Source organism: Pristiophorus japonicus, chromosome 20 (genome assembly GCF_044704955.1).
Source record: "Pristiophorus japonicus isolate sPriJap1 chromosome 20, sPriJap1.hap1, whole genome shotgun sequence".
In the NCBI taxonomy this organism is placed as follows: Eukaryota; Metazoa; Chordata; class Chondrichthyes; family Pristiophoridae; genus Pristiophorus; species Pristiophorus japonicus.
Window position 1 is genome coordinate 1,518,237 of NC_091996.1, and position 574,018 is coordinate 2,092,254.

At 53.7% G+C, this 574,018-nt stretch overlaps 1 protein-coding gene across 2 annotated transcripts; it reads left to right on the forward strand.

Moving 5' to 3' along the window:
* Positions 1–92,999: 92,999 nt before the first annotated feature.
* On the forward strand, positions 93,000–463,165 carry LOC139233100 (noelin-like). Of its 2 annotated transcripts, none has more exons than XM_070863624.1 (6): positions 93,000–93,271; positions 116,616–116,765; positions 136,042–136,197; positions 452,202–452,421; positions 454,688–454,794; positions 462,007–463,165. In XM_070863624.1, exons 1-6 carry the CDS (start codon positions 93,191–93,193, stop codon positions 462,679–462,681), a joined length of 1,389 nt encoding a protein of 462 aa, XP_070719725.1. In that variant the 5' UTR covers positions 93,000–93,190; the 3' UTR covers positions 462,682–463,165. The 2 variants fall into 2 exon arrangements, with proteins under 2 accessions (XP_070719725.1, XP_070719724.1); XM_070863623.1 differs by lacking the exon at positions 93,000–93,271 and adding an exon at positions 110,331–110,601.
* Positions 463,166–574,018: the final 110,853 nt, after the last annotated feature.

Consider the following 574,018-nt stretch of genomic DNA (forward strand, 5'->3'; position numbering starts at 1 on the left):
TGGGACAGTAATTAGCCCTCTCACTGTGGGACAGTAATTACCCTCTCACTGTGGGACAGTAATTACCCCCTCACTCTGGGACAGTAATTACCCCTCCCACTCTGGGCCAGTAATTACTCTCTCACTCTGTGACAGTAATTGCCCCTCTCACACTGTGACAGTAATTACCCCTCTCACTCTGGGACAGTAATTACCCCTCTAACTCTGGGACACTAATTACCCCTCACACTCTGGGACAGTAATTACCCCTCTCAATCTGGGACAGTAATTACCCCTCCCACTCTGGGCCAGTAATTACTCTCTCACTCTGTGACAGTAATTGCCCCTCTCACACTGTGACAGTAATTACCCCTCTCACTCTGGGACAGTAATTACCCCTCTAACTCTGAGACACTAATTACCCCTCTCACTCTGTGACAGTAATTACCCCTCTCACACTGTGACAGTAATTACCCCCCTCACTCTGTGACAGTAATTACCCCCCTCACTCTGGGACACTAATTACCCCTCTCACTCTGGGACAGTAATTACCCCCCTCACTCTGGGACAGTAATTTCCCTCTCACTCTGGGACAGTAATTACCCCTCTCACTCTGGGACAGTAATTACTCTCTCACTCTGGGACAGTAATTACCCCTCCCACTCTGGGAAAGTAATTACTCTCTCACTCTGGGACAGTAAGTACCCCTCTCACTCTGCGACAGTAATTTCCCCTCTCACACTGAGACAGTAATTACCCCTCTCACTGTGGGACAGTAATTACCCCTCTCACTCTGGGACAGTAATTACCCCTCTCACTCTGGGACAGTAATTACTCTCTCACTCTGGGACAGTAATTACCCCTCCCACTCTGGGACAGTAATTACCCCTCTCACACTGTGACAGTAATTACCCCTCTCACTCTGGGACAGTAATTACCCATCTCACTCTGGGACAGTAATTACCCATCTAACTCTGGGACACTAATTAGCCCTCTCACTCTGGGACAGTAATTACCCCTCTCACTCTGGGACAGTAATTACTCTCTCACTCTGGGACAGTAATTACCCCTCCCACTCTGGGAAAGTAATTACTCTCTCACTCTGGGACAGTAAGTACCCCTCTCACTCTGCGACAGTAATTTCCCCTCTCACACTGAGACAGTAATTACCCCTCTCACTGTGGGACAGTAATTACCCCCTCACTCTGTTACAATAATTACCCCTCTCATTCTGAGACAGTAATTACCACTCTCACTCTGGGACAGTAATTACCCGTCTCACTCTGGGACAGCAATTACCCCTCTCACTCTGGGACTGTAATTACTCCTCTCACTGTGGGACAATAATTACCCGCTCACTCTGGGACATTATTTACCCCTCTCACTCTGGGACACTAATTACCCCTCTCACTCTGGGACAGTAATTACCCCACTCACTCTGGGACACTAATTACCCCTCTCACTCTGGGACAGTAATTACCCCTCTCACTCTGGGACAGTAATTACCCCTCTCACTCTGCGACAGAAATTACCCTCTCACTCTGGAACATTAATTACCCCTCTCACTCTGGGACACTAATTGCCCCTATCACTCTGTGACAGTAATTACCCCCCTCACTCTGTGACAGTAATTACCCCCCTCACTCTGGGACTCTAATTACCCCTCTCACTCTGAGACAACAATTACCCCTCTATCTGGGACAGTAATTACCCCCCTCACTCTGGGACAGTAATGTCCCCTCTCACACTGTGACAGTAATTACCCCTCTCAATCTGGGACAGTAATTACCCATCTAACTCTGGGACACTAATTACCCCTCACACTCTGGGACAGTAATTACCCCTCTCACTCTGGGACAGTAATTACCCCTCTCACTCTGGGACAGTAATTAGCCCTCTCACTGTGGGACAGTAATTACCCTCTCACTGTGGGACAGTAATTACCCCCTCACTCTGGGACAGTAATTACCCCTCCCACTCTGGGCCAGTAATTACTCTCTCACTCTGTGACAGTAATTGCCCCTCTCACACTGTGACAGTAATTACCCCTCTCACTCTGGGACAGTAATTACCCCTCTAACTCTGGGACACTAATTACCCCTCACACTCTGGGACAGTAATTACCCCTCTCAATCTGGGACAGTAATTACCCCTCCCACTCTGGGCCAGTAATTACTCTCTCACTCTGTGACAGTAATTGCCCCTCTCACACTGTGACAGTAATTACCCCTCTCACTCTGGGACAGTAATTACCCCTCTAACTCTGAGACACTAATTACCCCTCACACTCTGGGACAGTAATTACCCCTCTCACTCTGGGACAGTAATTACCCATCTAACTCTGGGACACTAATTAGCCCTCTCACTGTGGGACACTAATTACCCTCTCACTCTGGGACATTATTTACCCCTCTCACTCTGGGACAGTAATTACCCCTCTAACTCTTGGACACTAATTACCCCTCTCACTCTGTGACAGTAATTGCCCCTCTCACACTGTGACAGTAATTACCCCCCTCACTCTGTGACAGTAATTACCCCCCTCACTCTGGGACACTAATTACCCCTCTCACTCTGGGACAGTAATTACCCCCCTCACTCTGGGACAGTAATTTCCCTCTCACTCTGGGACAGTAATTACCCCTCTCACTCTGGGACAGTAATTACTCTCTCACTCTGGGACAGTAATTACCCCTCCCACTCTGGGAAAGTAATTACTCTCTCACTCTGGGACAGTAAGTACCCCTCTCACTCTGCGACAGTAATTTCCCCTCTCACACTGAGACAGTAATTACCCCTCTCACTGTGGGACAGTAATTACCCCTCTCACTCTGGGACAGTAATTACCCCTCTCACTCTGGGACAGTAATTACTCTCTCACTCTGGGACAGTAATTACCCCTCCCACTCTGGGACAGTAATTACCCCTCTCACACTGTGACAGTAATTACCCCTCTCACTCTGGGACAGTAATTACCCATCTCACTCTGGGACAGTAATTACCCATCTAACTCTGGGACACTAATTAGCCCTCTCACTCTGGGACAGTAATTACCCCTCTCACTCTGGGACAGTAATTACTCTCTCACTCTGGGACAGTAATTACCCCTCCCACTCTGGGAAAGTAATTACTCTCTCACTCTGGGACAGTAAGTACCCCTCTCACTCTGCGACAGTAATTTCCCCTCTCACACTGAGACAGTAATTACCCCTCTCACTGTGGGACAGTAATTACCCCTCTCGCTCTGGGACAGTAATTACCCCTCTCACTCTGGGACAGTAATTACTCTCTCACTCTGGGACAGTAATTACCCCTCCCACTCTGGGACAGTAATTACCCCTCTCACACTGTGACAGTAATTACCCCTCTCACTCTGGGACAGTAATTACCCATCTCACTCTGGGACAGTAATTACCCATCTAACTCTGGGACACTAATTAGCCCTCTCACTGTGGGACAGTAATTACCCTCTCACTGTGGGACAGTAATTACCCTCTCACTCTGGGACACTAATTACCCCTCTCACTCTGTGACAGTAATTGCCCCTCTCACACTGTGACAGTAATTACCCTCTCACTCTGGGACATTATTTACCCCTCTCACTCTGGGACAGTAATTACCCATCTAACTCTGGGACAGTAATTACCCCCTCACTCTGTTACAATAATTACCCCTCTCATTCTGAGACAGTAATTACCACTCTCACTCTGGGACAGTAATTACCCGTCTCACTCTGGGACAGCAATTACCCCTCTCACTCTGGGACTGTAATTACTCCTCTCACTCTGGGACAGTAATTACTCTCTCACTCTGGGACAGTAATTACCCCTCCCACTCTGGGAAAGTAATTACTCTCTCACTCTGGGACAGTAAGTACCCCTCTCACTCTGCGACAGTAATTTCCCCTCTCACACTGAGACAGTAATTACCCCTCTCACTGTGGGACAGTAATTACCCCTCTCACTCTGGGACAGTAATTACCCCTCTCACTCTGGGACAGTAATTACTCTCTCACTCTGGGACAGTAATTACCCCTCCCACTCTGGGACAGTAATTACCCCTCTCACACTGTGACAGTAATTACCCCTCTCACTCTGGGACAGTAATTACCCATCTCACTCTGGGACAGTAATTACCCATCTAACTCTGGGACACTAATTAGCCCTCTCACTGTGGGACAGTAATTACCCTCTCACTGTGGGACAGTAATTACCCTCTCACTCTGGGACACTAATTACCCCTCTCACTCTGTGACAGTAATTGCCCCTCTCACACTGTGACAGTAATTACCCTCTCACTCTGGGACATTATTTACCCCTCTCACTCTGGGACAGTAATTACCCATCTAACTCTGGGACATTAATTACCCCCTCACTCTGTTACAATAATTACCCCTCTCATTCTGAGACAGTAATTACCACTCTCACTCTGGGACAGTAATTACCCGTCTCACTCTGGGACAGCAATTACCCCTCTCACTCTGGGACTGTAATTACTCCTCTCACTCTGGGACAGTAATTACCCCAACCCCCACGCTGTGTCATTAATTACCCCTCTCACTCTGGGACAGTAATTCCCCCTCTCACTCTGGGACAGTAATTACTCTCTCACTCTGGGACAGTAATTACCCCTCCCACTCTGGGACAGTAATTAACCCTCTCACTGTGGGACAGTAATTACCCCTCTCAAACTGGGACAGTAATTACCCCTCTCACTCTGGGACAGTAATTACCCCTCTCACTCTGGGACAGTAATTACCCCTCTCACTCTGGGACAGTAATTACCCCAACCCCCACGCTGTGACATTAATTACCCCTCTCACTCTAGGACAGTAATTACCCCTCCCACTCTGGGAAAGTAATTACTCTCTCACTCTGGGACAGTAATTACCCCTCTCAAACTGGGACAGTAATTACCCCTCTCACTCTGGGACAGTAATTACCCCTCTCACTCTGGGACAGTAATTGCCCCTCTCACTCTGGGACAGTAATTACCCCTCTCACTCTGGGACAGTAATTACCCTCTCACTCTGCTACAGTAATTACCCCTCTCACTCTGGTACAGTTATTACCCCTCTCACTCTGGGACAGTAATTACCCCTCTCACTCTGGGACTGTAATTACCCCTCTCACCCTGGGACAGTAATTACCCTCTCACTCTGCGACAGTAATTACCCCTCTCACACTGTGACAGTAATTACCCCTCTCACTCTGGGACAGTAATTACCCCGCTAACTCTGGGACACTAATTACCCCTCACACTCTGGGACAGTAATTACCCCTCTCACTCTGGGACAGTAATTACCCCTCTCACTGTGGGACAGTAATTACCCTCTCACTGTGGGACAGTAATTACCCCTCTCACTCTGGGACATTATTTACCCCTTTCACTCTGGGACAGTAATTACTCTCTCACTCTGGGACAGTAATTACTCTCTCACTCTGGGACAGTAATTACCCCTCCCACTCTGGGACAGTACTTACTCTCTCACTCTGGGACACTAATTACCCCTCACACTCTGGGACAGTAATTACCCCTCTCACTCTGGGACAGTAATTACCCATCTCACTCTGGGACAGAAATTAACATTCTCACTCTGGGACAGTAATTACCCCTCTCACTCTGGGACAGTAATTACTCTCTCACTCTGGGACAGTAATTACCCCTCTCACTCTGGGACAGTAATTACCCCTCTCACTCTGGGACAGTAATTACCCATCTTACTCTGGGACAGAAATTAACACTCTCACTCTGGGACAGTAATTACCCCTCTCACTCTGGGACAGTAATTACTCTCTCACTCTGGGACAGTAATTACTCTCTCACTCTGGGACAGTAATTACACCTCTCACTCTGGGACAGTAATTACCATCTCACTCTGGGACAGTAATTATGCCTACCACTCTGGGAAAGTAATTACCCTTCTCACTCTGGGACAGTAATTACCCCTCTCACTCTGGGACAGTAATTACCCCTCTCACTCTGGGACACTAATTACCCCTCTCACTCTGGGACAGTAATTACTCCACTCACTCTGGGACAGTAATTACCCTCTCACTGTGGGACAGTAATTACCCTCTCACTCTTGGGACAGTAATTACCCCCTCACTCTGGGACATTATTTACCCCTCTCACTCTGGGACACTAATTACCCCTCTCTCTCTGGGACAGTAATTAATCTCTCACTCTGGGACAGTAATTACCCCTCCCACTCTGGGACAGTAATTACTCTCTCACTCTGGGCCAGTAATTACCCTCTCACACTGTGACAGTAATTACCCCTCTCACACTGTGACAGTAATTACCCCTCTCACTCTGGGACAGTAATTACCTCTGCCACTCTGGGAAAATAATTACTCTCTCACTCTGGGACAGTAATTACCCCTCTCATACTGTGAATGTAATTACCCCTCTCACTCTGCGACAGTAATTACCCCTCTAAATCTGGGACACTTATTACCCCTCACACTCTGGGACAGTAATTACCCCTCTCACTCTGGGACAGTAATTACTATTTCACTCTGGGACAGTAATTACCTCTCTCACTCTGGGACAGTAATTACCCCTCTCACTCTGGGACAGTAATTACCCCTCTCACTCTGGGACAGTAATTACCCATCTCACTCTGGGACAGAAATTACCCCTCTCACTCTGGGACAGTAATTACTATTTCACTCTGGGACAGTAATTACCCATCTCACTCTGGGACAGAAATTACCCCTCTCACTCTGGGACAGTAATTACTATTTCACTCTGGGACAGTAATTACCCCTCTCACTCTGGGACAGTAATTACCCCTCTCAGTCTTGGACAGTAATTACCCCTCTCACTCTGGGACAGTAATTACTATTTCACTCTGGGACAGTAATTACCCCTCTCACTCTGGGACAGTAATTACCCCTCACACTCTGGGACAGTAATTACCCCTCTCACTCTGGGACAGTAATTACCCCTCTCACTCTGGGACAGTAATTACCCCTCTCACTCTGGGACAGTAATTACCCCTATCACTCTGGGACAGTAATTACCCCTCTCACTCTGGGACAGTAATTACCCCTCTCACTCTGGGACTGCAATTATGCCTACCACTCTGGGACAGTAATTACCACCTCACTCTGGGACATTATTTACCCCTTTCACTCTGGGACAGTAATTACCACCTCACTCTGGGACAGTAATTACCCCTCTCACTCTGGGACAGTAATTACTCCTCTCACTCTGGGACAGTAATTATCCCCCTCACTCTGGGACAGTAATTACCCCTCTCACTCTGGGACAGTAATTACCCCTCTCACTCTGGGACAGTAATTATGCCTACCACTCTGGGACAGTAATTACCCCTCTCACTCTGGGACAGTAATTACCCCTCTCACTGTGGGACAGTAATTACCCTCTCACTGTGGGACAGTAATTACCACCTCACTCTGGGACATTATTTACCCCTTTCACTCTGGGACAGTAATTACTCTCTCACTCTGGGACAGTAATTACCCCTCCCACTCTGGGACAGTAATTACTCTCTCACTCTGGGCCAGTAATTACCCTCTCAGTCTGCGACAGTAATTCCCCCTCTCACACTGTGACAGTAATTACCACTCTCACTGTGGGACAGTAATTACCCTCTCACTGTGGGACAGTAATTACCCCTCTAACTCTGGGACACTAATTACCCCTCACACTCTGGGACAGTAATTACCCCTCTCACTCTGGGAGAGTAATTACCCATCTCACTCTGGGACAGAAATTACTCTCTCACTCTGGGACATTAATTACCCCTCTCACTCTGGGACAGTAATTACCCCTCTCACTCTGGGACAGTAATTACCCATCTCACTCTGGGACAGCAATTACCCCTCTCACTCTGGGAGAGTAATTACTCATCTCACTCTGGGACAGAAATTACTCTCTCACTCTGGGACATTAATTACCCCTCACACTCTGGGACAGTAATTACCCCTATCACTCTGGGACAGTAATTACCCCTCTCACTCTGGGACAGTAATTACCCCTCTCACTCTGGGACAGTAATTATGCCTACCACTCTGGGAAAGTAATTACCCTTCTCACTCTGGGACAGTAATTACCCCTCTCACTCTGGGACAGTAATTATCCCTCTCACTCTGGGACACTAATTACCCCCTCACTCTGGGACAGTAATTACCCCTCTCACTCTGGTACAGTTATTACGCCTCTCACTCTGGGACAGTAATTACCCCTCTGACTCTGGGACAGTAATTACCTCTCTCACTCTGGGATAGTAATTACTCCACTCACTCTGGGACAGTAATTACCCTCTCACTGTGGGACAGTAATTACCCTCTCACTGTGCGACAGTAATTACCCCCTCACTCTGGGACATTATTTACCCCTTTCACTCTGGGACAGTAATTACCCATCTCACTCTGGGACAGTAATTACCCCTCCCACTCTGGGAAAGTAATTACCCCTCTCACTCTGGGGCAGTAATTACCCATCTCACTCTGGGACAGAAATTAACATTCTCACTCTGGGACAGTAATTACCCCTCTCACTCTTCGACAGTAATTACTCTCTCACTCTGGGACAGTAATTACCCCTCTCACTCTGGGACAGTAATTACCCCTCTCACTCTGGGACAGTAATTACCCATCTCACTCTGGGACAGAAATTAACACTCTCACTCTGGGACAGTAATTACCCCTCTCACTCTGGGACAGTAATTACTCTCTCACTCTGGGACAGTAATTACTCTCTCACTCTGGGACAGTAATTACACCTCTCACTCTGGGACAGTAATTACCATCTCACTCTGGGACAGTAATTATGCCTACCACTCTGGGAAAGTAATTACCCTTCTCACTCTGGGACAGTAATTACCCCTCTCACTCTGGGACAGTAATTACCCCTCTCACTCTGGGACACTAATTACCCCTCTCACTCTGGGACAGTAATTACCCCTCTCACTCTGGGACACTAATTACCCCTCTCACTCTGGGACAGTAATTACTCCACTCACTCTGGGACAGTAATTACCCTCTCACTGTGGGACAGTAATTACTCTCTCACTCTGGGATAGTAATTACTCCACTCACTCTGGGACAGTAATTACCCTCTCACTGTGGGACAGTAATTACCCTCTCACTGTGCGACAGTAATTACCCCCTCACTCTGGGACATTATTTACCCCTTTCACTCTGGGACAGTAATTACCCATCTCACTCTGGGACAGTAATTACCCCTCCCACTCTGGGAAAGTAATTACCCCTCTCACTCTGGGGCAGTAATTACCCATCTCACTCTGGGACAGAAATTAACATTCTCACTCTGGGACAGTAATTACCCCTCTCACTCTTCGACAGTAATTACTCTCTCACTCTGGGACAGTAATTACCCCTCTCACTCTGGGACAGTAATTACCCCTCTCACTCTGGGACAGTAATTACCCATCTCACTCTGGGACAGAAATTAACACTCTCACTCTGGGACAGTAATTACCCCTCTCACTCTGGGACAGTAATTACTCTCTCACTCTGGGACAGTAATTACTCTCTCACTCTGGGACAGTAATTACACCTCTCACTCTGGGACAGTAATTACCATCTCACTCTGGGACAGTAATTATGCCTACCACTCTGGGAAAGTAATTACCCTTCTCACTCTGGGACAGTAATTACCCCTCTCACTCTGGGACAGTAATTACCCCTCTCACTCTGGGACACTAATTACCCCTCTCACTCTGGGACAGTAATTACTCCACTCACTCTGGGACAGTAATTACCCTCTCACTGTGGGACAGTAATTACCCCTCTCACTCTGGGACAGTAATTACCCCTCTCACTCTGGGACAGTAATTACCCCTCTAACTCTGGGACACTAATTACCCCTCACACTCTGGGACAGTAATTACCCCTCTCACTCTGGGACAGTAAATACATCTCTCACTCTGGAACAGTAATTACCCCTCTCACTCTGGGACAGTAATTACCCTCTCACTCTGCAACAGTAATTACCCCTCTCACACTGTGACAGTCATTACCCCTCTCACTCTGGGACAGTAATTACCCATCTAACTCTGGGACACTAATTACCCCTCACACTCTGGGACAGTAATTACCCCTCTCACTCTGGGACAGTAATTACCCCTCTCACTCTGGGACAGTAATTACCCCTCTCACTGTAGGACAGTAATTACCCTCTCACTGTGGGACAGTAATTACCCCCTCACTCTGGGACATTATTTACCACTCTCACTCTGGGACAGTAATTACTCTCTCACTCTGGGACAGTAATTACCCCTCCCACTCTGGGCCAGTAATTACTCTCTCACTCTGTGACAGTAATTACCCCTCTCACTCTGGGACAGTAATTACCCCTCTAACTCTGGGACACTAATTACCCCTCTAACTCTGGGACACTAATTACCCCTCACACTCTGGGACAGTAAATACATCTCTCACTCTGGGACGGTAATTACCCCTCTCACTCTGGGACTGTAATTACCCATCTCACTCTGGGACAGTAATTACCCCTCTCACTCTGGGACAGTAATTACCCTCTCACTGTGGGACAGTAATTACCCTCTCACTGTGGGACAATAATTACCCGCTCACTCTGGGACATTATTTACCCCTCTCACTCTGGGACACTAATTACCCCTCTCACTCTGGGACAGTAATTACCCCACTCACTCTGGGACACTAATTACCCCTCTCACTCTGGGACAGTAATTACCCCTCTCACTCTGGGACAGTAATTACCCCTCTCACTCTGCGACAGAAATTACCCTCTCACTCTGGAACATTAATTACCCCTCTCACTCTGGGACACTAATTGCCCCTATCACTCTGTGACAGTAATTACCCCCCTCACTCTGTGACAGTAATTACCCCCCTCACTCTGGGACTCTAATTACCCCTCTCACTCTGAGACAATAATTACCCCTCTCACTCTGGGACAGTAATTACCCCCCTCACTCTGGGACAGTAATTACCCCCCTCACTCTGCGACAGTAATGTCCCCTCTCACACTGTGACAGTAATTACCCCTCTCAATCTGGGACAGTAATTACCCATCTAACTCTGGGACACTAATTACCCCTCACACTCTGGGACAGTAATTACCCCTCTCACTCTGGGACAGTAATTACCCCTCTCACTCTGGGACAGTAATTCGCCCTCTCACTGTGGGACAGTAATTACCCTCTCACTGTGGGACAGTAATTACCCCCTCACTCTGGGACAGTAATTACCCCTCCCACTCTGGGCCAGTAATTACTCTCTCACTCTGTGACAGTAATTGCCCCTCTCACACTGTGACAGTAATTACCCCTCTCACTCTGGGACAGTAATTACCCCTCTAACTCTGGGTCACTAATTACCCCTCACACTCTGGGACAGTAATTACCCCTCTCAATCTGGGACAGTAATTACCCCTCCCACTCTGGGCCAGTAATTACTCTCTCACTCTGTGACAGTAATTGCCCCTCTCACACTGTGACAGTAATTACCCCTCTCACTCTGGGACAGTAATTACCCCGCTAACTCTGGGACACTAATTACCCCTCACACTCTGGGACAGTAATTACCCCTCTCACTCTGGGACAGTAATTACCCCTCTCACTGTGGGACAGTAATTACCCTCTCACTGTGGGACAGTAATTACCCCTCTCACTCTGGGACATTATTTACCCCTTTCACTCTGGGACAGTAATTACTCTCTCACTCTGGGACAGTAATTACTCTCTCACTCTGGGACAGTAATTACCCCTCCCACTCTGGGACAGTAATTACTCTCTCACTCTGGGACACTAATTACCCCTCACACTCTGGGACAGTAATTACCCCTCTCACTCTGGGACAGTAATTACCCATCTCACTCTGGGACAGAAATTAACATTCTCACTCTGGGACAGTAATTACCCCTCTCACTCTGGGACAGTAATTACTCTCTCACTCTGGGACAGTAATTACCCCTCTCACTCTGGGACAGTAATTACCCCTCTCACTCTGGGACAGTAATTACCCATCTCACTCTGGGACAGAAATTAACACTCTCACTCTGGGACAGTAATTACCCCTCTCACTCTGGGACAGTAATTACTCTCTCACTCTGGGACAGTAATTACTCTCTCACTCTGGGACAGTAATTACACCTCTCACTCTGGGACAGTAATTACCATCTCACTCTGGGACAGTAATTATGCCTACCACTCTGGGAAAGTAATTACCCTTCTCACTCTGGGACAGTAATTACCCCTCTCACTCTGGGACAGTAATTACCCCTCTCACTCTGGGACACTAATTACCCCTCTCACTCTGGGACAGTAATTACTCCACTCACTCTGGGACAGTAATTACCCTCTCACTGTGGGACAGTAATTACCCTCTCACTCTGGGACAGTAATTACCCCCTCACTCTGGGACATTATTTACCCCTCTCACTCTGGGACACTAATTACCCCTCTCTCTCTGGGACAGTAATTAATCTCTCACTCTGGGACAGTAATTACCCCTCCCACTCTGGGACAGTAATTACTCTCTCACTCTGGGCCAGTAATTACCCTCTCACACTGTGACAGTAATTACCCCTCTCACACTGTGACAGTAATTACCCCTCTCACTCTGGGACAGTAATTACCTCTGCCACTCTGGGAAAATAATTACTCTCTCACTCTGGGACAGTAATTACCCCTCTCATACTGTGACAGTAATTACCCCTCTCACTCTGCGACAGTAATTACCCCTCTAAATCTGGGACACTTATTACCCCTCACACTCTGGGACAGTAATTACCCCTCTCACTCTGGGACAGAAATTACCCCTCTCACTCTGGGACAGTAATTACTATTTCACTCTGGGACAGTAATTACCTCTCTCACTCTGGGACAGTAATTACCCCTCTCACTCTGGGACAGTAATTACCCCTCTCACTCTGGGACAGTAATTACCCATCTCACTCTGGGACAGAAATTACCCCTCTCACTCTGGGACAGTAATTACTATTTCACTCTGGGACAGTAATTACCCATCTCACTCTGGGACAGAAATTACCCCTCTCACTCTGGGACAGTAATTACTATTTCACTCTGGGACAGTAATTACCCCTCTCACTCTGGGACAGTAATTACCCCTCTCAGTCTTGGACAGTAATTACCCCTCTCACTCTGGGACAGTAATTACTATTTCACTCTGGGACAGTAATTACCCCTCTCACTCTGGGACAGTAATTACCCCTCACACTCTGGGACAGTAATTACCCCTCTCACTCTGGGACAGTAATTACCCCTCTCACTCTGGGACAGTAATTACCCCTCTCACTCTGGGACAGTAATTACCCCTATCACTCTGGGACAGTAATTACCCCTCTCACTCTGGGACAGTAATTACCCCTCTCACTCTGGGACTGCAATTATGCCTACCACTCTGGGACAGTAATTACCACCTCACTCTGGGACATTATTTACCCCTTTCACTCTGGGACAGTAATTACCACCTCACTCTGGGACAGTAATTACCCCTCTCACTCTGGGACAGTAATTACTCCTCTCACTCTGGGACAGTAATTATCCCCCTCACTCTGGGACAGTAATTACCCCTCTCACTCTGGGACAGTAATTACCCCTCTCACTCTGGGACACTAATTATGCCTACCACTCTGGGACAGTAATTACCCCTCTCACTCTGGGACAGTAATTACCCCTCTCACTGTGGGACAGTAATTACCCTCTCACTTTGGGACAGTAATTACCACCTCACTCTGGGACATTATTTACCCCTTTCACTCTGGGACAGTAATTACTCTCTCACTCTGGGACAGTAATTACCCCTCCCACTCTGGGACAGTAATTACTCTCTCACTCTGGGCCAGTAATTACCCTCTCAGTCTGCGACAGTAATTCCCCCTCTCACACTGTGACAGTAATTACCACTCTCACTGTGGGACAGTAATTACCCTCTCACTGTGGGACAGTAATTACCCCTCTAACTCTGGGACACTAATTACCCCTCACACTCTGGGACAGTAATTACCCCTCTCACTCTGGGAGAGTAATTACCCATCTCACTCTGGGACAGAAATTACTCTCTCACTCTGGGACATTAATTACCCCTCTCACTCTGGGACAGTAATTACCCCTCTCACTCTGGGACAGTAATTACCCATCTCACTCTGGGACAGCAATTACCCCTCTCACTCTGGGAGAGTAATTACTCATCTCACTCTGGGACAGAAATTACTCTCTCACTCTGGGACATTAATTACCCCTCACACTCTGGGACAGTAATTACCCCTATCACTCTGGGACAGTAATTACCCCTCTCACTCTGGGACAGTAATTACCCCTCTCACTCTGGGACAGTAATTATGCCTACCACTCTGGGAAAGTAATTACCCTTCTCACTCTGGGACAGTAATTACCCCTCTCACTCTGGGACAGTAATTATCCCTCTCACTCTGGGACACTAATTACCCCTCTCACTCTGGGACAGTAATTACCCCTCTCACTCTGGTACAGTAATTACCCCTCTCACTCTGGGACAGTAATTACCCCTCTCACTCTGGGACAGTAATTACTCTCTCACTCTGGGACAGTAATTACCCCTCCCACTCTGGGACAGTAATTACCCCTCTCACACTGTGACAGTAATTACCCCTCTCACTCTGGGACAGTAATTACCCATCTCACTCTGGGACAGTAATTACCCATCTAACTCCGAGACACTAATTAGCCCTCTCACTGTGGGACAGTAATTACCCTCTCACTGTGGGACAGTAATTACCCTCTCACTCTGGGACACTAATTACCCCTCTCACTCTGTGACAGTAATTGCCCCTCTCACACTGTGACAGTAATTACCCTCTCACTCTGGGACATTATTTACCCCTCTCACTCTGGGACAGTAATTACCCATCTAACTCTGGGACAGTAATTACCCCCTCACTCTGTTACAATAATTACCCCTCTCATTCTGGGACAGTAATTACCACTCTCACTCTGGGACAGTAATTACCCGTCTCACTCTGGGACAGCAATTACCCCTCTCACTCTGGGACAGTAATTACTCCTCTCACTCTGGGACAGTAATTACCCCAACCCCCACGCTGTGTCATTAATTACCCCTCTCACTCTGGGACAGTAATGCCCCCTCTCACTCTGGGACAGTAATTACTCTCTCACTCTGGGACAGTAATTACCCCTCCCACTCTGGGACAGTAATTAACCCTCTCACTGTGGGACAGTAATTACCCCTCTCAAACTGGGACAGTAATTACCCCTCTCACTCTGGGACAGTAATTACCCCTCTCACTCTGGGACAGTAATTACCCCTCTCACTCTGGGACAGTAATTACCCCAACCCCCACGCTGTGACATTAATTACCCCTCTCACTCTGGGACAGTAATTACCCCTCCCACTCTGGGAAAGTAATTACTCTCTCACTCTGGGACAGTAATTACTCTCTCACTCTGGGACAGTAATTACCCCTCCCACTCTGGGAAAATAATTACTCTCTCACTCTGGGACAGTAATTACCCCTCTAACTCTGGGACACTAATTACCCCTCACACTCTGGGACAGTAATTAACCCTCTCACTCTGGGACAGTAATTACCCCTCTCAAACTGGGACAGTAATTACCCCTCTCACTCTGGGACACTAATTACCCCTCTCACTCTGGGACAGTAATTGCCCCTCTCACTCTGGGACAGTAATTACCCCTCTCACTCTGGGACAGTAATTACCCTCTCACTCTGCTACAGTAATTACCCCTCTCACTCTGGTACAGTTATTACCCCTCTCACTCTGGGACAGTAATTACCCCTCTCACTCTGGGACTGTAATTACCCCTCTCACCCTGGGACAGTAATTACCCTCTCACTCTGCGACAGTAATTACCCCTCTCACACTGTGACAGTAATTACCCCTCTCACTCTGGGACAGTAATTACCCCGCTAACTCTGGGACACTAATTACCCCTCACACTCTGGGACAGTAATTACCCCTCTCACTCTGGGACAGTAATTACCCCTCTCACTGTGGGACAGTAATTACCCTCTCACTGTGGGACAGTAATTACCCCTCTCACTCTGGGACATTATTTACCCCTTTCACTCTGGGACAGTAATTACTCTCTCACTCTGGGACAGTAATTACTCTCTCACTCTGGGACAGTAATTACCCCTCCCACTCTGGGACAGTAATTACTCTCTCACTCTGGGACACTAATTACCCCTCACACTCTGGGACAGTAATTACCCCTCTCACTCTGGGACAGTAATTACCCATCTCACTCTGGGACAGAAATTAACATTCTCACTCTGGGACAGTAATTACCCCTCTCACTCTGGGACAGTAATTACTCTCTCACTCTGGGACAGTAATTACCCCTCTCACTCTGGGACAGTAATTACCCCTCTCACTCTGGGACAGTAATTACCCATCTCACTCTGGGACAGAAATTAACACTCTCACTCTGGGACAGTAATTACCCCTCTCACTCTGGGACAGTAATTACTCTCTCACTCTGGGACAGTAATTACTCTCTCACTCTGGGACAGTAATTACACCTCTCACTCTGGGACAGTAATTACCATCTCACTCTGGGACAGTAATTATGCCTACTACTCTGGGAAAGTAATTACCCTTCTCACTCTGGGACAGTAATTACCCCTCTCACTCTGGGACAGTAATTACCCCTCTCACTCTGGGACACTAATTACCCCTCTCACTCTGGGACAGTAATTACTCCACTCACTCTGGGACAGTAATTACCCTCTCACTGTGGGACAGTAATTACCCTCTCACTCTGGGACAGTAATTACCCCCTCACTCTGGGACATTATTTACCCCTCTCACTCTGGGACACTAATTACCCCTCTCTCTCTGGGACAGTAATTAATCTCTCACTCTGGGACAGTAATTACCCCTCCCACTCTGGGACAGTAATTACTCTCTCACTCTGGGCCAGTAATTACCCTCTCACACTGTGACAGTAATTACCCCTCTCACACTGTGACAGTAATTACCCCTCTCACTCTGGGACAGTAATTACCTCTGCCACTCTGGGAAAATAATTACTCTCTCACTCTGGGACAGTAATTACCCCTCTCATACTGTGACAGTAATTACCCCTCTCACTCTGCGACAGTAATTACCCCTCTAAATCTGGGACACTTATTACCCCTCACACTCTGGGACAGTAATTACCCCTCTCACTCTGGGACAGAAATTACCCCTCTCACTCTGGGACAGTAATTACTATTTCACTCTGGGACAGTAATTACCTCTCTCACTCTGGGACAGTAATTACCCCTCTCACTCTGGGACAGTAATTACCCCTCTCACTCTGGGACAGTAATTACCCATCTCACTCTGGGACAGAAATTACCCCTCTCACTCTGGGACAGTAATTACTATTTCACTCTGGGACAGTAATTACCCATCTCACTCTGGGACAGAAATTACCCCTCTCACTCTGGGACAGTAATTACTATTTCACTCTGGGACAGTAATTACCCCTCTCACTCTGGGACAGTAATTACCCCTCTCAGTCTTGGACAGTAATTACCCCTCTCACTCTGGGACAGTAATTACTATTTCACTCTGGGACAGTAATTACCCCTCTCACTCTGGGACAGTAATTACCCCTCACACTCTGGGACAGTAATTACCCCTCTCACTCTGGGACAGTAATTACCCCTCTCACTCTGGGACAGTAATTACCCCTCTCACTCTGGGACAGTAATTACCCCTATCACTCTGGGACAGTAATTACCCCTCTCACTCTGGGACAGTAATTACCCCTCTCACTCTGGGACTGCAATTATGCCTACCACTCTGGGACAGTAATTACCACCTCACTCTGGGACATTATTTACCCCTTTCACTCTGGGACAGTAATTACCACCTCACTCTGGGACAGTAATTACCCCTCTCACTCTGGGACAGTAATTACTCCTCTCACTCTGGGACAGTAATTATCCCCCTCACTCTGGGACAGTAATTACCCCTCTCACTCTGGGACAGTAATTACCCCTCTCACTCTGGGACAGTAATTATGCCTACCACTCTGGGACAGTAATTACCCCTCTCACTCTGGGACAGTAATTACCCCTCTCACTGTGGGACAGTAATTACCCTCTCACTGTGGGACAGTAATTACCACCTCACTCTGGGACATTATTTACCCCTTTCACTCTGGGACAGTAATTACTCTCTCACTCTGGGACAGTAATTACCCCTCCCACTCTGGGACAGTAATTACTCTCTCACTCTGGGCCAGTAATTACCCTCTCAGTCTGCGACAGTAATTCCCCCTCTCACACTGTGACAGTAATTACCACTCTCACTGTGGGACAGTAATTACCCTCTCACTGTGGGACAGTAATTACCCCTCTAACTCTGGGACACTAATTACCCCTCACACTCTGGGACAGTAATTACCCCTCTCACTCTGGGAGAGTAATTACCCATCTCACTCTGGGACAGAAATTACTCTCTCACTCTGGGACATTAATTACCCCTCTCACTCTGGGACAGTAATTACCCCTCTCACTCTGGGACAGTAATTACCCATCTCACTCTGGGACAGCAATTACCCCTCTCACTCTGGGAGAGTAATTACTCATCTCACTCTGGGACAGAAATTACTCTCTCACTCTGGGACATTAATTACCCCTCACACTCTGGGACAGTAATTACCCCTATCACTCTGGGACAGTAATTACCCCTCTCACTCTGGGACAGTAATTACCCCTCTCACTCTGGGACAGTAATTATGCCTACCACTCTGGGAAAGTAATTACCCTTCTCACTCTGGGACAGTAATTACCCCTCTCACTCTGGGACAGTAATTATCCCTCTCACTCTGGGACACTAATTACCCCTCTCACTCTGGGACAGTAATTACCCCTCTCACTCTGGTACAGTTATTACCCCTCTCACTCTGGGACAGTAATTACCCCTCTGACTCTGGGACAGTAATTACCTCTCTCACTCTGGGATAGTAATTACTCCACTCACTCTGGGACAGTAATTACCCTCTCACTGTGGGACAGTAATTACCCTCTCACTGTGCGACAGTAATTACCCCCTCACTCTGGGACATTATTTACCCCTTTCACTCTGGGACAGTAATTACCCATCTCACTCTGGGACAGTAATTACCCCTCCCACTCTGGGAAAGTAATTACCCCTCTCACTCTGGGGCAGTAATTACCCATCTCACTCTGGGACAGAAATTAACATTCTCACTCTGGGACAGTAATTACCCCTCTCACTCTGGGACAGTAATTACTCTCTCACTCTGGGACAGTAATTACCCCTCTCACTCTGGGACAGTAATTACCCCTCTCACTCTGGGACAGTAATTACCCATCTCACTCTGGGACAGAAATTAACACTCTCACTCTGGGACAGTAATTACCCCTCTCACTCTGGGACAGTAATTACTCTCTCACTCTGGGACAGTAATTACTCTCTCACTCTGGGACAGTAATTACACCTCTCACTCTGGGACAGTAATTACCATCTCACTCTGGGACAGTAATTATGCCTACCACTCTGGGAAAGTAATTACCCTTCTCACTCTGGGACAGTAATTACCCCTCTCACTCTGGGACAGTAATTACCCCTCTCACTCTGGGACACTAATTACCCCTCTCACTCTGGGACAGTAATTACTCCACTCACTCTGGGACAGTAATTACCCTCTCACTGTGGGACAGTAATTACCCTCTCACTCTGGGACAGTAATTACCCCCTCACTCTGGGACATTATTTACCCCTCTCACTCTGGGACACTAATTACCCCCCTCACTCTGGGACAGTAATTACCCCTCTCACTCTGGGACAGTAATTACCCCTCTCACTCTGGGCCAGTAATTACCCTCTCACTCTGCGACAGTAATTACCCCTCTCACACTGTGACAGTAATTACCCCTCTCACTCTGGGACAGTAATTACCCCTCTAACTCTGGGACACTAATTACCCCTCACACTCTGGGACAGTAATTACCCCTCTCACTCTGGGACAGTAATTACCCCTCTCACTCTGGGACAGTAATTACCCCTCTCACTCTGGGACAGTAATTACCCCTCTCACTGTGGGACAGTAATTACCCTCTCACTCTGGGACAGTAATTACCCCTTCCACTCTGGGACAGTAATTACTCTCTCACTCTGAGCCAGTAATTACCCTCTCAGTCTGCAACAGTAATTACCCCTCTCACTCTGCGACTGGAATTTTCCCTCTCACTCTGGGACAGTAATTACCCCTCTCACTCTGGGACAGTAATTACTCTCTCACTCTGGAACAGTAATTACCCCTCTCACTCTGCGACTGGAATTTTCCCTCTCACTCTGGGACAGTAATTACCCCTCACACTCTGGGACAGTAATTACCCCTATCACTCTGGGACAGTAATTACCCCCATCACTCTGGGACAGTAATTACCCCTCTCACTCTGGGACAGTAATTGCCCCTCTCACTCTGCGACAGGAATTATCCCTCTCACTCTGGGACAGGAATGACCCCTCACACTCTGGGACAGTAATTACCCCTATCACTCTGGGACAGTAATTACCCCCCTCACTCTGGGACAGTAATTACCCCTCTCACTCTGGGACAGTAATTACGCCTCTCACTCTGGGACACTAATTACCCCTCTCACTCTGGGACAGTAATTACCCCTCTCACTCTGGTACAGTTATTACCCCTCTCACTCTGGGACAGTAAATATGCCCCTCACTCTGGGACAGTAATTAACCCTCTCACTCTGCGACAGTAATTAACCCTCTCACACTGTGACATTAATTACCCCTCTCACTCTGGGACAGTAATTACCCCTCTAACTCTGGGACACTAATTACCCCTCACACTCTGGGACAGTAATTACCCCTCTCACTCTGGGACAGTAATTACCCCTCTCACTCTGGGACAGTAATTACCCTCTCACTGTGGGACAGTAATTACCCCTCTCACTCTGTTACAATAATTACCCCTCTCACTCTGGGACAGTAATTACCCCTCTTACTCTGGGCCAGTAATTACCCTCTCACTCTGGGACAGTAATTACCCCTCTCACTCTGTTACAATAATTACCCCTCTCACTCTGGGACAGTAATTACCACTCTCACTCTGGGACAGTAATTACCCACCTCACTCTGGGACAGTAATTACCCCTCTCACTCTGGGACAGTAATTACCCTCTCACTCTGGGACAGTAATTACCCCTCTAACTCTGGGACAGTAATTACCCTCTCACTCTTGGACAGTATTTACCCTCTCACTGTGGGACAGTAATTACTCCCTCACTCTGGGACATTATTTACCCTTCTCACTCTGGGACAGTAATTACCCTCTCACTCTGGGACAGTATTTACCCTCTCACTCTGGGACAGTAATTACCCTCATCACTCTGGGACAGTAATTACCCTCTCACTGTGGGACAGTAATTGCTCCCTCACTCTGGGACATTATTTACCCTTCTCACTCTGGGACAGTAATTACCCCCCTCACTCTGGGACAGTAATTACCCCCTCACTCTGGGACAGTAATTACCCCCCTCACTCTGGGACAGTAATTACCCCCTCACTCTGGGACAGTAATTACCCCTCTCACTCTGGGACAGTAATTACCCCCCTCACTCTGGGACAGTAATTACCCCTCTCACTCTGGGACAGTAATTACCCCCTCACTCTGGGACAGTAATTACCCCCTCACTCTGGGACAGTAATTACCCCTCTCACTCTGTGACAGTAATTAACCCCTCACTCTGGGACAGTAATTACCCCTCTCACTCTGGGACAGTAATTACCCCCTCACTCTGGGACAGTAATTACCCCTATCACTCTGGGACAGTAATTACCCTCTCACTCTGGGACAGTAATTACCCCCTCACTCTGGGACAGTAATTACCCCTCTCACTCTGGGACAGTAATTACCCCTCTCACTCTGGGACAGTAATTACCCTCTCACTCTGGGACAGTAATTACCCCTCTCACTCTGGGACAGTAATTACCCCTCTCACTCTGGGACAGTAATTACCCCTCTCACTCTGGGACACTAATTACCCTCTCACTCTGGGACAGTAATTACCCCTCTCACTCTGGGACAGTAATTACCCCTCTCACTCTGGGACAGTAATTACCCCTCACACTCTGGGACAGTAATTACCCCTCTCACTCTGGGACAATAATTACTCTCTCACTCTGGGACAGTAATTACCCCGTCACTCTGGGACAGTAATTACCCCTCTCACTCTGGGACAGTAATTACCCCTCTCACTCTGGGACAGTAATTACCCCTCTCACTCTGGGACAGTAATTACCCCCCTCACTCTGGGACAGTAATTACCCTCTCACTCTGGGACAGTAATTACCCTCTCACTCTGGGACAGTAATTACCCCCCTCACTCTGGGACAGTAATTACCCTCTCACTCTGGGACAGTAATTACCCTCTCACTCTGGGACAGTAATTACCCCTCTCACTCTGGGACAGTAATTACCCTCCCACTCTGGGACAGTAATTACCCCCCTCACTCTGGCACAGTAATTACCCTCTCACTCTGGGACAGTAATTACCCCCTCACTCTGGGACAGTAATTACCCCTCTCACTCTGGGACAGTAATTACCCCTCTCACTCTGGGACAGTAATTACCCCTCTCACTCTGGGACAGTAATTACCCCTCTCCCACTCAGGCCTCAGCTCTCCAACACAGTACATGGGCGACTTTGCACTGCCGCACATTGTTTATCAGTGTGTCGGTGGATGATGAGCAGCTTCCTGCTCCCAACTTAACATCAGTATCAACTGCAGACTGAGCCAATAAAGTCTCGCTGACACCAGCGGCGATTGCAATGCAGGTTACCTATCGAGCAGTGGGGAGCCGGTGGAGATTCAGCCCGGGAGGAGCAGGATTGATCTCCCTCTGTGTTCAACAGCCAGCGTCGCCGGAGAGAAGCTGAGCTTTGGTTTATGCACTCAAGGCTGCACCAATCTTATTTTTTACATATATTGCCAAGAACCCCCACAAACCCTACACAGTGTCACCCACCCAACACACAAACCCACCCACAAATCCCTCAGTACTGCCCCTCCGACAGTGCCCTGCTCCCTCAGTACTGCCCCTCCGACAGTGCGGCACTCCCTCAGTACTGCCTCTCCGACAGTGCAGCACTCCCTCAGTACTGCCCCTCCGACAGTGCCCCGCTCCTTCAGTACTGCCCCTCCGACAGTGCATTGCTCCCTCAGTACTGCCCCTCCGACAGTGCGGCACTCCCTCAGTACTGCCCCTCCGACAGTGCGGCGCTCCCTCAGTACTGCCCCTCCGACAGTGCGGCACTCCCTCAGTACTGCCCCTCCGACAGTGCGGCACTCCCTCAGTCCTGCCCCTCCGACAGTGCGGCACTCCCTCAGTACTGCCCCTCCGACAGTGCAGCACTCCCTCAGTACTGCCCCTCCGACAGTGCGGCGCTCCCTCAGTACTGCCCCTCCGACAGTGCAGTGCTCCCTCAGTACCGCCCCTCCGACAGTGCGGCGCTCCCTCAGTACTGCCCCTCCGACAGTGCGGCACTCCCTCAGTCCTGCCCCTCCGACAGTGCGGCATTCCCTCAGTCCTGCCCCTCCGACAATGCGGCGCTCCCTCAGTCCTGCCCCTCCGACAGTGCGGCGCTCCCTCAGTACTGCCCCTCCGACAGTGCGGCGCTCCCTCAGTACTGCCCCTCCGACAGTGCGGTGCTCCCTCAGTACTGCCCATCTGACAGTGCAGCGCTCCCTCAGTACTGCCCCTCTGACAGTGCGGCGCTCCCTCAGTATTTATGTGTGCGGCTGCATCAAGCTGTGCATAGACCCTTTGTACGCAAGCACCAAGTGTCACCACGTGCTGAGATTCTATCTGTCCCTGGTGTTGCGAAGGATGAGTCTGGCCAGGCTGTCGCAGAACGCACCGAGCAGTTGGACCATGCCTCAGCACCTGTCCTTCGTGGAAAAGTTTTTCAAGAAAAACCCCTTTGACCACAAGGCCATAAAGCAGTGGTCAGCCGCAAGGTCCTGGACACCCTACGGAAGGAGATGATGGATCCTATCAGGCTGTTCCCCGAGCAGACTGTCGAACTCGTTTGGCAGAACGTCTCATCGCCAGAGCTTTCACACAAGCGCCAAGATGTAGCTTGGTTGGTGGTGAGGAGGGCCCTACCCATCAGATCTTTCATACACAGCCGGGGTTTCAGAGACACGGCACTCTGCCCCCGAGTGGGCTGTGGTGCGGACGAGACTCTCATCCATCTCCTTTGGGACTGCCCCTTTGCAAGGCAGGTCTGGAAGGAGATGCAGTGGTTGCTGTCGAGGTTCATCCCAAGCAGCTCCGTAACACAGGACTCTGTGCTCTGTGGGCTGTTCCCAGGGACACACACCGAGACAGACATCACCTGCTGCTGGAGAGCCATCAACTCGGTCAAAGACGCTCTTTGGTCTTCCCGACACTTGCTGGTCTTCCAGAGCAAGGAGATGTCCACGGCCGAGTGTTGCAGACTGACGCAATCCAAGGTCCAGGAGTACGTGCTGAGGGATGCACTAAAGGTTGGTGCAGTCGCCACAAAAGCACGATGGGGAAGGGCCAGAGTTTAAGGCCCTTCCACCACGGTAAACCCAGGGGCTGGAATCAGACCCCCCTCGGGCTGTACTTGTTAATCTGCTTGTATACATCGAGCCCCATGTACTGAAACACACCTGTGTTGCGTCATGTACAATGAAAGTCTCTGCACTGTTTAGTAACTTGTAAAGAAATGTAAATGTATTCTCATCCGTTCCGTGTACTGCTTTCACCTACACAGTGCTACATGTAACGTGATTGGTGATCGGTATTGAAATGTATCCTGCAATGTAATGTAAACCTGTTCTCATCTGCTCCATGTAATATCCTTATTTGCACAGTACTACATGTAACGTGATTTACAGATTGTACTAAACTGCACCTTGAAATTAAATGCACGCTAACGCATTGTATGGAACTGCTGTCAGCATCCAAACCAATTGTATGGAATTGCTGACTGAAAGGTACTGAACTATTTTCCAATGTATTGTGAAAATTTTATATGAATAAAGTATATTTTTGAAAAAACAATTAAAAAAAAACTTCACTTCCGACAGTGCAGCACTCCCTCAGTACTGCCCCTCAGACAGTGCAGCACTCCCTCAGTAATGCCCCTCTGGCAGTGCAGGGTTCCCTCAGTACTGCCCCTCCGACAGTGCGGCACTCCCTCAGTACTGCCCCTCCGACAGTGCGGCACTCCCTCAGTACTGCCCCTCTGGCAGTGCAGGGCTCCCTCAGTAATGCCCCTCTGGCAGTGCGGCGCTCCCTCAGTAATGCCCCTCTGGCAGTGCAGGGTTCCCTCAGTACTGCCCCTCCGACAGTGCGGCACTCCCTCAGTACTGCCCCTCCGACAGTGCGGCACTCCCTCAGTACTGCCCCTCTGGCAGTGCAGCACTCCCTCAGTACTGCCCCTCTGGCAGTGCAGCGCTCCCTCAGTACTGCCCCTCCGACAATGCGGCGCTCCCTCAGTACTGCCCCTCCGACAGTGCGGCACTCCCTCAGTACTGCCCCTCCGACAATGCGGCGCTCCCTCAGTACTGCCCCTCCGACAGTGCGGCGCTCCCTCAGTACTGCCCCTCTGGCAGTGCAGGGCTCCCTCAGTACTGCCCCTCTGACAGTGCGGCACTCCCTCAGTACTGCCCCTCCGACAGTGCGGCGCTCCCTCAGTACTGCCCCTCTGGCAGTGCAGGGCTCCCTCAGTACTGCCCCTCCGACAGTCAGTGCTCCCTCAGTAGTGGGACTGTCGGTCTGAATTATGTGCTTAAAACTCTGGAATGGGACTTGAAACCACAGCCTCAATGTAATACAGCGCCACCTCGTGGAGTACTGATGTAGTACAACTACTGTTGTATTGATAATAAAAGGTCATGTGGCAAGGTCACATGATCACAGTCTTGTTCAGGAGCCATCTTGCCTGTGTGTGCCGTTAGTGGTGTCTGTAAAGATAACACAGTTTGGTGATGAGGATGGGATATTTAGATTCACTAGCTGATGTTTTTGTGGGTTGATAATCCTGCCAACTGATGGAGTAACTTTGAGAGAATCTTTGTTTTGCAGAATAGCTAAAAATCCACGGTAAATTTCAAGCACACTTGGCCGAACTATCGATGTTGCCAGAGTCCAGATGGGAATAATGGGATGCTTGGGTGAGTTCCAGCATGACCGAAAGATTTTCAGAGTGTATGTGGAATGGCTAGAAATGTTTCGCACTGCGAATAGTATTGTCAAAGTCACCGAAGATGTAAACTGTAACTGGGTGGTTTTAGAAAGGAAATGGGTATTTTCTTAATTGAAGCAGGCTCTGAGGTGTATAAAACCCTGAAAAATGTTCTTATTCCTGTCAAGGCAAAGGACCTGCCACTGGTGGAGATTCAGTACTACAGTCCTGAGCCCCTGGAAATTGCTGAAAGTTATCATGTTGAAAAATGAAATCAATTAAATAATGAGGGTATCAGTGAGTACACTGTAGCTTTAAAAAAGCTGTCCATTCTCTGTCATTTCAGAAACTTTCAGGACCAAGCATTGTGTGACCGCTTTGTTTGTGGGATGGAAAATGAAGCAATCAGGAGAAAGCTGTTGACTTTTGATTCAGCTTGTCAGACAGCTATGTCAATGGTTATGGCCGACCAATGGACCCGAGAATTTCACACCATTTCCAGTCGTCAGACAACCGAGGTGAATCGCCTGCAGGCTAAAGGTATAAGGCAGTTGGGCCCCAAGGCCTCAGCAATTGGCTAGGGTAACAGTGCATTGAATTTGGCTGTTGGTGTCTGGGACATCACATTGCTCATATGTGAAGGCAGAGTGTTTCTGCTGCAAGAAAACTGGGAATGTTGCGAAGGCTGAAGAGTAAACCGATGTTCAATGCTATAAGTAGCAATTGCCAGACACTATATAGCATTGAATAGAACCAACAGGATGAGGAGGGCCTGGAGATACACGTCATCAGGAGCACGAGGGTATCTAACAGCGATTTGCAAAGTATCGTCATCCAAGTAGATGTTGCAGGAACCAAGATACCCGGAAATCGATACTGGTACATCCATGTGCGTAGTACCGGAATCACTATATCTCGTCAAGTTGGATGATTTTGCACTGCAGAAATCAAAGATTAAGCTCTGAGGCTACCCAGGAGAGCAAATCCCAGTTGTAGGAAGTATCACCATACCGGTGAAATCCAAGGTAGAAATTGGTTGGCATCACTGAAGCTGGATTGGAATGAGATTTTTCATGTGGAAACAACATTTGCATGGAAAGATGACATCATCAAGCAGTATCTAAAGATGTTCCGCGAAATAGGCCGTTTAATCCAAGACTTCAAGGTGAGTGTCAGAGTGCAGAAGGACGCTAGACCAGTTTACTGCAAGCCACGTCCCGTACCACACACACGCAAGGAGAAAGTTGAGCAAGAACTGACAAAACTAGCAACTGAGAACATTATCTCTAAGGTAGATCTAAGTAATTAGGCTACACCCTATAGGGAAGAAGTGTTCTATTTTTCATACATTGATGAACTACCAGTCACAGCTGAAGAGATTGGTAGAGCAACCAAACGTAACCCAGTTATGTCAAAGATATATGATTACATAGCAAATGGCTGGCCAAACCAGGTATCAGAAGAAGATATTTATCCATACTTTGCTCGTAGGAATGAATTGTCAGTGGATAAAGATTGTATCATGTGTGGAGCTCGTGTAGTTATCCCAAATAAGTTCAGCTCCAAATTGTTAGGAGACCTTCATGACCAGCACCTGGGAATGTGCTTGACCAAGAGTTTTGCACGGAGTTACTCATGGTGACTAGGTTTAGATAAAGATATAGAGTACATCGTCAGTCAATGTACAATATGTTAATTGGTGAGCAAGAAACCACCATCAGTACCGTTACAGCCATAGCAATGGCCTCCCAGGGTGTGGCAAAGGTTACATGTAGATTTTGCTGAACTAGATGGACAGCAATTGATCAAAGTGATAGGTAGTCATTCAAAGTGGGTAGAGGTGTTTCTGATACAGAAAATAACACCAAGTAAAACAGATTTGCAAAAATTGTTTTCTTCATTTGGCTTCCCAGAAGAAATTGTGTCTGATAATGGGCCGCAATTTTGTTCAGAAAAATTTGCACAGTTCATGAGCATAAATAGAGTGAAACATACCAAAGTTCCACCAAACCACCCAGTTTTAAATGGTGCAGTAGAGTACACAGTACAAATGGTAAAACGTGCCCTTATCAAGCAAATGTTGGATCCAAATCCAAGGAATCAGCAGTTGTCATTGCACCACAAACTGGCAAATTCTCTGATGACTTATCGGTCTTTTCCTCATACAGCTACTGGTAGAACACCAGCAGAGTTGTTTCTCAAATGATAGCCACGAACCAGGTTCTTGTTGTTAAAGCCAAACTTGGCACAGTCAGTGTAAGAGAAACAATTAAGACAGAAAGAGAGTCATGATACAGGTAGAGTAAGAGAGAGAAGTGAAATTAAATCGAAAGGTGAGAGTGAAGAACCATCACCATAAGTGGTTAAAGTGGTTACCAGCAAAAGTAGTGAAGATATGTGGCCCTCGCACATATTTGGTCAAGATGTTTGATCATGGAAAGGTTAGGTTTGTTCATATTGATCATATTTTACCTACAGATGTGGAAAGAGTTGGAAGTTGGAATGATTTGATTATTTCTGATGAGTCAGATAGTCTTGTTACATGTCGATTTCCAGTAGCAAATCCTACATCAGATGTACCAGAAACAAGTTCTAGAGAAAGTCAGAATTTAAATCCGAGTCTCAGTCAGACAGACAAACAGTCTGAAGTAGGAGAGTCAGCCGAGAATGAAAGTATCCTCTTCGAAACAGAAAACCAGTAGTTAAGTTTGATTTGTAAATATGGAAAAGTAAGTTCATATATTTTGTTGTGTATACCATGCAAGTTATGTATGATGATTATTTTGTTGTGATAACTTCTTCAATAAGGAGGGAGAAGTGTAATAGAGCTCCACCTGGTGGACTACTGGTGTACAGATAGTAAAAGCTTTTACCGATATAGAAAATGGAAAAGAGTGACTAAAGTAAATGTTGGTCCCTTAGAAGATGAGAAGGGGGATTTAATAATGGGAAATGTGGAAATGGCTGAGAACTTAAATAATTATTTTGCTTCGGTCTTCACAGTGGAAGACACAAAAACCATGCCAAAAATTGCTGGTCACGGGAATGTGGGAAGGGAGGACCTTGAAACAATCACTATCACTAGGGAGGTAGTGCTGGACAGGCTAATGGGACACAAGGTAGACAAGTCCCCTTGTCCTGATGAAATGCATCCCAGGGTATTAAAAGAGATGGCGGAAGTTATAGCAGATGCATTTGTTATAATCTACCAAAATTCTCTGGATTCTGGGGAGGGACCAGCGGATTGGAAAGCAGCTAATGTAACGCCTCTGTTTAAAAAAAGGGGGCAGACAAAAGGCAGGTAAATATAGGCCGGTTAGTTTAACATCTGTAGTGGAGAAAATGCTTGAAACTATCATTAAGGAAGAAATAGCGGGACATCTAGATAGGAATAGTGCAATCAAGCAGACGCAACATGGATTCATGAAGAGGAAATCATGTTTAACTAATTTACTGGAATTCTTTGAGGATATAACGAGCATGGTGGATAGAGATGTACCGATGGATGTGGTGTATTTAGATTTCCAAAAGGCATTCGATAAGGTGCCACACAAAAGGTTACTGCAGAAGATAAAGGTACGCGGAGTCAGAGGAAATGTATTAGCATGGATAGAGAATTGGCTGGCTAACAGAAAGCAGAGAGTCGGGATAAATGGGTCCTTTTCGGGTTGGAAATCGGTGGTTAGTGGTGTGCCACAGGGATCGGTGCTGGGACCACAACTGTTTACAATATACATAGATGACCTGGAAGAGGGGACAGAGTGTAGTGTAACAAAATTTGCAGATGACACTAAGATTAGTGGGAAAGCGGGTTGTGTAGAGGACACAGAGAGGCTGTAAAGAGATTTGGATAGGTTAAGCGAATGGGCTAAGGTTTGGCAGATGGAATACAATGTCGGAAAATGTGAGATCATCCACCTTGGGAAAAAAAACAGTAAAAGGGAATATTATTTGAATGGGGAGAAATTACAACATGCTGTGGTGCAGAGGGACCTGGGGGTCCTTGTGCATGAATCGCAAAAAGTTAGTTTGCAGGTGCAGCAGGTAATCAGGAAGGCGAATGGAATGTTGGCCTTCATTGCGAGAGGGATGGAGTACAAAAGCAGGGAAGTCCTTCTGCAACTGTATAGGGTATTGGTGAGGCCGCACCTGGAGTACTGCGTGCAGTTTTGGTCACCTTACTTAAGGAAGGATATACTAGCTTTGGAGGGGGTACAGAGACGATTCACTAGGCTGATTCCGGAGATGAGGGGGTTACCTTATGATGATAGATTGAGTAGACTGGGTCTTTACTCGTTGGAGTTCAGAAGGATGAGGGGTGATCTTATAGAAACATTTAAAATAATGAAAGGGATAGACAAGATAGAGGCAGAGATGTTGTTTCAACTGATCGGGGAGACTAGAACTAGGGGGCACAGCCTCAAAATACGGGGGAGCCAATTTAAAACCGAGTTGAGAAGGAATTTCTTCGCCCAGAGGGTTGTGAATCTGTGGAATTCTCTGCCCAAGGAAGAAGTTAAGGCTATCTCATTGAATGTATTCAAGTCACAGATAGATAGATTTTTAACCAATAAGGGAATTAAGGGTTACGGGGAGCGGGCGGGTAAATGGAGCTGAGTCCACGGCCAGATCAGCCATGATCTTGTTGAATGGCGGAGCAGGCTCGAGGGGCTAGATGGCCTACTCCTGTTCCTAATTCTTATGTTCTTATGTTCTTATGTACTACAACTACTGATGTATTAATAATAAAAGGTCATGTGGCAAGGTCACATGATCACAGTCTTGTTAAGGAGCCATCTTATTATGTGAGCCTGTTAGTGATGTCTGTAAACATATCACGGTCTGACTCTTCAGCCAGATTTCCCAATCAATGTTATTCAGATGGAGGATCGAACCCACTCCTCAGACAATCAGAGGCACCAACAATAACAAGATACATGATAAGAATTTTAACGTAGTATAACGTCCCAAGGGGCTTCTCAGGAGCAATGTCAGAGCAACATTGGATGCTGAACAAGGGAGATGTTCAGACAGGCAAAAGCTTGCTCGAAGAGGTGGGTTTTAAGGAGCAAGTTAAAAGAGGAGAGAGATGTGGAGAGGTTTAGGGAGAGAATTTTAAAGCTGAGGGTGGAGGCAGCTGAACGCATGGCCGCCAATGGTGGAGCGATTAAAATCGGCAATTCACAGGATATCAGAATTGGAGGAGCGCAGAGATCTCGAAGAGTTGTAGGGCTGGAGGAGGTTACAGAGATAGGGAGGGGTGTAGGGGTGGAGGAGGTTACAGAGATAGGGAGGGGTTTAGGGGCTGGAGGAGGTTACAGAGATAGGGAGGGGTTTAGGGGCTGGAGGGGGTTACAGAGATAGGGAGGGGTGTAGGGGTGGAGGAGGTTACAGAGATAGGGAGGGGTTTAGGGGCTGGAGGAGGTTACAGAGATAGGGAGGGGTTTAGGGGCTGGAGGAGGTTACAGAGATAGGGAGGGGTGTAGGGGCTGGAGGAGGTTACAGAGATAGGGAGGGGTTTAGGGGCTGGAGGAGGTTACAGAGATAGGGAGGGGTGTAGGGGCTGGAGGAGGTTACAGAGATAGGGAGGGGTTTAGGGGCTGGAGGAGGTTACAGAGATAGGGAGGGGTGTAGGGGCTGGAGGAAGTTACAGAGATAGGGAGGGGTGTAGGGGCTGGAGGAGGTTACAGAGATCGGGAGGGGTGTAGGGGCTGGAGGAGGTTACAGAGATAGGGAGGGGCGTGGCCATGGAGGGATTTGAAAATAAGGATGAGAATTTAAATCGGAGCTGTTGGGGGAAAGGTACAACATGAGTTCGATACAGAGTAAAGCTCCCTCTATGCTGTCCCATAAAACACTCCCAGGGAAGGTACAGCACGGGTTAGATACAGAGTAATGCTCCCTCTACACTGTCCCATCAAACACTCCCAGGGCAGGTACAGCACGGGTTAGATACAGAGTAAAGCACTCTCTACATTGTCCCATCAAACACTCCCAGGGCAGGTACAGCACGGGGTTAGATACAGAGTGAAGCTCCCTCTCCACTGTCCCATCAAACACTCCCAGGGCAGGTACAGCACGGGTTAAATACAGAGTAAAGCTCCCTCTACACTGTCCCATCAAACACTCCCAGGGCAGGTACAGGGGGTTAGATACAGAGTAAAGCACACTCTACACTGTCCCATCACACACAGGCAGGTACAGCACGGGTTAGATACAGAGTAAAGGTCCCTCTACACTATCCGATCAAACACCCCCAGGGCTGGGACAGCACGGGCTGAGATACAGAGTAAAGCTCCCTCTACACTGTCCCATCAAACACTCCCAGGGCAGGTACAGCACAGGTTAAATACAGAGTAAAGCTCCCTCTACACTGTCCCATCAAACACTCCCAGGGCAGGTGCAGCACGGGTTAGATACAGAGTAAAGCTCCCTCGACACTGTCCCATCAAACACTCCCAGGGCAGGTACAGCAAGGAGTTAGATACAGAGTAAAGCTCCCTCTACACTGTCCCATCAATACTCCCAGGGCAGGTACAGCACGGGTTAGATACAGAGTGAAGCTCCCTCTACACTGTCCCATCAAACACTCCCAGGGCAGGTACAGCACGGGTTAGATACAGAGTAAAGCTCTCTCGACACTGTCCCATCAAACACTCCCAGGGCAGGTACAGCATGGGTTAGATACAGAGTAAAGCTCCCTCTACAGTGTCCCATCAAATATTCCCAGGGCAGGTACAGCACGGGTTAGATACAGAGTAAAGCTCCCTCTGCACTGTCCCAACAAACACTCCCAGGGCAGGTACAGCACAGGGTTAGATACAGAGTAAAGCTCCCTCTACACTGTCCCATCAAACACTCCCAGGGCAGGTACAGCACGGGGTTAGATACAGAGTGAAGCTCCCTCTACACTGTCCCATCAAACACTCCCAGGGCGAGTACAGCACGGGATATATACAGAATAAAGCTCTCTCTGCACAGGGTTAGATACAGAGTATATAAAAGGGGTCAGAGGGTCGAGTAAGAAGGAGGAACTGAGGGAAATCCTTATTAGTCGGGAAATTGTGTTGTGGAAATTGATGGAATTGAAGGCCGATAAATCCCCAGGGCCTGATGGACTGCATCCCACAGTACTTAAGGAGGTGGCCTTGGAAATAGCGGATGCATTCACAGTCATTTTCCAACATTCCATTGACTCTGGATCAGTTCCTATGGAGTGGAGGGTAGCCAATGTAACCCCACTTTTTAAAAAAGGAGGGAGAGAGAAAACAGGGAATTATAGACCGGTCAGCCTGACCTCAGTAGTGGGTAAAATGATGGAATCAATTATTAAGGATGTCATAGCAGCGCATTTGGAAAGCGATGACGTGATAGGTCCAAGTCAGCATGGATTTGTGAAAGGGAAATCATGCTTGACAAATCTTCTGGAATTTTTTGAGGATGTTTCCAGTAGAGTGGACAAGGGAGAACCAGTTGATGTGGTGTATTTGGACTTTCAGAAGGCTTTCGACAAGGTCCCACACAAGAGATTAATGTGCAAAGTTAAAGCACATGGGATTGGGGGTAGTGTGCTGACATGGATTGAGAACTGGTTGTCAGACAGGAAGCAAAGAGTAGGAGTAAACGGGTACTTTTCAGAATGGCAGGCAGTGACTAGTGGGGTACCGCAAGGTTCTATGCTGGGGCCCCAGCTGTTTACACTGTACATTAATGTATTAGACAAGGGGATTAAATGTAGTATCTCCAAATTTGCGGATGACACTAAGTTGGGTGGCAGTGTGAGCTGCGAGGAGGATGCTATGAGGCTGCAGAGTGACTTGGATAGGTTAGGTGAGTGGGCAAATGCATGGCAGATGAAGTATAATGTGGATAAATGTGAGGTTATCCACTTTGGTGGTAAAAACAGAGAGACAGACTATTATCTGAATGGTGACAGATTAGGAAAAGGGGAGGTGCAAAGAGACCTGGGTGTCATGGTACATCAATCATTGAAGATTGGCATGCAGGTACAGCAGGCGGTTAAGAAAGCAAATGGCATGTTGACCTTCATAGCGAGGGGATTTGAGTACAGGGGCAGGGATGTGTTGCTACAGTTGTACAGGGCCTTGGTGAGGCCACACCTGGAGTATTGTGTACAGTTTTGGTCTCCGAACTTGAGGAAGGACATTCTTGCTATTGAGGGAGTGCAGCGAAGGTTCACCAGACTGATTCCCGGGATGGCGGGACTGACCTATCAAGAAAGACTGGATCAACTGGGCTTGTATTCACTAGAGTTCAGAAGAATGAGAGGGGACCTCATAGAAACGTTTAAAATTCTGATGGGTTCAGACAGGTTAGATGCAGGAAGAATGTTCCCAATGTTGGGGAAGTCCAGAACCAGGGTCACAGTCTAAGGATAAGCGGTAAGCCATTTAGGACTGAGATGAGGAGAAACTTCTTCACCCAGAGAGTGGTGAACCTGTGGAATTCTCTACCACAGAAAGTTGTTGAGGCCAATTCACTAAATATATTCAAAAAGGAGTTAGATGAAGTCCTTACTATGAGGGGGATCAAGGGGTATGGCGAGAAACAGGAATGGGGTACTGAAGTTGCATGTTCAGCCATGAACTCATTGAATGGCGGTGCAGGCTAGAAGGGGCGAATGGCATACATCTGCACCTATTTTCTATGCTTCTATGTTTACACTGTCCCATCAAACACACCCAGGAGCGGTACAGCACGAGGTTAGATACAGAGTAAAGCTCCCTCTACACTGTCCCATCAAACACTCCCAGGCCAGGTACAGCACAGAGTTAGATACAGAGTAAAGCTCTCTCTACACTGTCCCATCAAACACTCCCAGGGCAGGTACAGCACAGAGTTAGATACAGAGTAAAGCTCTCTCTACACTGTCCCATCAAACACTCCCAGGGCAGGTACAGCACGGGTTAGATACAGAGTAAAGCTCCCTCTACATTGTCCCATCAAACACTCCCAGGGCAGGTACAGCATGGGTTAGATACAGAGTAAAGCTCCCTCGACACTGTCCCATCAAATATTCCCAGGGCAGGTACAGCACGGGTTAGATACAGAGTAAAGCTTCCTCTGCACTGTCCCAACAAACACTCCCAGGGCAGGTACAGCACAGGGTTAGATGCAGAGTAAAGCTCCCTCTACACTGTCCCATCAAACACTCCCAGGGCAGGTACAGCACGGGGTTAGATACAGAGTGATGATCCCTCTACACTGTCCCATCAAACACTCCCAGGGCAGGTACAGCACGGGTTAGATACAGAGTAAAGCTCCCTCTACACTTTCCCATCAAACACTCCCAGGGAAGGTACAGGATGGGGTTAGATACAGAGTAAAGCTCTCTCTACACTGTCCCATCAAACACTCCCAGGGCAGGTACAGCACGGGTTAGATCCAGAGTAAAGCTCCCTCGACACTGTCCCATCAAACACTCCCAGGGCAGGTGCAGCACAGGGTTACATACAGAGTAAAGCTCCCTCTACACTGTCCCATCAAACACTCCCAGGGCAGGTACAGCACGGGGTTAGATACAGAGTGATGATCCCTCTGCACTGTCCCATCAAACACTCCCAGGGAAGGTACAGCATGGGGTTAGATACAGTGTAAAGCTCCCGCTACACTGTCACATCACACACTCCCAGGGCAGGTACAGCACGGGTTAGATACAGAGTAAAGCTCCCTCTACACTGTCCCATCAAACACTCCCAGGGCAGGTACAGCACGGGTTAGATACAGAATAAAGCTCCCTCTACACTGTCCCATCAAACACTCCCAGGGCAGGAACCGAGGGTTAGATACAGAGTAAAGCTCCCTCTACACTGTCCCATCAAACACTCCCAGGGCAGGTACAGCACGGGTTAGATACAGAGTAAAGCTCCCTCTACACTGTCCCATCAAACACTCCCAGGGCAGGTACAGCACGGGTTAGATCCAGAGTAAAGCTCCCTCGACACTGTCCCAACCAACACTCCCAGGGCAGGTACTGCACAAGGTTACATACAGAGTAAAGCTCTCTCTGCACTGTCCCATCAAACACTCCCAGGGCAGGAACAGCACGGGTTAGATGCAGAGTAAAGCTCCCTCTACACTGTCCCATCAAACACTCCCAGGGCGGGTACAGCACGGGATAGATACAGAATAAAGCTCTCTCTACACAGGGTTAGATACAGAGTAAAGCTCCCTCTGCACTGTCCCATCAAACACTCCCAGGGCAGGAACAGCACGGGTTAGATGCAGAGTAAAGCTCCCTCGACACTGTCCCATCAAACACTCCCAGGGCAGGTACAGAGGGTTAGATACAGAGTAAAGCTTCCTATACACTGTACCATCAAATACTCCCAGGGCAGGTACAGCACGGGCTTAGATACAGAGTAAGGCTCCCTCTACACTGTCCCATCAAACACACCCAGGGCAGGTACAGGGGGTTAGATACAGAGTAAACATCCCTCTCCAGTGTTCCATCAAACACTCCCAGGGCAGGTACAGCACGGGTTTAGATACAGAATAAAGCTCCCTCTGCACTGTCCCATTAAACACCCCCAGGGCAGGTACAGCACAGGGTTAGAGACAGAGTAAAGCTCCCTCTACACTGTCCCATCAAACAGTCCCAGGGCAGGTACAGCACAGGGTTCGATACAGAGTGAAGCTCCCTCTACACTGTCCCATCAAACACTCCCAGGGCAGGTAAAGCACGGGATAGATACAGAGTAAAGCTCCCTCTACACTGTCCCATCAAACAGTCCCAGGGCAGGTACAGCACAGGTTTCGATACAGAGTAAAGCTCTCTCTACACTGTCCCATCAAACACTCCCAGGGCAGGTACAGCACGGGTTAGAGACAGAGTAAAGCTCCCTCTACTCTGTCCCATCAAACACTCCCAGGGCAGGCACAGCACGGGCTTAGATACAGAGTGAAGCTCCCTCTATACTGTCCCATCAAACACTCCCAGGGCAGGTACAGGGGGTTAGATACAGAGTAAACATCCCTCTACACTGTCCCATCAAAGACTCCCAGGGCAGGTACAGCACGGGGTTAGATCCAGAGTGAAACTCCCTCTACACTGTCACATCAAACACTCCCAGGGCAGGTACAGCACGGTTTAGATGCAGAGTAAAGTTTCTTCTACACTGTCCCAACAAACACTCCCAGGACAGGTACAGCACCGGTTCGATACAGAGTAAAGCGCCCTCTACAGTGTTCCATCAAACACTCCCAGGGCAGGTACAGCACGGGGTTAGATACAGAGTAAAGCTCCCTCTACACTGTCCCATCAAACACTCCCAGGGCAGGTACAGCACAGGGTTCGATACAGAGTAAAGCTCCCTCTACACTGTCCCATCAAACTCTCCCACGGCAGGTACAGCACGGGTTAAAAACAGAGTAAAGCTCCCTCTACACTGTCCCATCAAACATTCCCAGGGCAGGTACAGCACGGGGTTAGATACAGAGTAAAGCTCCCTCTACACTGTCCCATCAAACACTCCCAGGGCAGGTACAGCACGGGCTTAGATACAGAGTGAAGCTCCCTCTACATTGTCCCATCTAACACTCCCAGGGCAGGTCCAGCACGGGGTTAGATGTAGAGTAAAGCTCCCTCTACATTGTCCCATCTAACACTCCCAGGGCAGGTACAGCACGGGCTTAGATACAGAGTGAAGCTCCCTCTACAGTGTCCCATCAAACACTCCCAGGGCAGGTACAGCATGGGGTTAGATACAGAGTGAAGCTCCCTCTACATTGTCCCATCTAACACTCCCAGGGCAGGTCCAGCACGGGGTTAGATGTAGAGTAAAGCTCCCTCTACACTGTCCCATCAAACACTCCCAGGGCAGGTACAAAATGGGTTAGATAGAGAGTAAAGCTCCCGCTACACTGTCCCATCAAATACTCCCAGGGCAGGTACAGCACGGGTTAGATACAGAGTAAAGCTCCTCTCCACTGTCCCATCAAACACTCACAGGGCAGGTGCAGCAGGGGTTCGATACAGAGTAAAGCTCGCTTTACACTGTCCCATCAAACACTCCCAGGGCACGTACAGCACGGGCTTAGATACAGAGTAAAGCTCCCTCTACACTGTCCCATCAAACACTCCCAGGGCAGGTACAGGGGGTTAGATACAGAGTAAACATCCCTCTACACTGTCCCATCAAACACTCCCAGGGCAGGTACAGCACGGGTTAGATACAAAGTAAAGAACCCTCTACACTGTCCCATCAAATACTCCCAGGGCAGGTACAGCACAGGTTAGATACAGAGTAAAGCTCCCTCTACACTGTCCCATCAAACACTCCCAGGACAGGTACAGCACGGGGTTAGATACAGAGTAAAGCGCCCTCTCCAGTGTTCCATCAAACACTCCCAGGGCAGGTACAGGGGGTTAGATACAGAGTAAACATCCCTCTACACTGTCCCATTAAACACCCCCAGGGCAGGTACAGCACGGGTTAGATACAAAGTAAAGAACCCTCTACACTGTCCCATCAAACACCCCCAGGGCAGGTACAGCACGGTTTAGATGCAGAGTAAAGTTTCTTCTACACTGTCCCAACAAACACTTCCAGGGCAGGTACAGCACGGGGTTAGATACAGAGTAAAGCCCCCTCTACACTGTCACATCAAACACTCCCAGGACAGGTACAGCACCGGTTAGATACAGAGTAAAGCGCCCTCTACAGTGTTCCATCAAACACTCCCAGGGCAGGTACAGCACGGGGTTAGATACAGAGTAAACATCCCTCTACAGTGTTCCATCAAACACTCCCAGGGCAGGTACAGCACGGGTTAGATACAAAGTAAAGAACCCTCTACACTGTCCCATCAAACACCCCCAGGGCAGGTACAGCACGGTTTAGATGCAGAGTAAAGTTTCTTCTACACTGTCCCAACAATCACTCCCAGGGCAGGTACAGCACGGGTTAGATACAGAGTAAATCTCCCTCTGCACTGTCCCATCAAACACTCCCAGGGCAGGTACAGGGGATTAGATACAGAGTAAAGCGCCCTCTACAGTGTTCCATCAAACACTCCCAGGGCAGGTACAGCACGGGGTTAGATACAGAGTAAAGCTCCCTCTACACTGTCCCATCAAACACTCCCAGGGCAGGTACAGCACGGGCTTAGATACAGAGTAAAGCTCCCTCTGCACTGTCCCATTAAACACTCCCAGGGCAGGTACAGCACGGGGTTAGATACAGAGTAAAGCTCCCTCTACACTGTCCCATCAAACACTCCCAGGGCAGGTACAGCACGGGCTTAGATACAGAGTAAAGCTCCCTCTGCACTGTCCCATTAAACACCCCCAGGGCACGTACAGCACGGGCTTAGATACAGAGTGAAGCTCCCTCTACACTGTCCCATCAAACACTCCCGGGGCAGGTACAGCACGGGGTTAGATACAGAGTAAAGCTCCCTCTACACTGTCCCATCAAACATTCTCAGGGCAGGTACAGCACGGGGTTAGATACAGAGTAAAGCTCCCTCTACACTGTCCCATCAAAATACTCCCAGGGCAGGTACAGCACGGGGTTAGATACAGAGTAAAGCTCCCTCTACATTGTCCCATCTAACACTCCCAGGGCAGGTACAGCACGGGCTTAGATACAGAGTAAAGCTCCTTCTACACTGTCCCATCAAACACTCCCAGGGCAGGTCCAGCACGGGGTTAGATGCAGAGTAAAGCTCCCTCAACACTGTCCCATCAAACACTCCCAGGGCAGGTACAGCACGGGCTTAGATACAGAGTAAAGCTCCCTCTACACAGTCCAATCAAACACTCCCAGGGCTGGTCCAGCACAGGGTTAGATGTAGAGTAAAGCTCCCTCTACACTGTCCCATCAAACACTCCCAGGGCAGGTACAAAATGGGTTAGATAGAGAGTAAAGCTCCCGCTACACTGTCCCATCAAACACTCCCAGGGCAGGTACAGCACGGGTTAGATACAGAGTAAAGCTCCTCTCCACTGTCCCATCAAACACTCACAGGGCAGGTGCAGCAGGGGTTCGATACAGAGTAAAGCTCGCTTTACACTGTCCCATCAAACACTCCCAGGGCAGGTACAGCATGGGGTTAGATACAAAGTAAAGAACCCTCTACACTGTCCCATCAAACACTCCCAGGGCAGGTACAGCACGGGTTAGATACAAAGTAAAGAACCCTCTACACTGTCCCATTAAATACTCCCAGGGCAGGTACAGCACAGGTTAGATACAGAGTAAAGCTCCCTCTACACTGTCCCATCAAACACTCCCAGGACAGGTACAGCACGGGGTTAGATACAGAGTAAAGCGCCCTCTCCAGTGTTCCATCAAACACTCCCAGGGCAGGTACAGGGGGTTAGATACAGAGTAAACATCCCTCTACACTGTCCCATTAAACACCCCCAGGGCAGGTACAGCACGGGTTAGATACAAAGTAAAGAACCCTCTGCACTGTCCCATCAAACACCCCCAGGGCAGGTACAGCACGGTTTAGATGCAGAGTAAAGTTTCTTCTACACTGTCCCAACAAACACTTCCAGGGCAGGTACAGCACGGGGTTAGATACAGAGTAAAGCTCCCTCTACACTGTCACATCAAACACTCCCAGGACAGGGACAGCACCGGTTAGATACAGAGTAAAGCGCCCTCTGCACTGTCCCATCAAACACTCCCAGGGCAAGTACAGCATGGGGTTAGATACAGAGTAAAGCTCCCTCTACACTGTCCCATTAAATACTCCCAGGGCAGGTACAGCACAGGTTAGATACAGAGTAAAGCTCCCTCTACACTGTCCCATCAAACACTCCCAGGGCAGGTACAGCACGGGGTTAGATACAGAGTAAAGCGCCCTCTACAGTGTTCCATCAAACACTCCCAGGGCACGTACAGCACGGGGTTAGATACAGAGTAAACATCCCTCTACAGTGTTCCATCACACTCCCAGGGCAGGTACAGCACGGGTTAGATACAAAGTAAAGAACCCTCTACACTGTCCCATCAAACACCCCCAGGGCAGGTACAGCACGGTTTAGATGCAGAGTAAAGTTTCTTCTACACTGTCCCAACAATCACTCCCAGGGCAGGTACAGCACGGGTTAGATACAGAGTAAAGCTCCCTCTGCACTGTCCCATCAAACACTCCCAGGGCAGGTACAGGGGATTAGATACAGAGTAAAGCGCCCTCTACAGTGTTCCATCAAACACTCCCAGGGCAGGTACAGCACGGGGTTAGATACAGAGTAAAGCTCCCTCTACACTGTCCCCATCAAACACTCCCAGGGCAGGTACAGCACGGGCTTAGATACAGAATAAAGCTCCCTCTGCACTGTCCCATTAAGCACCCCCAGGGCAGGTACACCACGGGCTTAGATACAGAGTAAAGCTCCCTCTACACTGTCCCATCAAACTCTCCCACGGCAGGTACAGCACGGGTTAGATACAGAGTAAAGCTCCCTCGACACTGTCCCATCAAATACTCCCAGGGCAGGTACAGCACGGGTTTGATACAGAGTAAAGCTCCCTCTACACTGTCCCAACAAACACTCCTAGGGCAGGTACAGTACAGGGTTAGATACAGAGTAAAGCTCCCTCTACACTTTACCATCAAACACTCCCAGGGAAGGTACAGCACCGGGTTAGATACAGAGTGATGATCCCTCTACACTTTACCATCAAACACTCCCAGGGAAGGTACAGCAAGGAAGGTAGTGCAGGGGTCCCCTGTGGTCATCCCACTGCAAAACAGATACACTGCTTTGAGTGCTGTTGAGGGGGATGACTCATCAGGAGAGGGCAGCAGCAGCCAAGTTCATGGCACCGTGGCTGGCTCTGTTGCACAGGAGGGCAGGAAAAAGAGTGGGCGAGCGATAGTGATAGGGGATTCTATTGTAAGGGGAATAGATAGGCGTTTCTGCGGCCGCAACCGAGACTCCAGGATGGTATGTTGCCTCCCTGGTGCAAGGGTCAAGGATGCCTCGGAGCTGGTGCAGGACATTCTAAAAAGGGAGGGAGAACAGCCAGTTGTCGTGGTGCACGTTGGTACCAATGACATAAGTAAAAAAAGGGATGAGTTCCTACGAAATGAATTTAAGGAGCTAGGAGCTAAATTAAAAAGTAGGACCTCAAAAGTAGTAATCTCGGGATTGCTACCAGTGCCACGTGCTAGTCAGAGTAGGAATCGCAGGATAGCGCAGATGAATACGTGGCTTGAGCAGTGGTGCAGCAGGGAGGGATTCAAATTCCTGGGGCATTGGAACCGGTTCTGGGGGAGGTGGGAGCAGTACAATCCGGACGGTCTGCACCTGGGCAGAATCGGAATTAATGTTTTAGGGGGAGTGTTTGCTAGTGCTGTTGGGGAGGAGTTAAACTAATATGGCAGGGGGATGGGAACCAATGCAGGGAGACAGAGGGAAACAAAAAGGAGGCACAAACAAAAGACAGAAAGGAGATGAGGAAAAGTGGAGGGCAGAGAAACCCAAGGCAAAGAACAAAAAGGGCCATTGTACAGCAAAATTCTAAAAGGACAGAGGGTGTTAAAAGAACAAGCCTAAAGGCTTTGTGTCTTAATGCAAGGTGTATCCGCAATAAGGTGGATGAATTAACTGTGCAAATAGATGTTAACAAATATGATGTGATTGGGATTACGGAGACGTGGCTCCAGGATGATCAGGGCTGGGAACTCAACATCCAGGGGTATTCAACATTCAGGAAGGATAGAATAAAAGGAAAAGGAGGTGGGGTAGCATTGCTGGTTAAGGAGGAGATTAAGGCAATAGTTAGGAAGGACATTAGCTTGGATGATGTGGAATCTATATGGGTAGAGCTGCAGAACACCAAAGGGCAAAAAACGTTAGTGGGAGTTGTGTACAGACCTCCAAACAGTAGTAGTGATGTTGGGGAGGGCATCAAACAGGAAATTAGGGGTGCGTGCAATAAAGGTGCAGCAGTTATAATGGGTGACTTTAATATGCACATAGATTGGGCTAACCAAACTGGAAGCAATACGGTGGAGGAGGATTTCCTGGAGTGCATAAGGGATGGTTTTTTAGACCAATATGTCGAGGAACCAACTAGCGGGGAGGCCATCTTAGACTGGGTGTTATGTAATGAGAGAGGATTAATTAGCAATCTCGTTGTGTGAGGCCCCTTGGGGAAGAGTGACCATAATATGGTGGAATTCTGCATTGGGATGGAGAATGAAACAGTTAATTCAGAGACCATGGTCCAGAACTTAAAGAAGGCCAACTTTGAAGGTATGAGGCGTGAATTGGCTGGGATGGATTGGCGAATGATACTTAAGGGGTTGACTGTGGATGGGCAATGGCAGACATTTAGAGACCGCATGGATGAACTACAACAATTGTACATTCCTGTCTGGCATAAAAATAAAAAAGGGAAGGTGGCTCAACCGTGGCTATCAAGGGAAATCAGGGATAATATTAAAGCCAAGGAAGTGGCATACAAATTGGCCAGAAATAGCAGCGAACCTGGGGACTGGGAGAAATTTAGAACTCAGCAGAGGAGGACAAAGGGTTTGATTAGGGCAGGGAAAATGGACTATGAGAAGAAGCTTGCAGGGAACATTAAGACGGATTGCAAAAGTTTCTATAGATATGTAAAGAGAAAAAGGTTAGTAAAGACAAACGTAGGTCCCCTGCAGTCAGAATCAGGGGAAGTCATAACGGGGAACAAAGAAATGGCGGACCAATTGAACAAGTACTTTGGTTCGGTATTCACGAAGGAGGACACGAACAACCTTCCGGTTATAAAAGGGGTCGGGGGGTCTAGTAAGGAGGAGGAACTGAGGGAAATTCTTATTAGCCGGGAAATTGTGTTGGGGTTGAAGGCCGATAAATCCCCAGGGCCTGATGGACTGCATCCCAGAGTACTTAAGGAGGTGGCCTTGGAAATAGTGGATGCATTGACAGTCATTTTCCAACATTCCATTGACTCTGGATCAGTTCCTATGGAGTGGAGGGTAGCCAATGTAACCCCACTTTTTAAAAAAGGAGGGAGAGAGAAAACAGGGAATTATAGACCGGTCAGCCTGACATCGGTCGTGGGTAAAATGATGGAATCAATTATTAAGGATGTCATAGCAGTGCATTTGGAAAGAGGTGACATGATAGATCCAAGTCAGCATGGATTTGTGAAAGGGAAATCATGCTTGACAAATCTTCTGGAATTTTTTGAGGATGTTTCCAGTAGAGTGGATAAGGGAGAACCAGTTGATGTGGTATATTTGGACTTTCAGAAGGCGTTCGACAAGGTCCCACACAAGAAATTGATGTGCAAAGTTAGAGCACATGGGATTGGGGGTAGTGTACTGACATGGATTGAGAACTGGTTGTCAGACAGGAAGCAAAGAGTAGGAGTAAATGGGGACTTTTCAGAATGGCAGGCAGTGACTAGTGGGATACCGCAAGGTTCTGTGCTGGGGCCCCAGCTGTTTACACTGTACATTAATGATTTAGATGAGGGGATTAAATGTAGTATCTCCAAATTTGTGGATGACACTAAGTTGGGTGGCAGTGTGAGCTGCGAGGAGGATGCTGTGAGGCTGCAGAGCGACTTGGATAGGTTAGGTGAGTGGGCAAATGCATGGCAGATGAAGTATAATGTGGATAAATGTGAGGTTATCCACTTTGGTGGTAAAAACAGAGAGACAGACTATTATCTGAATGGTGACAGATTAGGAAAAGGGGAGGTGCAAAGAGACCTGGGTGTCATGGTACATCAGTCATTGAAGGTTGGCATGCAGGTGCAGCAGGCGGTTAAGAAAGCAAATGGCATGTTGGCCTTCATAGCAAGGGGATTTGAGTACAGGGGCAGGGAGGTGTTGCTACAGTTGTACAGGGCATTGGTGAGGCCACACCTGGAGTATTGTGCACAGTTTTGGTCTCCTAACCTGAGGAAGGACATTCTTGCTATTGAGGGAGTGCAGCGAAGGTTCACCAGACTGATTCCCGGGATGGCGGGACTGACCTATCAAGAAAGACTGGATCAACTGGGCTTGTATTCACTGGAGTTCAGAAGAATGAGAGGGGACCTCATAGAAACATTTAAAATTCTGACGGGTTTAGACAGGTTAGATGCAGGAAGAATGTTCCCAATGTTAGGGAAGTCCAGAACCAGAGGTCACAGTCTAAGGATAAGGGGTAAGCCATTTAGGACCGAGATGCGGAGGAACTTCTTCACCCAGAGAGTGGTGAACCTGTGGAATTCTCTACCACAGAAAGTTGTTGAGGCCAATTCACTAAATATATTCAAAAAGGAGTTAGATGAGGTCCTTACTACTAGGGGGATCAAGGGGTATGGCGAGAAAGCAGGAATGGGGTACTGAAGTTGAATGTTCAGCCATGAACTCATTGAATGGCGGTGCAGGCTAGAAGGGCCGAATGGCCTACTCCTGCACCTATTTTCTATGTTTCTATGTTTCTATGTTTCTAGCACGGGTTAGATACAGAGTAAAGCTCCCTCGACACTGTCCCATCAAACACTCCCAGAACAGGTACAGCACGGGTTACATACAGAGTAAAGCTCTCTCTGCACTGTCCCATCAAACGCTCCCAGGGCAGGAACAGCACGGGTTAGATACAGAGTAAAGCTCTCTCTGCACTGTCCCATCAAACACTCCCAGGGCAGGTACAGCACAGGGTTCGATACAGAATAAAGCTCCCTCTACACTGTCCCATCAAACACTCCCAGGGCAGGTACAGCACGGGGTTAGATACAGAGTAAAGCTCCCTCTACACTGTCACATCAAACACTCCCAGGGCGGGTAGAGCACAGGCTTAGATACAGAGTAAGGCTCCCTCTACACTGTCCCATCAAACACGCCCAGGGCAGGTACAGGGGGTTAGATACAGAGTAAACATCCCTCTACACTGTCCCATCAAATACTCCCAGGGCAGGTACAGCATGGGTTAGATATAGAGTAAAGCTCCCTCTACACTGTCCCATCAAACACTCCCAGGGCAGGTACAGCACGGTTTAGATGCAGAGTAAAGTTTCTTCTACACTGTCCCAACAAACACTCCCAGGACAGGTACAGGGGTTAGATACAGAGTAAAGCTCCCTCTACACTGTCCCATCAAACACTCCCAGGACAGGTACAGCACGGGGTTAGATACAGAGTAAAGCGCCCTCTACAGTGTTCCATCAAACACTCCCAGGGCAGGTACAGCACGGGGTTAGATACAGAGTAAAGCTCCCTCTACACTGTCCCCATCAAACACTCCCAGGGCAGGTACAGGAAGGGCTTAGAAACAGAGTAAAGCTCTCTCTGCACTGTCCCATTAAACACCCCCAGGGCAGGTACAGCACAGGGTTAGATACAGAGTAAAGCTCCTTCTACACTGTCCCATCAAACACTCCCAGGGAAGGTACAGCATGGGGTTAGATACAGAGTAAAGCTCCCTCTACACTGTCCCATCAAACACTCCCAGGGCAGGTACAGCACGGGGTTAGATACAGAGTAAAGCTCCCTCTACACTGTCCCATCAAACACTCCCAGGGCAGGTACAGCATGGGTTAGATATAGAGCAAAGCTCCCTTTACACTTTACCATCAAACACTCCCAGGGAAGGTACAGCACGGGGTTAGATACAGAGTAAAGCTCCCGCTACACTGTCACATCACTCACTCCCAGGGCAGGTACAGCATGCGGTTAGATACAGAGTAAAGCTCCCTCTACACTGTCCCATCAAACACGCCCAGGGCATGTACAGCATGGGTTAGATGGAGAGTAAAGCTCACTCTACACTGTCCCATCAAACACTCCCAGGGCAGGTACAGCACGGGGTTAGATACAGAGTAAAGCTCCCTCTACACTGTCACATCAAACACTCCCAGGGCAGGTGCAGCACGGGATAGATACAGAGTAATGCTCCCTCGACACTGTCCTATCAAACACTCCCAGGGCAGGTACAGCACAGGGTTAGATACAGAATAAGGCTCTCTCTACACTGTCCCATCAAACACTCCCAGGGCATGTACAGCACGGGTTAGATACAGAGTAAAGCTCCTCTCCACTGTCCCATCAAACACTCCCAGGGCAGGTGCAGCACGGGTTAGATACAGAGTAAAGCTCCCTCTACACTGTCCCATCAAACACTCCCAGGGCAGGTACAGCACAGGTTTCAATACAGAGTAAAGCTCTCTCTACACTGTCCCATCAAACACTCCCAGGGCAGGTACAGCACGGGTTAGATACAGAGTAAAGCTCCCTCTACACTGTCCCATCAAACACTCCCAGGGCAGGTACAGCACGGGTTTAGATACAGAGTGAAGCTCCCACTACACTGCCCCATCAAACACTCCCAGGTACAGGGGGTTAGATACAGAATAAAGCTCCCTCTACACTGTCCCATCAAACACTCCCAGGGCAGGTGCAGCACGGGTTAGATACAGAGTAATGCTCCCTCGACACTGTCCTATCAAACACTCCCAGGGCAGGTACAGCACAGGGTTAGATACAGAGTAAGGCTCTCTCTACACTGTCCCATCAAACACTCCCAGGGCAGGTACAGCACAGGTTAGATACAGAGTAAAGCTCCCTCTACACTGTCCCATCAAACACTCCCAGGGCAGGTACAGCACGGGCTTAGATACAGAGTGAAGCTCCCTCTACACTGTCCCATCAAACACTCCCAGGGCGGGTACAGGGGGTTAGATACAGAGTAAAGCTCCCTCTACACTGTCCCATCAAACACTCCCAGGGCGGGTACAGCACAGGCTTAGATACAGAGTAAGGCTCCCTCGACACTGTCCCATCAAACACTCCCAGGGCAGGTACAGGGGGTTAGATACAGAGTAAACATCCCTCTACACTGTCCCATCAAACACTCCCAGGGCAGGTACAGCACGGGTTAGATACAAAGTAAAGAACCCTCTACACTGTCCCATCAAATACTCCCAGGGCAGGTACAGCACGGGTTAGATACAGAGTAAAGCTCCCTCTGCACTGTCCCATCAAACATTCCCAGGGCAGGTACAACACGGGGTTAGATCCAGAGTGAAGTTTCTTCTACACTGTCCCAACAAACACTCCCAGGACAGGTACAGCACGGGGTTAGATACAGAGTAAAGCGCCCTCTACAGTGTTCCATCAAACACTCCCAGGGCAGGTACAGGGGGTTAGATACAGAGTAAACATCCCTCTACACTGTCCCATTAAACACCCCCAGGGCAGGTACTGCACGGGTTAGATACAAAGTAAAGAACCCTCTACACTGTCCCATCAAACACCCCCAGGGCAGGTACAGCACGGGGTTAGATACAGAGTAAAGCGCCCTCTACAGTGTTCCATCAAACACCCCCAGGGCAGGTACAGCACGGGGTTTGATGCAGAGTAAAGCTCCCTCTACACTGTCCCATCAAACACTCCCAGGGCAGGTACAGCACGAGTTAGATACAGAGTAAAGCTCTCTCTACACTGTCCCATCAAACACTCCCAGGGCAGGTACAGCATGGGTTAGATGTAGAGTAAAGCTCCCTCTGCACTGTCCCATCAAACACTCCCATGGCAGGTATAGCACGGGCTTAGATACAGAGTGAAGTTCCCTCTACACTGGCCCATCAATCACTCCCAGGGCAGGTACACCACGGGCTTAGATACAGAGTGAAGTTCCCTCTACACTGTCCCATCAAACACTCTCAGGGCAGGTACAGCACGGGGTTAGATACAGAGTAAAGCTCCCTCTGCACTGTCCCATCAAACACTCCCAGGGCAGGTGCAGCACGGGTTAGATACAGAGTAAAGCTCCCTCTACACTGTTCCATTAAACACTCCCAGGGCTGGTACAGCACGGGTTAGATACAGAGTAAAGCTCCCTCTGCACTGCCCCATCAAACATTCCCAGGGCAGGTACAGCACGGGGTTAGATCCAGAGTGAAGCTCCCTCTACACTGTCCCATCAAACACTCCCAGGGCAGGTACAGCACGGTTTAGATGCAGAGTAAAGTTTCTTCTACACTGTCCCAACAAACACTCCCAGGACAGGTACAGCACGGGTTAGATACAGAGTAAAGCTCCCTCTACACTGCCCCATCAAACATTCCCAGGGCAGGTACAGGACGGGGTTAGATCCAGAGTGAAGCTCCCTCTACAGTGTTCCATCAAACACTCCCAGGGCAGGTACAGCACAGGGTTAGATACAGAGTAAAGCGCCCTCGACACTGTCCCATCAAACTCTCCCACGGCAGGTACAGGGGGTTAGATACAGAGTAAAGCTCCCTCTACATTGTCCCATCAAACACTCCCAGGGCAGGTACAGCACGGGGTTAGATACAGATTAAAGCTCCCTCTACACTTTCCCATCAGATGGGAGTGAATCGCTGTCCTTTTGTCGTGGTGTGATGTACATGTGCTGGTTTTGAGACCCACAGGGAGTCCGAGGCCCAGCTCTGACAGACTGGATGTGAAGCTGGCAGCGAGTGCCACACATCAGGACAATGAGACGTCGAGCAAGTTTAGCGGATTCTTCAGATGAACGAGCAGCCACTCCCCTATTAGAATCCTGTCGGGCTGTGAAAGACCTTCTCCCGTATCATTGTTCCAGCAATTGCTGATTCCTCATCAGGGATGAGGGGCTTCAGTGATGGGGAGAGACTGGGAAGGCTGGGGTTGTTCTCTGTACAGCGGAGAAAGTGAAGCAGAGATTTAACAGAGGTGGTTAGGATTATGAAGGGTTGTGATTGTCATGTATCTTACATTATTATATATAACTGTATCCTAACATGCTATACACGACTGTAATAAGATATGACCTGTAACCACCAGCATACCTTACCACCAGGGGTGCACTTGCAAGAGACAGGTATATAAGGACAGGTCTCAGGCAAGTGCAGCATTCCAGAGCTGTGAAATAAAGCTGCAGGTCCAGAGTGACCTTGACTTCACTACATGCCTTGTGTGAATCTGTACTGCAGAGACAGGACTTTACAGTGGCGACGAGTTACGGGATTACAGAATCCACAGAATGGCGAACAACGGATCAGATGAAAAGTACAATGCGGGAGACAATTGGGAGGACTTTATAAAAAGGCTCCAGCAAAGCTTTGTAACCAAAGACTGGTTAGGCGACGATAAGGCAGACAAGAGAAGAGCCCATCTCTTGACCAGCTGTGGCTCGAAAACATACGCTTTAATGAAGGAGCTGTTGGCACCCGAGAAACCAGCAAGCAAGTCGTTTGAAAAATTGAGCACACTGGTAAGAGACCACCTGAAGCCAGCGAGCAGCCTACACATGGCCAGACACAGGTTCTACAACTACAGACGCTGTGTGGGCCAGAGCATACCCGACTTCGTGGCGGAACTTCGGAGGTTGGCTAGTTTATGTGAGTTCTCCGATGAACTGAGGAGAGAAATGCTGAGAGACTTTTTCATTGAAGGAATAGGCCACGCAGGCATATTCCGAAAGCTCATAGAGACCAAGAACCTGACCTTAGAGGCAGCAGCACTGGTTGCACAGACATTCTTGGTAGGGGAAGAAGAAACGAGGTTGATTTACAATGCAGGTACGACAACTAACGAAATATCGGAAGAAGAAGTTCACAGCACTAAACAAGCTGCCACCCCCACACACAGACAAAACCGTGAGAACAGGCTCTCAACAGCAGGCAGAAGCCATCAAGCTGCTACCCCCATATACAGACAAAACCGGGAGAACAGGCTCTCGACAGCAGGCAGAGGCCATCAAGGGCCACAGGAACGGCCGTTCACACCTCATCAACCCACAATGCGAGCAATCAACTACAAACTGAGAGAAGCTCAAGAGAGATCAGCCAAACACAGCTCATTCTTTGGGAACACATTGAACAATGGAACTGGTCTGTGCTGGAGGTGTGGGGGTGGGCACTCGTCAAGGGGATGTCTATTTCAGCAGGCTGTTTGCAGAAATTGTGAATAAACAGGGCATTTTGCCTGCATGTGCAAAAAAACGGCAGCTCGGCTGGTATACGAATCGGATGGGTCGGAAAGCGGACCAGAAGATGGTGGGGACAGTACCCGGGACACCGATGTACAGCAGGTCAACACGATCAATGGCCGCTGCTCCTACAACAGGACACCTCCTATAATGATGGGGGTCCCACTCAGCGGGATATCTGTCAACATGGAGTTGGATACGGGAGCGAGTCAATCTCTCATGGGAGCTCAACAATTTGAAAAACTGTGGCCGCATAAAAGAGACAGACCAAAACTCACAAGGGTCGACACCACACTAAGGACCTATACCAAAGAAATCGTACCAGTCCTCGGCAGCGCCATGCTCTCTGTCACACACAAAGGGACAGTGAACCGACTTCCCCTGTGGATTGTCCCCGGAGACCCCCCAGCACTGCTGGGGAGAAGCTGGCTGGCAAAACTAAACTGGAAATGGGATGATGTCCATGCCATGTCATTAGAGGAACGGACCTCCTGCTCAACAGTTATAAAGCGATTTGAACATCTCTTTCAGCCAGGTGTGGGCACTTTCAAAGGGGCCAAAGTCAAAATCTACATCACACAGGATGCTAGACCGGTCCATCACAAGGCCAGAGCTGTGCCCTATGTGATGAGGGAAAAGATTGAACATGAACTAGACAGGCTTCTGCGGGAAGGCATTATATCATCTGTGGAATTTAGCGACTGGGCAAGTCCCATCGTCCCAGTCATGAAGCCTGATGGATCCATAGGAATCTGTGGGGATTACAAATCTACCATAAACAGAGTCTCCCTACAGGACCAGTACCCGCTGCCCAGAGCGGAGGACTTATTTGCCACATTGGCTGGAGGTAAACTTTTCTCAAAATTAGATCTCACATCTGCGTATATGACGCAAGAATTGACCGAGGAATCCAAGCTACTCACCACCATCAACACACATCAAGGCCTTTTCATATACAATCGATGCCCATTCGGCATCAGGTCAGCAGCTGCCATATTCCAGCGCAACATGGAGAGTCTGCTCAAGTCCATCCCGGGGAACGGTTGTATTTCAAGACGACATACTTATCATGGGCAGGGACACCGACTCCCATCTCCGTAATTTGGAGGAAGTACTAAAGCGGTTGGATCGGGTCGGCCTACGAGTCAAGAAATCCAAGTGCCTGTTTCTCGCACTCGAGGTTGAATTTTTGGGCAGAAGGATTGCCGCTGATGGAATCCGCCCAACAGAGTCCAAAACAGAAGCAATTCGCCTGGCACCCAGGCCCTGGAATGTCTCAGAGCTGCGCGCCTTTCTCGGGCTACTCAATTACTTTGGGAACTTTATGCAGAACTTAAGCACGCTGCTGGAGCCTCTCCAAGTGCTACTCAGGAAGGGGTGCGATTGGTTTTGGGGGGGACGCCCAGGAACGCGCCTTCAATAAGGCACGCAACCTTCTGTGTTCCAACAGTATTTTGACTTTCTTTGATCCAGGTAAAAAGCTAGTTCTCACATGCGATGCGTCAGCGTATGGGGTCAGGTTAGTTTTGCAACATGTCAATAGTGCGGGCAAATTACAACCCGTAGCTTATGACTCCAGGTCACTTTCGCGGGCAGAGCGCGGGTACGGAATGGTAGAGAAGGAGGCGCTCGCATGCATGTCTGGTGTCAAAAAGATGCACCAATACCTTTTCGAGGCCAAGTTCGCGTTAGAAACCGACCACAAGCCCCTCATGTCCCTCCTATCCGAGAACAAGGCAAGAAACGCCAATGCCTCGGTGCGAATTCAACGGCGGGCACTCATGCTGGCGTCCTACGACTATACCATAAGGCACAGACCAGGCACAGACAACTGTGCCGACGCGCTCAGCAGGCTACCCCTGGCGACCACGGAAGGGTCTGACGAACAGGACTGTGAGATAGTAATGGCAATCAATGCCTTTGAGTCCACAGGTTCGCCCATGACGGCTCGCCAAATCAGAGCCTGGACAGCCAGCGACCCCACGTTATCCTTAGTAAAAAGATATGTCCTAACCGGTGACTGGGCAGAGGCTCGCGATGCCTGCCCCGAGGAATTAAAACCCTTTCACAGGCGCATGCATGAGCTATCACTACAAGCAGACTGCCTGATGTGGGGCAGCTGAGTAGTCATGCCTCTCCGAGGCAGAGAGGCATTTGTCCGGGAGCTCCACCGCGAGCACCCGGGGATCGTTCTCATGAAGGCCACAGCCAGATCCCACGTCTGGTGGCCTGGTATTGACGCGGACCTGGAGCTCTGCGTCCGAAGGTGCACCATTTGTGCCCAACTCAGCAATACCCCCAGGGAGGCTCCACTGAGCCCCTGGCCCTGGCCTACAAAACCGTGGTCGCGGGTGCACGTACACTATGTGGGCCCATTCATGGGCAAAATGTTCCTCGTAGTTGTAGATGCATTTTCAAAGTGGATCGAATGCACCATTTTAAACTCGAGCACAACCTCCACCACTGTGGAAAGCCTCGCAATCATGTTTGCAACGCACGGAATCCCTGACATATTGGTCAGTGACAATGGTCCGTGTTTCACCAGCGCAGAATTCCAAGACTTTATAATTGACCACGGCATAAATCACGTCAAGACGGCAGCGTTCAAGCCGGCCTCCAACGGCCAGGCGGAGAGAGCAGTGCAAATCATTAAACAAGGCATGCTTAAAATCCAAGGTCCCACGCTGCAGGGTTGCCTGTCGCGACTGCTGCTGGCATACAGATCTCGTCCGCACTCATTGACTGGGATCCCCCCCCGCGCAACTGTTGATGAAAAGGACTTTAAAAACAAGGCTTTCATTAATCCTCCCAGACATGCACGAAATCGTTGAGGCAAAGCGCCGTAAGCTGACTGAGTACCATGACAGAAATTCGAGGGGGAGATGGAATGAGATAGGGGACAAAGTGTTTGTGCTAAACTATGGCAGGGGTCCCAAATGGCTTGCAGGGACAGTAACCGGCAAGGAAGGAAACAGGCTACTGGTAGTACAAATGGACAATGGCAAAACCTGCTGGAGGCATGTGGACCAAGTCAAAAGCAAATTTACCAACAACACTGCGGAACCAGAGGCAGACTACAATGTGGAACTCGCACCACACCTGGTGGACAGACAGAGGGAACAACCTGAGGAAAGGACAATCCCAACAGACAGCCCAGGCGAGTCAATAACAATCACACCAATCGAAACAGACAGCCCAGGCGAGATACCAGCAACCACACCCAAAGAAAAACAGACACCAAGGCAAACAACTGAACCACAACTCAGACGCTCCACGCGAGAGCGTAGACCACCTGAGAGAGTGAACCTATAAAGACAATAAGACCTTGGGGGAGGGTGATGTCATGTATCTTACATTATTATATATAACTGTATCCTAACATGCTATACACGACTGTAATAAGATATGACCTGTAACCACCAGCATACCTTACCACCAGGGGTGCACTTGCAAGAGACAGGTATATAAGGACAGGTCTCAGGCAAGTGCAGCATTCCAGAGCTGTGAAATAAAGGTGCAGGTCCAGAGTGACCTTGACTTCACTACATGCCTCGTGTGAGTCTGTACTGAGGGGACAGGACTTTACAGTGATAGAGTAAATCAGGAGAAACTGTTCCCAGTGGCAGGAGGATCGGTAACCAGAGGACACAGATTCAAGATAATTGGCAAAAGAACCAGAGGGGGAGATGAGGGATAATTTATCGACACAGCAAGTTTATTTATTTGTTCCATGGTACGGTAGCATTGTGGTTAACACACTGGTCCAGTAATCCAGAGGCCGAGCCGAATGATTCAGAAACGTGTGTTTAAATCCCACCCAGGCAGCTGGGGAATTTAAATTCAGTTAATAATTAAACCGGGAACCCATACCCCAGTGAGAGTGAGTGTGTGTGGGACCCGTACCCCAGTGAGAGTGAGTGTGTGTGGGACCCGTACCCCAGTGAGAGTCAGTGTGTGTGGAACCCGTACCCCAGTGAGAGTCAGTGTGTGTGGGACCCGTACCCCAGTGAGACTCAGTGTGTGTGGGACCTGTACCCCAGTGAGAGTCAGTGTGTGTGGGATTGTACCCCAGTGAGAGTCAGTGTGTGTGGGACCTGTACCCCAGTGAGAGTCAGTGTGTGTGGGACCTGTACCCCAGTGAGAGTCAGTGTGTGTGGGACCCGTACCCCAGTGAGAGTCAATGTTTGTGGGACCCGTACCCCAGTGAGAGTCAGTGTGTGTGTGACCCGTGCCCCAGTGAGAGTCAGTGTGTGTGGGACCCGTACCCCAGTGAGAGTCAGTGTGTGTGGGACCCGTACCCCAGTGAGAGTCAGTGTGTGTGGAACCCGTACCCCAGTGAGAGTCAGTGTGTATGGGACCCGTACCCCAGTGAGAGTCAATGTTTGTGGGATCTGTACCCCAGTGAGGGTCGGTGTGTATGGGACCCGTACCCCAGTGAGAGTCAGTGTGTGTGGGACCCGTACCCCAGTGAGTGTCAGTGTGTGTGGGAGTGAAGAGAGTGAGAATTGGAGGGAGGAATGGTATTATTCCACACTGAACAGTACGGTGTGTATTTAGGAAGTGATTGTAGATCACAGAAATACTCTGAATATCAGGAAATATCTTTGAGCTGATCTCCCCACCTTCCATGTACCAGACTATTTTTGAATTCTAATCACTAAGCTTACAACTTTAATTAGTAATCGGGCTTCTGGTGATGTGTCCATTTAAAATACACAAATTCACAAAGGACGTATTCAAGTGAGTTTTTTATAGGGCGACTAATTACCGCACAATGTCTGCTCTAATTACCGCCCGAATTGCTCATCAGTACTTGTCAGTTTTGCAAATACAGTTGACCCACTCTACTTAACGCTGTCCTTGAGAAACAGCATCTCACATTGACTGGGCAACTACTGCTGGCTTCCGGAGTTAGGGATCTTCTGCAACTGGGCAAGGGAGAGGGGCATCTCCTGTAACTGGGCAAGGGAGAGGGGCATCTCCTGTAACTGGGCAAGGGACAGGGGCATATCGTGTAATTGGGCAAGGGAGAGGGGCATCCCCTGCAACTGGGCAAGGGACAGGGGCATCTCCTGCAACTGGGCAAGGGACAGGGGCATCTCCTGTAACTGGGCAAGGGACAGGGGCATCTCCTGTAATGGGGCAAGGGACAGGGGCATCTCCTGTAACTGGGCAAGGGACAGGGACATCTCCTGTAACTGGGCAAGGGAGAGGGGCATCTCCTGTAACTGGGCAAGGGACAGGGGCATCCCCTGCAACTGGGCAAGGGACAGGGGCATCTCCTGTATCTGGGCAAGGGACAGGGGCATCCCTTGCAACTGGGCAAGGGACAGGGGCATCTACTGTAACTGGGCAAGGGACAGGGGCATCTCCTGTAACTGGGCAAGGGACAGGGGCATCCCCTGTAACTGCGCAAAGGAGAGGGGCACCTCCTGCAACTGGGCAAGGGAGAGGGGCATCTCCTGTACCTGGCCAAGGGACAGGGGCATCTCCTGTAACTGGACAAGGGAGAGGGGCATCTTCTGTAACTGGGCAAGGGACAGGGGCATCTTCTGTAACTGGGCAAGTAACTGGGCAAGGGACAGGGGCATCTCCTGTAACTGGGCAAGGGACAGAGGCATCTCCTGTAACTGGGCAAGGGACAGAGGCATCTCCTGTAACTGGGCAAGGGACAGGGGCATCTCCTGTAACTGGGCAAGGGACAGAGGCATCTCCTGTAACTGGGCAAGGGACAGAGGCATCTCCTGTAACTGGGCAAGGGACAGGGGCATCTGTAACTGGGCAAGGGGCATCTCCTGTAACTGGGCAAGGGAATGCCGCACTGTCAGAGGGGCAGTGCTGAGGGAGCACTCCACTGTCGGAGGGGCGGTACTGAGGGAGCGCCGCACAGTCGGTGGGGCAGTACTGAGTCAGCACTGCACTGTCGGAGGGGCAGTACTGAGGGGGCGCTGCACTGTCGGAGGGGCAGTACTGCGGGAGTGCTGCACTGTCAGAGGGGCAGTACTGAGGGAGCGCCGCATTGTCGGAGGGTCAGTACTGAGGGAGTGCTGCACTGTCAGTACAGCACTTTACAGCCAATTAAGTATTTTTGAAGTGCAGTTACGGTTGTAATGTGGAAACCGCAGCAGCCAATTTGCGCAGAGCAAGCTCCCACAAACAGCAATGCGATAATGAACCAGATCATCTGTTTTTTTGATGATGTTGTTTGAGGATAAGCTAGCCTCTGAGATTGGCCTCTGGGCTCCGTGGAGAACTCCCTCTGCCCCTCTGCGAAATAGCGGCCGTGGGATCTTTCTCATCGCCCTGGGAGGGCAGACAGGGCTCCGGTTTTGCGATTATGTGGAAACAAACAGCTCGAGTTTGTATCTGTTGAGGCCTCAGAAATCAGTGAGTTTATTGAGGCCTCACTCCCGAGCAGCCATTCTGGAATGGTGGGTCAGAGACGGTCACTTTCCATGTATCCGGAACCTTACCTTATTTATAAAATGCAAGGTTGTTGGCAATAAAACACAATATCTTGTTGCTATTAAACAGGAAAGAGGAGGCAGCCGGTTCATTTTTGCATTTTACTGGAATTCTTTGAGGATATAACGAGCATGGTGGATAGAGGTGTACCGATGGATGTGGTGTATTTAGATTTCCAAAACGCATTCAATAAGGTGCCACACAAAAGGTTACTGCAGAAGATAGAGGTACGCGGAGTCAGAGGAAATGTATTAGCATGGATCGAGAATTGGCTGGCTAACAGAAAGCAGAGAGTCGGGATAAATGGGTGCTTTTCGGGTTGGAAATCGGTGGTTAGTGGTGTGCCACAGGGATCGGTGCTGGGACCACAACTGTTTACAATATACATAGATGACCTGGAAGAGGGGACAGAGTGTAGTGTAACACAATTTGCAGATGACACTAAGATTAGTGGGAAAGCAGGTTGTGTAGAGGACACAGAGAGGCTGCAAAGGGATTTAGATAGGTTAAGCGAATGGGCTAAGGTTTGGCAGATGGAATACAATGTCGGAAAATGTGAGATCATCCACCTTGGAAAAAAAAACAGTAAAAGGGAATATTATTTGAATGGGGAGAAATTACAACATGCTGTGGTGCAGAGGGACCTGGGGGTCCTTGTGCATGAATCCCAAAAAGTTAGTTTGCAGGTGCAACAGGTAATCAGGAAGGCGAATGGAATGTTGGCCTTCATTGCGAGAGGGATGGAGTACAAAAGCAGGGAGGTCCTGCTGCAACTGTATAGGGTATTGGTGAGGCCGCACCTGGAGTACTGCGTGCAGTTTTGGTCACCTTACTTAAGGAAGGATATACTAGCTTTGGAGGGGGTACAGAGACGATTCACTCGGCTGATTCCGGAGATGAGGGGGTTACCTTATGATGATAGATTGAGTAGACTGGGTCTTTACTCGTTGGAGTTCAGAAGGATGAGGGGTGATCTTATAGAAACATTTAAAATAATGAAAGGGATAGACAGGATAGAGGCAGAGAGGTTGTTTCCACCGGTCGGGGAGACTAGAACTAGGGGGCACAGCCTCAAAATACGGGGGAGCCAATTTAAAACCGAGTTGAGAAGGAATTTCTTCTCCCAGAGGGTTGTGAATCTGTGGAATTCTCTGCCCAAGGAAGCAGTTGAGGCTAGCTCATTGAATGTATTCAAGTCACAGATAGATAGATTTTTAACCAATAAGGGAATTAAGGGTTACGGGGAGCGGGTGGGTAAATGGAGCTGAGTCCACGGCCAGATCAGCCATGATCTTGTTGAATGGCGGAGCAGGCTCGAGGGGCTAGATGGCCTACTCCTGTTCCTAATTCTTATGCTCTTATGTTCTTATTTTCAATGTGGCCGAGAAGGGGACATGTCTGCTTTAAACTGAGAGTACGTGATGTTAGACAGGGAGCAGGAGCTTTGATTAAGGAGCGCCAAGGATGGATTGGCGCAGTTTTTTTATTGCGTGACACAAAGCAGAATTGATTGTTGGAGTCGGGAGCTGCCAAGCAAATCTAGGCAACCATAAAATACTTAACGGAGTGTCACTGAGCTGCCCAGAAAGCCCAGCAATGCTGGACATGATCCCAGACACAGGCAGCGCTGGTCAGGGCCTCTGTCCCCATGTGTGCCGCTACCCGCGCACACTCTGCTTTCAATCCTCGCCGAGAAATGACTTTGTGGAAATACGTCCAACGGAATGTCCGGGGAGAGTAATTCATTCATCTTCATCGTGTCTCCACTCAGCCGCAAAGAGACAGCTGCAGACACCCTTACTTCAGCCCAACCCCCTGGGATTGGCCGAAATCAGTATTTATCACTTGACCTTCAGCGGCTGGCTTTGCGCTGAAGTTGGCGGAGAGTTCTGGTCAGCTTTGTGGTCCATGGCCTGTCCGCTGGGTCAGCACTGAAGGTGCACTTCCTTGTGCTGGCTGACCTTGCATTCAGGTGAATCATGGCTTTGATTTGCAGGCAGAGGAGAGGCTGATCGCTCAGAGCATTTTATGCCTTTTACCCCATTTATATTCAAGCTGTGCTCAACCAGGCATCAGAACCTGGCCGTGACACCGAGCATCGGCTGTTGGAAAGGCACTCGGCTCAAATCTCACCCCACAATAACGCGGACTTGCATTTATATAGCGCCTTTCACCACCGCAGGATGTCCCAAAGCGCTTTACAGCCAATTAGGTACTTTTGGAGTGTAGTCGCTGTTGTAATGTAACTCAGCAGCCAATTTGCGCACAGCAAGCTCCCATACAACAACAATGTGATCATGACCAGATTAGGTGGGAGCTGTAGCTCAATGGGTCACTCTCTGGGTGGGAGGGGCCAGGAGTGAGCACTCTCTGGGTGGGAGGGGCCAGGAGTGAGCACTCTCTGGGTGGGAGGGGCCAAGAGTGAGCACTCTGGGTGGGAGGGGCCAGAAGTGAGCACTCTCTGGGTGGGAGGGGCCAGGAGTGAGCACTCTCTGGGTGGGAGGGGCCAGGAGTGAGCACTCTCTGGGTGGGAGGGGCCAGGAGTGAGCACTCTCTGGGTGGGAGGGGCCAGAAGTGAGCACTCTCTGGGTGGGAGGGGCCAGGAGTGAGCACTCTCTGGGTGGGAGGGGCCAGGAGTGAGCACTCTCTGGGTGGGAGGGGCCAAGAGTGAGCACTCTGGGTGGGAGGGGCCAGAAGTGAGCACTCTCTGGGTGGGAGGGGCCAGGAGTGAGCACTCTCTGGGTGGGAGGGGCCAGGAGTGAGCAGGTGCTGCTGATTACTGCAGGTGTTGGAGTGAGTTTGTAAAAGGTTGGTGGCGGGTTTTTGGGTGTTTTTTTTTCAAATTATAATTGTGCCAAGTCTGGACACATCGCTCGGACCTGCGAGGCAGAGAGCTGTGGGGTTTGTCACAAAGGCCCCACCCGCTGTGAGTGTGAGGCAGAAGGAAGCTCCTTGAGTGACAAGGAGATGGGAGAAGGAGCAGGAGGTGTGAGTGGAGTGGCCGGAGGAGCGGAGCAGGCGGAGGGCACAGCCGAATGGAATGAGGAAAGAGCACAAGAAGATGCAGAAAATTGCAGAACAGAAAACAGGATGGGGTTGGTGGAAAACACATCAAGTATGGTGGAAAAGGGCAAAGTCAGCGATGGGTCAGGGACAGAGTCGAGCCGTAACGCTGCGGGGTGCGTGTAAATACTCCAAAGAGAGATGGGGAGTTGTACGTCTTGGGGAACAGAAGCGGGAAAGACCAGGAGAGGGTGCAAGAAGTTGGAGCCTTAAAGGGGCAGCAGGACGGGAGCAGGGAGACAAAAACGCTAAAAGGGAGCAAGATGGGTGGAGACACGCCATTGTCCCAGAGAGAGAAGAAACGGGGAGGTGATGTCATGTATTCAACCAGCATTGTACACCATGAGAACACTGACCACTAGGTGGGAGACACTCCTAACCTGGACCTTCAGGTATAAAAGGGGAAGCTCCACCCACCTTCATCACTTGAGTGCTAAGGAATAAAGGACAGGTCACAGACTGACCTTCTCTCAAGCATGGGCCTGGTGTGTATTTATACTGTGTAGTAAGGACGTATCACAAGGGTCAGTGATGGAGGTGACACCGAAGGGAGTGGCACTGTTGGAGAAACCTTGTTCGCAGGAGGACTCTCTCAGGGAGACGGGGAACAGGGACGGGAGATTACAGAAGAGCTCGAGAGTGAGGAGTCGGAGGAGGATGGAGACATGGAATTGGGGAGTGGGGGGTATCATGTGGAAAGGGAAAGGTTAGTGAGGGGCAGAAGGAGGGAGAAGGAGCAGTTCTGTGGCTTAAATTTAATGTAAGGAAGAGGCTGAATCTGCAGGGAAGATCAAACAGGTGAAAAAGAGCCGGAGGCTGCAGGAGAAAGCAACAGCAGCCCAAAGGGTTGTGAAACATAGAAACATAGAAACATAGGTGCAGGAGTAGGCCATTCAGCCCTTCTAGCCTGCACCGCCATTCAATGAGTTCATGGCTGAACATGAAACTTCAATACCCCATTCCTGCTTTCTCGCCATACCCCTTGATCCCCCGAGTAGTAAGGACTTCATCTAACTCCCTTTTCAATATATTTAGTGAATTGGCCCCAACCACTTTCTGTGGTAGAGAATTCCACAGGTTCACCACTCTCTGGGTGAAGAAGTTTCTCCTCATCTCGGTCCTAAATGGCTTACCCCTTATCCTTAGACTGTGACCCCTGGTTCTGGACTTCCCCAACATTGGGAACATTCTTCCTGCATCTAACCTGTCTAAACCCGTCAGGATTTTAAACGTTTCTATGAGGTCCCCTCTCATTCTTCTGAACTCCAGTGAATACAAGCCCAGTTGATCCAGTCTTTCTTGATAGGTCAGTCCCACCATCCCGGGAATCAGTCTGGTGAACCTTCGCTGCACTCCCTCAATAGCAAGAATGTCCTTCCTCAAGTTAGGAGACCAAAATTGTACACAATACTCCAGGTGTGGCCTCACCAATGCCCTGTACAACTGTAGCAACACCTCCCTGCCCCTGTACTCAAATCCCCTCGCTATGAAGGCCAACATGCCATTTGCTTTCTTAACCGCCTGCTGTACCTGCATGCCAACCTTCAATGACTGATGTACCATGACACCCAGGTCTCGTTGCACCTTCCCTTTTCCTAATCTGTCACCATTCAGATAATAGTCTGTCTCTCTGTTTTTACCACCAAAGTGGATAACCTCACATTTATCCACATTATACTTCATCTGCCATGCATTTGCCCACTCACCTAACCTATCCAAGTCACTCTGCAGCCTCATAGCATCCTCCTCGCAGCTCACACTGCCACCCAACTTAGTGTCATCCGCAAATTTGGAGATACTACATTTAATCCCCTCGTCTAAATCATTAATGTACAATGTAAACAGCTGGGGCCCCAGCACAGAACCTTGCGGTACCCCACTAGTCACTGCCTGCCATTCTGAAAAGTATCCATTTACTCCTACTCTTTGCTTCCTGTCTGACAACCAGTTCTCAATCCATGTCAGCACACTACCCCCAATCCCATGTGCTTTAACTTTGCACATTAATCTCTTGTGTGGGACCTTGTCGAAAGCCTTCTGAAAGTCCAAATATACCACATCAACTGGTTCTCCTTTGTCCACTTTACTGGAAACATCCTCAAAAAATTCCAGAAGATTTGTCAAACATGATTTTCCCTTCACAAATCCATGCTGACTTGGACCTATCATGTCACCATTTTCCAAATGCGCTGCTATGACATCCTTAATAATTGATTCCATCATTTTACCCACTACTGAGGTCAGGCTGACCGGTCTATAATTCCCTGTTTTCTCTCTCCCTCCTTTTTTAAAAAGTGGGGTTACATTGGCTACCCTCCACTCGATAGGAACTGATCCAGAGTCAATGGAATGTTGGAAAATGACTGTCAATGCATCCGCTATTTCCAAGGCCACCTCCTTAAGTACTCTGGGATGCAGTCCATCAGGCCCTGGGGATTTATCGGCCTTCAATCCCATCAATTTCCCCAACACAATTTCCCGACTAATAAAGATTTCCCTCAGTTCCTCCTCCCTACTAGACCCTCTGACCCCTTTTATATCCGGAAGGTTGTTTGTGTCCTCCTTAGTGAATACTGAACCAAAGTACTTGTTCAATTGGTCTGCCATTTCTTTGTTCCCCGTTATGACTTCCACTGATTCTGACTGCAGGGGACCTACATTTGTCTTTACTCACCTTTTTCTCTTTACATACCTATAGAAACTTTTGCAATCTGCCTTAATGTTCCCTGCAAGCTTCTTCTCGTACTCCATTTTCCCTGCCCTAATCAAACCCTTTGTCCTCCTCTGCTGAGTTCTAAATTTCTCCCAGTCCCCAGGTTCGCTGCTATTTCTGGCCAATTTGTATGCCACTTCCTTGGCTTTAATACTATCCCTGATTTCCCTTGATAGCCACGGTTGAGCCACCTTCCCTTTTAATTTTTACGCCAGACAGGAATGTACAATTGTTGTAATTCATCCATGCGATCTCTAAATGTCTGCCATTGCCCATCCACAGTCAACCCCTTAAGTATCATTCGCCAATCTATCCTAGCCAATTCACGCCTCAGACCTTCAAAGTTACCCTTCTTTAAGTTCTGGACCATGGTCTCTGAATTAACTGTATCATTCTCCATCCTAATGCAGAATTCCACCATATTATGGTCACTCTTCCCCAAGGGGCCTCGCACAACGAGATTGCTAATTAGTCCTCTCTCATTACACAACACCCAGTCTAAGATGGCCTCCCCCCTAGTTGGTTCCTCGACATATTGGTCTAGAAAACCATCCCTTATGCACTCCAGGAAATCCTCCTCCACCGTATTGCTTCCAGTTTGGCTAGCCCAATCTATGTGCATATTAAAGTCACCCATTATAACTGCTGCACCTTTATTGCATGCACCCCTAATTTCCTGTTTGATGCCCTCCCCAACATCACTACTACTGTTTGGAGGTCTGTACACAACTCCCACTAACGTTTTTTGCCCTTTGGTGTTCTGCAGCTCTACCCATATAGATTCCACATCATCCAAGCTAATGTCCTTCCTAACTATTGCCTTAATCTCCTCCTTAACCAGCAATGCTACCCCACCTCCTTTTCCTTTTATTCTATCCTTCCTGAATGTTGAATACCCCTGGATGTTGAGTTCCCAGCCCTGATCATCCTGGAGCCACGTCTCCGTAATCCCAATCACATCATATTTGTTAACATCTATTTGCACAGTTAATTCATGCATCTTATTGCGGATACTCCTTGCATTAAGACACAAAGCCTTCAGGCTTGTTTTTTTAACACCCTTTGTCCTCTTAGAATTCTGCCGCACAGTGGCCCTTCCTGTTCCCCGCCCCGGGTCTCTCCGCCCCCCATCTCCCCTCCGTCTCCTGCCTCTGCCTCCCTTTTGTCTCCCTCTGTCTCCCTGCATTGGTTCCCATCCCCCTGCCATATTAGTTTAACTCCTTCCCAACAGCACTAGCAAACACTCCCCCGAGGACATTGGTTCCGGTCCTGCCCAGGTGCAGACCGTCCGGTTTGTACTGGTCCCACCTCCCCCAGAACCTATTCCAATGCCCCAGGAATTTGAATCCCTCCCTGCTGCACCACTGCTCAAGCCACGTATTCATCTGAGCTATCCTACGATTCCTACTCTGACTAGCACGTGGCACTGGTAGCAATCCCGAGATTACTACTTTTGAGGTCCTACTTTTTAATTTAGCTCCTAGCTCCTTAAATTCGTTTCGTAGGACCTCATCCCTTTTTTTAACCTATGTCGTTGGTACCAATGTGCACCACGACAACTGGCTGTTCTCCCTCCCATTTCAGAATGTCCTGCGCCCGCTCCGAGACATCCTTGAAGGAGCCTGAGAGGAGCGAGGGGCCAGAGATTAAATGATGATAGGGGGATTATCAGGCACACTTCTTTTATTCGGAGCCATGATTACATTGGTCATGGTTAATGTGAATGGAGAAGAAGTTGCAGCAGTTGTTGCCGTGTTTTAAAGGCACGAACCTGTTGTGTCTGCAAGAAATCTTTTGGGGTGAGGATATACAGAGTAAAGCTACCTCTACACTGTCCCATCAAACACTCCCAGGGCAGGTACAGCATGGGTTAGATACAGAGTAAAGCTCCCTCTACACTGTCCCATCAAACACTCCCAGGGCAGGTACAGCATGGGTTAGATACAGAGTAAAGCTCCCTCTACACTGTCCCATCACACACTCCCAGGGCAGGTACAGGGGGTTAGATACAGAGTAAAGCTCCCTCTACACTGTCCCATCAAACACTCCCAGGGCAGGTACAGGGGGTTAGATACAGAGTAAAGCTCCCTCTACACTGTTCCATCAAACACTCCCAGGGCAGGTACAGAGGGTTAGATACAGAGTAAAGCTCCCTCCACACTGTCCCATCAAACACTCCCAGTGCAGGTACAGGGAGTTAGATACAGAGTAAAGCTCCCTCGTCACTGTCCCATCAAACACTCCCAGGGCAGGTACAGGGGGTTAGATACAGAGTAAAGCTCCCTCTACACTGTCCCATCAAACACTCCCAGGGCAGGTACAGCACGGGGTTAGATACAGAGTAAAGCTCCCTCTACACTGTCCCATCAAACACTCCCAGGGCAAGTACAGCACAGGTTAGATACAGAGTAAAACTCCCTCTACACTGTCCCATCAAACACTCCCAGGGCAGGTACAGCACGGGGTTAGATATAGAGTAAAGCTCCCTCTACAATGTCGACAAAGATTTCAAAGGCTATCCATCGGTCAGTATTGGCAGGAGAAAAGGTGATGTGTTTTGGGGATATAAGGAGCCGTTTTTGCAGAAAGCTCAGAAAGAAAGCTCAGGATTAAGCCCAGGAGCGAGACATGCAGGAAGAAGTAGCAAGCAAGACAACATAAGAACATAACAAATAGGAGCACGTGCAGGCCATTCGGCCCCTCGAGCCTGCTCCACCATTTAATACGATCATGGCTGATCCGATCATGGACTCAGGTCCACTTCCCTGCCCGCATCCCATAAACCCTTATCCTCTTATCGGTTAAGAAGCTGTCTATCTCTGTCTTAAATTTATTCTATGTCCCAGCTTCCACAGCTCTCTGAGGCAGCGAATTCCACAGATTTACAATCCTCTGAGAGAAGAAATTCCTCCTCATCTCTGTTTTAAATGGGCAGCCCCTTATTCTAAGATCATGCCCTCTAGTTCTAGTCTCCCCCATCAGTGGAAACATCCTCTCTGCATCCACCCTGTCAAGCCCCCTCATAATCTTATACGTCTCAATAAGATCACCTCTCATTCTTCTGAATTCCAATGAGTAGAGGCCCAACCTTCTCAACCTTTCCTCATAAGTCAACCCCCTCATCTCCAGAATCAACCGAGTGAACCTTCTCTGAACTGCCTCCAAAGCAAGTATATCCTTTCGTAAATATGGAAACCAAAACTGCACGCAGTACTCCAGGTGTGGCCTCACCAATACCCTGTATAACTGTAGCAAGACTTCCCTACTTTTATACTCCATCCCCTTTGCAATAAAGGCCAAGATTCCATTGGCCTTCCTGATCACTTGCTGTACCTGCATACTATCCTTTTGTGTTTCATGCACAAGTACCCCCAGGTCCCGCTGTACTGCAGCACTTTGCAATCTTTCTCCATTTAAATAATAACTTGCTCTTTGTTTTTTTCTGCCAAAGTGCTTGACCTCACACAATGGGCAATCAGGGTGAGCATACTGCCTGCGTCTACACATGGCTGTGTGAGGGGGTTATTGTAAATCCCAACCAAACCCAAGGGGTTTAGTGCTGGGAGTGGCCCTGTGTTAGTTTATGTCGCGGGAGGGTGCTTTTATTGAGCCATGGTAACTTAGCACGGCAGGGCTTATTGGATAAGCCAGGGTTGTATGGTTTATGAGTGGTGCTGTTAATCTTATTAAACACAATACGGTTGAGCCCGAAAAGACTTGTGTCCGAGTCTGATCTGTCCATATAATCCCTATCGTCCAGAACCTGTAGTAGGCGGTACGTTTTCAGTACGCCCGATAAAACCACCTACAGTGGTCCTGGTGAAACCCAAACTGAGCATCGATGAGCAGGTTATTAGTAAGAGCCGCTCCATAGGCCAAGAGCAGAGTGACCACATGTCGCTGAGATGAGTGAGTGTCATGTAGTCACCTGTCACTGTAACCCATGTATAAACTGACCTAAGTTGTACACCGTGAGAACACTGACCACAGGGGGCGAACTTGTGGGAGACACTCCTAACCTGGACTTTCAGGTATAAAAGGGGAAGCTCCACCCACCTTCATCACTTCAGTGCTGGCTAATAAAGGTTACTGGTCACTGGTGACCTTCTCTCAAGTATGGGCCTCGTGTGCATTTATACTGTATAGTAAGGACATATTATTGGCGACGAGAAACTGGGATTTAAACCACGCGAGCATGGCCACTAGCAGCACAGACGAGAGGTACTGTGTTGGTGATGATTGGGACAATTTTATTGAGAGACTACAGCAAAGTTTTGTCACTAAGGAATGGCTGGGACAGGATTCGGCCGACAAACGCAGGGCTCATCTCCTGACGGTTTGTGGATCCAGGACGTACTCCCTGATGAAGGACCTTCTAGCGCCAGAGAAGCCGGCGGACAAGACTTTTGAAGCGCTCAGTAAGTTGATCGGGGAACACCTTAAACCGGCGAGCAGCATGCACATGGCGAGACACCGGTTTTACACACACCGGCGGCGAGAAGGGCAAAGCGTTCCAGACTTCGTGGCAGATCTCCGGAGACTGGCGAGCCTATGTAAGTTCCCAGATGCATGCAGAGCGGAGATGCTGTGAGACTTTTTTATTGAGGGCATCGGGCACGCTGGGGTTTTCAGGAAACTGATTGAGACCAAAGACTTGACCCTGGAAGCGGCAGCTCTGATAGCCCAGACATTTATCTCAGGGGAGGAAGAGACCAGAATGATGTTTGACAAAAATCTTGGTTTAAATGCAGCAGATGGACAGGGAGTCAACATTGTTAACGCGGCACACAGTTCTCCAGGCAGACAAGGGCAATCGGACATGCCCCAGCATGTAGTCAAACCCAAAGGGGGAATTCAACAGAGACAATGGCTAGCTGAACGGCGATTCATGGCATCGCAAGGGACAATGCGGCCAGTAATGGGGCCATCAACACCTGTTAATGGTGCGCTTAAGGACAGTTACAGAGACAGTCAGAGACGATCGACTGGTAATGGACCTTTTGTTTCCAACAACGGCTCATGCTGGAGGTGTGGAGGCAAACACCCAGCCAGAGCTTGCAGGTATCAGTAATATACCTGCAGAAACTGCAACGTCAGCGGTCACTTGGCGCGTATGTGCAGGAAGCCTGCAGCCAGGTTGATGTACGAGGAGGACGGGCCCGATGTAAGCCCTACGAGGCCAAATGGACACTAGGGGAAATCGCTGGAAGCTGAAGTTCAGCGAGTTCATGTGGAGCACGTATACAGTTCATACACAAGGATTCCACCGATAATGATGAAAGTGCTCCTCAATGGCATCCCAGTATCAATAGAGCTAGACACAGGGGCCAGCCAGTCCCTGATGGGTATCAAACAATTCGACAAGTTGTGGGCGTCCAAGGCCAGGAGGCCAAAATTATTCACAACTGACGCACAGCTACGGACATACACAAAGGAAATCATTCCGGTGCTCGGCAGCGCCACAGTATTCGTGATCCACAAAGATTCGGAGAACAGGTTGCCACTCTGGATTGTCCCAGGGGACGGTCCCACACTACTGGGGAGGAGTTGGCTTGCTGTCATGAACTGGAAATGGGGCGATGTCAATGCAATTTCCTCTGTGGAGCGAGTATCATGCTCACAGATCCTGGACAAATTTGACTCATTATTTCAACCCGGCATTGGCACTTTCATGGGGACCAAGGTAGTGATTCACATAAACCCGGACGCCAGGCCAGTACACCACAAGGCCAGAGCAGTGCCGTACGTGATGGTGGAAAAGATAGAAGGCGAATTAGATCGCCTGCTGAGGGAAGGCATCATCTCGCCAGTCGAATTCAGTGACTGGGCGAGCCCGATTGTGCCGGTGCTCAAGGTGGATGGGTCGGTCAGGATATGTGGCGATTACAAGGCCACCATCAATCGGGTGTCACTCCAAGACCAGTACCCGCTACCGAGAGTGGAGGACTTCTTTGCGACGGTATTCGATGGCAAACTTTTTTCAAAATTGGACCTGACCTCAGCTTACATGACCCAGGAGCTGGCGAGTGAGTCGAAGAAGCTGACCACCATCACGACACACAAGGGGTTGTTTGAGTACAACAGATGTCCGTTCGGGATTCGCTCGGCCGCCGCGATCTTCCAACGAAATATGGAAAGCCTCCTCAAGTCGATTCCAGGGACGGTGGTTTTTCAGGACGACATCCTCATTACGGGTTACGATACTGAAGAACACCTCCACAACCTGGAGGAGGTGCTACGCAGACTGGACCGGGTAGGTCTGCGACTGAAAAAGGCGAAGTGTGTCTTCCTAGCTCCAGAGGTAGAATTCCTGGGGATGAGGGTAGCAACAGACGGGATCAGCCCTACTGCGTCCAAGACGGAAGCGATCCAGAGAGCACCCAGACCCCGTAACACGACGGAGCTGCGTTCGTTCCTGGGGCTCCTGAACTATTTTGGTAACTTTCTTCCCAAATTGAGCACGCTGCTAGAGCCGCTACACGTGATCCTACGCAAAGGTCGCGATTGGGTCTGGGGGGACAGCCAGGAAAGGGCTTTTAATAGAGCACGCAATTCGTTATGTTCCAACAATCTGTTAACGCTATATGACCCGTGTAAGAAACTTGTGTTAACGTGCGATGCGTCGTCCTATGGGGTCGGGTGTGTGTTGCAGCATGTCAATGCCAAGGGTCAGTTACAGCCGGTAGCTTATGCCTCCAGAAGTCTGTCCCAGGCAGAAAGGGGCTACGGGATGGTAGAAAAGGAGGCGCTCGCATGTGTATATACGGTAAAGAAAATGCACCAGTACCTGTTTGGCAGGAAATTTGAGCTGGAGCCAGATCACAAACCCCTAACGTCCCTTTTGGCCGACAACAAGGCCATAAATGCAAATGCATTGGCCCGCATACAGAGATGGGCACTCACGTTAGCCGCCTATAACTATACTATTCGGCACAGACCGGGCCTGAAAACTGCGCCGATGCACTCAGCAGGCTCCCACTAGCCAGCACCGAGGGGGCAACTGAGCATGGTGCTGAGATGGTCATGGCTGTTGAAGCTTTTGAAAGCGAAGGCTCACCCGTGACAGCCCGTCAGATCAAAGTCTGGACAAATAGAGACCCGCTACTGTCTTTAGTCAAGAAATGTGACCTGAATGGGGACTGGGCAGCCACGTACAGGGCATGCCCTGAGAAATTTAAACCATTTCACAGGCGCAAGGATGAACTCTCGATTCAGGTCGATTGCCTACTGTGGGGAAACCGCGTAGTCATGCCCCAGATGGGCAGAGAGGCGTTCATCCGTGAACTCCACATTGAGCATCCGGGCATTGTCATGATGAAGGCAATTGCCAGGTCACACGTTTGGTGGCCAGGGATAGACGCAGATCTGGAACTTTGTGTTCGCAGGTGCAACACGTGTGCTCAGCTGGGCAACGCGCCCAGGGAAGCCCCCCTTTAGCCCCTGGCCATGGCCCGCCAAGCCATGGTCATGCATCCATGTGGACTACACAGGTCCTTTCACGGGAAAAATGTTTTTGGTTGTAGTAGATGCCTACTCCAAAAGGATCGAGTGTGACATTCTCAATTCAAGCACATCCTCTGCCACGGTAGAAAGTCTACGGGCAATGTTCGCCGCCCACGGTCTACCGGATGTCTTGGTGAGCGACAATGGCCCGTGCTTCACAAGCACTGAATTCCAGGACTTCATGGCAGGAAATGGCATCAACCATGTCAGAACGGCACCGTTCAAGCCAGCCTCAAACGGCCAGGCGGAACGAGCAGTGCAGATAATCAAAAAGGGGATGCTCAGAATCCAAGGGGGTTCCCTACAAAGCCGCTTATCACGCCTCCTGTTGGCCAATAGATCCCGACCACACTCGCTCACAGGGGTTCCACCCACAGAGCTGCTAATGAAAAGGATGCTCAAAACCCGGTTATCCCTTATACACCCCACCATGAAAGAAATTGTTGAGAGCAGGCGCCAGTCACAATGTGACTACCATGACAGGAATGCGAGGGAGCGATGTATTGATGTCAATGATCCTGTCTTTGTCCTCAACTACGCTGCAGGGCCCAAATGGCTCGCAGGCACTGTGGTTGTCAAAGAGGGGAATAGGATTCTGGTAGTTAAACTTACCAATGGACAAATCTGCCGCAAACACATGGATCAAACAAAAAGGAGGTTCAGCAACCCCATAGAAGAAGCAGAGGAAGAACACGATGTAGAGTTCACTCCACCACAGGTGACCAAACACCGGAACCAAAGGGAGGAGAGCCCAGTCACTGTGGGCAGTCCGGACAGGCCTGAGGCACCGCAAACAGCAGACACTCAGGCCAGCGCCCAACAACCGGAGCCCCAACTCAGGCGCTCTACAAGGGAGCGTAAACCACCAGAGAGACTCAACCTGTGATCCCAATAAGACTTTGCGGGGGGAGGTGATGTCATGTATTCAACCAGCATTGTAACCCATGTATAAACTGACCTAAGTTGTACACCGTGAGAACACTGACCACTAGGTGGTGAACTTGTGGGAGACACTCCTAACCTGGACTTTCAGGTATAAAAGGGGAAACTCCACCCACCTTCTTCACTTCAGTGCTGGCAAATAAAGGTTACTGGTCACAGAGTGACCTTCTCTCTAGTATGGGCCTTGTGTGCATTTGTACTGTGTAGTAAGGACATATTAGTGAGCTTAGCACAGATGGCATTGAAATAGGCCGAGTGGTAGATCTCCCAGTGTGCCATTGGCTGCAGCCATTGTCTGAACCTTTCAGCATCCATCACTAACTCCTCACTTATCGCAGGCATCAATACAACATCACTAGCAGCCTGGAGATAACAGTGCAGCTCCAGCTATCAATTATTTACTGCAGAATAAAAGGAATTAGGTCTATCAGGCAGACAATGAAATCACTGCAGAAATAGTGCATCACGTTTGATAGGCTTTGTGAGAACCATACTGGGAGGCACAAGAGAAATGAATTCGATCTCACCACAGGACTTCTGGCTGACTGACTGAAGCTTTGTGGCAGAGCAGTGAGAGTCAGCGACAATCTGCTTTGTGACCACTCTATTTAAAGTCGCCCAGCAATAATCGACTCCAGCTCGCACAATCTGAGAACTTTACAGCTAATCACAGCATTGAATTTAGACTGATTCCCAGAGAGAATGCAGCAGAGTTACATCAGTAATAAAAAAATTCAGCGGGCTAAATTAGAAAGAGAGAGAGAATTATACATACACAGAGCTTTATCACATTTGCCAAATTTCCTAAAGTGATTCACACACAGTGTACAGCACAGAATCAGGCCATTCGGCCCCACTGCTCCGTGCTCCGTTTATGCTCCACACCAGTCTCCTCCCACCCTATGTCATCTCGCCCAATCACCATATCCTTCATGTGTTTATCCAGCTTCCCCTTAAATATATTGATCGTATTCACCTCAACTGCTCTCTGGGTAAAGAAGTTTCTCCTTAATTCCCTATTGGATTTATTAGTGACTATCGTATAAATATAGCCCCACAGGTGGGAACATCTCTCTGTCCACTCTATCAAACCCTTTCATTATCTGAAGGACCTCCATCAGGTCACCCCCTCAGCATTCCCGTGTCTCGAGCAAAGGCCCGTTCAGCCTTTCCAGATAATAATAACCTCAGTTCTGCTATCATCCTTGTAAATATTTTTTGCACCCTCTCCAGTGCCTCTATATCGTTTTTACAACATGGAGACCAGAACTGGTCGCAGTGCTCCGTGTGGTCTAACCACGGTCCGATACAAGTTTAACATAGCTTCCCTGCTTTTCAATTTATTTCTAGAAATGAACCCCAGTGCTTGGTTTGCTTTTTGTGGTGAATTACTTTGAAGTACAGTGAGTATTGTTACACAAGCAAATGCAGCAGCCACCTTGTGCACAGCAAGATCACACAAACCACAATGGGATGAATGACATCGCTGCAGGAGTTCCTCAGGGCAGTGTCCTCGGCCCAACCATCTTCAGCTGCTCCATCAAAGACCTTCCCTCCATCATAAGGTCAGAAGTGGGGATGTTCGCTGATGATTGCACAGTGTTCAGTTCCATTCACAACTCCTCAGGTAATGGAGCAGTCCATGTCCACATACAACAGGACATGGACAACATTCAGGTTTGGGCTGATAAGTGGCAAGTAACATTCGCACCACACAAGTGCCAGGCAATAACTATCTCCAACAAGCGAGAGTCTAACCACCGCCCCTTGACATTCAACGGCATTCCCATCGCCGAATCCCCCAACATCAACATCCTGGGGGTCACCATTGACCAGAAACTTAACTGGACCAGCCACATAAATACTGTGGCTACAAGAGCGGGTCAGAGGCTGGGTATTCTGTGGGGAGTGTCTCACCTCCTGACTCCCCAAAGCCTCTCCACCATCTACAAGACACAAGTCAGGAGTGTGATGGAACACTCCCCACTTGCCTGGATGGTGCAGCTCCAACAACACTCGAGGCTCGCCACCATCCAGGACAAAGCAGCCACTTGATCGGCTCCCCATCCACCACCTTCAACACTCACTCCCTCCACCACCGGCGCCCCCTGGCTGCAGTGTGTACCATCTACAAGATGCACTGCAGCAACTCGCCAAGGCTTCTTCAGCAGTACCTCCCAAACCCGCGACCTCTACCCCCTAGAAGGACAAGGGCAGCAGGTACATGGGAACACCACCACCTCCACGTTCCCCTCCCAGTCACACACCATCCTGACTGGGAAATATATCGGCCGTTCCTTCATCGTCGCTGGGTCACAATCCTGGAACTCCCTCCCTAACAGCACTGTGGGAGCACCTTCACCACACGGACTGCAGCGGTTCAAGAAGGCGGCTCACCACCACCTTCTCGAGGGGCAATTAGGGATGGGCAATAAATGCCGCCCTTGCCAGCGACGCCCACATCCCAGGACCAAATAAATAATAAAAAATAACTGCTTAATATGATTTTGGTGGTTTTGGTTGAGGGAGATAAATTGGTCCAGGTCACTGAGAGGTCCATCCTCATCCCAGGACCTTTACAATTCATCGAAATCACCGGAAGAGGCAGAGAGGATCTTCATTTTAACATCTCATTCACAGAGCAGAAGTTCTGACTTTCCAGCACTCGCATATCGGCATCGATGATGCGCTCCAGACCCGTTTTATCAGGGAGAGCTGAGCCAATGGGAGAGGGAGAGGGTGTGGGAGAGGGGGAGGGGGTGGGATGAGAGAGGGGAGAGGGGAGGGAGAGAGGGAGAGGGGGGAGGGAGATGGGGAGGGGTGGGGGAGGGAGAGGGGCAGGGATGAGAGAGGTGAGAGGGAGGAGGGGTGGGAGAGAGGGGAGGGGTGGGAGAGGGTGGAGGAGAGAGGGGAGCGGTGGGGAAGGGAGGGGGGAGGGGGTGGGAGAGGGGGGAGGGTGCGGGAAGGAGGGGGGGCAGGAAGAGGTGGGAGATGGGGGTGAGAGAGAGGGGAGGGATGGGAGGGAGAGAGAGATGGGGAGGGGGTGGGGGAGGGAGATGGGGTAGGGGTGGGAGAATCGGAGAAATGAAGAGTGTTGGGAGGGGTGTAGGGGCTGGAGGGGGTTACAGAGATAGGGAGGGGTGTAGGACTGGAGGAGGTTACAGAGATAGGGAGAGGTGTAGGAGCTGGAGGAGGTTACAGAAATAGGGAGGGGCGTAGGGCTGGAGGAGGTTACAGAGATAGGGAGGGGTGTAGGGACTGGAGGAGGTTACAGAGATAGGGAGGGGTGTAGGACTGGAGGAGGTTACAGAGATAGGGAGAGGTCTAGGGGCTGGAGGAGGTTACAGAAATAGGGAGGGGTGTAGGGCTGGAGGAGGTTACAGCGATAGGGAGGGGTGTAGGACTGGAGGAGGTTACAGAGATAGGGAGTGGTGTAGGGCTGGAGGAGGTTACAGAGATAGGGAGGGGTGTAGGGCTGGAGGAGGTTACAGAGATAGGGAGGGGTGTAGGGCTGGAGGAGGTTACAGAGATAGGGAGGGGGGAGGCCATGGAGGGATTGAACATGAGGATTTTAAAATCGAGGCGTTGCTGGATGTAGGTCAGCGAGCACAGGGGGTGATGGGTGAGTGGGACCGGGTGCAAGTTAGGACACGGGGCAGCCGAGTTTTGGATGAGCTAAAGTTTACAGAGGGTGGAAGGTGAGGGTCGGACAGGAGTGTGTTGGAATAGTTGAATGTGGAGGTAACAAAGACATGGATGAGGGTTTCAGCAGCAGATGAGCTAAGGCAGGGGCAGAGTCAGGCAATGTTTTGAAGGTGGGATTGGGCGGTCTCGGGGATGGACAGGATATGGGGTTGAAATAGAACGCTGAGGTTGCGAACAGTCTGGTTCAGCCTGAGACAGTGGCCCGGGAGGGTGATGGAATCAGTGACCAGAGAATGGAGTTTGTGACGGGGGCCAAAGGTCTTCTCAATGTTGCTTATGCAGTATATAAAAAGTCCAACATGAGAGGGAGCATTGGTGGATCCAATAATGGTAAAAGTTAAGGGAAGTAGCCATAGAGTAAGATCCAGGCAATAGCGATCACAACATTATCAGGTTTAAGATAAAGATTGAGAGGGACATAAGTAAAACTATGAACAAATGAATAAATTGCAAAAAATCTGATTTTGAAGTGATGAGAATGGAACTGACAAACAAAGAAATAGAACAGCGTTGGGGAATATTTAAACCAGCGATCAATGGAGAAATATTTCCTACTGAAAACAAGAACAAGCTCGCCAGTAATTACAGGCCATGGATGAATACAGAAATAAGGGTAGCATTGAACTTAAAGAACAAGGCAGACACTGAGTGCATGGACAACAAAGGAGAGGATGACAAAAGGGAATACAAAAAGTGAGGTGAGGAGTCAAAAATCAATCAGGAAGGCAAAGGGAAACTACAAAATTAAATGATCAAGGAATATAAAAACAAACAGCAAAGTCTTCTACAAACACATAAATAAAAAAAGTTAATTGAGGATAGGGATTAGGCCACTGAAGGATACAAACAATAAACTCACAGATAATGGCAGCAACTCTGAATAGTTACTTTGTCTTAGTATTTACCAGAGACTAATAAGGCGGACATGACTTTAGAAGAAGAGAACAAAAAGATATAAAAGCAATTGAGGTAGAATGGGGGACAACATTGATAAACTAATCAAACTTAGAGATTATAAGACCCCTGGTCCGGATGGATTATATCTATGTATATTAAAAGAGGATAGGGAGGAGATAGCAGAGGCCCTAATACACATATATAACAATTCATCAGCAAAGGGAATAGTACCAGAGGACTGGTGGACAGCTAATGTGATTCCTATATTTAAAAAGGGAGGTAGAACAAGTCCAGGGAACTATAGACCAAATAGCTTAATGTTGGTGGTAGGAAAGAATATAGAATCCCTACTTAAAGATGTAAAAGACAAACATCTAGGGACTGAATTTGATGGACTCATCGCCCACAGACGCCGACATTCCTCTTCGGGTTCCGCCCAGTGCAACTTTCCATTTGGCCTGGAGTGGGCAGGAGAGGAGAACCTCTGAGAACGACCCACTGATGTCAGCGGACGGCTGAGAGGCGTAAGTGGATTCCCGCCCACCGAGATGCCATATTGATGTGAGTGGGAGTCGGCACCAGAACAGCGGTGGACTGCTGCGAGGAGGCTGGTCTGTCCCTGATGGTAAGTCTGAAGAGCTGAAAAAAAGGTGAGTAAACATTTTTTAAACATTTTTTTCACGGCGACTTAAATGATTGGGGTCCCTTGAAGGTCTCTGATGGTTTTTTTGTTTTTTTCCGATGCTTTTTATTTGCAGGTCTTCGACCCTCCGAGGGCCCGTCTCTATCCTCGGTGGCACTTGGGGAGCAAGTGCCTCTTCCGTCGAGGATGGGAGCTCCCGCCCGCTGCTGCCCAGATTGGCGGTGTACATCCCTCATTTGCCGCTGCCGACCTTTGAAGGACCATTTTGATGAAAACTCCGCCCAAAGTACTGTCAGGTACCCTGGCGGCCATCGTCAGTCCTTTGGGCGGGGGCCTTCATCAAATTCGGGCCCCCAAAAACTGAAAATATACTAAACAATAGTCAATGCCGATTGCAAAAGGGATGATCATGCTTGAGCAACCTTATTGAAGTCTTTGAAGAAGTAATAGAAAGGGTAGATAAGGGGAATGTAGTCGAGGGCCAAATATTTGGATTTTCAGAAGGCCTTCGATAAGGTACCGCTTAGTAGATTCATGACTAAGGTCAGAGCGTGTGGAGTCAGGGGACAAGTAGCAGAATGAACAGCAAGCTGACTACCAAACAGAAAACCGAGAGTAGCAGGTAAAGGTATTTACCCAGACTGGCAAAAGGTGGGAGGTGGTGACCCACAAGGTTCAATGCTGGGACCACTGTTGTTCACCAGTTACATAAACTATTTAGACTCCGGAATCGGAAGTACAATTTCAAAATTTGCAGATTATTGGGGGATGTATAGAGAAGGACTGTGACAGGGACACATTAATAAACTTGCAGAATGGGTCTGTAATTGGCAAATGAACTTCAATGTAGTTATGTGGTGTTGCAGGAGGAATAAGGAGGCCGCATATCCCTTGGAAAATAAGAGTCTAAATGTTGTGGAGGAGCAGAGGGATCTGGGGGCACAGATTCACAAATCACTAAAAGCAGGTTAACAAGACCATTAAAAACAGAAAAAAAAAGCACTGTTTGGAAAGGTTGAATAGGCTGGGCCTCTTTTCTCTAGCAAGGACTGGACTGAGGAGTGACCTGAATGAAGTATTTTAGATTATGAAAGGGTTTGATAGGGTAGACATAGAGAAAATGTTTCATAAACACAAGGGAGGAGAAAATACATGAATATGTGGGTGGAGTTAGATGGAGAAAGTTGGGAAGTAACTGGAGTGGGGCAGAAACACCAGCTTGGACTTGATGGGCCGAATGGCCTTGTTTCTGTGCAGTAAATTCTACGCAATGCCGTGTAACCAAAGGAAATTACTAGATGTCGGACAACACAGGGGCAGCAAGGGACTGAGATAGGGAGTGGTGAGATACAACTTGGTGTCATCAGCATATGTGTGGAACCTGAGCCAATGTCTTTGGATGAAGATGGCAACATGTAGATGAGGAAATGGAGGTGACCAAAGATAGATCCTTGGGGTTGGCAGAGAAAATGGTGCAGTGAGAGAGCAGGATGGGGCAGTAGGGGCTGCTGCTCGCGAGGAGGCAGCGACGAGTGCCTCGCGGGGCATGTCGGAGGATGCCGAAAGAGGTATAGCGGGAAGCTGGGGGCTTATCTAAGAGGGGTAGAGCCTGGACAGCAGCAGGAGAGAAGGAAGATCGATGAATCGTGATGGGTTGGGATGGGAATTGGGAGGATAAAGTGCCTGAGGGGGGGTATGAAAGGTGACATAACTCGATGACAGGAAGGGGAGGAGCCATGACAGAAGGGTACAACAGGGGTGAAAAAGGGGGGAAAGAGAAATGGGCTCAGGTCAACAGTGGCAGCCAAAAATCACACGGTGAAGATGGGAATTCAGGTTACGTGGGCAGGGCAGGGATTAGGAGAGACAATCCTGGTTTCAGATGGTATGATCGAGTCCAAAGTTAAAGTCTGAGGTCGTGTGGTGGGATAAGAACATAAGAACATAAGAAATAGGAGCAGGAGTCGGCCATTTGGCCCCTCGAGCCTGCTCCACCATTTAACAAGATCATGGCCGATCTGATCATGGACTCAGCTCCACTTCCCCGCCCGCTCCCCTAACCCTTTACTCCTTTATCGCTCAAAAATCTGTCTATCTCCGCCTTAAATATATTCAATGACCCAGCCTCCACAGCTCTCTGGGGCAGAGAATTCCACAGATTTACAACCCTCTGAGAGAAGAAATTCCTCCTCATCTCAGTTTTAAATGGGCGACCCCTTATTCTGAGACTATGTCCCCTAGTTTTAGTTTCCCCTATGAGTGGAAATATCCTCTCTACATCCACCTTGTCGAGCCCCCTCATTATCTTATATATTTCGATAAGATCACCTCTCATTCTTCTGAACTCCAATGAGTATAGTCCCAACCTACTCAACCTTTCCTCATAAGTCAACCCCTCCTCTCCAGAATCAACCGAGTGAACCTTCTCTGAACAGCCTCCAATGCAAGTATATCCTTCCTTAAATACGGAGACCAAAACTGTACGCAGTACTCCAGGTGTGGCCTCACCAATACCCTGTACAGTTGTAGCAGGACTTCTCTGCTTTTATACTCTATCCCCCCGGCAATAAAGGCCAACATTCTATTTGCCTTCCTGATCACTTGCTGGACCTGCATACTAACTTTTTGTGTTTCATGCACAAGGACCCCCAGGTCCCTCTGTACTGCAACACTTTGCAATTTTTCTCCATTTAAATTATAATTTGCTTTTCTATTTTTCCTGCTAAAGTGGATAACCTCACACTTTCCCACATTATACTCCATCTGCCAAATGTTTGCCCACTCACTGACCCTGTCTATATCCCTTTGCAGATTTTTTGTGTCCTCCTCATAACTTGCTTTCCCGCCCATCTTTGTATCATCAGCAAACTTGGCTCCATTACACTCGGTCCCTTCATCCAAGTCATTAATATAGATTGTAAATAGTTGAGGCCCCAGCACCGATCCCTGCGGCACCCCACTAGTTACTGTTTGTCAACCGGAAAATGACCCAATAATCCCGACTCTCTTTTTTCTGTCAGCTAACCAATCCGCTATCCATGTTAATATATTACCCCCAACCCCGTGAACATTTATCTTGTGCAGTAACCTTTTATGTGGCACCTTATCAAATATCTTCTGGAAATCCAAATACACCACATCCACTGATTCCCCCTATTCCACGCTGCTCGTTACATCCTTAAAGAACTCCAGCAAATTTGTCAAACATGATTTCCCTTTCATAAAACCATGCTGACTCTGCTTGATTGAATTATGCTTTTCCAAATGTCCTGCTACTGCTTCCTTAATAATGGACTCCAGCATTTTCCCAATGACAGATGTTAGGCTAACTGATCTGTGAGGGTTTATACATGTCATGATCAAGGCACAGCAAGAGGCCACGGACTAAAATGGTTTAAAAGAAAACCTGTGGGATTGTTAAGAGGGAGAAAGAGCACCAGCCTGGGGCAGGTGGTGACTCAGAACTGATTCATGCGATTTCTGGGGTCAGGAGTGAGACCCGATTAACATCGAGACAAAGGATTTTGATACAATCAAACAGAGAAGCCCATGGATTAATTGGCCGAAGGGGAAAAACCAGTTCCCTATGGAGTCTACAAGTCTGCGAAAACCCAGGACAACAAAGGATCCCACAAGGCGTGCATTTTTGGATAATAGGGCACAAAAGATAAGGAGTTATCTTTTGCCCTGTCGATTCCATGCACTGAAATAGGTGTGAACTGTGGCCATCCAAACTGATCCAGACCCATCATCACAGCCATCGAGACCCATCCAGATGCATTAATTGAAAGCAGCCCAATAGGAGATGTGTATATAATCAAATGGATATATATGTAAGAGCAGAGAACAACAACTCAGAACAACAGGTCAGAACAACAAGTCAGAACAACAGGTCGAAGAAACAGCTCAGAACAGCAGGTCAAAAGGAACAACTACCATGAAACAGCAGCGGGGACCCAAATTCTTCCCTACCTCCATGAGCCTAGAATCGACAACAGATGGATGGGTGATTGTATGTCTTCGATCAATCTCTAAGTCTTGTTCTGTAATATTTAGTTGTTTTTTGTATAATAAACTAACAATTGGGTTTAAGCCTAAACTCTGTGTTACGTGGAGTCCTTTCTGTAATTCCCGAGGTCTATGGATCAAAGTAGAGGTTCCTGCTTTCGATCTGCCTCCTTTTTTAAATAGGAGCGTTACATTTGCGATTTTCCAATCTGCTGGGACCTCTCCAGAATCCAGGGAATTTTGGTAGATTACAACCAATGCATCCACTATCTCTGCAGCCATTTCTCTTAAGGCCCGAGGATGCAGACCATCAGGTCCAGGGGACTTGTCCGCCTTTAGTCCCATTATTTTACCGAGTACTACTTCATTAGTGATAGTGATTGTATTAAGTTCCTCCCTCCCTATAGCCCCTTGATTATCCACTATTGGGATGTTTTTAGTGTCTTCTACCGTGAAGACCGATACAAAATATTTGTTCAATGTCTCTGCCATTTCCCTGTTCCCCGTTATTAATTCCCCAGTCTCATCCTCCAGGTGACCAACATTTACTTCAGCCACTCTTTTCCTTTTTATGTACCTGTCATCATCATCATAGGCAGTCCCTCGGAATCGAGGAAGATTTGCTTCCACTCCCAAAGTGAGTTCTCTGGTGGCAGAACAGTCCAATTCGAGAGCCACAGACCCTGTTACAGGTGGGTCAGACATTTGCCGAGGGAAGGGGTGGGTGGGACTGGTTTGCTGCACGCTCCTTTCGCTGTCTGCGCCTGACCTCTTCACGCTCTCGGCGTTGAGATTCGAAGAGCTCAACGCCCTCCCGGATGCACTTTCTCCACCTAGGGCGGTCTTCGGCCAGGGACTCTCAGGTGTCAGTGGTGATGTCGTATTTTACCAGGGAGGCTTTGAGGGTGTCCTTGTAACGTTTTCGCTGTCCACCTTTGGCTCGTTTGCCGTGAAGCAGCTCCGTATAGAGCAATTACTTCGGGAGTCTCGTGTCTGGCATGCGAACTATGTGGCCTGCCCAGCGAAGCTGATCGAGTGTGGTCAGTGCTTTAATGCTGGGGATGTTGGCCTGGTCAAGGACACTGATGTTGGTGTGCCTGTCCTCCCAGGGGATTTGCAGGATCTTGCGGATCCATTACAGACCCAATCCACATCCAGACCGGGGTCAAACAGGGCTGCGTCATCGCCCCAACCCTCTTCCCAATCTTCCTCGCTGCCATGCTCCACCTCACAGTCAACAAGCTCCCCGCTGGAGTGGAACTAAACTACAGAACCAGTGGGAACCTGTTCAACCTTCGCCATCTCCCAGACCAGGTCCAAGATCACCCCAACCTCTGTCGTCGAGCTACAGTACGCGGACAACGCCTGCGTCTGTGCACACACAGAGACTGAACTCCAGGATATAGTCGACGTATTTACTGAGGTGTGCGAAAGTATGGGCCTTACGCTAAACATCCATAAGACAAAGGTCCTCCACCAGCCTGACCTCACCGCACAGCACTGCCCCCCAGTCATCAAGATCCACGGCCCGGCCCTGGACACCGTGGACCACTTCCCATACCTCGGGCTCCTCTTATCAACAAAGGCAGACATTGACAACGAGATCCAACACCGCCTCCAGTGCATCAGTGCAGCCTTCGCCGCCTGAGGAAAAGAGTGTTTGAAGACCAGGACCTCAAATCTACCACCAAGATCATGGTCTACAGGGCTGTAGTGATACCCGCCCTCCTGTATGTCTCAGAGACATGGACCGTGTACAGAAGATGTACCTGTAGAAACTCTTACTATCTGATTTTATATTTCGTGCTAGTTTACCTTCATAATCTATCTTCCCTCTCTTTATTATTTTTTTAGTCGTTCTCTGCTGGCTTTTAAAAGTTTCCCAATCCTCTGGCCTCCCACTAGTCTTGGCCACATTGTATGCCCTTGTTTTCAATTTGATCCCATCCCTTATTTCCTTAGTTAACCACGGATGGTTATCCCTTCTCTTACAGTCTTTCCTTCTCATTGGGATATATTTTTGTTGCGAGTTATAAAATATCTCCTTAAATGTCTGCCACTGTTCATCAACCGTCCCACACTTTAATCTATTTTCCCAGTCCACTTTAGCCAACTCTGTCCTCATACCTTTGTAGTCTCCTTTATTTAAGTTCAAGACATTGATTTGAGAACCAACTTTCTCACCCTCCAACTGAATTTGAAATTCAACCATGTTATGGTCACTCATTCCGAGAGGATCCTTTCCCAGGAGATCATTTATTAATCCTCCCTGATCACACAGGACCAGATCTAAGAGAGCCTGCTCCCTGGTTGGTTCCGCAATGTTTTCTTATCTTCTCAGGTGATCCTTCGTATCGAGGGTGACTTGCTTCCACGCTGAGAAGTGATGAGTTCACAGGTGTTTCAGTGAAGGACCTAATATTCCAGATCCCGAACTACATCCTGAAGGGTGGAAGATGCCTGTGCGTGGATTTTTTTAACATGGGGTGGCCGTTGCACACCAGCCACCACACGGGGCTTGACAGAGCTAGGTCTTGGTCCAGGGGCGAGGGTTAACCAGGACGACTGGAGACCTGCTCTGCTGCACGGACCTAGTGCGCTCACATATCACAGTGTGGGCTGGGCCCGTGCTGCCCCTGGGCCCTCGCCTCCCCTGGGCCCCGAACTCTTTCCTCCCCGGGCCCCGAACTCACACCTCCCTGGGCCCCGAACCCTCTCCTCCCCGGGCCCCGAACTCACACCTCCCCTGGGCCCCGAACTCACACCTCCCCTGGGCCCCGAACTCACACCTCCCCGGGCCCCGAACTCACACCTCCCTGGGCCCCGAACCCTCTCCTCCCCGGGCCCCGAACTCACACCTCCCTGGGCCCCGAACTCTCTCCTCCCCGGGCCCCGAACTCACACCTCCCCTGGGCCCCGAACTCACACCTCCCTGGGCCCCGAACTCTCTCCTCCCCGGGCCCCGAACTCACACCTCCCCTGAGCCCCGAACTCTTTCCTCCCCGGGCCCCGAACTCTTTCCTCCCCGGGCCCCGAACTCTTTCCTCCCCGGGCCCCGAACTCACACCTCCCCTGGGCCCCGAACTCTTTCCTCCCCGGGCCCCGAACTCTTTCCTCCCCGGGCCCGGAACTCACACCTCCCCGGGCCCCGAACTCGCACCTCCCCTGGGCCCCGAACTCACACCTCCCCGGGCCCCGAACTCACACCTCCCCGGGCCCCGAACTCACACCTCCCCGGGCCCCGAACTCACACCTCCCGGGGCCCCGAACTCACACCTCCCCTGGGCCCCGAACTCACACCTCCCTGGGCCCCGAACTCACACCTCCCCTGAGCCCCGAACTCTTTCCTCCCCGGGCCCCGAACTCTCTCCTCCCCTGGGCCCCGAACTCACACCTCCCCTGGACCCCGAACTCTTTCCTCCCCGGGCCCCGAACTCTTTCCTCCCCGGGCCCCGAACTCTCTCCTCCCCTGGGCCCCGAACTCTCTCCTCCCCTGGGCCCCGAACTCTTTCCTCCCCTGGACCCCAAACTCTCTCCTCCCCGGGCCCCGAACTCTCTCCTCCCCTGGGCCCCGAACTCTCTCCTCCCCTGGGCCCCGAACTCACACCTCCCTGGGCCCCGAACTCACACCTCCCCTGGGCCCCGAACTCACACCTCCCTGGGCCCCGAACTCTCTCCTCCCCGGGCCCCGAACTCACACCTCCCCTGAGCCCCGAACTCTTTCCTCCCCGGGCCCCGAACTCTTTCCTCCCCGGGCCCCGAACTCTTTCCTCCCCGGGCCCCGAACTCACACCTCCCCTGGGCCCCGAACTCTTTCCTCCCCGGGCCCCGAACTCTTTCCTCCCCGGGCCCGGAACTCACACCTCCCCGGGCCCCGAACTCGCACCTCCCCTGGGCCCCGAACTCACACCTCCCCGGGCCCCGAACTCACACCTCCCCGGACCCCGAACTCACACCTCCCCGGGCCCCGAACTCACACCTCCCGGGGCCCCGAACTCACACCTCCCCTGGGCCCCAAACTCACACCTCCCTGGGCCCCGAACTCACACCTCCCCTGAGCCCCGAACTCTTTCCTCCCCGGGCCCCGAACTCTCTCCTCCCTTGGGCCCCGAACTCACACCTCCCCTGGACCCCGAACTCTTTCCTCCCCGGGCCCCGAACTCTTTCCTCCCCGGGCCCCGAACTCTCTCCTCCCCTGGGCCCCGAACTCTCTCCTCCCCTGGGCCCCGAACTCTTTCCTCCCCTGGACCCCAAACTCTCTCCTCCCCGGGCCCCGAACTCTCTCCTCCCCTGGGCCCCGAACTCTCTCCTCCCCTGGGCCCCGAACTCACACCTCCCTGGGCCCCGAACTCACACCTCCCCTGAGCCCCGAACTCACACCTCCCCTGGGCCCCGAACTCTTTCCTCCCCTGGACCCCAAACTCTCTCCTCCCCGGGCCCCGAACTCTCTCCTCCCCTGGGCCCCGAACTCTCTCCTCCCCTGGGCCCCGAACTCTCTCCTCCCCTGAGCCCCGAACTCACACCTCCCCTGGGCCCCGAACTCACACCTCCCCTGGACCCCGAACTCTCTCCTCCCCTGGGCCCCGAACTCACACCTCCCCTGGACCCCGAACTCTTTCCTCCCCGGGCCCCGAACTCTCTCCTCCCCTGGGCCCCGAACTCACACCTCCCCTGGACCCCGAACTCTTTCCTCCCCGGGCCCCGAACTCTTTCCTCCCCTGGGCCCCGAACTCACACCTCCCCTGGGCCCCGAACTCACACCTCCCCTGGGCCCCGAACTCACACCTCCCCTGGGCCCCGAACTCACACCTCCCCGGGCCCTGAACTCACACCTCCCCCGGGCCCTGAACTCACACCTCCCCTGGGCCCCGAACTCACACCTCCCCTGGGCCCTGAACTCACACCTCCCCTGGGCCCCGAACTCACACCTCCCCTGGGCCCCGAACTCACACCTCCCCGGGCCCCGAACTCACACCTCCCCTGGGCCCCGAACTCACACCTCCCCTGGGCCCCGAACTCACACCTCCCCTGGGCCCCGAACTCACACCTCCCCCGGGCCCTGAACTCACACCTCCCCCGGGCCCCGAACTCACACCTCCCCGGGCCCTGAACTCACACCTCCCCTGGGCCCCGAACTCACACCTCCCCTGGGCCCCGAACTCACACCTCCCCAGGCCCCGAACTCACACCTCCCCTGGGCCCCGAACTCACACCTCCCCTGGGCCCCGAACTCACACCTCCCCTGGGCCCCGAACTCACACCTCCCCGGGCCCCGAACTCACACCTCCCCCGGGCCCCGAACTCACACCTCCCCCGGGCCCTGAACTCACACCTCCCCCGGGCCCCGAACTCACACCTCCCCTGGGCCCCGAACTCACACCTCCCCTGGGCCCCGAACTCACACCTCCCCTGGGCCCCGAACTCACACCTCCCCGGGCCCCGAACTCACACCTCCCCTGGGCCCCGAACTCACACCTCCCCTGGGCCCTGAACTCACACCTCCCCGGGCCCCGAACTCACATATCCCTGGGCCCCGATCACATTGCTCTGCAATCTCTCCATAACGTACTGTTCAAGGAAACTATCCCGGATACACTCTATGAACACTTCCTCAAAGCTACCCTGGCCAATTTGCTTGGTCCAATTAATATGAAGGTTAAAATCGCCCATGATTATTGCCGTTCCTTTTTTACAAGCCTCCATTATTTCTTGATTTATACTCTGTCCAACAGTGTAGCTACTGTTAGGGGGCCTATAGACCACGCCCACCAGCGACTTTTCCCCCTTTATTATTCCTTATCTCCACCCAAACTGATTCAACATCTTGATCTTCTGAGCAAATATCGTTTCTCACTAACACACTGATCTCATCCTTTATTAACAGAGCTACCCCACCTCCTTTTCCTTTCTGTCTGTCCTTCCGAATTGTCAAATACCCCTGAGTATCGGAAATCCAATGTCCAGGTTCGGAGACAGTTGTGGAGAAGCAGTGATTCTACGAGTTGTTCAAAGGGCAAAGAATCTGTGGGCTCTCATCCACTCCCTCTTCCCAATTTCCTCCCTCACCCATTCCCTCTCTCCCATTCCCGCTTTCCTTATCCCACTCCCAGTGCCAATAATTCTCCCTTCGCTCTCCCATTCCTTCTCCCTCTCTCATACCCTCGCCTTTATTCACCCTCTCTCCCATTCCCTTTCTATCCTACTACCTCACCCCTCCCATTCCCCCATCATTCTCACTCTCATTCCCCCTCTCTCTTACTCCGACTATGTATCTTCCATTTCCAGTCCTCTTTTTCCTTCTCCATTTTCATACCATTCACTTCCCTCCATCTCTCCCTCTTCCATCCCCCTCTCTGCTGCCCCTCTCCTTCACTCCTTATCCCTTTCACACGCTCTTTCTCTGTCACTTTCACCTTCTCTCACTTTCCCCCTCTCTCATTCCCTCCAATGCTCTCCTCCGTCCCTCTCTCTCCTTCCCCATTCCCTGCAACCCTCCCTTCTTTTTCCCCATTCTCTCTCTCCTCCCCTCTATTTCCCCATTCTCTCTCTCATTCTCGCTCCTCACCTTCTTTCGCCATTCTCTCTCTCTCCTCCCCTCCCTTTCTCCATTCTATGTCCTTCCTCCCCTCTCGTCCCCTCATTCCTCTCTCCTCCTCTCTCTTTCAACATTCTTTCTCTCTGCCCACCTCTCTTTTCCACATTCTCTCTCTCCTCCCCTTTCTTTCCCCATTCCCTCTCTCTCTCCTCCCCTTTCCCCTCTCTCTTTCTCCCCCCTCTCATTTCCCATTCTCTTTCTCTCTCTCTCCTTCCCTCCCTTTCCCCACTCTCTCTCTCTCTCTGCCCTTTCCCCATTCCCTCTCTCTTCCCCTCTTTCCCCATTGTCTCTTTCCTTCCCTCTCTTCACCCATTCTCTGTCTCTGCTCCCTCTTTCCCCTTTTCTCTCTCTCTCTCCTCCCCTTTCCCCATTCTCTCTCTCTCTCTCTCCTCCCCTCTTTGGAATTCTCCACCTCAGAGGGCTGTAGAAGCTCAGTATATTCAGAGATCGATAGATTTTTGGATATTCAGGGAATCGAGGGAGATGGGGACAGTGCAGGGAAGTGGAGTTGAGGTCTAAGATCAGCCGTGATCTCACTGAATGGCGGAGCGGGCTCGAGGGGCCGAATGGCCGACTCCTGCCTCTTATGTTGTTATGTTCTCAACCCTTATTTCTCCATTTTCTCTCTCTCCTCCCTTCTCTTTCACCATTCTCCCTCTCTTCCTCTCTCTCCTCACTTTCTTTTCTGATTCTGCCTCTCTCTCCTCCCTCTCTTTTTCCTCATTCTCTCTCTCATCCCTTTCCCCATTCTCTCTTTCTCTCCTCCCATCTTTCCCCATTCTCTATCTCCTCCTCCCCTTTCCCCATTCCCTATCTATCTCCTCCCATCTATTTCCTCACTCTCTCTCTCCTCTCTTTGCCCATTTGCTCTCCTCTCCCACCCCCCCACCTTTCCCCATTCTCTCTCTCTCCTCCTCCTCTCTTACCCCATTCTCTCTCTCCACCCCTCCCTTTGCACATTCTCTCTCCTCCCCTCGCTTTTCACATTCTGTCTCTCTCTCCTCCCCTCTTTCCCCATTCTCTCTCTCCTCTCCTCTCTTTCCTCATTCTCTCCCTTAATTCCCTCTCTTATCATTCTGTCTCTCTCTCCAACCCTCTATTTCCCCATTCTCTCTCTCTTCTCCCATATCTTTCACCATTCTCCCTCTATCTCTCCTTCCTCTCTTTCTCCATTCTCTCTCTCCTCCCCTCTCTTTCTCCATTCTCTCTCTCCTCCCCTCTCTTTCCCAATTCTCTCTCTCTCCTCCCCTCTTTCCCCGCTCTCTCTCTCCTCTCTCTCTGTTTTCCCATTATCTCTCTCCCTCTCTACTCCCTTTCCCCATTCACTCGCTCTCCTCCCCTCTATTTCCCCATTCCCGGTCTCCTTCCCTCTCTTTCCCATTCCCGTTCACTACTCTTCTCTCTTTCCCCATTCTCTCTCTCTACTCGCCTCTTTCCCCATTCCCCCTCTCTCTACTCCCCTATCTTTCCACATTCTCACTCTCTCCTCCTCTCTATTTCCACATTCTCTCTTTCTCCTCCATCTCTTTCCACATTTTCTCTCTCCTCCCTATTTCCACATTCTCTCTCTCCTACCCTCACTTACCCCGTTCCCTCTCACTTCTCCCCTCTATTTCCCCATTCTCTCTCTCTCTCTTTCTCTTCCCCTTTTTTCCCCCATTCTCTCTCTCCTCCCCTGTTTTACTCATTCGCTCTCCTCCCCTCTTTCCCCATTCTCTCTCTCCACCCCTCTCTTTCCCCATTTTTTCTCTCTCTCCTCCCTCTCTTTCCCCATTCTCTCTCTCATCCCTTTCCCCATTCTCTCTTTCTCTCCTCCCATCTTTCCCCATTCCCTATCTATCTCCTCCCATCTATTTCCTCACTCTCTCTTTCCTCTCTTTGCCCATTTGCTCTCTCCACCCCCCACCTTTCCCCATTCACTCTCTCTCCAGTCTCTCTCTCCTCCTCCTCTCTTTCTCCATTCTCTCCCTTAACTCCCTCTCTTATCATTCTGTCTCTCTCTCCAACCCTCTAGTTCCCTATTCTCTCTCTCTTCTCCCATATGTTTCACCATTCTCCCTCTATCTCTCCTTCCTCTCTTGCCCCATTTGCTCTCTCCTCCCCTCTCTTTCCCCATTCTCTCTCTCCTCCCCTCTTTCCCCATTCTCTCTCTCCTTCCCTCTTTCCCCATTCTCTCTCTCCTCCCCTCTCTTTCCCCATTCTCTCTCTCCTTCCCTCTCTTTCCCCATTCTCTCTCTCCTCCCCTCTCTTTCCACATTCTCTCTCTCCTCCCCTCTCTTTCCCCATTCTCTCTCTCCTCCCCTCTCTTTCCCAATACTCTCTCTCTCCTCCCCTCTTTCCCCACTCTCTCTCTCTCCTCGCTCTGTTTTCCCATTATCTCTCTCTCTCTCTGCTCCCTTTCTCCATATACTCTCTCTACTCCTCTCTCTTTCCCCATTCCCCCTCTCTCTACTCCCCTCCCTTTCCCCATTCCCCCTCTCTCTACTCCCCTCTCTTTCCACATTCTCTGTCTCCTCCCCTCTATTTCCACATTCTCTCTTTCTCCTCCATCTCTTTCCACATTCTCTCTCTCCTCTCTATTTCCACATTCTCTCTATCCTACCCTCACTTACCCCATTCCCTCTCTCTCCTCCCCTCTATTTCCCCATTCTCTCTCTCTCTCTTCCCCTCTTTCCCCATTCTTTCTCTCCTCCCCTCTCTTTCCCCATTTTTTCTCTCTCTCATCCCCTCTATTTCCTTATTCGCTCTCTCTCCTCCTCTTTTTCCCTATTCTCTCTTTCCTCTCTTTCCCCATTCTCTCTCTCCTCCCCATTCTCTCTCTCTCTCCTCCTGTCTTTCCCCATTCTCTCTCTCTCTTCTCCCACTCTTTTCCCATTCTGTCTCTGTCTCCTCCCCCCTATTTCCCCGTTCTCTCTCTCCTCCCCTCTTTCCCCAGTCTCTCTCACTCCTCTCTTTCCCATTCTCTCTCTCTACTCCTCTCTTTAGCCATTCTCTCTCTCTCCTCCCCTTTCCCCGTTCCCTCTCTCTCTCCTCCCCCGTAATTCCCCATTCTCTCGCTCTCCTCCACTCTTTCCCCATTCACTCTCTCTCCTCTCCTTCGCCATTCTCTCTCCACCCCTCCCTTTACCCATTCTGTCTCATAGAAACATAGAAACATAGAAAATAGGTGCAGGAGTAGGCCATTCGGCCCTTCTAGCCTGCACCGCCATTCAATGAGTTCATGGCTGAACATGCAACTTCAGTACCCCCTTCCTGCTTTCTCGCCATACCCCTTGATTCCCCTAGTAGTAAGGACTTCATCTAACTCCCTTTTGAATATATTTAGTGAATTGGCCTCAACTACTTTCTGTGGTAGAGAATTCCACAGGTTCACCACTCTCTGGGTGAAGAAGTTTCTCCTCATCTCGGTCCTAAATGGCTTACCCCTTATCCTCAGACTGTGACCCCTGGTTCTGGACTTCCCCAACATTGGGAACATTCTTCCTGCATCTAACCTGTCTGAACCCATCAGAATTTTAAATGTTTCTATGAGGTCCCCTCTCATTCTTCTGAACTCCAGTGAATACAAGCCCAGTTGATCCAGTCTTTCTTGATAGGTCAGTCCCGCCATCCCGGGAATCAGTCTGGTGAACCTTCGCTGCACTCCCTCAATAGCAAGAATGTCCTTCCTCAGGTTAGGAGACCAAAACTGTACACAATACTCCAGGTGTGGCCTCACCAAGGCCCTGTACAACTGTAGCAACACCTCCCTGCCCCTGTACTCAAATCCCCTAGCTATGAAGGCCAACATGCCATTTGCTTTCTTAACCGCCTGCTGTACCTGTATGCTAACCTTCAATGACTGATGTACCATGACACCCAGGTCTCGTTGCACCTCCCCTTTTCCTAATCTGTCACCATTCAGATAATAGTCTGTCTCTCTGTTTTTACCACCAAAATGGATAACCTCACATTTATCCACATTATACTTCATCTGCCATGCATTTGCCCACTCACCTAACCTATCCAAGTCACTCTGCAGCCTCATAGCATCCTCCTCGCAGCTCACACTGCCACCCAACTTAGTGTCATCCGCAAATTTGGAGATACTACATTTAATCCCCTTGTCTAAATCATTAATGTACAGTGTAAACAGCTGGGGCCCCAGCACAGAACCTTGCGGTACCCCACTAGTCACTGCCTGCCATTCTGAAAAGTCCCCATTTACTCCTACTCTTTGCTTCCTGTCTGACAACCAGTTCTCAATCCATGTCAGCACACTACCCCCAATCCCATGTGCTTTAACTTTGCACATCAATCTCTTGTGTGGGACCTTGTCGAAAGCCTTCTGAAAGTCCAAATATACCACATCAACTGGTTCTCCCTTGTCCACTTTACTGGAAACATCCTCAAAAAATTCCAGAAGAGTCTCTCCTCCCCTCTCTTTCCCCATTCCCTCTCTCCTCCCCCCATTTCCTCATTCTCTCTCTCCTCCTCTCTTTTCCCAATTCTCTCTTTCCCTATTCTCTCTCTCTCCTCCCCTCTTTTACCCATTCTCTCTCCCCTCCCCTCTATTTCCACATTCTCTCTCTCCTCCCCTCTTTTACCCATTCTCTCTCTCCTCCCCTCTTTTACCCATTCTCTCTCTCCTCCCCTCTTTTACCCATTCTCTCTCCCCTCCCCTCTATTTCCACATTCTCTCTCTCCTCCCCTCTTTTACCCATTCTCTCTCTCCTCCCCTCTATTTCCACATTCTCTCTCTCCTCCCCTCTTTTACCCATTCTCTCTCTCCTCCCCTCTTTTACCCATTCTCTCTCTCCTCCCCTCTTTTACCCATTCTCTCTCTCCTCCCCTCTTTTACCCACTCTCTCTCTCCTCCCCTCTTTTACCCACTCTCTCTCTCCTCCCCTCTTTTAACCATTCTCTCTCTCCTCCCCTCTTTTACCCATTCTCTCTCTCCTCCCGTCTTTTACCCATTCTCTCTCTCCTCCCGTCTTTTACCCATTCTCTCTCTCCTCCCCTCTTTTACCCATTCTCTCTCTCCTCCCCTCTTTTACCCATTCTCTCTCTCCTCCCCTCTTTTACCCACTCTCTCTCTCCTCCCCTCTTTTACCCACTCTCTCTCTCCTCCCCTCTTTTAACCATTCTCTCTCTCCTCCCCTCTTTTACCCATTCTCTCTCTCCTCCCGTCTTTTACCCATTCTCTCTCTCCTCCCGTCTTTTACCCATTCTCTCTCTCCTCCCCTCTTTTACCCATTCTCTCTCTCCTCCCCTCTTTTAACCATTCTCTCTCTCCTCCCCTCTTTTACCCACTCTCTTTCTCTCCCTCCCTCCCTCCGGATTGATGTCACATCCTGCGCTGCTCCCGGACTCCAGACTCGGGCTGAGCCGCTCCGCCTGATCCGGATCGCGATCCCGGAGCCGCGGGCGATGATGCTGCGGTCGGGAACCTGAGCGGCCCAGAGACAGAGACTGAGCCAGGCAGCGGGACCCAGAGAGCGGAGCCGGAGCGGGCCGCAGCCGGAGACCGAGAGAGCGGAGCCGGAGCGGGGCAGTATGGAGCCGCAGGGCAGGAGGAGCAGCCGAGCCCGGATCCTCACCCTGGGGGTCCTGCTCATCACCATCCAACTCACCCAGGTAAGGGGGCCGGGGGGGAGAGGGGCAAGAGAGAGTGGGGAGAGGAGGCATTGAGGGGGTGCGAGGGGGCATTGAGGGGCAGAGGGGGCAGGAGGGAGGGGGAGAGGGGCAAGAGAGAGGGAGAGGGGCAGGAGAGGGGCAAGAGAGAGGGAGAGGGGGAGAGGGGCAGAGAGAGGGAGTGGGGCAGGAGAGAGGGGGAGGGGGAGAGAGAGGGAGAGGGGCAGGAGAGAGGGGCAGAGAGAGGGAGAGGGGCAGAGAGAGGGAGAGGGGCAGGAGAGGGGCAAGAGAGAGGGAGAGGGGGAGAGGGGCAGAGAGAGGGAGTGGGGCAGGAGAGGGGCAAGAGAGAGGGAGAGGGGCAGAGAGAGGGAGAGGGGCAGGAGAGAGGGGCAGAGAGAGGGAGAGGGGCCGGAGAGAGGGCAGGAGAGGGGGGAGAGGAGGCATTGAGGGGGTGAGAGGGGGCATTGAGGGGCAGAGGGGGCAGGAGGGAGAGGGGCAGGAGAGGTGGGGAGGGGCAGGAGAGAGGGAGAGGGGCAGGAGAAAGGTGGAGAGGCGGCATTGAGGGGGAGAGAGGGGGCAGGGGAGAGGGGCAGAGAGCGAGGGCAGGAGAGGGGGAGAGGAGGAATTGAGGGGGAGAGGGGGCAGGAGGGAGCGGGGCCAGAGAGAGGGGCAGAGAGAGGGAGGGAGGGGCAGGAGAGAGGGGGAGAGGGGGCATTGAGGGGGAGAGAGGGGGAGAAGGTCAGGAGTGGGGAAGAAAGAGGGAGAGAGGGGCAGAAGAGAGGGGGAGAGGGGCAGTAGACGGGGCAGGGGAGAGGGGGCACAGAGGGGAGAGAGCGGCAGGAGAGGGGGCAGGAAATTGGGGAGGAGAGGAGAGTGGAGAGAGGGGGCAGACAGGGGTGAAGGGGTTGGGGGGAGAGGGGCAGGAGATAGGGGAGAGTGAGGCTAGGATTGGGGGCAGGGGAAGAGAGAGGGCAGGAGAGGGGGTGGGGTGCTGAGAGAAAGAGAAGGGGGCAGGGTTCGGCTCGGGGGTGTAAGGGAGGACACGAGGTCACAGATTGATCTGGGTGTTGGATCTGGGGAGGGGGTATGTGGGAGGGGAACTCGGAGTTTGCAGGATGGGGTCTGCGGGCAGGGTTGAGAAATTTGGGGTCTGCAAAAAGGGGTTGGGGAGGGGGTGTAGGGGTCTTTGGGGGAGGGGAGCTGGAGGAGGGTTTCAGGGTGTCGGAGGGGAGCTGGAGGAGGGTTTCAGGGTGTCGGAGGTGTCGGTTTAACATTTACTAGTCTACAATCTAACCATGATGAATTTTGCTGCATAAACTTCTTCAGAATCAGTTCCTCTGCCATCCCATTCCTGTCACCCATCCCGCGCTGTCCCTCTGTGACCTGGCCTGGGAATCAAGGGGATGGAACAGGCCCTCCCGGCCCAGACCCCCCCCCCCCAGCTCCCCCCAACTCCCCCCAACTCCTTCGCCCGAACCCTCATAACCCCCTCCCCAACTCCGCCAACCCCCTCCCCCAACCCATCCCCCAAACCTCCATCCTCCGACCCGATCCCCACCCCCACCCTTAACACCCCCAACTGCCAACCCCCTCCCCCGACTCTCCGACCCCCGACCCTCTCCCCCTGGGGGGCTGGGCGAGGGGGTTGGGGAGCTGGGGGGGGTTATGGAGAACTGGGGGGGATTATGGGGAGCTGTGGGGGGGGGAGCTGGGAGGGATTATGGGGAGCTGGGGGGTTGAGCTGTGGGGGTTATGGGGAGCTGGGGGGGATTATGGGGAGCTGGGGGGGGGAGCTGGGTGGTTATGGGGAGCTGGGGGGTTGAGCTGGGGGGGATTATGGGGAGCTGTGGGGGGGGGAGCTGGGTGGTTATGGGGAGCTGGAGGGGGGAGCTGGGTGGTTATGGGGAGCTGGAGGGGGGAGCTGGGTGGTTATGGGGAGCTGGGGGGGATTATGGGGAGCTGGGGGGTTGAGCTGTGGGGGTGGGGAGCTGGGGGGGATTATGGGGAGCTGTGGGGGGGAGGGTTGTGGAGAGCTGGGGGGGGGGGTTATGGGGTTTGGACGAGGGGGTGGGGGGAGCTGCGGGTGGGGGTGTCTGGGGATCTGGGCCGGGAGGGCCTGTCCTACCCCCTTGATTCCCAGGCCAGGTCACAGAAGGACAGCACGGGATGGGCGACAGGAATGGGACGGCACACTGGAGAGAAACTGATTGTGGAGAAATTTCAGCAGCAAAATTCATCATGGTTAGATTGTAGAATAGTAAATGTTAAACCTGCACCATAAATGTAAGAAATTCTGTAATGGTACAGCAGTTTGATCGCAGAGAGAGAGGAGAGTGAGGGGCAGAGAAAGACAGATAGAATGTTTCCCCCTGTGGGGGAGACCAGAACTGGGGGCCATCAATATCAGACAGTCACTAATAAACCCAATGGGGAATTCAGGAGAAACCCCTTTACCCAGAGGGTGATGAGAATGTGGAACTCGCTGCCACAGGGAGGGGTTGAGGTGAATAGTATTTCAGGGGAAGCTGGATTAACACACGAGGGAGAGGGGGAGGAATAGGGGGATATGTTGACGGGGTGAGACGAGGAGGGGCTGGTGTGGAGTGTGCACAGAGCCCTGGGGCCGAATGGTCTGTTTCTGTGCTGGACACTGTGAGGGCGATGGGGAGGGGGCAGGATATGTCAGCCTCTGTATAAGGAATGAGGATGCTGAATATCTGTTTATATCAGACCAGCTGTCTTCATGCACCGGGCAGCACGATGTTTAATGTCTGAGGTTGTGTTTATAGCCCCAATTATTTGAAATGCTGGCGAATCGCCCCATTCTGTATAAAACCCGTTTGTTGCTGATTTGAGATTGAAACCATTCGGTCATTTGGTGTGAATGTTTCGGGGGGTTTGCACATGGATTTTATGAGGTTTATTGACGGAGATAAAGTGCAGGTTTGAGCTGCGGGGATTCGCTGTTTATTCGGTGTGAATGATTTGTTTGTTGAGCTGCGGGTCGCTGCGGTACCGGCTGCTGCCGGCTGGTGGCGACACACTCCGCCCTTTGAAGCCCGACTGGTGGCTGCAGCCTTAAAGGGACAGGCCCCCGCTGCCTTAAAAGGACAGGCCCCCGCTGCCTTAAAGAGACAGGCTCCCGCTGCCTTAAAGAGACAGGCTCCTGCTGCCTTAAAGGGAGAGGCCCAACCAGCCTTAAAGCGGCAGGCCTCCCTCGGTCTTAAAGGGAGAGACCCGCCCCCAGCCTTAAAGCGGCAGACCCCCTTAGTCTTAAAAGGAGAGGACCCAGCGGCCTTGAAGGGACAGACACCCCCCAGCCTTAAAGCAACACTCCCCTCAGCCTTAAAGCGACAGTCCCCCTGTCCTTAAAGCGGCAGTCCCGTCCTTAAAGCAATAGCCTCCCCATCCTTAAAGTGACAGTAGCCCCCCATTCTTAAAGCAACAGTTCCCCCGTCCTTAAAGCAACAGTTTCCCCCCCCCCATCCTTATAGTGACAGTCTTTCTTCCCCCCATCTCCCGTCCTCCAAGCGACAGGCCACCTCAGACATAAAGTGACAGACTCCCCGCATCTTTAAAGTGACAAGCCACCTCATCTTTAAAGTGACAGACTCCCTAGCATCGACAAGCGGCAATGGGACCCATGAATCCATATAAGGAGATATTAGAACAGGTGAGCAAAAGCTTGGGCAAAGAGGTAGGTTTTATGGAGCGACTTAAAGGAGGGAAGAGAGGCGGAGAGGCTTTGGGAGAGAGTTCCAGAGCTTGAGGCCCAGGCAGCTGAAGGCACGGCCACCGATGGTGGAGCGATTATAATCAGGGTTGCTCAAGAGGGTAGAATTCGAGGAGCACAGATATCTCGGAGGGTTGTGAAACTGGAGGAGATGACAGAGATAGGGAGGGGCGAGGTCATGGAGGGATTTGAAAACAAGGATGAGAATTTTGAAATCGAGGTGTTGCCGGACCGGGAGACAATATCGGTCAACGAGCACAGGGGGTGATGGGTCAACGGGTCTCGTTGCTGAGTTCAGGAACTTTGAAAACGGTTCACAGTCAGATGTGTACTTTTTGTAGTCACTGTGTAAGTGTCAGCCATGACTCAGTGGGCAGCACCCTCGCCTCGGAGTCAGAAGGTCGTGGGTTCAAATCCTATTCCAAAGACTTGTGCACAAAATCCAGGCTGACACTCCAGTGCAGTGCTGAGGGGCACCTCACTGTCGGAGGGGCAGTGCTGAGGGAGTGCCGTACTGTCGGAGGGGCAGTACTGAGGGAGAGCCGCACTGTCGGAGGGGCAGTACTGAGGGAGCACCGCACTGTCGGAGGGGCAGTACTGAGGGAGCGCCGCACTGTCGGAGGGGCAGTACTGAGGGAGCGCCGCACTGTCGGAGGGGCAGTACTGAGGGAGCGCCGCACTGTCGGAGGAGCAGTACTGAGGGAGTGCTGCACCGTTGGAGGGGCAGTACTGAGGGAGCGCCGCACTGTCGGAGGGGCGGTACTGAGGGAGTGCTGCACTGTCGGAGGGGCAGTACTGAGGGAGCGCCACACTGTTGGAGGGGCAGTACTGAGGGAGCGCCGCACTGTCGGAGGGGCAGTACTGAGGGAGCGCCGCACTGTCGGAGGGGCAGTACTGAGGGAGCGCTGCACTGTCTCAGGTGCCTTTTTTCGGATAAGGCATTAAACCGAGGCCCCATCTGCCCACTCATGCAAACGTAAAATATCAGACAGCAGTCTTTCGAAGAAGAGCAGGGACATTATCCCCGGTTTCCTGAGGCCAACATTTAACCCTCAACCGCCATCACTAAGACAGGTGATCTGGTCGTTATGTGCTGTATGTGGGATCTTGCAATGCACAAATTGGCTGCCATGTTTCCTAAATTACAACAGTGACTAAGAACTGGAGGAGTCCATTCAACTCTTTGAGCCTGTCTCACCATTCCATTAGATTGTGGCTGATGTGTATCTTAAATGCATTTAATCTCCTTTGATCCGTATCCCTCGATACCCTTACCCAAATGTATTGATCTTCAAAGCTCCAACTGACCCCTGGCCTCAACAGCGTTTTGGGGGAGAGAGTTCCCGATTCCCACTGCCCTTTGTGTGAAGAAGTGCTTCCTGACATCACCCCTGAACAGCCGGGCTCTAATTGTAAGGTTCTGCCCCTTGTTCTGGACTCCCCCCACCCCAGAAAATAGTTTCTCTCTCTCTCTACCCGATGGAATCCGTTAATCATCTTAAACACCTCGATGAGATCGCCCCTTAACCTTCTACACTCGAGGGAACACAAGCCCAGTCTGTGCAGCCTGTCCTCGTAATTTAACCCTTTTATCCCCGGTACTATTCTGGTGAATCTGTGCTGCTCCCTCTCCGAGGCCGATATACCCTCCCTGAGGGGCGGGGCCCAGGGCCGAACGCAGTTACTGCAGGCGGGCTCTGACGACACTTCAAAAGTACTTCATTGGCTATAAAGCGCTTTAAGGCATTCTGAGGCCGTGAAAGACGCTATATAAATGTAAGTTCCTTTTGGCTGAAAATTTTTACTTGGAGCTCTGATCCCACGCATCATTCTGCAACAGTCGGGCATTGTTTACTAAATGGAAAATGTCGAGGGTATTATGTTGTGTATGCCGTAAATAACTGACAAACTGAGCCAGGAGAAATGTAACTTAACTTAACTGTGCTTTTATACAACCCAAAATGGTGTCTCAAACCAGCATGAGTACAGCAACTGTGAACAGCTCCCGCAGGGTCCTAATGCCAGTCCAGTGAGCTGTAACAAACAAATAGAGTATGAACACAACATATTTCCCCTCTTTTTAAAACTACAGTCTCTGTACCGATAAAGTCCTTGAGATAGCCAGGCCGTGTTCTGACACGCTGAGACCAGGTGGATCTTGTGATGTTTGATTGAGGTTTTCGGTTGGGAAACAGAACAGTGCCTCTGTCCCATCCTGCTGGTCTATTGGCCTGTGAGTTGGGATCAGTCCAAGAGCGTTTCATCGAGTTCCATCATCCAGTTCGTAGGTGTGAGGGCTGAACTTTCTCCCGATCTGTTTCGGAGACGAAAGTGAAGATGCGAGCTTATGACTACGGGTTGGGCGCTTAACTCTGACCCAATCTCCATTGTACAGTTGGGGCTTCATTGGCACTGGTCGATAGTTTGTGGCCTTTTCGCTCAGACTGCAGGCTTTGCAGTGTGAGACAAACTCCTCGATGTGAGTGTCAATCTCAGGCCAATCATACTAAATCACAACTTCTCTGCTTCATGTGGACAATGGCAGGGTGTCCATCGTGTGCCAATGAGAGAACGCGCTGTTAAAGCGACTTGGGAATTACTGCTCTATCACCACGAGCTGGGCAGCCATTGTTCCAAATGGAAAATTCATTGCGAAGTCTGTAGAATGTTTTCAGCTCTTCCAGAATTTGCTTAGGCCACTCAGTGTGGAGGAAGTGGCTCACGTACTTGGGGCGTAGCATCACGCTGTGATTCGGGTTTGAGTTCGTTGCAGGAGACAATGTTTCTGATGGATTGAGTGATGATCGAAGTGACATGTGTCGTCATCTGTGAACAAGTCAGCACCAGAGTCCAAAGCAGGTGTCGAGCAGCTGAACATGTCAGCTACACGATTGCAACTGCCAGCAATGTACTGTACATCAAAGTTATACTGATGAAGGTGATCTGACCATCGGCTGATTCGTAGTGGTCTGTGCCCAGATCCAGTTGTAGTGAGTAGCATAGTTAGCGTTTGGTGATCTGTACGGAGGGTACATTTTCTGCCGTCGAGGTAGATGTGCCAGCGTTCACATGTGTAGATGCAAGCGAGTGCTTCGCATTCCCCTGTCGAGTATTTATGTTCTGCAGGCGAGAGCATGCGAGAGGCGAAGGCTACTGGGTGTTCCAGGCCGTCGATCCATTGCGAGAGCACAGCACCCACGGCGGTGCATGATGTAACCATGGTGATCAAAGTGTGCGAGGACAGGAGGGGATGTGATCTTCTCCTTAAGAGTGGTGAATGCCTGAGCCTGGGAATCGGTCCATTCCCAGGGGACATCCTTCTGCAGCAACTGGCGAAGTGGTTCGGCAATGTGCGCGTAGTGCGGGACAAACTTCAGATAGAAGTTGCAAGTGTCGAGGAATGATGAAAGTTCCTTGGTATCCTCCTGCATTCGCTGGATCGCGTCAATGTTGTCACCTTGTGCTGTGACTCTCCAGCCCAGTAAGTTTATTTCTCCAGCAGCGAATGTACATTTATCGGCATTAAGTGTAATGTTATGTGTAGCAAGTCTAGCCATAACTGTGTGAAGTCACTGGTCATGTTCTTCCATTGTCCGTCCATGGACGACGATATCGTTAAGCAGATTGAGGGCTCCCTCTCTGTCTGCTAGTATAGTGGTGACAATCTTCTGAAATGCACTTGGTGTAGAAGATAGTCCGTAGAGCATGCGTCAATACTGATACAGACCATCATGAATCGTGAGTGCCATGAGCGGCTTGCTGTCCTTTGCTAGGGGTATTTGCAGGTAACTGCGGCACATGTTGAGTTTCGCAAAAACTATTGAGCCGTGGAATTCTGAAGACAGTTCGTTGATGGTAGGAAGAGGGGACTTGTCGGGGATGAGGGACTTGTTGACCACTTTCAGGTCGATGCATGGGCAGATCTCCCCATGTTTACGCCAAGCAATGACTAAGTTCGAGACCCAGGGTGAGGAGTCGATGCTCTCAATAATTCCCTGAGATTGGAGTCACGTTAATTCTGCGGATACTCGGTCGTGAACCGCGAATGGGAGACGGCAAAGTTGCTGCGTGACCGGTTTGACGGAAGGGTCAACGCGGGGATGATGGCAGAGTTTTGTTGTCACTCCAAACCGTGTGAAGATTGAGCGATACTGCTTGTCAAAGTCCACTGTGTACACCGGTGTGCCAGTTGGGTCGTAAACTTTGAACCCAAGCTTGTCAAAAAGGTCAACACCCACGAGGCTTCGTCCCTTGGCGACATGAAAGGAAACGTTCTCCAATGTTACGTCCTTGTAGAATATTGGGATTGATATGACCCCAAGAACCTCACTTGTGGAGTCGGAGTACACACGTAGAGTGGAAGTTGCGGGCTGCAGTTGACAGTGTGTGAAGTACACAGCATCGCTCAATATGGAGACTTTGGCTCCAAGGTCAGTGAGAAGGCAGCAGGACATGCCGTCAATGTTTACTTCACAATCCTTGAATTTACCCGAACCAATGTGCGAAATGTCACTAATGGAGTAAGCTGTACTGGGTTCCTCACTATCTGGGTTGTCCACATGTCGAATACGCTGTGAAGAGCGACAGACACTAGCAAAGTGGGTCATTTTACCACATGCAGAGCAATTCTTCCCATGTACAGGGTAGTTAGGACTCTTTGCTGAGTGTGATTTGTCCCCACAGTTAAAGCAGTAGAAAGTTAGGTCCACGATCTGTAGAGGGTGGCACATTACTAGCCCTGCGTCACTGCTGTGATTTCCGCTTTGGACGAACGCCTTGCACATGGGCTATAGCTGGTCTGCTGCACAGGGGGAGCAGGGGATCTGATCACTTTTGAATCGGAAAGTGCTGATTCGATTTGGATGGCCAAATGAGTTTCTTTATCCAGTGACAATTTGTTGTTCTCCATTAGCAAGCATTCCCGAATGCGGGTGATCGTTGTTTTCTCAATAATTTGATCCCTGATCATTTCCTCTGCAAGTGCCCCAAAGTTACACCGCAGTGGCCAGAGGAAAGGCTGGGGGTGGCGGAGAGGTGTAAGAAGGTTAATTTGAGTCATCCTCGTCACCAAATTATGTTGTGTACACGTAAATAACTGACAAACTGAGCCATGAGAAAAGTAACTTAACTTAACTGTGCTTTTATACAACCCAAAATGGTGTCCCGAAACCAGCATGAGTACAGCAACTGCGAATAGTTCCCGCAGGGTCCTAATGCCCTCCCTGTGAGTGTAACAAACAAACAAACAGAGTCTGAACACAACATAATGTGAGAGTGTAAATTCCCTCTGGCTCTGCGATGGTTAATGTGCCTGTGAAACTGGTATTCTGATCCTGCCATGTCAACAGTTCCATTATCGAGCAGCAAAGGGATTGTAGCCAAGGACACATCATACCACTTCACTACCAGGGTTGTTTGAGCTGGCTGAGAACATTGTGTGTACAGTTCAGAGCTTTGACCTTCGCTCCATGTTGAGGGCACTTCCTGTGGCAACAGAAAATGAAATAACAACATCTTGCATTTAAATACCGCCTTTAATGTACTGAAACATCCCAAGGTGCTTTACAAGAGCGTTATCAAACAAACATTTACAACAAACTACACGAGGAGATATTGAGACAGGCTTGGTCAAGGAAATAGGTTTTAAGGAGCGTCTTAAAGGAGAAAAGAGAGGCAGAGAGGTTTAGGTAAGGAATTTCAGAGTTTAGGGCTCAGGTAGCTGAAGGCACGGCCACCAATGGTGGAGCGATGGAAATCGGGGGATGGGCAAGAGACCAGAATTGGAGGATTGCAGGGCTGGAGGGGGTTACAGAGATAGGGAGGGGTGTAGGGGCTGGAGGGGGTTACAGAGATAGGGAGGGGTGTAGGGGCTGGAGGGGGTTACAGAGATAGGGAGGGGTGTAGGGGCTGGAGGGGGTTACAGAGATAGGGAGGGGTGTAGGGCTGGAGGAGGTTACAGAGATGGGGAGGGGTATAGGGCTGGAGGGGGTTACAGAGATAGGGAGGGGTGTAGGGCTGAGGAGGTTACAGAGATAGGGAGGGGTGTAGGGCTGGAGGGGGTTACAGAGATAGGGAGGGGTGTAGGGCTGGAGGAGGTTACAGAGATGGGGAGGGGTATAGGGCTGGAGGAGATTACAGAGATAGGGAGGGACGAGGCCAGGGAGGGATTTGAACACAAGGATGAGAATTTTAAAATCGATGCGTTGCTGGACCAGGGGCCAATGTCGGTCAGTGAGCACAGGGGGTGATGGGTGAGCGGGACTCGGTGTGAGTTAGGACACGGGGCAGTGAGCACAGGGGGTGATGGGTGAGCGGGACTCGGTGCGAGTTAGGACACGGGGTCAGTGAGCACAGGGGGTGATGGGTGAGCGGGACTCGGTGCGAGTTAGGACACGGGGCAGTGGGCACAGGGGGTGATGGGTGAGCGGGACTCGGTGCGAGTTAGGACACGGGGGCAGTGAGCACAGGGGGTGATGGGTGGGACACAGGTCAGTGAGCACAGGGCGTGATGGGTGAGTGGGACTGGGTGTGAGTTAGGACACGGGGGCAGTGAGCACAGAGGGTGATGGGTGAGTGGGACTCGGTGCGAGTTAGGACACGGGGGCAGTGAGCACAGGGGGTGATGGGTGAGCGGGACTCGGTGCGAGTTAGGACACGGGGGCAGCAGAGGTTTGGATGAGCTGAAGTTTACGGAGACAGGGGTACGGAAGGACGACACATCGATCCGGATTTGTAAATGAATGCTGCCGTATGCATGGCCTGGGTTTTTCCTGCCCATTCCCCTGCCCTTCGGGATTATGGTGCAAGAGCCCATGTTTGAGCTGGCCCATTTCCCTCGACTCTGGGGCTCCCTCCACGCAACAGCTAGAGGCACTGTTTGAGGAGGTCTGTTGCTGCAGCAAGTGGCTGAGAGATGGCTGGAGCATACACTGTGAACAGCCATGCCCTGTTTCCATGGCAACAGCAAGGCCTGCGAATTCAGTGCACATTAAGACGCTGAAGCAATAAATCATTTCAGCTTTTAAATCTTATTTTCAATGCGGATTTCTTTTTTTCACATCTCTGGAAGATGCTGACTCTCACTGGGGTACAGTCCCACTCACACTGACTCACTGGGGTACGGGTCCCACACACACTGACTCTCACTGGGGTACAGTCCCACTCACACTGACTCTCACTGAGGTACGGGTCCCACACACACTGACTCTCACTGGGGTACAGTTCCACACACACTGACTCTCACTGAGGTACAGTCCCACTCACACTGACTCTCACTGAGGTACGGGTCCCACACACACTGACCTCACTGGGGTACAGTTCCACACACACTGACTCTCACTGAGGTACAGTCCCACTCACACTGACTCTCACTGGGGTACGGTCCCACACACACTGACTCTCACTGGGGTACGGGTCCCATACACACTGACTCTCACTGGGGTACGGGTCCCACACACACTGACTCTCACTGGGGTATGGGTCCCACACACGCTGACTCTCACTGGGGTACAGTTCCACACACACTGACTCTCACTGGGGTACGGGTCCCATACACACTGACTCTCACTGGGGTACGGGTCCCACACACACCGACTCTCACTGGGGTACAGTTCCACACACACTGACTCTCACTGGGGTACGGGTCCCAAACACACTGACTCTCACTGGGGTATGGGTCCCACATTCACTGACTCTCACTGGGGTACAGGTCCCACACACACTGACTCTCACTGGGGTACAGTCCCACACACACTGACTCTCACTGGGGTACAGTCCCACACACACTGACTCTCACTGGGGTACAGGTCCCACACACACTGACTCTCACTGGGGTACGGGTCCCACACACACTGACTCTCACTGGGGTACGGGTCCCACACACACTGACTCTCACTGGGGTAAGGGTCCCACACACACTGACTCTCACTGGGGTACGGATCCCACACACACTGACTCTCACTGGGGTACGGGTCCCACACACACTGACTCTCACTGGGGTACGGGTCCCACACACACTGACTCTCACTGGGGTATGGGTCCCACACACACCGACTCTCACTGGGGTATGGGTCCCACACACACTAACTCTCACTGGGGTTCGGGTCCCACACACATTGACTCTCACTGGGGTACGGGCCCACACACACTGTCTCTCACTGGGGTACAGGTTCCACGGGTGTGTTATATTCTTCATGACATCACAAATACACACAGACAATTTGGCTCTGCAAGAACTTTTCAAGTGACCTTGTCACATGATCCATTTATTTTAATAACACCAGTGGTTGCATTACCACAGTAGTCCACTAGGTGGAGCAATAGTCCACAAGGTGGTGCTCCATTACATTTCTCCCTCCTTAATGAAGAAGTAATCAGAACAACATAATCATCATACATAACTTGCATGGTTATACACAAGAAAATATATGGACTTAATTTGCCATATTTACAAATCAAACTTAACCATTTGTTTCCTGTTTCGAAGACGATACCTTCGCTCTTGAACAGAACTTTCCAAACTTGGTGTCGAATGTAGACACATTCTAGGCTGAGCCTGAGGAGAGTTTTCATCCAAGGGTAACCCTTGATCTACATTTGGACTCTCTACAACTTCAGAACGTGTGTCTGCCTGACTCGGACTCAGACTTAAATTCTGACTTTCTCTCGGATTTGTTTCTAGTACATCTGATGTTGGATTTGCTACTGATACTCTACTTGTAACAAGACTATCTGACTCATCAGAAATAATCAATTCATTCCAACTTTTAACTCCTTCCACATCTGTAGGTAAAATATGATCAATGTGAACAAACCTAACCTTTCCATGATCAAACATCTTGACCAAATGTGCGAGGGCCAAATATCTTCACTACTCTTCCTGACAACCACTTTAACTATTTATGGTGATGGTTCTTCACTTTGGTTAACCACATTCGGTTCATGATGTCACTTTCTGACATTTGCTATGTAATCATACACCTGTCATATCACTGGGTCACGTTTGTTGCTCTACCAATCTCTTCAGCTGTCACTGGCAGTTCATCAATATATGAAAAATAGAACACTTCTTCCCGATTGGGTGTAACTTGTGATGGGAATGACAACCTGGACATAGCATCAGCATTACCATCTGACTTAGTACAACAACAATGGGTGTAGCCCAATTACTAAGATCTATCTTAGAGATAATGTTCTCTGTTTCTAGAACTTTGAGTTCTTGATCAACTTTCTCCTTGAGTGCATATGGTACGGGATGTGGCTTGGAGTAAACTGGTCTAGCGTCCTTCTGTACCCTTACACTCACCTTGGTGCCTTGGATCGGACTGCCTGTTTCGCAGAACGCCTTCGGATATTGCTTGATGATGTCATCTTTTGATGCAAATCTTGAAAAATCTCATTTCAATCCAGCTTCAGTGATCCCAACCAATTTCTACCTATCGAGGCAGGCTTGTCTCCTGCCACTACTAAGAGAGGCAGGAAACTGATCCTTGTATTTCACCGGTATGGTGATACATCCTACCACAGGGATTTGCTCTCCTGAGTAGCATCGCAGCCCTATCTTCGACTTCCCCAATGGAAAATCCCTCAACTTGTCGAGATATAGCGATTCCAATACTACGCTCACGGATGCGCCAGTGTTGATTTCCCGGTTATCCTGGTACCTGCAATGTCTACTTGGATGATGATACTTTGAGAATCGCTGTTGGATACTCTCGTGCTCCTAATGTCGTGTATCTCCAAAACTTCCTCATCCTGTTGCTTCTCTTCAATGCTACGTAGTCTCTGGCAATTGCTATTTCTAGCATTGAAAGTTGGTTTACTCTTCTGTCGGCATGCCTTCGCAAGATGTCCAGTTTTCTTGCAGAAGAAACACTCGGCCTTTAAATATGGACAACTTTGAGCAATGTGTTGTCCCAGGCACCAATAGCAGGACTTCAATGCTCTGTTACCTTGGCCAGTTGCTGAGACCTTGGAACCCAACTGCCTTTTACTTTTAACCTGCAGGCGATTCACCTCAGTTGTCTAATGACTAGAAATGGTGCGAAATTCTCGGGAGTATTGGTCGGCCATATCCATCAACATAGCTGTCTGACAAGCTAAATCAAAAGTCAAGTTAGGGGTTGTCAACAGCTTTCTCCTGATTGCTTCATTTTCCATCATGCAAACAAAGCGGTCACACAATGCTCGGTCCTGAAAGTTTCCGAAATGACAGAGAATGGACAGCTTTTTTAAAGCTACAATGTACTCACTGATTCTTTTGTCAGTTAATTGATCTTGTAATCCACGATAACTTTCAGCAATTTCCAGGGGATCAGGACCGTGGTGCTGTCCGAACTTGCTTAGAGTCTTCGTCAAATGTGTGTCCTTTGGCTTGAAAGGAACAAGCACACTTCTCAGTGCTTCATACTGCTTCAGCCACAAAAATAGTCCGTTTTCTATCTAAAACCACTCGGTTATTGCTTTCACCATTAGGGACATCGACAATAACACTCGCGGTGAAAATATCTCTGGCCGTTGCACATATGCTCCGAAATTCTTTCAGTCACGATGAAACTCACCCAAGCCACTACTAATCCCATAGGCGTGGCCATCTGGACTCCAAGTTCAGCCAAGTGCACTTGAAAATTACCTTGGATTTTTAGCTGTTCTGCAAAACAAAGAAGCTCTGCAAGTCTCTCTGTTGGTTGGCTGGATTAATCACCAACAAAACTTTCAGCTCTGGAATCCAATTATCCCATCCCAAGTCACCAAATGTGATATATTCTTCAAGACATCACAAAAGCACACATGAAAGATGGCTCCACAGGAATTTGTCAGGCGACCTAGTCACATGATCCTTTTATTGGAATTACAACAGTCCCACACACGCTGACTCTCACTGGGGTACAGTCCCACACACACTGACTCTCACTGGGGTACGGGTCCCACACACTGACTCTCACTGGGGTACAGTCCCACACACACTGACTCTCACTGGGGTACAGTCCCACACACACTGACTCTCACTGGGGTACAGTCCCACACACACTGACTCTCACTGGGGTACAGTCCCACACACACTGACTCTCACTGGGGTACAGTCCCACACACACTGACTCTCACTGGGGTACGGGTCCCACACACACTGACTCTCACTGGGGTACAGTCCCACACACTGACTCTCACTGGGGTACAGTCCCACACACACTGACTCTCACTGGGGTACGGGTCCCACACACACTGACTCTCACTGGGGTACAGTCCCACACACACTGACTCTCACTGGGGTACAGTCCCACACACACTGACTGTCACTGGGGTACGGGTCCAACACACACTGACTCTCACTGGGGTACAGTCCCACACACACTGACTCTCACTGGGGTACAGTCCCACACACACTGACTCTCACTGGGGTACGGGTCCCACACACTGACTCTCACTGGGGTACGGGTCCAACACACACTGACTCTCACTGGGGTACAGTCCCACACACAGGTACTCTCACTGGGGTACAGTCCCACACACACTGACTCTCACTGGGGTACAGTCCCACACACACTGACTCTCACTGGGGTACAGTCCCACACACGCTGACTCTCACTGGGGTACAGTCCCACACACAGGTACTCTCACTGGGGTACGGGTCCCACACACTGACTCTCACTGGGGTACGGGTCCAACACACGCTGACTCTCACTGGGGTACAGTCCCACACACAGGTACTCTCACTGGGGTACAGTCCCACACACACTGACTCTCACTGGGGTACAGTCCCACACACGCTGACTCTCACTGGGGTACAGTCCCACACACACTGACTCTCACTGGGGTACAGTCCCACACACACTGACTCTCATTGGGGTACAGTCCCACACACACTGACTCTCACTGGGGTACAGTCCCACACACACTGACTCTCAATGGGGTACAGTCCCACACACACTGACTCTCACTGGGGTACGGGTCCAACACACACTGACTCTCACTGGGGTACAGTCCCACACACACTGACTCTCAATGGGGTACAGTCCCACACACACTGACTCTCACTGGGGTACAGTCCCACACACACTGACTCTCACTGGGGTACAGTCCCACACACACTGACTCTCACTGGGGTACAGTCCCACACACAGGTACTCTCACTGGGGTACAGTCCCACACACACTGACTCTCACTGGGGTACAGTCCCACACACACTGACTCTCACTGGGGTACAGTCCCACACACACTGACTCTCACTGGGGTACAGTCCCACACACACTAACTCTCACTGGGGTACAGTCCCACACACGCTGACTCTCACTGGGGTACAGTCCCACACACAGGTACTCTCACTGGGGTACAGTCCCACACACACTGACTCTCACTGGGGTACAGTCCCACACACGCTGACTCTCACTGGGGTACAGTCCCACACACACTGACTCTCACTGGGGTACAGTCCCACACACACTGACTCTCACTGGGGTACAGTCCCACACACACTGACTCTCAATGGGGTACAGTCCCACACACACTTGACTCTCACTGGGGTACGGGTCCAACACACACTGACTCTCACTGGGGTACAGTCCCACACACACTGACTCTCAATGGGGTACAGTCCCACACACACTGACTCTCACTGGGGTACAGTCCCACACACACTGACTCTCACTGGGGTACAGTCCCACACACACTGACTCTCACTGGGGTACAGTCCCACACACACTGACTCTCACTGGGGTACGGGTCCCACACACACTGACTCTCAATGGGGTACAGTCCCACACACACTGACTCTCACTGGGGTACAGTCCCACACACAGGTACTCTCACTGGGGTACAGTCCCACACACACTGACTCTCACTGGGGTACAGTCCCACACACACTGACTCTCACTGGGGTACAGTCCCACACACACTGACTCTCACTGGGGTACGTGTCCCACACACACTGACTCACCGGGGTACAGGTCCCACACACACTGACTCTCACTGGGGTACAGGTCCCACACACACTGACTCACCGGGGTACAGGTCCCACACACACTGACTCTCACTGGGGTACAGTCCCACACACACTGACTCTCACTGGGGTACAGTCCCACACACACTGACTCTCACCGGGGTACAGGTCCCACACACACTGACTCTCACTGGGGTACAGTCCCACACACACTGACTCTCACTGGGGTACAGTCCCACACACACTGACTCTCACTGGGGTACAGTCCCACACACACTGATCTGTGCACACTGTAGTTTGGAGGCGGGCCGGGCTGTACCGGGAGGCGGGACGATGTTGCGCAGTGTGGCGGAGCCTCAGTCAGACAGCAGACGACAGCACAGGCGGCTGCTCCCGGTGCCCGGCCCGACCCCCGCCCTCCCGGTGCCCCTGCCCACCGGCGCCATGCCCCCGCCCGGAGCCCGAGCCCCGCCCGCCCCCCGTTCCTCGCCATGAGAGATCCGCAGTCCGCCCGCAATGACGGTGCCGCTGCTCAAGATCGGGATCGTCCTGAGCACCATGGCCATGATCAGCAACTGGATGTCCCAGACTCTGCCGTCCCTGGTCGGGCTCAATGCCACCCGCCTCACCGCCGCCAGTGCCGGCAGTCTGGACCGCAGCACCGGGGTGAGTGAGGGAGGGGGAGTGATGGAGGGAGAGAGAGAGAGGGAGGCAGGGAGAGAGAGGGACAGAGAGAGGGACAGAGAGAGGCAGGTGAGAGAGGGAGGGCGGGAGAGGGAGGCAGAGGGAGAGAGAGAGGGAGAGAGAGGGAGGGAGGGAGGGAGAGAGGCAGGTGAGAGAGGCAGGGAGGGAGAGAGAGAGAGGGAGGGAGGGACAGGGAAGAGGGAGAGTGAGGGATAGAGAGAGAGAGGCAGGTGAGAGAGGGAGGGAGGGAAGGGGAGAGGGCGGGAGGGATAGAGAGAGGGAGGGAGAGAGAGAGGGAGGGGGAGAGGGACAGAGAGAGGGTGGGAGGGATAGAGAGAGAGAGGGAAGGAAGGGGGGAGGGATAGAGAGAGGGAGGGAGGGGAGAGGGAGGGAGGGAGGGGGGAGGGAGGGAGGGGAGAGGGACAGAGAGAGGGTGGGAGGGATAGAGAGAGGGAAGGATAGAGAGAGGGAGGGAGGGAGGGATAGAGAGAGGGAGGGAGGGAGGGACAGAGAGAGGGTGGGAGGGATAGAGAGAGTGTGTGTGTGATGGGGAAGGAGAGAGGGAGGGAGAGGCAGGAGATCGGGTGAAGGGGCCGGGGTGAGCTGCGGGCTCTGCGATGCGGTCCTGTCGATGTGAAACTTACTGAAATCTGGTGGCAGGTTTGCGGTCTGTGGGTTTCTGGTGAAATTGACACGGATTGTGGGTTTCCCGGAGTCGGGCTGCGGTGGGGCGGGGGCGGTGTCTGTGCCGGGGCCGGAGATTCCACAATCCGGTTCCAACCCGGCTTCAATCGGTCCGGTTGTTTGGAGTTTGTGACCGGAGCAGCGGATCGCGATCATTCACTGCGCTTGTGCAGTGTGGGCAGGGGAGAGAGGGAGAGAGAGAGAGTGGGACAGGGAGAGAGAGGGATTGGGGCAGGGAGAGAGAGAGAGAGTGGGGCAGGGAGAGAGAGGGAGTGGGGCAGGGGAGAGAGGGAGAGAGCGTGGGGCAGGGAGAGAGAGAGAGTGGGGCAGGGGAGAGAGGGAGTGGGGCAGGGGAGGGAGAGAGAGAGAGAGTGTGGGTCAGGGGAGAGGGGGAGTGTGGCAGCGAGAGAGAGGGAATGGGGCAGGGGAGAGAGAGGGAGTGGGGCAGGGAGAGAGAGAGAGAGTGGGGCAGGGAGAGAGAGAGAGTGGGGCAGGGAGAGAGGGAGTGGGGCAGGGGAGAGAGGGAGAGAGCGTGGGGCAGGGAGAGAGAGAGAGTGGGGCAGGGGAGAGAGGGAATGGGGCAGGGGAGAGAGGGAATGTGGCAGCGAGAGAGGGAATGGGGCAGGGGAGAGAGAGGGACTGGGGCAGGGAGAGAGAGGGAGTGGGGAGAGAGGCAAGGGAGAGAGGGAGAGAGCGTGGGGCAGGGAGAGAGAGCGAGTGGGGCAGGGGAGAGAGGGAGTGAGGCAGGGGAGAGAGGGAGTGGGGCAGGGGAGGGAGAGAGAGAGAGAGTGTGGGTCAGGGGAGAGGGGGAGTGTGGCAGCGAGAGAGGGAATGGGGCAGGGGAGAGAGAGGGAGTGGGGCAGGGAGAGAGAGGGAGTGGGGCAGGGAGAGAGAGAGATTGGGGCAGCGGGAGAGAGGGAAAGAGAGAGAGTGGGGCAGGGAGAGAGATAGAGTGGGGCACGGAGAGAGAGGGAGTGGAGCAGGGGAGAGAAGAGAGAGAGGGAGTGGGGCAGGGAGAGAAAGAGAGAGTGGGGCAGGGAGAGAGAGGGTGTGGAGCAGGGAGAGAGAGGGAGTGGGGCAGGGAGAGAGAGAATGGGGCAGGGAGAGAGGGAAAGAGAGGGAGTGGGGCAGGGGAGAGGGAGTGGGGCAGGGAGCGAGAGAATGGGGCAGGGAGAGAGGGAAAGAGAGGGAGTGGGGCAGGGGAGAGGGAGTGGGGCAGGGAGAGAGGAAAGGGACAGGGGGAGTGAGGGAGAGGGACAGGGGGCGAGGGAGAGAGGGAGTGGGACAGGGGGAGAGAGGGAGAGAGACAGGGCGAGCGAGGGAGAGAGGCAGGGGTGTGATGTAGGGGTGCGGGGGAGAGAAGAAATGGCCCAGGTAGAGAGGGAGTGCTGCGGGGGAGAGAGGGAGTGGGACAGAGGGAGAAAAAGAGGGAGAGGGACAGGGGGAGAGAGTGGAGCGTGGGAGAGAGGGAGAGGGACAGGGGGAGAGAGGGAGGGTTGCGGGGGAGCGAGGGAGTGGGACGGGGGGGGGGGGGAGAGGGAGAGAGACAGGGCGAGCGAGGGAGAGGGGCAGGGGTGTGACGGAGGGTGCGGGGGAGAGGGCGGGTGTGTGCTGAGGGTGTCGGAAGCCGATCCGGAGCCTGTTGGACTGAGTGGGGACAGACAGAGCCCAGAGCTCGCTCACTGCAGCCCAGCTCCCCACGGTGACTGTTGTAACTTTACACTCGGCCACTTCCGGACTCTGGGCATTTCTGGATATCGGACCGTCCACTCGCGCTGCCAACCCACCTTCAGAACACAAACCCTGGCAGGCTGGCTGCAAACTGTGCCAGCCGGATAAGGAGTGAGATCGGAAACCCTGCCTGCACCTCCCCAGAGCATCGCAACACTTGCCGATTGGAGTCAGTCAGACCGAGAGACCAGCTCCAGATTCAGGCTCGGGTTAGATTGTGGGGTAATGGGGTGTGGGTTATAATGGTGGGCTGAGGGAGTGTGTGTTAGAATGGGGGGCTGCTGAGTTACACTGGGTGGCGAGATGTCACTGATATTTGGTTAAATTGCAGATGGTCCTGTGTGGTTTAAATATGGCTGTGGGTTAAATTATCTTTGATTTTTAGCAGGGAGTCTGTTACAATTAGAAGAATTGGCAGAAAAACAGAGTGAGACAAAAAGAATTAGTGTTGGTGAAATCAAAGAGTTGGTTAGATGAGAGAGCGGGCAAGATCATTTCTTTTAATTTGTTTTCCAAGCCACATAACTTCAAATAAATGTTGGCAGAATGCTGTGTGTGGCGGTCCCACTGGCTGAGTGTCGGCCCAGCGGCTTCTGGAGCCAGAGCTTGGCTTCGCATCAGATAGAGAGCATTGTGTGAGGGTGTGTGTGTGCAGGAGGGGAGGTGATCGGGGGTGGGGAGGGTGTGTGTGTGTGTGTGTGTGCGAGGGTGTGTGTGTGTCTGTGTGTGTGTGTGTGTGTGCGAGGGTGTGTGTGTGTCTGTGTGTGCGAGGGTGTGTGTGTGTGTGCGAGGGTGTGTGTGTGTCTGTGTGTGTGTGCGAGGGTGTGTGTGTGTGCGTGTGTGTGTGAAATGTTCAATAGACAGTGTTGTCAGGGCACGGCTCTGTGTCTCATCAAATAATCGATCACTTGCTCCTGCGGCCGACTGCTCACGCAGATTATCCATCCCTCGATTTGCCCACAGTGCACAGCAGCTCATTTGGTGCCTACTACACACGCAGGGCAGGGGGGGCCGCGGGGCAGGGGGCCACGGGGCTGGGGGGGGGGGGGCGAGGGACAGGGGGGACACGGGGGACAGGGGGATGCGGGGAGGGGCAGAGGGCACACTCCCACAATCACACACAAACTCTCTCACTCCCACAGACACACACTCTCTCACTCCCACAGACACACAAACTCTCTCACTCCCACAGACACACACTCTCTCACTCCCACAGACACACAAACTCTCTCACTCCCACAGACACACACTCTCTCACTCCCACAGACACACAAACTCTCTCACTCCCACAGACACACACTCTCTCACTCCCACAGACATACATGCTCTCACTCCCACAGACACACACTCTCTCACTCCCACAGACACACAAACTCTCTCACTCCCACAGACACACACTCTCTCACTCCCACAGACACACACTCTCTCACTCCCACAGACACACACATGCTCTCACTCCCACAGACACACACTCTCTCACTCCCACAGACACACACTCTCTCACTCCCACAGACACACACACACCCTCTCACTCCCACAGACACACACACACCCTCTCACTCCCACAGACATACACATGCTCTCACTCCCACAGACACACACTCTCTCACTCCCACAGACACACAAACTCTCTCACTCCCACAGACACACACACCCTCTCACTCCCACAGACACACAAACGCTCTCACTCCCACAGACACACACACACCCTCTCACTCCCACAGACACACACATGCTCTCACTCCCACAGACACACACTCTCTCACTCCCACAGACACACAAACTCTCTCACTCCCACAGACACACACTCTCTCACTCCCACAGACACACAAACTCTCTCACTCCCACAGACACACACACTCTCTCACTCCCACAGACACACACACTCTCTCACTCCCACAGACACACACCCTCTCACTCCCACAGACACACACATGCTCTCACTCCCACAGACACACACTCTCTCACTCCCACAGACACACAAACGCTCTCACTCCCACAGACACACACATGCTCTCACTCCCACAGACACACACGCTCTCACTCCCACAGACACACACACTCTCTCACTCCCACAGACACACACACACCCTCTCACTCCCACAGACACACACACACCCTCTCACTCCCACATACACACACACCCTCTCACTCCCACAGACACACACACGCTCTCACTCCCACAGACACACACACCCTCTCACTCCCACAGAGACACACACCCTCTCACTCCCACAGACACACAAACGCTCTCACTCCCACAGACACACACACACCCTCTCACTCCAACAGACATGCACACACACTCACACACACACTCTCTCACACACACACACACACACACACTCACTCCCACACACACACACACACACACACTCTCACTCCAACAGACACGCACACACACTCACACACACACACACACTCTCACTCCCAAAGACACACACACGCTCTCATTCCCACACACACACACACACACACACACACTCTCACTCCCACAGACACACACACTCTCTCACTCCCACAGACACACACACACGCTCTCACTCCCACAGGCTCTCACTCTCACAGGCACACACACACTCTCACTCCCACAGGCTCTCACTCACACAGACACAGTCGCACGCACTCACTCACTCCCACAGACGGACACTCCCCCAGATACACTCACGCACTCCCACAGGCACTCACTCCCACAGACACTCACTCACACAGACACTCACTTACACTCCCACAAACACTCACTCCCACAGACACTCGCTCCCACAGACACTCTCACACTCACACTGACACAGTCACAGTCACTCACACTCACAGATACTCACTATGTGAGACAGTGTAGCTGGTTTGAAGTGAGTGTGCTGGCGATTGTCACGGCGATGTGTCACGGCGATTGTCACGGCGATGTGTCACGGCGATTGTCACGGCGATTGTCATGGCGATGTGTCACGGCGATTGTCATGGCGATGTGTCACAGCGCCCTCATCCATCAGTCCCAGACCGTGCAGCCCTCACTGTGCAAGGGCTTATCCGGGTGTCTAGACTCTGCAGCTGGAATGCACTGTGAACCCCGATGTAAAATGTGCTCCTCTTCACCATTCAGTCTTTCCTGCATCCCTGTTAGATCTCTTAATTTCCAATGAAATACAAACTCCGATGGTAGTTTTAACTTTTTAATCTTGGCAGAGAGTAACAAACTGCTGGCTGATTGCCAGTTCCTTTGTCTTACTGAGACACATGGTCAAAATGGCTGTATTTATACCTGGATCAATTTACAGAAAAGAACTCACCTTCTTTGACCTTATTGGCTCAATTGAAAGTCTTTTAATGTTTTAATTGGCTCGCTACCCAAGGTCCAAAAATGTCAAGTTGATTGATGACTTAATGCAATGTGGCCTGTGTTTTTTCACAGCCTGTCTAAATGCAGCCTGTTTGAATTCTCTATCAATCCCGCTCAGTTGTTTTGATGACATGATTTGGAGTCGGTCAGGGAAGGATCGGGTCTGGAAATCAGGGTTTGTTGCTGGGGTTTGTGCCGGCTTGTCCGGTCCCTCTGACTGACTGTGTTCTCTCCTCTCTCCCAGGTATTACCAGACAACGCTGAGGATGGCTGGCGAGTGTTCAGCTCGGCACCAGATAGCGAAGGCAGGTGTATCTGCACCGTGGTGGCTCCCCAACAGACCCTGTGCTCACGCGATGCCCGCACCAAACAGCTCAGGCAGCTCCTGGAGAAGGTAAGGCAGTGTGATATATCACTAAAGCACACACATACAAGGTGGCTCGGCAGCAATTTGTCAGGTGACCTTGTCACATGATGCTTTTATTGTATTTACATCAGCAGTTGCATTACCACAGTGGTCCACTAGGTGGAGCAATAGTCCACGAGGTACATCTCTATATTACACTTCTCCCTCCTTCATGAAGAAGTAGTTATAACAAAATAATCATCATGCATAACTTGCATGGTTATACATAAAAGATTTGGACTTATTTTGCCATATTTACAAATCAAACTTAACCATTTGTTTCCTGTTTCGAAGACGATACCTTCGCTCTTGTACAGAACTTTCCAAACTTGGTGTCGAACGTAGACTCATTCTAGGCTGAGCCTGAGGAGAGTTTTCATCCAAGGGTAACCCTTGATCTACATTTGGACTCTCTACAACTTCAGAACGTTTGTCTGCCTGACTCGGATTCAGACTTAAATTCTGACGTTCTCTAGGACTTGTTTCTGGTACATCTGATGTAGGATTTGCTACTGATACTCTACTTGTAACAAGACTATCTGACTCATCAGAAATAATTGAATCATTCCAACTTCCAACTCCTTCCACATCTGTAGGTAAAATATGATCAATGTGAATAAACCTAACCTTTCCATGATCAAACATCTTGACCAAATATGTGCGGGGCTCAAATATCTTCACTATTCTTCCTGGCAACCACTTTAACTAATTATGGTGATGATTCATCACTCTCACCATCCGATTTAATTTCACACTTCTCTCTCTTACTCTACCTCTGTCGTGATTCTCTTTCTGTCTTAATTGTTTCTCTTATACTGACTGTGCCAAGTTTGGCTTCAACAATAAGAACCTGGTTCGTGGCTGTCGTTTGAGTAACAGCTCTGCTGGTGTTCTACCAGTAGTTGTATGAGGAGTATTGTGATAAGTAATCAGAAAATTTGCCAGTTTGTGGTCCAACGACAACCGATTCCTTAGATTTGGATCCAACATTTGCTGGATGAGGGCACGTTTTACAATTTGTACAGTGCGCTCTGCTGCACCATTTGAAGCAGGGTGGTATGGTGGAACTTTGGTATGTTTCACACCATTTCTGCTCATGAACTGTGCAAATTCTTCTGAACAAAATTGCAGCCCATTATCAGACACAATTTCTTCTGGGAGGCCATATGAAGAAAACAATCTTTGTAAATTATTTAGTCTTTTACATGTGTTATTTTCCACATCAGAAACACCTCGACCCACTTCGAATGACGATCAATCACAATGGACAATTGTTGTCCTTTTAGCTCAGCAAAATCGACATGTAACCTTTGCCACACCCTGGGAGACCATTTCCATGGCTGTAATGGTACCAATGGTGGTTTCTTGCTTACCGATTGACATGTTGTACACAGTCTGACGATGTACTCTATATCTTTATCTAGACCTGGCCACCATAAGTAGCTGTGTGCAAAACTCTTGGTCAAGCACATTCCCAGGTGCTGGTCAGGAAGGTCTCCTAATAATTTGGACCTGAATTTATTTGGGTTAGCCACTCTTGCACCCCACATGATACAATCTTTACCCCCTGACAATTCATTCTATGAACGAAGTATGGATGAATATTTTCCTCTGATACCTGGTTTGGCCAGCCATTTTCTATGTAATCATATACCTTTGACATACCTGGGTCACGTTTGTTGCTCTACCAATCTCTTCAGCTGTGACTGGCAGTTCATCAATGTATGAAAAATAAAACACTTCTTGCACCGTAGAGATAATGTTCTCAGTTTCTAGTCTTTTGAGTTTTTGCTCAACTTTCTCCTCGAGTGCGTATGGTACAGGATGTGGCTTGCAATAAACTGCTCGAGCGTCCTTCTGCACTCTGACACTCTCGTGGAAACCTTGGATCGGACTGTCTGTTTCGCGGAACATCTTCGGATACTGCTTGATGACATCATCCTTCGATGCAAATCTCGTTTCAACATGAAAAATCTTATTCCAATCCAGCTTCAGTGATCCCAACCAATTTCTACCTATGAGGAGTATTAAGGCAGGCTTGTCTCCTGACACTACTAAGATAGGCAAGCTCTGAAACTGATCCTTGTATTTCACCGGTATGGTGATATGTCCTACTGCAGGGATTTGCTCTCCTGAGTAGCCTCAGTGGAAAATCACTCAACTTGTCGAGATATAGCGATACTACGCTCACAGATGCACCAGAGTCGATTCCCGGGTATCCTGGTTCCTGCAATGTCTACTTGGATGACGATACTTTGCGAATTGCTGTTAGATACCCTCGTGCTCCTGATGATGTGTATCTCCAGAATCTCCTCATCCTGTTGCTTCTCTTCAATGCTATATAGTGTCTGGCAATTGCTACTTATAGCATTGAACTCTTCAGTCGGCATGCCTTCGCAAGATGCCCAGTTTTCTTGCAGAAGAAACACTCTGCCTTTACATATCGATAGCTTTGAGCAATGTGTTGTCCCAGGCACCGACAGCAGAGCTTCAATGTGCTTTTACCTTGGCCAGTTGCTGAGACCTTGGGGCCCAACTGCGTTTTACTTTTAACCTGCAGGCGATTCACCTCGGTTGTCTGATGACTGGAAATGGTGCGAAATTCTCGGGACTATTGGTCGGCCATAACCATTGACATAGTTGTCTGACAAGCTGAATCAAAAGCCAAGTTAGGGGTTGTAAACAACCTTCTCCTGATTGTTTCATTTTTTTATCCCACAGACAAAGTGGTCACACAATGCTCGGTCCGGAAATAATTTTTTAAAGCTACAATGTACTCACTGATACTCATCGTTCAATTGATTTGTTGTTCCCAAACGATAACTTTCAGCAATTTCCTGGGGCAGAGGACTGTAGTATTTTCTAACTTGGTTAGAATCTCCATCAGTGGCGTGACCTTTGGCTGGATGGGAACAAGCAAATATTTCAGGGTTTCATACACCTCGGGGCCTGCTTCAGTCAGGAAAAAAGCTCTTTTTCTTTCTAACATCACCTAGTTATGGTTTTCATCATCGGGGATTTTGGCGATACTATTTGTGGTGAAAAACATCTCTAGTCATTCCATATATGCTCCGAATGTCTCTCGGTCGCGATACAACTCACCCAAGCACCCTATTATTCCCATATGCATGGCCATCTGGACTCCCAAGTTCAGTCAAGTGTGCTTGAAATTTACCTTGGATTTTTAGCTGCGCTGCAAAATAAAGATCCTCTCAAAGTCTCCCTGTTGTTTGGCTGGAATCATCCACCAACACAAATTTCTGCTCGGGAATATGATTATCCTATCCTACATCGCCAAATGTGATATATTCCTTATGACATCACCAAAGCACACATAAACAAGATGGCTCAGCAGGAACTTGTCAGGTGACCTTGTTACATGATGCTTTTATTGCATTATCACAGTAGTCCACTAGGGGGAGCTCTATATTACAGGCAGCTTGGCAAAGGTTGGGGAACAAGGTCAGAACATAAGGAGCAGGAGTAGGCCATTCATCCCCTCGAGCCTGCTCCGCCATTAAACATCATGGCTGATCTTCTACCTTAACTCCACTTTCCCGCCCGATCCCCAAATCCCATGATTCCCCTAGAGTCCAAAAATCTCTCGATCTCAGCCTTGAATATACTCAACGATTCAGCCTCCACAGCCCTCTGGGGCAGAGAATTCCAAAGATTCACCACCCTCTGAGTGAAGAAATTCCTCCTCATCTCAGTCTTAAATGGCCGACCCCTTATCCTGAGACTGTGACCCCTGGTTCTAGACTCTCCAGCCCGGGGGAAACATCCTCTCAGCATCTACCCTGTCAAACCCCCTCAGAATGAGGAGGTGTCAGGCAGCACCTAGGGGATCCCATGCAGGGAAGGGGCAGGATATCACCTAACTATGGGCCTGGTGCAACAGAGCCCAGAACAGGAGACACGGGGCAGCTCTGGTTTGAAGGGCGAGTCTCAGCATCAGAATCTCTTTTAAAATGGGAGCCTTACACACAGAAAAGTGTGAGGTAATTAATTTGGGGAGGGCTAACAAGACAAGGGAATACACATTAAATGGTAGGACACTGAGAAGTGTAGAGGAACAAAGGAACCTTGGGGTGCATTTCCACAGATCCCTGAAGGTAGCAGGCCAGGTAGATAAGGTGGTTAAGAAGGCACACGGAATACTTGCCTTTATTAGCTGAGGCATAGAATACAAGAGCAAGGAGGTTATGCTTGAACTGTATAAAACACTGGTTAGGCCACAGCTGGAGTACTGCGTGCAGTTCTGGTCACCACATTACAGGAAAGATGTGATTGCATTCGAGGGGGTACAGAGGAGATTTATGAGGATGTTGCCGGGACTGGAGAATTTTAGCTATGAGGAAAGATTGGATAGGCTAGGGTTGATTTCTTTGGAGCAGAGGAGGCTGAGGGAAGACTTTATTGAGGTGTATAAAATTATGAGGGGCCGAGATAGAGTGCATAGGAAAAACCTATTTCCCTTAGCAGAGGGGGTCAACAACCAGGGGCCATAGATTTAAAGTAATTGGTAGGAGATTTAGAGGGTGTTGAGGGGAAATTTCTTCACCCAGAGGGTGGTGAGGGTCTGGAACTCACGGCCTGAAAGGGTGGTAGAGGCAGAAACCCTCACCACATTTAAATAATACTTGGATGTGCACCTGAAGTGCTGTAACCTACAGGGGTATGGACCGAGAGCTGGAAAGTGGGATTAGGCCGGATAGCTCTTTGTCGGCCGGCACGGATACGATGGGCCGAATGGCCTCCTTCCATGATGTTAATTTCTATGATTCTATGATATGATTCAGAGTCATTATAGAATCTTGCAGCACAGAAGGAAGCCATTCGGCCCATCGAGTCTGTGCTGGTTCTGTGAGAGAGCGATCCAATCAGTCCCACTCCCCCCGCTCTGTCCCCACAGCCCGGCACATTGATCCAGTTCCCTTTCGAAGTTACTATTGAATCTGCTCCCACCGCCCTTTCAGGCAGCGCATTCCCGATCACAACAACTCACTGCGTAAAGTAACTCTCTTCATCTCCCCCCCTGGTTCTTCTGCTAATCATCTGAAAATTAGGAACAGGAGGAGGCCATTCCCCAGGTCCCTCGACTCTGTTCCGCAATTCAATTAGATCATGTCTGATCTGTATGACATCTTTATTTGCTCCCCTTAGCTACATATCTCTTGGCATCCTTACCCAACAAATATCTACCAATTGGCCCCCAGAATCCACAGTGTTTTGGGGGAGAGAGTTCCCAATCCCCACTGCCCTTTGTGTGAAGAAGTGCTCCCTGACATCACCCTGAACGGCCGGGCTCTAATTGTAAGGTTCTGTCCCTTGTTCTGGACTCCCCCCACCCCAGGAAATAGTTTCTCTCTCTACCCGATCGAATCCTTTAATCATCTTAAACACCTCGATCAGATCGCCCTTAACCTTCTACACTCGAGGGAACACAAATCATTATTGGGGCGTGTAGTTAATACAGAGAAGGACAGTGACAAAATAAGGAAGACATGAATAAACTTGCAGAATGGGCGTGTAATTGGCAAATAAACTTCAATATAGGCAAATGTGAGGTGGTGCATTTTGGTACGCAGAATGAGGAGGTCACACACTGCTGGGAAAATAAGAGTCTAAATGGTGTGGAGGGTCAGAGGGATCTGGGGACAGATACACCTCACTAAAAGTAGCGATGCAGGTTAACAAGGCCATAAACAGCAAACCGAGAGAGAGAGAATTGAAAAGCAGGGAAGTTATGTTAAACTTCTTTAGAACCTTGGTTAGACCACACTTGGCGTACTGCGCACAGTTCTGGTCTCCATATTATAAAAACGAGATCGAGGCAATGCAGAGGGTGCAAAAAAGATTTACAAAGATGGTACCAGAATTGAGAGGTTATAATTATCAGCAACACATGAACTGGATGGGTCTCTTTTCTCTAGAAAACTGAGGAGGTGACCTGATAGAGGTATTTAAAATTATGGAAGGGTTCGATAGGGTAGACACAGAGACGATGTTTCCCCCTGTGGGGGAGACCAGAACTCGGGGCCATCAATATCAGACAGTCACTAATAAATCCAATCGGGAATTCCAGAGAAACTTCTTCACCCAGAGAGTGGTGAGAATGTGGAACTCGCTGCCACAGGGAGGGGTTGAGGCGAATAGTATCGATGTATTTAAGGATAAACACATGGGGGAGGGAGGAATAGAAGGATATGGTGATGGGGTGAGATGAGGAGGGGTGGGAGGGGGCTGGTGTGGAGCATAAACACCGGCACGGAGCGGTTGGGCCGAGTACTGTAAATACTGTGTAGAGTTTATACAAACTGTTCTCAATTTAACTCTTTCAGCAATGCACACCCCTTTCTATGACTGTGATTCTTTTTTACAAAGAAAAAGGAAAGAATTATGATTAAAATAATAATTTAGTCTATTTCTCGTAACCTTTTGAATATTTTTATGTAACTTGTCACTGAGAAACCTGGTCAGAGCTCAAATAATGTGGCAATAAAATATCATCACCATCAACGCTGTGTTACTGACATTGGGCCCAAGTTTCAACTTTTGGTGAGAATGGCGCATCTCCGAGAGATGAGCCGAGTTTGTAAAATTAAAAATGCTCCTAAAAAGTACCTCAGTATTCTAACGGTCTGTGGGCCTCTATTCCACTCGACGTGGTGCAGCAGATCCAGTGGTGGGCGGAGCTACAGCCCTGGGCCAAAAGACTGCCGGCAGCTGCACGCATGCGCAGTGGAGTCTGCACGCATGCGCAGTGGAGTCTGCGCGCGTGCGCAGTAGCTCCTGGCCCTCCCAGCGCGTCCTATCTCCGGGCGACCCTTTCTCTGGCCAAAGGGACGACGCGATGATCGCTGTCCCTAGCCCGGTACCGAGTGGCCTGCCACACAGGCCAGCCGCTGCCTTCCCGTGCATCTGATTACTTGAAAATGTAATTAAGCAGGCCGGGAGGGCTGCGTGTGCTGCTGTGTGCTACTGGAGTGCTCCCAAACGGATAGGTGCTGCAGTAGGTGAGGGAGGAACTTTTTATTTTTTATTTTTTATTTTTTGTTTATTGATTGATTGATTTATCATTTATTATTGATGATGGTTCTTTATTTTGAAAAGTGAAGGTGTTTAGTGCTCTCTCTTCCCTCCCCATCTCTGGCTAGCTGCGCTGATTTTCTAACTCTACACAGGGTTTTTCTGAGCGTGCAAAAGTGGACACTTACTCCATTCTAAGTTAGTTTGGAGTAACTTTTCGCAGTCTAAACTTGCAAAACAGACGTAAGTGGCTTAACTAAAATGAAACTAAACTAACTCACTGAAACTGGAGCAAACTAAATGTGGAGAATTGCAATTTCTAGCATACTCCAAAAAAAACTAGTTGCTCCAAAAAATAGGAGCAAATCCAGTCAAAACTTGGGCCCATATCTCTACTGATGTTAATCCACCTCCCTCACACTGTCACTCAGTAACCCCTCTCCCCTAGCGCCCTGTGCTACTGACTGTATCTGTACTGATGTTAATCCAGCTCCCTCACACTGTCACTCAGTAACCCCTTCCCCCAGCACTCTGTGTCACTGACTGTATCTCTACAGATGTTAATCCAGCTCCCTCACACTGTCACTCAGTAACCCCTCTCCCCCAGCACCCTGTGTTACTGACTGTATCTGTACTGATGTTAATCCAGCTCCCTCACACTGTCACTCAGTAACCCCTCTCCCCCAGCGCCCTGTGTTACTGACTGTATCTGTACTGATGTTAATCCAGCTCCCTCACACTGTCACTCAGTAACCCCTCTACCCCAGCACCCTGTGTTACTGACTGTATCTGTACTGATGTTAATCCAGCTCCCTCACACTGTCACTCAGTAACCCCTCTCCCCCAGCGTCCTGTGTTACTGAGTGTATCTGTACTGATGTTAATCCAGCTCCCTCACACTGTCACTCAGTAACCCCTCTCCCCCAGTGCCCTGTGTTACTGGCTGTATCTGTACTGATGTTAATCCAGCTCCCTCACTCAGTAACCCCTCTCCCCCAGCACACTGTGTTACTGACTGTATCTGTACTGATGTTAATCCAGCTCCCTCACACTGTCACTCAGTAACCCCTCTCCTCCAGCGCCCTGTGTTACTGACTGTATCTGTACTGATGTTAATCCCGCTCCCTCACACTGTCACTCAGTAACCCCTCTCCCCCAGCGCCCTGTGTTACTGACTGTATCTGTACTGATGTTCATCCAGCTCCCTCACACTGTCACTCAGTAACCCCTCTCCTCCAGTGCCCTGTGTTACTGACTGTATCTGTACTGATGTTAATCCACCTCCCTCACACTGTCACTCAGTAACCCCTCTCCTCCAGCGCCCTGTGTTACTGACTGTGTCTGTACTGATGTTAATCCACCTCCCTCACACTGTCACTCAGTAACCCCTCTCCCCCAGCGCCCTGTGTTACTGACTGTATCTGTACTGATGTTAATCCAGCTCCCTCACACTGTCACTCAGTAACCCCTCTCCCCCAGCGCCCTGTGTTACTGACTGTATCTCGACTGATGTTAATCCAGCTCCCTCATGCTTTCATAAGAACATAAGAATTAGGCCATGCGGCCCTTTGAGCCTGCTCCACCATTCAGTAAGATCATGGCTGATCATCTGCATTAACTTTGCCACCCGATCCCCATATCCCTTGGTTCCCCGAGAGTCCAAAAATCTATCGATCTCAGCCTTGAATATACTCAGACTGAGTCCTCTGGGGCAGAGAATTCCAAAGATTCACCAGCCTCTGAGTGAAGAAATTTCTCCTCATCTCAGTCCTAAATGGCCTACCCTTTATCCTGTGTCCCTCTTTGTAGATTCTACAGTCAGGAGAAACAACCTCTAAGCAACAATCCTATCAGCCACAAAGAATTTTATACATTTCAATGAGATCACATCTCATTTTTCTAAACTTCTGAGAATATAGGCCCAATCTACACAATCTGTCATCATAGGGCAGTCCTTTCATCCCAGGAATCAATCTCGTGAACCTCTAAAACAAGTATATCCTTCCTTGGGTAAGGAGAACAAACCTGTGCACAGTACTCCAGGTGTGGTCTCACCAAAGCACTGTACAATTGAAGCAAGACTTCCTTATTCTTATACTCCAACCCCCTTGCAATAAAGGCTAACATATCATTTGCCTTCCTAATTGCCTGATTCTGCACTTCCCCACATTATATTCCATCTTTGCATCCTCCTCACAACTTACTTTCCCACCTATCTTCGTATCGTCAGCAAACTTGGATGTATTACATTTGGTTCGCTTATCTAAGTCATTGATATAGATGGTGAATAGCTGAGGCCTAAGCACTGTTCCTTGCAGCAACCCATTAGTTACAGCCTGCCAATCGGAAAATGACCCGTTTATTCCAACTCTCTGTTTTCTGTCCATTAACCAATCCACAATCCATGCTAATACATTACCCCCAGTCCTATGAGCCGTTATCTTGTGTAATAATCTCTTGTGTGACACCTTATCGAATGCCTTTTGAAAATCCAAATATACCACATCCACTGATTCCCCCTCATCTACCCTACCAGTTACACCCTCAAAAAACTTCAATAGATTTGTTAAACATGATTTCCCTTTCAGAAAGCCATGATGACTCTGACTAATCATGTTATGATTTTTTAAGTACCCTGTTACCATTTCCTTAATAATGGATTCCAGCATTTTCCCGACAACTGATGTCAGGCTTACTGGCCTGGAGTCACCATTTTGTCTCTTCCTCCTTTCTTGAATAGTGGGGTTACATTTGCTACCTTCCAATCCGCTGGGACAATTCTAGAATTTAGCGAATTCTGGAAGATCACAACCAGTGCATCCACTGTCTCTGCAGCCATTTCTTGTAGAACCCCAGGATGTAGGCCGTCAGGTCCAGGGGATCTGTCGGCTTTTAGTCCCATTAATTTCTCCAGTACTGTTCCTTTACTAATAATTACTTTAAGTTCCTCACTCTCATCAGACCCTTGGTTCCCCACTGTTGCCAGTATGTTCTTTGTGTCTTCTATTGCGAAGACAGACAAAAATATTTGTTTTATCGTCTCTGCCATTTCCTTATTCCCTATTATAATTTCTCCTGTCTCAGCCTCTAATTTAGTTTCCCTAATCTCATCCATTTTACATATTTATAAAAGCTCTTACAATCTGTTTTTATATTTCTTGCTTGTTTACTCTCATTCTATTTACTTCCTCTTCATTTCCATTTTTTGGTCATCCTTTGATGATTTTTAAAACCCTCTCAATGCTTATTGCTCCTTTTGGCAACATTATAAGCCTCTTCCTTTAATCTAATACTATCCTTAACTTCTCCAATTAGCCATGGCTGCACCACTTTTCCAATGGAATTTTTATTCCTCAAGGGAATGTATATTCATTGAGAATTTTGAATAATGTCTTTAAATGTTCGCCATTGCTTATCAACCGTCATATCTTTTAATCTAATTCCCCAATCTAACTCAGCCAACTCGGCTCTTATCCCTCCATAATTGCCCATGTTCAAATTAAAGACTCTAGTTTCGGCCTTAAGCACATCAGCCTCAAACTTAACGTGAAATTCTATCACATTATGATCACACTTCCTCAGAGGATCCTTGACTATATGATTACTAATTAATCTTCCTCCCCCAGCACCTCGTGTCACTGACTGATGTTAATCATAGAACCATAGAAATTTACAGCACAGAAGGAGGCAATTTCGATCCATCGTGTCCACACCAGCCGAATCCCACTTTCTAGCTCTTTGTCCGTAGTCCTGTAGGTTACGGCACTTCAAGTGCACATCCAAGTACTTTTTAAATGTGAGTTCCAGACACCCACCACGCTCTGGATGAAGAAATTTCCCCTCGTATCCCCTCTAAACTTCCCCCCAATTACTTTAAATCTATGCCCCATGGTTGTTGACCCCTCTGCCAAGGGAAACAGGTCCTTCCTATCCACTCTATCCAGGCCCCTCATAATTTTATACACCTCAATCAGGTCTCCCCTCAGCCTCCTCTGTTCCAAAGAACACTGACCCAGCCTATCCAATCTTTCCTCATAGCCAAAATTCTCCAGTCCAGGCAACATATCTTGTAAATCTCCTCTGCACCCTTTCCAGTGCAATCACATCTTTCCTGTAATGTGGTGACCAGAACTGCACGCAGTACTCCAGCTGTGGCCTAACCAGTATTTTATACAGTTCAAGCATAACCTCCCTGCTCTTGTATTCCATGCCTCAACTAATAAAGACAAGTATTCCGTATGCCTTTTTAACCACCTTATCTACGTGGCCTGCTACCTTCAGGGATCTGTGGACCTGCACTCCAAGGTCTCACTGTTCCTCTACACTTCTCAGTGTGCTACCATTTAATGTATATTCCCTTGCCTTGTTAGCCCTCCCCAAATGCATTACCTCACACTTATCCGGATTGAATTCCATTTGTCACTGCTCTGCCCACCTGATCAGTACATTGATATCTTCCTGCAGTCCACAGCTTTTTTTTCATTATCAACCACACGGCCGATTTTAGTATCATCTGCAAACTTCTTAATCATACCCCCAACAGTTAAGTTCAAATCATTGATATATACCACAAAAAGCAAGGGACCCAGCACGAGCCCTGCGGAACCCCACTGGATACAGCTTTCCAGTCACAAAAACACCCATCAATCATTACCCTTTGCCTCCTGCCTCTGAGCCAATTTTGGGTCCAACTTGCCACTTTGCCCTGGACCCCATGGGCTTTTACTTTCGTGACCAGTCTGCCATGTGGGACCTTATCAAAAGCTTTGCTAAAATCCATACCCACTACATCATACACACTGCCCTCACCAACCCTCCTGGTTACCTCCTCGAAAATTCAATCAAGTTATTCAGACATGACCACCCCTTAACAAATCCACGCTGACTGCCCTTGATTAATCCATGTCTTTCCAAATGAAGATTTATCCTGTCCCTCAGAATTTTTTCCAATAATTTTCCCATCACCGAGGTTAGGCTGACGGGCCTATAATTACTCGGTCTATCCCTTTCTCTCTTTTTAAACAAAGGTACAACATTAGCAGGCCTCCAGTCCTCTGGCACCACACCTGTAGCCAGAGAGGATTGGAAAATGATGGTCAGAGCCTCTGCTATTTCCTCTTTTGCTTTGCTTAACAGCCTGGAATACATTTCATCCGGGCCTGGGGATTTATCCACTTTCAAAACTGCTAAGCCCTTTAATACTTCCTCTCTCACTATGTTTATCTTATCTAATATTTCACACTCCTCCTCCCTCATTGCAAAGTCTGCATCGCCCCTCTCTTTTATGAAAACAGATGCAAGGTATTCATTAAGAATCATACCCTCGCCTTCTGCCTCCACACACAGATTTCCTTTATGGTCTCTAATAGGTCTCACTCTGTCTCTAGCTATCCCCTCGCTCTTAATGTATTTATAAAACATCTTTGGGTTTTTCCTGATTTTACTTGCCAACATTCTTTCATGCTCTCTCTTTGCTTTCTTGATATCTTTTTTAATTGCACCCCTGCACTTCTTATACTCCTCTAAAGTTTCTGCAGTGTCGAGTTCCCAGTATCTGTCATAAGCTTCCCTTTTTTTCTTTATCTTACCCTGTATGTACCTAGCCTCACCCTCTTTTTTAAGGAACATACTCACTCTGTACCCTCAGGATCTCCTCCTTGAATGCCTCCCACTGCTCTGACACTGATTTACCATCAAGTAACCGTTTCCAGTCCACTTTGGTCAAATCCTATCTCAAATCAGAAAAATTGGCTTTACCCCAATTAAGAACTTTTATTCCTGGTCCACCTTTGTCCTTTTCCATAACTACCCTAACTCTTACTGAATTATGATCACTAGCACCAACATGCTCTCCCACTGATACCCCTTCCACCTGCCCCTCTTCATTCCCCAAAACCAAGTCCAGAATCGCCCCTCCCTTGTTGGGCTTGTTACATACTGGCGTTCTCCTGAAACCATTTTAGGAGTTCCGCACCCTCTGTACCATTCACACTGCCCTTTTCCCAGTTAATATTAGAGTAGTTGAAACCCTCCACTATCGCAGCTTTGTCGTTTTTGCACTTTGCAGCAATTTGCCCACATAGGCTTCAGGAGAGTGGAAATTTAAACAGTCAAGGAATAAGGAGAAGGCAATAGAGTAGAGTGGCACTGGGAAAAATGAAAACCAGAGCGTGACAGGAAGGGACAGAATGTATAAACATAAAAGTGTATCAGAAAGTGAGGTCAAGCAGGAAAAAATGATAAAAAAAACAATTTTAAAAGCTCTTTATCTGAATGCATGCAGCATTCTTAACAAAATAGATGAGTTGACAGCACTAATAGATACAAATAAGTATGATCTGATTGCCATTACAGAGACATGGTTGCAAGGTGACCAAGGCTGAGAATTAAATATTCAGGGTATTTGACAATTCGGAAGGACAAACAGAAAGCAAAAGGAGGTGGGGTAGTTCTGTTAATAAAGGATGAGATCAGTGTGACAGTGAGAAACGATGTTGGTGCAGCAGATCAAGATGTTCAGTCAATTTCGCTGGAAATAAGGAATAATATGGGGAAAAAGTTGCTGGTGGGTGTGTCAATAGGCCCCCTAACAGTAGCTAAACTGTTGGACAGAGTATAAATCAATGAGGGCTTGTAAAAAAGGAACGGCAATAATCATGGGCGATTTTAATCTTCATATTGATTGGACAAAGCAAATTGGCCAGGGTAGCCTTGAGGAAGAGCTCATAGAGTGTATCCGGGATAGTTTCCTTGAACAGTATGTTGCGGAACCGACCAGGGAGCGGGCTATCTTAGATGTGGTACCGTGTAATGAGACAGGATTAATAAATGATCTCATAATAAAGGATCCTCTAGCAATGAGTGACCATAACATGGTTGAATTTCAAATTCAGTTCAAGGGTGAGAAAGTTGGTTCTCAAACCGGTGTCCTGAGCTTAAATAAAGGAGACTACAAAGGTATGAGGACAGAGTTGGCTAAAGTGGACTGGGAAAATAGATTAAAGTGTGGGACGGTCGATGATCAGTGGAAGACATTTAAGGAGATATTTCATAACTCGCAACAAAAATATATCCCAATGAGAAGGAAAGACTGTAAGAGAAGGGATAACTATCCGTGGCTAACTAAGGAAATAAGGGAGGGTATCAAATTGAAAACAAGGGCATACAATGTGGCCAAGACTAGTGGGAGGCCAGAGGATTGGGAAACTTTTAAAAGCCAGCAAAGAACAACTAAAAAAAAATATAAAGAGAGGGAAGATAGATTATGAAGGTAAACTAGCACGAAATATCAAAACAGATAGTAAGAGTTTCTACAGGTACATAAAAAGGAAAAGAGTGGCTAAAGTAAATGTTGGTCACCTGGAGGATGAGACTGGGGAATTAATAACGGGGAACAGGGAAATGGCAGAGACTTTAAACAAATATTTTGTATTGGTCTTCACGATAGAAGACACTAAAAACATCCCTATAGTGGACAATCAAGGGGCTACAGGGAGGGAGGAACTTAATACAATCACTATCACGAATGAAGTAGTACTCAGTAAAATAATGGGACTAAAGGCAGACAAGTCCCCGGGACCTGATGGCTTACATCCCAGGGTCTGAAAAGAAGTGGCTGCAGAGATAGTGGATGCATTGGTTGTAATCTACCAAAATTCTCTGGATTCTGCGGAGGTCCCAGCGGATTGCAAAACCTATTTAAAAAAGGAGGCAGACAGAAAGCAAAAATTATAGACCAGTTAGCCTAACATCCGTCATTGGGAAAATGCTGGAGTCCATTGTTAAGAAAGCAGTAGTGGGACATTTGGAAAAGAATGATTCAATCAAGCAGAGTCAGCATGGTTTTATGAAAGGGAAATTAGGTTTGACAAATTTGCTGGAGTTCTTTGAGGATGTAACGAGCAGCGTGGATAAGGGGGAACCAGTGGATGTTATGTATTTGGGTTTCCAGAAGGCATTCGATAAGATGCCACATAAAAGGTTACTGCACAAGATAAAAGCTCACGGGGTTTGGGGTAATATATTAGCATGGATAGAGGATTGGCTAACTAACAGCAAACAGAGAGTCGGAATAAACGGGTCATTTTCCAATTGGCAATCAGTAACTAGTGGGGTGCCACAGGGATCGGTGCTGGGGCCTCAACTATTTACAATCTATATTAATGACTTTGAAGAAGGGACCGAGTGTAATGGAGCCAAGTTTGCTGATGATTCAAAGATGGGCGGGAAAGTAAATTGTGAGGAGGACACAAAAAATCTGCAAAGGGATATAGACAGGCTAAGTGAGTGGGCAAAAATTTGGCAGATGGAGTATAATGTGGGAAAATGTGAGGTTATCCACTTTGGCAGAAAAAATAGAAAAGCAAATTATAATTTAAATCGAGAAAAATTGCAAAGTGTTGCAGTACAGAGGGGCCTGGGGGCCCTTGTGCATGAAACACAAAAAGTTAGTCTGCAGGTACAGCAAGTGATCAGGAAGGGAAATAGAATGTTGGCCTTTATTGCCGGGGGGATAGAGTATAAAAGCAGAGAAGTCCTGCTACAACTGTACAGGGTATTGGTGAGGCCACACCTGGAGTACTGCGTACAGTTTTGGTCTCCGTATTTAAGGAAGGATATACTTGCATTGGAGGCAGTTCAGAGAAGGTTCACTCGGTTGATTCTGGAGATGAAGGGGTTGACTTATGAAGATAGGTTGAGCAGGTTGGGCCTATACTCATTGGAGTTCAGAAGAATGAGAGGTGATTTTATCGAAATATATAAGATAATGAGGGGGCTTGACAGGGTGGATGCAGAGAGGATATTTCCACTCATGAGGGAACATAAAACTAGGGGGCATAGTCTCAGAAAAAGGGACCGCCCCATTCAAAACTGAGATGAAGAGGAATTTCTTCTCTCAGAGGGTTGTAAATCTGTGGAATTCTCTGCCCCAGAGAGCTGTGGAGGCTGGGTCATTGAATATATTTAAGGCGGAGATGGACAGATTTTTGAGCGATCAGGGAATAAAGGGTTATGGGGAGCGGGCGGGGAAGTGGAGCTGAGTCCATGATCGGATCAGCCATGGTCGTATTAAATGGCGGAGCAGGCTCGAGGGGCCGAATGACCGACTCCTGCTCCTATTTCTTATGTTCTTATATTTGTTCTTCTATCTCCATCTGACTGTTTGGGGTCCCCGCAGTGTGATTGCCCCTATTTAGTTCTTCAATTCAACCCATATGGCCTCGTTTGATGATCTCTCCAACATATCATCTCTTCTCACAGCTGTAACTTTTTTTTTAATCAAAAGTGTGAGCACCCGCCTTTTTACTCCCCTCTCTATCCTGTCTGAAAACCCTGTACCCAAGAATGTTGAGATGCCATTCCTGACCTTCCTTCAACCATATCTCAGTAATAGCTATAATATCATAATCCCTTGTTTCCTCTGTCTTCCAAATTCACTTTCTACTTTTCAGCTCCCTCACACTGTCACTCAGTAACCCCTCTCCCCCAGCGCCCTGTGTTACTGACTGTATCTCTACTGATGTTAATCTCCCTCACACTGTCACTCAGTAACCCCTCTCCCCCAGCACCCTGTGTTACTGACTGTATCTGTACTGATGTTAATCCAGCTCCCTCACACTGTCACTCAGTAACCCCTCTCCCCCAGCACCCTGTGTTACTGACTGTATCTGTACTGATGTTAATCCAGCTCCCTCACACTGTCACTCAGTAACCCCTCTCCCCCAGCGCCCTGTGTCACTGACTGTATCTGTACTGATGTTAATCCAGCTCCCTCACACTGTCACTCAGTAACCCCTCTCCCCCAGCGCCCTGTGTTACTGACTGTATCTGTACTGATGTTAATCCAGCTCCCTCACACTGTCACTCAGTAACCCCTCTCCCCCAGCACCCTGTGTTACTGACTTTATCTGTACTGATGTTAATCCAGCTCCCTCACACTGTCACTCAGTAACCCCTCTCCCCCAGCGCCCTGTGTTACTGACTGTATCTGTACTGATGTTAATCCAGCTCCCTCACACTGTCACTCAGTAACCCCTCTCCCCCAGCACCCTGTGTTACTGACTTTATCTGTACTGATGTTAATCCAGCTCCCTCACACTGTCACTCAGTAACCCCTCTCCCCCAGAGCCCTGTGTTACTGACTGTATCTGTACTGATGTTAATCCAGCTCCCTCACACTGTCACTCAGTAACCCCTCTCCCCCAGCGCCCTGTGTTACTGACTGTATCTTCACTGATGTTAATCCAGCTCCCTCACACTGTCACTCAGTAACCCCTCTCCCCCAGCGCCCTGTGTTACTGACTGTATCTGTACTGATGTTAATCCAGCTCCCTCATACTGTCACTCAGTAACCCCTCTCCCCCAGCACCCTGTGTTACTGACTGTATCTGTCCTGATGTTAATCCAGCTCCCTCGCACTGTCACTCAGTAACCTCTCTCCCCCAGCGCCCTGTGTTACTGACTGTATCTGTACTGATGTTAATCCAGCTCCCTCATACTGTCACTCAGTAACCCCTCTCCCCCAGCACCCTGTGTTACTGACTGTATCTGTACTGATGTTAATCCAGCTCCCTCACACTGTCACTCAGTAACCCCTCACCCCCAGCGCCCTGAGTTACTGACTGTATCTGTACTGATGTTAATCCAGCTCCCTCACACTGTCACTCAGTAACCCCTCTCCCCCAGCACCCTGTGTTACTGACTGTATCTGTACTGATGTTAATCCAGCTCCCTCACACTGTCACTCACTAACCCCTCTCCACCAATGCCCTGTGTTACTGACTGTATCTGTACTGATGTTAATCTCCCTCACACTGTCACTCAGTAACCCCTCTCCCCTAGCGCCCTGTGTTACTGACTGTATCTGTACTGATGTTCATCCAGCTCCCTCACACTGTCACTCAGTAACCCCTCTCCCCCAGCACCCTGTGTTACTGACTGTATCTGTGCTGATGTTAATCCACCTCCCTCACACTGTCTCTCAGTAACCCCTCTCCCCCAGTGCCCTGTGTTACTGACTGTATCTGTCCTGATGTTAATCCAGCTCCCTCGCACTGTCACTGAGTAACCCCTCTCCCCCCCAGTGCCCTGTGTTACTGACTGTAACTGTACTGATGTTAATCCAGCTCCCTCACACTGTCACTCAGTAACCCCTCTCCCCCAGCACCCTGTGTTACTGACTGTATCTGTGCTGATGTTAATCCACCTCCCTCACACTGTCTCTCAGTAACCCCTCTCCCCCAGTGCCCTGTGTTACTGACTGTATCTGTACTGATGTTAATCCAGCTCCCTCACACTGTCACTCAGTAACCCCTCTCCCCCAGCGCCCTGTGTTACTGACTGTAACTGTACTGATGTCAATCCAGCTCCCTCACACTGTCACTCAGTAACCCCTCTCCCCCAGCACCCTGTGTTACTGACTGTATCTGTACTGATGTTAATCCAGCTCCCTCACACTGTCACTCAGTAACCCCTCTCCCCCAGCGCCCTGTGTCACTGATTGTATCTGTACTGATGTTAATCCAGCTCCCTCACACTGTCACTCAGTAACCCCTCTCCCCCAACACCCTGTGTTACTGACAGTATCTTCACTGATGTTAATCCAGCTCCCTCACACTGTCACTCAGTAACCCCTCTCCCCCAGCGCCCTGTGTTACTGACTGTATCTGTCCTGATGTTAATCCAGCTCCCTCGCACTGTCACTGAGTAACCCCTCTCCCCCAGCACCCTGTGTTACTGACTGTATCTGTACTGATGTTAATCCAGCTCCCTCACACTGTCACTCAGTAACCCCACTCCCTCAGCGCCCTGTGTTACTGGCAATCTCTACTGCTGTTACCGCAGTAAGGAGGGGTGGGGTGTTTATCGGGCTTCATTCTGTATGTATTATGTAATAACGCACCGTGAGGTGCGCACTTCCTGAGTCCTGCTGTCACACTTATCAGCACTTCTCATTCAATTTTGCTATGTCAACCGTCACGATGCAGATATATATTCTCGCCATTGGGTGGCTCTGTTGAGTGCAACTCTCTCCCAACTCTGAAGATGTAGAAAGAATCTGTGTGCTGGCCCTGTGTCCAGCTCTCTCGTGTTATGTACGGATGTGCTGTGTTACCTGCTGCAGCTCACCAGCAAGGTTGAGACTGCTGGACTGTGGGCCGTTGCTGAATAGAGAATTATCCCCACCTGCCAGGTGACAGAAGCCAACCTCGCTCCTCATTCAATGTTCCAGGTGCAGAATATGACGCAATCTATCGAGGTCCTGGATCGACGAACTCAGCGAGACCTTCAGTATGTGGAGAAAATGGAAACACAAATGAGAGGCTTGGAAACAAAGTTCAAACAAGTGGAGGAGAATCACAGAGCACATGTCTCCCGCCAGTTTCAGGTACACGGAGCGCAGTGATCGACTGACACTCTGCACGCCCGGGTGGGTGGATCTGTGGAATGGAGAAATGTTTGCCAGACCTGGGTGGCCATTGAGTAATTCGCCATCATGTGATGCTATAGACTTTGTCACATTGATTTCTTATTGGGAAGAGCCCAGTGTCCCGTTGGGTTACATCACAAAACCGCCCCCCCCTATCTGGAGGTTCTAAGAACTCTTCTGTCACATTCAGAAGAAAACCAGGATGAGGAACCTACTCATCCCACTCTTCCTACATGATGACCACAATAATGGGTGCTTGCCCCATCCATGGGTGCCTGCCCCACCCAGGATCACTATTTCACCCCATGTGAATCAAACCATTCTAACATCTCATAAACCCCCAAGCCCCTTTCTCACCAGCTATTGATCCAGTTCCTTTCAAAGGTCCCAGAATTAATTTCCTCGGCGAGTCCGTTCCACACTCACTGCCCTCGGGGGGATATTTTTTTAAATCTTGCTTCAGACTTGTGAACTTTGACCTCTATGCTCACTAAGTTAAATAATCATCGGCCACAAACGTTTACAGAACAGGAGGAGGCCATCGTGCCTGTCCCAACTCTCTGCTCGAGCAATCCCAATCTAATCCCACTGTCCCGCTCTCCCCACAGCCCTGTATCAATCGTAATCTAATCCCACTACCCCGCTCTCTCCCCATAGCTCTGTATCAATCCCAATCTAATCCCACTGCCCCGCTCTCTCCCCATAGCCCTGTATCAATCGCAGATTAATCCCACTGCCCCGCTCTCTCCCCATAACCCTGTATCAATCCCAGACTAATCCCACTGCCCCGCTCTCTCCCCATAGCCCTGTATCAATCCAAATCTAATCCCACTGCCCCGCTCTCTCCTCATAGCCCTGTATCAATCCCAATCTAACCCCATTGCCCCGCCCTCTCCCCATAGCCCTGTATCAATCCCAGACTAATCCCACTGCCCATTCTCTCCACATAGCCCTGTATCAATCCAAAATTAATCCCATTGTCCCGTTCTTTCCCCATAGCCCTGTATCAATCCCAAACTAATCCCACTGCCCAATCTCTCCTCATAGCCCTGTATCAATCCAAAATTAATCCCATTGTCCCGTTCTTTCCTCATAGCCCTGTATCAATCCCAAACTAATCCCACTGCCCCGCTCTCCCCATAGCCCTGTATCAATCCCAAACTAATCCCACTGCCCTGCTCTCTCCCCATATCCCTGCATCAGTCCCAAACTAATCCCACTGCCCCGCTCTCCCCTGAAGCCCTGTATCAATCCCAAACCAATCCCACTGCCCCGCTCTCCCCTGAAGCCCTGTATCAATCCCACTGCCCTGCTCTCTCCCCATAGCTCTGTATCTTCCTCTGCTTCAAATATTCATCTAATTTTCCCTTAAAAGATGCAGTGGTCTATGCCTCTGGAAAAGCATTCTGTGTTCCATCCTCTGTATAAAGACCTATTCCATATTCACTGTAAAAACCCCTGTGAAACTTTAAAACCTTCTATTGATCTGTTGTTTAGTCTTTCCCGATCTGGCACAGATTGTGCTTACACTAGAATATCTAAACCAGAACCATTCAGAATGTCCCTGCGGCTGGAAGATCATCAGACCATCAAAACCTGAATGAGTCCCACCAGCCAGGAAAGCTGAGAAATTGCTCATTCCAGAAATTATCAGCACCGCACTGCTTCCAGATTCCAGATTCGACTATTCAACGCTTTCCTGGCCGGCCAATCACCTTTACCCCTCCGTAAACTTCAGCTCAATCCAAAACTTGGCAGCTCGTGTCCTAACTCGCACGAAGTCCTGTTCACCCTTCACCCCCCGAGCTCACTGCCCCTGTCCTAACTCGCACCGTGTCCTATTCATCCCCCGTGCTCGCTCCCCGTGTCCTAAATCACACCAAGTCCCGTTCCCCCATCACCCCCCGTGCTCGCTTCCCGTGTCCTAACTCGCACCGTGTCCTATTCACCCACCGTGCTCGCTCCCCGTGTCCTAAATCACACCAAGTCCCGTTCCCCCATCACCCCCCGTGCTCACTGACCATGTCCTAACTTGCATCAAGTCCCGTTCACCCTTCACCCTCCGTGCTCGCTCCCCGTGTCCTAAATCGCACCAAGTCCCATTCACGCATCACCCCCCATGCCCTCTGACCGTGTCCTAACTCGCAAAAAGTCCCGCTCACCCATCACCTCTTGTACTCACTGACCGTGTCCTAACTTGTACCAAGTCCCATTCACCCATCACCCCCTGTGCTCACTGACCGTGTCCTAACTCTCACGAAGTCCCGTTCACCCATCACCCCTCCGTGCTCACTGACCGTGTCCTAACTTGTACCAAGTCCCATTCACCCATCACCCCCTGTGCTCACTGACCGTGTCCTAACTCTCATGAAGTCCCGTTCACCCATCATCCCCCATGCTCACTGACCATGTCCTAACTCTTACGAAGTCCCATTCACCCATCACCCCCTGTGCTCACTGACTGTGTCCTAACTCTCACGAAGTCCCGTTCACCCATCACACCCCATGCTCACTGACCGTGTCCTAACTCTCACCAAGTCCCATTCACCCATCACCCCTCCGTGCTCGCTCCCCGTGTCCTAACTCGCACCAAGTCCCATTCACCCATCACCCCCTGTGCTCACTGACCGTGTCCTAACTCTCACGAAGTCCCGTTCACCCATCATCCCCCATGCTCACTGACCATGTCCTAACTTTCACGAAGTCCCGTTCACCCATCACACCCCATGCTCACTAACCGTGTCCTAACTCTCACCAAGTCCCATTCACCCATCACCCCCTGTGTTCGCTGACCTACATTGGCTTCCAGTCTGGCGATGGCCCGAATTTAAAATTCTCATCCTTGTTTTCAAATCTCTACATGACCTCGCCCCTTCCTATCTCTGTAATCTCCTCCAGCCCTACAACACTCCGAGATCTCTGCGCTCCTCCAATTCTGGCCTCTTGAGCATCCCTGATTTCAATCGCTCCATCATTGGTGGCCGTACCTTCAGCTGCCTGGGCCCTAAACTTTGGAATTCCCTCCCTAAACCTCTCTACCTCGCCACCTCTTCCCCTCCTTTAAATCGCTCTTTAAACCTTACCTCTTTGACCAAGCTTTTGGTCACCTGTCCTAATATCTCCGAACGTGGCTCAGTGTCAAATGTTTTTTGATAACGCTCCTTTGAAGGGCCTTGGAATGTTTTACTACGTTAAAGGCATGACATTGGAAGAAGAGATCAAAAAAGATATAAACACATTTAAGATTGAAAGAGGGGTAATAATTGATAAACCAATCAAACTTAAGAGAGGATAAAACACCTGGTCTGGATGGATTGTATCCTCACATATTAAAAGAATTTAGGGAGGAGATAGAAGAGGCACTAATGCACATATATAACAATTCATTAGAAAAAGGAATAGTACCTGAGGACTGGTGGACAGCGAATGTGATTCCTATATTTAAAACGGGAGATACAGCAAGTCCAGGAATCTGTAGACCAGTTAGTTTAACGTTGGTGATAGGACAGATAATGGAATCCTTACTCAAAGATGTAATAGAAAAACATCTAGAAACTGAAAATATAATAAACAGTAGTCAGCATGGATTCCAAAAAAGGTGATCATCCTTAACCAACCTGATTGAATTCTTTAAAGAAGTAACAGAAAGGGGAGATAAGGAGGATATAGTAGATGTAATGTATTTGGATTTTCAGAAGGCCTTCGATAAGGTACTGCCGAGTAGATTCCTGACTAAGGTCAGAGCGTGTGGAGTCAGGGGACAAGTAGCAGAATGGACAGCAAGCTGACTACCATCAGCAAACAAAGAGTAGGGGGTAAAGTTAGTTACCCAGACTGGCAAAAGGTGGGAGGCGGTGTCCGACAAGGATCGGTGCTGGGCCACTATTGATCACTATTTGCAAAAACAATTTGGATTCAGGAATCGGAAGTACAATTTCAAAATTGGGGGGTGGGGGAGTCGTTAATACAGAGAAGGACTGTGACAACGTACAGGAAGACATTAATAAACTTGATGAATGGGTGTTTAATTGGCAAATGAACTTCAATATCGATCAGTGTTAAGTGGTACATTTTGGTAGGAAGAATAAGTAGGGCACATACAGCTTGGAAAATAAGAGTCTAAATGGGTAGAGGAGCAAAGGGATCTGGGGGAACAGGTACACGGACCACTAAAAGTAGCACCGCAGGTTAACAAGGTCATAACAAAGCAAACCAGGCACTAGTGTCCATTTCTAGAGGGATAGAATTGAAAGCAGTGAAGTTATGTTAAACTTGTATTGGATCTTGGTTAGACCACACTTAGAGCACTGCACATCGTTCTAGTCTCCATATTATAAAAAGGATGCATTTTAAAAGTAGTTGGATGTGCACTTGAAGTACCGTAACCTACAGGGCTACGGACCGAGAGCTGGAAAGTGGGATTAGGCTGGGTGGCTCTTTGTCGGCCGGCACGGACACGATGGGCCGAATGGCCTCCTCCCGCGCTGTAAATTTCTGTGATTCTATTTGGAGGCACTGGAGAAGATGCAAAAAGGATTCCCAAGGCAGATACCAGAACTGAGAGGCTATAATTATCAAGAAAGGCTGAACAGTCTGGGTCTCTTTTCTCAAGAAACGAGAAGACTGAGGGATGACCTGATAGAGGGGGTTTTAATAGGGGAGACATAGAGAAGAAGAACTGGGGGCCATAAATATAAGACAGTCACTAATAAATCCAATTGGGAATTCAGGAGCAACCTCTTCACCCAGAGAGCGGGGTGAGAATGTGGAACTCGTTGCCACAGGGAGGGGTTGAGGCGAATAGTATCGATGTATTTAAGGGGAAGCTGGATAAACACATGAGGGAGAGAGGAATAGAGGGATATGGTGATAGGGTGAGATGGAGAGGGGCAGGAGGGGGGCTGGTGTGGAGCAGTTGGGCCAAATAGCCTGCTTCTGTGCTGTATATTCTGTTGCTAGAGTGTCACGCTGTACCTTGGGTCGCCGGGGGTATGCAATCGCCTGTGGATAAAGGGGAACCAGTGGATGTGGTGTATTTGGACTTCCAGAAGGCATTTGACAAGGTGCCACACAAAAGGTTACTGCACAAGATAAAAGTTCACGGGGTTGGGGGTAATATATTAGCATGGATAGAGGATTGGCTGACAAACAGAAAACAGAGAATCGGGATAAATGGTTCATTCTCTGGTTGGCGATCAGTAACAATTGGGGTGCCGCAGGGATCAGTGCTGGTACCCCAACTATTTACAATCTATATTAACAACTTGGAAGAGGGGACTGAGCGTAATGTAGCCAAGTTTGCTGACGATACAAAGATGGGAGGAAGGGTAATGTGTGAGGAGGACATAGAGAGGCTGCAGGAGGAGGACATAGACAGGCTAAGTGAGTGGGCAAGAATTTGTCAGATGGAGTATAATGTTGGAAAATGTGAGGTTATGCACTTTGGCAGAAAAAAAACAAAGAGCAAGTTATTATTTAAATGGAGAAAGATTGCAAAGTGCTGCAGTACAGCGGGACCTGGAGGTACTTGTGCATGAAACACAAAAGGATAGTATGCAGGTACAGCAAGTGATCAGGAAGGCCAATGGAATCTTGGCCTTTATTGCAAAGGGGATGGAGTATAAAAGCAGGGAAGTCTTGCTACAGTTATACAGGGTATTGGTGAGGCCACACCTGGAGTACTGCGTGCAGTTTTGGTTTCCATATTTACGAAAGGATATACTTGCTGTAGGAGACAGTTCAGAGAAGGTTCACTCGGTTGATTCTGGAGATGAGGGGGTTGACTTATGAGGAAAGGTTGAGAAGGTTGGGCCTCTACTCATTGGAATTCAAAAGAATGAGAGGTGATGTTATCGAAACGTATAAGATTATGAGGGGGCTTGACAAGGTGGATGCAGAGAGGATGTTTCCACTGGTGAGGGAGACTGGAACTAGGGGGCATGATTTTAGAATAAGGGGCCGTCCATTTAAAACTGAGATGAGAAATTTCTTCTCTCAGAGGGTTGTGAATCTGTGGAATTCGCTGCCTCAGAGAGCTGTGGAAGCTGGGACATTAAATAAATTTAAGACAGAAATAGACATTTTCTTAAACTAAGGGGATAAGGGGTTATGGGGAGCGGGCGGGGAAGTGGAGCTGAGTCCATGATCAGATCAGCCATGATCTTATTGAATGGCAGAGCAGGCTCGAGGGGCCGTATGGCCGACTCCTGCTCCTATTTCTTATGTTCTTATGTTCTTCTCCTAACTCTGGCCAACATAGCTCTGTCTTTGCTCAGATTAAATGATAAAAGGTTTACCCCACACGCCTGGCTCTGTCTACTTCCCCCCTCCCCTCACCCTCCCTCCCTCCCCCTACCTTCCCTTCTCTCTGTCCCCCTCCCTCTTCTCCCGCGCTTCCCCTTCCCCTCCCACTCCTCACCCCATCCCCCTCCTACTCCCTCTTCCCCCCTCTACCCTCGCTCCCCCCTCCAATCTCCAACCACGCTCCCTCCTCTCTCCCTTCTCTGCTCGATCACGCCCTCCTCTCCTCCCTCCCACTGCTCTCTCTCCATCACCCCCTCCTCCTCTCCCTCCCTCTTCCCCTCTCCCTCACCCCTGCTCTCTCCCACCTCCCTCTCTCCCCCTCCTTCCTCTCTCCCCCCTTCTCCCTCCCGCTTCCCTCCCTCTTCTACAAACCCTCTCCCCCTCCCACTCCACAACCTCCCCCATCTTCTCCCCTCCTCCTCCACTGCCTCCTCTCCCCCCATTCTCTCCTCTTCCCTTCCTCTCCCCCTCCCTGCTAATCCCCCTCATCCCCCTCCTCTCGCTCAACCCCCTCCCCTCCCCATCCTCTCACTCCCTACAGCACCACACCATCCCTCTCCCTCCTCTCACCTCCCCTTCTCCCACTCCAGCCCCTCTCCTCCTCTACACTCGCTCCCCCTTAGCTCCTCATCCTCTTCCCCTCTCCCTCCCCATCCCCTCTCCCCCCTTCTTAACCCTCTCTACCCCTCCCTCTTAACTCTCTCTACTCTCTTCACTCTCTCCCCCCCACCCCATTGACCATGCAGCGTACCCCAGTGAGAGTCAGTGTGTGTGGGACCCGTACCCCAGTGAGAGTTAGTGTGTGTGGGACCTGGACCCCAGTGAGAGTCAGTGTGTGTGGGACCCGTACCCCAGTGAGAGTCAGTGTGTGTGGGACCCGTACCCCAGTGAGAGTCAGTGTGTGTGGAACCCGTACCCCAGTGAGAGTCAGTGTGTGTGGAACCCGTAGCCCAGTGAGAGTCAGTGTGTGTGGGACCCTTACCCCAGTGAGAGTCAGTGTGTGTGGGACCTGTACCCCAGTGAGAGTCAGTGTGTGTGGAACCCGTACCCCAGTGAGAGTCAGTGTGTGTGGGACCCATACTCCAGTGAGAGTCAGTGTGTGAGGGACCCTTACCCCAGTGAGAGTCAGTGTGTGTGGAACAGGTAACCCAGTGAGAGTCAATGTGTGTTGGACACGTACCCCAGTGAGAGTCAGTGTGTGTTGGACACGTACCCCAGTAAGAGTCAGTGTGTGTGGGACTCAAATCCAGTGAGAGTCAGTGTGTGTGGGACACGTACCCCAGTGAGAGTCAGTATGTGTGGGACACATACCCCTGTGAGAGTCAGTGTGTGTGGGACTCGTAAACCAGTGAGAGTCAGTGTGTGTGGGACCTGTACCCCAGTGAAAGTCCGTATCTGTGGGACCTGTACCACACCCAGTGAGACTCAGTGTGTGTGGGACCCGTACCCCAGTGAGAGTCAGTGTGTGTGGGACCCATACCTCAGTGAGAGTCAGTGTGTGTGGGACACGTACCCCAGTGAGAGTCAGTGTGTGTGGGACTGTACCCCAGTGAGAGTCAGTGTGTGTGGGACCGATACCCCAGTGAGAGTCAGTGTGTGTGGGACTGTACCCCAGTGAGAGTCAGTGTTTGTAGGACTGTACCCCAGTGAGAGTCAGTGTGTGTGGAACCCGTACCCCAGTGAGAGTCAGTATGTGTGGGACACATACCCCTGTGAGAGTCAGTGTGTGTGGGACTCGTAAACCAGTGAGAGTCAGTGTGTGTGGGACCTGTACCACAGTGAGAGTCAGTGTGTGTGGGACCTGTACCACAGTGAGAGTCAGTGTGTGTGGGACCCGTACCTCAGTGAGAGTCAGTGTTTGTGGGATCCGTACCCCAGTGAGAGTCACTGTGTGGGACCCGTACCCCAGTGAGAGTCAGTGTGTGTGGGACCCTTACCCCAGTGAGAGTCAGTGTGTGTGGGACCTGTACCACAGTGAGAGTCAGTGTGTGTGGGACCCGTACCACAGTGAGATTCAGTGTGTGTGGGAACCATACCCCAGTGAGAGTCAGTGTGTGTGGGAAATGTACCCCAGTGAGAGTCAGTATGTGTGGGACCCCTACCCCAGTGAGAGTCAGTGTGTGTGGGACCCGTACCCCAGTGAGAGTCAGTGTATGTGGGACCCGTACCCCAGTAAGAATAAGTGTGTGTGGTACCCGTACCCCAGTGAGACTCAGTGTGACTCAGTGTGTGTGGGACCCGTAGCCCAGTGAGAGTCAGGTGTGTGGGACCGTTCCCCAGTGAGAGTCAGTGTGTGTGGGACCCCTACCACAGTGAGAGTCAGTGTGTGTGGGACCCGTAGCCCAGTGAGAGTCAGTGTGTGTGGGACGTGTACCCCAGTGAGAGTCAGTGTGTGTGGGACCCTTACCCCAGTGAGAGTCAGTGTGTGTGGGACCCCTACCACAGTGAGAGTCAGTGTGTGTGGGACCCGTAGCCCAGTGAGAGTCAGTGTGTGTGGGACGTGTACCCCAGTGAGAGTCAGTGTGTGTGGGACTGTACCCCAATGAGAGTCAGTGTGTTGGACCTGTACCATACTGAGAGTCAGTGTGCGTGGGACCCATACCTCAGTGAGCGTCAGTGTTTGTGGGACCTGTACCCCAGTAAGAGTCAGTGTGTGTGGGACCCATACCCCAGTGAGAGTCAGTGTGCGTGGGACCTGTACCCCAGTGAGAGTCAGTGAGTGTGGGACCCATACCCCAGTGAGAGTCAATGTGTGTGGGACCCGTACCCCAGAGAGTATCAGCATGTGTGGGACCCCCACCCTAGTGAGAGTTAGTGTGTGTGGGACCCTTAGCCCCGTGAGAGTCAGTGTGTGTGGGACCCGTACCCCAGTGTGAGTCAGTTATTGTGGGACCCGTACCCCAGTGAGAGTCAGTGTGTGTGGGACCCTTACCCCAGTGAGAGTCAGTGTGTGTGGGACCCTTACCCCAGTGAGTGTCAGTGTGTGTGGGACCCCTACCCCAGTGAGAGTCAGTGTGAATGGAACCCGTACCGCAGTGAGAGTCAGTGTGTGTGGGACCTGTACCCCAGTGAGAGTCAGTGTGTGTGGGACCCCTACCCCAGTGAGAGTCAGTGTGTGTGGGACCCTTACCCCAGTGAGAGTCAGTGTGTGTGGGACCTGTACCCCAGTTAGAGTCAGTTATTGTGGGACCCGTACCCCAGTGAGAATAAGTGTGTGTGGGACCCGTAACCCAGTGAGAGTCAGTTATTGTGGGACCCGTACCCCAGTAAAGGTCAGTTTGTGTGGAACCCGTACCCCAGTGAGAGTCAGTGTGTGTGGGATCCGTACCCCAGTGAGAGTCAGTGTGTGTGGGACCGTACCCCAGTGAGAGTCAGTGAGTGTGGGCCCCATACCCCAGTGATAGTCAGTGTGTGTGGGACCCCCACCCCAGTAAGAGTCAGTGTGTCTGGGACAGGTACCCAAGTGAGAGTCAGTATATGTGGTACTTGTAATCCAGTGAGAGTCAGTGTGTGTGGGACCTGTATCCCCGTGAGAATCAGTGTGTGTGGGATCCGTACCCAAGTGAGAGTCAGTGTGTGTGGGACCCGTACCCCAGTGAGAGTCAGTGGGTGTGGAACCTGTACCCCGGTGATAGTCACTGTGTGTGGGACCCGTACCCAAGTGAGAGTCAGTGTGTGTGGGACCCGTACCCCAGTGAGAGTCAGTGGGTGTGGAACCTGTACCCCGGTGATAGTCACTGTGTGTGGGACCCGTACCCAAGTGAGAGTCAGTGTGTGTGGTACCCATACCCCAGTGACAGTCAGTGTGTGTAGGACTGTACCCCAGTGAGAGTCAGTCTGTGTGGGACCCGTACCCCAGTGAGAGTCGGTGTGTGTGGGACCCGTACCCCAGTGAGAGTCAGTGTGTGTGGGACCCATACCACATTGAGAGTCAGTGTCTGTGGGACCTGTACCCCAGTGAGAGTCAGTGTGTGTGGGACCGTACCCGAGTGAGAGTCAGTGTTTGTGGGACCCGTACCCGAGTAAAGGTCAGTTTGTGTGGGACTCCTATCCCAGTGAGAGTCAGTGTGTGTGGGACCCCTACCACAGTGAGAGTCAGTGTGTGTGGGACCCGTAGCCCAGTGAGAGTCAGTGTGTGTGGGACCCGTAGCCCAGTGAGAGTCAGTGTGTGTGGGACGTGTACCCCAGTGAGAGTCAGTGTGTGTGGGACCCTTACCCCAGTGAGAGTCATTGTGTGTGGGACCCCTACCACAGTGAGAGTCAGTGTGTGTGGGACCCCTATCCCAGTGAGAGTCAGTGTGTGTGGGACCCTTACCCCAGTGAGAGTCAGTGTGTGTGGGACCCCTACCACAGTGAGAGTCAGTGTGTGTAGAATCCGTACCCCAGTGAGAGTCAGTGTGTGTGGGTCCTGTACCCCAGTGAGAGTCAGTGTGTGGGACCCGTACCCCAGTGAGAGTCAGTGTGTATGGGACACGTACTCCAGTGAGAGTCAGTGTGTGTGGGACCCGTACCCCAGTGAGAGTCAGTGTGTGTGGGACCGTTACCCCAGTGACAGTCATTGTGTGTGGGACCCGTACCTCAGTGAGAGTCAGTGTGTGTGGGACCCGTAACCCAGTTAGAGTCAGTTATTGTGGGACCCGTACCCCAGTGAGGGTCAGTTTGTGTGGAACCCGTACCCCAGTGAGAGTCAGTGTGTGCTGGACCCGTACTCCAGTGAGAGTCTGTGTCTGTGGGACCCGTACCCCAGTAAGGGTCAGTTTGTGTGGGACCCGTACCCTAGTGAGAGTCAGTGTGTGGGACCCGTACCCCAGTGAGATTCAGTGTGTGTAGGACACGTACCCCAGTGAGAGTCAGTGTGTGTGGGACCCGTACCCCAGTGAGAGTCAGTGTTTGTGGGATCCGTACCCCAGTGAGAGTCAGTGTGTGTGGGACCCGTACCTCAGTGAGAGTCAGTGTGAGTGGAACCCATACCCCAGTGAGAGTCAGTGTGTGTGGGACCCGTACCCCAGTGAAAATAAGTGTGTGTGGGACCCATACCCCAGTGAGAATACGTGTGTGTGGGACCCATAGCCCAGTGAGAGTCAGTGTGTGTGGGACCCGTACCCCAGTGAGAATAAGTGTGTGTGGGACCCATACCCCAGTGAGAATACGTGTGTGTGGGACCCATAGCCCAGTGAGAGTCAGTGTGTGTGGGACCCGTACCCCAGTGAGAATAAGTGTGTGTTGGACCCGTACCCCAGTGAGAGTCATTGTGTGTGGGACCCGTACCCCAGTTAGAGTCAGTTATTGTGGGACCCGTATCTCAGTGAGAATAAGTGTTTGTGGGACCCGTACCCCAGTGAGAGTCAGTGTGTGTGGGATCCGTATCCCAGTGAGAGTCAGTGTGTGTGGGACCGTACCCCAGTGAGTGTCAGTGTGTGTGAGACCCGCACCCCAGTGAGAGTCAGTGTGTGTGAGACCCATACCCCAGTGAGAGTCGGTGTGTGTGGGACCCATACCCCAGTGAGAGTCAGTGTGTGTGGGATCCGTACCCCAGTGAGAGTCAGTGTGTGTGGGTCCTGTACCCCAGTGAGAGTCAGTGTGTGGGACCCGTACCCCAGTGAGAGTCACTGTGTGGGACCCGTACACTAGTGAGAGTCAGTGTGTGTGGGACCCTTACACAAGTGAGAGTCAGTATGTGGGACCCATACCCCAGTGAGAGTCAGTGTGTGTGGGACCCTTACCCCAGCGAGAGTCAGTATGTGGGACCCGTACCCCAGTGAGAGTCAGTGTGTGTGGGACCGTTACCCCAGTGAGAGTCATTGTGTGTGGGACCCATACCTCAGTGAGAGTCAGTGTGTGTGGGACCCGTAACCCAGTTAGAGTCAGTTATTGTGGGACCCTTACCCCAGTGAGGGTCAGTTTGTGTGGAACCCGTACCCCAGTGAGAGTCAGTGTGTGCGGGACCCGTACTCCAGTGAGGGTCAGTTTGTGTCGGACCCGTACCCGAGTGAGAGTCAGTGTGTGTGGGCAGTACCCCAGTGAGAGTCAGTCTGTGTGGAACCCATAGCCCAGTTAGAGTCAGTGTGTGTGGGATCCGTACCCCACAAAGGGTCAGTGTCTGTGGGACCCGTACCCCAGTGAGAGTCAGTGTGTGTGGGACCTGTATCCCCGTGAGAATCAGTGTGTGTGGGATCCGTACACCAGTGAGAGTCAGTGTCTGTGGGACCCGTACCCCAGTGAGAGTCAGTGGGTGTGGAACCTGTACCCCGGTGATAGTCACTGTGTGTGGGACCCGTACCCAAGTGAGAGTCAGTGTGTGTGGTACCCATACCCCAGTGACAGTCAGTGTGTGTAGGACTGTACCCCAGTGAGAGTCAGTCTGTGTGGGACCCGTACCCCAGTGAGAGTCGGTGTGTGTGGGACCCGTACCCCAGTGAGAGTCAGTGTGTGTGGGACCCATACCACATTGAGAGTCAGTGTCTGTGGGACCTGTACCTCAGTGAGAGTCAGTGTGTGTGGGACCGTACCCGAGTGAGAGTCAGTGTTTGTGGGACCCGTACCCGAGTAAAGGTCAGTTTGTGTGGGACTCCTATCCCAGTGAGAGTCAGTGTGCGTGGGACCCTTACCCCAGTGAGAGTCAGTGTGTGTGGGACCCCTACCACAGTGAGAGTCAGTGTGTGTGGGACCCGTAGCCCAGTGAGAGTCAGTGTGTGTGGGACCCGTAGCCCAGTGAGAGTCAGTGTGTGTGGGACCCGTAGCCCAGTGAGAGTCAGTGTGTGTGGGACGTGTACCCCAGTGAGAGTCAGTGTGTGTGGGACCCTTACCCCAGTGAGAGTCATTGTGTGTGGGACCCCTACCACAGTGAGAGTCAGTTTGTGTGGGACCCCTATCCCAGTGAGAGTCAGTGTGTGTGGGACCCTTACCCCAGTGAGAGTCAGTGTGTGTGGGACCCCTACCACAGTGAGAGTCAGTGTGTGTAGAATCCGTACCCCAGTGAGAGTCAGTGTGTGTGGGTCCTGTACCCCAGTGAGAGTCAGTGTGTGGGACCCGTACCCCAGTGAGAGTCAGTGTGTATGGGACACGTACCCCAGTGAGAGTCAGTGTGTGTGGGACCCGTACCCCAGTGAGAGTCAGTGTGTGTGGGACCGTTACCCCAGTGGGAGTCATTGTGTGTGGGACCCGTACCTCAGTGAGAGTCAGTGTGTGTGGGACCCGTAACCCAGTTAGACTCAGTTATTGTGGGACCCGTACCCCAGTGAGGGTCAGTTTGTGTGGAACCCGTACCCCAGTGAGAGTCAGTGTGTGCTGGACCCGTACTCCAGTGAGAGTCTGTGTCTGTGGGACCCGTACCCCAGTGAGGGTCAGTTTGTGTGGGACCCGTACCCTAGTGAGAGTCAGTGTGTGGGACCCGTACCCCAGTGAGATTCAGCGTGTGTGGGACACGTACCGCAGTGAGAGTCAGTGTGTGTGGGACCCGTACCCCAGTGAGAGTCAGTGTTTGTGGGATCCGTACCCCAGTGAGAGTCAGTGTGTGTGGGACCGTTACCCCAGTGAGAGTCAGTGTGTGTGGGACCCGTACCTCAGTGAGAGTCAGTGTGAGTGGAACCCATACCCCAGTGAGAGTCAGTGTGTGTGGGACCCGTACCCCAGTGAGAATAAGTGTGTGTGGGACCCATACCCCAGTGAGAATACGTGTGTGTGGGACCCATAGCCCAGTGAGAGTCAGTGTGTGTGGGACCCGTACCCCAGTGAGAATAAGTGTGTGTGGGACCCATACCCCAGTGAGAATACGTGTGTGTTGGACCCATAGCCCAGTGAGAGTCAGTGTGTGTGGGACCCGTACCCCAGTGAGAATAAGTGTGTGTGGGACCCCTATCCCAGTGAGAGTCAGTGTGTGTGGGACCCGTACCCCAGTGAGAGTCATTGTGTGTGGGACCCGTACCCCAGTTAGAGTCAGTTATTGTGGGACCCGTATCTCAGTGAGAATAAGTGTTTGTGGGACCCGTACCCCAGTGAGAGTCAGTGTGTGTGGGATCCGTATCCCAGTGAGAGTCAGTGTGTGTGGGACCGTACCCCAGTGAGTGTCAGTGTGTGTGAGACCCGCACCCCAGTGAGAGTCAGTGTGTGTGAGACCCATACCCCAGTGAGAGTCGGTGTGTGTGGGACCCATACCCCAGTGAGAGTCAGTGTGTGTGGGATCCGTACCCCAGTGAGAGTCAGTGTGAATGGGAATCGTACCATTGTTAGAGTCAGTGTGTGTGGGTCCTGTACCCCAGTGAGAGTCAGTGTGTGGGACCCTTACACCAGTGAGAGTCAGTATGTGGGACCCGTACCCCAGTGAGAGTCAGTGTGTGTGGGACACGTACGCCAGTGAGAGCCAGTGTGTGTGGGACCCTTACCCCAGCGAGAGTCAGTATGTGGGACCCGTACCCCAGAGAGTATCAGTATGTGTGGGACCCCACCCCAGTGAGAGTCAGTGTGTGTGGGACTGTACCCCAGTGAGAGTCAGTGTGTGTGGGACCCTTAGCCCAGTGAGAGTCAGTGTGTGTGGGACCCGTACCCCAGTGAGAATAAGTGTGTGTGGGACCTGTACCCCAGTTAGAGTCAGTTATTGTGCGACCGTTACCCCAGTGAGAGTCAGTGTGTGTGAGACCCATACCCCAGTGAGAGTCAGTGTGTGTGGGACCCATACCCCAGTGAGAGTCAGTGTGTGTGGGACCCTTACCCCAGCGAGAGTCAGTATGTGGGACCCGTACCCCAGTGAGAGTCAGTGTGTGTGGGACATGTACCTCAGTGAGAGTCAGTGTGTGTGGGACCGTTACCCCAGTGAGAGTCATTGTGTGTGGGACCCGTACCTCAGTGAGAGTCAGTGTGTGTGGGACAGTACCCCAGTGAGAGTCAGTCTGTGTGGAACCCATACCCCAGTTAGAGTCAGTGTGTGTGGGATCCGTATCCCACTAAGGGTCAGTGTCTGTGGGACCCGTACCCCAGTGAGAGTCAGTGTGTGTAGGATCCGTACCCCAGTGAGAATCAGTGTGTGTGGGACTGTACCCCAGTGAGAGTCAGTGAGTGTGGGACCCATACCCCAGTGAGAGTCAGTGTGTGTGGGACCCGTACCCCAGTGAGAGTCAGTGTGTGTGGGACCCGTACCCCAGAGAGTATCAGTATGTGTGGGACCCCCACCCCAGTGAGAGTCAGTGTGTGTGGGACTGTACGCCAGTGAGAGTCAGTGTGTGTGGGACCCTTAGCCCAGTGAGAGTCAGTGTGTGTGGGACCCGTACCCCAGTGAGAATAAGTATGTGTGGGACCCGTATCCCAGTGAGAGTCAGTGTGTATAGGACTGTACCCCAGTGAGAGTCAGTGTGTGTGGGACACGTACCCCAGTGAGAGTCAGTGTTTGTGGGATCCGTACCCCAGTGAGAGTCACTGTGTGGGACCCGTACCCCAGTGAGAGTCAGTGTGTGTGGGACCCTTACCCCAGTGAGAGTCAGTGTGTGTGGGAAATGTACCCCAGTGAGAGTCAGTATGTGTGGGACCCCTACCCCAGTGAGAGTCAGTGTGTGTTGGACCCGTACCCCAGTGAGAGTCAGTGTATGTGGGACCCGTACCCCAGTAAGAATAAGTGTGTGTGGTACCCGTACCCCAGTGAGACTCAGTGTGTGTGGGACCCGTAGCCCAGTGAGAGTCAGGTGTGTGGGACCGTACCCCAGTGAGAGTCAGTGTTTGTGGGACCCGTACCCGAGTAAAGGTCAGTTTGTGTGGGACCCCTATCCCAGTGAGAGTCAGTGTGTGTGGGACCCTTACCCCAGTGAGAGTCAGTGTGTGTGGGACCCCTACCACAGTGAGAGTCAGTGTGTGTGGGACCCGTAGCCCAGTGAGAGTCAGTGTGTGTGGGACGTGTACCCCAGTGAGAGTCAGTGTGTGTGGGACTGTACCCCAATGAGAGTCAGTGTGTGGGACCTGTACCATACTGAGAGTCAGTGTGTGTGGGACCCATACCTCAGTGAGCGTCAGTGTGTGTGGGACTTGTACCCCAGTAAGAGTCAGTGTGTGTGGGACCCATACCCCAGTGAGAGTCAGTGTGCGTGGGACCTGTACCCCAGTGAGAGTCAGTGAGTGTGGGACCCATACCCCAGTGAGAGTCAATGTGTGTGGGACCCGTACCCCAGAGAGTATCAGCATGTGTGGGACCCCCACCCTAGTGAGAGTTAGTGTGTGTGGGACCCTTAGCCCCGTGAGAGTCTGTGTGTGTGGGACCGTACCCCAGTGAGAGTCAGTGAGTGTGGGACCCATACCCCAGTGAGACTCAGTGTGTGTGGGACCTGTACCCCAGTGACAGTCAGTGTCTGTGGGACCCATATCCCAGTGAGAGTCAGTGTGTGTGGGACCCGTACCCCAGTGAGAGTCAGTGTGTGTGGGACCCGTACCCCAGTGAGAGTCAGTGGATGAAGGAACCGTACCCCAGTGAGAGTCAGTGTGTGTGGAACCCTTACCCCAGTGCGAGTTAGTGAGTGTGGGAGCCTTACCGCAGTGAGAGTCAGTATCTGTGGTACCCGTACCCCAGTGAGAGTCAGTGTGTGTGGGACCCTTACCCCAGTGAGAGTCAGTGTGTGTGGGACCCGTACCCCAGTGAGAGTCAGTTATTGTGGGACCCCTACCCCAGTGAGAATAAGTGTGTGTGGGACCCGTACCCCAGTGAGAATAAAAGTGTGTGGGACCCGTAGCCCAGTGAGAGTCAGTTATTGTGGGACCCATACCCCAGTGAGAGTCAGTGTGTGTGGGACCCGTACCCCAGTGAGAGTCAGTGTGTGTGGGACCCATACCCCAGTGAGACTCAGTGTGTGTGGAACCCGTACCCCAGTGAGAGTCAGTGTGTGTGGGACCCATACCCCAGTGAGACTCAGTGTGTGTGGGACCTGTACCCCAGTGAGAGTCAGTGTGTGTGGGACCTGTACCCCAGTGAGAGTCAGTGTGTGTGGGACCCGTACCCCAGTGAGAGTCAGTGTGTGTGGGACCCATACCCCAGTGAGAGTCAGTGTGTGTGGGACCCATACCCCAGTGAGAGTCAGTGTGTGTGGGACCCGTACCCCAGTGAGAGTCAGTGTGTGTGGGACCCGTACCCCAGTGAGAGTCAGTGTGTGTGGGACCCGTACCCCAGTGAGAGTCAGTGTGTGGGACCCATACCCCAGTGAGAGTCAGTGTGTGTGGGACCCGTACCCCAGTGAGAGTCAGTGTGTGTGGGACCCGTAGCCCAGTGAGAGTCAGTGTGTGTGGGACCCATACCCCAGTGAGAGTCAGTGTGTGTGGAACCCGTACCCCAGTGAGAGTCAGTGTGTGTGGGACCCGTACCCCAGTGAGAGTCAGTGTGTGTGGGACCCGTACCCCAGTGAGAGTCAGTGTGTGTGGGACCCATACCCCAGTGAGAGTCAGAGTGTATAGGACTGTACCCCAGTGAGAGTCAGTGTGTGTGGGACCCGTACCCCAGTGAGAGTCAGTGTGTGTGGGACCCTTACCCCAGTGAGAGTCAGTGTGTGTGGGACCCGTACCCCAGTGAGAGTCAGTGGATGTAGGAACCGTACCCCAGTGAGAGTCAGTGTGTGTGGAACCCTTACCCCAGTGCGAGTCAGTGTGTGTGGGACCCCTACCCCAGTGAGAGTCAGTGTGTGTGGGACCCATACCCCAGTGAGAGTCAGTGTGTATAGGACTGTACCCCAGTGAGAGTCAGTGTGTGTGGGACCCGTACCCCAGTGAGAGTCAGTGTCTGTGGAACCCGTACCCCAGTGAGAGTCACTGTGTGTGACCCTTAGCCCAGTGAGAGTCAGTGTGTGTGGGACACGTACCCTGGAGACTATCAGTATGTCTGGGACCCCCACCCCAGTGAGAGTCAGTGTGTGTAGAATCCGTACCCCAGTGAGAGTCAGTGTGTGTGGGACCCGTACCCCAGTGAGAGTCAGTGTGTGTGGAACCCGTACCCCAGTGAGAGTCAGTGTGTGTGGGACCCGTACCCCAGTGAGAGTCAGTGTGTGTGGAACCCGTACCCCAGTGAGAGTCACTGTGTGTGACCCTTAGCCCAGTGAGAGTCAGTGTGTGTGGGACCTGTACCCCAGTGAGAGTCAGTGTGTGTGGGACCTGTACCCCAGTGAGAGTCAGTGTGTGTGGGACCCGTACCCCAGTTAGAGTCAGTTATTGTGGGACCCGTACCCCAGTGAGAATAAGTGTGTGTGGGACCCGTACCGCAGTGAGATTCAGTTATTGTGGGACCCGTACCCCAGTAAAGGTCAGTTTGTGTGGGATCCGTACCCCAGTGAGAGTCAGTGTGTGTGGGATCCGTACCCCAGTGAGAGTCAGTGTGTGTGGGACCGGACCCCAGTGAGAGTCAGTGAGTGTGGGACCCATACCCCAGTGAGAGTCAGTGTGTGTGGGACCCATACCCCAGTGAGAGTATCAATATGTCTGAGACCCCCACCCCAGTGAGAATCAGTGTGTGTGGGACCTGTACCCCAGTTAGAGTCAGTTATTGTGGGACCCGTACCCCAGTGAGAATAAGTGTGTGTGGGACCCGTACCCCAGTGAGAGTCAGTTATTGTGGGACCCGTACCCCAGTAAAGGTCAGTTTGTGTGGAACCCGTACCCCAGTGAGAGTCAATGTGTGTGGGAACCGTACCCCAGTGAGAGTCAGTGTGTGTGGGACCGTACCCCAGTGAGAGTCAGTGAGTGTGGGCCCCATACCCCAGTGATAGTCAGTGTGTGTGGGACCCCCACCCCAGTAAGAGTCAGTGTGTGTGGGACCCGTACTCCAGTGAGTGTCAGTGTGTGTGGGTTCCGTACCCCCAGTGAGAGTCAGTGTGAATGGGACCCGTACCATTGTGAGAGTCAGTGTGTGTGGAACCCATACCCCAGTGAGAGTCAGTGTGTGTGGGACCCGCAGCCCAGTGAGAGTCAGTGTGTGTGGGACCCGTACCCTAGAGAGTATCAGTATGTGTGGGACCCGTACCCCAGTGAGGGTCAGTGTGTGTGGGAACCGTACCGCAGTGAGAGTCAGTGTGTGTGGAACCCATACCCCAGTGAGAGTCAGTGTGTGTGGGACCCGTAGCCCAGTGAGAGTCAGTGTGTGTGGGACCGTACCCCAGTGAGAGTCAGTGTTTGTGGGACCCGTACCCCAGTAAAGGTCAGTTTGTGTGGAACCCGTACCCCAGTGAGAGTCAGTGTGTGTGGGACCCGAACCCCAGTGAGAGTCAGTGTGTGTGGAACCCATACCCCAGTGAGAGTCAGTGTGTGTGGGACCCGTACCCCAGTGAGAGTCAGTGTGTGTGGGACCCGTACCCCAGTGAGAATAAGTGCGTGTGGGACCCGTACCCCAGTGAGACTCAGTTTGTGTGGGACCCGTACGCCAGTGAGAGTCAGTGTGTGTTGGACCCATACCCCAGTGAGAGTTAGTGTGTGCGGGGCCCGTACCCCAGTGAGAGTCAGTGTGTGTGGGACCCGCACCTAAGTGCGAGTCAGTGTTTGTGGCTCCTGTACCTCAGTGAGAGTCAGTGTGTGTGGGATCCGTACCTCAGTGAGAGTCAGTGTGTGTGGGACCCGTACCCCAGTGAGAGTTGGTGTGTGTGGGACATGTACCCCAATGAAAGTCAGTGTGTGTGCGACCCGTACCCCAGTGAGAGTCATTGTGTGGGACCCGTACCCGAGTGAGAGTCAGTGTGTGTGGGACCCATACCCCAGTGAGAGTCAGTGTGTGTGGGACCCATACCCCAGTGAGAGTCAGTGTGTGTGGGACCCGTACCCCAGTGAGAGTCAGTGTGTGGGACCCATACCCCAGTGAGAGTCAGTGTGTGTGGGACCCGTACCCCAGTGAGAGTCAGTGTGTGTGGGACCCATACCCCAGTGAGAGTCAGTGTGTGTGGGACCCATACCCCAGTGAGAGTCAGTGTGTGTGGGACCCGTACCCCAGTGAGAGTCAGTGTGTGTGGGACCCATACCCCAGTGAGAGTCAGTGTGTATAGGACTGTACCCCAGTGAGAGTCAGTGTGTGTGGGACCCGTACCCCAGTGAGAGTCAGTGTGTGTGGGACCCTTACCCCAGTGAGAGTCAGTGTGTGTGGGACCCGTACCCCAGTGAGAGTCAGTGGATGTAGGAACCGTACCCCAGTGAGAGTTAGTGTGTGTGGAACCCTTACCCCAGTGCGAGTCAGTGTGTGTGGAACCCTTACCCCAGTGCGAGTCAGTGTGTGTGGGACCCCTACCCCAGTGAGAGTCAGTGTGTGTGGGACCCATACCCCAGTGAGAGTCAGTGTGTATAGGACTGTACCCCAGTGAGAGTCAGTGTGTGTGGGACCCGTACCCCAGTGAGAGTCAGTGTCTGTGGAACCCGTACCCCAGTGAGAGTCAGTGTGTGTGGAACCCATACCCCAGTGAGAGTAAGTGTGTGTGGGACACGTACCCTGGAGACTATCAGTATGTCTGGGACCCCCACCCCAGTGAGAGTCAGTGTGTGTAGAATCCGTACCCCAGTGAGAGTCAGTGTCTGTGGAACCCGTACCCCAGTGAGAGTCAGTGTGTGTGGGACCCATACCCCAGTGAGAGTCAGTGTGTGTGGGACCCGTACCCCAGTGAGAGTCAGTGTGTGTGGGACCCGTACCCCAGTGAGAGTCAGTGTGTGGGACCCATACCCCAGTGAGAGTCAGTGTGTGTGGGACCCGTACCCCAGTGAGAGTCAGTGTGTGTGGGACCCATACCCCAGTGAGAGTCAGTGTGTGTGGGACCCATACCCCAGTGAGAGTCAGTGTGTGTGGGACCCGTACCCCAGTGAGAGTCAGTGTGTGTGGGACCCATACCCCAGTGAGAGTCAGTGTGTATAGGACTGTACGCCAGTGAGAGTCAGTGTGTGTGGGACCCGTACCCCAGTGAGAGTCAGTGTGTGTGGGACCCTTACCCCAGTGAGAGTCAGTGTGTGTGGGACCCGTACCCCAGTGAGAGTCAGTGGATGTAGGAACCGTACCCCAGTGAGAGTCAGTGTGTGTGGAACCCTTACCCCAGTGCGAGTCAGTGTGTGTGGGACCCCTACCCCAGTGAGAGTCAGTGTGTGTGGGACCCATACCCCAGTGAGAGTCAGTGTGTATAGGACTGTACCCCAGTGAGAGTCAGTGTGTGTGGGACCCGTACCCCAGTGAGAGTCAGTGTCTGTGGAACCCGTACCCCTGTGAGAGTCACTGTGTGTGACCCTTAGCCCAGTGAGAGTCAGTGTGTGTGGGACCTGTACCCCAGTGAGAGTCAGTGTGTGTGGGACCCCTACCCCAGTGAGAGTCAGTGTGTGTGGGACCTGTACCCGAGTGAGAGTCAGTGTGTGTGGGACCCGTACCCCAGTTAGAGTCAGTTATTGTGGGACCCGTACCCCAGTGAGAATAAGTGTGTGTGGGACCCGTACCGCAGTGAGATTCAGTTATTGTGGGACCCGTACCCCAGTAAAGGTCAGTTTGTGTGGGATCCGTACCCCAGTGAGAGTCAGTGTGTGTGGGACCTGTACCCCAGTGAGAGTCAGTGTGTGTGGGATCCGTACCCCAGTGAGAGTCAGTGTGTGTGGGACCGTACCCCAGTGAGAGTCAGTGAGTGTGGGACCCATACCCCAGTGAGAGTCAGTGTGTGTGGGACCCATACCCCAGTGAGAGTATCAGTATGTCTGAGACCCCCACCCCAGTGAGAATCAGTGTGTGTGGGACCTGTACCCCAGTTAGAGTCAGTTATTGTGAGACCCGTACCCCAGTGAGAATAAGTGTGTGTGGGACCCGTACCCCAGTGAGAGTCAGTTATTGTGGGACCCGTACCCCAGTAAAGGTCAGTTTGTGTGGAACCCGTACCCCAGTGAGAGTCAATGTGTGTGGGATCCGTACCCCAGTGAGAGTCAGTGTGTGTGGGACCGTACCCCAGTGAGAGTCAGTGAGTGTGGGCCCCATACCCCAGTGATAGTCAGTGTGTGTGGGACCCCCACCCCAATAAGAGTCAGTGTGTGTGGGACCCGTAGCCCAGTGAGAGTCAGTGTGAATGGGACCCGTACCATTGTGAGAGTCAGTGTGTGTGGAACCCATACCCCAGTGAGAGTCAGTGTGTGTGGGAACCGTACCCCAGTGAGAGTCAGTGTGTGTGGGACCCGTAGCCCAGTGAGAGTCAGTGTGTGTGGGAACCGTACCCCAGTGAGAGTCAGTGTGTGTGGGACCCGTAGCCCAGTGAGAGTCAGTGTGTGTGGGACCGTACCCCAGTGAGAGTCAGTGTTTGTGGGACCCGTACCCCAGTAAAGGTCAGTTTGTGTGGAACCCGTACCCCTGTGAGAGTGAGTGTGTGTGGGACCCGTACCCCAGTGAGAGTCAGTGTGTGTGGAACCCATACCCCAGTGAGAGTCAGTGTGTGTGGGACCCGTACCCCAGTGAGAGTCAGTGTGTGTGGGACCCGTACCCCAGTGAGAGTCAGTGTGTGTGGGACCCGTACCCCAGTGAGAATAAGTGCGTGTGGGACCCGTACCCCAGTGAGACTCAGTTTGTGTGGGACCCGTACCCCAGTGAGAGTCAGTGTGTGTTGGACCCATACCCCAGTGAGAGTTAGTGTGTGCGGGGCCCGTACCCGAGTGAGAGTCAGTGTGTGTGGGACCCGCACCTAAGTGAGAGTCAGTGTTTGTGGCTCCTGTACCTCAGTGAGAGTCAGTGTGTGTGGGACATGTACCCCAGTGAGAGTCAGTGTGTGTGGGACACGTACCCCAGTGAGAGTCAGTGTGTGTGGGATCCGTACCTCAGTGAGAGTCAGTGTGTGTGGGACATGTACCCAAGTGAGAGTCAGTGTGTGTGGGACTGTGCCCCAGTGAGAGTCAGTGTGTGTGGGACCCGTACCCCAGTGAGAGTTGGTGTGTGTGGGACATGTACCCCAATGAAAGTCAGTGTGTGTGCGACCCGTACCCCAGTGAGAGTCATTGTGTGGGACCCGTACCCGAGTGAGAGTCAGTGTGTGTGGGACCCGTACCCCAGTGAGAGTCAGTGTGTGTCGAACCCGTACCCCAGTGAGAGTCAGTGTGTGTGGGACCCGTACCCCAGTGAGAGTCAGTGTGTGTGGGACCCGTACCCCAGTGAGAGTCAGTGTGTATAGGACTGTACCCCAGTGAGAGTCAGTGTGTGTGGGACCGTACCCCAGTGAGAGTCAGTGTGTGTGGGACCCGTACCCCAGTTAGAGTCAGTTATTGTGGGACCCGTACCCCAGTGAGAATAAGTGTGTGTGGGACCCGTACCCCAGTGAGAGTCAGTGTGTGTGGGATCCGTACCCCAGTGAGAGTCAGTGTGTGTGGGACCGTACCCCAGTGAGAGTCAGTGAGTGTGGGACCCATACCCCAGTGAGAGTCAGTGTGTGTGGGACCCATACCCCAGTGAGAGTCAGTGTGTATAGGACTGTACCCCAGTGAGAGTCAGTGTGTGTGGGACCCGTACCCCAGTGAGAGTCAGTGTGTGTGGGACCCGTACCCCAGTGAGAGTCAGTGGATGTAGGAACCGTACCCCAGTGAGAGTCAGTGTGTGTGGAACCCTTATCCCAGTGCGAGTCAGTGTGTGTGGGACCCCTGCCCCAGTGAGAGTCAGTGTGTGTGGGACCCATACCCCAGTGAGAGTCATTGTGTATAGGACTGTACCCCAGTGAGAGTCAGTGTGTGTGGGACCCGTACCCCAGTGAGAGTCAGTGTCTGTGGAACCCGTACCCCAGTGAGAGTCAGTGTGTGTGGGACCCGTACCCCAGTGAGAGTAAATGTGTGTGGGACACGTACCCTGGAGACTATCAGTATGTCTGGGACCCCCACCCCAGTGAGAGTCAGTGTGTGTAGAATCCGTACCCCAGTGAGAGTCAGTGTGTGTGGAACCCGTACCCCAGTGAGAGTCAGTGTGTGTGGGACCCGTACCCCAGTTAGAGTCAGTTATTGTGGGACCCGTACCCCAGTGAGAATAAGTGTGTGTGGGACCCGTACCGCAGTGAGATTCAGTTATTGTGGGACCCGTACCCCAGTAAAGGTCAGTTTGTGTGGGATCCGTACCCCAGTGAGAGTCAGTGTGTGTGGGATCCGTACCCCAGTGAGAGTCAGTGTGTGTGGGACCCTTAGCCCAGTGAGAGTCAGTGTGTGTGGGACCTGTACCCCAGTGAGAGTCAGTGTGTGTGGGACCCCTACCCCAGTGAGAGTCAGTGTGTGTGGGACCCGTACCCGAGTGAGAGTCAGTGTGTGTGGGACCCGTACCCCAGTTAGAGTCAGTTATTGTGGGACCCGTACCCCAGTGAGAATAAGTGTGTGTGGGACCCGTACCGCAGTGAGATTCAGTTATTGTGGGACCCGTACCCCAGTAAAGGTCAGTTTGTGTGGGATCCGTACCCCAGTGAGAGTCAGTGTGTGTGGGATCCGTACCCCAGTGAGAGTCAGTGTGTGTGGGACCGTACCCCAGTGAGAGTCAGTGAGTGTGGGACCCATACCCCAGTGAGAGTCAGTGTGTGTGGGACCCATACCCCAGTGAGAGTATCAGTATGTCTGAGACCCCCACCCCAGTGAGAATCAGTGTGTGTGGGACCTGTACCCCAGTTAGAGTCAGTTATTGTGGGACCCGTACCCCAGTGAGAATAAGTGTGTGTGGGACCCGTACCCCAGTGAGAGTCAGTTATTGTGGGACCCGTACCCCAGTAAAGGTCAGTTTGTGTGGAATCCGTTCCCCAGTGAGAGCCAGTGTGTGTGGGACCGTACCTTGTGAGAGTCAGTGAGTGTGGGCCCCATACCCCAGTGATAGTCAGTGTGTGTGGGACCCCCACCCCAGTAAGAGTCAGTGTGTGTGGGTTCCCTACCCCCAGTGAGGGTCAGTGTGTGTGGGACCCGTACCCCAGTGAGGGTCAGTGTGTGTGGGACCCGCAGCCCAGTGAGAGTCAGTGTGTGTGGGACCCTTACCCCAGTGAGAGTCAGTGTGTGTGGGACCCGTACCCCAGTGAGAGTCAGTGGATGTAGGAACCGTACCCCAGTGAGAGTCAGTGTGTGTGGAACCCTTACCCCAGTGCGAGTCAGTGTGTGTGGGACCCCTACCCCAGTGAGAGTCAGTGTGTGTGGGACCCATACCCCAGTGAGAGTCAGTGTGTATAGGACTGTACCCCAGTGAGAGTCAGTGTGTGTGGGACCCGTACCCCAGTGAGAGTCAGTGTCTGTGGAACCCGTACCCCAGTGAGAGTCAGTGTGTGTGGGACCCGTACCCCAGTGAGAGTCACTGTGTGTGACCCTTAGCCCAGTGAGAGTAAGTGTGTGTAGGACACGTACCCTGGAGACTATCAGTATGTCTGGGACCCCCACCCCAGTGAGAATCAGTGTGTGTGGAACCCGTACCCCAGTGAGAGTCACTGTGTGTGACCCTTAGCCCAGTGAGAGTCAGTGTGTGTGGGACCTGTACCCGAGTGAGAGTCAGTGTGTGTGGGACCCGTACCCCAGTTAGAGTCAGTTATTGTGGGACCCGTACCCCAGTGAGAATAAGTGTGTGTGGGACCCGTACCGCAGTGAGATTCAGTTATTGTGGGACCCGTACCCCAGTAAAGATCAGTTTGTGTGGGATCCGTACCCCAGTGAGAGTCAGTGTGTGTGGGATCCGTACCCCAGTGAGAGTCAGTGTGTGTGGGACCGTACCCCAGTGAGAGTCAGTGAGTGTGGGACCCATACCCCAGTGAGAGTCAGTGTGTGTGGGACCTGTACCCCAGTGAGAGTCAGTGTGTGTGGGACCGTACCCCAGTGAGAGTCAGTGAGTGTGGGACCCATACCCCAGTGAGAGTAAGTGTGTGTAGGACACGTACCCTGGAGACTATCAGTATGTCTGGGACCCCCACCCCAGTGAGAGTCAGTGTGTGTAGAATCCGTACCCCAGTGAGAGTCAGTGTGTGTGGGACCCATACCCCAGTGAGAGTCACTGTGTGTGGGACCGTACCCCAGTGAGAGTCAGTGAGTGTGGGACCGTACCCCAGTGAGAGTCAGTGAGTGTGGGACCCATACCCCAGTGAGAGTCAGTGTGTGTGGGACCCATACCCCAGTGAGAGTCAGTGAGTGTGGGACCCATACCCCAGTGAGAGTCAGTGTGTGTGGGACCGTACCCCAGTGAGAGTCAGTGAGTGTGGGACCCATACCCCAGTGAGAGTCAGTGTGTGTGGGACCTGTACCCCAGTGAGAGTCAGTGTGTGTGGGACCGTACCCCAGTGAGAGTCAGTGAGTGTGGGACCCATACCCCAGTGAGAGTAAGTGTGTGTAGGACACGTACCCTGGAGACTATCAGTATGTCTGGGACCCCCACCCCAGTGAGAGTCAGTGTGTGTGGAACCCGTACCCCAGTGAGAGTCAGTGTGTGTGACCCTTAGCCCAGTGAGAGTCAGTGTGTGTGGGACCTGTACCCGAGTGAGAGTCAGTGTGTGTGGGACCCGTACCCCAGTTAGAGTCAGTTATTGTGGGACCCGTACCCCAGTGAGAATAAGTGTGTGTGGGACCCGTACCGCAGTGAGATTCAGTTATTGTGGGACCCGTACCCCAGTAAAGATCAGTTTGTGTGGGATCCGTACCCCAGTGAGAGTCAGTGTGTGTGGGATCCGTACCCCAGTGAGAGTCAGTGTGTGTGGGACCGTACCCCAGTGAGAGTCAGTGAGTGTGGGACCCATACCCCAGTGAGAGTCAGTGTGTGTGGGACCTGTACCCCAGTGAGAGTCAGTGTGTGTGGGACCGTACCCCAGTGAGAGTCAGTGAGTGTGGGACCCATACCCCAGTGAGAGTCAGTGTGTGTGGGATCCGAACCCCAGTGAGAGTCAGTGTGTGTGGAACCCGTACCCCAGTGAGAGTCAGTGTGTGTGGAACCCGTACCCCAGTGAGAGTCAGTGTGTGTGGGACCCTTAGCCCAGTGAGAGTCAGTGTGTGTGGAACCCGTACCCCAGTGAGAATCACTGTGTGTGACCCTTAGCCCAGTGAGAGTCAGTGTGTGTGGGACCTGTACCCCAGTGAGAGTCAGTGTGTGTGGGACCCCTACCCCAGTGAGAGTCAGTGTGTGTGGGACCTGTACCCGAGTGAGAGTCAGTGTGTGTGGGACCCGTACCCCAGTGAGAGTCAGTGTGTGTGGGACCTGTACCCGAGTGAGAGTCAGTGTGTGTGGGACCCGTACCCCAGTTAGAGTCAGTTATTGTGGGACCCGTACCGCAGTGAGATTCAGTTATTGTGGGACCCGTACCCCAGTAAAGGTCAGTTTGTGTGGGATCCGTACCCCAGTGAGAGTCAGTGTGTGTGGGATCCGTACCCCAGTGAGAGTCAGTGTGTGTGGGACCGTACCCCAGTGAGAGTCAGTGAGTGTGGGACCCATACCCCAGTGAGAGTCAGTGTGTGTGGGACCCATACCCCAGTGAGAGTTAGTGTGTATAGGACTGTACCCCAGTGAGAGTCAGTGTGTGTGGGACCCGTACCCCAGTGAGAGTCAGTGTGTGTGGGACCCGTACCCCAGTGAGAGTCAGTGTGTGTGGGACCCGTACCCCAGTGAGAGTCAGTGGATGTAGGAACCGTACCCCAGTGAGAGTCAGTGTGTGTGGAACCCTTATCCCAGTGCGAGTCAGTGTGTGTGGGACCCCTGCCCCAGTGAGAGTCAGTGTGTGTGGGACCCCTGCCCCAGTGAGAGTCAGTGTGTGTGGGACCCGTACCCCAGTGAGAGTCAGTGTGTGTGGGACCCGTACCCCAGTGAGAGTCAGTGTGTGTGGGACCCGTACCCCAGTGAGAGTCAGTGTGTGTGGGACCCGTACCCCAGTGAGAGTCAGTGTGTGTGGGACCCGTACCCCAGTGAGAGTCAGTGTGTGTGGGACCCCTACCCCAGTGAGAGTAAATGTGTGTGGGACACGTACCCTGGAGACTATCAGTATGTCTGGGACCCCCACCCCAGTGAGAGTCAGTGTGTGTAGAATCCGTACCCCAGTGAGAGTCAGTGTGTGTGGGACCCGTACCCCAGTGAGAGTCAGTGTGTGTGGGACCCGTACCCCAGTGAGACTCAGTGTGTGTGGGACCCTTAGCCCAGTGAGAGTCAGTGTGTGTGGGACCCGTACCCGAGTGAGAGTCAGTGTGTGTGGGACCCGTACCCCAGTTAGAGTCAGTTATTGTGGGACCCGTACCCCAGTGAGAATAAGTGTGTGTGGGACCCGTACCGCAGTGAGATTCAGTTATTGTGGGACCCGTACCCCAGTAAAGGTCAGTTTGTGTGGGATCCGTACCCCAGTGAGAGTCAGTGTGTGTGGGACCCTTAGCCCAGTGAGAGTCAGTGTGTGTGGGACCCTTACCCCAGTGAGAGTGAGTGTGTGTGGAACCCTTAGCCCAGTGAGAGTCAGTGTGTGTGGAACCCTTAGCCCAGTGAGAGTCAGTGTGTGTGGGACCCTTAGCCCAGTGAGAGTCAGTGTGTGTGGGACCCTTACCCCAGTGAGAGTCAGTGTGTGTGGAACCCTTAGCCCAGTGAGAGTCAGTGTGTGTGGAACCCGTACCCCAGTGAGAGTCACTGTGTGTGACCCTTAGCCCAGTGAGAGTCAGTGTGTGTGGGACCTGTACCCGAGTGAGAGTCAGTGTGTGTGGGACCCGTACCCCAGTTAGAGTCAGTTATTGTGGGACCCGTACCCCAGTGAGAATAAGTGTGTGTGGGACCCGTACCGCAGTGAGATTCAGTTATTGTGGGACCCGTACCCCAGTAAAGATCAGTTTGTGTGGGATCCGTACCCCAGTGAGAGTCAGTGTGTGTGGGATCCGTACCCCAGTGAGAGTCAGTGTGTGTGGGACCGTACCCCAGTGAGAGTCAGTGAGTGTGGGACCCATACCCCAGTGAGAGTCAGTGTGTGTGGGACCCATACCCCAGTGAGAGTATCAGTATGTCTGAGACCCCCACCCCAGTGAGAATCAGTGTGTGTGGGACCTGTACCCCAGTTAGAGTCAGTTATTGTGAGACCCGTACCCCAGTGAGAATAAGTGTGTGTGGGACCCGTACCCCAGTGAGAGTCAGTTATTGTGTGACCCGTACCCCAGTAAAGGTCAGTTTGTGTGGAACCCGTACCCCAGTGAGAGTCAATGTGTGTGGGATCCGTACCCCAGTGAGAGTCAGTGTGTGTGGGACCGTACCCCAGTGAGAGTCAGTGAGTGTGGGCCCCATACCCCAGTGATAGTCAGTGTGTGTGGGACCCCCACCCCAGTAAGTGTCAGTGTGTGTGGGACCCGTACCCTAGAGAGTATCAGTATGTGTGGGACCCGTACCCCAGTGAGGGTCAGTGTGTGTGGGAACCGTACCCCAGTGAGAGTCAGTGTGTGTGGACCCCATACCCCAGTGAGAGTCAGTGTGTGTGGGACCCGTAGCCCAGTGAGAGTCAGTGTGTGTGGGACCGTGCCCCAGTGAGAGTCAGTGTTTGTGGGACCCGTACCCCAGTAAAGGTCAGTTTGTGTGGAACCCGTACCCCTGTGAAAGTGAGTGTGTGTGGGACCCGTACCCCAGTGAGAGTCAGTGTGTGTGGAACCCATACCCCAGTGAGAGTCAGTGTGTGTGGGACCCGTACCCCAGTGAGAGTCAGTGTGTGTGGGACCCGTACCCCAGTGAGAGTCAGTGTGTGTGGGACCCGTACCCCAGTGAGAATAAGTGCGTGTGGGACCCGTACCCCAGTGAGACTCAGTTTGTGTGGGACCCGTACCCCAGTGAGAGTCAGTGTGTGTTGGACCCATACCCCAGTGAGAGTTAGTGTGTGCGGGGCCCGTACCCGAGTGAGAGTCAGTGTGTGTGGGACCCGCACCTAAGTGAGAGTCAGTGTTTGTGGCTCCTGTACCTCAGTGAGAGTCAGTGTGTGTGGGACATGTACCCCAGTGAGAGTCAGTGTGTGTGGGACACGTACCCCAGTGAGAGTCAGTGTGTGTGGGATCCGTACCTCAGTGAGAGTCAGTGTGTGTGGGACATGTACCCAAGTGAGAGTCAGTGTGTGTGGGACTGTGCCCCAGTGAGAGTCAGTGTGTGTGGGACCCGTACCCCAGTGAGAGTTGGTGTGTGTGGGACATGTACCCCAATGAAAGTCAGTGTGTGTGCGACCCGTACCCCAGTGAGAGTCATTGTGTGGGACCCGTACCCGAGCGAGAGTCAGTGTGTGTGGGACCCGTACCCCAGTGGGAGTCAGTGTATGTGGGACCCTTACCCTAGTGAGAATAAGTGTGTGTGGGACCAGTACCCCAGTGAGAGTCAGTTATTGTGGGACCCTTACCCCAGTGAGAATAAGTGTGTGTGGGACCCGTACCCCAGTGAGAATAAAAGTGTGTGGGACCCGTAGCCCAGTGAGAGTCAGTTATTGTGGTACCCATACCCCAGTGAGAGTCAGTGTGTGTGGGATCCGTACCCCAGTGAGACTCAGTGTGTGTGGAACCCGTACCCCAGTGAGAGTCAGTGTGTGTGGGACCCGTACCCCAGTGAGAGTCAGTGTGTGTGGGACCCATACCCCAGTGAGAGTCAGTGTGTGTGGGACCCGTACCCCAGTGAGAGTCAGTGTGTGTGGGACCCGTACCCCAGTGAGAGTCAGTGTTTGTGGGACCCGTACCCCAGTGAGAGTCAGTGTGTGTGGGACCCCTACCCCAGTGAGAGTCAGTGGATGTAGGAACCGTACCCCAGTGAGAGTCAGTGTGTGTGGGACCCGTACCCCAGTGAGAGTCAGTGTCTGTGGAACCCGTACCCCAGTGAGAGTCAGTGTGTGTGGGACCCGTACCCCAGTGAGACTCAGTGTGTGTAGAATCCGTACCCCAGTGAGAGTCAGTGTGTGTGGGACCCATACCCCAGTGAGAGTAAGTGTGTGTGGGACACGTACCCTGGAGACTATCAGTATGTCTGGGACCCCCACCCCAGTGAGAGTCAGTGTGTGTAGAATCCGTACCCCAGTGAGAGTCAGTGTGTGTGGGACCCTTAGCCCAGTGAGAGTCAGTGTGTGTGGGACCCGTACCCCAGTGAGAGTCACTGTGTGTGACCCTTAGCCCAGTGAGAGTCAGTGTGTGTGGGTCCCTTAGCCCAGTGAGAGTCAGTGTGTGTGGAACCCGTACCCCAGTGAGAGTCACTGTGTGTGACCCTTAGCCCAGTGAGAGTCAGTGTGTGTGGGACCTGTACCCCAGTGAGAGTCAGTGTGTGTGGGACCTGTACCCGAGTGAGAGTCAGTGTGTGTGGGACCTGTACCCCAGTTAGAGTCAGTTATTGTGGGACCCGTACCCCAGTGAGAATAAGTGTGTGTGGGACCCGTACCCCAGTGAGAGTCAGTGTGTGTGGGACCCGTACCCCAGTGAGAGTCAGTGGATGTAGGAACCGTACCCCAGTGAGAGTCAGTGTGTGTGGAACCCTTATCCCAGTGCGAGTCAGTGTGTGTGGGACCCATACCCCAGTGAGAGTAAATGTGTGTGGGACACGTACCCTGGAGACTATCAGTATGTCTGGGACCCCCACCCCAGTGAGAGTCAGTGTGTGTGGAACCCGTACCCCAGTGAGAGTCAGTGTGTGTGGGACCCTTAGCCCAGTGAGAGTCAGTGTGTGTGGAACCCGTACCCCAGTGAGAGTCACTGTGTGTGACCCTTAGCCCAGTGAGAGTCAGTGTGTGTGGGACCTGTACCCCAGTGAGAGTCAGTGTGTGTGGGACCCCTACCCCAGTGAGAGTCAGTGTGTGTGGGACCCGTACCCGAGTGAGAGTCAGTGTGTGTGGGACCCGTACCGCAGTGAGATTCAGTTATTGTGGGACCCGTACCCCAGTAAAGGTCAGTTTGTGTGGGATCCGTACCCCAGTGAGAGTCAGTGTGTGTGGGATCCGTACCCCAGTGAGAGTCAGTGTGTGTGGGACCGTACCCCAGTGAGAGTCAGTGAGTGTGGGACCCATACCCCAGTGAGAGTCAGTGTGTGTGGGACCCATACCCCAGTGAGAGTATCAGTATGTCTGAGACCCCCACCCCAGTGAGAATCAGTGTGTGTGGGACCTGTACCCCAGTTAGAGTCAGTTATTGTGGGACCCGTACCCCAGTGAGAATAAGTGTGTGTGGGACCCGTACCCCAGTGAGAGTCAGTTATTGTGGGACCCGTACCCCAGTAAAGGTCAGTTTGTGTGGAATCCGTTCCCCAGTGAGAGTCAATGTGTGTGGGATCCGTACCCCAGTGAGAGTCAGTGTGTGTGGGACCGTACCTTGTGAGAGTCAGTGAGTGTGGGCCCCATACCCCAGTGATAGTCAGTGTGTGTGGGACCCCCACCCCAGTAAGAGTCAGTGTGTGTGGGTTCCCTACCCCCAGTGAGGGTCAGTGTGTGTGGGACCCGTACCCCAGTGAGGGTCAGTGTGTGTGGGACCCGCAGCCCAGTGAGAGTCAGTGTGTGTGGGACCCGTACCCTAGAGAGTATCAGTATGTGTGGGACCCGTACCCCAGTGAGGGTCAGTGTGTGTGGGAACCGTACCCCAGTGAGAGTCAGTGTGTGTGGAACCCATACCCCAGTGAGAGTCAGTGTGTGTGGGACCCGTAGCCCAGTGAGAGTCAGTGTGTGTGGGACCGTACCCCAGTGAGAGTCAGTGTTTGTGGGACTCGTACCCCAGTAAAAGTCAGTTTGTGTGGAACCCGTACCCCAGTGAGAGTCAGTGTGTGTGGGACCCGTACCCCAGTGAGAGTCAGTGTGTGTGGAACCCATACCCAGTGAGAGTCAGTGTGTGTGGAACCCGTACCCCAGTGAGAGTCAGTGTGTGTGGGACCCTTAGCCCAGTGAGAGTCAGTGTGTGTGGAACCCGTACCCCAGTGAGAATCACTGTGTGTGACCCTTAGCCCAGTGAGAGTCAGTGTGTGTGGGACCTGTACCCCAGTGAGAGTCAGTGTGTGTGGGACCCCTACCCCAGTGAGAGTCAGTGTGTGTGGGACCTGTACCCGAGTGAGAGTCAGTGTGTGTGGGACCCGTACCCCAGTGAGAGTCAGTGTGTGTGGGACCTGTACCCGAGTGAGAGTCAGTGTGTGTGGGACCCGTACCCCAGTTAGAGTCAGTTATTGTGGGACCCGTACCGCAGTGAGATTCAGTTATTGTGGGACCCGTACCCCAGTAAAGGTCAGTTTGTGTGGGATCCGTACCCCAGTGAGAGTCAGTGTGTGTGGGATCCGTACCCCAGTGAGAGTCAGTGTGTGTGGGACCGTACCCCAGTGAGAGTCAGTGAGTGTGGGACCCATACCCCAGTGAGAGTCAGTGTGTGTGGGACCCATACCCCAGTGAGAGTTAGTGTGTATAGGACTGTACCCCAGTGAGAGTCAGTGTGTGTGGGACCCGTACCCCAGTGAGAGTCAGTGTGTGTGGGACCCGTACCCCAGTGAGAGTCAGTGTGTGTGGGACCCGTACCCCAGTGAGAGTCAGTGGATGTAGGAACCGTACCCCAGTGAGAGTCAGTGTGTGTGGAACCCTTATCCCAGTGCGAGTCAGTGTGTGTGGGACCCCTGCCCCAGTGAGAGTCAGTGTGTGTGGGACCCCTGCCCCAGTGAGAGTCAGTGTGTGTGGGACCCGTACCCCAGTGAGAGTCAGTGTGTGTGGGACCCGTACCCCAGTGAGAGTCAGTGTGTGTGGGACCCGTACCCCAGTGAGAGTCAGTGTGTGTGGGACCCGTACCCCAGTGAGAGTCAGTGTGTGTGGGACCCGTACCCCAGTGAGAGTCAGTGTGTGTGGGACCCCTACCCCAGTGAGAGTAAATGTGTGTGGGACACGTACCCTGGAGACTATCAGTATGTCTGGGACCCCCACCCCAGTGAGAGTCAGTGTGTGTAGAATCCGTACCCCAGTGAGAGTCAGTGTGTGTGGGACCCGTACCCCAGTGAGAGTCAGTGTGTGTGGGACCCGTACCCCAGTGAGACTCAGTGTGTGTGGGACCCTTAGCCCAGTGAGAGTCAGTGTGTGTGGGACCCGTACCCGAGTGAGAGTCAGTGTGTGTGGGACCCGTACCCCAGTTAGAGTCAGTTATTGTGGGACCCGTACCCCAGTGAGAATAAGTGTGTGTGGGACCCGTACCGCAGTGAGATTCAGTTATTGTGGGACCCGTACCCCAGTAAAGGTCAGTTTGTGTGGGATCCGTACCCCAGTGAGAGTCAGTGTGTGTGGGACCCTTAGCCCAGTGAGAGTCAGTGTGTGTGGGACCCTTACCCCAGTGAGAGTGAGTGTGTGTGGAACCCTTAGCCCAGTGAGAGTCAGTGTGTGTGGAACCCTTAGCCCAGTGAGAGTCAGTGTGTGTGGGACCCTTAGCCCAGTGAGAGTCAGTGTGTGTGGGACCCTTACCCCAGTGAGAGTCAGTGTGTGTGGAACCCTTAGCCCAGTGAGAGTCAGTGTGTGTGGAACCCGTACCCCAGTGAGAGTCACTGTGTGTGACCCTTAGCCCAGTGAGAGTCAGTGTGTGTGGGACCTGTACCCGAGTGAGAGTCAGTGTGTGTGGGACCCGTACCCCAGTTAGAGTCAGTTATTGTGGGACCCGTACCCCAGTGAGAATAAGTGTGTGTGGGACCCGTACCGCAGTGAGATTCAGTTATTGTGGGACCCGTACCCCAGTAAAGATCAGTTTGTGTGGGATCCGTACCCCAGTGAGAGTCAGTGTGTGTGGGATCCGTACCCCAGTGAGAGTCAGTGTGTGTGGGACCGTACCCCAGTGAGAGTCAGTGAGTGTGGGACCCATACCCCAGTGAGAGTCAGTGTGTGTGGGACCCATACCCCAGTGAGAGTATCAGTATGTCTGAGACCCCCACCCCAGTGAGAATCAGTGTGTGTGGGACCTGTACCCCAGTTAGAGTCAGTTATTGTGAGACCCGTACCCCAGTGAGAATAAGTGTGTGTGGGACCCGTACCCCAGTGAGAGTCAGTTATTGTGTGACCCGTACCCCAGTAAAGGTCAGTTTGTGTGGAACCCGTACCCCAGTGAGAGTCAATGTGTGTGGGATCCGTACCCCAGTGAGAGTCAGTGTGTGTGGGACCGTACCCCAGTGAGAGTCAGTGAGTGTGGGCCCCATACCCCAGTGATAGTCAGTGTGTGTGGGACCCCCACCCCAGTAAGTGTCAGTGTGTGTGGGACCCGTACCCTAGAGAGTATCAGTATGTGTGGGACCCGTACCCCAGTGAGGGTCAGTGTGTGTGGGAACCGTACCCCAGTGAGAGTCAGTGTGTGTGGACCCCATACCCCAGTGAGAGTCAGTGTGTGTGGGACCCGTAGCCCAGTGAGAGTCAGTGTGTGTGGGACCGTGCCCCAGTGAGAGTCAGTGTTTGTGGGACCCGTACCCCAGTAAAGGTCAGTTTGTGTGGAACCCGTACCCCTGTGAAAGTGAGTGTGTGTGGGACCCGTACCCCAGTGAGAGTCAGTGTGTGTGGAACCCATACCCCAGTGAGAGTCAGTGTGTGTGGGACCCGTACCCCAGTGAGAGTCAGTGTGTGTGGGACCCGTACCCCAGTGAGAGTCAGTGTGTGTGGGACCCGTACCCCAGTGAGAATAAGTGCGTGTGGGACCCGTACCCCAGTGAGACTCAGTTTGTGTGGGACCCGTACCCCAGTGAGAGTCAGTGTGTGTTGGACCCATACCCCAGTGAGAGTTAGTGTGTGCGGGGCCCGTACCCGAGTGAGAGTCAGTGTGTGTGGGACCCGCACCTAAGTGAGAGTCAGTGTTTGTGGCTCCTGTACCTCAGTGAGAGTCAGTGTGTGTGGGACATGTACCCCAGTGAGAGTCAGTGTGTGTGGGACACGTACCCCAGTGAGAGTCAGTGTGTGTGGGATCCGTACCTCAGTGAGAGTCAGTGTGTGTGGGACATGTACCCAAGTGAGAGTCAGTGTGTGTGGGACTGTGCCCCAGTGAGAGTCAGTGTGTGTGGGACCCGTACCCCAGTGAGAGTTGGTGTGTGTGGGACATGTACCCCAATGAAAGTCAGTGTGTGTGCGACCCGTACCCCAGTGAGAGTCATTGTGTGGGACCCGTACCCGAGCGAGAGTCAGTGTGTGTGGGACCCGTACCCCAGTGGGAGTCAGTGTATGTGGGACCCTTACCCTAGTGAGAATAAGTGTGTGTGGGACCAGTACCCCAGTGAGAGTCAGTTATTGTGGGACCCTTACCCCAGTGAGAATAAGTGTGTGTGGGACCCGTACCCCAGTGAGAATAAAAGTGTGTGGGACCCGTAGCCCAGTGAGAGTCAGTTATTGTGGTACCCATACCCCAGTGAGAGTCAGTGTGTGTGGGATCCGTACCCCAGTGAGACTCAGTGTGTGTGGAACCCGTACCCCAGTGAGAGTCAGTGTGTGTGGGACCCGTACCCCAGTGAGAGTCAGTGTGTGTGGGACCCATACCCCAGTGAGAGTCAGTGTGTGTGGGACCCGTACCCCAGTGAGAGTCAGTGTGTGTGGGACCCGTACCCCAGTGAGAGTCAGTGTTTGTGGGACCCGTACCCCAGTGAGAGTCAGTGTGTGTGGGACCCCTACCCCAGTGAGAGTCAGTGGATGTAGGAACCGTACCCCAGTGAGAGTCAGTGTGTGTGGGACCCGTACCCCAGTGAGAGTCAGTGTCTGTGGAACCCGTACCCCAGTGAGAGTCAGTGTGTGTGGGACCCGTACCCCAGTGAGACTCAGTGTGTGTAGAATCCGTACCCCAGTGAGAGTCAGTGTGTGTGGGACCCATACCCCAGTGAGAGTAAGTGTGTGTGGGACACGTACCCTGGAGACTATCAGTATGTCTGGGACCCCCACCCCAGTGAGAGTCAGTGTGTGTAGAATCCGTACCCCAGTGAGAGTCAGTGTGTGTGGGACCCTTAGCCCAGTGAGAGTCAGTGTGTGTGGGACCCGTACCCCAGTGAGAGTCACTGTGTGTGACCCTTAGCCCAGTGAGAGTCAGTGTGTGTGGGTCCCTTAGCCCAGTGAGAGTCAGTGTGTGTGGAACCCGTACCCCAGTGAGAGTCACTGTGTGTGACCCTTAGCCCAGTGAGAGTCAGTGTGTGTGGGACCTGTACCCCAGTGAGAGTCAGTGTGTGTGGGACCTGTACCCGAGTGAGAGTCAGTGTGTGTGGGACCTGTACCCCAGTTAGAGTCAGTTATTGTGGGACCCGTACCCCAGTGAGAATAAGTGTGTGTGGGACCCGTACCCCAGTGAGAGTCAGTGTGTGTGGGACCCGTACCCCAGTGAGAGTCAGTGGATGTAGGAACCGTACCCCAGTGAGAGTCAGTGTGTGTGGAACCCTTATCCCAGTGCGAGTCAGTGTGTGTGGGACCCATACCCCAGTGAGAGTAAATGTGTGTGGGACACGTACCCTGGAGACTATCAGTATGTCTGGGACCCCCACCCCAGTGAGAGTCAGTGTGTGTGGAACCCGTACCCCAGTGAGAGTCAGTGTGTGTGGGACCCTTAGCCCAGTGAGAGTCAGTGTGTGTGGAACCCGTACCCCAGTGAGAGTCACTGTGTGTGACCCTTAGCCCAGTGAGAGTCAGTGTGTGTGGGACCTGTACCCCAGTGAGAGTCAGTGTGTGTGGGACCCCTACCCCAGTGAGAGTCAGTGTGTGTGGGACCCGTACCCGAGTGAGAGTCAGTGTGTGTGGGACCCGTACCGCAGTGAGATTCAGTTATTGTGGGACCCGTACCCCAGTAAAGGTCAGTTTGTGTGGGATCCGTACCCCAGTGAGAGTCAGTGTGTGTGGGATCCGTACCCCAGTGAGAGTCAGTGTGTGTGGGACCGTACCCCAGTGAGAGTCAGTGAGTGTGGGACCCATACCCCAGTGAGAGTCAGTGTGTGTGGGACCCATACCCCAGTGAGAGTATCAGTATGTCTGAGACCCCCACCCCAGTGAGAATCAGTGTGTGTGGGACCTGTACCCCAGTTAGAGTCAGTTATTGTGGGACCCGTACCCCAGTGAGAATAAGTGTGTGTGGGACCCGTACCCCAGTGAGAGTCAGTTATTGTGGGACCCGTACCCCAGTAAAGGTCAGTTTGTGTGGAATCCGTTCCCCAGTGAGAGTCAATGTGTGTGGGATCCGTACCCCAGTGAGAGTCAGTGTGTGTGGGACCGTACCTTGTGAGAGTCAGTGAGTGTGGGCCCCATACCCCAGTGATAGTCAGTGTGTGTGGGACCCCCACCCCAGTAAGAGTCAGTGTGTGTGGGTTCCCTACCCCCAGTGAGGGTCAGTGTGTGTGGGACCCGTACCCCAGTGAGGGTCAGTGTGTGTGGGACCCGCAGCCCAGTGAGAGTCAGTGTGTGTGGGACCCGTACCCTAGAGAGTATCAGTATGTGTGGGACCCGTACCCCAGTGAGGGTCAGTGTGTGTGGGAACCGTACCCCAGTGAGAGTCAGTGTGTGTGGAACCCATACCCCAGTGAGAGTCAGTGTGTGTGGGACCCGTAGCCCAGTGAGAGTCAGTGTGTGTGGGACCGTACCCCAGTGAGAGTCAGTGTTTGTGGGACTCGTACCCCAGTAAAAGTCAGTTTGTGTGGAACCCGTACCCCAGTGAGAGTCAGTGTGTGTGGGACCCGTACCCCAGTGAGAGTCAGTGTGTGTGGAACCCATACCCCAGTGAGAGTCAGTGTGTGTGGGACCCGTACCCCAGTGAGAATAAGTGCGTGTGGGACCCGTACCCCAGTGAGACTCAGTTTGTGTGGGACCCGTACCCCAGTGAGAGTCAGTGTGTGTTGGATCCATACCCCAGTGAGAGTTAGTGTGTGCGGGGCCCGTACCCCAGTGAGAGTCAGTGTGTGTGGGACCCGCACCTAAGTGAGAGTCAGTGTTTGTGGCTCCTGTACCTCAGTGAGAGTCAGTGTGTGTGGGACATTTACCCCAGTGAGATTCAGTGTGTGTGGGACACGTACCCCAGTGAGAGTCAGTGTGTGTGGGATCCGTACCTCAGTGAGAGTCAGTGTGTGTGGGACATGTACCCAAGTGAGAGTCAGTGTGTGTGGGACTGTGCCCCAGTGAGAGTCAGTGTGTGTGGGACCCGTACCCCAGTGAGAGTCAGTGTGTGTGGAACCCGTACCCCAGTGAGAGTCAGTGTGTGTGGGACCTTAGCCCAGTGAGAGTCAGTGTGTGTGGAACCCGTACCCCAGTGAGAGTCACTGTGTGTGACCCTTAGCCCAGTGAGAGTCAGTGTGTGTGGGACCTGTACCCCAGTGAGAGTCAGTGTGTGTGGGACCCCTACCCCAGTGAGAGTCAGTGTGTGTGGGACCCGTACCCGAGTGAGAGTCAGTGTGTGTGGGACCCGTACCCCAGTTAGAGTCAGTTATTGTGGGACCCGTACCCCAGTGAGAATAAGTGTATGTGGGACCCGTACCGCAGTGAGATTCAGTTATTGTGGGACCCGTACCCCAGTAAAGGTCAGTTTGTGTGGGATCCGTACCCCAGTGAGAGTCAGTGTGTGTGGGATCCGTACCCCAGTGAGAGTCAGTGTGTGTGGGACCGTACCCCAGTGAGAGTCAGTGAGTGTGGGACCCATACCCCAGTGAGAGTCAGTGTGTGTGGGACCCATACCCCAGTGAGAGTATCAGTATGTCTGAGACCCCCACCCCAGTGAGAATCAGTGTGTGTGGGACCTGTACCCCAGTTAGAGTCAGTTATTGTGGGACCCGTACCCCAGTGAGAATAAATGTGTGTGGGACCCGTACCCCAGTGAGAGTCAGTTATTGTGGGACCCGTACCCCAGTAAAGGTCAGTTTGTGTGGAATCCGTTCCCCAGTGAGAGTCAATGTGTGTGGGATCCGTACCCCAGTGAGAGTCAGTGTGTGTGGGACCGTACCTTGTGAGAGTCAGTGAGTGTGGGCCCCATACCCCAGTGATAGTCAGTGTGTGTGGGACCCCCACCCCAGTAAGAGTCAGTGTGTGTGGGTTCCCTACCCCCAGTGAGGGTCAGTGTGTGTGGGACCCGTACCCCAGTGAGGGTCAGTGTGTGTGGGACCCGCAGCCCAGTGAGAGTCAGTGTGTGTGGGACCCGTACCCTAGAGAGTATCAGTATGTGTGGGACCCGTACCCCAGTGAGGGTCAGTGTGTGTGGGAACCGTACCCCAGTGAGAGTCAGTGTGTGTGGAACCCATACCCCAGTGAGAGTCAGTGTGTGTGGGACCCGTAGCCCAGTGAGAGTCAGTGTGTGTGGGACCGTACCCCAGTGAGAGTCAGTGTTTGTGGGACCCGTACCCCAGTAAAGGTCAGTTTGTGTGGAACCCGTACCCCAGTGAGAGTCAGTGTGTGTGGGACCCGTACCCCAGTGAGAGTCAGTGTGTGTGGAACCCATACCCCAGTGAGAGTCAGTGTGTGTGGGACCCGTACCCCAGTGAGAATAAGTGCGTGTGGGACCCGTACCCCAGTGAGACTCAGTTTGTGTGGGACCCGTACCCCAGTGAGAGTCAGTGTGTGTTGGACCCATACCCCAGTGAGAGTTAGTGTGTGCGGGGCCCGTACCCCAGTGAGAGTCAGTGTGTGTGGGACCCGCACCTAAGTGAGAGTCAGTGTTTGTGGCTCCTGTACCTCAGTGAGAGTCAGTGTGTGTGGGACATTTACCCCAGTGAGATTCAGTGTGTGTGGGACACGTACCCCAGTGAGAGTCAGTGTGTGTGGGATCCGTACCTCAGTGAGAGTCAGTGTGTGTGGGACATGTACCCAAGTGAGAGTCAGTGTGTGTGGGACTGTGCCCCAGTGAGAGTCAGTGTGTGTGGGACCCGTACCCCAGTGAGAGTTGGTGTGTGTGGGACATGTACCCCAATGAAAGTCAGTGTGTGTGCGACCCGTACCCCAGTGAGAGTCATTGTGTGGGACCCGTACCCGAGTGAGAGTCAGTGTGTGTGGGACCCGTACCCCAGTGAGAGTCAGTGTGTGTCGAACCCGTACACCAGTGAGAGTCAGTGTGTGTGGGATCCGAACCCCAGTGAGAGTCAGTTATTGTGGGACCCATACCACAGTGAGAGTCAGTGTGTGCGCGACACGTACCACAGTGAGTGTTAGTGTGTGTGGGACCCGTACCCGAGTGAGAGTCAGTGTGTGTGGGACCCGTACCCCAGTGGGAGTCAGTGTATGTGGGACCCTTACCCTAGTGAGAATAAGTGTGTGTGGGACCAGTACCCCAGTGAGAGTCAGTTATTGTGGGACCCTTACCCCAGTGAGAATAAGTGTGTGTGGGCCCGTACACCAGTGAGAATAAAAGTGTGTGGGACCCGTAGCCCAGTGAGAGTCAGTTATTGTGGTACCCATACCCCAGTGAGAGTCAGTGTGTGTGGGATCCGTACCCCAGTGAGACTCAGTGTGTGTGGAACCCGTACCCCAGTGAGAGTCAGTGTGTGTGGGACCCATACCCCAGTGAGACTCAGTGTGTGTGGAACCCGTACCCCAGTGAGAGTCAGTGTGTGTGGGACCCATACCCCAGTGAGACTCAGTGTGTGTGGGACCTGTACCCCAGTGAGAGTCAGTGTGTGTGGGACCTGTACCCCAGTGAGAGTCAGTGTGTGTGGGACCCGTACCCCAGTGAGAGTCAGTGTGTGTGGGACCCATACCCCAGTGAGATTCAGTGTGTGTGGGACCCGTACCCCAGTGAGAGTCAGTGTGTGTGGGACCCGTACCCCAGTGAGAGTCAGTGTGTGTGGGACCCGTACCCCAGTGAGAGTCAGTGTGTGTGGGACCCCTACCCCAGTGAGAGTCAGTGGATGTAGGAACCGTACCCCAGTGAGAGTCAGTGTGTGTGGAACCCTTACCCCAGTGCGAGTCAGTGTGTGTGGGACCCCTACCCCAGTGAGAGTCAGTGTGTGTGGGACCCATACCCCAGTGAGAGTCAGTGTGTATAGGACTGTACCCCAGTGAGAGTCAGTGTGTGTGGGACCCGTACCCCAGTGAGAGTCAGTGTCTGTGGAACCCGTACCCCAGTGAGAGTCAGTGTGTGTGGGACCCGTACCCCAGTGAGACTCAGTGTGTGTAGAATCCGTACCCCAGTGAGAGTCAGTGTGTGTGGGACCCGTACCCCAGTTAGAGTCAGTGTGTGTGGGACCCGTACCCCAGTGAGAGTCACTGTGTGTGACCCTTAGCCCAGTGAGAGTCAGTGTGTGTGGGACCTGTACCCCAGTGAGAGTCAGTGTGTGTGGGACCCCTACCCCAGTGAGAGTCAGTGTGTGTGGGACCTGTACCCCAGTGAGAGTCAGTGTGTGTGGGACCCGTACCCCAGTTAGAGTCAGTTATTGTGGGACCCGTACCCCAGTGAGAATAAGTGTGTGTGGGACCCGTACCGCAGTGAGATTCAGTTATTGTGGAACCCGTACCCCAGTAAAGGTCAGTTTGTGTGGGATCCGTACCCCAGTGAGAGTCAGTGTGTGTGGGATCCGTACCCCAGTGAGAGTCAGTGTGTGTGGGACCGTACCCCAGTGAGAGTCAGTGAGTGTGGGACCCATACCCCAGTGAGAGTCAGTGTGTGTGGGACCCATACCCCAGTGAGAGTATCAGTATGTCTGAGACCCCCACCCCAGTGAGAATCAGTGTGTGTGGGACCTGTACCCCAGTTAGAGTCAGTTATTGTGGGACCCGTACCCCAGTGAGAATAAGTGTGTGTGGGACCCGTACCCCAGTGAGAGTCAGTTATTGTGGGACCCGTACCCCAGTAAAGGTCAGTTTGTGTGGAACCCGTACCGCAGTGAGAGTCAATGTGTGTGGGATCCGTACCCCAGTGAGAGTCAGTGTGTGTGGGACCGTACCCCAGTGAGAGTCAGTGAGTGTGGGCCCCATACCCCAGTGAGAGTCAGTGTGTGTGGGACCCGCAGCCCAGTGAGAGTCAGTGTGTGTGGGACCCGTACCCTAGAGAGTATCAGTATGTGTGGGACCCGTACCCCAGTGAGGGTCAGTGTGTGTGGGAACCGTACCCCAGTGAGAGTCAGTGTGTGTGGGACACGTATCCCAGTAAAGGTCAGTTTGTGTGGAACCCGTACCCCAGTGAGAGTCAGTGTGTGTGGGACCCGTATCCCAGTGAGAGTCAGTGTGTGTGGAACCCATACCCAAGTGAGAGTCAGTGTGTGTGGGACCCGTACCCCAGTGAGAGTCAGTGTGTGTGGGACCCGTACCCCAGTGAGAGTCAGTGTGTGTGGGACCCGTACCCCAGTGAGAATAAGTGCGTGTGGGACCCGTACCCCAGTGAGACTCAGTTTGTGTGGGACCCGTACCCCAGTGAGAGTCAGTGTGTGTTGGACCCATACCCCAGTGAGAGTTAGTGTGTGCGGGGCCCGTACCTAAGTGAGAGTCAGTGTTTGTGGCTCCTGTACCTCAGTGAGAGTCAGTGTGTGTGGGACATGTACCCTAGTGAGAGTCAGTGTGTGTGGGACACATACCCCAGTGAGAGTCAGTGTGTGTGGGATCCGTACCTCAGTGAGAGTCAGTGTGTGTGGGACATGTACCCAAGTGAGAGTCAGTGTGTGTGGAACCCTTATCCCAGTGCGAGTCAGTGTGTGTGGGACCCCTACCCCAGTGAGAGTCAGTGTGTGTGGGACCCATACCCCAGTGAGAGTCAGTGTGTATAGGACTGTACCCCAGTGAGAGTCAGTGTGTGTGGGACCCGTACCCCAGTGAGAGTCAGTGTCTGTGGAACCCGTACCCCAGTGAGAGTCAGTGTGTGTGGGACCCCTACCCCAGTGAGAGTCAGTGTGTGTGGGACCCATACCCCAGTGAGACTCAGTGTGTGTAGAATCAGTACCCCAGTGAGAGTCAGTGTGTGTGGAACCCGTACCCCAGTGAGAATAAGTGTGTGTGGGACCCATACCCCAGTGAGAATAAGTGTGTGTGGGACCCGTACCCCAATGAGAGTCACTGTGTGTGACCCTTAGCCCAGTGAAAGTCAGTGTGTGTGGAACCCGTACCCCAATGAGAGTCAGTGTGTGTGACCCTTAGCCCAGTGAGAGTCAGTTATTTTTGGACCCGGACCCCAGTGAGAGTCAGTGTGTGTGGGACCCTTACCCCAGTGAGAGTCAGTGTGTGTGGGACCCTTACCCCAGTGAGAATCAGTGTGTGTGGGACCCCTACCCCAGTGAGAGTCAGTGTGAATGGGACCCGTACCGCAGTGAGAGTCAGTGTGTGTGGGACCTGTACCCAAGTGAGAGTCAGTGTGTGTGGGACCTGTACCCCAGTGAGAGTCAGTGTGTGTGGGACCCCTACCCCAGTGAGAGTCAGTGTGTGTGGGACCCGTACCCCAGTGAGAGTCAGTGTGTGTGGGACCTGTACCCCAGTTAGAGTCAGTTATTGTGGGACCCGTACCCCAGTGAGAATAAGTGCGTGTGGGACCCGTACTCCAGTAAGAGTCAGTGTGTGTGGGACCCGTACTCCAGTGAGAGTCAGTGTGTGTGCGTTCCGTACCCCCAGTGAGAGTCAGTGTGAATGGGACCCGTACCATTGTGAGAGTCAGTGTGTGTGGAACCCATACCCCAGTGAGAGTCCGTGTGTGTGGGACCCGCAGCCCAGTGAGAGTCAGTGTGTGTGACACCCGTACCCTCGAGAGTATCAGTATGTGTGGGACCCGTACCCCAGTGAGGGTCAGTGTGTGTGGGAACCGTACCCCAGTGAGAGTCAGTGTGTGTGGAACCCATACCCCAGTGAGAGTCATTGTGTGTGGGACCCGTAGCCCAGTGAGAGTCAGTGTGTGTGGAACCCATACCCCAGTGAGAGTCATTGTGTGTGGGACCCGTAGCCCAGTGAGACTCAGTGTGTGTGGAACCCGTACCCCAGTGAGAGTGAGTGTGTGTGGGACCGTACCCCAGTGAGAGTCAGTGTTTGTGGGACCCGTACCCCATTAAAGGTCAGTTTGTGTGGAACCCGTACCCCAGTGAGAGTCAGTGTGTGTGGGACCCGTACCCCAGTGAGAGTCAGTGTGTGTGGAACCCATACCCCAGTGAGAGTCAGTGTGTGGGACCAGTACCCCAGTGAGAGTCAGTGTGTGTGGGACCCGTACCCCAGTGAGAGTCAGTGTGTGTGGGACCCGTAGACCTGTGAGAGTCAGTTTGTGTGGGACCCTTACCCCAGTGAGAGTCAGTATGTGGGACCCGTACCCCAGTGAGAGTCAGTGTCTGTGGGACTGTACCCCAGTGAGAGTCAGTGTGTGTGGGACCCGTACCCTAGAGAGTATCAGTATGTGTGGGACCCGTACCCCAGTGAGGGTCAGTGTGTGTGGGAACCGTACCCCAGTGAGAATAAGTGTGTGTTTGACCCGTACCCCAGTGAGAATCATTTATTGTGGGACCCGTAGACCTGTGAGAGTCAGTTTGTGTGGGACCCGTACCCCAGTCAGAGTCAGTTATTGTGGGACCCGTACCCCAGTGAGGGTCAGTTTGTGTGGAACCCGTACCCCAGTGAGAGTCAGTGTGTGTGTGATCCGGACCCCAGTGAGAGTCAGTGTGTGTAGGACCCATACCCCAGTGAGAATCAGTGAGTGTGGGACCCATACCCCAGTGAGAGTCAGTGTGTGTGGGACCCGTACCCCAGTTAAAATAAGTGTGTGTGTGACCCGTACCCCAGTTAAAGTAAGTGTGTGTGGGATCCGTACCAAAGTGAGAGTCAGTTATTGTGGGACCCGTAGACCTTTGAGTGTCAGTGTGTGGGACCCGTACCCCAGTTAGAGTCAGTTATTGTGGGACCCGTACCCCAGTGAGAGTCAGTGTGTGTGGAACTGTACCCCAGTGAGAGTCAGTGTGTGTGGGACCCATACCCCAGTGAGAGTCAGTGTGTGTGGGACCCATACCCCAGTGAGAGTCAGTGTGTGTGGAACTGTACCCCAGTGAGAGTCAGTGTGTGTGGGACTGTACCCCAATGAGAGTCAGTGTGTGGGACCTGTACCATACTGAGAGTCAGTGTGTGTGGGACCTGTACCCCAGTAAGAGTCAGTGTGTGTGGGATCCGTACCCCAGTAAGAGTCAGTGTGTGTAGTACCCGTACCCCAGTAAAAGTCAGGTTGTGTGGGACCCGTACCCCAGTGAGACTCAGTTATTGTGGGACCCATACCCCAGTGAGGGTTAGTTTGTGTGGAACCCGTACCCCAGTGAGAGTCAGTGTGTGTGGGACCGTACCCCAGTGAGAGTCAGTGTGTGTGGGACCCGTACCCCAGAGAGTGTCAGCATGTGTGGGACCCCCACCCTAGTGAGAGTCAGTGTGTGTAGGACCCTTAGCCCCGTGAGAGTCAGTGTGTGTAGAACCCGTACCCCAGTGTGAGTCAGTTATTATAAAACCCGTACCCCAGTAAAAATCAATATGTATAGGATCCCTACCCCAGTGAGAGTCAGTGTTTGTGGGACCCCTACCCCAGTGAGAGTCAGTGTGCGTGGGACCCCTACCCCAGTGAGAGTCAGTGTGTGTGGACCCTTAGACCAGTGAGACTACGTGTGTGTGGGACCCGTACACCAGTGAGAGTCAGTGTGTGTGGGACCCGTACCCCAGTGAGAGTCAGTGTGTGTGGGACCCCTACCCCAGTGAGAGTCAGTGTGTGTGGGACCCGTACCCCAGTGAGAGTCAGTGAGTGTGGGACCCCTACCCCAGTGAGAGTCAGTGTGAATGGGACCCTTACCCCAGTGAGAGTCAGTGTGTGTGGGACCCGTACCCCAGTGAGAGTCAGTGTGTGTGGGACCCGTACCCCAGTGAGAGTTTGTGTGTGTGGGACCGTACCCCAGTGAGACTCATTGAGTGTGGGACCCATACCCCAGTGAGACTCAGTGTGTGTGGGACCCGTACCCCAGTGAGAGTCAGTGTGTGTGGGACCCGTACCCCAGTGAGAATAAGTGCGTGTGGGACCCGTACCCCAGTGAGACTCATTTGTGTGGGACCCGTACCCCAGTGAGAGTCAGTGTGTGTGGGACCCGTACCTCAGTGAGAGTCAGTGTTTGTGGCTCCTGTACCCCAGTGAGAGTCAGTGTGTGTGGGACATGTACCCCAGTGAGAGTCAGTGTGTGTGGGACCCGTACCCCAGTGAGAGTCAGTGTGCGTGGGACCCCTACCCCAGTGAGAGTCAGTGTGTGTGGAACCCGTAGCCCAGTGAGAGTCAGTGTATGTGTGTGACCCGTACCCCAGTGAGAGTCAGTGTGTGTGGGACCCCTACCCCAGTGAGAATAAATGTGTGTGGGACCCGTACCCCAGTGAGAGTCAGTTATTGTGGGACCGTACCCCAGTGAGAGTCAGTGTGTGTGGGACCCATACCCCAGTGAGACTCAGTGTGTGTGGGACCTGTACCCCAGTGAGACTCAGTGTGTGTGGGACCCATACCCCAGTGAGACTCAGTGTGTGTGGGACCTGTACCCCAGTGAGAGTCAGTGTGTGTGGGACCTGTACCCCAGTGAGAGTCAGTGTGTGTGGGACCCGTACCCCAGTGAGAGTCAGTGTGTGTGGGACCCATAGCCCAGTGAGAGTCAGTGTGTGTGGGCCCTGTACCCCAGTGAGAGTCAGTGTGTGTGGGACCCGTACCCCAGTGAGAGTCAGTGTGTGTGGGACCCATACCCCAGTGAGAGTCAGTGTGTGTGGGACCTGTACCCCAGTGAGAGTCAGTGTGTGTGGGACCCGTACCCCAGTGAGAGTCAGTGTGTGTGGGACCTGTACCCCAGTGAGAGTCATTGTGTGTGGGACTGTACCCCAGTGAGAGTCAGTGTGTGTGGGACCCGTACCCCAGTGAGAGACAGTGTCTGTGGAACCCGTACCCCAGTGAGAGTCAGTGTGTGTGGGACCCATACCCCAGTGAGAGTCAGTGTGTGTGGGACCCTTACCCCAGTGAGACTCAGTGTGTATGGGACCCGTAGCCCAGTGAGAGTCAGTGTGTGTGGGACCCTTACCCCAGTGAGAGTCAGTGTGTGTGGGACCCTTACCCCAGTGAGACTCAGTGTGTATGGGACCCGTAGCCCAGTGAGAGTCAGTGTGTGTGGGACCCTTACCCCAGTGAGAGTCAGTGTGTATGTGACCCTTACCCCAGTGAGAGTCAGTGTGTGTGGGACCCGTAGCCCAGTGAGAGTCAGTGTGTGTGGGACCGTACCCCAGTGAGAGTCAGTGTTTGTGGGACCTATACCCCAGTAAAGGTCAGTTTGTGTGTTACCCGTACCCCAGTGAGAGTCAGTGTGTGTGGGACCCGTACCCCAGTGAGAGTCAGTGTGTGTGGGACCCGTACCCCAGTGAGGGTTAGTTTGTGTGGAACCCGTACCCCAGTGAGAGTCAGTGTGTGTGGAACCCATACCCCAGTGAGAGTCTGTGTATGGGACGTGTACCCCAGTGAGAGTCAGTGTCTGTGGGACCCGTACCCCAGTGAGGGTTAGTTTGTGTGGAACCCGTACCCCAGTGAGAGTCAGTGTGTGTGGGACCGTACCACAGTGAGAGTCAGTGAGTGTGGGACCCATACCCCAGTGACAGTCAGTGTGTGTTGGACCCGTACCCAAGTGTGAGTCAGTTATTGTGGGACCTGTACCCCAGTGAGAGTCTGTGTGCGTGGGACCCCTACCCCAGTGAGAGTCAGTGTGTGTGGGACCCTTAGCCCAGTGAGAGTCAGTGTCTGTGGAACCCATACCCCAATGAGAGTCAGTGTGTGTGGGACCCTTACCCCAGTGAGAGTCAGTGTGTGTGGGACCCCTACCCCATTGAGAATAAGTGCGTGTGGGACCCGTACCCCAGTGAGAGTCAGTGTGTGTGGGACACGTACCCCAGTGAGAGTCAGTGTGTGTGGGACACGTACCCCAGTGAGAGTCAGTGTGTGTGGGATCCGTACCCCAGTGAGAGTCAGTGTGTGTGGGACATGTACCCCAGTGAGAGTCAGTGTGTGTGGGACTGTGCCCCAGTGAGAGTCAGTGTGTGTGGGACCCGTACCCCAGTGAGAGTCGGTGTGTGTGGGACATGTACCCCAATGAAAGTCAGTGTGTGTGCGACCCGAACCCCAGTGAGAGTCATTGTGTGGCACCCGTACCCGAGTGAGAGTCAGTGTGTGTGGGACCCGTAAGCCAGTGAGAGTCAGTGTGTGTCAAACCCGTACCCCAGTGAGAGTCAGTGTGTGTGGGATCCGAACCCCAGTGAGAGTCAGTTATTGTGGGACCCATACCACAGTGAGAGTCAGTGTGTGTGGGACACGTACCATAGTGAGTGTTAGTGTGTGTGGGACCCGTACCCGAGTGAGAGTCAGTGTGTGTGGGACCAGTACCCCAGTGGGAGTCAGTGTATGTGGGACCCTTACCCCAGTGAGAATAAGTGTGTGTGGGACCAGTACCCCAGTGAGAGTCAGTTATTGTGGGACCCTTACCCCAGTGAGAATAAGTGTGTGTGGGACCCGTACCCCAGTGAGAATAAATGTGTGTGGGACCCGTACCCCAGTGAGAGTCAGTTATTGTGGGACCCGTACCCCAGTGAGAGTCAGTGTGTGTGGGATCCATACCCCAGTGAGACTCAGTGTGTGTGGAACCCGTACCCCAGTGAGAGTCAGTGTGTGTGGGACCCATACCCCAGTGAGATTCAGTGTGTGTGGGACCTGTACCCCAGTGAGAGTCAGTGTGTGTGGGACCTGTACCCCAGTGAGAGTCAGTGTGTGTGGGACCCGTACCCCAGTGAGAGTCAGTGTGTGTGGGACCCATACCCCAGTGAGAGTCAGTGTGTGTGGGACCTGTACCCCAGTGAGAGTCAGTGTGTGTGGGACCCGTACCCCAGTGAGAGTCAGTGTCTGTGGGACCCACACCCCAGTGAGAGTCAGTGTGTGTGGGACCTGTACTCCAGTGAGAGTCAGTGTGTGTGGGACCCGTACCCCAGTGAGAGTCAGTGTGTGTGGGACCTGTACCCCAGTGAGAGTCAGTGTGTGTGGGACCCTTACCCCAGTGAGAGTCAGTGTGTGTGGGACCCGTACCCCAGTGAGAGTCAGTGGATGTAGTAACCGTACCCCAGTGAGAGTCAGTGTGTGTGGAACCCTTACCCCAGTGCGAGTCAGTGTGTGTGGGACCCCTACCCCAGTGAGAGTCAGTGTGTGTGGGACCCATACCTCAATGAGAGTCAGTGTGTATAGGACTGTACCCCAGTGAGAGTCAGTGTGTGTGGGACCCGTACCCCAGTGAGAGTCAGTGTCTGTGGAACCCGTACCCCAGTGAGAGTCAGTGTGTGTGGGACCCATACCCCAGTGAGAGTCAGTGTGTGTGGGACCCTTCCCCCAGTGAGACTCAGTGTGTATGGGAGCCGTAGCCCAGTGAGAGTCAGTGTGTGTGGGACCCTTACCCCAGTGAGAGTCAGTGTGTATGTGACCCTTACCCCAGTGAGAGTCAGTGTGTGTGGGACCCGTAGCCCAGTGAGAGTCAGTGTGTGTGGGACCGTACCCCAGTGAGAGTCAGTGTTTGTGGGACCTATACCCCAGTAAAGGTCAGTTTGTGTGTTACCCGTACCCCAGTGAGAGTCAGTGTGTGTGGAACCCATACCCCAGTGAGAGTCAGTGTGTTTTGGACCCGTACCCCAGTGAGAGTCAGTGTGTGTGGAACCCATACCCCAGTGAGAGTCAGTGTGTGTGGGACCCGTAGCCCAGTGAGAGTCAGTGTGTGTGGGATCCGTAGCCCAGTGAGAGTCTGTGTGTGTGGGACGTGTACCCCAGTGAGAGTCAGTGTCTGTGGGACCCGTACCCCAGTGAGGGTTAGTTTGTGTGGAACCCGTACCCCAGTGAGAGTCAGTGTGTGTGGGACCGTACCCCAGTGAGAGTCAGTGTGTGTGGGACCCGTACCCCAGAGAGTATCAGTATGTGTGGGATCCCCACCCCAGTGAAAGTCAGTATGTGTGGGACCCTTAGCCCCGTGAGAGTCAGTGTGTGTGGGACCCGTACCCAAGTGTGAGTCAGTTATTGTGGGACCTGTACCCCAGTGAGAGTCTGTGTGCGTGGGACCCCTACCCCAGTGAGAGTCAGTGTGTGTGGGACCCTAACCCCAGTGAGAGTCAGTGTGTGTGGGACCCGTACCCCAGTGAGAGTCAGTGTCTGTGGAACCCGTACCCCAGTGAGAGTCAGTGTGTGTGGGACCCATACCCCAGTGAGATCAGTGTGTGTGTGGGACCCTTACCCCAGTGAGAGTCAGTGTGTGTGGGACCCGTACCCCAGTGAGAGTCAGTGTGTGTGGGACCCTTACCCCAGTGAGAGTCAGTGTGTGTGGGACCCTTACCCCAGTGAGAGTCAGTGTGTGTGGGACCCTAACCCCAGTGAGAGTCAGTGTGTGTGGGACCCGTACCCCAGTGAGAGTCAGTGTCTGTGGAACCCGTACCCCAGTGAGAGTCAGTGTGTGTGGGACCCTTACCCCAGTGAGAGTCAGTGTGTGTGGGACCCTAACCCCAGTGAGAGTCAGTGTGTGTGGGACCCCTACCCCAGTGAGAGTCAGTGTGTGTGGGACCCCTACCCCAGTGAGAGTCAGTGTGTGTGGGACCCCTACCCCAGTGAGAGTCAGTGTGTGTGGGACCCCTACCCCAGTGAGAGTCAGTGTGTGTGGGACCCCTACCCCAGTGAGAGTCAGTGAATTTGGAACCCGTACCCCAGTAAGAATAAGTGTGTGTACTACCCGTACCCTCGTGAGACTTAGTGTATGTGGGACCCGAAGCCCAGTGTGAGCCAGTGTGTGTGGGACCCTTACCCCAGTGAGAGTCAGTGTGTGTGGGACCCGTACCCCAGTGAGAGTCAGTGTGTGTGGGACCCCTACCCCAGTGAGAGTCAGTGTGTTTGGAACCCGTAGCCCAGTGAGAGTCAGTGTGTGTGTGACCCGTACCCAAGTGAGAGTCAGTGTGTGTGGGACCCCTACCCCAGTGAGAGTCAGTGTGTGTGGGACCCGTACCCCAGTGAGAGTCAGTGTGTGTGGGATCCGTACCCCAGTGAGAGTCTGTGTGTGTGGGACCGTACCCAGTGAGAGTCAGTGAGTGTGGGTCCCATACTCCAGTCACAGTCAGTGTGTGTGGGACCCGTATCCCAGTGAGAGTCAGTGTGTGTGGGACCCATACCCCAGTGAGAGTCAGTGTGTGTGGGACCCGTACCCCACTGATAGTCAGTGTGTGTGGGACCTGTACCCCAGTGAGAGTCAGTGTGTGTGGGACCTGTACCCCAGTGAGAGTCAGTGTGTGTGGGACTCGTACCCCAGTGAGAGTCAGTGTGTGTGGGACCCGTACCCCAGTGAGAGTCAGTGTATGTAGGAACCGTACCCCAGTGAGAGTCAGTGTGTGTGGGACCCGTACCCCAGTGAGAGTCAGTGTGTGTGGGAGCCTTACCGCAGTGAGAGTCAGTGTCTGTGGAACCTGTACCCCAGTAAGAAAAAGTGCGTGTGGGACCCGTACCCCAGTGAGACTCAGTTTGTGTGGGACCCGTACCACAGTGAGACTCAGTGTGTATGGGACCTGTACCCCAGTGAGAGTCAGTGTGTGTGGGACCTGTACCCCAGTGAGAGTTAGTGTGTGTGGGACCCGTACCCCAGTGAGAGTCAGTGTGTGTGGGACCCATACCCCAGTGAGAGTCAGTGTGTGTGGGACTGTACCCCAGTGAGAGTCAGTGTGTGTGGGACCCCTACCCCAGTGAGAGTCAGTGTGTGTGGGACCCATATCCCAGTGAGAGTCAGTGTGTATAGGACTGTACCCCAGTGAGAGTCAGTGTGTGTGGGACCCGTACCCCAGTGAGAGTCAGTGTCTGTGGAACCCGTACCCCAGTGAGAGTCAGTGTGTGTGGGACCCATACCCCAGTGAGAGTCAGTGTGTGTGGAACCCCTACCCCAGTGAGAGTCAGTGTATGTGGGACCCGTACCCCAGTAAGAATAAGTGTGTGTGGTACCCATACCCCAGTGAGACTCAGTGTGTATGGGACCCGTAGCCCAGTGAGAATCAGTGTGTGTGGGACCCTTACCCCAGTGAGAGTCAGTGTGTGTGGGACCCATACCACAGTGAGAGTCAGTGTGTGTGGGACCCTTACCCCAGTGAGAGTCAGTGTGTATGGGACCCTTACCCCAGTGAGAGTCAGTGTGTGTGGGACCCGTAGCCCAGTGAGAGTCAGTGTGTGTGGGACTGTACCCCAGTGAGAGTCAGTGTGTGTGGGACCGTACCCCAGTGAGAGTCAGTGTGTGTGGAACCCATACCCCAGTGAGAGTCAGTGTGTGTGGGACCCGCAGCCCAGTGAGAGTCAGTGTGTGTGGGACCCGTACCCTAGAGAGTATCAGTATGTGTGGGACCCGTACCCCAGTGAGGGTCAGTGTGTGTGGGAACCGTACCCCAGTGAGAGTCAGTGTGTGTGGAACCCATACCCCAGTGAGAGTCAGTTTGTGTGGAACCCGTACCCCAGTGAGAGTCAGTGTTTGTGGGACCCGTACCCCAGTAAAGGTCAGTTTGTGTGGAACCCGCACCCCAGTGAGAGTCAGTGTGTCTGGAACCCATACCCCAGTGAGAGTCAGTGTGTGTGGGACCCGTACCCCAGTGAGAGTCAGTGTCTGTGGAACCCGTACCCCAGTGAGAGTCAGTGTGTGTGGGACTCGTACCCCAGTGAGAGTCAGTGTGTGTGGGACCCGTACCCCAGTGAGAGTCAGTGTATGGAGGAACCGTACCCCAGTGAGAGTCAGTGTGTGTGGGACCCGTACCCCAGTGAGAGTCAGTGTGTGTGGGAGCCTTACCGCAGTGAGAGTCAGTGTCTGTGGAACCTGTACCCCAGTGAGAGTCAGTGTGTGTGGGACCCGTAGCCCAGTAAGAAAAAGTGCGTGTGGGACCTGTACCCCAGTGAGACTCAGTTTGTGTGGGACCCGTACCCCAGTGAGACTCAGTGTGTATGGGACCTGTACCCCAGTGAGAGTCAGTGTGTGTGGGACCTGCACCCCAGTGAGAGTTAGTGTGTGTGGGACCCGTACCCCAGTGAGAGTCAGTGTGTGTGGGACCCATACCCCAGTGAGAGTCAGTGTGTATAGGACTGTACCCCAGTGAGAGTCAGTGTGTGTGGGACCCGTACCCCAGTGAGAGTCAGTGTGTGTGGGACCCGTACCCCAGTTAGAGTCAGTGTGTGTGGGACTGTCCCCCAGTGAGAGTCATTGTGTGTGGGACCCGTACCCCAGTGAGAGTCAGTGTTTGTGGGACCCTTACCCCAGTGCGAGTCAGTGTGTGTGGGACCTGTACCCCAGTGAGAGTCATTGTGTGTGGGACCCGTACCCCAGTGAGAGTCAGTGTATGTGGGACCTGTACCCCAGTGAGAGTCAGTGTCTGTGGAACCCGTACCCCAGTGAGAGTCAGTGTGTGTGGGACCCATACCCCAGTGAGAGTCAGTGTGTGTGGAACCCCTACCCCAGTGAGAGTCAGTGTATGTGGGACCCGTACCCCAGTAAGAATAAGTGTGTGTGGTACCCATACCCCAGTGAGACTCAGTGTGTATGGGACCCGTAGCCCAGTGAGAATCAGTGTGTGTGGGACCCTTACCCCAGTGAGAGTCAGTGTGTATGGGACTCTTACCCCAGTGAGAGTCAGTGTGTGTGGGACCCGTAGCCCAGTGAGAGTCAGTGTGTGTGGGACCGTACCCCAGTTAGAGTCAGTGTGTGTGGGACCCGTACCCTAGAGAGTATCAGTATGTGTGGGACCCGTACCCCAGTGAGGGTCAGTGTGTGTGGGAACCGTACCCCAGTGAGAGTCAGTGTGCGTGGGACCCCGACCCCAGTGAGAGTCAGTGTGTGTGGAACCCGTAGCCCAGTGAGAGTCAGTGTCTGTGGTACCCGTACCCCAGTGAGAGTCAGTGTGTGTGGTACCCTTACCCCAGTGAGAGTCAGTGTGTGTGGGACCCGTACCCCAGTGAGAATAAGTGCGTGTGGGACCCGTACCCCAGTGAGACTCAGTTTGTGTGGGACCCGTACCCCAGTGAGAGTCAGTGTGTGTTGGACCCATACCCCAGTGAGAGTCAGTGTGTGTGGGACATGTACCCCAGTGAGAGTCAGTGTGTGTGGGACTGTGCCCCAGTGAGAGTCAGTGTGTGTGGGACCCGTACCCCAGTGAGAGTCGGTGTGTGTGGGACATGTACCCCAATGAAAGTCAGTGTGTGTGCGACCCGTACCCCAGTGAGATTCATTGTGTGGGACCCGTACCCGAGTGAGAGTCAGTGTGTGTGGGACCCGTAAGCCAGTGAGAGTCAGTGTGTGTCGAACCCGTACCCCAGTGATAGTCAGTGTGTGTGGGATCCGAACCCCAGTGAGAGTCAGTTATTGTGGGACCCATACCACAGTGAGAGTCAGTGTGTGTGGGACACGTACCACAGTGAGTGTTAGTGTGTGTGGGACCCGTACCCGAGTGAGAGTCAGTGTGTGTGGGACCCGTACCCCAGTGGGAGTCAGTGTATGTGGGACCATTACACCAGTGAGAATAAGTGTGTGTGGGACCCGTACCCCAGTGAGAATAAATGTGTGTGGGACCCGTACCCCAGTGAGAGTCAGTTATTGTGGGACCCGTACCCCAGTGAGAGTCAGTGTGTGTGGGACCCATACCCCAGTGAGACTCAGTGTGTGTGGAACCCGTACCCCAGTGAGAGTCAGTGTGTGTGGGACCCATACCCCAGTGAGACTCAGTGCGTGTGGGACCTGTACCCCAGTGAGAGTCAGTGTGTGTGGGACCCGTACCCCAGTGAGAGTCAGTGTGTGTGGGACCCATACCCCAGTGAGAGTCAGTGTGTGTGGGACCTGTACCCCAGTGAGAGTCAGTGTGTGTGGGACCCGTACCCCAGTGAGAGTCAGTGTGTGTGGGACCCCTACCCCAATGAGAGTCAGTGTGCGTGGGACCCCTACCCCAGTGAGAGTCAGTGTGTGTGGAACCCGTAGCCCAGTGAGAGTCAGTGTGTGTGTGTGACCCGTACCCCAGTGAGAGTCAGTGTGTGTGGGACCCCTACCCCAGTGAGAGTCAGTGTGTGTGGGACCCGTACCCCAGTGAGAGACAGTGTGTGTGGGACCCGTACCCCAGTGAGAGTCAGTGTGTGTGGGACCCGTACCCCAGTGAGAGTCAGTGTGTGTGGAACCCTTACCCCAGTGCGAGTCAGTGTGTGTGGGACCCATACCCCAGTGAGAATAAGTGCGTGTGGGACCCGTACCCCAGTGAGACTCAGTTTGTGTGGGACCCGTACCCCAGTGAGAGTCAGTGTGTGTTGGATCCATACCCCAGTGAGAGTCAGTGTGTGTGGGACATGTACCCCAGTGAGAGTCAGTGTGTGTGGGACTGTGCCCCAGTGAGAGTCAGTGTGTGTGGGACCCGTACCCCAGTGAGATTCATTGTGTGGGACCCGTACCCGAGTGAGAGTCAGTGTGTGTGGGACCCGTAAGCCAGTGAGAGTCAGTGTGTGTCGAACCCGTACCCCAGTGAGAGTCAGTGTGTGTGGGATCCGAACCCCAGTGAGAGTCAGTTATTGTGGGACCCATACCACAGTGAGAGTCAGTGTGTGTGGGACCCGTACCCCAGTGGGAGTCAGTGTATGTGGGACCATTACCCCAGTGAGAATAAGTGTGTGTGGGACCCGTACCCCAGTGAGAGTCAGTTATTGTGGGACCCGTACCCCAGTGAGAGTCAGTGTGTGTGGGACCCATACCCCAGTGAGACTCAGTGTGTGTGGAACCCGTACCCCAGTGAGAGTCAGTGTGTGTGGGACCCATACCCCAGTGAGACTCAGTGCGTGTGGGACCTGTACCCCAGTGAGAGTCAGTGTGTGTGGGACCCGTACCCCAGTGAGAGTCAGTGTGTGTGGGACCCATACCCCAGTGAGAGTCAGTGTGTGTGGGACCTGTACCCCAGTGAGACTCAGTGTGTGTGGGACCTGTACCCCAGTGAGAGTCAGTGTGTGTGGGACCCGTACCCCAGTGAGAGTCAGTGTGTGTGGGACCCATACCCCAGTGAGAGTCAGTGTGTGTGGGACCTGTACCCCAGTGAGAGTCAGTGTGTGTGGGACCCATACCCCAGTGAGAGTCAGTGTGTGTGGGACCCTTACCCCAGTGATAGTCAGTGTGTGTGGGACTGTACCCCAGTGAGAGTCAGTGTGTGTGGGACCTGTACCCCAGTGAGAGTCAGTGTGTGTGGGACCTGTACCCCAGTGAGAGTCAATGTATGTGGGACCCTTACCCCAGTGAGAATAAGTGTGTGTGGGACCCGTACCCCAGTGAGAGTCAGTGTGTGTGGGACCTGTACCCCAGTGAGAGTCAGTGTGTGTGGACCCTTAGCCCAGTGAGAGTCAGTGTGTGTGGAACCCGTACCCCAGTGAGAGTCAGTGTGTGTGGGACCCGTACCCCAGTGAGAGTCAGTGTGTGTGGGACCCCTACCCCAGTGAGAGTCAGTGTGTGTGGGAGCCTTACCGCAGTGAGAGTCAGTGTGTGTGGGACCCGTACCCCAGTGAGAGTCAGTGTGTGTGGGACCTCTACCCCAGTGAGAGTCAGTGTGTGTGGGACCCGTACCCCAGTGAGAGTCAGTGTGTGTGGGACCTGTACCCCAGTGATAGTTAGTGAGTGTGGAACCCGTAGCCCAGTGAAAGTCAGTGTGAGTGTGTGACCCGTACCCCAGTGAGAGTCAGTGTGTGTGGGACCCCTACCCTAGTGAGAATCAGTGTGTGTGGGACCCGTACCCCAGTGAGAGTCAGTGTGTGTGGGACCCGTACCCCAGTGAGTGTCTGTGTGTGTGGGACCGTACCCCAGTGAGAGTCAGTGAGTGTGGGACCCGTACCCCAGTGATAGTCAGTGTGTGTGGGACCTGTACCCCAGTGAGAGTCAGTGTGTGTAGGACTTGTACCCCAGTGAGAGTCAGTGTGTGTGGGACCCGTACCCCAGTGAGAGTCAGTGGATGAAGGAACCGTACCCCAGTGAGAGTCAGTGTGTGTGGAACCCTTACCCCAGTGAGAGTCAGTGTCTGTGGAACCCGTACCCCAGTGAGAGTCAGTGTGTGTGGTACCCTTACCCCAGTGAGAGTCAGTGTGTGTGGGACCCGTACCCCAGTGAGAATCAGTGTGTGTGGAACCCGAAGCCCAGTGAGAGTCAGTGTGTGTGGGACCCGTACCCCAGTGAAAATAAGTGCGTGTGGGACCCGTACCCGAGTGAGACTCAGTTTGTGTGGGACCCGTACCCCAGTGAGAGTCAGTGTGTGTTGGACCCATACCCCAGTGAGAGTCAGTGTGTGTGGGACATGTACCCCAGTGAGAGTCAGTGTGTGTGGGACTGTGCCCCAGTGAGAGTCAGTGTGTGTGGGACCCGTACCCCAGTGAGATTCATTGTGTGGGACCCGTACCCGCGTGAGAGTCAGTGTGTGTGGGACCTGTAAGCCAGTGAGAGTCAGTGTGTGTCAAACCCGTACCCCAGTGAGAGTCAGTGTGTGTGGGATCTGAACCCCAGTGAGAGTCAGTTATTGTGGGACCCATACCACAGTGAGAGTCAGTGTGTGTGGGACACGTACCACAGTGAGTGTTAGTGTGTGTGGGACCCGTACCCGAGTGAGAGTCAGTGTGTGTGGGACCCGTACCCCAGTGGGAGTCAGTGTGTGTGGGACCCGTACCCCAGTGAGAATAAATGTGTGTGGGACCCGTACCCCAGTGAGAGTCAGTTATTGTGGAACCCGTACCCCAGTGAGAGTCAGTGTGTGTGGGACCCATACCCCAGTGAGACTCAGTGTGTGTGGAACACGTACCCCAGTGAGAGTCAGTGTGTGTGGGACCCATGCCCCAGTGAGACTCAGTGCGTGTGGGACCTGTACCCCAGTGAGAGTCAGTGTGTGTGGGACCTGTACCCCAGTGAGAGTCAGTGTGTGTGGGACCCGTACCCCAGTGAGAGTCAGTGTGTGTGGGACCCATACCCCAGTGAGAGTCAGTGTGTGTGGGACCTGTACCCCAGTGAGAGTCAGTGTGTGTGGGACTCGTACCCCAGTGATAGTCAGTGTGTGTGGGACCTGTACCCCAGTGAGAGTCAGTGTGTTTGGGACCTGTACCCCAGTGAGAGTCAGTGTGTGTGGGACCCGTAACCCAGTGAGAGTCAGTGTGTGTGGGACCCATACCCCAGTGAGAGACACTGTGTGTGGGACCCGTACCCCAGTGAGAGTCAGTTATTGTGGGACCCTTACCCCAGTGAGAATAAGTGTGTGTGGGACCCGTACCCCAGTGAGAGTCAGTGTGTGTGGGACCCGTACCCCAGTGAGAGTCAGTGTGTTTGGGAGCCTTACCGCAGTGAGAGTCAGTGTCTGTGGAACCCGTACCCCAATGAGAGTCAGTGTGTGTGGGACTCTTATCCCAGTGAGAGTCAGTGTGTGTGGGACCCGTACCTCAGTGAGAGTCAGTGTGTGTGGAACCCGTAGCCCTGTGAGAGTCAGTGTGTGTGGGACCCGTACCCCAGTGAGAGTCAGTTATTGTGGAACCCGTACCCAAGTGAGAGTCAGTGTGTGTTGGACCCATACCCCAGTGATAGTCAGTGTGTGTGTACCTGTACCCCAGTGAGAGTCAGTGTGTGTGGGACCTGTGCCCCAGTGAGAGTCAGTGTGTGTGGGACCCGTACCCCAGTGAGAGTCAGTGTGTGTGGGACCCGTACCCCAGTGAGAGTCAGTGTATGTAGGAACCGTACCCCAGTGAGAGTCAGTGTGTGTGGAACCCTTACCCCAGTGAGAGTCAGTGTGTGTGGGATCCGAATCCCAGTGAGAGTCAGTGTGTGTGGGACCGTACCCCAGTGAGAGTCAGTGTGTGTGGGACCCGTACCCCAGTGAGAGTCAGTGTGTGTGGGACCCGTACCCCAGTGAGAGTCAGTGTGTGTGGGACACGTACCACAGTGAGAGTCAGTGTGAATGCGACCCGTACCCCAGTGAGAATAAGTGTGTATGGGACCCATACCCCAGTGAGAGTCAGTGTATGTGGGACCCTTACCCCAGTGAGAATAAGTGTGTGTGGGACCCGTACCCCAGTGAGAGTCAGTGTGTGTGGGACCCATACCCCAGTGAGAGTCAGTGTGTGTGGGACCCGTACCCCAGTGAGACTCAGTGTGTGTGGAACCCGTAGCCCAGTGAGAGTCAGTGTGTGTGGGACCCTTACCCCAGTGAGAGTCAGTGTGTGTGGACCTGTACCCCAGTGAGAGTCAGTGTGTGTGGGACCTGTGCCCCAGTGAGAGTCAGTGTGTGTGGGACCCGTACCCCAGTGAGAGTCAGTGTGTGTGGGACCCGTACCCCAGTGAGAGTCAGTGTATTTGGAACCGTACCCCAGTGAGAGTCAGTGTGTGTGGAACCCTTACCCCAGTGAGAGTCAGTGTGTGTGGGAGCCTTACCGCAGTGAGAGTCAGTGTCTGTGGAACCCGTACCCCAGTGAGAGTCAGTGTGTGTGGGACCCTTATCCCAGTGAGAATCAGTGTGTGTGGGACCCGTACCTCAGTGAGAGTCAGTGTGTGTGGAACCCGTAGCCCAGTGAGAATAAGTGCGTGTGGGACCCGTACCCCAGTGAGACTCAGTGTGTGTGGGAGCCTTACCGCAGTGAGAGTCAGTGTCTGTGGAACCCGTACCCAAGTGAGATTCAGTGTGTGTTGGACCCATACCCCAGTGAGAGTCAGTGTGTGTGGGACCCATACCTCAGTGAGAGTCAGTGTTTGTGGCTCCTGTACCCCAGTGGGAGTCAGTGTGTGTGGGACATGTACCCCAATGAAAGTCAGTGTATGTGGGACCCGTACCCCAGTGAGAGTCAGTGTGTGTGGAACCCGTACCCCAGTGAGAGTCAGTGTGTGTGGAACGCGTACCCCAGTGAGAGTCAGTGTGTGTGGGACCCGTAAGCCAGTGAGAGTCAGTGTGTGTGGAACCCGTACCCCAGTGAGAGTCAGTTATTGTGGGACCCTTACCCCAGTGAGAATAAGTGTGTGTGGGACCCGTACCCCAGTGAGAGTCAGTTATTGTGGAACCCTCACCCCAGTGAGAATAAGTGTGTGTGGGACCCGTACCCAAGTGAGATTCAGTGTGTGTTGGACCCATACCCCAGTGAGAGTCAGCGTGTGTGGGACCCGCACCCCAGTGAGAATAAGTGCGTGTGGGACCCGTACCCCAGTGAGACTCAGTTTGTGTGGGACCCGTACCCCAGTGAGAGTCAGTGTGTGTTGGACCCATACCCCAGTGAGAGTCAGTGTGTGTGGGACATGTACCCCAGTGAGAGTCAGTGTGTGTGGGACTGTACCCCAGTGAGAGTCAGTGTGTGTGGGACTGTGCCCCAGTGAGAGTCAGTGTGTGTGGGACCCGTACCCCAGTGAGAGTCGGTGTGTGTGGGACATGTACCCCAATGAAAGTCAGTGTGTGTGCGACCCGTACCCCAGTGAGAGTCATTGTGTGGGACCCGTACCCGAGTGAGAGTCAGTGTGTGTGGGACCCGTAAGCCAGTCAGAGTCAGTGTGTATCGAACCCGTACCCCAGTGAGAGTCAATGTGTGTGGGATCCGAACCCCAGTGAGAGTCAGTTATTGTGGGACCCATACCACAGTGAGAGTCAGTGTGTGTGGGACACGTACCACAGTGAGTGTTAGTGTGTGTGGGACCCGTACCCGAGTGAGAGTCAGTGTATGTGGGACCCTTACCCCAGTGAGAATAAGTGTGTGTGGGACCAGTACCCCAGTGAGAGTCAGTTATTGTGGGACCATTACCCCAGTGAGAATAAGTGTGTGTGGGACCCGTACCCCAGTGAGAATAAATGTGTGTGGGACCCGTACCCCAGTGAGAGTCAGTTATTGTGGGACGCGTACCCCAGTGAGAGTCAGTGTGTGTGGGACCCGTACCCCAGTGAGAGTCAGTGTGTGTGGAACCCTTACCCCAGTGCGGGTCAGTGTGTGTGGGACCCCTACCCCAGTGAGAGTCAGTGTGTGTGGGAGCCTTACCGCAGTGAGAGTCAGTGTCTGTGGAACCCGTACCCCAGTGAGAGTCAGTGTGTGTGGGACCCTTATCCCAGTGAGAGTCAGTGTGTGTGGGACCCGTACCTCAGTGAGAGTCAGTGTGTGTGGAACCCGTAGCCCTGTGAGAGTCAGTGTGTGTGGGACCCGTACCCCAGTGAGAGTCAGTTATTGTGGAACCCGTACCCAAGTGAGAGTCAGTGTGTGTTGGACCCATACCCCAGTGAGAGTCAGTGTCTGTGGGACCCATACCTCAGTGAGAGTCAGTGTGTGTGGGACCCGTACCCCAGTGAGAGTCACTGTGTGGGACCCGTAACCGAGTGAGATTCACTGTGTGTGGGACCCGTAAGCCAGTGAGAGTCAGTGTGTGTGGGATCCGAATCCCAGTGAGAGTCAGTGTGTGTGGAACCCATACCCCAGTGAGAGTCAGTTGTTGTGGGACCCATACCACAGTGAGGTCAGTGTGTGTGTTACCTGTACCCCAGTGAGAGTCAATGTGTGTGGGACCCGTACCCCAGTGAGAGTCAGTGTGTGTGGGACACGTACCACAGTGAGAATAAGTGTGTATGGGACCCATACCCCAGTGAGAGTCAGTGTATGTGGGACCCTTACCCCAGTGAGAATAAGTGTGTGTGGGACCCGTACCCCAGTGAGAGTCAGTGTGTGTGGGACCCATACCCCAGTGAGAGTCAGTGTGTGTGGGACCCGTACCCCAGTGAGACTCAGTGTGTGTGGAACCTGTAGCCCAGTGAGAGTCAGTGTGTGTGGGACCCTTACCCCAGTGAGAGTCAGTGTGTGTGGACCTGTACCCCAGTGAGAGTCAGTGTGTGTGGGACCTGTGCCCCAGTGAGAGTCAGTGTGTGTGGGACCCGTACCCCAGTGAGAGTCAGTGTGTGTGGGACCCGTACCCCAGTGAGAGTCAGTGTATGTAGGAACCGTACCCCAGTGAGAGTCAGTGTGTGTGGAACCCTTACCCCAGTGAGAGTCAGTGTGTGTGGGAGCATTACCGCAGTGAGAGTCAGTGTCTGTGGAACCCGTACCCCAGTGAGAGTCAGTGTGTGTGGGACCCTTATCCCAGTGAGAATCAGTGTGTGTGGGACCCGTACCTCAGTGAGAGTCAGTGTGTGTGGAACCCGTAGCCCAGTGAGAGTCAGTGTGTGTGGGACCCGTACCCCAGTGAGAGTCAGTATGTGTGGAACGCGTACCCCAGTGAGAGTCAGTGTGTGTGGGACCCGTAAGCCAGTTAGAGTCAGTTATTGTGGAACCCGTACCCAAGTGAGATTCAGTGTGTGTTGGACCCATACCCCAGTGAGAGTCAGTGTGTGTGGGACCCATACCTCAGTGAGAGTCAGTGTTTGTGGCTCCTGTACCCCAGTGGGAGTCAGTGTGTGTGGGACATGTACCCCAATGAAAGTCAGTGTATGTGGGACCCGTACCCCAGTGAGAGTCAGTGTGTGTGGAACCCGTACCCCAGTGAGAGTCAGTATGTGTGGAACGCGTACCCCAGTGAGAGTCAGTGTGTGTGGGACCCGTAAGCCAGTGAGAGTCAGTGTGTGTGGAACCCGTACCCCAGTGAGAGTCAGTTATTGTGGGACCCTTACCCCAGTGAGAATAAGTGTGTGTGGGACCCGTACCCCAGTGAGAGTCAGTTATTGTGGGACCCTCACCCCAGTGAGAATAAGTGTGTGTGGGACCCGTACCCAAGTGAGATTCAGTGTGTGTTGGACCCATACCCCAGTGAGAGTCAGCGTGTGTGGGACCCGCACCCCAGTGAGAATAAGTGCGTGTGGGACCCGTACACCAGTGAGACTCAGTTTGTGTGGGACCCGTACCCCAGTGAGAGTCAGTGTGTGTGGGACATGTACCCCAGTGAGAGTCAGTGTGTGTGGGACTGTGCCCCAGTGAGAGTCAGTGTGTGTGGGACCCGTACCCCAGTGAGAGTCGGTGTGTGTGGGACATGTACCCCAATGAAAGTCAGTGTGTGTGCGACCCGTACCCCAGTGAGAGTCATTGTGTGGGACCCGTACCCGAGTGAGAGTCAGTGTGTGTGGGACCCGTACCCCAGTGAGAGTCAGTGTGTGTCGAACCCGTACCCCAGTGAGAGTCAGTGTGTGTGGGATCCGAACCCCAGTGAGAGTCAGTTATTGTGGGACCCATACCACAGTGAGAGTCAGTGTGTGTGGGACATGTACCACAGTGAGTGTTAGTGTGTGTGGGACCCGTACCCGAGTGAGAGTCAGTGTATGTGGGACCCTTACCCCAGTGAGAATAAGTGTGTGTGGGACCAGTACCCCAGTGAGAGTCAGTTATTGTGGGACCATTACCCCAGTGAGAATAAGTGTGTGTGGGACCCGTACCCCAGTGAGAATAAATGTGTGTGGGACCCGTACCCCAGTGAGAGTCAGTTATTGTGGGACCCGTACCCCAGTGAGAGTCAGTGTGTGTGGGACCCGTACCCCAGTGGGAGTCAGTGTGTGTGGGACCCGTACCCCAGTGAGAATAAATGTGTGTGGGACCCGTACCCCAGTGAGAGTCAGTTATTGTGGGACCCGTACCCCAGTGAGAGTCAGTGTGTGTGGGACCCATACCCCAGTGAGACTCAGTGTGTGTGGAACACGTACCCCAGTGAGAGTCAGTGTGTGTGGGACCCATGCCCCAGTGAGACTCAGTGCGTGTGGGACCTGTACCCCAGTGAGAGTCAGTGTGTGTGGGACCTGTACCCCAGTGAGAGTCAGTGTGTGTGGGACCCGTACCCCAGTGAGAGTCAGTGTGTGTGGGACCCATACCCCAGTGAGAGTCAATGTGTGTGGGACCTGTACCCCAGTGAGAGTCAGTGTGTGTGGGACTCGTACCCCAGTGATAGTCAGTGTGTGTGGGACCTGTACCCCAGTGAGAGTCAGTGTGTTTGGGACCTGTACCCCAGTGAGAGTCAGTGTGTGTGGGACCCGTACCCCAGTGAGAGTCAGTGTGTGTGGGACCCATACCCCAGTGAGAGACACTGTGTGTGGGACCCGTACCCCAGTGAGAGTCAGTGTATGTGGGACCCTTACCCCAGTGAGAATAAGTGTGTGTGGGACCCGTACCCCAGTGAGAGTCAGTTATTGTGGGACCCTTACCCCAGTGAGAATAAGTGTGTGTGGGACCCGTACCCCAGTGAGAGTCAGTGTGTGTGGGACCCGTACCCCAGTGAGAGTCTGTGTGTGTGGGACCGTACCCCAGTGAGAGTCAGTGAGTGTGGGACCCATACCCCAGTGAGAGTCAGTGTGTGTGGGATCCGTACCCCACTGAGGTTCAGTGTCTGTGGGACCCATACCCCAGTGAGAGTCAGTGTGTGTGGGACCCGTACCCCAGTGATAGTCAGTGTGTGTGGACCTGTACACCAGTGAGAGTCAGTGTGTGTGGGACCTGTGCCCCAGTGAGAGTCAGTGTGTGTGGGACCCGTACCCCAGTGAGAGTCAGTGTGTGTGGGACCCGTACCCCAGTGAGAGTCAGTGTATGTAGGAACCGTACCCCAGTGAGAGTCAGTGTGTGTGGAACCCTTACCCCAGTGAGAGTCAGTGTGTGTGGGAGCCTTACCGCAGTGAGAGTCAGTGTCTGTGGAACCCGTACCCCAATGAGAGTCAGTGTGTGTGGGACCCTTATCCCAGTGAGAGTCAGTGTGTGTGGGACCCGTACCTCAGTGAGAGTCAGTGTGTGTGGAACCCGTAGCCCTGTGAGAGTCAGTGTGTGTGGGACCCGTACCCCAGTGAGAGTCAGTTATTGTGGAACCCGTACCCAAGTGAGAGTCAGTGTGTGTTGGACCCATACCCCAGTGATAGTCAGTGTGTGTGTACCTGTACCCCAGTGAGAGTCAGTGTGTGTGGGACCTGTGCCCCAGTGAGAGTCAGTGTGTGTGGGACCCGTACCCCAGTGAGAGTCAGTGTGTGTGGGACCCGTACCCCAGTGAGAGTCAGTGTATGTCGGAACCGTACCCCAGTGAGAGTCAGTGTGTGTGGAACCCTTACCCCAGTGAGAGTCAGTGTGTGTGGGATCCGAATCCCAGTGAGAGTCAGTGTGTGTGGGACCGTACCCCAGTGAGAGTCAGTGTGTGTGGGACCCGTACCCCAGTGAGAGTCAGTGTGTGTGGGACCCATACCCCAGTGAGAGTCAGTGTGTGTGGGACACGTACCACAGTGAGAGTCAGTGTGAATGCGACCCGTACCCCAGTGAGAATAAGTGTGTATGGGACCCATACCCCAGTGAGAGTCAGTGTATGTGGGACCCTTACCCCAGTGAGAATAAGTGTGTGTGGGACCCGTACCCCAGTGAGAGTCAGTGTGTGTGGGACCCATACCCCAGTGAGAGTCAGTGTGTGTGGGACCCGTACCCCAGTGAGACTCAGTGTGTGTGGAACCCGTAGCCCAGTGAGAGTCAGTGTGTGTGGGACCCTTACCCCAGTGAGAGTCAGTGTGTGTGGACCTGTACCCCAGTGAGAGTCAGTGTGTGTGGGACCTGTGCCCCAGTGAGAGTCAGTGTGTGTGGGACCCGTACCCCAGTGAGAGTCAGTGTGTGTGGGACCCGTACCCCAGTGAGAGTCAGTGTATTTGGAACCGTACCCCAGTGAGAGTCAGTGTGTGTGGAACCCTTACCCCAGTGAGAGTCAGTGTGTGTGGGAGCCTTACCGCAGTGAGAGTCAGTGTCTGTGGGACCCGTACCCCAGTGAGAGTCAGTGTCTGTGGTACCCGTACCCCAGTGAGAGTCAGTGTGTGTGGTACCCTTACCCCAGTGAGAGTCAGTGTGTGTGGAACCCGTACCCCAGTGAGACTCAGTTTGTGTGGGACCCGTACCCCAGTGAGAGTCAGTGTGTGTTGGACCCATACCCCAGTGAGAGTCAGTGTGTGTGGGACATGTACCCCAGTGAGAGTCAGTGTGTGTGGGACTGTGCCCCAGTGAGAGTCAGTGTGTGTGGGACCCGTACCCCAGTGAGATTCATTGTGTGGGACCCGTACCCGCGTGAGAGTCAGTGTGTGTGGGACCTGTAAGCCAGTGAGAGTCAGTGTGTGTCAAACCCGTACCCCAGTGAGAGTCAGTGTGTGTGGGACACGTACCACAGTGAGTGTTAGTGTGTGTGGGACCCGTACCCGAGTGAGAGTCAGTGTGTGTGGGACCCGTACCCCAGTGGGAGTCAGTGTGTGTGGGACCCGTACCCCAGTGAGAATAAATGTGTGTGGGACCCGTACCCCAGTGAGAGTCAGTTATTGTGGGACCCGTACCCCAGTGAGAGTCAGTGTGTGTGGGACCCATACCCCAGTGAGACTCAGTGTGTGTGGAACACGTACCCCAGTGAGAGTCAGTGTGTGTGGGACCCATGCCCCAGTGAGACTCAGTGCGTGTGGGACCTGTACCCCAGTGAGAGTCAGTGTGTGTGGGACCTGTACCCCAGTGAGAGTCAGTGTGTGTGGGACCCGTACCCCAGTGAGAGTCAGTGTGTGTGGGACCCATACCCCAGTGAGAGTCAGTGTGTGTGGGACCTGTACCCCAGTGAGAGTCAGTGTGTGTGGGACTCGTACCCCAGTGATAGTCAGTGTGTGTGGGACCTGTACCCCAGTGAGAGTCAGTGTGTTTGGGACCTGTACCCCAGTGAGAGTCAGTGTGTGTGGGACCCGTACCCCAGTGAGAGTCAGTGTGTGTGGGACCCATACCCCAGTGAGAGACACTGTGTGTGGGACCCGTACCCCAGTGAGAGTCAGTGTATGTGGGACCCTTACCCCAGTGAGAATAAGTGTGTGTGGGACCCGTACCCCAGTGAGAGTCAGTTATTGTGGGACCCTCACCCCAGTGAGAATAAGTGTGTGTGGGACCCGTACCCCAGTGAGAGTCAGTGTGTGTGGGACCCGTACCCCAGTGAGAGTCTGTGTGTGTGGGACCGTACCCCAGTGAGAGTCAGTGAGTGTGGGACCCATACCCCAGTGAGAGTCAGTGTGTGTGGGATCCGTACCCCACTGAGGTTCAGTGTCTGTGGGACCCATACCCCAGTGAGAGTCAGTGTGTGTGGGACCCGTACCCCAGTGATAGTCAGTGTGTGTGGACCTGTACCCCAGTGAGAGTCAGTGTGTGTGGGACCTGTGCCCCAGTGAGAGTCAGTGTGTGTGGGACCCGTACCCCAGTGAGAGTCAGTGTGTGTGGGACCCGTACCCCAGTGAGAGTCAGTGTATGTAGGAACCGTACCCCAGTGAGAGTCAGTGTGTGTGGAACCCTTACCCCAGTGAGAGTCAGTGTGTGTGGGAGCCTTACCGCAGTGAGAGTCAGTGTCTGTGGAACCCGTACCCCAATGAGAGTCAGTGTGTGTGGAACCCTTATCCCAGTGAGAGTCAGTGTGTGTGGGACCCGTACCTCAGTGAGAGTCAGTGTGTGTGGAACCCGTAGCCCTGTGAGAGTCAGTGTGTGTGGGACCCGTACCCCAGTGAGAGTCAGTTATTGTGGAACCCGTACCCAAGTGAGAGTCAGTGTGTGTTGGACCCATACCCCAGTGATAGTCAGTGTGTGTGTACCTGTACCCCAGTGAGAGTCAGTGTGTGTGGGACCTGTGCCCCAGTGAGAGTCAGTGTGTGTGGGACCCGTACCCCAGTGAGAGTCAGTGTGTGTGGGACCCGTACCCCAGTGAGAGTCAGTGTATGTAGGAACCGTACCGCAGTGAGAGTCAGTGTGTGTGGAACCCTTACCCCAGTGAGAGTCAGTGTGTGTGAGATCCGAATCCCAGTGAGAGTCAGTGTGTGTGGGACCGTACCCCAGTGAGAGTCAGTGTGTGTGGGACCCGTACCCCAGTGAGAGTCAGTGTGTGTGGGACCCGTACCCCAGTGAGAGTCAGTGTGTGTGGGACACGTACCACAGTGAGAGTCAGTGTGAATGCGACCCGTACCCCAGTGAGAATAAGTGTGTATGGGACCCATACCCCAGTGAGAGTCAGTGTATGTGGGACCCTTACCCCAGTGAGAATAAGTGTGTGTGGGACCCGTACCCCAGTGAGAGTCAGTGTGTGTGGGACCCATACCCCAGTGAGAGTCAGTGTGTGTGGGACCCGTACCCCAGTGAGACTCAGTGTGTGTGGAACCCGTAGCCCAGTGAGAGTCAGTGTGTGTGGGACCCTTACCCCAGTGAGAGTCAGTGTGTGTGGACCTGTACCCCAGTGAGAGTCAGTGTGTGTGGGACCTGTGCCCCAGTGAGAGTCAGTGTGTGTGGGACCCGTACCCCAGTGAGAGTCAGTGTGTGTGGGACCCGTACCCCAGTGAGAGTCAGTGTATTTGGAACCGTACCCCAGTGAGAGTCAGTGTGTGTGGAACCCTTACCCCAGTGAGAGTCAGTGTGTGTGGGAGCCTTACCGCAGTGAGAGTCAGTGTCTGTGGAACCCGTACCCCAGTGAGAGTCAGTGTGTGTGGGACCCTTATCCCAGTGAGAATCAGTGTGTGTGGGACCCGTACCTCAGTGAGAGTCAGTGTGTGTGGAACCCGTAGCCCAGTGAGAGTCAGTGTGTGTGGGACCCGTACCCCAGTGAGAATAAGTGCGTGTGGGACCCGTACCCCAGTGAGACTCAGTGTGTGTGGGAGCCTTACCGCAGTGAGAGTCAGTGTCTGTGGAACCCGTACCCAAGTGAGATTCAGTGTGTGTTGGACCCATACCCCAGTGAGAGTCAGTGTGTGTGGGACCCATACCTCAGTGAGAGTCAGTGTTTGTGGCTCCTGTACCCCAGTGGGAGTCAGTGTGTGTGGGACATGTACCCCAATGAAAGTCAGTGTATGTGGGACCCGTACCCCAGTGAGAGTCAGTGTGTGTGGGACCCGTAAGCCAGTGAGAGTCAGTGTGTGTGGAACCCGTACCCCAGTGAGAGTCAGTTATTGTGGGACCCTTACCCCAGTGAGAATAAGTGTGTGTGGGACCCGTACCCCAGTGAGAGTCAGTTATTGTGGAACCCTCACCCCAGTGAGAATAAGTGTGTGTGGGACCCGTACCCAAGTGAGATTCAGTGTGTGTTGGACCCATACCCCAGTGAGAGTCAGCGTGTGTGGGACCCGCACCCCAGTGAGAATAAGTGCGTGTGGGACCCGTACCCCAGTGAGACTCAGTTTGTGTGGGACCCGTACCCCAGTGAGAGTCAGTGTGTGTTGGACCCATACCCCAGTGAGAGTCAGTGTGTGTGGGACATGTACCCCAATGAAAGTCAGTGTGTGTGCGACCCGTACCCCAGTGAGAGTCATTGTGTGGGACCCGTACCCGAGTGAGAGTCAGTGTGTGTGGGACCCGTAAGCCAGTCAGAGTCAGTGTGTATCGAACCCGTACCCCAGTGAGAGTCAGTGTGTGTGGGATCCGAACCCCAGTGAGAGTCAGTTATTGTGGGACCCATACCACAGTGAGAGTCAGTGTGTGTGGGACACGTACCACAGTGAGTGTTAGTGTGTGTGGGACCCGTACCCGAGTGAGAGTCAGTGTATGTGGGACCCTTACCCCAGTGAGAATAAGTGTGTGTGGGACCAGTACCCCAGTGAGAGTCAGTTATTGTGGGACCATTACCCCAGTGAGAATAAGTGTGTGTGGGACCCGTACCCCAGTGAGAATAAATGTGTGTGGGACCCGTACCCCAGTGAGAGTCAGTTATTGTGGGACGCGTACCCCAGTGAGAGTCAGTGTGTGTGGGACCCGTACCCCAGTGAGAGTCAGTGTGTGTGGAACCCTTACCCCAGTGCGGGTCAGTGTGTGTGGGACCCCTACCCCAGTGAGAGTCAGTGTGTGTGGGAGCCTTACCGCAGTGAGAGTCAGTGTCTGTGGAACCCGTACCCCAGTGAGAGTCAGTGTGTGTGGGACCCTTATCCCAGTGAGAGTCAGTGTGTGTGGGACCCGTACCTCAGTGAGAGTCAGTGTGTGTGGAACCCGTAGCCCTGTGAGAGTCAGTGTGTGTGGGACCCGTACCCCAGTGAGAGTCAGTTGTTGTGGAACCCGTACCCAAGTGAGAGTCAGTGTGTGTTGGACCCATACCCCAGTGAGAGTCAGTGTCTGTGGGACCCATACCTCAGTGAGAGTCAGTGTTTGTGGCTCCTGTACCCAAGTGAGAGTCATTGTGTGTGGGACATGTACCCCAGTGAGAGTCAGTGTGTGTGGGACTGTGCCCCAGTGAGAGTCAGTGTGTGTGGGACCCGTACCCCAGTGAGACTCGGTGTGTGTGGGACATGTACTCCAATGAAAGTCAGTGTATGTGGGACCCGTACCCCAGTGAGAGTCACTGTGTGGGACCCTTACCCGAGTGAGAGTCAGTGTGTGTGGGACCCGTAAGCCAGTGAGAATCAGTGTGTGTGGAACCCGTACCCCAGTGAGTGTCAGTGTGTGTGGGACCCATACCCCAGTGAGACTCAGTGTGTGTGGAACCCGTACCCCAGTGAGATTCAGTGTGTGTGGGACCCGTACCCCAGTGAGACTCAGTGTGTGTGGGACCCTTACCCCTGTGAGAGTCAGTGTCTGTGGAACCCGTACCCCAGTGAGAGTCAGTGTCTGTGGAACCCATACCCCAGTGAGAGTCAGTGTGTGTGGGACCCGTACCCCAGTGAGACTCAGTGTGTGTGGAACCCGTAGCCCAGTGAGAGTCAGTGTGTGTGCGACCCTTACCCCAGTGAGAGTCAGGGTGTGTGGGACGCTTACCCCTGTGAGAGTCAGTGTGTGTGGGACCCCTACCCCAGTCAGTGTCAGTGTGTGTGGGACACCTACCCCAGTGAGAGTCAGTGTATGTTTGACCCGTGCCCCAGTAAGAATAAGTGTGTGTGGTACACATACCCCAGTAAGAGTCAGTGTGTGTGGGATCCGTACCCCAGTGAGAGTCAGTGTGAGTGGGACATGTACCCCAGTGAGAGGCACTGTGTGGGACCCGTACCCCAGTGAGAGTCAGTGATTGTGGGACCCGTACCCCAGTGAGAGTCAGTGTGTGTGGGACCCATACCCCAGTGAGAGTCAGTGTGTGTGGAACCCTTACCCCAGTGAGAGTCAGTGTGTGTGGGACCCCTACACCAGTCAGTGTCAGTGTGTGTGGGACCCCTACCCCAGTGAGAGTCAGTGTATGTTTGACCCGTACCACAGTAAGAATAAGTGTGTGTGGTACACATACCCCAGTGAGACTCAGTGTGTGTGGGACATGTATCCCAGTGAGAGTCAGTGTGTGTGGGACATGTACCCCAGTGAGAGTCAGTGTGTGTGGGACTGTACCCCAGTGAGAGTCAGTGTGTGTGCGTACCGTACCCCAGTGAGAGTCGGTGTGTGTGGGACATGTACCCCATGAAAGTCAGTGTGTGTGGGACCCGTACCCCAGTGAGAGTCACTGTGTGGGACCCGTAACCGAGTGAGATTCACTGTGTGTGGGACCCGTAAGCCAGTGAGAGTCAGTGTGTGTGTGGGACCCGTACCCCAGTGAGAGTCAGTTTTTGTGGAACCCGTACCCCAGTGAGAGTCAGTGTGTGTGGGATCCGAATCCCAGTGAGAGTCAGTGTGTGTGGAACCCATACCCCAGTGAGAGTCAGTTGTTGTGGGACCCATACCACAGTGAGGTCAGTGTGTGTGTTACCTGTACCCCAGTGAGAGTCAATGTGTGTGGGACCCGTACCCCAGTGAGAGTCAGTGTGTGTGGGACACGTACCACAGTGAGAGTCAGTGTGAATGCGACCCGTACCCCAGTGAGAATAAGTGTGTATGGGACCCATACCCCAGTGAGAGTCAGTGTATGTGGGACCCTTACCCCAGTGAGAATAAGTGTGTGTGGGACCCGTACCCCAGTGAGAGTCAGTGTGTGTGGGACCCATACCCCAGTGAGAGTCAGTGTGTGTGGGACCCGTACCCCAGTGAGACTCAGTGTGTGTGGAACCTGTAGCCCAGTGAGAGTCAGTGTGTGTGGGGCCCTTACCCCAGTGAGAGTCAGTGTGTGTGGACCTGTACCCCAGTGAGAGTCAGTGTATGTGGGACCTGTGCCCCAGTGAGAGTCAGTGTGTGTGGGACCCGTACCCCAGTGAGAGTCAATGTGTGTGGGACCCGTACCCCAGTGAGAGTCAGTGTATGTAGGAACCGTACCCCAGTGAGAGTCAGTGTGTGTGGAACCCTTACCCCAGTGAGAGTCAGTGTGTGTGGGAGCATTACCGCAGTGAGAGTCAGTGTCTGTGGAACCCGTACCCCAGTGAGAGTCAGTGTGTGTGGGACCCTTATCCCAGTGAGAATCAGTGTGTGTGGGACCCGTACCTCAGTGAGAGTCAGTGTGTGTGGAACCCGTAGCCCAGTGAGAGTCAGTGTGTGTGGGACCCGTACCCCAGTGAGAGTCAGTATGTGTGGAACGCGTACCCCAGTGAGAATAAGTGCGTGTGGGACCCGTACCCCAGTGAGACTCAGTGTGTGTGGGAGCCTTACCGCAGTGAGAGTCAGTGTCTGTGGAACCCGTACCCAAGTGAGATTCAGTGTGTGTTGGACCCATACCCCAGTGAGAGTCAGTGTGTGTGGGACCCATACCTCAGTGAGAGTCAGTGTTTGTGGCTCCTGTACCCCAGTGGGAGTCAGTGTGTGTGGGACATGTACCCCAATGAAAGTCAGTGTATGTGGGACCCGTACCCCAGTGAGAGTCAGTGTGTGTGGAACCCGTACCCCAGTGAGAGTCAGTGTGTGTGGGACCCGTAAGCCAGTGAGAGTCAGTGTGTGTGGAACCCGTACCCCAGTGAGAGTCAGTTATTGTGGGACCCTTACCCCAGTGAGAATAAGTGTGTGTGGGACCCGTACCCCAGTGAGAGTCAGTTATTGTGGGACCCTCACCCCAGTGAGAATAAGTGTGTGTGGGACCCGTACCCAAGTGAGATTCAGTGTGTGTTGGACCCATACCCCAGTGAGAGTCAGCGTGTGTGGGACCCGCACCCCAGTGAGAATAAGTGCGTGTGGGACCCGTACCCCAGTGAGACTCAGTTTGTGTGGGACCCGTACCCCAGTGAGAGTCAGTGTGTGTTGGACCCATACCCCAGTGAGAGTCAGTGTGTGTGGGACATGTACCCCAGTGAGAGTTAGTGTGTGTGGGACTGTGCCCCAGTGAGAGTCAGTGTGTGTGGGACCCGTACCCCAGTGAGAGTCGGTGTGTGTGGGACATGTACCCCAATGAAAGTCAGTGTGTGTGCGACCCGTACCCCAGTGAGAGTCATTGTGTGGGACCCGTACCCGAGTGAGAGTCAGTGTGTGTGGGACCCGTAAGCCAGTCAGAGTCAGTGTGTATCGAACCCGTACCCCAGTGAGAGTCAGTGTGTGTGGGATCCGAACCCCAGTGAGAGTCAGTTATTGTGGGACCCATACCACAGTGAGAGTCAGTGTGTGTGGGACACGTACCACAGTGAGTGTTAGTGTGTGTGGGACCCGTACCCGAGTGAGAGTCAGTGTATGTGGGACCCTTACCCCAGTGAGAATAAGTGTGTGTGGGACCAGTACCCCAGTGAGAGTCAGTTATTGTGGGACCATTACCCCAGTGAGAATAAGTGTGTGTGGGACCCGTACCCCAGTGAGAATAAATGTGTGTGGGACCCGTACCCCAGTGAGAGTCAGTTATTGTGGGACCCGTACCCCAGTGAGAGTCAGTGTGTGTGGGACCCGTACCCCAGTGGGAGTCGGTGTGTGTGGGACCCGTACCCCAGTGAGAATAAATGTGTGTGGGACCCGTACCCCAGTGAGAGACAGTTATTGTGGGACCCGTACCCCAGTGAGAGTCAGTGTGTGTGGGACCCATACCCCAGTGAGACTCAGTGTGTGTGGAACACGTACCCCAGTGAGAGTCAGTGTGTGTGGGACCCATGCCCCAGTGAGACTCAGTGCGTGTGGGACCTGTACCCCAGTGAGAGTCAGTGTGTGTGGGACCTGTACCCCAGTGAGAGTCAGTGTGTGTGGGACCCGTACCCCAGTGAGAGTCAGTGTGTGTGGGACCCATACCCCAGTGAGAGTCAGTGTGTGTGGGACCTGTACCCCAGTGAGAGTCAGTGTGTGTGGGACTCGTACCCCAGTGATAGTCAGTGTGTGTGGGACCTGTACCCCAGTGAGAGTCAGTGTGTTTGGGACCTGTACCCCAGTGAGAGTCAGTGTGTGTGGGACCCGTACCCCAGTGAGAGTCAGTGTGTGTGGGACCCATACCCCAGTGAGAGACACTGTGTGTGGGACCCGTACCCCAGTGAGAGTCAGTGTATGTGGGACCCTTACCCCAGTGAGAATAAGTGTGTGTGGGACCCGTACCCCAGTGAGAGTCAGTTATTGTGGGACCCTTACCCCAGTGAGAATAAGTGTGTGTGGGACCCGTACCCCAGTGAGAGTCAGTGTGTGTGGGACCCATACCCCAGTGAGAGTCTGTGTGTGTGGGACCGTACCCCAGTGAGAGTCAGTGAGTGTGGGACCCATACCCCAGTGAGAGTCAGTGTGTGTGGGATCCGTACCCCACTGAGGTTCAGTGTCTGTGGGACCCATACCCCAGTGAGAGTCAGTGTGTGTGGGACCCGTACCCCAGTGATAGTCAGTGTGTGTGGACCTGTACCCCAGTGAGAGTCAGTGTGTGTGGGACCTGTGCCCCAGTGAGAGTCAGTGTGTGTGGGACCCGTACCCCAGTGAGAGTCAGTGTGTGTGGGACCCGTACCCCAGTGAGAGTCAGTGTATGTAGGAACCGTACCCCAGTGAGAGTCAGTGTGTGTGGAACCCTTACCCCAGTGAGAGTCAGTGTGTGTGGGAGCCTTACCGCAGTGAGAGTCAGTGTCTGTGGAACCCGTACCCCAATGAGAGTCAGTGTGTGTGGGACCCTTATCCCAGTGAGAGTCAGTGTGTGTGGGACCCGTACCTCAGTGAGAGTCAGTGTGTGTGGAACCCGTAGCCCTGTGAGAGTCAGTGTGTGTGGGACCCGTACCCCAGTGAGAGTCAGTTATTGTGGAACCCGTACCCAAGTGAGAGTCAGTGTGTGTTGGACCCATACCCCAGTGATAGTCAGTGTGTGTGTACCTGTACCCCAGTGAGAGTCAGTGTGTGTGGGACCTGTGCCCCAGTGAGAGTCAGTGTGTGTGGGACCCGTACCCCAGTGAGAGTCAGTGTGTGTGGGACCCGTACCCCAGTGAGAGTCAGTGTATGTAGGAACCGTACCCCAGTGAGAGTCAGTGTGTGTGGAACCCTTACCCCAGTGAGAGTCAGTGTGTGTGGGATCCGAATCCCAGTGAGAGTCAGTGTGTGTGGGACCGTACCCCAGTGAGAGTCAGTGTGTGTGGGACCCGTACCCCAGTGAGAGTCAGTGTGTGTGGGACCCGTACCCCAATGAGAGTCAGTGTGTGTGGGACACGTACCACAGTGAGAGTCAGTGTGAATGCGACCCGTACCCCAGTGAGAATAAGTGTGTATGGGACCCATACCCCAGTGAGAGTCAGTGTATGTGGGACCCTTACCCCAGTGAGAATAAGTGTGTGTGGGACCCGTACCCCAGTGAGAGTCAGTGTGTGTGGGACCCATACCCCAGTGAGAGTCAGTGTGTGTGGGACCCGTACCCCAGTGAGACTCAGTGTGTGTGGAACCCGTAGCCCAGTGAGAGTCAGTGTGTGTGGGACCCTTACCCCAGTGAGAGTCAGTGTGTGTGGACCTGTACCCCAGTGAGAGTCAGTGTGTGTGGGACCTGTGCCCCAGTGAGAGTCAGTGTGTGTGGGACCCGTACCCCAGTGAGAGTCAGTGTGTGTGGGACCCGTACCCCAGTGAGAGTCAGTGTATTTGGAACCGCACCCCAGTGAGAGTCAGTGTGTGTGGAACCCTTACCCCAGTGAGAGTCAGTGTGTGTGGGAGCCTTACCGCAGTGAGAGTCAGTGTCTGTGGAACCCGTACCCCAGTGAGAGTCAGTGTGTGTGGGACCCTTATCCCAGTGAGAATCAGTGTGTGTGGGACCCGTACCTCAGTGAGAGTCAGTGTGTGTGGAACCCGTAGCCCAGTGAGAGTCAGTGTGTGTGGGACCCGTACCCCAGTGAGAATAAGTGCGTGTGGGACCCGTACCCCAGTGAGACTCAGTGTGTGTGGGAGCCTTACCGCAGTGAGAGTCAGTGTCTGTGGAACCCGTACCCAAGTGAGATTCAGTGTGTGTTGGACCCATACCCCAGTGAGAGTCAGTGTGTGTGGGACCCATACCTCAGTGAGAGTCAGTGTTTGTGGCTCCTGTACCCCAGTGGGAGTCAGTGTGTGTGGGACATGTACCCCAATGAAAGTCAGTGTATGTGGGACCCGTACCCCAGTGAGAGTCAGTGTGTGTGGAACCCGTACCCCAGTGAGAGTCAGTATGTGTGGAACGCGTACCCCAGTGAGAGTCAGTGTGTGTGGGACCCGTAAGCCAGTGAGAGTCAGTGTGTGTGGAACCCGTACCCCAGTGAGAGTCAGTTATTGTGGGACCCTTACCCCAGTGAGAATAAGTGTGTGTGGGACCCGTACCCAAGTGAGATTCAGTGTGTGTTGGACCCATACCCCAGTGAGAGTCAGCGTGTGTGGGACCCGCACCCCAGTGAGACCGTACCCCAGTGAGAGTCGGTGTGTGTGGGACATGTACCCCATGAAAGTCAGTGTGTGTGGGACCCGTACCCCAGTGAGAGTCACTGTGTGGGACCCGTAACCGAGTGAGATTCACTGTGTGTGGGACCCGTAAGCCAGTGAGAGTCAGTGCGTGTGTGGGACCCGTACCCCAGTGAGAGTCAGTTTTTGTGGAACCCGTACCCCAGTGAGAGTCAGTTGTTGTGGGACCCATACCACAGTGAGGTCAGTGTGTGTGTTACCTGTACCCCAGTGAGAGTCAATGTGTGTGGGACCCGTACCCCAGTGAGAGTCAGTGTGTGTGGGACACGTACCACAGTGAGAGTCAGTGTGAATGCGACCCGTACCCCAGTGAGAATAAGTGTGTATGGGACCCATACCCCAGTGAGAGTCAGTGTATGTGGGACCCTTACCCCAGTGAGAATAAGTGTGTGTGGGACCCGTACCCCAGTGAGAGTCAGTGTGTGTGGGACCCATACCCCAGTGAGAGTCAGTGTGTGTGGGACCCGTACCCCAGTGAGACTCAGTGTGTGTGGAACCTGTAGCCCAGTGAGAGTCAGTGTGTGTGGGACCCTTACCCCAGTGAGAGTCAGTGTGTGTGGACCTGTACCCCAGTGAGAGTCAGTGTGTGTGGGACCTGTGCCCCAGTGAGAGTCAGTGTATGTAGGAACCGTACCCCAGTGAGAGTCAGTGTGTGTGGAACCCTTACCCCAGTGAGAGTCAGTGTGTGTGGGACCCTTATCCCAGTGAGAATCAGTGTGTGTGGGACCCGTACCTCAGTGAGAGTCAGTGTGTGTGGAACCCGTAGCCCAGTGAGAGTCAGTGTGTGTGGGACCCGTACCCCAGTGAGAGTCAGTATGTGTGGAACGCGTACCCCAGTGAGAGTCAGTGTGTGTGGGACCCGTAAGCCAGTGAGAGTCAGTTATTGTGGAACCCGTACCCAAGTGAGAGTCAGTTATTGTGGGACCCTTACCCCAGTGAGAGTCAGTGTTTGTGGCTCCTGTACCCCAGTGGGAGTCAGTGTGTGTGGGACATGTACCCCAATGAAAGTCAGTGTATGTGGGACCCGTACCCCAGTGAGAGTCAGTGTGTGTGGAACCCGTACCCCAGTGAGAGTCAGTATGTGTGGAACGCGTACCCCAGTGAGAGTTAGTGTGTGTGGGACCCGTAAGCCAGTGAGAGTCAGTGTGTGTGGAACCCGTACCCCAGTGAGAGTCAGTTATTGTGGGACCCTTACCCCAGTGAGAATAAGTGTGTGTGGGACCCGTACCCCAGTGAGAGTCAGTTATTGTGGGACCCTCACCCCAGTGAGAATAAGTGTGTGTGGGACCCGTACCCAAGTGAGATTCAGTGTGTGTTGGACCCATACCCCAGTGAGAGTCAGCGTGTGTGGGACCCGCACCCCAGTGAGAATAAGTGCGTGTGGGACCCGTACCCCAGTGAGACTCAGTTTGTGTGGGACCCGTACCCCAGTGAGAGTCAGTGTGTGTTGGACCCATACCCCAGTGAGAGTCAGTGTGTGTGGGACATGTACCCCAGTGAGAGTCAGTGTGTGTGGGACTGTGCCCCAGTGAGAGTCAGTGTGTGTGGGACCAGTACCCCAGTGAGAGTCGGTGTGTGTGGGACATGTACCCCAATGAAAGTCAGTGTGTGTGCGACCCGTACCCCAGTGAGAGTCATTGTGTGGGACCCGTACCCGAGTGAGAGTCAGTGTGTGTGGGACCCGTAAGCCAGTCAGAGTCAGTGTGTATCGAACCCGTACCCCAGTGAGAGTCAGTGTGTGTGGGATCCGAACCCCAGTGAGAGTCAGTTATTGTGGGACCCATACCACAGTGAGAGTCAGTGTGTGTGGGACACGTACCACAGTGAGTGTTAGTGTGTGTGGGACCCGTACCCGAGTGAGAGTCAGTGTATGTGGGACCCTTACCCCAGTGAGAATAAGTGTGTGTGGGACCAGTACCCCAGTGAGAGTCAGTTATTGTGGGACCATTACCCCAGTGAGAATAAGTGTGTGTGGGACCCGTACCCCAGTGAGAATAAATGTGTGTGGGACCCGTACCCCAGTGAGAGTCAGTTATTGTGGGACGCGTACCCCAGTGAGAGTCAGTGTGTGTGGGACCCGTACCCCAGTGAGAGTCAGTGTGTGTGGAACCCTTACGCCAGTGCGGGTCAGTGTGTGTGGGACCCCTACCCCAGTGAGAGTCAGTGTGTGTGGGACCCATACCCCAATGAGAGTCAGTGTGTATAGGACTGTACCCCAGTGAGAGTCAGTGTGTGTGGGACCCGTACCCCAGTGAGAGTCAGTTATTGTGGGACCCTTACCCCAGTGAGAATATGTGTGTGTGGGATACGTACCCCAGTGAGAGTCAGTGTGTGTGGGACCCGTACCCCAGTGAGAGTCTGTGTGTGTGGGACCGTACCCCAGTGAGAGTCAGTGAGTGTGGGACCCATACCCCAGTGAGAGTCAGTGTGTGTGGGATCCGTACCCCACTGAGGTTCAGTGTCTGTGGGACCCATACCCCAGTGAGAGTCAGTGTGTGTAGGACCCGTACCCCAGTGATAGTCAGTGTGTGTGGACCTGTACCCCAGTGAGAGTCAGTGTGTTTGGGACCTGTGCCCCAGTAAGAGTCAGTGTGTGTGCGACCCATACCCCAGTGAGAGTCAGTGTGTGTGGGACCCATACCCCAGTGAGACTCAGTGTGTGTGGGACCTGTACCCCAGTGAGAGTCAGTGTGTGTGGGACCCGTACCCCAGTGAGAGTCAGTGTGTGTGGAACCCATACCCCAGTGAGAGTCAGTGTGTGTGGGACCTGTACCCCAGTGAGAGTCAGTGTGTGTGGGACCCATACCCCAATGAGAGTCAGTGTGTATAGGACTGTACCCCAGTGAGAGTCTGTGTGTGTGGGACCGTACCCCAGTGAGAGTCAGTGAGTGTGGGACCCATACCCCAGTGAGAGTCAGTGTGTGTGGGATCCGTACCCCACTGAGGTTCAGTGTCTGTGGGACCCATACCCCAGTGAGATTCAGTGTGTGTGGGACCCGTACCCCAGTGATAGTCAGTGTGTGTGGACCTGTACCCCAGTGAGAGTCATTGTGTGTGGGACCCGTGCCCCAGTGAGAGTCAGTGTGTGTGGGACCCGTACCCCAGTGAGAGTCAGTGTGTGTGGGACCCGTACCCCAGTGAGAGTCAGTGCATGTAGGAACCGTACCCCAGTGAGAGTCAGTGTGTGTGGAACCCTTACCCCAGTGAGAGTCAGTGTGTGTGGGAGCCTTACCGCAGTGAAGGTCAGTGTATGTGGGACCCGTACCCCAGTGAGAGTCACTGTGTGGGACCCTTACCCGAGTGAGAGTCAGTGTGTGTGGGACCTGTACCCCAGTGAGAGTCAGTGTCTGTGGAACCCGTACCCCAGTGAGAGTCAGTGTCTGTGGAACCCGTACCCCAGTGAGAGTCATGTGTGTGTGGGACCCTTACCCCAGTGAGAGTCAGTGTGTGTGGGACCCGTACCCCAGTGAGACTCAGTGTGTGTGGAACCCGTAGCCCAGTGAGAGTCTGTGTGTGTGCGACCCTTACCCCAGTGAGAGTCAGGGTGTGTGGGACCCTTACCCCAGTGAGAGTCAGTGTGTGTGGGACCCCTACCCCAGTCAGTGTCAGTGTGTGTGGGACCCCTATCCCAGTGAGAGTCAGTGTATGTTTGACCCGTGCCCCAGTAAGAATAAGTGTGTGTGGTACCCATACCCCAGTGAGACTCAGTGTGTGTGGGACATGTACCCCAGTGAGAGTTAATGTGTGTGGGACCCGTACCCCAGTGAGAGTCAGTGTGTGTGGGACCCGTACCCCAGTGAGAGTCAGTGTGTGTAGGACCCGTACCCCAGTGAGAGTCAGTGTGTGTGCGACTATACTCCACTGAGAGTCAGTGTGTACGTATCCTGTACCCCAGTGAGAGTCAGTGTGTGTGGGACCCGTACCCCAGTGAGAGTCAGTGTGTGTGGGACTGTACCCCAGTGAGAGTCAGTGTGTGTTGGTCCTGTACCCCAGTGAGAGTCAGTGTGTTTTGGACATGTACCCCATGAAAGTCAATGTGTGTGGGACCCGTACCCCAGTGAGAGGCACTGTGTGGGACCCGTACCCGAGTGAGAGTCAGTGTGTGTGGGACCCGTACCCCAGTGAGAGTCAGTGTGTGTGGAACCCGTACCCCAGTGAGAGTCAGTTATTGTGGAACCCGTACCCCAGTGAGAGTCAGTGTGTGTGGGATCCGAACCCCAGTGAGAGTCAGTTATTGTGGGACCCATACCACAGTGAGAGTCAGTGTTTGTGGGACCCGTACCCCAGTGAGAGTCAGTGTGTGTGGGACACGTACCACAGTGAGAGTCAGTGTGAATGGGACCCGTACCCCAGTGAGAATAAGTGTGTGTGGGACCCATACCCCAGTGAGAGTCAGTGTGTGTGGGACACTTACCCCAGTGAGAATAATTGCGTGTGGAACCCGTACCCGAGTGAGAGTCAGTGTATGTGGGACCCTTACCCCAGTGAGAATAAGTGTATGTGGGACCCGTACCCCAGTGAGAGTCAGTTATTGTGGGACCCTTACCCCAGTGAGAATAAGTGTGTGTGGGACCCGTACCCCAGTGAGAGTCAGTGTGTGCGGGATCCGTACCCCACTGAGGTTCAGTGTCTGTGGGACCCATACCCCAGTGAGAGTCAGTGTGTGTGGGACCCGTACCCCAGTGATAGTCAGTGTGTGTGGACCTGTACCCCAGTGAGAATCAGTGTGTGTGGGACCTGTGCCCCAGTGAGAGTCAGTGTGTGTGGGACCCGTACCCCAGTGAGAGTCAGTGTGTGTGGAACCCGTACCCCAGTGAGAGTCAGTGTGTGTGGGACCCTTACCCCAGTGAGAGTCAGTGTGTGTGGGACCCGTACCCCAGTGAGACTCAGTTTGTGTGGGACCCGTACCCCAGTGAGAGTCAGTGTGTGTTGGACCCATACCCCAGTGAGAGTCAGTGTGTGTGGGACCCTTACCCCAGTGAGAATAAGTGTGTGTGGGACCCGTACCCCAGTGAGAGTCAGTTATTGTGGGACCCTCACCCCAGTGAGAATAAGTGTGTGTGGGACCCGTACCCAAGTGAGATTCAGTGTGTGTTGGACCCATACCCCAGTGAGAGTCAGCGTGTGTGGGACCCGCACCCCAGTGAGAATAAGTGCGTGTGGGACCCGTACCCCAGTGAGACTCAGTTTGTGTGGGACCCGTACCCCAGTGAGAGTCAGTGTGTGTTGGACCCATACCCCAGTGAGAGTCAGTGTGTGTGGGACATGTACCCCAGTGAGAGTCAGTGTGTGTGGGACTGTGCCCCAGTGAGAGTCAGTGTGTGTGGGACCCGTACCCCAGTGAGAGTCGGTGTGTGTGGGACATGTACCCCAATGAAAGTCAGTGTGTGTGCGACCCGTACCCCAGTGAGAGTCATTGTGTGGGACCCGTACCCGAGTGAGAGTCAGTGTGTGTGGGACCCGTAAGCCAGTCAGAGTCAGTATGTATCGAACCCGTACCCCAGTGAGAGTCAGTGTGTGTGGGATCCGAACCCCAGTGAGAGTCAGTTATTGTGGGACCCATACCACAGTGAGAGTCAGTGTGTGTGGGACACGTACCACAGTGAGTGTTAGTGTGTGTGGGACCCGTACCCGAGTGAGAGTCAGTGTATGTGGGACCCTTACCCCAGTGAGAATAAGTGTGTGTGGGACCAGTACCCCAGTGAGAGTCAGTTATTGTGGGACCATTACCCCAGTGAGAATAAGTGTGTGTGGGACCCGTACCCCAGTGAGAATAAATGTGTGTGGGACCCGTACCCCAGTGAGAGTCAGTTATTGTGGGACGCGTACCCCAGTGAGAGTCAGTGTGTGTGGGACCCGTACCCCAGTGAGAGTCAGTGTGTGTGGAACCCTTACGCCAGTGCGGGTCAGTGTGTGTGGGACCCCTACCCCAGTGAGAGTCAGTGTGTGTGGGACCCATACCCCAATGAGAGTCAGTGTGTATAGGACTGTACCCCAGTGAGAGTCAGTGTGTGTGGGACCCGTACCCCAGTGAGAGTCAGTTATTGTGGGACCCTTACCCCAGTGAGAATATGTGTGTGTGGGATACGTACCCCAGTGAGAGTCAGTGTGTGTGGGACCCGTACCCCAGTGAGAGTCTGTGTGTGTGGGACCGTACCCCAGTGAGAGTCAGTGAGTGTGGGACCCATACCCCAGTGAGAGTCAGTGTGTGTGGGATCCGTACCCCACTGAGGTTCAGTGTCTGTGGGACCCATACCCCAGTGAGAGTCAGTGTGTGTAGGACCCGTACCCCAGTGATAGTCAGTGTGTGTGGACCTGTACCCCAGTGAGAGTCAGTGTGTTTGGGACCTGTGCCCCAGTAAGAGTCAGTGTGTGTGCGACCCATACCCCAGTGAGAGTCAGTGTGTGTGGGACCCATACCCCAGTGAGACTCAGTGTGTGTGGGACCTGTACCCCAGTGAGAGTCAGTGTGTGTGGGACCCGTACCCCAGTGAGAGTCAGTGTGGGTGGAACCCATACCCCAGTGAGAGTCAGTGTGTGTGGGACCTGTACCCCAGTGAGAGTCAGTGTGTGTGGGACCCATACCCCAATGAGAGTCAGTGTGTATAGGACTGTACCCCAGTGAGAGTCTGTGTGTGTGGGACCGTACCCCAGTGAGAGTCAGTGAGTGTGGGACCCATACCCCAGTGAGAGTCAGTGTGTGTGGGATCCGTACCCCACTGAGGTTCAGTGTCTGTGGGACTGTACCCCAGTGAGAGTCAGTGTGTGTTGGTCCTGTACCCCAGTGAGAGTCAGTGTGTTTTGGACATGTACCCCATGAAAGTCAATGTGTGTGGGACCCGTACCCCAGTGAGAGGCACTGTGTGGAACCCGTACCCGAGTGAGAGTCAGTGTGTGTGGGACCCGTACCCCAGTGAGAGTCAGTGTGTGTGGAACCCGTACCCCAGTGAGAGTCAGTTATTGTGGAACCCGTACCCCAGTGAGAGTCAGTGTGTGTGGGATCCGAACCCCAGTGAGAGTCAGTTATTGTGGGACCCATACCACAGTGAGTGTCAGTGTTTGTGGGACCCGTACCCCAGTGAGAGTCAGTGTGTGTGGGACACGTACCACAGTGAGAGTCAGTGTGAATGGGACCCGTACCCCAGTGAGAATAAGTGTGTGTGGGACCCATACCCCAGTGAGAGTCAGTGTGTGTGGGACACTTACCCCAGTGAGAATAATTGCGTGTGGAACCCGTACCCGAGTGAGAGTCAGTGTATGTGGGACCCTTACCCCAGTGAGAATAAGTGTATGTGGGACCCGTACCCCAGTGAGAGTCAGTTATTGTGGGACCCTTACCCCAGTGAGAATAAGTGTGTGTGGGACCCGTACCCCAGTGAGAGTCAGTGCGTGTGGGACCCGTACCCCAGTGAGAGTCAGTGTGTGTGGGACCTGTACCCCAGTGAGAGTCAGTGTGTGTGGGACCTGTACCCCAGTGAGAGTCAGTGTGTGTGGGACCTGTACCCCAGTGAGAGTCAGTGCGTGTGGGACCCGTACCTCAGTGAGAGTCTGTGTGTGTGGGACCGTACCCCAGTGAGAGTCAGTGAGTGTGGGACCCATACCCCAGTGAGAGTCAGTGTGTGTGGGACCCCTACCCCAGTCAGTGTCAGTGTGTGTGGGACCCCTATCCCAGTGAGAGTCAGTGTATGTTTGACCCGTGCCCCAGTAAGAATAAGTGTGTGTGGTACCCATACCCCAGTGAGACTCAGTGTGTGTGGGACATGTACCCCAGTGAGAGTTAATGTGTGTGGGACCCGTACCCCAGTGAGAGTCAGTGTGTGTGGGACCCGTACCCCAGTGAGAGTCAGTGTGTGTAGGACCCGTACCCCAGTGAGAGTCAGTGTGTGTGCGACTATACTCCACTGAGAGTCAGTGTGTACGTATCCTGTACCCCAGTGAGAGTCAGTGTGTGTGGGACCCGTACCCCAGTGAGAGTCAGTGTGTGTGGGACTGTACCCCAGTGAGAGTCAGTGTGTGTTGGTCCTGTACCCCAGTGAGAGTCAGTGTGTTTTGGACATGTACCCCATGAAAGTCAATGTGTGTGGGACCCGTACCCCAGTGAGAGGCACTGTGTGGGACCCGTACCCGAGTGAGAGTCAGTGTGTGTGGGACCCGTACCCCAATGAGAGTCAGTGTGTGTGGAACCCGTACCCCAGTGAGAGTCAGTTATTGTGGAACCCGTACCCCAGTGAGAGTCAGTGTGTGTGGGATCCGAACCCCAGTGAGAGTCAGTTATTGTGGGACCCATACCACAGTGAGAGTCAGTGTTTGTGGGACCCGTACCCCAGTGAGAGTCAGTGTGTGTGGGACACGTACCACAGTGAGAGTCAGTGTGAATGGGACCCGTACCCCAGTGAGAATAAGTGTGTGTGGGACCCATACCCCAGTGAGAGTCAGTGTGTGTGGGACCCTTACCCCAGTGAGAATAATTGCGTGTGGAACCCGTACCCGAGTGAGAGTCAGTGTGTGTGGGACACGTACCACAGTGAGAGTCAGTGTGAATGGGACCCGTACCCCAGTGAGAATAAGTGTGTGTGGGACCCATACCCCAGTGAGAGTCAGTGTATGTGGGACCCTTACCCCAGTGAGAATAAGTGTATGTGGGACCCGTACCCCAGTGAGAGTCAGTTATTGTGGGACCCTTACCCTAGTGAGAATAAGTGTGTGTGGGACCCGTACCCCAGTGAGAGTCAGTGTGTGCGGGATCCGTACCCCACTGAGGTTCAGTGTCTGTGGGACCCATACCCCAGTGAGAGTCAGTGTGTGTGGGACCCGTACCCCAGTGATAGTCAGTGTGTGTGGACCTGTACCCCAGTGAGAATCAGTGTGTGTGGGACCTGTGCCCCAGTGAGAGTCAGTGTGTGTGGGACCCGTACCCCAGTGAGAGTCAGTGTGTGTGGAACCCGTACCCCAGTGAGAGTCAGTGTGTGTGGGACCCTTACCCCAGTGAGAGTCAGTGTGTGTGGGACCCGTACCCCAGTGAGACTCAGTTTGTGTGGGACCCGTACCCCAGTGAGAGTCAGTGTGTGTTGGACCCATATCCCAGTGAGAGTCAGTGTGTGTGGGACCCTTACCCCAGTGAGAATAAGTGTGTGTGGGACCCGTACCCCAGTGAGAGTCAGTTATTGTGGGACCCTCACCCCAGTGAGAATAAGTGTGTGTGGGACCCGTACCCAAGTGAGATTCAGTGTGTGTTGGACCCATACCCCAGTGAGAGTCAGCGTGTGTGGGACCCGCACCCCAGTGAGAATAAGTGCGTGTGGGACCCGTACCCCAGTGAGACTCAGTTTGTGTGGGACCCGTACCCCAGTGAGAGTCAGTGTGTGTTGGACCCATACCCCAGTGAGAGTCAGTGTGTGTGGGACATGTACCCCAGTGAGAGTCAGTGTGTGTGGGACTGTGCCCCAGTGAGAGTCAGTGTGTGTGGGACCCGTACCCCAGTGAGAGTCGGTGTGTGTGGGACATGTACCCCAATGAAAGTCAGTGTGTGTGGGACCCGTACCCCAGTGAGAGTCAGTTATTGTGGGACCCATACCACAGTGAGAGTCAGTGTGTGTGGGACCCTTACCCCAGTGAGAGTCAGTGTGTGTGGGACCCGTACCCCAGTGAGACTCAGTTTGTGTGGGACCCGTACCCCAGTGAGAGTCAGTGTGTGTTGGACCCATACCCCAGTGAGAGTCAGTGTGTGTGGGACCCTTACCCCAGTGAGAATAAGTGTGTGTGGGACCCGTACCCCAGTGAGAGTCAGTGTGTGCGGGATCCGTACCCCACTGAGGTTCAGTGTCTGTGGGACCCATACCCCAGTGAGAGTCAGTGTGTGTGGGACCCGTACCCCAGTGATAGTCAGTGTGTGTGGACCTGTACCCCAGTGAGAATCAGTGTGTGTGGGACCTGTGCCCCAGTGAGAGTCAGTGTGTGTGGGACCCGTACCCCAGTGAGAGTCAGTGTGTGTGGAACCCGTACCCCAGTGAGAGTCAGTGTGTGTGGGACCCTTACCCCAGTGAGAGTCAGTGTGTGTGGGACCCGTACCCCAGTGAGACTCAGTTTGTGTGGGACCCGTACCCCAGTGAGAGTCAGTGTGTGTTGGACCCATATCCCAGTGAGAGTCAGTGTGTGTGGGACCCTTACCCCAGTGAGAATAAGTGTGTGTGGGACCCGTACCCCAGTGAGAGTCAGTTATTGTGGGACCCTCACCCCAGTGAGAATAAGTGTGTGTGGGACCCGTACCCAAGTGAGATTCAGTGTGTGTTGGACCCATACCCCAGTGAGAGTCAGCGTGTGTGGGACCCGCACCCCAGTGAGAATAAGTGCGTGTGGGACCCGTACCCCAGTGAGACTCAGTTTGTGTGGGACCCGTACCCCAGTGAGAGTCAGTGTGTGTTGGACCCATACCCCAGTGAGAGTCAGTGTGTGTGGGACATGTACCCCAGTGAGAGTCAGTGTGTGTGGGACTGTGCCCCAGTGAGAGTCAGTGTGTGTGGGACCCGTACCCCAGTGAGAGTCGGTGTGTGTGGGACATGTACCCCAATGAAAGTCAGTGTGTGTGGGACCCGTACCCCAGTGAGAGTCAGTTATTGTGGGACCCATACCACAGTGAGAGTCAGTGTGTGTGGAACCCGTACCCCAGTGAGAGTCAGTTATTGTGGAACCCGTACCCCAGTGAGAGTCAGTGTGTGTGGGATCCGAACCCCAGTGAGAGTCAGTTATTGTGGGACCCATACCACAGTGAGAGTCAGTGTTTGTGGGACCCGTACCCCAGTGAGAGTCAGTGTGTGTGGGACACGTACCACAGTGAGAGTCAGTGTGAATGGGACCCGTACCCCAGTGAGAATAAGTGTGTGTGGGACCCATACCCCAGTGAGAGTCAGTGTGTGTGGGACACTTACCCCAGTGAGAATAATTGCGTGTGGAACCCGTACCCGAGTGAGAGTCAGTGTATGTGGGACCCTTACCCCAGTGAGAATAAGTGTATGTGGGACCCGTACCCCAGTGAGAGTCAGTTATTGTGGGACCCTTACCCTAGTGAGAATAAGTGTGTGTGGGACCCGTACCCCAGTGAGAGTCAGTGTGTGCGGGATCCGTACCCCACTGAGGTTCAGTGTCTGTGGGACCCATACCCCAGTGAGAGTCAGTGTGTGTGGGACCCGTACCCCAGTGATAGTCAGTGTGTGTGGACCTGTACCCCAGTGAGAATCAGTGTGTGTGGGACCTGTGCCCCAGTGAGAGTCAGTGTGTGTGGGACCCGTACCCCAGTGAGAGTCAGTGTGTGTGGAACCCGTACCCCAGTGAGAGTCAGTGTGTGTGGGACCCTTACCCCAGTGAGAGTCAGTGTGTGTGGGACCCGTACCCCAGTGAGACTCAGTTTGTGTGGGACCCGTACCCCAGTGAGAGTCAGTGTGTGTTGGACCCATACCCCAGTGAGAGTCAGTGTGTGTGGGACCCTTACCCCAGTGAGAATAAGTGTGTGTGGGACCCGTACCCCAGTGAGAGTCAGTGTGTGTGGGACCCATACCCCAGTGAGACTCAGTGTGTGTGGGACCTGTACCCCAGTGAGAGTCAGTGTGTGTGGGACCCGTACCCCAGTGAGAGTCAGTGTGTGTGGAACCCATACCCCAGTGAGAGTCAGTGTGCGTGGGACCTGGACCCCAGTGAGAGTCAGTGTGTGTGGGACCCATACCCCAATGAGAGTCAGTGTGTATAGGACTGTACCCCAGTGAGAGTCTGTGTGTGTGGGACCATACCCCAGTGAGAGTCAGTGAGTGTGGGACCCATACCCCAGTGAGAGTCAGTGTGTGTGGGACCCGTACCCCAGTGAGAGTCAGTGTGTGTGGGACTGTACCCCAGTGAGAGTCAGTGTGTGTTGGTCCTGTACCCCAGTGAGAGTCAGTGTGTTTTGGACATGTACCCCATGAAAGTCAATGTGTGTGGGACCCGTACCCCAGTGAGAGGCACTGTGTGGGACCCGTACCCGAGTGAGAGTCAGTGTGTGTGGGACCCGTACCCCAGTGAGAGTCAGTGTGTGTGGAACCCGTACCCCAGTGAGAGTCAGTTATTGTGGAACCCGTACCCCAGTGAGAGTCAGTGTGTGTGGGATCCGAACCCCAGTGAGAGTCAGTTATTGTGGGACCCATACCACAGTGAGAGTCAGTGTTTGTGGGACCCGTACCCCAGTGAGAGTCAGTGTGTGTGGGACACGTACCACAGTGAGAGTCAGTGTGAATGGGACCCGTACCCCAGTGAGAATAAGTGTGTGTGGGACCCATACCCCAGTGAGAGTCAGTGTGTGTGGGACACTTACCCCAGTGAGAATAATTGCGTGTGGAACCCGTACCCGAGTGAGAGTCAGTGTATGTGGGACCCTTACCCCAGTGAGAATAAGTGTATGTGGGACCCGTACCCCAGTGAGAGTCAGTTATTGTGGGACCCTTACCCCAGTGAGAATAAGTGTGTGTGGGACCCGTACCCCAGTGAGAGTCAGTGTGTGCGGGATCCGTACCCCACTGAGGTTCAGTGTCTGTGGGACCCATACCCCAGTGAGAGTCAGTGTGTGTGGGACCCGTACCCCAGTGATAGTCAGTGTGTGTGGACCTGTACCCCAGTGAGAATCAGTGTGTGTGGGACCTGTGCCCCAGTGAGAGTCAGTGTGTGTGGGACCCGTACCCCAGTGAGAGTCAGTGTGTGTGGAACCCGTACCCCAGTGAGAGTCAGTGTGTGTGGGACCCTTACCCCAGTGAGAGTCAGTGTGTGTGGGACCCGTACCCCAGTGAGACTCAGTTTGTGTGGGACCCGTACCCCAGTGAGAGTCAGTGTGTGTTGGACCCATACCCCAGTGAGAGTCAGTGTGTGTGGGACCCTTACCCCAGTGAGAATAAGTGTGTGTGGGACCCGTACCCCAGTGAGAGTCAGTTATTGTGGGACCCTCACCCCAGTGAGAATAAGTGTGTGTGGGACCCGTACCCAAGTGAGATTCAGTGTGTGTTGGACCCATACCCCAGTGAGAGTCAGCGTGTGTGGGACCCGCACCCCAGTGAGAATAAGTGCGTGTGGGACCCGTACCCCAGTGAGACTCAGTTTGTGTGGGACCCGTACCCCAGTGAGAGTCAGTGTGTGTTGGACCCATACCCCAGTGAGAGTCAGTGTGTGTGGGACATGTACCCCAGTGAGAGTCAGTGTGTGTGGGACTGTGCCCCAGTGAGAGTCAGTGTGTGTGGGACCCGTACCCCAGTGAGAGTCAGTGTGTGTGGGACCCATACCCCAGTGAGACTCAGTGTGTGTGGGACCTGTACCCCAGTGAGAGTCAGTGTGTGTGGGACCCGTACCCCAGTGAGAGTCAGTGTGTGTGGAACCCATACCCCAGTGAGAGTCAGTGTGTGTGGGACCTGTACCCCAGTGAGAGTCAGTGTGTGTGGGACCCATACCCCAATGAGAGTCAGTGTGTATAGGACTGTACCCCAGTGAGAGTCTGTGTGTGTGGGACCGTACCCCAGTGAGAGTCAGTGAGTGTGGGACCCATACCCCAGTGAGAGTCAGTGTGTGTGGGATCCGTACCCCACTGAGGTTCAGTGTCTGTGGGACCCATAACCCAGTGAGATTCAGTGTGTGTGGGACCCGTACCCCAGTGATAGTCAGTGTGTGTGGACCTGTACCCCAGTGAGAGTCATTGTGTGTGGGACCCGTGCCCCAGTGAGAGTCAGTGTGTGTGGGACCCGTACCCCAGTGAGAGTCAGTGTGTGTGGGACCCGTACCCCAGTGAGAGTCAGTGCATGTAGGAACCGTACCCCAGTGAGAGTCAGTGTGTGTGGAACCCTTACCCCAGTGAGAGTCAGTGTGTGTGGGAGCCTTACCGCAGTGAAGGTCAGTGTATGTGGGACCCGTACCCCAGTGAGAGTCACTGTGTGGGACCCTTACCCGAGTGAGAGTCAGTGTGTGTGGGACCTGTACCCCAGTGAGAGTCAGTGTCTGTGGAACCCGTACCCCAGTGAGAGTCAGTGTCTGTGGAACCCGTACCCCAGTGAGAGTCATGTGTGTGTGGGACCCTTACCCCAGTGAGAGTCAGTGTGTGTGGGACCCGTACCCCAGTGAGACTCAGTGTGTGTGGAACCCGTAGCCCAGTGAGAGTCTGTGTGTGTGCGACCCTTACCCCAGTGAGAGTCAGGGTGTGTGGGACCCTTACCCCAGTGAGAGTCAGTGTGTGTGGGACCCCTACCCCAGTCAGTGTCAGTGTGTGTGGGACCCCTATCCCAGTGAGAGTCAGTGTATGTTTGACCCGTGCCCCAGTAAGAATAAGTGTGTGTGGTACCCATACCCCAGTGAGACTCAGTGTGTGTGGGACATGTACCCCAGTGAGAGTTAATGTGTGTGGGACCCGTACCCCAGTGAGAGTCAGTGTGTGTGGGACCCGTACCCCAGTGAGAGTCAGTGTGTGTAGGACCCGTACCCCAGTGAGAGTCAGTGTGTGTGCGACTATACTCCACTGAGAGTCAGTGTGTACGTATCCTGTACCCCAGTGAGAGTCAGTGTGTGTGGGACCCGTACCCCAGTGAGAGTCAGTGTGTGTGGGACTGTACCCCAGTGAGAGTCAGTGTGTGTTGGTCCTGTACCCCAGTGAGAGTCAGTGTGTTTTGGACATGTACCCCATGAAAGTCAATGTGTGTGGGACCCGTACCCCAGTGAGAGGCACTGTGTGGGACCCGTACCCGAGTGAGAGTCAGTGTGTGTGGGACCCGTACCCCAGTGAGAGTCAGTGTGTGTGGAACCCGTACCCCAGTGAGAGTCAGTTATTGTGGAACCCGTACCCCAGTGAGAGTCAGTGTGTGTGGGATCCGAACCCCAGTGAGAGTCAGTTATTGTGGGTCCCATACCACAGTGAGAGTCAGTGTTTGTGGGACCCGTACCCCAGTGAGAGTCAGTGTGTGTGGGACACGTACCACAGTGAGAGTCAGTGTGAATGGGACCCGTACCCCAGTGAGAATAAGTGTGTGTGGGACCCATACCCCAGTGAGAGTCAGTGTGTGTGGGACACTTACCCCAGTGAGAATAATTGCGTGTGGAACCCGTACCCGAGTGAGAGTCAGTGTATGTGGGACCCTTACCCCAGTGAGAATAAGTGTATGTGGGACCCGTACCCCAGTGAGAGTCAGTTATTGTGGGACCCTTACCCCAGTGAGAATAAGTGTGTGTGGGACCCGTACCCCAGTGAGAGTCAGTGTGTGCGGGATCCGTACCCCACTGAGGTTCAGTGTCTGTGGGACCCATACCCCAGTGAGAGTCAGTGTGTGTGGGACCCGTACCCCAGTGATAGTCAGTGTGTGTGGACCTGTACCCCAGTGAGAATCAGTGTGTGTGGGACCTGTGCCCCAGTGAGAGTCAGTGTGTGTGGGACCCGTACCCCAGTGAGAGTCAGTGTGTGTGGAACCCGTACCCCAGTGAGAGTCAGTGTGTGTGGGACCCTTACCCCAGTGAGAGTCAGTGTGTGTGGGACCCGTACCCCAGTGAGACTCAGTTTGTGTGGGACCCGTACCCCAGTGAGAGTCAGTGTGTGTTGGACCCATACCCCAGTGAGAGTCAGTGTGTGTGGGACCCTTACCCCAGTGAGAATAAGTGTGTGTGGGACCCGTACCCCAGTGAGAGTCAGTTATTGTGGGACCCTCACCCCAGTGAGAATAAGTGTGTGTGGGACCCGTACCCAAGTGAGATTCAGTGTGTGTTGGACCCATACCCCAGTGAGAGTCAGCGTGTGTGGGACCCGCACCCCAGTGAGAATAAGTGCGTGTGGGACCCGTACCCCAGTGAGACTCAGTTTGTGTGGGACCCGTACCCCAGTGAGAGTCAGTGTGTGTTGGACCCATACCCCAGTGAGAGTCAGTGTGTGTGGGACATGTACCCCAGTGAGAGTCAGTGTGTGTGGGACTGTGCCCCAGTGAGAGTCAGTGTGTGTGGGACCCGTACCCCAGTGAGAGTCGGTGTGTGTGGGACATGTACCCCAATGAAAGTCAGTGTGTGTGCGACCCGTACCCCAGTGAGAGTCATTGTGTGGGACCCGTAGCCGAGTGAGAGTCAGTGTGTGTGGGACCCGTAAGCCAGTCAGAGTCAGTATGTATCGAACCCGTACCCCAGTGAGAGTCAGTGTGTGTGGGATCCGAACCCCAGTGAGAGTCAGTTATTGTGGGACCCATACCACAGTGAGAGTCAGTGTGTGTGGGACACGTACCACAGTGAGTGTTAGTGTGTGTGGGACCCGTACCCGAGTGAGAGTCAGTGTATGTGGGACCCTTACCCCAGTGAGAATAAGTGTGTGTGGGACCAGTACCCCAGTGAGAGTCAGTTATTGTGGGACCATTACCCCAGTGAGAATAAGTGTGTGTGGGACCCGTACCCCAGTGAGAATAAATGTGTGTGGGACCCGTACCCCAGTGAGAGTCAGTTATTGTGGGACGCGTACCCCAGTGAGAGTCAGTGTGTGTGGGACCCGTACCCCAGTGAGAGTCAGTGTGTGTGGAACCCTTACGCCAGTGCGGGTCAGTGTGTGTGGGACCCCTACCCCAGTGAGAGTCAGTGTGTGTGGGACCCATACCCCAATGAGAGTCAGTGTGTATAGGACTGTACCCCAGTGAGAGTCAGTGTGTGTGGGACCCGTACCCCAGTGAGAGTCAGTTATTGTGGGACCCTTACCCCAGTGAGAATATGTGTGTGTGGGATACGTACCCCAGTGAGAGTCAGTGTGTGTGGGACCCGTACCCCAGTGAGAGTCTGTGTGTGTGGGACCGTACCCCAGTGAGAGTCAGTGAGTGTGGGACCCATACCCCAGTGAGAGTCAGTGTGTGTGGGATCCGTACCCCACTGAGGTTCAGTGTCTGTGGGACCCATACCCCAGTGAGAGTCAGTGTGTGTAGGACCCGTACCCCAGTGATAGTCAGTGTGTGTGGACCTGTACCCCAGTGAGAGTCAGTGTGTTTGGGACCTGTGCCCCAGTAAGAGTCAGTGTGTGTGCGACCCATACCCCAGTGAGAGTCAGTGTGTGTGGGACCCATACCCCAGTGAGACTCAGTGTGTGTGGGACCTGTACCCCAGTGAGAGTCAGTGTGTGTGGGACCCGTACCCCAGTGAGAGTCAGTGTGTGTGGAACCCATACCCCAGTGAGAGTCAGTGTGTGTGGGACCTGTACCCCAGTGAGAGTCAGTGTGTGTGGGACCCATACCCCAATGAGAGTCAGTGTGTATAGGACTGTACCCCAGTGAGAGTCTGTGTGTGTGGGACCGTACCCCAGTGAGAGTCAGTGAGTGTGGGACCCATACCCCAGTGAGAGTCAGTGTGTGTGGGATCCGTACCCCACTGAGGTTCAGTGTCTGTGGGACTGTACCCCAGTGAGAGTCAGTGTGTGTTGGTCCTGTACCCCAGTGAGAGTCAGTGTGTTTTGGACATGTACCCCATGAAAGTCAATGTGTGTGGGACCCGTACCCCAGTGAGAGGCACTGTGTGGAACCCGTACCCGAGTGAGAGTCAGTGTGTGTGGGACCCGTACCCCAGTGAGAGTCAGTGTGTGTGGAACCCGTACCCCAGTGAGAGTCAGTTATTGTGGAACCCGTACCCCAGTGAGAGTCAGTGTGTGTGGGATCCGAACCCCAGTGAGAGTCAGTTATTGTGGGACCCATACCACAGTGAGTGTCAGTGTTTGTGGGACCCGTACCCCAGTGAGAGTCAGTGTGTGTGGGACACGTACCACAGTGAGAGTCAGTGTGAATGGGACCCGTACCCCAGTGAGAATAAGTGTGTGTGGGACCCATACCCCAGTGAGAGTCAGTGTGTGTGGGACACTTACCCCAGTGAGAATAATTGCGTGTGGAACCCGTACCCGAGTGAGAGTCAGTGTATGTGGGACCCTTACCCCAGTGAGAATAAGTGTATGTGGGACCCGTACCCCAGTGAGAGTCAGTTATTGTGGGACCCTTACCCCAGTGAGAATAAGTGTGTGTGGGACCCGTACCCCAGTGAGAGTCAGTGCGTGTGGGACCCGTACCCCAGTGAGAGTCAGTGTGTGTGGGACCTGTACCCCAGTGAGAGTCAGTGTGTGTGGGACCTGTACCCCAGTGAGAGTCAGTGTGTGTGGGACCTGTACCCCAGTGAGAGTCAGTGCGTGTGGGACCCGTACCTCAGTGAGAGTCTGTGTGTGTGGGACCGTACCCCAGTGAGAGTCAGTGAGTGTGGGACCCATACCCCAGTGAGAGTCAGTGTGTGTGGGACCCCTACCCCAGTCAGTGTCAGTGTGTGTGGGACCCCTATCCCAGTGAGAGTCAGTGTATGTTTGACCCGTGCCCCAGTAAGAATAAGTGTGTGTGGTACCCATACCCCAGTGAGACTCAGTGTGTGTGGGACATGTACCCCAGTGAGAGTTAATGTGTGTGGGACCCGTACCCCAGTGAGAGTCAGTGTGTGTGGGACCCGTACCCCAGTGAGAGTCAGTGTGTGTAGGACCCGTACCCCAGTGAGAGTCAGTGTGTGTGCGACTATACTCCACTGAGAGTCAGTGTGTACGTATCCTGTACCCCAGTGAGAGTCAGTGTGTGTGGGACCCGTACCCCAGTGAGAGTCAGTGTGTGTGGGACTGTACCCCAGTGAGAGTCAGTGTGTGTTGGTCCTGTACCCCAGTGAGAGTCAGTGTGTTTTGGACATGTACCCCATGAAAGTCAATGTGTGTGGGACCCGTACCCCAGTGAGAGGCACTGTGTGGGACCCGTACCCGAGTGAGAGTCAGTGTGTGTGGGACCCGTACCCCAATGAGAGTCAGTGTGTGTGGAACCCGTACCCCAGTGAGAGTCAGTTATTGTGGAACCCGTACCCCAGTGAGAGTCAGTGTGTGTGGGATCCGAACCCCAGTGAGAGTCAGTTATTGTGGGACCCATACCACAGTGAGAGTCAGTGTTTGTGGGACCCGTACCCCAGTGAGAGTCAGTGTGTGTGGGACACGTACCACAGTGAGAGTCAGTGTGAATGGGACCCGTACCCCAGTGAGAATAAGTGTGTGTGGGACCCATACCCCAGTGAGAGTCAGTGTGTGTGGGACCCTTACCCCAGTGAGAATAATTGCGTGTGGAACCCGTACCCGAGTGAGAGTCAGTGTGTGTGGGACACGTACCACAGTGAGAGTCAGTGTGAATGGGACCCGTACCCCAGTGAGAATAAGTGTGTGTGGGACCCATACCCCAGTGAGAGTCAGTGTATGTGGGACCCTTACCCCAGTGAGAATAAGTGTATGTGGGACCCGTACCCCAGTGAGAGTCAGTTATTGTGGGACCCTTACCCTAGTGAGAATAAGTGTGTGTGGGACCCGTACCCCAGTGAGAGTCAGTGTGTGCGGGATCCGTACCCCACTGAGGTTCAGTGTCTGTGGGACCCATACCCCAGTGAGAGTCAGTGTGTGTGGGACCCGTACCCCAGTGATAGTCAGTGTGTGTGGACCTGTACCCCAGTGAGAATCAGTGTGTGTGGGACCTGTGCCCCAGTGAGAGTCAGTGTGTGTGGGACCCGTACCCCAGTGAGAGTCAGTGTGTGTGGAACCCGTACCCCAGTGAGAGTCAGTGTGTGTGGGACCCTTACCCCAGTGAGAGTCAGTGTGTGTGGGACCCGTACCCCAGTGAGACTCAGTTTGTGTGGGACCCGTACCCCAGTGAGAGTCAGTGTGTGTTGGACCCATATCCCAGTGAGAGTCAGTGTGTGTGGGACCCTTACCCCAGTGAGAATAAGTGTGTGTGGGACCCGTACCCCAGTGAGAGTCAGTTATTGTGGGACCCTCACCCCAGTGAGAATAAGTGTGTGTGGGACCCGTACCCAAGTGAGATTCAGTGTGTGTTGGACCCATACCCCAGTGAGAGTCAGCGTGTGTGGGACCCGCACCCCAGTGAGAATAAGTGCGTGTGGGACCCGTACCCCAGTGAGACTCAGTTTGTGTGGGACCCGTACCCCAGTGAGAGTCAGTGTGTGTTGGACCCATACCCCAGTGAGAGTCAGTGTGTGTGGGACATGTACCCCAGTGAGAGTCAGTGTGTGTGGGACTGTGCCCCAGTGAGAGTCAGTGTGTGTGGGACCCGTACCCCAGTGAGAGTCGGTGTGTGTGGGACATGTACCCCAATGAAAGTCAGTGTGTGTGGGACCCGTACCCCAGTGAGAGTCAGTTATTGTGGGACCCATACCACAGTGAGAGTCAGTGTGTGTGGAACCCGTACCCCAGTGAGAGTCAGTTATTGTGGAACCCGTACCCCAGTGAGAGTCAGTGTGTGTGGGATCCGAACCCCAGTGAGAGTCAGTTATTGTGGGACCCATACCACAGTGAGAGTCAGTGTTTGTGGGACCCGTACCCCAGTGAGAGTCAGTGTGTGTGGGACACGTACCACAGTGAGAGTCAGTGTGAATGGGACCCGTACCCCAGTGAGAATAAGTGTGTGTGGGACCCATACCCCAGTGAGAGTCAGTGTGTGTGGGACACTTACCCCAGTGAGAATAATTGCGTGTGGAACCCGTACCCGAGTGAGAGTCAGTGTATGTGGGACCCTTACCCCAGTGAGAATAAGTGTATGTGGGACCCGTACCCCAGTGAGAGTCAGTTATTGTGGGACCCTTACCCTAGTGAGAATAAGTGTGTGTGGGACCCGTACCCCAGTGAGAGTCAGTGTGTGCGGGATCCGTACCCCACTGAGGTTCAGTGTCTGTGGGACCCATACCCCAGTGAGAGTCAGTGTGTGTGGGACCCGTACCCCAGTGATAGTCAGTGTGTGTGGACCTGTACCCCAGTGAGAATCAGTGTGTGTGGGACCTGTGCCCCAGTGAGAGTCAGTGTGTGTGGGACCCGTACCCCAGTGAGAGTCAGTGTGTGTGGAACCCGTACCCCAGTGAGAGTCAGTGTGTGTGGGACCCTTACCCCAGTGAGAGTCAGTGTGTGTGGGACCCGTACCCCAGTGAGACTCAGTTTGTGTGGGACCCGTACCCCAGTGAGAGTCAGTGTGTGTTGGACCCATACCCCAGTGAGAGTCAGTGTGTGTGGGACCCTTACCCCAGTGAGAATAAGTGTGTGTGGGACCCGTACCCCAGTGAGAGTCAGTTATTGTGGGACCCTCACCCCAGTGAGAATAAGTGTGTGTGGGACCCGTACCCAAGTGAGATTCAGTGTGTGTTGGACCCATACCCCAGTGAGAGTCAGCGTGTGTGGGACCCGCACCCCAGTGAGAATAAGTGCGTGTGGGACCCGTACCCCAGTGAGACTCAGTTTGTGTGGGACCCGTACCCCAGTGAGAGTCAGTGTGTGTTGGACCCATACCCCAGTGAGAGTCAGTGTGTGTGGGACATGTACCCCAGTGAGAGTCAGTGTGTGTGGGACTGTGCCCCAGTGAGAGTCAGTGTGTGTGGGACCCGTACCCCAGTGAGAGTCGGTGTGTGTGGGACATGTACCCCAATGAAAGTCAGTGTGTGTGCGACCCGTACCCCAGTGAGAGTCATTGTGTGGGACCCGTACCCGAGTGAGAGTCAGTGTGTGTGGGACCCGTAAGCCAGTCAGAGTCAGTGTGTATCGAACCCGTACCCCAGTGAGAGTCAGTGTGTGTGGGATCCGAACCCCAGTGAGAGTCAGTTATTGTGGGACCCATACCACAGTGAGAGTCAGTGTGTGTGGGACACGTACCACAGTGAGTGTTAGTGTGTGTGGGACCCGTACCCCAGTGAGAATAAGTGTGTGTGGGACCCGTACCCCAGTGAGAATAAATGTGTGTGGGACCCGTACCCCAGTGAGAGTCAGTTATTGTGGGACGCGTACCCCAGTGAGAGTCAGTGTGTGTGGGACCCGTACCCCAGTGAGAGTCAGTGTGTGTGGAACCCTTACGCCAGTGCGGGTCAGTGTGTGTGGGACCCCTACCCCAGTGAGAGTCAGTGTGTGTGGGACCCATACCCCAATGAGAGTCAGTGTGTATAGGACTGTACCCCAGTGAGAGTCAGTGTGTGTGGGACCCGTACCCCAGTGAGAGTCAGTTATTGTGGGACCCTTACCCCAGTGAGAATATGTGTGTGTGGGATACGTACCCCAGTGAGAGTCAGTGTGTGTGGGACCCGTACCCCAGTGAGAGTCTGTGTGTGTGGGACCGTACCCCAGTGAGAGTCAGTGAGTGTGGGACCCATACCCCAGTGAGAGTCAGTGTGTGTGGGATCCGTACCCCACTGAGGTTCAGTGTCTGTGGGACCCATACCCCAGTGAGAGTCAGTGTGTGTAGGACCCGTACCCCAGTGATAGTCAGTGTGTGTGGACCTGTACCCCAGTGAGAGTCAGTGTGTTTGGGACCTGTGCCACAGTAAGAGTCAGTGTGTGTGCGACCCATACCCCAGTGAGAGTCAGTGTGTGTGGGACCCATACCCCAGTGAGACTCAGTGTGTGTGGGACCTGTACCCCAGTGAGAGTCAGTGTGTGTGGGACCCGTACCCCAGTGAGAGTCAGTGTGTGTGGAACCCATACCCCAGTGAGAGTCAGTGTGCGTGGGACCTGGACCCCAGTGAGAGTCAGTGTGTGTGGGACCCATACCCCAATGAGAGTCAGTGTGTATAGGACTGTACCCCAGTGAGAGTCTGTGTGTGTGGGACCATACCCCAGTGAGAGTCAGTGAGTGTGGGACCCATACCCCAGTGAGAGTCAGTGTGTGTGGGATCCGTACCCCACTGAGGTTCAGTGTCTGTGGGAATGTACCCCAGTGAGAGTCAGTGTGTGTTGGTCCTGTACCCCAGTGAGAGTCAGTGTGTTTTGGACATGTACCCCATGAAAGTCAATGTGTGTGGGACCCGTACCCCAGTGAGAGGCACTGTGTGGGACCCGTACCCGAGTGAGAGTCAGTGTGTGTGGGACCCGTACCCCAGTGAGAGTCAGTGTGTGTGGAACCCGTACCCCAGTGAGAGTCAGTTATTGTGGAACCCGTACCCCAGTGAGAGTCAGTGTGTGTGGGATCCGAACCCCAGTGAGAGTCAGTTATTGTGGGACCCATACCACAGTGAGTGTCAGTGTTTGTGGGACCCGTACCCCAGTGAGAGTCAGTGTGTGTGGGACACGTACCACAGTGAGAGTCAGTGTGAATGGGACCCGTACCCCAGTGAGAATAAGTGTGTGTGGGACCCATACCCCAGTGAGAGTCAGTGTGTGTGGGACACTTACCCCAGTGAGAATAATTGCGTGTGGAACCCGTACCCGAGTGAGAGTCAGTGTATGTGGGACCCTTACCCCAGTGAGAATAAGTGTATGTGGGACCCGTACCCCAGTGAGAGTCAGTTATTGTGGGACCCTTACCCCAGTGAGAATAAGTGTGTGTGGGACCCGTACCCCAGTGAGAGTCAGTGCGTGTGGGACCCGTACCCCAGTGAGAGTCAGTGTGTGTGGGACCTGTACCCCAGTGAGAGTCAGTGTGTGTGGGACCTGTACCCCAGTGAGAGTCAGTGTGTGTGGGACCTGTACCCCAGTGAGAGTCAGTGCGTGTGGGACCCGTACCCCAGTGAGAGTCTGTGTGTGTGGGACCGTACCCCAGTGAGAGTCAGTGAGTGTGGGACCCATACCCCAGTGAGAGTCAGTGTGTGCGGGATCCGTACCCCACTGAGGTTCAGTGTCTGTGGGACCCATACCCCAGTGAGAGTCAGTGTGTGTGGGACCCGTACCCCAGTGATAGTCAGTGTGTGTGGACCTGTACCCCAGTGAGAATCAGTGTGTGTGGGACCTGTGCCCCAGTGAGAGTCAGTGTGTGTGGGACCCGTACCCCAGTGAGAGTCAGTGTGTGTGGAACCCGTACCCCAGTGAGAGTCAGTGTGTGTGGGACCCTTACCCCAGTGAGAGTCAGTGTGTGTGGGAGCCTTACCGCAGTGAGAGTCAGTGTATGTAGGAACCGTACCCCAGTGAGAATAAGTGCGTGTGGGACCCGTACCCCAGTGAGAGTCAGTGTGTGTGGGACCCATACCCCAGTGAGAGTCAGTGTGTGTGGGACCCATACCTCAGTGAGAGTCAGTGTTTGTGGCTCCTGTACCCCAGTGGGAGTCAGTGTGTGTGGGACATGTACCCCAATGAAATTCAGTGTATGTGGGACCTGTACCCCAGTGAGAGTCAGTGTGTGTGGGACCCGTAAGCCAGTGAGAGTCAGTGTGTGTGGAACCCGTACCCCAGTGCGGGTCTGTATGTGTGGGACCGTACCCCAGTGAGAGTCTGTGTGTGTGGGACCGTACCCCAGTGAGAGTCAGTGAGTGTGGGACCCATACCCCAGTGAGAGTCAGTGTGTGTCGGACCCGTACCCCAGTGATAGTCAGTGTGTGTGGACCTGTACCCCAGTGAGAGTCAGTGTGTGTGGGAGCCTTACCGCAGTGAGAGTCAGTGTATGTAGGAACCGTACCCCAGTGAGAGTCAGTGTGTGTGGAACCCTTACCCCAGTGAGAGTCAGTGTGTGTGGGAGCCTTACCGCAGTGAGAGTCAGTGTCTGTGGAACCCGTACCCCAGTGAGAGACAGTGTGTGTGGGACCCTTATCCCAGTGAGAGTCAGTGTGTGTGGGACCCGTACCTCAGTGAGAGTCAGTGTGTGTGCAACCCGTAGCCCAGTGAGAGTCAGTGTGTGTGGGACCCGTACCCCAGTGAGAATAAGTGCGTGTGGGACCCGTACCCCAGTGAGACTCAGTTTGTGTGGGACCCGTACCCCAGTGAGAGTCAGTGTGAATGGGACCCGTACCCCAGTGAGAATAAGTGTGTGTGGGACCCATACCCCAGTGAGAGTCAGTGTGTGTGGGACACTTACCCCAGTGAGAATAATTGCGTGTGGAACCCGTACCCGAGTGAGAGTCAGTGTATGTGGGACCCTAACCCCAGTGAGAATAAGTGTATGTGGGACCCGTACCCCAGTGAGAGTCAGTTATTGTGGGACCCTTACCCCAGTGAGAATAAGTGTGTGTGGGACCCGTACCCCAGTGAGAGTCAGTGCGTGTGGGACCCGTACCCCAGTGAGAGTCTGTGTGTGTGGGACCGTACCCCAGTGAGAGTCAGTGAGTGTGGGACCCATACCCCAGTGAGAGTCAGTGTGTGCGGGATCCGTACCCCACTGAGGTTCAGTGTCTGTGGGACCCATACCCCAGTGAGAGTCAGTGTGTGTGGGACCCGTACCCCAGTGAGAGTCAGTGTGTGTGGACCTGTACCCCAGTGAGAATCAGTGTGTGTGGGACCTGTGCCCCAGTGAGAGTCAGTGTGTGTGGGACCCGTACCCCAGTGTGAGTCAGTGTGTGTGGAACCCGTACCCCAGTGAGAGTCAGTGTGTGTGGGACCCTTACCCCAGTGAGAGTCAGTGTGTGTGGGAGCCTTACCGCAGTGAGAGTCAGTGTATGTAGGAACCGTACCCCAGTGAGAATAAGTGCGTGTGGGACCCGTACCCCAGTGAGAGTCAGTGTGTGTGGGACCCATACCCCAGTGAGAGTCAGTGTGTGTGGGACCCATACCTCAGTGAGAGTCAGTGTTTGTGGCTCCTGTACCCCAGTGGGAGTCAGTGTGTGTGGGACATGTACCCCAATGAAATTCAGTGTATGTGGGACCTGTACCCCAGTGAGAGTCAGTGTGTGTGGGACCCGTAAGCCAGTGAGAGTCAGTGTGTGTGGAACCCGTACCCCAGTGAGAGTCAGTTATTGTGGAACCCGTACCCCAGTGAGAGTCAGTGAGTGTGGGACCCATACCCCAGTGAGAGTCAGTGTGTGTCGGACCCGTACCCCAGTGATAGTCAGTGTGTGTGGACCTGTACCCCAGTGAGAGTCAGTGTGTGTGGGAGCCTTACCGCAGTGAGAGTCAGTGTATGTAGGAACCGTACCCCAGTGAGAGTCAGTGTGTGTGGAACCCTTACCCCAGTGAGAGTCAGTGTGTGTGGGAGCCTTACCGCAGTGAGAGTCAGTGTCTGTGGGACCCGTACCCCAGTGAGAGTCAGTTATTGTGGGACCCGTACCCCAGTGAGAATAAGTGTGTGCGGGACCCGTACCCCAGTGAGAATAAGTGTGTGTGGGACCCGTACCCCAGTGAGAGTCAGTTATTCTGGGACCCGTACCCCAGTGAGAGTCAGTGTGTGTGGGACCCATACCTCAGTGAGACTCAGTGTGTGTGGAACCCATACCCCAGTGAGAATAAGTGCGTGTGGGACCCGTACCCCAGTGAGACTCAGTTTGTGTGGGACCCGTACCCCAGTGAGAGTCAGTGTGTGTTGGACCTATACCCCAGTGAGAGTCAGTGTGTGTTGGACCCATACCCCAGTGAGAGTCAGTGTGTGTGGGACCCATACCTCAGTGAGAGTCAGTGTTTGTGGCTCCTGTACCCCAGTGGGAGTCAGTGTGTGTGGGACATGTACTCCAATGAAAGTCAGTGTATGTGGGACCCGTACCCCAGTGAGAGTCAGTGTGTGTGGGACCCGTAAGCCAGTGAGAGTCAGTGTGTGTGGAACCCGTACCCCAGTGAGAGTCAGTTATTGTGGAACCCGTACCCCAGTGAGAGTCAGTGTATGTGGGACCCTTACCCCAGTGAGAATAAGTGTGTGCGGGACCCGTACCCCAGTGAGAATAAGTGTGTGTGGGACCCGTACCCCAGTGAGAGTCAGTTATTGTGGGACCCGTACCCCAGTGAGAATAAGTGTGTGCGGGACCCGTACCCCAGTGAGAATAAGTGTGTGTGGGACCCGTACCCCAGTGAGAGTCAGTTATTCTGGGACCCGTACCCCAGTGAGAGTCAGTGTGTGTGGGACCCATACCTCAGTGAGACTCAGTGTGTGTGGAACCCATACCCCAGTGAGTGTCAGTGTGTGTGGGACCCATACCCCAGTGAGAGTCAGTGTGTGTGGAACCCGTACCCCAGTGAGAGTCAGTGTGTGTGGGACCCCTACACCAGTCAGTGTCAGTGTATGTTTGACCCGTACCACAGTAAGAATAAGTGTGTGTGGTACACATACCCCAGTGAGACTCAGTGTGTGTGGGACATGTACCCCAGTGAGAGTCAGTGTGTGTGGGACCCGTACCCCAGTGAGAGTCAGTGTGTGTGGGATCCGTACCCCAGTGAGAGTCAGTGTGTGTGGGACATGTACCCCAGTGAGAGTCAGTGTGTGTGGGACTGTACCCCAGTGAGAGTCAGTGTGTGTGGGTCCCGTACCCCAGTGAGAGTCGGTGTGTGTGGGACATGTACCCCATGAAAGTCAGTGTGTGTGGGACCCGTACCCCAGTGAGAGTCACTGTGTGGGACCCGTACCCAAGTGAGAGTCAGTTATTGTGGAACCCGTACCCCAGTGAGAGTCAGTGTGTGTGGGATCCGAACCCCAGTGAGAGTCAGTGTGTGTGGGACCCATACCCAAGTGAGAGTCAGTGTGTGTGGGATCCGAACCCCAGTGAGAGTCAGTGTGTGTGGGACCCATACCCAAGTGAGAGTCAGTTATTGTGGGACCCATACCACAGTGAGGTCAGTGTGTGTGGGACCTGTACCCCAGTGAGAGTCAATGTGTGTGGGACCCGTACCCCAGTCAGAGTCAGTGTGTGTGGGACACGTACCACAGTGAGAGTCAGTGTGAATGCGACCCGTACCCCAGTGAGAATAAGTGTGTATGGGACCCATACCCCAGTGAGAGTCAGTGTATGTGGGACCCTTAACCCAGTGAGAATAAGTGTGTGTGGGACCCGTACCCCAGTGAGAGTCAGTGTGTGTGGGACCCATACCCCAGTGAGACTCAGTGTGTGTGGAACCCGTACCCCAGTGAGAGTCAGTGTGTGTGGGACCTGGACCCCAGTGAGAGTCAGTGTGTGTGGGACCCTTACCCCAGTGAGAGTCAGTGTGTGTGGGACCCGTACCCCAGTGAGACTCAGTGTGTGTGGGACCCATACCCCAGTGAGAGTCAGTGTGTGTGTGGACCTGTACCCCAGTGAGAGTCAGTGTGTGTGGGACCCATACCTCAGTGAGAGTCAGTGTTTGTGGCTCCTGTACCCCAGTGGGAGTCAGTGTGTGTGGGACATGTACCCCAATGAAAGTCAGTGTATGTGGGACCCGTACCCCAGTAAGAGTCAGTGTGTGTGGAACCCGTACCCCAGTGAGAGTCAGTGTGTGTGGAACCCGTACCCCAGTGAGAGTCAGTGTGTGTGGGACCCGTAAGCCAGTGAGAGTCAGTGTGTGTGGAACCCGTACCCCAGTGAGAGTCAGTGTATGTGGGACCCTTTCCCCAGTGAGAATAAGTCTGTGTGGGACCCGTACCCCAGTGAGAGTCAGTTATTGTGGGACCCTTACCCCAGTGAGAATAAGTGTGTGTGGGACCCGTACCCCAGTGAGAATAAGTGTGTGTGGGACCCGTACCCCAGTGAGAGTCAGTTATTGTGGGACCCGTACCCCAGTGAGAGTTAGTGTGTGTGGGACCCACACCCCAGTAAGACTCAGTGTGTGTGGAACCCATACCCCAGTGAGTGTCAGTGTGTGTGGGACCCATACCCCAGTGAGACTCAGTGTGTGTGGAACCCGTACCCCAGTGAGAGTCAGTGTGTGTGGGACCCGTAGCCCAGTGAGAGTCAGTGTGTGTGGGACATGTACCCCATGAAAGTCAGTGTGTGTGCGACCCGTACCCCAGTGAGAGTCAGTGTGTGTGGGACCCGTACCCCAGTGAGAGTCGGTGTGTGCGGGACATGTACCCCATGAAAGTCAGTGTGTGTGCGACCCGTACCCCAGTGAGAGTCACTGTGTGGGACCCGTAACCGAGTGAGAGTCAGTGTGTGTGGAACCCGTACCCAAGTGAGAGTCAGTTATTGTGGAACCCGTACCCCAGTGAGGTCAGTGTGTGTGGGACCTGTACCCCAGTGAGAGTCAATGTCTGTGGGACCCGTACCCCAGTAAGAGTCAGTGTGTGTGGGACACGTACCACAGTGAGAGTCAGTGTGAATGCGACCCGTACCCCAGTGAGAATCAGTGTGTATGGGACCCATACCCCAGTGAGAGTCAGTGTATGTGGGACCCTTACCCCAGTGAGAATAAGTGTGTGTGGGACCCGTACCCCAGTGAGAGTCAGTTATTGTGGGACCCGTACCCCAGTGAGAGTCAGTGTGTGTGGGACCCATACCCCAGTGAGAGTCAATGTGTGTGGGACCCGTACCCCAGTCAGAGTCAGTGTGTGTGGGACACGTACCACAGTGAGAGTCAGTGTGAATGCGACCCGTACCCCAGTGAGAATAAGTGTGTATGGGACCCATACCCCAGTGAGAGTCAGTGTATGTGGGACCCTTACCCCAGTGAGAATAAGTGTGTGTGGGACCCGTACCCCAGTGAGAGTCAGTGTGTGTGGGACCCATACCCCAGTGAGACTCAGTGTGTGTGGAACCCGTACCCCAGTGAGAGTCAGTGTGTGTGGGACCTGGACCCCAGTGAGAGTCAGTGTGTGTGGGACCCTTACCCCAGTGAGAGTCAGTGTGTGTGGGACCCATACCCCAGTGAGACTCAGTGTGTGTGGAACCCGTACCCCAGTGAGAGTCAGTGTGTGTGGGACCCGTACCCCAGTGAGACTCAGTGTGTGTGGAACCCGTAGCCCAGTGAGAGTCAGTGTGTGTGGGACCCTTACCCCAGTGAGAGTCAGTGTGTGTGTGGACCTGTACCCCAGTGAGAGTCAGTGTGTGTGGGACCTGTGCCCCAGTGAGAGTCAGTGTGTGTGGGACCCGTACACCAGTGAGAGTCAGTGTGTGTGGGACCCGTACCCCAGTGAGAGTCAGTGTGCGTGGGAACCGTACCCCAGTGAGAGTCAGTTATTGTGGAACCCGTACCCCAGTGAGAGTCAGTGTGTGTGGGACCCATACCTCAGTGAGAGTCAGTGTTTGTGGCTCCTGTACCCCAGTGGGAGTCAGTGTGTGTGGGACATGTACCCCAATGAAAGTCAGTGTATGTGGGACCCGTACCCCAGTAAGAGTCAGTGTGTGTGGAACCCGTACCCCAGTGAGAGTCAGTGTGTGTGGGACCCGTACCCCAGTGAGAGTCAGTTATTGTGGAACCCGTACCCCAGTGAGAGTCAGTGTATGTGGGACCCTTACCCCAGTGAGAATAATTCTGTGTGGGACCCGTACCCCAGTGAGAGTCAGTTATTGTGGGACCCTTACCCCAGTGAGAATAAGTGTGTGTGGGACCCGTACCCCAGTGAGAATAAGTGTGTGTGGGACCCGTACCCCAGTGAGAGTCAGTTATTGTGGGACCCGTACCCCAGTGAGAGTTAGTGTGTGTGGGACCCACACCCCAGTAAGACTCAGTGTGTGTGGAACCCATACCCCAGTGAGAGTCAGTGTGTGTGGGACCCGTAGCCCAGTGAGAGTCAGTGTATGTTTGACCCGTAGCCCAGTGAGAGTCAGTGTGTGTGGGACCCGTACCCCAGTGAGAGTCGGTGTGTGCGGGACATGTACCCCATGAAAGTCAGTGTGTGTGCGACCCGTACCCCAGTGAGAGTCACTGTGTGGGACCCGTAACCGAGTGAGAGTCAGTGTGTGTGGGACCCGTAAGCCAGTGAGAGTCAGTGTGTGTGGAACCCGTACCCAAGTGAGAGTCAGTTATTGTGGAACCCGTACCCCAGTGAGGTCAGTGTGTGTGGGACCTGTACCCCAGTGAGAGTCAGTGTGTGTGGGACACGTACCACAGTGAGAGTCAGTGTGAATGCGACCCGTACCCCAGTGAGAATCAGTGTGTATGGGACCCATACCCCAGTGAGAGTCAGTGTATGTGGGACCCTTACCCCAGTGAGAATAAGTGTGTGTGGGACCCGTACCCCAGTGAGAGTCAGTTATTGTGGGACCCGTACCCCAGTGAGAGTCAGTGTGTGTGGGACCCATACCCCAGTGAGACTCAGTGTGTGTGGGACCCGTAGCCCAGTGAGAGTCAGTGTCTGTGGAACCCGTACCCCAGTGAGAGTCAGTGTGTGTGGGACCCGTACCTCAGTGAGAGTCAGTGTTTGTGGCTCCTGTACCCCAGTGAGAGTCAGTGTTTGTGGCTCCTGTACCCCAGTGAGAGTCAGTGTGTGTGGGACTGTGCCCCAGTGAGAGTCAGTGTGTGTGGGACCCGTACCCCAGTGAGAGTCGGTGTGTGTGGGACATGTACCCCAATGAAAGTCAGTGTGTGTGCGACCCGTACCCCAGTGAGAGTCATTGTGTGGGACCCGTACCCGAGTGAGAGTCAGTGTGTGTGGGACCCGTAAGCCAGTGAGAGTCAGTGTGTGTCGAACCCGTACCCCAGTGAGAGTCAGTGTGTGTGGGATCCGAACCCCAGTGAGAGTCAGTTATTGTGGGACCCATACCACAGTGAGAGTCAGTGTGTGTGGGACACGTACCACAGTGAGTGTTAGTGTGTGTGGGACCCGTACCCGAGTGAGAGTCAGTGTGTGTGGGACCCTTACCCCAGTGAGAATAAGTGTGTGTGGGACCAGTACCCCAGTGAGAGTCAGTTATTGTGGGACCCTGACCCCAGTGAGAATAAGTGTGTGTGGGACCCGTAGCCCAGTGAGAATAAATGTGTGTGGGACCCGTACCCCAGTGAGAGTCAGTTATTGTGAGACCCGTACCCCAGTGAGAGTCAGTGTGTGTGGGACCCATACCCCAGTGAGCCTCAGTGTGTGTGGAACCCGTACCCCAGTGAGAGTCAGTGTGTGTGGGACCCATACCCCAGTGAGCCTCAGTGTGCGTGGAACCCATACTCCAGTGAGTCTCAGTGTGTGTGGGACCTGTACCCCAGTGAGAGTCAGTGTGTGTGGGACCTGTACCCCAGTGAGAGTCAGTGTGTGTGGGACCCGTACCCCAGTGAGAGTCAGTGTGTGTGGGACCCGTACCCCAGTGAGAGTCAGTGTGTGTGGGACCGTACCCCAGTGAGAGTCAGTGTGTGTGGGACCCATACCCCAGTGAGAGTCAGTGTGTGTGGGACATGTACCCCAGTGAGACTCAGTGTGTGTGGGACCCGTACCCCAGTGAGAGTCAGTGTGTGTGGAACCCTTACCCCTGTGCAGGTCAGTGTGTGTGGGACCCCTACCCCAGTGAGAGTCAGTGTGTGTGGGACCCATACCCCAATGAGAGTCAGTGTGTATAGGACTGTACCCCAGTGAGAGTCAGTGTGTGTGGGACCCTTACCCCAGTGAGAGTCAGTGTATGTGGGACCCTTACCCCAGTGAGAATAAGTCTGTGTGGGACCCGTACCCCAGTGAGAGTCAGTTATTGTGGGACCCCTACCCCAGTGAGAATAAGTGTGTGTGGGACCCGTACCCCAGTGAGAATAAGTGTGTGTGGGACCCGTACCCCAGTGAGAGTCAGTTATTGTGGGACCCGTACCCCAGTGAGAGTCTGTATGTGTGGGACCGTACCCCAGTGAGAGTCTGTGTGTGTGGCACCGTACCCCAGTGAGAGTCAGTGAGTGTGGGACCCATACCCCAGTGAGAGTCAGTGTGTGTCGGACCCGTACCCCAGTGATAGTCAGTGTGTGTGGACCTGTACCCCAGTGAGAGTCAGTGTGTGTGGGAGCCTTACCGCAGTGAGAGTCAGTGTATGTAGGAACCGTACCCCAGTGAGAGTCAGTGTGTGTGGAACCCTTACCCCAGTGAGAGTCAGTGTGTGTGGGAGCCTTACCGCAGTGAGAGTCAGTGTCTGTGGAACCCGTACCCCAGTGAGAGACAGTGTGTGTGGGACCCTTATCCCAGTGAGAGTCAGTGTGTGTGGGACCCGTACCTCAGTGAGAGTCAGTGTGTGTGCAACCCGTAGCCCAGTGAGAGTCAGTGTGTGTGGGACCCGTACCCCAGTGAGAATAAGTGCGTGTGGGACCCGTACCCCAGTGAGACTCAGTTTGTGTGGGACCCGTACCCCAGTGAGAGTCAGTGTGAATGGGACCCGTACCCCAGTGAGAATAAGTGTGTGTGGGACCCATACCCCAGTGAGAGTCAGTGTGTGTGGGACACTTACCCCAGTGAGAATAATTGCGTGTGGAACCCGTACCCGAGTGAGAGTCAGTGTATGTGGGACCCTTACCCCAGTGAGAATAAGTGTATGTGGGACCCGTACCCCAGTGAGAGTCAGTTATTGTGGGACCCTTACCCCAGTGAGAATAAGTGTGTGTGGGACCCGTACCCCAGTGAGAGTCAGTGCGTGTGGGACCCGTACCCCAGTGAGAGTCTGTGTGTGTGGGACCGTACCCCAGTGAGAGTCAGTGAGTGTGGGACCCATACCCCAGTGAGAGTCAGTGTGTGCGGGATCCGTACCCCACTGAGGTTCAATGTCTGTGGGACCCATACCCCAGTGAGAGTCAGTGTGTGTGGGACCCGTACCCCAGTGATAGTCAGTGTGTGTGGACCTGTACCCCAGTGAGAATCAGTGTGTGTGGGACCTGTGCCCCAGTGAGAGTCAGTGTGTGTGGGACCCGTACCCCAGTGTGAGTCAGTGTGTGTGGAACCCGTACCCCAGTGAGAGTCAGTGTGTGTGGGACCCTTACCCCAGTGAGAGTCAGTGTGTGTGGGAGCCTTACCGCAGTGAGAGTCAGTGCATGTAGGAACCGTACCCCAGTGAGAATAAGTGCGTGTGGGACCCGTACCCCAGTGAGAGTCAGTGTGTGTGGGACCCATACCCCAGTGAGAGTCAGTGTGTGTGGGACCCATACCTCAGTGAGAGTCAGTGTTTGTGGCTCCTGTACCCCAGTGGGAGTCAGTGTGTGTGGGACATGTACCCCAATGAAATTCAGTGTATGTGGGACCTGTACCCCAGTGAGAGTCAGTGTGTGTGGGACCCGTAAGCCATTGAGAGTCAGTGTGTGTGGAACCCGTACCCCAGTGAGAGTCAGTTATTGTGGAACCCGTACCCCAGTGAGAGTCTGTATGTGTGGGACCGTACCCCAGTGAGAGTCTGTGTGTGTGGGACCGTACCCCAGTGAGAGTCAGTGAGTGTGGGACCCATACCCCAGTGAGAGTCAGTGTGTGTCGGACCCGTACCCCAGTGATAGTCAGTGTGTGTGGACCTGTACCCCAGTGAGAGTCAGTGTGTGTGGGAGCCTTACCGCAGTGAGAGTCAGTGTATGTAGGAACCGTACCCCAGTGAGAGTCAGTGTGTGTGGAACCCTTACCCCAGTGAGAGTCAGTGTGTGTGGGAGCCTTACCGCAGTGAGAGTCAGTGTCTGTGGAACCCGTACCCCAGTGAGAGACAGTGTGTGTGTGACCCTTATCCCAGTGAGAGTCAGTGTGTGTGGGACCCGTACCTCAGTGAGAGTCAGTGTGTGTGCAACCCGTAGCCCAGTGAGACTCAGTTTGTGTGGGACCCGTACCCCAGTGAGAGTCAGTGTGAATGGGACCCGTACCCCAGTGAGAATAAGTGTGTGTGGGACCCATACCCCAGTGAGAGTCAGTGTGTGTGGGACACTTACCCCAGTGAGAATAATTGCGTGTGGAACCCGTACCCGAGTGAGAGTCAGTGTATGTGGGACCCTTACCCCAGTGAGAATAAGTGTATGTGGGACCCGTACCCCAGTGAGAGTCAGTTATTGTGGGACCCTTACCCCAGTGAGAATAAGTGTGTGTGGGACCCGTACCCCAGTGAGAGTCAGTGCGTGTGGGACCCGTACCCCAGTGAGAGTCTGTGTGTGTGGGACCGTACCCCAGTGAGAGTCAGTGAGTGTGGGACCCATACCCCAGTGAGAGTCAGTGTGTGCGGGATCCGTACCCCACTGAGGTTCAGTGTCTGTGGGACCCATACCCCAGTGAGAGTCAGTGTGTGTGGGACCCGTACCCCAGTGATAGTCAGTGTGTGTGGGACCTGTGCCCCAGTGAGAGTCAGTGTGTGTGGGACCCGTACCCCAGTGAGAGTCAGTGTGTGTGGAACCCGTACCCCAGTGAGAGTCAGTGTGTGTGGGACCCTTACCCCAGTGAGACTCAGTGTGTGTGGAACCCGTACCCCAGTGAGAGTCAGTGTGTGTGGGACCCATACCCCAGTGAGAGTCAGTGTGTGTGGGACCCGTACCCCAGTGAGAGTCAGTGTATGTGGGACCCTTACCCCAGTGAGAATAAGTGTGTGTGGGATCAGTACCCCAGTGAGAGTCAGTTATTGTGGGACCCTGACCCCAGTGAGAATAAGTGTGTGTGGGACCCGTAGCCCAGTGAGAATAAATGTGTGTGGGACCCGTACCCCAGTGAGAGCCAGTTATTGTGGGACCCGTACCCCAGTGAGAGTCAGTGTGTGTGGGACCCATACCCCAGTGAGCCTCAGTGTGTGTGGAACCCGTACCCCAGTGAGAGTCAGTGTGTGTGGGACCCATACCCCAGTGAGCCTCAGTGTGTGTGGAACCCATACTCCAGTGAATCTCAGTGTGTGTGGGACCTGTACCCCAGTGAGAGTCAGTGTGTGTGGGACCTGTACCCCTGTGAGAGTCAGTGTGTGTGGGACCCGTACCCCAGTGAGAGTCAGTGTGTGTGGGACCCGTACCCCAGTGAGAGTCAGTGTGTGTGGGACCGTACCCCAGTGAGAGTCAGTGTGTGTGGGACCCATACCCCAGTGAGAGTCAGTGTGTGTGGGACATGTACCCCAGTGAGACTCAGTGTGTGTGGGACCCGTACCCCAGTGAGAGTCAGTGTGTGTGGAACCCTTACCCCTGTGCGGGTCAGTGTGTGTGGGACCCCTACCCCAGTGAGAGTCAGTGTGTGTGGGACCCATACCCCAATGAGAGTCAGTGTGTATAGGACTGTACCCCAGTGAGAGTCAGTGTGTGTGGGACCCTTACCCCAGTGAGAGTCAGTGTATGTGGGACCCTTACCCCAGTGAGAATAAGTCTGTGTGGGACCCGTACCCCAGTGAGAGTCAGTTATTATGGGACCCCTACCCCACTGAGAATAAGTGTGTGTGGGACCCGGTCCCCAGTGAGAATAAGTGTGTGTGGGACCCGTACCCCAGTGAGAGTCAGTTATTGTGGGACCCGTACCCCAGTGAGAGTTAGTGTGTGTGGGACCCATACCCCAGTAAGACTCAGTGTGTGTGGAATCCATACCCCAGTGAGACTCAGTGTGTGTGGAACCCGTACCCCAGTGAGAGTCAGTGTGTGTGGGACCCGTAGCCCAGTGAGAGTCAGTGTATGTTTGACCCGTACCCCATGAAAGTCAGTGTGTGTGGGACCCGTACCCCAGTGAGAGTCGGTGTGTGTGGGACATGTACCCCAGTGAGAGTCAGTGTGTGTGGAACCCGTACCCAAGTGAGAGTCAGTTATTGTGGAACCCGTACCCCAGTGAGGTCAGTGTGTGTGGGACCCGTACCCCAGTGAGAGTCAGTTATTGTGGGACCCGTACCCCAGTGAGAGTCAGTGTGTGTGGGACCCATACCCCAGTGAGACTCAGTGTGTGTGGAACCCGTACCCCAGTGGGAGTCAGTGTGTGTGGGACCCGTACCTCAGTGAGAGTCAGTGTTTGTGGCTCCTGTACCCCAGTGAGAGTCAGTGTGTGTGGGACATGTACCCCAGTGAGAGTCAGTGTGTGTGGGACACGTACCCCAGTGAGAGTCAGTGTGTGTGGGATCCGTACCCCAGTGAGAGTCGGTGTGTGTGGGACTGTACCCCAGTGAGAGTCAGTGTGTGTGGAACCCGTACCCCAGTGAGAGTCATTTATTGTGGAACCCGTACCCAAGTGAGAGTCAGTGTGTGTTGGACCCATACCCCAGTGAGAGTCAGTGTGTGTGGGACCCATACCTCAGTGAGAGTCAGTGTTTGTGGCTCCTGTACCCCAGTGGGAGTCAGTGTGTGTGGGACATGTACCCCAATGAAATTCAGTGTATGTGGGACCCGTACCCCAGTGAGAGTCAGTGTGTGTGGAACCCGTACCCCAGTGAGAGTCAGTGTGTGTGGGACCCGTACCCCAGTGAGAGTCTGTATGTGTGGGACCGTACCCCAGTGAGAGTCTGTGTGTGTGGGACCTTACCCCAGTGAGAGTCAGTGAGTGTGGGACCCATACCCCAGTGAGAGTCAGTGTGTGCGGGATCCGTACCCCACTGAGGATCAGTGTCTGTGGGACCCATACCCCAGTGAGAGTCAGTGTGTGTGGACCTGTACCCCAGTGAGAGTCAGTGTGTGTGGGAGCCTTATCCCAGTGAGAGTCAGTGTGTGTGGGAGCCTTACCGCAGTGAGAGTCAGTGTCTGTGGAACCCGTACCCCAGTGAGAGACAGTGTGTGTGGGACCCTTATCCCAGTGAGAGTCAGTGTGTGTGGGACCCGTACCCCAGTGAGAGTCAGTGTATGTAGGAACCGTACCCCAGTGAGAGTCAGTGTGTGTGGAACCCTTACCCCAGTGAGAGTCAGTGTGTGTGGGAGCCTTACCGCAGTGAGAGTCAGTGTCTGTGGAACCCGTACCCCAGTGAGAGTCAGTGTGTGTGGGAGCCTTACCGCAGTGAGAGTCAGTGTGTGTGGGACCCATACCCCAGTGAGAGACAGTGTGTGTGGGACCCTTATCCCAGTGAGAGTCAGTGTGTGTGGGACCCGTACCCCAGTGAGAGTCAGTGTGTGTTGACCTATACCCCAGTGAGAGTCAGTGTGTGTGGGACCCATACCTCAGTGAGAGTCAGTGTTTGTGGCTCCTGTACCCCAGTGAGAGTCAGTGCGTGTGGGACATGTACTCCAATGAAAGTCAGTGTATGTGGGACCCGTACCCCAGTGAGAGTCAGTGTGTGTGGGACCCGTACCCCAGTGAGAGTCAGTGTGTGTGGAACCCGTACCCCAGTGAGAGTCAGTGTGTGTGGAACCCGTACCCCAGTGAGAGTCAGTTATTGTGGAACCCGTACCCCAGTGAGAGTCAGTGTATGTGGGACCCTTACCCCAGTGAGAATAAGTGTGTGCGGGACCCGTACCCCAGTGAGAATAAGTGTGTGTGGGACCCGTACCCCAGTGAGAGTCAGTTATTGTGGAACCCGTACCCCAGTGAGAGTCAGTGAGTGTGGGACCCATACCCCAGTGAGAGTCAGTGTGTGCGGGATCCGTACCCCACTGAGGATCAGTGTCTGTGGGACCCATACCCCAGTGAGAGTCAGTGTGTGTGGACCTGTACCCCAGTGAGAGTCAGTGTGTGTGGACCTGTACCCCAGTGAGAGTCAGTGTGTGTGGGAGCCTTACCGCAGTGAGAGTCAGTGTATGTAGGAACCGTACCCCAGTGAGAGTCAGTGTGTGTGGAACCCTTACCCCAGTGAGAGTCAGTGTGTGTGGGAGCCTTACCGCAGTGAGAGTCAGTGTCTGTGGAACCCGTACCCCAGTGAGAGACAGTGTGTGTGGGACCCTTATCCCAGTGAGAGTCAGTGTGTGTGGGACCCGTACCTCAGTGAGAGTCAGTGTGTGTGCAACCCGTAGCCCAGTGAGAGTCAGTGTGTGTGGGACCCGTACCCCAGTGAGAGTCAGTGTGTGTTGACCTATACCCCAGTGAGAGTCAGTGTGTGTGGGACCCATACCTCAGTGAGAGTCAGTGTTTGTGGCTCCTGTACCCCAGTGGGAGTCAGTGTGTGTGGGACATGTACTCCAATGAAAGTCAGTGTATGTGGGACCCGTACCCCAGTGAGAGTCAGTGTGTGTGGGACCCGTAAGCCAGTGAGAGTCAGTGTGTGTGGAACCCGTACCCCAGTGAGAGTCAGTTATTGTGGAACCCGTACCCCAGTGAGAGTCAGTGTGTGTGGGACCCGTATCCCAGTGAGAGTCAGTGTGTATGTGGGACCCTTACCCCAGTGAGAATAAGTGTGTGCGGGACCCGTACCCCAGTGAGAATCAGTGTGTGTGGGACCCGTACCCCAGTGAGAGTCAGTTATTGTGGGACCCGTACCGCAGTGAGAATAAGTGTGTGCAGGACCCGTACCCCAGTGAGAATAAGTGTGTGTGGGACCCGTACCCCAGTGAGAGTCAGTTATTGTGGGACCCGTACCCCAGTGAGACTCAGTGTGTGTGGAACCCATACCCCAGTGAGTGTCAGTGTGTGTGGGACCCATACCCCAGTGAGAGTCAGTGTGTGTGGAACCCGTACCCCAGTGAGAGTCAGTGTGTGTAACCCGTACCCCAGTGAGAGTCAGTGTGTGTGGGACCCTCACCCCAGTGAGAGTCAGTGTGTGTGGGACCCTTACCCCAGTGAGAGTCAGTGTGTGTGGGACCCCTACCCCAGTGAGAGTCAGTGTATTTGGGACCCGTACCCCAGTAAGAATAAGTGTGTGTGGTACCAGTACCCCAGTGAGAGTCAGTGTGTGTGGGACCCTTACCCCAGTGAGAGTCAGTGTGTGTGGGACCCCTACCCCAGTGAGAGTCAGTGTATTTGAGACCCGTACCCCAGTGAGAGTCAGTGTGTGTGGGACACGTACCCCAGTGAGAGTCAGTGTGTGTGGGACACTTACCCCAGTGAGAATAATTGTGTGTGGGACCCGTACCCCAGTGAGAGTCAGTTATTGTGGGACCCTTACCCCAGTGAGAATAAGTGTGTGTGGGACCCTTACCCCAGTGAGAGTCAGTGTGTGTGGGACCCCTACACCAGTCAGTGTCAGTGTGTGTGGGACCCCTACCCCAGTGAGAGTCAGTGTATGTTTGACCCGTACCCCAGTAAGAATAAGTGTGTGTGGTACACATACCCCAGTGAGACTCAGTGTGTGTGGGACATGTATCCCAGTGAGAGTCAGTGTGTGTGGGACATGTACCCCAGTGAGAGTCTGTATGTGTGGGACCGTACCCCAGTGAGAGTCTGTGTGTGTGGGACCGTACCCCAGTGAGAGTCAGTGAGTGTGGGACCCATACCCCAGTGAGAGTCAGTGTGTGTCGGACCCGTACCCCAGTGATAGTCAGTGTGTGTGGACCTGTACCCCAGTGAGAGTCAGTGTGTGTGGGAGCCTTATCCCAGTGAGAGTCAGTGTGTGTGGGACCCGTACCTCAGTGAGAGTCAGTGTGTGTGCAACCCGTAGCCCAGTGAGAGTCAGTGTGTGTGGGACCCGTACCCCAGTGAGAATAAGTGCGTGTGGGACCCGTACCCCAGTGAGACTCAGTTTGTGTGGGACCCGTACCCCAGTGAGAGTCAGTGTGAATGGGACCCGTACCCCAGTGAGAATAAGTGTGTGTGGGACCCATACCCCAGTGAGAGTCAGTGTGTGTGGGACACTTACCCCAGTGAGAATAATTGCGTGTGGAACCCGTACCCGAGTGAGAGTCAGTGTATGTGGGACCCTTACCCCAGTGAGAATAAGTGTATGTGGGACCCGTACCCCAGTGAGAGTCAGTTATTGTGGGACCCTTACCCCAGTGAGAATAAGTGTGTGTGGGACCCGTACCCCAGTGAGAGTCAGTGCGTGTGGGACCCGTACCCCAGTGAGAGTCTGTGTGTGTGGGACCGTACCCCAGTGAGAGTCAGTGAGTGTGGGACCCATACCCCAGTGAGAGTCAGTGTGTGCGGGATCCGTACCCCACTGAGGTTCAGTGTCTGTGGGACCCATACCCCAGTGAGAGTCAGTGTGTGTGGGACCCGTACCCCAGTGATAGTCAGTGTGTGTGGGACCTGTGCCCCAGTGAGAGTCAGTGTGTGTGGGACCCGTACCCCAGTGAGAGTCAGTGTGTGTGGAACCCGTACCCCAGTGAGAGTCAGTGTGTGTGGGACCCTTACCCCAGTGAGACTCAGTGTGTGTGGAACCCGTACCCCAGTGAGAGTCAGTGTGTGTGGGACCCATACCCCAGTGAGAGTCAGTGTGTGTGGGACCCGTACCCCAGTGAGAGTCAGTGTATGTGGGACCCTTACCCCAGTGAGAATAAGTGTGTGTGGGATCAGTACCCCAGTGAGAGTCAGTTATTGTGGGACCCTGACCCCAGTGAGAATAAGTGTGTGTGGGACCCGTAGCCCAGTGAGAATAAGTGTGTGTGGGACCCGTACCCCAGTGAGAGTCAGTGTGTGTGGGACCCATACCCCAGTGAGAGTCAGTGTGTGTGGAACCCGTACCCCAGTGAGAGTCAGTGTGTGTGGGACCCGTACCCCAGTGAGAGTCTGTGTGTGTGGGACCGTACCCCAGTGAGAGTCAGTGAGTGTGGGACCCATACCCCAGTGAGAGTCAGTGTGTGCGGGATCCGTACCCCACTGAGGATCAGTGTCTGTGGGACCCATACCCCAGTGAGAGTCAGTGTGTGTGGACCTGTACCCCAGTGAGAGTCAGTGTGTGTGGGAGCCTTACCGCAGTGAGAGTCAGTGTATGTCGGACCCGTACCCCAGTGATAGTCAGTGTGTGTGGACCTGTACCCCAGTGAGAGTCAGTGTGTGTGGGAGCCTTACCGCAGTGAGAGTCAGTGTATGTAGGAACCGTACCCCAGTGAGAGTCAGTGTGTGTGGAACCCTTACCCCAGTGAGAGTCAGTGTGTGTGGGAGCCTTACCGCAGTGAGAGTCAGTGTCTGTGGAACCCGTACCCCAGTGAGAGACAGTGTGTGTGTGACCCTTATCCCAGTGAGAGTCAGTGTGTGTGGGACCCGTACCTCAGTGAGAGTCAGTGTGTGTGGGACCCGTACCTCAGTGAGAGTCAGTGTGTGTGCAACCCGTAGCCCAGTGAGACTCAGTTTGTGTGGGACCCGTACCCCAGTGAGAGTCAGTGTGAATGGGACCCGTACCCCAGTGAGAATAAGTGTGTGTGGGACCCATACCCCAGTGAGAGTCAGTGTGTGTGGGACACTTACCCCAGTGAGAATAATTGCGTGTGGAACCCGTACCCGAGTGAGAGTCAGTGTATGTGGGACCCTTACCCCAGTGAGAATAAGTGTATGTGGGACCCGTACCCCAGTGAGAGTCAGTTATTGTGGGACCCTTACCCCAGTGAGAATAAGTGTGTGTGGGACCCGTACCCCAGTGAGAGTCAGTGCGTGTGGGACCCGTACCCCAGTGAGAGTCTGTGTGTGTGGGACCGTACCCCAGTGAGAGTCAGTGAGTGTGGGACCCATACCCCAGTGAGAGTCAGTGTGTGCGGGATCCGTACCCCACTGAGGTTCAGTGTCTGTGGGACCCATACCCCAGTGAGAGTCAGTGTGTGTGGGACCCGTACCCCAGTGATAGTCAGTGTGTGTGGGACCTGTGCCCCAGTGAGAGTCAGTGTGTGTGGGACCCGTACCCCAGTGAGAGTCAGTGTGTGTGGAACCCGTACCCCAGTGAGAGTCAGTGTGTGTGGGACCCTTACCCCAGTGAGACTCAGTGTGTGTGGAACCCGTACCCCAGTGAGAGTCAGTGTGTGTGGGACCCATACCCCAGTGAGAGTCAGTGTGTGTGGGACCCGTACCCCAGTGAGAGTCAGTGTATGTGGGACCCTTACCCCAGTGAGAATAAGTGTGTGTGGGATCAGTACCCCAGTGAGAGTCAGTTATTGTGGGACCCTGACCCCAGTGAGAATAAGTGTGTGTGGGACCCGTAGCCCAGTGAGAATAAATGTGTGTGGGACCCGTACCCCAGTGAGAGCCAGTTATTGTGGGACCCGTACCCCAGTGAGAGTCAGTGTGTGTGGGACCCATACCCCAGTGAGCCTCAGTGTGTGTGGAACCCGTACCCCAGTGAGAGTCAGTGTGTGTGGGACCCATACCCCAGTGAGCCTCAGTGTGTGTGGAACCCATACTCCAGTGAGTCTCAGTGTGTGTGGGACCTGTACCCCAGTGAGAGTCAGTGTGTGTGGGACCTGTACCCCTGTGAGAGTCAGTGTGTGTGGGACCCGTACCCCAGTGAGAGTCAGTGTGTGTGGGACCCGTACCCCAGTGAGAGTCAGTGTGTGTGGGACCGTACCCCAGTGAGAGTCAGTGTGTGTGGGACCCATACCCCAGTGAGAGTCAGTGTGTGTGGGACATGTACCCCAGTGAGACTCAGTGTGTGTGGGACCCGTACCCCAGTGAGAGTCAGTGTGTGTGGAACCCTTACCCCTGTGCGGGTCAGTGTGTGTGGGACCCCTACCCCAGTGAGAGTCAGTGTGTGTGGGACCCATACCCCAATGAGAGTCAGTGTGTATAGGACTGTACCCCAGTGAGAGTCAGTGTGTGTGGGACCCTTACCCCAGTGAGAGTCAGTGTATGTGGGACCCTTACCCCAGTGAGAATAAGTCTGTGTGGGACCCGTACCCCAGTGAGAGTCAGTTATTATGGGACCCCTACCCCACTGAGAATAAGTGTGTGTGGGACCCGTACCCCAGTGAGAATAAGTGTGTGTGGGACCCGTACCCCAGTGAGAGTCAGTTATTGTGGGACCCGTACCCCAGTGAGAGTTAGTGTGTGTGGGACCCATACCCCAGTAAGACTCAGTGTGTGTGGAATCCATACCCCAGTGAGACTCAGTGTGTGTGGAACCCGTACCCCAGTGAGAGTCAGTGTGTGTGGGACCCGTAGCCCAGTGAGAGTCAGTGTATGTTTGACCCGTACCCCATGAAAGTCAGTGTGTGTGGGACCCGTACCCCAGTGAGAGTCGGTGTGTGTGGGACATGTACCCCAGTGAGAGTCAGTGTGTGTGGAACCCGTACCCAAGTGAGAGTCAGTTATTGTGGAACCCGTACCCCAGTGAGGTCAGTGTGTGTGGGACCCGTACCCCAGTGAGAGTCAGTTATTGTGGGACCCGTACCCCAGTGAGAGTCAGTGTGTGTGGGACCCATACCCCAGTGAGACTCAGTGTGTGTGGAACCCGTACCCCAGTGGGAGTCAGTGTGTGTGGGACCCGTACCTCAGTGAGAGTCAGTGTTTGTGGCTCCTGTACCCCAGTGAGAGTCAGTGTGTGTGGGACATGTACCCCAGTGAGAGTCAGTGTGTGTGGGACACGTACCCCAGTGAGAGTCAGTGTGTGTGGGATCCGTACCCCAGTGAGAGTCGGTGTGTGTGGGACTGTACCCCAGTGAGAGTCAGTGTGTGTGGAACCCGTACCCCAGTGAGAGTCATTTATTGTGGAACCCGTACCCAAGTGAGAGTCAGTGTGTGTTGGACCCATACCCCAGTGAGAGTCAGTGTGTGTGGGACCCATACCTCAGTGAGAGTCAGTGTTTGTGGCTCCTGTACCCCAGTGGGAGTCAGTGTGTGTGGGACATGTACCCCAATGAAATTCAGTGTATGTGGGACCCGTACCCCAGTGAGAGTCAGTGTGTGTGGAACCCGTACCCCAGTGAGAGTCAGTGTGTGTGGGACCCGTACCCCAGTGAGAGTCTGTATGTGTGGGACCGTACCCCAGTGAGAGTCTGTGTGTGTGGGACCTTACCCCAGTGAGAGTCAGTGAGTGTGGGACCCATACCCCAGTGAGAGTCAGTGTGTGCGGGATCCGTACCCCACTGAGGATCAGTGTCTGTGGGACCCATACCCCAGTGAGAGTCAGTGTGTGTGGACCTGTACCCCAGTGAGAGTCAGTGTGTGTGGGAGCCTTATCCCAGTGAGAGTCAGTGTGTGTGGGAGCCTTACCGCAGTGAGAGTCAGTGTCTGTGGAACCCGTACCCCAGTGAGAGACAGTGTGTGTGGGACCCTTATCCCAGTGAGAGTCAGTGTGTGTGGGACCCGTACCCCAGTGAGAGTCAGTGTATGTAGGAACCGTACCCCAGTGAGAGTCAGTGTGTGTGGAACCCTTACCCCAGTGAGAGTCAGTGTGTGTGGGAGCCTTACCGCAGTGAGAGTCAGTGTCTGTGGAACCCGTACCCCAGTGAGAGTCAGTGTGTGTGGGAGCCTTACCGCAGTGAGAGTCAGTGTGTGTGGGACCCATACCCCAGTGAGAGACAGTGTGTGTGGGACCCTTATCCCAGTGAGAGTCAGTGTGTGTGGGACCCGTACCCCAGTGAGAGTCAGTGTGTGTTGACCTATACCCCAGTGAGAGTCAGTGTGTGTGGGACCCATACCTCAGTGAGAGTCAGTGTTTGTGGCTCCTGTACCCCAGTGAGAGTCAGTGCGTGTGGGACATGTACTCCAATGAAAGTCAGTGTATGTGGGACCCGTACCCCAGTGAGAGTCAGTGTGTGTGGGACCCGTACCCCAGTGAGAGTCAGTGTGTGTGGAACCCGTACCCCAGTGAGAGTCAGTGTGTGTGGAACCCGTACCCCAGTGAGAGTCAGTTATTGTGGAACCCGTACCCCAGTGAGAGTCAGTGTATGTGGGACCCTTACCCCAGTGAGAATAAGTGTGTGCGGGACCCGTACCCCAGTGAGAATAAGTGTGTGTGGGACCCGTACCCCAGTGAGAGTCAGTTATTGTGGAACCCGTACCCCAGTGAGAGTCAGTGAGTGTGGGACCCATACCCCAGTGAGAGTCAGTGTGTGCGGGATCCGTACCCCACTGAGGATCAGTGTCTGTGGGACCCATACCCCAGTGAGAGTCAGTGTGTGTGGACCTGTACCCCAGTGAGAGTCAGTGTGTGTGGACCTGTACCCCAGTGAGAGTCAGTGTGTGTGGGAGCCTTACCGCAGTGAGAGTCAGTGTATGTAGGAACCGTACCCCAGTGAGAGTCAGTGTGTGTGGAACCCTTACCCCAGTGAGAGTCAGTGTGTGTGGGAGCCTTACCGCAGTGAGAGTCAGTGTCTGTGGAACCCGTACCCCAGTGAGAGACAGTGTGTGTGGGACCCTTATCCCAGTGAGAGTCAGTGTGTGTGGGACCCGTACCTCAGTGAGAGTCAGTGTGTGTGCAACCCGTAGCCCAGTGAGAGTCAGTGTGTGTGGGACCCGTACCCCAGTGAGAGTCAGTGTGTGTTGACCTATACCCCAGTGAGAGTCAGTGTGTGTGGGACCCATACCTCAGTGAGAGTCAGTGTTTGTGGCTCCTGTACCCCAGTGGGAGTCAGTGTGTGTGGGACATGTACTCCAATGAAAGTCAGTGTATGTGGGACCCGTACCCCAGTGAGAGTCAGTGTGTGTGGGACCCGTAAGCCAGTGAGAGTCAGTGTGTGTGGAACCCGTACCCCAGTGAGAGTCAGTTATTGTGGAACCCGTACCCCAGTGAGAGTCAGTGTGTGTGGGACCCGTATCCCAGTGAGAGTCAGTGTGTATGTGGGACCCTTACCCCAGTGAGAATAAGTGTGTGCGGGACCCGTACCCCAGTGAGAATCAGTGTGTGTGGGACCCGTACCCCAGTGAGAGTCAGTTATTGTGGGACCCGTACCCCAGTGAGAATAAGTGTGTGCAGGACCCGTACCCCAGTGAGAATAAGTGTGTGTGGGACCCGTACCCCAGTGAGAGTCAGTTATTGTGGGACCCGTACCCCAGTGAGACTCAGTGTGTGTGGAACCCATACCCCAGTGAGTGTCAGTGTGTGTGGGACCCATACCCCAGTGAGAGTCAGTGTGTGTGGAACCCGTACCCCAGTGAGAGTCAGTGTGTGTAACCCGTACCCCAGTGAGAGTCAGTGTGTGTGGGACCCTCACCCCAGTGAGAGTCAGTGTGTGTGGGACCCTTACCCCAGTGAGAGTCAGTGTGTGTGGGACCCCTACCCCAGTGAGAGTCAGTGTATTTGGGACCCGTACCCCAGTAAGAATAAGTGTGTGTGGTACCAGTACCCCAGTGAGAGTCAGTGTGTGTGGGACCCTTACCCCAGTGAGAGTCAGTGTGTGTGGGACCCCTACCCCAGTGAGAGTCAGTGTATTTGAGACCCGTACCCCAGTGAGAGTCAGTGTGTGTGGGACACGTACCCCAGTGAGAGTCAGTGTGTGTGGGACACTTACCCCAGTGAGAATAATTGTGTGTGGGACCCGTACCCCAGTGAGAGTCAGTTATTGTGGGACCCTTACCCCAGTGAGAATAAGTGTGTGTGGGACCCTTACCCCAGTGAGAGTCAGTGTGTGTGGGACCCCTACACCAGTCAGTGTCAGTGTGTGTGGGACCCCTACCCCAGTGAGAGTCAGTGTATGTTTGACCCGTACCCCAGTAAGAATAAGTGTGTGTGGTACACATACCCCAGTGAGACTCAGTGTGTGTGGGACATGTATCCCAGTGAGAGTCAGTGTGTGTGGGACATGTACCCCAGTGAGAGTCTGTATGTGTGGGACCGTACCCCAGTGAGAGTCTGTGTGTGTGGGACCGTACCCCAGTGAGAGTCAGTGAGTGTGGGACCCATACCCCAGTGAGAGTCAGTGTGTGTCGGACCCGTACCCCAGTGATAGTCAGTGTGTGTGGACCTGTACCCCAGTGAGAGTCAGTGTGTGTGGGAGCCTTATCCCAGTGAGAGTCAGTGTGTGTGGGACCCGTACCTCAGTGAGTGTCAGTGTGTGTGCAACCCGTAGCCCAGTGAGAGTCAGTGTGTGTGGGACCCGTACCCCAGTGAGAATAAGTGCGTGTGGGACCCGTACCCCAGTGAGACTCAGTTTGTGTGGGACCCGTACCCCAGTGAGAGTCAGTGTGAATGGGACCCGTACCCCAGTGAGAATAAGTGTGTGTGGGACCCATACCCCAGTGAGAGTCAGTGTGTGTGGGACACTTACCCCAGTGAGAATAATTGCGTGTGGAACCCGTACCCGAGTGAGAGTCAGTGTATGTGGGACCCTTACCCCAGTGAGAATAAGTGTATGTGGGACCCGTACCCCAGTGAGAGTCAGTTATTGTGGGACCCTTACCCCAGTGAGAATAAGTGTGTGTGGGACCCGTACCCCAGTGAGAGTCAGTGCGTGTGGGACCCGTACCCCAGTGAGAGTCTGTGTGTGTGGGACCGTACCCCAGTGAGAGTCAGTGAGTGTGGGACCCATACCCCAGTGAGAGTCAGTGTGTGCGGGATCCGTACCCCACTGAGGTTCAGTGTCTGTGGGACCCATACCCCAGTGAGAGTCAGTGTGTGTGGGACCCGTACCCCAGTGATAGTCAGTGTGTGTGGGACCTGTGCCCCAGTGAGAGTCAGTGTGTGTGGGACCCGTACCCCAGTGAGAGTCAGTGTGTGTGGAACCCGTACCCCAGTGAGAGTCAGTGTGTGTGGGACCCTTACCCCAGTGAGACTCAGTGTGTGTGGAACCCGTACCCCAGTGAGAGTCAGTGTGTGTGGGACCCATACCCCAGTGAGAGTCAGTGTGTGTGGGACCCGTACCCCAGTGAGAGTCAGTGTATGTGGGACCCTTACCCCAGTGAGAATAAGTGTGTGTGGGATCAGTACCCCAGTGAGAGTCAGTTATTGTGGGACCCTGACCCCAGTGAGAATAAGTGTGTGTGGGACCCGTAGCCCAGTGAGAATAAGTGTGTGTGGGACCCGTACCCCAGTGAGAGTCAGTGTGTGTGGGACCCATACCCCAGTGAGAGTCAGTGTGTGTGGAACCCGTACCCCAGTGAGAGTCAGTGTGTGTGGGACCCGTACCCCAGTGAGAGTCTGTGTGTGTGGGACCGTACCCCAGTGAGAGTCAGTGAGTGTGGGACCCATACCCCAGTGAGAGTCAGTGTGTGCGGGATCCGTACCCCACTGAGGATCAGTGTCTGTGGGACCCATACCCCAGTGAGAGTCAGTGTGTGTGGACCTGTACCCCAGTGAGAGTCAGTGTGTGTGGGAGCCTTACCGCAGTGAGAGTCAGTGTATGTAGGAACCGTACCCCAGTGAGAGTCAGTGTATGTGGAACCCTTACCCCAGTGAGAGTCAGTGTGTGTGGGAGCCTTACCGCAGTGAGAGTCAGTGTCTGTGGAACCCGTACCCCAGTGAGAGACAGTGTGTGTGGGACCCTTATCCCAGTGAGAGTCAGTGTGTGTGGGACCCGTACCTCAGTGAGAGTCAGTGTGTGTGCAACCCGTAGCCCAGTGAGAGTCAGTGTGTGTGGGACCCGTACCCCAGTGAGAATAAGTGCGTGTGGGACCCGTACCCCAGTGAAACTCAGTTTGTGTGGGACCCGTACCCCAGTGAGAGTCAGTGTGTGTTGACCTATACCCCAGTGAGAGTCAGTGTGTGTGGGACCCATACCCCAGTGAGAGTCAGTGTGTGTGGGACCCATACCTCAGTGAGAGTCAGTGTTTGTGGCTCCTGTACCCCAGTGGGAGTCAGTGTGTGTGGGACATGTACTCCAATGAAAGTCAGTGTATGTGGGACCCGTACCCCAGTGAGAGTCAGTGTATGTGGGACCCGTAAGCCAGTGAGAATCAGTGTGTGTGGGACCGTACCCCAGTGAGAGTCAGTGTGTGTGGGACCCATACCCCAGTGAGAGTCAGTGTGTGTGGGACATGTACCCCAGTGAGACTCAGTGTGTGTGGGACCCGTACCCCAGTGAGAGTCAGTGTGTGTGGAACCCTTACCCCTGTGCGGGTCAGTGTGTGTGGGACCCCTACCCCAGTGAGAGTCAGTGTGTGTGGGACCCATACCCCAATGAGAGTCAGTGTGTATAGGACTGTACCCCAGTGAGAGTCAGTGTGTGTGGGACCCTTACCCCAGTGAGAGTCAGTGTATGTGGGACCCTTACCCCAGTGAGAATAAGTCTGTGTGGGACCCGTACCCCAGTGAGAGTCAGTTATTGTGGGACCCCTACCCCAGTGAGAATAAGTGTGTGTGGGACCCGTACCCCAGTGAGAATAAGTGTGTGTGGGACCCGTACCCCAGTGAGAGTCAGTTATTGTGGGACCCGTACCCCAGTGAGAGTCTGTATGTGTGGGACCGTACCCCAGTGAGAGTCTGTGTGTGTGGGACCGTACCCCAGTGAGAGTCAGTGAGTGTGGGACCCATACCCCAGTGAGAGTCAGTGTGTGTCGGACCCGTACCCCAGTGATAGTCAGTGTGTGTGGACCTGTACCCCAGTGAGAGTCAGTGTGTGTGGGAGCCTTACCGCAGTGAGAGTCAGTGTATGTAGGAACCGTACCCCAGTGAGAGTCAGTGTGTGTGGAACCCTTACCCCAGTGAGAGTCAGTGTGTGTGGGAGCCTTACCGCAGTGAGAGTCAGTGTCTGTGGAACCCGTACCCCAGTGAGAGTCAGTGTGTGTGGGACCGTACCCCAGTGAGAGTCAGTGTGTGTGGGACCCATACCCCAGTGAGAGTCAGTGTGTGTGGGACATGTACCCCAGTGAGACTCAGTGTTTGTGGGACCCGTACCCCAGTGAGAGTCAGTGTGTGTGGAACCCTTACCCCTGTGCGGGTCAGTGTGTGTGGGACCCCTACCCCAGTGAGAGTCAGTGTGTGTGGGACCCATACCCCAATGAGAGTCAGTGTGTATAGGACTGTACCCCAGTGAGAGTCAGTGTGTGTGGGACCCTTACCCCAGTGAGAGTCAGTGTATGTGGGACCCTTACCCCAGTGAGAATAAGTCTGTGTGGGACCCGTACCCCAGTGAGAGTCAGTTATTGTGGGACCCCTACCCCAGTGAGAATAAGTGTGTGTGGGACCCGTACCCCAGTGAGAATAAGTGTGTGTGGGACCCGTACCCCAGTGAGAGTCAGTTATTGTGGGACCCGTACCCCAGTGAGAGTCTGTATGTGTGGGACCGTACCCCAGTGAGAGTCTGTGTGTGTGGGACCGTACCCCAGTGAGAGTCAGTGAGTGTGGGACCCATACCCCAGTGAGAGTCAGTGTGTGTCGGACCCGTACCCCAGTGATAGTCAGTGTGTGTGGACCTGTACCCCAGTGAGAGTCAGTGTGTGTGGGAGCCTTACCGCAGTGAGAGTCAGTGTATGTAGGAACCGTACCCCAGTGAGAGTCAGTGTGTGTGGAACCCTTACCCCAGTGAGAGTCAGTGTGTGTGGGAGCCTTACCGCAGTGAGAGTCAGTGTCTGTGGAACCCGTACCCCAGTGAGAGACAGTGTGTGTGGGACCCTTATCCCAGTGAGAGTCAGTGTGTGTGGGACCCGTACCTCAGTGAGAGTCAGTGTGTGTGCAACCCGTAGCCCAGTGAGAGTCAGTGTGTGTGGGACCCGTACCCCAGTGAGAATAAGTGCGTGTGGGACCCGTACCCCAGTGAGACTCAGTTTGTGTGGGACCCGTACCCCAGTGAGAGTCAGTGTGAATGGGACCCGTACCCCAGTGAGAATAAGTGTGTGTGGGACCCATACCCCAGTGAGAGTCAGTGTGTGTGGGACACTTACCCCAGTGAGAATAATTGCGTGTGGAACCCGTACCCGAGTGAGAGTCAGTGTATGTGGGACCCTTACCCCAGTGAGAATAAGTGTATGTGGGACCCGTACCCCAGTGAGAGTCAGTTATTGTGGGACCCTTACCCCAGTGAGAATAAGTGTGTGTGGGACCCGTACCCCAGTGAGAGTCAGTGCGTGTGGGACCCGTACCCCAGTGAGAGTCTGTGTGTGTGGGACCGTACCCCAGTGAGAGTCAGTGAGTGTGGGACCCATACCCCAGTGAGAGTCAGTGTGTGCGGGATCCGTACCCCACTGAGGTTCAATGTCTGTGGGACCCATACCCCAGTGAGAGTCAGTGTGTGTGGGACCCGTACCCCAGTGATAGTCAGTGTGTGTGGACCTGTACCCCAGTGAGAATCAGTGTGTGTGGGACCTGTGCCCCAGTGAGAGTCAGTGTGTGTGGGACCCGTACCCCAGTGTGAGTCAGTGTGTGTGGAACCCGTACCCCAGTGAGAGTCAGTGTGTGTGGGACCCTTACCCCAGTGAGAGTCAGTGTGTGTGGGAGCCTTACCGCAGTGAGAGTCAGTGCATGTAGGAACCGTACCCCAGTGAGAATAAGTGCGTGTGGGACCCGTACCCCAGTGAGAGTCAGTGTGTGTGGGACCCATACCCCAGTGAGAGTCAGTGTGTGTGGGACCCATACCTCAGTGAGAGTCAGTGTTTGTGGCTCCTGTACCCCAGTGGGAGTCAGTGTGTGTGGGACATGTACCCCAATGAAATTCAGTGTATGTGGGACCTGTACCCCAGTGAGAGTCAGTGTGTGTGGGACCCGTAAGCCATTGAGAGTCAGTGTGTGTGGAACCCGTACCCCAGTGAGAGTCAGTTATTGTGGAACCCGTACCCCAGTGAGAGTCTGTATGTGTGGGACCGTACCCCAGTGAGAGTCTGTGTGTGTGGGACCGTACCCCAGTGAGAGTCAGTGAGTGTGGGACCCATACCCCAGTGAGAGTCAGTGTGTGTCGGACCCGTACCCCAGTGATAGTCAGTGTGTGTGGACCTGTACCCCAGTGAGAGTCAGTGTGTGTGGGAGCCTTACCGCAGTGAGAGTCAGTGTATGTAGGAACCGTACCCCAGTGAGAGTCAGTGTGTGTGGAACCCTTACCCCAGTGAGAGTCAGTGTGTGTGGGAGCCTTACCGCAGTGAGAGTCAGTGTCTGTGGAACCCGTACCCCAGTGAGAGACAGTGTGTGTGTGACCCTTATCCCAGTGAGAGTCAGTGTGTGTGGGACCCGTACCTCAGTGAGAGTCAGTGTGTGTGGGACCCGTACCTCAGTGAGAGTCAGTGTGTGTGCAACCCGTAGCCCAGTGAGACTCAGTTTGTGTGGGACCCGTACCCCAGTGAGAGTCAGTGTGAATGGGACCCGTACCCCAGTGAGAATAAGTGTGTGTGGGACCCATACCCCAGTGAGAGTCAGTGTGTGTGGGACACTTACCCCAGTGAGAATAATTGCGTGTGGAACCCGTACCCGAGTGAGAGTCAGTGTATGTGGGACCCTTACCCCAGTGAGAATAAGTGTATGTGGGACCCGTACCTCAGTGAGAGTCAGTTATTGTGGGACCCTTACCCCAGTGAGAATAAGTGTGTGTGGGACCCGTACCCCAGTGAGAGTCAGTGCGTGTGGGACCCGTACCCCAGTGAGAGTCTGTGTGTGTGGGACCGTACCCCAGTGAGAGTCAGTGAGTGTGGGACCCATACCCCAGTGAGAGTCAGTGTGTGCGGGATCCGTACCCCACTGAGGTTCAGTGTCTGTGGGACCCATACCCCAGTGAGAGTCAGTGTGTGTGGGACCCGTACCCCAGTGATAGTCAGTGTGTGTGGGACCTGTGCCCCAGTGAGAGTCAGTGTGTGTGGGACCCGTACCCCAGTGAGAGTCAGTGTGTGTGGAACCCGTACCCCAGTGAGAGTCAGTGTGTGTGGGACCCTTACCCCAGTGAGACTCAGTGTGTGTGGAACCCGTACCCCAGTGAGAGTCAGTGTGTGTGGGACCCATACCCCAGTGAGAGTCAGTGTGTGTGGGACCCGTACCCCAGTGAGAGTCAGTGTATGTGGGACCCTTACCCCAGTGAGAATAAGTGTGTGTGGGATCAGTACCCCAGTGAGAGTCAGTTATTGTGGGACCCTGACCCCAGTGAGAATAAGTGTGTGTGGGACCCGTAGCCCAGTGAGAATAAATGTGTGTGGGACCCGTACCCCAGTGAGAGCCAGTTATTGTGGGACCCGTACCCCAGTGAGAGTCAGTGTGTGTGGGACCCATATCCCAGTGAGCCTCAGTGTGTGTGGAACCCGTACCCCAGTGAGAGTCAGTGTGTGTGGGACCCATACCCCAGTGAGCCTCAGTGTGTGTGGAACCCATACTCCAGTGAGTCTCAGTGTGTGTGGGACCTGTACCCCAGTGAGAGTCAGTGTGTGTGGGACCTGTACCCCTGTGAGAGTCAGTGTGTGTGGGACCCGTACCCCAGTGAGAGTCAGTGTGTGTGGGACCCGTACCCCAGTGAGAGTCAGTGTGTGTGGGACCGTACCCCAGTGAGAGTCAGTGTGTGTGGGACCCATACCCCAGTGAGAGTCAGTGTGTGTGGGACATGTACCCCAGTGAGACTCAGTGTGTGTGGGACCCGTACCCCAGTGAGAGTCAGTGTGTGTGGAACCCTTACCCCTGTGCGGGTCAGTGTGTGTGGGACCCCTACCCCAGTGAGAGTCAGTGTGTGTGGGACCCATACCCCAATGAGAGTCAGTGTGTATAGGACTGTACCCCAGTGAGAGTCAGTGTGTGTGGGACCCTTACCCCAGTGAGAGTCAGTGTATGTGGGACCCTTACCCCAGTGAGAATAAGTCTGTGTGGGACCCGTACCCCAGTGAGAGTCAGTTATTATGGGACCCCTACCCCACTGAGAATAAGTGTGTGTGGGACCCGTACCCCAGTGAGAATAAGTGTGTGTGGGACCCGTACCCCAGTGAGAGTCAGTTATTGTGGGACCCGTACCCCAGTGAGAGTTAGTGTGTGTGGGACCCATACCCCAGTAAGACTCAGTGTGTGTGGAATCCATACCCCAGTGAGACTCAGTGTGTGTGGAACCCGTACCCCAGTGAGAGTCAGTGTGTGTGGGACCCGTAGCCCAGTGAGAGTCAGTGTATGTTTGACCCGTACCCCATGAAAGTCAGTGTGTGTGGGACCCGTACCCCAGTGAGAGTCGGTGTGTGTGGGACATGTACCCCAGTGAGAGTCAGTGTGTGTGGAACCCGTACCCAAGTGAGAGTCAGTTATTGTGGAACCCGTACCCCAGTGAGGTCAGTGTGTGTGGGACCCGTACCCCAGTGAGAGTCAGTTATTGTGGGACCCGTACCCCAGTGAGAGTCAGTGTGTGTGGGACCCATACCCCAGTGAGACTCAGTGTGTGTGGAACCCGTACCCCAGTGGGAGTCAGTGTGTGTGGGACCCGTACCTCAGTGAGAGTCAGTGTTTGTGGCTCCTGTACCCCAGTGAGAGTCAGTGTGTGTGGGACATGTACCCCAGTGAGAGTCAGTGTGTGTGGGACACGTACCCCAGTGAGAGTCAGTGTGTGTGGGATCCGTACCCCAGTGAGAGTCGGTGTGTGTGGGACTGTACCCCAGTGAGAGTCAGTGTGTGTGGAACCCGTACCCCAGTGAGAGTCATTTATTGTGGAACCCGTACCCAAGTGAGAGTCAGTGTGTGTTGGACCCATACCCCAGTGAGAGTCAGTGTGTGTGGGACCCATACCTCAGTGAGAGTCAGTGTTTGTGGCTCCTGTACCCCAGTGGGAGTCAGTGTGTGTGGGACATGTACCCCAATGAAATTCAGTGTATGTGGGACCCGTACCCCAGTGAGAGTCAGTGTGTGTGGAACCCGTACCCCAGTGAGAGTCAGTGTGTGTGGGACCCGTACCCCAGTGAGAGTCTGTATGTGTGGGACCGTACCCCAGTGAGAGTCTGTGTGTGTGGGACCTTACCCCAGTGAGAGTCAGTGAGTGTGGGACCCATACCCCAGTGAGAGTCAGTGTGTGCGGGATCCGTACCCCACTGAGGATCAGTGTCTGTGGGACCCATACCCCAGTGAGAGTCAGTGTGTGTGGACCTGTACCCCAGTGAGAGTCAGTGTGTGTGGGAGCCTTATCCCAGTGAGAGTCAGTGTGTGTGGGAGCCTTACCGCAGTGAGAGTCAGTGTCTGTGGAACCCGTACCCCAGTGAGAGACAGTGTGTGTGGGACCCTTATCCCAGTGAGAGTCAGTGTGTGTGGGACCCGTACCCCAGTGAGAGTCAGTGTATGTAGGAACCGTACCCCAGTGAGAGTCAGTGTGTGTGGAACCCTTACCCCAGTGAGAGTCAGTGTGTGTGGGAGCCTTACCGCAGTGAGAGTCAGTGTCTGTGGAACCCGTACCCCAGTGAGAGTCAGTGTGTGTGGGAGCCTTACCGCAGTGAGAGTCAGTGTGTGTGGGACCCATACCCCAGTGAGAGACAGTGTGTGTGGGACCCTTATCCCAGTGAGAGTCAGTGTGTGTGGGACCCGTACCCCAGTGAGAGTCAGTGTGTGTTGACCTATACCCCAGTGAGAGTCAGTGTGTGTGGGACCCATACCTCAGTGAGAGTCAGTGTTTGTGGCTCCTGTACCCCAGTGAGAGTCAGTGCGTGTGGGACATGTACTCCAATGAAAGTCAGTGTATGTGGGACCCGTACCCCAGTGAGAGTCAGTGTGTGTGGGACCCGTACCCCAGTGAGAGTCAGTGTGTGTGGAACCCGTACCCCAGTGAGAGTCAGTGTGTGTGGAACCCGTACCCCAGTGAGAGTCAGTTATTGTGGAACCCGTACCCCAGTGAGAGTCAGTGTATGTGGGACCCTTACCCCAGTGAGAATAAGTGTGTGCGGGACCCGTACCCCAGTGAGAATAAGTGTGTGTGGGACCCGTACCCCAGTGAGAGTCAGTTATTGTGGGACCCGTACCCCAGTGAGAATAAGTGTGTGTGGGACCCGTACCCCAGTGAGAGTCAGTTATTGTGGGACCCGTACCCCAGTGAGAGTCAGTTATTGTGGAACCCGTACCCCAGTGAGAGTCAGTGAGTGTGGGACCCATACCCCAGTGAGAGTCAGTGTGTGCGGGATCCGTACCCCACTGAGGATCAGTGTCTGTGGGACCCATACCCCAGTGAGAGTCAGTGTGTGTGGACCTGTACCCCAGTGAGAGTCAGTGTGTGTGGACCTGTACCCCAGTGAGAGTCAGTGTGTGTGGGAGCCTTACCGCAGTGAGAGTCAGTGTCTGTGGAACCCGTACCCCAGTGAGAGACAGTGTGTGTGGGACCCTTATCCCAGTGAGAGTCAGTGTGTGTGGGACCCGTACCTCAGTGAGAGTCAGTGTGTGTGCAACCCGTAGCCCAGTGAGAGTCAGTGTGTGTGGGACCCGTACCCCAGTGAGAGTCAGTGTGTGTTGACCTATACCCCAGTGAGAGTCAGTGTGTGTGGGACCCATACCTCAGTGAGAGTCAGTGTTTGTGGCTCCTGTACCCCAGTGGGAGTCAGTGTGTGTGGGACATGTACTCCAATGAAAGTCAGTGTATGTGGGACCCGTACCCCAGTGAGAGTCAGTGTGTGTGGGACCCGTAAGCCAGTGAGAGTCAGTGTGTGTGGAACCCGTACCCCAGTGAGAGTCAGTTATTGTGGAACCCGTACCCCAGTGAGAGTCAGTGTGTGTGGGACCCGTATCCCAGTGAGAGTCAGTGTGTATGTGGGACCCTTACCCCAGTGAGAATAAGTGTGTGCGGGACCCGTACCCCAGTGAGAATCAGTGTGTGTGGGACCCGTACCCCAGTGAGAGTCAGTTATTGTGGGACCCGTACCCCAGTGAGAATAAGTGTGTGCAGGACCCGTACCCCAGTGAGAATAAGTGTGTGTGGGACCCGTACCCCAGTGAGAGTCAGTTATTGTGGGACCCGTACCCCAGTGAGACTCAGTGTGTGTGGAACCCATACCCCAGTGAGTGTCAGTGTGTGTGGGACCCATACCCCAGTGAGAGTCAGTGTGTGTGGAACCCGTACCCCAGTGAGAGTCAGTGTGTGTAACCCGTACCCCAGTGAGAGTCAGTGTGTGTGGGACCCTCACCCCAGTGAGAGTCAGTGTGTGTGGGACCCTTACCCCAGTGAGAGTCAGTGTGTGTGGGACCCGTACCCCAGTGAGAGTCAGTGTATGTAGGAACCGTACCCCAGTGAGAGTCAGTGTGTGTGGAACCCTTACCCCAGTGAGAGTCAGTGTGTGTGGGAGCCTTACCGCAGTGAGAGTCAGTGTCTGTGGAACCCGTACCCCAGTGAGAGACAGTGTGTGTGTGACCCTTATCCCAGTGAGAGTCAGTGTGTGTGGGACCCGTACCTCAGTGAGAGTCAGTGTGTGTGGGACCCGTACCTCAGTGAGAGTCAGTGTGTGTGCAACCCGTAGCCCAGTGAGACTCAGTTTGTGTGGGACCCGTACCCCAGTGAGAGTCAGTGTGAATGGGACCCGTACCCCAGTGAGAATAAGTGTGTGTGGGACCCATACCCCAGTGAGAGTCAGTGTGTGTGGGACACTTACCCCAGTGAGAATAATTGCGTGTGGAACCCGTACCCGAGTGAGAGTCAGTGTATGTGGGACCCTTACCCCAGTGAGAATAAGTGTATGTGGGACCCGTACCTCAGTGAGAGTCAGTTATTGTGGGACCCTTACCCCAGTGAGAATAAGTGTGTGTGGGACCCGTACCCCAGTGAGAGTCAGTGCGTGTGGGACCCGTACCCCAGTGAGAGTCTGTGTGTGTGGGACCGTACCCCAGTGAGAGTCAGTGAGTGTGGGACCCATACCCCAGTGAGAGTCAGTGTGTGCGGGATCCGTACCCCACTGAGGTTCAGTGTCTGTGGGACCCATACCCCAGTGAGAGTCAGTGTGTGTGGGACCCGTACCCCAGTGATAGTCAGTGTGTGTGGGACCTGTGCCCCAGTGAGAGTCAGTGTGTGTGGGACCCGTACCCCAGTGAGAGTCAGTGTGTGTGGAACCCGTACCCCAGTGAGAGTCAGTGTGTGTGGGACCCTTACCCCAGTGAGACTCAGTGTGTGTGGAACCCGTACCCCAGTGAGAGTCAGTGTGTGTGGGACCCATACCCCAGTGAGAGTCAGTGTGTGTGGGACCCGTACCCCAGTGAGAGTCAGTGTATGTGGGACCCTTACCCCAGTGAGAATAAGTGTGTGTGGGATCAGTACCCCAGTGAGAGTCAGTTATTGTGGGACCCTGACCCCAGTGAGAATAAGTGTGTGTGGGACCCGTAGCCCAGTGAGAATAAATGTGTGTGGGACCCGTACCCCAGTGAGAGCCAGTTATTGTGGGACCCGTACCCCAGTGAGAGTCAGTGTGTGTGGGACCCATATCCCAGTGAGCCTCAGTGTGTGTGGAACCCGTACCCCAGTGAGAGTCAGTGTGTGTGGGACCCATACCCCAGTGAGCCTCAGTGTGTGTGGAACCCATACTCCAGTGAGTCTCAGTGTGTGTGGGACCTGTACCCCAGTGAGAGTCAGTGTGTGTGGGACCTGTACCCCTGTGAGAGTCAGTGTGTGTGGGACCCGTACCCCAGTGAGAGTCAGTGTGTGTGGGACCCGTACCCCAGTGAGAGTCAGTGTGTGTGGGACCGTACCCCAGTGAGAGTCAGTGTGTGTGGGACCCATACCCCAGTGAGAGTCAGTGTGTGTGGGACATGTACCCCAGTGAGACTCAGTGTGTGTGGGACCCGTACCCCAGTGAGAGTCAGTGTGTGTGGAACCCTTACCCCTGTGCGGGTCAGTGTGTGTGGGACCCCTACCCCAGTGAGAGTCAGTGTGTGTGGGACCCATACCCCAATGAGAGTCAGTGTGTATAGGACTGTACCCCAGTGAGAGTCAGTGTGTGTGGGACCCTTACCCCAGTGAGAGTCAGTGTATGTGGGACCCTTACCCCAGTGAGAATAAGTCTGTGTGGGACCCGTACCCCAGTGAGAGTCAGTTATTATGGGACCCCTACCCCACTGAGAATAAGTGTGTGTGGGACCCGTACCCCAGTGAGAATAAGTGTGTGTGGGACCCGTACCCCAGTGAGAGTCAGTTATTGTGGGACCCGTACCCCAGTGAGAGTTAGTGTGTGTGGGACCCATACCCCAGTAAGACTCAGTGTGTGTGGAATCCATACCCCAGTGAGACTCAGTGTGTGTGGAACCCGTACCCCAGTGAGAGTCAGTGTGTGTGGGACCCGTAGCCCAGTGAGAGTCAGTGTATGTTTGACCCGTACCCCATGAAAGTCAGTGTGTGTGGGACCCGTACCCCAGTGAGAGTCGGTGTGTGTGGGACATGTACCCCAGTGAGAGTCAGTGTGTGTGGAACCCGTACCCAAGTGAGAGTCAGTTATTGTGGAACCCGTACCCCAGTGAGGTCAGTGTGTGTGGGACCCGTACCCCAGTGAGAGTCAGTTATTGTGGGACCCGTACCCCAGTGAGAGTCAGTGTGTGTGGGACCCATACCCCAGTGAGACTCAGTGTGTGTGGAACCCGTACCCCAGTGGGAGTCAGTGTGTGTGGGACCCGTACCTCAGTGAGAGTCAGTGTTTGTGGCTCCTGTACCCCAGTGAGAGTCAGTGTGTGTGGGACATGTACCCCAGTGAGAGTCAGTGTGTGTGGGACACGTACCCCAGTGAGAGTCAGTGTGTGTGGGATCCGTACCCCAGTGAGAGTCGGTGTGTGTGGGACTGTACCCCAGTGAGAGTCAGTGTGTGTGGAACCCGTACCCCAGTGAGAGTCATTTATTGTGGAACCCGTACCCAAGTGAGAGTCAGTGTGTGTTGGACCCATACCCCAGTGAGAGTCAGTGTGTGTGGGACCCATACCTCAGTGAGAGTCAGTGTTTGTGGCTCCTGTACCCCAGTGGGAGTCAGTGTGTGTGGGACATGTACCCCAATGAAATTCAGTGTATGTGGGACCCGTACCCCAGTGAGAGTCAGTGTGTGTGGAACCCGTACCCCAGTGAGAGTCAGTGTGTGTGGGACCCGTACCCCAGTGAGAGTCTGTATGTGTGGGACCGTACCCCAGTGAGAGTCTGTGTGTGTGGGACCTTACCCCAGTGAGAGTCAGTGAGTGTGGGACCCATACCCCAGTGAGAGTCAGTGTGTGCGGGATCCGTACCCCACTGAGGATCAGTGTCTGTGGGACCCATACCCCAGTGAGAGTCAGTGTGTGTGGACCTGTACCCCAGTGAGAGTCAGTGTGTGTGGGAGCCTTATCCCAGTGAGAGTCAGTGTGTGTGGGAGCCTTACCGCAGTGAGAGTCAGTGTCTGTGGAACCCGTACCCCAGTGAGAGACAGTGTGTGTGGGACCCTTATCCCAGTGAGAGTCAGTGTGTGTGGGACCCGTACCCCAGTGAGAGTCAGTGTATGTAGGAACCGTACCCCAGTGAGAGTCAGTGTGTGTGGAACCCTTACCCCAGTGAGAGTCAGTGTGTGTGGGAGCCTTACCGCAGTGAGAGTCAGTGTCTGTGGAACCCGTACCCCAGTGAGAGTCAGTGTGTGTGGGAGCCTTACCGCAGTGAGAGTCAGTGTGTGTGGGACCCATACCCCAGTGAGAGACAGTGTGTGTGGGACCCTTATCCCAGTGAGAGTCAGTGTGTGTGGGACCCGTACCCCAGTGAGAGTCAGTGTGTGTTGACCTATACCCCAGTGAGAGTCAGTGTGTGTGGGACCCATACCTCAGTGAGAGTCAGTGTTTGTGGCTCCTGTACCCCAGTGAGAGTCAGTGCGTGTGGGACATGTACTCCAATGAAAGTCAGTGTATGTGGGACCCGTACCCCAGTGAGAGTCAGTGTGTGTGGGACCCGTACCCCAGTGAGAGTCAGTGTGTGTGGAACCCGTACCCCAGTGAGAGTCAGTGTGTGTGGAACCCGTACCCCAGTGAGAGTCAGTTATTGTGGAACCCGTACCCCAGTGAGAGTCAGTGTATGTGGGACCCTTACCCCAGTGAGAATAAGTGTGTGCGGGACCCGTACCCCAGTGAGAATAAGTGTGTGTGGGACCCGTACCCCAGTGAGAGTCAGTTATTGTGGGACCCGTACCCCAGTGAGAATAAGTGTGTGTGGGACCCGTACCCCAGTGAGAGTCAGTTATTGTGGGACCCGTACCCCAGTGAGAGTCAGTTATTGTGGAACCCGTACCCCAGTGAGAGTCAGTGAGTGTGGGACCCATACCCCAGTGAGAGTCAGTGTGTGCGGGATCCGTACCCCACTGAGGATCAGTGTCTGTGGGACCCATACCCCAGTGAGAGTCAGTGTGTGTGGACCTGTACCCCAGTGAGAGTCAGTGTGTGTGGACCTGTACCCCAGTGAGAGTCAGTGTGTGTGGGAGCCTTACCGCAGTGAGAGTCAGTGTCTGTGGAACCCGTACCCCAGTGAGAGACAGTGTGTGTGGGACCCTTATCCCAGTGAGAGTCAGTGTGTGTGGGACCCGTACCTCAGTGAGAGTCAGTGTGTGTGCAACCCGTAGCCCAGTGAGAGTCAGTGTGTGTGGGACCCGTACCCCAGTGAGAGTCAGTGTGTGTTGACCTATACCCCAGTGAGAGTCAGTGTGTGTGGGACCCATACCTCAGTGAGAGTCAGTGTTTGTGGCTCCTGTACCCCAGTGGGAGTCAGTGTGTGTGGGACATGTACTCCAATGAAAGTCAGTGTATGTGGGACCCGTACCCCAGTGAGAGTCAGTGTGTGTGGGACCCGTAAGCCAGTGAGAGTCAGTGTGTGTGGAACCCGTACCCCAGTGAGAGTCAGTTATTGTGGAACCCGTACCCCAGTGAGAGTCAGTGTGTGTGGGACCCGTATCCCAGTGAGAGTCAGTGTGTATGTGGGACCCTTACCCCAGTGAGAATAAGTGTGTGCGGGACCCGTACCCCAGTGAGAATCAGTGTGTGTGGGACCCGTACCCCAGTGAGAGTCAGTTATTGTGGGACCCGTACCCCAGTGAGAATAAGTGTGTGCAGGACCCGTACCCCAGTGAGAATAAGTGTGTGTGGGACCCGTACCCCAGTGAGAGTCAGTTATTGTGGGACCCGTACCCCAGTGAGACTCAGTGTGTGTGGAACCCATACCCCAGTGAGTGTCAGTGTGTGTGGGACCCATACCCCAGTGAGAGTCAGTGTGTGTGGAACCCGTACCCCAGTGAGAGTCAGTGTGTGTAACCCGTACCCCAGTGAGAGTCAGTGTGTGTGGGACCCTCACCCCAGTGAGAGTCAGTGTGTGTGGGACCCTTACCCCAGTGAGAGTCAGTGTGTGTGGGACCCCTACCCCAGTGAGAGTCAGTGTATTTGGGACCCGTACCCCAGTAAGAATAAGTGTGTGTGGTACCAGTACCCCAGTGAGAGTCAGTGTGTGTGGGACCCTTACCCCAGTGAGAGTCAGTGTGTGTGGGACCCCTACCCCAGTGAGAGTCAGTGTATTTGAGACCCGTACCCCAGTGAGAGTCAGTGTGTGTGGGACACGTACCCCAGTGAGAGTCAGTGTGTGTGGGACACTTACCCCAGTGAGAATAATTGTGTGTGGGACCCGTACCCCAGTGAGAGTCAGTTATTGTGGGACCCTTACCCCAGTGAGAATAAGTGTGTGTGGGACCCTTACCCCAGTGAGAGTCAGTGTGTGTGGGACCCCTACACCAGTCAGTGTCAGTGTGTGTGGGACCCCTACCCCAGTGAGAGTCAGTGTATGTTTGACCCGTACCCCAGTAAGAATAAGTGTGTGTGGTACACATACCCCAGTGAGACTCAGTGTGTGTGGGACATGTATCCCAGTGAGAGTCAGTGTGTGTGGGACATGTACCCCAGTGAGAGTCTGTATGTGTGGGACCGTACCCCAGTGAGAGTCTGTGTGTGTGGGACCGTACCCCAGTGAGAGTCAGTGAGTGTGGGACCCATACCCCAGTGAGAGTCAGTGTGTGTCGGACCCGTACCCCAGTGATAGTCAGTGTGTGTGGACCTGTACCCCAGTGAGAGTCAGTGTGTGTGGGAGCCTTATCCCAGTGAGAGTCAGTGTGTGTGGGACCCGTACCTCAGTGAGAGTCAGTGTGTGTGCAACCCGTAGCCCAGTGAGAGTCAGTGTGTGTGGGACCCGTACCCCAGTGAGAATAAGTGCGTGTGGGACCCGTACCCCAGTGAGACTCAGTTTGTGTGGGACCCGTACCCCAGTGAGAGTCAGTGTGAATGGGACCCGTACCCCAGTGAGAATAAGTGTGTGTGGGACCCATACCCCAGTGAGAGTCAGTGTGTGTGGGACACTTACCCCAGTGAGAATAATTGCGTGTGGAACCCGTACCCGAGTGAGAGTCAGTGTATGTGGGACCCTTACCCCAGTGAGAATAAGTGTATGTGGGACCCGTACCCCAGTGAGAGTCAGTTATTGTGGGACCCTTACCCCAGTGAGAATAAGTGTGTGTGGGACCCGTACCCCAGTGAGAGTCAGTGCGTGTGGGACCCGTACCCCAGTGAGAGTCTGTGTGTGTGGGACCGTACCCCAGTGAGAGTCAGTGAGTGTGGGACCCATACCCCAGTGAGAGTCAGTGTGTGCGGGATCCGTACCCCACTGAGGTTCAGTGTCTGTGGGACCCATACCCCAGTGAGAGTCAGTGTGTGTGGGACCCGTACCCCAGTGATAGTCAGTGTGTGTGGGACCTGTGCCCCAGTGAGAGTCAGTGTGTGTGGGACCCGTACCCCAGTGAGAGTCAGTGTGTGTGGAACCCGTACCCCAGTGAGAGTCAGTGTGTGTGGGACCCTTACCCCAGTGAGACTCAGTGTGTGTGGAACCCGTACCCCAGTGAGAGTCAGTGTGTGTGGGACCCATACCCCAGTGAGAGTCAGTGTGTGTGGGACCCGTACCCCAGTGAGAGTCAGTGTATGTGGGACCCTTACCCCAGTGAGAATAAGTGTGTGTGGGATCAGTACCCCAGTGAGAGTCAGTTATTGTGGGACCCTGACCCCAGTGAGAATAAGTGTGTGTGGGACCCGTAGCCCAGTGAGAATAAGTGTGTGTGGGACCCGTACCCCAGTGAGAGTCAGTGTGTGTGGGACCCATACCCCAGTGAGAGTCAGTGTGTGTGGAACCCGTACCCCAGTGAGAGTCAGTGTGTGTGGGACCCGTACCCCAGTGAGAGTCTGTGTGTGTGGGACCGTACCCCAGTGAGAGTCAGTGAGTGTGGGACCCATACCCCAGTGAGAGTCAGTGTGTGCGGGATCCGTACCCCACTGAGGATCAGTGTCTGTGGGACCCATACCCCAGTGAGAGTCAGTGTGTGTGGACCTGTACCCCAGTGAGAGTCAGTGTGTGTGGGAGCCTTACCGCAGTGAGAGTCAGTGTATGTAGGAACCGTACCCCAGTGAGAGTCAGTGTATGTGGAACCCTTACCCCAGTGAGAGTCAGTGTGTGTGGGAGCCTTACCGCAGTGAGAGTCAGTGTCTGTGGAACCCGTACCCCAGTGAGAGACAGTGTGTGTGGGACCCTTATCCCAGTGAGAGTCAGTGTGTGTGGGACCCGTACCTCAGTGAGAGTCAGTGTGTGTGCAACCCGTAGCCCAGTGAGAGTCAGTGTGTGTGGGACCCGTACCCCAGTGAGAATAAGTGCGTGTGGGACCCGTACCCCAGTGAAACTCAGTTTGTGTGGGACCCGTACCCCAGTGAGAGTCAGTGTGTGTTGACCTATACCCCAGTGAGAGTCAGTGTGTGTGGGACCCATACCCCAGTGAGAGTCAGTGTGTGTGGGACCCATACCTCAGTGAGAGTCAGTGTTTGTGGCTCCTGTACCCCAGTGGGAGTCAGTGTGTGTGGGACATGTACTCCAATGAAAGTCAGTGTATGTGGGACCCGTACCCCAGTGAGAGTCAGTGTATGTGGGACCCGTAAGCCAGTGAGAATCAGTGTGTGTGGGACCCGTACCCCAGTGAGAGTCAGTTATTGTGGGACCCGTACCCCAGTGAGAATAAGTGTGTGCAGGACCCGTACCCCAGTGAGAATAAGTGTGTGTGGGACCCGTACCCCAGTGAAAGTCAGTTATTGTGGGACCCGTACCCCAGTGAGACTCAGTGTGTGTGGAACCCATACCCCAGTGAGTGTCAGTGTGTGTGGGACCCATACCCCAGTGAGAGTCAGTGTGTGTGGAACCCGTACCCCAGTGAGAGTCAGTGTGTGTAACCCGTACCCCAGTGAGAGTCAGTGTGTGTGGGACCCGTAGCCCAGTGAGAGTCAGTGTGTGTGGGACCCTCACCCCAGTGAGAGTCAGTGTGTGTGGGACCCTTACCCCAGTGAGAGTCAGTGTGTGTGGGACCCCTACCCCAGTGAGAGTCAGTGTATTTGGGACCCGTACCCCAGTAAGAATAAGTGTGTGTGGTACCAGTACCCCAGTGAGAGTCAGTGTGTGTGGGACCCTTACCCCAGTGAGAGTCAGTGTGTGTGGGACCCCTACCCCAGTGAGAGTCAGTGTATTTGAGACCCGTACCCCAGTGAGAGTCAGTGTGTGTGGGACACGTACCCCAGTGAGAGTCAGTGTGTGTGGGACACTTACCCCAGTGAGAATAATTGTGTGTGGGACCCGTACCCCAGTGAGAGTCAGTTATTGTGGGACCCTTACCCCAGTGAGAATCAGTGTGTGTGGGACCCTTACCCCAGTGAGAGTCAGTGTGTGTGGGACCCCTACACCAGTCAGTGTCAGTGTGTGTGGGACCCCTACCCCAGTGAGAGTCAGTGTATGTTTGACCCGTACCCCAGTAAGAATAAGTGTGTGTGGTACACATACCCCAGTGAGACTCAGTGTGTGTGGGACATGTATCCCAGTGAGAGTCAGTGTGTGTGGGACATGTACCCCAGTGAGAGTCTGTATGTGTGGGAGCGTACCCCAGTGAGAGTCTGTGTGTGTGGGACCGTACCCCAGTGAGAGTCAGTGAGTGTGGGACCCATACCCCAGTGAGAGTCAGTGTGTGTCGGACCCGTACCCCAGTGATAGTCAGTGTGTGTGGACCTGTACCCCAGTGAGAGTCAGTGTGTGTGGGAGCCTTACCGCAGTGAGAGTCAGTGTATGTAGGAACCGTACCCCAGTGAGAGTCAGTGTGTGTGGAACCCTTACCCCAGTGAGAGTCAGTGTGTGTGGGAGCCTTACCGCAGTGAGAGTCAGTGTCTGTGGAACCCGTACCCCAGTGAGAGACAGTGTGTGTGTGACCCTTATCCCAGTGAGAGTCAGTGTGTGTGGGACCCGTAGCCCAGTGAGAGTCAGTGTGTGTGGGACCCGTACCCCAGTGAGAATAAGTGCGTGTGGGACCCGTACCCCAGTGAGACTCAGTTTGTGTGGGACCCGTACCCCAGTGAGAGTCAGTGTGAATGGGACCCGTACCCCAGTGAGAATAAGTGTGTGTGGGACCCATACCCCAGTGAGAGTCAGTGTGTGTGGGACACTTACCCCAGTGAGAATAATTGCGTGTGGAACCCGTACCCGAGTGAGAGTCAGTGTATGTGGGACCCTTACCCCAGTGAGAATAAGTGTATGTGGGACCCGTACCCCAGTGAGAGTCAGTTATTGTGGGACCCTTACCCCAGTGAGAATAAGTGTGTGTGGGACCCGTACCCCAGTGAGAGTCAGTGCGTGTGGGACCCGTACCCCAGTGAGAGTCTGTGTGTGTGGGACCGTACCCCAGTGAGAGTCAGTGAGTGTGGGACCCATACCCCAGTGAGAGTCAGTGTGTGCGGGATCCGTACCCCACTGAGGTTCAGTGTCTGTGGGACCCATACCCCAGTGAGTGTCAGTGTGTGTGGGACCCGTACCCCAGTGATAGTCAGTGTGTGTGGGACCTGTGCCCCAGTGAGAGTCAGTGTGTGTGGGACCCGTACCCCAGTGAGAGTCAGTGTGTGTGGAACCCGTACCCCAGTGAGAGTCAGTGTGTGTGGGACCCTTACCCCAGTGAGACTCAGTGTGTGTGGAACCCGTACCCCAGTGAGAGTCAGTGTGTGTGGGACCCATACCCCAGTGAGAGTCAGTGTGTGTGGGACCCGTACCCCAGTGAGAGTCAGTGTATGTGGGACCCTTACCCCAGTGAGAATAAGTGTGTGTGGGATCAGTACCCCAGTGAGAGTCAGTTATTGTGGGACCCTTACCCCAGTGAGAATAAGTGTGTGTGGGACCCGTAGCCCAGTGAGAATAAATGTGTGTGGGACCCGTACCCCAGTGAGAGCCAGTTATTGTGGGACCCGTACCCCAGTGAGAGTCAGTGTGTGTGGGAACCATACCCCAGTGAGCCTCAGTGTGTGTGGAACCCGTACCCCAGTGAGAGTCAGTGTGTGTGGGACCCATACCCCAGTGAGCCTCAGTGTGTGTGGAACCCATACTCCAGTGAGTCTCAGTGTGTGTGGGACCTGTACCCCAGTGAGAGTCAGTGTGTGTGGGACCTGTACCCCAGTGAGAGTCAGTGTGTGTGGGACCCGTACCCCAGTGAGAGTCAGTGTGTGTGGGACCCGTACCCCAGTGAGAGTCAGTGTGTGTGGGACCGTACCCCAGTGAGAGTCAGTGTGTGTGGGACCCATACCCCAGTGAGAGTCAGTGTGTGTGGGACATGTACCCCAGTGAGACTCAGTGTGTGTGGGACCCGTACCCCAGTGAGAGTCAGTGTGTGTGGAACCCTTACCCCTGTGCGGGTCAGTGTGTGTGGGACCCCTACCCCAGTGAGAGTCTGTGTGTGTGGGACCCATACCCCAATGAGAGTCAGTGTGTATAGGACTGTACCCCAGTGAGAGTCAGTGTGTGTGGGACCCGTACCCCAGTGAGAGTCAGTTATTATGGGACCCCTACCCCACTGAGAATAAGTGTGTGTGGGACCCGTACCCCAGTGAGAATAAGTGTGTGTGGGACCCGTACCCCAGTGAGAGTCAGTTATTGTGGGACCCGTACCCCAGTGAGAGTTAGTGTGTGTGGGACCCATACCCCAGTAAGACTCAGTGTGTGTGGAATCCATACCCCAGTGAGACTCAGTGTGTGTGGAACCCGTACCCCAGTGAGAGTCAGTGTGTGTGGGACCCGTAGCCCAGTGAGAGTCAGTGTATGTTTGACCCGTACCCCCTGAAAGTCAGTGTGTGTGGGACCCGTACCCCAGTGAGAGTCGGTGTGTGTGGGACATGTACCCCATGAAAGTCAGTGTGTGTGGGACCCGTACCCCAGTGAGAGTCAGTGTGTGTGGAACCCGTACCCAAGTGAGAGTCAGTTATTGTGGAACCCGTACCCCAGTGAGGTCAGTGTGTGTGGGACCCGTACCCCAGTGAGAGTCAGTTATTGTGGGACCCGTACCCCAGTGAGAGTCAGTGTGTGTGGGACCCATACCCCAGTGAGACTCAGTGTGTGTGGAACCCGTACCCCAGTGGGAGTCAGTGTGTGTGGGACCCGTACCTCAGTGAGAGTCAGTGTTTGTGGCTCCTGTACCCCAGTGAGAGTCAGTGTGTGTGGGACATGTACCCCAGTGAGAGTCAGTGTGTGTGGGACACGTACCCCAGTGAGAGTCAGTGTGTGTGGGATCCGTACCCCAGTGAGAGTCGGTGTGTGTGGGACTGTACCCCAGTGAGAGTCAGTGTGTGTGGGACCCGTACCCCAGTGAGAGGCACTGTGTGGGACCCGTACCCGAGTGAGAGTCAGTGTGTGTGGGACCCGTAAGCCAGTGAGAATAAGTGTGTGTGGGACCCGTACCCCAGTGAGAGTCAGTTATTGTGGGACCCGTACCCCAGTGAGAATAAGTGTGTGCAGGACCCGTACCCCAGTGAGAATAAGTGTGTGTGGGACCCGTACCCCAGTGAGTGTCAGTGTGTGTGGGACCCATACCCCAGTGAGAGTCAGTGTGTGTGGAACCCGTACCCCAGTGAGAGTCAGTGTGTATGGGACCCATACCCCAGTGAGAGTCAGTGTGTGTGGAACCCGTACCCCAGTGAGAGTCAGTGTGTGTGGAACCCGTACCCCAGTGAGAGTCAGTGAGTGTGGGACCCATACCCCAGTGAGAGTCAGTGTGTGCGGGATCCGTACCCCACTGAGGATCAGTGTCTGTGGGACCCATACCCCAGTGACAGTCAGTGTGTGTGGACCTGTACCCCAGTGAGAGTCAGTGTGTGTGGGAGCCTTACCGCAGTGAGAGTCAGTGTATGTAGGAACCGTACCCCAGTGAGAGTCAGTGTGTGTGGAACCCTTACCCCAGTGAGAGTCAGTGTGTGTGGGAGCCTTACCGCAGTGAGAGTCAGTGTCTGTGGAACCCGTACCCCAGTGAGAGACAGTGTGTGTGGGACCCTTATCCCAGTGAGAGTCAGTGTGTGTGGGACCCGTACCCCAGTGAGAGTCAGTGTGTGTGGGACACGTACCCCAGTGAGAGTCAGTGTGTGTGGGACACTTACCCCAGTGAGAATAATTGTGTGTGGGACCCGTACCCCAGTGAGAGTCAGTTATTGTGGGACCCTTACCCCAGTGAGAATAAATGTGTGTGGGACCCTTACCCCAGTGAGAGTCAGTGTGTGTGGGACCCCTACACCAGTCAGTGTCAGTGTGTGTGGAACCCGTACCCCAGTGAGAGTCAGTGTGTGTGGGACCCATACCCCAGTGAGCCTCAGTGTGTGTGGAACCCATACTCCAGTGAGTCTCAGTGTGTGTGGGACCTGTACCCCAGTGAGAGTCAGTGTGTGTGGGACCTGTACCCCAGTGAGAGTCAGTGTGTGTGGGACCCGTACCCCAGTGAGAGTCAGTGTGTGTGGGACCCGTACCCCAGTGAGAGTCAGTGTGTGTGGGACCGTACCCCAGTGAGAGTCAGTGTGTGTGGGACCCATACCCCAGTGAGAGTCAGTGTGTGTGGGACATGTACCCCAGTGAGACTCAGTGTGTGTGGGACCCGTACCCCAGTGAGAGTCAGTGTGTGTGGAACCCTTACCCCTGTGCGGGTCAGTGTGTGTGGGACCCCTACCCCAGTGAGAGTCAGTGTGTGTGGGACCCATACCCCAATGAGAGTCAGTGTGTATAGGACTGTACCCCAGTGAGAGTCAGTGTGTGTGGGACCCTTACCCCAGTGAGAGTCAGTGTATGTGGGACCCTTACCCCAGTGAGAATAAGTCTGTGTGGGACCCGTACCCCAGTGAGAGTCAGTTATTATGGGACCCCTACCCCACTGAGAATAAGTGTGTGTGGGACCCGTACCCCAGTGAGAATAAGTGTGTGTGGGACCCGTACCCCAGTGAGAGTCAGTTATTGTGGGACCCGTACCCCAGTGAGAGTTAGTGTGTGTGGGACCCATACCCCAGTAAGACTCAGTGTGTGTGGAATCCATACCCCAGTGAGACTCAGTGTGTGTGGAACCCGTACCCCAGTGAGAGTCAGTGTGTGTGGGACCCGTAGCCCAGTGAGAGTCAGTGTATGTTTGACCCGTACCCCCTGAAAGTCAGTGTGTGTGGGACCCGTACCCCAGTGAGAGTCGGTGTGTGTGGGACATGTACCCCATGAAAGTCAGTGTGTGTGGGACCCGTACCCCAGTGAGAGTCAGTGTGTGTGGAACCCGTACCCAAGTGAGAGTCAGTTATTGTGGAACCCGTACCCCAGTGAGGTCAGTGTGTGTGGGACCCGTACCCCAGTGAGAGTCAGTTATTGTGGGACCCGTACCCCAGTGAGAGTCAGTGTGTGTGGGACCCATACCCCAGTGAGACTCAGTGTGTGTGGAACCCGTACCCCAGTGGGAGTCAGTGTGTGTGGGACCCGTACCTCAGTGAGAGTCAGTGTTTGTGGCTCCTGTACCCCAGTGAGAGTCAGTGTGTGTGGGACATGTACCCCAGTGAGAGTCAGTGTGTGTGGGACACGTACCCCAGTGAGAGTCAGTGTGTGTGGGATCCGTACCCCAGTGAGAGTCGGTGTGTGTGGGACTGTACCCCAGTGAGAGTCAGTGTGTGTGGGACCCGTACCCCAGTGAGAGGCACTGTGTGGGACCCGTACCCGAGTGAGAGTCAGTGTGTGTGGGACCCGTAAGCCAGTGAGAATAAGTGTGTGTGGGACCCGTACCCCAGTGAGAGTCAGTTATTGTGGGACCCGTACCCCAGTGAGAATAAGTGTGTGCAGGACCCGTACCCCAGTGAGAATAAGTGTGTGTGGGACCCGTACCCCAGTGAGTGTCAGTGTGTGTGGGACCCATACCCCAGTGAGAGTCAGTGTGTGTGGAACCCGTACCCCAGTGAGAGTCAGTGAGTGTGGGACCCATACCCCAGTGAGAGTCAGTGTGTGCGGGATCCGTACCCCACTGAGGATCAGTGTCTGTGGGACCCATACCCCAGTGACAGTCAGTGTGTGTGGACCTGTACCCCAGTGAGAGTCAGTGTGTGTGGGAGCCTTACCGCAGTGAGAGTCAGTGTATGTAGGAACCGTACCCCAGTGAGAGTCAGTGTGTGTGGAACCCTTACCCCAGTGAGAGTCAGTGTGTGTGGGAGCCTTACCGCAGTGAGAGTCAGTGTCTGTGGAACCCGTACCCCAGTGAGAGACAGTGTGTGTGGGACCCTTATCCCAGTGAGAGTCAGTGTGTGTGGGACCCGTACCCCAGTGAGAGTCAGTGTGTGTGGGACACGTACCCCAGTGAGAGTCAGTGTGTGTGGGACACTTACCCCAGTGAGAATAATTGTGTGTGGGACCCGTACCCCAGTGAGAGTCAGTTATTGTGGGACCCTTACCCCAGTGAGAATAAGTGTGTGTGGGACCCTTACCCCAGTGAGAGTCAGTGTGTGTGGGACCCCTACACCAGTCAGTGTCAGTGTGTGTGGGACCCCTACCCCAGTGAGAGTCAGTGTATGTTTGACCCGTACCCCAGTAAGAATAAGTGTGTGTGGTACACATACCCCAGTGAGACTCAGTGTGTGTGGGACATGTACCCCAGTGAGAGTCAGTGTGTGTGGGACCCGTACCCCAGTGAGAGTCAGTGTGTGTGGGATCCGTACCCCAGTGAGAGTCAGTGTGTGTGGGACATGCACCCCAGTGAGAGTCAGTGTGTGTGGGACTGTACCCCAGTGAGAGTCGGTGTGTGTGGGACATGTACCCCATGAAAGTCAGTGTGTGTGGGACCCGTACCCCAGTGAGAGTCAGTATGTGTGGGATCTGAACCCCAGTGAGAGTCAGTGTGTGTGGGACCCATACCCCAGTGAGAGTCAGTTATTGTGGGACCCATACCACAGTGAGGTCAGTGTGTGTGGGACCTGTACCCCAGTGAGAGTCAATGTGTGTGGGACCCGTACCCTAGTCAGAGTCAGTGTGTGTGGGACACGTACCACAGTGAGAGTCAGTGTGAATGCGACCCGTACCCCAGTGAGAATAAGTGTGTATGGGACCCATACCCCAGTGAGAGTCAGTGTATGTGGGACCCTTACCCCAGTGAGAATAAGTGTGTGTGGGACCCGTACCCCAGTGAGAGTCAGTGTGTGTGGGACCCATACCCCAGTGAGACTCAGTGTGTGTGGAACCCGTACCCCAGTGAGAGTCAGTGTGTGTGGGACCTGGACCCCAGTGAGAGTCAGTGTGTGTGGGACCCTTACCCCAGTGAGAGTCAGTGTGTGTGGGACCCGTACCCCAGTGAGACTCAGTGTGTGTGGAACCCGTAGCCCAGTGAGAGTCAGTGTGTGTGGGACCCTTACCCCAGTGAGAGTCAGTGTGTGTGGGACCCATACCCCAGTAAGACTCAGTGTGTGTGGAACCCATACCCCAGTGAGTGTCAGTGTGTGTGGGACCCATACCCCAGTGAGACTCAGTGTGTGTGGAACCCGTACCCCAGTGAGAAACATAGAAACATAGAAAATAGGTGCAGGAGTAGGCCATTCGGCCCTTCTAGCCTGCACCGCCATTCAATGAGTTCATGGCTGAACATTCAACTTCAGTACCCCATTCCTGCTTTCTCGCCATACCCCTTGATCCCCCTAGCAGTAAGGACCTCATCTAACTCCTTTTTGAATATATTTAGTGAATTGGCCTCAACAACTTTCTGTGGTAGAGAATTCCACAGGTTCACCACTCTCTGGGTGAAGAAGTTCCTCCGCATCTCGGTCCTAAATGGCTTACCCCTTATCCTTAGACTGTGACCCCTGGTTCTGGACTTCCCCAACATTGGGAACATTCTTCCTGCATCTAACCTGTCTAACCCCGTCAGAATTTTATATGTTTCTATGAGGTCCCCTCTCATTCTTCTGAACTCCAGTGAATACAAGCCCAGTTGATCCAGTCTTTCTTGATAGGTCAGTCCCGCCATCCCGGGAATCAGTCTGGTGAACCTTCGCTGCACTCCCTCAATAGCAAGAATGTCCTTCCTCAGGTTAGGAGACCAAAACTGTACACAATACTCCAGGTGTGGCCTCACCAATGCCCTGTACAACTGTAGCAACACCTCCCTGCCCCTGTACTCAAATCCCCTTGCTATGAAGGCCAACATGCCATTTGCTTTCTTAACCGCCTGCTGCACCTGCATGCCAACCTTCAATGACTGATGTACCATGACACCCAGGTCTCTTTGCACCTCCCCTTTTCCTAATCTGTCACCATTCAGATAATAGTCTGTCTCTCTGTTTTTACCACCAAAGTGGATAACCTCACATTTATCCACATTATACTTCATCTGCCATGCATTTGCCCACTCACCTAACCTATCCAAGTCGCTCTGCAGCCTCACAGCATCCTCCTCGCAGCTCACACTGCCACCCAACTTAGTGTCATCCGCAAATTTGGAGATACTACATTTAATCCCCTCATCTAAATCATTAATGTACAGTGTAAACAGCTGGGGCCCCAGCACAGAACCTTGCGGTACCCCACTAGTCACTGCCTGCCATTCTGAAAAGTACCCATTTACTCCTACTCTTTGCTTCCTGTCTGACAACCAGTTCTCAATCCATGTCAGTACACTACCCCCAATCCCATGTGCTCTAACTTTGCACATCAATCTCTTGTGTGGGACCTTGTCGAACGCCTTCTGAAAGTCCAAATATACCACATCAACTGGTTCTCCCTTATCCACTCTACTGGAAACATCCTCAAAAAATTCCAGAAGATTTGTCAAGCATGATTTCCCTTTCACAAATCCATGCTGACTTGGACCTATCATGTCACCTCTTTCCAAATGCACTGCTATGACATCCTTAATAATTGATTCCATCATTTTACCCACTACCGATGTCAGGCTGACCGGTCTATAATTCCCTGTTTTCTCTCTCCCTCCTTTTTTAAAAAGTGGGGTTACATTGGCTACCCTCCACTCCATAGGAACTGATCCAGAGTCAATGGAATGTTGGAAAATGACTGTCAACGCAGCCACTATTTCCAAGGCCACCTCCTTAAGTACTCTGGGATGCAGTCCATCAGGCCCTGGGGATTTATCGGCCTTCAATCCCATCAATTTCCCCAACACAATTTCCCGGCTAATAAGGATTTCCCTCAGTTCCTCCTCCTTACTAGACCCCCCGACCCCTTTTATAACCGGAAGGTTGTTCGTGTTCTCCTTCGTGAATACCGAACCAAAGTACTTGTTCAATTGGTCTGCCATTTCTTTGTTCCCCGTTATGACTTCCCCTGATTCTGACTGCAGGGGACCTACATTTGTCTTTACTAACCTTTTTCTCTTTACATATCTATAGAAACTTTTGCAATCCGTCTTAATGTTCCCTGCAAGCTTCTTCTCATACTCCATTTTCCCTGCCCTAATCAAACCCTTTGTCCTCCTCTGCTGAGTTCTAAATTTCTCCCAGTCCCCAGGTTCGCTGCTATTTCTGGCCAATTTGTATGCCTCTTCCTTGGCTTTAATACTATCCCTGATTTCCCTTGATAGCCACGGTTGAGCCACCTTCCCTTTTTTATTTCTATGCCAGACAGGAATGTACAATTGTTGTAGTTCATCCATGCGGTCTCTAAATGTCTGCCATTGCCCATCCACAGTCAACCCCTTAAGTATCATTCGCCAATCCATCTCAGTCAGAGTCAGTGTGTGTGGGTCCCGTAGCCCAGTGAGAGTCAGTGTATGTTTGACCCGTAGCCCAGTGAGAGTCAGTGTGTGTGGGACCCGTACCCCAGTGAGAGTCGGTGTGTGCGGGACATGTACCCCATGAAAGTCAGTGTGTGTGGGACCCGTACCCCAGTGAGAGTCACTGTGTGGGACCCGTAACTGAGTGAGAGTCAGTGTGTGTGGGACCCGTAAGCCAGTGAGAGTCAGTGTGTGTGGAACCCGTACCCAAGTGAGAGTCAGTTATTGTGGAACCCATACCCCAGTGAGGTCAGTGTGTGTGGGACCTGTACCCCAGTGAGAGTCAATGTCTGCGGGACCCGTACCCCAGTGAGAGTCAGTGTGTGTGGGACACGTACCACAGTGAGAGTCAGTGTGAATGCGACCCGTACCCCAGTGAGAATCAGTGTGTATGGGACCCATACCCCAGTGAGAGTCAGTGTATGTGGGACCCTTACCCCAGTGAGAATAAGTGTGTGTGGGACCCGTACCCCAGTGAGAGTCAGTGTGTGTGGGACTGTACCCCAGTGAGAGTCAGTGTGTGTGGGACCCATACCCCAGTGAGAGTCAGTGTGTGTGGAACCCGTACCCCAGTGAGAGTCAGTGTGTGTGGGACCTGGACCCCAGTGAGAGTCAGTGTGTGTGGGACCCTTACCCCAGTGAGAGTCAGTGTGTGTGGGACCCGTACCCCAGTGAGACTCAGTGTGTGTGGAACCCGTAGCCCAGTGAGAGTCAGTGTGTGTGGGACCCATACCCCAGTAAGACTCAGTGTGTGTGGAACCCATACCCCAGTGAGTGTCAGTGTGTGTGGGACCCATACCCCAGTGAGACTCAGTGTGTGTGGAACCCGTACCCCAGTGAGAGTCAGTGTGTGTGGGACCCGTAGCCCAGTGAGAGTCAGTGTATGTTTGACCCGTAGCCCAGTGAGAGTCAGTGTGTGTGGGACCCGTACCCCAGTGAGAGTCGGTGTGTGCGGGACATGTACCCCATGAAAGTCAGTGTGTGTGGGACCCGTACCCCAGTGAGAGTCACTGTGTGGGACCCGTAACTGAGTGAGAGTCAGTGTGTGTGGGACCCGTAAGCCAGTGAGAGTCAGTGTGTGTGGAACCCGTACCCAAGTGAGAGTCAGTTATTGTGGAACCCGTACCCCAGTGAGGTCAGTGTGTGTGGGACCTGTACCCCAGTGAGAGTCAAAGTCTGCGGGACCCGTACCCCAGTGAGAGTCAGTGTGTGTGGGACACGTACCACAGTGAGAGTCAGTGTGAATGCGACCCGTACCCCAGTGAGAATCAGTGTGCATGGGACCCATATCCCAGTGAGAGTCAGTGTATGTGGGACCTGTACCCCAGTGAGAGTCAGTGTGTGTGGGACCCATACCCCAGTGAGACTCAGTGTGTGTGGGACCCGTAGCCCAGTGAGAGTCAGTGTCTGTGGAACCCGTACCCCAGTGAGAGTCAGTGTGTGTGGGACCCGTACCTCAGTGAGAGTCAGTGTTTGTGGCTCCTGTACCCCAGTGAGAGTCAGTGTGTGTGGGACATGTACCCCAGTGAGAGTCAGTGTGTGTGGGACCCGTACCTCAGTGAGAGTCAGTGTTTGTGGCTCCTGTACCCCAGTGAGAGTCAGTGTGTGTGGGACTGTGCCCCAGTGAGAGTCAGTGTGTCTGGGACCCGTACCCCAGTGAGAGTCGGTGTGTGTGGGACATGTACCCCAATGAAAGTCAGTGTGTGTGCGACCCGTACCCCAGTGAGAGTCATTGTGTGGGACCCGTACCCGAGTGAGAGTCAGTGTGTGTGGGACCCGTAAGCCAGTGAGAGTCAGTGTGTTTGAACCCGTACCCCAGTGAGAGTCAGTGTGTGTGGGATCCGAACCCCAGTGAGAGTCAGTTATTGTGGGACCCATACCACAGTGAGAGTCAGTGTGTGTGGGACACGTACCACAGTGAGTGTTAGTGTGTGTGGAACCCGTACCCGAGTGAGAGTCAGTGTGTGTGGGACCCGTACCCCAGTGAGAGTCAGTGTATGTGGGACCCTTACCCCAGTGAGAATAAGTGTGTGTGGGACCAGTACCCCAGTGAGAGTCAGTTATTGTGGGACCCTGACCCCAGTGAGAATAAGTGTGTGTGGGACCCGTAGCCCAGTGAGAATAAATGTGTGTGGGACCCGTACCCCAGTGAGAGTCAGTTATTGTGGGACCCGTACCCCAGTGAGAGTCAGTGTGTGTGGGACCCATACCCCAGTGAGCCTCAGTGTGTGTGGAGCCCGTACCCCAGTGAGAGTCAGTGTGTGTGGGACCCATACCCCAGTGAGCCTCAGTGTGTGTGGAACCCATACCCCAGTGAGTCTCAGTGTGTGTGGGACCTGTACCCCAGTGAGAGTCAGTGTGTGTGGGACCCGTACCCCAGTGAGAGTCAGTGTGTGTGGGACCTGGACCCCAGTGAGAGTCAGTGTGTGTGGGACCCTTACCCCAGTGAGAGTCAGTGTGTGTGGGACCCGTACCCCAGTGAGACTCAGTGTGTGTGGAACCCGTAGCCCAGTGAGAGTCAGTGTGTGTGGGACCCTTACCCCAGTGAGAGTCAGTGTGTGTGGGACCCATACCCCAGTAAGACTCAGTGTGTGTGGGACCCGTAGCCCAGTGAGAGTCAGTGTATGTTTGACCCGTAGCCCAGTGAGAGTCAGTGTGTGTGGGACCCGTACCCCAGTGAGAGTCGGTGTGTGCGGGACATGTACCCCATGAAAGTCAGTGTGTGTGGAACCCGTACCCAAGTGAGAGTCAGTTATTGTGGAACCCGTACCCCAGTGAGGTCAGTGTGTGTGGGACCTGTACCCCAGTGAGAGTCAGTGTGTGTGGGACACGTACCACAGTGAGAGTCAGTGTGAATGCGACCCGTACCCTAGTGAGAATCAGTGTGTGTGGGACACGTACCCCAGTGAGAGTCAGTGTGTGTGGGACACGTACCACAGTGAGAGTCAGTGTGAATGCGACCCGTACCCTAGTGAGAATCAGTGTGTATGGGACCCATACCACAGTGAGAGTCAGTGTATGTGGGACCCTTACCCCAGTGAGAATAAGTGTGTGTGGGACCCGTACCCCAGTGAGAGTCAGTTATTGTGGGACCTGTACCCCAGTGAGAGTCAGTGTGTGTGGGACCCATACCCCAGTGAGACTCAGTGTGTGTGGGACCCGTAGCCCAGTGAGAGTCAGTGTGTGTGGGACCCGTACCTCAGTGAGAGTCAGTGTTTGTGGCTCCTGTACCCCAGTGAGAGTCAGTGTGTGTGGGACATGTACCCCAGTGAGAGTCAGTGTGTGTGGGACCCGTACCTCAGTGAGAGTCAGTGTGAATGCGACCCGTACCCCAGTGAGAATCAGTGTGCATGGGACCCATATCCCAGTGAGAGTCAGTGTATGTGGGACCTGTACCCCAGTGAGAGTCAGTGTGTGTGGGACCCATACCCCAGTGAGACTCAGTGTGTGTGGGACCCGTAGCCCAGTGAGAGTCAGTGTGTGTGGAACCCGTACCCCAGTGAGAGTCAGTGTGTGTGGGACCCGTACCTCAGTGAGAGTCAGTGTTTGTGGCTCCTGTACCCCAGTGAGAGTCAGTGTGTGTGGGACATGTACCCCAGTGAGAGTCAGTGTGTGTGGGACCCGTACCTCAGTGAGAGTCAGTGTTTGTGGCTCCTGTACCCCAGTGAGAGTCAGTGTGTGTGGGACTGTGCCCCAGTGAGAGTCAGTGTGTCTGGGACCCGTACCCCAGTGAGAGTCGGTGTGTGTGGGACATGTACCCCAATGAAAGTCAGTGTGTGTGCGACCCGTACCCCAGTGAGAGTCATTGTGTGGGACCCGTACCCGAGTGAGAGTCAGTGTGTGTGGGACCCGTAAGCCAGTGAGAGTCAGTGTGTTTGAACCCGTACCCCAGTGAGAGTCAGTGTGTGTGGGATCCGAACCCCAGTGAGAGTCAGTTATTGTGGGACCCATACCACAGTGAGAGTCAGTGTGTGTGGGACACGTACCACAGTGAGTGTTAGTGTGTGTGGAACCCGTACCCGAGTGAGAGTCAGTGTGTGTGGGACCCGTACCCCAGTGAGAATAAGTGTGTGTGGGACCAGTACCCCAGTGAGAGTCAGTTATTGTGGGACCCTGACCCCAGTGAGAATAAGTGTGTGTGGGACCCGTACCCCAGTGAGAATAAATGTGTGTGGGACCCGTACCCCAGTGAGAGTCAGTTATTGTGGGACCCGTACCCCAGTGAGAGTCAGTGTGTGTGGGACCCATACCCCAGTGAGACTCAGTGTGTGTGGAACCCGTACCCCAGTGAGAGTCAGTGTGTGTGGGACCCATACCCCAGTGAGAGTCAGTGTGTGTGGGACCCGTACCCCAGTGAGAGTCAGTGTATGTGGGACCCTTACCCCAGTGAGAATAAGTGTGTGTGGGACCAGTACCCCAGTGAGAGTCAGTTATTGTGGGACCCTGACCCCAGTGAGAATAAGTGTGTGTGGGACCCGTAGCCCAGTGAGAATAAATGTGTGTGGGACCCGTACCCCAGTGAGAGTCAGTTATTGTGGGACCCGTACCCCAGTGAGAGTCAGTGTGTGTGGGACCCATACCCCAGTGAGCCTCAGTGTGTGTGGAACCCATGCCCCAGTGAGTCTCAGTGTGTGTGGGACCTGTACCCCAGTGAGAGTCAGTGTGTGTGGGACCCGTACCCCAGTGAGAGTCAGTGTGTGTGGGACCTGGACCCCAGTGAGAGTCAGTGTGTGTGGGACCCTTACCCCAGTGAGAGTCAGTGTGAATGCGACCCGTACCCCAGTGAGAATCAGTGTGCATGGGACCCATATCCCAGTGAGAGTCAGTGTATGTGGGACCTGTACCCCAGTGAGAGTCAGTGTCTGTGGAACCCGTACCCCAGTGAGAGTCACTGTGTGGGACCCGTACCCAAGTGAGAGTCAGTTATTGTGGAACCCGTACCCCAGTGAGAGTCAGTGTGTGTGGGATCTGAACCCCAGTGAGAGTCAGTGTGTGTGGGACCCATACCCCAGTGAGAGTCAGTTATTGTGGGACCCATACCACAGTGAGGTCAGTGTGTGTGGGACCTGTACCCCAGTGAGAGTCAATGTGTGTGGGACCCGTACCCTAGTCAGAGTCAGTGTGTGTGGGACACGTACCACAGTGAGAGTCAGTGTGAATGCGACCCGTACCCCAGTGAGAATAAGTGTGTATGGGACCCATACCCCAGTGAGAGTCAGTGTATGTGGGACCCTTACCCCAGTGAGAATAAGTGTGTGTGGGACCCGTACCCCAGTGAGAGTCAGTGTGTGTGGGACCCATACCCCAGTGAGAGTCAGTGTGTGTGGAACCCGTATCCCAGTGAGAGTCAGTGTGTGTGGGACCTGGACCCCAGTGAGAGTCAGTGTGTGTGGGACCCTTACCCCAGTGAGAGTCAGTGTGTGTGGGACCCGTACCCCAGTGAGACTCAGTGTGTGTGGAACCCGTAGCCCAGTGAGAGTCAGTGTGTGTGGGACCCTTACCCCAGTGAGAGTCAGTGTGTGTGGGACCCATACCCCAGTGAGACTCAGTGTGTGTGGAACCCATACCCCAGTGAGTGTCAGTGTGTGTGGGACCCATACCCCAGTGAGACTCAGTGTGTGTGGAACCCGTACCCCAGTGAGAGTCAGTGTGTGTGGGACCCGTAGCCCAGTGAGAGTCAGTGTATGTTTGACCCGTAGCCCAGTGAGAGTCAGTGTGTGTGGGACCCGTACCCCAGTGAGAGTCGGTGTGTGCGGGACATGTACCCCATGAAAGTCAGTGTGTGTGGGACCCGTACCCCAGTGAGAGTCACTGTGTGGGACCCGTAACTGAGTGAGAGTCAGTGTGTGTGGGACCCGTAAGCCAGTGAGAGTCAGTGTGTGTGGAACCCGTACCCAAGTGAGAGTCAGTTATTGTGGAACCCGTACCCCAGTGAGGTCAGTGTGTGTGGGACCTGTACCCCAGTGAGAGTCAAAGTCTGCGGGACCCGTACCCCAGTGAGAGTCAGTGTGTGTGGGACACGTACCACAGTGAGAGTCAGTGTGAATGCGACCCGTACCCCAGTGAGAATCAGTGTGCATGGGACCCATATCCCAGTGAGAGTCAGTGTGTGTGGGACCCATACCCCAGTGAGACTCAGTGTGTGTGGGACCCGTAGCCCAGTGAGAGTCAGTGCCTGTGGAACCCGTACCCCAGTGAGAGTCAGTGTGTGTGGGACCCGTACCTCAGTGAGAGTCAGTGTTTGTGGCTCCTGTACCCCAGTGAGAGTCATTGTGTGTGGGACATGTACCCCAGTGAGAGTCAGTGTGTGTGGGACCCGTACCTCAGTGAGAGTCAGTGTTTGTGGCTCCTGTACCCCAGTGAGAGTCAGTGTGTGTGGGACTGTGCCCCAGTGAGAGTCAGTGTGTCTGGGACCCGTACCCCAGTGAGAGTCGGTGTGTGTGGGACATGTACCCCAATGAAAGTCAGTGTGTGTGCGACCCGTACCCCAGTGAGAGTCATTGTGTGGGACCCGTACCCGAGTGAGAGTCAGTGTGTGTGGGACCCGTAAGCCAGTGAGAGTCAGTGTGTTTGAACCCGTACCCCAGTGAGAGTCAGTGTGTGTGGGATCCGAACCCCAGTGAGAGTCAGTGTGTGTGGGATCCGAACCCCAGTGAGAGTCAGTGTGTGTGGGACCCATACCACAGTGAGAGTCAGTGTGTGTGGGACACGTACCACAGTGAGTGTTAGTGTGTGTGGAACCCGTACCCGAGTGAGAGTCAGTGTGTGTGGGACCCGTACCCCAGTGGGAGTCAGTGTATGTGGGACCCTTACCCCAGTGAGAATAAGTGTGTGTGGGACCAGTACCCCAGTGAGAGTCAGTTATTGTGGGACCCTGACCCCAGTGAGAATAAGTGTGTGTGGGACCCGTACCCCAGTGAGAATAAATGTGTGTGGGACCCGTACCCCAGTGAGAGTCAGTTATTGTGGGACCCGTACCCCAGTGAGAGTCAGTGTGTGTGGGACCCATACCCCAGTGAGACTCAGTGTGTGTGGAACCCGTACCCCAGTGAGAGTCAGTGTGTGTGGGACCCATACCCCAGTGAGAGTCAGTGTGTGTGGGACCCGTACCCCAGTGAGAGTCAGTGTATGTGGGACCCTTACCCCAGTGAGAATAAGTGTGTGTGGGACCAGTACCCCAGTGAGAGTCAGTTATTGTGGGACCCTGACCCCAGTGAGAATAAGTGTGTGTGGGACCCGTAGCCCAGTGAGAATAAATGTGTGTGGGACCCGTACCCCAGTGAGAGTCAGTTATTGTGGGACCCGTACCCCAGTGAGAGTCAGTGTGTGTGGGACCCATACCCCAGTGAGCCTCAGTGTGTGTGGAACCCGTACCCCAGTGAGAGTCAGTGTGTGTGGGACCCATACCCCAGTGAGCCTCAGTGTGTGTGGAACCCATACCCCAGTGAGTCTCAGTGTGTGTGGGACCTGTACCCCAGTGAGAGTCAGTGTGTGTGGGACCCGTACCCCAGTGAGAGTCAGTGTGTGTGGGACCTGGACCCCAGTGAGAGTCAGTGTGTGTGGGACCCTTACCCCAGTGAGAGTCAGTGTGTGTGGGACCCGTACCCCAGTGAGACTCAGTGTGTGTGGAACCCGTAGCCCAGTGAGAGTCAGTGTGTGTGGGACCCTTACCCCAGTGAGAGTCAGTGTGTGTGGGACCCATACCCCAGTAAGACTCAGTGTGTGTGGAACCCATACCCCAGTGAGTGTCAGTGTGTGTGGGACCCATACCCCAGTGAGACTCAGTGTGTGTGGAACCCGTACCCCAGTGAGAGTCAGTGTGTGTGGGACCCGTAGCCCAGTGAGAGTCAGTGTATGTTTGACCCGTAGCCCAGTGAGAGTCAGTGTGTGTGGGACCCGTACCCCAGTGAGAGTCGGTGTGTGCGGGACATGTACCCCATGAAAGTCAGTGTGTGTGGGACCCGTACCCCAGTGAGAGTCACTGTGTGGGACCCGTAACTGAGTGAGAGTCAGTGTGTGTGGGACCCGTAAGCCAGTGAGAGTCAGTGTGTGTGGAACCCGTACCCAAGTGAGAGTCAGTTATTGTGGAACCCGTACCCCAGTGAGGTCAGTGTGTGTGGGACCTGTACCCCAGTGAGAGTCAGTGTGTGTGGGACACGTACCACAGTGAGAGTCAGTGTGAATGCGACCCGTACCCTAGTGAGAATCAGTGTGTGTGGGACACGTACCCCAGTGAGAGTCAGTGTGTGTGGGACACGTACCACAGTGAGAGTCAGTGTGAATGCGACCCGTACCCTAGTGAGAATCAGTGTGTATGGGACCCATACCACAGTGAGAGTCAGTGTATGTGGGACCCTTACCCCAGTGAGAATAAGTGTGTGTGGGACCCGTACCCCAGTGAGAGTCAGTTATTGTGGGACCTGTACCCCAGTGAGAGTCAGTGTGTGTGGGACCCATACCCCAGTGAGAGTCAGTGTGTGTGGGACCCGTACCTCAGTGAGAGTCAGTGTTTGTGGCTCCTGTACCCCAGTGAGAGTCAGTGTGTGTGGGACATGTACCCCAGTGAGAGTCAGTGTGTGTGGGACCCGTACCTCAGTGAGAGTCAGTGTGAATGCGACCCGTACCCCAGTGAGAATCAGTGTGCATGGGACCCATATCCCAGTGAGAGTCAGTGTATGTGGGACCTGTACCCCAGTGAGAGTCAGTGTGTGTGGGACCCATACCCCAGTGAGACTCAGTGTGTGTGGGACCCGTAGCCCAGTGAGAGTCAGTGTCTGTGGAACCCGTACCCCAGTGAGAGTCAGTGTGTGTGGGACCCGTACCTCAGTGAGAGTCAGTGTTTGTGGCTCCTGTACCCCAGTGAGAGTCAGTGTGTGTGGGACTGTGCCCCAGTGAGAGTCAGTGTGTCTGGGACCCGTACCCCAGTGAGAGTCGGTGTGTGTGGGACATGTACCCCAATGAAAGTCAGTGTGTGTGCGACCCGTACCCCAGTGAGAGTCATTGTGTGGGACCCGTACCCGAGTGAGAGTCAGTGTGTGTGGGACCCGTAAGCCAGTGAGAGTCAGTGTGTTTGAACCCGTACCCCAGTGAGAGTCAGTGTGTGTGGGATCCGAACCCCAGTGAGAGTCAGTGTGTGTGGGATCCGAACCCCAGTGAGAGTCAGTTATTGTGGGACCCATACCACAGTGAGAGTCAGTGTGTGTGGGACACGTACCACAGTGAGTGTTAGTGTGTGTGGAACCCGTACCCGAGTGAGAGTCAGTGTGTGTGGGACCCGTACCCCAGTGGGAGTCAGTGTATGTGGGACCCTTACCCCAGTGAGAATAAGTGTGTGTGGGACCAGTACCCCAGTGAGAGTCAGTTATTGTGGGACCCTGACCCCAGTGAGAATAAGTGTGTGTGGGACCCGTACCCCAGTGAGAATAAATGTGTGTGGGACCCGTACCCCAGTGAGAGTCAGTTATTGTGGGACCCGTACCCCAGTGAGAGTCAGTGTGTGTGGGACCCATACCCCAGTGAGACTCAGTGTGTGTGGAACCCGTACCCCAGTGAGAGTCAGTGTGTGTGGGACCCATACCCCAGTGAGAGTCAGTGTGTGTGGGACCCGTACCCCAGTGAGAGTCAGTGTATGTGGGACCCTTACCCCAGTGAGAATAAGTGTGTGTGGGACCAGTACCCCAGTGAGAGTCAGTTATTATGGGACCCTGACCCCAGTGAGAATAAGTGTGTGTGGGACCCGTAGCCCAGTGAGAATAAATGTGTGTGGGACCCGTACCCCAGTGAGAGTCAGTTATTGTGGGACCCGTACCCCAGTGAGAGTCAGTGTGTGTGGGACCCATACCCCAGTGAGCCTCAGTGTGTGTGGAACCCGTACCCCAGTGAGAGTCAGTGTGTGTGGGACCCATACCCCAGTGAGCCTCAGTGTGTGTGGAACCCATACCCCAGTGAGTCTCAGTGTGTGTGGGACCTGTACCCCAGTGAGAGTCAGTGTGTGTGGGACCCGTACCCCAGTGAGAGTCAGTGTGTGTGGGACCTGGACCCCAGTGAGAGTCAGTGTGTGTGGGACCCTTACCCCAGTGAGAGTCAGTGTGTGTGGGACCTGGACCCCAGTGAGAGTCAGTGTGTGTGGGACCCTTACCCCAGTGAGAGTCAGTGTGTGTGGAACCCGTACCCCAGTGAGAGTCAGTGTGTGTGGGACCCGTAGCCCAGTGAGAGTCAGTGTATGTTTGACCCGTAGCCCAGTGAGAGTCAGTGTGTGTGGGACCCGTACCCCAGTGAGAGTCGGTGTGTGCGGGACATGTACCCCATGAAAGTCAGTGTGTGTGGGACCCGTACCCCAGTGAGAGTCACTGTGTGGGACCCGTAACTGAGTGAGAGTCAGTGTGTGTGGGACCCGTAAGCCAGTGAGAGTCAGTGTGTGTGGAACCCGTACCCAAGTGAGAGTCAGTTATTGTGGAACCCGTACCCCAGTGAGGTCAGTGTGTGTGGGACCTGTACCCCAGTGAGAGTCAGTGTGTGTGGGACACGTACCACAGTGAGAGTCAGTGTGAATGCGACCCGTACCCTAGTGAGAATCAGTGTGTGTGGGACACGTACCCCAGTGAGAGTCAGTGTGTGTGGGACACGTACCACAGTGAGAGTCAGTGTGAATGCGACCCGTACCCTAGTGAGAATCAGTGTGTATGGGACCCATACCACAGTGAGAGTCAGTGTATGTGGGACCCTTACCCCAGTGAGAATAAGTGTGTGTGGGACCCGTACCCCAGTGAGAGTCAGTTATTGTGGGACCTGTACCCCAGTGAGAGTCAGTGTGTGTGGGACCCGTACCTCAGTGAGAGTCAGTGTTTGTGGCTCCTGTACCCCAGTGAGAGTCAGTGTGTGTGGGACATGTACCCCAGTGAGAGTCAGTGTGTGTGGGACCCGTACCTCAGTGAGAGTCAGTGTGAATGCGACCCGTACCCCAGTGAGAATCAGTGTGCATGGGACCCATATCCCAGTGAGAGTCAGTGTATGTGGGACCTGTACCCCAGTGAGAGTCAGTGTGTGTGGGACCCATACCCCAGTGAGACTCAGTGTGTGTGGGACCCGTAGCCCAGTGAGAGTCAGTGTCTGTGGAACCCGTACCCCAGTGAGAGTCAGTGTGTGTGGGACCCGTACCTCAGTGAGAGTCAGTGTTTGTGGCTCCTGTGCCCCAGTGAGAGTCAGTGTGTGTGGGACTGTGCCCCAGTGAGAGTCAGTGTGTCTGGGACCCGTACCCCAGTGAGAGTCGGTGTGTGTGGGACATGTACCCCAATGAAAGTCAGTGTGTGTGCGACCCGTACCCCAGTGAGAGTCATTGTGTGGGACCCGTACCCGAGTGAGAGTCAGTGTGTGTGGGACCCGTAAGCCAGTGAGAGTCAGTGTGTTTGAACCCGTACCCCAGTGAGAGTCAGTGTGTGTGGGATCCGAACCCCAGTGAGAGTCAGTTATTGTGGGACCCATACCACAGTGAGAGTCAGTGTGTGTGGGACACGTACCACAGTGAGTGTTAGTGTGTGTGGAACCCGTACCCGAGTGAGAGTCAGTGTGTGTGGGACCCGTACCCCAGTGGGAGTCAGTGTATGTGGGACCCTTACCCCAGTGAGAATAAGTGTGTGTGGGACCAGTACCCCAGTGAGAGTCAGTTATTGTGGGACCCGTACCCCAGTGAGAGTCAGTGTGTGTGGAACCCGTACCCCAGTGAGAGTCAGTGTGTGTGGGACCCATACCCCAGTGAGAGTCAGTGTGTGTGGGACCCGTACCCCAGTGAGAGTCAGTGTATGTGGGACCCTTACCCCAGTGAGAATAAGTGTGTGTGGGACCAGTACCCCAGTGAGAGTCAGTTATTGTGGGACCCTGACCCCAGTGAGTCTCAGTGTGTGTGGGACCTGGACCCCAGTGAGAGTCAGTGTGTGTGGGACCCTTACCCCAGTGAGAGTCAGTGTGTGTGGGACCCGTACCCCAGTGAGACTTAGTGTGTGTGGAACCCGTAGCCCAGTGAGAGTCAGTGTGTGTGGGACCCTTACCCCAGTGAGAGTCAGTGTGTGTGGGACCCATACCCCAGTAAGACTCAGTGTGTGTGGAACCCATACCCCAGTGAGTGTCAGTGTGTGTGGGACCCATACCCCAGTGAGACTCAGTGTGTGTGGAACCCGTACCCCAGTGAGAGTCAGTGTGTGTGGGACCCGTAGCCCAGTGAGAGTCAGTGTATGTTTGACCCGTAGCCCAGTGAGAGTCAGTGTGTGTGGGACCCGTACCCCAGTGAGAGTCGGTGTGTGCGGGACATGTACCCCATGAAAGTCAGTGTGTGTGGGACCCGTACCCCAGTGAGAGTCACTGTGTGGGACCCGTAACTGAGTGAGAGTCAGTGTGTGTGGGACCCGTAAGCCAGTGAGAGTCAGTGTGTGTGGAACCCGTACCCAAGTGAGAGTCAGTTATTGTGGAACCCGTACCCCAGTGAGGTCAGTGTGTGTGGGACCTGTACCCCAGTGAGAGTCAGTGTGTGTGGGACACGTACCACAGTGAGAGTCAGTGTGAATGCGACCCGTACCCTAGTGAGAATCAGTGTGTGTGGGACACGTACCCCAGTGAGAGTCAGTGTGTGTGGGACACGTACCACAGTGAGAGTCAGTGTGAATGCGACCCGTACCCTAGTGAGAATCAGTGTGTATGGGACCCATACCACAGTGAGAGTCAGTGTATGTGGGACCCTTACCCCAGTGAGAATAAGTGTGTGTGGGACCCGTACCCCAGTGAGAGTCAGTTATTGTGGGACCTGTACCCCAGTGAGAGTCAGTGTGTGTGGGACCCATACCCCAGTGAGACTCAGTGTGTGTGGGACCCGTAGCCCAGTGAGAGTCAGTGTGTGTGGAACCCGTACCCCAGTGAGAGTCAGTGTGTGTGGGACCCGTACCTCAGTGAGAGTCAGTGTTTGTGGCTCCTGTACCCCAGTGAGAGTCAGTGTGTGTGGGACATGTACCCCAGTGAGAGTCAGTGTGTGTGGGACCCGTACCTCAGTGAGAGTCAGTGTTTGTGGCTCCTGTACCCCAGTGAGAGTCAGTGTGTGTGGGACTGTGCCCCAGTGAGAGTCAGTGTGTGTGGGACCCGTACCCCAGTGAGAGTCGGTGTGTGTGGGACATGTACCCCAATGAAAGTCAGTGTGTGTGCGACCCGTACCCCAGTGAGAGTCATTGTGTGGGACCCGTACCCGAGTGAGAGTCAGTGTGTGTGGGACCCGTAAGCCAGTGAGAGTCAGTGTGTGTCGAACCCGTACCCCAGTGAGAGTCAGTGTGTGTGGGATCCGAACCCCAGTGAGAGTCAGTTATTGTGGGACCCATACCACAGTGAGAGTCAGTGTGTGTGGGACACGTACCACAGTGAGTGTTAGTGTGTGTGGGACCCGTACCCGAGTGAGAGTCAGTGTGTGTGGGAGCCGTACCCCAGTGGGAGTCAGTGTATGTGGGACCCTTACCCCAGTGAGAATAAGTGTGTGTGGGACCAGTACCCCAGTGAGAGTCAGTTATTGTGGGACCCTGACCCCAGTGAGAATAAGTGTGTGTGGGACCCGTACCCCAGTGAGAATAAATGTGTGTGGGACCCGTACCCCAGTGAGAGTCAGTTATTGTGGGACCCGTACCCCAGTGAGAGTCAGTGTGTGTGGGACCCATACCCCAGTGAGACTCAGTGTGTGTGGAACCCGTACCCCAGTGAGAGTCAGTGTGTGTGGGACCCATACCCCAGTGAGAGTCAGTGTGTGTGGGACCCGTACCCCAGTGAGAGTCAGTGTATGTGGGACCCTTACCCCAGTGAGAATAAGTGTGTGTGGGACCAGTACCCCAGTGAGAGTCAGTTATTGTGGGACCCTGACCCCAGTGAGAATAAGTGTGTGTGGGACCCGTAGCCCAGTGAGAATAAATGTGTGTGGGACCCGTACCCCAGTGAGAGTCAGTTATTGTGGGACCCGTACCCCAGTGAGAGTCAGTGTGTGTGGGACCCATACCCCAGTGAGCCTCAGTGTGTGTGGAACCCGTACCCCAGTGAGAGTCAGTGTGTGTGGGACCCATACCCCAGTGAGCCTCAGTGTGTGTGGAACCCATACCCCAGTGAGTCTCAGTGTGTGTGGGACCTGTACCCCAGTGAGAGTCAGTGTGTGTGGGACCCGTAAGCCAGTGAGAGTCAGTGTGTGTCGAACCCGTACCCCAGTGAGAGTCAGTGTGTGTGGGATCCGAACCCCAGTGAGAGTCAGTTATTGTGGGACCCATACCACAGTGAGAGTCAGTGTGTGTGGGACACGTACCACAGTGAGTGTTAGTGTGTGTGGGACCCGTACCCGAGTGAGAGTCAGTGTGTGTGGGAGCCGTACCCCAGTGGGAGTCAGTGTATGTGGGACCCTTACCCCAGTGAGAATAAGTGTGTGTGGGACCAGTACCCCAGTGAGAGTCAGTTATTGTGGGACCCTGACCCCAGTGAGAATAAGTGTGTGTGGGACCCGTACCCCAGTGAGAATAAATGTGTGTGGGACCCGTACCCCAGTGAGAGTCAGTTATTGTGGGACCCGTACCCCAGTGAGAGTCAGTGTGTGTGGGACCCATACCCCAGTGAGACTCAGTGTGTGTGGAACCCGTACCCCAGTGAGAGTCAGTGTGTGTGGGACCCATACCCCAGTGAGAGTCAGTGTGTGTGGGACCCGTACCCCAGTGAGAGTCAGTGTATGTGGGACCCTTACCCCAGTGAGAATAAGTGTGTGTGGGACCAGTACCCCAGTGAGAGTCAGTTATTGTGGGACCCTGACCCCAGTGAGAATAAGTGTGTGTGGGACCCGTAGCCCAGTGAGAATAAATGTGTGTGGGACCCGTACCCCAGTGAGAGTCAGTTATTGTGGGACCCGTACCCCAGTGAGAGTCAGTGTGTGTGGGACCCATACCCCAGTGAGCCTCAGTGTGTGTGGAACCCGTACCCCAGTGAGAGTCAGTGTGTGTGGGACCCATACCCCAGTGAGCCTCAGTGTGTGTGGAACCCATACCCCAGTGAGTCTCAGTGTGTGTGGGACCTGTACCCCAGTGAGAGTCAGTGTGTGTGGGACCCGTACCCCAGTGAGAGTCAGTGTGTGTGGGACCGTACCCCAGTGAGAGTCAGTGTGTGTGGGACCCATACCCCAGTGAGAGTCAGTGTGTGTGGGACATGTACCCCAGTGAGACTCAGTGTGTGTGGGACCCGTACCCCAGTGAGAGTCAGTGTGTGTGGAACCCTTACCCCAGTGCGGGTCAGTGTGTGTGGGACCCCTACCCCAGTGAGAGTCAGTGTGTGTGGGACCCATACCCCAATGAGAGTCAGTGTGTATAGGACTGTACCCCAGTGAGAGTCAGTGTGTGTGGGACCCTTACCCCAGTGAGGGTCAGTGTATGTGGGACCCTTACCCCAGTGAGAATAAGTCTGTGTGGGACCCGTACCCCAGTGAGAATAAGTGTGTGTGGGACCCGTACCCCAGTGAGAGTCAGTTATTGTGGGACCCGTACCCCAGTGAGAGTTAGTGTGTGTGGGACCCATACCCCAGTAAGACTCAGTGTGTGTGGAATCCATACCCCAGTGAGACTCAGTGTGTGTGGAACCCGTACCCCAGTGAGAGTGAGTGTGTGTGGGACCCGTACCCCAGTGAGAGTCAGTGTATGTGGGACATGTACCCCATGAAAGTCAGTGTGTGTGGGACCCGTACCCCAGTGAGAGTCAGTGTGTGTGGAACCCGTACCCCAGTGAGAGTCAGTGTGTGTGGGACCCATACCCCAGTGAGAGTCAGTGTGTGTGGAACCCGTACCCAAGTGAGAGTCAGTTATTGTGGAACCCGGACCCCAGTGAGGTCAGTGTGTGTGGGACCCGTACCCCAGTGAGAGTCATTTATTGTGGGACCCGTACCCCAGTGAGAGTCAGTGTGTGTGGGACCCATACCCCAGTGAGACTCAGTGTGTATGGAACCCGTACCCCAGTGAGAGTCATTTATTGTGGGACCCGTACCCCAGTGAGAGTCAGTGTTTGTGGCTCCTGTACCCCAGTGAGAGTCAGTGTGTGTGGGACATGTACCCCAGTGAGAGTCAGTGTGTGTGGGACACATACCCCAGTGAGTGTCAGTGTGTGTGGGATCCGTACCCCAGTGAGAGTCGGTGTGTGTGGGACATGTACCCCAATGAAAGTCAGTGTGTGTGCGACCCGTACCCCAGTGAGAGTCATTGTGTGGGACCCGTACCCGAGTGAGAGTCAGTGTGTGTGGGACCCGTAAGCCAGTGAGAGTCAGTGTGTGTCGAACCCGTACCCCAGTGAGAGTCAGTGTGTGTGGGACCCGTACCCCAGTGAGAGTCAGTGTGTGTGGGATCCGAACCCCAGTGAGAGTCAGTTATTGTGGGACCCATATCACAGTGAGAGTCAGTGTGTGTGGAACACGTACCACAGTGAGTGTTAGTGTGTGTGGGACCCGTACCCGAGTGAGAGTCAGTGTGTGTGGGACCCGTACCCCAGTGGGAGTCAGTGTATGTGGGACCCTTACCCCAGTGAGAATAAGTGTGTGTGGGACCCATACCCCAGTGAGACTCAGTGTGTGTGGGACCTGTACCCCAGTGAGAGTCAGTGTGTGTGGGACCCGTACCCCAGTGAGAGTCAGTGTGTGTGGGACCCGTACCACAGTGAGAATAAATGTGTGTGGGACCCGTACCCCAGTGAGAGTCAGTTATTGTGGGACCCGTACACCAGTGAGAGTCAGTGTGTGTGGGACCCATACCCCAGTGAGACTCAGTGTGTGTGGAACCCGTACCCCAGTGAGAGTCAGTGTGTGTGGGACCCATACCCCAGTGAGACTCATCAGTGTGTGTGGGACCTGTACCCCAGTGAGAGTCAGTGTGTGTGGGACCCGTACCCCAGTGAGAGTCAGTGTGTGTGGGACCCGTACCCTAGTGAGAGTCAGTGTGTGTGGGACCCGTACCCCAGTGAGAGTCTGTGGATGTAGGAAACATACCCCAGTGAGAGTCAGTGTGTGTGGAACCCTTACCCCAGTGCGGGTCAGTGTGTGTGGGACCCCTACCCCAGTGAGAGTCAGTGTGTGTGGGACCCATACCCCAATGAGAGTCAGTGTATGTTTGACCCTTACCCCAGTGAGAATAAGTGTGTGTGGGACCCGTACCCCAGTGAGAATAAATGTGTGTGGGACCCGTACCCCAGTGAGAGTCAGTTATTGTGGGACCCGTACCCCAGTGAGAGTCAGTGTGTGTGGGACCCATACCCCAGTGAGACTCAGTGTGTGTGGGACCTGTACACCAGTGAGAGTCAGTGTGTGTGGGACATGTACCCCAGTGAGAGTCAGTGTGTGTGGGACCCGTACCCCAGTGAGAGTCAGTGTGTTTGGGACCCATACCCCAGTGAGAGTCAGTGTGTGTGGGACCTGTACCCCAGTGAGAGTCAGTGTGTGTGGGACCCGTACCCCAGTGAGAGTCAGTGTGTGTGGGACCCGTACCCCAGTGAGAGTCAGTGTGTGTGGGACCCGTACCCCAGTGAGAGTCAGTGTGTGTGGAACCCTTACCCCAGTGCGGGTCAGTGTGTGTGGGACCCCTACCCCAGTGAGAGTCAGTGTGTGTGGGACCCATACCCCAATGAGAGTCAGTGTGTATAGGACTGTACCCCAGTGAGAGTCAGTGTGTGTGGGACCCGTACCATACTGAGAGTAAGTGTGTGTGGGACCTGTACCCCAGTGAGAGTCAGTGTATGTGGGACCCTTACCCCAGTGAGAATAAGTGTGTGTGGGACCCGTACCCCAGTGAGAGTCAGTTATTGTGGGACCCGTACCCCAGTGAGAGTCAGTGTGTGTGGGACCCCTACCACAGTGAGAGTCAGTGTGTGTGGGATCCGTACCCCAGTGAGAGTCAGTGTGTGTGGGACATGTACCCCAGTGAGAGTCAGTGTGTGTGGGACTGTGCCCCAGTGAGAGTCAGTGTGTGTGGGACCCGTACCCCAGTGAGAGTCGGTGTGTGTGGGACATGTACCCCAATGAAAGTCAGTGTTTGTGCGAACCGTACCCCAGTGAGAGTCATTGTGTGGGACCCGTACCCGAGTGAGAGTCAGTGTGTGTGGAACCCGTACCCCAGTGAGAGTCAGTGTGTGTGGGATCCGAACCCCAGTGAGAGTCAGTTATTGTGGGACCCATACCACAGTGAGAGTCAGTGTGTGTGGGACACGTACCCCAGTCGGAGTCAGTGTATGTGGGACCCTTACCCCAGTGAGAATAAGTGTGTGTGGGACCAGTACCCCAGTGAGAGTCAGTTATTGTGGGACCCTGACCCCAGTGAGAATAACTGTGTGTGGGGGCCGTACCCCAGTGAGAATAAATGTGTGTGGGACCCGTACCCCAGTGAGAGTCAGTGTGTGTGGGACCTGTACCCCAGTGAGAGTCAGTGTGTGTGGGACCTGTACCCCAGTGAGAGTCAGTGTGTGTGGGACCCGTACCCCAGTGAGAGTCAGTGTATGTGGGACCCTTACCCCAGTGAGAGTCAGTGTGTGTGGGACCAGTACCCCAGTGAGAGTCAGTTATTGTGGGACCCTGACCCCAGTGAGAATAAGTGTGTGTGGGACCCGTAGCCCAGTGAGAATAAATGTGTTTGGGACCCGTACCCCAGTGAGAGTCAGTTATTGTGGGACCCGTACCCCAGTGAGAGTCAGTGTGTGTGGGACCCATACCCCAGTGAGCCTCAGTGTGTGTGGAACCCGTACCCCAGTGAGAGTCAGTGTGTGTGGGACCCATACCCCAGTGAGTCTCAGTGTGTGTGGGACCTGTACCCCAGTGAGAGTCAGTGTGTGTGGGACCTGTACCCCAGTGAGAGTCAGTGTGTGTGGGACCCGTACCCCAGTGAGAGTCAGTGTGTGTGGGACCCATACCCCAGTGAGAGTCAGTGTGTTTGGGACCAGTACCCCAGTGAGAGTCAGTGTGTGTGGGACCCGTACCCCAGTGAGAGTCAGTGTGTGTGGGACCCCTACCCCAGTGAGAGTCAGTGTGTGTGGGACCCATACCCCAATGAGAGTCAGTGTGTATAGGACTGTACCCCAGTGAGAGTCAGTGTGTGTGGGACCCGTACCCCAGTGAGAGTCAGTGTATGTGGGACCCTTACCCCAGTGAGAATAAGTCTGTGTGGGACCCGTACTGCAGTGAGAGTCAGTTATTGTGGGACCCTTACCCCAGTGAGAATAAGTGTGTGTGGGACCCGTACCCCAGTGAGAATAAGTGTGTGTGGGACCCGTACCCCAGTGAGAGTCAGTTATTGTGGGACCCGTACCCCAGTGAGAGTTAGTGTGTGTGGGACCCATACCCCATTAAGACTCAGTGTGTGTGGAACCCATACCCCAGTGAGACTCAGTGTGTATGGAACCCGTACCCCAGTGAGAGTCAGTGTTTGTGGCTCCTGTACCCCAGTGAGAGTCAGTGTGTGTGGGACATGTACCCCAGTGAGAGTCAGTGTGTGTGTGACCCATACCCCAGTGAGACTCAGTGTGTGTGGAACCCGTACCCCAGTGAGAGTCAGTGTGTGTGGGACCCATACCCCAGTGAGAGTCAGTGTGTGTGGGACCCGTACCCCAGTGAGAGTCAGTGTATGTGGGACCCTTACCCCAGTGAGAATAAGTGTGTGTGGGACCAGTACCCCAGTGAGAGTCAGTTATTGTGGGACCCTGACCCCAGTGAGAATAAGTGTGTGTGGGACCCGTAGCCCAGTGAGAATAAATGTGTGTGGGACCCGTACCCCAGTGAGAGTCAGTTATTGTGGGACCCGTACCCCAGTGAGAGTCAGTGTGTGTGGGACCCATACCCCAGTGAGCCTCAGTGTGTGTGGAACCCATGCCCCAGTGAGTCTCAGTGTGTGTGGGACCTGTACCCCAGTGAGAGTCAGTGTGTGTGGGACCCGTACCCCAGTGAGAGTCAGTGTGTGTGGGACCGTACCCCAGTGAGAGTCAGTGTGTGTGGGACCCATACCCCAGTGAGAGTCAGTGTGTGTGGGACATGTACCCCAGTGAGACTCAGTGTGTGTGGGACCCGTACCCCAGTGAGAGTCAGTGTGTGTGGAACCCTTACCCCAGTGCGGGTCAGTGTGTGTGGGACCCCTACCCCAGTGAGAGTCAGTGTGTGTGGGACCCATACCCCAATGAGAGTCAGTGTGCATAGGACTGTACCCCAGTGAGAGTCAGTGTGTGTGGGACCCTTACCCCAGTGAGGGTCAGTGTATGTGGGACCCTTACCCCAGTGAGAGTCAGTGTGTGTGGGACCCATACCCCAATGAGAGTCAGTGTATGTTTGACCCTTACCCCAGTGAGAATAAGTGTGTGTGGGACCCGTACCCCAGTGAGAATAAATGTGTGTGGGACCCGTACCCCAGTGAGAGTCAGTTATTGTGGGACCCGTACCCCAGTGAGAGTCAGTGTGTGTGGGACCCATACCCCAGTGAGACTCAGTGTGTGTGGGACCTGTACACCAGTGAGAGTCAGTGTGTGTGGGACATGTACCCCAGTGAGAGTCAGTGTGTGTGGGACCCGTACCCCAGTGAGAGTCAGTGTGTTTGGGACCCATACCCCAGTGAGAGTCAGTGTGTGTGGGACCTGTACCCCAGTGAGAGTCAGTGTGTGTGGGACCCGTACCCCAGTGAGAGTCAGTGTGTGTGGGACCCGTACCCCAGTGAGAGTCAGTGTGTGTGGGACCCGTACCCCAGTGAGAGTCAGTGTGTGTGGAACCCTTACCCCAGTGCGGGTCAGTGTGTGTGGGACCCCTACCCCAGTGAGAGTCAGTGTGTGTGGGACCCATACCCCAATGAGAGTCAGTGTGTATAGGACTGGACCCCAGTGAGAGTCAGTGTGTGTGGGACCCGTACCATACTGAGAGTAAGTGTGTGTGGGACCTGTACCCCAGTGAGAGTCAGTGTATGTGGGACCCTTACCCCAGTGAGAATAAGTGTGTGTGGGACCCGTACCCCAGTGAGAGTCAGTTATTGTGGGACCCGTACCCCAGTGAGAGTCAGTGTGTGTGGGACCCCTACCACAGTGAGAGTCAGTGTGTGTGGGATCCGTACCCCAGTGAGAGTCAGTGTGTGTGGGACATGTACCCCAGTGAGAGTCAGTGTGTGTGGGACTGTGCCCCAGTGAGAGTCAGTGTGTGTGGGACCCGTACCCCAGTGAGAGTCGGTGTGTGTGGGACATGTACCCCAATGAAAGTCAGTGTTTGTGCGAACCGTACCCCAGTGAGAGTCATTGTGTGGGACCCGTACCCGAGTGAGAGTCAGTGTGTGTGGAACCCGTACCCCAGTGAGAGTCAGTGTGTGTGGGATCCGAACCCCAGTGAGAGTCAGTTATTGTGGGACCCATACCACAGTGAGAGTCAGTGTGTGTGGGACACGTACCCCAGTCGGAGTCAGTGTATGTGGGACCCTTACCCCAGTGAGAATAAGTGTGTGTGGGACCAGTACCCCAGTGAGAGTCAGTTATTGTGGGACCCTGACCCCAGTGAGAATAAGTGTGTGTGGGACCCGTACCCCAGTGAGAATAAATGTGTGTGGGACCCGTACCCCAGTGAGAGTCAGTGTGTGTGGGACCTGTTACCCCAGTGAGAGTCACTGTGTGTGGGACCTGTACCCCAGTGAGAGTCAGTGTGTGTGGGACCCGTACCCCAGTGAGAGTCAGTGTATGTGGGACCCTTACCCCAGTGAGAGTCAGTGTGTGTGGGACCAGTACCCCAGTGAGAGTCAGTTATTGTGGGACCCTGACCCCAGTGAGAATAAGTGTGTGTGGGACCCGTAGCCCAGTGAGAATAAATGTGTTTGGGACCCGTACCCCAGTGAGAGTCAGTTATTGTGGGACCCGTACCCCAGTGAGAGTCAGTGTGTGTGGGACCCATACCCCAGTGAGCCTCAGTGTGTGTGGAACCCGTACCCCAGTGAGAGTCAGTGTGTGTGGGACCCATACCCCAGTGAGTCTCAGTGTGTGTGGGACCTGTACCCCAGTGAGAGTCAGTGTGTGTGGGACCTGTACCCCAGTGAGAGTCAGTGTGTGTGGGACCCGTACCCCAGTGAGAGTCAGTGTGTGTGGGACCCATACCCCAGTGAGAGTCAGTGTGTCTGGGACCAGTACCCCAGTGAGAGTCAGTGTGTGTGGGACCCGTACCCCAGTGAGAGTCAGTGTGTGTGGGACCCCTACCCCAGTGAGAGTCAGTGTGTGTGGGACCCATACCCCAATGAGAGTCAGTGTGTATAGGACTGTACCCCAGTGAGAGTCAGTGTGTGTGGGACCCGTACCCCAGTGAGAGTCAGTGTATGTGGGACCCTTACCCCAGTGAGAATAAGTCTGTGTGGGACCCGTACTGCAGTGAGAGTCAGTTATTGTGGGACCCTTACCCCAGTGAGAATAAGTGTGTGTGGGACCCGTACCCCAGTGAGAATAAGTGTGTGTGGGACCCGTACCCCAGTGAGAGTCAGTTATTGTGGGACCCGTACCCCAGTGAGAGTTAGTGTGTGTGGGACCCATACCCCAGTAAGACTCAGTGTGTGTGGAACCCATACCCCAGTGAGACTCAGTGTGTATGGAACCCGTACCCCAGTGAGAGTCAGTGTTTGTGGCTCCTGTACCCCAGTGAGAGTCAGTGTGTGTGGGACATGTACCCCAGTGAGAGTCAGTGTGTGTGTGACCCATACCCCAGTGAGACTCAGTGTGTGTGGAACCCGTACCCCAGTGAGAGTCAGTGTGTGTGGGACCCATACCCCAGTGAGAGTCAGTGTGTGTGGGACCCGTACCCCAGTGAGAGTCAGTGTATGTGGGACCCTTACCCCAGTGAGAATAAGTGTGTGTGGGACCAGTACCCCAGTGAGAGTCAGTTATTGTGGGACCCTGACCCCAGTGAGAATAAGTGTGTGTGGGACCCGTAGCCCAGTGAGAATAAATGTGTGTGGGACCCGTACCCCAGTGAGAGTCAGTTATTGTGGGACCCGTACCCCAGTGAGAGTCAGTGTGTGTGGGACCCATACCCCAGTGAGCCTCAGTGTGTGTGGAACCCATGCCCCAGTGAGTCTCAGTGTGTGTGGGACCTGTACCCCAGTGAGAGTCAGTGTGTGTGGGACCCGTACCCCAGTGAGAGTCAGTGTGTGTGGGACCGTACCCCAGTGAGAGTCAGTGTGTGTGGGACCCATACCCCAGTGAGAGTCAGTGTGTGTGGGACATGTACCCCAGTGAGACTCAGTGTGTGTGGGACCCGTACCCCAGTGAGAGTCAGTGTGTGTGGAACCCTTACCCCAGTGCGGGTCAGTGTGTGTGGGACCCCTACCCCAGTGAGAGTCAGTGTGTGTGGGACCCATACCCCAATGAGAGTCAGTGTGTATAGGACTGTACCCCAGTGAGAGTCAGTGTGTGTGGGACCCTTACCCCAGTGAGGGTCAGTGTATGTGGGACCCTTACCCCAGTGAGAATAAGTCTGTGTGGGACCCGTACCCCAGTGAGAGTCAGTTATTGTGGGACCCTTACCCCAGTGAGAATAAGTGTGTGTGGGACCCGTACCCCAGTGAGAATAAGTGTGTGTGGGACCCGTACCCCAGTGAGAGTCAGTTATTGTGGGACCCGTACCCCAGTGAGAGTTAGTGTGTGTGGGACCCATACCCCAGTAAGACTCAGTGTGTGTGGAATCCATACCCCAGTGAGACTCAGTGTGTGTGGAACCCGTACCCCAGTGAGAGTGAGTGTGTGTGGGACCCGTACCCAAGTGAGAGTCGGTGTGTGTGGGACATGTACCCCATGAAAGTCAGTGTGTGTGGGACCCGTACCCCAGTGAGAGTCAGTGTGTGTGGAACCCGTACCCCAGTGAGAGTCAGTGTGTGTGGGACCCATACCCCAGTGAGAGTCAGTGTGTGTGGAACCCGTACCCAAGTGAGAGTCAGTTATTGTGGAACCCGGACCCCAGTGAGGTCAGTGTGTGTGGGACCCGTACCCCAGTGAGAGTCATTTATTGTGGGACCCGTACCCCAGTGAGAGTCAGTGTGTGTGGGACCCATACCCCAGTGAGACTCAATGTGTATGGAACCCGTACCCCAGTGAGAGTCAGTGTTTGTGGCTCCTGTACCCCAGTGAGAGTCAGTGTGTGTGGGACATGTACCCCAGTGAGAGTCAGTGTGTGTGGGACACGTACCCCAGTGAGAGTCAGTGTGTGTGGGATCCGTACCCCAGTGAGAGTCGGTGTGTGTGGGACATGTACCCCAATGAAAGTCAGTGTGTGTGCGACCCGTACCCCAGTGAGAGTCATTGTGTGGGACCCGTACCCGAGTGAGAGTCAGTGTGTGTGGGACCCGTAAGCCAGTGAGAGTCAGTGTGTGTCGAACCCGTACCCCAGTGAGAGTCAGTGTGTGTGGGATCCGAACCCCAGTGAGAGTCAGTTATTGTGGGACCCATATCACAGTGAGAGTCAGTGTGTGTGGAACACGTACCACAGTGAGTGTTAGTGTGTGTGGGACCCGTACCCGAGTGAGAGTCAGTGTGTGTGGGACCCGTACCCCAGTGGGAGTCAGTGTATGTGGGACCCTTACCCCAGTGAGTATAAGTGTGTGTGGGACCCATACCCCAGTGAGACTCAGTGTGTGTGGGACCTGTACCCCAGTGAGAGTCAGTGTGTGTGGGACCCGTACCCCAGTGAGAGTCAGTGTGTGTGGGACCCGTACCACAGTGAGAATAAATGTGTGTGGGACCCGTACCCCAGTGAGAGTCAGTTATTGTGGGACCCGTACCCCAGTGAGAGTCAGTGTGTGTGGGACCCATACCCCAGTGAGACTCAGTGTGTGTGGAACCCGTACCCCAGTGAGAGTCAGTGTGTGTGGGACCCATACCCCAGTGAGACTCAGTGTGTGTGGGACCTGTACCCCAGTGAGAGTCAGTGTGTGTGGGACCCGTACCCCAGTGAGAGTCAGTGTGTGTGGGACCCGTACCCCAGTGAGAGTCAGTGTGTGTGGGACCCGTACCCCAGTGAGAGTCTGTGGATGTAGGAAACATACCCCAGTGAGAGTCAGTGTGTGTGGAACCCTTACCCCAGTGCGGGTCAGTGTGTGTGGGACCCCTACCCCAGTGAGAGTCAGTGTGTGTGGGACCCATACCCCAATGAGAGTCAGTGTATGTTAGACCCTTACCCCAGTGAGAATAAGTGTGTGTGGGACCCGTACCCCAGTGAGAATAAATGTGTGTGGGACCCGTACCCCAGTGAGAGTCAGTTATTGTGGGACCCGTACCCCAGTGAGAGTCAGTGTGTGTGGGACCCATACCCCAGTGAGACTCAGTGTGTGTGGGACCTGTACACCAGTGAGAGTCAGTGTGTGTGGGACATGTACCCCAGTGAGAGTCAGTGTGTGTGGGACCCGTACCCCAGTGAGAGTCAGTGTGTTTGGGACCCATACCCCAGTGAGAGTCAGTGTGTGTGGGACCTGTACCCCAGTGAGAGTCAGTGTGTGTGGGACCCGTACCCCAGTGAGAGTCAGTGTGTGTGGGACCCGTACCCCAGTGAGAGTCAGTGTGTGTGGGACCCGTACCCCAGTGAGAGTCAGTGTGTGTGGAACCCTTACCCCAGTGCGGGTCAGTGTGTGTGGGACCCCTACCCCAGTGAGAGTCAGTGTGTGTGGGACCCATACCCCAATGAGAGTCAGTGTGTATAGGACTGTACCCCAGTGAGAGTCAGTGTGTGTGGGACCCGTACCATACTGAGAGTAAGTGTGTGTGGGACCTGTACCCCAGTGAGAGTCAGTGTATGTGGGACCCTTACCCCAGTGAGAATAAGTGTGTGTGGGACCCGTACCCCAGTGAGAGTCAGTTATTGTGGGACCCGTACCCCAGTGAGAGTCAGTGTGTGTGGGACCCCTACCACAGTGAGAGTCAGTGTGTGTGGGATCCGTACCCCAGTGAGAGTCAGTGTGTGTGGGACATGTACCCCAGTGAGAGTCAGTGTGTGTGGGACTGTGCCCCAGTGAGAGTCAGTGTGTGTGGGACCCGTACCCCAGTGAGAGTCGGTGTGTGTGGGACATGTACCCCAATGAAAGTCAGTGTTTGTGCGAACCGTACCCCAGTGAGAGTCATTGTGTGGGACCCGTACCCGAGTGAGAGTCAGTGTGTGTGGAACCCGTACCCCAGTGAGAGTCAGTGTGTGTGGGATCCGAACCCCAGTGAGAGTCAGTTATTGTGGGACCCATACCACAGTGAGAGTCAGTGTGTGTGGGACACGTACCCCAGTCGGAGTCAGTGTATGTGGGACCCTTACCCCAGTGAGAATAAGTGTGTGTGGGACCAGTACCCCAGTGAGAGTCAGTTATTGTGGGACCCTGACCCCAGTGAGAATAAGTGTGTGTGGGACCCGTACCCCAGTGAGAATAAATGTGTGTGGGACCCGTACCCCAGTGAGAGTCAGTGTGTGTGGGACCTGTACCCCAGTGAGAGTCAGTGTGTGTGGGACCTGTACCCCAGTGAGAGTCAGTGTGTGTGGGACCCGTACCCCAGTGAGAGTCAGTGTATGTGGGACCCTTACCCCAGTGAGAGTCAGTGTGTGTGGGACCAGTACCCCAGTGAGAGTCAGTTATTGTGGGACCCTGACCCCAGTGAGAATAAGTGTGTGTGGGACCCGTAGCCCAGTGAGAATAAATGTGTGTGGGACCCGTACCCCAGTGAGAGTCAGTTATTGTGGGACCCGTACCCCAGTGAGAGTCAGTGTGTGTGGGACCTGTACCCCAGTGAGAGTCAGTGTGTGTGGGACCCGTACCCCAGTGAGAGTCAGTGTGTGTGGGACCCATACCCCAGTGAGAGTCAGTGTGTTTGGGACCAGTACCCCAGTGAGAGTCAGTGTGTGTGGGACCCGTACCCCAGTGAGAGTCAGTGTGTGTGGGACCCCTACCCCAGTGAGAGTCAGTGTGTGTGGGACCCGTACCCCAGTGAGAGTCAGTGTATGTGGGACCCTTACCCCAGTGAGAATAAGTCTGTGTGGGACCCGTACTGCAGTGAGAGTCAGTTATTGTGGGACCCTTACCCCAGTGAGAATAAGTGTGTGTGGGACCCGTACCCCAGTGAGAATAAGTGTGTGTGGGACCCGTACCCCAGTGAGAGTCAGTTATTGTGGGACCCGTACCCCAGTGAGAGTTAGTGTGTGTGGGACCCATACCCCAGTAAGACTCAGTGTGTGTGGAACCCATACCCCAGTGAGACTCAGTGTGTGTGGAACCCGTACCCCAGTGAGAGTCAGTGTGTGTGGGACCCGTAGCCCAGTGAGAGTCAGTGTATGTTTGACCCGTACCCCATGAAAGTCAGTGTGTGTGGGACCCGTACCCCAGTGAGAGTCAGTGTGTGTGGGACATGTACCCCATGAAAGTCAGTGTGTGTGGGACCCGTACCCCAGTGAGAGTCAGTGTGTGTGGAACCCGTACCCAAGTGAGAGTCAGTTATTGTGGAACCCGTACCCCAGTGAGAGTCAGTGTGAATGCGACCCGTACCCCAGTGAGAATCAGTGTGTCTGGGACCCATTCCCCAGTGAGAGTCAGTGTATGTGGGACCCTTACCCCAGTGAGAATAAGTGTGTGTGGCACCCAGTGAGAGTCAGTTATTGTGGGACCCGTACCCCAGTGAGAGTCAGTGTGTGTGGGACCCATACCCCAGTGAGACTCAGTGTGTGTGGAACCCGTACCCCAGTGAGAGTCAGTGTGTGTGGGACCCGTACCTCAGTGAGAGTCAGTGTTTGTGGCTCCTGTACCCCAGTGAGAGTCAGTGTGTGTGGGACATGTACCCCAGTGAGAGTCAGTGTGTGTGGGACACGTACCCCAGTGAGAGTCAATGTGTGTGGGATCCGTACCCCAGTGAGAGTCAGTGTGTGTGGGACATGTACCCCAGTGAGAGTCAGTGTGTGTGGGACTGTGCCCCAGTGAGAGTCAGTGTGTGTGGGACCCGTACCCCAGTGAGAGTCGGTGTGTGTGGGACATGTACCCCAATGAAAGTCAGTGTGTGTGGGATCCGAATCCCAGTGAGAGTCAGTTATTGTGGGACCCATATCACAGTGAGAGTCAGTGTGTGTGGGACACGTACCACAGTGAGTGTTAGTGTGTGTGGGACCCGTACCCGAGTGAGAGTCAGTGTGTGTGGGACCCGTACCCCAGTGGGAGTCAGTGTATGTGGGACCCTTACCCCATGAGAATAAGTGTGTGTGGGACCAGTACCCCAGTGAGAGTCAGTTATTGTGGGACCCTGACCCCAGTGAGAATAAGTGTGTGTGGGACCCGTACCACAGTGAGAATAAATGTGTGTGGGACCCGTACCCCAGTGAGAGTCAGTTATTGAGGGACCCGTACCCCAGTGAGAGTCAGTGTGTGTGGGACCCATACCCCAGTGAGAGTCAGTGTGTGTGGGACCTGTACCCCAGTGAGAGTCAGTGTGTGTGGGACCCGTACCCCAGTGAGAGTCAGTGTGTGTGGGACCCGTACCCCAGTGAGAGTCAGTGTGTGTGGGACCCGTACCCCAGTGAGAGTCTGTGGATGTAGGAAACGTACCCCAGTGAGAGTCAGTGTGTGTGGAACCCTTACCCCAGTGCGGGTCAGTGTGTGTGGGACCCCTACCCCAGTGAGAGTCAGTGTGTGTGGGACCCATACCCCAATGAGAGTCAGTGTGTATAGGACTGTACCCCAGTGAGAGTAAGTGTGTGTGGGACCCGTACCCCAGTGAGAGTCAGTGTATGTGGGACCCTTACCCCAGTGAGAATAAGTGTGTGTGGGACCAGTACCCCAGTGAGAGTCAGTTATTGTGGGACCCTGACCCCAGTGAGAATAAGTGTGTGTGGGACCCGTACCCCAGTGAGAATAAATGTGTGTGGGACCCGTACCCCAGTGAGAGTCAGTTATTGTGGGACCCGTACCCCAGTGACAGTCAGTGTGTGTGGGACCCATACCCCAGTGAGACTCAGTGTGTGTGGGACCTGTACCCCAGTGAGAGTCAGTGTGTGTGGGACATGTACCCCAGTGAGAGTCAGTGTGTGTGGGACCCGTACCCCAGTGAGAGTCAGTGTGTGTGGGACCCATACCCCAGTGAGAGTCAGTGTGTGTGGGACCTGTACCCCAGTGAGAGTCAGTGTGTGTGGGACCCGTACCCCAGTGAGAGTCAGTGTGTGTGGGACCCATACCCCAATGAGAGTCAGTGTGTATAGGACTGTACCCCAGTGAGAGTCAGTGTGTGTGGGACCCGTACCCCAGTGAGAGTCAGTGTATGTGGGACCCTTACCCCAGTGAGAATAAGTGTGTGTGGGACCCGTACCCCAGTGAGAGTCAGTTATTGTGGGACCCTTACTCCAGTGAGAATAAGTGTGTGAGGGACCCGTACCCCAGTGAGAGTCAGTGTGTGTGGGAACCGTACCCCAGTGAGAGTCTGTGTGTGTGGGACCGTACCCCAGTGAGAGTCAGTGAGTGTGGGACCCATACCCCAGTGAGAGTCAGTGTGTGTGGACCTGTACCCCAGTGAGAGTCAGTGTGTGTGGACCTGTACCCCAGTGAGAGTCAGTGTGTGTGGACCTGTACCCCAGTGAGAGTCAGTGTGTGTGGGATCCGTACCCCACTGAGGTTCAGTGTCTGTGGGACCCATACCCCAGTGAAGTCAGTGTGTGTGGGACCCGTACCCCAGTGAGAGTCAGTGTGTGTGGGACCCGTACCCCAGTGAGAGTCAGTGTGTGTGGGACCCGTACCCCAGTGAGAGTCAGTGTATGTAGGAACCGTACCCCAGTGAGAGTCAGTATGTGTGGAACCCTTACCCCAGTGAGAGTCAGTGTGTGTGGGAGCCTTACCGCAGTGAGAGTCAGTGTCTGTGGAACGCGTACCCCAATGAGAGTCAGTGTGTGTGGGAACCTTATCCCAGTGAGAGTCAGTGTGTGTGGGACCCGTACCTCAGTGAGAGTCAGTGTGTGTGGAACCGTAGCCCTGTGAGAGTCAGTGTGTGTGGGACCCGTACCCCAGTGAGAATAAGTGCGTGTGGGACCCGTACCCCAGTGAGACTCAGTTTGTGTGGGACCCGTACCCAAGTGAGTGTAAGTGTGCGTGGGACCCGTACCCCAGTGAGGGTCAGTTATTGTGGAACCCGTACCTCAGTGAGAGTCAGTGTTTGTGGCTCCTGTACCACAGTGAGAGTCATTGTGTGTGGGACATGTACCCCAGTGAGAGTCAGTGTGTGTGGGACTGTACCCCAGTGAGAGTCAGTGTGTGTGGGACCCGTACCCCAGTGAGACTCGGTGTGTGTGGGACATGTACCCCAATGAAAGTCAGTGTATGTGGGACCCGTACCCCAGTGAGAGTCACTGTGTGGGACCCGTACCCGAGTGAGAGTCAGTGTGTGTGGGACCCGTAAGCCAGTGAGAATCAGTGTGTGTGGAACCCGTACCCCAGTGAGTGTCAGTGTGTGTGGGCCCCATACCCCAGTGAGACTCAGTGTGTGTGGGACCTGTACCCCAGTGAGAGTCAGTGTGTGTGGGACCCGTACCCCAGTGAGAGTCAGTGTGTGTGGGACCCGTACCCCAGTGAGAGTCAGTGTGTGTGGGACCCGTACCCCAGTGAGAGTCTGTGGATGTAGGAAACGTACCCCAGTGAGAGTCAGTGTGTGTGGAACCCTTACCCCAGTGCGGGTCAGTGTGTGTGGGACCCCTACCCCAGTGAGAGTCAGTGTGTGTGGGACCCATACCCCAATGAGAGTCAGTGTGTATAGGACTGTACCCCAGTGAGAGTCAGTGTGTGTGGGACCCGTACCCCAGTGAGAGTCAGTGTATGTGGGACCCTTACCCCAGTGAGAATAAGTGTGTGTGGGACCAGTACCCCAGTGAGAGTCAGTTATTGTGGGACCCTGACCCCAGTGAGAATAAGTGTGTGTGGGACCCGTACCCCAGTGAGAATAAATGTGTGTGGGACCCGTACCCCAGTGAGAGTTAGTGTGTGTGGGACCCGTACCCCAGTGAGAGTCAGTGTGTGTGGGACCCATACCCCAGTGAGAGTCAGTGTGTGTGGGACCTGTACCCCAGTGAGAGTCAGTGTGTGTGGGACCCGTACCCCAGTGAGAGTCAGTGTGTGTGGGACCCGTACCCCAGTGAGAGTCAGTGTGTGTGGGACCCGTACCCCAGTGAGAGTCAGTGTGTGTGGAACCCTTACCCTAGTGCGGGTCAGTGTGTGTGGGACCCCTACCCCAGTGAGAGTCAGTGTGTGTGGGACCCATACCCCAATGAGAGTCAGTGTGTATAGGACTGTACCCCAGTGAGAGTCAGTGTATGTGGGACCCTTACCTCAGTGAGAATAAGTGTGTGTGGGACCCGTACCCCAGTGAGAGTCAGTTATTGTGGGACCCTTACCCCAGTGAGAATAAGTGTGTGAGGGACCCGTACCCCAGTGAGAGTCAGTGTGTGTGGGAACCGTACCCCAGTGAGAGTCTGTGTGTGTGGGACCGTACCCCAGTGAGAGTCAGTGAGTGTGGGACCCATACCCCAGTGAGAGTCAGTGTGTGTGGGATCCGTACCCCACTGAGGTTCAGTGTCTGTGGGACCCATACCCCAGGGAGAGTCAGTGTGTGTGGGACCCGTACCCCAGTGATAGTCAGTGTGTGTGGACCTGTACCCCAGTGAGAGTCAGTGTGTGTGGGACCTGTGCCCCAGTGAGAGTCAGTGTGTGTGGGACCCGTACCCCAGTGAGAGTCAGTGTATGTAGGAACCGTACCCCAGTCAGAGTCAGTATGTGTGGAACCCTTACCCCAGTGAGAGTCAGTGTGTGTGGGAGCCTTACCGCAGTGAGAGTCAGTGTCTGTGGAACGCGTACCCCAATGAGAGTCAGTGTGTGTGGGAACCTTATCCCAGTGAGAGTCAGTGTGTGTGGGACCCGTACCTCAGTGAGAGTCAGTGTGTGTGGAACCGTAGCCCTGTGAGAGTCAGTGTGTGTGGGACCCGTACCCCAGTGAGAATAAGTGCGTGTGGGACCCGTACCCCAGTGAGAGTCAGTGTGCGTGGGACCCGTACCCCAGTGAGAGTCAGTTATTGTGGAACCCGTACCCAAGTGAGAGTCAGTGTGTGTTGGACCCATACCCCAGTGAGAGTCAGTGTCTGTGGGACCCATACCTCAGTGAGAGTCAGTGTTTGTGGCTCCTGTACCCCAGTGAGAGTCATTGTGTGTGGGACATGTACCCCAGTGAGAGTCAGTGTGTGTGGGACCCGTACCCCAGTGAGACTCGGTGTTTGTGGGACATGTACCCCAATGAAAGTCAGTGTATGTGGGACCCGTACCCCAGTGAGAGTCACTGTGTGGGACCCGTACCCGAGTGAGAGTCAGTGTGTGTGGGACCCGTAAGCCAGTGAGAATCAGTGTGTGTGGAATCCGTACCCCAGTGAGTGTCAGTGTGTGTGGGCCCCATACCCCAGTGAGACTCTGTGTGTGGGACCTGTACCCCAGTGAGAGTCAGTGTGTGTGGGACCCGTACCCCAGTGAGAGTCAGTGTGTGTGGGACCCGTACCCCAGTGAGAGTCAGTGTGTGTGGGACCCGTACCCCAGTGAGAGTCTGTGGATGTAGGAAACGTACCCCAGTGAGAGTCAGTGTGTGTGGAACCCTTACCCCAGTGCGGGTCAGTGTGTGTGGGACCCCTACCCCAGTGAGAGTCAGTGTGTGTGGGACCCATACCCCAATGAGAGTCAGTGTGTATAGGACTGTACCCCAGTGAGAGTCAGTGTGTGTGGGACCCGTACCCCAGTGAGAGTCAGTGTATGTGGGACCCTGACCCCAGTGAGAATAAGTGTGTGTGGGACCCGTACCCCAGTGAGAATAAATGTGTGTGGGACCCGTACCCCAGTGAGAGTCAGTTATTGTGGGACCCGTACCCCAGTGAGAGTCAGTGTGTGTGGGACCCATACCCCAGTGACACTCAGTGTGTGTGGAACCTGTACCCCAGTGAGAGTCAGTGTGTGTGGGACCCATACCCCAGTGAGACTCAGTGTGTGTGGGACATGTACTCCAGTGAGAGTTAGTGTGTGTGGGACCCGTACCCCAGTGAGAGTTAGTGTGTGTGGGACCCGTACCCCAGTGAGAGTCAGTGTGTGTGGGATCCGTACCCCAATGAGAGTCAGTGTGTGTGGGACATGTACCCCAGTGAGAGTCAGGGTGTGTGGGACTGTACCCCAGTGAGAGTCAGTGTGTGTGGGACACGTACCACAGTGAGAGTCAGTGTGAATGGGACCCGTACCCCAGTGAGAATAAGTGTGTGTGGGACCCATACCCCAGTGAGAATAAGTGTGTGTGGAACCCGTACCCCCGTGAGAGTCAGTGTGTGTGGAACCCGTAGCCCAGTGAGAGTCAGTGTGTGTGGGACCCTTACCCCAGTGAGAGTCAGTGTGTGTGGACCTGTACCCCAGTGAGAGTCAGTGTGTGTGTGACCTGTGCCCCAGTGAGAGTCAGTGTGTGTGGGACCCGTACCCCAGTGAGAGTCAGTGTGTGTGGGACCCGTACCCCAGTGAGAGTCAGTGTATGTAGGAACCGTACCCCAGTGAGAGTCAGTGTCTGTGGAACCCGTACCCCAGTGAGAGTCAGTGTGTGTGGGACCCTTATCCCAGTGAGAGTCAGTGTGTGTGTGACCCGTACCTCAGTGAGAGTCAGTGTGTGTGGAACCCGTAGCCCAGTGAGAGTCAGTGCGTGTGGGACCCGTACCCCAGTGAGAATAAGTGCGTGTGGGACCCGTACCCCAGTGAGACTCAGTTTGTGTGGGACCCGTACCCCAGTGAGAGTCAGTGTGCGTGGGACCCGTACCCCAGTGAGAGTCAGTTATTGTGGAACCCGTACCCAAGTGAGAGTCACTGTGTGTTGGACCCATACCCCAGTGAGAGTCAGTGTTTGTGGCTCCTGTACCCCAGTGGGAGTCAGTGTGTGTGGGACATGTACCCCAATGAAAGTCAGTGTATGTGGGACCCGTACCCCAGTGAGAGTCAGTGTGTGTGGGCCCCGTAAGCCAGTGAGAGTCAGTGTGTGTGGAACCCGTACCCCAGTGAGAGTCAGTGTATGTGGGACCCTTACCCCAGTGAGAATAAGTCTGTGAGGGACCCGTACCCCAGTGAGAGTCAGTTATTGTGGGACCCTTACCCCAGTGAGAATGTGTGTGTGTGGGACCCGTACCCCAGTGAGAATAAGTGTGAGTGGGACCCGTACCCCAGTGAGAGTCAGTTATTGTGGGACCCGTACCCCAGTGAGAGTCAGTGTGTGTGGGACCCATACCCCAGTGAGACTCAGTGTGTGTGGAACCCACACCCCAGTGAGTGTCAGTGTGTGTGGGACCCATACCCCAGTGAGACTCAGTGTGTGTGGAACCCGTACCCCAGTGAGAGTCAGTGTGTGTGGGACCCGTAGCCCAGTGAGAGTCAGTGTGTGTGGGACCCTTACTCCAGTGAGAGTCAGTGTGTGTGGGACCCTTACCCCAGTGAGAGTCAGTGTGTGTGGGACCCCTACACCAGTCACTGTCAGTGTGTGTGGGACCCCTACCCCAGTGAGAGTCAGTGTGTATAGGACTGTACCCCAGTGAGAGTCAGTGTATGAGGGACCCTTACCCCAGTGAGAATAAGTGTGTGAGGGACCCGTACCCCAGTGAGAGTCAGTGTGTGTGGGAACCGTACCCCAGTGAGAGTCTGTGTGTGTGGGACCGTACCCCAGTGAGAGTCAGTGAGTGTGGGACCCATACCCCAGTGAGAGTCAGTGTGTGTGGGATCCGTACCCCACTGAGGTTCAGTGTCTGTGGGACCCATACCCCAGTGAGAGTCAGTGTGTGTGGGACCCGTACCCCTGTGATAGTCAGTGTGTGTGGACCTGTACCCCAGTGAGAGTCAGTATGTGTGGAACCCTTACCCCAGTGAGAGTCAGTGTGTGTGGGAGCCTTACCGCAGTGAGAGTCAGTGTCTGTGGAACGCGTACCCCAATGAGAGTCATTGTGTGTGGGAACCTTATCCCAGTGAGAGTCAGTGTGTGTGGGACCCGTACCTCAGTGAGAGTCAGTGTGTGTGGAACCGTAGCCCTGTGAGAGTCAGTGTGTGTGGGACCCGTACCCCAGTGAGAATAAGTGCGTGTGGGACCCGTACCCCAGTGAGACTCAGTTTGTGTGGGACCCGTACCCAAGTGAGTGTAAGTGTGCGTGGGACCCGTACCCCAGTGAGAGTCAGTTATTGTGGAACCCGTACCTCAGTGAGAGTCAGTGTTTGTGGCTCCTGTACCCCAGTGAGAGTCATTGTGTGTGGGACATGTACCCCAGTGAGAGTCAGTGTATGTGGGACCCGCACCCCATTGAGAGTCACTGTGTGGGACCCGTACCCGAGTGAGAGTCAGTGTGTGTGGGACCCGTAAGCCAGTGAGAATCAGTGTGTGTGGAACCCGTACCCCAGTGAGTGTCAGTGTGTGTGGGCCCCATACCCCAGTGAGAGTCTGTGGATGTAGGAAACGTACCCCAGTGAGAGTCAGTGTGTGTGGAACCCTTACCCCAGTGCGGGTCAGTGTGTGTGGGACCCGTACCCCAGTGAGAGTCAGTGTGTGTGGGACCCGTACCCCAGTGAGAGTCAGTGTGTGTGGGACCCGTACCCCAGTGAGAGTCAGTGTATGTGGGACCCTTACCCCAGTGAGAATAAGTGTGTGTGGGACCAGTACCCCAGTGAGAGTCAGTTATTGTGGGACCCTGACCCCAGTGAGAATAAGTGTGTGTGGGACCCGTACCCCAGTGAGAATAAATGTGTGTGGGACCCGTACCCCAGTGAGAGTCAGTGTGTGTGGGACCCGTACCCCAGTGAGAGTCAGTGTGTGTGGGACCCATACCCCAGTGAGAGTCAGTGTGAGTGGGACCTGTACCCCAGTGAGAGTCAGTGTGTGTGGGACCCGTACCCCAGTGAGAGTCAGTGTGTGTGGGACCCGTACCCCAGTGAGAGTCAGTGTGTGTGGGACCCGTACCCCAGTGAGAGTCAGTGTGTGTGGAACCCTTACCCTAGTGCGGGTCAGTGTGTGTGGGACCCCTACCCCAGTGAGAGTCAGTGTGTGTGGGACCCATACCCCAATGAGAGTCAGTGTGTATAGGACTGTACCCCAGTGAGAGTCAGTGTATGTGGGACCCTTACCTCAGTGAGAATAAGTGTGTGTGGGACCCGTACCCCAGTGAGAGTCAGTTATTGTGGGACCCTTACCCCAGTGAGAATAAGTGTGTGAGGGACCCGTACCCCAGTGAGAGTCAGTGTGTGTGGGAACCGTACCCCAGTGAGAGTCTGTGTGTGTGGGACCGTACCCCAGTGAGAGTCAGTGAGTGTGGGACCCATACCCCAGTGAGAGTCAGTGTGTGTGGGATCCGTACCCCACTGAGGTTCAGTGTCTGTGGGACCCATACCCCAGTGAGATTCAGTGTGTGTGGGACCCGTACCCCAGTGATAGTCAGTGTGTGTGGACCTGTACCCCAGTGAGAGTCAGTGTGTGTGGGACCTGTGCCCCAGTGAGAGTCAGTGTGTGTGGGACCCGTACCCCAGTGAGAGTCAGTGTATGTAGGAACCGTACCCCAGTCAGAGTCAGTATGTGTGGAACCCTTACCCCAGTGAGAGTCAGTGTGTGTGGGAGCCTTACCGCAGTGAGAGTCAGTGTCTGTGGAACGCGTACCCCAATGAGAGTCAGTGTGTGTGGGAACCTTATCCCAGTGAGAGTCAGTGTGTGTGGGACCCGTACCTCAGTGAGAGTCAGTGTGTGTGGAACCGTAGCCCTGTGAGAGTCAGTGTGTGTGGGACCCGTACCCCAGTGAGAATAAGTGCGTGTGGGACCCGTACCCCAGTGAGACTCAGTTTGTGTGGGACCCGTACCCAAGTGAGAGTCAGTGTGCGTGGGACCCGTACCCCAGTGAGAGTCAGTTATTGTGGAACCCGTACCCAAGTGAGAGTCAGTGTCTGTGGGACCCATACCTCAGTGAGAGTCAGTGTTTGTGGCTCCTGTACCCCAGTGAGAGTCATTGTGTGTGGGACATGTACCCCAGTGAGAGTCAGTGTGTGTGGGACTGTACCCCAGTGAGAGTCAGTGTGTGTGGGACCCGTACCCCAGTGAGACTCGGTGTGTGTGGGACATGTACCCCAATGAAAGTCAGTGTATGTGGGACCCGTACCCCAGTGCGAGTCACTGTGTGGGACCCGTACCCGAGTGAGAGTCAGTGTGTGTGGGACCCGTAAGCCAGTGAGAATCAGTGTGTGTGGAACCCGTACCCCAGTGAGTGTCAGTGTGTGTGGGCCCCATACCCCAGTGAGACTCAGTGTGTGTGGGACCTGTACCCCAGTGAGAGTCAGTGTGTGTGGGACCCGTCCCCCAGTGAGAGTCAGTGTGTGTGGGACCCGTACCCCAGTGAGAGTCAGTGTGTGTGGGACCCGTACCCCAGTGAGAGTCTGTGGATGTAGGAAACGTACCCCAGTGAGAGTCAGTGTGTGTGGAACCCTTACCCCAGTGCGGGTCAGTGTGTGTGGGACCCCTACCCCAGTGAGAGTCAGTGTGTGTGGGACCCATACCCCAATGAGAGTCAGTGTGTATAGGACTGTACCCCAGTGAGAGTCAGTGTGTATGGGACCCGTACCCCAGTGAGAGTCAGTGTATGTGGGACCCGTACCCCAGTGAGAGTCAGTGTATGTGGGACCCGTACCCCAGTGAGAGTCAGTTATTGTGGGACCCGTACCCCAGTGAGAGTCAGTGTGTGTGGGACCCATACCCCAGTGAGACTCAGTGTGTGTGGAACCTGTACCCCAGTGAGAGTCAGTGTGTGTGGGACCCATACCCCAGTGAGAGTCAGTGTGTGTGGGACACGTACCACAGTGAGAGTCAGTGTGAATGGGACCCGTACCCCAGTGACAATAAGTGTGTGTGGGACCCATACCCCAGTGAGAGTCAGTTATTGTGGGACCCGTACCCCAGTGAGACTCAGTGTGTGTGGGACATGTACCCCAGTGAGAGTTAGTGTGTGTGGGACCCGTACCCCAGTGAGAGTCAGTGTGTGTGGGATCCGTACCCCAGTGAGAGTCAGTGTGTGTGGGACACGTACCACAGTGAGAGTCAGTGTGAATGGGACCCGTACCCCAGTGACAATAAGTGTGTGTGGGACCCATACCCCAGTGAGAGTCAGTGTGTGTGGAACCCGTAGCCCAGTGAGAGTCAGTGTGTGTGGGACCCTTACCCCAGTGAGAGTCAGTGTGTGTGGACCTGTACCCCAGTGAGAGTCAGTGTGTGTGGGACCTGTGCCCCAGTGAGAGTCAGTGTGTGTGGGACCCGTACCCCAGTGAGAGTCAGTGTGTGTGGGACCCGTACCCCAGTGAGAGTCAGTGTATGTAGGAACCGTACCCCAGTGAGAGTCAGTGTGTGTGGAACCCTTACCCCAGTGAGAGTCAGTGTGTGTGGAACCCTTACCGCAGTGAGAGTCAGTGTCTGTGGAACCCGTACCCCAGTGAGAGTCAGTGTGTGTGGAACCCTTACCCCAGTGAGAGTCAGTGTGTGTGGGAGCCTTACCGCAGTGAGAGTCAGTGTGTGTGGGACCCGTACCCCAGTGAGAGTCAGTGTGTGTGTGACCCGTACCTCAGTGAGAGTCAGTGTGTGTGGAACCCGTAGCCCAGTGAGAGTCAGTGTGTGTGGGACCCGTACTCCAGTGAGAATAAGTGCGTGTGGGACCCGTACCCCAGTGAGACTCAGTTTGTGTGGGACCCGTACCCCAGTGAGTGTCAGTGTGTGTGGGACCCGTACCCCAGTGAGAGTCAGTTATTGTGGAACCCGTACCCAAGTGAGAGTCACTGTGTGTTGGACCCATACCCCAGTGAGAGTCAGTGTGTGTGGGACCCATACCTCAGTGAGAGTCAGTGTTTGTGGCTCCTGTACCCCAGTGGGAGTCAGTGTGTGTGGGACATGTACCCCAATGAAAGTCAGTGTATGTGGGACCCGTACCCCAGTGAGAGTCAGTGTGTGTGGAACCCGTACCCCAGTGAGAGTCAGTGTGTGTGGAACCCGTACCCCAGTGAGAGTCAGTGTGTGTGGGACATGTACCCCAATGAAAGTCAGTGTATGTGGGACCCGTACCCCAGTGAGAATAAATGTGTGTGGGACCCGTACCCCAGTGAGAGTCAGTTATTGTGGGACCCGTACCCCAGTGAGAGTCAGTGTGCGTGGAACCCATACCCCTGTGAGTGTCAGTGTGTGTGGGACCCGTACCCCAGTGAGACTCAGTGTGTGTGGAACCCGTAGCCCAGTGAGAGTCAGTTTGTGTGGGACCCATACCCCAGTGAGACTCAGTGTGTGTGGAACCCGTACCCCAGTGAGTGTCAGTGTGTGTGGGACCCGTACCCCAGTGAGACTCAGTGTGTGTGGAACCCGTAGCCCAGTGAGAGTCAGTGTGTGTGGTACACATACCCCAGTGAGACTCAGTATGTGTGGAACCCGTAGCCCAGTGAGAGTCAGTGTGTGTGGGACCCATACCCCAGTGAGAGTCAGTGTGTGTGGTACACATACCCCAGTGAGAGTCAGTGTGTGTGGGACATGTACCCCAGTGAGTGTCAGTGTGTGTGGGATCCGTACCCCAGTGAGAGTCAGTGTGTGTGGGACCCGTACCCCAGTGAGAGTCAGTGTGTGTGACCCATACCCCAGTGAGAGTCAGTGTGTGTGGGACTGTACCCCAGTGAGAGCCAGTGTGTGTGGGACCCGTACCCCAGTGAAAGTCACTGTGTGTGGGACCCGTACCCCAGTGAGAGTCAGTGTGTGTGGAACCCGTACCCCAGTGAGAGTCAGTGTGTGTGGGACCCATACCCCAGTGAGACTCAGTGTGTGTGGGACCCATACCCCAGTGAGACTCAGTGTGTGTGGAACCCATACCCCAGTGAGACTCAGTTCTTGTGGGACCCATACCACAGTGAGGTCAGTGTGTGTGAGACCTGTACCCCAGTGAGAGTCAATGTGTGTGGAACCCGTACCCCAGTGAGAGTCAGTGTGTGTGGGACACGTACCCCAGTGAGAGTCAGTGTGTGTGGGACCCGTACCTCAGTGAGAGTCAGTGTGTGTGGGACCCATACCTCAGTGAGAGTCAGTGTTTGTGGCTCCTGTACCCCAGTGGGAGTCAGTGTGTGTGGGACATGTACCCCAATGAAAGTCAGTGTATGTGGGACACGTACCCCAGTGAGAGTCAGTGTGTGTGGAACCCGTACCCCAGTGAGAGTCAGTGTGTGTGGGACCCGTAAGCCAGTGAGAGTCAGTGTGTGTGGGCCCCGTAAGCCAGTGAGAGTCAGTGTGTGTGGAACCCGTACCCCAGTGAGAGTCAGTGTATGTGGGACCCTTACCCCAGTGAGAATAAGTCTGTGTGGGACCCGTACCCCAGTGAGAGTCAGTTATTGTGGGACCCTTACCCCAGTGAGAATAAGTGTGTGTGGGACCCGTACCCCAGTGAGAATAAATGTGTGTGGGACCCGTACCCCAGTGAGAGTCAGTTATTGTGGGACCCGTACCCCAGTGAGAGTCAGTGTGTGTGGGACCCATACCCCAGTGAGTCTCAGTGTGTGTAACCCATACCCCAGTGAGTGTCAGTGTGTGTGGGACCCATACCCCAGTGAGACTCAGTGTGTGTGGAACCCGTACCCCAGTGAGAGTCAGTGTGTGTGGGACACGTACCCCAGTGAGAGTCAGTGTGTGTGGGACATGTACCCCAGTGAGTGTCAGTGTGTGTGGGATCCGTACCCCAGTGAGAGTCAGTGTGTGTGGGACCCGTACCCCAGTGAGAGTCAGTGTGTGTGGGACATGTACCCCAGTGAGTGTCAGTGTGTGTGGGATCCGTACCCCAGTGAGAGTCAGTGTGTGTGGGACCCGTACCCCAGTGAGAGTCAGTGTGTGTGACCCATACCCCAGTGAGAGTCAGTGTGTGTGGGACTGTACCCCAGTGAGAGCCAGTGTGTGTGGGACCCTTATCCCAGTGAGAGTCAGTGTGTGTGAGACCTGTACCCCAGTGAGAGTCAATGTGTGTGGAACCCGTACCCCAGTGAGAGTCAGTGTGTGTGGGACACGTACCCCAGTGAGAGTCAGTGTGTGTGGGACCCTTATCCCAGTGAGAGTCAGTGTGTGTGGGACCCGTACCTCAGTGAGAGTCAGTGTGTGTGGAACCCGTACCCCAGTGAGAGTCAGTGTGTGTGGGACACGTACCCCAGTGAGAGTCAGTGTGTGTGGGACCCTTATCCCAGTGAGAGTCACTGTGTGTTGGACCCATACCCCAGTGAGAGTCAGTGTGTGTGGGACCCATACCTCAGTGAGAGTCAGTGTTTGTGGCTCCTGTACCCCAGTGGGAGTCAGTGTGTGTGGGACATGTACCCCAATGAAAGTCAGTGTATGTGGGACACGTACCCCAGTGAGAGTCAGTGTGTGTGGAACCCGTACCCCAGTGAGAGTCAGTGTGTGTGGGACCCGTAAGCCAGTGAGAGTCAGTGTGTGTGGGACCCGTACCCCAGTGAGAGTCAGTTATTGTGGAACCCGTACCCCAGTGAGAGTCAGTGTATGTGGGACCCTTACCCCAGTGAGAATAAGTCTGTGTGGGACCCGTACCCCAGTGAGAGTCAGTTATTGTGGGACCCTTGCCCCAGTGAGAATAAGTGTGTGTGGGACCCGTACCCCAGTGAGAATAAGTGTGTGTGGGACCCGTACCCCAGTGAGAGTCAGTTATTGTGGGACCCGTACCCCAGTGAGAGTCAGTGTGTGTGGGACCCATACCCCAGTGAGACTCAGTGTGTGTGGAACCCATACCCCAGTGAGTGTCAGTGTGTGTGGGACCCATACCCCAGTGAGACTCAGTGTGTGTGGAACCCGTACCCCAGTGAGAGTCAGTGTGTGTGGGACCCGTAGCCCGGTGAGAGTCAGTGTGTGTGGGACCCTTACCCCAGTGAGAGTCAGTGTGTGTGTGACCCTTACCCCAGTGAGAGTCAGTGTGTGTGGGACCCCTACACCAGTCAGTGTCAGTGTGTGTGGGACCCCTACCCCAGTGAGAGTCAGTGTTTGTTAGACCCGTACCCCAGTAAGAATAAGTGTGTGTGGTACACATACCCCAGTGAGACTCAGTGTGTGTGGGACATGTACCCCAGTGAGAGTCAGTGTGTGTGGGACTGTACCCCAGTGAGAGTCAGTGTGTATGGGTCCCGTACCCCAGTGAGAGTCGGTGTGTGTGGGACATGTACCCCATGAAAGTCAGTGTGTGTGGGACCCGTACCCCAGTGAGAGTCACTGTGTGGGACCCGTAACCGAGTGAGATTCAGTGTGTGTGGGACCCGTAAGCCAGTGAGAGTCAGTGTGTGTGGGACATGTACCCCAGTGAGTGTCAGTGTGTGTGGGATCCGTACCCCAGTGAGAGTCAGTGTGTGTGGGACCCGTACCCCAGTGAGAGTCAGTGTGTGTGACCCATACCCCAGTGAGAGTCAGTGTGTGTGGGACTGTACCCCAGTGAGAGTCAGTGTGTGTGGGACCCGTACCCCAGTGAAAGTCACTGTGTGCGGGACCCGTACCCCAGTGAGAGTCAGTGTGTGTGGAACCCGTACCCCAGTGAGAGTCAGTGTGTGTGGGACCCATACCCCAGTGAGACTCAGTGTGTGTGGGACCCATACCCCAGTGAGACTCAGTGTGTGTGGAACCCATACCCCAGTGAGACTCAGTTCTTGTGGGACCCATACCACAGTGAGGTCAGTGTGTGTGAGACCTGTACCCCAGTGAGAGTCAATGTGTGTGGAACCCGTATCCCAGTGAGAGTCAGTGTGTGTGGGACACGTACCCCAGTGAGAGTCAGTTATTGTGGAACCCGTACCCCAGTGAGAGTCAGTGTGTGTGGGATCCGAACCCCAGTGAGAGTCAGTGTGTGTGGGACCCATACCCCAGTGAGACTCAGTTCTTGTGGGACCCATACCACAGTGAGGTCAGTGTGTGTGGGACCTGTACCCCAGTGAGAGTCAATGTGTGTGGGACCCATACCCCAGTGAGAGTCAGTGTGTGTGGGACACGTACCACAGTGAGAGTCAGTGTGAATGCGACCCGTACCCCAGTGAGAATAAGTGTGTATGGGACCCATACCCCAGTGAGAGTCAGTGTATGTGGGACCCTGACCCCAGTGAGAATAAGTGTGTGTGGGACCCGTACCCCAGTGAGAGTCAGTTATTGTGGGACCCGTACCCCAGTGAGAGTCAGTGTGTGTGGGACCCATACCCCACTGAGACTCAGTGTGTGTGGAACCCGTACCCCAGTGAGACTAAGTGTGTGTGGAACCCGTAGCCCAGTGAGAGTCAGTGTGTGTGGGACCCTTACCCCAGTGAGAGTCAGTGTGTGTGGGACCCTTACCCCAGTGAGAGTCAGTGTATTTGGGACCCGTACCCCAGTAAGAATAAGTGTGTGTCGTACCAGTATCCCAGTGAGAGTCAGTATGTGTGGGACACGTACCCCAGTGAGAGTCAGTGTGTGTGGGACACGTACCCCAGTGAGAGTCAGTGTGTGTGGGACACTTACCCCAGTGAGAATAATTGTGTGTGGGACCCGTACCCCAGTGAGAGTCAGTTATTGTGGGACCCTTACCCCAGTGAGAATAAGTGTGTGTGGGACCCTTACCCCGGTGAGAGTCAGTGTGTGTGGGACCCCTACACCAGTCAGTGTCAGTGTGTGTGGGACCCCTAACCCAGTGAGAGTCAGTGTATGTTTGACCCGTACCCCAGTAAGAATAAGTGTGTGTGGTACACATACCCCAGTGAGAGTCAGTGTGTGTGGGACTGTACCCCAGTGAGAGTCAGTGTGTGTGGGTCCCGTACCCCAGTGAGAGTCGGTGTGTGTGGGACATGTACCCCATGAAAGTCAGTGTGTGTGGGACCCGTAACCCAGTGAGAGTCACTGTGTGGGACCCGTAACCGAGTGAGAGTCAGTGTGTGTGGGACCCGTAAGCCAGTGAGAGTCAGTGTGTGTGGGATCCGAACCCCAGTGAGAGTCAGTGTGTGTGGGACCCATACCCCAGTGAGAGTCAGTTATTGTGGGACCCATACCCCAGTGAGAGTCAGTGTGTGTGGGACCTGTACCCCAGTGAGAGTCAATGTGTGTGGGACCCGTACCCCAGTGAGAGTCAATGTGTGTGGGACACGTACCACAGTGAGAGTCAGTGTGAATGCGACCCGTACCCAAGTGAGAATTAGTGTGTATGGGACCCATACCCCAGTGAGAGTCAGTGTATGTGGGACCCTTACCCCAGTGAGAATAAGTATGTGTGGGACCCGTACCCCAGTGAGAGTCAGTTATTGTGGGACCCATACCCCAGTGAGAGTCAGTGTGTGTAGGACCCATACCCCAGTGAGACTCAGTGTGTGTGGAACCCGTACCCCAGTGAGAGTCAGTGTGTGTGGGACCCTTAACCCAGTGAGAGTCAGTGTGTGTGGCACCCTTACCCCAGTGAGAGTCAGTGTGTGTGGGACCCTTACCCCAGTGAGAGTCAGTGTGTGTGGGACCCCTACCCCAGTGAGAGTCAGTGTGTGTGGGACCCGTACCCCATTGAGAGTCAGTGTGTGTGGGACCCCTACCCCAGTGAGAGTCAGTGTATTTGGGACCCGTACCCCAGTGAGAGTCAGTGTGTGTGGGACCCCTACCCCAGTGAGAGTCAGTGTGTGTGGGACCCCTACCCCAGTGAGAGTCAGTGTGTGTGGGACCCTTACCCCAGTGAGAGTCAGTGTGTGTGGGACCCCTACCCCAGTGAGAGTCAGTGTGTGTGGGACCCGTACCCCATTGAGAGTCAGTGTGTGTGGGACCCCTACCCCAGTGAGAGTCAGTGTATTTGAGACCCGTACCCCAGTGAGACTCAGTGTGTGTGGGACACGTACCCCAGTGAGAGTCAGTGTGTGTGGGACACGTACCCCAGTGAGAATAATTGTGTGTGGGACCCGTACCCCAGTGAGAGTCAGTTATTGTGGGACCCTTACACCAGTGAGAATAAGTGTGTGTGGGACCCTTACCCCAGTGAGAGTCAGTGTGTGTGGGACCCCTACACCAGTCAGTGTCAGTGTGTGTGGGACCCCTACCCCAGTGAGAGTCAGTGTATGTTTGACCCGTACCCCAGTAAGAATAAGTGTGTGTGGTACACATACCCCAGTGAGACTCAGTGTGTGTGGGACATGTACCCCAGTGAGAGTCAGTGTGTGTGGGACCCGTACCCCAGTGAGAGTCAGTGTGTGTGGGATCCGTACCCCAGTGAAAGTCAGTGTGTGTGGGACATGTACCCCAGTGAGAATCAGTGTGTGTGGGACTGTACCCCAGTGAGAGTCAGTGTGTGTGGGTCCCGTAGCCCAGTGAGAGTCGGTGTGTGTGGGACATGTACCCCATGAAAGTCAGTGTGTGTGGGACCCGTACCCCAGTGAGAGTCACTGTGTGGGACCCGTAACCGAGTGAGAGTCAGTGTGTGTGGGACCCATACCTCAGTGAGAGTCAGTGTTTGTGGCTCCTGTACCCCAGTGGGAGTCAGTGTGTGTGGGACATGTACCCCAATGAAAGTCAGTGTATGTGGGACACGTACCCCAGTGAGAGTCAGTGTGTGTGGAACCCGTACCCCAGTGAGAGTCAGTGTGTGTGGGACCCGTAAGCCAGTGAGAGTCAGTGTGTGTGGAACCCGTACCCCAGTGAGAGTCAGTTATTGTGGAACCCGTACCCCAGTGAGAATAAGTGTGTGTGGGACCCGTACCCCAGTGAGAGTCAGTTATTGTGGAACCCGTACCCCAGTGAGAGTCAGTGTGTGTGGGACCCGTAAGCCAGTGAGAGTCAGTGTATGTGGGACCCTTACCCCAGTGAGAATAAGTCTGTGTGGGACCCGTACCCCAGTGAGAGTCAGTTATTGTGGGACCCTTGCCCCAGTGAGAATAAGTGTGTGTGGGACCCGTACCCCAGTGAGAATAAGTGTGTGTGGGACCCGTACCCCAGTGAGAGTCAGTTATTGTGGGACCCGTACCCCAGTGAGAGTCAGTGTGTGTGGGACCCATACCCCAGTGAGACTCAGTGTGTGTGGAACCCGTACCCCAGTGAGAGTCAGTGTGTGTGGGACCCGTAGCCCAGTGAGAGTCAGTGTGTGTGGGACCCTTACCCCAGTGAGAGTCAGTGTGTGTGGGACCCTTACCCCAGTGAGAGTCAGTGTGTGTGGGACCCCTACCCCAGTGAGAGTCAGTGTTTGTTAGACCCGTACCCCAGTAAGAATAAGTGTGTGTGGTACACATACCCCAGTGAGACTCAGTGTGTGTGGGACATGTACCCCAGTGAGAGTCAGTGTGTGTGGGACTGTACCCCAGTGAGAGTCAGTGTGTGTGGGTCCCGTACCCCAGTGAGAGTCGGTGTGTGTGGGACATGTACCCCATGAAAGTCAGTGTGTGTGGGACCCGTACCCCAGTGAGAGTCACTGTGTGGGACCCGTAACCGAGTGAGATTCAGTGTGTGTGGGACCCGTAAGCCAGTGAGAGTCAGTGTGTGTGGGACATGTACCCCAGTGAGTGTCATTGTGTGTGGGATCCGTACCCCAGTGAGAGTCAGTGTGTGTGGGACCCGTACCCAAGTGAGAGTCAGTGTGTGTGACCCATTCCCCAGTGAGAGTCAGTGTGTGTGGGACTGTACCCCAGTGAGAGTCAGTGTGTGTGGGACCCGTACCCCAGTGAAAGTCACTGTGTGCGGGACCCGTATCCCAGTGAGAGTCAGTGTGTGTGGAACCCGTACCCCAGTGAGAGTCAGTGTGTGTGGGACCCATACCCCAGTGAGACTCAGTGTGTGTGGGACCCATACCCCAGTGAGACTCAGTGTGTGTGGAACCCATACCCCAGTGAGAGTCAGTTATTGTGGAACCCGTACCCCAGTGAGAGTCAGTGTGTGTGAGACCTGTACCCCAGTGAGAGTCAGTGTGTGTGGAACCCGTACCCCAGTGAGAGTCAGTGTGTGTGGGACCCATACCCCAGTGAGACTCAGTGTGTGTGGGACCCATACCACAGTGAGGTCAGTGTGTGTGAGACCTGTACCCCAGTGAGAGTCAATGTGTGTGGAACCCGTATCCCAGTGAGAGTCAGTGTGTGTGGGACACGTACCCCAGTGAGAGTCAGTTATTGTGGAACCCATACCCCAGTGAGACTCAGTGTGTGTGGGACCCGTACCCCAGTGAGAGTCAGTGTGTGTGGGATCCGAACCCCAGTGAGAGTCAGTGTGTGTGGGACCCATACCCCAGTGAGACTCAGTTCTTGTGGGACCCATACCACAGTGAGGTCAGTGTGTGTGGGACCTGTACCCCAGTGAGAGTCAATGTGTGTGGGACCCATACCCCAGTGAGAGTCAGTGTGTGTGGGACACGTACCACAGTGAGAGTCAGTGTGAATGCGACCCGTACCCCAGTGAGAATAAGTGTGTATGGGACCCATACCCCAGTGAGAGTCAGTGTATGTGGGACCCTGACCCCAGTGAGAATAAGTGTGTGTGGGACCCGTACCCCAGTGAGAGTCAGTTATTGTGGGACCCGTACCCCAGTGAGAGTCAGTGTGTGTGGGACCCATACCCCACTGAGACTCAGTGTGTGTGGAACCCGTACCCCAGTGAGACTCAGTGTGTGTGGAACCTGTAGCCCAGTGAGAGTCAGTGTGTGTGGGACCCTTACCCCAGTGAGAGTCAGTGTGTGTGGGACCCTTACCCCAGTGAGAGTCAGTGTATTTGGGACCCGTACCCCAGTAAGAATAAGTGTGTGTCGTACCAGTATCCCAGTGAGAGTCAGTATGTGTGGGACACGTACCCCAGTGAGAGTCAGTGTGTGTGGGACACGTACCCCAGTGAGAGTCAGTGTGTGTGGGACACTTACCCCAGTGAGAATAATTGTGTGTGGGACCCGTACCCCAGTGAGAGTCAGTTATTGTGGGACCCTTACCCCAGTGAGAATAAGTGTGTGTGGGACCCTTACCCCGGTGAGAGTCAGTGTGTGTGGGACCCCTACACCAGTCAGTGTCAGTGTGTGTGGGACCCCTAACCCAGTGAGAGTCAGTGTATGTTTGACCCGTACCCCAGTAAGAATAAGTGTGTGTGGTACACATACCCCAGTGAGAGTCAGTGTGTGTGGGACTGTACCCCAGTGAGAGTCAGTGTGTGTGGGTCCCGTACCCCAGTGAGAGTCGGTGTGTGTGGGACATGTACCCCATGAAAGTCAGTGTGTGTGGGACCCGTAACCCAGTGAGAGTCACTGTGTGGGACCCGTAACCGAGTGAGAGTCAGTGTGTGTGGGACCCGTAAGCCAGTGAGAGTCAGTGTGTGTGGGATCCGAACCCCAGTGAGAGTCAGTGTGTGTGGGACCCATACCCCAGTGAGAGTCAGTTATTGTGGGACCCATACCCCAGTGAGAGTCAGTGTGTGTGGGACCTGTACCCCAGTGAGAGTCAATGTGTGTGGGACCCGTACCCCAGTGAGAGTCAATGTGTGTGGGACACGTACCACAGTGAGAGTCAGTGTGAATGCGACCCGTACCCAAGTGAGAATTAGTGTGTATGGGACCCATACCCCAGTGAGAGTCAGTGTATGTGGGACCCTTGCCCCAGTGAGAATAAGTATGTGTGGGACCCGTACCCCAGTGAGAGTCAGTTATTGTGGGACCCATACCCCAGTGAGACTCAGTGTGTGTGGAACCCGTACCCCAGTGAGAGTCAGTGTGTGTGGGACCCTTAACCCAGTGAGAGTCAGTGTGTGTGGCACCCTTACCCCAGTGAGAGTCAGTGTGTGTGGGACCCTTACCCCAGTGAGAGTCAGTGTGTGTGGGACCCCTACCCCAGTGAGAGTCAGTGTGTGTGGGACCCGTACCCCATTGAGAGTCAGTGTGTGTGGGACCCCTACCCCAGTGAGAGTCAGTGTATTTGGGACCCGTACCCCAGTGAGAGTCAGTGTGTGTGGGACCCCTACCCCAGTGAGAGTCAGTGTGTGTGGGACCCCTACCCCAGTGAGAGTCAGTGTGTGTGGGACCCTTACCCCAGTGAGAGTCAGTGTATGTGGGACACGTACCCCAGTGAGAGTCAGTGTATGTGGGACCCTTACCCCAGTGAGAATAAGTCTGTGTGGGACCCGTACCCCAGTGAGAGTCAGTTATTGTGGGACCCTTGCCCCAGTGAGAATAAGTGTGTGTGGGACCCGTACCCCAGTGAGAATAAGTGTGTGTGGGACCCGTACCCCAGTGAGAGTCAGTTATTGTGGGACCCGTACCCCAGTGAGACTCAGTGTGTGTGGAACCCATACCCCAGTGAGTGTCAGTGTGTGTGGGACCCATACCCCAGTGAGACTCAGTGTGTGTGGAACCCGTACCCCAGTGAGAGTCAGTGTGTGTGGGACATGTACCCCATGAAAGTCAGTGTGTGTGGGACCCGTAGCCCAGTGAGAGTCAGTGTGTGTGGGACCCTTACCCCAGTGAGAGTCAGTGTGTGTGGGACCCTTACCCCAGTGAGAGTCAGTGTGTGTGGGACCCCTACCCCAGTGAGAGTCAGTGTTTGTTAGACCCGTACCCCAGTAAGAATAAGTGTGTGTGGTACACATACCCCAGTGAGACTCAGTGTGTGTGGGACATGTACCCCAGTGAGAGTCAGTGTGTGTGGGACTGTACCCCAGTGAGAGTCAGTGTGTGTGGGTCCCGTACCCCAGTGAGAGTCGGTGTGTGTGGGACATGTACCCCATGAAAGTCAGTGTGTGTGGGACCCGTACCCCAGTGAGAGTCACTGTGTGGGACCCGTAACCGAGTGAGATTCAGTGTCTGTGGGACCCGTAAGCCAGTGAGAGTCAGTGTGTGTGGGACATGTACCCCAGTGAGTGTCATTGTGTGTGGGATCCGTACCCCAGTGAGAGTCAGTGTGTGTGGGACCCGTACCCCAGTGAGAGTCAGTGTGTGTGACCCATACCCCAGTGAGAGTCAGTGTGTGTGGGACTGTACCCCAGTGAGAGTCAGTGTGTGTGGGACCCGTACCCCAGTGAAAGTCACTGTGTGCGGGACCCGTATCCCAGTGAGAGTCAGTGTGTGTGGAACCCGTACCCCAGTGAGAGTCAGTGTGTGTGGGACCCATACCCCAGTGAGACTCAGTGTGTGTGGGACCCATACCCCAGTGAGAGTCAGTGTGTGTGAGACCTGTACCCCAGTGAGAGTCAGTGTGTGTGAGACCTGTACCCCAGTGAGAGTCAGTTATTGTGGAACCCGTACCCCAGTGAGAGTCAGTGTGTGTGAGACCTGTACCCCAGTGAGAGTCAGTGTGTGTGGAACCCGTACCCCAGTGAGAGTCAGTGTGTGTGGGACCCGTATCCCAGTGAGAGTCAGTGTGTGTGGGACACGTACCCCAGTGAGAGTCAGTTATTGTGGAACCCGTACCCCAGTGAGAGTCAGTGTGTGTGGGACCCATACCCCAGTGAGACTCAGTTCTTGTGGGACACATACCACAGCGAGGTCAGTGTGTGTGGGACCTGTACCCCAGTGAGAGTCAATGTGTGTGGGACCCGTACCCCAGTGAGAGTCAGTGTGTGTGGGACACGTACCACAGTGAGAGTCAGTGTGAATGCGACCCGTACCCCAGTGAGAATAAGTGTGTATGGGACCCATACCCCAGTGAGAGTCAGTGTATGTGGGACCCGTACCCCAGTGAGAATAAGTGTGTGTGGGACCCGTACCCCAGTGAGAGTCAGTTATTGTGGGACCCGTACCCCAGTGAGAGTCAGTGTGTGTGGGACCCATACCCCACTGAGACTCAGTGTGTGTGGAACCCGTAGCCCAGTGAGAGTCAGTGTGTGTGGGACCCTTACCCCAGTGAGTGTCAGTGTGTGTGGGACCCTTACCCCAGTGAGAGTCAGTGTGTGTGGGACCCCTTCCCCATTGAGAGTCAGTGTATTTGGGACCCGTACCCCAGTAAGAATAAGTGTGTGTCGTACCAGTATCCCAGTGAGAGTCAGTATGTGTGGGACACGTACCCCAGTGAGAGTCAGTGTGTGTGGGACACTTACCCCAGTGAGAATAATTGTGTGTGGGACCCGTACCCCAGTGAGAGTCAGTGTGTGTGGGACACGTACCCCAGTGAGAGTCAGTGTGTGTGGGACACTTACCCCAGTGAGAATAATTGTGTGTGGGACCCGTACCCCAGTGAGAGTCAGTTATTGTGGGACCCTTACCCCAGTGAGAATAAGTGTGTGTGGGACCCTTACCCCGGTGAGAGTCAGTGTGTATGGGACCCCTACACCAGTCAGTGTCAGTGTGTGTGGGACCCCTACCCCAGTGAGAGTCAGTGTATGTTTGACCCGTACCCCAGTAAGAATAAGTGTGTGTGGTACACATACCCCAGTGAGAGTCAGTGTGTGTGGGACTGTACCCCAGTGAGAGTCAGTGTGTGTGGGTCCCGTACCCCAGTGAGAGTCGGTGTGTGTGGGACTGTACCCCAGTGAGAGTCAGTGTGTGTGGGTCCCGTACCCCAGTGAGAGTCGGTGTGTGTGGGACATGTACCCCATGAAAGTCAGTGTGTGTGGGACCCGTAACCCAGTGAGAGTCACTGTGTGGGACCCGTAACCGAGTGAGAGTCAGTGTGTGTGGGACCCGTAAGCCAGTGAGAGTCAGTGTGTGTGGGATCCGAACCCCAGTGAGAGTCAGTGTGTGTGGGACCCATACCCCAGTGAGAGTCAGTTATTGTGGGACCCATACCCCAGTGAGAGTCAGTGTGTGTGGGACCTGTACCCCAGTGAGAGTCAATGTGTGTGGGACCCGTACCCCAGTGAGAGTCAATGTGTGTGGGACACGTACCACAGTGAGAGTCAGTGTGAATGCAACCCGTACCCAAGTGAGAATAAGTGTGTATGGGACCCATACCCCAGTGAGAGTCAGTGTATGTGGGACCCTTACCCCAGTGAGAATAAGTATGTGTGGGACCCGTACCCCAGTGAGAGTCAGTTATTGTGGGACCCATACCCCAGTGAGAGTCAGTGTGTGTAGGACCCATACCCCAGTGAGACTCAGTGTGTGTGGAACCCGTACCCCAGTGAGAGTCAGTGTGTGTGGGACCTGGACCCCAGTGAGAGTCAGTGTGTGTGGGACCCTTACCCCAGTGAGAGTCAGTGTGTGTGGGACCCGTACCCCAGTGAGACTCAGTGTGTGTGGAACCCGTAGCCCAGTGAGAGTCAGTGTGTGTGGGACCCTTAACCCAGTGAGAGTCAGTGTGTGTGGCACCCTTACCCCAGTGAGAGTCAGTGTGTGTGGGACCCTTACCCCAGTGAGAGTCAGTGTGTATGGGACCCCTACCCCAGTGAGAGTCAGTGTGTGTGGGACCCCTACCCCAGTGAGAGTCAGTGTATTTGGGACCCGTACCCCAGTAAGAATAAGTGTGTGTGGTACCAGTACCCCAGTGAGAGTCAGTGTGTGTGGGACCCTTACCCCAGTGAGAGTCAGTGTGTGTGGGACCCCTGCCCCAGTGAGAGTCAGTGTATTTGAGACCCGTACCCCAGTGAGAGTCAGTGTGTGTGGGACACGTACCCCAGTGAGAGTCAGTGTGTGTGGGACACTTACCCCAGTGAGAATAATTGTGTGTGGGACCCGTACCCCAGTGAGAGTCAGTTATTGTGGGACCCTTACCCCAGTGAGAATAAGTGTGTGTGGGACCCTTACCCCAGTGAGAGTCAGTGTGTGTGGGACCCCTACACCAGTCAGTGTCAGTGTGTGTGGGACCCCTACCCCAGTGAGAGTCAGTGTATGTTTGACCCGTACCCCAGTAAGAATAAGTGTGTGTGGTACACATACCCCAGTGAGACTCTGTGTGTGTGGGACATGTACCCCAGTGAGAGTCAGTGTGTGTGGGACCCGTACCCCAGTGAGAGTCAGTGTGTGTGGGATCCGTACCCCAGTGAAAGTCAGTGTGTGTGGGACATGTACCCCAGTGAGAATCAGTGTGTGTGGGACCCGTACCCCAGTGAGAGTCACTGTGTGGGACCCGTAACCGAGTGAGAGTCAGTGTATGTGGGACCCTTACCCCAGTGAGAATAAGTGTGTGTGGGACCCGTACCCCAGTGAGAGTCAGTTATTGTGGGACCCGTACCCCAGTGAGAGTCAGTGTGTGTGGGACCCATACCCCAGTGAGACTCAGTGTGTGTGGAACCCGTACCCCAGTGAGAGTCAGTGTGTGTGGGACCTGGACCCCAGTGAGAGTCAGTGTGTGTGGGACCCGTACCCCAGTGAGACTCAGTGTGTGTGGAACCCGTACCCCAGTGAGAGTCAGTGTGTGTGGGACCCTTAACCCAGTGAGAGTCAGTGTGTGTGGGACCCTTACCCCAGTGAGAGTCAGTGTGTGTGGGACCCTTACCCCAGTGAGAGTCAGTGTGTGTGGGACCCCTACCCCAGTGAGACTCAGTGTATTTGGGACCCGTACCCCAGTGAGAGTCAGTGTGTGTGGGACACGTACCCCAGTGAGAGTCAGTGTGTGTGGGACACTTACCCCAGTGAGAATAATTGTGTGTGGGACCCGTACCCCACTGAGAGTCAGTTATTGTGGGACCCTTACCCCAGTGAGAATAAGTGTGTGTGGGACCCGTTCCCCAGTGAGAATAAGTGTGTGTGGGACCCGTACCCCAGTGAGAGTCAGCGTGTGTGGGACCCCTACCCCAGTGAGAGTCAGTGTATTTGGGACCCGTACCCCAGTGAGAATAAGTGTGTGTGGGACCCGTAGCCCAGTGAGAGTCAATGTCTGTGGGACCGTACCCCAGTGAGAGTCAGTGTTTGTGGGACCCGTACGCCAGTAAAGGTCAGTTTCTGTGGAACCCGTACCCCAGTGAGAATAAGTGTGTGTGGGATCCGTACCTCAGTGAGAGTCAGTGTGTGTGGGACCCGTACCCCAGTGAGAGTCAGTGAGTGTGGGTCCCATACCCCAGTGAGAGTCAGTGTGTGTGGGACCGTACCCCAGTGAGAGTCAGTGAGTGTGGGTCCCATACCCCAGTGAGAGTCAGTGTGAATGCGACCCGTACCCCAGTGAGAATAAGTGTGTGTGGTACACATACCCCAGTGAGACTCAGTGTGTGTGGGACATGTACCCCAATGAGAGTCAGTGTGTGTGGGACCCAAACCCAGTGAGAGTCAGTGTGTGTGGGTTCCGACCCCCAGTGAGAGTCAGTGTGTGTGGGACCCATACCCCAGTGAGAGTCAGTTATTGTGGGACCCATACCACAGTGAGAGTCAGTGTGTGTGGGACCTGTACCCCAGTGAGAGTCAGTGTGAGTGGGACACGTACCACAGTGAGAGTCAGTGTGAATGCGACCCGTACCCCAGTGAGAATAAGTGTGTATGGGACCCATACCCCAGTGAGAGTCAGTGTATGTGGGACCCTTACCCCAGTGAGAATAAGTGTGTGTGGGACCCGTACCTCAGTGAGAGTCAGTTATTGTGGGACCCGTACCCCAGTGAGAGTCAGTGTGTGTGGGACCCATACCCCAATGAGACTCAGTGTGTGTGGACCCCGTACCCCAGTGAGAGTCAGTGTGTGTGGGACCTGGACCCCAGTGAGAGTCAGTGTGTGTGGGACCCTTACCCCAGTGAGAGTCAGTGTGTGTGGGCCCCTTACCCCAGTGAGACTCAGTGTGTGTGGAACCCGTAGCCCAGTGAGAGTCAGTTTGTGTGGGACCCTTAACCCAGTGAGAGTCAGTGTGTGTGGGACCCTTACCCCAGTGAGAGTCAGTGTGTGTGGGACCCCTACCCCAGTGAGACTCAGTGTGTGTGGAACCCGTACCCCAGTGAGAGTCAGTGTGTGTGGGACACGTACCACAGTGAGAATAAGTGTGAATGGGACCCGTACCCCATTGAGAATAAGTGTGTGTGGGACCCGTACCCCAGTGAGAGTCAGTGTGTGTGGGACCCATACCCCAGTGAGACTCAGTGTGTGTGGAACCCGTACCCCAGTGAGAGTCAGTGTGTGTGGGACACATATCCCAGTGAGACTCAGTGTCTGTGGAACCCATACCCCAGTGAGAGTCAGTGTGTGTGGGACCCTTACCCCAGTGAGAGTCAGTGTGTCTGGGACCCGTACCCCAGTGAGACTCAGTGTGTGTGGGACATGTACCCCAGTGAGAGTCAGTGTGTGTGGGACCCATACCCCAGTGAGAGTCAGTTATTGTGGGACCCATACCACAGTGAGAGTCAGTGTGTGTGGGACCTGTACCCCAGTGAGAGTCAGTGTGTGTGGGACACGTACCCCAGTGAGAGTCAGTTATTGTGGGACCCGTACCCCAGTGAGAGTCAGAGTGTGTGGGACCCATACCCCAATGAGACTCAGTGTGTGTGGAACCCGTACCCCAGTGAGAGTCAGTGTGTGTGGGACCTGGACCCCAGTGAGAGTCAGTGTGTGTGGGACCCTTACCCCAGTGAGAGTCAGTGTGTGTGGGCCCCGTACCCCAGTGAGACTCAGTGTGTGTGGATCCCGTAGCCCAGTGAGAGTCAGTTTGTGTGGGACCCTTAACCCAGTGAGAGTCAGTGTGTGTGGGAACCTTACCCCAGTGAGAGTCAGTGTGTGTGGGACCCCTACCCCAATGAGACTCAGTGTGTGTGGAACCCGTACCCCAGTGAGAGTCAGTGTGTGTGGGACACTTACCCCAGTGAGAATAATTGTGTGTGGGACCCGTACCCCAGTGAGAGTCAGTTATTGTGGGACCCTTACCCCAGTGAGAATAAGTGTGTGTGGGACCCTTACCCCGGTGAGAGTCAGTGTGTATGGGACCCCTACACCAGTCAGTGTCAGTGTGTGTGGGACCCCTACCCCAGTGAGAGTCAGTGTATGTTTGACCCGTACCCCAGTAAGAATAAGTGTGTGTGGTACACATACCCCAGTGAGAGTCAGTGTGTGTGGGACTGTACCCCAGTGAGAGTCAGTGTGTGTGGGTCCCGTACCCCAGTGAGAGTCGGTGTGTGTGGGACTGTACCCCAGTGAGAGTCAGTGTGTGTGGGTCCCGTACCCCAGTGAGAGTCGGTGTGTGTGGGACATGTACCCCATGAAAGTCAGTGTGTGTGGGACCCGTAACCCAGTGAGAGTCACTGTGTGGGACCCGTAACCGAGTGAGAGTCAGTGTGTGTGGGACCCGTAAGCCAGTGAGAGTCAGTGTGTGTGGGATCCGAACCCCAGTGAGAGTCAGTGTGTGTGGGACCCATACCCCAGTGAGAGTCAGTTATTGTGGGACCCATACCCCAGTGAGAGTCAGTGTGTGTGGGACCTGTACCCCAGTGAGAGTCAATGTGTGTGGGACCCGTACCCCAGTGAGAGTCAATGTGTGTGGGACACGTACCACAGTGAGAGTCAGTGTGAATGCAACCCGTACCCAAGTGAGAATAAGTGTGTATGGGACCCATACCCCAGTGAGAGTCAGTGTATGTGGGACCCTTACCCCAGTGAGAATAAGTATGTGTGGGACCCGTACCCCAGTGAGAGTCAGTTATTGTGGGACCCATACCCCAGTGAGAGTCAGTGTGTGTAGGACCCATACCCCAGTGAGACTCAGTGTGTGTGGAACCCGTACCCCAGTGAGAGTCAGTGTGTGTGGGACCTGGACCCCAGTGAGAGTCAGTGTGTGTGGGACCCTTACCCCAGTGAGAGTCAGTGTGTGTGGGACCCGTACCCCAGTGAGACTCAGTGTGTGTGGAACCCGTAGCCCAGTGAGAGTCAGTGTGTGTGGGACCCTTAACCCAGTGAGAGTCAGTGTGTGTGGCACCCTTACCCCAGTGAGAGTCAGTGTGTGTGGGACCCTTACCCCAGTGAGAGTCAGTGTGTATGGGACCCCTACCCCAGTGAGAGTCAGTGTGTGTGGGACCCCTACCCCAGTGAGAGTCAGTGTATTTGGGACCCGTACCCCAGTAAGAATAAGTGTGTGTGGTACCAGTACCCCAGTGAGAGTCAGTGTGTGTGGGACCCTTACCCCAGTGAGAGTCAGTGTGTGTGGGACCCCTGCCCCAGTGAGAGTCAGTGTATTTGAGACCCGTACCCCAGTGAGAGTCAGTGTGTGTGGGACACGTACCCCAGTGAGAGTCAGTGTGTGTGGGACACTTACCCCAGTGAGAATAATTGTGTGTGGGACCCGTACCCCAGTGAGAGTCAGTTATTGTGGGACCCTTACCCCAGTGAGAATAAGTGTGTGTGGGACCCTTACCCCAGTGAGAGTCAGTGTGTGTGGGACCCCTACACCAGTCAGTGTCAGTGTGTGTGGGACCCCTACCCCAGTGAGAGTCAGTGTATGTTTGACCCGTACCCCAGTAAGAATAAGTGTGTGTGGTACACATACCCCAGTGAGACTCTGTGTGTGTGGGACATGTACCCCAGTGAGAGTCAGTGTGTGTGGGACCCGTACCCCAGTGAGAGTCAGTGTGTGTGGGATCCGTACCCCAGTGAAAGTCAGTGTGTGTGGGACATGTACCCCAGTGAGAATCAGTGTGTGTGGGACCCGTACCCCAGTGAGAGTCACTGTGTGGGACCCGTAACCGAGTGAGAGTCAGTGTATGTGGGACCCTTACCCCAGTGAGAATAAGTGTGTGTGGGACCCGTACCCCAGTGAGAGTCAGTTATTGTGGGACCCGTACCCCAGTGAGAGTCAGTGTGTGTGGGACCCATACCCCAGTGAGACTCAGTGTGTGTGGAACCCGTACCCCAGTGAGAGTCAGTGTGTGTGGGACCTGGACCCCAGTGAGAGTCAGTGTGTGTGGGACCCGTACCCCAGTGAGACTCAGTGTGTGTGGAACCCGTACCCCAGTGAGAGTCAGTGTGTGTGGGACCCTTAACCCAGTGAGAGTCAGTGTGTGTGGGACCCTTACCCCAGTGAGAGTCAGTGTGTGTGGGACCCTTACCCCAGTGAGAGTCAGTGTGTGTGGGACCCCTACCCCAGTGAGACTCAGTGTATTTGGGACCCGTACCCCAGTGAGAGTCAGTGTGTGTGGGACACGTACCCCAGTGAGAGTCAGTGTGTGTGGGACACTTACCCCAGTGAGAATAATTGTGTGTGGGACCCGTACCCCACTGAGAGTCAGTTATTGTGGGACCCTTACCCCAGTGAGAATAAGTGTGTGTGGGACCCGTTCCCCAGTGAGAATAAGTGTGTGTGGGACCCGTACCCCAGTGAGAGTCAGCGTGTGTGGGACCCCTACCCCAGTGAGAGTCAGTGTATTTGGGACCCGTACCCCAGTGAGAATAAGTGTGTGTGGGACCCGTAGCCCAGTGAGAGTCAATGTCTGTGGGACCGTACCCCAGTGAGAGTCAGTGTTTGTGGGACCCGTACGCCAGTAAAGGTCAGTTTCTGTGGAACCCGTACCCCAGTGAGAATAAGTGTGTGTGGGATCCGTACCTCAGTGAGAGTCAGTGTGTGTGGGACCCGTACCCCAGTGAGAGTCAGTGAGTGTGGGTCCCATACCCCAGTGAGAGTCAGTGTGTGTGGGACCGTACCCCAGTGAGAGTCAGTGAGTGTGGGTCCCATACCCCAGTGAGAGTCAGTGTGAATGCGACCCGTACCCCAGTGAGAATAAGTGTGTGTGGTACACATACCCCAGTGAGACTCAGTGTGTGTGGGACATGTACCCCAATGAGAGTCAGTGTGTGTGGGACCCAAACCCAGTGAGAGTCAGTGTGTGTGGGTTCCGACCCCCAGTGAGAGTCAGTGTGTGTGGGACCCATACCCCAGTGAGAGTCAGTTATTGTGGGACCCATACCACAGTGAGAGTCAGTGTGTGTGGGACCTGTACCCCAGTGAGAGTCAGTGTGAGTGGGACACGTACCACAGTGAGAGTCAGTGTGAATGCGACCCGTACCCCAGTGAGAATAAGTGTGTATGGGACCCATACCCCAGTGAGAGTCAGTGTATGTGGGACCCTTACCCCAGTGAGAATAAGTGTGTGTGGGACCCGTACCTCAGTGAGAGTCAGTTATTGTGGGACCCGTACCCCAGTGAGAGTCAGTGTGTGTGGGACCCATACCCCAATGAGACTCAGTGTGTGTGGACCCCGTACCCCAGTGAGAGTCAGTGTGTGTGGGACCTGGACCCCAGTGAGAGTCAGTGTGTGTGGGACCCTTACCCCAGTGAGAGTCAGTGTGTGTGGGCCCCTTACCCCAGTGAGACTCAGTGTGTGTGGAACCCGTAGCCCAGTGAGAGTCAGTTTGTGTGGGACCCTTAACCCAGTGAGAGTCAGTGTGTGTGGGACCCTTACCCCAGTGAGAGTCAGTGTGTGTGGGACCCCTACCCCAGTGAGACTCAGTGTGTGTGGAACCCGTACCCCAGTGAGAGTCAGTGTGTGTGGGACACGTACCACAGTGAGAATAAGTGTGAATGGGACCCGTACCCCATTGAGAATAAGTGTGTGTGGGACCCGTACCCCAGTGAGAGTCAGTGTGTGTGGGACCCATACCCCAGTGAGACTCAGTGTGTGTGGAACCCGTACCCCAGTGAGAGTCAGTGTGTGTGGGACACATATCCCAGTGAGACTCAGTGTCTGTGGAACCCATACCCCAGTGAGAGTCAGTGTGTGTGGGACCCTTACCCCAGTGAGAGTCAGTGTGTCTGGGACCCGTACCCAAGTGAGACTCAGTGTGTGTGGGACATGTACCCCAGTGAGAGTCAGTGTGTGTGGGACCCATACCCCAGTGAGAGTCAGTTATTGTGGGACCCATACCACAGTGAGAGTCAGTGTGTGTGGGACCTGTACCCCAGTGAGAGTCAGTGTGTGTGGGACACGTACCCCAGTGAGAGTCAGTTATTGTGGGACCCGTACCCCAGTGAGAGTCAGAGTGTGTGGGACCCATACCCCAATGAGACTCAGTGTGTGTGGAACCCGTACCCCAGTGAGAGTCAGTGTGTGTGGGACCTGGACCCCAGTGAGAGTCAGTGTGTGTGGGACCCTTACCCCAGTGAGAGTCAGTGTGTGTGGGCCCCGTACCCCAGTGAGACTCAGTGTGTGTGGATCCCGTAGCCCAGTGAGAGTCAGTTTGTGTGGGACCCTTAACCCAGTGAGAGTCAGTGTGTGTGGGAACCTTACCCCAGTGAGAGTCAGTGTGTGTGGGACCCCTACCCCAGTGAGAGTCAGTGTGTGTGGGACCCCTACCCCAGTAAGAGTCAGTGTATTTGGGACCCGTACCCCAGTAAGAATAAGTGTGTGTGGTACCAGTACCCCAGTGAGAGTCAGTTATTGTGGGACCCATACCACAGTGAGAGTCAGTGTGTGTGGGACCCATACCCCAGTGAGAGTCAGTGTGTGTGGGACACGTACCACAGTGAGAATAAGTGTGAATGGGACCCGTACCCCATTGAGAATAAGTGTGTGTGGGACCCGTACCCCAGTGAGAGTCAGTGTGTGTGGAACCCGTACCCCAGTGAGACTCAGTGTGTGTGGAACCCGTACCCCAGTGAGACTCAGTGTGTGTGGAACCCGTACCCCAGTGAGAGTCAGTGTGTGTGGGACCCTTACCCCAGTGAGAGTCAGTGTGTGTGGGACACATATCCCAGTGAGACTCAGTGTCTGTGGAACCCATACCCCAGTGAGAGTCAGTGTGTGTGGGACCCTTACCCCAGTGAGAGTCAGTGTGTCTGGGACCCGTACCCCAGTGAGACTCAGTGTGTGTGGAACCCGTAGCCCAGTGAGAGTCAGTATGTGTGGGACCCTTACCCCAGTGAGAGTCAGTGTGTGTGGGACCCTTACCCCAGTGAGAGTCAGTGTGTGTGGGACCCCTACCCCAGTGAGAGTCAGTGTATTTGGGACCCGTACCCCAGTAAGAATAAGTGTGTGTCGTACCAGTATCCCAGTGAGAGTCAGTGTGTGTGGGACACGTACCCCAGTGAGAGTCAGTGTGTGTGGGACACTTACCCCAGTGAGAATAATTGTGTGTGGGACCCGTACCCCAGTGAGAGTCAGTTATTGTGGGACCCTTACCCCAGTGAGAATAAGTGTGTGTGGGACCCGTATCCCAGTGAGAATAAGTGTGTGTGGGACCCGTACCCCAGTGAGAGTCAGTGTGTGTGGGACCCCTACGCCAGTGAGAGTCAGTGTATTTGGGACCCGTACCCCAGTGAGAGTCAGTGTGTGTGGGACCCGTAGCCCAGTGAGAGTCAGTGTGTGTGGGACCGTACCCCAGTGAGAGTCAGTGTTTGTGGGACCCGTAGCCCAGTAAAGGTCAGTTTGTGTGGAACCCGTACCCCAGTGAGAATAAGTGTGTGTGGGACCCTTACCCCAGTGAGAGTCAGTGTGTGTGGGACCCGTACCCCAGTGAGAATAAGTGTGTGTGGGACCCGCACCCCAGTGAGAGTCAGTGTGTGTGGGACCTGTACCCCAGTGAGAGTCAATGTCTGTAGAACCCGTACCCCAGTGAGAGTCAGTGTGTGTGGGACCCATACCCCAGTGAGAGTCAGTGTCTGTGGAGCCCGTACCCCAGTGAGAATCAGTGTGTGTGGGACCACTATCCCAGTGAGAGTCAGTGTGTGTGGGACCCGTAGCCCAGTGAGAGTCAGTGTGTGTGGGACGTGTACCCCAGTGAGAGTCAGTGTGTGTGGGACCATTACCCCAGTGAGAGTCTGTGTGTGTGTGACCCGTACCCCAGTGAGAGTCAGTGTGTGTGGGACCCCTACCCCAGTGAGAGTTAGTGTGTGTGGGACCCGTACCCCAGTGAGAGTCAGTGTGTGTGGGACCCGTACCCCAGTGAGAGTCAGTGTGTGTGGGACCCGTAGCCCAGTGAGAGTCAGTGTGTGTGGGACCGTACCCCAGTGAGAGTCAGTGTTTGTGGGACCCGTAGCCCAGTAAAGGTCAGTTTGTGTGGAACCCGTACCCCAGTGAGAATAAGTGTGTGTGGGACCCTTACCCCAGTGAGAGTCAGTGTGTGTGGGACCCGTACCCCAGTGAGAATAAGTGTGTGTGGGACCCGCACCCCAGTGAGAGTCAGTGTGTGTGGGACCTGTACCCCAGTGAGAGTCAATGTCTGTAGAACCCGTACCCCAGTGAGAGTCAGTGTGTGTGGGACCCATACCCCAGTGAGAGTCAGTGTCTGTGGAGCCCGTACCCCAGTGAGAATCAGTGTGTGTGGGACCACTATCCCAGTGAGAGTCAGTGTGTGTGGGACCCGTAGCCCAGTGAGAGTCAGTGTGTGTGGGACGTGTACCCCAGTGAGAGTCAGTGTGTGTGGGACCATTACCCCAGTGAGAGTCTGTGTGTGTGTGACCCGTACCCCAGTGAGAGTCAGTGTGTGTGGGACCCCTACCCCAGTGAGAGTTAGTGTGTGTGGGACCCGTACCCCAGTGAGAGTCAGTGTGTGTGGGACCCGTACCCCAGTGAGAGTCTGTGTGTGTGGGACCGTACCCCAGTCAGAGTCAGTGAGTGTGGGACCCATACCCCAGTGAAAGTCAGTGTGTGTGGGATCCGTACCCCACTAAGGTTCAGTGTCTGTGGGACCCATACCCCAGTGAGAGTCAGTGTGTGTGGGACCCGTACCCCAGTGATAGTCAGTGTGTGTGGGACCTGTACCCCAGTGAGAGTCAGTGTGTGTGGGACCTGTACCCCAGTGAGAGTCAGTGTGTGTGGGACCCGTACCCCAGTGAGAGCCAGTGTGTGTGGGACCCGTACCCCAGTGAGAGTCAGTGTATGTAGGAACCGTACCCCAGTGAGAGTCAGTGTGTGTGGAACCCTTTCCCCAGTGAGAGTCAGTGTGTGTGGGAGCCTTACCGCAGTGAGAATCAGTGTCTGTGGAACCCGTACCCCAGTGAGAGTCAGTGTGTGTGGGACCAGTACCCCAGTGAGAGTCAGTGTATGTAGGAACCGTACCCCAGTGAGAGTCAGTGTGTGTGGAACCCTTTCCCCAGTGAGAGTCAGTGTGTGTGGGAGCCTTACCGCAGTGACAATAAGTGTGTGTGGGACCCATACCCCAGTGAGAGTCAGTGTGTGTGGCACCCGTAGCCCAGTGAGAGTCAGTGTGTGTGGGACCCATACCCCAGTGAGAGTCAGTGTGTGTGGCACCCGTAGCCCAGTGAGAGTCAGTGTGTGTGGGACCCATACCCCAGTGAGACTCAGTGTGTGTGGAACCCGTACCCCAGTGTGAGTCAGTGTGTGGGACCATACCCCAGTGAGACTCACTGTGCGTGGAACCCGTAGCCCAGTGAGAGTCAGTGTGTGTGGGAACCATACCCCAGTGAGAATCAGTGTGTGTGGGACCTGTATCCCAGTGAGAGTCAGTGTCTGTGGAACCCGTACCCCAGTGAGAGTCAGTGTGTGTGGGACCCATACATAGAAACATAGAAACATAGAAAATAGGTGCACGAGTAGGCCATTCGGCCCTTCTAGCCTGCACCGCCATTCAATGAGTTCATGGCTGAACATGCAACTTCAGTACCCCATTCCTGCTTTCTCACCATACCCCTTGATTCCCCTAGTAGTAAGGACTTCATCTAACTCCTTTTTGAATATATTTAGTGAATTGGCCTCAACAACTTTCTGTGGTAGAGAATTCCACAGGTTCACCACTCTCTGGGTGAAGAAATTCCTCCTCATCTCAGTCCTAAATGGCTTCCCCCTTATCCTTAGACTATGTCCCCTGGTTCTGGACTTCCCCAACATTGGGAATATTCTTCCTGCATCTAACCTGTCTAACCCCGTCAGAATTTTAAACGTTTCTATGAGGTCCCCTCTCATTCTTCTGAACTCCAGTGAATACAAGCCCAGTTGATCCAGTCTTTCTTGATAGGTCAGTCCCGCCATCCCGGGAATCAGTCTGGTGAACCTTCGCTGCACTCCCTCAATAGCAAGAATGTCCTTCCTCAGGTTAGGAGACCAAAACTGTACACAATACTCAAGGTGTGGCCTCACCAAGGCCCTGCACAATTGTAGCAACACATCCCTGCCCCTGTACTCAAATCCCCTCGCTATGAAGGCCAACATGCCATTTGCTTTCTTAACCGCCTGCTGTACCTGCATGCCAACCTTCAATGACTGATGTACCATGACACCCAGGTCTCTTTGAACCTCCCCCTTTCCTAATCTGTCACCATTCAGATAATAGTCTGTCTCTCTGTTTTTACCACCAAAGTGGATAACCTCACATTTATCCACATTATACTTCATCTGCCATGCATTTGCCCACTCACCTAACCTATCCAAGTCGCTCTGCAGCCTCATAGCATCCTCCTCGCAGCTCACACTGCCACCCAACTTAGTGTCATCCGCAAATTTGGAGATACTACATTTAATCCCCTCGTCTAAATCATTAATGTACAGTGTAAACAGCTGGGGCCCCAGCACAGAACCTTGCGGTACCCCACTAGTCACTGCCTGCCATTCTGAAAAGTCCCCATTTACTCCTACTCTTTGCTTCCTGTCTGACAACCAGTTCTCAATCCATGTCAGCACACTACCCCCAATCCCATGTGCTTTAACTTTGCACATTAATCTCTTGTGTGGGACCTTGTCGAAAGCCTTCTGAAAGTCCAAATATACCACATCAACTGGTTCTCCCTTGTCCACTCTACTGGAAACATCCTCAAAAAATTCCAGAAGATTTGTCAAGCATGATTTCCCTTTCACAAATCCATGCTGACTTGGACCTATCATATTACCTCTTTCCAAATGCACTGCTATGACATCCTTAATAATTGATTCCATCATTTTACCCACTTCCGATGTCAGGCTGACCGGTCTATAATTCCCTGTTTTCTCTCTCCCTCCTTTTTTAAAAAGTGGGGTTACATTGGCTACCCTCCACTCCATAGGAACTGATCCAGAGTCAATGGAATGTTGGAAAATGACTGTCAATGCATCCACTATTTCCAAGGCCACCTCCTTAAGTACTCTGGGATGCAGTCCATCAGGCCCTGGGGATTTATCGGCCTTCAATCCCATCAATTTCCCCAACACAATTTCCCGACTAATAAGGATTTCCCTCAGTTCCTCCTCCTTACTAGACCCTCCGATCCCTTTTATATCCGGAAGGTTGTTTGTGTCCTCCTCAGTGAATACCGAACCAAAGTACTTGTTCAATTGGTCCGCCATTTCTTTGTTCCCCGTTATGACTTCCCCTGATTCTGACTGCAGGGGACCTATGTTTGTCTTTACTCACCTTTTTCTCTTTACATACCTATAGAAACTTTTGCAATCCGTCTTAATGTTCCCTGCAAGCTTCTTCTCGTACTCCATTTTCCCTGCCCTAATCAAACCCTTTGTCCTCCTCTGCTGAGTTCTAAATTTCTCCCAGTCCCCAGGTTCGCTGCTATTTCTGGCCAATTTGTATGCCACTTCCTTGGCTTTAATGCTATCCCTGATTTCCCTAGATAGCCACGGTTGAGCCACCTTCCCATTTTTATTTTTACGCCAGACAGGAATGTACAATTGTTGTAGTTCATCCATGCGGTCTTAAATGTCTGCCACTGCCCATCCACAGTCAACCCCTTCAGTATCATTCGCCAATCTATCCTAGTTAATTCACGCCTCATACCTTCAAAGTTGCCCATCTTTAAGTTCTGGACCATGGTCTCTGAATTAACTGTTTCATTCTCCATCCTAATTAAGAATTCCACCATATTATGGTCACTCTTCCCCAAGGGGCCTCATACAACGAGATTGCTAATTAATCCTCTCTCATTACACAACACCCAGTCTAAGATGGCCTCCCCCCGAGTTGGTTCCTCGACATATTGGTCTAAAAAACCACTGAGAGTCAGTGTATTTGGGACCCGTAGCCCAGTAAGAATAAGTGTGTGTGGTACCAGTACCCCAGTGAGAGTCAGTGTTTGTGGAACCCGTACCCCAGTGAGAATAAGTGTGTGTGGGACCTGTACCCCAGTGAAAGTCAGTGTCTGTAGAACCCGTACCCCAGTGAGAGTCAGTGTGTGTGGGACCGTACCCCAGTGAGAGTCAGTGTTTGTGGAACCCGTACCCCAGTGAGAATAAGTGTGTGTGGGACCTGTACCCCAGTGAAAGTCAGTGTCTGTAGAACCCGTACCCCAGTGAGAGTCAGTGTGTGTGGGACCCATATCCCAGTGAGAGTCAGTGTGTGTGGGACCCGTAGCCCAGTGAGAGTCAGTGTGTGTGGGACAAGTATCCCAGTGAGAGTCAGTGAGTGTGGGACCCGTACCCCAGTAAAGGTCAGTTTGTGTGGGACCCGTACCCCAGTGAGAATAAGTGTGTGTGGGATCCGTACCCCAGTGAGAGTCAGTGTGTGTGGGACCCGTAAGCCAGTGAGAGTCAGTGTGTGTGGGATCCGAACCTCAGTGAGAGTCAGTGTGTGTGGGACCCATACCCCAGTGAGAGTCAGTTATTGTGGGACACGTACCACAATGATAGTCAGTGTGTGTGGGACATGTACCCCAGTGAGAGTCAGTGTGTGTGGGACCCATACCCCAGTGAGGGTCAGTGTGTGTGGGACCCGTACCCCAGTGAGAGTCAGTGTGTGTGGGACCCATACGCCAGTGAGAGTCAGTGTGTGTGGGACACTTACCCCAGTGAGAATAATTGTGTGTGGGACCCGTACCCCAGTGAGAATAAGTGTGTGTGGGACCTGTACCCCAATGAGAGTCAGTGTGTGTGGGACACTTACCCCAGTGAGAATAATTGTGTGTGGGACCCGTACCCCAGTGAGAGTCAGTGTATGTGGGACCCTTACCCCAGTGAGAGTCAGTGTGTGTGGAACCCGTAGCCCAGTGAGAGTCAGTGTCTGAGGGACCCTAACCCCAGTGAGAGTCAGTGTGTGTGGGACCCTTACCCCAGTGAGAGTCAGTGTGTGTGTGACTCCTACCCCAGTGAGAGTCAGTGTGTGTGGGACCCCAACCCCAGTGAGAGTCAGTCTATGTGGGACCCGTACCCCAGTAAGAATAAGTGTGTGTGGTACCCATACCCCAGTGAGAATAAGTGCGTGTGGGACCCATGCCCCAGTGAGAGTCAGTGTGTGTGTGGAACCCGTACACCAGGGAGAGTCAGTGTGTGTGGGACCGAAGCCCAGTTAGAGTTATTTATTGTGGGACTCGTACCCCAGTGAGAATAGATGTGTGTGGGACCCGAACCCCATTGAGAGTCAGTGTGTTGGACAAGTACCCCAGTGAGAGTCAATGTGTGTGGGACCCCTACCCCAGTGAGAGTCAGTATGTGGGAGCCGTACCGCAGTGAGAGTCAGTGTGTGTGGGACCCGTACCCCAGTGAGAGTCAGTTATTGTGGAACCCGTACCTCAGTGAGAGTCAGTGTGTGCGGGGCCCGTACCCCAGTGAGAGTCAGTGTGTGTAGGACCCATACCCCAGTGAGAGTCATTTGTGTGGGACATGTACCCCAGTGAGAGTCAGTGTGTGTGGGACATGTACCCCAGTGAGAGTCAGTGTGTGTGGGACCCATACCCCAGTGAGAGTCAGTGTGTGTGGGACCCGTACCCCAGTGAGAGTCAGTGTGTGTGGGACCCGTACCCCAGTGAGAGTCAGTGTGTGTGGGACACTTACCCCAGTGAGAATAATTGTGTGTGGGACCCGTACCCCAGTGAGAATAAGTGTGTGTGGGACCCGTACCCCAGTGAGAGTCAGTGTGTGTGGGACACTTACCCCAGTGAGAATAATTGTGTGTGGGACCCGTACCCCAGTGAGAGTCAGTGTATGTGGGACCCTTACCCAAATGAGAGTCAGTGTGTGTGGGACCCGTAGCCCAGTGAGAGTCAGTGTGTGTGGGACCCTTACCCCAGTGAGAGTCAGTGTGTGTGGGACCCGTAGCCCAGTGAGCGTCAGTGTGTGTGGGACCGTACCCCAGTGAGAGTCAGTGTTTGTGGGACCCGTACCCCAGTAAAGGTCAGTTTGTGTGGAACCCGTACCCCAGTGAGAATAATTGTGTGAGGGACCCGTACCCCAGTGAGAGTCAGTTATTGTGGGACCATTACCCCAGTGAGAATAAGTGTGTGTGGGACCCGTACCCCAGTGAGAGTCAGGTATTGTGGGAACCCGTACCCAGTATGAGTCAGTGTGTGTGGGACCCATACCCCAGTGAGAGTCAGTGTGTGTGGAGCCCGTACCCAGTGAGAGTCAGTGTGTGTGGGACCCATACCCCAGTGAGACTCAGTGTGTGTGGAACACATACCCCAGTGAGAGACAGCATTCTGTGGAACCCATTCTCCACTGAGAGTCAGTGTGTGTGGGACCCATACCCCAGTGAAAGTCAGTGTGTTTGGGAAGCGTATCCCAGTGACATTCACTGGGTGTGGAATCCGTAACCCATTGAGAGTTAGCGAGTGTGGGACCCGTACCCCAATGAGAGTCAGTGTGTGTGGGACCGGTACCCCAGTGAGAGTCAGTGTTTGTGGGACCCGTACCCCAGTGAGAGTCAGTGTGTGTGGGACCTGTACCCCAGTGAGAGTCTGTGTGTGGGACCCATACCCCAGTGAGAGTGAATGTGAATGGGACCTGTACCCCAGTGAGAGTTAGTGTGAATTGGACCCGTACCCCAGTGAGAGTCAGTGTGTGTGGGATCCGTACCCCAGTGAGAGTCAATGTGAATGGGACCTGTACCCCAGTGAGAGTCAGTATGTGTGGGACCCGTACCCCAGTGTGAGTCAATGTGTTTAGAATCCGTACCACAGTTAGAGTCAGTGTGTGTGGGACCCATTCTCCACTGAGAATCAGTGTGAGCGTGTCCTGTACCCCAGTGAAAGTCACTCTGTTTGGGAACCGTATCCCAGTGACATTCACTGGGTGTGGAATCCGTAACCCATTGAGAGTTAGCGAGTGTGGGACCCGTACCCCAGTGAGAATAAGTGTGTGTGGGACCCGTACCCCAGTGAGAATAAATGTGTGTGGGACCCGTACCCCAGTGAGAATAAGTGTGTGTGGGACCCGTACCCCAGTGAGAATAGATGTGTGTGGGACCCGTGCCCCAGTGAGAATAAATGTGTGTGGGACCCGTACCCCAGTGAGAGTCAGTGTGTGTGGGACCGTACCCCAGTGAGAGTCAGTGTGTGTGGGATCCGTACCCCAGTGAGAGTCAGTGTGTGGGACCCGTACCCCAGTGAGAGTCAGTGTGTGTGGGATCCGTACCCCAGTGAGAGTCACTGTGAATGGGACCCGTACCATTGTGAGAGTCAGTGTGTGTGGGACCCGTACACCAGTGAGAGACAGTGTGTGGGACCCGTACCCCAGTGAGAGTCAGTGTGTGTGGAACCCGTACCCCAGTGGGAGTCAGTGTGTGTGGGACATGTACCCCAATGAATGTCAGTTTGTGTGGGACCCGTACCCCAGTGAGAGTCACTGTGTGGGACCCGTACCCCAGTGAGAGGCAGTGTGTGTGGGATCCGTACCCCAGTGAGAGTCAGTGTGTGTGGGACCGTACCCCAGTGAGAGTCAGTGTGTGTGGGATCCGTACCCCAGTGAGAGTCACTGTGAATGGGACCTGTACCCCAGTGAGAGTCAGTGTGTGTGGGACCCGTACCCCAGTGAGAGTCAGTGTGTGTGGGACCCGTACACCAGTGAGAGACAGTGTGTGTGGGACCCGTACACCAGTGAGAGACAGTGTGTGTGGGATCCGTACCCCAGTGAGAGTCAGTGTGTGTAGGACTCTTACCCCAGTGAGAGTCAGTATGTGTGGAACCCGTATCCCAGTGAGAGTCAATGTGTGTGGGATCTGTACCCCAGTGAGAGTAAGTGTGTGTGGGACACATACCCTAGAGAGTATCAGTATGTCTGGGACCCCGACCCCAGTGAGAGTCAGTGTGTGCGGGACCCGAAGCCCAGTGAGAGTCAGTGTGTGTGGGAAATGTACCCCAGTGAGAGTCAGTGTGTTGGACCCGTACCCCAGTGAGAGTCAGTGTGTGTGGGACATGTACCCCAGTGAGAATAATTGTGTGTGCGACCCGTACCCCAGTGAGAATAAGTGTGTGTGGGACCCGTACCCCAGTGAGAGTCAGTGTGTGTGGGACACTTACACCAGTGAGAATAATTGTGTGTGGGACCCATACCCCAGTGAGAGTCAGTGTATGTGGGACCCTTACCCCAGTGAGAATAAGTGTGTGTGGGACCCGTACCCCAGTGAGGGTCAGTTATTGTGGGACCCTTACCCCAGTGAGATTAAGTGTGTGTGGGACCCGTACCCCAGTGAGAGTCAGTGTGTGTAGGACTCTTACCCCAGTGAGAGTCAGTATGTGTGGAACCCGTATCCCAGTGAGAGTCAATGTGTGTGGGATCTGTACCCCAGTGAGAGTAAGTGTGTGTGGGACACATACCCTAGAGAGTATCAGTATGTCTGGGACCCCGACCCCAGTGAGAGTCAGTGTGTGCGGGACCCGAAGCCCAGTGAGAGTCAGTGTGTGTGGCATCCGTACCCCAGTGAGAGTCAGTGTGAATGGGACCCGTAACACAGTGAGAGTCAGTGTGTGTGGGAAATGTACCCCAGTGAGAGTCATTGTGTTGGACCCGTACCCCAGTGAGAGTCAGTGTGTGTGGGACCCGTACCCCAGTGAGAGTCAGTGTGTGTGGGATCCGTACCCCAGTGAGAATAATTGTGTGTGCGACCCGTACCCCAGTGAGAATAATTGTGTGTGGGACCCGTACCCCAGTGAGAATAAGTGTGTGTGGGATCCGTACCCCAGTGAGAGTCAGTGTGTGTGGGACACTTACCCCAGTGAGAATAATTGTGTGTGGGACCCGTACCCCAGTGAGAGTCAGTGTATGTGGGACCATTACCCCAGTGAGAGTCAGTGTGTGTGGAACCCGTAGCCCAGTGAGAGTCAGTGTTTGAGGGACCCTAACCCCAGTGAGAGTCAGTGTGTGTGGGACCCTTACCCCAGTGAGAGTCAGTGTGTGTGTGACTCCTATCCCAGTGAGAGTCAGTGTGTGTGGGACCCCTACCCCAGTGAGAGTCAGTCTATGTGGGACCCGTACCGCAGTAAGAATAAGTGTGTGTGGTACCCATAAGCCAATGAGAGTCAGTGTGTGTGGGACCCGTACCCAGTGAGAGTCAGTGTGTGTGGGACCCTTACCCCAGTGAGAGTCAGTGTGTGTGTGGAACCCGTACACCAGGGAGAGTCAGTGTGTGTGTGGGACCCGTACCCAGTGAGAATAAGTGCGTGTGGGACCCATGCCCCAGTGAGAGTCAGTGTGTGTGTGGAACCCGTACACCAGGGAGAGTCAGTGTGTGTGGGACCTATATCCCAGTTAGAGTTATTTATTGTGGGACTCGTACCCCAGTGAGAATAGATGTGTGTGGGACCCGAACCCCATTGAGAGTCAGTGTGTTGGACACATACCCCAGTGAGAGTCAATGTGTGTGGGACCCGTACCCCAGTGAGAGTCAGTGTGTGTGGGACCTGTCCCCCAGTGAGAGTCAGTGTACATGGGACCTGTACCCCAGTGAGAGTAAGTGTGTGTGGAACCCGTACCCCAGTGAGAGTCAGCATTCTTTGGAACCCATACTCCACTGAGAGTCAGTGTGTGCGTGTCCTGTACCCCAGTGAAAGTCAGTCTGTTTGGGAACCGTACCCCAGTTGGAGTCTGTGTGTGTGGGACCCATATCCCAGTGAGAGTCAGTTATTGTGGGACCCGTAGACCTGCGAGAGTCAGTGTGTGTGTGAACCGTACCCCAGTGAGAGTCAGTTATTGTGGGACCCGTACCCCAGTGAGAATAAGTGTGTGTCGGACCCGTACCCCAGTGAGAATAAGTGTGTGTGGGACCCGTACCCCAGTGAGAGTCAGTTAATGTGGGACCCGTAGACCTGTGAGAGTCAGTGAGTGTAGGATCCGTACCCCAGTGAGAGTCAGTGTTGGTGGGACGCGTACTCCAGTGAGAGTCAGTGTGTGTGGGACCCGTACCCCACTAAGGATCATTGTCTGTGGGACCCGTACCCCAGTGAGAGTCAGTGTGTGTGGGGCCCGTACCCAAGTGAGAGTCAGTGTGTGTGGGACCCGTATCCAAGTGAGAGTCAGTGTGTGTGGGACCCGTACCCCAGTGAGAGTCAGTGTGTGTGGGATCCGTACCCCACTCAGGATCAGTGTGTGTGGGACCCGTACCCCAGTGAGAGTCAGTGTGTGTGGGACCCGTACCCCAGTGAGAGTCAGTGTGTGTGGGATCCGTACCCCACTCAGGATCAGTGTGTGTGGGACCCGTACCCCAGTGAGAGTCAGTGTGTGTGGGACCCGTACCCAAGTGAGAGTCAGTGTGTGTGGGACCCGTACCCCAGTGAGAGTCAGTGTGTGTGGGACCCGTACCCCAGTGAGAGTCAGTGTGTGTGCGACCCGTACCCCAGTGAGAGACAGTGTGTGTGGGACCCATACCCCAGTGAGAGTCAGTGTGTATGGGACCCGTACCCCAGTGAGAGTCAGTGTGTGTGGGACCCATACCCCAGTGAGAGTCAGTGTGTGTGGGATCCGTACCCCAGTGAGAGTCAGTGTGTGTGGGACCCGTACCCCGGTGAGAGTCCGTGTATGTGGGACCCGTACCCCAGTGAGAGTCAGTGTGTGTGGGATCCGTACCCCAGTGAGAGTCAGTGTGTGTGGAACCGGTATCCCTGTAAGAGTCATTGTGTGTGGAACCCGTACCCCAGTGAGAGTCAGTGTGTGTGGGACCCGTACCACAATGAGAGTCATTCTGTATGGAACCCGTACCCCAGTGGGAGTCAGTGTGAATTGGACCCGTACCATAGTGAGAGTCAGTGTGTGGGACCCGTACCTCAGGGAGAGTCAGTGTGTGTGGGACCCGTACCTCAGGGAGAGTCAGTGTGTGTGGGACCCGTACCCCAGTGAGAGTCAGTGTGTGTGGGACCCGTACCCCAGAGAGAGTCAGTGTGTGTGGGACCCGTACCCCAGTGAAAGTCACTGTGTGTGGGACCCGTACCCCAGTGAGAGTCAGTGTGTGTGGGACCTGTACCCCAGTGAGAGTCAGTGTGTGTGGGACCCGTACCCCAGTGAGAGTCAGCGTGTGTGGGACCCGTACCCCAGTGAGAGTCAGTGTGTGTGGGACCTGTACCCCAGTGAGAGTCAGTGTGTGTGGGACCCATACCCCAGTGAGAGTCAGTGTGTGTGGGACCCGTACCCCAGTGAGAGTCAGTGTGTGTGGGACCCATACCCCAGTGAGAGTCAGTGTGTGTGGGACCCGTACCCCAGTGACATTCACTGGGTGTGGAACCCGTACTCCAGTGAGAGTCAGTGTGTGTGGGGCCCGTATCCCAGTGAGAGTCAGTGTGTGTGGGACCCGTACCCGAGTGAGAGTCAGTGTGTGTGGGACCCGTACCCGAGTGAGAGTCAGTGTGTGTGGGACCCGTACCCCAGTGACATTCACTGGGTGTGGAACCCGTACTCCACTGAGAATCAGTGTGTGCGTATCCTGTACCCCAGTGAGAGTCAGTGTGTGTGGGACCCATACCCCAGTGAGAGTCAGTGTGTGTGGGACCCATACTGCAGTGACAGTCAGTGTGTGTGGGCCCCGTACCCCAGTGAGAGTCAGTGTGTGTGGGACCCGTACCCCAGTGAGACTCAGTTTGTGTGGTACCCGTTCCCCAATGAGAGTAAGTGTGCGTGGGACCCGTACCCCCAGTGAGAGTCAGTTATTGTGGAACCCGTACCTCAGTGAGAGTCAGTGTGTGCGGGGCCCGTACCCCAGTGAGAGTCAGTGTGTGTAGGACCCGTACCCCAGTGAGAGTCATTTGTGTGGGACATGTACCCCAATGAAAGTCAGTGTGTGTGGGACCTGTACCCCAATGAGAGTCACTGTGTGGGACCCGCACCCCAGTGAGAGTCAGTGTGTGTGGGACCCATACCCCAGTGAGAGTCAGTTATTGTGGGACACGTACCACAATGATAGTCAGTGTGTGTGGGACATGTACCCCAGTGAGAGTCAGTGTGTGGGACCCGTACCCCAGTGAGAGTCAGTGTGTGTGGGACCCATACGCCAGTGAGAGTCAGTGTGTGTGGGACACTTACCCCAGTGAGAATAATTCTGTGTGGGACCCGTACCCCAGTGAGAATAAGTGTGTGTGGGACCCGTACCCCAGTGAGAGTCAGTGTGTGTGGGACACTTAGCCCAGTGAGAATAATTGTGTGTGGGACCCGTACCCCAGTGAGAGTCAGTGTATGTGGGACCCTTACCCCAGTGAGAGTCAGTGTGTGTGGAACCCGTAGCCCAGTGAGAGTCAGTGTTTGAGGGACCCTAACCCCAGTGAGAGTCAGTGTGTGTGGGACCCTTACCCCAGTGAGAGTCAGTGTGTGTGTGAGTCCTACCCCAGTGAGAGTCAGTGTGTGTGGGACCCCTACCCCAGTGAGAGTCAGTCTATGTGGGACCCGTACCCCAGTAAGAATAAGTGTGTGTGGTACCCATAAGCCAATGAGAGTCAGTGTGTGTGGGACCCGTACCCCAGTGAGAGTCAGTGTGTGTGGGACTGTACTCCACTGAGAGTCAGTGTGTGCGTATCCTGTACCCCAGTGAAAGTCAGTCTGTTTTGGAACCGTACCCCAGTTGGAGTCAGTGTGTGTGGGACCCATACCCCAGTGACATTCACTGGGTGTGGAACCCGTACTCCAGTGAGAATCAGTGTGTGTGGGGCCCGTACCCCAGTGAGAGTCAGTGTGTGTGGGACCCGTACCCCAGTGAGAGTCAGTGTGTGTGGGACCCATACCCCAGTGAGAGTCAGTGTGTGTGGGACCCGTACCGCAGTGAGAGTCAGTGTGTGTGGGCCCCGTACCCCAGTGAGAGTCAGTGTGTGTGGGACCCGTACCCCAGTGAGACTCAGTTTGTGTGGTACCCGTTCCCCAGTGAGAGTAAGTGTGCGTGGGACCCGTACCCCAGTGAGAGTCAGTTATTGTGGAACCCGTACCTCAGTGAGAGTCAGTGTGTGCGGGGCCCGTACCCCAGTGAGAGTCAGTGTGTGCAGGACCCGTACCCCAGTGAGAGTCATTTGTGTGGGACATGTACCCCAATGAAAGTCAGTGTGTGTGGGACCTGTACCCCAATGAGAGTCACTGTGTGGGACCCGCACCCCAGTGAGAGTCAGTGTGTGTGGGACCCATAAGCCAGTGAGAGTCAGTGTGTGTGGGATCCGAACCTCAGTGAGAGTCAGTGTGTGTGGGACCCATACCCCAGTGAGAGTCAGTTATTGTGGGACACGTACCACAATGATAGTCAGTGTGTGTGGGACATGTACCCCAGTGAGAGTCAGTGTGTGGGACCCGTACCCCAGTGAGAGTCAGTGTGTGTGGGACCCATACGCCAGTGAGAGTCAGTGTGTGTGGGACACTTACCCCAGTGAGAATAATTCTGTGTGGGACCCGTACCCCAGTGAGAATAAGTGTGTGTGGGACCCGTACCCCAGTGAGAGTCAGTGTGTGTGGGACACTTAGCCCAGTGAGAATAATTGTGTGTGGGACCCGTACCCCAGTGAGAGTCAGTGTATGTGGGACCCTTACCCCAGTGAGAGTCAGTGTGTGTGGAACCCGTAGCCCAGTGAGAGTCAGTGTTTGAGGGACCCTAACCCCAGTGAGAGTCAGTGTGTGTGGGACCCTTACCCCAGTGAGAGTCAGTGTGTGTGTGAGTCCTACCCCAGTGAGAGTCAGTGTGTGTGGGACCCCTACCCCAGTGAGAGTCAGTCTATGTGGGACCCGTACCCCAGTAAGAATAAGTGTGTGTGGTACCCATAAGCCAATGAGAGTCAGTGTGTGTGGGACCCGTACCCAGTGAGAGTCAGTGTGTGTGGGACCCATACCCCAATGAGAGTCAGTATGTGCGTGTCCTGTACCCCAGTGAAAGTCAGTCTGTTTGGGAACCGTACCCCAGTGAGAGTCAGTGTGTGTGGGACCCATACCCCAGTGAGAATAAGTGCGTGTGGGACCCATGCCCCAGTGAGAGTCAGTGTGTGTGTGGAACCCGTACACCAGGGAGAGTCAGTGTGTGTGGGACCTATAGCCCAGTTAGAGTTATTTATTGTGGGACTCGCACCCCAGTGAGAATAGATGTGTGTGGGACCCGAACCCCATTGAGAGTCAGTGTGTTGGACACGTACCCCAGTGAGAGTCAATGTGTGTGGGACCCGTACCCCAGTGAGAGTCAATGTGTGTGGGACCCCTACCCCAGTGAGAGTCAGTATGTGGGAGCCTTACCGCAGTGAGAGTCAGTGTCTGTGGAACCCGTACCCCAGTGAGAGTAAGTGTGCGTGGGACCCGTACCCCAGTGAGCGTCAGTTATTGTGGAACCCGTACCTCAGTGAGAGTCAGTGTGTGCGGGGCCCGTACCCCAGTGAGAGTCAGTGTGTGTAGGACCCGTACCCCAGTGAGAGTCAGTGTGTGTGGGACCCATACCCCAGTGAAAGTCAGTGTGTGTGGGACCCGTACCCCAGTGAGAGTCAGTGTGTGTGGGACACTTACCCCAGTGAGAATAATTGTGTGTGGGACCCGTACCCCAGTGAGAATAAGTGTGTGTGGGACCCGTACCCCAGTGAGAGTCAGTGTGTGTGGGACACTTAACCCAGTGAGAATAATTGTGTGTGGGACCCGTACCCCAGTGAGAGTCAGTGTATGTGGGACCCTTACCCCAATGAGAGTCAGTGTGTGTGGAACCCGTAGCCCAGTGAGAGTCAGTGTTTGAGGGACCCTTACCCCAGTGAGAGTCAGTGTGTGTGGGACCCCTACCCCAGTGAGAGTCAGTCTATGTGGGACCCGTACCCCAGTAAGAATAAGTGTGTGTGGTACCCATACCCCAGTGAGACTCAGTGTGTGTGGGACCCGTAGCCCAGTGAGAGTCAGTGTGTGTGGGACCCTTACCCCAGTGAGAGTCAGTGTGTGTGGGACCCTTACCCCAGTGAGAGTCAGTGTGTGTGGGACCCGTAGCCCAGTGAGCGTCAGTGTGTGTGGGACCGTACCCCAGTGAGAGTCAGTGTTTGTGGGACCCGTACCCCAGTAAAGGTCAGTTTGTGTGGAACCCGTACCCCAGTGAGAATAATTGTGTGAGGGACCCGTACCCCAGTGAGAGTCAGTTATTGTGGGACCATTACCCCAGTGAGAATAAGTGTGTGTGGGACCCGTACCCCAGTGAGAATAAGTGTGTGTGGGACCCGTACCCCAGTGAGAGTCAGTTATTGTGGGAACCCGTACCCAGTGAGAGTCAGTGTGTGTGGGACCCATACCCCAGTGAGAGTCAGTGTGTGTGGAGCCCGTACCCAGTGAGAGTCAGTGTGTGTGGGACCCATACCCCAGTGAGACTCAGTGTGTGTGGAACACATACCCCAGTGAGAGGCAGCATTCTGTGGAACCCATTCTCCACTGAGAGTCAGTGTGTGTGGGACCCATACCCCAGTGAAAGTCAGTGTGTTTGGGAACCGTATCCCAGTGACATTCACTGGGTGTGGAATCCGTAACCCATTGAGAGTTAGCGAGTGTGGGACCCGTACCCCAATGAGAGTCAGTGTGTGTGGGACCGGTACCCCAGTGAGAGTCAGTGTTTGTGGGACCCGTACCCCAGTGAGAGTCAGTGTGTGTGGGACCTGTACCCCAGTGAGAGTCTGTGTGTGGGACCCATACCCCAGTGAGAGTAAGTGTGTGTGGAACCCGTACCCCAGTGAGAGTCAGTGTGTGTGGGACCTGTACCCCAATGAGAGTCAGTGTGTGTGGGACCTATACCCCAGTGAGAGTCAGTGTGTGGGACCCATACCCCAGTGAGAGTAAGTGTGTGTGGAACCCGTACCCCAGTGAGAGTCAGTGTGTGTGGGACCCATACCCCAGTGAGAGTCAGTGTCTGTGGAACCCGTACCCCAGTGAGAGTCAGTGTGTGTGGGACCCGTAGCCCAGTGAGCGTCAGTGTGTGTGGGACCGTACCCCAGTGAGAGTCAGTGTTTGTGGGACCCGTACCCCAGTAAAGGTCAGTTTGTGTGGAACCCGTACCCCAGTGAGAATAATTGTGTGAGGGACCCGTACCCCAGTGAGAGTCAGTTATTGTGGGACCATTACCCCAGTGAGAATAAGTGTGTGTGGGACCCGTACCCCAGTGAGAATAAGTGTGTGTGGGACCCGTACCCCAGTGAGAGTCAGTTATTGTGGGAACCCGTACCCAGTGAGAGTCAGTGTGTGTGGGACCCATACCCCAGTGAGAGTCAGTGTGTGTGGAGCCCGTACCCAGTGAGAGTCAGTGTGTGTGGGACCCATACCCCAGTGAGACTCAGTGTGTGTGGAACACATACCCCAGTGAGAGGCAGCATTCTGTGGAACCCATTCTCCACTGAGAGTCAGTGTGTGTGGGACCCATACCCCAGTGAAAGTCAGTGTGTTTGGGAACCGTATCCCAGTGACATTCACTGGGTGTGGAATCCGTAACCCATTGAGAGTTAGCGAGTGTGGGACCCGTACCCCAATGAGAGTCAGTGTGTGTGGGACCGGTACCCCAGTGAGAGTCAGTGTTTGTGGGACCCGTACCCCAGTGAGAGTCAGTGTGTGTGGGACCTGTACCCCAGTGAGAGTCTGTGTGTGGGACCCATACCCCAGTGAGAGTAAGTGTGTGTGGAACCCGTACCCCAGTGAGAGTCAGTGTGTGTGGGACCTGTACCCCAATGAGAGTCAATGTGAATGGGACCTGTACCCCAGTGAGAGTTAGTGTGAATTGGACCCGTACCCCAGTGAGAGTCAGTGTGTGTGGGATCCGTACCCCAGTGAGAGTCAATGTGAATGGGACCTGTACCCCAGTGAGAGTCAGTATGTGTGGGACCCGTACCCCAGTGTGAGTCAATGTGTTTAGAATCCGTACCCCAGTTAGAGTCAGTTATTGTGGGACCCGTAGACCTGTGAGAGTCAGTGTGTGTGGGAACCGTACCCCAGTGAGAGTCAGTGTGTGTGGGAACCGTACCCCAGTGAGAGGCAGTGTGTGTGGGATCCATACCCCAGTGAGAGTCAGTGTGAATGGGACCCGTACCCCAGTGAGAGTCAGTGTGTGTGGGTCCCATACTCCAGTGAGAGTCAGAGTGTGTGGGACCCGTACCCCAGTGAGAGTCAGTGTGTGTGGGACCCGTACCCCAGTGAGAGTCAGTGTGTGTGGGACCCGTACCCCAGTGAGAGTCAGTGTGTTGGACACGTACCCCAGTGAGAGTCAATGTGTGTGGGACCGTACCCCAGTGAGAGTCAATGTGTGTGGGACCCCTACCCCAGTGAGAGTCAGTATGTGGGAGCCTTACCGCAGTGAGAGTCAGTGTCTGTGGAACCCGTACCCCACTGAGAGTCAGTGTATGTGGGACCCGTACCCCAGTGAGAGTCAGTATGTGGGAGCCTTACCGCAGCGAGAGTCAGTGTCTGTGGAACCCGTACCCCAGTGAGAGTCAGTGTGTGTGGGACACTTACCCCAGTGAGAGTCAGTGTGTGTGGGACCCGTACCCCAGTGAGACTCAGTTTGTGTGGGACCCGTTCCCCAGTGAGAGTAAATGTGCGTGGGACCCGTACCCCAGTGAGAGTCAGTTATTGTGGAACCCGTACCTCAGTGAGAGTCAGTGTGTGCGGGGCCCGTACCCCAGTGAGAGTCAGTTATTGTGGAACCCGTACCTCAGTGAGAGTCAGTGTGTGCGGGGCCCGGACCCCTGTGAGAGTCAGTGTGTGTAGGACCCGTACCCCAGTGAGAGTCATTTGTGTGGGACATGTACCCCAATGAAAGTTAGTGTGTGTGGGACACGTACCGCAATGAGAGTCACTGTGTGGGACCCGTACCCCAGTGAGAGTCAGTGTGTGTGGGACCCGTAAGCCAGTGAGAGTCAGTGTGTGTGGAACCCGTACCCCAGTGAGAGTCAGTTATTGTGGGACCCATACCACAGTGAGAGTCAGTGTGTGTGGGACACGTACCACAGTGATAGTCAGTGTGTGTGGGACATGTACCCCAGTGAGAGTCAGTGTGTGTGGGACCCATACCCCAGTGAGAGTCAGTTATTGTGGGACCCATACCACAGTGAGAGTCAGTGTGTGTGGGACACGTACCACAGTGATAGTCAGTGTGTGTGGGACATGTACCCCAGTGAGAGTCAGTGTGTGGGACCCGTACCCCAGTGAGAGTCAGTGTGTGTGGGACATGTACCCCAGTGAGAGTCAGTGTGTGTGGGACCCATACCCCAGTGAGAGTCAGTGTGTGTGGGACCCGTACCCCAGTGAGAGTCAGTGTGTGTGGGACCCATACGCCAGTGAGAGTCAGTGTGTGTGGGACACTTACCCCAGTGAGAATAATTGTGTGTGGGACCCGTACCCCAGTGAGAATAAGTGTGTGTGGGACCCGTACCCCAGTGAGAATCAGTGTGTGTGGGACACTTACCCCAGTGAGTATAATTGTGTGTGGGACCCGTACCCCAGTGAGAGTCAGTGTATGTGGGACCCTTACCCCAGTGAGAGTCAGTGTGTGTGGAACCCGTAGCCCAGTGAGAGTCAGTGTTTGAGGGACTCTTACCCCAGTGAGAGTCAGTGTGTGTGGGACCCTTACCCCAGTGAGAGTCAGTGTGTGTGGGACCCATTTACCAGTGAGAGTCAGTGTGTGTGGGACTCCTACCCCAGTGAGAGTCAGTGTGTGTGGGACCCCTACCCCAGTGAGAGTCAGTCTATGTGGGACCCGTACCCCAGTAAGAATAAGTGTGTGTGGTACCCGTACCCCAGTGAGACTCAGTGTGTGTAATACCCGTAGCCCATTAAAAAGTCAGTGTGTGTGGGACCCTTACCCCAGTGAGAGTCAGTGTGTGTGGGACCCGTAGCCCAGTGAGAGTCAGTGTGTGTGGCACCATACCCCAGTGAGAGTCAGTGTTTGTGGGGCCCGTACCCCAGTAAAGGTCAGTTTGTGTGGAACCCGTACCCCAGTGAGAATAATTGTGTGAGGGACCCGTACCCCAGTGAGAGTCAGTTATTGTGGGACCATTACCCCAGTGAGAATAAGTGTGTGTGGGACCCGTACCCCAGTGAGAGTCAGTTATTGTGGGACCCACACCCCAGTGAGAGTCAGTGTGTGTGGGACCCATACCCCAGTGAGAGTCAGTGTGTGTGGAACCCGTACCCCAGTGAGAGTCAGTGTGTGTGGGACCCATACCCCAGTGAGAGTCAGTGTGTGTGGGACCTGTACCCCAGTGAGAGTCAGTGTGTGTGGAACCCGTACCCCAGTGAGAGTCAGTGTGTGTGGGACCTGTACCCCAGTGAGAGTCAGTGTCTGTGGAACCCGTACCCCAGTGAGAGTCAGTGTGTGTGGGACCCATACCCCAGTGAGAGTCAGTGTGTGTGGGACACGTACGCTATTGAGAGTCAGTGTGTGTGGGACATGTACCCCAGTTAGAGTCAGTGTGTGTGGAACACATACCCCAGTGAGAGACAGCATTCTGTGGAACCCATTCTCCACTGAGAGTCAGTGTGTGCGTGTCCTGTACTCCAGTGAAAGTCAGTCTGTTTCGGAACCGTATCCCAGTGACATTCACTGGGTGTGGAATCCGTAACCCATTGAGAGTTAGCGAGTGTGGGACCCGCACCCCAATGAGAGTCAGTGTGTGTGGGACCGGTACCCCAGTGAGAGTCAGTGTTTGTGGGACCCATACCCCAGTGAGAGTCAGTGTGTGTGGGACCTATACCCCAGTGAGAGTCAGTGTGTGGGACCCATACCCCAGTGAGAGTAAGTGTGTGTGGAACCCGTACCCCAGTGAGAGTCAGTGTGTGTGGGACCCATACCCCAGTGAGAGTCAGTGTCTGTGGAACCCGTACCCCAGTGAGAGTCAGTGTGTGTGGGACCCGTAGCCCAGTGAGCGTCAGTGTGTGTGGGACCGTACCCCAGTGAGAGTCAGTGTTTGTGGGACCCGTACCCCAGTAAAGGTCAGTTTGTGTGGAACCCGTACCCCAGTGAGAATAATTGTGTGAGGGACCCGTACCCCAGTGAGAGTCAGTTATTGTGGGACCATTACCCCAGTGAGAATAAGTGTGTGTGGGACCCGTACCCCAGTGAGAATAAGTGTGTGTGGGACCTGTACCCCAGTGAGAGTCAGTTATTGTGGGAACCCGTACCCAGTGAGAGTCAGTGTGTGTGGGACCCATACCCCAGTGAGAGTCAGTGTGTGTGGAGCCCGTACCCAGTGAGAGTCAGTGTGTGTGGGACCCATACCCCAGTGAGACTCAGTGTGTGTGGAACACATACCCCAGTGAGAGACAGCATTCTGTGGAACCCATTCTCCACTGAGAGTCAGTGTATGTGGGACCCATACCCCAGTGAAAGTCAGTGTGTTTGGGAACCGTATCCCAGTGACATTCACTGGGTGTGGAATCCGTAACCCATTGAGAGTTAGCGAGTGTGGGACCCGTACCCCAATGAGAGTCAGTGTGTGTGGGACCGGTACCCCAGTGAGAGTCAGTGTTTGTGGGACCCGTACCCCAGTGAGAGTCAGTGTGTGTGGGACCTGTACCCCAGTGAGAGTCTGTGTGTGGGACCCATACCCCAGTGAGAGTAAGTGTGTGTGGAACCCGTACCCCAGTGAGAGTCAGTGTGTGTGGGACCTGTACCCCAGTGAGAGTCAATGTGAATGGGACCTGTACCCCAGTGAGAGTTAGTGTGAATTGGACCCGTACCCCAGTGAGAGTCAGTGTGTGTGGGATCCGTACCCCAGTGAGAGTCAATGTGAATGGGACCCGTACCCCAGTGAGAGTCAGTATGTGTGGGACCCGTACCCCAGTGAGAGTCAGTGTGTTTAGAATCCGTACCCCAGTTAGAGTCAGTTATTGTGGGACCCGTAGACCTGTGAGAGTCAGTGTGTGTGGGAACCGTACCCCAGTGAGAGTCAGTGTGTGTGGGAACCGTACCCCAGTGAGAGTCAGTGTGTGTGGGAACCGTACCCCAGTGAGAGGCAGTGTGTGTGGGATCCGTACCCCAGTGAGAGTCAGTGTGAATGGGACCCGTACCCCAGTGAGAGTCAGTGTGTGTGGGTCCCATACTCCAGTGAGAGTCAGAGTGTGTGGGACCCGTACCCCAGTGAGAGTCAGTGTGTGTGGGACCCGTACCCCAGTGAGAGTCAGTGTGTGTGGGACCCGTACCCCAGTGAGAGTCAGTGTGTGTGGGACCCGTACCCCAGTGAGAGTCAGTGTGTGTGGGACCCGTACCCCAGTGAGAATAGATGTGTGTGGGACCCGTACCCCAGTGAGAATAAATGTGTATGGGACCCGTACCCCAGTGAGAGTCAGTGTGTGTGGGACCCGTACCCCAGTGAGAGTCAGTGTGTGTGGGACCCGTACCCCAGTGAGAGTCAGTGTGTGTGGGACCCGTGCCCCAGTGAGAATAAGTGTGTATGGGACCCGTGCCCCAGTGAGAATAAATGTGTATGGGACCCGTACCCCAGTGAGAATAAGTGTGTGTGGAACCCGTACCCCAGTGAGAATAAGTGTGTATGGGACCCGTGCCCCAGTGAGAATAAATGTGTATGGGACCCGTACCCCAGTGAGAATAAATGTGTGTGGGACCCGTGCCCCAGTGAGAATAAATGTGTGTGGGACCCGTACCCCAGTGAGAGTCAGTGTGTATGGAACCCGTACCCCAGTGAGAGTCAGTGTGTGTGGGACTCGTACCCCAGTGAGAGTCAGTGTGTTTGGGACCTGTACCCCACTGAGAGTCAGTGTGTGTGGGACCCTTACCCCAGTGAGAGTCAGTGTGTGTGGGACCCTTACCCCAGTGAGAGTTAGTGTCTGTGGAACCCATACCCCAGTGAGAATAAGTGTGTGTGGGACCCGTACCCCAGTGAGAGTCAGTATGTGGGATCAATTCCCCAGTGAGAGTCAGTGTGTGTGGGACCCGTACCCCAGTGAGAGTCAGTGTGTGTGGGACCCGTACCCCAGTGAGAGTCAGTGTGTGTGGGACCTGTACCCCAGTGAAGACTCAGTGTGTGTGGGAACCATACACCAGTTAGAGTCAGTGATTGTGGGACTCGTACCCCAGTGAGAGTCAGTGTGTGTGGCACCCGTACCCCAGTGAGAGTCAGTATGTGGGACCCGAACCCCATTGAGAGTCAGTGTGTGTGGGACCCGAACCCCATTGAGAGTCAGTGTGTTGGACACGTACCCCAGTGAGAGTCAATGTGTGTGGGACCGTACCCCAGTGAGAGTCAATGTGTGTGGGACCCCTACCCCAGTGAGAGTCAGTATGTGGGAGCCTTACCCCAGTGAGAGTCAGTGTGTGTGGGACCTGTACCCCAGTGAAGACTCAGTGTGTGTGGGAACCATACACCAGTGAGAGTCAATGTGTGTGGGACCCCTACCCCAGTGAGAGTCAGTATGTGGGAGCCTTACCGCAGTGAGAGTCAGTGTCTGTGGAACCCGTACCCCAGTGAGAGTCAGTGTGTGTGGGACCCGTAGCCCAGTGAGAGTCAGTGTGTGTGGGACCCGTACCCGAGTGAGAGTCAGTGTGTGTGGGACCCGTACCCCAGTGAGAGTCAGTGTGTGTGGGACCCGTACCCCAGTGAGAGTCAGTGTGTGTGGGACCCGTACCCCAGTGAGAGTCAGTGTGTGTGCGACTGTACTCCACTGAGAATCAGTGTGTGCGTATCCTGTACCCCAGTGAGAGTCAGTGTGTGTGGGACCCGTACCCCAGTGAGAGTCAGTGTGTGTGGGACCCATACCCCAGTGAGAGTCAGTGTGTGTGGGACCCATACTGCAGTGACAGTCAGTGTGTGTGGGCCCCGTACCCCAGTGAGAGTCAGTGTGTGTGGGACCCGTACCCCAGTGAGACTCAGTTTGTGTGGTACCCGTTCCCCAATGAGAGTAAGTGTGCGTGGGACCCGTACCCCCAGTGAGAGTCAGTTATTGTGGAACCCGTACCTCAGTGAGAGTCAGTGTGTGCGGGGCCCGTACCCCAGTGAGAGTCAGTGTGTGTAGGACCCGTACCCCAGTGAGAGTCATTTGTGTGGGACATGTACCCCAATGAAAGTCAGTGTGTGTGGGACCTGTACCCCAATGAGAGTCACTGTGTGGGACCCGCACCCCAGTGAGAGTCAGTGTGTGTGGGACCCATACCCCAGTGAGAGTCAGTTATTGTGGGACACGTACCACAATGATAGTCAGTGTGTGTGGGACATGTACCCCAGTGAGAGTCAGTGTGTGGGACCCGTACCCCAGTGAGAGTCAGTGTGTGTGGGACCCATACGCCAGTGAGAGTCAGTGTGTGTGGGACACTTACCCCAGTGAGAATAATTCTGTGTGGGACCCGTACCCCAGTGAGAATAAGTGTGTGTGGGACCCGTACCCCAGTGAGAGTCAGTGTGTGTGGGACACTTAGCCCAGTGAGAATAATTGTGTGTGGGACCCGTACCCCAGTGAGAGTCAGTGTATGTGGGACCCTTACCCCAGTGAGAGTCAGTGTGTGTGGAACCCGTAGCCCAGTGAGAGTCAGTGTTTGAGGGACCCTAACCCCAGTGAGAGTCAGTGTGTGTGGGACCCTTACCCCAGTGAGAGTCAGTGTGTGTGTGAGTCCTACCCCAGTGAGAGTCAGTGTGTGTGGGACCCCTACCCCAGTGAGAGTCAGTCTATGTGGGACCCGTACCCCAGTAAGAATAAGTGTGTGTGGTACCCATAAGCCAATGAGAGTCAGTGTGTGTGGGACCCGTACCCCAGTGAGAGTCAGTGTGTGTGGGACTGTACTCCACTGAGAGTCAGTGTGTGCGTATCCTGTACCCCAGTGAAAGTCAGTCTGTTTTGGAACCGTACCCCAGTTGGAGTCAGTGTGTGTGGGACCCATACCCCAGTGACATTCACTGGGTGTGGAACCCGTACTCCAGTGAGAATCAGTGTGTGTGGGGCCCGTACCCCAGTGAGAGTCAGTGTGTGTGGGACCCGTACCCCAGTGAGAGTCAGTGTGTGTGGGACCCATACCCCAGTGAGAGTCAGTGTGTGTGGGACCCGTACCGCAGTGAGAGTCAGTGTGTGTGGGCCCCGTACCCCAGTGAGAGTCAGTGTGTGTGGGACCCGTACCCCAGTGAGACTCAGTTTGTGTGGTACCCGTTCCCCAGTGAGAGTAAGTGTGCATGGGACCCGTACCCCAGTGAGAGTCAGTTATTGTGGAACCCGTACCTCAGTGAGAGTCAGTGTGTGCGGGGCCCGTACCCCAGTGAGAGTCAGTGTGTGCAGGACCCGTACCCCAGTGAGAGTCATTTGTGTGGGACATGTACCCCAATGAAAGTCAGTGTGTGTGGGACCTGTACCCCAATGAGAGTCACTGTGTGGGACCCGCACCCCAGTGAGAGTCAGTGTGTGTGGGACCCATAAGCCAGTGAGAGTCAGTGTGTGTGGGATCCGAACCTCAGTGAGAGTCAGTGTGTGTGGGACCCATACCCCAGTGAGAGTCAGTTATTGTGGGACACGTACCACAATGATAGTCAGTGTGTGTGGGACATGTACCCCAGTGAGAGTCAGTGTGTGGGACCCGTACCCCAGTGAGAGTCAGTGTGTGTGGGACCCATACGCCAGTGAGAGTCAGTGTGTGTGGGACACTTACCCCAGTGAGAATAATTCTGTGTGGGACCCGTACCCCAGTGAGAATAAGTGTGTGTGGGACCCGTACCCCAGTGAGAGTCAGTGTGTGTGGGACACTTAGCCCAGTGAGAATAATTGTGTGTGGGACCCGTACCCCAGTGAGAGTCAGTGTATGTGGGACCCTTACCCCAGTGAGAGTCAGTGTGTGTGGAACCCGTAGCCCAGTGAGAGTCAGTGTTTGAGGGACCCTAACCCCAGTGAGAGTCAGTGTGTGTGGGACCCTTACCCCAGTGAGAGTCAGTGTGTGTGTGAGTCCTACCCCAGTGAGAGTCAGTGTGTGTGGGACCCCTACCCCAGTGAGAGTCAGTCTATGTGGGACCCGTACCCCAGTAAGAATAAGTGTGTGTGGTACCCATAAGCCAATGAGAGTCAGTGTGTGTGGGACCCGTACCCAGTGAGAGTCAGTGTGTGTGGGACCCATACCCCAATGAGAGTCAGTATGTGCGTGTCCTGTACCCCAGTGAAAGTCAGTCTGTTTGGGAACCGTACCCCAGTGAGAGTCAGTGTGTGTGGGACCCATACCCCAGTGAGAATAAGTGCGTGTGGGACCCATGCCCCAGTGAGAGTCAGTGTGTGTGTGGAACCCGTACACCAGGGAGAGTCAGTGTGTGTGGGACCTATAGCCCAGTTAGAGTTATTTATTGTGGGACTCGCACCCCAGTGAGAATAGATGTGTGTGGGACCCGAACCCCATTGAGAGTCAGTGTGTTGGACACGTACCCCAGTGAGAGTCAATGTGTGTGGGACCCGTACCCCAGTGAGAGTCAATGTGTGTGGGACCCCTACCCCAGTGAGAGTCAGTATGTGGGAGCCTTACCGCAGTGAGAGTCAGTGTCTGTGGAACCCGTACCCCAGTGAGAGTAAGTGTGCGTGGGACCCGTACCCCAGTGAGCGTCAGTTATTGTGGAACCCGTACCTCAGTGAGAGTCAGTGTGTGCGGGGCCCGTACCCCAGTGAGAGTCAGTGTGTGTAGGACCCGTACCCCAGTGAGAGTCAGTGTGTGTGGGACCCATACCCCAGTGAAAGTCAGTGTGTGTGGGACCCGTACCCCAGTGAGAGTCAGTGTGTGTGGGACACTTACCCCAGTGAGAATAATTGTGTGTGGGACCCGTACCCCAGTGAGAATAAGTGTGTGTGGGACCCGTACCCCAGTGAGAGTCAGTGTGTGTGGGACACTTAACCCAGTGAGAATAATTGTGTGTGGGACCCGTACCCCAGTGAGAGTCAGTGTATGTGGGACCCTTACCCCAATGAGAGTCAGTGTGTGTGGAACCCGTAGCCCAGTGAGAGTCAGTGTTTGAGGGACCCTTACCCCAGTGAGAGTCAGTGTGTGTGGGACCCCTACCCCAGTGAGAGTCAGTCTATGTGGGACCCGTACCCCAGTAAGAATAAGTGTGTGTGGTACCCATACCCCAGTGAGACTCAGTGTGTGTGGGACCCGTAGCCCAGTGAGAGTCAGTGTGTGTGGGACCCTTACCCCAGTGAGAGTCAGTGTGTGTGGGACCCTTACCCCAGTGAGAGTCAGTGTGTGTGGGACCCGTAGCCCAGTGAGCGTCAGTGTGTGTGGGACCGTACCCCAGTGAGAGTCAGTGTTTGTGGGACCCGTACCCCAGTAAAGGTCAGTTTGTGTGGAACCCGTACCCCAGTGAGAATAATTGTGTGAGGGACCCGTACCCCAGTGAGAGTCAGTTATTGTGGGACCATTACCCCAGTGAGAATAAGTGTGTGTGGGACCCGTACCCCAGTGAGAATAAGTGTGTGTGGGACCCGTACCCCAGTGAGAGTCAGTTATTGTGGGAACCCGTACCCAGTGAGAGTCAGTGTGTGTGGGACCCATACCCCAGTGAGAGTCAGTGTGTGTGGAGCCCGTACCCAGTGAGAGTCAGTGTGTGTGGGACCCATACCCCAGTGAGACTCAGTGTGTGTGGAACACATACCCCAGTGAGAGGCAGCATTCTGTGGAACCCATTCTCCACTGAGAGTCAGTGTGTGTGGGACCCATACCCCAGTGAAAGTCAGTGTGTTTGGGAACCGTATCCCAGTGACATTCACTGGGTGTGGAATCCGTAACCCATTGAGAGTTAGCGAGTGTGGGACCCGTACCCCAATGAGAGTCAGTGTGTGTGGGACCGGTACCCCAGTGAGAGTCAGTGTTTGTGGGACCCGTACCCCAGTGAGAGTCAGTGTGTGTGGGACCTGTACCCCAGTGAGAGTCTGTGTGTGGGACCCATACCCCAGTGAGAGTAAGTGTGTGTGGAACCCGTACCCCAGTGAGAGTCAGTGTGTGTGGGACCTGTACCCCAATGAGAGTCAGTGTGTGTGGGACCTATACCCCAGTGAGAGTCAGTGTGTGGGACCCATACCCCAGTGAGAGTAAGTGTGTGTGGAACCCGTACCCCAGTGAGAGTCAGTGTGTGTGGGACCCATACCCCAGTGAGAGTCAGTGTCTGTGGAACCCGTACCCCAGTGAGAGTCAGTGTGTGTGGGACCCGTAGCCCAGTGAGCGTCAGTGTGTGTGGGACCGTACCCCAGTGAGAGTCAGTGTTTGTGGGACCCGTACCCCAGTAAAGGTCAGTTTGTGTGGAACCCGTACCCCAGTGAGAATAATTGTGTGAGGGACCCGTACCCCAGTGAGAGTCAGTTATTGTGGGACCATTACCCCAGTGAGAATAAGTGTGTGTGGGACCCGTACCCCAGTGAGAATAAGTGTGTGTGGGACCCGTACCCCAGTGAGAGTCAGTTATTGTGGGAACCCGTACCCAGTGAGAGTCAGTGTGTGTGGGACCCATACCCCAGTGAGAGTCAGTGTGTGTGGAGCCCGTACCCAGTGAGAGTCAGTGTGTGTGGGACCCATACCCCAGTGAGACTCAGTGTGTGTGGAACACATACCCCAGTGAGAGGCAGCATTCTGTGGAACCCATTCTCCACTGAGAGTCAGTGTGTGTGGGACCCATACCCCAGTGAAAGTCAGTGTGTTTGGGAACCGTATCCCAGTGACATTCACTGGGTGTGGAATCCGTAACCCATTGAGAGTTAGCGAGTGTGGGACCCGTACCCCAATGAGAGTCAGTGTGTGTGGGACCGGTACCCCAGTGAGAGTCAGTGTTTGTGGGACCCGTACCCCAGTGAGAGTCAGTGTGTGTGGGACCTGTACCCCAGTGAGAGTCTGTGTGTGGGACCCATACCCCAGTGAGAGTAAGTGTGTGTGGAACCCGTACCCCAGTGAGAGTCAGTGTGTGTGGGACCTGTACCCCAATGAGAGTCAATGTGAATGGGACCTGTACCCCAGTGAGAGTTAGTGTGAATTGGACCCGTACCCCAGTGAGAGTCAGTGTGTGTGGGATCCGTACCCCAGTGAGAGTCAATGTGAATGGGACCTGTACCCCAGTGAGAGTCAGTATGTGTGGGACCCGTACCCCAGTGTGAGTCAATGTGTTTAGAATCCGTACCCCAGTTAGAGTCAGTTATTGTGGGACCCGTAGACCTGTGAGAGTCAGTGTGTGTGGGAACCGTACCCCAGTGAGAGTCAGTGTGTGTGGGAACCGTACCCCAGTGAGAGGCAGTGTGTGTGGGATCCATACCCCAGTGAGAGTCAGTGTGAATGGGACCCGTACCCCAGTGAGAGTCAGTGTGTGTGGGTCCCATACTCCAGTGAGAGTCAGAGTGTGTGGGACCCGTACCCCAGTGAGAGTCAGTGTGTGTGGGACCCGTACCCCAGTGAGAGTCAGTGTGTGTGGGACCCGTACCCCAGTGAGAGTCAGTGTGTTGGACACGTACCCCAGTGAGAGTCAATGTGTGTGGGACCGTACCCCAGTGAGAGTCAATGTGTGTGGGACCCCTACCCCAGTGAGAGTCAGTATGTGGGAGCCTTACCGCAGTGAGAGTCAGTGTCTGTGGAACCCGTACCCCACTGAGAGTCAGTGTATGTGGGACCCGTACCCCAGTGAGAGTCAGTATGTGGGAGCCTTACCGCAGCGAGAGTCAGTGTCTGTGGAACCCGTACCCCAGTGAGAGTCAGTGTGTGTGGGACACTTACCCCAGTGAGAGTCAGTGTGTGTGGGACCCGTACCCCAGTGAGACTCAGTTTGTGTGGGACCCGTTCCCCAGTGAGAGTAAATGTGCGTGGGACCCGTACCCCAGTGAGAGTCAGTTATTGTGGAACCCGTACCTCAGTGAGAGTCAGTGTGTGCGGGGCCCGTACCCCAGTGAGAGTCAGTTATTGTGGAACCCGTACCTCAGTGAGAGTCAGTGTGTGCGGGGCCCGGACCCCTGTGAGAGTCAGTGTGTGTAGGACCCGTACCCCAGTGAGAGTCATTTGTGTGGGACATGTACCCCAATGAAAGTTAGTGTGTGTGGGACACGTACCGCAATGAGAGTCACTGTGTGGGACCCGTACCCCAGTGAGAGTCAGTGTGTGTGGGACCCGTAAGCCAGTGAGAGTCAGTGTGTGTGGAACCCGTACCCCAGTGAGAGTCAGTTATTGTGGGACCCATACCACAGTGAGAGTCAGTGTGTGTGGGACACGTACCACAGTGATAGTCAGTGTGTGTGGGACATGTACCCCAGTGAGAGTCAGTGTGTGTGGGACCCATACCCCAGTGAGAGTCAGTTATTGTGGGACCCATACCACAGTGAGAGTCAGTGTGTGTGGGACACGTACCACAGTGATAGTCAGTGTGTGTGGGACATGTACCCCAGTGAGAGTCAGTGTGTGGGACCCGTACCCCAGTGAGAGTCAGTGTGTGTGGGACATGTACCCCAGTGAGAGTCAGTGTGTGTGGGACCCATACCCCAGTGAGAGTCAGTGTGTGTGGGACCCGTACCCCAGTGAGAGTCAGTGTGTGTGGGACCCATACGCCAGTGAGAGTCAGTGTGTGTGGGACACTTACCCCAGTGAGAATAATTGTGTGTGGGACCCGTACCCCAGTGAGAATAAGTGTGTGTGGGACCCGTACCCCAGTGAGAATCAGTGTGTGTGGGACACTTACCCCAGTGAGTATAATTGTGTGTGGGACCCGTACCCCAGTGAGAGTCAGTGTATGTGGGACCCTTACCCCAGTGAGAGTCAGTGTGTGTGGAACCCGTAGCCCAGTGAGAGTCAGTGTTTGAGGGACTCTTACCCCAGTGAGAGTCAGTGTGTGTGGGACCCTTACCCCAGTGAGAGTCAGTGTGTGTGGGACCCATTTACCAGTGAGAGTCAGTGTGTGTGGGACTCCTACCCCAGTGAGAGTCAGTGTGTGTGGGACCCCTACCCCAGTGAGAGTCAGTCTATGTGGGACCCGTACCCCAGTAAGAATAAGTGTGTGTGGTACCCGTACCCCAGTGAGACTCAGTGTGTGTAATACCCGTAGCCCATTAAAAAGTCAGTGTGTGTGGGACCCTTACCCCAGTGAGAGTCAGTGTGTGTGGGACCCGTAGCCCAGTGAGAGTCAGTGTGTGTGGCACCATACCCCAGTGAGAGTCAGTGTTTGTGGGGCCCGTACCCCAGTAAAGGTCAGTTTGTGTGGAACCCGTACCCCAGTGAGAATAATTGTGTGAGGGACCCGTACCCCAGTGAGAGTCAGTTATTGTGGGACCATTACCCCAGTGAGAATAAGTGTGTGTGGGACCCGTACCCCAGTGAGAGTCAGTTATTGTGGGACCCACACCCCAGTGAGAGTCAGTGTGTGTGGGACCCATACCCCAGTGAGAGTCAGTGTGTGTGGAACCCGTACCCCAGTGAGAGTCAGTGTGTGTGGGACCCATACCCCAGTGAGAGTCAGTGTGTGTGGGACCTGTACCCCAGTGAGAGTCAGTGTGTGTGGAACCCGTACCCCAGTGAGAGTCAGTGTGTGTGGGACCTGTACCCCAGTGAGAGTCAGTGTCTGTGGAACCCGTACCCCAGTGAGAGTCAGTGTGTGTGGGACCCATACCCCAGTGAGAGTCAGTGTGTGTGGGACACGTACGCTATTGAGAGTCAGTGTGTGTGGGACATGTACCCCAGTTAGAGTCAGTGTGTGTGGAACACATACCCCAGTGAGAGACAGCATTCTGTGGAACCCATTCTCCACTGAGAGTCAGTGTGTGCGTGTCCTGTACTCCAGTGAAAGTCAGTCTGTTTCGGAACCGTATCCCAGTGACATTCACTGGGTGTGGAATCCGTAACCCATTGAGAGTTAGCGAGTGTGGGACCCGCACCCCAATGAGAGTCAGTGTGTGTGGGACCGGTACCCCAGTGAGAGTCAGTGTTTGTGGGACCCATACCCCAGTGAGAGTCAGTGTGTGTGGGACCTATACCCCAGTGAGAGTCAGTGTGTGGGACCCATACCCCAGTGAGAGTAAGTGTGTGTGGAACCCGTACCCCAGTGAGAGTCAGTGTGTGTGGGACCCATACCCCAGTGAGAGTCAGTGTCTGTGGAACCCGTACCCCAGTGAGAGTCAGTGTGTGTGGGACCCGTAGCCCAGTGAGCGTCAGTGTGTGTGGGACCGTACCCCAGTGAGAGTCAGTGTTTGTGGGACCCGTACCCCAGTAAAGGTCAGTTTGTGTGGAACCCGTACCCCAGTGAGAATAATTGTGTGAGGGACCCGTACCCCAGTGAGAGTCAGTTATTGTGGGACCATTACCCCAGTGAGAATAAGTGTGTGTGGGACCCGTACCCCAGTGAGAATAAGTGTGTGTGGGACCTGTACCCCAGTGAGAGTCAGTTATTGTGGGAACCCGTACCCAGTGAGAGTCAGTGTGTGTGGGACCCATACCCCAGTGAGAGTCAGTGTGTGTGGAGCCCGTACCCAGTGAGAGTCAGTGTGTGTGGGACCCATACCCCAGTGAGACTCAGTGTGTGTGGAACACATACCCCAGTGAGAGACAGCATTCTGTGGAACCCATTCTCCACTGAGAGTCAGTGTATGTGGGACCCATACCCCAGTGAAAGTCAGTGTGTTTGGGAACCGTATCCCAGTGACATTCACTGGGTGTGGAATCCGTAACCCATTGAGAGTTAGCGAGTGTGGGACCCGTACCCCAATGAGAGTCAGTGTGTGTGGGACCGGTACCCCAGTGAGAGTCAGTGTTTGTGGGACCCGTACCCCAGTGAGAGTCAGTGTGTGTGGGACCTGTACCCCAGTGAGAGTCTGTGTGTGGGACCCATACCCCAGTGAGAGTAAGTGTGTGTGGAACCCGTACCCCAGTGAGAGTCAGTGTGTGTGGGACCTGTACCCCAGTGAGAGTCAATGTGAATGGGACCTGTACCCCAGTGAGAGTTAGTGTGAATTGGACCCGTACCCCAGTGAGAGTCAGTGTGTGTGGGATCCGTACCCCAGTGAGAGTCAATGTGAATGGGACCCGTACCCCAGTGAGAGTCAGTATGTGTGGGACCCGTACCCCAGTGAGAGTCAGTGTGTTTAGAATCCGTACCCCAGTTAGAGTCAGTTATTGTGGGACCCGTAGACCTGTGAGAGTCAGTGTGTGTGGGAACCGTACCCCAGTGAGAGTCAGTGTGTGTGGGAACCGTACCCCAGTGAGAGTCAGTGTGTGTGGGAACCGTACCCCAGTGAGAGGCAGTGTGTGTGGGATCCGTACCCCAGTGAGAGTCAGTGTGAATGGGACCCGTACCCCAGTGAGAGTCAGTGTGTGTGGGTCCCATACTCCAGTGAGAGTCAGAGTGTGTGGGACCCGTACCCCAGTGAGAGTCAGTGTGTGTGGGACCCGTACCCCAGTGAGAGTCAGTGTGTGTGGGACCCGTACCCCAGTGAGAGTCAGTGTGTGTGGGACCCGTACCCCAGTGAGAGTCAGTGTGTGTGGGACCCGTACCCCAGTGAGAATAGATGTGTGTGGGACCCGTACCCCAGTGAGAATAAATGTGTATGGGACCCGTACCCCAGTGAGAGTCAGTGTGTGTGGGACCCGTACCCCAGTGAGAGTCAGTGTGTGTGGGACCCGTACCCCAGTGAGAGTCAGTGTGTGTGGGACCCGTGCCCCAGTGAGAATAAGTGTGTATGGGACCCGTGCCCCAGTGAGAATAAATGTGTATGGGACCCGTACCCCAGTGAGAATAAGTGTGTGTGGAACCCGTACCCCAGTGAGAATAAGTGTGTATGGGACCCGTGCCCCAGTGAGAATAAATGTGTATGGGACCCGTACCCCAGTGAGAATAAATGTGTGTGGGACCCGTGCCCCAGTGAGAATAAATGTGTGTGGGACCCGTACCCCAGTGAGAGTCAGTGTGTATGGAACCCGTACCCCAGTGAGAGTCAGTGTGTGTGGGACTCGTACCCCAGTGAGAGTCAGTGTGTTTGGGACCTGTACCCCACTGAGAGTCAGTGTGTGTGGGACCCTTACCCCAGTGAGAGTCAGTGTGTGTGGGACCCTTACCCCAGTGAGAGTTAGTGTCTGTGGAACCCATACCCCAGTGAGAATAAGTGTGTGTGGGACCCGTACCCCAGTGAGAGTCAGTATGTGGGATCAATTCCCCAGTGAGAGTCAGTGTGTGTGGGACCCGTACCCCAGTGAGAGTCAGTGTGTGTGGGACCCGTACCCCAGTGAGAGTCAGTGTGTGTGGGACCTGTACCCCAGTGAAGACTCAGTGTGTGTGGGAACCATACACCAGTTAGAGTCAGTGATTGTGGGACTCGTACCCCAGTGAGAGTCAGTGTGTGTGGCACCCGTACCCCAGTGAGAGTCAGTATGTGGGACCCGAACCCCATTGAGAGTCAGTGTGTGTGGGACCCGAACCCCATTGAGAGTCAGTGTGTTGGACACGTACCCCAGTGAGAGTCAATGTGTGTGGGACCGTACCCCAGTGAGAGTCAATGTGTGTGGGACCCCTACCCCAGTGAGAGTCAGTATGTGGGAGCCTTACCCCAGTGAGAGTCAGTGTGTGTGGGACCTGTACCCCAGTGAAGACTCAGTGTGTGTGGGAACCATACACCAGTTAGAGTCAGTGATTGTGGGACTCGTACCCCAGTGAGAGTCAGTGTGTGTGGCACCCGTACCCCAGTGAGAGTCAGTATGTGGGACCCGAACCCCATTGAGAGTCAGTGTGTGTGGGACCCGAACCCCATTGAGAGTCAGTGTGTTGGACACGTACCCCAGTGAGAGTCAATGTGTGTGGGACCGTACCCCAGTGAGAGTCAATGTGTGTGGGACCCCTACCCCAGTGAGAGTCAGTATGTGGGAGCCTTACCGCAGTGAGCGTCAGTGTCTGTGGAACCCGTACCCCAGTGAGAGTCAGTGTGTGTGGGACCCGTAGCCCAGTGAGCGTCAGTGTGTGTGGGACCGTACCCCAGTGAGAGTCAGTGTTTGTGGGACCCGTACCCCAGTAAAGGTCAGTTTGTGTGGAACCCGTACCCCAGTGAGAATAATTGTGTGAGGGACCCGTACCCCAGTGAGAGTCAGTTATTGTGGGACCATTACCCCAGTGAGAATAAGTGTGTGTGGGACCCGTACCCCAGTGAGAATAAGTGTGTGTGGGACCTGTACCCCAGTGAGAGTCAGTTATTGTGGGAACCCGTACCCAGTGAGAGTCAGTGTGTGTGGGACCCATACCCCAGTGAGAGTCAGTGTGTGTGGAGCCCGTACCCAGTGAGAGTCAGTGTGTGTGGGACCCATACCCCAGTGAGACTCAGTGTGTGTGGAACACATACCCCAGTGAGAGACAGCATTCTGTGGAACCCATTCTCCACTGAGAGTCAGTGTATGTGGGACCCATACCCCAGTGAAAGTCAGTGTGTTTGGGAACCGTATCCCAGTGACATTCACTGGGTGTGGAATCCGTAACCCATTGAGAGTTAGCGAGTGTGGGACCCGTACCCCAATGAGAGTCAGTGTGTGTGGGACCGGTACCCCAGTGAGAGTCAGTGTTTGTGGGACCCGTACCCCAGTGAGAGTCAGTGTATGTGGGACCTGTACCCCAGTGAGAGTCTGTGTGTGGGACCCATACCCCAGTGAGAGTAAGTGTGTGTGGAACCCGTACCCCAGTGAGAGTCAGTGTGTGTGGGACCTGTACCCCAGTGAGAGTCAATGTGAATGGGACCTGTACCCCAGTGAGAGTTAGTGTGAATTGGACCCGTACCCCAGTGAGAGTCAGTGTGTGTGGGATCCGTACCCCAGTGAGAGTCAATGTGAATGGGACCCGTACCCCAGTGAGAGTCAGTATGTGTGGGACCCGTACCCCAGTGTGAGTCAATGTGTTTAGAATCCGTACCCCAGTTAGAGTCAGTTATTGTGGGACCCGTAGACCTGTGAGAGTCAGTGTGTGTGGGAACCGTACCCCAGTGAGAGTCAGTGTGTGTGGGAACCGTACCCCAGTGAGAGGCAGTGTGTGTGGGATCCGTACCCCAGTGAGAGTCAGTGTGAATGGGACCCGTACCCCAGTGAGAGTCAGTGTGTGTGGGTCCCATACTCCAGTGAGAGTCAGAGTGTGTGGGACCCGTACCCCAGTGAGAGTCAGTGTGTGTGGGACCCGTACCCCAGTGAGAGTCAGTGTGTGTGGGACCCGTACCCCAGTGAGAGTCAGTGTGTGTGGGACCCGTACCCCAGTGAGAGTCAGTGTGTGTGGGACCCGTACCCCAGTGAGAATAGATGTGTGTGGGACCCGTACCCCAGTGAGAATAAATGTGTATGGGACCCGTACCCCAGTGAGAGTCAGTGTGTGTGGGACCCGTACCCCAGTGAGAGTCAGTGTGTGTGGGACCCGTACCCCAGTGAGAATAGATGTGTGTGGGACCCGTACCCCAGTGAGAATAAATGTGTATGGGACCCGTGCCCCAGTGAGAATAAGTGTGTATGGGACCCGTGCCCCAGTGAGAATAAATGTGTATGGGACCCGTGCCCCAGTGAGAATAAATGTGTATGGGACCCGTACCCCAGTGAGAATAAATGTGTGTGGGACCCGTACCCCAGTGAGAATAAGTGTGTGTGGGACCTGTACCCCAGTGAGAGTCAGTTATTGTGGGAACCCGTACCCAGTGAGAGTCAGTGTGTGTGGGACCCATACCCCAGTGAGAGTCAGTGTGTGTGGAGCCCGTACCCAGTGAGAGTCAGTGTGTGTGGGACCCATACCCCAGTGAGACTCAGTGTGTGTGGAACACATACCCCAGTGAGAGACAGCATTCTGTGGAACCCATTCTCCACTGAGAGTCAGTGTATGTGGGACCCATACCCCAGTGAAAGTCAGTGTGTTTGGGAACCGTATCCCAGTGACATTCACTGGGTGTGGAATCCGTAACCCATTGAGAGTTAGCGAGTGTGGGACCCGTACCCCAATGAGAGTCAGTGTGTGTGGGACCGGTACCCCAGTGAGAGTCAGTGTTTGTGGGACCCGTACCCCAGTGAGAGTCAGTGTGTGTGGGACCTGTACCCCAGTGAGAGTCTGTGTGTGGGACCCATACCCCAGTGAGAGTAAGTGTGTGTGGAACCCGTACCCCAGTGAGAGTCAGTGTGTGTGGGACCTGTACCCCAGTGAGAGTCAATGTGAATGGGACCTGTACCCCAGTGAGAGTTAGTGTGAATTGGACCCGTACCCCAGTGAGAGTCAGTGTGTGTGGGATCCGTACCCCAGTGAGAGTCAATGTGAATGGGACCCGTACCCCAGTGAGAGTCAGTATGTGTGGGACCCGTACCCCAGTGTGAGTCAATGTGTTTAGAATCCGTACCCCAGTTAGAGTCAGTTATTGTGGGACCCGTAGACCTGTGAGAGTCAGTGTGTGTGGGAACCGTACCCCAGTGAGAGTCAGTGTGTGTGGGAACCGTACCCCAGTGAGAGGCAGTGTGTGTGGGATCCGTACCCCAGTGAGAGTCAGTGTGAATGGGACCCGTACCCCAGTGAGAGTCAGTGTGTGTGGGTCCCATACTCCAGTGAGAGTCAGAGTGTGTGGGACCCGTACCCCAGTGAGAGTCAGTGTGTGTGGGACCCGTACCCCAGTGAGAGTCAGTGTGTGTGGGACCCGTACCCCAGTGAGAGTCAGTGTGTGTGGGACCCGTACCCCAGTGAGAGTCAGTGTGTGTGGGACCCGTACCCCAGTGAGAATAGATGTGTGTGGGACCCGTACCCCAGTGAGAATAAATGTGTATGGGACCCGTACCCCAGTGAGAGTCAGTGTGTGTGGGACCCGTACCCCAGTGAGAGTCAGTGTGTGTGGGACCCGTACCCCAGTGAGAATAGATGTGTGTGGGACCCGTACCCCAGTGAGAATAAATGTGTATGGGACCCGTGCCCCAGTGAGAATAAGTGTGTATGGGACCCGTGCCCCAGTGAGAATAAATGTGTATGGGACCCGTACCCCAGTGAGAATAAATGTGTGTGGGACCCGTGCCCCAGTGAGAATAAATGTGTGTGGGACCCGTACCCCAGTGAGAGTCAGTGTGTATGGAACCCGTACCCCAGTGAGAGTCAGTGTGTGTGGGACTCGTACCCCAGTGAGAGTCAGTGTGTTTGGGACCTGTACCCCACTGAGAGTCAGTGTGTGTGGGACCCTTACCCCAGTGAGAGTCAGTGTGTGTGGGACCCTTACCCCAGTGAGAGTTAGTGTCTGTGGAACCCATACCCCAGTGAGAATAAGTGTGTGTGGGACCCGTACCCCAGTGAGAGTCAGTATGTGGGATCAATTCCCCAGTGAGAGTCAGTGTGTGTGGGACCCGTACCCCAGTGAGAGTCAGTGTGTGTGGGACCCGTACCCCAGTGAGAGTCAGTGTGTGTGGGACCTGTACCCCAGTGAAGACTCAGTGTGTGTGGGAACCATACACCAGTTAGAGTCAGTGATTGTGGGACTCGTACCCCAGTGAGAGTCAGTGTGTGTGGCACCCGTACCCCAGTGAGAGTCAGTATGTGGGACCCGAACCCCATTGAGAGTCAGTGTGTGTGGGACCCGAACCCCATTGAGAGTCAGTGTGTTGGACACGTACCCCAGTGAGAGTCAATGTGTGTGGGACCGTACCCCAGTGAGAGTCAATGTGTGTGGGACCCCTACCCCAGTGAGAGTCAGTATGTGGGAGCCTTACCCCAGTGAGAGTCAGTGTGTGTGGGACCTGTACCCCAGTGAAGACTCAGTGTGTGTGGGAACCATACACCAGTTAGAGTCAGTGATTGTGGGACTCGTACCCCAGTGAGAGTCAGTGTGTGTGGCACCCGTACCCCAGTGAGAGTCAGTATGTGGGACCCGAACCCCATTGAGAGTCAGTGTGTGTGGGACCCGAACCCCACTGAGAGTCAGTGTGTTGGACACGTACCCCAGTGAGAGTCAATGTGTGTGGGACCGTACCCCAGTGAGAGTCAATGTGTGTGGGACCCCTACCCCAGTGAGAGTCAGTATGTGGGAGCCTTACCGCAGTGAGCGTCAGTGTCTGTGGAACCCGTACCCCAGTGAGAGTCAGTGTGTGTGGGACACTTACCCCAGTGAGAGTCAGTGTGTGTGGAACCCGTACCCCAGTGAGAGTCAGTGTATGTGGGACCCGTACCCCAGTGAGAGTCAGTATGTGGGAGCCTTACCGCAGCGAGAGTCAGTGTCTGTGGAACCCGTACCCCAGTGAGAGTCAGTGTGTGTGGGACACTTACCCCAGTGAGAGTCAGTGTGTGTGGGACCCGTTCCCCAGTGAGAGTAAGTGTGCGTGGGACCCGTACCCCAGTGAGAGTCAGTTATTGTGGAACCCATACCTCAGTGAGAGTCAGTTATTGTGGAACCCGTACCTCAGTGAGAGTCAGTGTGTGCGGGGCCCGTACCCCAGTGAGAGTCAGTGTGTGTAGGACACTTACCCCAGTGAGAGTCATTTGTGTGGGACATGTACCCCAATGAAAGTTAGTGTGTGTGGGACACGTACCCCAATGAGAGTCACTGTGTGGGACCCGTACCCCAGTGAGAGTCAGTGTGTGTGGGACCCGTAAGCCAGTGAGAGTCAGTGTGTGTGGGATCCGAACCTCAGTGAGAGTCAGTGTGTGTGGGACCCATACCCCAGTGAGAGTCAGTTATTGTGGGACCCATACCACAGTGAGAGTCAGTGTGTGTGGGACACGTACCACAGTGATAGTCAGTGTGTGTGGGACATGTACCCCAGTGAGAGTCAGTGTGTGGGACCCGTACCCCAGTGAGAGTCAGTGTGTGTGGGACATGTACCCCAGTGAGAGTCAGTGTGTGTGGGACCCATACCCCAGTGAGAGTCAGTGTGTGTGGGACCCGTACCCCAGTGAGAGTGAGTGTGTGTGGGACCCATACGCCAGTGAGAGTCAGTGTGTGTGGGACCCTTACCCCAGTGAGAGTCAGTGTGTGTGGGACCCTTACTCCAATGAGAGTCAGTGTGTGTGGGACCCTTACCCCAGTGAGAGTCAGTGTGTGTGGGACCCGTAGCCCAGTGAGAGTCAGTGTGTGTGGCACCATACCCCAGTGAGAGTCAGTGTTTGTGGGGCCCGTACCCCAGTAAAGGTCAGTTTGTGTGGAACCCGTACCCCAGTGAGAATAATTGTGTGAGGGACCCGTACCCCAGTGAGAGTCAGTTATTGTGGGACCATTACCCCAGTGAGAATAAGTGTGTGTGGGACCCGTACCCCAGTGAGAATAAGTGTGTGTGGGACCCGTACCCCAGTGAGAGTCAGTTATTGTGGGACCCACACCCCAGTGAGAGTCAGTGTGTGTGGGACCCATACCCCAGTGAGAGTCAGTGTGTGTGGAACCCGTACCCAGTGAGAGTCAGTGTGTGTGGGACCCATACCCCAGTGAGACTCAGTGTGTGTGGAACCCGTACCCCAGTGAGAGTCAGTGTGTGTGGGACCTGTACCCCAGTGAGAGTCAGTGTCTGTGGAACCCGTACCCCAGTGAGAGTCAGTGTGTGTGGGACCCATACCCCAGTGAGAGTCAGTGTGTGTGGGACACGTACGCTATTGAGAGTCAGTGTGTGTGGGACATGTACCTCAGTTAGAGTCAGTGTGTGTGGAACACATACCCCAGTGAGAGACAGTGTGTTTGGGAACCGTATCCCAGTGACATTCACTGGATGTGGAATCCGTAACCAATTGAGAGTTAGCGAGTGTGGGACCCGTACCCCAATGAGAGTCAGTGTGTGTGGGACCGGTACCCCAGTGAGAGTCAGTGTTTGTGGGACCCGTACCCCAGTGAGAGTCAGTGTGTGTGGGACCTGTACCCCAGTGAGAGTCAGTGTGTGTGGGACCCGTACCCCAGTGAGATTCAGTGTCTGTGGAACCCGTACCCCAGTGAGAATAAGTGTGTGTGGGACCCGTACCCCAGTGAGAATACATGTGTGTGGGACCCGTGCCCCAGTGAGAATAAATGTGTGTGGGCCCCGTACCCCAGTGAGAGTCAGTGTGTATGGAACCCGTACCCCAGTGAGAGTCAGTGTGTGTGGGACCCGTACCCCAGTGAGAGTCAGTGTGTGTGGGATCCGTACCCCAGTGAGAGTCAGTGTGTGTGGGATCCGTACCCCAGTGAGAGTCACTGTGAATGGGACCCGTACCCCAGTGAGAGTCAGTGTGTGTGGGACTCTTACCCCAGTGAGAGTCAGTATGTGTGGAACCCGTACCCCAGTGAGAGTCAGTGTGTGTGGGACACATACCCTAGAGAGTATCAGTATGTCTGGGACCCCCAGCCCAGTGAGAGTCAGTGTGTGCGGGACCCGTACCCCAGTGAGAGTCAGTGTGTGTGGGATCCGTACCCCAGTGAGAGTCAGTGTGTGTGGGACCCGTACCCCAGTGAGAGTCAGTGTGTGTGGGACCCGTAACATAGTGAGAGTCAGTGTGTGTGGGACCCGTACCCCAGTGAGAGTCAGTGTGAATGGGACCCGTAACATAGTGAGAGTCAGTGTGTGTGGGACATGTACCCCAGTGAGAGTCAGTGTGTGGGACCCGTACCCCAGTGAGAGTCAGTGTGTGTGGGACCCGTACCCCAGTGAGAGTCAGTTATTGTGGGACCCTTACCCCAGTGAGATTAAGTGTGTGTGGGAACCGTACCCCAGTGAGAATAAGTGTGTGTGGGACCCGTACCCTAGTGAGAGTCAGTTATTGTGGGACCCCTACCCCAGTGAGAGTCAGTGTATTTGGGACCCATACCCCAGTGAGACTCAGTGTATGTGGAACCCGTACCCCAGTAAGAGTCAGTGTATGTGGGACCCTTACCCCAGTGAGAATAAGTGTGTGTGGGACCCGTACCCCAGTGAGACTCAGTGTGTGTGGAACCCGTAGCCCAGTGAGAGTCAGTGTGTGTGGGACCCTTACCCCAGTGAGAGTTAGTGTGTGTGAGACCCTTACCCCAGTGAGAGTCAGTGTGTGTGGGACCCGTACCCCAGTGAGACTCAGTGTGTGTGGAACCCGTAGCCCAGTGAGAGTCAGTGTGTTTGGGACCCGTACCCAGTTTGAGTCAGTTATTGTGGGACCCGTACCCCAGTGAGAATAAGTGTGAGGGACCTGTACCCCAGTGAGAGTCAGTGTGTGTGGGAAATGTACCCCAGTGAGAGTCAGTGTGTGTGGGACCCCTACCCCAGTGAGAGTCAGTGTGTGTAGGACCCGTACCTCAGTGAGAGTCAGTATGTGTGGGACCCGTACCCCAGTGAGAGTCAGTGTGAGGGACCAGTACCCCAGTGAGAGTCAGTGTGTGTGGGAAATGTACCCCAGTGAGAGTCAGTGTGTGTGGGACCCCTACCCCAGTGAGAGTCAGTGTGTGTGGGACCCGTACCCCAGTGAGAGTCAGTGTGAGGGACCTGTACCCCAGTGAGAGTCAGTGTGTGTGGGACATGTACCCCAGTGAGAGTCAGTGTGTGTGGGAATCGTACCCCAGTGAGAGTTAGTGTGTGTGGGAGCCGTACCCCAGTGAGAGTCAGTATGTGGGACCCGTACCCGAGTGAGAGTCAGTATGTGGGACCCGTACCCGAGTGAGAGTCAGTATGTGGGACCCATACCCCAGTGAGAGTCAGTTATTGTGGGACCCATACCACAGTGAGAGTCAGTGTGTGTGGGACACGTACCACAGTGATAGTCAGTGTGTGTGGGACATGTACCCCAGTGAGAGTCAGTGTGTGGGACCCGTACCCCAGTGAGAGTCAGTGTGTGTGGGACATGTACCCCAGTGAGAGTCAGTGTGTGTGGGACCCATACGCCAGTGAGAGTCAGTGTGTGTGGGACCCGTACCCCAGTGAGAGTCAGTGTGTGTGGGACCCATACGCCAGTGAGAGTCAGTGTGTGTGGGACACTTACCCCAGTGAGAATAATTGTGTGTGGGACCCGTACCCCAGTGAGAATAAGTGTGTGTGGGACCCGTACCCCAGTGAGAATCAGTGTGTGTGGGACACTTACCCCAGTGAGTATAATTGTGTGTGGGACCCGTACCCCAGTGAGAGTCAGTGTATGTGGGACCCTTACCCCAGTGAGAGTCAGTGTGTGTGGAACCCGTAGCCCAGTGAGAGTCAGTGTTTGAGGGACCCTTACCCCAGTGAGAGTCAGTGTGTGTGGGACCCATTTACCAGTGAGAGTCAGTGTGTGTGGGACTCCTACCCCAGTGAGAGTCAGTGTGTGTGGGACCCCTACCCCAGTGAGAGTCAGTCTATGTGGGACCCGTACCCCAGTAAGAATAAGTGTGTGTGGTACCCGTACCCCAGTGAGACTCAGTGTGTGTGGGACCCGTAGCCCAGTGAGAGTCAGTGTGTGTGGGACCCTTACCCCAGTGAGAGTCAGTGTGTGTGGGACCCTTACCCCAATGAGAGTCAGTGTGTGTGGGACCCTTACCCCAGTGAGAGTCAGTGTGTGTGGGACCCGTAGCCCAGTGAGAGTCAGTGTTTGTGGGGCCCGTACCCCAGTAAAGGTCAGTTTGTGTGGAACCCGTACCCCAGTGAGAATAATTGTGTGAGGGACCCGTACCCCAGTGAGAGTCAGTTATTGTGGGACCATTACCCCAGTGAGAATAAGTGTGTGTGGGACCCGTACCCCAGTGAGAATAAGTGTGTGTGGGACCCGTACCCCAGTGAGAGTCAGTTATTGTGGGACCCACACCCCAGTGAGAGTCAGTGTGTGTGGGACCCATACCCCAGTGAGAGTCAGTGTGTGTGGAACCCGTACCCAGTGAGAGTCAGTGTGTGTGGGACCCATGCCCCAGTGAGAGTCAGTGTCTGTGGAACCCGTACCCCAGTGAGAGTCAGTGTGTGTGGGACCCATACCCCAGTGAGAGTCAGTGTGTGTGGGACCCGTACCCTATTGAGAGTCAGTGTGTGTGGGACATGTACCCCCAGTTAGAGTCAGTGTGTGTGGAACACATACCCCAGTGAGAGACAGCATTCTGTGGAACCCATTCTCCACTGAGAGTCAGTGTGTGCGTGTCCTGTACTCCAGTGAAAGTCAGTGTGTTTGGGAACCGTATCCCAGTGACATTCACTGGGTGTGGAATCCGTAACCCATTGAGAGTTAGCGAGTGTGGGAACCGTACCCCAGTGAGAGTCAGTGTGTGTGGGACCGGTACCCCAGTGAGAGTCAGTGTTTGTGGGACCCGTACCCCAGTGAGAGTCAGTGTGTGTGGGACCTGTACCCCAGTGAGAGTCAGTGTGTGGGACCCATACCCCAGTGAGAGTAAGTGTGTGTGGAACCCGTACCCCAGTGAGAGTCAGTGTGTGTGGGACCTGTACCCCAGTGAGAGTCAATGTGAATGGGACCTGTACCCCAGTGAGAGTCAGTGTGTGTGGGACCTGTACCCCGGAGAGTATCAGTATGTGTGGGACCCGTACCCCAGTGTGAGTCAATGTGTTTAGAATCCGTACCCCAGTTAGAGTCAGTTATTGTGGGACCCGTAGACCTGTGAGAGTCAGTGTTTGTGGGACCCGTACCCCAGTGAGAGTCAGTGTGTGTGGGACCTGTACCCCAGTGAGAGTCAGTGTGTGGGTCCCATACCCCAGTGAGAGTCAGAGTGTGTGGGACCCGTACCCCAGTGAGAGTCAGTGTGTGTGGGACCCGTACCCCAGTGAGAGTCAGTGTGTGTGGGACCCGTACCCCAGTGAGAGTCAGTATGTGGGACCCGTACCCCAGTGAGAGTCAGTCTGTTTGGGAACCGTACCCCAGTGAGAGTCAGTGTGTGTGGGACCCCTACCCCAGTGAGAGTCAGTGTGTATGGAACCCGTACCCGAGTGAGAGTCAGTGTGTGTGGGACCCGTACCCCAGTGACTCAGGATTCTGTGGAACCCATTCTCCACTGAGAGTCAGTGTGTGCGTGTCCTGTACCCCAGTGTAAGTCAGTCTGTTTGGGAACCGTACCCCAGTGAGAGTCAGTGTGTGTGGGACCCCTACCCCAGTGAGAGTCAGTCTATGTGGACCCGTACCCCAGTAAGAATAAGTGTGTGTGGTACCTGTACCCCAGTGAGACTCAGTGTGTGTGGGACCCGTAGCCCAGTGAGAGTCAGTGTGTGTGGGACCCTTATCCCAGTGAGAGTCAGTGTGTGTGGGACCCTTACCCCAATGAGAGTCAGTGTGTGTGGGACCCTTACCCCAGTGAGAGTCAGTGTGTGTGGGACCCGTAATCCAGTGAGAGTCAGTGTGTGTGGGACCGTACCCCAGTGAGAGTCAGTGTTTATGGGACCCGTACCCCAGTAAAGGTCAGTTTGTGTGGAACCCGTACCCCAGTGAGAATAATTGTGTGTGGGACCCGTACCCCAGTGAGAGTCAGTGTATGTGGGACCCTTACCCCAGTGAGAATAAGTGTGAGTGGGACCCGTACCCCAGTGAGAGTCAGTTATTGTGGGACCATTACCCCAGTGAGAATAAGTGTGTGTGGGACCCGTACCCCAGTGAGAATAAGTGTGTGTGGGACCCGTACCCCAGTGAGAGTCAGTTATTGTGGGACCCACACCCCAGTGAGAGTCAGTGTGTGTGGGACCCATACCCCAGTGAGACTCAGTGTGTGTGGAACCCGTACCCAGTGAGAGTCAGTGTGTGTGGGACCCATATCCCAGTGAGACTCAGTGTGTGTGGAACCCGTACCCCAGTGAGACTCAGTGTGTGTGGAACCCGTACCCCAGTGAGAGTCAGTGTTGTGGGACCCGTACCCTATTGAGAGTCAGTGTGTGTGGGACATGTACCCCAGTGAGAGTCAATGTGATTGGGAACCGTATCCCAGTGACATTTACTGGGTGTGGAATCCGTAACCCATTGAGAGTTAGCGAGTGTGGGACCCGTACCCCAATGAGAGTTAGTGTGTGTGGGACCGGTACCCCAGTGAGAGTCAGTGTTTGTGGGACCCGTACCCCAGTGAGAGTCAGTGTGTGTGGGACCTGTACCCCAGTGAGAGTCAGTGTGTGGGACCCGTACCCCAGTGAGAGTAAGTGTGTGTGGGATCTGTACCCCAGTGAGAGTCAGTGTGAATGGGACCCGTACCCCAGTGAGAGTCAGTGTGTGTGGGACCCGTACCCCAGTGAGAGTCAGTGTGTGTGGGACCCGTACCCCAGTGAGAGTCAGTATGTGGGACCCTTACCCCAGTGAGAGTCAGTGTGTGTGGGACCCATTCTCCACTGAGAGTCAGTGTGTGCGTGTCCTGTATCCCAGTGAAAGTCACTCTGTTTGGGAACCGTACACCAGTGACATTCACTGGGTGTGGAATCCATAAACCTTTGAGAGTTGGCAAGTGTGGGACCCGTACCCCAGTGAGAGTCAGTGTCTGTGGAACCCGTACCCCAGTGAGAATAAGTGTGTGTTGGACCCGTACCCGAGTGAGAATAAATGTGTGTGGGACCCGTGCCCCACTGAGAATAAATGAGTGTGGGACCCGTACCCCAATGAGAGTCAGTGTGTGTGGGACCCGTACCCCAGTGAGAATAAGTGTGTGTGGGACCCGTACCCCAGTGAGAATAAGTGTGTGTGGGACCCGTACCCCAGTGAGAATAAGTGTGTGTGGGACCGTACCCCAGTGAGAGTCAGTGTGTGTGGGATCCGGACACCACTAAGGATCAGTGTCTGTGGGACCCGTACCCCAGTGAGAGTCAGTGTGTGTGGGTTCCGTACCCCAGTGAGAGTCAGTGTGGGTGGGACCCGTACCCTAGTGAGAGTCAGTGTATGTGGGACAGGTACCCCAGTGAGAGTCAGTGTGTGTGGAACCCGTACCCCAGTGAGATTCAGTATCTGTGGAACCCGTACCCCAGTGAGAGTCAGTGTGTGTGGGACCCGTATCCCAGTGAGAGTCAGTGAGTGTGGGTCCTGTACCCCAGTTAGAGTCAGTGTGTGTGGGACCGGTACCCCACTGAGAGTCAGTGTGTGTGGGACCGTACCCCAGTGACAGTGTGTGTGGGATCTGTACCCCAGTGAGAGTCAGTGTGTGTGGGACCCGTACCCCAGTGAGAATAAGTGTGTCTGGGACCCGTACCCCAGTTAGAGTCAGTTATTGTGGGACCTATAGACCTGTGAGAGTCAGTGAGTGTGGGAACCGTACCCCAGTGAGAGTCAGTGAGTGTGGGACCGTACCCCAGTGACAGTGTGTGTGGGATCTGTACCCCAGTGAGAGTCAGTGTGTGTGGGACCATACCCCAGTGAGAGTCAGTGTGTGTGGGATCCGTACACCACTGAGGATCAGTGTCTGTGGGACCCGTACCCCAGTGAGAGTCAGTGTGTGTGGGATCCGTACCCCAGTGAGAGTCAGTGTGTGTGGAACCGGTACCCCAGTGAGAGTCAGTGTGTGTGGGACCGTACCCCAGTGAGAGTCAGTGTTTGTGGGACCCATACCCCAGGGAGAGTCACTGTGTGTGGGACCCGTACGCCAGTGAGAGTCAGTGTGTGTGGGACCAGTACCCCAGGGAGAGTCACTGTGTGTGGGACCCGTACGCCAGTGAGAGACAGCATTCTTTGGAACCCATACTCCACTGAGAGTCAGTGTGTGCGTGTCCTGTACCCCAGTGAAAGTCAGTCTGTTTGGGAACCGTACCCCAGTGAGAGTCAGTGTGTGTGGGACCCATACCCCAGTGAGAATAAGTGCGTGTGGGACCCATGCCCCAGTGAGAGTCAGTGTGTGTGTGGAACCCGTACACCAAGGAGAGTCAGTGTGTGTGGGACCTATAGCCCAGTTAGAGTTATTTATTGTGGGACTCGTACCCCAGTGAGAATAGATGTGTGTGGGACCCGAACCCCATTGAGAGTCAGTGTGTTGGACACGTACCCCAGTGAGAGTCAGTGTGTGTAGGACCCGTACCCCAGTGAGAGTCATTTGTGTGGGACATGTACCCCAGTGAGAGTCAGTGTGTGTGGGACCCATACCCCAGTGAAAGTCAGTGTGTATGGGACCCGTACCCCAGTGAGAGTCAGTGTGTGTGGGACACTTACCCCAGTGAGAATAATTGTGTGTGGGACCCGTACCCCAGTGAGAATAAGTATGTGTGGGACCCGTACCCCAGTGAGAGTCAGTGTGTGTGGGACACTTACCCCAGTGAGAATAATTGTGTGTGGGACCCGTACCCCAGTGAGAGTCAGTGTATGTGGGACCCTTACCCCAATGAGAGTCAGTGTGTGTGGAACCCGTAGCCCAGTGAGAGTCAGTGTTTGAGGGACCCTTACCCCAGTGAGAGTCAGTGTGTGTGGGACCCTTACCCCAGTGAGAGTCAGTGTGTGTGGGACCCCTACCCCAGTGAGAGTCAGTCTATGTGGGACCCGTACCCCAGTAAGAATAAGTGTGTGTGGTACCCATACCCCAGTGAGACTCAGTGTGTGTGGGACCCGTAGCCCAGTGAGAGTCAGTGTGTGTGGGACCCTTACCCCAGTGAGAGTCAGTGTGTGTGGGACCCTTACCCCAGTGAGAGTCAGTGTGTGTGGGACCCGTAGCCCAGTGAGCGTCAGTGTGTGTGGGACCGTACCCCAGTGAGAGTCAGTGTTTGTGGGACCCGTACCCCAGTAAAGGTCAGTTTGTGTGGAACCCGTACCCCAGTGAGAATAATTGTGTGAGGGACCCGTACCCCAGTGAGAGTCAGTTATTGTGGGACCATTACCCCAGTGAGAATAAGTGTGTGTGGGACCCGTACCCCAGTGAGAATAAGTGTGTGTGGGACCCGTACCCCAGTGAGAGTCAGTTATTGTGGGAACCCGTACCCAGTGAGAGTCAGTGTGTGTGGGACCCATACCCCAGTGAGAGTCAGTGTGTGTGGAGCCCGTACCCAGTGAGAGTCAGTGTGTGTGGGACCCATACCCCAGTGAGACTCAGTGTGTGTGGAACACATACCCCAGTGAGAGACAGCATTCTGTGGAACCCATTCTCCACTGAGAGTCAGTGTGTGTGGGAACCGTATCCCAGTGACATTCACTGGGTGTGGAATCCGTAACCCATTGAGAGTTAGCGAGTGTGGGACCCGTACCCCAATGAGAGTCAGTGTGTGTGGGACCGGTACCCCAGTGAGAGTCAGTGTTTGTGGGACCCGTACCCCAGTGAGAGTCAGTGTGTGTGGGACCTGTACCCCAGTGAGAGTCTGTGTGGGACCCATACCCCAGTGAGAGTAAGTGTGTGTGGAACCCGTACCCCAGTGAGAGTCAGTGTGTGTGGGACCTGTACCCCAGTGAGAGTCAATGTGAATGGGACCTGTACCCCAGTGAGAGTTAGTGTGAATTGGACCCGTACCCCAGTGAGAGTCAGTGTGTGTGGGATCCGTACCCCAGTGAGAGTCAATGTGAATGGGACCTGTACCCCAGTGAGAGTCAGTATGTGTGGGACCCGTACCCCAGTGTGAGTCAATGTGTTTAGAATCCGTACCCCAGTTAGAGTCAGTTATTGTGGGACCCGTAGACCTGTGAGAGTCAGTGTGTGTGGGAACCGTACCCCAGTGAGAGTCAGTGTGTGTGGGAACCGTACCCCAGTGAGAGGCAGTGTGTGTGCGATCCGTACCCCAGTGAGAGTCAGTGTGAATGGGACCCGTACCCCAGTGAGAGTCAGTGTGTGTGGGTCCCATACCCCAGTGAGAGTCAGAGTGTGTGGGACCCGTACCCCAGTGAGAGTCAGTGTGTGTGGGACCCGTACCCCAGTGAGAGTCAGTGTGTGTGGGACCCGTACCCCAGTGAGAGTCAGTATGTGGGACCCGTACCCCAGTGAGAGTCAGTGTGTGTGGGACCCATTCTCCACTGAGAATCAGTGTGTGCGTGTCCTGTACCCCAGTGAAAGTCACTCTGTTTGGGAACCGTACATCAGTGACATTCACTGGTGTGGAATCCGTAACCCATTGAGAGTTGGCGAGTGTGGAACCCGTACCCCAGTGAGAGTCAGTGTGTGTGGGACCCGTACCCCAGTGAGAGTCAGTGTGTGTGGGACCCGTACCCCAGTGAGAGTCAGTGTGTGTGGGACCCGTACCCCAGTGAGAGTCAATGTGTGTGGGATCCGTACCCCAGTGAGAATAAGTGTGTGTGGGACACATACCCTAGAGAGTATCAGTATGTCTGGGACCCCCACCCCAGTGAGAGTCAGTGTGTGCGGGACCCGAACCCCAGTGAGAGTCAGTGTGTGTGGGACCCATACTACAGTGAGAGTCAGTGTGTGTGGGACACGTACCACAGTGATAGTCAGTGTGTGTGGGACCCATACGCCAGTGAGAGTCAGTGTGTGTGGGATCCGTACCCCAGTGAGAGTCAGTGTGAATGGGACCCGTAACACAGTGAGAGTCAGTGTGTGTGGGACATGTACCCCAGTGAGAGTCAGTGTGTGGGACCCGTACCCCAGTGAGAGTCAGTGTGTGTGGGACATGTACCCCAGTGAGAGTCAGTGTGTGTGGGACCCACACCCCAGTGAGAGTCAGTGTGTGTGGGACCCGTACCCCAGTGAGAGTCAGTGTGTGTGGGACCCATACGCCAGTGAGAGTCAGTGTGTGTGGGACACTTACCCCAGTGAGAATAATTGTGTGTGCGACCCGTACCTCAGTGAGAATAAGTGTGTGTGGGACCCGTACCCCAGTGAGAGTCAGTGTGTGTGGGGCACTTACACCAGTGAGAATAATTGTGTGTGGGACCCATACCCCAGTGAGAGTCAGTGTATGTGGGACCCTTACCCCAGTGAGAATAAGTGTGTGTGGGACCCGTACCCCAGTGAGAGTCAGTTATTGTGGGACCCTTACCCCAGTGAGATTAAGTGTGTGTGGGACCCATACCCCAGTGAGACTCAGTGTGTGTGGAACCCGTACCCCAGTAAGAGTCAGTGTATGTGGGACCCTTACCCCAGTGAGAATAAGTGTGTGTGGGACCCATACCCCAGTGAGACTCAGTGTGTGTGCAACCCGTAGCCCAGTGAGAGTCAGTGTGTGTGGGACCCTTACCCCAGTGAGAGTCAGTGTGTGTGGGACCCTTACCCCAGTGAGAGTCAGTGTGTGTGGGACCCGTACCCCAGTGAGAGTCAGTATGTGGGACCGTACCCCAGTGAGAGTCAGTGTGTGTGGGACCCATTCTCCACTGAGAGTCAGTGTGTGTGGGATCCGTACCCCAGTGAGAGTCAGTGTGTGTGGGATCCGTACCCCAGTGAGAGTCAGTGTGTGTGGGATCCGTACCCCAGTGAGAGTCAGTGTGTGTGGGTCCCTTACACCAGTGAGAGTCAGTGTGTGTGGGATCCGTACCCCAGTGAGAGTCAGTGTGTGTGGGACCGTACCCCAGTGAGAGTCAGTGTGTGTGGGACATGTATCCCAATGAAAGTCAGTTTGTGTGGGACCCGTACCCCAGTGAGAGTCACTGTGTGGGACCCGTACCCCAGTGAGAGTCAGTGTGTGTGGGATCCGTACCCCAGTGAGCGTCAGTGTGTGTGGGACCGTACCCCAGTGAGAGTCAGTGTGTGTGGGATCCATACCCCAGTGAGAGTCAGTGTGTGTGGGACTCTTACCCCAGTGAGAGTCAGTATGTGTGGAACCCGTACCCCAGTGAGAGTCACTGTGTGGAACCCGTACCCCAGTGAGAGTCAGTGTGTGTGGGACCCGTACCCCAGTGAGAGTCAGTGTGTGTGGGATCCGAACCCCAGTGAGAGTCAGTGTATGTGGGATCCGTACCCCAGTGAGAGTCAGTGTGTGTGGGACCCGTACCCCAGTGAGAGTCAGTGTGTGTGGGATCCGTACCCCAGTGAGAGTCAGTGTGAATGGGACCCGTAACATAGTGAGAGTCAGTGTGTGTGGGACATGTACCCCAGTGAGAGTCAGTGTGTGGGACCCGTACCCCAGTGAGAGTCAGTGTGTGTGGGACCCGTACCCCAGTGAGAGTCAGTTATTGTGGGACCCTTACCCCAGTGAGATTAAGTGTGTGTGGGAACCGTACCCCAGTGAGAATAAGTGTGTGTGGGACCCGTACCCTCATGAGAGTCAGTTATTGTGGGACCCCTACCCCAGTGAGAGTCAGTGTGTTTGGGACCCATACCCCAGTGAGACTCAGTGTGTGTGGAACCCGTACCCCAGTGAGAGTCCGTGTGTGTGGGACCCATACCCCAGTGAGACTCAGTGTATGTGGAACCCGTACCCCAGTAAGAGTCAGTGGATGTGGGACCCTTACCCCAGTGAGAATAAGTGTGTGTGGGACCCGTACCCCAGTGAGACTCAGTGTGTGTGGAACCCGTAGCCCAGTGAGAGTCAGTGTGTGTGGGACCCTTACCCCAGTGAGAGTCAGTGTGTGTGGGACCCTTACCCCAGTGAGAGTCAGTGTGTGTGGGACCCGTACTCCAGTGAGACTCAGTGTGTGTGGAACCCGTAGCCCAGTGAGAGTCAGTGTGTTTGGGACCCGTACCCAGTTTGAGTCAGTGTGTGTGGGACCCGTACCCCAGTGAGAATAAGTGTGAGGGACCTGTACCCCAGTGAGAGTCAGTGTGTGTGGGAAATGTACCCCAGTGAGAGTCAGTGTGTGTGGGACCCCTACCCCAGTGAGAGTCAGTGTGTGTAGGACCCGTACCTCAGTGAGAGTCAGTACGTGTGGGACCCGTACCCCAGTGAGAGTCAGTGTGAGGGACCTGTACCCCAGTGAGAGTCAGTGTGTGTGGGAAATGTACCCCAGTGAGAGTCAGTGTGTGTGGGACCCGTACCCCAGTGAGAGTCAGTATGTGGGACCCGTACCCCAGTGAGAGTCAGTGTGTGTGGGACCCATTCTCCACTGAGAATCAGTGTGTGCGTGTCCTGTACCCCAGTGAAAGTCACTCTGTTTGGGAACCGTACATCAGTGACATTCACTGGTGTGGAATCCGTAACCCATTGAGAGTTGGCGAGTGTGGAACCCGTACCCCAGTGAGAGTCAGTGTGTGTGGGACCCGTACCCCAGTGAGAGTCAGTGTGTGTGGGACCCGTACCCCAGTGAGAGTCAGTGTGTGTGGGACCCGTACCCCAGTGAGAGTCAATGTGTGTGGGATCCGTACCCCAGTGAGAATAAGTGTGTGTGGGACACATACCCTAGAGAGTATCAGTATGTCTGGGACCCCCACCCCAGTGAGAGTCAGTGTGTGCGGGACCCGAACCCCAGTGAGAGTCAGTGTGTGTGGGACCCATACTACAGTGAGAGTCAGTGTGTGTGGGACACGTACCACAGTGATAGTCAGTGTGTGTGGGACCCATACGCCAGTGAGAGTCAGTGTGTGTGGGATCCGTACCCCAGTGAGAGTCAGTGTGAATGGGACCCGTAACACAGTGAGAGTCAGTGTGTGTGGGACATGTACCCCAGTGAGAGTCAGTGTGTGGGACCCGTACCCCAGTGAGAGTCAGTGTGTGTGGGACATGTACCCCAGTGAGAGTCAGTGTGTGTGGGACCCACACCCCAGTGAGAGTCAGTGTGTGTGGGACCCGTACCCCAGTGAGAGTCAGTGTGTGTGGGACCCATACGCCAGTGAGAGTCAGTGTGTGTGGGACACTTACCCCAGTGAGAATAATTGTGTGTGCGACCCGTACCTCAGTGAGAATAAGTGTGTGTGGGACCCGTACCCCAGTGAGAGTCAGTGTGTGTGGGGCACTTACACCAGTGAGAATAATTGTGTGTGGGACCCATACCCCAGTGAGAGTCAGTGTATGTGGGACCCTTACCCCAGTGAGAATAAGTGTGTGTGGGACCCGTACCCCAGTGAGAGTCAGTTATTGTGGGACCCTTACCCCAGTGAGATTAAGTGTGTGTGGGACCCATACCCCAGTGAGACTCAGTGTGTGTGCAACCCGTAGCCCAGTGAGAGTCAGTGTGTGTGGGACCCTTACCCCAGTGAGAGTCAGTGTGTGTGGGACCCTTACCCCAGTGAGAGTCAGTGTGTGTGGGACCCGTACCCCAGTGAGAGTCAGTATGTGGGACCGTACCCCAGTGAGAGTCAGTGTGTGTGGGACCCATTCTCCACTGAGAGTCAGTGTGTGTGGGATCCGTACCCCAGTGAGAGTCAGTGTGTGTGGGATCCGTACCCCAGTGAGAGTCAGTGTGTGTGGGATCCGTACCCCAGTGAGAGTCAGTGTGTGTGGGTCCCTTACACCAGTGAGAGTCAGTGTGTGTGGGATCCGTACCCCAGTAAGAGTCAGTGTATGTGGGACCCTTACCCCAGTGAGAATAAGTGTGTGTGGGACCCATACCCCAGTGAGACTCAGTGTGTGTGCAACCCGTAGCCCAGTGAGAGTCAGTGTGTGTGGGACCCTTACCCCAGTGAGAGTCAGTGTGTGTGGGACCCTTACCCCAGTGAGAGTCAGTGTGTGTGGGACCCGTACCCCAGTGAGAGTCAGTATGTGGGACCGTACCCCAGTGAGAGTCAGTGTGTGTGGGACCCATTCTCCACTGAGAGTCAGTGTGTGTGGGATCCGTACCCCAGTGAGAGTCAGTGTGTGTGGGATCCGTACCCCAGTGAGAGTCAGTGTGTGTGGGATCCGTACCCCAGTGAGAGTCAGTGTGTGTGGGTCCCTTACACCAGTGAGAGTCAGTGTGTGTGGGATCCGTACCCCAGTGAGAGTCAGTGTGTGTGGGACCGTACCCCAGTGAGAGTCAGTGTGTGTGGGACATGTATCCCAATGAAAGTCAGTTTGTGTGGGACCCGTACCCCAGTGAGAGTCACTGTGTGGGACCCGTACCCCAGTGAGAGTCAGTGTGTGTGGGATCCGTACCCCAGTGAGCGTCAGTGTGTGTGGGACCGTACCCCAGTGAGAGTCAGTGTGTGTGGGATCCATACCCCAGTGAGAGTCAGTGTGTGTGGGACTCTTACCCCAGTGAGAGTCAGTATGTGTGGAACCCGTACCCCAGTGAGAGTCACTGTGTGGAACCCGTACCCCAGTGAGAGTCAGTGTGTGTGGGACCCGTACCCCAGTGAGAGTCAGTGTGTGTGGGATCCGAACCCCAGTGAGAGTCAGTGTATGTGGGATCCGTACCCCAGTGAGAGTCAGTGTGTGTGGGACCCGTACCCCAGTGAGAGTCAGTGTGTGTGGGATCCGTACCCCAGTGAGAGTCAGTGTGAATGGGACCCGTAACATAGTGAGAGTCAGTGTGTGTGGGACATGTACCCCAGTGAGAGTCAGTGTGTGGGACCCGTACCCCAGTGAGAGTCAGTGTGTGTGGGACCCGTACCCCAGTGAGAGTCAGTTATTGTGGGACCCTTACCCCAGTGAGATTAAGTGTGTGTGGGAACCGTACCCCAGTGAGAATAAGTGTGTGTGGGACCCGTACCCTCGTGAGAGTCAGTTATTGTGGGACCCCTACCCCAGTGAGAGTCAGTGTGTTTGGGACCCATACCCCAGTGAGACTCAGTGTGTGTGGAACCCGTACCCCAGTGAGAGTCCGTGTGTGTGGGACCCATACCCCAGTGAGACTCAGTGTATGTGGAACCCGTACCCCAGTAAGAGTCAGTGGATGTGGGACCCTTACCCCAGTGAGAATAAGTGTGTGTGGGACCCGTACCCCAGTGAGACTCAGTGTGTGTGGAACCCGTAGCCCAGTGAGAGTCAGTGTGTGTGGGACCCTTACCCCAGTGAGAGTCAGTGTGTGTGGGACCCTTACCCCAGTGAGAGTCAGTGTGTGTGGGACCCGTACTCCAGTGAGACTCAGTGTGTGTGGAACCCGTAGCCCAGTGAGAGTCAGTGTGTTTGGGACCCGTACCCAGTTTGAGTCAGTGTGTGTGGGACCCGTACCCCAGTGAGAATAAGTGTGAGGGACCTGTACCCCAGTGAGAGTCAGTGTGTGTGGGAAATGTACCCCAGTGAGAGTCAGTGTGTGTGGGACCCCTACCCCAGTGAGAGTCAGTGTGTGTAGGACCCGTACCTCAGTGAGAGTCAGTACGTGTGGGACCCGTACCCCAGTGAGAGTCAGTGTGAGGGACCTGTACCCCAGTGAGAGTCAGTGTGTGTGGGAAATGTACCCCAGTGAGAGTCAGTGTGTGTGGGACCCCTACCCCAGTGAGAGTCAGTGTGTGTGGGACCCGTACCCCAGTGAGAGTCAGTGTGAGGGACCTGTACCCCAGTGAGAGTCAGTGTGTGTGCGACGTGTACCCCAGTGAGAGTCAGTGTGTGTAGGAATCGTACCCCAGTGAGAGTTAGTGTGTGTGGGATCCGTACCCCAGTGAGAGTCAGTATGTGGGACCCGTACCCGAGTGAGAGTCAGTATGTGGGACCCGTACCCGAGTGAGAGTCAGTATGTGGGACCCATACCCCAGTGAGAGTCAGTTATTGTGGGACCCATACCACAGTGAGAGTCAGTGTGTGTGGGACACGTACCACAGTGATAGTCAGTGTGTGTGGGACATGTACCCCAGTGAGAGTCAGTGTGTGGGACCCGTACCCCAGTGAGAGTCAGTGTGTGTGGGACATGTACCCCAGTGAGAGTCAGTGTGTGTGGGACCCATACCCCAGTGAGAGTCAGTGTGTGTGGGACCCGTACCCCAGTGAGAGTCAGTGTGTGTGGGACCCATACGCCAGTGAGAGTCAGTGTGTGTGGGACACTTACCCCAGTGAGAATAATTGTGTGTGGGACCCGTACCCCAGTGAGAATAAGTGTGTGTGGGACCCGTACCCCAGTGAGAATCAGTGTGTGTGGGACACTTACCCCAGTGAGTATAATTGTGTGTGGGACCCGTACCCCAGTGAGAGTCAGTGTATGTGGGACCCTTACCCCAGTGAGAGTCAGTGTGTGTGGAACCCGTAGCCCAGTGAGAGTCAGTGTTTGAGGTACCCTTACCCCAGTGAGAGTCAGTGTGTGTGGGACCCTTACCCCAGTGAGAGTCAGTGTGTGTGGGACCCATTTACCAGTGAGAGTCAGTGTGTGTGGGACTCCTACCCCAGTGAGAGTCAGTGTGTGTGGGACCCCTACCCCAGTGAGAGTCAGTCTATGTGGGACCCGTACCCCAGTAAGAATTAGTGTGTGTGGTACCCGTACCCCAGTGAGATTCAGTGTGTCTGGGACCCGTATCCCAGTGAGAGTCAGTGTGTGTGGGACCCTTACCCCAGTGAGAGTCAGTGTGTGTGGGACCCTTACCCCAATGAGAGTTAGTGTGTGTGGGACCCTTACCCCAGTGAGAGTCAGTGTGTGTGGGACCCGTAGCCCAGTGAGAGTCAGTGTGTGTGGCACCATACCCCAGTGAGAGTCAGTGTTTGTGGGGCCCGTACCCCAGTAAAGGTCAGTTTGTGTGGAACCCGTACCCCAGTGAGAATAATTGTGTGAGGGACCCGTACCCCAGTGAGAGTCAGTTATTGTGGGACCATTACCCCAGTGAGAATAAGTGTGTGTGGGACCCGTACCCCAGTGAGAATAAGTGTGTGTGGGACCCGTACCCCAGTGAGAGTCAGTTATTGTGGGACCCACACCCCAGTGAGAGTCAGTGTGTGTGGGACCCATACCCCAGTGAGAGTCAGTGTGTGTGGAACCCGTACCCAGTGAGAGTCAGTGTGTGTGGGACCCATACCCCAGTGAGACTCAGTGTGTGTGGAACCCGTACCCCATGAGAGTCAGTGTGTGTGGGACCTGTACCCCAGTGAGAGTCAGTGTCTGTGGAACCCGTACCCCAGTGAGAGTCAGTGTGTGTGGGACCCATACCCCAGTGAGAGTCAGTGTGTGTGGGACCCGTACCCTATTGAGAGTCAGTGTGTGTGGGACATGTACCCCAGTTAGAGTCAGTGTGTGTGGAACACATACCCCAGTGAGAGACAGCATTCTGTGGAACCCATTCTCCACTGAGAGTCAGTGTGTGCGTGTCCTGTACTCCAGTGAAAGTCAGTGTGTTTGGGAACCGTATCCCAGTGACATTCACTGGGTGTGGAATCCGTAACCCATTGAGAGTTAGCGAGTGTGGGACCCGTACCCCAGTGAGAGTCAGTGTGTGTGGGACCGGTACCCCAGTGAGAGTCAGTGTTTGTGGGACCCGTACCCCAGTGAGAGTCAGTGTGTGTGGGACCTGTACCCCAGTGAGAGTCAGTGTGTGGGACCCATACCCCAGTGAGAGTAAGTGTGTGTGGAACCCGTACCCCAGTGAGAGTCAGTGTGTGTGGGACCTGTACCCCAGTGAGAGTCAATGTGAATGGGACCTGTACCCCAGTGAGAGTCAGTGTGTGTGGGACCTGTACCCCGGAGAGTATCAGTATGTGTGGGACCCGTACCCCAGTGTGAGTCAATGTGTTTAGAATCCGTACCCCAGTGAGAGTCAGTTATTGTGGGACCCGAAGACCTGTGAGAGTCAGTGTTTGTGGGACCCGTACCCCAGTGAGAGTCAGTGTGTGTGGGACCTGTACCCCAGTGAGAGTCAGTGTGTGGGTCCCATACCCCAGTGAGAGTCAGAGTGTGTGGGACCCGTACCCCAGTGAGAGTCAGTCTGTTTGGGAACCGTACCCCAGTGAGAGTCAGTGTGTGTGGGACCCCTACCCCAGTGAGAGTCAGTGTGTATGGAACCCGTACCCGAGTGAGAGTCAGTGTGTGTGGGACCCGTACCCCAGTGACTCAGGATTCTGTGGAACCCATTCTCCACTGAGAGTCAGTGTGTGCGTGTCCTGTACCCCAGTGTAAGTCAGTCTGTTTGGGAACCGTACCCCAGTGAGAGTCAGTGTGTGTGGGACCCCTACCCCAGTGAGAGTAAGTCTATGTGGAACCCGTACCCCAGTAAGAATAAGTGTGTGTGGTACCTGTACCCCAGTGAGACTCAGTGTGTGTGGGACCCGTAGCCCAGTGAGAGTCAGTGTGTGTGGGACCCTTATCCCAGTGAGAGTCAGTATGTGGGACCCGTACCCGAGTGAGAGTCAGTATGTGGGACCCGTACCCGAGTGAGAGTCAGTATGTGGGACCCATACCCCAGTGAGAGTCAGTTATTGTGGGACCCATACCACAGTGAGAGTCAGTGTGTGTGGGACACGTACCACAGTGATAGTCAGTGTGTGTGGGACATGTACCCCAGTGAGAGTCAGTGTGTGGGACCCGTACCCCAGTGAGAGTCAGTGTGTGTGGGACATGTACCCCAGTGAGAGTCAGTGTGTGTGGGACCCATACCCCAGTGAGAGTCAGTGTGTGTGGGACCCGTACCCCAGTGAGAGTCAGTGTGTGTGGGACCCATACGCCAGTGAGAGTCAGTGTGTGTGGGACACTTACCCCAGTGAGAATAATTGTGTGTGGGACCCGTACCCCAGTGAGAATAAGTGTGTGTGGGACCCGTACCCCAGTGAGAATCAGTGTGTGTGGGACACTTACCCCAGTGAGTATAATTGTGTGTGGGACCCGTACCCCAGTGAGAGTCAGTGTATGTGGGACCCTTACCCCAGTGAGAGTCAGTGTGTGTGGAACCCGTAGCCCAGTGAGAGTCAGTGTTTGAGGTACCCTTACCCCAGTGAGAGTCAGTGTGTGTGGGACCCTTACCCCAGTGAGAGTCAGTGTGTGTGGGACCCATTTACCAGTGAGAGTCAGTGTGTGTGGGACTCCTACCCCAGTGAGAGTCAGTGTGTGTGGGACCCCTACCCCAGTGAGAGTCAGTCTATGTGGGACCCGTACCCCAGTAAGAATAAGTGTGTGTGGTACCCGTACCCCAGTGAGACTCAGTGTGTGTGGGACCCGTAGCCCAGTGAGAGTCAGTGTGTGTGGGACCCTTACCCCAGTGAGAGTCAGTGTGTGTGGGACCCTTACCCCAATGAGAGTCAGTGTGTGTGGGACCCTTACCCCAGTGAGAGTCAGTGTGTGTGGGACCCGTAGCCCAGTGAGAGTCAGTGTGTGTGGCACCATACCCCAGTGAGAGTCAGTGTTTGTGGGGCCCGTACCCCAGTAAAGGTCAGTTTGTGTGGAACCCGTACCCCAGTGAGAATAATTGTGTGAGGGACCCGTACCCCAGTGAGAGTCAGTTATTGTGGGACCATTACCCCAGTGAGAATAAGTGTGTGTGGGACCCGTACCCCAGTGAGAATAAGTGTGTGTGGGACCCGTACCCCAGTGAGAGTCAGTTATTGTGGGACCCACACCCCAGTGAGAGTCAGTGTGTGTGGGACCCATACCCCAGTGAGACTCAGTGTGTGTGGGACCGTACCCCAGTGAGAGTCAGTGTTTATGGGACCCGTACCCCAGTAAAGGTCAGTTTGTGTGGAACCCGTACCCCAGTGAGAATAATTGTGTGTGGGACCCGTACCCCAGTGAGAGTCAGTGTATGTGGGACCCTTACCCCAGTGAGAATAAGTGTGAGTGGGACCCGTACCCCAGTGAGAGTCAGTTATTGTGGGACCATTACCCCAGTGAGAATAAGTGTGTGTGGGACCCGTACCCCAGTGAGAATAAGTGTGTGTGGGACCCGTACCCCAGTGAGAGTCAGTTATTGTGGGACCCACACCCCAGTGAGAGTCAGTGTGTGTGGGACCCATACCCCAGTGAGACTCAGTGTGTGTGGAACTCGTACCCAGTGAGAGTCAGTGTGTGTGGGACCCATATCCCAGTGAGACTCAGTGTGTGTGGAACCCGTACCCCAGTGAGACTCAGTGTGTGTGGAACCCGTACCCCAGTGAGAGTCAGTGTTGTGGGACCCGTACCCTATTGAGAGTCAGTGTGTGTGGGACATGTACCCCAGTGAGAGTCAGTGTGTGTAGAACACATACCCGAGTGAGAGACAGCATTCTGTGGAACCCATTCTCCACTGAGAGTCAGTGTGTGCGTGTCCTGTACCCCAGTGAAAGTCAGTGTGTTTGGGAACCGTATCCCAGTGACATTCACTGGGTGTGGAATCCGTAACCCATTGAGAGATAGCGAGTGTGGGACCCGTACCCCAATGAGAGTCAGTGTGTGTGGGACCGGTACCCCAGTGAGAGTCAGTGTTTGTGGGGCCCGTACCCCAGTGAGAGTCAGTGTGTGTGGGACCTGTACCCCAGTGAGAGTCTGTGTGTGGGACCCGTACCCCAGTGAGAGTAAGTGTGTGTGGTACCTGTACCCCAGTGAGACTCAGTGTGTGTGGGACCCCTAGCCCAGTGAGAGTCAGTGTGTGTGGGACCCTTATCCCAGTGAGAGTCAGTGTGTGTGGGACCCTTACCCCAATGAGAGTCAGTGTGTGTGGGACCCTTACCCCAGTGAGAGTCAGTGTGTGTGGGACCCGTAATCCAGTGAGAGTCAGTGTGTGTGGGACCGTACCCCAGTGAGAGTCAGTGTTTATGGGACCCGTACCCCAGTAAAGGTCAGTTTGTGTGGAACCCGTACCCCAGTGAGAATAATTGTGTGTGGGACCCGTACCCCAGTGAGAGTCAGTGTATGTGGGACCCTTACCCCAGTGAGAATAAGTGTGAGTGGGACCCGTACCCCAGTGAGAGTCAGTTATTGTGGGACCATTACCCCAGTGAGAATAAGTGTGTGTGGGACCCGTACCCCAGTGAGAATAAGTGTGTGTGGGACCCGTACCCCAGTGAGAGTCAGTTATTGTGGGACCCACACCCCAGTGAGAGTCAGTGTGTGTGGGACCCATACCCCAGTGAGACTCAGTGTGTGTGGAACCCGTACCCAGTGAGAGTCAGTGTGTGTGGGACCCATATCCCAGTGAGACTCAGTGTGTGTGGAACCCGTACCCCAGTGAGAATAAGTGTGTGTGGGACCCGTACCCCAGTGAGAATAAGTGTGTGTGGGACCGGTACCCCAGTGAGATTCAGTGTGTGTGGGACCTGTATCCCAGTGAGAGTCAGTGAGTGTGGGTCCTGTACCCCAGATAGAGTCAGTGTGTGTGGGACCGGTACCCCACTGAGAGTCAGTGTGTGTGGAACCCGTACCCCAGTGAGAATAAGTGTGTGTGGGACCCGTACCCCAGTTAGAGTCAGTTATTGTGGGACCTGTAGACCTGTGAGAGTCAGTGAGTGTGGGAACCGTACCCCAGTGAGAGTGTGTGTGGGATCTGTACCCCAGTGAGAGTCAGTGTGTGTGGGACCATACCCCAGTGAGAGTCAGTGTGTGTGGGATCTGTGTCCCAGTGAGAGTCAGTGTGTGTGGGATCCGTACCCCAGTGAGAGTCAGTGTGTGTGGAACCGGTACCCCAGTGAGAGTCAGTGTTTGTGGGACCCATACCCCAGGTAGAGTCACTGTGTGTGGGACCCGTACGCCAGTGAGAGTCAGTGTGTGTGGGACCAGTACCCCAGGGAGAGTCACTGTGTGTGGGACCCGTACGCCAGTGAGAGACAGCATTCTTTGGAACCCATACTCCACTGAGAGTCAGTGTGTGTGGGATCCGTACACCACTAAGGATCAGTGTCTGTGGGACCCGTACCCCAGTGAGAGTCAGTGTGTGTGGGACCCGTACCCCAGTGAGAGTCAGTGTGTGTGGGATCCATACCCCAGTGAGAGTCAGTGTGTGTGGAACCGGTACCCCAGTGAGAGTCAGTGTTTGTGGGACCCATACCCCAGGGAGAGTCACTGTGTGTGGGACCCGTACGCCAGTGAGAGTCAGTGTGTGTGGGACCAGTACCCCAGGGAGAGTCAGTGTGTGTGGGACCTATAGCCCAGTTAGAGTTATTTATTGTGGGACTCGTACCCCAGTGAGAATAGATGTGTGTGGGACCCGAACCCCATTGAGAGTCAGTGTGTTGGACACGTACCCCAGTGAGAGTCAATGTGTGTGGGACCCGTACCCCAGTGAGAGTCAATGTGTGTGGGACCCCTACCCCAGTGAGAGTCAGTATGTGGGAGCCTTACCGCAGTGAGAGTCAGTGTCTGTGGAACCCGTTCCCCAGTGAGAGTAAGTGTGCGTGGGACCCGTACCCCAGTGAGAGTCAGTTATTGTGGAACCCGTACCTCAGTGAGAGTCAGTGTGTGCGGGGCCCGTACCCCAGTGAGAGTCAGTGTGTGTAGGACCCGTACCCCAGTGAGAGTCATTTGTGTGGGACATGTACCCCAGTGAGAGTCAGTGTGTGTGGGACCCATACCCCAGTGAAAGTCAGTGTGTGTGGGACCCGTACCCCAGTGAGAGTCAGTGTGTGTGGGACACTTACCCCAGTGAGAATAATTGTGTGTGGGACCCGTACCCCAGTGAGAGTCAGTGTATGTGGGACCCTTACCCCAATGAGAGTCAGAGTGTGTGGAACCCGTAGCCCAGTGAGAGTCAGTGTTTGAGGGACCCTTACCCCAGTGAGAGTCAGTGTGTGTGGGACCCTTACCCCAGTGAGAGTCAGTGTGTGTGGGACCCCTACCCCAGTGAGCGTCAGTGTGTGTGGGACCGTACCCCAGTGAGAGTCAGTGTTTGTGGGACCCGTCCCCCAGTAAAGGTCAGTTTGTGTGGAACCCGTACCCCAGTGAGAATAATTGTGTGAGGGACCCGTACCCCAGTGAGAGTCAGTTATTGTGGGACCATTACCCCAGTGAGAATAAGTGTGTGTGGGACCCGTACCCCAGTGAGAGTCAGTGTGTGTGGGACCTGTACCCCAGTGAGAGTCAGTGTGTGGGTCCCATACCCCAGTGAGAGTCAGAGTGTGTGGGACCCGTACCCCAGTGAAAGTCAGTCTGTTTGGGAACCGTACCCCAGTGAGAGTCAGTGTGTGTGGGACCCCTACCCCAGTGAGAGTCAGTGTGTATGGAACCCGTACCCGAGTGAGAGTCAGTGTGTGTGGGACCCGTACCCCAGTGACTCAGGATTCTGTGGAACCCATTCTCCACTGAGAGTCAGTGTGTGCGTGTCCTGTACCCCAGTGTAAGTCAGTCTGTTTGGGAACCGTACCCCAGTGAGAGTCAGTGTGTGTGGGACCCCTACCCCAGTGAGAGTAAGTCTATGTGGAACCCGTACCCCAGTAAGAATAAGTGTGTGTGGTACCTGTACCCCAGTGAGACTCAGTGTGTGTGGGACCCGTAGCCCAGTGAGAGTCAGTGTGTGTGGGACCCTTATCCCAGTGAGAGTCAGTATGTGGGACCCGTACCCGAGTGAGAGTCAGTATGTGGGACCCGTACCCGAGTGAGAGTCAGTATGTGGGACCCATACCCCAGTGAGAGTCAGTTATTGTGGGACCCATACCACAGTGAGAGTCAGTGTGTGTGGGACACGTACCACAGTGATAGTCAGTGTGTGTGGGACATGTACCCCAGTGAGAGTCAGTGTGTGGGACCCGTACCCCAGTGAGAGTCAGTGTGTGTGGGACATGTACCCCAGTGAGAGTCAGTGTGTGTGGGACCCATACCCCAGTGAGAGTCAGTGTGTGTGGGACCCGTACCCCAGTGAGAGTCAGTGTGTGTGGGACCCATACGCCAGTGAGAGTCAGTGTGTGTGGGACACTTACCCCAGTGAGAATAATTGTGTGTGGGACCCGTACCCCAGTGAGAATAAGTGTGTGTGGGACCCGTACCCCAGTGAGAATCAGTGTGTGTGGGACACTTACCCCAGTGAGTATAATTGTGTGTGGGACCCGTACCCCAGTGAGAGTCAGTGTATGTGGGACCCTTACCCCAGTGAGAGTCAGTGTGTGTGGAACCCGTAGCCCAGTGAGAGTCAGTGTTTGAGGTACCCTTACCCCAGTGAGAGTCAGTGTGTGTGGGACCCTTACCCCAGTGAGAGTCAGTGTGTGTGGGACCCATTTACCAGTGAGAGTCAGTGTGTGTGGGACTCCTACCCCAGTGAGAGTCAGTGTGTGTGGGACCCCTACCCCAGTGAGAGTCAGTCTATGTGGGACCCGTACCCCAGTAAGAATAAGTGTGTGTGGTACCCGTACCCCAGTGAGACTCAGTGTGTGTGGGACCCGTAGCCCAGTGAGAGTCAGTGTGTGTGGGACCCTTACCCCAGTGAGAGTCAGTGTGTGTGGGACCCTTACCCCAATGAGAGTCAGTGTGTGTGGGACCCTTACCCCAGTGAGAGTCAGTGTGTGTGGGACCCGTAGCCCAGTGAGAGTCAGTGTGTGTGGCACCATACCCCAGTGAGAGTCAGTGTTTGTGGGGCCCGTACCCCAGTAAAGGTCAGTTTGTGTGGAACCCGTACCCCAGTGAGAATAATTGTGTGAGGGACCCGTACCCCAGTGAGAGTCAGTTATTGTGGGACCATTACCCCAGTGAGAATAAGTGTGTGTGGGACCCGTACCCCAGTGAGAATAAGTGTGTGTGGGACCCGTACCCCAGTGAGAGTCAGTTATTGTGGGACCCACACCCCAGTGAGAGTCAGTGTGTGTGGGACCCATACCCCAGTGAGACTCAGTGTGTGTGGGACCGTACCCCAGTGAGAGTCAGTGTTTATGGGACCCGTACCCCAGTAAAGGTCAGTTTGTGTGGAACCCGTACCCCAGTGAGAATAATTGTGTGTGGGACCCGTACCCCAGTGAGAGTCAGTGTATGTGGGACCCTTACCCCAGTGAGAATAAGTGTGAGTGGGACCCGTACCCCAGTGAGAGTCAGTTATTGTGGGACCATTACCCCAGTGAGAATAAGTGTGTGTGGGACCCGTACCCCAGTGAGAATAAGTGTGTGTGGGACCCGTACCCCAGTGAGAGTCAGTTATTGTGGGACCCACACCCCAGTGAGAGTCAGTGTGTGTGGGACCCATACCCCAGTGAGACTCAGTGTGTGTGGAACTCGTACCCAGTGAGAGTCAGTGTGTGTGGGACCCATATCCCAGTGAGACTCAGTGTGTGTGGAACCCGTACCCCAGTGAGACTCAGTGTGTGTGGAACCCGTACCCCAGTGAGAGTCAGTGTTGTGGGACCCGTACCCTATTGAGAGTCAGTGTGTGTGGGACATGTACCCCAGTGAGAGTCAGTGTGTGTAGAACACATACCCGAGTGAGAGACAGCATTCTGTGGAACCCATTCTCCACTGAGAGTCAGTGTGTGCGTGTCCTGTACCCCAGTGAAAGTCAGTGTGTTTGGGAACCGTATCCCAGTGACATTCACTGGGTGTGGAATCCGTAACCCATTGAGAGATAGCGAGTGTGGGACCCGTACCCCAATGAGAGTCAGTGTGTGTGGGACCGGTACCCCAGTGAGAGTCAGTGTTTGTGGGGCCCGTACCCCAGTGAGAGTCAGTGTGTGTGGGACCTGTACCCCAGTGAGAGTCTGTGTGTGGGACCCGTACCCCAGTGAGAGTAAGTGTGTGTGGTACCTGTACCCCAGTGAGACTCAGTGTGTGTGGGACCCCTAGCCCAGTGAGAGTCAGTGTGTGTGGGACCCTTATCCCAGTGAGAGTCAGTGTGTGTGGGACCCTTACCCCAATGAGAGTCAGTGTGTGTGGGACCCTTACCCCAGTGAGAGTCAGTGTGTGTGGGACCCGTAATCCAGTGAGAGTCAGTGTGTGTGGGACCGTACCCCAGTGAGAGTCAGTGTTTATGGGACCCGTACCCCAGTAAAGGTCAGTTTGTGTGGAACCCGTACCCCAGTGAGAATAATTGTGTGTGGGACCCGTACCCCAGTGAGAGTCAGTGTATGTGGGACCCTTACCCCAGTGAGAATAAGTGTGAGTGGGACCCGTACCCCAGTGAGAGTCAGTTATTGTGGGACCATTACCCCAGTGAGAATAAGTGTGTGTGGGACCCGTACCCCAGTGAGAATAAGTGTGTGTGGGACCCGTACCCCAGTGAGAGTCAGTTATTGTGGGACCCACACCCCAGTGAGAGTCAGTGTGTGTGGGACCCATACCCCAGTGAGACTCAGTGTGTGTGGAACCCGTACCCAGTGAGAGTCAGTGTGTGTGGGACCCATATCCCAGTGAGACTCAGTGTGTGTGGAACCCGTACCCCAGTGAGAATAAGTGTGTGTGGGACCCGTACCCCAGTGAGAATAAGTGTGTGTGGGACCGGTACCCCAGTGAGATTCAGTGTGTGTGGGACCTGTATCCCAGTGAGAGTCAGTGAGTGTGGGTCCTGTACCCCAGATAGAGTCAGTGTGTGTGGGACCGGTACCCCACTGAGAGTCAGTGTGTGTGGAACCCGTACCCCAGTGAGAATAAGTGTGTGTGGGACCCGTACCCCAGTTAGAGTCAGTTATTGTGGGACCTGTAGACCTGTGAGAGTCAGTGAGTGTGGGAACCGTACCCCAGTGAGAGTGTGTGTGGGATCTGTACCCCAGTGAGAGTCAGTGTGTGTGGGACCATACCCCAGTGAGAGTCAGTGTGTGTGGGATCTGTGTCCCAGTGAGAGTCAGTGTGTGTGGGATCCGTACCCCAGTGAGAGTCAGTGTGTGTGGAACCGGTACCCCAGTGAGAGTCAGTGTTTGTGGGACCCATACCCCAGGTAGAGTCACTGTGTGTGGGACCCGTACGCCAGTGAGAGTCAGTGTGTGTGGGACCAGTACCCCAGGGAGAGTCACTGTGTGTGGGACCCGTACGCCAGTGAGAGACAGCATTCTTTGGAACCCATACTCCACTGAGAGTCAGTGTGTGTGGGATCCGTACACCACTAAGGATCAGTGTCTGTGGGACCCGTACCCCAGTGAGAGTCAGTGTGTGTGGGACCCGTACCCCAGTGAGAGTCAGTGTGTGTGGGATCCATACCCCAGTGAGAGTCAGTGTGTGTGGAACCGGTACCCCAGTGAGAGTCAGTGTTTGTGGGACCCATACCCCAGGGAGAGTCACTGTGTGTGGGACCCGTACGCCAGTGAGAGTCAGTGTGTGTGGGACCAGTACCCCAGGGAGAGTCAGTGTGTGTGGGACCTATAGCCCAGTTAGAGTTATTTATTGTGGGACTCGTACCCCAGTGAGAATAGATGTGTGTGGGACCCGAACCCCATTGAGAGTCAGTGTGTTGGACACGTACCCCAGTGAGAGTCAATGTGTGTGGGACCCGTACCCCAGTGAGAGTCAATGTGTGTGGGACCCCTACCCCAGTGAGAGTCAGTATGTGGGAGCCTTACCGCAGTGAGAGTCAGTGTCTGTGGAACCCGTTCCCCAGTGAGAGTAAGTGTGCGTGGGACCCGTACCCCAGTGAGAGTCAGTTATTGTGGAACCCGTACCTCAGTGAGAGTCAGTGTGTGCGGGGCCCGTACCCCAGTGAGAGTCAGTGTGTGTAGGACCCGTACCCCAGTGAGAGTCATTTGTGTGGGACATGTACCCCAGTGAGAGTCAGTGTGTGTGGGACCCATACCCCAGTGAAAGTCAGTGTGTGTGGGACCCGTACCCCAGTGAGAGTCAGTGTGTGTGGGACACTTACCCCAGTGAGAATAATTGTGTGTGGGACCCGTACCCCAGTGAGAGTCAGTGTATGTGGGACCCTTACCCCAATGAGAGTCAGAGTGTGTGGAACCCGTAGCCCAGTGAGAGTCAGTGTTTGAGGGACCCTTACCCCAGTGAGAGTCAGTGTGTGTGGGACCCTTACCCCAGTGAGAGTCAGTGTGTGTGGGACCCCTACCCCAGTGAGCGTCAGTGTGTGTGGGACCGTACCCCAGTGAGAGTCAGTGTTTGTGGGACCCGTCCCCCAGTAAAGGTCAGTTTGTGTGGAACCCGTACCCCAGTGAGAATAATTGTGTGAGGGACCCGTACCCCAGTGAGAGTCAGTTATTGTGGGACCATTACCCCAGTGAGAATAAGTGTGTGTGGGACCCGTACCCCAGTGAGAATAAGTGTGAGTGGGACCCGTACCCCAGTGAGAGTCAGTTATTGTGGGACCATTACCCCAGTGAGAATAAGTGTGTGTGGGACCCGTACCCCAGTGAGAATAAGTGTGTGTGGGACCCGTACCCCAGTGAGAGTCAGTTATTGTGGGAACCCGTACCCAGTGAGAGTCAGTGTGTGTGGGACCCCTACGCCAGTGAGAGTCAGTGTGTGTGGGACCCTTATCCCAGTGAGAGTCAGTGTGTGTGGGACCCTTACCCCAATGAGAGTCAGTGTGTGTGGGACCCTTACCCCAGTGAGAGTCAGTGTGTGTGGGACCCGTAATCCAGTGAGAGTCAGTGTGTGTGGGACCGTACCCCAGTGAGAGTCAGTGTTTATGGGACCCGTACCCCAGTAAAGGTCAGTTTGTGTGGAACCCGTACCCCAGTGAGAATAATTGTGTGTGGGACCCGTACCCCAGTGAGAGTCAGTGTATGTGGGACCCTTACCCCAGTGAGAATAAGTGTGAGTGGGACCCGTACCCCAGTGAGAGTCAGTTATTGTGGGACCATTACCCCAGTGAGAATAAGTGTGTGTGGGACCCGTACCCCAGTGAGAATAAGTGTGTGTGGGACCCGTACCCCAGTGAGAGTCAGTTATTGTGGGACCCACACCCCAGTGAGAGTCAGTGTGTGTGGGACCCATACCCCAGTGAGACTCAGTGTGTGTGGAACCCGTACCCAGTGAGAGTCAGTGTGTGTGGGACCCATATCCCAGTGAGACTCAGTGTGTGTGGAACCCGTACCCCAGTGAGAATAAGTGTGTGTGGGACCCGTACCCCAGTGAGAATAAGTGTGTGTGGGACCGGTACCCCAGTGAGATTCAGTGTGTGTGGGACCTGTATCCCAGTGAGAGTCAGTGAGTGTGGGTCCTGTACCCCAGATAGAGTCAGTGTGTGTGGGACCGGTACCCCACTGAGAGTCAGTGTGTGTGGAACCCGTACCCCAGTGAGAATAAGTGTGTGTGGGACCCGTACCCCAGTTAGAGTCAGTTATTGTGGGACCTGTAGACCTGTGAGAGTGAGTGAGTGTGGGAACCGTACCGCAGTGAGAGTGTGTGTGGGATCTGTACCCCAGTGAGAGTCAGTGTGTGTGGGACCATACCCCAGTGAGAGTCAGTGTGTGTGGGATCTGTGTCCCAGTGAGAGTCAGTGTGTGTGGGATCCGTACCCCAGTGAGAGTCAGTGTGTGTGGAACCGGTACCCCAGTGAGAGTCAGTGTTTGTGGGACCCATACCCCAGGTAGAGTCACTGTGTGTGGGACCCGTACGCCAGTGAGAGTCAGTGTGTGTGGGACCAGTACCCCAGGGAGAGTCACTGTGTGTGGGACCCGTACGCCAGTGAGAGACAGCATTCTTTGGAACCCATACTCCACTGAGAGTCAGTGTGTGTGGGATCCGTACACCACTAAGGATCAGTGTCTGTGGGACCCGTACCCCAGTGAGAGTCAGTGTGTGTGGGACCCGTACCCCAGTGAGAGTCAGTGTGTGTGGGATCCATACCCCAGTGAGAGTCAGTGTGTGTGGAACCGGTACCCCAGTGAGAGTCAGTGTTTGTGGGACCCATACCCCAGGGAGAGTCACTGTGTGTGGGACCCGTACGCCAGTGAGAGTCAGTGTGTGTGGGACCAGTACCCCAGGGAGAGTCAGTGTGTGTGGGACCTATAGCCCAGTTAGAGTTATTTATTGTGGGACTCGTACCCCAGTGAGAATAGATGTGTGTGGGACCCGAACCCCATTGAGAGTCAGTGTGTTGGACACGTACCCCAGTGAGAGTCAATGTGTGTGGGACCCGTACCCCAGTGAGAGTCAATGTGTGTGGGACCCCTACCCCAGTGAGAGTCAGTATGTGGGAGCCTTACCGCAGTGAGAGTCAGTGTCTGTGGAACCCGTTCCCCAGTGAGAGTAAGTGTGCGTGGGACCCGTACCCCAGTGAGAGTCAGTTATTGTGGAACCCGTACCTCAGTGAGAGTCAGTGTGTGCGGGGCCCGTACCCCAGTGAGAGTCAGTGTGTGTAGGACCCGTACCCCAGTGAGAGTCATTTGTGTGGGACATGTACCCCAGTGAGAGTCAGTGTGTGTGGGACCCATACCCCAGTGAAAGTCAGTGTGTGTGGGACCCGTACCCCAGTGAGAGTCAGTGTGTGTGGGACACTTACCCCAGTGAGAATAATTGTGTGTGGGACCCGTACCCCAGTGAGAGTCAGTGTATGTGGGACCCTTACCCCAATGAGAGTCAGAGTGTGTGGAACCCGTAGCCCAGTGAGAGTCAGTGTTTGAGGGACCCTTACCCCAGTGAGAGTCAGTGTGTGTGGGACCCTTACCCCAGTGAGAGTCAGTGTGTGTGGGACCCCTACCCCAGTGAGCGTCAGTGTGTGTGGGACCGTACCCCAGTGAGAGTCAGTGTTTGTGGGACCCGTCCCCCAGTAAAGGTCAGTTTGTGTGGAACCCGTACCCCAGTGAGAATAATTGTGTGAGGGACCCGTACCCCAGTGAGAGTCAGTTATTGTGGGACCATTACCCCAGTGAGAATAAGTGTGTGTGGGACCCGTACCCCAGTGAGAATAAGTGTGTGTGGGACCCGTACCCCAGTGAGAGTCAGTTATTGTGGGAACCCGTACCCAGTGAGAGTCAGTGTGTGTGGGACCCCTACGCCAGTGAGAGTCAGTGTGTGTGGGACCAGTACCCCAGGGAGAGTCAGTGTGTGTGGGACCTATAGCCCAGTTAGAGTTATTTATTGTGGGACTCGTACCCCAGTGAGAATAGATGTGTGTGGGACCCGAACCCCATTGAGAGTCAGTGTGTTGGACACGTACCCCAGTGAGAGTCAATGTGTGTGGGACCCGTACCCCAGTGAGAGTCAATGTGTGTGGGACCCCTACCCCAGTGAGAGTCAGTATGTGGGAGCCTTACCGCAGTGAGAGTCAGTGTCTGTGGAACCCGTTCCCCAGTGAGAGTAAGTGTGCGTGGGACCCGTACCCCAGTGAGAGTCAGTTATTGTGGAACCCGTACCTCAGTGAGAGTCAGTGTGTGCGGGGCCCGTACCCCAGTGAGAGTCAGTGTGTGTAGGACCCGTACCCCAGTGAGAGTCATTTGTGTGGGACATGTACCCCAGTGAGAGTCAGTGTGTGTGGGACCCATACCCCAGTGAAAGTCAGTGTGTGTGGGACCCGTACCCCAGTGAGAGTCAGTGTGTGTGGGACACTTACCCCAGTGAGAATAATTGTGTGTGGGACCCGTACCCCAGTGAGAGTCAGTGTATGTGGGACCCTTACCCCAATGAGAGTCAGAGTGTGTGGAACCCGTAGCCCAGTGAGAGTCAGTGTTTGAGGGACCCTTACCCCAGTGAGAGTCAGTGTGTGTGGGACCCTTACCCCAGTGAGAGTCAGTGTGTGTGGGACCCCTACCCCAGTGAGCGTCAGTGTGTGTGGGACCGTACCCCAGTGAGAGTCAGTGTTTGTGGGACCCGTCCCCCAGTAAAGGTCAGTTTGTGTGGAACCCGTACCCCAGTGAGAATAATTGTGTGAGGGACCCGTACCCCAGTGAGAGTCAGTTATTGTGGGACCATTACCCCAGTGAGAATAAGTGTGTGTGGGACCCGTACCCCAGTGAGAATAAGTGTGTGTGGGACCCGTACCCCAGTGAGAGTCAGTTATTGTGGGAACCCGTACCCAGTGAGAGTCAGTGTGTGTGGGACCCATACCCCAGTGAGAGTCAGTGTGTGTGGAGCCCGTACCCAGTGAGAGTCAGTGTGTGTGGGACCCATACCCCAGTGAGACTCAGTGTGTGTGGAACACATACCCCAGTGAGAGACAGCATTCTGTGGAACCCATTCTCCACTGAGAGTCAGTGTGTGTGGGACCCATACCCCAGTGAAAGTCAGTGTGTTTGGGAACCGTATCCCAGTGACATTCACTGGGTGTGGAATCCGTAACCCATTGAGAGTTAGCGAGTGTGGGACCCGTACCCCAGTGAGAGTCAGTGTGTGTGGAACCCGTAGCCCAGTGAGAGTCAGTGTTTGAGGGACCCTTACCCCAGTGAGAGTCAGTGTGTGTGGGACCCTTACCCCAGTGAGAGTCAGTGTGTGTGGGACCACTACCCCAGTGAGCGTCAGTGTGTGTGGGACCGTACCCCAGTGAGAGTCAGTGTTTGTGGGACCCGTACCCCAGTAAAGGTCAGTTTGTGTGGAACCCGTACCCCAGTGAGAATAATTGTGTGAGGGACCCGTAGCCCAGTGAGAGTCAGTTATTGTGGGACCATTACCCCAGTGAGAATAAGTGTGTGTGGGACCCGTACCCCAGTGAGAATAAGTGTGTGTGGGACCCGTACCCCAGTGAGAGTCAGTTATTGTGGGAACCCGTACCCAGTGAGAGTCAGTGTGTGTGGGACCCATACCCCAGTGAGAGTCAGTGTGTGTGGAGCCCGTACCCAGTGAGAGTCAGTGTGTGTGGGACCCATACCCCAGTGAGACTCAGTGTGTGTGGAACACATACCCCAGTGAGAGACAGCATTCTGTGGAACCCATTCTCCACTGAGAGTCAGTGTGTGTGGGACCCATACCCCAGTGAAAGTCAGTGTGTTTGGGAACCGTATCCCAGTGACATTCACTGGGTGTGGAATCCGTAACCCATTGAGAGTTAGCGAGTGTGGGACCCGTACCCCAGTGAGAGTCAGTGTGTGTGGGACCCGTACCCCAGTTAGAGTCAGTTATTGTGGGACCCGTAGACCTGTGAGAGTCAGTGTGTGTGGGAACCGTACCCCAGTGAGAGTCAGTGTGTGTGGGAACCGTACCCCAGTGAGAGGCAGTGTGTGTGGTATCCGTACCCCAGTGAGAGTCACTGTGAATGGGACCCGTACCCCAGTGAGAATAATTGTGTGTGCGACCCGTACCTCAGTGAGAATAAGTGTGTGTGGGACCCGTACCTCAGTGAGAGTCAGTGTATGTGGGACCCTTAACCCAGTGAGAATAAGTGTGTGTGGGACCCGTACACCAGTGAGAGACAGTGTGTGTGGGATCCGTACCCCAGTGAGAGTCACTGTGAATGGGACCCGTACCCCAGTGAGAGTCAGTGTGTGTGGGACCTGTACCCCAGTGAGAGTCAGTATGTGTGGAACCCGTATCCCAGTGAGAGTCAATGTGTGTGGGATCCGTACCCCAGTGAGAGTAAGTGTGTGTGGGACACATACCCTAGAGAGTATCAGTATGTCTGGGACCCCCACCCCAGTGAGAGTCAGTGTGTGCGGGACCCGAACCCCAGTGAGAGTCAGTGTGTGTGGGACCCATACCACAGTGAGAGTCAGTGTGTGTGGGACACGTACCACAGTGAGAGTCAGTGTGTGTGGGATCCGTACCCCAGTGAGAGTCAGTGTGAATGGGACCCGTAACACAGTGAGAATCAGTGTGTGTGGGACATGTACCCCAGTGAGAGTCAGTGTGTGGGACCCGTACCCCAGTGAGAGTCAGTGTGTGTGGGACATGTACCCCAGTGAGAGTCAGTGTGTGTGGGACCCACACCCCAGTGAGAGTCAGTGTGTGTGGGACCCGTACCCCAGTGAGAGTCAGTGTGTGTGGGACCCATACGCCAGTGAGAGTCAGTGTGTGTGGGACACTTACCCCAGTGAGAATAATTGTGTGTGCGACCCGTACCTCAGTGAGAATAAGTGTGTGTGGGACCCGTACCCCAGTGAGAGTCAGTGTGTGTGGGACACTTACACCAGTGAGAATAATTGTGTGTGGGACCCATACCCCAGTGAGAGTCAGTGTATGTGGGACCCTTACCCCAGTGAGAATAAGTGTGTGTGGGACCCGTACCCCAGTGAGAGTCAGTTATTGTGGGACCCTTACCCCAGTGAGATTAAGTGTGTGTGGGACCCGTACCCCAGTGAGAGTCCGTGTGTGTGGGACCCATACCCCAGTGAGACTCAGTGTGTGTGGAACCCGTACCCCAGTAAGAGTCAGTGTATGTGGGACCCTTACCCCAGTGAGAATAAGTGTGTGTGGGACCCATACCCCAGTGAGACTCAGTGTGTGTGGAACCCGTAGCCCAGTGAGAGTCAGTGTGTGTGGGACCCTTACCCCAGTGAGAGTCAGTGTGTGTGGGACCCTTACCCCAGTGAGAGTCAGTGTGTGTGGGACCCGTACCCCAGTGAGAGTCAGTGTGTGTGGGACCCGTACCCCAGTGAGAGTCAGTGTGTGTGGGATCAGTACCCCAGTAAGAATAAGTGTGTGTGGGACCCGTACCCCAGTGAGAATACATGTGTGTGGGCCCCGTACCCCAGTGAGAGTCAGTGTGTATGGAACCCGTACCCCAGTGAGAGTCAGTGTGTGTGGGACCCGTACCCCAGTGAGAGTCGGTGTGTGTGGGACATGTATCCCAATGAAAGTCAGTTTGTGTGGGACCCGTACCCCAGTGAGAGTCACTGTGTGGGACCCGTACCCCAGTGAGAGTCAGTGTGTGTGGGATCTGTACCCCAGTGAGAGTCACTGTGAATGGGACCCGTACCCCAGTGAGAGTTAGTGTGCGTGGGACTCTTACCCCAGTGAGAGTCAGTATGTGTGGAACCCGTACCCCAGTGAGAGTCAGTGTGTGTGGGACACATACCCTAGAGAGTATCAGTATGTCTGGGACCCCCACCCCAGTGAGAGTCAGTGTGCGCGGGACCCGTACCCCAGTGAGAGTCAGTGTGTGTGGGACCCGTACCCCAGTGAGAGTCAGTGTGTGTGGGACCTGTATCCCAGTGAGAGTCAGTGAGTGTGGGTCCTGTACCCCAGTTAGAGTCAGTGTGTGTGGGACCGGTACCCCACTGAGAGTCAGTGTGTGTGGGACCCGTAACCCAGTGAGAATCAGTGTGTGTGGAACCGGTACCCCAGTGAGAGTCAGTGTTTGTGGGACCCATACCCCAGGGAGAGTCACTGTGTGTGGGACCCGTACGCCAGTGAGAGTCAGTGTGTGTGGGACCAGTACCCCAGGGAGAGTCACTGTGTGTGGGACCCGTACGCCAGTGAGAGATAGCATTCTTTGGAACCCATACTCCACTGAGAGTCAGTGTGTGTGGGATCCGTACACCACTAAGGATCAGTGTCTGTGGGACCCGTACCCCAGTGAGAGTCAGTGTGTGTGGGATCCGTACCCCAGTGAGAGTCAGTGTGTGTGGAACCGGTACCCCAGTGAGAGTCAGTGTTTGTGGGACCCATACCCCAGGGAGAGTCACTGTGTGTGGGACCCGTACGCCAGTGAGAGTCAGTGTGTGTGGGACCAGTACCCCAGGGAGAGTCACTGTGTGTGGGACCCGTACGCCAGTGAGAGACAGCATTCTTTGGAACCCATACTCCACTGAGAGTCAGTGTGTGCGTGTCCTGTACCCCAGTGAAAGTCAGTCTGTTTGGGAACCGTACCCCAGTGAGAGTCAGTGTGAATGGGACCCGTACCCCAGTGAGAGTCAGTGTGTGTGGGTCCCACACCCCAGTGAGAGTCAGAGTGTGTGGGACCCGTACCCCAGTGAGAGTCAGTGTGTGTGGGACCCGTACCCCAGTGAGAGTCAGTGTGTGTGGGACCCGTACCCCAGTGAGAGTCAGTATGTGGGACCCGTACCCCAGTGAGAGTCAGTGTGTGTGGGACCCATTCTCCACTGAGAATCAGTGTGTGCGTGTCCTGTACCCCAGTGAAAGTCACTCTGTTTGGGAACCGTACATCAGTGACATTCACTGGGTGTGGAATCCGTAACCCATTGAGAGTCAGTATGTGTGGGACCTGTACCCCAGTGAGAGTCAGTGTGTGTGGGACCCGTACCCCAGTGAGAATAAATGTGTGTGGGACCCGTGCCTCAGTGAGAATAAATGTGTGTGGGACCCGTACCCCAGTGAGAGTCAGTTTCTGTGGAACCCGTACCCCAGTGAGAATAAGTGTGTGTGGGACCCGTACCCCAGTGAGAATAAATGTGTGTGGGACCCGTGCCTCAGTGAGAATAAATGTGTGTGGGACCCGTACCCCAGTGAGAGTCAGTGTGTATGGAACCCGTACCCCAGTGAGAGTCAGTGTGTGTGCGACTCGTACCCCAGTGAGAGTCGGTGTGTGTGGGACATGTACCCCAATGAAAGTCAGTTTGTGTGGGACCCGTACCCCAGTGAGAGTCACTGTGTGGGACCCGTACCCCAGTGAGAGTCAGTGTGTGTGGGATCCGTACCCCAGTGAGAGTCAGTGTGTGTGGGACCGTACCCCAGTGAGAGTCAGTGTGTGTGGGATCCGTACCCCAGTGAGAGTCACTGTGAATGGGACCCGTACCATTGTGAGAGTCAGTGTGTGTGGGACCCGTACACCTGTGAGAGACAGTGTGTGGGACCCGTACCCCAGTGAGAGTCAGTGTGTGTGGGACCCGTACACCAGTGAGAGACAGTGTGTGTGGGACCCGTACACCAGTGAGAGACAGTGTGTGTGGGATCCGTACCCCAGTGAGAGTCACTGTGAATGGGACCCGTACCCCAGTGAGAGTCAGTGTGTGTGGGACCTGTACCCCAGTGAGAGTCAGTATGTATGGAACCCGTATCCCATTGAGAGTCAATGTGTGTGGGATCCGTACCCCAGTGAGAGTAAGTGTGTGTGGGACACATACCCTAGAGAGTATCAGTATGTCTGGGACCCCCACCCCAGTGAGAGTCAGTGTGTGCGGGACCCGAACCCCAGTGAGAGTCAGTGTGTGTGGGACCCATACCACAGTGAGAGTCAGTGTGTGTGGGACACGTACCACAGTTAGATTCAGTGGTGTGGGATCCGTACCCCAGTGAGAGTCAGTGTGAATGGGACCCGTAACACAGTGAGAGTCAGTGTGTGTGGGACATGTACCCCAGTGAGAGTCAGTGTGTGGGACCCGTACCCCAGTGAGAGTCAGTGTGTGTGGGACATGTACCCCAGTGAGAGTCAGTGTGTGTGGGACCCACACCCCAGTGAGAGTCAGTGTGTGTGGGACCCGTACCCCAGTGAGAGTCAGTGTGTGTGGGACCCATACGCCAGTGAGAGTCAGTGTGTGTGGGACACTTACCCCAGTGAGAATAATTGTGTGTGCGACCCGTACCTCAGTGAGAATAAGTGTGTGTGGGACCCGTACCCCAGTGAGAGTCAGTGTGTGTGGGACACTTACACCAGTGAGAATAATTGTGTGTGGGACCCATACCCCAGTGAGAGTCAGTGTATGTGGGACCCTTAACCCAGTGAGAATGTGTGTGGGACCCGTACACCAGTGAGAGACAGTGTGTGTGGGATCCGTACCCCAGTGAGAGTCACTGTGAATGGGACCCGTACCCCAGTGAGAGTCAGTGTGTGTGGGACCTGTACCCCAGTGAGAGTCAGTATGTGTGGAACCCGTATCCCAGTGAGAGTCAATGTGTGTGGGATCCGTACCCCAGTGAGAGTAAGTGTGTGTGGGACACATACCCTAGAGAGTATCAGTATGTCTGGGACCCCCACCCCAGTGAGAGTCAGTGTGTGCGGGACCCGAACCCCAGTGAGAGTCAGTGTGTGTGGGACCCATACCACAGTGAGAGTCAGTGTGTGTGGGACACGTACCACAGTGAGAGTCAGTGTGTGTGGGATCCGTACCCCAGTGAGAGTCAGTGTGAATGGGACCCGTAACACAGTGAGAGTCAGTGTGTGTGGGACATGTACCCCAGTGAGAGTCAGTGTGTGGGACCCGTACCCCAGTGAGAGTCAGTGTGTGTGGGACATGTACCCCAGTGAGAGTCAGTGTGTGTGGGACCCACACCCCAGTGAGAGTCAGTGTGTGTGGGACCCGTACCCCAGTGAGAGTCAGTGTGTGTGGGACCCATACGCCAGTGAGAGTCAGTGTGTGTGGGACACTTACCGCAGTGAGAATAATTGTGTGTGCGACCCGTACCTCAGTGAGAATAAGTGTGTGTGGGACCCGTACCCCAGTGAGAGTCAGTGTGTGTGGAACACTTACACCAGTGAGAATAATTGTGTGTGGGACCCATACCCCAGTGAGAGTCAGTGTATGTGGGACCCTTACCCCAGTGAGAACAAGTGTGTGTGGGACCCGTACCCCAGTGAGAGTCAGTTATTGTGGGACCCTTACCCCAGTGAGATGAAGTGTGTGTGGGACCCGTACCCCAGTGAGAGTCAGTGTGAATGGGACCCGTAACACAGTGAGAGTCAGTGTGTGTGGGACATGTACCCCAGTGAGAGTCAGTGTGTGGGACCCGTACCCCAGTGAGAGTCAGTGTGTGTGGGACATGTACCCCAGTGAGAGTCAGTGTGTGTGGGACCCACACCCCAGTGAGAGTCAGTGTGTGTGGGACCCGTACCCCAGTGAGAGTCAGTGTGTGTGGGACCCATACGCCAGTGAGAGTCAGTGTGTGTGGGACACTTACCGCAGTGAGAATAATTGTGTGTGCGACCCGTACCTCAGTGAGAATAAGTGTGTGTGGGACCCGTACCCCAGTGAGAGTCAGTGTGTGTGGGACACTTACACCAGTGAGAATAATTGTGTGTGGGACCCATACCCCACTGAGAGTCAGTGTATGTGGGACCCTTACCCCAGTGAGAATAAGTGTGTGTGGGACCCGTACCCCAGTGAGAGTCAGTTATTGTGGGACCCTTACCCCAGTGAGATTAAGTGTGTGTGGGACCCGTACCCCAGTGAGAGTCCGTGTGTGTGGGACCCATACCCCAGTGAGACTCAGTGTGTGTGGAACCCGTACCCCAGTAAGAGTCAGTGTATGTGGGACCCTTACCCCAGTGAGAATAAGTGTGTGTGGGACCCATACCCCAGTGAGACTCAGTGTGTGTGGAACCCGTAGCCCAGTGAGAGTCAGTGTGTGTGGGACCCTTACCCCAGTGAGAGTCAGTGTGTGTGGGACCCTTACCCCAGTGAGAGTCAGTGTGTGTGGGACCCTTACCCCAGTGAGAGTCAGTGTGTGTAGGACCCGTACCTCAGTGAGAGTCAGTATGTGTGGGACCCGTACCCCAGTGAGAGTCAGTATGTGTGGGACCCGTACCCCAGTGAGAGTCAGTGTGAGGGACCTGTCCCCCAGTGAGAGTCAGTGTGTGTGGGAAATGTACCCCAGTGAGAGTCAGTGTGTGTGGGACCCCTACCCCAGTGAGAGTCAGTGTGTGTGGGACCCGTACCCCAGTGAGAGTCAGTGTGAGGGACCTGTACCCCAGTGAGAGTCAGTGTGTGTGGGACATGTACCCCAGTGAGAGTCAGTGTGGATGGGACCCATACCCCAGTGAGAGTCAGTGTGTGTGGGACATGTACCCCAGTGAGAGTCAGTGTGTGTGGGACCCCTACCCCAGTGAGAGTCAGTGTGTGTGGGACCCGTACCCCAGTGAGAGTCAGTATGTGGCACCCGTACCCCAGTGAGAGTCAGTGTGGATGGGACCCATACCCCAGTGAGAGTCAGTGTGTATGGGACCCGTAAGCCAGTGAGAGTCAGTGTGTGTGGGACCCGTACCCCAGTGAGAGTCAGTGTGTGTGGGAGCCGTACCCCAGTGAGAGTCAGTGTGTGTGGGACCCATACCCCAATGAGAGTCAGTATGTGCGTGTCCTGTACCCCAGTGAAAGTCAGTCTGTTTGGGAACTGTACCCCAGTGAGAGTCAGTGTGTGTGGGACCGATACCCCAGTGAGAATAAGTGCGTGTGGGACCCATGCCCCAGTGAGTGTCAGTGTGTGTGTGGAACCCGTATCCCAGTGAGACTCAGTTTGTGTCGGACCCGTACCCCAGTTAGAGTCAGTTATTGTGGGACCAATACCCCAGTGAGAATAAGTGTGTGTGGGACCCGTACCTCAGTGAGAGTCAGTGTGTGTGGAACCCGTACACCAGGGAGAGTCAGTGTGTGTGGGACCTGTACCCCAGTTAGAGTTATTTATTGTGGGACTCGTACCCCAGTGAGAATAAATGTGTGTGGGACCCATACCCCATTGAGAGTCAGTTATTGTGGGACCCATAGACCTGTGAGAGTCAGTGTGTGTGGGATCCGTACTCCAGTGAGAGTCAGTGTGAATGGGACCCGTACCCCAGTGAGAGTCTGTGTGTGTGGGACCTGTACCCCAGTGAGAGTCAGTGTGTGTGGGACCCTTACCCCAGTGAGAGTCAGTGTGTTTGGGACCTGTACCCCACTGAGAGTCAGTGTGTGTGGGACCCTTACCCCAGTGAGAGTCAGTGTGTGTGGGACCCTTACCCCAGTGAGAGTCAGTGTGTGTGGGACCCGTACCCCAGTGAAGACTCAGTGTGTGTGGGAACCATACACCAGTTAGAGTCAGTTATTGTGGGACTCGTACCCCAGTGAGAATAAGTGTGTGTGGGACTCGTACCCCAGTGAGAGTCAGTGTGTGTGGCACCCGTACCCCAGTGAGAGTCAGTATGTGGGACCCGTACCCCATTGAGAGTCAGTGTGTGTGGGACCCGAACCCCATTGAGAGTCAGTGTGTTGGACACGTACCCCAGTGAGAGTCAATGTGTGTGGGACCCGTACTCCAGTGAGAGTCAATGTGTGTGGGACCCCTACCCCAGTGAGAGTCAGTATGTGGGAGCCTTACCGCAGTGAGAGTCAGTGTCTGTGGAACCCGTACCCCAGTGAGAGTCAGTGTATGTGGGACCCGTACCCCAGTGAGAGTCAGTATGTGGGAGCCTTACCGCAGTGAGAGTCAGTGTCTGTGGAACCCGTACCCCAGTGAGAATCAGTGTGTGTGGGACCCGTACCCCAGTGAGAGTCAGTGTGTGTGGGACCCGTACCCTAGTGAGACTCAGTTTGTGTGGGACCCGTTCCCCAGTGAGAGTCAGTGTGTGTGGGACCCGTACCCCAGTGAGAGTCAGTGTGTGTGGGACCCGTACCCCAGTGAGAGTCAGTTATTGTGGGACCCACACCCCAGTGTGAGTCATTGTGTGTGGGACCCATACCCCAGTGAGAGTCAGTGTGTGTGGAACCCGTACCCAGTGAGAGTCAGTGTGTGTGGGACCCATACCCCAGTGAGACTCAGTGTGTGTGGAACCCGTACCCCAGTGAGAGTCAGTTTGTGTGGGACCTGTACCCCAGTGAGAGTCAGTGTCTGTGGAACCCGTACCCCAGTGAGAGTCAGTGTGTGTGGGACCCATACCCCAGTGAGAGTCAGTGTGTGTGGGACCTGTACCCTATTGAGAGTCAGTGTGTGTGGGACATGTACCCCAGTTAGAGTCAGTGTGTGTGGAACACATACCCCAGTGAGAGACAGCATTCTGTGGAACCCATTCTCCACTGAGAGTCAGTGTGTGCGTGTCCTGTACCCCAGTGAAAGTCAGTGTGTTTGGGAACCGTATCCCAGTGACATTCACTGGGTGTGGAATCCGTAACCCATTGAGAGTTAGCGAGTGTGGGACCTGTACCCCAATGAGAGTCAGTGTGTGTGGGACCGGTATCCCAGTGAGAGTCAGTGTTTGTGGGACCCGTACCCCAGTGAGAGTCAGTGTGTGTGGGACCTGTACCCCAGTGAGAGTCAGTGTGTGGGACCCATACCCCAGTGAGAGTAAGTGTGTGTGGGACCTGTACCCCAGTGAGAGTCAATGTGAATGGGACCTGTACCCCAGTGAGAGTCAGTGTGTGTGGGACCCATACCCCAGTGAGAGTCAGTGTGTGTGGGAACCGTACCCCAGTGAGAGGCAGTGTGTGTGGGATCCGTACCCCAGTGAGAGTCAGTGTGAATGCGACCCGTACCCCAGTGAGAGTCAGTGTGTGTGGGTCCCATACCCCAGTGAGAGTCAGAGTGTGTGGGACCCGTACCCCAGTGAGAATCAGTGTGTGTGGGACCCGTACCCCAGTGAGAGTCAGTGTGTGTGGGACCCGTACCCCAGTGAGAGTCAGTTATTGTGGGACCCCTACCCCAGTGAGAGTCAGTCTGTTTGGGACCCATACCCCAGTGAGAGTCAGTGTGTGTGGGACCTGTACCCCAGTGAGAGTCAGTGTGTGTGGAACCCGTACCCCAGTGAGAGTCCGTGTGTGTGGGACCCATACCCCAGTGAGTCTCAGTGTGTGTGGAACCCGTACCCCAGTAAGAGTCAGTGTATGTGGGACCCTTACCCCAGTGAGAATAAGTGTGTGTGGGACCCGTACCCCAGTGAGACTCAGTGTGTGTGGAACCCGTAGCCCAGTGAGAGTCAGTGTGTGTGGGACCCTTACCCCAGTGAGAGTCAGTGTGTGTGGGACCCTTACCCCAGTGAGTGTCAGTGTGTGTGGGACCCGTACCCCAGTGAGACTCAGTGTGTGTGGAACCCGTAGCCCAGTGAGAGTCAGTGTGTTTGGGACCCGTACCCAGTTTGAGTCAGTTATTGTGGGACCCGTACCCCAGTGAGAATAAGTGTGAGGGACCTGTACCCCAGTGAGAGTCAGTGTGTGTGGGAAATGTACCCCAGTGAGAGTCAGTGTGTGTGGGACCCCTACCCCAGTGAGAGTCAGTGTGTGTAGGACCCGTACCTCAGTGAGAGTCAGTATGTGTGGGACCCGTACCCCAGTGAGAGTTAGTGTGAGGGACCTGTACCCCAGTGAGAGTCAGTGTGTGTGGGAAATGTACCCCAGTGAGAGTCAGTGTGTGTGGGACCCGTACCCCAGTGAGAGTCAGTGTGAGGGACCTGTACCCCAGTGAGACTCAGTGTGTGTGGGACATGTACCCCAATGAGAGTCAGTGTGTGTGGGACCCGTACCCCAGTGAGAGTTAGTGTGTGTGGGACCCGTACCCCAGTGAGAGTCAGTGTGTGTGGGACCCGTACCCCAGTGAGAGTCAGTATGTGGGACCCGTACCCGAGTGAGAGTCAGTATGTGGGACCCGTACCCCAGTGAGAGTCAGTGTGGATGGGACCCATACCCCAGTGAGAGTCAGTGTGGATGGGACCCGTAAGCCAGTGAGAGTCAGTGTGTGTGGGACCCGTACCCCAGTGAGAGTCAGTGTGTGTGGGACCCGTACCCCAGTGAGAGTCAGTGTGTGTGGGACCCATACCCCAATGAGAGTCAGTATGTGCGTGTCCTGTACCCCAGTGAAAGTCAGTTTGTTTGGGAACCGTACCCCAGTGAGAGTCAGTGTGTGTGGGACCGATACCCCAGTGAGAATAAGTGCGTGTGGGACCCATGCCCCAGTGAGAGTCAATGTGTGTGTGGAACCCGTATCCCAGTGAGACTCAGTTTGTGTCGGACCCGTACCCCAGTTAGAGTCAGTTATTGTGGGACCAATACCCCAGTGAGAATAAGTGTGTGTGGGACCCGTACCTCAGTGAGAGTCAGTGTGTGTGGGACTGTACCCCAGTGAGAGTTATTTATTGTGGGACCCGTACCCCAGTGAGAATAAATGTGTGTGGGACCCATACCCCATTGAGAGTCAGTTATTGTGGGACCCATAGACCTGTGAGAGTCAGTGTGTGTGGGATCCGTACCCCAGTGAGAGTCAGTGTGAATGGGACCCGTACCACAGTGAGAGTCTGTGTGTGTGGGACCTGTACCCCAGTGAGAGTCAGTGTGTGTGGGACCCATACCCCAGTGAGAGTCAGTGTGTTTGGGACCTGTACCCCACTGAGAGTCAGTGTGTGTGGGACCCTTACCCCAGTGAGAGTCAGTGTGTGTGGGACCCTTACCCCAGTGAGAGTTAGTGTCTGTGGAACCCATACCCCAGTGAGAATAAGTGTGTGTGGGACCCGTACCCCACTGAGAGTCAGTATGTGGGATCAATTCCCCAGTGAGAGTCAGTGTGTGTGGGACCCGTACCCCAGTGAGAGTCAGTGTGTGTGGGACCCGTACCCCAGTGAGAGTCAGTGTGTGTGGGACCTGTACCCCAGTGAAGACTCAGTGTGTGTGGGAACCATACACCAGTTAGAGTCAGTGATTGTGGGACTCGTACCCCAGTGAGAATAAGTGTGTGTGGGACTCGTACCCCAGTGAGAGTCAGTGTGTGTGGCACCCGTACCCCAGTGAGAGTCAGTATGTGGGACCCGAACCCCATTGAGAGTCAGTGTGTGTGGGACCCGAACCCCAGTGAGAGTCAGTGTGTTGGACACGTACCCCAGTGAGAGTCAATGTGTGTGGGACCGTACCCCAGTGAGAGTCAATGTGTGTGGGACCCCTACCCCAGTGAGAGTCAGTGTGTGTGGAACACATACCCCAGTGAGAGACAGCATTCTGTGGAACCCATTCTCCACTGAGAGTCAGTGTGTGCGTGTCCTGTACCCCAGTGAAAGTCAGTGTGTTTGGGAACCGTATCCCAGTGACATTCACTGGGTGTGGAATCCGTAACCCATTGAGAGTTAGCGAGTGTGGGACCTGTACCCCAATGAGAGTCAGTGTGTGTGGGACCGGTATCCCAGTGAGAGTCAGTGTTTGTGGGACCCGTACCCCAGTGAGAGTCAGTGTGTGTGGGACCTGTACCCCAGTGAGAGTCAGTGTGTGGGACCCATACCCCAGTGAGAGTAAGTGTGTGTGGGACCTGTACCCCAGTGAGAGTCAATGTGAATGGGACCTGTACCCCAGTGAGAGTCAGTGTGTGTGGGACCCATACCCCAGTGAGAGTCAGTGTGTGTGGGAACCGTACCCCAGTGAGAGGCAGTGTGTGTGGGATCCGTACCCCAGTGAGAGTCAGTGTGAATGCGACCCGTACCCCAGTGAGAGTCAGTGTGTGTGGGTCCCATACCCCAGTGAGAGTCAGAGTGTGTGGGACCCGTACCCCAGTGAGAATCAGTGTGTGTGGGACCCGTACCCCAGTGAGAGTCAGTGTGTGTGGGACCCGTACCCCAGTGAGAGTCAGTTATTGTGGGACCCCTACCCCAGTGAGAGTCAGTCTGTTTGGGACCCATACCCCAGTGAGAGTCAGTGTGTGTGGGACCTGTACCCCAGTGAGAGTCAGTGTGTGTGGAACCCGTACCCCAGTGAGAGTCCGTGTGTGTGGGACCCATACCCCAGTGAGTCTCAGTGTGTGTGGAACCCGTACCCCAGTAAGAGTCAGTGTATGTGGGACCCTTACCCCAGTGAGAATAAGTGTGTGTGGGACCCGTACCCCAGTGAGACTCAGTGTGTGTGGAACCCGTAGCCCAGTGAGAGTCAGTGTGTGTGGGACCCTTACCCCAGTGAGAGTCAGTGTGTGTGGGACCCTTACCCCAGTGAGTGTCAGTGTGTGTGGGACCCGTACCCCAGTGAGACTCAGTGTGTGTGGAACCCGTAGCCCAGTGAGAGTCAGTGTGTTTGGGACCCGTACCCAGTTTGAGTCAGTTATTGTGGGACCCGTACCCCAGTGAGAATAAGTGTGAGGGACCTGTACCCCAGTGAGAGTCAGTGTGTGTGGGAAATGTACCCCAGTGAGAGTCAGTGTGTGTGGGACCCCTACCCCAGTGAGAGTCAGTGTGTGTAGGACCCGTACCTCAGTGAGAGTCAGTATGTGTGGGACCCGTACCCCAGTGAGAGTTAGTGTGAGGGACCTGTACCCCAGTGAGAGTCAGTGTGTGTGGGAAATGTACCCCAGTGAGAGTCAGTGTGTGTGGGACCCGTACCCCAGTGAGAGTCAGTGTGAGGGACCTGTACCCCAGTGAGACTCAGTGTGTGTGGGACATGTACCCCAATGAGAGTCAGTGTGTGTGGGACCCGTACCCCAGTGAGAGTTAGTGTGTGTGGGACCCGTACCCCAGTGAGAGTCAGTGTGTGTGGGACCCGTACCCCAGTGAGAGTCAGTATGTGGGACCCGTACCCGAGTGAGAGTCAGTATGTGGGACCCGTACCCCAGTGAGAGTCAGTGTGGATGGGACCCATACCCCAGTGAGAGTCAGTGTGGATGGGACCCGTAAGCCAGTGAGAGTCAGTGTGTGTGGGACCCGTACCCCAGTGAGAGTCAGTGTGTGTGGGACCCGTACCCCAGTGAGAGTCAGTGTGTGTGGGACCCATACCCCAATGAGAGTCAGTATGTGCGTGTCCTGTACCCCAGTGAAAGTCAGTTTGTTTGGGAACCGTACCCCAGTGAGAGTCAGTGTGTGTGGGACCGATACCCCAGTGAGAATAAGTGCGTGTGGGACCCATGCCCCAGTGAGAGTCAATGTGTGTGTGGAACCCGTATCCCAGTGAGACTCAGTTTGTGTCGGACCCGTACCCCAGTTAGAGTCAGTTATTGTGGGACCAATACCCCAGTGAGAATAAGTGTGTGTGGGACCCGTACCTCAGTGAGAGTCAGTGTGTGTGGGACTGTACCCCAGTGAGAGTTATTTATTGTGGGACTCGTACCCCAGTGAGAATAAATGTGTGTGGGACCCATACCCCATTGAGAGTCAGTTATTGTGGGACCCATAGACCTGTGAGAGTCAGTGTGTGTGGGATCCGTACCCCAGTGAGAGTCAGTGTGAATGGGACCCGTACCACAGTGAGAGTCTGTGTGTGTGGGACCTGTACCCCAGTGAGAGTCAGTGTGTGTGGGACCCATACCCCAGTGAGAGTCAGTGTGTTTGGGACCTGTACCCCACTGAGAGTCAGTGTGTGTGGGACCCTTACCCCAGTGAGAGTCAGTGTGTGTGGGACCCTTACCCCAGTGAGAGTTAGTGTCTGTGGAACCCATACCCCAGTGAGAATAAGTGTGTGTGGGACCCGTACCCCACTGAGAGTCAGTATGTGGGATCAATTCCCCAGTGAGAGTCAGTGTGTGTGGGACCCGTACCCCAGTGAGAGTCAGTGTGTGTGGGACCCGTACCCCAGTGAGAGTCAGTGTGTGTGGGACCTGTACCCCAGTGAAGACTCAGTGTGTGTGGGAACCATACACCAGTTAGAGTCAGTGATTGTGGGACTCGTACCCCAGTGAGAATAAGTGTGTGTGGGACTCGTACCCCAGTGAGAGTCAGTGTGTGTGGCACCCGTACCCCAGTGAGAGTCAGTATGTGGGACCCGAACCCCATTGAGAGTCAGTGTGTGTGGGACCCGAACCCCAGTGAGAGTCAGTGTGTTGGACACGTACCCCAGTGAGAGTCAATGTGTGTGGGACCGTACCCCAGTGAGAGTCAATGTGTGTGGGACCCCTACCCCAGTGAGAGTCAGTATGTGGGAGCCTTACCGCAGTGAGAGTCAGTGTCTGTGGAACCCGTACCCCAGTGAGAGTCAGTGTATGTGGGACCCGTACTCCAGTGAGAGTCAGTATGTGGGAGTCTTACCGCAGCGAGAGTCAGTGTCTGTGGAACCCGTACCCCAGTGAGACTCAGTTTGTGTGGGACCCGTAAGCCAGTGAGAGTCAGTGTGTGTGGGATCCGAACCTCAGTGAGAGTCAGTGTGTGTGGGACCCGTACCCCAGTGAGAGTCAGTGTGTGTGGGACCCGTACCCCAGTGAGAGTCAGTGTGTGTGGGACCCGTACCCCAGTGAGAGTCAGTGTGTGTGGGACCCGTACCCCAGTGAGAGTCAGTGTGTGTCGGACCCGTATCCCAGTGAGAGTCAGTGTGTGTGGGACCCATACCCCAGTGAGAGTCAGTGTGTGTGGGACCCATACCCCAGTGAGAGTCAGTGTGTGTGGGACCCGTACCCTATTGAGAGTCAGTGTGTGTGGGACATGTACCCCAGTTAGAGTCAGTGTGTGTGGAACACATACCCCAGTGAGAGACAGCATTCTGTGGAACCCATTCTCCACTGAGAGTCAGTGTGTGCGTGTCCTGTACTCCAGTGAAAGTCAGTCTGTTTGGGAACCGTATCCCAGTGACATTCACTGGGTGTGGAATCCGTAACCCATTGAGAGTTAGCGAGTGTGGGACCCGTACCCCAGTGAGAGTCAGTGTGTGTGGGACCGGTACCCCAGTGAGATTCAGTGTTTGTGGGACCCGTACCCCAGTGAGAGTCAGTGTGTGTGGGACCTGTACCCCAGTGAGAGTCAGTGTGTGGGACCCATACCCCAGTGAGAGTAAGTGTGTGTGGAACCCGTACCCCAGTGAGAGTCAGTGTGTGTGGGACCTGTACCCCAGTGAGAGTCAATGTGAATGGGACCTGTACCCCAGTGAGAGTCAGTGTGTGTGGGACCTGTACCCCGGAGAGTATCAGTATGTGTGGGACCCGTACCCCAGTGTGAGTCAATGTGTTTAGAATCCGTACCCCAGTTAGAGTCAGTTATTGTGGGACCCGTAGACCTGTGAGAGTCAGTGTTTGTGGGACCCGTACCCCAGTGAGAGTCAGTGTCTGTGGGACCTGTACCCCAGTGAGAGTCAGTGTGTGGGTCCCATACCCCAGTGAGAGTCAGAGTGTGTGGGACCCGTACCCCAGTGTGAGTCAGTGTGTGTGGGACCCGTACCCCAGTGAGAGTCAGTGTGTGTGGGACCCGTACCCCAGTGAGAGTCAGTATGTGGGACCCGTACCCCAGTGAGAGTCAGTCTGTTTGGGAACCGTACCCCAGTGAGAGTCAGTGTGTGTGGGACCCCTACCCCAGTGAGAGTCAGTGTGTATGGAACCCGTACCCGAGTGAGAGTCAGTGTGTGTGGGACCCGTACCCCAGTGACTCAGGATTCTGTGGAACCCATTCTCCACTGAGAGTCAGTGTGTGCGTGTCCTGTACCCCAGTGTAAGTCAGTCTGTTTGGGAACCGTACCCCAGTGAGAGTCAGTGTGTGTGGGACCCCTACCCCAGTGAGAGTCAGTCTATGTGGGACCCGTACCCCAGTAAGAATAAGTGTGTGTGGTACCTGTACCCCAGTGAGACTCAGTGTGTGTGGGACCCGTAGCCCAGTGAGAGTCAGTGTGTGTGGGACCCTTATCCCAGTGAGAGTCAGTGTGTGTGGGACCCTTACCCCAATAAGAGTCAGTGTGTGTGGGACCCTTACCCCAGTGAGAGACAGCATTCTGTGGAACCCATTCTCCACTGAGAGTCAGTGTGTGCGTGTCCTGTACCCCAGTGAGAGTCAGTGTGTTTGGGAACCGTATCCCAGTGACATTCACTGGGTGTGGAATCCGTAACCCATTGAGAGTTAGCGAGTGTGGGACCCGTACCCCAATGAGAGTCAGTGTGTGTGGGACCGGTACCCCAGTGAGAGTCAGTGTTTGTGGGACCCGTACCCCAGTGAGAGTCAGTGTGTGTGGGACCTGTACCCCAGTGAGAGTCAGTGTGTGTGGGACCCGTACCCCAGTGAGAATAAGTGTGTGTGGGACCCGTACCCCAGTGAGAATAAGTGTGTGTGGGACCCGTACCCCAGTGAGAATAAGTGTGTGTGGGACCCGTACCCCAGTGAGAATAAGTGTGTGTGGGACCCGTACCCCAGTGAGAGTCAGTGTGTGTGGGATCCGGACACCACTAAGGATCAGTGTCTGTGGGACCCGTACCCCAGTGAGAGTCAGTGTGTGTGGGTTCCGTACCCCAGTGAGAGTCAGTGTGGGTGGGACCCGTACCCTAGTGAGAGTCAGTGTATGTGGGACAGGTACTCCAGTGAGAGTCAGTGTGTGTGGAACCCGTACCCCAGTGAGAGTCAGTGTGTGTGGGACCCGTACCCCAGTGAGAGTCAGTGTGTGTGGGACCTGTATCCCAGTGAGAGTCAGTGAGTGTGGGTCCTGTACCCCAGTTAGAGTCATTGTGTGTGGGACCGGTACCCCAGTGAGATTCAGTATCTGTGGAACCCGTACCCCAGTGAGAATAAGTGTGTGTGGGACCCGTACCCCAGTTAGAGTCAGTTATTGTGGGACCTGTAGACCTGTGAGAGTCAGTGAGTGTGGGAACCGTACCCCAGTGAGAGTCAGTGAGTGTGGGACCGTACCCCAGTGAGAGTGTGTGTGGGATCTGTACCCCAGTGAGAGTCAGTGTGTGTAGGACCATACCCCAGTGAGAGTCAGTGTGTGTGGGATCTGTACCCCAGTGAGAGTCAGTGTGTGTGGGACCCGTAACCCAGTGAGAATCAGTGTGTGTGGAACCCATACCCCAGTGAGAGTCAGTGTGTGTGGGATCCGTACACCACTAAGGATCAGTGTCTGTGGGACCCGTACCCCAGTGAGAGTCAGTGTGTGTGGGATCCGTACCCCAGTGAGAGTCAGTGTGTGTGGAACCGGTACCCCAGTGAGAGTCAGTGTTTGTGGGACCCATACCCCAGGGAGAGTCACTGTGTGTGGGACCCATACGCCAGTGAGAGTCAGTGTGTGTGGGACCAGTACCCCAGGGAGAGTCACTGTGTGTGGGACCCGTACGCCAGTGAGAGACAGCATTCTTTGGAACCCATACTCCACTGAGAGTCAGTGTGTGCGTGTCCTGTACCCCAGTGAAAGTCAGTCTGTTTGGGAACCGTAGCCCAGTTGGAGTCTGTGTGTGTGGGTCCCATACCCCAGTGACATTCACTGGGTATGGAACCCGTAACCCATTGAGAGTCAGCGAATGTGGGACCCGTACTCCAGTGAGAGTCAGTGTTTGTAGGACCCATACCTCAGTGAGAGCCTGTGTCTGTGGGACCCATATCCCAGTGAGAGTCAGTGTGTGTGGGACCTGTACCCCAGTGAGAGTCAGTGTGTGGGACCTGTACCCCAGTGAGAGTAAGTGTGTGTGGAACCCGTACCCCAGTGAGAGTCAGTGTGTGTGGGACCCGTACCCCAGTGAGAGTCAATGTGAATGGGACCTGTACCCCAGTGAGAGTTAGTGTGAATGGGACCTGTACCCCAGTGAGAGTCAGTGTATGTGGGACATGTACCCCAGTTAGAGTGTGGGACCGGTACCCCACTGAGAGTCAGTGTGTGTGGGATCCGTACCCCACTCAGTATCAGTGTCTGTGGGACCCGTACCCCAGTGAGAGTCAGTGTGTGTGGGACCCGTACCCAAGTGAGAGTCAGTGTGTGTGGGACCCGTACCCCAGTGAGAGTCAGTGTGTGTGGGACCCGTACCCCAGTGAGAGTCAGTGTGTGTGGAACCGGTACCCCAGTGAGAGTCAGTGTGTGTGGGATCCGGACACGACTAAGGATCAGTGTCTGTGGGACCCGTACCCCAGTGAGAGTCAGTGTGTGTGCGTCCCATACCCCAGTGAGAGTCAGTGTGTGTGGGACCCATACCCCAGGGAGAGTCACTGTGTGTGGGACCCGTACCCCAGTGAGAGTCAGTGTGTGTGGGACCCGTACCCAAGTGAGAGTCAGCGTGTGTGGGACCCGTACCCAAGTGAGAGTCAGTGTGTGTGGGACCCTTACCCCAGTGAGAGTCAGTGTGTGTGGGATCCGTACCCCACTCAGGATCAGTGTCTGTGGGACCCGTACCCCAGTGAGAGTCAGTGTGTGTGGGACCCGTACCCAAGTGAGAGTCAGTGTGTGTGGGACCCGTACCCCAGTGAGAGTCAGTGTGTGTGAGACCCGTACCCCAGTGAGAGTCAGTGTGTGTGCGACCCGTACCCCAGTGAGAGTCAGTGTGTGTGGGACCCATACCCCAGTGAGAGTCAGTGTGTGTGGAACCGGTACCCTAGTGAGAGTCAGTGTGTGTGGGATCCGGACACGACTAAGGATCAGTGTCTGTGGGACCCGTACCCCAGTGAGAGTCAGTGTGTGTGGGACCCGTACCCCAGTGAGAGTCAGTGTGTGTGCGTCCCATACTGCAGTGAGAGTCAGTGTGTGTGGAACCGGTACCCCAGGGAGAGTCACTGTGTGTGGGACCCGTACCCCAGTGAGAGTCAGTGTGTGCGTGTCCTGTACCCCAGTGAAAGTCAGTCTGTTTGGGAACCGTAGCCCAGTTGGAGTCTGTGTGTGTGGGTCCCATACCCCAGTGACATTCACTGGGTATGGAACCCGTAACCCATTGAGAGTCAGCGAATGTGGGACCTGTACTCCAGTGAGAGTCAGTGTTTGTAGGGCCCATACCTCAGTGAGAGCCTGTGTCTGTGGGACCCATATCCCAGTGAGAGTCAGTGTGTGTGGAACCCGTACCCCAGTGAGAGTCAATGTGAATGGGACCTGTACCCCAGTGAGAGTTAGTGTGAATGGGACCTGTACCCCAGTGAGAGTCAGTGTATGTGGGACATGTACCCCAGTTAGAGTCAGTGTGTGTGGGACCGGTACCCCACTGAGAGTCAGTGTGTGTGGAACCCGTACCCCAGTGAGATTCAGTGTCTGTGGAACCCGTACCCCAGTGAGAGTCAGTGTGTGTGGGATCCGTACACCACTAAGGATCAGTGTGTGTGGGACCCGTACCCCAGTGAGAGTCAGTGTGTGTGGGTCTGTACCCCAGTGAGAGTCAGTATGTTTGGGACCCGTACCCCAGTAAGATTCAGTGTGTGTGTGGGACCCGTACCCCAGTGAGACTCAGTGTGTGTGGGACCCGTACCCCAGTGAGACTCAGTGTGTGTGGGACCTGTACCCCAGTGAAAGTCATTGTGTGTGGGACCCGTACCCCAGTGAGAGTCAGCGTGTGTGGGACCCGTACCCCAGTGAGAGTCAGTGTGTGTGGGACCTGTACCCCAGTGAGAGTCAGTGTTTGTGGGACCCATACCCCAGTGAGAGTCAGTGTGTGTGGGACCGTACCCCAGTGAGAGTCAGTGTGTGTGGGACCCGTACCCCTGTGAGAGTCAGTGTGTGTGGGACCCGTACCCCAGTGAGAGTCAGTGTGTGTGGGACCCATACCCCAGTGAGAGTCAGTGTGTGTGCGACTGTACTCCACTGAGAGTCAGTGTGTGCGTATCCTGTACCCCAGTGAGAGTCAGTGTGTGTGGGACCCGTACCCCAGGTTGAATCTATGGGCTAGAACCTCCACTTTTTTGCATGCTTTTCGCCCACTTAACGCCCATTTTACCGCTGAAATGACGTATCATGCCCCCATATCGCCCATTCTGGCACTAAATGGAAACTGACGGGAATTTTTAGGAGACTTATCGCCGAACATTGTTTTCCCAATGTGCTTCATGCCGAGAAGAAATATTACCACCTGCCCACTTTTTGGGGCGGAATCAGCAGAATCGGTGAATTCAATGCCCTTAATATCCCCCAGCGTTATTTACCGCCGGAATTAACTGCAAGATTCAATATTAACGCCCGCCCACCGTTTTTTGTCGTCAAGAGCATATTTACCCAAATTAGCGTCGATGGAAATTGGGTTAGTCAATTTCACCACCACCCACATGTATCGCCCAGAATATCGCTCACTTTAAAACCACCCACGTGTATCGCCCAGAATATCGCTCACTTTAAAACCACCCACGTGTATCGCCCAGAATATCGCTCACTTTAAAAACCACCCACAAAAAATGGAACTAACCAGAACGAACAGCAGCAGTGTGGCTGGCATTTGTTAAATCCCACTCTTATGTGAGGAGCTGATATCAGAAAGATTTGCCTGAAAGAGCGCTGATGTGAGTGACAACGCTGACACACTGCGGTGTGTGTGCAGCTCAGACATCAATGGTGCCCATCACCTTGGTGCCAGCTCACGTTTACATTGATTGATGTTAAGATGTATTTAACCCTTTCATGGTAAGGAATAACCAGTGTGTAATGGTCCAGCTATCTGAGACAATGCGCAACAAGGTTATGTTCAATAACAAAAGTTTACTACCAACATTGGTCTGAAATCATAAGTATCACACCCAACCCCCGCCCACACCCCACTTTTTCCACCATTGACATAAATCACATGTACAACATGTCCAGCAACACAGAATACAAAGGCAAAGCAGGAGCCTGGTCCCCAGTCCCCATACATTGCAACAAATTGCATAGACCCAGGTCGAGAAATAACACAGCCATCACCTGTAGACATGCACCTCACTTTCCTTCCTCCCTCTCCTTCTCCCCACCTCTACCCATTCCCCTCTTCGCTCCACACCACCTGGCTGAGGAGCTCCTCAGGCAGTGCCTCATTGGGGGGGTTGAAGGCAGATGCTTTGGTTGCACGGGTACGGGAGCAGGGTTTGCCGAGGGGGCAACATTCTCTGATGCAGAAGCAGGATCTTGGTTCTTGCTCTCATCTGTCGTTCACAGTGCTGGTGCGGAACCTAGGGATGGAGTTCCGGGCTCGGGGACCACTGGGAGGCCTGTGGCAGCAGTGTTCCTGGCTATCGCATCCAGGGCCTCCGCCATGCGCAGAATATACTCGGACATGGTGACCAGGTGTCGGGATATGCCTCCCAATGCTTCGATGAGCTGGTCACCAATGTCTAGAGTCCTCCTGGACAACTGTACCATCTCTCTGCTGTCACGTGGCGCTCGTGGAACAGACCTGCCGCGTCCATGAGGCCTCCGCAGGGTCGGCGCCGTCCCCAGACAAATGGGGCGCCCTGTGGAGAGGTGCTTGGAGCTGGCACCTCCAGAGTGGAGGCGGGAATGACCGGAGGACCACTAGATGGCCTTGGTGTGGAATGGCTTCTGGAGCGTGGCAATGCAGGTTCCTCGAAGTTCGTGCTCTCATCCGAGGAGAACAGACCCAGCGGATTGACGGGCGACAGTCGGAGCCCCTCAGCACCGGGTATAGTCGGATCGACTGCCGACTCCTGCCCTGCGCCCCCACCTTCTGGCCTCTGTGGCTTTGCCAGGGGCCGTGCTGCTGGCTGAGCTGCAAGACACAAATGAGGTTATTAGAGGAGAAGGGGGCGCTAGGGTGACAAGGTGAGTCCAGCGCTACACACAGCATATGCACGACAAAAGCACCACCGCTCCCAAAATCATCGCAGACATCACATTTCATCACCATCAATACATTATGGATTGCAATGGTTTTCATTAGGCCAGCATTATTTCTATGACATTTTTAGAAATCATCTATCATATCTGATTGTTCAGATATGAGTGGGTGTGACACCTATAGACTTTACATCACACAATGGTGTAAACTTTACTCACGTGGCATCACTTCAGGGGCTGCAGATGCTTCCGTGGCTGTCCGGGGCGCTTCCCCACGAGTGCAAACACTCGCTCCTCCATCTCAGTGATGTCGCTGGGGACTGGTGGCCCCCCACCTGTTCACCTCTGCACAGACCTCATCGTCTCTAGCTTCTTCTGTAAAAGGTGACAGGACGACAGAGCATGAGATCATCGCGTGATATCATTGCTAGGTCCTGTCACAGACACTGATACAACACATAACCGACAGATGTAATCATCGTTATTATAATAATTATCATTCTTTACCTAAAGACGTACATCGTGATCGCAGGCTTTGAGTAAAACATTCCCAGTAAAAGTGCAAGACCTCACATCTGCTGATAGTCACTCATGACTGTTACAAATCAAATTATATAAATACATAAGTACATGGAAATCAATGTAGAAACATAGAAACATAGACAATAGGTGCAGCAGGCTATTCGGCCCTTCGAGCCTGCACCGCCATTCAATGAGTTCATGGCTGAACATGCAACTTCAGTACCCCATTCCTGCTTTCTCGCCATACCCCTTGATCCCCCGAGTAGTAAGGACTTCATCTAACTCCTTTTTGAATATATTTAGTGAATTGGCCACAACTACTTTCTGTGGTAGAGAATTCCACAGGTTCACCACTCCCTGGGTGAAGATGTTTCTCCTCATCTCGGTCCTAAATGGCTTACCCCTTATCCTTCTGGACTTCCCCAACATCGGGAACATTCTTTCTGCATCTAACCTGTCTAAACCCGTCAGAATTTTAAACATTTCTATGAGATCCCCTCTCATTCTTCTGAACTCCAGTGAATACAAGCCCAGTTGAGCCGCAAGAGTAATACTTACTCTTGCGGATCCCACAAGGTCGTTCCATCGTTTGCGGCATTGGTTGCCCTCACGCACCTCGTTGGTCATTGATGGGACCACCTCTGCTAGCTCGGTCCATTTACTCTGGTAGGCCTTTGGGGTGGGCTTCCTACTCAAATCACCCCAGCGTAACCTCCTACATGAGGGAGGCATTTGGCTGATCCGAGAACCTCCTGGCTCTTTTGCGGCCTCCAATGTGCTCCTCTCCCACCTCACTGCTCTCTCCAGCGTCATTCTCCACAGCGTGCTGTGATGCCTCCTTCTCTCCCTCCATTATCGGCCAAATCCGGGCAAATATGTGGCTGGTAACAGATACTTTTTGTTTGCCTACTTGCTGTGAAGCTCTAAAGTCTCCCTTCTTCCTCCCAAAGCAGCCACACCACACCCAGCCACACACACACGCATTCAGTCCCTCTGAGCCCCCTCTCTCTCTGTCTCCTCTTCTGCGCATGTCATGGTGACCCTTGACCTCCTGAATCGCGGGAATCGAGCGTTGCCATGCCGTTGCCAAGGACGGTTACACTTTACGGCAGAAGGTCAGAAAAATTTAACGCGACCGCCCATTTGATATCGTTCGCGGTAATGCCCATTTTCAAAAATGTAAATTAGGTGTTTTGAGAATGGGTGAGAAGCCGGTGATCTGAAAACCCTTTTTTACCGCCCATGCCGGAAATAACGCCCATTTTTGGGTGATAAGCACAAAAGTGGAGGTTCTAGCCCAGTGTGCTTGGATCCTGTATCCCCCAGTGAGACTTAGTGGCTGTGGAAACCATAGACCAGTGAGAGTCAGTGTGTATGGGACCTGTACCCCAGTGAGAGCCAGTGTGTGTGGGACCCGTACCCAGTGAGAGTCAGTGTGTGTGGGACCCATACCCCAGTGAGAGTCAGTGTGTGTGGGACCCGTACCCCAGTGAGAGTCAGTGTGTGTGGGACCCGTACCCCAGTGAGAGTCAGTGTGTGTGGGACCCATACCCCAGTGACAGTCAGTGTGTGTGGGACATTTACCCCAGTAACAGTCAGTGTGTGTGGGACCCATACCCCAGTGAGAGTCAGTGTGTGTGGGACCTATATCCCAGTAAGAGGCAGTACCCTCAGGAGGGCAATGAAAAAAGACTATGCTAGTGTACAGATATTTTTCATCATAACTTCGCTGAAACTGTGCCAGTTTTGAAGGCAATGCCCATTGTAATGCTGTGTGTGCAGAGGGTGGCGATTGTGCGAACATTGTATGCACGAGGATCGCGTTCCGGGGACAGTGAGCAAGCCCTGGGAATGCCCGTGATCAGACCATTGTCTTCATCGAACCATATAGTGGTAAACAGATATGATGTAATTTGGATTACGGAGACATGGCTCCAGGGCGACCAAGGCTGGGAACTCAACACCCAGTGGTATTCAATATTCAGGAAAGATAGACAGAAAGGAAAAGTAGGTGGGTAGCGTTGCTTGTTAAAGAGGAGATTAATGCAATATTAACGAAGGACATTAGCGTGGATGAGGTGGAATCTGTATGGGTAAAGCAGCGGAACACCAAAGGGCAGAAAACGTTAGTGGGTTTTGTGTAATGAGAGAGGATTAATTAGCAATCTTGTTGTGCAAGGCCCCTTGGTGAAGAGTGACCATAATATGGTAGAATTCTTCATTAAGATGGAGAGTGACACAGTTAATTCAGAGACTAGAGAACTGAACTTAAAGAAAGGTAACTTCGACGGTATGAGACGTGAATTGGCTAGGATAGACTGGAGAATGATACTCAAAGGGTTGACGGTGGATAGGCAATGGCAGACATTTAAAGATCACGTGGATGAATTTTAACAATTGTACAGCCCTGTCTGGAGTAAAAATTAAATTGGGACGGTGGCTCAACCATGGCTTACAAGGGAAATTAGGGATAGTGTTAAAACCAAGGAAAAGGCATATAAATTGGCCAAAAAAAGCAGCAAATCTGAGGACTGGGAGAAATGTAGAATTCAGCAGAGGAGGACAAAGGGTTTAATTAGGAGAGGAAAAATAGAGTATGAGAGTAAGCTTGCAGGGAACATAAAAATTGACTGCAAAAGCTTCTATAAATATGTGAAGAGAAAAAGATTATTGAAGACAAACGTAGGTCCCTTGCAGTCAGATTTAGGTGAATTTATAATGGGGAACAAAGAAATGGCAGACCAATTGAACAAATACTTTGGTTCTGTCTTCACTAAGGAAGACATAAATAACCTTCCGGAAATACTAGGGGACCGAGGGTCTAGCGAGAAGGAGAAACTAAAGGAAATCCTTATTAGTCAGCAAATTGTGTTAGGGAAATTGATGGGATTGAAGGCCGATAAATCCCCAGGGCCTGATAGTCTGCATCCCAGAGTACTTAAGGAAGTGGCCCTAGAAATAGTGGATGCATTGGTGATCATTTTCCAATATTCTATAGACTCTGGATCAATTCCTATGGACTGGAGAGTAGCTAATGTAACACCACTTTTTAAAAAAGGAGGGAGAGTGAAAACAGGGAATGATAGAACGGTTAGCCTGACATCAGTAGTGGGGAAAATGGTGGAATCAATTATTAAAGATGAAATAGCAGCGCATTTGGAAAGCAGTGACAGGATCGGTCCAAGTCAGCATGGATTTATGAAAGGGAAATCATGCTTGACAAAATTTTTTTGAGGATGTAACTAGTAGAGTGGACAAGGGGGAGCCAGTGGATGTGATGTATTTAGGCTTTCAAAAGGCTTTTGACAAGGTCCCACATAAGAGATCGGTGTGCAAAATTAAAGCACATGGTATTGGGGGTAATGTACTGACGTAGATAGAGAACTGGTTGGCAGACAGGAAGCAGAGAGTCGGGATAAACGGGTTCTTTTCAGAATGGCAGGCAGTGACTAGTGGGGTGCCGCAGGGCTCAGTGCTGGGACCCAGCTATTTACAATATACATTAATGATTTAGGCAAAGGAATTGAGTGTAATATCTCCAAGTTTGCAGACGACACTAAACTGGGTGGCGGTGTGAGCTGTGAGGGGAATGCTAAGAGGCTGCAGGGTGACTTGGACAGGTTAGGTGAGTGGGCAAATGCATGGCAGATGCAGTATAATGTGAATAAATGTGAGGTTATCCACTTTGGGGGCAAAAACACGAAGGCAGAATATTATCTGAATGGTGACAAATTAGGAAAAGGGGAGGTGCAGAGAGACCTGGGTGTCATGGTTCATCAGTCATTGAAAGTTGGCATGCAGGTACAGCAGGCGGTGAAGAAGGCAAATGGCAAGTTGGCCTTCATAGCGAGGGGATTTGAGTCTCGGAGCAGGGAGGTCTTACTGCAGTTGTACAGGGCCTTGGTGAGGCCTCACCTGGAATATTGTGTTCAGTTTTGGTCTCCTAATCTGAGGAAGCACGTTCTTGCTATTGAGGGAGTGCAGCAAAGGTTCACCAGACTGATTCCGGGGATGGCTGGACTGACACATGAGGAGAGACTGGATCGACTGGGCCTTTATTCACTGGAATTTAGAAGAATGAGAGGGGATCTCATAGAAACATATTAAATTCTGACGGGATTGGACAGGTTAGAGCCAGGAAGAATGTTCCTAATGTTGGGGAAGTCCAGAACCAGGGGACACAGTCTAAGGATAAGGGGTAAGCCATTTAGGACCGAGATGAGGAGAAACCTCTTCACTCAGAGATTTGTGGGCATGTGGAATTCTCTACCGAGAAAGTTGTTGGGGCCAGTTCAAAAGGGAATTAGATGTGGCCCTCACGTCTAAAGAGATGGAGAGAAAGCAGGAAAGGGGTACTGAGGTGAATGATCAGCCATGATCTTATTGAATGGTGGTGCAGGCTCGAATGGCCTACTCCTGCACCTATTTTCTATGTTTCCACTCATAGGGGAAACTAAAACTTGGGGACATAGACTCAGAATAAGGGGCTGCCCATTTAAACCTGAGATGAGAGGGAATTTCTTCTCTCAGAGGGTCGTGAATCTGTGGAATTCTCTGCCCCAGAGAGCTGTGGAGGCTGGGTCATAGAATATATTTAAGGTGGAGATAGACAGATTTTTGAGCAATAAGGGAGTAAAGGGTAATGGGGAGCGGGCAGGGAAGTGGAACTGAGTCCATGATCGGATCAGCCATGATCTTATTAAATGGCGGAGCAGGCTCGAGGGGCCTATGGCCGACTCCTGCTCCTATTTCTTATGTTCTTATATTCTTATGCCTGTCAGTGTGTCGGGGCTGGAGGAGGTGGGCCCAGTTTTGAAATGGGTTTTTGTATCTGGGGGGTGAGGAGGGCAGGTACAGCTCTCCACAATAGTATCGCTCTTCCTTCTCTTTGTTTACAGGGCTAAGTTTAAGAAAGTTTTTTTGAAAGCGGCATTGATTGAACGAAGATACAAGTCCAGTTCTTTGTACTCGAGGACTTGCGCTCCTGACTTGCACTATTATATAGTTTTAAAAACTCAAAAAAATCACACACAGGATGACAATTTTAAGGCTTTCTTTAAACGCATCAAGCTGACTTGTTAACGTTTGCTGAGAATTCTCCTGCATGTTAAACAGTTTAACCTACGATAGTTTTAAAAAAATATTTTAAAAAATTATATATATATACATATATATATCAAAAAAAATTGTTGATGCATCTCTACTGAATGTCTTTTTGTTACGTGATTGAAAGCATGTTAATCCAACCGCATACTAAAAAATAAAAAAAATAAAGGCTTTTTTTTCGAATTATTTTGGTGTATTGTTCACTCTCTGATCCTTCAGACACAGAACAACAGAGTCAGTGTGTGTGGGACCCATACCCCAGTGAGAGTCAGTGTGTGTGGGACCCGTACCCCATTGAGAGTCAGTGTGTGTGGGACCCGTACCCCAGTGAGAGTCAGTGTGTGTGGGACTGTACCCCAGCGAGAGTCAGTGTGTGTGGGACTGTACCCCAGTGAGAGTCAGTGTGTGTGGGACCTGTACCCCAGTGAGAGTCAGTGTGTGTGGGACCCGTACCCCAGTGAGAATAAGTGCGTGTGGGACCCGTACCCCATTGAGAGTCAGTGTGTGTGGGACCCATACCCCAGTGAGAGTCAGTATGTGTGGAACCCGTACCCCAATGAGAGTCAGTGTGTGTGGGACCCATATCCCAATGAGAGTCAGTGTGTGTGGGACCCGTACCCCAGTGAGAGTCAGTGTGTGTGGGACCCATATCCGAATGAGAGTCAGTGTGTGTGGGACCCGTACCCCAGTGAGAGTCAGTGTGTGTGGGACCCATATCCCAATGAGAGTCAGTGTGTGTGGGACCCGTACCCCAGTGAGAGTCAGTGTGTGTGGGACCCATATCCCAATGAGAGTCAGTGTGTGTGGGACCCGTACCCCAGTGAGAGTCAGTGTGTGTGGGACCCATATCCCAATGAGAGTCAGTGTGTGTGGGACCCGTACCCCAGTGAGAGTCAGTGTGTGTGGGACCCATATCCCAATGAGAGTCAGTGTGTGAGGGACCCGTACCCCAGTGAGAGTCAGTGTGTGTGGGACCCGTACCCCAGTGAGAGTCAGTGTGTGTGGGACCTGTACCCCAGTGAGAGTCAGTGTGTGTGGGACCCATATCCCAGTGAGAGTCAGTGTGTGTGGGACCCATATCCCAATGAGAGTCAGTGTGTGTGGGACCCGTACCCCAGTGAGAGTCGGTGTGTGTGGGACCTGTACCCCAGTGAGAGTCAGTGTGTGTGGGACCTGTACCCCAGTGAGAGTCAGTGTGTGTGGGACCCATATCCCAATGAGAGTCAGTATAGGGAAAGCATCATTCTCACACACAGACTTGAGCACATAATCTCGGCTGACACTCCCAGTGTCAGTACTGAGGGAGCGCTGCACTGTTGGAGAGGCCGTCTTTGAGATGAAACATTAAACCGAGGCCCTGTCTGCCCTTTCAAGATCCCTCGGCTGCTATTTCAAAGTTCTCCCCCAGTGTCCTGGGGCCCAATATTTATTCCTCAATCAACATCACTAAAAACAGATGGTCTGGGTCATTATCACATTGCTGTTTGTGGGAGCTTGCTGTGCGCAAATTGGCTGCTAAGTTTCCCACATTACAACAGTGACCGCACTTCAAACAGTACTTCGTGGGCTGTAACAAGCTGTGGGACCTCCTGGGGTTTGTGAGGGGCACTGGAGAGGGGGAATCCTTTGTCCAGCGGTGCTGTTAGACATGGGGCTGCAGGGAGCTGTCGCGATTCTTATTTTTTCCGCACTTGCGACTGAATCGAGCTTATTTTACCCGTTGCAGGCCCTAAAATCGAAAATGGATGAACTCTTGCCTCTGATCCCCGTGCTGGAACAGTACAAAGCAGACGCCAAGTTGGTGTTGCAGTTTAAGGCGGAAGCAGCGAATCTCACGGCCGTACTGGCCGAGCTTCAGGAGGAGATCGGAGCATACGACTATGAAGAGCTCCTGGGCAGAGTGTCCAGTCTTGAGGACAGGCTGCGAGCCTGCATGCAAAAATTAGGTAGGCCCCCGATCCGCGCGTCTCAGCCGGGTAAGGTGGGACTGGCTGCTCCCCTCGGGGCCCGGGGCGGGGAGGGGGTACATCAGAGGCAGCTTCGGCGAGGGGGGGCGGCTAGGGTGGTGCCCCCGCACACACAGTTTATTTCCTACTTGCCTGAATTACTGGGGGTTCAGCCACCTCCCTCCCCCATCCCCCCATGCACAAGAAACGGTGGTGATTGCAGCAGGCTATTCAACTACACAGGCATCGTGGGAAAGTCACTTAGCAGCCCCCACCCCCGCCGTTAACTTGCTCACAACATATGTCTGCGCCTTTGTGGGGGTGAGGCACCTGGCAGTGATGAGGATCAGCCACCCCTGGGAGATCATTTTTCTTCCCCCCCCCCCTCCCCCCACAGTGGCATGTTCCCTAATCGCCAACTTCAAGATAGAATCAGCGAGTGCAGCACCGACCGGGGTCCTGAGATCTTCCTGCTCCCTCACACACCGGGCAGAACAGGTCCCGAGTGACCAACTGGGGCAAGGTGCTCGGGTTCTGAGGCCGATCACCGCGGTGAGGCAGGAATAACACAGGCAGTCGACCATGAGGGGCATCGCGGCGTGACTCTCGCAATGGGGGGACTGGAGTCTCGGGCCAGGAACACCCAGCGCTGGAAAGGTGCAATGATGGTGGGGGGGGGGGTCCAGTACCCCCAGTGAGGGAGGGGGAGGGGTTCCGGTACCCCAGTGAGGGGGGGGAGGGGGTCCGGTACCCCAGTGAGGGAGGGGGAGGGGGTCCGGTATCCCAGTGAGGGGGGGGGTCTGGTACCCCAATGAGGGGGCGAGGGGGTCCGGTACCCCAGTGAGGGGGGGGTCCGGTACCCCAGTGAGGGAGGGGGTCCGGTACCCCAGTGAGGGGGGAGGGGGTCCGGTACCCCAGTGAGGGAGGGGGTCCGGTACCCCAGTGAGGGGGGAGGGGGTCCGGTACCCCAGTGAGGGGGGGGCCTGGTACCCCAGTGAGGGGGTCCGGTACCCCAGTGAGGGGGGGAGGGGGTCTGGTACCCCAGTGAGGGGGGGTCTGGTACCCCAGTGAGGGGGGGTTCTGGTACCCCAGTGAGGGGGGGGTCTGGTACCCCAGTGAGGGGGGGGTCCGGTACCCCAGTGAGGGGGGGGGGGTCCGGTACCCCAGTGAGGGGGGGGGGGTCTGGTACCCCAGTGAGCGGGGGGTCTGGTACCCCAGTGAGGGGGGGAGGGGGTCCGGTACCCCAGTGAGGGGGGGGAGGGGGTCTGGTACCCCAGTGAGGGGGGGGTCCGGTACCCCAGTGAGGGGGGGGGGGGGTCCGGTACCCCAGTGAGGGGGGGGGGGGTCTGGTACCCCAGTGAGGGGGGGGTCTGGTACCCCAGTGAGGGGGGGAGGGGGTCCGGTACCCCAGTGAGGGGGGGGAGGGGGTCTGGTACCCCAGTGAGGGGGGGAGGGGGTCCGGTACCCCAGTGAGGGGGGAGGGGGTCCGGTACCCCAGTGAGGGGGGGGTCCGGTACCCCAGTGAGGAGGGGGTCCGGTACCCCAGTGAGGGGGGGGGGGGTCCGGTACCCCAGTGAGGGGGGGTCTGGTACCCCAGTGAGGGGGGGGAGGGGGTCTGGTACCCCAGTGAGGGGGGGGCCGGTACCCCAGTGAGGGGGGGGTCTGGTACCCCAGTGAGGGGGGGGCCGGTACCCCAGTGAGGGAGGGGGAGGGGGTCTGGTACCCCAGTGAGGGGGGGGTCCGGTACCCCAGTGAGGGGGGGAGGGGGTCCGATACCCCAGTGAGGGGGGAGGGGGTCCGATACCCCAGTGAGGGGGGGAGGGGGTCCGGTACCCCAGTGAGGGGGTGGTCCGGTACCCCAGTGAGAACTGCTCGCGATCCCTCACGGTGGATGGTCCCGGTGACAGCCCGACACGGACGGCAGATCCCCGGTGAGGGAGGTGCTTACGGCAGAACCCGGGGTGAGCCGGCAAAATGCGTCTCGCCAAGACGCCACTTTTATCAAAGGTAAAGGGTCGTGGTTACAGGGAGGAGCTGGGACATAAACACCCCACCCTCCCCACACCCCCAGGACATGCTACCCACCCCCGGGACACACTCCACCCCCCACTCCCCACCCCTCCGGCTGGGGGTCAGAGGGAATCACTGGGGGCGAAGGACCGAATGGAGGCGGCGTGGCGATAGATGACATGGTGACACCTCGCGGGCTCAGCTGGCGCCCGCTCCTTGCGGCCCACTCCAGTCACACTCTCTCCATCACTTCCAGCCTGCGGCAAACTGACAGGGATCAGCAACCCACTCACCATCAAGACATCGGGATCGAGGTTTGGCGCCTGGATGACTGATCCCGCGTCACCGGAGGGCGACACCAAGGTAAGCGCCGGTAAACACCAAATCACCGCAAACACTGAATCTCACCGGGGGAATGAGCGGCAATCAGAGAGCACGGGGAGAGGGCAGTTCATCACACACAACACCCAGGGGTGGAGCTCGGTAACCACATTACATCCCCACCGGATTCCAGGGGCAGCGTGGATACACGGGGCAGGTGGCAGAGAGCAGAGGGAAACGGTTGTCTTTCAGACCAGAGGGAAGTTTTTTTTATTTGGTCCTGGGATGTGGCCATCGCTGGCAAGGCCGGCGTTTATTGCCCATCCCTAATTGCCCCTTGAGAAGGTGGTGGTGAGCCGCCTTCTTGAACCGCTGCAGTCCGTGGGGTGAAGGTGCTCCCACAGTGCTGTTAGGGAGGGAGTTCCAGGATTGTGACCCAGCGACGATGAAGGAACGGCCGATATATTTTGTGATTGGATTTGTCCTGCTTTTTGTGGACAGGACAAACCTGGGCAGTTTTCAAGGGGGAGAGGGGGATTCTGTGGGGATAGGAACATTGCCGGGAAAGTTACTGATGACTCTGTTCTAGCCTTCAAAGCCAACCCCAGCAAACAGCGATCAGGAGGCCAGACAGCAGACATGTTAACGTTTAGAGTGTAAGTCCTCCAGCAGGAGTGGGAGCAAGGGCAAACCAACATCACTTAAAGTGAACAGTGGGGAGGGTGACCTGGCACACACACAATCTGGGTCCATATCGAGAGCGATAGAACTGAAAATCAGAGAAGTTATGTTCAACCTGTATCGAACCCCAGTCTAGACCACACGGAGCGCTGTGCACAGTTCTGGTCTCCATATTATAAAAACGATATAGAGGCACTGGAGATTCACAGGGATAATACCAGAATTGAGAGATTATAACTATCAGTAAAGACTGAACAGGCTGGGGCTCTTTGCTCCAGAAATGAGAAGGCTGAGGGGTGACCTGGTCTTTAACATTATGAAGGGGTTCGATAGGGGTCGCTGTAGAGAAGACGTTTCCATTTGTGGGGGAGACTAGAACAAGGAGCCATCAATATAAGATAGTCTGTAATAAATCCAATCGGGAATTCAGAAAAAGTTCTTTACAACAACAACTTGTATTTATATAGCGCCTTTAACGTAGTGAAATGTCCCAAGGTGCATCACAGGAGTGTTATGATGCAAAAAAAACCCAGAGAGTGGTGAGAATGTAGAACTCGATACCACAGGGAGTGGTTGAGGCAAATAGCAAAGATACATTTAAGGGGAAGCTGCTTAAACACAAGAGGGAGAACGTAATAGAGGATATGGTGATGGGGTGAGATGACTTAGGGTGGGAGGGGGCTGGTGTGGAGCACAAACACCGGCACACAGCGGTTTCTGTGTAAATCTGTGTAACACAGAAAGGGATTTAAGTCAAAGGTGAATGGATCGGTCAGAAAATCTAAAGGAGAGTCAGCGTCAGGATTGATTCAGGGTTCCGTAAGTGATGAAATTTGGAAAGAGGAAGCACAAGATAAAAGTTCACGGGGTTGGGGGTAATATATTAGCATGGATAGAGGATTGGCTAACTAACAGAAAACAGAGAGTCGGGATAAATGGGTCATTTTCCGGTTGGCAAACAGTGACTAGTGAGGTGCCACAGGGATCAGTGCTGGGACCCCAACTATTTACAATCTATATTAATGACTTGGATGAAGAAACCGAGTGTAATGTAGCCAAGTTTGCTGACAATGCAAAGATAGATGGGAAAGCAAGTTGTGAAGAGGACACAAAAAATCTGCAAAGGGATATAGACCGGCTCAGTGAGTGGGCAAACATTTGGCAGATGGAGTATAATGTGGGAAAATGTGAGGTTATCCACTTTGGCAGGAAGGACAGAAAAGCGACATTTTATTTAAATGGAGAGACTACAGAATGCTGCAGCACAGAGGGACCTGGGGATCCTCGTACATAGAAACACAGAAACATAGACAATAGGTGCAGGAGTAGGCCATTCGGCCCTTCTAGCCTGCAACACCATTCAATGAGTTCATGGCTGAACATGCAACTTCAGTACCCTATTCCTGCTTTCTCACCATACCCCTTGATCCCCCTAGTAGTAAGGACTACATCTAACGCCTTTTTGAATATATTTAGTGAATTGGCCTCAACAACTTTCTGCGGTAGAGAATTCCACAGGTTCACCACTCTCTGGGTGAAGAAGTTTCTCCTCATCTCGGTCCTAAATGGCTTACCCCTTATCCTTAGACTGTGACCCCTGGTTCTGGACTTCCCCAACATTGGGAACATTCTTCCAGCATCTAACCTGTCTAAACCCGTCAGAATTTTAAACGTTTCTATGAGGTCCCCTCTCATTCTTCTAAATTCCAGTGAATATAAGCCCAGTTGATCCAGTCTTTCCTCATATGTCAGTCCTGCCATCCCGGGAATCAGTCTGGTGAACCTTCGCTGCACATGAAACACACAAAGTTAGTATGCAGGTACAGCAAGTAATCAGGAAGGCAAATGGAATGTTGGCCTTTATTGCCGGGGGGATAGAGTATAAAAGCAGAGAAGTCCTGCTACAACTGTACAGGGTATTGGTGAGGCCACACCTGGAGTACTGCGTACAGTTTTGGTCTCCGTATTTAAGGAAGGATATACTTGCATTGGAGGCAGTTCAGAGAAGGTTCACTAGGTTGATTCCAGAGATGAAGGGGTTGATTTATGAAGAAAGGTTGAGCAGGTTGGGCCTATACTCATTGGAATTTAGAAGAATGAGAGGTGATCTTATTGAAAAATATAAGATTCTCAGGGGACTTGACAGGGTAGATGTAGAGAGGATGTTTCCACTCGAGGGGAAATCTAGAACTCGGGGCATAGTTTCAGAATAAGGGATCGCCCATTTAAAACAGATGAGGAGGAATTTCTTCTCTCAGAGGGTTGTAAATCTGTGGAATTCTCTGCCCCAGAGAGCTGTGGAGGCTGGGACATTGAATATATTTAAGACGGAGATAGACAGCTTTTTTTGAACGATAAGGGAGTCAAGGATTATGGGGAGCGGGCGGGGAAGTGGAGCTGAGTCCATGATCAGATCTTATTGATGGGAAAGACAGATCTCCAATCAAGCATCAGTCATTGCAGGGCCTGAGGTCCTCACTACAATCATAGAATGATTCCACACAGCTCAGGCCATTCAGCCCAGCGAGCCTGTGCTGGCTCTTTGCAAGAGAAATCCAATTTGTTCTTTCAAAGTCCCTGAGTTTCAGTCCCAAAGCTGAATTCCAGAGGTGAGGTCAGTGACTGCCCCTTGACATCAAGGCAGCATTTGACCGAGTGTGACATCAAGGAGCCCGAGTAAACTGAAGTCAATGGGAATCAGGGAGTAAATGCCCCACTGGCTGGAGTCATACCCAGCACAAAGGAAGATGGTTGTGGTGGTTGGAGGTCAATCATCACAGCCCCAGGACATCGCTGCAGGAGTTCTTCAGTTCTTCAGCGTTCCTAGGCCCAACCATCTTCCCCTGCTTCATCAATGACCTTCCATCCATCATAAGGTCAGAAGTGGGGATGTTCACTTCCATTCACAACTCCTCAGATAATGGAGCAGTCCGTGCCCACATACAACAGGACATGGACAACATTCAGGCTTGGGCTGATAAGTGGCAAGTAACATTCACGCCAGACAATGACTATCTCCAACAAGGGTTATGGGAAAGGGCAGGGGAGTGGGACTACCTGAGGTGCTCTTGCAGAGAGCTGGCATGTGCTCGATGGGCCGAATGGCCTCCTTTTGTGCTGTAACCATTCTGTGATTCTAAGAGAAAGTCTAACGAACACCCTTTGACATTCAATGTCATTACCATTGTGGCTAACTAAAGGGGTTACGTATAGTATTAGAAGATTGGGAGTTTTCAAAACCAGCAAAGGATGACCAAAAATTGATGAAGAGGGAAAAAATAGAATGAGAGTAAACTATCAAGCAATACAAAAACAGATTGCAAGAGTTTCGACAGGTATGTAAAAAGGAAGAGAGTAGGAAAAGTAAAGGTGGGTCCCTTAGAGGCTGAGACAGGAGAAATTATAATGGGGAATCTTCTCTTCTTAGGCAGTCCCTCAGAGTCGGGGAAATGGCAGAGACGCTAAAGAAATATTTTGTGTCTGACTTCACGGTAGAAGATACAAAAAACATCCCAGAAATAGAGGACTACCAAGGGCTAATGAGAGTGAGGAACTTAACGTAATTAGTATCAGGAAAGAAAAAGTACCAGAGAAGCTAACGGGACTAAAAGCCGACAAACCCCCTGGACCTGACGGCCTACATCCTCGGGATCTAAAAGAGGTGACTGCAGATTGGAAGGTAGCAATTGTAACCCTGCTATTCAAGACAAGAGGGGAGAGAGAAAACAGGGAACTACAGGCCAGTTAGCCTGACATCAATCATCAGCAAAATGCTGGAATCCATTATTAAGGAAATGGTAACATGGCATTTGGATAATCGTAATGTGATTTGGCAGAGTCATCATATTTTTATGAAAGGGAAATCGTGTTCCACAAATCTATTCGAGTTTTTTGAGGATGTAACTAGCAGAGTAGATAAAGGGGAACGAGTGGATGTAGTATATTTGGACTTCCAAAAGACATTTGATAAGGTGCCACATAAAAGGTAGTTACTCAAGATAAGAGCTCGTGAGGTTGGGGGTAATATATTAGCAAAGACAGGATTGGTTAAAGGATCATCCCGACTTGGAAATATATCGCCGTTCCTTCATCGTCGCTGGGTCACAATCCTGGAACTCCCTCCCTAACAGCACTGTGGGAGCACCTTCACCACACGGACTGCAGCGGTTCAAGAAGGCGGCTCACCACCACCTTCTCAAGGGGCAATTAGGGATGGGCAATAAATGCCGGCTTTGCCAGTGACACCCACATCCCAAGAATGAATGTGAAAAAATGTTCCCGATTCCCACTGCCCTTTGCGTGAAGAAGTGTTTCCCGACATCACCCCGGAACAGCCGGGCTCTAAATGTAAGGTTCTGCCCCTTGTTCTGGACTCCCCCCACCCCAGGAAATAGTTTCTCTCTATCAATCCTATCAACTCCTTTTAATCATTTTAAACACCTCAATTAGATCATCCCTTAATCTTCAAAACCAAATTAGATAGATTTATCTCAGACAATAACATTTTGTGACAGGTATCTGAGTAATTTGCAATAGGACATGACATGTGGTGAGTGTAGTGAGCTCGGGGGGAACAGGGGACTTTGGACATGTGCTTCCCAAAGCTTTTCCCCACTGGGGGTTTTCCTCACCTCGTGTCTGGCTCTGTTGTAGACTCAGCGATAGAGATTGATCACTCTGATTGGTCAACACCTCTATTATCATTGTATCCTGCGACTCCCGGGATGGGAGAAGGGGAACTCAATGGAACCTGGTCTTCTTTGGTCTAGTTATCCCAATGTTCATAAGTTATTGCTGCTCAACTTCTCCTCCACCCTCACACTCTTGAATATGCTTTGTTACTACGCCTGTTACTGATTACACAGAATGTACGGCACAGAAACAGACCATTCGGCCCCTCTGCACCGTGCCGGTGTTTGTGCTCCATACCAGCCCCCTCCCCATCTCACCCCATCACCATATCCTTGTATTCCTTTCTCCCTCATGTGTTTATCTAGATTCCCTTACATACATAGAATCACAGAAAATTACGGCACAGAAGAAGGCCATTCGGCCCATCGTGTCCACGCCGCCCGACAAAGAGCCACCCAGCCTAATCCCACTTTCCAGCTCTCGGTCCGTAGCCCTGTAGGTTACTGCACTTCAGGTGCACATCCAAGTACTTTTTAAATGTGGTGAGGGTTTCTGCCTCTACCACCCTTTCAGGCCGTGAGTTCCACCCCAGACCCCCACCACCCTCTGGGTGAAATTTATTTTGCTCATCTCCCCTCTAATCCTTCCACCAACTACTTTAAATCTATGCCCCCTGGTTGTTGACCCCTCTGCTAAGGGAAACAGGTCCTTCCTATCCACTCTATCCAGGCCCCTCATAATCTCCCCTCGGCCTCCTCTGTTCCAAAGAAAACAAACCCAGCCTATCCAATCTTTCCTCATAGCTAAAATTCTCCACTCCCTGCAACATCCTCGGAAATCTCCTCTGTACCCTCTCCAGTGCAATCACATCTTTCCTGTAATGTGGTGACCAGAACTGCACACAGTACTCCAGCTGCGGCCTAACTTGTGTTGCACAGTTCTAGCATAACTTCCCTGCTCTTATATTCTATGCCTCGGCTAATAAAGGCAAGCAATACTGCTACCTCCCTCCTTTTTTAACCTGCTCTCTATCTCGTTTGAAAATCCTGTAACCAGGAATACATTTTTGCTATTCACGTCAAACATTCCCTGTGTTAGCGAGTTCCACATTCTCACCACTCTCTGGGTAAAGAACATAGGAACATAAGAAATAGGAGCAGAAGTCGGCCATTTGGCCCTTTAAGCCTGCTCCGCCATTCAATAAGATCATGGTTGATCCGTACTTAGCCTCAACTCCACTTCCCTGCTCACTCCCCATAACCCTTTACTCCCTTATCATTCAAAAATCTGTCTATCTCCACCTTAAATATATTCAGTATCTCCACAGCTCTCTGGGGTAGAGAATTCCACAGATTCACCACCCTCTGAGAGAAGAAATTCCTCCTCAATTACATTTTAAATGGACGACCCGTTATTCTGAAACTATGCCCCTGGTTCTAGATTCCCCCATGAGGGGAAACATCCTCTCTGCATCTACCCTGTCAAGTCTCCTCAGAATCTTATACATTTCAATAAGATCACCTCTCATTCCTCTAAACTCCAATGAGTACAGGCCCAACCTGCTCAACCTTTCCTCATAAGTCAATCCCCTTTATCTCAAAAGAAGTGTTTCCTGAATTTGTTATTGTAGTTATTAGTGACTGTCTGATATTGATGGCCCCCTAGTTCTGGTCTCTCCCACAAGTAGAAACATCTTCTCTCTGTCTAGCCTATTGAACCCCTTCATAATTTTGAAGACCTCTATCAGGTCACCCCTCTGGTGTTGAAGTCTTGCCCCCGCATAAGAAACAGGATCAGGAGTAGACCATAGGGCCCCTCGAGCCTGCTCCGCCATTCAATAGGATGATGACTGATCTGATCATAAACTCCAGTCCACTTCCCTGCCCGCATTGAGGTGACAAACCCATCTTGACACCATCTTGTTTATTTTTCCCCCCCTAGGTATATTACATGGATGGTTACCATAACAACCGCTTTGTGCGAGTTTACAAGTCCCTGCAGGACTTCATGAGCACGGACAATTTCACGGTGCATCGCCTGCCCCACCCTTGGTCGGGCACCGGCCAGGTGGTCTACAACCAGACCCTGTACTTCAACAAGTACCAGAGCCACATCATCATCAAGTTCCACATCCCCACCGAGCGCCTGCTCACCCAGCGCAGCCTCGACTACGCGGGCTACAACAACATGTACCCCTACTCCTGGGGCGGCCACTCCGACATCGACCTGATGGTGGATGAGGGGGGGTTGTGGGCCGTCTACGCCACCAATCAGAACGCGGGCAACATCGTCATCAGCAAGCTGGACCTGGTGACGCTGGAGGTGGTGCGGAGCTGGAACACGGGCTACCCCAAGCGCAGCGCCGGAGAGGCCTTCATGATCTGCGGCACTCTGTACATGACCAACTCCCACCTGGGTGGGGCCAAGGTGTACTACTCCTACAACACCAACACATCCACCTACGAGTACACGGACATCCAGTTCCACAACCAGTACTCCCACATCTCCATGCTGGACTACAACCCCAAGGATCGGGCTCTTTACACCTGGAACAATGGACACCAGGTCCTGTATAACGTCACCCTCTTCCATATCATCAAATCTGACGAACTGTAAACTCTGTCGCTCACCCGACGGTGCAGTCATTCTAGACTTATATAGATCTGTAGACGTGTACAGGTATATATATATATATTCTGTAGAAAGGACATTTAGCATAATTGACAGTTTTAGCTTTGTATCTGGGCTGTTGCTCTCTCCACCGGAGAGATCTTCTCGATAAGCATCGTCTATCCCTGGTATCCAACTCAACTTCACTTGGAATCGATGGACAGAATGGCCCCTCCGCTCCCCGCCTCCCCATCCCCCTCCCCTTCCCACCCCCCTCCGCTCCCCCTCTCCTCCCCTCTCCCTTCCCTCGCGGTCCCCCTCCCCATCCCCCTCCCCCTCTCCTCCCCTCTTCCTCCTCCCTCCTCTGCACACCATCCCCTATCCTCCACCTCCTCTCCCGTCCGCCCCCCCTTCCCCCCCCGCCTCCCCTTCTCCGTCATCCCCCTTCCCTCTCCCCTCCCTCTCCACTTCCCTCCCCGTCCCCTCTCCCCTCTCCCCTCTCCCTCCACATCCCTCCCCCTCCATCCTTTCCCCCCTCCGCTCCCCACTCCCCCTCCTCTCCCTTCCCCTCCTCCATCTCCACCTCCCCCCTCTCCCTATCCCCCCTCCCCCTCTTCTCCCCTACCCCTCCTCTCTCTCCCTCTCCCCCCTCCCCTACCCTCCCCCTCCCCATCCACTCCCTCTCCCCCTCCACCTCCGCCCACCCCCTTCCCTTTCCCCCTCCTCCCCCCCTCCCCAGGGGCCCAGGCAGTTCCCGGCGAGCCTGGGTCCTGCAGTGACAATCGCACCAGGAGCAGGGCAGTGTAACCACGGGCAACCATCGACGCCCAATGGGTCCGAGGCACCTCCAGAACTTCAGCAAACCGTGAGGGGTGCTGGGCGATCCTGCCCCCTTCGACCCCCCTGGGCCGGACAGCGACACCCCCACTGACACACCCTCACACCCCCACTGACACACCCTCACACACTCACACACCCATAAACACACCCACACACCCCCACTGACACACCCTCACACCCCCACTCTCACACCCGCTCACACCCACACACCCCCACTGACACACCCTCACACCCCCACTCTCACACCCGCTCACACTCACACACCCAGTCACACTCCCACTGACACACCCTCACACCCCCACTGACACACCCTCACACCCCCACTGACACACCCTCACACCCCCACTGACACACCCTCACACCCCCACTGACACACCCTCACACCCCCACTGACACACCCTCACACACCCACACACACCCACTCACACACTCACACACCCACTCTCACACCCGCTCACACCCTCACACACCCAGTCACACTCCCACTGACACACCCTCACACCCCCACTGACACACCCTCACACACCCACACACACCCGCTCACACACTCACACCCCCACTCTCACACCCGCTCACACTCACACACCCAGTCACACCCCCACTGACACACCCTCACACCCCCACTCTCACACCCGCTCACACTCACACACCCAGTCACACTCCCACTGACACACCCTCACACCCCCACTGACACACCCTCACACACCCACACACACCCGCTCACACACTCACACCCCCACTCTCACATCCGCTCACACTCACACACCCAGTCACACCCCCACTGACACACCCTCACACCCCCACTCTCACACCCGCTCACACACCCAGTCACACCCACACACACCCGCTCACACACCCAGTCACACACCCATTCTCACACCCGCTCACACCCTCACACACCCACTCTCACACCCGCTCACACACTCACACACCCAGTCACACCCCCACTGACATACCCTCACACACCCACTCACACACCCACACACACCCAGTCACACACCCACTCACACACCCGCTCACACCCAGTCACACACCCACACACACACCCGCTCTCACACCCACACACACACCCGCTCACACACCCGCTCACACACCCAGTCACACACCCACACACACACCCGCTCTCACACCCACACACACACCCGCTCTCACACCCACACACACACCCGCTCTCACACCCACACACACACACCCGCTCTCACACCCACACACACACCCGCTCTCACACCCACACACACACACCCACTCTCACACCCACTCACACCCAGTCACACACCCGCTCACACCCACTCACACACCCGCTCACACCCACTCTCACACCTGCTCACACCCACTCACACACCCGCTCACACCCACTCTCACACCTGCTCACACCCACTTGCACACCCGCTCACACCCACTCACACACCCACTCACACACCCGCTCATACCCACTCACACACCCGCTCACACCCACTCACACACCCACTCACACACCCGCTCACACCCACTCACACACCCGCTCACACCCACTCACACACCCGCTCACACACCCGCTCACACCCATTCACACACCCGCTCACACCCACTAACACACCCGCTCACACCCACTCACACACCCGCTCACCCCCACTCACACACCCGCTCACACCCTCACACACCCGCTCACACCCACTCACACACCCGCTCACACCCACTCTCACACCTGCTCACACCCGCTCACACCCACTCACACACCCGCTCACACCCACTCACACACCTGCTCACACCCACTCTCACACCCGCTCACACCCACTCACACACCCGCTCACACCCACTCACACACCCGCTCACACCTGCTCACACCCACTCACACACCCGCTCACACCCACTCTCACACCTGCTCACACCCACTCACACACCCGCTCACACACCCGCTCACACCCACTCTCACACCCGCTCACACCCACTCTCACACCCACTCACACACCCGCTCACACCCACTCACACACCCGCTCACACCCACTCACACACCCGCTCACAGGCCAGGGGCTCCGGAGCAATGACGGGGCTCTAACTGTCGGTCTATGGAGTCTCTGCCCTCGCTGTTACCTGTGTCTAACCTGCCACAGCCTCACTCCGCTGCCCAGCTTCTCTCGGGGAGGAGTTTGCTGTTTATTGTGAAGCGATGTAATTATTTGAGAACAGGATTCTGCATCAATCGGTTGTGTGGTGAATGGTGTGTCACAGCTCAACAGTGACTCAGTGTAAAGCCCTTTAATATCATGTGTTCTGTATACAGTGTATGGTGCATCGTGTTAGACCGCATTAACTAGAGTATTTTCCACATTGTAGCACCTGGGATTTTAAAATTCTGTTCTCAATTCAACCCAGGTCTGTCTGTAAAGTTTAAATATTTCATATCCAGCCATCAACGTGGTTCCGATCTCCAAATTACATCATCACATTAGTGAACACTTCAATTACCAACTGTTAGAAGATTGTTTTCTTATTTTGCAAAGCTGTGTGAGTGAGTGGGTGTGAGTGTATCTGTGCATGTGCATTTGTGCATGTATATCTCTGATATCGGTCTGTGTGTGCGTGGCGATGTGTATATCTGGTTCAGTCTCTGTACCTACTTTGTGTGTGTGTATCCTGTCGCTGTATCTATATGTGCCTCAGTATGTCATACAGTCATAGACATTTACAGCACAGGAGGAGGTCATTCGGCCCATCGTGTCCGCGCCGGCCGACAAAGAGCCACCCAGCCTAATCCCACTTTCCAGCTCTCGGTCCGTAGCCCTGTAGGTTACGGCACTTCAAGATCATATCCAAGTACTTTTTAAATGTGGTGAGGGTTTCTGCCTCTACCACCCTTTCAGGCCGGGAGTTCCAGACCCCCACCACCCTCTGGGTGAAGACATTTCCCCTCAAATCCCCTCTGAACCTCCTACCAATTACTTTAAATCTATGCCCCCTGGTGTTGACCCCTCTACTAAGGGAAATAGGACCTTCCTATCCGCTCTATCCAGGCCTCTCATCATTTTATACACCTCAATAATGTCTCCCCTCTGCCTCCTCTGTTCCAAAGAAAATAAACCCAGCCTATCCAAACTTTCCCCATAGATATAGTGTGCGTGTGTGGGGGTTGGGGGAGGGGGGTCTATCTCTGTGGGCGGGCATCTATATATCTCTGTCTGCCTGTGAGTGTGTGTGTGTGTGTGTGTGTGTGTGAGTGTGTGTGTGTGTGTGTGTGTGTGTGTGTGTGTGTGTGTGTGACAAAGTCTATGTGTGTGTGTGTGTGTGTGTGTGTGTGTGTGACAAAGTCTATGTGTGTGTGTGTGTGTGTGTGTGTGACAAAGTCTATGTGTGTGTGTGTGAGTGTGTGTGTACGGGAGTATGTCCGTGTGTGTGTCTGTGTGTCTGTGACTGTGACTGGCTGTGTGTGTGTACGGGAGTATGTCCGTGTGTGTGTCTGTGTGTCTGTGACTGGCTGTGTGTGTGTACGGGAGTATGTCCGTGTGTGTGTCTGTGTGTCTGTGACTGGCTGTGTGTGTGTACGGGAGTATGTCCGTGTGTGTGTGTGTGTGTGTGTGCTATATCTCTCGTGCTGCACCAACACAGTGAAGGGAGAGGTGGGCTTGTGCTGCTACTGACTGTTCTAAAGAGGAAACGATACGACTGTTAAACTCAACCTCTGTATTTCCCTCTGTTTCACCATTAAAAGGAGTGCTGTGCTGTGCTGAGCTGTGAGCAGCTCTGTCAATCCTTCAGTCCCTGTGTGTTTGATCAGACACTTTAACCAGAACTGTTCCTTAACCTGCTGCAACCTGTGTCTGGAATGGGAGCAAGAAATAAACTGACTATCACCAAATACACATCCCCATCACAATCACTCACACAGCTCAGGAGGAGGCCATTGGGCCCATCGAGCCTGTGCCGGCTCTGTGACAGAGCGATCCCATCAGTCACACTCCCCGCTCTGTCCCCACAGCCCGGCACATTTCCCTCTTTCAAGTATTTATCCAGTTCCCGGTTTGAAAGTTACTATTGAATCTGCTCCCACCGCCCTGTCAGGCAGCGCGTTCCCGATCACAACAACTCGCTGCGTAAACACATTCTCATCTGGCTCTTTGCCAAACACCTTCAATCTGTGTCCTCCAGTTACCGACCCTCCCACCACTGCAGGCTCTATCTATCAAAACCCTTCATAAATTTCAACACCTCGATTCAGTCTCCCCTTAACCTTCTCTGCCCGAAGGAGAACAAGTCCCAGCTTTTCTATCCAGAAAAGTCTCATAAACTCTAGCTAACCGTGTGCTGGACCTGCCCTGGGAGTGTTTGATGGGACAGTGTAGAGGGAGCTTTACTCTGTATCTAACCCCCTGTACCTGCTCTGGGAGTGTTTGATGGGACAGTGTAGAGGGAGCTTTACTCTGTATCTAACCCCATGCTGTACCTGCCCTGGGAGTGTTTGATGGGACAGTGTAGAGGGAGCTTTACTCTGTATCTAACCCCGTGCTGTACCTGCCCTGGGAGTGTTTGATGGGACAGTGTAGAGGGAGCTTTACTCTGTATCTAACCCCATGCTGTACCTGCCCTGGGAGTGTTTGATGGGACAGTGTACAGGGAGCTTTACTCTGTATCTAACCCCCTGTACCTGCTCTGGGAGTGTTTGATGGGACAGTGTAGAGGGAGCTTTACTCTGTATCTAACCCCATGCTGTACCTGCCCTGGGAGTGTTTGATGGGACAGTGTAGAGGGAGCTTTACTCTGTATCTAACCCCGTGCTGTACCTGCCCTGGGAGTGTTTGATGGGACAGTGTAGAGGGAGCTTTACTCTGTATCTAACCCCATGCTGTACCTGCCCTGGGAGTGTTTGATGGGACAGTGTAGAGGGAGCTTTACTCTGTATCTAACCCCATGCTGTACCTGCCCTGGGAGTGTTTGATGGGACAGTGTAGAGGGAGCTTTACTCTGTATCTAACCCCATGCTGTACCTGCCCTGGGAGTGTTTGATGGGACAGTGTAGAGGGAGCTTTACTCTGTATCTAACCCTGTGCTGTACCTGCCCTGGGAGTGTTTGATGGGACAGTGTAGAGGGAGCTTTACTCTGTATCTAACCCCCTGTACCTGCCCTGGGAGTGTTTGATGGGACAGTGTAGAGGGAGCTTTACTCTGTATCTAATCCCCTGTACCTGCCCTGGGAGTGTTTGATGGGACAGTGTAGAGGGAGATTTACTCTGTATCTAACCCCCTGTACCTGCCCTGGGAGTGTTTGATGGGACAGTGTAGAGGGAGCTTTACTCTGTATCTAACCCCCTGTACCTGCCCTGCATCACTGACAGTCTGAGCTCACCAGCAGCTTCTGTGAAAGGAGCCTCTCTCCCAGCACCAAGGCTCGATTGCGGTCTCTCACTGCGACAGTGTCGCACAAGTCTCTCAGCAGTCCAGTCCGTTCTATATTTAGCTGGGCCCACTAATGCTCTCATTGAGAAATTGACCTTTACTGGCTGCAGTGCAGAAATTGATACTTCCTGCCCAGAATAGGCGCAGGGCAAGAGACAATAATGATTTGCATTTAGAAAGCGTCTTTAACATATTAAAACATCCCAAGTTGCTACACAGGAGCATGAATCAGACGTAAATTCGGGCCTGAGCCACATCAGGAGATATCAGGACAGGAACTTGGTCAAAGAGGTCAGTTTTAAGGAGCGTCTTAAAGGAGAAGAGAGAGGTGGAGAGGTTTAGGGAGGGAGTTCCGGAGCTCGGGGCTCCGGCAACTGAAGGCACGGCCACCGATGGTGGAGCATTTACAATAGGGGATGTGCAAGAAGCCAGAATTAGAGGGGCGCAGAGACCTCGGGGGGTTGTGGGGCTGGAGGAGATTACAGAGATATGGAGGGGCGAGGGCCATGAAGGGATTTGCAAACAAGGATGAGAATTCTAAAATCGGACCGGGAGCCAATGTGGGTCAGCGAGCACAGGGGCAAGAGGTAAACGGGACTTGGTGAGGTTTAGGATACAGGGCAGCCGAGTTTTGGATGAGTTTATGGAGGGTGGAAGATGGGAGGCCGGCCAGGACAGTGTTGGAATATTCGAGTCTGGGGTCTGGGAGAGTCAAGGCACGCACGGATGAGGGTTTCAACAGCCAGTGGGTTGAGGCAGGGGTGGAGACAGGCGGTGTTACGGAGGTTGGAGCAGGCGGCCATGGCGATGGAGAGGGCCCGGGGTCAGAAGCTCAGATAGGACGCTGAGGTTGTGAACAGTCTGGTTCAGGCGGGGAGATGAAACTCCCCTGTAATAGACATGGTGCAGATCTTGCGATGGAGCCAAGGTAGTGGATGAAGTGTGTGAAGCAGGCTGGGCCAAGGACACTTCCTGAGCAACCCCTGCGTGTCCTGGGGCAGTGAGCATTGGCCAGACCCCTGCTTCATTTCCCCCCATTCCTTAGGGCTCCTTGGCGCCACACTCTGTCAAATGCTGCCCTGATGTCGAGGGCAGATACTCCCACTTTTCCTCTGGCATTCAGCTCTTGTATCCACGTCTACATAAGGACATAAGAAATAGGAGCAGGAGTCGGCCATTCGGCCCCTCGAACCTGCTCCACCATTTAATAAGATCCTGGCTGATCCGATAATGGACTCAGCTCCACTTCCCCGCCCGCTCCCCATAACCCTTAATCCCTGGGTTACGTCAATCCTGCTTTTTGTGGATTGGACATAATTTCCACATGAACAGAGAAACCTTTTTACGCAGCGAGTTGTTGTGATCGGGAACGCGCTGCCTGAAAGGGCGGTGGGAGCAGATTCAATAGTAACCGGGAATTGGATAAATACTTGAAAAGTAAAACTTTGCAGGGCTGTCGGTGCGGCAGTACTGAGGGAGCGCCGCACTGTCGGAGGGGCAGTGCTGAGGGAGTGCCGCACTGTCGGAGGGGCAGTACTGAGGGAGCGCCGCACTGTCGGAGGGGCGGTACTGAGGGAGTGCCGCACTGTCGGAGGGGCAGTACTGAGGGAGTGCCGCACTGTCGGAGGGGCAGTACTGAGGGAGTGCCGCACTGTCGGAGGGGCAGTACTGAGGGAGTGCCGCACTGTCGGAGGGGCAGTACTGAGGGAGCACCGCACTGTCAGAGGGGCAGTACTGAGGGAGTGCCGCACTGTCAGAGGGGCAGTACTGAGGGAGCTCCGCACTGTCAGAGGGGCAGTACTGAGGGAGTGCTACACTGTCGGAGGGGCAGTACTGAGGGAGCACCGCACTGTCGGAGGGGCAGTACTGAGGGAGCACCGCACTGTCGGAGGGGCAGTACTGAGGGAGCACCGCACTGTCGGAGGGGCAGTACTAAGGGAGCGCCGCACTGTCGGAGGGGCAGTACTGAGGGAGAGCCGCACTGTCGGAGGGGCAGTACTGAGGGAGCGCCGCACTGTCGGTGGGGCAGTACTGAGGGAGTGCCGCACTGTCGGAGGGGCAGTACTGAGGGAGTGCCGCACTGTCAGAGGGGCAGTACTGAGGGAGTGCCGCACTGTCGGAGGGGCAGTACTGAGGGAGTGCCGCACTGTCAGAGGGGCAGTACTGAGGGAGTGCCGCACTGTCAGAGGGGCAATACTGAGGGAGCGCCGCACTGTCGGAGGGGCAGTACTGAGGGAGCACCGCACTGTCGGAGGGGCGGTACTGAGGGAGCACCGCACTGTCGGAGGGGCAGAACTGAGGGAGCGCCGCACTGTCGGAGGGGCAGTACTGAGGGAGCGCCGCACTGTCGGAGGGACAGAACTGAGGGAGTGCTGCACTGTCCAAGGGGCAGTACTGAGGGAGCGCCGCACTGTTGGAGGGGCAATACTGAGGGAGAGCCGCACTGTTGGAGGGGCAATACTGAGGGAGTGCCGCACTGTCGGTGGGGCAGTGCTGAGGGAGTGCCGCACTGTCGGAGGGGCAGTACTGAGGGAGCGCCGCACTGTCGGAGGGGCAGTACTGAGGGAGCGCCACACTGTCGGAGGGGCAGTACTGAGGGAGTGCCGCACTGTCGGAGGGGCAGTACTGAAGGAGTGCCGCACTGTCGGAGGGGCAGTACTGAAGGAGTGCCGCACTGTCGGAGAGGCAGAACTGAGGGAGCGCCGCACTGTCGGAGGGGCAGTACTGAGGGAGCGCCGCACTGTCGGAGGGACAGAACTGAGGGAGTGCTGCAATGTCCAAGGGGCAGTACTGAGGGAGCGCCGCACTGTCGGAGGGGCAGTACTGAGGGAGTGCCGCACTGTCGGAGGGGCAGTACTGAGGGAGTGCCGCACTGTCGGAGGGGCAGGAATGAGGGAGTGCCGCACTGTCGGAGGGGCAGTACTGAGGGAGCGCCGCACTGTCGGAGGGACAGTACTGAGGGAGCGCTGCACTATTGGAGGTGTTATATATGCAGACTGTAGATATACTCTCTGTGTAGTCACTGTATAGTTGCATAAGATGGAGACTTGTTACCTGATGTACTATCAATAAGGTTTACACTGTGTCTATACTATGCTGGCACCACCAGAGGGCACTGCGGTGGGAGACCTGAGGGTCACCTGCCCAGGTGTGCAGGGCCCAGTATAAAAGGCTGCCCACCGTGCTTGTGCCTCACTCTGGAGTTACGAGTAAAGGACCAAGCTCACTACAGTTTGAGTCAACACATTGCCTCGTGGAGTCATTCATAAGTACATTACAGACATAACAACTGGCGACGAGAATACGGACTTTCATGCAATTATGGCGACCTTTGGCACACTAAAAGACTTCGCAGAGGGTGATGATTGGGATGCCTTCACGGAAAGGCTCGAGCAATATTTCATGGCAAACGACCTGGCAGGGGAGACGGACACATTGGTGGAGAAGCACAAGGCTATACTGCTGACCAGTTGTGGGCCCGAGGTCTACCGCCTCGTCAGGGACTTGCTGGCACCCACGAAGGCCAAGGATAAGACATACAACGAGCTGACTGAACTAACTCGCGACCAACTAAAACCAAAACTCGAGGCCAGGCACAGATTCTACACTCACCGCAGACCTGAGGACCAGGAGATTGCAAAATATGCTGCCGACCTCAGGAGACTTGTGGCACCGTGTGATTTTGGCACACACCTCAACGATGCATTGTGAGACATCTTCGTTATGGGAATTGGCCACGAGGGCCTCCTTCACAAGCTATTATCTGCTGACACCACAGTCAACCTGCAGAAGGCCATCAGCATCAGTCAGGTGTTCATGACCTCGACCTGCAGCACCAAGCAAATTATTCATCCTGTGGACTCAAACCCGGCAAGTACTGTACACAGAATGGTGCCTTTCACAGGCAAGACTGTAGAACGTGGCTCTGCCCAGGGCAGAGAGCACAGACCTCAGGGTTCCAGAACTCAGAGTCCGCCGAGGGGTGCTAATCGAGTAGCACCATGCTGGCGTTGCGGAGGAAACCAGAGGGCCCACCAGTGTTGGTTTGCTGAGTACGTATGCAAAGTCTGTAACACGAAGGGCCAACTCCAGCGTATGTGTAAAAGAAATACGACTCACCGTCTAGCAGAGGACATTAGATGACTTTGAATCCAGCGAGGAGTATGATGATTTGGCCAGAAAGGCAGCTCAGCCCCAAGAAGAAGTGTATGGAGTGTATACCTGCACCACCGATTGTCCTCCAGTGAAGATGGAAGTCGAGATAAACGGCGTTCCAGTCTCATGGAAGTGGACACGGGAGCGAACCAGTCAGTGATGAGCCAGGATGCCTTTGAGAGGCTGTGGAACAAAAAACGACCTGAGCTGGTTCCAGTACAGGAAAAGGTGCGCACCTACACCAAGGAGCTGATCCCAGTCCTCGGTAGTGTGGATGTAAGTGTAATCCATAATGGCGTGGTGCACAAGTTACCTCTGTGGATTGTTGCAGGTGATGGTCCAACGCTACTCGGAAGAAGGTGGATGGGGAAGATCCAGTGGAAATGGGATGACCTCTTCACTCCAGCAATCGATGTTCCCCGTGCTCAGAGGCAGAGCAAAACCTCACCTTCGCTTGGGCCAGGCACCAGAGAACAGAGCAGCACAGCACCTGAGGCACAGACCATCCATCGACTGCGTGGCAATGATCCGACCGGAACGACCTAAAAGTACCTTCCCGGCTCCAGTGGCAGGGCTCCTGGGGAGGAAGATCGAACTCACAGGCACTCTTCCAGCTTTTGTGGCAGAATCACGGGAGAGAAGGATCAAGGCAGTCGACCTCGAGGACAGAGGCAAGATGGAGTCCCTGCTGCAGTGAGGTGCAGCGTGACTGAAATAAAAGATGTCCGCGGCCAGACCACGAGGTGCAACACTGAGGGACCAACACGTGGTGTCTAACAAAGGATCTGATTGGGGTAAAACCAGCAGGGTTCTCTTAAAGGAGACCTGCAACCAACTGAACTTAAAGGGACATTGTATGCACGACAATCAATGTAACGAACCGATTAAGATTGTGAACAAAATGTTGTGAAATGTCGGGAATGGAGTGTCCCCAAAAGTAGCAAGCGAGCGAACTCGGGAGGGTAAAGATACCCTGCCCCAGGGTCCCCACACGTTATAGGTCAGTGACCTCAGGAGGGTGAAGGCACTGATCCTGATACCCTGCCCCAGGTCTATCCCACAAGTTATAGGTCAGTGACCTCAGGAGGGTGAAGACACTGATCCTGATACCCTGCCCCAGGTCTATCCCACAAGTTATACATCAGTGACCTCAGGAGGGTGAAGACACTGATCCTGATACCCTGCCCCAGGTCTATCCCACAAGTTATACATCAGTGACCTCAGGAGGGTGAAGACACTGATCCTGATACCCTGCCCCAGGTCTATCCCACAAGTTATAGGTCAGTGACCTCAGGAGGGTGAAGGCACTGATCCTGATACCCTGCCCCAGGTGTCCCCACAAGTTATAGGTGAGTGACCTCAGGAGGGTGAAGACACTGATCCTGATACCCTGCCCCAGGTGTCCCCACAAGTTATAGGCCAGTGACCTCAGGAGGGTGAAGGCACTGATCCTGATACCCTGCCCCAGGTGTCCCCACAAGTTATAGGCCAGCGACCTCAGGAGGGTGAAGGCACTGATCCTGATACCCTGCCCCAGGTCTATCCCACAAGTTATAGGTCAGTGACCTCAGGAGGGTGAAGGCACTGATCCTGATAACCTGCCCCAGGTGTCCCCACAAGTTATAGGTCAGTGACCTCAGGAGGGTGAAGGCACTGATCCTGATACCCTGCCCCAGGTCTATCCCACAAGTTATAGGCCAGTGACCTCAGGAGGGTGAAGGCGCTGATCCTGATACCTTGCCCCAGGTCTATCCCACAAGTTATAGGTCAGTGACCTCAGGAGGGTGAAGGCACTGATCCTGATACCTTGCCCCAGGTCTATCCCACAAGTTATAGGTCAGTGACCTCAGGAGGGTGAAGGCACTGATCCTGATACCCTGCCCCAGGTGTCCCCACAAGTTATAGGCCAGTGACCTCAGGAGGGTGAAGGCACTGATCCTGATACCCTGCCCCAGGTCTATCCCACAAGTTATAGGTCAGTGACCTCAGGAGGGTGAAGGCACTGATCCTGATACCTTGCCCCAGGTCTATCCCACAAGTTATAGGTCAGTGACCTCAGGAGGGTGAAGGCACTGATCCTGATACCCTGCCCCAGGTCTATCCCACAAGTTATAGGTCAGTGACCTCGGGAGGGTGAAGGCACTGATCCTGATACCCTGCCCCAGGTCTATCCCACAAGTTATAGGTCAGTGACCTCAGGAGGGTGAAGGCACTGATCCTGATACACTGCCCCAGGTCTATCCCAGGCTGTAAGCACCCGATGGCACTATTCGCCACGGACCTGGAAATGAAAATGGCACCAATACGCGCAGTCGGCCGCCGTTGCCCAACACCCGGGTGGAGATGGTGCAGCCCCCAGACCCGGTCACTACCTCGGCCATGTCCGGGAGCGAAAGGTCAGAACCAGCGAGTTCCCCAAACGGGACCTGGAACAGCCAGGTTCCCAACACCGTTAGAGAGCAGGCAGAAGATTCTGCAGCCCTCACAGGAGGACAGGGAGGCCACACACATCTGTGGCTCTGCCCACCACTAGGCAACGGCAAAGGCCCAGAGTCCTGGCTCGGTGAGTGAACCAAGCCCCCCCCGCTAGCAGGGGGCACAGAGCCGCCATCAGACGACTAGGACCCTGTCCGGTTGCTCTGGAACCTGTGTCCTCGCATACCTGTACATACCTCAGTACTGACCATGACTGGACCGTGAATGCAATCTACCCAATCCTGGCACACGACCGTAAAACGTAACACATGTAAGTCACTGAGCCAAGGTGTCACGATACAAACTGTAACTTCCTTTCTTTGTACTTGCACTGTGTCTGATCCTGTATGTTAATGTAACGGCCCAGCTGCATGATCTCGCTGTGGGGGTGGGGGGGTGGGGAATGGATGTATGTAACCATGGACACACACATGGATCACACCCAGAACCCACTGGAACCTCCACTGCATCATCAAACCATCCAAACTGGTAACCACTACCCAACGTTGTGGCAAAAGGATCTGGGGGTTAACAGGGAGAGAGCCAAGCCAAAGCACAGCCAAGGTACAAGGGCTATTAACATAAGAACATAAGAACATAAGAATTAGGAACAGGAGTAGGCCATCTAGCCCCTTGAGCCTGCTCCGCCATTCAAAAAGATCATGGCTGATCTGGTCGTGGACTCAGCTCCACTTCCCCGCCCGCTCCCCGGAACCCTTAATTCCCTTATTAGTTAAAAATCTATCTATCTGGAATACATTCAATGAGCTAGCCTCAACTGCTTCCTTGGGCAGAGAATTCCACAGATTCACAACCCTCTGGGAGAAGAAATTCCTTCTCAACTCGGTTTTAAATTGGCTCCCCCGTATTTTGAGGCTGTGCCCCCTAGTTCTAGTCTCCCCGACCAGTGGAAACAACCTCTCTGCCTCGATCTTGTCTATCCCTTTCATTACTTTAAATGTTTCTATAAGATCACCCCTCATCCTTCTGAACTCCAACGAGTAAAGACCCAGTCTACTCAATCTATCATCATAAGGTAACCCCCTCATTTCCGGAATCAGCCGAGTGAATCGTCTCTGTATCCCCTCCAAAGCTAGTATATCCTTCCTTAAGTAAGGTGACCAAAACTGCACGCAGTACTCCAGGTGCGGCCTCACCAATACCCTATACAGTTGCAGCAGGACCTCCCTACTTTTGTACTCCATCCCTCTCGCAATGAAGGCCAACATTCCATTCGCCTTCCTGATTACCTGCTGCACCTGCAAACTAACTTTTTGGGATTCATGCACAAGGACCCCCAGGTCCCTCTGCACCACAGCTTGTTGTAATTTCTCCCCATTCAAATAATATTCCCTTTTACTGTTTTTTTTTCCAAGGTGGATGACCTCACATTTTCCGACATTGTATTCCATCTGCCAAACCTTAGCCCATTCGCTTAACCTATCTAAATCTCTTTGCAGCCTCTCTGTGTCCTCTACACAACCCGCTTTCCCATTAATCTTTGTCTCATCCGCAAATTTTGTTACACTACACTCCGTCCCCTCTTCCAGGTCATCTATGTATATTGTAAACAGTTGTGGTCCCAGCACCGATCCCTGTGGCACACCACTAACCACCGATTTCCAACCCGAAAAGGACCCATTTATCCCGACTCTCTGCTTTCTGTTCGCCAGCCAGTTCTCTATCCATGCTAATACATTTCCTCTGACTCCGCGTACCTCTATCTTCTGCAGTAACCTTTTGTGTGGCACCTTATCGAATGCCTTTTGGAAATCTAAATACACCACATCCATCGGTACACCTCTATCTACCATGCTCGTTATATCCTCAAAGAATTCCAGTAAATTAGTTAAACATGATTTCCCCTTCATGAATCCATGTTCCGTCTGCTTGATTGCACTATTCCTATCTAGATGTCCCGCTATTTCTTCCTTAATGATAGCTTCAAGCATTTCCCCACTACAGATGTTAAACTAACCGGCCTATAGTTACCTGCCTTTTGTCTGCCCCCTTTTTTAAACAGAGGCGTTACATTAGCTGCTTTCCAATCCACTGGTACCTCCCCAGAGTCCAGAGAATTTTGGTAGATTACAACAAATGCATCTGCTATAACTTCCGCCATCTCTTTTAATACCCTGGGATGCATTTCATCAGGACCAGGGGACTTGTCTACCTTGAGTCCCATTAGCCTGTCCAGCACTACCCCCCTAGTGATAGTGATTGTCTCAAGGTCCTCCCTTCCCACATTCCTGTGACCAGCAATTTCTGGCATGGTTTTTGTGTCTTCCACTGTGAAGACCGAAGCAAAATAATTGTTTAAGGTCTCAGCCATTTCCACATTTCCCATTATTAAATCCCCCTTCTCATCTTCTAAGGGACCAACATTTACTTTAGTCACTCTTTTCCGTTTTATATATCTGTAAAAGCTTTTATTATCCGTTTTTATGTTTTGCGCAAGTTTACCTTCGTAATCTATCTTTCCTTTGGCACATAAACCTGCGGAGGGCTAAGCCAGAGCACATAGTGCAAAGGTACTCAGCACAAAGGACTTGGGGGAGAGTGATGTTATATATGCAGACTGTAGATATACTCTCTGTGTCGTCACTGTGTGGTTGCATAAGATGGAGACTTGTTACCTGATGTACTATCAATCAGGTTTACACTGTGTATATACTATGCTGGCACCACTAGAGGGTGCAACTGGTGGAGACCGGGGTTTCCTGCCCCTGTGGCAGAGGCTGTTCACCGGAGGGTCACCTGCCCTGGTGTGCAGGGCCCAGTATAAAAGGCTGCCCACCGTGCTTGTGCCTCACTCTGGAGTTACGAATAAAGGCCCAAGGTCACTACAATTTGAGTACAACACATTGCCTCGTGGAGTCATTCAAAAGTGCATTACAGACATAACAGGAGGTGCAGTACTGAGGGAGCGCCGCACTGCGGAGGGGTAGTATTGAGGGAGTGCCGCACTGTCGGAGGGGCAGTACTGAGGGAGCGCCGCACTGCGGAGGGGCAGTATTGAGGGAGTGCCGCACTGTTGGAAGGGCAGTACTGAGGGAGCACTGCACTGTCGGAGGGGCAGTACTGAAGGAGCGCCGCACTGTAGGAGGGGCAGTACTGAGGGAGTGCTGCACTGTCGGAGGGGCAGTACTGAGGGAGCGCCGCACTGTCGGAGGGGCAGTACTGAGGGAGCGCTGCATTGTCGGAGGGGCAGTACTGAGGGAGTGCCACACTGTAGGAGGGGCAATACTGAGGGAGCGCTGCACTGTCGGAGGGGCAGTACTGAGGGAGTGCTGCACTGTCGGAGGGGCAGTACTGAGGCAGTGCTGAACTGTAGGAGGGGCAGTACTGAGGGAGTGCTGCACTGTCGGAGGGGCAGTACTGAGGGAGCGCCGCACTGTCGGAGGGGCAGTACTGAGGGAGTGCCGCACTGTCGGAGGGGCAGTACTGAGGGAACGCCGCACTGTCGGAGGGGCAGAACTGAGGGAGCGCCGCACTGTCGGAGGGGCAGTACTGAGGGAGCGCCGCACTGTCAGAGGGGCAGTACTGAGGGAGCGCTGCACTGTCGGAGGGGCAGTACTGAGGGAGTGCCGCACTGTCGGAGGGGCAGTACTGAGGGAGTGCCGCACTGTCGGAAGGGCAGTACTGAGGGAGCGGCGCACTGTCGGAGGGGCAGTACTGAGGGAGTGCTGCACTGTCGGAGGGGCAGTACTGAGGGAGTCCCGCACTGTCGGAGGGGCAGTACTGAGGGAGTGTAGCACTGTCGGAGGGGCAGTACTGAGGGAGTGCCGCACTGTCGGAGGGGCAGTACTGAGGGAGTGCCGTACTGTCGGAGGGGCAGTACTGAGGGAGTGCCGTACTGTCGGAGGGGCAGGACTGAGGGAGCGCTGCACTGTCGGAGGGGCTGTACTGAGGGAGCGCCGCACTGTCAGAGGGGCAGTACTGAGGGAGCGCTGCACTGTCGGAGGGGCAGTACTGAGGGAGTGCCGCACTGTCGGAGGGGCAGTACTGAGGGAGTGCCGCACTGTCGGAAGGGCAGTACTGAGGGAGCGGCGCACTGTCGGAGGGGCAGTACTGAGGGAGTGCTGCACTGTCGGAGGGGCAGTACTGAGGGAGCGCCGCACTGTCGGAGGGGCAGTACTGAGGGAGTGCCGTACTGTCGGAGGGGCAGGACTGAGGGAGTGCCGCAATGTCGGAGGGGCAGTACTGAGGGAGCACCGCACTGTCGAAGGGGCAGTACTGAGGGAGTGCCGCACTGTCGGAGGGGCAGTACTGAGGGAGTGCCGTACTGTCGGAGTTGCTGTCTTTCAGATCAGGCGTTAAACTGAGGCCCCGTCTGCTCAGGTGGATGTAAAAGATCCCGTGGCCACTATTTCAAAGAAGTGGAGTGTGGGAGCAGCGCAGTGATGTGCGGTGAGCGGGAGCGTGGGGCTGGATGTAGGAGCTGAGGGGGAGGGACCCAGACAGGAATCCGGAGATCGTTCGGGGTCAAGTGAATAAATTAAAATGGTGGAATGAAGCCGCTTGGACAGGCCAGACAGACTGACCATCCCCCCTCCCCCCAGACAGACTGACCGTCTCCCCTCCCCCCAGACAGACTGACCATCTCCCCTCCCCCCAGACAGACTGACCGTCTCCCCTCCCCCCAGACAGACTGACCATCCCCCCTCCCCCCAGACAGACTAACCGTCTCCCCTCCCCCCAGACAGACTGACCATCCCCCCTCCCCCCAGACAGACTGACCGCCTCCCCTCCCCCAAGACAGCCTGACCATCCCCCCTCCCCCCAGACAGACTGACCGTCTCCCCTCCCCCCAGACAGACTGACCGTCTCCCCTCCCCCCAGACAGACTGACCATCCCCCCTCCCCCCAGACAGACTGAACGTCTCCCCTCCCCCCAGACAGACTGACCATCCCCCCTCCCCCCAGACAGACTGACCGTCTCCCCTCCCCCCAGACAGCCTGACCATCCCCCCTCCCCCCAGACAGACTGACCATCCCCCCTCCCCCCAGACAGACTGACCGTCTCCCCTCCCCCCAGACAGACTGACCATCCCCCCTCCCCCCAGACAGACTGAACGTCTCCCCTCCCCCCAGACAGACTGACCGTCCCCCCTCCCCCCAGACAGACTGACCGTCCCCCCTCCCCCCAGACAGACTGACGGTCTCCCCTCCCCCCAGACAGACTGACGGTCTCCCCTCCCCCCAGACAGACTGACCGTCTCCCCTCCCCCCAGACAGACTGACCGTCCCCCCTCCCCCCAGACAGACTGACCGTCTCCCCTCCCCCCAGACAGACTGACCGTCTCCCCTCCCCCCAGACAGACTGACCGTCTCCCCTCCCCCCAGACATACTGACCGTCTCCCCTCCCCCCAGACAGACTGACCGTCTCCCCTCCCCCCAGACAGACTGACCGTCTCCCCTCCCTCCAGACAGACTGACCGTCTCCCCTCCCCCCAGACAGACTGACCGTCTCCCCTCCCCCCAGACAGACTGACCATCCCCCCTCCCCCCAGACAGACTGACCATCTCCCCTCCCCCCAGACAGCCTGACCGTCTCCCCTCCCCCCAGACAGCCTGACCGTCTCCCCTCCCCCCAGACAGACTGACCGTCTCCCCTCCCCCCAGACAGCCTGACCATCTCCCCCCCCCAGACAGACTGACCATCCCCCCTACCCCCAGACAGCCTGACCATCTCCCCCCCCAGACAGACTGACCGTCTCCCCTCCCCCCAGACAGCCTGACCGTCTCCCCTCCCCCCAGACAGACTGACCGTCTCCCCTCCCCCCAGACAGACTGACCATCCCCCCCAGTCGCTCGCCGGGAGGAGGTGGGTTTTCCTGTTGGGGGAAAGCTCTATGACCCACGGTCTGGGCCCTCCATTCAGACCGGGACCCACTCTCAATACGTTCAATCAAATCGATCCATTGCACAATTAAGTTTCAGCCTCGTAGCAAAATTGCGCAGAAATATTTCAGTGTTACTCCCGATATCTGGAGTTTCAGATGAGACCTGGGCACAAATTAGAACCCCCTAACCCCCCCTCCCCATATCCCCCTAACCCCCCCTCCCCATATCCCTCCTCCCCATATCCCCCCTCCCTATATCCCCCCTCCCCATATCCCACCTCCCCATATCCCACCTCCCCATATCCCTCCTCCCCATATCCCCCCTCCCTATATCCCCCCTCCCCATATCCCCCCTCCCCATATCCCACCTCCCCATATCCCTCTTCCCCATATCCCCCATCCCTATATCCCCCCTCCCCATATCCCACCTCCCCATATTCCCCCTCCCCATATCCCACCTCCCCATATCCCCCCTCCCCATATCCCTCCTCCCCATATCCCACCTCCCCATATCCCACCTCCCCATATCCCCCCTCCCTATATCCCCCCTCCCCATATCCCACCTCCCCATATCCCCCCTCCCCATATCCCACCTCCCCATATCCCACCTCCCCATATCCCCTTAACCCTGCTCCCCATTTCCCCCTTACCCCCTCCCCATATCCCCCTCCTCATTGTCGGGGGTTTTTGCTCTGCCCAATTACGGGGGTCTTTGGTGGCTGTTGTTGTGTTGAGCCTCTCTGTCCCCTCCAGGGGACCGTCCAGCAGCTTGTGGCTCGCTGACCACTAACCTGGCGGTTTCGAAGTGCCCTCACACCCCGATCTGGTTCTAAGCTCAGAATTTTGGTGGATTATGAGCTTCCACAAGGGAAAACAAAACACTCAGAGACAAGTGGTACTTGGAACAAAAAAAACAGGTAAGTCCAATTTATTAACCACAGTAAATTTCCAACAAGGTCAAACTTCATCAAAACACATATCAGACACACACTTCTAACTCTGAAAATCTATGGGAAGAAATGGACACAACAAAAACCTTACACAATTTTATCTTTACAAGACAGTTCTAACATCACCCCCATCCCCCTTTTTGCCTGACTGACCGAGGCTGAGAGTTGGGAAAAGAAGACCCCAGGATAATACTTACACTCCCTTTTGACAGTTATTTTTTGAGCCTCAGGATGGTTGGTTTACGGGGTAGCTGGAGTGAATGTTGCCTCTCCCAGTTACTTCGGTCTCCGGTTCTTCAGCTGGTTGGCCTCGGAGCGTTGTTCGGTGTGCGGCTCTGCTTCTTGAGACCATGTTGGGCCTCTCGATAGTTGGGTTGTATATTCTGCACACGTCGTGTCCAGGGCCCGTTCGATGGTCAGTTGCTTCCTCTCTGTTCTTGTCTGTGGTTCTCTAGGTCCTGCTCCTCCAGCTGCTTTTTCTACTATATCCAAACTGGGCCGGGTAGTCCCATTGGTTGAGGATTTCCCCGCTTCAGGCCCAACTTGACCCCGGATTGGCCGGCCAGAATGCACTTTTCCCCCATTGGCCAGTGCCTCTGTCTCGCTTGTGAGCCAGACTCCACAATGTCTGTATCCGCCCACACGTTACCCAGCATGCCTGGTCTGAGGATTTTACTTGGCCAAGAATGTTCATTTAAAATGTATAGGACGATCCCTTTTAGCTTTCTTGTCCTTAGGGTGTTCCAATAAATTGCGGCTGTGGATTTACATCATATCCCCCTAATCCCCCTCCCTATATCCCTCTAACTCCCTCCCCATATCCCCTCCCCATACCCCCCGAACCCCCCGGATTGCCCTCTCCCCGTGTGCCTCAGTCCCGCTCCCTGTGCTCGATGCCGATTCTCGGCCCAGTTCCCGGTTCCCATTCGCTGACACGTTGATCCTCCCAGTACCTTCCATTTTCCAGTGAGAAACGCACCCAACAGAATTTCTCCTTTAAACCCCCAGCCTGATCCCAATCCCACACAATCCATTCCCAATCCCACTCAATCCGTTCCCCAATCCCACTCAATCCGTTCCCAATCCCACTCAATCTGTTCCCAATCCCACACAATCCGTTCCCCAATCCCACTCAATCCGTTCCCAATCCCACTCAATCTGTTCCCAATCCCACACAATCCGTTCCCCAATCCCACTCAATCCGTTCCCCAATCCCACTCAATCCGTTCCCAATCCCACACAATCTGTTCCCAATCCCACACAATCCGTTCCCAATCCCACTCAATACGTTCCCAATCCCACTCAATCTGTTCCCAATCCCACACAATCCGTTCCCCAATCCCACACAATCCGTTCCCAATCCCACACAATCCGTTCCCAATCCCACTCAATCCGTTCCCAATCCCACTCAATCCGTTCCCAATCCCACTCAATCCGTTCCCCAATCCCACACAATCCGTTCCCCAATCCCACTCAATCCATTCCCCAATCCCACACAATCCGTCCCCAATCCCACTCAATCCGTTCCCAATCCCACACAATCCGTTCCCCAATCCCACACAATCCATTCCCCAATCCCACACAATCCGTTCCCAATCCCACACAATCCGTTCCACAATCCCACACAATCCATTCCCCAATCCCACACAATCCGTTCCCCAATCCCACACAATCCGTCCCCAATCCCACACAATCCGTTCCCAATCCCACACAATCCGTTCCCCAATCCCACTCAATCCGTTCCCCAATCCCACACAATCCGTTCCCAATCCCACTCAATCCGTTCCCCAATCCCACACAATCCGTTCCCCAATCCCACTCAATCCGTTCCCCAATCCCACACAATCCGTTCCCCAATCCCACTCAATCCGTTCCCAATCGCACACAATCCGTTCCCAATCCCACACAATCCGTTCCCCAATCCCACACAATCCGTTTCCAATCCCACTCAATCCGTTCCCAATCGCACACAATCCGTTCCCAATCCCACTCAATCCGTTCCCCAATCCCACACAATCCGTTCCCCAATCCCACTCAATCCGTTCCACAATCCCACACAATCCGTCCCCAATCCCACTCAATCCGTTCCCAATCCCACACAATCCGTTCCCCAATCCCACACAATCCATTCCCCAATCCCACACAATCCGTTCCACAATCCCACACAATCCATTCCCCAATCCCACACAATCCGTTCCCAATCCCACACAATCCGTTCCCCAATCCCACACAATCCGTTCCCCAAACCCACACAATCCGTTCCACAATCCCACATGATCCGTTCCCAATCCCACACAATCCGTTCCCAATCCCACACGATCCGTTCCCAATCCCACTCAATCCATTCCCAATCCCACACAATCCGTTCCCAATCCTACTCAATCCGTTCCCCAATCCCACACAATCCGTTCCCAATCCCACTCAATCCGTTCCCCAATCCCACACAATCCATTCCCCAATCCCACACAATCCGTTCCACAATCCCACACAATCCGTCCGCAATCCCACTCAATCCGTTCCCAATCCCACACAATCCGTTCCCCAATCCCACACAATCCCTTCCCAATCCCACTCAATCCGTTCTCCAATCCCACACAATCCATTCCCCAATCCCACACAATCCGTTCCCAATCCCACTCAATCCGTTCCCCAATCCCACACAATCCATTCCCAATCCCACACAATCCATTCCCCAATCCCACACAATCCATTCCCCAATCCCACACAATCCGTTCCCCAATCCCACTCAATCCGTTCCCCAATCCCACACAATCCGTTCCCAATCCCACACAATCCATTCCCAATCCCACACAATCCGTTCCCCAATCCCACACAATCCATTCCCAATCCCACTCAATCCATTCCCCAATCCCACTCAATCCGTTCCCAATCCCACTCAATCCGTTCCCCAATCCCACACAATCCGTTCCCAATCCCACACAATCCGTTCCCCAATCCCACTCAATCCGTTCCCAATCCCACACAATCCGTTCCCAATCCCACTCAATCCGTTCCCCAATCCCACTCAATCCGTTCCCCAATCCCACTCAATCCGTTCCCCAATCCCACACAATCCGTTCCCCAATCCCACTCAATCCGTTCCCAATCCCACACAATCCGTTCCCCAATCCCACTCAATCCGTTCCCAATCCCACACAATCCATTCCCCAATCCCACTCAATCCGTTCCCCAATCCCACTCAATCCGTTCCCAATCCCACTCAATCCGTTCCCAATCCCACACAATCCGTTCCCCAATCCCACACAATCTGTTCCCAATCCCACACAATCCGTTCCCCAATCCCACTCAATCCGTTCCCAATCCCACACAATCCATTCCCCAATCCCACTCAATCCGTTCCCCAATCCCACACAATCCGTTCCCAATCCCACACAATCCGTTCCCCAATCCCACACAATCCGTTCCTCAATCCCTCTCAATCCGTTCCCAATCCCACACAATCCGTTCCCCAATCCCACTCAATCCGTTCCACAATCCCACACAATCCGTTCCCCAATCCCACTCAATCCGTTCCACAATCCCACTCAATCCGTTCCACAATCCAGCTCCATGGGTTACAGATGGAGCTACACTGACCTCTGACCCACCGGGCTCCTGGGAACGTCTCTCTCCTTCCCCCGAGCACAGTTGCCGGTTTCAGTGTGGCAGGATTCCGCGGGGGGAGAAATCCCAGACCATCCCATCATGTGGCACCAGTGGCCAATGATCAGCTGGTCCCTGTGACTCTCCACACACCAGCTCAGCGTAAACACAAACATGTTTTTCCCCAGCAGTTAGTTGTTCCATCTCAGCCCGTGTGATTGTGGGCATCTGTTATGGAAACACTGATGTGTCTCTCCCTCTCTGACGCACCAGGTCCCAGCTCATTAGCAAATCTCTCACTCTATCTTTCCCCTTTATCGCTCCACTTTGCTGTCACTGTCTGTCAGCCGTGGCTCAGTGGGCAACACTCTCACCTCTGGGTCAGAAGGTCGTGGGTTCAAGCCCCACTCCACAGACTTCCAGGCCGATGCTCCCAGTGAAGTTATCATCATCATCATCACAGGCAGTCCCTCGGAATCGAGGAAGACTTGCTTCCACTCTTAACATGAGTCCTTAGGTGACTGAACAGTCCAATACGAGAACCACAGTCCCTGTCACAGGTGGGACAGACAGTGGTTGGGGGAAGGGTGGGCTTGGAGTCTGGTTTGCCGCACACTCCTTCCGCTGCCTGCGCTTGGTTTCTGCATGCTCTCGGCGACGAGACTCGAGGTGCTCAGCGCCCTCCCGGATGCACTTCCTCCACTTCGGGCGGTCTTTGGTCAGGGACTCCCAGGTGCCGGTGAGGATGTTGCACTTTATCAGGGAGGTTTTGAGGGTGTCCTTGTAACGTTTCCTCTGCCCACCTGGGGCTCATTTGCCGTGAAGCAGTTCTGAGTAGAGCGCTTGCTTTGGGAGTCTCGTGTCGGGCATGCGGACAATGTGGCCCTGCCCAGCGGAGCTGGTCGAGTGTGGTCAGTGCTTCAATGCTGGGGATGTTGGCCTGGTCGAGGACACTAACGTTGGTGCGTCTGTCCTCCCAGGGGATTTGTAGGATCTTGTGGCGACATCGTTGGTGGTATTTCTCCAGCGACTTGAGGTGTCTACTGTACATGGTCCATGTCTCTGAGCCAAGTACTGAGGGAGTGAGAGCATAAGAATTAGGAGCAGGAGGAGGCCATACAGCCCCTCGAGCCTGCTCCACCATTCAGTAGGATCATAGCTGATCATCAACCTCAACTCCACTTTTCCGCTCGATCCCCATAAACCTTCATTCACCGATAGTCCAAAAATCTATCAATCTCTGTCTTGAATATACTCAAAGACTGAGCCTCCACAGCCCTCTGGGGCAGAGAATTCCAAAAATTCACCACCCTCTGAGTGAAGAAATTCCTCCTCATCTCAGTCCTAAATGGTCGACCCCTTATCCTGAGACTGTGACCCCTGGTTCTAGACTCCCCAGCCCGGGGGGGAAACACCCTCCCTGCATCTACCCTGTCAAGCCCCCTCAGAATCTGGTCTGTTTCAATGAGATCCCCTCTCATTCTTCTAAACTCCAGAGAGTATAAACCCAATCTACTCAATAGAGTTCTGCATTGTTGGAGGGGCAGTACTGAGGGAGCGCCGCACTGTTGGAGGGGCAGTACTGAGGGAGTGCTGCACTGTTGGAGGGGCAGTACTGAGGGAGCGCCGCACTGTCGGAGGGGCAGTACTGAGGGAACGCTGCACTGTCAGAGGGGCAGTACTGAGGGAGCGCCGCACTGTTGGAGGGGCAGTACTGAGGGAGTGCTGCACTGTCGGAGGGGCAGTGCTGAGGGAGCGCTGCACTGTCGGAGGGGCAGTACTGAGGGAGCGCTGCACTGTCGGAGGGGCAGTACTGAGGGAGCACTGCACTGTCGGAGGTGCCGTCTTTCTGATGAGACGTTAAACCCAGACCACCTTTTGCCCTCTCAGGTGGATGTAAAAGTTCCCACAACCACTATTTCGAAGAAGAGCAGGAGTGTTCTCCCCGGTGTCCTGGGGCCAATACTTATCCCTCAATCAAACATAACAAAAACAGATTATCTGCTCATTATCATGTTGCTGTGTGTGGGAGCTTGCTGTGCGCACATTGACTGCTGCGTTTCCCACATTACAACAGTGACTACACTTCAAAAGTTCATCATTGGTTGTAAAGAGTTTTGGAAGATCCTGAGGTTGTGACAGACGCTGTACAGGTATAAACACACACCTTCTGTCTAACCATCACTTGCTGATGTATCCCCTCTCGCACCCATGGCTGGGTTGCCAACTCTGGTTTGACAAATTCCTGAACTTTTCATCACATGATCTCCCACCCGGTCAAACAGCCTTTTCCCTCGTCTCTAATAGTCTTATAACTAACAAACAAAAGTGTTCAAAGAAAATGAAGTAAACACAATTTTATTTTAACGACCCTGTGATTTTTCCCCCGGGAGTTTGCCCCCGGCTGTGTCTGGAGATTAATCTTCAATTCCTGGAGACTCCAGGGCAATCCTGGAGGTGTTGGCAACTGTAACCGACAGCTTGATCCCTCAACCTGGGCCTCGGCTCACAATGGCAGCAAACAGGAGCAGGGGAGGGGGGCGGAGTTGAAAGGTGGGCGTGCTACGTCCCTGGATGGGGTCCCGCTTGGTCCGGCCTTGGAGCCAGCGATGGCACGGGGTGGGTGAGTGATCGGTGCGCGCTCTCTCGGGGTAGGCGGCAGGGCCTCGAGACTTGTCTCCGTGGCAACCGAGCTACCATCTCATAATTGCTGTCTGCTGGGCTCAGTCCCCATGTGGCTCAACACGGCAACAATAAACACGCACCAGATGTCTGACGGCCCACAAACCGAGGATCCAGAAATATCCCAGCTCATCACATCCTCAATGGAACACAGAATCATAGAATCACACGGCACAGGAGGAGGCCATTCGGCCCATCGTTGTCAGTGCCAGCCATGTGAAAGAGCGATCCAATCAGCCCCACTCCCCCTGCTCTTTCCCCACAGCCCCCATAGAATCAGAAAATGGTTACAGCACAGAAGGAGGCCATTCGGCCCATCGAGCCCATGTCGGCTTTCTGCAAGAGCACCTCAGCCAGTCCCGTTCCCCTGCCCTTTCCCCCTAGCCCTGCAATTTTCATTTCAGATACTTTTGACAGCAGTGGTTGAGTCTGCCTCCACCACTCTCTCAGGCAGCGCATTCCAGATCCTAACCACTCGCTGTGTAAAACAAAAAAATTATTATGTCGCCTTTGGTTCTTTTGCCAATCACCATAAATCTGTGACCTCTGTTTCTCGACCCATCGCCAATGGGAACAGTTTCTCTCTCTACTCCGTCTAGACCCCTTGTGATTTTGAACACCTCCATCAAACCTCTCAACCTTCTCCGCTCCAAGGCTGCGGGGGAAGGGCGGGGGAGGGGGACTGGCTGAAGTGCTCTTGCAGAGAGCCGGCACAGGCTCGACGGGCCGAATGGCTTCCTTTTGTGCTGTAACTATTCTCTAATTCTGTGAGGGCTATGGGGAAGGAGCAGGGGGGAGAGTGGGACTTTAGGAAAGATGTGAAGGCGTTAGACATAGTGAAGGAGGAGGCAGAGGAGAGACTGGATGGGATAAGAATTGAAGAGGCCGTGCCCAGAATTGGACACAATACTCGAGCTGAGGCCGAGCCAGTGTTTTATACAAGTTCATCATAATTTCCAAGTTTTTGTACTCTGTACCTCTATTCATGAAGCCCAAGATCCCATAAGCTTATTTATTGTTTCTAAAAGCCTATAGTTGCTGGGTTTGTCTTTGCAGCCTTTTTTGAACAAGGATATAGCATTTGCAATTCTGCGATCCTTCAGCACCAGCCCCATTTCTCAGGAGGATTGGAAGATTATGGGCAGTACCTCTGCGATTTCTTCCACCACTTCTGTCAGCGGCCGAGGATACATCCCACCCAGCTTATCCACTTTAAGTACAGCCAGCCTTTCTGGGACCTCGTCTCTATCAATTCTTATCCCATCCAGTATCCCCTCTACACCCTCCTTTACTATGTCTGCAAATTTTTCCCCTTCAAGTATTTAACCAATTCCTTTTTGAAAGTTACTGTTGAATCACCGTCCTTTCAGGCACAGATCATCACAACACAAAACGTTTCCGCATGTCGCCTCTGTTTCTTTTACCAATTACCTTAAATAATAGGAGCAGGAGGAGGCCATTCAGCCTCTCGAACCGGCTCTGCATAGAGCCACCATTTTAATCCCGGGAGGTGGAGATTAGGAACCGAAGAAGTGAGGTATCAGAAACGCCATCGTTCCAGACAGACAGCAATTACTTGGCTGGAACACAGACATTTCAATCCAGGTGCTATATATCAATGATTTAGACTTGAATATAGGGGGTATGATTAAGAAGTTTGCAGATGATACAAAAATTGCCTGAATGTTGAGAATGAAGAAGAAAGTTGTGGACTGCAGGAAGATATCAATGAGCTGGTCAGGTGGGCAGAGCAGTGACAAATGGAATTCAATCCGGAGAAGTGTGAGATAATGCATTTGGGGAGGGCTAACAAGGAAAGGGAATACACAATAAATGGTAGCACACTGAGAAGTGTAGAGCAACAAAGGACCTTGGAGTGCAGGTCCACAGATCCCTGAAGGTGGCAGGCCAGGGAGATAAGGTGGTTAAAAAGGCATGCGGAATACTTGTCTTTATTAGCCGAGGCATGGAATACAAGATCAGGGGGGTTATGCTTGAACTGTATAAAACACTAGTTAGGCCACAGCTGGAGTACTGCGTGCAGTTCTGGTCATCACATTACAGGAAAGATGTGATTGTATTAGAGAGTGTACAGAGGAGATTTACGAGGATGTTGCCGGGACTGGAGAATTTTAGCGATGAGGAAAGATTGGATAGGCTGGGTCTGTATTCTTTGGAGCAGAGGAGCCTGAGGAGAGATCTTGTTGAGGTGCATAAAATGATGAGGGGCCGAGATAGAATGGATAGAAAGGACCTATTTCCCTTAGCAGAGAGGTCAACAACCAGGGGACATAGATTTAAAGTAATGGGTGGGAGGTTTGAGGGGATTTGAGGGGAAATTTTTTCACCCAGATGGTGGTGAAGGTCTGGAACATTTAAAAAGTACTTGGATGTGATCTTGAAGTGCTGTAACCTACAGGACTACGGACCGAGAGCTGGAAAGTGGGATTAGGCTGGGTAGCTCTCTGTCGGCCGGCGCAAACACGATGGGCCAAAATAGCCTCCTTCCATGCTGTAAATTTCTATGATTCTATGACAGTAAAAATAACAGTGACTCCCGTCTACACTGTCCCATCAAACACTCCCAGGGCAGGTACAGGGGGTTAGATACAGAGTAAAGCTCCCTCTACACTGTCCCATCAAACACTCCCAGGGCAGGTACAGCACGGGGTTAGATACAGAGTAAAGCTCCCTCTACACTGTCCCATCAAACACTCCCAGGGCAGGTACAGCACAGGTTAGATACAGAGTAAAGCTCCCTCTACACTGTCCCATCAAACACTCCCAGGGCAGGTACAGCACGGGGTTAGATACAGAGTAAAGCTCCCTCGACACTGTCCCATCAAACACTCCCAGGGCAGGTACAGGAGGTTAGATACAGAGTAAAGCTCCCTCTACACTGTCCCATCAAACACTCCCAGGGCAGGTACAGGGGGTTAGATACAGAGTAAAGCTCCCTCTACACTGTCCCATCAAACACTCGCAGGGCAGGTACAGGGGGTTAGATACAGAGTAAAGCTCCCTCTACACTGTCCCATCAAACACTCGCAGGGCAGATACAGCACGGGTTAGATACAGAGTAAAGCTCCCTCTACACTGTCCCATCAAACACTCGCAGGGCAGATACAGCACGGGTTAGATACAGAGTAAAGCTCCCTCTACACTGTCCCATCAAACACTCCCAGGGCAGGTACAGCACGGGTTAGATAAATAGAATCATAGAATAGTACAGCACATAAGGAGGCCATACAGCCCATCGTGCTGGCACCAGATCTTTTGAAGAGTAATCCAGTTAGTCCCACACCCCCCGCCCTTTCCCCAAATCCCTGCAATTTTTTCTCCTTCAAGTATTGATCCAATTCCCTTTTGAAGGCAACTATTGAGTCTGTATCCCCTGCCCTCTCAGGCAGCACATTCCAGATCCTAACCACTCGCTGCGTAAAAACGTTTCCCCTCATGTCGCCTCTGGCTTTTTCCCAATCACCTTAAATCTGTGCCCTCTGATTATCGACCCCTCAGAAAATGGAAACAGTTTCTCTCTATTTTTTCTAAACCTTCACGATTTTAAACATGGGTCGCGGATTGATGTTTCACTCCAAACATGAGCCGATAAGAACATAAGAGTGTTTGACGGGACAGTGTAGAGGGAGCTTTACTCTGTATCTAACCCCCTGTACCTGCCCTGGGAGTGTTTGACGGGACAGTGTAGAGGGAGCTTTACTCTGTATCTAACCCCCTGTACCTGCCCTGGGAGTGTTTGATGGGACAGTGTAGAGGGAGCTTTACTCTGTATCTAACCCCCTGTACCTGCCCTGAGAGTGTTTGATGGGACAGTGTAGAGGGAGCTTTACTCTGTATCTAACCCCCTGTACCTGCCCTGCGAGTGTTTGATGGGACAGTGTAGAGGGAGCTTTACTCTGTATCTAACCCTGTGCTGTACCTGCCCTGGGAGTGTTTGATGGGACAGTGTAGAGGGAGCTTTACTCTGTATCTAACCCCGTGCTGTACCTGCCCTGGGAGTGTTTGATGGGACAGTGTAGAGGGAGCTTTACTCTGTATCTAACCCCATGTACCTGCCCTGGGAGTGTTTGACGGGACAGTGTAGAGGGAGCTTTACTCTGTATCTAACCCCATGTACCTGCCCTGGGAGTGTTTGACGGGACAGTGTAGAGGGAGCTTTACTCTGTATCTAACCCGTGCTGTACCTGCCCTGGGAGTGTTTGATGGGACAGTGTAGAGGGAGCTTTACTCTGTATCTAACCCTGTGCTGTACCTGCCCTGGGAGTGTTTGATGGGACAGTGTGGAGGGAGCTTTACTCTGTATCTAACCCCGTGCTGTACCTGCCCTGGGAGTGTTTGATGGGACAGTGTAGAGGGAGCTTTACTCTGTATCTAACCCCATGTACCTGCCCTGGGAGTGTTTGACGGGACAGTGTAGAGGGAGCTTTACTCTGTATCTAACCCGTGCTGTACCTGCCCTGGGAGTGTTTGATGGGACAGTGTAGAGGGAGCTTTACTCTATATCTAACCCCCTGTACCTGCCCTGGGAGCGTTTGATGGGACAGTGTAGAGGGAGCTTTACTCTATATCTAACCCGTGTGAGGAAGACACACAAAATCTGCAAAAGGACATAGACAGGCTAAGTGAGTGGGCAAAAATTTGGCAGATGGAGTACAATGTTGGAAAGTGTGAGGTCATGCACTTTGGCAGAAAAAAAATCAAATATGAAGTTATTACTTAAATGGAGAAAGATTGCAAAGTGCTGCAGTACAGCGGGACCTGGGGCTCCTTGTGCATGAAACACAAAAGGTTAGTATGCAGGTACAGCAAGTGATCAGGAAGGCCAATGGTATCTTGGCCTTTATTGCAAAGGGGATGGAGTATAAAAGCAGGGAAGTCTTGTTACAGTTATACAGGATATTGGTGAGGCCACACCTGGAGTACTGCGTGCAGTTTTGGTTTCCATATTTACAAAAGGATATACTTGCTTTGGAGGCAGTTCAGAGAAGGTTCACTTGGTTGATTCCGGGGATGAGGGGGTTGACTTATGAGGAAAGGTTGAGGAGGTTGGGCCTCTACTCATTGGATTTCAGAAGAATGAGAGGTGATCTTATCAAAACATACAAGATTATGAGGGGGCTTGACAAGGTGGATACAGAGAGGACATTTCCACTCATAGGGGAGACTAGAACTTTAGGGTATAATCTTAGAATAAGGGGCCGCCCATTTAAAACTGAGATGAGGAGAAATTTCTTATCTCAGAGGGTTGTGAATCTGTGGAATTTGCTGCCTCAGAGAGCTGTGGAAGCTGGGACATTAAATAAATTTAAGACAGAAATAGTTTCTTAAACGTAAGCGATTAAAAGGTTATGGGGAGTGGGCGGGGAAGTGGACCTGAGTCTATGATTGGATCAGCCATGATTGTATTAAATGGCGGAGCAGGCTCGAGGGGCCGTTTGGCCTACTCCTGCTTCTAGTTCTTATGTTCTTATAAGAAATAGGAGCAGGAGTTGGCCATTCAATATCATGGACTCAGCTCCACTTCCCCACCTGCTCCCCATAACCCTCAACTCCCCTATAGTTCAAAAATCTATCTATCTCCACCTTAAACATATCCTTCCTTCGGGAAGCAGACCAAAACTAGGGTAGAGAGTGGAAGTAAGGGTGGATATTGATCTCAGGGTCAACTTGGACACCATGGGGGAACAAACAGATGAGAATGGTTGGACCAGGAGCTGTGCAGGAGGATTTTGCGGTATCTTTATGTTGGCGGTATGGCACAGAAGACTTGGCACTCACTGGATCCCGAGTGCCACTCTCAACAATGCAGCCCCTTGCCCACAGCAGCACCACGTGATTCCTCTCTTCATCCACCGGGCAGGATCCGGCAGCAAAACAAAGCAAAGCTCTCCGGATGCCCACAGCTCTATTGACAGAACTCTGTCAGTGAGTGTCCGCCGTGGCTCAGTGGGTCATACTGTCACTGGGAGGGGCCAGGAGTGAGCACTCTCTGGGTGGGAGGGGCTAGGAGTGAGCACTCTCTGGGTGGGAGGGGCCAGGAGTGAGCACTCTCTGGGTGGGAGGGGCCAGGAGTGAGCACTCTCTGGGTGGGAGGGGCCAAGAGTGAGCACACTCTCAGTGGGAGGGGCCAGGAGTGAGCACTCTCTGGGTGGGAGGGGCTAAGAGTGAGCACTCTGGGTGGGAGGGGCTAGCAGTGAGCACTCTCTGGGTGGGAGGGGCTAGGAGTGAGCACTCTCTGGGTGGGAGGGGCTAGGAGTGAGCACTCTCTGGGTGGGAGGGGCTAGGAGTGAGCACTCTCTGGGTGGGAGGGGCTAGGAGTGAGCACTATCTGGGTGGGAGGGGCTAAGAGTGAGCACTCTCTGAGTGGGAGGGGCTAGCAGTGAGCACTCTCTGGGTGGGAGGGGCTAGGAGTGAGCACTATCTGGGTGGGAGGGGCTAGGAGTGAGCACTCTGGGGGGGAGGGGCTAGGAGTGAGCACTCTCTGGGTGGGAGGGGCTAGGAGTGAGCACTCTCTGAGAGGGAGGGGCTAGGAGTGAGCACTCTCTGGGTGGGAGGGGCTAGGAGTGAGAACTCTCTGGGTGGGAGGGGCTAGGAGTGAGCACTCTTTGGGTGGGAGGGGCCAGGAGTGAGCACTCTCTGGGTGGGAGGGGCCAGGAGTGAGCACTCTCTGGGTGGGAGGGGCTAGAAGTGAACACTCTCTGGGTGAGAGGGGCTAGGAGTGAGCACTCTCTGGCTGGGAGGGGCTAGGAGTGAGCACTCTCTGGGTGGGAGGGGCCAGGTATGAGCACTCTCTGAGTGGGAAGGGCTAGGAGTGAGCACACTCTGGGTGGGAGGGGCTAGGAGTGAGCACTCTCTGGGTGGGAGGGGCCAGGAGTGAGCACTCTCTGGGTGGGAGGGGCCAGGAGTGAGCACTCTCTGGGTGGGAGGGGCCAAGAGTGAGCACACTCTCAGTGGGAGGGGCCAGGAGTGAGCACTCTCTGGGTGGTAGGGGCTGAGTGAGCACTCTGGGTGGGAGGGGCTAGCAGTGAGCACTCTCTGGGTGGGAGGGGCTAGGAGTGAGCACTCTCTGGGTGGGAGGGGCTAGGAGTGAGCACTCTCTGGGTGGGAGGGGCTAGGAGTGAGCACTCTCTGGGTGGGAGGGGCTAGGAGTGAGCACTATCTGGGTGGGAGGGGCTAAGAGTGAGCACTCTCTGAGTGGGAGGGGCTAGCAGTGAGCACTCTCTGGGTGGGAGGGGCTAGGAGTGAGCACTCTCTGGGTGGGAGGGGCTAGGAGTGAGCACTCTCTGGGTGGGAGAGGCGAGGAGTGAGCACTCTTGGTGGGAGGGGCTAGGAGTGAGCACTCTGGGTGGGAGGGGCTAGGAAGGAGCACTCTCTGGGTGGGAGGGGCCAGGAGTGAGCACTCTCTGGGTGGGAGGGGCTAGGTGTGAGCACTCTCTGGGTGGGAGGGGCTAGGAGTGAGCACTCTCTGAGTGGGAGGGGCTAGGAGTGAGCACTCTCTGGGTGGGAGGTGCTAGGAGTGAGCACTCTCTGGGTGGGAGCGGCCAGGAGTGAGCACTCTCTGGGTGGGAGGGGTTAGGAGTGAGCACTCTCTGGATGGGAGGGGCCAGGAGTGAGCACTCTCTGGGTGGGAGGGGCTAGGAGTGAGCACTCTGGGTGGGAGGGGCTAGGAGTGAGCACTCTTTGGGTGGGAGGGGCTAGGAGTGAGTACTCTCTGGGTGGGAGGGGCTAGGAGTGAGCACTCTCTGGTGGGAGGGGCTAGGAGTGAACACTCTCTGGGTGGGAGGGGCTAGGCGTGAGCACTCTCTGGGTGGGAGGGGCTGGGAGTGAGCACTCTCTGGGTGGGAGGGGCTAGGAGTGAGCACTCTCTCGGTGGGAGGGGCTAGGAGTGAGCACTCTCTGGGTGGGAGGGGCTAGGAGTGAGCACTCTCTGGGTGGGAGGGGCTAAGAGTGAGCACTCTCTGACTGGGAGGGGCTAGGAGTGAGCACTCTCTGGGTGGGAGGGGCTAGGAGTGAGCACTCTCTGGGTGGGAGGGACTAGGAGTGAGCACTCTCTGGGTGGGAGGGGCTTGGAGTGACCACTCTCTGGGTGGGAGGGGCTAGGAGTGAGCATTCTCTGGGTGGGAGGGGCTAGGAGTGAGCACTCTTGGTGGGAGGGGCTAGGAGTGAGCACTCTGGGTGGGAGGGGCCAGGAAGGAGCACACTCTGGGTGGAAGGGGCTAGGAGTGAGCACTCTCTGGGTGGGAGGGGCCAGGAGTGAGCACTCTCTGAGTGGGAGTGGCTAGTAGTGAGCACTCTCTGAGTGGGAGGGGCTAGGCGTGAGTACTCTCTGGGTGGGAGGGGCTAGGAGTGAGCACTCTCTGGGTGGGAGGGGCCAGGAGTGAGCACTCTCTGGGTGGGAGTGGCCAGGAGTGAGCACTCTCTGGGTGGGAGGGGCCAGGAGTGAGCACTCTCTGGGTGGGAGCGGCTCGGAGTGAGCACTCTCTGGGTGGGAGGGGCCAGGAGTGAGCACTCTCTGGGTGGGAAGGGCTAGGAGTGAGCACTGTCTGGGTGGGAGGGGCTAAGAGTGAGCACTCTCTGAGTGGGAGGGGCTAGGAGTGAGTACTCTGGGTGGGAGGGGCTAGGAGTGAGCACTCTCTGGGTGGGAGCGGACAGGAGTGAGCACTCTCTGGGTGGGAGGGGTTAGGAGTGAGCACTCTCTGGTTGGGAGGGGCCAGGAGTGAGCACTCTCTGGGTGGGAGGGGCTAGGAGTGAGCACTCTCTGGGTGGGAGGGGCTAGGAGTGAGCACTCTCTGGGTGGGAGGGGCTAGGAGTGAGCACTCTGGGTGGGAGGGGCTAGGAGTGAGCACTCTTTGGGTGGGAGGTGCTAGGAGTGAGCACTCTCTGGGTGGGAGGGGCTAGGAGTGAGCACTCTCTGGGTGGGAGGGGCTAGGAGTGAACACTCTCTGTGTGGGAGGGGCTAGGAGTGAGCACTCTCTGGGTGAGAGGGGCTGGGAGTGAGCACTCTCTGGGTGGGAGGGGCTAGGAGTGAGCACTCTCTGGGTGGGAGGGGCTAGGAGTGAGCACTCTCTGGGTGGGAGGGGCTAAGAGTGAGCACTCTCTGAGTGGGAGGGGCTAGGAGTGAGCACTCTCTGGGTGGGAGGGACTAGGAGTGAGCACTCTCTGGGTGGGAGGGGCTAGGAGTGAGCACTCTCTGGGTGGGAGGGGCTAGGAGTGAGCACTCTCTGGGTGGGAGGGGCTAGAAGTGAGCACTCTTGGTGGGAGGGGCTAGGAGTGAGCACTCTGGGTGGGAGGGGCCAGGAAGGAGCACTCTCTGGGTGGGAGGGGCCAGGAAGGAGCACTCTCTGGGTGGGAGGGGCTAGGAGTGAGCACTCTCTGGGTGGGAGGGGCTAGGAGTGAGCACTCTCTGAGTGGGAGGGGCTAGGAGTGAGCACACTCTGGGTGGGAGGGGCTAGGGTGAGCACTTTCTGGGTGGGAGGGGCTAGGAGTGAGCACTCTCTGGGTGCGAGGCGCTAGGAGTGAGCACTCTCTGGGTGGGAGGGGCTCGGAGTTTGCACTCTGGGTGGGAGGGGCTCGGAGTGAGCACTCTCTGAGTGGGAGCGGCTCGGAGTGAGCACTCTGGGTGGGAGGGGCTCAGAGTGAGCACTCTCTGGGTGGGAGGGGCTAGTAGTGAGCACTCTCTGGGTGGGAGGGGCTAGGAGTGAGCACTCTCTGGATGGGAGGGGCTCGGAGTTTGCACTCTGGGAGGGAGAGGCTCGGAGTGAGCACTCTCTGGGTGGGAGGGGCTAGGACTGAGCACTCTCTGGGTGGGAGGGGCTAGGAGTGGGCACTCTCTGGGTGGGAGGGGCTAGGAGAGAGCACTCTGGGTGGGAGGGGCTCGGAGTGAGCACTCTCTGAGTGGGAGCGGCTCGGAGTGAGCACTCTGGGTGGGAGGGGCTCAGAGTGAGCACTCTCTGGGTGGGAGGGGCTAGTAGTGAGCACTCTCTGGGTGGGAGGGGCTAGGAGTGAGCACTCTCTGGGTGGGAGGGGCTAGTAGTGAGCACTCTCTGGGTGGGAGGGGCTAGGAGTGAGCACTCTCTGGGTGGGAGGGGCTAGGAGTGAGCACTCTCTAGATGGGAGGGGCTAGGATTGAGCACTCTGCGTGGGAGGGGCTAGGAGTGAGCACTCTCTGGGTGGGAGGGGCTAGGAGTGAGCACTCTCTGGGTGGGAGGGGCTAGGAGTGAGCACTCTCTGGGTGGGAGGGGCTAGGAGTGAGCATTCTCTGGGTGGGAGGGGCTAGGAGTGAGCACTCTCTGGGTGGGAGGGGCTAGGAGTGAGCACTCTTTGGGTGGGAGGGGCCAGGAGTGAGCACTCTCTGGATGGGAGGGGCCAGGAGTGAGCACTCTCTGGGTGGGAGGGGCTAGGAGTGAGCACTCTCTGGGTGGGAGGGGCTAGGAGTGAGCACTCTATGGGTGGGAGGGACCAGGAGTGAGCACTCTCTGGGTGGGAGGGGCTAGGTGTGAGCACTCTCTGGTTGGGAGGGGCTAGGAGTGAGCACTCTCTGGGTGGGAGGGGCTAGGAGTGAGCACTCTCTGGGTGGGAGGGGCTAGGAGTGAGCACTCTCTGGTTGGGAGGGGCCAGGAGTGAGCACTCTCTGGGTGGGAGTGGCTAGGAGTGAGCACTCTCTGGGTGGGAGAGGCGAGGAGTGAGCACTCTTGGTGGGAGGGGCTAGGAGTGAGCACTCAGGGTGGGAGGGGCTAGGAAGGAGCACTCTCTGGGTGGGAGGGGCCAGGAGTGAGCACTCTCTGGGTGGGAGGGGCTAGGTGTGAGCACTCTCTGGGTGGGAGGGGCTAGGAGTGAGCACTCTCTGAGTGGGAGGGGCTAGGAGTGAGCACTCTCTGGGTGGGAGGTGCTAGGAGTGAGCACTCTCTGGGTGGGAGCGGCCAGGAGTGAGCACTCTCTGGGTGGGAGGGGTTAGGAGTGAGCACTCTCTGGTTGGGAGGGGCCAGGAGTGAGCACTCACTGGGTGGGAGGGGCTAGGAGTGAGCACTCTCTGGGTGGGAGGGGCTAGGAGTGAGCACTCTCTGGGTGGGAGGGGCTAGGAGTGAGCACTCTGGGTGGGAGGGGCTAGGAGTGAACACTCCTTGGGTGGGAGGGGCTAGGAGTGAGCACTCTCTGGGTGGGAGGGGCTAGGAGTGAGCACTCTCTGGGTGGGAGGGGCTAGGAGTGAACACACTCTGGGTGGGAGGGGCTAGGAGTGAGCACTCTCTGGGTGGGATGGGCTGGGAGTGAGCACTCTCTGGGTGGGAGGGGCTAGGAGTGAGCACTCTCTCGGTGGGAGGGGCTAGGAGTGAGCACTCTCTGGGTGGGAGGGGCTAGGAGTGAGCACTCTCTGGGTGGGAGGGGCTAAGAGTGAGCACTCTCTGAGTGGGAGGGGCTAGGAGTGAGCACTCTCTGGGTGGGAGGGGCTAGGAGTGAGCACTCTCTGGGTGGGAGGGACTAGGAGTGAGCACTCTCTGGGTGGGAGGGGCTTGGAGTGAAAACTCTCTGGGTGGGAGGGGCTAGGAGTGAGCATTCTCTGGGTGGGAGGGGCTAGGAGTGAGCACTCTTGGTGGGAGGGGCTAGGAGTGAGCACGCTGGGTGGGAGGGGCCAGGAAGGAGCACTCTCTGGGTGGGAGGGACCAGGAGTGAGCACTCTCTGGGTGGGAGGGGCCAGGAGTGAGCACTCTCTGGGTGGGAGGTGCTAGGAGTGAGCACTCTCTGAGTGGGAGGGGCTAGGCGTGAGCACTCTCTGGGTAGGAGGGGCTAGGAGTGAGCACTCTCTGGGTGGGAGGGGCTAGGAGTGAGCACTCTCTGGGTGGGAGCGGCTCGGAGTGAGCACTCTCTGGGTGGGAGGGGCTAAGAGTGAGCAATCTCTGAGTGGGAGGGGCTAGGAGTGAGTACTCTCTGGGTGGGAGGTGCTAGGAGTGAGCACTCTCTGGGTGGGAGGCGCTAGGAGTGAGCACTCTCTGGGTGGGAGGGGCTAGGAGTGAGCACTCTCTGGGTGGGAGGGGCTAGGAGTGAGCACTCTCTGAGTGGGAGGGGCTAGGAGTGAGTACTCTGGGTGGGAGGGGCTAGGAGTGAGCACTCTCTGGGTGGGAAGGGCTAGGAGTGAGCACTCTCTGGGTGGGAAGGGCACGGAGTGAGCACACTCTGGGTGGGAGGGGCTAGGGTGAGCACTTTCTGGGTGGGAGGGGCTAGGAGTGAGCACTCTCTGGATGGGAGGGGCTCGGAGTTTGCACTCTGGGAGGGAGAGGCTCGGAGTGAGCACTCTCTGGGTGGGAGGGGCTAGGACTGAGCACTCTCTGGGTGGGAGGGGCTAGGAGTGGGCACTCTCTGGGTGGGAGGGGCTAGGAGAGAGCACTCTGGGTGGGAGGGGCTCGGAGTGAGCACTCTCTGAGTGGGAGCGGCTCGGAGTGAGCACTCTGGGTGGGAGGGGCTCAGAGTGAGCACTCTCTGGGTGGGAGGGGCTAGTAGTGAGCACTCTCTGGGTGGGAGGGGCTAGGAGTGAGCACTCTCTGGGTGGGAGGGGCTAGTAGTGAGCACTCTCTGGGTGGGAGGGGCTAGGAGTGAGCACTCTCTGGGTGGGAGGGGCTAGGAGTGAGCACTCTCTAGATGGGAGGGGCTAGGATTGAGCACTCTCTGCGTGGGAGGGGCTAGGAGTGAGCACTCTCTGGGTGGGAGGGGCTAGGAGTGAGCACTCTCTGGGTGGGAGGGGCTAGGAGTGAGCACTCTCTGGGTGGGAGGGGCTAGGAGTGAGCATTCTCTGGGTGGGAGGGGCTAGGAGTGAGCACTCTTTGGGTGGGAGGGGCCAGGAGTGAGCACTCTCTGGATGGGAGGGGCCAGGAGTGAGCACTCTCTGGGTGGGAGGGGCTAGGAGTGAGCACTCTCTGGGTGGGAGGGGCTAGGAGTGAGCACTCTATGGGTGGGAGGGACCAGGAGTGAGCACTCTCTGGGTGGGAGGGGCTAGGTGTGAGCACTCTCTGGTTGGGAGGGGCTAGGAGTGAGCACTCTCTGGGTGGGAGGGGCTAGGAGTGAGCACTCTCTGGGTGGGAGGGGCTAGGAGTGAGCACTCTCTGGTTGGGAGGGGCCAGGAGTGAGCACTCTCTGGGTGGGAGGGGCTAGGAGTGAGCACTCTCTGGGTGGGAGAGGCGAGGAGTGAGCACTCTTGGTGGGAGGGGCTAGGAGTGAGCACTCAGGGTGGGAGGGGCTAGGAAGGAGCACTCTCTGGGTGGGAGGGGCCAGGAGTGAGCACTCTCTGGGTGGGAGGGGCTAGGTGTGAGCACTCTCTGGGTGGGAGGGGCTAGGAGTGAGCACTCTCTGAGTGGGAGGGGCTAGGAGTGAGCACTCTCTGGGTGGGAGCGGCCAGGAGTGAGCACTCTCTGGGTGGGAGGGGTTAGGAGTGAGCACTCTCTGGTTGGGAGGGGCCAGGAGTGAGCACTCTCTGGGTGGGAGGGGCTAGGAGTGAGCACTCTCTGGGTGGGAGGGGCTAGGAGTGAGCACTCTCTGGGTGGGAGGGGCTAGGAGTGAGCACTCTGGGTGGGAGGGGCTAGGAGTGAACACTCCTTGGGTGGGAGGGGCTAGGAGTGAGCACTCTCTGGGTGGGAGGGGCTAGGAGTGAGCACTCTCTGGGTGGGAGGGGCTAGGAGTGAACACACTCTGGGTGGGAGGGGCTAGGAGTGAGCACTCTCTGGGTGGGATGGGCTGGGAGTGAGCACTCTCTGGGTGGGAGGGGCTAGGAGTGAGCACTCTCTCGGTGGGAGGGGCTAGGAGTGAGCACTCTCTGGGTGGGAGGGGCTACGAGTGAGCACTCTCTGGGTGGGAGGGGCTAAGAGTGAGCACTCTCTGAGTGGGAGGGGCTAGGAGTGAGCACTCTCTGGGTGGGAGGGGCTAGGAGTGAGCACTCTCTGGGTGGGAGGGACTAGGAGTGAGCACTCTCTGGGTGGGAGGGGCTTGGAGTGAAAACTCTCTGGGTGGGAGGGGCTAGGAGTGAGCATTCTCTGGGTGGGAGGGGCTAGGAGTGAGCACTCTTGGTGGGAGGGGCTAGGAGTGAGCACGCTGGGTGGGAGGGGCCAGGAAGGAGCACTCTCTGGGTGGGAGGGACCAGGAGTGAGCACTCTCTGGGTGGGAGGGGCCAGGAGTGAGCACTCTCTGGGTGGGAGGTGCTAGGAGTGAGCACTCTCTGAGTGGGAGGGGCTAGGCGTGAGCACTCTCTGGGTAGGAGGGGCTAGGAGTGAGCACTCTCTGAGTGGGAGGGGCTAGGAGTGAGCACTCTCTGGGTGGGACGGGCCAGGAGTGAGCACTCTCTGGGTGGGAGGGGCCAGGAGTGAGCACTCTCTGGGTGGGAAGGGCTAGGAGTGAGCACTCTCTGGGTGGGAGGGGCCAGGAGTGAGCACTCTCTGGGTGGGAAGGGCTAGGAGTGAGCACTCTCTGGGTGGGAGGGGCCAGGAGTGAGCACTCTCTGGGTGGGAGGGGCCAGGATTGAGCACTCTCTGGGTGGGAAGGGCGAGGAGTGAGCACTGTCTGGGTGGGAGGGGCTAAGAGTGAGCAATCTCTGAGTGGGAGGGGCTAGGAGTGAGTACTCTCTGGGTGGGAGGTGCTAGGAGTGAGCACTCTCTGGGTGGGAGGGGCTAGGAGTGAGCACTCTCTGAGTGGGAGGGGCTAGGAGTGAGTACTCTCTGGGTGGGAGGGGCTAGGAGTGAGCACTCTCTGGGTGGGAGGCGCTAGGAGTGAGCACTCTCTGGGTGGGAGGGGCTAGGAGTGAGCACTCTCTGGGTGGGAGGGGCGAGGTATGAGCACTCTCTGGGTGGGAGGGGCTAGGAGTGAGCACTCTCTGGATGGGAGGGGCTCGGAGTTTGCACTCTGGGTGGGAGAGGCTCGGAGTGAGCACTCTCTGGGTGGGAGGGGCGAGGTATGAGCACTCTCTGGGTGGGAGGGGCTAGGAGTGAGCACTCTCTGGATGGGAGGGGCTCGGAGTTTGCACTCTGGGTGGGAGGGGCTAGGACTGAGCACTCTCTGGGTGGGAGGGGCTAGGAGTGGGCACTCTCTGGGTGGGAGGGGCTAGGAGAGAGCACTCTGGGTGGGAGGGGCTCGGAGTGAGCACTCTCTGAGTGGGAGCGGCTCGGAGTGAGCACTCTCTGGATGGGAGGGGCTCGGAGTTTGCACTCTGGGTGGGAGAGGCTCGGAGTGAGCACTCTCTGGGTGGGAGGGGCTAGGACTGAGCACTATCTGGGTGGGAGGGGCTAGGAGTGGGCACTCTCTGGGTGGGAGGGGCTAGGAGAGAGCACTCTGGGTGGGAGGGGCTCGGAGTGAGCACTCTCTGAGTGGGAGCGGCTCGGAGTGAGCACTCTGGGTGGGAGGGGCTCAGAGTGAGCACTCTCTGGGTGGGAGGGGCTAGTAGTGAGCACTCTCTGGGTGGGAGGGGCTAGGAGTGAGCACTCTCTGGGTGGGAGGGGCTAGTAGTGAGCACTCTCTGGGTGGGAGGGGCTAGGAGTGAGCACTCTCTGGGTGGGAGGGGCTAGGAGTGAGCACTCTCTGGGTGGGAGGGGCGAGGATTGAGCACTCTCTGCGTGGGAGGGGCTCGGAGTGAGAACTCTCTGGGTGGGAGGGGCTAGGAGTGAGCACTCTCTGGGTTGGAGGGACCAGGAGTGAGCACTCTCTGGGTGGGAGGGGCTAGGAGTGAGCACTCTCTGGGTGGGAGGGGCTAGGAGTGAGCACTCTCTGGGTGGGAGGGGCTAGGAGTGAGCACTCTTTGGGTGGGAGGGGCCAGGAGTGAGCACTCTCTGGATGGGAGGGGCTAGGAGTGAGCACACTCTGGGTGGGAGGGGCTAGGAGTGAGCACTCTTGGTGGGAGAGGCTCGGAGTGAGCACTCTGGGTGGGAGGGGCTAGGAAGGAGCACTCTCTGGGTGGGAGGGGCTAGGTGTCAGCACTCTCTGAGTGGGAGGGGCTAGGAGTGAGCACTCTCTGAGTGGGAGGGGCTAGGAGTGAGCACTCTCTGGGTGGGAGGGGCTAGGAGTGAGCACTCTCTGGTTGGGAGGGGCCAGGAGTGAGCACTCTCTGGGTGGGAGGGGCTAGGAGTGAGCACTCTCTGGGTGGGAGGGGCTAGGAGTGAGCACTCTCTGGGTGCGAGGGGCTAGGAGTGAGCACTCTGGGTGGGAGGGGCTAGGAGTGAGCACTCTCTGGTTGGGAGGGGCCAGGAGTGAGCACTCTCTGGGTGGGAGGGGCTAGGAGTGAGCACTCTTTGGGTGGGAGGGGCCAGGAGTGAGCACTCTCTGGGTGGGAGGTGCTAGGAGTGAGCACTCTCTGGGTGGGAGGGGCTAGGAGTGAGCACTCTCTGGGTGGGAGGGGCTAGGAGTGAGCACTCTCTGGGTGGGAGGGACTAGGAGTGAACACTCTCTGGGTGGGAGGGGCTAGGAGTGAGCACTCTCTGGGTGGGAGTGTCTGGGAGTGAGCACTCTTTGGGTGGGAGGGGCCAGGAGTGAGCACTCTCTGGGTGGGAGGGGCTAGGAGTGAGCACTCTCTGGGTGGGAGGGGCTAGGAGTGAGCACTCTGGGTGGGAGGGGCTAGGAGTGAACACTCTCTGGGTGGGAGGGGCTAGGAGTGAGCACACTCAGGGTGGGAGGGGCTGGGAGTGAGCACTCTCTGGGTGGGAGGGGCTAGGAGTGAGCACTCTCTGGGTGGGAGGGGCTAGGATTGAGCACTCTCTGGGTGGGAGGGGCTAAGAGTGAGCACTCTCTGAGTGGGAGGGGCTAGGAGTGAGCACTCTCTGGGTGGGAGGGGCTAGGAGTGAGCACTCTCTGGGTGGGAGGGGCTAGGAGTTAGCACTCTCTGGGTGGGAGGGGCTAGGAGTGACCACTCTCTGGATGGGAGGGGCTAGGAGTGAGCACACTCTCTGGATGGGAGGGGCTAGGAGTGAGCTTTCTCTGGGTGGGAGGGGCTAGGAGTGAGCACTCTTGGTGGGAGGGGCTAGGAGTGAGCACTCTGGGTGGGAGGGGCTAGGAAGGAGCACTCTCTGGGTGGGAGGGGCTAGGAGTGAGCACTCTCTGGGTGGGAGGTGCCAGGAGTGAGCACTCTCTGAGTGGGAGTGGCTAGGAGTGAGCACTCTCTGGGTGGGAGGTGCTAGGAGTGAGCACTCTCTGAGTGGGAGGGGCTAGGCGTGAGCACTCTCTGGGTGGGAGGGGCCAGGAGTGAGCAATCTCTGGGTGGGAGGGGCCAGGAGTGAGCACTCTCTGGGTGGGAGGGGCCAGGAGTGAGCACTCTCTGGGTGGGAAGGGCCAGGAGTGAGCACTCTCTGGGTGGGAGGGGCCAGGAGTGAGCACTCTCTGGGTGGGAAGGGCTTGGAGTGAGCACTGTCTGGGTGGGAGGGGCTAGGAGTGAGCACACTCTGGGTGGGAGGGGCTAGGAGTGAGCACGCTCTGGGTGGGAGGGGCCAAGAGTGAGCACTCTCTGGGTGGGAGGGGCTAGGAGTGAGCACTCTTGGTGGGAGGGGCTAGGAGTGAGCACTCTGGGTGGGAGGGACTAGGAAGGAGCACTCTCTGGGTGGGAGGGGCTCGGAGTGAGCACTCTCTGGGTGGGAGGGGCCAGGAGTGAGCACTCTCTGAGTGGGATTGGCTAGGAGTGAGCACTCTCTGGGTGGGAGGTGCTAGGAGTGAGCACTCTCTGGGTGGGAGGGGCTAGGAGTGAGCACTCTCTGGGTGGGAGGGGCTCGGAGTGAGCACTCACTGGGTGGGAGGGGCCAGGAGTGAGCACTCTCTGGGTGGGAAGGGCCAGGAGTGAGCACTCTCTGGGTGGGAGGGGCTCGGAGTGAGCACTCTCTGAGTGGGAGGGGCTAGGAGTGAGCACACTCTGGGTGGGAAGGGCACGGAGTGAGCACACTCTGGGTGGGAGGGGCTAGGAGTGAGCACTCTCTGGGTGGGAGGGGCCAAGAGTCAGCACCCCCAAGGTGGGAGGGGCTAGGAGTGAGCACTCTCTGGATGGGAGGGGCCAGGAGTGAGCACTCTCTCGGTGGGAGGGGCTAGGAGTGAGCACTCTCTGGGTGGGAGGGGCTAGGAGTGAGCACTCTCTCGGTGGGAGGGGCTAGGAGTGAGCACTCTCTGGGTGGGAGGGGCTAGGAGTGAGCACACTCTGGGTGGGAGGGACTAGGAGTGAGCACTCTGGGTGGGAGGGGCTAGGAGTGAGCACTCTCTGCGTGGGAGGGGCCAGGAGTGAGCACTCTCTGGGTGGGAGGGGCTAGGAGTGAGCACCCTCTGGGTGGGAGGGGCTAGGAGTGAGCACTCTCTGGGTGGGAAGGGCTCGAAGTGAGCACTCTCTGGGTGGGAGGGGCTCGGAGTGAGCACTCTCTGGGTGGGAAGGGCCAGGAGTGAGCACTCTCTGGGTGGGAGGGGCTAAGAGTGAGCGTCTCTGAGTGGGAGGGGCTAGGAGTGAGCACTCTGGGTGGGAGGGTCTAGGTGTGAGCACTCTCTGGGTGGGAAGGGCTAGGAGTGAGCACACTCTGGGTGGGAAGGGCACGGAGTGAGCACACTCTGGGTGGGAGGGGCTAGGAGTGAGCACTCTCTGGGTGGGAGGGGCCAAGAGTGAGCACTCTCTGGGTGGGAGGGGCTCGGAGTGAGCACTCTCTGGGTGGGAGGGGCCAGGAGTGAACACTCTCTGAGTGGGAAGGGCTAGGAGAGGGCACTCTCTCGGTGGGAGGGGCTAGGAGTGAGCACTCTCTGGGTGGGAAGGGCTCGGAGTGAGCACACTCTGGGTGGGAGGGGCTAACAATGTGCACTCTCTGGGTGGGAGGGGCTAGGAGTGAGCACTCTCTGGGTGGGAGGGGCTAGGAGTGAGCACTCTCTGGGTGGGAGGGGCTAGGAGTGAGCCCTCTCTGGGTGGGAGGGGCTAGGAGAGAGCACTCTCTGGGTGGGAGGGGCCAAGAGTGAGCACTCTCTGGTTGGGAGGGGCTAGGAGTGAGCACTCTCTGGGTGGGAGGGGCCAGGAGTGAGCACACTCTGGGTGGGAAGGGCACGGAGTGAGCACACTCTGGGTGGGAGGGGCTAGGAGTGAGCACTCTCTGGGTGGGAGGGGCCAAGAGTGAGCACTCTCTGGGTGGGAGGGGCTAGGAGGGAGCACTCTTGGTGGGAGGGGCTAGGAGTGAGCACTCTGGGTGGGAGGGGCTAGGAAGGAGCACTCTCTGGGTGGGAGAGGCTAGGAGTGAGCACTCTCTGGATGGGAGGGGCCAGGAGTGAGCACTCTCTGAGTGGGATTGGCTAGGAGTGAGCACTCTCTGGGTGGGAGGTGCTAGGAGTGAGCACTCTCTGCGTGGGAGGGGCTAGGAGTGAGCACTCTCTGGGTGGGAAGGGCTAGGAGTGAGCACTCTCTGGGTGGGAGGGGCCAGGGGTGAGCACTCTCTGGGTGGGAAGGGCTAGGAGTGAGCACTCTCTGGGTGGGAGGGGCCAGGAGTGAGCACTCTCTGGGTGGGAGGGGCTCGGAGTGAGCACTCTCTGGGTGGGAGGGGCCAGGAGTGAGCACTCTCTGGGTGGGAGGGGCTCGGAGTGAGCACTCTCTGGGTGGGAGGGGCCAGGAGTGAGCACTCTCTGGGTGGGAAGGGCTAGGAGTGAGCACTCTCTGGGTGGGAGGGGCTAAGAGTGAGCACTCTCTGAGTGGGAGGGGCTAGGAATGAGCACTCTGGGTGGGAGGGGTTAGGTGTGAGCACTCTCTGGGTGGGAAGGGCTAGGAGTGAGCACACACTGGGTGGGAAGGGCACGGAGTGAGCACACTCTGGGTGGGAGGGGCTAGGAGTGAGCACTCTCTGGGTGGGAGGGGCCAAGAGTGAGCACTCTCTGGGTGGGAGGGGCTAGGAGTGAGCACTCTCTGGGTGGGAGGGGCCAGGAGTGAACACTCTCTGAGTGGGAAGGGCTAGGATTGAGCACTCTCTCGGTGGGAGGGGCTAGGAGTGAGCACTCTCTGGGTGGGAAGGGCTCGGAGTGAGCACACTCTGGGTGGGAGGGGCTAGGAGTGAGCACTCTGGGTGGGAGGGGCTAACAGTGAGCACTCTCTGGGTGGGAGGGGCTAGGAGTGAGCACTCTCTGGGTGGGAGGGGCTAGGAGTGAGCACTCGCTGGGTGGGAGGGGCTAGGAGTGAGCACTCTCTGGGTGGGAGGGGCCAAGAGTGAGCACTCTCTGGTTGGGAGGGGCTAGGAGTGAGCACTCTCTGGGTGGGAGGGGCCAGGAGTGAGCACTCTCTGGGTGGGAAGGGCCAGGAGTGAGCAATCTCTGGGTGGGAGGGGCCAGGAGTGAGCACTCTCTGGGTAGGAGGGGCTAGGAGTGAGCACTCTCTGTGTGGGAGGGGCCAGGAGTGAGCATTCTCTGGGTGGGAGGGGCCAGGAGTGAGCACTCTCTGGGTGGGAGGGGCCAGGTATGAGCACTCTCTGAGTGGGAAGGGCTAGGAGTGAGCACACTCTGGGTGGGAGGGGCTAGGAGTAAGCACTCTCCGGGTGGGAGGGGCCAGGAGTGAGCACTCTCTGGGTAGGAGGGGCTAGGAGTGAGCACTCTCTGGGTGGGAGGGGCCAGGAGTGAGCATTCTCTGTGTGGGAGGGGCCAGGAGTGAGCACTCTCTGGGTGGGAGGGGCCAGGTATGAGCACTCTCTGAGTGGGAAGGGCCAGGAGTGAGCACACTCTGCGTGGGAGGGGCTAGGAGTCAGCACTCTCCAGGTGGGAGGGGCCAGGAGTGAGCACTCTCTGGGTGGGAGGGGCTAGGAGTGAGCACTCTCTGGCTGGGAGGGGCTAGGAGTGAGCACTCTCTGGGTGGGAGGGGCTCGGAGTGAGCACTTTCTGGGTGGGAGGGGCCAGGAGTGAGCACTCTCTGGGTGGGAAGGGCTAGGAGTGAGCACTCTCTGGGTGGGAGGGGCTAAGAGTGAGCACTGTCTGAGTGGGAGTGGCTAGGAGTGAGCACTCTGGGTGGGAGGGGCTAGGAGTGAGCACTCTCTGGGTGGGAAGGGCTAGGAGTGAGCACACTCTGGGTGGGAAGGGCACGGAGTGAGCACACTCTGGGTGGGAGGGGCTAGGAGTGAGCATCCTCTGGGTGGGAGGGGCCAAGAGTGAGCACTCTCTGGGTGGGAGGGGCTAGGAGTGAGCACTCTCTGGGTGGGAGGGGCTAGGAGTGAGCACTCTCTGGGTGGGAGGGGCCAGGAGTGAATACTCTCTGGGTGGGAGGGGCTAGGAGTGAGCACTCTCTGGGTGGGAGGGGCTAGGAGTGTGCAATTTCTGGGTGGGGAGGGGCTAGGAGTGAGCACTCTCTGGGTGGGAGGGGCCAAGAGTGAGCACTCTCTGGTTGGGAGGGGTTAGGAGTGAGCACTCTCTGGGTGGGAGGGGCCAGGAGTGAGCACTCTCTGGGTGGGAAGGGCTAGGAGTGAGCACTCTCTGGGTGGGAGGGGCCAGGAGTGAGCACTCTCTGGGTGGGAGGGGCCAGGAGTGAGCACTCTCTGGATGGGAAGGGCTAGGAGTGAGCACTCTCTGCGTGGGCGGGGCCAGGAGTGAGCACTCTCTGGGTGGGAGGGGCTAGGAGTGAGCACTCTCTGGGTGGGAGGGGCCAGGAGTGAGCACTCTCTGGGTGGGAGGGGCCAGGAGTGAGCACTCTCTGGGTGGGAGGGGCCAGGTATGAGCACTCTCTGGGTGGGAGGGGCCAGGTATGAGCACTCTCTGGGTGGGAGGGGCCAGGTATGAGCACTCTCTGGGTGGGAGGGGCCAGGTATGAGCACTCTGTGGGTGGGAGGGGCCAGGAGTGAGCACTCTCTGGGTGGGAGGGGCCAGGAGTGAGCACTCTCTGGGTGGGAGGGGCTAGAAGTGAACACTCTCTGGGTGGGAGGGGCTAGGAGTGAGCACTCTCTGGCTGGGAGGGGCTAGGAGTGAGCACTCTCTGGGTGGGAGGGGCCAGGTATGAGCACTCTCTGAGTGGGAAGGGCTAGGAGTGAGCACACTCTGGGTGGGAGGGGCTAGGAGTGAGCACTCTCTGGGTGGGAGGGGCCAGGAGTGAGCACTCTCTGGGTGGGAGGGGCTAGGAGTGAGCACTCTCTGGGTGGGAGGGGCTAGGAGTGAGCACTCTCTGGCTGGGAGGGGCTAGGAGTGAGCACTCTCTGGGTGGGAGGGGCTAGGAGTGAGCACTCTCTGGGTGGGAGGGGCTAGGAGTGAGCACTCTGGGTGGGAGGGGCTAGGAGTGAGCACTCTCTGGGTGGGAGGGGCTAAGAGTGAGCACTCTGGGTGGGCGGGGCTAGGAGTGAGCACTCTCTGGGTGGGAGGGGCTAGGAGTGAGCACTCTCTGGGTGGGAGGGGCCAGGAGTGAGCACTCTCTGGGTGGGAGGGGCTAGGAGTGAGCACTCTGGGTGGGAGGGGCTAGGAGTGAGCACTCTCTGGGTGGGAGGGGCTAGGAGTGAGCACTCTGGGTGGGGGGGGCTAGGAGTGAGCACTCTCTGGGTGGGAGGGGCTAGGAGTGAGCACTCTCTGGGTGGGAGGGGCTAGGAGTGCCCACTCTCTGGGTGGGAGGGGCCAAGAGTGAGCACACTCTCAGTGGGAGGGGCCAGGAGTGAGCACTCTCTGGGAGGGAGGGGCTAAGAGTGAGCACTCTGGGTGGGAGGGGCCAGGAGTGAGCACTCTCTGGGTGGGAGGGGCTCGGAGTGAGCACTCTCTGGGTGGGAGGGGCCAGGAGTGAGCACTCTCTGGGTGGGAAGGGCTAGGAGTGAGCACTCTCTGGGTGGGAGGGGCTAAGAGTGAGCACTCTCTGAGTGGGAGGGGCTAGGAGTGAGCACTCTGGGTGGGAGGGGCTAGGTGTGAGCACTCTCTGGGTGGGAAGGGCTAGGAGTGAGCACACACTGGGTGGGAAGGGCACGGAGTGAGCACACTCTGGGTGGGAGGGGCTAGGAGTGAGCACTCTCTGGGTGGGAGGGGCCAGGAGTGAACACTCTCTGAGTGGGAAGGGCTAGGATTGAGCACTCTCTCGGTGGGAGGGGCTAGGAGTGAGCACTCTCTGGGTGGGAAGGGCTCGGAGTGAGCACACTCTGGGTGGGAGGGGCTAGGAGTGAGCACTCTGGGTGGGAGGGGCTAACAGTGAGCACTCTCTGGGTGGGAGGGGCTAGGAGTGAGCACTCTCTGGGTGGGAGGGGCTAGGAGTGAGCACTCGCTGGGTGGGAGGGGCTAGGAGTGAGCACTCTCTGGGTGGGAGGGGCCAAGAGTGAGCACTCTCTGGTTGGGAGGGGCTAGGAGTGAGCACTCTCTGGGTGGGAGGGGCCAGGAGTGAGCACTCTCTGGGTGGGAAGGGCCAGGAGTGAGCAATCTCTGGGTGGGAGGGGCCAGGAGTGAGCACTCTCTGGGTAGGAGGGGCTAGGAGTGAGCACTCTCTGTGTGGGAGGGGCCAGGAGTGAGCATTCTCTGGGTGGGAGGGGCCAGGAGTGAGCACTCTCTGGGTGGGAGGGGCCAGGTATGAGCACTCTCTGAGTGGGAAGGGCTAGGAGTGAGCACACTCTGGGTGGGAGGGGCTAGGAGTAAGCACTCTCCGGGTGGGAGGGGCCAGGAGTGAGCACTCTCTGGGTAGGAGGGGCTAGGAGTGAGCACTCTCTGGGTGGGAGGGGCCAGGAGTGAGCATTCTCTGTGTGGGAGGGGCCAGGAGTGAGCACTCTCTGGGTGGGAGGGGCCAGGTATGAGCACTCTCTGAGTGGGAAGGGCCAGGAGTGAGCACACTCTGCGTGGGAGGGGCTAGGAGTCAGCACTCTCCAGGTGGGAGGGGCCAGGAGTGAGCACTCTCTGGGTGGGAGGGGCTAGGAGTGAGCACTCTCTGGCTGGGAGGGGCTAGGAGTGAGCACTCTCTGGGTGGGAGGGGCTCGGAGTGAGCACTTTCTGGGTGGGAGGGGCCAGGAGTGAGCACTCTCTGGGTGGGAAGGGCTAGGAGTGAGCACTCTCTGGGTGGGAGGGGCTAAGAGTGAGCACTGTCTGAGTGGGAGTGGCTAGGAGTGAGCACTCTGGGTGGGAGGGGCTAGGAGTGAGCACTCTCTGGGTGGGAAGGGCTAGGAGTGAGCACACTCTGGGTGGGAAGGGCACGGAGTGAGCACACTCTGGGTGGGAGGGGCTAGGAGTGAGCATCCTCTGGGTGGGAGGGGCCAAGAGTGAGCACTCTCTGGGTGGGAGGGGCTAGGAGTGAGCACTCTCTGGGTGGGAGGGGCTAGGAGTGAGCACTCTCTGGGTGGGAGGGGCCAGGAGTGAATACTCTCTGGGTGGGAGGGGCTATCAGTGAGCACTCTCTGGGTGGGAGGGGCTAGGAGTGAGCACTCTCTGGGTGGGAGGGGCTAGGAGTGTGCAATTTCTGGGTGGGGAGGGGCTAGGAGTGAGCACTCTCTGGGTGGGAGGGGCCAAGAGTGAGCACTCTCTGGTTGGGAGGGGTTAGGAGTGAGCACTCTCTGGGTGGGAGGGGCCAGGAGTGAGCACTCTCTGGGTGGGAAGGGCTAGGAGTGAGCACTCTCTGGGTGGGAGGGGCCAGGAGTGAGCACTCTCTGGGTGGGAGGGGCCAGGAGTGAGCACTCTCTGGATGGGAAGGGCTAGGAGTGAGCACTCTCTGCGTGGGCGGGGCCAGGAGTGAGCACTCTCTGGGTGGGAGGGGCTAGGAGTGAGCACTCTCTGGGTGGGAGGGGCCAGGAGTGAGCACTCTCTGGGTGGGAGGGGCCAGGAGTGAGCACTCTCTGGGTGGGAGGGGCCAGGTATGAGCACTCTCTGGGTGGGAGGGGCCAGGTATGAGCACTCTCTGGGTGGGAGGGGCCAGGTATGAGCACTCTCTGGGTGGGAGGGGCCAGGTATGAGCACTCTGTGGGTGGGAGGGGCCAGGAGTGAGCACTCTCTGGGTGGGAGGGGCCAGGAGTGAGCACTCTCTGGGTGGGAGGGGCTAGAAGTGAACACTCTCTGGGTGGGAGGGGCTAGGAGTGAGCACTCTCTGGCTGGGAGGGGCTAGGAGTGAGCACTCTCTGGGTGGGAGGGGCCAGGTATGAGCACTCTCTGAGTGGGAAGGGCTAGGAGTGAGCACACTCTGGGTGGGAGGGGCTAGGAGTGAGCACTCTCTGGGTGGGAGGGGCCAGGAGTGAGCACTCTCTGGGTGGGAGGGGCTAGGAGTGAGCACTCTCTGGCTGGGAGGGGCTAGGAGTGAGCACTCTCTGGGTGGGAGGGGCTAGGAGTGAGCACTCTCTGGGTGGGAGGGGCTAGGAGTGAGCACTCTGGGTGGGAGGGGCTCGGAGTGAGCACTCTCTGGGTGGGAGGGGCTAAGAGTGAGCACTCTGGGTGGGCGGGGCTAGGAGTGAGCACTCTCTGGGTGGGAGGGGCTAGGAGTGAGCACTCTCTGGGTGGGAGGGGCCAGGAGTGAGCACTCTCTGGGTGGGAGGGGCTAGGAGTGAGCACTCTCTGGGTGGGAGGGGCTAGGAGTGAGCACTCTGGGTGGGGGGGGCTAGGAGTGAGCACTCTCTGGGTGGGAGGGGCTAGGAGTGAGCACTCTCTGGGTGGGAGGGGCTAGGAGTGCCCACTCTCTGGGTGGGAGGGGCCAAGAGTGAGCACACTCTCAGTGGGAGGGGCCAGGAGTGAGCACTCTCTGGGAGGGAGGGGCTAAGAGTGAGCACTCTGGGTGGGAGGGGCCAAGAGTGAGCACTCCCTGGGTGGGAGGGGCCAGGAGTGAGCACTCTCTGGGTGGGAGGGGCCAGGAGTGAGCACTCTCGGGTTGGGAGGGACTCGGAGTGAGCACTCTCTGGGTGGGAGGGGCCAGGAGTGAGCACTCTCTGGGTGGGAGGGGCCAGGAGTGAGCACTCTCTGGGTGGGAGGGGCCAGGAGTGAGCACTCTCTGGGTGGGAGGGGCCAGGAGTGAGCACTCTCTGGGTGGGAGGGGCCAGGAGTGAGCACTCTCTGGGTGGGAGGGGCCAGGAGTGAGCACTCTCTGGGTGGGAGGGGCCAGGAGTGAGCACTCTCTGGGTGGGAGGGGCCAGGAGTGAGCACTCTCTGGGTGGGAGGGGCCAGGAGTGAGCACTCTCTGGGTGGGAGGGGCCAGGAGTGAGCACTCTCTGGGTGGGAGGGGCCAGGAGTGAGCAGGTGCTGCTGATTACTGCAGGAGTTGGAGTGAGTTTGTAAAAGGTTGGTGGCGGTTTTTTTTAATTTTAGGGCTGTTTTGGCCCATAAACATCAGCCAGATGCTGCTGAGGGGCCTGGAGTGTTGGGTCCCCCAGAGGACAATGCTCCCAGTGAGAGTGCCTTGAGGAGGGAGAATAAAAGGCCCAAAGATCTGGGCCGGGACCCCAGGAGATTTGGAAAAGAAAACACAGTGGTGGTTCAGGATAAGGAGATGCGAGCTTGGGATATTATTCAGGCGGCGCACGAGGACTGCAGCGAGGGAAGATGCTTTGCCTGCCGACCAAAGCTGAACGTTGGGTTCGAGGTGACAGTCAGTGGCTGAGAGGAGGTGGTAAGACTTTTACTGAGCCTGAAGGTTGGTGAGAAGGATCTATCTCTGCTTTATTCTGAAGAGGTGGTGCTCTCATTCTTAAACCTGCCGCTTTATGTTGAGGACGATCTGATAATAAACAAAGTTGGAGTCATGGGACATGAAACTTTGCTCAGTAATAAAGAGGAGCTGCTCCCCTGGAACGCGGGGAGCCGCTGGAACTCGTTCTGTAACAGTGCAGTTCCCAGAGGGGTGAAGTCATTACTCTGCAGCATGAAATTCGAGACAATGGAAGGAGTGCAGTACCTCTGGGTTCTGCATGATGACCAGGTGAAGGTTTGCTATTACTGTCTTGGACACGACCATTTCGTGAGAAGCTGTCCAGATCTGCACTGTTAGAACTGTGCCAAGTCTGGACACATCGCTCGGACCTGCGAGGCAGAGAGCTGTGGGGTTTGTCACAAAGGCCCCACCCGCTGTGAGTGTGAGGCAGAAGGAAGCTCCTTGAGTGATAAGGAGATGGGAGAAGGAGCAGGAGGTGTGAGTGGAGTGGCCGGAGGAGCGGAGCAGGCGGAGGACACAGCCGAATGGAATGAGGAAAGAGCACAAGAAGATGCAGAAAATTGCAGAACAGAAAACAGGATGGGGTTGGTGGAAAACACACCAAGTATGGTGGAAAAGGACAAAGTCAGCGATGGGTCAGGGACAGAGTCGAGCCGTAACGCTGCGGGGTGCGTGTAAATACTCCAAAGAGAGATGGGGAGTTGTACGTCTTGGGGAACAGAAGGGGGAAAGACCAGGAGAGGGTGCAAGAGATTGGAGCCTTAAAGGGGCAGCAGGACGGGAGCAGGGAGACGAAAACGCTAAAAGGGAGCAAGATGGGTGGAGACACGCCATTGTCCCAGAGAGAGAAGAAACGGGGAGGTGATGTCATGTATTCAACCAGCATTGTACACCATGAGAACACTGACCACTAGGTGGGAGACACTCCTAACCTGGACCTTCAGGTATAAAAGGGGAAGCTCCACCCACTTCCTGCACTTGAGTGCTAAGGAATAAAGGACAGGTCACAGACTGACCTTCTCTCAAGCATGGGCCTGGTGTGTATTTATACTGTGTAGTAAGGATGTATCAATGGCGACAAGAAACTGGGATTTAAACCACGCGAGCATGGCCACTAGCAGAACAGACGAGAGGTACTGTGTTAAGGAATGGTTGGGACAGAGATTCAACATTGTTAAAGCAGCACACAGTTCTCCAGGCAGACAAGGGCAGTCGGCATGCCCCAACATGTAGTCGAACCCAGAGGGGGAGTTCGACAGAGACAATGGCAAGCTGAACAGCGATTCACGCCATTGCAAGGGACAATGCGGCCAGTAATGGGGCCATCAACACCTGTTAATGGTGCACTCAAGGACAATAACAGGGGCAGTCAGGGACGATCGACTGGCAAGGGACCTTTTGTTTCAAACAGCAGCTCATGCTGGAGGCGTGGAGGCACACACTCAGCCGGAGTTTGCAGAGATGAGCAAAATACCTGCAGAAATTGCAGAAATGGACACTGGGGGAAATCGCTGGAAGCTGAAGTTCAGCGAGTTCATGTGGAGCACGTATACAGTTCATACACCAGGACGCCACCGATAATGATGAAAGTGCTCCTCAATGGCATCCCAGTATCAATGGAGCTAGACACGGGGGCCAGCCAGTCCCTGATGGGTATCAAACAGTTCGAAAAGTTGTGGGCATCCAAGGCCAGGAGGCCAAAATTATCGCCGATTGACGGACAGCTACGGACTTAAACAAAGGAGATCATTCCGGTGCTAGGCAGCGCCACGGTAGTCGTGACCCACAAAGATTCGGAGAACAGGTTGCCACTCTGGATTGTCCCAGGGGATGGTCCCACACTACTGGGGAGGAGTTGGCTTGCTGTCATGAACTGGAAATGGGGCGATATCAATGCAATTTCCTCTGTGGAACGAGTATCATGCTCACAGATCCTGGACAAATTTGACTCACTATTTCAATCCGGCATTGGCACTTTCATGGGGGCCAAGGTAGTGATTCACATAAACCCGGACGCCAGGCCAGAGCAGTGCTGTACGTGATGCGGGAAAAGATAGAATGCGAATTGGACCGCCTGTTGAGGGAAGGCATCATCTCACCAGTCGAATTCAGTGACTGAGCGAGTCCGATTGTGCCGGTGCTCAAGGCGGATGGGTCAGTCAGGATATGTGGCGATTACAAGGCCACCATCAATCGGAGGATATGTGGCGATTACAAGGCCACCATCAATCGGGTGTCACTCCAAGACCAGTACCCGCTACCGAGAGTGGAGGACCTCTTTGTGACGCTATCCGGTGGCAAACTTTTTTCAAATTGGACCTGACCTCAGCTTACATGACCCAGGAGCTGGTGAGTGAGTCGAAGAAGCTGACCACCATCACGACACACAAGGGATTGTTTGAGTACAACAGATGTCCGTTCGGGATTCGCTCGGCCGCCGCGATCTTCCAACGAAATATGGAAAGCCTCCTCAAGTCGATTCCAGGGACAGTGGTTTTTCAGGACGACATCCTCATTACGGGTTACAATACTGAAGAACACCTCCACAACCTGGAGGAGGTGCTACGCTGACTGGACCGAGTAGGGCTGCGACTGAAAAAGGTGAAGTGCATCTTCCTAGCTCCAGAGGTAGAATTCCTGGGGATGAGGGTAGCAGCAGACGGGATCAGCCCTACTGCATCCAAAACGGAAGCGATCCAGAGAGCACCCAGACCCCGTAACACGACGGAGCTGCGTTCATTCCTGGGACTCCTGAACTATTTTGGTAACTTTCTTCCCAAATTGAGCACGCTGCTAGAGCCGCTACACGTGCTCCTACGCAAAGGTCGCGATTGGGTCTGGGGGGACAGCCAGGAAAGGGCTTTTGATAGAGCACGCAATTTGTTATGTTCCAACAATCTGTTAACCCATGTAAGAAACTTGTGTTAACGTGCGATGTGTCATCCTATGGGGTCGGGTGTGTGTTGCAGCATGTCAATGCCAAGGGTCAGTTACAGCCGGTAGCTTATGCCTCCAGGAGTCTGTCCCAGGCAGAAAGGGGCTACGGGATGGTAGAAAAGGAGGCGCTCGCATGTGTATATGCGGTAAAGAAAATGCACCAGTACCTGTTTGGCAGGAAATTTGAGCTGGAGACAGATCACAAACCCCTAACGTCCCTTTTGGCCGACAACAAGGCCATAAATGCAAATGCATCGGCCCGCATACAGAGGTGGGCACTCACGTTAGCTGCCTATGACTATACAATTCGGCACAGACCGGGCACCGAAAACTGCGCCGATGCACTCAGCAGGCTCCCACTAGCCACCACTGAGGGGGCTACCGAGCATGGTGCTGAGATGGTCATGGCTGTTGAAGCTTTCGGAAGCGAAGGCTCACCCGTGACAGCCCGTCAGATTAAAGTCTGGACAAATAGAGACCCGCTATTGTCTCTAGTCAAGAAATGTGTCCTGAATGGGGACTGGGCAGCCACGTACAGGGCATGCCCTGAGAAATTTAAACCATTTCACAGGCGCAGGGATGAACTCTCGATTCAGGCCGATTGCCTACTGTGGGGAAACCACGTAGTCATGCCCCAGATGGGCAGAGAGGTGTTCATCAGAGAACTCCACAATGAGCACCCGGGCATTGTCATGATGAAGGCAATTGCCAGGTCACACATTTGGTGGCCAGGGATAGACGCAGATCTGGAACTTTGTGTTCGCAGGTGTAACACGTGTGCTCAGCTGGGCAACGCGCCCAGGGAAGCCCCCCTTAGCCCCTGGTCCTGGCCCGCCAAGCCATGGTCACGCATCCATGTGGACTACGCAGGTCCTTTCATGGGAAAAATGTTTTTGGTTGTAGTAGACACCTGCTCCAAATGGATCGAGTGTGACATTCTCAATTCAAGCACATCCTCTGCCACGGTAGAAAGTCTACGGGCAATGTTCGCCGCCCACGGTCTACCGGACATCTTGGTCAGCGGCAATGGCCCGAGCTTCACAAGCACTGAATTCCAGGACTTCATGGCAGGCAATGGAATTAACCATGTCAGAACGGCACCGTTCAAGCCGGCCTCAAACGGCCAGGCAGAACAAGCAGTGCAGGTAATCAAACAGGGGATGCTCAGAATCCAAGGGGGTTCCCTACAAACCCGCTTATCACGCCTCCTGTTGGCCAATAGATCCCGACCACACTCGCTCACAGGGGTTCCACCCTCAGAGCTGCTAATGAAAAGGACGCTCAAAACCCGGTTATCTCTTATACACCCCACCATGAAAGAAATTGTTGAGAGCAGGCGCCAGTCACAATGTGACTACCATGACAGGAATGCGAGGGCGCGATGTATTGATGTAAATGACCCTGTTTTTGTCCTCAACTACGCTGCAGGGCCCAAATGGCTCGCAGGCACTGTGGTTGCCAAAGAGGGAAATAGGATTCTGGTAGTTAAACTTACCAATGGACAAATCTGCCGCAAACATGTGGATCAAAAGGAGGTTCAGCAACCCCACAGAAGAAGCAGAGGAAGAACACGATGTAGAGTTCACTCCACCACAGGTGACCGAACACCGGAACCAAAGGGAGGAGAGCCCAGTCACTGTGGGCAGTCCGGACAGGCCTGAGGCACCGCAAACAGCAGACACTCAGGCCAGCGCCCAACAACCGGAGCCCCAGCTCAGGCGCTCTACAAGGGAGCGTAAACCACCAGAGAGACTCAACCTGTGATCCCAATAAGACTTTGCGGGGGGAGGTGATGTCATGTATTCAACCAGCATTGTAACCCATGTATAAACTGACCTAAGTTGTACACCGTGAGAACACTGACCACTAGGTGGTGAACTTGTGGGAGACACTCCTAACCTGGACCTTCAGGTATAAAAGGGAAAGCTCCACCCACCTTCACCTCTTGAGTGCTAAGGAATAAAGGACAGGTCACAGACTGACCTTCTCTCAAGCATGGGCCTGGTGTGTATTTATACTGTGTAGTAAGGACGTATCACAAGGGTCAGTGATGGAGGTGACACCGAAGGGAGCAGCACTGTTGGAGAAACCTTGTTCGCAGGAGGACTCTCTCAGGGAGATTCTGTATCTGACGGGGAACAGGGACGGGAGATTACAGAAGAGCTCGAGAGTGAGCAGTCGGAGGAGGACGGAGACATGGAATTGGGGAGTGGGGGGTATCATGTGGAAAGGGAAAGGTTAGTGAGGGGCAGAAGGAGGGACAAGGAGCAGTTTTGTGGCTTAAATTTAATGTAAGGAAGAGGCTGAATCTGCAGGGAAGATCAAACAGGTGAAAAAGAGCCGGAGGCTGCAGGAGAAAGCAACAGCAGCCCAAAGGGTTGTGAAGGAGCCTGAGAGGAGCGAGGGGCCAGAGATTAAATGATGATGGGGGGATTATCAGGCACACTTCTTTTATTCGGAGCCATGATTACATTGGTCATGGTTAATGTGAATGGAGAAGAAGTTGCAGCAGTTGTTGCCGTGTTTTAAAGGCACGGATCTGTTGTGTCTGCAAGAAATCTTTTGGGGTGAGGATATCCTCGAAAGAGTTCGGAAGGTTTGGAAGGGAGAAGTGTTTGCAAGCTGTGCAAATAATAACCGTAGAGGGGTGGCTGTTTTAGTGAGTTCATCCATAAAAGAGTACGTTGCCTTGGTGGACAAGGACACTGAGGGGAGATTTTTCAGCTAAAGGTACAAATGGGATGAATTGAATTGTGATCTCTTTAATATCTATGCGATGAACGACCATTGCAAGCATCATGAATTTTTTCGGTGGTTATTCACAGAAGTGGCAGTGGTGGTAAACCCTTGTATAGTGGGGGATTTTAACGTATTTTTCTCTCGAATGGACATTTCAGCCCAGATGACATTCAAGGATGATTACTCCAGAGAGATGATTGTAAAAATGATGGCAAATTTAAATGAGAGATGAGAAATGGGATCAGAACCCCATTAAAAGGGAGTGATGTTTTAAACCAAGCCAAATAGATTTTGTGCTAATGCGGGAAAGGTTAAATTCTGAGGTGATGGAGATTTATTATAAAAAAGTAATTTTTTACTGACCACTTAGCTTTGGTTCTTAACATAGAAACATAAAAACACAGAAACATAGAAACATAGAAAATAGGTGCAGGAGCAGGCCATTCGGCCCTTCTAGCCTGCACCGCCATTCAATGAGTTCATGGCTGAACATGCAACCTCAGTATCCCATTCCTGCTTTCTCACCATAACCCTTGATCCCCCTAGTAGTAAGGACTACATCTAACTCCTTTTTGAATATATTTAGTGAATTGGCCTCAACAACTTTCTGTGGTAGAGAATTCCACAGGTTCACCACTCTCTGGGTGAAGAAGTTTCTCCTCATCTCAGTCCTAAATGGCTTACCCCTTATCCTTAGACTGTGACCCCTGGTTCTGGACTTCCCCAACATTGGGAACATTCTTCCTGCATCTAACCTGTTTAAACCCGTCAGAATTTTAAACGTTTCTATGAGATCCCCTCTCATTCTTCTGAACTCCAGTGAATACAAGCCCAGTTGATCCAGTCTTTCTGATATGTCAGTCCTGCCATCCCGGGAATCAGTCTGGTGAACCTTCGCTGCACTCCCTCAATAGCAAGAATGTCCTTCCTCAAGTTAGGAGACCAAAACTGTACACAATACTCCAGGTGTGGCCTCACCAAGGCCCTGTACAACTGTAGCAACATCTCCCTGCTCCTATACTCAAATCCCCTCGCTATGAAGGCCAACATGCTATTTGCTTTCTTAACCTGCTGTACCTGCATGCCAACCTTCAATGACTGATGTACCATGACACCCAGGTCTCGTTGCACCTCCCCTTTTCCTAATCTGTCACCATTCAGATAATAGTCTGTCTCTCTGTTTTTACAATCAAAGTGGATAACCTCACATTTATCCACATTATTCTTCATCTGCCATGCATTTGCCCACTCACCTAACCTATCCAAGTCACTCTGCAGCCTCATAGCATCCTCCTCGCAGCTCACACTGCCACCCAACTTAGTGTCATCCGCAAATTTGGAGATACTATATTTAATCCCCTCGTCTAAATCATTAATGTACAATGTAAACAGCTGGGGCCCCAGCACAGAACCTTGTGGTACCCCACTAGTCACTACCTGCCATTCTGAAAAGTACCCATTTACTCCTACTCTTTGCATCCTGTCTGACAACCAGTTCTCAATCCACGTCAGCACACTACCCCCAATCCCATGTGCTTTAACTTTGCACATTAATCTCTTGTGTGGGACCTTGTCGAAAGCCTTCTGAAAGTCCAAATACACTACATCAACTGGTTCTCCCTTGTCCACTCTACTGGAAACATGCTCAAAAAATTCCAAAAGATTTGTCAAGCATGATTTCCCTTTCACAAATCCATGCTGACTTGGACCTATCATGTCACCTCTTTCCAAATACGCTGCTATGACATCCTTAATAATTGATTCCATCATTTTACCCACTACTGATGTCAGGCTGACCGGTCTATAATTCTCTGTTTTCTCTCTCCCTCCTTTTTTAAAAAGTGGGGTTACATTGGCTACCCTCCACCCCATAGGAACTGATCCAGAGTTGATGGAATGTTGGAAAATGACTGTCAATGCATCCGCTATTTTCAAGGCCACCTTCTTAAGTACTCTAGGATGCAGTCCATCAGGCCCTGGGGATTTATCGGCCTTCAATCCCATCAATTTCCCCAACACAATTTCCCGACTAATCAGGATTTCCCTCAGTTTCTCCTCCTTACTAGACCCTCTGACCCTTTTATATCCGGAAGGTTGTTTGTGTCCTCCTTAGTGAATACTGAACCAAAGTACTTGTTCAATTGGTCTGCCATTTCTTTGTTCCCCGTTATGACTTCCCCTGATTCTGACTGCAGGGGACCTACGTTTGTCTTTACTAATCTTTTTCTCTTTACATATCTATAGAAACTTTTGCAGTCCACCTTAATGTTCCCTGCAAGCTTCCTCTCGAACTCCATTTTCCCTGCCCTAATCAAACCCTTTGTCCTCCTCTGCTGAGTTCTAAAGTTCTCCCAGTCCCCGGGTTCGCTGCTATTTCTGGCCAATTTGTATGCCACTTCCTTGGCTTTAATACTATCCCTGATTTCCCTTGATAGCCACAGTTGAGCCACCTTCCCTTTTTTACTTTTACGCCAGACAGGAATGTACAATTGTTGTAGTTCATCCATGCGGTCTCTAAATGTCTGCCACTGCCCATCCACAGTCAACCCCTTAAGTATCACTCGACAATCTATCCTAGCCCATTCACGCCTCATATTAGGAACAGCAGAGTTAAGATCGGTCCAGGGGTGTGGATTTTAAACAATCAGTATCTGAAAGAAATTGCTTTTAAAGAAAGGATTTTAAATATAATAAAGAATGCTCGGAAGGAACCTTTATTCCTGAAAGAACAATTTTAAATATGAGGTAAAAAATTTTTCAGTACGTTATGGAAAAGAAAGAGCAACAGCTAACCAGCGTGAAGAAGAGAATATAAACAGAAGGTTTACAGATATCTGTAAAACAGGTGACGGAGGGGATAAGGGAGCAGAGACTAAGTGGAAGGTTTTAAAGGAAGACTGGGAATTATTGCAAGCTGAGAAATGCAAGGGGGTCATTCTCCGCACACAGGCTAAAGACACATTGGAGGGAGAAAGGTGCACTCGATATTTTCTGGAGCAAGAGAAGTTGCGACAAAGGTTATCATTAATTGGAGAGTTAACGGTTGGGGAAAAGACCAATAATGAAAGTGGGGAGATTATGGAGGCGGCTAGTAGCTTTTATAAAGAGTTATATACAAAGGAGGACATTTCTAAATTGGCGATGGAGAAGGTTAGTTTTTTTATTGAAGAGGGTTTAAAGGAGGATGAGACAAATATGTGTGACGAAGAAGTAGGATTAGCAGAAATAAAAGTAGCAATAAGTGGAATGAAGGGAGGGTAACGCCCAGGGTCCGATGGACTAAGTGCAGAATTTTACAAAGAATATTTAGAGATTTTAAGTCCATTGGTCTTAGAGGTTTTTAAGGAGATTAAATCTGAGGGAAGCCTGGCCCCATCTATGAGGAGAGGGATCATAAGCTTAGTTTATAAAAATAAAGGGGTAGAAGGGATCTGAAGAATTGGAGACCCATCACATTATTAAATGTGGATTGTAAGATCTTGGCGAGGGTTATGAAGGAGGTGATGCCGCAGATAGTTTCGCCCTCTCAGTCCTATGGAGTCATAGGCCGGGACATCGCTGACTCTGGTCTCAATCCCAGATGTGATAGAACTCATGGAAGAGAGAGGGAGGGAAGCTTATGTGCTAAAGATGGATCAAGAGAAAGCCTTTGATAGAGTCTCTCGTGAGTTTTTATTGATGGTTTTGGAAGCATTTGGTTTCGGGGAAAATTTCATTGAGTGGATAAGGATTTTTTATTCAAACACATTTAGCTGTGTTAAATGTAATGGTTTATTTATCCAAGTATTTTCCAATACAGAGATCAGTGAGACAGGGTTGTCCCCTGTCCCCATTGTTGTACACATTGGTAGCAGAACCATTAGGTTACATGATGCGAAAGGAACAGGGTATAGTTGGGAGTGCGGTCCCCAGTCCCGGGCAGGGGTCAGTGATACACCAATATACAGATGACACGACCTTAACACTGAGAGATGGGGAGTCAGGGAGGAAAGCTATGGGAGTAGTGGAGGAGTATTGTAGAGCTCCGGGAGCCAGGGTGAATGATCGTAAGTCCCAATGTCTGGTCATGGGAAGGAGTGGGGGAGGGGGAGGGGTGGGGGGGTTGGAGGAAAGCCCTTTTAAGGTGATGGAGGTTTTAGAAGTTCTGGGGGTGCATATGGGGTGCAAGAAGGATAGGGATGAAGTGGATCAACTAAATTGGGAGCCGAAGGTTATAAAAATTAAAACGATTTTGAGAAGATGGGAAAGAAGGTGGTTGAAAGTGCAAGGAAGGGCGACAGTGGGGTCAGCTCTCCTGCTACCTGAACCGTGGCACTTACTGACGGTGGAGGATATTCCTGTGGGCGGAAAAGTATATCCGAGAGGCTTGTCTAAAGTTTTTATGGGAAGGGAAACTAGCCTTGGTTGCTTACAATACCATCATTGGACAGTGAAATCAGGGATGACTCAATTTCCCAGATATTGATTTGAAGAAAAAACCATATAGAATTAAATGGGTGAGAGATTTTTTGGAAGAGTTGTTTCCAGCATTTTTTTTTAATTAAGTGGGGTAGGAGGACAGGGAATATTTTATATGGAATACGACAATATGTTTTTGAAATCGATTAAACCTCTCTCTCCCTCGGTTATATAAGGGGACCCAATTTTTTTTAAGTATGCAGTTCATGCCCAAAGGTGCTGAGGAATTTTTCGAGCAACCCTTATTTTTGAACAGGTGGCTCAACATTGAAGGAGAGGTATTATTTAATCAAGCTTTTATAAAAGTTGGTACTATATATATGAAAGATGTATTATATGAGGTAATTCCAGGTTGGTTGCCAGAAGCGGTAGTGAGAGACATGGTTTGGGAGGTAGATCAGGAGGTAGAGGAAAAAGCAATTCTGATCATGTATGAGAAGAAATAAATACGCAAATCTCCAAAGGAAGTATAATGTGTCCCACTTTTCCAAGCTTTCTGCTGGAGAAAGGGGAGGAGTTGGTCCAAGTTGACAACTGTAATACTGGAGAATTCTCTGGGGTATTTAGAGAAAGGAGATTTAAGACACCTGCTGGTCAGGAGTTTTGGCAGAATATATACTCACAGCTGGTCTTCAACAGGATTTGGAAGGGAGTATGGGCGAATTTTAAATGTCCAGAGTGGATTGAACTGGATTTCAAATTGGCTCATAACCGTATTTTTACCGTGATAGTGTAATGTAAGATTGGGCGAGTAGGGGTGGTAACTTGCCCAGTGTGTGGGACGCGGGGTGAGACTCTGTCCCATTTGCTGGTGTTATGTCTGCAGTTAAAGGATTTTAATTATTATGTCCGACAGTTGTGTGAGGTTTTCTTGCTGGGTGAGAAACGCAGAGCGAGAATGGGAATCCCGTGGGACTCCATTTTGAGATGGGGATTACAGGAGAGATGCCCGAGTCTGGCAGAGCAGCAATTAATGTAATGTTCAGTTTGGCTCGGTTTGTGATTGTGCAAAGAAGCAATGTTCTATTTTTTAAGGGGAGGAGAATAAACCTAAAAGAGTATATTGAATATAAAGTAAAAGATCGTTATAAGGCTCTGTGGATGTTTTATTCAGAAAAGAATTTAAAGATAGTATTTTACAATCAATTTGTAAAGTACAAAAGATTATTATATGTTACAGGAGACAAATTAAACTTCAGGTTTGATAATATGTGTTGGAGGAATGGCTGTGCAGAGGGGCGGACTGGATTTGTCTGATACAATGGAATGATCACAATGTTGTTCAATAAATATATTTTTTAAAGTGGGCAGCACACTCGCCTCTGAGGGAGTGCTGCACTGTCGGAGGGGCGGTACTGGGGGAGCACCGCACTGTCGGAGGGGCAGTACTGAGGGAGTGCTGCACTGTCGGAGGGGCGGTACTGAGGGAGTGCCGCACTGTCGGAGGGGCGGTACTGAGGGAGTGCTGCACTGTCGGAGGGGCGGTACTGGGGGAGCACCGCACTGTCGGAGGGGCGGTACTGGGGGAGCACCGCACTGTCGGAGGGGCAGTACTGAGGGAGTGCTGCACTGTCGGAGGGGCGGTACTGAGGGAGTGCTGCACTGTCGGAGGGGCAGTACTGAGGGAGCGCCGCACTGTCGGAGATGCAGTACTGAGGGAGTGCCGCACTGTCGGAGGGGCAGTACTGAGGGAGCGCTGCACTGTCGGAGGGGCAGTACTGAGGGAGCGCTGCACTGTCGGAGGGGCAGTACTGAGGGAGCGCTGCACTGTCGGAGGGGCAGTACTGAGGGAGCCCCGCACTGTTGGAGGGGCAGTACTGAGGGAGTGCTGCACTGTCGGAGGGGCAGTACTGAGGGAGCGCTGCACTGTCGGAGGGACAGTACTGAAGGAGCGCTGCACTGTCAGTGAGGCAGTACTGAGGGAGTGCCGCACTGTTGGAGTGCCGTCTTTCGGAAGAAACGTTAAACCAAGGCCCTGTCTGCCCTTTCAAGTGGACGTAAAAGATCTAATGACACTATTTCGAAGAAGAGCAGGAGAGATATCCCCAGTGTCCTGCGGCCAATATTTATCCGTCAATCAACATAACAAAAACAGATTATCTGCTCATTATCACATTGCTGTGTGTGGGAGTTTGCTGTGTGCAAATTGGCTGCTGAGTTTCCAACATTACAACAGTGACTACACTCCAAAAGTACTTCATTGGCTGTAAAGCGCTTTGAGACGTCCAGTGGTGATGAAAGGCGCTATATAAATGCAAGTCTTTCTGTTACTAATCACCTGGAGTTAATCAGTAGTGATCAAACACAAAGAAGGCCAAAGACTCAAAGTCTTCCTGAGTTGGTGCCATAAAGTAGAAGATGTCACATCAGGCAACATAGCACGCTCAGCAACATGATTAATGGTCCTTACTTTCCACATCAATAACACTTTTTCTCTAATTTCCCTGGCAGATCTGGGAAGTCTCAGAGGAAACTAATTTACTGCAGAACACAGAGTAAGGAAACTGAAATGGTGTTAAGACTGTGAGCAACAGTGTCTGGCTCCAAGAGCACCTGACACAGAGACTGGACTCCTGGCCTGGGATTGGTCCCCATTGCTGGTCAATGGGGCAGCTTCTGGCCCCTATGGTGGTGCCTGTGACAACGGCAACATACAGATGACCTACACAGGGCGGAGTCGTGTCGCTTAACTCAACAAGGTGCAACGTCTCATGGCCTTGTTAGTGAGAGTGGGACAAGGGAGCTCACACCAAGACCTTCAGACAACACCGCAACAACAAATATTGGGACTGGTGCTTTGTCGTTTAACACCCACAATAAAACTAGCAGGATAGGTAGATGCAGTGAGTCGGGAGAGGGGGTGGGTTGAGGCTGAGTGAGGGGAGAGGGGGTTGGGGGAGGGGGTGAATATTGACCAGGAAACCGTGAAGAATGCTCCCCCTCTCCGTCAAATCTTCCGTCATCAACCTTTGCCTCCAAAAACCAACCCTTGACCCCTCCGTCCTTGCAAACTACCGCCCCATCTCCAACCTCCCTTTCCTCTCCAAAATCCTTTGAACGTGTTGTCGCATCCCAAATCCGTGCCCATCTTTCCCGGAATTCCATGTTTGAATCCCTTCAATCCGGTTTCCACCCCTGTCCCAGTATCGAAACGGCTCTCATCAAAGTCACAAATAACATCCTTTGTGACAGTGACAAAGGCAATCTGTCCCTCCTCACCCTTCTCCCCTGACCTACATTGGCTTCCGGTTAAGCAAAGCCTCGATTTCAAAGTTCTCATCCCTCGCCCCTCCCTATCTCTGTAATCTCCTCCAGCCCCACAACACTCCTGTGAAGCACCTTGGGATGTTTCACTACGTTACAGGCGCTATACAAATACACGTTGTTCTTGTTGCTCTTCTTCGAAATAGTGCCATGGGATCTTTTACATCCACGTGGGAGAGCAGACGGGGCCTCGGTTTAACGTCTGATCGGAAAGAGGCGGACAGCTCAGAAAAGCAACAACCAAGTGTATCAGAGAAACATAGAGATTTACAGCGCGGGAGGAGGCCATTCGGCCCATCGTGTCCGTGCCGGCCGACCAAGAGCCACCCAGCCTAATCCCACTTTCCAGCTCTGGGTCCGTAGCCCTGTAGGTTACAGCACTTCAGGTGCACATCCAGGTACTTTTTAAATGTGGTGAGGGTTTCTGCCTCTACCACCCTTTCAGGCCGTGAGTTCCAGACCCCCATCACCCTCTGGGTGAAGAAATCTCCCCTCAAATCCCCCCTAAAGCTTCCCCCAGTTACTTTAAATTTATGCCCCCTGGTTGTTGACCCCTCTGCCAAGGGAAACAGGTCCTTCCTATCTGCTCTATCCAGGCCTCTCATCATTTTATACACCTCAGTCAGGTCTCCCCTCAGCCTCCTCTGTTCCAAGGAAAACAACCCCAGCCTATCCAATCTTTCCTCATCGCTAAAATTCTCCAGTCCAGGCAACATCCTTGTAAATCCCCTCTGTACCCTCTCCAGTGCAATCACATCTTTCCTGTAATGTGGTGACCAGAACTGCACGCAGTACTCCAGCTGTGGACCAACTAGTGTTTTACACAGTTCAAGCATAGCAATAAAAGCGAGAGAGGTTTGACGGAAGAGGTTGGAGGTGGAAGGCGGCTGATGGACTGTTTGTCAGACAGTGTGGGCTGATGAAACACACTGAGGGTTGATCGCGATGGATAGTCAATATACAGCAGCCTGCACTCTCACCGAGGTGGCAGATTACAGAGTCAGCCATCCATTGTGCTGGTGTATCGAGTGAAAGCCCAGTGAACACGAGTCGGGAGAAAGGGTTTGCTCAGGAGTGAGATCATCAAAGCGGCCATCGATTGGCTGGGTTTATTTTTGTGATGTCGATTTACTTCTTAATCAGCCAAAGATTAAGCCTTCTAACAATATATTTAATTCTTTCAAACCACAACAACAACAAAAATCATTCAGGGGGATTAAATTCCTTGGGCGCCGACCTGACCTAGCGATGGAATGGTGGCTCAATCATCAGGCTTACATTCATGGAAACAAAACCTGTTGCATTTCTATAGCGCCTTTCACCACCTCAGGACGTCCCAAAATGCTTTACAGCCAATGAAGTACTTTTGGAGTGCAGTCACTGTTGTAATGTGGGAAACGCGGCAGCCAGTTCACGCACAGCAAGCTCCCACACACAGCAACGTGATAATGACCAGATAATCTGTTTCAGGTGTTGGTTGAGGAATAAATATTGGCCCCAGGACACACCTGCTCTTCTTTGAAATAGTGCCGTAAAAGAGCAGATGGGGCTTCACTTTAATGTCTCATCCTAAAGATGGTACCTCCGAAAGTGCGTCACTCCCTCAGTACTGCCCCTCCGACAGTGCAGCGCTCCCTCAGTACTGCCCCTCCGACAGTGCTGCACTCCCTCAGCACTGCCCCTCCGACAGTGCGGCACTCCCTCAGTACTGCCCCTCCGAAAGTGCAGCACTCCCTCAGTACTGCCCCTCCGAAGGTGCAGCACTCCCTCAGTACTGCCCCTCCGACAGTGCAGCGCTCCCTCAGTACTGCCCCTCTGACAGTGCAGCGCCCCCTCAGTACTGCCCCTCCGACAGTGCTGCACTCCCTCAGTACTGCCCCTCCAACAGTGCGGCGCTCCCTCAGTACTGCCCCTCCGACAGTGCGGCGCTCCCTTAGTACTGCCTCTCCGACAGTGCGATGCTCCCTCAGTACTGCCCTCTGACAGTGCGGCGCTCCCTCAATACTGCCCCTCCGACAGTGCGGCGCTCCCTCAGTACTGCCCCTTCGACAGTGCGGTGCTCCCTCAGTACTGCCCCTCCAACAGTGCGGCGCTCCCTCAGTACTGCCCCTCCGACAGTGCGGCTCTCCCTCAGTACTGCCCCTCCGACAGTGTGGCTCTCCCTCAATACTGCCCCTCCAACAGTGCGGCTCTCCCTCAATACTGCCCTTCCGACAGTGCGGCTCTCCCTCAATACTGCACTGGGAATGCCAGCCTGGATTATGTGCTCCAGTCTCTGGGGTGGGGCTTGAACCCATAACCACCTGACTCAGAGGAGGAACAGAAGAACATAAGAAATAGGAGCAGGAGTCGGCCATTCGGCCCCTCGAGCCTGCTCCGCCATTCAATAAGATCATGGCTGATCCGATCATGGACTCAGCTCCACTTCCCCGCCCGCTCCCCATAACCCCTTATCCCCTTATCGTTTAAGAAACTGTCTATTTCTGTCTTAAATTTATTCAATGTCCCAGCTTCCACAGCTCTCTGAGGCAGCGAATTCCACAGATTCACAACCCTCTGAGAAGAAATTTCTCCTCATCTCAGTTTTAAATGGGTGGCCCCTTATTCTAAGATTATGCCCTCTAGTTCTAGTCTCCCCCATCAGTGGAAACATCCTCTCTGCATCCACCTTGTCAAGCCCCCTCATAATTTTATACATTTCGATAAGATCACCTCTCATCTGAAATCCAATGAGTAGAGGCCCAACCTCCTCAACCTTTCCTCATAAGTCAACCCCCTCATCTCCAGAATCAACCGAGTGAACCTTCTCTGAACTGCCTCCAAAGCAAATATATCCTTTCGTAAATATGGAAACCAAAACTGCACGCAGTATTCCAGGTGTGGTCTCACCAATACCCTGTATAGGTGTAGCAAGACTTCCCTGCTTTTATATTCCATCCCCTTTGCAATAAAGGCCAAGATACCATTGGCCTTCCTGATCACTTGCTGTACCTGCATACTATCCTTTTGTATTTCATGCACAAGTACCCCCAGGTCCCACTGTACTGCGGCACTTTGCAATCTTTCTCCATAAGAACTTCATCTTTGATTTTTCTGCCAAAGTGCATGACCTCACACTTTTCAAAATTAAACTCCATCTGCCAAATTTTTGCTTACTCACTTAGTCTGTCTATGTCCTTTTGCAGATTTTTTGTATCTTCCTCACACATTGCTTTTCCGTCCATCGTTGTATCGTCAGCAAACTTGGCTACGTTACACTCAGTCCCTTCTTCCAAGTCGTTAATATAGATTGTAAATAGTTGGGGTCCCAGCACTGATCCCTGCGGTACCCCACTAGTTATTGTTTGCCAACCCGAGAATGAACCACTTATCCCGACTCTCTGTTAGTTCTCTGTTAGTTAGCCAATCCTCTATCCATGCTAATATATTACCCCCAACCCCGTGAACTTTTATTTTGTGCAGTAACCTTTTATGTGGCACCTTGTCAAATGCCTTCTGGAAATCCAAATACACCACATCCCCTTTATCCACCTTGTTCATGTGCTGCCCACTGAGCCACGGTTGAACCTGATCTCTCACTGTGGTTTCTCAGATGTTGCAGTTTTTCAGACTATTGAATCCCCTTTACTTGCGAGCACTCTTTGCTCGGAAGTACAATTTCAAAATGTGTGAATGACACCAAGTTTGAGGGTGTTGTTAATACTGAGGAGGTCTGTGACAAAATACAGAAAGACATCAATACACTTGCAGAATGGGTGTTTAATTGGCAAATGAGCTTCAGTATAGATCAGTGTGAGGTGGTACATTTTGGTGGGGAGAATGAGGAGGCCACATACTGCTGGGGAAATAATGGTCTAAATGTGGAGGGTCAGAGGGATCTGGGGACAGATACATATCACTAAAAGTAGCGATGCAGGTTAACAAGACCATAAACAGCAAACCAGGCACTGGGGTTCATTTCTAGCGGGATAGAATTGAGAAGCAGAGAAGTTATGTTAAACTTGCATTGGACCTTGGTTAGACCACACTTGGAACACTGCGCGCAGTTCTGGTCTCCATATTACAAAAAGGATATCGAGGCACTGGAGAAGGTACAAAATGATTCACAGGGATGATACCAGAACTGAGAGGTTATAATTATCAGGAAAGACGGAACAGGCTGGGGCTCTTTGCTCTGGAAAAGAGAAGGTTGAGGGGTGACGTGATAGAAGTCTTGACAATTATACAAGGGTTTGATAGGGTAGGCGTAGAGATGATGTTTCCACTTGTGAAGCACTTCTAAAACTAAATATAGTCCAGGAGTTGACACTGAGACACACACGGGCAGGTACAGCAAGTGATCAGGAAGGCCAATGGAATCTTGGCCTTTATTGCAAAGGGGATGGAGTATAAAAGCCAGGAAGTCTTGCTACAGTTATACAGGGTATTGGTGAGGCCACACCTGGAGTACTGCGTGCAGTTTTGGTTTCCATATTTACGAAAGGATATACTTGCTTTGGAGGCAGTTCAGAGAAGGTTCACTCGGTTGATTCCGGGGATGAGGGGGTTGATTTATGAGGAAAGGTTGAGGAGGTTGGGTCTCTACTCATTGGAATTCAGAAGAATGAGAGGTGATCTTATCGAAACGTATAAGATTATGAGGGGCTTGACAAGGTGGATGCAGAGAGGATGTTTCCACTGATGGGGGGAGACGAGAACTAGGGGGCATAATCTTAGAATAAGGGGCCGCCCATTTAAAACTGAGATGAGGAGGAATTTCTTCTCTCAGAGGGTTGTAAATCTGTGGAATTCACTGCCTCAGAGAGCTGTAAAGGGTGGATCATTGAATAAATTTAAGACAGAGATAGACAGTTTCTTAATCGATAAGGGATTAAGGGGTTATGGAGAGCGGGCAGGGAAGTGGACCCGAGTCCATGATCAGATTATCCATGATCATATTAAATGGTGGAGCAGGTTCAAGAGGCCAAATGGCCCAATCCTGCTCCTATTTCTTATGTTCTTATGTGCAGTCCCAGACGGGAGAGAATTGTTCCCTTTACCCGCTGTGTACTGTACATGTACAGGAGACACTGGGACATACACGGGCCGTACAGTACCAGACGGGAGAGAATTGTTCCCTTTACCCGCTGTGTACTGTAATGTACAGGAGACACTGGGACATACACGGGGTGTACAGTACCAGACGGGAGAGAATTGTTCCCTTCACCCGCTGTGTCCTGTACATGTACAGGAGACACTGGGACATACACGGGGTGTACAGTACCAGACGGGAGAGAATTGTTCCCTTTACCCGCTGTGTACTGTACATGTACAGGAGACACTGGGACATACACGGGGTGTACAGTACCAGACGGGAGAGAATTGTTCCCTTTACCCACTGTGTACTGTACATGTACAGGAGACACTGGGACATACACGGGCTGTACAGTACCAGACGGGAGAGAATTGTTCCCTTTACCCGCTGTGTCCCGTACATGTACAGGAGACACTGGGACATACACGGGGTGTACAGTACCAGACGGGAGAGAATTGTTCCCTTTACCCGCTGTGTACTGTACATGTACAGGAGACACTGGGACATACACGGGCCGTACAGTACCAGACGGGAGAGAATTGTTCCCTTTACCCGCTGTGTACTGTACATGTACAGGAGACACTGGGACATACACGGGCTGTACAGTACCAGACGGGAGAGAATTATTCCCTTTACCCACTGTGTCCCGTACATGTACAGGAGACACTGCGACATACACGGGGTGTACAGTACCAGACGGGAGAGAATTGTTCCCTTTACCCGCTGTGTCCCATACATGTACAGGAGACACTGGGACATACACGGGCCGTACAGTACCAGACGGGAGAGAATTGTTCCCTTTACCCGCTGTGTACTGTACATGTACAGGAGACACTGGGACATACACGGGGTGTACAGTACCAGACGGGAGAGAATTGTTCCCTTTACCCGCTGTGTACTGTACATGTACAGGAGACACTGGGACATACACGGGGTGTACAGTACCAGACGGGAGAGAATTGTTCCCTTTACCCGCTGTGTCCCGTACATATACAGGAGACACTGGGACATACACGGGCCGTACAGTACCAGACGGGAGAGAATTGTTCCCTTTACCCGCTGTGTACTGTACATGTACAGGAGACACTGGGACACACACGGGCCGTACAGTACCAGACGGGAGAGAATTGTTCCCTTTACCCGCTGTGTACTGTACATGTACAGGAGACACTGAGACACACAGGGGCTGTACAGTACGAGACGGGAGAGAATTGTTCCCTTTACCCGCTGTGTACTGTACATGTACAGGAGACACTGGGACACACACGGGCTGTACAGTACCAGACGGGAGAGAATTGTTCCCTTTACCCGCTGTGTACTGTACATGTACAGGAGACACTGGGACACACACGGGCTGTACAGTACCAGACGGGAGAGAATTGTTCCCTTTACCCGCTGTGTACTGTACATGTACAGGAGACACTGGGACACACACGGGTTGTACAGTACCAGACGGGAGAGAATTGTTCCCTTTACCCGCTGTATACTGTACATGTACAGGAGACACTGGGACATACACGGGGTGTACAGTACCAGACGGGAGAGAATTGTTCCCTTTACCCGCTGTGTACTGTACATGTACAGGAGACACTGGGACATACACGGGCCGTACAGTACCAGACGGGAGAGAATTGTTCCCTTTACCCGCTGTGTACTATACATGTACAGGAGACACTGGGACACACACGGGGTGTACAGTACCAGACGGGAGAGAATTGTTCCCTTTACCCGCTGTGTACTGTACATGTACAGGAGACACTGGGACATACACGGGGTGTACAGTACCAGACGGGAGAGAATTGTTCCCTTTACCCGCTGTGTACTGTACATGTACAGGAGACACTGGGACAGACACGGGCTGTACAGTACCAGACGGGAGAGAATTGTTCCCTTTACCCGCTGTGTACTGTACATGTACAGGAGACACTGGGACACACACGGGTTGTACAGTACCAGACGGGAGAGAATTGTTCCCTTTACCCGCTGTATACTGTACATGTACAGGAGACACTGGGACATACACGGGGTGTACAGTACCAGACGGGAGAGAATTGTTCCCTTTACCCGCTGTGTACTGTACATGTACAGGAGACACTGGGACATACACGGGCCGTACAGTACCAGACGGGAGAGAATTGTTCCCTTTACCCGCTGTGTACTATACATGTACAGGAGACACTGGGACACACACGGGGTGTACAGTACCAGACGGGAGAGAATTGTTCCCTTTACCCGCTGTGTCCCGTACATGTACAGGAGACACTGGGACATACACGGGGTGTACAGTACCAGACGGGAGAGAATTGTTCCCTTTACCCGCTGTGTCCCGTACATGTACAGGAGACACTGGGACATACACGGGCCGTACAGTACCAGATGGGAGAGAATTGTTCCCTTTACCCGCTGTGTACAGTACATGTACAGGAGACACTGGGACACACAGGGGCCGTACAGTACCAGACGGGAGAGAATTGTTCCCTTTACCCGCTGTGTACTGTACATGTACAGGAGACACTGAGACACACAGGGGCTGTACAGTACCAGACGGGAGAGAATTGTTCCCTTTACCCGCTGTGTACTGTACATGTACAGGAGACACTGAGACACACAGGGGCTGTACAGTACCAGACGGGAGAGAATTGTTCCCTTTACCCGCTGTGTACTGTACATGTACAGGAGACACTGGGACATACACGGGGTGTACAGTACCAGACGGGAGAGAATTGTTCCCTTTACCCACTGTGTACTGTACATGTACAGGAGACACTGGGACATACACGGGCTGTACAGTACCAGACGGGAGAGAATTGTTCCCTTTACCCGCTGTGTACTGTATATGTACAGGAGACACTGGGACACACATGGGCTGTACAGTACCAGACGGGAGAGAATTGTTCCCTTTACCCGCTGTGTACTATACATGTACAAGAGACACTGAGACACACACGGGCTGTACAGTACCAAACGGGAGAGAATTGTTCCCTTTACCCGCTGTGTACTGTACATGTACAGGAGACACTGGGACATACACGGGGTGTACAGTACCAGACGGGAGAGAATTGTTCCCTTTACCCGCTGTGTACTGTACATGTACAGGAGACACTGGGACATACACGGGCCGTACAGTACCAGACGGGAGAGAATTGTTCCCTTTACCCACTGTGTACTGTACATGTACAGGAGACACTGGGACATACACGGGCCGTACACTACCAGACGGGAGAGAATTGTTCCCTTTACCCGCTGTGTACTGTACATGTACAGGAGACACTGGGACATACACGGGGTGTACAGTACCAGACGGGAGAGAATTGTTCCCTTTACCCGCTGTGTCCCGTACATGTACAGGAGACACTGGGACATACACGGGGTGTACAGTACCAGACGGGAGAGAATTGTTCCCTTTACCCGCTGTGTACTGTACATGTACAGGAGACACTGGGACATACACGGGCTGTACAGTACCAGACGGGAGAGAATTGTTCCCTTTACCCGCTGTGTACTGTACATGTACAGGAGACATTGGGACATACATGGGGTGTACAGTACCAGACGGGAGAGAATTGTTCCCTTTACCCGCTGTGTACTGTACATGTACAGGAGACACTGGGACATACACGGGTTGTACAGTACCAGACGGGAGAGAATTGTTCCCTTTACCCGCTGTGTACTGTACATGTACAGGAGACATTGGGACATACACGGGGTGTACAGTACCAGACGGGAGAGAATTGTTCCCTTTACCCGCTGTGTCCCGTACATGTACAGGAGACACTGGGACATACACGGGGTGTACAGTACCAGACGGGAGAGAATTGTTCCCTTTACCCGCTGTGTACTGTACATGTACAGGAGACACTGGGACATACACGGGTTGTACAGTACCAGACGGGAGAGAATTGTTCCCTTTACCCGCTGTGTACTGTACATGTACAGGAGACATTGGGACATACATGGGGTGTACAGTACCAGACGGGAGAGAATTGTTCCCTTTACCCACTGTGTACTGTATATGTACAGGAGACACTGGGACATACACGGGCCGTACAGTACCAGACGGGAGAGAATTGTTCCCTTTACCCGCTGTGTACTGTACATGTACAGGAGACACTGAGACACACAGGGGCCGTACAGTACCAGACGGGAGAGAATTGTTCCCTTTACCCGCTGTGTACTGTAAATGTACAGGAGACACTGGGACATACACGGGGTGTACAGTACCAGACGGGAGAGAATTGTTCCCTTTACCCGCTGTGTACTGTACATGTACAGGAGACACTGGGACATACACGGGCCGTACAGTACCAGACGGGAGAGAATTGTTCCCTTTACCCGCTGTGTACTGTACATGTACAGGAGACACTGGGACATACACGGGCCGTACAGTACCAGACGGGAGAGAATTGTTCCCTTTACCCGCTGTGTCCCGTACATGTACAGGAGACACTGCGACATTCACGGGGTGTACAGTACCAGACGGGAGAGAATTGTTCCCTTTACCCGCTGTGTCCCATACATGTACAGGAGACACTGGGACATACACGGGCCGTACAGTACCAGACGGGAGAGAATTGTTCCCTTTACCCGCTGTGTACTGTACATGTACAGGAGACACTGGGACACACACGGGCCGTACAGTCCCAGACGGGAGAGAATTGTTCCCTTTACCCGCTGTGTACTGTACATGTACAGGAGACACTGAGACACACAGGGGCTGTACAGTACGAGACGGGAGAGAATTGTTCCCTTTACCCGCTGTGTACTGTACATGTACAGGAGACACTGGGACACACACGGGCTGTACAGTACCAGACGGGAGAGAATTGTTCCCTTTACCCGCTGTGTACTGTACATGTACAGGAGACACTGGGACACACACGGGGTGTACAGTACCAGACGGGAGAGAATTGTTCCCTTTACCCGCTGTGTACTGTACATGTACAGGAGACACTGGGACACACACGGGCTGTACAGTACCAGACGGGAGAGAATTGTTCCCTTTACCCGCTGTGTACTGTACATGTACAGGAGACACTGGGACACACACGGGTTGTACAGTACCAGACGGGAGAGAATTGTTCCCTTTACCCGCTGTGTACTATACATGTACAGGAGACACTGGGACACACACGGGGTGTACAGTACCAGACGGGAGAGAATTGTTCCCTTTACCCGCTGTGTACTGTACATGTACAGGAGACACTGGGACATACACGGGGTGTACAGTACCAGACGGGAGAGAATTGTTCCCTTTACCCGCTGTGTACTGTACATGTACAGGAGACACTGGGACAGACACGGGCTGTACAGTACCAGACGGGAGAGAATTGTTCCCTTTACCCGCTGTGTACTGTACATGTACAGGAGACACTGGGACACACACGGGCTGTACAGTACCAGACGGGAGAGAATTGTTCCCTTTACCCGCTGTGTACTGTACATGTACAGGAGACACTGGGACACACACGGGTTGTACAGTACCAGACGGGAGAGAATTGTTCCCTTTACCCGCTGTATACTGTACATGTACAGGAGACACTGGGACATACACGGGGTGTACAGTACCAGACGGGAGAGAATTGTTCCCTTTACCCGCTGTGTACTGTACATGTACAGGAGACACTGGGACATACACGGGCCGTACAGTACCAGACGGGAGAGAATTGTTCCCTTTACCCGCTGTGTACTATACATGTACAGGAGACACTGGGACACACACGGGGTGTACAGTACCAGACGGGAGAGAATTGTTCCCTTTACCCGCTGTGTACTGTACATGTACAGGAGACACTGGGACATACACGGGGTGTACAGTACCAGACGGGAGAGAATTGTTCCCTTTACCCGCTGTGTACTGTACATGTACAGGAGACACTGGGACATACATGGGCCGTACAGTACCAGACGGGAGAGAATTGTTCCCTTTACCCGCTGTGTACTGTACATGTACAGGAGACACTGGGACATACACGGGCCGTACAGTACCAGACGGGAGAGAATTGTTCCCTTTACCCGCTGTGTACAGTACATGTACAGGAGACACTGGGACATACACGGGCCGTACAGTACCAGAAGGGAGAGAATTGTTCCCTTTACCCACTGTGTACAGTACATGTACAGGAGACACTGGGACATACACGGGGTGTACAGTACCAGACGGGAGAGAATTGTTCCCTTTACCCGCTGTGTCCCGTACATGTACAGGAGACACTGGGACATACACGGGGTGTACAGTACCAGACGGGAGAGAATTGTTCCCTTTACCCGCTGTGCCCCGTACATATACAGGAGACACTGGGACACACACGGGCCGTACAGTACCAGACGGGAGAGAATTGTTCCCTTTACCCGCTGTGTACTGTACATGTACAGGAGACACTGGGACATACACGGGGTGTACAGTACCAGACGGGAGAGAATTGTTCCCTTTACCCGCTGTGTACTGTACATGTACAGGAGACACTGAGACACACAGGGGCCGTACAGTACCAGACGGGAGAGAATTGTTCCCTTTACCCGCTGTGTCCCGTACATGTACAGGAGACACTGGGACATACACGGGGTGTACAGTACCAGACGGGAGAGAATTGTTCCCTTTACCCGCTGTGTACTGTACATGTACAGGAGACACTGGGACACACACGGGCCGTACAGTACCAGACGGGAGAGAATTGTTCCCTTTACCCGCTGTGTACTGTACATGTACAGGAGACACTGAGACACACAGGGGCTGTACAGTACGAGACGGGAGAGAATTGTTCCCTTTACCCGCTGTGTACTGTACATGTACAGGAGACACTGGGACACACACGGGCTGTACAGTACCAGACGGGAGAGAATTGTTCCCTTTACCCGCTGTGTACTGTACATGTACAGGAGACACTGGGACACACACGGGGTGTACAGTACCAGACGGGAGAGAATTGTTCCCTTTACCCGCTGTGTACTGTACATGTACAGGAGACACTGGGACATACACGGGGTGTACAGTACCAGACGGGAGAGAATTGTTCCCTTTACCCGCTGTGTACTGTACATATACAGGAGACACTGGGACATACACGGGGTGTACAGTACCAGACGGGAGAGAATTGTTCCCTTTACCCGCTGTGTACTGTACATGTACAGGAGACACTGGGACATACACAGGGGCCGTACAGTACCAGACGGGAGAGAATTGTTCCCTTTACCCGCTGTGTACTGTACATGTACAGGAGACACTGGGACATACACGGGCCGTACAGTACCAGAAGGGAGAGAATTGTTCCCTTTACCCACTGTGTACTGTACATGTACAGGAGACACTGGGACATACACGGGGTGTACAGTACCAGACGGGAGAGAATTGTTCCCTTTACCCGCTGTGTACTGTACATGTACAGGAGACACTGGGACATACACGGGCCGTACAGTACCAGGCGGGAGAGAATTGTTCCCTTTACCCGCTGTGTACTGTACATGTACAGGAGACACTGGGACACACACGGGCTGTACAGTACCAGACGGGAGAGAATTGTTCCCTTTACCCGCTGTGTACTGTACATGTACAGGAGACACTGGGACATACACGGGGTGTACAGTACCAGACGGGAGAGAATTGTTCCCTTTACCCGCTGTGTACTGTACATGTACAGGAGACACTGGGACATACACGGGCCGTACAGTACCAGACGGGAGAGAATTGTTCCCTTTACTCGCTGTGTACTGTACATGTACAGGAGACACTGGGACATACACGGGGTGTACAGTACCAGACGGGAGAGAATTGTTCCCTTTACCCACTGTGTACTGTACATGTACAGGAGACACTGGGACATACACGGGGTGTACAGTACCAGACGGGAGTGAATTGTTCCCTTTACCCGCTGTGTCCCGTACATGTACAGGAGACACTGGGACATACACGGGGTGTACAGTACCAGACGGGAGAGAATTGTTCCCTTTACCCACTGTGTACTGTACATGTACAGGAGACACTGGGACATACACGGGCTGTACAGTACCAGACGGGAGAGAATTGTTCCCTTTACCCGCTGTGTACAGTACATGTACAGGAGACACTGGGACATACACGGGGTGTACAGTACCAGACGGGAGAGAATTGTTCCCTTTACCCGCTGTGTCCCGTACATGTACAGGAGACACTGGGACATACACGGGGTGTACAGTACCAGACGGGAGAGAATTGTTCCCTTTACCCGCTGTGTCCCGTACATGTACAGGAGACACTGGGACATACACGGGGTGTACAGTACCAGACGGGAGAGAATTGTTCCCTTTACCCGCTGTGTCCCGTACATGTACAGGAGACACTGGGACATACACGGGCCGTACAGTACCAGACGGGAGAGAATTGTTCCCTTTACCCGCTGTGTACTGTACATGTACAGGAGACACTGGGACATATACGGGCCGTACAGTACCAGACGGGAGAGAATTGTTCCCTTAACCCGCTGTGTACTGTACATGTACAGGAGACACTGGGACATACACGGGGTGTACAGTACCAGACGGGAGAGAATTGTTCCCTTTACCCACTGTGTACTGTACATGTACAGGAGACACTGGGACATACACGGGGTGTACAGTACCAGACGGGAGAGAATTGTTCCCTTTACCCGCTGTGTACTGTACATGTACAGGAGACACTGGGACATACACGGGGTGTACAGTACCAGGCTGCAGTGAGCTGGGTCAAGCAGTGTAGGAAGTTCCGCTAAGCGTGACCCGCGAGGGATTGACTCTCAGACTACGAAGGAAACGTGATAGATGTTCCTTATTTCAGCACCAAACCCCCGTCACCTCAACCCGGAGAAATATTGGTGCCTAATATTAATAGCTTCGGTTGCAAGTATTTCCTGTGAATTATGGATTTTAATTGTGAGAGCCGTGGGATCTTGAGGCTATTTAAACTGCACACTGAAGGATCCTTAGCTTGGCTCCATTCGCCAGGCTGAGCCAGTGTCCGTGAGGTTATCGAGTTGAAACAGCGACTGATGCCCAAAGGCTCCGCTCAGACCCTCTGCCCGACTGACCACAATGGCATTGGCTGGCAGCCCAGACGCACTTACACACACTTTCTGTAGATCAGGAAAAAAATTCATCTCGAAGAGCAGAGCGTATTTTGTCTGTTTGATTTTCATTTACTCAAACGAGCTGATTAACCGTTAAACACTGCAGGGTTATCAGACACTTTGAGACTTCACAAGTGATCTCTGAGACAGCTTCTGATCAATCAGCCATTACAACACATGGAACTCTCTTTCAGTTCTCTTGAATTATTCAGAGATTTCCTTCAATGGGCGCTGAGTTTCATGGCCACCTTCAGAATGATACCAGTGTTTAAAGGGTTAAATTACGAGGACAGGTTGCACAGACTGGGCTTGTGTTCCCTCGAGTGTAGAAGGTTAAGGGGCGATCTGATCGAGGTGTTTAAGATGATTAAAGGATTCGATCGGGTAGAGAGAGAGAAACTATTTCCTCTGGTGGGAGGAGTCCAGAACAAGGGACAGGACCTTAAAATTAGAGCCAGGCCGCTCAGGGTGATGTCAGGAAACACTTCTTCACACAAAGGGCAGTGGGAATCGGGAACTTTCCCCCAAAACGCTGTTGAGGCTGGGGGTCAATTGGAGCTTTCACAATTATCTCTGTAATCTCCTCCAGCCCCACCACCCCCCGAGATGTCTGCGCTCCTCTAATTCTGCCCTCCTGAGCATCCCTGATTATAATCGCTCCACCATCGGTGGCCGTGCCTTCTGTTGCCTGGGCCCCAAGCTCTGGAACTCCCGGCCTAAACCTCTCCACCTCTCTACCTCTCTCTCCTCCTTCAAGACACTCCTTAAAACCTACCTCTCTGACCTCACCTGCCCTAATTTTTATTTATGCGGCTCGGTGTCAAATTTCCTAGGTCATAGATGTTATGTATGTAAACTTGTAAATACCATGTCTAACCACCAGAGGGCTCATCCCTTGGAGTCTCAAGGGATCCCACAATCCCTTGGGAGTACCTGTATATAAGGAGGACCCACAGGCTGAAGAGGCACTCTGAGATCTGTAAGAGGACTATGGTCACACCTTACTTTGAGCTTGCAGTATCTAGTCTGACTCTTTATTCAAGACATAACAACTGGCGACGAGATACAGATGATGAACCCCACTGCAACAATGCAAAGAACCATGGGCATCCTGGAGAAATTTTCGTAGGGAGATGATTGGGAAACCTTCGTGGAGCGACTCGACCAATACTTCGTGGCCAATGAGCTGGGAGGAGAAGCAAACCCTACCAAACGAAGGGCGATCCTCCTCACCGTTTGCAGGACACCAACGTATGGCCTCATGAAAAATCTGCTCGCTCCAGAGAAACCCACAGAAAAGTCGTACGGTGAGTTGGTCCGGGAGCATCTAAACCCGAAGGAAAGCGTTCTGATGGCGAGGTATCGGTTCTACACGTACAAGAGGTCTGAAGGCCAGGAAGTGGTGAGCTACGTCGCCGAGCTAAGGCGCCTTGCAGGACATTGCGAATTTGAAGGACACTTGGAACACATGCTCAAGGACTTCTTTGTACTTGGCATTGGCCGTGAAGTAATACTTGACTGTAGAGACCCCAACCTTGAGTAAAGCCACAGCGATAGCCCAGGCGTTTATCGCCACCATTGACAATACCAAACAAATTTCTCAGCACACGCGTGCTGCTACAAGTACTGTGAACAAAGTAACATTGTTTTCGAATCAAAATGTATAGAGCAGGACTTACACACCTGTAGCTGCACATCCGCAGATGACTCAGAGTCCACCATCAAGGGTGGTGAATACAAGGCCATTAACACCTTGTTGGCGCTGCGGGGTGATCATCGATTCCATTCATGTCACTTCAAAGGATACGTTTGCAAGGGCTGTGGAACAATGGGACACCTCCAACGTATGTGCAGGCGAGCTGCAAATCCTGCTTATCCTGCAAACCACCACATTGCAGAGGAGGACAGATCCACGGCGGATCATAACGAACCAGAGCCTCAGACTGAGGAGGCAGAGGTATATGGGGTGCACACATTTACCACAAAGTGTCCCCGATAATGCTGACGGTTGAATTAAATGGATTCCTGGAGTCCATGGAGCTGGACACGGGCGCAAGCCAGTCCATAATGAGCAAAAAGACTTTCGATAAATTGTGGTGCAGCAAGACCTCAAGGCCAGTCCCGACTCCCATTCGTACCAAACTGAGAATGTACACAAAGGAACTGATTCCCGTAATCGGCAGTGCTACTGTAAAGGTCTCCGACGATGGAGCGGTGCACGAGTTACCACTCTGGGTGGTACCGGGCGATGGCCCCACGCTGTTCGGCAGGAGCTGGCTGGGAAAGATACTCTGGAACTGGGACAACGTTCGAACGCTTTCGTCCGTTGACGACACCTCATGTGCCCAGGTCCTAAGCAAGTTCCCCTCGCTGTTCGAACCGGGCATCGGGAAGTTCCACGGAGCAAAGTGCAGATCCATTTGATTCCGGGGGCGCGACCCATCCATCACAAGGTGAGAGAGAGTGTGGAGATCGAGCTGGACAGGCTGTAACGAGAGGGCATCATTTCGCCGATCGAATTCAATGAGTGGGCCAGTCCGATTGTTCCAGTCCTCAAGGTAGACGGCACCGTAAGAATCTGTGGTGATTACAAAGTAACTATCAATCATTTCTCACTGCAGGATCAATACCCACTACCAAAGGCAGATGACCTATTTGCAACGCTGGCGGGAGGGGAAATGTGCATGAAGCTGGACTTGACCTCGGCCTACATGATGCAGGAGTTGGAGGAACCATCAAACACGCACAAAGTTCTCTCCATTTACAACAGATGCCCGTTTGGGATTCGATCGGCCGCGGCGATATTCCAGAGGAACATGGAAAGCTTGCTGAAGTCGGTCCCGCGCACCGTGGTCTTCCAGGATGACACCTTGGTTACAGTTCGAGACACCGTCAAGCACCTGCAGAACCTGGAGGAGGTTCTTAGTCGGCTCAATCGTGTGGGGCTCAGGCTAAAACGCTCGAAGTGCGTTTTCCTTGTGCCTGAAGTGGAGTTCCTGGGGAGAAGAATCGCGGTGGGTGGCATCAGGCCCGATTCGAAGACGGAGGCAATCAAAAATGCACCGAGACCACAGAACGTGACGGAGCTGCGGTCGTTTCTAGGACTCCTGAACTATTTTGGTAACTTCTTACCAGGTTTAGCACATTGTTAGAATCCTTGCACTCTTTACTGTGTAAGGGAGGTGAATGAGTATGGGGTAAAAGCCAAGAAAATGTCTTGAGAAAGCTAGGAAGCTGTTATGTTCAAACAAATTGCTTGTGTTGTACAATCCATGTAAACGTTTGGTACTAGCATGTGATGCGTTGTCGTACGGGGTCGGGTGTGTATTGCAACAAGCTAAAGAATTTAGGAAATTGCAACCGGTTGCTTATGCATCCAGAAGTCTGTCTGAGGCTGAGAGGGCCTACAGCATGATCGAAAAAGAAGCTTTAGCATGTGTTTACAGGGTAAAGAAAATGCCTGTTCGGGCTCAAATTTGAATTGGAAACCGACCATAAGCCGCTGATATCCCTCTTTTCTGAAAGCAAGGGGATAAATACGAATACATCGGCCCACATCCAGAGATGGGCGCTCACGTTGTCCGCATACAACTACGCCATCCGCCACAGGCCAGGCACAGAAAGTTGTGCCGATGCTCTCAGTAGGCTGCCATTGCCCACCACCGGGGTGGAGATGGCACAGCCCGCAGATTTAGTTACGGTAATGGAAGCATTCGAGAGTGAGCAATCACCTGTTACCGCCCGACAGATTAGAACCTGGACAAGCGAGGACCCCTTACTGTCCTTAGTAAAAATCTGTGCTCCACGGGAGTTGGTCTAGTGTCCCGTTAGAGATGCAGGAAGAAATAAAGCCGTATCAGCGGCGCAAAGATGAAATGTCTATACAAGCAGACTATCCGCTATGGGGTAATCGGGTAGTGGTGAAAATAAAGGGCCGGGACACTTTCATCAGTGATCTCCACAGTACCTACCCAGGTATTGTAATGATGAAAGCGATAGCCAGATCCCACGTGTGGTGGCCCGGTATCGATGCAGACTTAGAGTCCTGTGTGCACAAATGTAACACATGTTCCCAGTTAAGCAATGCACCCAGGGAGGCCCCACTAAGTTTATGGTCCTGGCCCTCCAAACCGTGGTCCAGGGTCCATGTCGACTATGCAGGCCCATTCTTGGGAAAAATGTTCTTAGTGGCTGTAACTGCATATTCCAAATGGATTGAATGTGTGATAATGTTGGCAAGCACGTCCGCTGCCACCATTGAAAGCCTACGGGCCATGTTTGCCACGCACGGCCTGCCTGATGTCCTTGTAAGTGACAATGGGCCGTGCTTTACCAGTGCCAGGTTCAAGGAGCTCATGACACACAATGGGGTCAAACATGTCATGACTGCCCCGTTTAAACCAGCGTCCAACGGTCAGGCAGAACGAGCAGTTCAACCAATCAAGCAGAGCTTGAAAAGGGTAACCGAAGGCTCACTGCAGACTCGCTTATCCCGAGTCCTGCTTAGTTACCGCACAAGACCCCACTCGCTCACTGGGGTCCCTCCCACTGAACTGCTCATGAAAAGGGCAATTAAGACAAGGCTCTTGTTAGTCCACCCTGATCTACACAAACAGATAGAGAGCAGGCGGCTTCAACAGAATACATATCATGATCGCGCAAATGTGTCACGCAAAATTGAGATAAATGATCCTGTGTTTGTGTTGAACTATGGACAAGGTCCCACGTGGCTTCCTGGCACTGTTTTGGCCAAAGAGGGAAGTAGGGTGTTTGTGGTCAAACTCGCAAATGGACTCACCTGCAGGAAACACATGAACCAAACCAAACTCAGATTTATGGACTATCCAGAACAACCCACAGTAGACTCTATCTTTTTCGACCCTCTAACACACACACAAGTGACAACAGACCCAGCGATTGACCACGAAGCAGAACCCATCATCCCCAGCAGCCCAGCAGGACTCACCACCCCCAGCAGCCCAGCAAGACCAGCTGCGTAGCAGCCCAGCGAGGGCCCAACAAATGACTCACCAAAACCAGCATTTGCACCGAGACGATCAACCAGGGAAAGGAAGGCCCCAGATTGACTCACATTGTAAATAGTTACACTATTGACTTTGGGGTGGGGGGGGGGCGGGGGGGGGGTGGGGGGAGTGTTGTTATGTATGTAACCTGTAAATACCATGTCTATCCATCAGAGGGCCTATCCCCTGGAGTCCCAAAGGATCCCAGAATCCCTTGGGAGCACCTGTATATAAGGAGACCTCACAGGCTGGAGAGACACTCTGAGATCTGGAATAAAGGACTACGGTCACACCTTACTTTGAGCTTGCAGCATCTGGTCTGACACTTTATTCAAGACATAACAATGTCCTGTGAAGCACCTGGGGATGTTTCATTATGTTAAAGGTGCTATATAAATACAAGTTGTTGTTGAGATTAATAGACTTTTGTTGGGTGAGGGTATTAAAGGTTTTACATCGGATATACGGCACAGAATCAGGCCATTCGGCCCAACCAGTCCATGCCGACGTTTATGCTCCACTCGAGCCACTCGGTTACGGAACCAAGGCGGGGAAATGGAGTTAAGATACAGATCAGCCCTGGTCTCATAGAATGTCGGAGCAGGCTCGAGGGGCTGAATGGCCTCCTGTTCCTGTGTAACAGGCTCGAGGGGCTGAATGGGCCACCTCCTGTTCCTGTGTAACAGGCTCGAGGGGCTGAATGGCCTCCTCCTGTTCCTGTGTAACAGGCTCGAGGGGCTGAATGGCCTCCTCCTGTTCCTGGGACGGGAACGGGATGGGTCAGGTGTTTGAATCCAGCTGTGAGAGACAACCCTCAAGGTTCCAAAAAACATGCTGGGTGTTTGGAAACCCTTGGGGTCCGGGGCATCGGCTTGTTCTGCTACTCTGGGGTCAGGAGGGGCGAACAAGCATTTTAAGCTATTTTCTCCCTATTCTACTTTACTTGTTTACACTGTACAGTCCCTCACTGCAAACAATAGGCTCAAGACCCACACACAGCTACAGGAGCCGACACTGGGACACACAGGGGCCATACAGTACCAGGCGGGAGGGAGTGAATCATTCCCTTTACCCGCTGTGTACTGTACAATGTTGCTTTATTGCAGGGATACCCCAGATTATTGATAAAGTAAAGCCTCATAACCCTTGCACTAATCTTGACAATGCTCATTACCTTGATGCATCACCTGTTATGAAATCTTTCACATGTTTTACTGCGATTTCAATGAATATAAAGTAATTATTATCAATTCACCTCTCTCTGGGTTGAAATTAAATGGGAGATTACCAGCTCTGCTGCATATTTGTGCTTCTCTTTCCATCTCTCTTTGTCTCTCTCTCTCTCTCCATCTCTCCCTTTGTCTCTCTCTCTGTCTCTCTCTCTCTCTTTGTCTCTCTCTCTCCCTCGCACTCTCCCTCTCTCTCGCTCCATCTCTCTCTTTGTCTATCTCTCCCTCTCTATCTGTCCATCTGTCTCTTGTCTCTCACTGGGGGTAATTCAAACCTCATTTTCTCAGTGGGAATCGGGGGGATTTGGGGTCAGTGGCCTGTTATAAACCCCGGGGTGATTTTACTCTGCACTGAAATCAGTGTAGTATAAAAAGGGTCCTGGACACAAACCCCATTCCCACTGGGCCACTTGGGGTAAAATGACCCCATTTATTCTGTCTCTCTCTCTGTCTCTGTCTCTCTCAGTCTCAGTCTCTCTCTGTCTCTCTCTCTGTGTCTATTTCTCGCTCTCTCTCTGTCTCTCTCGATCTCTCTCCTTATCTTTATGTCTCTCTTTTCCCATTATCCGGAGAATTTTGCAGAATGCAAATTATCTCCATGGTAACCCGTTGCCTTGGCAACTGCAGAATGAGCATTTCCCCGCTTGATCCTGTGGGGACCGACCCAGCCATGGTTCACGATTAAACCTCAATGTGGGAGCTAGTCAGTGAATGTTACACACACACACACACAGGCCCACCCTGATCCCTGACCCCCGGCCCGCGACCCCTGACCCCACACCCTGGTGCGTCTTTCTGTCGAGTGCCCGAGGACGACGGGAGAACAGAGGGGGTTAAAGTGACGTGCTGCCAATTGGTTGAGTCATTTGCACCAACACTAGGCTTGGAGCAGCGTGTTGGCTCTCGACCCCCCAGTGCACGGGGGCCAAGAGGAGTTGGTGAGTTAAAGATGGCGGGAGGGTGGGACTGGAGTCACCTATAGCCCAGACCGGGTAAGGACGGCAGGTTTCCTTCCCTGAAGGACAGCAGTGAACCTGTTGGGTTTTTCCAACAATCTGACAGCTTCATGAGCCCAGATTTTTATTCCCACATTTTAAAAAGTCAAATTCTCGCGCTGCCTGCAGTGAGACTTGAAGCCATGCTGCCCGGATTGTTGGTCCAGTGACACAGCCACCACACTGGGGTAACCCTGCAATATTTACTCTGGATTACAACAATTCGGTGTGTACAACACTGGCTCTCTGTCATCGCTCTTATTCTTCCTTCATGAACCAAGCTGCCTCCCTCTTGCCCCATGGAGGTGAAGACTCCCCCAGTTGATCGGCCACTCCTGTGCTCACTGCCCCCGCTGGGCACACATTCCGTGTGGCACCAGGTGCAGGATTGATATTCACGCAACTGTCACTCTGTCACCTTCCGCACTCACTCTCTCACCGCCTCCTCACAGCAAGCAACTCTCACAGGCAGCAAGTAACCCACGGAAGGAGATCTGCTAATGGCTCGCTTCAATATTGGCTCAGCTAGAGAGAGAGAGAGACAGAGCGCGAGGGAGGGAGCGAGAGAGAGAGAGCATGAGAGAGAGAGCATGAGGGAAAGAGGGAGAGACAGAGCATGAGAGAGAGAGAGAGAGAGCGTGAGGGAGAGAGAGAGAGAGAGCATGAGAGAGAGAGAGAGAGAGCATGAGAGAGAGAGAGCGTGAGGGAGAGAGAGAGAGAGAGCATGAGAGAGAGCGAGAGAGAGCATGAGAGAGAGAGAGAGAGAGCATGAGAGAGAGAGAGAGCATGAGAGAGAGAGAGAGAGCGTGAGAGAGAGAGAGAGCATGAGAGAGAGAGGGAGAGAGCATGAGAGAGAGAGAGAGAGCATGAGGGAGAGAGAGAGAGAGCATGAGAGAGAGGAGAGAGAGAGCATGAGAGAGAGAGAGCGTGAGGGAGAGAGAGAGAGAGCATGAGAGAGAGCGAGCGAGAGCATGAGAGAGAGAGAGAGAGAGAGAGCATGAGAGAGAGAGAGAGCATGAGAGAGAGAGAGAGAGCATGAGGGAGAGAGAGAGAGCATGAGAGAGAGAGAGAGAGAGAGCATGAGAGAGAGAGAGAGAGAGCGTGAGGGAGAGAGAGAGAGAGAGCATGAGAGAGAGAGAGAGAGAGAGCATGAGAGAGAGAGAGAGAGAGCATGAGAGAGAGAGAGAGAGAGAGCATGAGAGAGAGAGAGCGTGAGGGAGAGAGAGAGAGAGAGCATGAGAGAGAGCGAGAGAGAGCATGAGAGAGAGAGAGAGAGAGAGAGCATGAGAGAGAGAGAGCATGAGAGAGAGAGAGAGAGCGTGAGGGAGAGAGAGAGAGAGAGCATGAGAGAGAGAGAGAGAGAGCGTGAGGGAGAGAGAGAGAGAGAGCATGAGAGAGAGAGGGAGAGAGCATGAGAGAGAGAGAGAGAGCATGAGGGAGAGAGAGAGAGAGCATGAGAGAGAGAGAGCGTGAGGGAGAGAGAGAGAGAGCATGAGAGAGAGCGAGCGAGAGCATGAGAGAGAGAGAGAGAGAGAGCATGAGAGAGAGAGAGCATGAGAGAGAGAGAGAGAGCGTGAGGGAGAGAGAGAGAGAGCATGAGAGAGAGAGAGAGAGAGAGCATGAGAGAGAGAGAGAGAGAGCGTGAGGGAGAGAGAGAGAGCATGAGAGAGAGAGAGAGAGAGAGCATGAGAGAGAGAGAGAGAGAGCATGAGAGAGAGAGAGAGAGAGCATGAGAGAGAGAGAGAGAGCATGAGAGAGAGAGAGAGAGAGCATGAGAGAGAGAGAGAGAGCATAAGAGAGAGAGAGAGAGCATGAGAGAGAGAGAGAGAGCATGAGAGAGAGAGAGAGAGCATGAGAGAGAGAGAGAGAGAGCATGAGAGAGAGAGAGAGAGAGCATGAGAGAACAAGAGAGAGAGAGAGCATGAGAGAGAGAGCATGAGGGAAAGAGGGAGAGACAGAGCATGAGAGAGAGAGAGAGAGCGTGAGGGAGAGAGAGAGAGAGAGCATGAGAGAGAGAGAGAGAGAGAGAGCATGAGAGAGAGAGAGAGAGAGCATGAGAGAGAGAGAGAGCGTGAGGGAGAGAGAGAGAGAGCATGAGAGAGAGAGAGAGAGAGCATGAGAGAGAGAGAGAGAGAGAGCATGAGAGAGAGAGAGAGAGAGCGTGAGGGAGAGAGAGAGAGAGCATGAGAGAGAGAGAGAGAGCGTGAGAGAGAGAGAGAGAGTGTGAGGGAGAGAGAGAGAGAGCGTGAGGGAGAGAGAGAGAGAGAGCATGAGAGACAGCGTGAGGGAGAGAGAGAGAGAGAGAGCATGAGAGAGAGAGAGACAGAGCGCGAGGGAGAGAGAGAGAGAGAGAGCATGAGAGAGAGAGAGAGAGAGCGTGAGGGAGAGAGAGAGAGAGAGAGAGAGAGCGTGAGGGAGAGAGAGAGAGAGAGCATGAGAAAGATAGAGAGAGAGAGAGAGCATGAGGGAGAGAGAGACAGAGAGGGAGAGAGAGAGAGAGAGCGTGAGACCCAGACCAGCCCAACACTCTGAGTAATACAGTCTCCTTAGAGCAGAGAAGGTTAAGGGGAGGTTTAATGGAGGTGTTCAAAATTATGAAGGGTTTTTATTGTGTTCAGAATAACTCGACAAGACTGTGTGCTGTAAGCTCAAACTGTTGTGACCTTGGTCTCTTTAATGTAACTCCAGAGTGAGGAAGCAGTATTGCAGACTGCCTTTTATACCTGCTTACCCGGGGTGTGCAGGTGACCCTTGGGTCTCCCACAGGTGCACCCCCTGGTGGCAAGTCTTACACATTGGTAATGTTTATATACATAACATCACTCCCCCCCCACCCCCAAAGTCTGAGATACAAGTTATTTACAAGTTATGATGATCCGGGGCTCTGTGTTCCCGGGTCGATCGCCTGAGGTGAAGTCCTGGCCTGGGTGAGTTGGTTGGACCATTGCTGCCCTGCGGTGAGGCTGGTCTGATCGGTCTGTGGGGCACGGTGGGTTCATCGTGGTTGACCGCGAGGTCGATTGCTGGTTGGGTGTGTGGGTGGATCAATGATGGTAATGTCCTCTTCAAACTGTTCCTGGTTGTCAGTGAACCGCAGTTTGGTCTGATCCAAGTGCTTTCTGCACGTTTGTCCATTCAACAGTTTAACAACAAACACTCTATTCCCCTCCTTGGCCAACACAGCGCCAGCAACCCATTTGGGACCATGACCGTAATTAAGAACAAACACAGGGTCATTAACCTCAATGTCACGTGACACAGCCGCACGATCATGGTACACGTGTACCGGTGACACCGGGTTTCTACATGATCATTGAGATCCGGGTGGACTAAGGAGAGCCTGGTTTTGAGTGCTCTCTTCATTAGCAATTCTGCCGGGGGAACCCCGGTGAGTGAGTGGGGTCGCGTGTGGTAGCTGAGCAGGATCCGAGATAACCGGGTCTGCAGGGAACCGTCCATCACGCGTTTCAAGCTCTGCTTGATGGTTTGGATTGACCATTGGATGCGGGCTTAAACGGCGCACACCTGACATGTTTGGTGCCATTGTGGGTCAGGAACTTGTTGAATTCCGAGCTGGTGAAACACGGTCCATTGTCACTAACAAGGACCTCGGGCAAACCATGAGTGGTGAACATGGCCCGGAACTTTCAATGGTGGCAGTGGACGTACACAACGACATTATTATACATTCAATCCATTTTGAGTAAGCGTCCACTACTTCTAGAAACATCTTTACTAGAAAGGGGCCAGCGAAATCTACGTGCACCCTGGACCACGGTTTGGAGGGTCATGACCACAGGCTCAGTGGGGCCTCCCGGGGTGCATTGCTCACCTGGGAGCAAGTGTTACATTGGTGAATGCATGACTCCAATTCCGAGTCAATTCCGGGCCACCAAACGTGCGACCTGGCGATAGCCTTCATCATGACTGTGCCTGGGGGGGTACTGTGAAGGTCACGTATAAACGTTTCGCTGCCTTTTTTTGGCAAAACCACATGATTCCCCCATAGGAGACAATCCGACTGGATGGACATTTCATCCTTGCGTCGGTGGAACGGCTTAATTTCACCTTGCATTTCCCTGGGAACAGCCGACCAGCTCCCATTAAGGACGCAGTTTTTTACTAGTGATAGCACCGGGCCCTGGCTAGTCCAGGTCCTGGTCTGGCGAGCCCGTGACAGGTGACCCCTCGCTCTCAAAAACATCCATTACCAGAGGCAAATCAGCGGGTTGTGCCATTTCCACCCCTGGAGTGGGCAATGGTAGCCGACTGAGGGCATCGACACAGTTCTCAGTGCCTGGTCTGTGGCGGATTACATCATCATACACAGATAACGTTAGTGCCCATCTTTGGATGTGGGACGAGGCATTGGTGTTAATACCTTTGCTTTCTGAGAGCAGTGAAGTAAGCGGTTTGTGGTCAGTTTCGAGATCGAACCAGAGACCAGATAGGTATTGGTGCATTTTCTTAACCCTGTATACACATGCTAATGTTTCTTTCTCAACCACACTGTGAGCTCTTTCAGCCTTGGATTAACTTCTGGACACATATGCAACCGGTTGCAGTTTGCCTGACACATTGGCTTCCTGTAACACACAACCGACCCCGGATGAAGATGCATCACAAGCCAGTACTAAACGTTTACACGGGTCATACAATACAAGTAACTTGTTAGAGCATAGCAGGTTTCTGGCCTTATTAAAGGCTGTCTCTTGAGATTTATCCCAAACCCAGTCGTCGCCCTTGCTTGGCAATAAATGCAAGGGTTCCAGCAAAGTGCTCAATCCCAGTTGAGGAGTCCCAGGAATGAACACAGCTCCGTCACATTCTGTGGTCTGGGTGCATTCTTGATGGCCTCCGTCTTGGAGTCCGTGGGTCTGATGACGTCCGCCGCAATCTTTCTCCCCAGAAATTCGACCTCTGGCACCAGGAAAACACACGGAGTGTTTCAGCCTGAGTCCCACTCTGTCCAGCCGCTTTAGAACCTCTTCCAGGTTGTGCAAGTGTTCGCTGGTGTAGCGACCAGTGATCAGGATGTCGTCTTGAAACACCACAGTGCGCGGAACCGATTTCAGCAACTCTCCATGTTCCTCTGGAAGATGGCTGCAGCCGTGCGAATCACAAAGGGGCACCTGTGGTATATGAACAGTCCTCTGTACGTGTTGATGCACGCCAATTTCTTTGAGATTCAGCCAGCTCCTGTGTCATGTAAGCAGAGGTTAGATCCAGCTTGGTGAACGACTTCCCCCCTGCTAGTGTTGTGAACAGATCATCTGCTTTAGGTAGTGGGTACTGATCCTGTAACGAGACTCGGTTAATCGTCACCTTGTAGTCTCCGCAGATTCTGACCGTCCCATCGCTTTTCAACACCGGCACGATTGGACTGGCCCACTCGTTGAACTCGACTGGCGATATGATTCCCTCTTGTTGAAATTTGTCCAGCTCGATCTCGACCTTCTCTCGCATCATATATGGGTCTGCTCGGGCCTTGTGATGAACGGGCCGTGCCCCAGGAACAAGATGGATCTGCACCTTGGTGCCTGTGAAGTTGCCGATGCCTGGCTCGAATAACGCCGGGAATTTGTTTAGTACCTGGGCGCACGAGGCGTCATCCTCCGAAGACAGAGCTTTGATGTCGCCCCAGTTCCACCGGATCTTTCCTAGCCAGCTTCTGCTGAACAGCATTGGGCCATCGCCTGGTACAATCCATAGTGGTAAATCATGCACAGTTCCATCGTACGATACTTTCACTGCCACACTGCCGATAACAGGTATGAGTTCTTTGGTGTAAGTGCGCAGTGTTGTGTGAATCGGGCTCACACAACGTTGCCACCTGGCCTCTGTGCCTTGTTGCCCCACAGTTTCTCAAAAGTCTTCTGGCTCATGATTGATTGACTCGCCCCCGTGTCCAATTCCATGGAGACTGGAATGCCGTTAAGTTTAACTTTTAACATTATCAGAGGGCTTTTGGTGGTGAAGGTGTGTACCCCATACACTTCCTCTTCATCCTCCGGTTGAGTTGCCTCTCCTGCCCGTTCAGCGTGATCCTCGCTGGATCGGTCGTCCTCTCCTGACTCTGCCACGTGGTGAGTCCGAGGTTATTGCACATTCGCTGGAGGTGCCCCAATGTTCCACAGCCCTTGCACACATAGTGCTTGAATCGACATTGATGGGCTCTGTGACTGCCCCCGCAGTGCCAACATGGTGTTAATGGATTCGCATTCACACCCCACAGCGGCCTCTGAGTCACCCTGGGCCTGGCCTCTGTGGTCATGTAGGCCCTGCCCTGTACAGTTCTGCCTGCTGAAGGCATTATTTTATGCACAGTACTTGCTGGTGAGCTTCGATGCTGTGAAGATATGTTTCATGTTGTTGCTCATGGATATGAAAGCCTGGGCTATCGTGATGGCCTTGCTCAGATCTAGGGATTCGGCAGACAGCAGTTTGTGAAGAATGACCTCGTGGCCGATTCCAAGCACGAAAAAGTCCCGCAACATTTCCCCCAAAGATCCGGTAAATTCACACGGTCCCGCAAGACGTCTCAGGTCAGCGACATAGCTCACCACATCCTGACCCTCGGAGCGATGGTGCGTGTAAAAGCGATACCTGGCCATTAAGATACTCTCCTTCGGCTTGAGGTGTTCCCGGACCAGCATGCACAGCTCTGTGTAAGTCTTGTCCGTTGGTTTGACCGGTGCCAGCAGATTTTTGAGGAGACCATATATCGAAGACCCACATACGGTGAGGAGAATCGCCCTGTGCTCGATCGCCATCTCAGCCGTGTCCAGCTCGTTGGCCACGAAGTACTGGTCAAGACGCTCAACGAAGGCTTCCCAATCATCACCCTCAACAAATCTCTCAAGCATACCAACGGCAGCCATTACCGTGGGAAAGCTTGTGATCTGTAACTCGTCGCCAGTTGTTGTGTTTAGAATAACTCCACAAGACTGTGTTGTAAGCTCAAACCATTGTGACCTTGGTCTCGTTAATGTAACCCCAGAGTGAGGAGGCAACATGGTGGACTGCCTTTTATACCTGCTTGCTCAGGGTGCACAGGTGACCCTTGGGTCTCCCACAGGTGTGCCCCCTGGTGGCAAGTCTTACCATTGGTGAGGTTTGCATACATAACAGTTTTGATAGAGTAAATCGGGAGAAAATGTTCCCAGTGGCAGAAGGGTCAGTAACCAGAGGACACAGATTGTCAGACATTGTCACTTATGATGACAATGGATTTTGGAAAGAAAGAAAGACATTCATTTATATAGCGCCTTTCATGACCATCGGATGTCTGAACCAACTCTACAGCCAAGGAAGTACCTTTGGGGTGTAGTCACTGTTGTAATGTGGGAAACTCAGCAGCCAACTTGCGCACAGCAAGCTCCCACAAACAGCAATTTGATAATGACCAGAGAATCTGTTTTTGTTATGTTGATTCAGGGATAAATATTGGCCAGAACACTGGGATAACTCCCCTGCTCTTCTTCGAAATAGTGCCATAGGATCTTTTACATCCACCTGAGAGAGCAGACGGGGCCTCGGTTTAACGTCTCATCCGAAAGCCGGCACCTCCGACAGTGCAGCATTCCCTCAGTACTGCCCCTCCGACAGTGCAGCATTCCCTCAGTACTGCCCCTCTGACAGTGCAGCGTTCCCTCAGTACTGCCCCTCTGACAGTGCAACGTTCCCTCAGTACTGCCCCTCTGACAGTGCAGCACTCCCTCAGTACTGCCCCTCCGACTGTGCAGCGTTCCCTCAGTACTGCCCCTCCGACAGTGCAACGTTCCCTCAGTACTGCCCCTCTGACAGTGCAGCACTCCCTCAGTACTGCCCCTCCGACAGTGCAGCGTTCCCTCAGTACTGCCCCTCTGACAGTGCAACGTTCCCTCAGTACTGCCCCTCTGACAGTGCAGCACTCCCTCAGTACTGCCCCTCCGACAGTGCAGCGTTCCCTCAGTACTGCCCCTCTGACAGTGCAGCACTCCCTCAGTACTGCCCCTCCGACAGTGCAGCATTCCCTCAGTACTGCCCCTCTGACAGTGCAGCGTTCCCTCAGTACTGCCCCTCTGACAGTGCAACGTTCCCTCAGTACTGCCCCTCTGACAGTGCAGCACTCCCTCAGTACTGCCCCTCTGACAGTGCAGCGTTCCCTCATTACTGCCCCTCTGACAGTGCAACGTTCCCTCAGTACTGCCCCTCTGACAGTGCAGCGTTCCCTCAGTACTGCCCCTCCAACAGTGCGGCGCTCCCTCAGTACTGCCCCTCTGACAGTGCAGCGTTCCCTCAGTACTGCCCCTCCGACAGTGCGGCGCTCCCTCAGTACTGCCCCTCCAACAGTGCAGCACTCCCTCAGTACTGCCCCTCCAACAGTGCGGCGCTCCCTCAGTACTGCCCCTCCCACAGTGCAGCACTCCCTCAGTACTGCCCCTCCAACAGTGCAGCGTTCCCTCAGTACTGCCCCTCTGACAGTGCAGCACTCCCTCAGTACTGCTCCTCCAACAGTGCAGCACTCCCTCAGTACAGCACTCCCTCAGTACTGCCCCTCCGACAGTGCGGCGCTCCCTCAGTACTGCCCCTCTGACAGTGCAGCGCTCCCTCAGTACTGCCCCTCCGACAGTGCGGCGCTCCCTCAGTACTGCCCCACCCACAGTACGGCGCTCCCTCAGTACTGCGTCTCTGACAGTGCAGCACTCCCTCAGTACTGCCCCTCCGACAGTGCGGGGTTCCCTCAGTATTGCCCCTCCGACAGTGCGGCGCTCCCTCAGTACTGCCCTCTGACAGTGCGGCGCTCCCTCAGTACTGCACCTCCGACAGTGCAGTGCTCCCTCAGTACTGCACTGGAGTGTCAGCCTGGATTTATGTGCTCCAGTCCCTGGACTGGGACTTGAACCCACAACCTCCTGACTCAGAGGTGAGAGTACTGCCCACTGAGCCACGGCTGACACTATAATGAAAGATGGGTTGTGATATGATCAGATCTGAGTGTTTCTGACCCACCATCGGTGCTGTGACCCCTATTTGTTCGATATAAACCAAACGTGTCAGAAAACGTTACAGAGAACAAATTCTTCACTTTCTCTGAGTCCATCCCAAGTGTTTCGGACCAAACATTGATTGGATTGAAAGCTGTGTGGCAGGTGTTGAATTATTTACTGCACTTCGCAAGGCATCGCCCACAAAGCTATTTGTGATCAAACACGGCATCAATTATACATCACACAACACGGCAAAGTAATCACTTTATTATAGGTTTCACTGAGGGGGAGTTACTTGCGGGCGATACTCCTGATAAACTTCAGAGATTGAGGCAGAATACAATATAGACTGATCCATTGTCTCTCTGTGAGATTATACAGAGAGAGAGCGATGGAGGTTACATGGTCTGAATGTGTGTGTGAGTGTGTGTGTGTGTATTTCTGTGCTTGAAACGTTTCCTCTGCCCACCTGGGGCTCGCTTGCTGTGTAGGAGTTCCGAGTAGAGCGCTTGCTTAGATAGTCTCGTGTCTGGGGACATGCGGACAATGTGGCCCGCCCAGCGGAGCTGGTTGAGTGTGGTCAGTGCTTCGATGCTGGGGATGTTGGCCTGATCGAGGACGCTGACGTTGGTGCGTCTGTCCTCCCGGGGGATTTGCAGGGTCTTGTGGAGGCAGCGTTGGTGGTATTTCTCCAGCGTTCTGAGGTGTTTATTGTATATAGGCGATGTCTCTGAGTCAGATAGGAGGGCGGGTATCACTACAGCCCTGTACACCATGAGCTTGCTGCTGGATTTGAGGTCCTGGTCTTCAAACACTCTTTTCCTCAGGTGACCGAAGGCTGCACTGGCGCACTGGAGGCAGTGTTGGACCTCGTCGTCGATGTCTGCCCTTGCTGATAGTAGGCTCCCGAGGCTTCCTTGATAAAGTGCAACATCCCCACTGGCACCTGGGAGTCCCTGGCCAAAGACCGCCCTAAGTGGAGGAAGAGCATCCAGGAGGGCGCTGAGCACCTCGAGTCTCGTCGCCGAGAGCGTGCAGAAATCAAGCGCAGGCAGCGGAAGGAGCGTGCGGCAAACCAGTCCCACCCTCCCCTTCCCCCAACCACTGTCTGTCCCACCTGTGACAGGGACTGTAATTCCTGTATTGGACTGTTCAGTCACTTGAGAACTCACTTTTAGAGTGGAAGCAAGTCTTCCTCGGAGACTGCCTATGATGATGATGATGATGACGATTCCCTGATGTGTTTCTGTGAATGTCTGTGTGAGAGTGTGCGTATTTGTGTGTGTATGAGTGAGTGCGTGTGTGTGTGAGTGAGTGTGTGTTTGTGTGTGTATGAGTGAGTGTGTGTGTGTGTGTGTGTGTGTGTGTGAGTGAGTGTGTGTGTGTGTGTGTATGAGTGAGTGTGTGTGTGTGTGTGAGTGAGTGTGTGTTTGTGTGTGTATGAGTGAGTGTGTGTGTGTGTGAGTGAGTGTGTGTTTGTGTGTGTATGAGTGAGTGTGTGTGTGTGTGTGTGTGTGTGAGTGAGTGTGTGTTTGTGTGTGTATGAGTGAGTGTGTGTGTGTGTGAGTGAGTGTGTTTGTGTGTGTATGAGTGAGTGAGTGTGTGTGTGTGAGTGAGTGTGTGTTTGTGTGTGTATGAGTGAGTGTGTGTGTGAGTGAGTGTGTGTTTGTGTGAGTGAGTGTGTGTTTGTGTGTGTATGAGTGAGTGTGTGTGTGTGAGTGAGTGTGTGTTTGTGTGAGTGAGTGTGTGTTTGTGTGTGTATGAGTGAGTGTGTGTGTGTGTGAGTGTGTGTGTGTGTGAGTGAGTGTGTGTTTGTGTGTGTATGAGTGAGTGTGTGTGTGTGAGTGAGTGTGTTTGTGTGTGTATGAGTGAGTGTGTGTTTGTGTGAATGAGTGTGTGTTTGTGTGTGTATGAGTGAGTGTGTGTTTGTGTGAGTGAGTGTGTGTTTGTGTGTGTATGAGTGAGTGTGTGAGTGAGTGTGTGTTTGTGTGAGTGAGTGTGTGTTTGTGTGTGTATGAGTGAGTGTGTGTGTGTGTGAGTGTGTGTGTGTGTGAGTGAGTGTGTGTTTGTGTGTGTATGAGTGAGTGTGTGTGTGTGAGTGTGTGTGTTTGTGTGTGTACGAGTGAGTGTGTTTGTGTGAATGAGTGTGTGTTTGTGTGTGTATGAGTGAGTGTGTGTGTGTGTGTGAGTGTGTGTGTTTGTGTGTGTATGAGTGAGTGTGTGTGTGTGAGTGAGTGTGTGTTTGTGTGTGTATGAGTGAATGTGTGTGTGTGAGTGTGTGTGTTTGTGTGTGTATGAGTGAGTGTGTGTGTGTGTGAGTGAGTGTGTGTTTGTGTGTGTATGAATGAGTGAGTGTGTGTGTGTGTGAGTGAGTGTGTGTGTGTGTGTATGAGTGAGTGTGTGTGTGTTTGTGTGTGTGTGAGTGTGTGTGTGTGTTTGTGTGTGTATGAGTGAGTGTGTGTGTGTATGAGTGAGTGTGTGTGTTTGTGTGTGTATGAGTGAGTGAGTGTGTGTTTGTGTGTGTATGAGTGAGTGTGTGTGTGTGTGTATGAGTGAGTGTGTGAGTGAGTGTATGAGTGAGTGAGTGTGTGTGTGTGTGTTTGTGTACGAGGCAAATTTAAGGAGCTAGGAGCTAAATTAAAAAGTAGGACCTCAAAAGTAGTAATCTCGGGATTGCTACCAGTGCCACGTGCCAGTCAGAGTAGGAATCGCAGGATAGCGCAGATGAATACGTGGCTTGAGCAGTGGTGCAGCAGGGAGGGATTGGAACAGGTTCTGGGGGAGGTGGGATCAGTACAAACCGGACGGACTGCACCTGGGCAGGACCGGAACCAATGTCCTAGGGGGAGTGTTTGCTAGTGCTGTTGGGGAGGAGTTAAACTAATATGGCAGGGGGATGGGAACCAATGCAGGGAGACAGAGGGAAACAAAAAGGAGACAAAAGCAAAAGACAGAAAGGAGATGAGTAAAAGTGGAGGGCAGAGAAACCCAAGGCAAAAAACAAAAAGGGCCACTGAATATAAAGGGTCTGCAGGAGGGGTCAAAACTTAAAATCATGGTTTAAAAACTAGTATTAAAACACTCGACCTAAACGCACGCAGCATTCGAAATAAAGTAAATGAGTTGACGGCACAAATCATTACAAATGGGTATGATTTGGTGGCCATTACAGAAACGTGGTTGCAGGGCGGCCAAGACTGGGAATTAAACATACAGGGGTATCTGACAATTCGGAAAGATAGACAAGAAGGGAAAGGAGGTGGGGTAGCTCTGTTAATAAAGGATGATATCAGGGCAGTTGTGAGAGATGATATTGGCTCTAATGAACAAAATGTTGAATCATTGTGGGTGGAGATTAGAGATAGTAAGGGGAAAAAGTCACTGGTGGGTGTGGTTTATAGGCCCCCAAATAATAACTTCACGGTGGGGCGGGCAATAATCAAGGGAATAATGGAGGCATGGAAAAAAGGAACGGCAGTAATCATGGGGGATTTTAACCTACATATCGATTGGTCTGACCAAATCGCAGGGGGTAGCCTGGAGGAGGAATTCATAGAATGCATACAGGATTGTTTCTCAGAACAGTATGTAACAGAACCTACAAGGGAGCAAGCTATCTTAGATCTGGTCCTGTGTAATGAGACAGGAAAAATAAACGATCTCCTAGTAAAAGATCCTCTCGGAATGAGTGATCACAGTATGGTTGAATTTGTAATACAGATTGAGGGTGAGGAAGTAGTGTCAGAAACGAGCGTACTGTGCTTAAACAAAGGGGATTACAGTGGGATGAGGGCAGAGTTGGCTAAAGTAGACTGGAAACACAGACTAAACGGTGGCACAATTGAGGAACAGTGGAGGACTTTTAAGGAGCTCTTTCATAGTGCTCAACAAAAATATATTCCAGTGAAAAAGAAGGGCAGTAAGAGAAGGGATAACCAGCCGTGGATAACCAAGGAAATAAAGGAGAGTATCAAATTAAAAACCAATGTGTATAAGGTGGCCAAGGTTAGTGGGAAAATAGAAGATTGGGAAAATTTTAAACAACAGCAAAGAATGACTAAAAAAGCAATAAAGAAAGGAAAGATAGATTACGAAGGTAAACTTGCGCAAAACATAAAAACAGATAGTAAAAGCTTTTACAGATATATAAAACGGAAAAGAGTGACTAAAGTAAATGTTGGTCCCTTAGAAGATGAGAAGGAAGATTTAATAATGGGAAATGTGGAAATGGCTGAGACCTTAAACAATTATTTTGCTTCGGTCTTCACAGTGGAAGACACAAAAACCATGCCAGAAATTGCTGGTCACAGGAATGTGGGAAGGGAGGATCTTGAGACAATCACTATCACTAGGGAGGTAGTGCTGGACAGGCTAATGGAACTCAAGGTAGACAAGTCCCCTGGTCCTGATGAAATGCATCCCAGGGTATTAAAAGAGATGGCGGAAGTTATAGCAGATGCATTCGTTATAATCTACCAAAATTCTCTGGACTCTGGGGAGGTACCAGCGGATTGGAAAGCAGCTAATGTAACGCCTCTGTTTAAAAAAGGGGGCAGACAAAAGGCAGGTAACTATAGGCCAGTTAGTTTAACATCTGTAGTGGGGAAAATGCTTGAAACTATCATTAAGGAAGAAATAGCGGGACATCTAGATAGGAATAGTGCAATCAAGCAGACGGAACATGGATTCATGAAGGGGAAATCATGTTTAACTAATTTACTGGAATTCTTTGAGGATATAATGAGCATGGTGGATAGAGGTGTACCGATGGATGTGGTGTATTTAGATTTCCAAAAGGCATTCGATAAGGTGCCACACAAAAGGTTACTGCAGAAGATAGAGGTATGCGGAGTCAGAGGAAATGTATTAGCATGGATCGAGAATTGACTGGCTAACAGAAAGCAGAGAGTCGAGATAAATGGGTCTTTTTCGGGTTGGAAATCGGTGGTTAGTGGTGTGCCACAGGGATCGGTGCTGGGACCACAACTGTTTACAATATACATAGATGACCTGGAAGAGGGGACAGAGTGTAGTGTAACACAATTTGCAGATGACACAAAGATTAGTGGGAAAGCGGGTTGTGTAGAGGACAAAGAGAGGCTGCAAAGAGATTTAGATAGGTTAAGCAAATGGGCTAAGGTTTGGCAGATGGAATACAATGTCGGAAAATGTGAGGTCATCCACCTTGGGGGGAAAAAAAACAGTAAAAGGGAACATTATTTGAATGGGGAGAAATTACAACATGCTGCGGTGCAGAGGGACCTGGGGGTCCTTGTGCATGAAACTCTTTTAGAGTAATCCCAAAAGGTTAGTTTGCAGGTGCAGCAGGTAATCAGGAAGGCGAATGGAATGTTGGCCTTCATTGCGAGAGGGATGGAGTACAAAAGCAGGGAGGTCCTGCTGCAACTGTACAGGGTATTGGTGAGGCCGCACCTGGAGTACTGCGTGCAGTTTTGGTCACCTTACTTAAGGAAGGATATACTGGCTTTGGAGGGGGTACAGAGACGATTCACTAGGCTGATTCCGGAGATGAGGGGGTTACCTTATGATGATAGATTGAGTAGACTGGGTCTTTACTCGTTGGAGTTCAGAAGGATGAGGGGTGATCTTATAGAAACATTTAAAATAATGAAAGGGATAGACAAGATAGAGGCAGAGAGGTTGTTTCCACTGGTCGGGGAGACTAGAACTAGGGGGCACAGCCTCAAAATACGGAGGAGCCAATTTAAAACCGAGTTGAGAAGGAATTTCTTCTCCCAGAGGGTTGTGAATCTGTGGAATTCTCTGCCCAAGGAAGCAGTTGAGGCTAGCTCATTGAATGTATTCAAATCACAGATAGATAGATTTTTAACCAATAAGGGAATTAAGGGTTATGGGGAGAGGGCGGGTAAGTGGAGCTGAGTCCACAGCCAGATCAGCCATGATCTTGTTGAATGGCGGAGCAGGCTCGAGGGGCTAGATGGCCTACTCCTGTTCCTAATTCTTATGTTCTTATGTTCTTATGTATGTTCTTATGTTCTTATGTTCTTATGTGTGTGTATGAGTGAGTGAGTGTGTGTTTGTGTGTGTATGAGTGTGTGTGTGAGTGAGTGTGTGTGTATGAGTGAGTGTGTGTGTAAGAGTGAGTGTGTGTTTGTGTGTGTGTATGAGTGTGTGTATGTTTGTGTGTGTATGAGTGAGTGTGTGTGTATGAGTGAGTGTGTGTGTGTGTGTGTATGAGTGGGTGTGTGTGTATGAGTGAGTGTGTGTGTGTGTGTATGAGTGAGTGTGTGTGTGTTTGTGTGTGTATGAGTGAGTGTGTGTGTGTGTGTGTGTGTATGAGTGTGTGTGTGTGTATGTATGAGTGAGTGTGTGTGTGTTTGTGTGTGTATGAGTGAGTGAGTGTGTGTTTGTGTGTGTATGAGTGAGTGTGTGTGTTTGTGTGTGTATGAGTGAGTGAGTGTGTGTATGAGTGAGTGTGTGTGTGTGTCTGAATGAGTGTGTGTGTTTGTGTGTGTATGAGTGAGTGTGTGTGTGTGTATGAGTGAGTGTGTGTGTGTTTGTGTGTGTATGAGTGAGTGAGTGTGTGTGTATGAATGAGTGTGTGTGTTTGTGTGTGTATGAGTGAGTGTGTGTGTGTGTATGAGTGAGTGTGTGTGTGTGTATGAATGAGTGTGTATGTTTGTGTGTGTATGAGTGTGTGTGTGTGTGTGTGTGTGTATGAATGAGTGTGTGTGTTTGTGTGTGTGTGAGTGTGTGTGTGTGTGTATGAGTGAGTGTGTGTGTGTTTGTGTGTGTATGAGTGAGTGAGTGTGTGTTTGTGTGTGTATGAGTGAGTGTGTGTGTGTGTGTGTGTGTGTATGAGTGAGTGTGTGTGTGTTTGTGTGTGTATGAGTGAGTGTGTGTGTGTTTGTGAGATTGAATTGCATTTGCCACTTTTCTGCCCCCCTGATTAGTCCATCAATATCTTCCTGCAGTCTACAGCTTTCTTCCTCGCTATCAACACGGCCAATTTCTGTATCATCAGCAAAAGTTATTAATCATGCCCCCTACATTTGGAGTCCAAATCATTGATCTATCAAATCACTGAGTGTCGATCATTTCGAGTTCCCGGTGGCAGCGAGTGTTCAGAGAGAGCAATATACACTCAGAATAATCTGCCAGACATGTTAATAGAATCAAAAGCTACTGGTGGAAGGGTTAGGGGACTGGGGATGGGCTTCGATGGGAGAGTTAGGGAGTGGAGGAATGGGCTTCGATGGGAGGGTTAGGGGACTGGGGATGGGCTTCGATGGGAGAGTTAGGGACTGGAGGAATGGGCTTCGATGGGAGGGTTAGGGAGTTGAGGAATGGGCTTCGATGGGAGAGTTAGGGGACTGGAGGGATGGGCTTTGATGGGAGGGTTAGGGGACTGGGGATGGGCTTCGATGGGAGAGTTAGGGGACTGGAGGGATGGGCTTCGATGGGAGGGTTAGGGGACGGGAGGGATGGGCTTTGATGGGAGGGTTAGGGAGTGGAGGAATGGGCTTCGATGGGAGAGTTAGGGGACTGGAGGGATGGGCTTTGATGGGAGGGTTAGGGGACTGGGGATGGGCTTCGATGGGATGGTTAGGGGACGGGAGGGATGGGCTTTGATGGGAGGGTTAGGGAGTGGAGGAATGGGCTTCGATGGGAGAGTTAGGGGACTGGAGGGATGGGCTTTGATGGGAGGGTTAGGGGACTGGGGATGGGCTTCGATGGGAGGGTTAGGGAGTGGAGGGATGGGCTTTGATGGGAGGGTTAGGGAGTTGAGGAATGGGCTTCGATGGGAGAGTTAGGGGACTGGAGGGATGGGCTTTGATGGGAGGGTTAGGGGACTGGGGATGGGCTTCGATGGGAGAGTTAGGGGACTGGAGGGATGGGCTTTGATGGGAGGGTTAGGGAGTGGAGGAATGGGCTTCGATGGGAGAGTTAGGGGACTGGAGGGATGGGCTTTGATGGGAGGGTTAGGGGACTGGAGGGATGTGCTTCGATGGGAGGGTTAGGGGACTGGGGATGGGCTTCGATTGGAGGGTTAATGGGCTGGAGGGATGAGCTTCGATGGGAGGGTTAGGGGACTGGGGATGGGCTTCGATTGGAGGGTTAATGGGCTGGAGGGATGGGCTTCGATGGGATGGTTAGGGGACTGGAGGGATGGGCTTCGATGGGATGGTTAGGAGACTGGAGGGATGGGCTTCGATTGGAGGGTTAATGGGCTGGAGGGATGGGCTTCGATGGGATGGTTAGGGGACTGGAGGAATGGGCTTCGATGGGAGAGTTTAGGGACTCGAGGTATGAGCTTTGATGGGAGAGTTTGGGGACTGGGGATGGGCTTCGATGGGAGGGTTAATGGGCTGGAGGGATGGGCTTCGATGGGAGAGTTAGGGGATTGGGGATGGGCTTCGATGGGAGAGTTTAGGGACTCGAGGTATGAGCTTTGATGGGAGAGTTTGGGGACTGGGGATGGGCTTCGATGGGAGGGTTAGGGGACTGGGGATGGGCTTCGATGGGAGGGTTAGGGGACGGGAGGGATGGGCTTCGATGGGAGGGTTAGGGGACGGGAGGGATGGGCTTCGATGGGAGGGTTAGGGGACTGGGGATGGGCTTCGATGGGACAGTGCAACAAGTAATCAGGAAGGCGAATGGAATGTTGGCCTTCATTGCGAGAGGGATGGAGTACAAAAGCAGGGAGGTCCTGCTGCAACTGTACAGGGTATTGGTGAGGCCGCACCTGGAGTACTGCGTGCAGTTTTGGTCGCCTTACTTAAAGAAGGATATGCTGGCTTTGGAGGGGGTACAGAGACGATTCACTAGGCTGTTTCCGGAGATGAGGGGTTACCTTACGATGATAGATTGAGTAGACTGGGTCTTTACTCGTTGGAGTTCAGAAGGATGAGGGGTGATCTTATAGAAACATTTAAAATAATGAAAGGGATAGACAGGATAGAGGCAGAGAGGTTGTTTCCACTGGTCGGGGAGACTAGAACTAGGGGGCACAGCCTCAAAATACAGGGGAGCCAATCTAAAACCGAGTTGAGAAGGAATTTCTTCTCCCAGAGGGTTGTGAATCTGTGGAATTCTCTGCCCAAGGAAGCAGTTGAGGCTAGCTCATTGAATGTATTCAAATCACAGATAGATAGATTTTTAACCAATAAGGGAATTAAGGGTTACGGGGAGCGGGCGGGTAAGTGGAGCTGAGTCCACGGCCAGATCAGCCATGATCTTATTGAATGGCGGAGCAGGCTCGAGGGGCTAGATAGCCTACTCCTGTTCCTAATTCTTATGTTAGTTAGGGGACGGGAGGGATGGGCTACGATGGGAGAGTTAGGGGATGGGAGGGATGGGCTACGATGGGAGAGTTAGGGGACTGGAGGGATGGGCTTCGATGGGAGAGTTAGGGGATTGGGAATGGGCTACGATAGGAGGGTTACGGGATGGGAGGGATTGGCTATGATGGTAGGGTTACGGGATGGGAGGGATGGGCTACGATGGGAGAGTTAGGGGATGGGAGGGATGGGCTACGATGGGAGAGTTAGGGGACTGGAGGGATGGGCTTCGATGGGAGAGTTAGGGGATTGGGAATGGGCTACGATAGGAGGGTTACGGGATGGGAGGGATTGGCTACGATGGTAGGGTTACGGGATGGGAGGGATGGGCTACGATGGGAGAGTTAGGGGACTGGACAGATGGGCTTCGATGGGAGAGTTAGGGGACTGGGGATGGGCTTTGATAGGCTCAAAAGTTTTTTTTATCCCTGTCAGTTCTTATGAGTCACTAAGATTAAAAAATGCTGTTTACTGAATATTTTATTGGTTTGTCTAAGCTATAAAAGAACTGGAACAGGCAGAAAACAAAAGAATCAATGAATAATGTATCAGAGTTTCTCTCGCAGCGCATGATCCATTGAAACCGTGCAAAAAAAAACATTAATTTCAAGAATATAAATATTTTATCAATATAAGAAACCCATTCTGTAATTTTCCCTCCAAGGCTATTAAAAAATGAATCTGAAAGTTTTATTCCAAATTGCAAAATTTGGTGCAAAGATGTAATTGAAAAACCTCTAGAAACGAAAAATATAATAAAGAACAGTCTGCATGGATTTCAATCGGGAAAGACATGCTTGGCCAACCTTACTGAATTCTTTGCAAAAGTAACAAAGTGTAGACAAGGGTAATGTAGTAGATGTAATATATTCGGATTTTCAAAAGTCCTTTGATAAGGCTCATGTAGGCTCATGACTATGGTCAGAGCATGTGGAGTCAGGGGACAAGTAGCAGAATGGTAGACAGCTTACGATTCAATCAGCACACCGAGAGTAGGAGGTAAAAATAGTCACTCAGACTGGCAAAAGATCTTACTTGCATTTATATAGCGCCTTTCACAACCACTGGATGTCCCAAAGACTTTACAGCCAATGAAGTACTTTTGGAGTCACTGTTGTAATGTGGGAAATGTGGCAGCCAATTTGCGCACAGCAAGCTCCCACACACAGCAACGTGATAATGACCGGATAATGGGCTGGATTTTCGAGGCGTTTGTGACCAGTTTAACCTAGGCAGATCCACAAAAAATATTTTTTTTCTGCGCTAAACGAGTCACACATCACTTTACGCCCGGGTGGAAATTTTGCCAGTGGTTTTGCCCGGCGCTAAAAGTTAGCATCTGCTTGACCTTTTCACTGTTTGGGTGTGCAGCGCTGCGTTAGCGCCCCGGGTGGAAAATTCGGTGATTTGGCCCGATTTACCGTCCGCCCGGAAACCCGCCAGCAAAAAGCAGTCGAACGCAGGGCGCACCCAGGATGCCCTGCCGCTAACTCCGCCATCTTTAAAATGGAGCAGAAGTTGAGTATATAAACGGATTGGGAGAAGATGGCTGCGTTTTACACAGTGAAATTTTATGTGAGTTTATAGTTCTTTTTAAAGGATCTTTAAGGACATTTAAAAAAATGGGGGCTGTACTATATCAGCTATTATTCTTGGCTGCTGTATTTATACAACATCGAGCTGCAAGAAGGCTTATTGATGAGCATTTTGAGTGTAATCAAAGAGGTTGCTGATGCATGGGGATGAGGCCTTACCCCACATGAGTTTACAGGGAACATCGCTCATACCTGCTGTTAAACCTCTTAATTTCCAATGAAATATGAACTCTGGTTGTAGTTTTAATGTAGCTTTATTCTGGCAGCAGCAACAAGCTCTTGGCTTTAAGCCAGGCCTTTGTCCTTCTGAGACCACATGGCCAAAATGGCTGTACTTATACCTGGTTCAATTTACAGAAAAGAACTCGCCTTCTTTGACCTTATTGGCTCAATTGATAATCTGTTAACCTTTTAATTGGCTCACTACCCAAGGTCCTAAAATGTCAAGTTGATTGATGACTTAATGCAACATGCTGAGTTGCATGTAGCAGCCTTGACTTGGGGTCTGTGAATTTTCACAAAACTGCAGCCAGGCTGCAGAGCTTGAATTCTCTATCACCTGCAGCTCTCTGAGGCACAGTGTGTTCGAAGGATGCGCTTCCAAAAAGAGGTGGTCACTGAGATATGCCAGCTCCTACAGGCAGACCTACAGCTTACCAGCGGCAACAGGACTGCACTGCCCGTCGAGGTGAAGGTGACTGCGGCACTTGCCTTCTATGCCTCCAGCTCCATACAAACATCAGCGGGGGACATATGCTCCATCTCGCAGCACGCTACACATTGCTGCATTCGCCAGGTGACTACTGCACTGTACGCATGCAGGATGGACTTCAGAAACTTCCCAATGATCAAGGAGGCCCAGAATGAGAGGGTTGTAGGTTTTAGATGATTTGTGGGCTTCCCCAAGGTTCAGGGTGCCCTTGACTACGCACATCGCCCTGCAAGCACCTTTACACAATCCAGAGGTTTCCAAAACCAAAAGGGATTCTGTTATGTACGTAAACCTGTAAATACAATGTCTAATCACCAGAGGGCTTATCCCCTGGAGTCCCAAGGGATCCCACAATCCCTTGGGAGCACCTGTATATAAGGAGGCCTCACAGGCTGGAGAGACACTCTGAGATCTGTAATAAAGGACGATGGTCACACTTACTTTGAGCTTGCAGTATCGAGTCTGATTCTTTATTCAAGACATAACAACTGGCGACAAGATACAAATGACGAACCCCACCGCAACAATGCAGAGAACCATGGGCATCCTGGAGAAATTTTCGTAGGGAGATGATTGGGAAACCTTCGTGGAGCGACTCGACCAATACTTCGTGGCCAATGAGCTGGGAGGAGAAGCGAACGCTGCCAAACGAAGGCCGATCCTCCTCACTGTTTGCGAGGCACCAACGTATGGCCTCATGAAAAACCTGCTCGCTCCAGAAAAACCCACGGACAAGTCGTACGATGAGTCCAGGAGTATCTAAACCCGAAGGAAAGCGTTCTGATGGCGAGGTATCGGTTCTACACGTACAAGAGGTCTGAAGGCCAGGAAGCTATGTCGCCGAGCTAAGGCGCCTTGCAGGACATTGAGAATTTGAAGGACACTTGGAGAACATGCTCAGGGACTTCTTTGTACTTGGCATTGGCCGTGAAGAAATACTTCGCAAACTTTTGACTGTAGTGACCCCAACCTTGAATAAAGCCATAGCGATAGCCCAGGCGTTTATCGCCACCAGTGACAATACCAAACAAATTTCTCAGCACACGAGTGCTGCTGCAAGTACTGTGAACAAAGTGATTTCAAATCGCAATGTGCAGGGCAGGACTTACACACCTGTAGCTGCACATCCGCAGATGACTCAGAGTCCACCATCAAGGGTGGTGAATACAAGGCCATTAACACCTTGTTGGCGCTGCGGGGGTGATCATCGATTCCATTCATGCCGCTTCAAAGGATATGTTTGCAAGGGCTGTGGAACAATGGGACACCTCCAACGTATGTGCAGGCGAGCTGCAAATCCTGCTAATCCTGCAAACCACCACATTGCAGAGGAGGACAGATCCACGGTGGATCATGATGAACCAGAGCCTCAGACTGAGGAGGCAGAGGTATATGGGGTGCACACATTTACCACAAAGTGTCCCCGATAATGCTGAAGGTTGAATTAAATGGACTCCTGGTGTCCATGGAGCTGGACACGGGCGCAAGCCAGTCCATAATGAGCAAAAAGAATTTCAATAAATTGTGGTGCAGCAAGACCTCAAGGTCAGTCCCGACTCCCATTCGTACCAAACTGAGAACTTACACAAAGGAACTGATTCCTGTAATCGGCAGTGCTACTGTAAAGGTCTCCTACGATGGAGCGGTGCACGAGTTACCACTCTGGGTGGTACCGGGCGATGGCCCCACGCTGTTCGGCAGGAGCTGGCTGGGAAAGATACTCTGGAACTGGGACAACGTCCGAGCGCTCTCGTCCGTCGACGACACCTCATGTGCCCAGGTCCTAAGCAAGTTCCCCTCGCTGTTCGAACCAGGCATCGGGAAGTTCCAAGGAGCAAAGTGCAGATCCATTTGATTCCGGGGGCGCGACCCATCCATCACAAGGTGAGAGCGGTACCTTACATGATAGAGAGGGTGGAGATCGAGCTGGACAGGCTGTAACGAGAAGGTATAATTTCGCCGATCGAATTCAAAGACTGGGCCAGTCCAATTGTTCGAGTCCTCGAAGGAGACGACACCGGCAGAATCTGTGGTGATTACAAAGTAAATATCATTTCTCACTGCAGGATCAATACCCACTACCAAAGACAGACGACCTATTTGCGACGCTGGCGGGAGGGAAAACGTTCATGAAGCTGGACTTGACCTCGGCCTACATGATGCAGGAGCTGGAGGAACCATCAAACACGCACAAAGGTCTCTTCATTTACAACAGATGCCCGTTTGGGATTCGATCGGCCGTGGTGATATTCCAGAGGAACATGGAAAGCTTGCTGAAGTCGGTCCCGCGCACCGTGGCCTTCCAGAACGATATCTTGGTTACAGGTTGGGACACCGTTGAGCACCTGCAGAACCTGGAGGAGGTTTTTAGTCGGCTTAATCGTGTGGGGCTCAGGCTAAAATGCTTGAAGTGTGTTTTCCTGGTGCCTGAAGTGGAGTTCCTGGGGAGAAGAATCGCGGCGGACGGCATCAGGCCCGATTCGAAGACTGAGGCAGTCAAGAACGCACCGAGACCACACAACGTGATGGAGCTGCGGTCGTTTCTAGGACTCCTGAACTATTTTGGTAACTTTTTACCGGGTCTTCTAACCCCTGCACTCTTTACTGTGTAAAGGAGATGAATGGGTATGGGGTAAAAGCCAAGAAAATGCTTTTGGGAAAGCTAGGAAGCTGTTATGTTCAAACAAATTGCTTGTGTTGTACAATCCATGTAAACGTTTGATACTAGCATGTGATGCGTTGTCATACGGGGTCGGGTGTGTATTGCAACAAGCTAAAGAATTTAGGAAATTGCAACCGGTTGCTTATGCATCCAGAAGTCTGTCTAAGGCCGAGAAGACCTGCAGTATGATCGAAAAAGAAGCGTTAATGTGTGTTTACAGGGTAAAAAAAATGCATCAATATCTGTTCGGGCTCAAATTTGAATTGGAAACTGACCATATGCCACTAATATCCCTCTTTTCTGAAAGCAAGGGGATAAATACGAATGCATCGGCCCACATCCAGAGATGGGCGCTCATGTTGTCCGCATACAACTACGCCATCCGCCACAGGCCAGGCACAGAAAGTTGTGCTGATGCTCTCAGTGGGCTGCCATTGCCCACCACCGGGGTGGAGATGGCACAGCCCGCAGATTTAGTTACGGTAATGGAAGCATTCTTGAGTGAGCAATCACCTGTTACCGCCCGACAGATTAGAACCTGGACAAGCGAGGACCCCTTACTGTCCTTAGTAAAAATCTGTGCTCCACGAGAGTTGGTCTAGTGTCCCGTTAGAGATGCAGGAAGAAATAAAGCCGTATCAGCGGCGCAAAGATGAAATGTCTATACAGGCAGACTGCCCGCTATGGGGTAATCGGGTAGTGGTGCAAATAAAGGGCCGGGACACTTTCATCAGTGATCTCCACAGTACCTACCCAGGTATTGTAATGATGAAAGCGATAGCCAGATCCCACGTGTGGTGGCCCGGTATCGATGCAGACTTAGAGTCCTGTGTGCA

Coding starts and splice junctions, on each gene's coding strand:
- LOC139233100 (XM_070863623.1), top strand. CDS start 110,452: ATGACGGTGCCGCTGCTCAAGATCGGGATCGTCCTGAGCACCATGGCC. Junction 110,602..116,615: donor GTCTGGACCGCAGCACCGGG/GTGAGTGAGGGA, acceptor CCTCTCTCCCAG/GTATTACCAGACAACGCTGA. Junction 116,766..136,041: donor TCAGGCAGCTCCTGGAGAAG/GTAAGGCAGTGT, acceptor TCAATGTTCCAG/GTGCAGAATATGACGCAATC.